We start from the raw sequence: 567,142 nt of genomic DNA on the forward strand, positions 1-567,142 counted from the left end.
GTCCAGCTTATAGATCTGTACGAACACAATTTTTACCAAAGTATTATTGTTCTTGGCCTAATAATCACAAACTTTTGTATATACTACAAGCGTCTAGTAAGTCTCTTACTATCAAATTATGTAATTATGTAAAAACTGCATGGAATATTCGATCTCATTTAGTCTCATTAATTTTACATGTCATAATACTATACTATTGTTCTCTGCTGTCTATCCATGTTTTATATTATGTAATATATGTTGTTAATTTTGCCATAGCATGTCCATGCTTTTGCAATTAAGATTCATTCATATAGATTCAGATTCAGATTCAATATTTTATTAAAGTCTCACCACTTGTATAACATTATACATTCCAATATACATATAAAACATTGCGTATAACATAAAATATTGAAAAACATATATAAAACATATAGTATATTAAAACTAACAGTAAAATATCATTAGCTTAAATACTAAAACATATACAAGCGCCATTCTATTAAGAATTATGAGAGACTATTAAATGATTAATTATATACAATATTTAACATAATTTTAAAACTATATATATCTAAGATTTAAAATACATCATCAGCTATATACAAATAAGAAATTTGTTCTTCTACATAAAATATTAAAGCAGGTTTTAGCAACTACCTGACATAGTTCTTCATTTCTAAATAAAAATATAAACTTTTCGTCATTAGACAAGTTATAAAATTGATCATTATGTTTTACTGCTTCACTATACAATATATTTCGAAGGTCTGCATATAAAGGACATAAAAAAGTAAATACATGTTTTTCGTCTTCAATTTCATTTTGACACATAAAACAAGATCTTTCATTTATTGGTTAATTCTCATATCGTCCTGTTTCTATTTTAAGTGGAGCAACACCACACCTAAATTTTGCATAAGCACTTTTAAATTTAATAGACATATTTTGTTTTAAATATAACTCTGTACAATATTGTGATTTATATAGCTTATAAGTACGAAGCTTGTTACCATTACCCTGTGACAAAATTTTCGTTTGCCATTCTGCAATATATTTATTAAATAAAACGTTTTCAAGTTGTAGAACAATATTCTTATGCAGCACACTGTCAATACCAGTATACAAATCAAAATTACAACCTTTAAGTTTTTTCATGACTCTATTACACCAGTTTTTCTTATTATTCACAGCATTTTTATGTGACCACTTGAAAACTTTATAATTTATTCTGTCATTGCTCATGACACTACATCTTGCCCAGTGCCTAAAGATACATGTCCATTGTTTTACACTAGGTGGTCTCCAGCCCATGTCCCCGTTAATAGCATCATTTGGCGTATACTTGCCAACACCCATAAAGAACCTGATAGCTCTGTTCTGGACAGCGTTTATACAAGAAAATGAACGACTGCCCCAAATGGATGCACCGTAGCTTATGACTGACCAAACCAGAGTATCAAATAATGTTGTAAAGGTACTGTGCTGGAAACCACCATGTGCTTTACTTTTAACAATCAATAAACTTAGAGCTCGACTTGCCGACCTTGCTACAGCTTTAGCCATCTCATTATAATCGAGATACTCTGTCAACAGTAGACCCAGATATTGGTAACACGATACTATTTGTACTGTATTATTATTTAACAAAAAAAGATTTAGATGTTTGTTGAACCGAAGGGTTCCTAAAATGGATAACTTTAGTTTTATCTAAGTTCATATTCATACAATTGGTAACACACCAACTACTTAATACATCTAATAGAGTCTGTAAATTATTTTCATTTTCAGCAATAAATACAATGTCATCAGCATAAAATCATAAATGCATTGGCGAATGAAGGGGTCTGTGGGTCTTCCCTATAAATTAATTAGGTGAAGAAATCACCAACGTACACACCTCGAGTGTAGTTGGATCGACCCTCAGCTTGGTCTGTAAATTTACCGATTGTGTTCCATTCTCAAATAAGCTATGTATTAACTTTCGTTTCAATCCTGGCACAAAAAAGCAGATTCTCCTTTTTTACGCAAACTGGACACTGCTCAGTTATCAATTTAGAATACCATATTTCTATTTCAATTTCGTCCAATTCCTCGAACAGACAAACAGTGACCACAATAGGGCACAATTTTGTGATTAATCTGCTACAAAATAAGCCATTTCAAACAGGCCTATGGGAATGATATGGTCAGAGAATTTTTATTTTGTCGTTTATATATTATGAAAATATTCACGTTTGTTAACATTTTTTATGTCATTAATTTTGAAGTTTAATTGAAATCGCAATTTGATATTATATCTTTCACAGTCCGATCGCAATACTTGACCACCGTTCCTTATTCTTTTACGATATTTTTTGAAAATACCGAAGAACAGCCCTGATAAAGGTTCTTGTTAAATCTGTGAGTGAAATGTCAAGTTTATTTGCATCAGTAAAATTCGAGAAAGATGCATTTTATGCCATTTTGATAAATTTCTCCTCCTTCGATTCAACCTGGGACTTTTATACTAACGGCCAATATATTATGTCCCAATTTCAATTAATAACACCCAAAAAGTAGAAGTCATCAACACTGCAAAATACCGCCGAACACCCATATATAATTATACTTTTTTTATCATTTTTTTTATTTGTTTATTTTAACTTTTGTTGTAATTAAGTAAAAAGATTAACAAATAAAAGAAAATGAGACCGAATTTTAACTGCGGGACCTAATACATTCTATTATTGAATTCGGTTCCTTACCTGGAAGAAGAAAAACCGACCACACTGAACACCGTAAAACACCGAGGAACACAAGACATATACAGTTTTTATCATTCAAAATCCCGTGTTCTGAAATTGTTCAGTAAATCAATATTCCGATGAAGTGTCGTTTTTGTCCAGAATAAAAAATACAAACAAATATTGATAAAGAAATATAACTTTTATTTGTTTGTTTGTTAAAAACTAAGGCAGTATCAGCAGAGACATATATACACATATGTATATATGTCTCTGGTATCAGGAAGGCGAAATTGAACTACAGAATGACAAAACAGACCCTAAAATGACATAAATATATTATAAATATATATATTGAACAAAATAAAAAAAAGAATTCATCTGCCAAGAATAAAAAAAATACCTTAAATAATTATATTGAAATATACATTGAATCATTATGTATTTGATTCACAGATACACTGATAACATAATAGACTTTCACAAACGCTGTGTGTATATTCTCCGTTTAATTAGTTTTTGAAATTGCGATAAAAAATCAACAAATTCAAGTTTTCTGCTTTAATTGACAGACATTATAATTTTTTCATAGTTTTAATTCACTTTTGGGGCGTTCGGCGGTGTGCGGTGGTGTTCGGCGGTGAAAAGACCTTCGTCCAAGGTTTGAACTGACCAGCCGCCTGAAAAAGAAATTAAAAAGGCTGTACATTACCCGAATAATTCAGTTCATCGTTTTGTTTTTGTTTTCGTTTTTGCTTTATATTTTTCACTTTTGGAAGTAAGCCCCACACTTTTCAGTCTACTAGACCACTAGTTTATAGAAGTCTCCGAGTGTGGCAGGCACACAAGAGGCCAGAATATTCATTTCCAAAATCATCATAAAAATTTAATTCATAGGTAACTAAAATATTTTTTAAATAATCAAGCGCACCGACCACGGTTGTAGACATATCTATATATGACGTCACACCCGACGTTAGTCAGTTTTGATTGGTGATAAGTGTGCCCTTGACATTAAGCGCATACACACCTCCAAACTGAAGACGACTACAGAATAGGGTATTGTCAACTGTTGCCATTCGCTCGCCATTCATAATCGTATCATCGTCTAAAGATTCATCCACTGGCATAGTGTAGTTACAGTGCTGTCGGCTCACAGGGGTTTGTTACAATTTGCCGGGTTTACTATCCATACGAACCCCGAAAAACCCCAAACCCGGCAAATGCATTGTAACAAACCCCTGTGGTCGGCTAATGTTGCGCGCCTTAGACTGAGAAACTGTACAGTGTGATAGACTACATATGTTCAGGATTTCATGCATTTTTTTAACGCATTTAAGGTTTATCATAACAAATAGAAAAACGGCTGTATTTACACCTCAAAAACTACTCTGAGTACAGACTAACCTGTGCAGTTGGAAAAGTTTTAAGGCCTGGCATCCACTAGATATATAAAAGTTAAATGCATTTTGTGTTTCAGAAAGTTATAATCTTTTTTGGATTTTGATGGGCATTTTTTTTTTCGTTCCTGCAGAAGGTGTAAAAATAGTTTTTGAGGTCTAAACACAGACATTTTTGTCCATTTGTTATGATGAACCTTAACTCGTTAAACATTTTACCAAACTAGGTTACAAATCTCTATCAGTGAATGCATTAATGTGTTTGGTAAAATGTTTGAGATGCCACCTCTCAAGTAACAACCTCTCAAGTAACAACCGTATTGAATTAGTTTTGATTAGAAGGTTCACTCCAAACTTTGTCTAGTTTGGGGGGTCCCTGGGGCCCCTTTTTCAAAACCCTGGATCTGCATCTGTAGCTATCTACATAACAAGGATGTAGATGTAATTGAGTGGACAGGATCAAATGTAAAATTTTTAGGTATTAGTTTTCATCTGCAGTGATGAAAAAAGTTCTCATCAAAATTAAAAAATAAGTTTTAACAAACACAAATTGCACAAAACTTTAGTGGCGTGACCGTCATTTTGCAAAAAAATCCGCTCAAACTGGTGCTAGGGGGCTGTCTTAAACTTGCAGTGAGTTGTGTTTTTTGCTTCGTGTTGAAGGCCTCACTGTGACTTTAAGATGAAGAACAGCAATAAAAGCGCTGTTCCTTTGCTTTTTGTGTTTTTTGCTGTGCATAAACTGATTTTGTGACATGGATGGATACCCCATATCCTTTTGTTTCTATTTTATATATATCTGGTGGATGCTAGGCCTTAAAACTTTTCCTACTGCACAAGTGTGTTAGTAATTTTCGAGGTGTAAACAGTGGTACACAGACATCTGTATCTGTATCGTTACGTCGAAGGTACCAATTCTGGCTTTAACTCGACGGGAGAGAGAGCGTTGGAGAGCTGTTTTGAATCTCTCAACTGACTTGGAGCACACTATGTCTTCTTCCAGTTGGTTCCAGTGAATCACAGTCTTGACGAAGAATGAGCTCCTAAATTGCTCAGTTTTACAGTTTGTTGTTTCAATTGCCTTTGAGTTGTTTTTTACTATATTTGTGCTTTCAAAGTCTACAAAGTGTGTCGGCTTGATGATTCTTTTGGTTTTGCTTTTTACCAAAAATTCGCCAGGTTTGATAGCTGGGACCAAACCCTCAACCACTTTGTACAGAAATACCAGTCTTTGGCTTGTTCTTCTGGACTGTAGGTTTTCAAGTTCCAGTACGGTTAGCATTTTGGTGACGGATCCTTCTTCTCTTAATTTATAATCCCCTGTGATGAATCATGCTGCTCTTCTTTGGATTCTTTCTAATTGGTTGATGTTGTTTGATGTATAAGGGTCCCATACAATTGCCCCATATTCCATCGTAGATCTCACCAATGAAATATATGCTGTTTTCTTACAGTCTTTTGGTCAGAATCTTAAGTTGCGTCTTAGAAAGCCTAGTGTAGAATTTGCTTTCTTAGCTACATTTGAAATGTGGGTGGTCCATTTCAGATCTTCCGATATCTGTAGCCCCAGGTATGGATTGTGTTGGACTTGTTGGAGTATGTGTCCATTGAGGGTATAGAATTTCTGGCTTTTGTTCTTAATGCTGAGGATGTAACATTTCTTTGCGTTAAAGCGCATACCCCAGTCTTTGGCCCATTTTTCTAGGCTAACCAGATCAAGATCAGCGAAAAGTCTTAACAGTTTATTTTACTGCATCGGGCAGGTCGTTGATATGACAGAGGAAGAGAAGAGGTCCAAGTACGGTTCTTTGTGGAACTCCTGAGTCCACTGTAGCTTCTTCAGATTCCTCTCCATCAATGACAACCTTCATCTTTCTCTGAGTTAGAAACATTTCTAGCCATTTATTTAGTGGTCCTCTCACACCATATTCATCTAGTTTGTGCAATAATTTGTTGTGTGGCACTGTGTCAAATGCTTTTGAAAAGTCCAGGATAGCAACATCAACTTGGTTACCAGCATCGTGTGATTTCATGAAGTCGTGCAGTGTGACCAGTAGCTGTGTTTCACACGAGTATCCGAATCTGAATCCATGGTTGAGTGATGTTAGTACCCTGTGCTTGTCATATGTTGTGATGAACATTAATTAGTTTGATAGTGTGTTAAAAATAAAATTTTATAGCCAAGTCTATTTGGTTTAATATGACACAAATTTATAGAAATAGAACCATTTTTCCAAAAGAACCATATAGATGTAGACATAGAAAACTTTATTTTGATTCGGCATAGAAATAAAAATGCAAACTTAAGCTTTGATGAGCTTTTTACTGAATATAAAAACATGTACAAAACATATAAAACAAAGCATCATGCACATTATAAAACATAAAGCATACAACTGAATAAAGCCAAGCAACAACCAAAATTTCAGATTTCTAGAAATCTTGTATAAAAATTTATAAATTTATTTAAAAATTTATATAGAGCTATTTGACAAAAAAACTATCAGCAGCTCATGTGGCAAGCACATATGTGGGTCACCTGACAGCATGTCAGCGGCGGTAAAAATCAAAAAGTTTTAAAAAAAAGCACTAGATAACAAAGCAATTCATATAAGCTAAAAATTTGAGTTAATAAATAAATCTGGAAAGCAGTATGATAATAAACTAGTTAAAAAATGAGTTTAAGAGCTGACAGTATTACATCAAAGACTTAAAAATCAAATGAATGCAGAACATCAACATTTCGAACTATTCCAAGACTGAATCAAGTTTTTAAATTGAGAAAAACTGTTTTCAGTCCTGAAGTGGTCAGGAAGATTGTTCCACAGTGTATCTGCAGTATATTTAAGCTCTTTTTTACCATGAGTAGATTTTTGTACCAGGAGAACATCTAAGATATGACTATATCTTAAAGAATATTTTGCAGATTTAATTTTTAGAAGACTGTTCAAACATAAAGGAGCAATATTATTTAATACCTTAAAAGTTTCTAGAGCCATAGTCCTGATTGTGCACACCAGAAGAGTTGACACCTTATCCTTTTCCACAAGTTGTAAATATGTGGAGTTGTCATCATCATGCACAAACCGTAGTGCTCTTTCTTGCATTTTTTCTAATTTTGTGGCATTTTTTGTCAGGATTAGCTTGCATCTTATTAAATTTAAACCAGTCAATCAATTGTTTGGATTCATCTTCTAATGTAGATATTAGCTTGTCAAAATAAGGACTACAGAACGATATCTGCTTAGTTATACAATGAACTCTGCTTAATAAAATAAAAAACATCATTTATAAAACGTTAAACAAAACAGGTCCAAGAATAAAACCCTGTGGCACACCTTTCAGGATGCCAGCCCAACTACTTCATTTGTTGCCAACTTTTATTTGTTGTTTTCTATTTGATAAATATGAATTTATTGCGACCCCAATGAAAGTTTTCCACAGTGCCATCTCTATCTTGACCAGGTATTTAAACTTTTGCAAGTTCACCTGTCCTATTGAATAAATACAATAGCTATTGTTCTCTGTGTAGTTTATTCTCTGGGACCTTTAAATTTTTTCTAAGAGAAATCTATCATTCATTCATTAAATTACCTGAGTAAAAAAAAATTCTTATATATAGACAAAAATACTTTTTTATACTCATTAATTGCGTGTGATGATGTATTTATTCAATATTAATAATATATTTTCATTCAGTTTAATATAAACATTGATTCAATCATAAAAAGTTGATTTCTAACAAAAGTTTTATTAATGTTCCTATTGAAATTTGATCTTTTTTTTGTTTAGTTATAGAATACATTTAAGAAGATCTTAATTTGAAACATCATTATTTTCAAGTTCTTATTCATGTCAAACAAATTTTTTTTAAAAGGAACAATGTTGAAAGTTTTGTCAGAAATCAACTTTTTATGATTGAATCAATGTTTATATTAAACTGAATGAAAATATATTATTAATATTGAATAACTAAGCAATCAAAAGCTTTGAAGATTTTGAGTTCTAAATAAGTTAGTAACCTTGAAAATTGTTAATATTTAGAAGTTTTCAAAGGCTTGTAACTACTTTACATCAATTTAGAACTATTTTAATAATTTATCTTTTGTAATGTTGCTCATTTATCATTAATTTGTGCAATGCCGTATTAGATGTCTAAAATGTAAATAAACAAAAGGTTTTTGACACTAGAAAAATATCCCTCATTTTGGTGGTTTGTTTCAAACCTGTTGAAACAAGGAATTATTTGAATCTGGAATAATTTTGAATTCTGGAAAATTGATGAGAAATATATGATGAAAACTAACCCAACTAAATAGGGTTAGCCATGCGCGCATGGCTAAGGTGGGTTAGTTAGTTCATACTGAAATGATAGTGAAAGTAAAATTAACCTTAGCCATGCACGCATGGCTAACCCTATTTAGTTGGGTTAGTTTTCATCATACATTTCTAATCAATTTTCCAGAATTCAAAATTATTCCAGATTCAAATAATTCCTTGTTTTGAAATCTACTCCCAGATTTTTTAACTTAGAAAGTCATTATTTCCTGTCTTTGAATAAATTATCAATGCATGTAACTGTGCTTTTTTTTTAGATGTAGCCATAAAGAACATTGATAAATTAGCTTTGTGTGTAAGTTCAGCCTACTATTGGACTTGGCCTAAAAATTGGGTGGGTCATCTACTTATACAATTTTTTGAATTTTTGTATAATTATTTATAAAAATGTACATAACATTCAAAAGATATAAGTATTTATCCTGATTTAATCCTGAAAACATTAGGAGTCTAGTGATTCTGCATCACACACAATTATTCATAGGCTTAATAGGTGCATAACATTAGCCCACAGCACTGTAATTCATAAGTATTCATATAAGCCTAGAATTTCCTTTTCGTTATCTTATGGAAGTAATTTATTGTATACCTGATACATATTTTCTGGAAGTTGATCCAAACCATGTTTAACTATAGCAGACCTCATGTTGTGAACGTGTATTTGTTCCTCCTAATAGAAGTTCTTTCTGGAAACTTTGTTATAAACAAAGCTATAATATATGTTCCTGTTGGAACACATATTCTATACCCTTTATTCTTTCAGGAACAAATACTTTAATATTTCTTCCAGTGAATTAATATTCCAGAAGATTTCTTCCAGTGAATTAATATTCCAGAAGATTTCTTCCATTTGAAACTAATACTAATATTATAAAGGAACTTCTATTTCATGACAATGTTACGCTACTAATGGTTATTGTATAAACAACAGTATTTCGAAAGCAGAAATACCAGATTGGTAGATTAACCAGACCTGACAAATGTTAAGTGAGAGAAATCACTGTAATTGACTTCAACCATTTCTTAATGAAAAAAAATGAAAGGAAAAATTACATTTCAGATCATCTTATCTACAAATGTATTTGGCAAAACAATGTTTCTGTTATACACCTGAAGTTGAAGCTAATTCTGACTGTCTTTTTTCACCTCTTTATTTATGTTTCAGTGTAAGATCTACACCTCACCTTTCATGATATAGGAGTTCTCAGAATGTACCTAACAATTAGGCTGTAGACAAGGGCATTGGTGTCATACTGACACTTCAACAGTGCATGGACATAAGTATTTGTCACTTGCAATTTATCACTATATATATATATTTCATATGAAACTACATTCTTTTCAACAAATCATCGCAAGGTTATTAAACTATGTTACAAGTTCACATCAGGGGAAAACAAAACAGCCGAGGACAAAATGATGAACAAATTAAAATAAAACACTTCTGACAATTTTGTGTTTTTCAACACCTTGTATGGGAAAATCCAACCATATTAGTTATTAAAGTCATATGAAACAGGTTTCTTGTAATTATAATGTTATCTAAATTATTGAACCAATGCATGCATACATTCTAAACTCAGTCCTGTATGCAAGTTTTTTACATTTATTACAGAAAAATTCTTACACCAGGGTTTTCGATATCATAAACTAGTCAAAACATTTACTAAATTTTATCATCGGTATAAGGACATCATTCGTAAATATAACTCAACATGCAGATATCTTATACGTTCGGGTATTTCACATCCAATCTTTTATGGTAATAATCTTTACAAAGCACGAAAATGTCAGTATTCACCTCAAAAGCTAACAAAACCTTTAAACAGACTTATTAAGAAGGGATATAGTTACGATACTGTTGTCAGGTCATTAAAGATTGAATATTTTGGCTTTAATATTAATTCACTTATAGGGTCTTTGCATCGGAAATAAACACATTTATTCTAAAACCAGTTGTTGGTATGATACGGGTTATGTTCTTCTCATATATTTTATGATGATATGATACTAAACCCCTAATGGGAGGGATTGTGCTTGATTTTCATATGATGAAGACATAATCTTTCAATCAGTTTAATTGAGGTCTGGAGCTGGCATGTCAGTAACTGCTAGTAGTCTGTTGTTATTTATGTATTATTGTCATTGTGTTTATTTTCTTTTGTTTCCTATTCTGACATAGGACTCGGACTTCTCTTATACTGAGTTTTACTGTACGTACTGTTGTACGTTTGTTTTTTCTACATTGGCTAGAAGTATAGGGGGAGGGTTGAGATCTCAAAAAACATGTTTAACCCCGCAGCATTTTTGCGCCTGTCCCAAGTCAGGAGTCTCTGGCCTTTGTTAGTCTTGTATCATTTTTAATTTTAGTTTCCTGTGTATAATTTGGAGTTTAGTATGACGTCCATTATCACTGAACTAGTATACATATTTGTTTAGGGGCCAGCTGAAGGACGCCTTCGGGTGAGGGAGTTTCTCGCTGCATTGAAGACCCATTGGTGGCCTTCGGCTGTTGTCTGCTCTATGGTCGGGTTGTTGTCTCTGACACATTCCCCATTTCCATTCTCAATCTTATTACAAACCTATCATATCTACAAATAATATTTCATTCAGTGATTGTTAATTGCAAGCTGATTAACATTCGAATTTGTTTCTGAAGTTTACCAAACCATGACATTGATAAACAAACACCACAGAGGATGTGGAGCATGTGAAAAGTAAGTGAATAGGTAGAGCCATGATATTTTTTTTTTATATTTTTCAATGCATGCCCATTTGTTTATTAAACTTTTCATTAACAGTTGTTAACAGGTTAAATGATTTGGTCACTGTGGTGTATTTAATTTTTTTTTTAAGAATTAGTTATTACTATTTACTTTCCAGTGCAGGTTTGTTTACATGATTTCATCACAGTTTTCCCTTGCGCTGTGGCCAAAGTTCTAACTAGAGGTCTCGTAGTTAAGGCAAAGGGCACTGCATACAAGAAAATATCAGCAAATAAGGGTACGGGAAGAGAATAGTTCAATAGCAGTACATTTATGAAGATTTGATAATATAAAGGATTTTCTTTTCTTTTACAAAAAAGTTCATGTACACTTGTTTTATTGTAATACTTAGCCATTCAAGTATATAAAACATATTTAACTTTTTTTTTAAATTTGAAGTTTCATATGACTTTGTATAAAAATTATAGCAAAAAAATTACAGGTGACAAATATTCATGGCCATGCACTGCAGTTTGGATATATATAAGCTTGCTAATTTTTAGTTTTAACAGGAGGAAAATGTTTCTTTATTACAATTAATTACAAATAAAAATACAATAAGTACAATTTTGTTTTTCTCAGTAAAATGTTCAAAATTACTCTAGGGATCTTCCTACTTTGATTGTCATGTTGTTGTATTAACCAAGGAGTATAGTCAGCTGCCAATATTTGACTATTGGACTGCATGATTTCATATTTATAGGAAGCATTGATATTTCTAACAGTAATTGTGAGCATTCTGTGATATGGTATTATCTTTAATTGTTTTATCCCTGTTACTGTATCATTGATGTCTAATACTGGTATTATACTAGAATAAAGTTCTTTTTCTTGTACGACTTTTATTGTATGAAAATAAGGAGATGTGGTACCATTGCCAATGAGACAACTCTTCACCATAGACCAAATGACCCGGAAGTAAGCAACCATAGGTCACCAAACAGCCTTCAACAATGAGCAAAACCAATACCAAAAATAAGCTATAAAAGGCCTTGACGTGACCAAATGTGAAACAATTTCAAAGAGAAAACCAATGGCTTGATTTATGCTAAAAATAAAAATGAAAAACAATTTAACAATGTATATCAGATATCAACCAACTACAACCAATGAATTACAGACTCCCAGCAGGAGACAGGCACATATGGAATGTGGCTGGGTTAAACATGTTTTGAGAGTGCTCTACCCTCTCACTAACCTGGGACACTGGTATAACAGCTCAACATAAGAACAAACTGTAATAATCAACTGGAAAGGACTTTATTCATCAGATCAGCAAGAGAACAAAAAAACAACTAACAAAAAGACAAAAGCTACAATTAATGTTCCTTTTCTTATTCTACTCAGCAATATTGAAAGGAGGAAGGGTTGAGATTTCAAATTAGTTAAACCCTGCATCATGACCAAGGTGTTTATATACATGTATTTGTCACAAGTCAGGAATGACTTATAAAGGTTTAACAGATCTTTTAGAAATACTCAGTCAGTGTTAAATTTATTCACAACTTTGCTTGAATCTGGACTCTGCCAATTTAGAGCTGGACATATTGTATAGAAACTTGTCTATTGTTGAACACAATATTGTGACCTCTAGATGTCTTTTGGGTTTTATTTGTGATACTGGAATTCATCGACATATATCTCATGTATTATCTTAAGATAAAGTCTTCCAATTATGAAAAATACCATCCTAATATACATTGTACTTGTGTTTCAAAGAGGTGTGTATTTAAAGAAAAAAAAAATCATGATGTTTGATTTTCAACTCCATTTTGGTTAATAAATGCAAATCAGATATTCAATATTGAATTATTTATTATTCTGTATCTTTCAGAGAACACATTATATATAAAAGACAAGTCAGCTTTTTGATGTTTGTAACAGACAAAAAATGTACTTTGCAATTGTTTCATGCTAGTATGGATCATGGTAAGTATTTTTTTTTACAACGTGCACTTGTGGTAAAAAAAAAAAACTTGGCAAAGAGCAACAGTGACATTATCTTTTGTGGCAGGTTGGTTGATGACTGGTGTTAGTTAAGAGTGAACATTATATTTGTTTTAACATGTTTATGGGTAGTATCTTTTGATTCTTTATCTCTGTCCTTCACAAAACTTAGCTTGAAAATGATTCTTAGAAGGAACAACCTTCTTTTAATTTTTCATTCAGTAGGTCAAAGGTTATATACCTACAAAAAGACTGAAATGTTTGTTTGAAAATGTTTTGTTTTTTTTTACAATATCTTTTGAACCATAAATTGGATGTTCTCTCATCTTTGATGGATACTGCATCTTGGTGTGAAATAGACCTTTATTGATTTTTAGGTCAGACCTCAGGTAACAGTTACAGCAGTTATTTATAGAATTTGGGGGAAATGTTTGTTCCTGTATTATGAATAACAGTTCATGGCCAAACTAAGTTAAGATTTCTCTTAAATTCCTTTTGATAGAAAAATTTAATAACACTTTACCTTGATGATATTTTTGCTTTAAATGATAAGAATTTTCAAATTATACTCCAGAAGTTTGCTCAAGTGAACTAATTTAGATAAATTTAATTATAAAAAGCAATAGCTGTACTTTCTTTGATTTGATTTGAATATTTCAGTTTCACACTGGAAACTGTATACATAAATTTAGGCAAAAGAGATGATTTTTTTTCATTCTTTAATGCTAAATTTCCTCTTTTGGATGGTGATGTGTCTTAATTTGGCCCCTTCTTCTGGTGTGTATATTTGCAAGCACTTTTGCTATGCCAGTGTTGGAGCTGTAGTTTTAGATTTCAGTGAAAGTAATCTATGTATAAATAGTAACTTATTAAGTCAGGGATTTCATTACCACAAAGGGGCCTTGGTGGCCGAGTGGTCTAAGTAGTTACTACTGTAATCACTAGCCAGTCAACACTGAGGTTGTGAGTTCGAACCCCGCTCGTGCGGGTGCACTCGACTCCAATCTTAATTGACTAGGATTGTCAGTTTTCCTATCGAAGGTCAGTGGTTTTCTCCGGGCACTCCGGCTTCCTCCACCAATAAAAACTGGCCGCCACGAAATAGCCCAAAAGCGGTGCTTAAAAGTGTCGTTAAAACACCAAAAATCAATCAATCAATCATTACCACAAATTACTAAAGGTAGATTCGCTGTATACCGCCATCTTGGATTGTACAATAGCAGTACACAATCGGGCTAGTTCATTGCCTTAATCTTCAAATTTTGAGACAGATTTGCAATTTAAATGTAAGACTGCTTATTTGTATAAAGAAAAATAGGTGATTCATCGCATTATCCAAAATGTTTAACCAAAACCAAATATTTGTGTTTTTAGAATCAATTTTTCAACTTGGCCATTTAAGGGGAGATAACTCTTATAATAAAAAAATTATACTGGAATGATAGTGAAATTTTCATTTTTTTCAAGTTCGGTGATACCATTTTTTCTTTTTATTTTCTTAAAGCATATTATAAAACTTATCTTCTCATATTTTATTTCAAAATTCAACTCATAGATTTCTTTTTATTCACAAAAATGTGTTTTTTCATGAACAATCTATTCAATTGATTCATAAAATCAAAGTTCTGAAGTACTGAACATCGGATGACCGCATGTTCTTGTGGATGGTCAAAAGCACTTGTCTCAGAAAAAAATCACATCTCTATACCTAAAACTTGGGTTAATGTACAGAGATATTTTTTTTCTGAGACAAGTTCGTGCGTGGATGATGAATAAATGACAGGAAATTTAACCTCACCGTAATAATAACTACATTTTGTATTATATTGTAGTGATACAAATCAGTATACACTGGTTTGTTGTTATATACTAGTATTATATTAATATAACAGTTACATAGATATAGGAAGATGTGGTATGAGTGCCAATGAGACAACTCTCCATCCAAGTTACAATTTATAAAAGTAAACCATTATAGGTCAAGGTACGGCCTTCAACACGGAGCATTGGCTCACACTGAACAGCAAGCTATAAAGGGCCCCAAAAAATTACTAGTGTAAAACCATTCAAACGGAAAAACCAACGGTCTAATCTATATAAAAATGAGAAACGTGAAATACGTATGAACTACATAAACAGACGACAACTACTGTAATCAGATTCCTGACTTAGGACAGATGCAAACATTTGCAGCAGGATTAAACGTTTTAAGGTACCAAACCTTCTCCCTTTTCTGAAACAATAGTATAACATCACAACATAGAAAAACACACTATAAAATATCAATTGGAAGGCTTAACTCAATCAAAAAACGTAAATTAAAACACAATGAACGAATAAATTTGACCTGTGACACCTGAATGCAAATACACAGTTAATAAAAAATTACAAGGGATAAACAATTAAAGTCAAAAGTAAATAAACAGGTTTAAACAAAGTTAAAGTATGATATCACTGTGAAATGTCAAACAATTTATAGAAAATCATCACTTTTGAAGAAACCTGCATCATATAATACACAGGTAAATGAAAATAATTTTGTTGTTAAGTATACTTCCTCTTCTGTGTGTATAAAATCTTCTGTTTAGGAATACCAAGAAATTTCTTTAATATCAATAAAACTAATCTAACACTTGGTACATATGGGGTGAATATCAACAATAAAACTATACAATAAGTGCTAGATAAAACTTCCTGTACAGGTCCAAGAACAGCATCTAAGGAAAAATTAAATAATTTTGATGTTCATAGTACGAAGAAGTGAAAATTTGTAGTAATACCAAATAATCAAAGCTAGTATAGAGACAAGATCCATGTTAACATTAAATAACAAAAAAGCATTACAAATAGTATCAACAGGTCAAATTAAAAAGAAAGTACCATTTGAGAGTACTCGCAGTTACTGACAGCTAGTTAAAAGCCAAAACAATTACCGGGGTAATAATAAAAAATCATGCATCAGAGACTAAAATCAACTAAAATACATCCCAGGGATTTAGTATTTTAACGTCATGAACAGTCAAAGAAGACATGACTTGTGCAATGCCAAAAATAAATGTATCGACAGGTAGTAGGATAGTTAGGAGTGACTTCTTTATAGATAAAAATGAACGTGTGTGTGTCTCTATACATCCCGTTTGAAAAGGAAATACAAATTTAGTTATGTTTTAATTTGCTAATGACAAAATCGATATTAGTGCCAATGTAAACTATATTCAGAGATCTAATTACAACATTGGTACGATAACCCTTACTAATAAGTTTGTTTAAAGGTTTGATGAGTTTACACGGATCACCTAATGATTTCCGCGCTTTAGGTACAATATTATCATAAAATTTAGGATGTGAAATACCATTTTTATATTACCATAAAGCTTAGGATGTGAAATACCATTTTTAATAAGTTTTCTACAGGTACAGCCAAATTTACTAATCAAATCTTTGTATCTATGAAAGAATTTAATAAAAGTTTTAAGTAATTTATGGTAACGAAATCCCTGACTTAATAATTTACCAGTGATGCATTGATTACGTTCGTAAAAACTATGACATCACTACATACACGGACATACCGAACGAGTTGGGATATATAAACACCGTATGATGGAGCCAAAGGCACATCACCGTCTAAAAAAGGAAAATTAACAATAGGGAATGAAAAATTGTCTCTTATGTCATAAATTTAGGTATGGAGTTTCCCTTTAGAAATTGAAATGTCTAAATCTAGAAAAGGACAACTGCTGCTGTTTATGTTAGATTTAGTTAAAGTAAGTTCTTTTGGGTAAATTTCGGTAGTATATTTAGAGAACTCTGGATTATTTAACGAAAAAATATCATCCAGATAGCGGTAGGTATTGTTGAATGTATCAACCAAATGTAACAATGATGTGTCTCTACTGAGTTTGGTCATTAACTGAGATTCATAGCAATACAGGAATAAATCTGATATTAAAGGGGTGCAGTTAGTGCCCATAGGAATACCTACTACCTGACGATACACTTTATTGCCGAAACGCACATATATGTTATCTAGGAGAAAATTTAAAGCTTCAATCATATCCTCACATTTCCAGTAAGTGTATCTAGCATACTTTCCTTTTTCGTCACAGAAAAAGGCTTTAAACGAGTCACAGCAAATAAATTTACAATGAGATTTTTCGAAAGACCATTTTATTAAATATGAAATTTTTTTTTTACATGTATACTGTGGATTCATTATTATTCGTTGGATACCAATTTTCGTGGGTTTCGTGGGTACAGGTGAACCACGAATTTAAATGTTCAACGAATGACAAATTTTCTATTGGCTTTGTATGCAGAATTTTGTAAAACCACGAAATCAAATATCCATGAAAATGCAAGTTTTTCTCAATCCACGAAAATTGATACCCACGAAAATAAACGAATCCACAGTATTTAATTTTCATCCATTTGTATATCATTCTATTCTACTATTCTAATAATAGTGCAGTGCAAGTGCATGGTGGACACTCCTCTGTAAAAATTCGATTTTTCTAAAAAATTGGATATGAGTAGGCATTCATATTTTCCCGCAAAACCAATATTCCATGCAGAGGTACCGGTCCTTGATGGGATTGCCGCAAAACGTTCTTGGTATATTCTTCCGCATGCATTAACACAATTTTTAGGTATGTGTGCATAGATATTATCAATGATTTTTGTGGAGCCTTCAACTTTAGTCCAAAAAACGAGACATAGCGATCCTACATTCCATTGGCATGGTCGTTGGCTGCGGCGTCCACAAATATTCACTCTGTGGTTAAAAGTTTTTGAAATTTTAATATCTTTCTTAAACTATCCTGGATTTCTACCAAACTTGGACAGAAGCTTGTTTATGATCATAAGATAGTATCCAGAAGTAAATTTTGTAAAAATAAAATTCCATTTTTCCGTATTTTACTTATAAATGGACTTAGTTTTTCTGCCGGGAAATATTACATTCACTCTGTGGTTAAAGTTTTTAAAATTTTAATAACTTTCTTATACTATTTTTGTCGAGCCTTCGACTTTTGTCGAAAAAGCGAGACATAGCGATCCTCCATTGCGTCGTCGGTGGCGGCGGCGTCCACAAATATTCACTCTGTGGTTAAAGCTTTTGAAATAATAACTTTCTTAAACTATCCTGGATTTCTACCAAACTTGGACAGAAGCTTGTTTATGATCATAAGATATAATCCAGAAGTAAATTTTGTAAAAAAAAAATTCCTGTTTTTCCGTATTTTACTTATAAATGGACTTAGTTTTTCTGCCATGAAACATTACATTCACTCTGTGGTTAAAGTTTTGAAATTTTAATAACTTTCTTAAACTATCCTGGATTTCTACCAAACTTGGACAGAAGCTTGTTTATGATCATAAGATAGTATCCAGAAGTAAATTTTGTAAAAAAAAATTCAAATTTTTCCGTATTTTACTTATAAATGGACTTCGTTTTTCTGCCAGGAAACATTACATTCACTCTGTGGTTAAAGTTTTTAAAATTTTAATAACTTTCTCAAACTATCCTGGATTTCTACCAAACTTGGACAGAAGCTTGTTTATGATCATAAGATAGTATCCAGAAGTAAATTTAGAAAACAAAATCCTATTTTTCCATATTTTACTTATAAATGGACTTAGAATTTCTGCCAGGAAACATTACATTCACTCTTTGGTTAAAGTTTTTAAAATTTTAATAACTTTCTTAAACTATCCTGGATTTGTACCAAACAATGACAGAAGTTTGTTTATGATCAAAAGCTAGTATCTAGAAGGAAATTTTTATTAAAATTTTGTACTTGTTTATCCATATTTTACTTATAAATGGACTTAGTTTTTCTTCCAGTTAACATTACATACAGACTGCAGTTAAATTTTTTAAAACATTTATTAGATTCATAAACTAACCTGGATTTTTACCAAACTTGGACAGAAGCTTCTTACAATAAAAAAATTGTAAAATTGTATCGAGAGGAATATTTTTATTAAATTTTTTCCTCATCTCATTTTTGTTGAGCTGGCGATTAACAGCCAAAGTAGGCAAGACACTGGGTTCCGCAGAACCCTTACGAATTTTGGATTTGTACCAAACTTGGACAGAAGCTTGTTTATGATCAAAAGCTAGTATCTAGAAGGAAATTTTGTAAAAAAATAAATCCATTTTTTCTGCATTTTACTTTTAAATGGACTTAGATTTTCTGCCAGGAAACAACATATTCACTCTGTGGTTAAAAGTTTTTAAAATTTTAATAACTTTCTTATACTATTTTGGATTTGTACCAAACTTGGACAGAAGCTTGTTTATGATCAAATGCTAGTATCTAGAAGGAAATTTTTTTTTCTTCCAGTTAACATTACATTCAATCTGCAGTTAAAGTTTTTAAACATTTATTAGATTCATAAACTATCCTGGATTTTTACCAAACTTCTTACAATCAAAAGATAGTATCAAGAGGAATATTTTTATTGATTTACTTCCTCATTTTTGTTGAGCCTGCGATTAACAGAAAAAGTAGGCGAGACACTGGGTTCCCTGGAACCCTTACGAATTTTTTATACTTATATTTATATATCTGACGACAAAACATTTTCATATTATAAATTTATGTTCTAAACAAAAAAGTATTCATTGAAGCCATGAGATGTATTTATAAAAAACGATAAGGAATGTTATTTTGCACTCATTAATGTATGCGTATTTATCATGTTTATAGATCAGTTACAAACCCAAAACGAATGTTACGTAATGGAAATCTAGGCGATAGCAATACATCGGAATGCCCTCACGGTCATCGCGATGTAAAAACACATTTTTGTGAATAAAAAGAAATCTATGAGTTGAATTTTGAAATAAAATATAGTTAATTAAAACATATTTATCAAACAGATGTCCCCCAGACTCCTTAAAATTTCTAATAGATTTATATAGATTTTTTTGTGTTATTTTGTCCTTGAACTGCATATATTCTAATTTTAATCAATTGAAAGTGCAGAATAATAGTTAATAATTAATTGTAAAACATGAGATGGTCACATGTGACCAAATTACATTGTATAGTCTGTTTCAAGATTACTTGTGATAAAATTTGTAGTGTAAAACTAGGGACAACTGTACTTGTATTTTTTTTTGTAATCATATATATGCTTTATTCTGATTAAACCTTTATAAGGACAATGGTATACAGACAAAACAGAAAACATAATAAATAAAACGACACAAATATTATACAATGTAAATGATAAAAGAAGAAAGTTAAGTATTTCCTTTGTGAAATACTAAATGCTTTTCAATTTGTATGTTGTTTCAGAGTTAACAGATTTTTTTCAAAACTATAGGCAACTGTTCATGTTTGTCACAATAACTTGAGTGTAGCTTTGTGAATCCTTATAAAATTAGTACACACTGTTTTTTAAAAATCTATATACATGTCCTCCTCTTTCATAAATTTGTGGACAGAGGTTTCATGTACTCCTGACACAGCTGTTCATTTGGCTATTTGACTTGAGATCAGCTGGGTTAAATAGAAAATTGTAACCAATGATGGTCCTGGTTGCTCATCTTTCTTATTAGTCTTGCACCTAATGATTATAACAGTGAAACATTTGTTCAAACTGAATCAGAGTTATATCTTAAAAGTCAATGGTCATGTGACAATGATTAGCCTAACAGCAAAGGCCTTATAAAAGATATTATGCCCATAAATTTAACTTTCAGGTCTGTATCATCTATTAACAAAAAATTAAATTTAGATAAAAAAATGATTCAGGCCTTTTGTTAAAACAGTTTATCAAGAAGACTGATTAGCATTTTATGGGTTTAATGTGACATTTCATCTTCTCTTGTTTTTATATGCAAAATAGGAGGAAAAGGATAATGTTATCTTTTGGTTTCTCTTGAGTGGTGGTTTATTGCCTGTAGAAATTCAAAGCCACAAGATATAACATATATAAATTATCTATATATATATCACATCCTAGACATAAGGAGGTTTCATCTATTATTCAACAGTCCATGCATAACAATTATAACCTTTTAAAACATATTCAGGAGAACATGCATGTGTATATACTAATGAAAATAGTCAAAAATATATTTCTAATAGTTATAAACATTAATATAAATTCTGGAAAAAGAATTTATTGTGACATTTTGTTAGATTAATCTTTCAGCATACAGATTATAATATTGTTTAACTTTGGCAAGAAAGAGCCAGAAGCAGAAGTAGACCTAAGTCTTTCAAGTTTATTAGCAAGACGTTATTGACCTATAGCAAAACAAATATTACGACATAACCACTATGGCTGTCTACCTGTCGTATAGGTGTAGTAATTTGTTATAATTGTAATCAAAGTTTACCTTTCCACTTGTTGTTTATCACCTGTAAAAAATTAAACAAGAAATTGTTAATGAACTATACTAAGCTGACACAGCCGAAACATTTTATCTAATGTTAATAGTTTCATTATTGAATACAGGAGTCATTCAGATGTGAACCTTTTCTTTTTACACCACCATATCATAATGCAGTTATACAGATGATGTTCTCCCAGTGTTTTGGATTTATGACAATAATTAAAATGAAGTGTGTCAATTTTTCTCAATTTGGAGTATGATTGATTGAACACGACTAAATTTAAACGTTTAAACTTTATGCAAGTTTGATTTTCAATAACATATTTAATTTCTTATTTAGACAATTTGTAACTTCAGGAAAAAGGGAAATTTATTTTTTAAGTTTTGAAATATTGTGTGATATATAGTGAATAATTGAAAGATTTTAATGGAGATTTAATTCAATAGACATCAGTTTAATTCAATATCTGGTGATTTAATTCATTCTTGTCTTGTTTTTTTTTGGGATTTAATCATTTTCTAAAATGGAAAAGATAGAAACAGTGTCAACTAGCTGGGATCCTTGTTGTCCAATGTCTCCAAAGGAAGTCCTCCAGCATAGACAACGCTCCAGAATTGAATCGGTAAGTGATATATTTTTTTTAACTACGGTAGCTATTTTCTCTCAATACAAAAAAATTAACTATTTTTTCTCAGTCAAGACTCTTCTCTCAAAGCTTCAAAAGTTGATGTATAAATCAGTTAATTATTAGTATAAAGATATACATTGTAAAAGTCTCTACGTCTGTTCAACAATGAACTGTATCCAGGAATGAGATTCAACAATAAGCAATTAAATAGATAAGAAAACTATTAATAGTGTATGAAGAAGAAATGGGAAACAATGAGATAAACTAAATTTGTCAGTATTCTGCCCTCCCTCTTGATCATTAATAGAACAAATAAAAATATAGTTCACAACATTTAATGCCAACCAATGAAGACATCAAATAGAACCAAGTTATTAAAAAAATACAAAGAACTGTTTGTAAAGCTATTTAGACATCTCTTTTTACCCATCTTGCTTGTGGTGCTGCTACTACTGGAAATTTGGGTTAAATTGACTAGAAATTTTCTTTAAAAAAGTACTGTTATGAAATGATACCTTTCAATTATAAAAGATGACTCTAATTGCCGTCAAACATGGCTGCCACCTATTGCTCAATATAGACTAATATGCAAAAATCATATTAAAAAGGAACTGAAAAAATCTTGAAAAAGGCTGTAATTAGTTCAGAACTTCAGAGAGAACATTTGTGATTTGTTTAGAAACAGAACTAGCTTTCCCAAGCAGGTCGTTAAATTCAGTCTTGCCAAGAAAGTTAAAGTCCATTTCATGAAATATCCACAATAACTTGAATTGTGCATTTGTTGTATCTTGCCAAATGTTAAAATGTTGATTGCACAGTTCAAGCTTTTATTTCCAAAACGTTGATTGATACTGTCAGAATAAAATGACCTTGGGATTTCATGAGAAAAAAGAATCTTTTGACTTTTTAATCAGATCATATTTACAAATATTAAAGTTTTTATGACCTGCATACAACAGTATGAAGTATTGTTTAATTTAGTCTGTCCATCTGTTCCTCATATTGTTTTCTGATTTGTGATGCCATTCCTCCATTAGTCTGTCTGTTCCTCATATTGTTTTCTGGTTTGTGATGACATCCCTCCATTAATCTGTCCGTCTGTTCCTGATATTGTTTTCTGGTTTGTGATGCCATCCCTCCATTAGTCTGTCCATCTGTTCCTTATGCCATCCCTCCATTAGTCTGTCTGTCTGTTCCTGATATTGTTTTCTGGTTTGTGATACCATCCCTCCATAAGTCTGTCCATCTGTTCCTTATGCCATCCCTCCATTAATCTGTTCGTCTGTTCCTGATATTGTTTTCTGGTTTGTGATGCCATCCCTCCATTAGTCTGCCCATCTGTTCCTCACATTGTTTTCTGGTTTGTGATGCCATCTTTCCATTAGTCTGTCTAACCATTCCTCGTATAGTTTTCTGGTGTGTGATGCCATTCCTCATTAGTCTGTCCGTCTGTTCCTGATGCCATATATCCCTCCATTAGTCTGTCCCTCTGTTCCTTTGTTTGTGTTGTCCTGTAACAGTGGTAAATTTTTGGTTTAGGTGGTTTACCTTGAAGTTACATCAACTTGAAACTTAGTGTCCATGTTCATTATGATATGAACTTTTGAAGACATAAATAGGGTTTTGACCTAGATTTCATAGTTAACAGATAATGGACACATATTCTAGTTTGTAGTAGATTACTGTAGGTAGTGACATAAGGACAGTTAAACTTTGTTTACAGCATATTAATTTGTCTTTGATGGAATTTAGGTTGAATGGTCAAAGTCCACTTATTGTCTGTAGATGTAGAGATTCATGCTGTACTAATACTTAGTATTTATTATCTTCACAAGACTAATGGAGTTATCACAAGACTAATGGAGTTATCATTGGAAACAGCACCCAACTATACTGTCTTTATCTCAGGAACTTTATAAACAATTGATAACTGATGTTCTGAAACTATCTGATCATATTTAATGTTAATGTTATTTAGGATTCTAAACATTTATCACAATTGGTTTATGAAATATGAATTGCTTTTTATGATTATCAGTTATCTGGACATTGAAATAGATATTGAAACAACCTTTAGTGCATCACACTAAATTCCTGTTATGTAATAATAGTATACATATTTGTACTTAAAAAATTCAATGAAAACATATCTGGAACTTTTCAATATGAAATGAAGAGTAACAGCTTTTTAAAAAGTCATCAGACAGAAACTGATATTATTCATACATTATGAAATCAATTTCCAACAGTGCATCCTTATTTACCTTTATAACCGTTATAAAGAAATTTATGTAAAATCTCATTTAAGATTTAATTTTCCCTGAACTGTGAAATCAGTTCACATTCAGTCAAGTTAAGAGAATTTATTGAATTTGTTTTAATTGTTTTTGAATTTGGTGATGTCTTAGTGTTACATCTGCTACTGTGTGATGCGTTATCACCTGATATGAACCATCATCATATTTTAAAAAGAGTAACATGATGGGTTCCACTAGTGGGGCAAGAAGTCTGATTTTTCACTGGTGTTTTTGATGGTTTCCTAAGTTTTCTGAATAGTGTTTTGTGGACTTGTTTGTCTTTTTGTAATTTGTTTTGCCCTGCTGTTAAAATTGAGAATGGAAACTGGGAATGAGTCAACGAGACAACAACCTGACCAAAGAGCAGAAAACAGCACAAGGCCATCAATGGGTCTTCAACATAGCGAGAAAATCCCGCACCCAGAGGCAGGCTTCAGCTTGCCCCTAAACAATAATGTATACTAGTTCAGCGAAAAATGGTTGTCACACAGGAGGATTTGTTTTGGATGGGTTATTTATTTTTGTGGACCAAAAGGACAGATTATTTATTTTCTGCACTGTTGAAGCATGATTTTTCATTTTCATTAAAACAAGGGACAGATTATTTATTTTCACAATTATATTTATAATATTTGAAAACATAAAATTTTTAAATTCTTAAATAAATAACATAGTCAATTAAGTCAACCAGAATTAATCATCATCCTCTGGCAGTTAATCTTCTGAATTGCAAACTGCATATATTGCATATGTACAAGGTATTAAAGCTGGGCTGTAACTAGCCTGTTTTAAAAGTTGTCAAACAAAAAAAAATCAGCGAAGAGTCTGGGGTTCGCTGAAGGCCCCAAGAAGCTATAGAAAAAATGGTGCAAAATCATGCATTATGCGCATTTCCCAGACCCTTTCTTAATCTGAAACGCAAGTTCTGTTTTAATTTTTTGACAATATTCTGGTTTCAAAGCAAAATATATAGATTCAGTGTAAGACTTTTAGTTTTTAGGGACAACATCAAAAGACCAATATGTAGGAAAAAGCAAAAAATGTTTCAGTTTGCAGAAAAACCTTTTATACCTGTACCTGTCAATTATGTTTTTTTCAAATTAAGTTAAGAGGGGGCTGATTATCATTGATATAACTATGTCAAGTCAGTTTTTATAACACATTTCAATTACAACTTGATGTAGTTCCTAACTGGGATACAATTTAAAGTAGTTTGTAATAGACAAAAGGTCCTTAATTAAATATAATGAAACTCAAGTTTAAAACATAATTACTAAATTACAAATAGAATGCAACACTAAGAGAATAGTCATAAAGAAGGAGAAATCAATGAACAAAATACAAACCCGGGAACGGATAAAACACAAAACGACAAACATTATAGACAATCAACACTGAAAAATAAAAATAAATGAGAAACATGGATCTAAAAAAATAGGGGCTACGTCAGAGGGTGAACAGAACTTGCTTCTTGCAAGACACTTGCCGTGAAAACAATTTGATATGAAGACAAGCTTTTGTTTTGAATTTTCCAACATGAGGCATTTGCCTCAATGTAGTTACGGCCCTGTAATAAAAGTGAGGTAAATGTTCACGAGACAATATACCTCAAGTGAAATGAAACCCATTTTCAAACATTTCAAATACATTTTAATATTTATATTATTAAAAGATTTGGGAAGTTTTTCCAGAAAAAAATATGAAAAAAGACGAATTTTGGAAGAATCTGGTGCCATCTCATACTTCATATGAAAATCAAGCACAATCCCTCCCGTTAGAGGTTTAGTATCATACCATCATAAAATATATCAGAAGAACATAACCCGTATCATGCCAACAACTAATTTTAAATGTGTTTATTTCTGATTCAAAGAAACTATGAGTGAATCAATATTAATTCCATAAAATGACATCTTTAATAACCTGACAACATTATTGTAACTATATCCATTTTGAATAAGTCTGTTTAAAGGTTTGGTTAGCTTTTGAGGTGAATGACGACATTTTTGTGCTTTGTATAGAATAGTACCATAAAGATGGGATGTGAAATACCCGAACGTATAAGATGTCTGCACGTTGATTTATATTTACAAATGATTTCCATGTACGATGATAAAATTCAGTAAATGTGTGGACAAGTTTGTGATATTGGAAAACCCTGGTGTAATAATTTTTCAGTAATACAGATATTTCTTTCGTTAAAATCAAATAAATTGTTACATACACGAACGAATCGAACAAGTTGAGATATATAAACACCAAGGGAACGTCTCCGTCTACAAATGGTTAATTTTACAATAGGAAATGAAAAATCATCTCTTTTTTCGTAAATTTTAGTATATGATTTCCTGTGAAGATATAGATATCCAGATCCAGGAAAGGGCAGTGTCCATTGTTAGTACTAACTTTATTTAAAGTCAGTTCAGCAGGATAAATCTCTTTAGTGTACATACTGAAGTCATTGATAGCGTTGTCTTATTGGACTTTGATTGTCCCCTTACTGCTTAGTATCTTCTCCCTCTTTTTACATTTATTTTCCATGAAGAATTTGGTTTGAATTTAGAGCACCTAGCATGTTTTTTATGAATTATTTCAAGGGTATAGGATATAACTTAAGTAAAGTGATCTGATAATGTTTCATACATTAAACCAGAAAGATCCTAATTTCCATATTATAGCTGTAATTAGAATAGAATATAATAGATTTGACTTTTCTGAATATTATATGTTAGTGTGGGCATTGGTGTAATATCATTCTCTGCTTATGTAATATGTTGTCCCTCAGAAGAGAAATCTTCTTCAAGGTAACCTTTGTACTGGTTCCATTTTAAGCCATATGTGTAGTATGTTACTTATTTTTGCTTATGGATATTGAACTGGCATTTTTGTGTATTGTATCAAGAATATTATTTATAAATGGAGTAAATGTTTATTCTGGTTGATTTTTTTTGTGATTGAAAGATATGGTCTAGATACTTACAGGGGGCAGCTTGTGTACACGTAAAAATGTTTTGCCCTTCAACATTCTGTGCATGTACCAAGTCAGTCTCCTAGGACCACCGTTGTTTGTTTTTGTTGGTACATCTTTATATGTCATTATTGGTTGGTATGGTCTCTTGTATTTTTATGGCCCCACCGCTAGCGACAGGGGCATTAAGGGTTACTCATGTCTGTCCAGACCGTTCATACATCCCTAAAATTGGTTTCCACTCTGTAGCTTTATTTTGCCTCAACCAAATGTTATAAAACTTATACACAATGCTTATTACCACAAAACCCAGATCAAGTTCGAAATTGGGTGGTGTCACTTTTACCGTTCATGAGTTACGTCCCTTTATAAACATAAAAATTGCTGAATTTTTTGGATTCCAAAAGTTTTTATATGCCCGTTTACGGGAAGTATTATGGTATACCGTTGACCGTCTGTCTGTCCGTCCGTCCATCCGTCGTCAACATGTCGGACATTATTTCAAAAATGCTTTAACCAATGTGCATGAAACTTTGGTGAATTGTTTATATCTATTGACGTGAGCTCCCTTTCGTTTTTTATAAATTTCGATTTACCGTTTCCGAGTTTTGGGGTTTTATTCATTAAAAAGGGGGGATTTTCCAGTTTGTGGACAATAACTCAAAAACAATTTCACCAATTTGCAAGAAACTTTGGTGAATTGTTTATTTCTATCGACATGAGCTCCCTTTTGATTTTTATAAATTTTAGACCATACTTTTCCAATTTATGGGGTTTTATTCATTACAAAAAGGGGAATTTTCATGTTTTCTGACAATAACTCAAAAATGCTTTCAGCATTTTTTATGAAACTTTGGTGAATTGTTTATATCTATTCAGTATTGATGTAAGCTCCCTTTAGAATTTTATAAATTTTAGATTTTACATTTCTGAGTTGTGGGGTTTTATTGATTAAAATAGGGGGGATTTTCCAGTTTTTGGACAATAACTCAAAAACAATTTCACCAATTTGCAAGAAACTTTGGTGAATTGTTTATTTCTATCGACATGAGCTCCCTTTTGATTTTTTTAAATTTTAGACTATACGTATCCGATTTATGGGGTTTTATTCATTACAAAAAGGGGGATTTTCCAGTTTTCGGACAATAACTCAAAAATGCTTTCAGTATTTTTTATGAAACTTTGGAATTTTGGTAAATTGTTTATATCTATTGTTGTAAGCTCCATTTTGATTTTTATAAATTTAAGATTTTACGTTTCCGAGCTATAAGATTTTATTCATAAAAAAAGGGTTGATTTTCAAGTTTTTGGACAATATCCTTAAAGTGCTTGGAGCAGTTTTCATTAAGCTTTGATGACTGATTTATATCTATTAAGATAACTTCCCTTTAGTTTTTTTTATAAATTTCTGATATTACATTGAGAAGTTATTGTTTGTTTATAGTCTGACAACAGATTTACTAAGTATTGCGAAACAGCACAGTGTATTGCACAACAGCAAGAAATCTTTAATTGAATATAAATTCATTTCATATAACCAATTTCAAGTTCTTTGTCTACATTTATTCAGAAACCTATAATATGTCAAATATTTAATTACAATCCAAATTCAGACCAGTATCGAGCTTGAATATTGTGTCCATTTTTGTCCCAACTGTTCAGGGTTGGACCTCTGCGGGCGTATCTAGCTGTGCTCAGCGAAGCAGTTTATTTAACTTTAGTTTGCCTCAACCAAATGTTATGAAGCTATGTCAATAATTAGTACATTGACTCGTGCATATTTACAAGTGGGGGCATCTGTGGCCCATAGACACATTCTCCATTTATTTTTAGGAGTATGTTATTGTTGGTTGGTATGGTCTCTTGCAATTTTTTTTTAGGAGTATCTTATTGTTCGTTGGTATTGTCTCTTTTTTTTTTTTTTTTATAATTCCTGTTATTATTTTTTATGTATTATCTCTTAAACTTAAAAAAATGCTGTTGAGTTGGATATCTTATTAGAGCCAAGATGTCTATACTGTAGAATAAAAAATACAATTAAAATATCAATAGGTTGTGATGTAGGATATTCTGTTTTATATGATTATAGTGTGTAAAGGGCGGATTGTTCTTGGTAATTAATTTAAACATGTCTCCACATAAAACTTGACTCACAATTTATTTAAACAAATATTGCAAAATTGTTCCAATCAATAATTTACAACGGTTGAGATATATGCCATATATAATGCTATATCAAACAGATTCTTTTTACCATTTAAAAATATTTGATGTAAAATAATGATTACTGAAATTACATTTTAAATAAAACAAGAATTATTGCTTAATGTCACTTAGGAAAATCAATCAATCTCCAGTCTAGCACTAAATATTGACTAAGTGGCAGTAATCCTTTAAAAAAATCTGATTTTCTGATTGTTACAATATCCTATTTCAGAAACATGAATAAATTATATGAGGAGCAAACAGATTTTAAGAAAAATATAGCACAGCCACTATGGATCATTTGTTTTTAAGTTTTTTATTCTATCAGTATAATTGTCATATCATGGCACAATTCAAGTCAATTGCGTTTGAACCATAGTATTGATGGGACATTATTGAAAGTTGTTCATAGTTTGTATGAAAATGTTAATTAAAATAAGGTGGTAAGATAATAGAGTATTTGTATAGCACTGTCTGAGTAAGACATGGTGAGAACTTTTTTTTCACTTTTCTTACACATTTTAGTTGAGCTTTATTTGATTATGTTTGAAGATATTGAAGTCTTTTTGAAATTTTATATCACATTCGACGATGAGAGGAAAGAAGTTTGTAACTACTAAGAGGTAGTATTCAATATGAAATTATGCTTGTTATTTTGTGCAGATGATTATTAATTAAGTTGAATCATTATCTGCCGAACAATTTCAAGAGGCTTTAATTTAATGATTCTTTTTTTGGTGAACTTGGAAATTTCAGATATATGTATTAAACAAAATTATTAACCTAATCTTTAAGGAACATGTGACCTTTTGCTAACTTTGGCATGTATCATCCTCCTTCATCTGTTCAAAAACTTTACAACGATCTCTAAAACTTTAGAACCAATTTCAACTGAATTCATAGAAGATTCCACTTCAGGGTATCTAGATGTAAATTTGTGACTTATATTTGGGTCCATCAACCTTAATGGCTGTCATGCTTAATATATAACATAACGGTAATATGTGAGTAATTTAGACAATTTATTCATACATCTTTGTGCTTCGAAAGTAGTGTAATTGATCTCTAGCAAAGAATTCTGCTCAAACCAGTGTCATGGGCCATCTTGAATGAGCTTTTGCTCTGTAATGTGACTGAGATGAGGAACAACAATAAAAAGAGTTGTTCCTTGGCGTAAGGTTGTGTCCATTGTGTGTACTAATAGCTAGGTAATGATGTACCATATTTCGTCTTTTCCATTAGATTTGGAGGTTTGGACAGGAATATTATAAGTTCTGTGATTATGTGATAATAGTTGACTTGTTGTCTATTGTACTTATTTTAATTTTCTGTCGTGCCTAAGATGAACAGCAGCATTACATTTCTGGTCTGTCTGTTTGTCTGTTCGTTTATCCAGCCCAAATCAGATTTAGTATTGGTTTAAGGTAGTTTGTTGTCATATAAACTTGAAACTCAGTACACATGTTCATTATTAACTGGAAAATATACACCATATAAGGGTTTTGACCTAGATTTTTCGGTTCCCTGACCATGGAAATTAGGGTGAGATCGGGACATGGAGTCCGATGGATGCATATTCTTGTATAGCTAGGAGAGAAAACATGTTTATCCTTTTGTTCACAAAACCAAATTTAACACTGTTATAATGAATACTGAAAATGATTGTAACTACTCTTTGTAGATCGGCCAAAAATACAAAATTGTTTTATAAGTTGTAAAGTAACAGATCTTCCTTTAAACAGCATCATTTAAATGGATTCTTAGTTGTAATCCCATCCACGTTTTGAGAATATGTTTGAATAAAATTTTTTTGATTTCCTATGAATCTTTCAAAAAAAATGACAATTTATAAGTTAAATTATATTGTTTAATGTATAGACAAATATTATGAAGTGTACAGATTACTTGAATCAATTGTAAAAATTTAAAGATTCAGATTTAAATTTTTGTTTTATTTTCAATAAAGATTACTTCACATTTTATTTCCAAAGAATTGAATAAAGTGGATTAAAAGTAAAGTAGTTTTGCCTCTAGTATTTACGTTCTTTGCTGAAATGATAGTTGTTATATCTTTCTAATAATACTTTTAACAATATATGAACTGGTAATAATTTGACAGGACACTGGTGTGAATTGATTAGTCTACAAAGACTGAACTTGCATGTACATGTATCATTAACTATACAAGTATGATAAACTGTACTGTCAGATGCTACTATCTGATTTAAAATCTTATTTTCTTTTAGAAATTTCCAACAAATTATTGATAAAGTGAAAAATTGGGTAGTTTGAATAAAACACTAAAAACATCATTGATTAATGAAGTACTGATACATTTAGGTGCTTTATGTATATGTGTTTTGCTTAAAATCATAGGATATTTTCCTGGCTATTTTCCCTTTTTTTTTTAATTTGATGCTGTTATTTTAAGATTATACATTGATGTTTTTTTATGGTGTTCCAGCTTTGTTGAACTCTGCATATTTTATTGTAAATGACTGCAGTCAGCCATCTGTCTGTATGAGTATTACCATTTCACCTCCCATATTAGTTGAGCTTATAATGGGTTAGAATGTTACAAATATGAGCTCTTTTTCAAACTATTTCATGAAAAGTATTGTAGAGGAATGTTGTTTTTTTTTATCTAAACTGGTGTAAAGAAATGAAACCTACAACTACTAGTAAATAATTTTGACCTAAATAAACCACCTGATGAATTATGCAACAAAATTAAACAATTAAAAAGAGTTATAAAAACAGGTTGATTGTCTTGTTACAGGTGAAAGTTTACCTCAAAAATGAGATAATAATAAGCTGAAATCTTCAATAGACCATTAACTTTCTATTTACAAAGATGAAATACTATGATTAACTTATTGTAATTTAAATGTACAAGGTCAATTAGGTGACTTGTATATCTTACAAGGTCAAAAAATACAAGTTCATTAATAATTTACCTTCAGGTCAAACAAGACAGAATTTCTGCTCATATAGAGCATTAAGCTTTTGATCAGAATCTTAACAACTACGTACTGTACTGTCAATAGAGGGCTAGGTGAATTGAATTACCTTAACTTTTCCTTTAAATATATAGGTTTACACCAAACAAACAATATATTCATATTGCAGATAACCCACACAGCTAGAAAACATACAAAGAAAGGGTTGAAATACAAGTAGAAATGTCTATAACCCAAGACTCTTGAGATACAGAAAGTCTTTTTTCTTAAGTGTCAGCAATATAGCCTAGTGTCAGACTTCCATCTGCCATGCCTTTTAATGCATCGTTCATTAACTTCTGAACTGGCAGCATTTTGTTCTTACATTTTTGTCTGTTATCAATATCAATAATTGCACAAACCTTAAAACTTACCTAGTTTTACTTTTTCAGGAGTGCCATACTTTTAATAACATCCTGAGCAAAGGCACAATCAATCTCCAACTGAGTTCACATCTTAGGTTGCATGCAAATGGACATGTGGTTAAATTTTTATTTGCAAGACAGTTATATGTCAAAATTCTTTTTGAACTCATTTTGACTTGACTGAATCAAATTGACTGTTAAAAGCAAATTATAATTCAAGACCCATTCAACTCTTGTAAATGTTTAAAAAAACCAACTTAAATTATTCAAATTATACTGTAAAAATTGTAGCTTATGCCACTTTAACTAATAATCAAAAGTTTATTTATATTTTAAATAATTGATTCAAGTATTTGAAGTACATGTACAAACATTTCTTCAAGATAACATGAAATATAAAGTTCATTTATATATGCAAAATTATGATAAAGCTTGACTTTGGGATGACCTTCAGAAAAACAAATCGTGACTGACAGTTCAATATTGTAGTTGTAAGTTATTTGTTAATCATTGAGATAAAGTTGTCTACAACGTGTTATAATGTTATTACATTTACAATGTTGTAGTAAAGTTGACCACTTATAGTTTTCTTTGAATAATTGGATTTGAGAGGCAAAAATTGGATAAATCAAATTTTAAGAAAATCATGGAGTTGTATGAATTACTAGTAGATAATTTGCTGCAGACTTGTCCTTCCTTTTCAGTTTTTTGTCGAGCCTGCGACTTTTGTCGCAGAAAGCTCGACATAGGGATAGTGATCCGGCGGCGGCGGCGGCGGCGTTAGCTCACTTCTTAAAAGCTTTATATTTTAGAAGGTGGAAGGTCTGGATGCTTCATACTTTGTATATGGATGCCTCATGTTACGAAGTTTCCGTCAGTCACATGTCCAATGTCCTTGACCTCATTTTCATGGTTCAGTGACTACTTGAAAAAAAAGTTCAGATTTTTTGTAATGTTAGATTCTCTCTTATTATAAGTAATAGGATAACTATATTTGGTATGTGCGTACCTTGCAAGGTCCTCATGCCCGTCAGACAGTTTTCACTTGACCTCGACCTCATTTCATGGATCAGTGAACAAGGTTAAGTTTTGGTGGTCAAGTCCATATCTCAGATACTATAAGCAATAGGTCTAGTATATTCGGTGTATGGAAGGACTGTAAGGTGTACATGTCCAACTGGCAGGTGTCATCTGACCTTGACCTCATTTTCATGGTTCAGTGGTTATAGTTAAGTTTTTGTGTTTTGGTCTGTTTTTCTTATACTGTATGCCATAGGTCTACTATATTTGGTGTATGGAATGATTGTAAGGTGTACATGTCTAGCGGGCAGGTGTCATCTGACCTTGACCTCATTTTCATGGTTCAGTGGTCAAAGTTAAGTTTTTGAGTTTTGGTCTTTTTTTCTAATACTATGTGCAATAGTTCAACTATATTTGGTATGTGCGTACCTTGCAAGGTCCTCATGCCCGTCAGACAGTTTTCACTTGACCTCGACCTCATTTCATGGATTAATGAACAAGGTTAAGTTTTGGTGGTCAAGTCCATATCTCAGATACTATAAGCAATAGGTCTAGTATATATGGTGTATGGGAGGACTGTAAGGTGTACATGTCCAACTGGCAGGTGTCATCTGACCTTGACCTCATTTTCATGGTTCAGTGGTTATAGTTAAGTTTTTGTGTTTTGGTCTGTTTTTCTTATACTATATGCAATAGTTCAACTATATTTGGTGTATGAAAATATTTTATGATCTATTTGGCAGTCACACAGGTTTTATTTGACCTTGACCTCATTTCAAGGTTCATTGCTCAGTGTTAGGTTTTTGTGTTTTGGTCTGTTTTTCTTAAACTATAAGCAATAGGTCAACTCTATTTGTTGTATGGAAGAATTGTTAGCTGTACATGCCTGCCTAGCATGGTTCATCTGACCTTGACCTCATTTTCATGGTTCATTGGTCAATGTTTAGTTTACTTGGTTAATGTTAAGTTTATGTGACAGTTGTAATGAAGCTTTATATTTAGGACTATCAACATAATATCAATGATTAGTAAAGAAGGCGAGACATTTCAGCGTGTGCACTCTTGTCATACAATAAGTTCATATGTAAATCTAAGGATTACTTATACTAAGATCATTTTGGAAGTTAAACTCAGTAGTATAGTTTTTCTTTACTTTTCTTTCTTTAACATGATCTGTACAGGTTGACAGGGGTATAGAAAAAAAGACTTCTCCTGTCCAGCAGTAAAACCTTTGTTGAAGAGGGACATCTCTTTGGCTGTGCAGGATGTATAAATATGTAACCATGTCAGGTTAGAATAGGGACATTAAATTTGATGCCTAGTCTATTGTGAGTGCCACACTCGTTGCACATCAAAAATACTTGCAACAAAACTTGGAGGGGTCTGTAGGTCCTGTTGAAAGTCAAAATTCAACATAGCCTCATTTTTCAGTTGCAGTCCAAGTTGCCTGTCTTTTATCTCTGCCAACCTTTAACTTGCAAAATTTACCAGTTCTGTTGTATTGTTTGTGAATTTGTTCTCGTCCTAGATAAGGGCTTCTATGGGTAGTCTTACTAGTTTTTTTTATCAAATTTAGAATAAGTAGAAACTATGCCTTATGAATGAAAATGTAGTGGGTTGACTATTAAACTCCTTATGAAATTATACAAGATAACAGAAATATACCAGCATTAATTAATTTGATTTATATACATAGAAGAAAAGAGGAAATTTGTAGGTGTTGACTAATTTCTTTGTTGAATATATGAGCTGTTAGTCATATAGAATTGGTTAATTTCATGTAATATATATAGTGGTATTTTAAACCTTTGCATTTGTTCTAATTGGATTCAAAAATATTTTTTGTATAAATCATCAGAGAATTTGTATTTTAAGTCTACCCACAAATGGAAGTATAATAAACAAAACAATATATATATCATCAGGAGTTTGGAGTTATGGCAGATAATATTTGTTGGTCAGGTTTAAATATTTTTACTTCTTGTCTAAACCCAGGATGATTTGGAGCTTATTAATTACAACCATACTTAGGACTAATATCATTTCTGGTTAAATTCAGTTGTTGAGTTGTTTTATTCATATTTCAATAAATATTCAATGGGCAAGGTAGTACAAATTGTATGACCCTTGTAATCAGGGGCGTAGCTGCCGTTAGGCACTTTAGGCATGTGCCTACACATAATTTTTTCACAAATATTTTTTTTATTAAAAAAAATAATAAACAACGTTATCTGTAGATGCAAGTGAAGTCGTCAAGACTCCTTTATTATCAAATGTCATTTGTACACTAGTCTATCATCCTTAGTGAATGGAGTATTGGATAGAATTGTATGTCATTATAGATAGAAACTAAAAACTAGAACTTTGGTCCAGATCATTTCACTTCTATAAAAAAATACTTGAATGAACTTCAACATAATCAAAACCCTGACATTTTATTCTTAGATACATGATTTTTTTAAATAGTTGTTGTTGGCTTTCAACTAGCTTTCCACTTGGTCTTCATCAGACCTACAATAAAACCCTTGCCAAAGTTGGGCGTATGTTTGGCTGTGCGGGATGTATAGAAATACGCAGTCACATCTGGTCAGAATGGGGACATTAAATCGAATGCCTAGTGTAGAGAGAATGCCACGCTCTATACACGTTAAGAACACTTGCAACAACTCTTTGAGGGGTTCGTAGGTGGTCTGAAGAAGGGCAAAATTTCTGTTCCTTTCCAATAAACCCTCATTTTCCAATGCATGGCATTTCCAAATTTCCAGACCTTCATCCTGGATGACCCCTATTACAGTACTTAGATACCTGTTGTATTTATTGTAAATTTCTTCTTGTCCTGAACATGAATGAACTATTTGCCAATGGACATTTAGCAATCAATCAATCAATCAACTAGCTTTCAGTAACTTCGAGTACTCTCAGATCTACGTGAAATGACCATAATTATTCAAATTCCTAAGCAGGTAGGGATTTTACAATACAGGATATCAAAAAATATGAATTTCTTGAATTTTGTTAGATAGTATGAACAGAACAGAACTTCTGCATGAGGCATCGACTGTGTGTGTGTATGTGTTTGTGTGGCAGGGGGAGGGTGAAGGTTTAAGAATCAAAAGATGAATGGTCGATGCGTAGTCCAAAGGATAGTATTATTTTATAGTAGTCTCAGTGTCTATTTTTTTAATGAAGGATCGTCAATATGTACTATCAATTGACGTATATATATATATCAATTATCCTCAATCAGAAAAGAATAGATATGAAAATACTAAACAGGATGTACTGCTTAATAAAAGGGTTACGCTGATCTATGCTGGGCAATGCATATTGTAAATTTTTTTTTTTTATATTTCCGATTGTACTGCTGGTTAATTATTCATCAGTCAGATGTTATTGTAAAATTATGTATAATTCTTCAAACTTTTCTTCATGTATATTATCATGGCAAGTACATTTTATGTTTTTTTTTCTACTCAAATTTTGCAACTAAAAATGCTGATAACCGTTTTTGTTGGGGGCTTCGCCCTGAGCAGCCCCCAGACCCCCTGCCGCAATTTGCGCCTACAGTTTATTGGATACCTAGCTACGCCCCTGGTAATGCTGTGACTCTTTCAATGATCACATACAATCATAGTGCCAGGAACCTGGTCAGTAGTTGTATTTTGTCACAGGTTACTATAGATTCAGAAATTATTGCAAGGTTTTTATTAATGCGAATAATGCAATTGGGTGAGTATCGCAATAATAATAACTCGCATTTTGATATCTGATGCATAAATATGTATGCAGATTTTTCTGAAATCGCAATAATTAATCTCGCATTAGTGTCCATTCTTATAATAATCTGCAATAATTCCTGAAATTACAGTAATATTTTGTGGTTTGGTTGATGTCAAAGCTTTGCTAGTTTCTATTAAATTTATTCACAACTATTACTGTATAGACTCAGGGCGATTTAGAGCATGACATATAATGAATTGGCATGTGTCTAATGTTGAAGACTTTATTTTGACCTCTAGATATCTTTTAGCTTTTTAAAGAAAGTTTCTGCCTTTATACTGTTATGGAGCCCCTTTTTTTAACAAATTGATATATATTCTTTCGGATGCTTGATTACCTGGATTACACAGAAATCTGAATATAAAACAAGTTCTGTTTTTCTTGTGGTTATTCCATTCTTTATCAGTTTAAAAATAAAGTCAAAGTATGTTTTGTCCTGAATATGCATGAAATATTTGCCACTGGAACAGAATGACTATTCACTTCGGTTCTAGGTGCAGTATTACACAATAGACTTGTTTCTAGGATTAGTAACGAGATGTATTTTATCACATACTAAATGCATATTACTTGATACTTAATGTATGGCAGCTTTAAAAACATGGTGATAAGTTTCAACAATAGTTCAGTGCCAGAATAGAGGACTTGCCTTCACACTAAAGTTTTTGCTACAATTAAAGTATTTTTTTTTTTGTGTTTCTGTAGTATTTGCCAAAAAATGTTTGTATTTGCAGGTACATTGGAAATCAGCTATTGTCCAATTAGAATTGAATTTGTAATCAAAATTGATTACAGATAATGTAATCAAGTGTATACATTTCACTTTCTATTCTCCTCTGATGCATAAACATCAAAATTACATTTTGAAAAGTATTTAATTTAACAAGGTTATAGGCGTAGAACATTTTATTAAATTTATATGAATGTGGTTATATAGGATTGTCGTTTATTTATGATTGAAAGTTCAGCATATTCAAAATAAATGTAAGTTTTTGCATTGTCCCAATAGCTAGAGAATGCAGGTTTCCATAGTTTATATGACCATTATTTATTATATATATATGGTTTTATCTCTAGTTTTTCTGATCCTGCCTTTGCCATCGAAAATGGGAGTAACTTTCATGGTTGTTTATAAACTATGTAGTAAATGTTTTGAAGTTTCTTTCAAATAAAGTAAGAAGCTTTGTTAATGAACCTCTCTTCACTATAGTTTTCACCTGCTGCAGTCTTGATATAAAATATAGAAGAAGATGTTTTTTTCTCCATTAAATGGGCTCACAAGGAGCATAGTACAATATAAGACATTTATAAGACAATAACAAAAAGAAACAACAATAGTCTAGTATACATACAAAGAAAAGAAAAAGCAGTTTGAACATCATGAACTACACACATATATAAATATATATAAATATACGTTCAACAGTGTTTCCCTCCTTCTCAGGTGCACCCCAACATGAAAAAGTTCCTTAAATAAATTGACAATGTATTGGATATTTAACTTAACTGCAAAAGTCACCAAGGGAGGGTGCTGCATGGCAAGGTGGGAGATAGACTCACATGGTATACATGAATGTAAAATAGATAATTTGGTTATGATATTATGAGCCGATGCACAAACCTGGTATGTCATCCTCGTGCCTGATGCAGAAGGGGTTGATACATATTGTAAGATGACCCGACTGCAAGAGGCACCAAGGGATGATGCTAAATGAGATGCCCAAGTATGCATAGTACTAAATAGAAAAATACTCATATATATTATATACGGGAATAATTTTGATTGTCAATGATAAAATCAATACAAGATGGTATATATTATTATAGGTGAGTCTAGGTAACAACCATGCCATCCTCGTGCCTGATGCATCAGATAAGCTATATAGATCTATATTTTGCCTTCATCAATCAGATCACAAACAGATATTAATATATCAACATTCTCTACATTAAGTATATAAAATAAGTATTTTTGTTTTGTCTAAACATTCATTGATTTTGTTTTTGAAATATTTAAAAGATAATTAAATAAATATTGTAATATATGTACAGTAATGAGTTCTCATAATCTTAAATAAATATTGTAATATATGTACAGTAATGAGTTCTCATAATCTTAAATAAATATTGTAATATATGTACAGTAATGAGTTCTCATAATCTTAAATAAATATTGTAATATATGTACAGTAATGAGTTCTCATAATCTTAAATAAATATTGTAATATATGTACAGTAATGAGTTCTCATAATCTTAAATAAATATTGTAATATATGTACAGTAATGAGTTCTCATAATCTTAAATAAATATTGTAATATATGTACAGTAATGAGTTCTCATAATCTTAAATAAATATTGTAATATATGTACAGTAATGAGTTCTCATAATCTTAAATAAATATTGTAATATATGTACAGTAATGAGTTCTCATAATCTTACATCCTGTTTATGCTGTATACTTATATTTTGGCATTGTACAATGTTATGAGTTTCTCAGATTGTTTATGACATCTTTTCACTAAATCCTACGGATGTGTACTGATTGATACTTTAATCTGGGAGAACATTATTTATTTATTAGTTGTAGTTGACTATGTACTAGCTTTCAGTAACTGCCAGTACTCTTATATCGGTGTTTTGTGTCTATTGTTTTTATGTTAGGTGTTTTTTTTGTGCTTCATTTGGATCATTTGCACCTAATTTCTAGGGGAGGGTTGAGCTTACCCCTCATTCTAAATGTGCTTGGTTCAAGTCAGGAGCATGTAATGCAGTCGTTGGTTCATGTCTGTCATATTTGCTTTTCATGAATTGTATTGAAATAGATTAGGTCATTAGTTTTCTCTTTTAAATTGTTTTACATTTTTCATGTAAGGGCCTTTTATAGCTGACTATATTGGTTGGGTTTTTCTCATGCTTGAAGGTTGTACATTGACTCATAATTGCATGTATCTTTGTCATTTGAACTCTAGTGGATAGTTGTCTCATTGGCAATCCTACCACATCTCCTCATTTTTAAATTAGTATGAAGGAGAAAATTTTTTAAAGAAATAATTGATAGGTTTCTAGTACATGTATTGAATTCATTGTTTTGAAAAGTTGCTGATAATTTCCAAATTGAGCAATTATGGAGAATATTTAAATATCTTCTGAAATAGACTTTAATTCAAAGTACATACCATATAAAATGATTTTGAGTTGTCTCCCATTTCACAAGCTTTTTGTTAATGTTAATTTGAATTTGTGACTGAATCCAGAACTTTTTCAGATAAAAATATTAAGTAAGTAAAAACTATATTTGGATTCAGTACATTGACAAATGTTTTGATCATAATCTCAGATAGACTTTTCACCAATAAAAGAACATATTCATTAACAAATAAAACTAGCTTACCAAATGCTAACAAAAGCACATGAAACACACTAAGACAGTCTATTAAAAAGAAATTTGAAATTTTGCAAAACCTGGTCAGTACTGATATAAAGTTAAACTATCTTTAATTGTCCCCTATGTTTTTGTCAAGCCTTCGACTTTAGTCGAAAAAGCGAGACATAGCGATCCTACATTCCGTCGGCGTCGTCGTCGTCGTCGTCGTCGTTGTCGTCGGCGGCGTCCACAAATATTCACTCTGTGGTTAAAGTTTTTGAAATTTTAATAACTTTCTTAAACTATCCTGGATTTCTACCAAACTTGGACAGAAGCTTGTTTATGATCATAAGATAGTATCCAGAAGTAAATTTTGTAAAAATAAAATTCCATTTTTTCCGTATTTTACTTATAAATGGACTTAGTTTTTCTGCTGGGAAATATTACATTCACTCTGTGGTTAAAGTTTTTAAAATTTTAATAACTTTCTTAAACTATCCTGGGTTTGTACCAAACTTGGACAGAAGCTTGTTTATGATCAAAAGCTAGTATCTAGAAGGAAATTTTGTAAAAAAAATAAATCCATTTTTTCCATTTTTGACTTTTAAATGGACTTAGATTTTCTGCCAGGAAACAACACATTCACTCTGTGGTTAAAGTTTTTAAAATTTTAATAACTTTCTTATACTATTTTGGATTTGTACCAAACTTGGACAGAAGCTTGTTTATGATCAAATGCTAGTATCTAGAAGGAAATTTTGTTTTCTTCCAGTTAACATTACATTCAGTCTGCAGTTAAAGTTTTTAAACATTTATTAGATTCATAAACTATCCTGGATTTTTACCAAACTTGGACAGAAGCTTTCACTATCAAAGGATAGTATCAAGAGGAATATTTTTATTGATTTACTTCCTCATTTTTGTTGAGCCTGCGATTAACAGAAAAAGTAGGCGAGACACTGGGTTCCGCGGAACCCTTACGAATTTTTTGCAGCTAGGGATGGTAATAGCCTGTATCCATCTGTCCGTCCATCCTTCTGTCTGATCCAACACATCAATCAGATTTTTGAATCCTTTTTTCAGTGATTACTTTCAGGTTGCATTTCAGTAAATATAGACAAAGGAACTCCCTTTGCGGCTAAAACTGTGCCACTTTTACTATGAAGTATCGTAAAAAATTATATCCTAGAATGGAAAGTTGATATGCACTACTATTTTTTTCAAAGGTCAAAACATAAGGCTGTGCGGCATATTTTCAACATTTATATGCCCCGAACTTGTTAGAGTTTAAACTTATACAAAAATTCTGTACTACCCCTACCTTCACTTTGGGTCTACTTTAGAATTCAATTTTCACCGCAACCATATGTTTTTATACTGGTAACATTCCCAAGTTATGTCACTATGAGATGAAACATAGAGATAATATCTGGGAACCAGTATGTAAACAAAACAAAATATCTATGAATATTATATATCTCCCCAAAAGAGGCGTGGTTTGAGAAACAGCTGTATTTACAAAGTGCAACCTTCAAGTATGGCTTTCATACTGTGAGGATCATATATCACATCATTTCCTTTTTTCTTAGCAATGGTAGCCAAAAAAATTTATAAAAACACCTCATACTTCTGTTAATTCTTTTGTTATTTAATTTTTCTTCATATAAAATAGTTTTTTTTACCTCAAGTTTTGCAGTTTTTGGGAAAGAAAGATTTTACAGTATTCCAAAATTCTGCACTTTTTGTAGCAAAAAACTATTCTTAAAAATGTATTTTTACATATTTCTTATTTAATTTATTTACTAAATTTTTTTGCTGTCTGAATTTATAGTCAATAGCTCACATTTTTTTTTTAGCTGAATCGTTATTCAATTTATCAAGATAAATTTATAGCTTCTGTAAAAAAAAAAATTTTCATTCTGCTGTGTAGGTAGCTGACCCTTTACAGTGGTAGAAATAACAATCATGCAGTCACTAATACTAGTTGAAAAATCTAAAGTATAAAAACAGGCTGATTTCTATACGGCCGCAAAAAATTTTTGCAGTCATATATTGGTATGACGTTGGCCTCGTTGTCATCATTGTCGTCACCGTCGTCGTCTGAAGACACATTGGTTATCGCACAATAACTTTAGTTTAAGTGAATGGATCTCTATGAAATTTTACCATAAGGTTTAATACCATAAAAGAAAGGTTGGGATTGATTTTGGTGGTTATGGTCCTAACAGTTTAGGAATTAGGGGCCAAAAAGAGGCCCAAAAAGGCATTTTTCTTGTTTCCAGATAATAACTTGTGTTTTAGTGTATGGATCTCTCTGAAATTATACCACAAGTTTCCATACCACAAAGGAATGGTTAGGATTGGCTTTGGGGGGTTATGGCTCAAACCGTTTAGGAATTAGGGGCAAAAAAGGGGGAAAAACAAGGGTTTCCTGGTTAATGGACAATTTAAAAGCAGTGTAAGGGAGGTAATCCAAAAACAAAATTGTACAATGTTAGATTACCTCCCTTACACTGCTTTTAAATTATCTATTTAAGACTTTTATGATGTATTTAAATAGGTAATTATGGTTGCAAACTCCATTGGTAGTTTGAATTGAGATTATGACCATATCTTGAGGGAAAGAATTTTTGGAAAAAGGGGGGGGGGGGTGTTCAATACACAACAGCATAGTGTATTGCACAAAAGCAAAAAAATGAATATAAATTCAAATCATATAACTAATTCTAAGTTCTTTGACTACAGTTATTCTGTGTCAGAAACCTATTATGTGTCAAATATTTAATTACAATCCAAATTCAGACCTGTATCAAGCGTGAATATTGTGTCCATTTTTGTCCCAACTGTTCAGGGTTGGACCTCTGCGGTCGTATCCAGCTGTGCCCGGCGAAGCAATTTATTTGTCCATAAAATTATGTGGTCTACAGTCTTTTTTAACAAGTTGGATCTTTTACTAATTGATCTAAATTAAAAGTAAAAAAAGAGATATCACTTAAAGGTTGACATTTGTCAGAAATTAACATCTTATTTAGAAATTAACATGTCAAAAAGATATGTTAGTTGAAAGGTCATCTGGTCTGTCTGGTAAATTCCAGTAAGGACCACATTCAGTCAGTCTGGTTTAAATTGATATTTATTATGGTTATGTATTTATTTATCAAATCCCTCTTTTTCTCTGTAGTCAGTTTCAGCCTAATTATAAATTTTAGAGCTTTTACAAATGAAAATTAGCCAGACAGGTTGTCTGTTTTAAATTAAATCATCAGTAAAAGTATATGCTAAAACATTGCAACTTAACTTCCTGAAGTCTATGATTATTCCATTAAAAAATTCTCTTAACTTTTGCAAAAAAAGTGATAAAAACACGTTTCTTTTTCAAATCTATTGGACTAATGCAATTATATGTCTCATGTTTCTTGACTTAAGGTCTTTCTTAACTTTAAAATTTAACTTGCTTATATCTGCATGGCATTTTTGTGAATTTTAAGCCATTATAGACATAATCCTAGATTTTTATTGATTCCGCAGTAGACAAATATAGCTAAAAGGCAAGACATATAGGTATTCTGATCTGACAGAGGTGGTGGTGTTTATTAATTTTATAAAGCTTTTAGATTTTTAGTATTAAGGAGGCAGAAGAGATTCTCACAGTCCATACTAATGTGTTGTATACAAATGGCTTATTCTCTGGTTTGATGAAACAGAACATGATTCAGAAGATGAGCAGTTATTTTGTCTTATTTAAAAAATTATAGATTTATGCTGAACCTTTCTGTTGCCATGGATTGAGTAATAATGTCTAACTTTCAAAGTAGCTAAAAATACTGATATTTCCATATTTTATACAGAAGTTTCCTACACACCTGATCCTGACAAATCTATTGTATAAAATTGAGAATGGAAAAGGGGAATGCGTTGAAGGGACAACAACTTGACCAAAGAGCAGAAAACAGCCCAAGGTCACCAATGGGTCTTCAACACAGCGAGAAAAATCCTGCACCCGGAGGCAGGCTTCAGCTGGCCCCTAAACAATAATGTATACTATTTCAGCCATAATGGAAGTCACACTGAACTCGGAAACATATAAATGAACCAAAATTAAAAAACCATACAAGATTAACAAAGGCCAGATGTTCCTGACTTGGGACAGGCGCAAAAATGCGGCTGGGTAAACATGTTTTGTGAGATCTCCACCCTCCCCTTATACCTCTAGCCTCTAGCCAATGTGGAATTAACAAACACACAGCAGTATGCACAGTAAAATTCTGTTCAAAAGAAGTCTGAGTCGGATGTTAGAATAGGTAACAGAAGAAACTAAGCAAAATAACAATAATCAACATTAATTAACAAAGTACTACTAGCAGTTACTGACATGCCAGCTCCAGACCTCAATTAAACTGATTTAAAGATTATGTCCTCATCATATGAAAATCAAGCACAATCCCTCCCTTTAGGAGTTTAGTATCATACCATCATAAAAATATACCAGAAGAACATAACCCGTATCATGCCAACAACTGGTTTTAGAATAAATGTGTTTATTTCCGATGCAAAGACCCTATGAGTGAATCAATATTATAAATACCAAAAAATGCCATCTTTAGTTACCTGGCAACAGTATCGTAACTATATCCCTTCTGTATGTCTTATTATATATGTGATTTAATGAGAATCAGTCTGTTTTACTTACTGTCAATAGTGTATCTTTGAACATATTCTGTTGTCTCAAAGGAGTGCTTTCTAATCTTCTTTGTAAAACCTGATTTGTTAAAATGATATTTTATATTATGAAATGAATAAGAGATGCTTTTCATACCAATTGTTTGTTGTTGATATTTTCATATTTGAAATATTTTCTTCCTGGGCTAATGATATGTGTATAGAAAGGATGCTTTTGGCTACCCAAAATGTGCATGTAATTGATAAGTATTTCTCAGAAAGCACAATATGTAGATCAGATATCTCAATAATTTTCGGTACATGTAATTTGGCCCGAGAACACAGTTATTTCATAGTGCATTTCTTTTAGACAATAAATTCAAATTAAAAAAATCGCACCTGCTCTATCTCAAAAAGATTTTTACAGAGTAGTGTACTATTATTGATACAAATAATATCAAAATTATAGAAACTTCTACCAGCTCTAACTCAAAATATTGACAATTCTGTGTTAAGGGGGGCTAAAATTCAGTTTGACAGCTTCAGACATTCTAGTTTTTGACCTTTTTTAACTGGCCCAAATCACTACTTAACATAAAGATTCAGCACCCAAATTTTTTTAACATGTAATTTCATCCCCTTACTTAATATTTCATGCATAAAATATCAAGAAATAAATTGGGAAAGTGTATCAAAAAAAAATGCAAGTTATACACTGTTCACACTAGGGACTATATTCGTAGACAACGAAAACCAAAGGACGATAACTGTGTCCTTGGACCTAATAGGATAGAAAGACTTGACCCATTTTAATAAAACTTTGCATGACCTAAGCTTAGGAAATTATAAGATAGTTGGCCAAGTTTCATGGCCATAAGATATATATTATAGAAACCAGGGCCATTTTAATATTGAAATTTGGATGATTATTTTTGACGTTTAAATCAAATATTTTCAACTGTCAAGATTTTGGCCTAAAAAATTGAAATATTGCAAAAACATGCTTTTTAAATACTCTTGAATATAATATAATAAGTATTAAAAGCAACGGAACACTCATTTGATTTATCAGAGTTATTACAGCTATTCAAAAGTCAAATTTATATGAGCCTGTGCCTGAAAATAGAGATTTTCGATTAAGGGAAGCCTTACATAAACATGCATTTTTTTCAACTAATTTGAAGTTTTTGAAGTTTTTTAACCATACATTATTCTTTCATATATATTAAATGTACTTTAAATGTAAAGAAAAGTTACAAAAAGCATACCACATGAGAATAAAATGGTCTTAGGCCAAGTAAGACTGAGAATTATTTAGAGTAGATTTAGGCTGTAGCCAATATTTACATATAAAAATGCACACAGAGGCTATAAGAAATGGAAATTTGTTACTTTTTGCTCATTTCTATGCTAAGATGTCATGATACAAGAAGTCTAATTGCAAAAGGACTCTTGAATTCAACTTTTTTTGCAGACAGTATGGTCTGATGACCAGTTTTTCACTTTTTAATGGAAAACTTGCATGTAGTTTTAGTCTCAATTGGCATATATTTGAACCACTTACTATCCTAAAGAAGAAAATTATGGTAGCATATGAAATGAATAGGGTGTACTGATCATTGTAGAGTTTTTGTTTTACAGACTTAGTGAAATATTTGTGATGGACTACAGATTTTATGTACAAAGCTCTTCACATTTCACATACATCAAACAGGCCGTTTAACCAGGGACATAAATACAAATATTCTGCACATTTTTTCTGTAATAATCTACTTTTCTCTAGATTCAGAGTTCACAAATGGTTAATTAAATTTGATTTAAGCATAGAAACACAAATATCAGGAACATAAAAAGCTGTCAGATAGAAAGTCAGCATGGCTCTTAGGCATACAATGGAAACTGCTTTAAAATGCTTATTTTAGCCGTATAATGCCAAAACGTGACATTTTAACAGAACTTCTGTCAAACAAAGATGTAAATCCTTTACTTTTATTGAGTTTGACAAATTGAAACCTGCAAACCATTCAGGAAAGTTGCAAAGTACAAAATCTACATTTACGGAATTCATCTCTTAGGCCCGAGAACACAGTTATTTCGTAGTGCATTTCTTTTAGACAATAAATTCAAATTAAAAAAATCGCACCTGCTCTATCTCAAAAAGATTTTTACAGTGTAGTGTACTATTATTGATACAAATAATATCAAAATTATAGAAACTTCTACCAGCTCTAACTCAAAATATTGACAATTCTGTGTTAAGGGGGGCTAAAATTCAGTTTGACAGCTTCAGACATTCTAGTTTTTGACCTTTTTTAACTGGACCAAATCACTACTTAACATAAAGATTCAGCACCCAAATTTTTTTAACATGTAATTTCATCCCCTTACTTAATATTTCATGCATAAAATATCAAGAAATAAATTGGAGAAAGTGTATAAAAAAAAAAATGCAAGTTATACACTGTTCACACTAGGGACTATATTCGTAGACAACGAAAACCAAAGGACGATAACTGTGTCCTTGGACCATTTGTGTGTGAAAATATGGGAAAAGAGGAGAGGAGAATTGTGTCTTTTCACTGATTAATATATATACATGTACATGTGTGGAATAAACATGTACCAAAATGTTTGCTTTTTTAGCTCACCTGCCCAAAGGGCCAAGTGATCTTTTCTCATCATTTGGCATACATCATCCCTTGTTGTCAATCGCCCCTTGTGGTCCATTTACTTTTATAAAAATCATCTCCTCTAAAACTACTAGGCCAAATTTGATCAAACTTGGCCACAATCATCATAAGGGTATCTAGTTTTAGAAATGTGTCCTATGACCCTTTGGGGGGGGGGGGGGGGGTCCTCAGTGACTGAGTGGTCTTAAGTTTTTGAACTACTGTATCACTAGTCTGTCAACACTGAGGCTGTGAATTTGAATCTGGCATGTGATAGGTGTGTTCGACTCAAATCTTAATTGACCAGGATTATCAGTTCTCCTACTTAAGGTCAGTGGTTCTCTCAGGGCACTCTGGCTTCCTCCACCAATAAAAACTGACTGCCACGAAATAGCGCAATAGTGTTGAAAGTTGCAATAAGCACCAATCAATCAATCAATTTCTATGACCCTGCCTACCATCAAAGATGGCCAACATGGCTAAAAGTAGAAAATAGGGGTAAAATGCAAGTTATGTCTATTATTTTGAAAACCCCTATAGATATGAAAAGAAAACAGGGGCAGAAATGTTCAGAATGTTGAGCTCTACCTATTGACCATTTACGTCAAAACTGTTGTATTGTTTTTGTAATTTCACAGTTTTTGTGTCGCCTGTGATGAAAGTTGCGGAAAGTGAGACATAGGGATTGCTTTACTGGCGAAGGCGATGGCTCCAGCATCAACAATTGTTAAGTTTTCTGCTTAAGTTAATATGATAGGAACTACTTGTGATAGATCATTGATATTTAATAAGAAGTTGCATTATTATCAGTACATATCAGTTTGACAACTATTTTGAGGCAGTGGACCCTAGGACATGGTCCAGTGACTTTGAATTAATTAGCAATTTTCAATTTTAAGTTTTCTGCTTAAGTTAGATTGATATGAACTATTGGTGATAGATCAATGATATTTTATGTGAAGTTGCATTGCTATCCTATCAGTACATATCAGTTTGACGACTATTTTTGAGGCCCTGCCATCTAGGCCATGGTTCAGGGTCTTTGAATTAATTAGCAATTTTCAATAATAAGTTTTCTGCTCAAGTTAGTTTGATGTGAACTACTTGCGATAGGTCAATGATATTTTCTATAAAGTTGCATTACTATCAGTACATATCAGTTTGATGACTATTTCAAGTGCCCCCTAGGTCATGGTCCAGTGACATTCAATCAATTAACAATTTTCAATGTTAAGTTTTCTGATTAAGCTAGTTTGATAGGAATTACTTACAATAGACAGTATTTTCTATAAAGTTACATTGCTGTCTGTACATATCAGTTTGTCAATTATTTGGAGGCCCTACCCACTAGTTAGTCCAGTGACTTTGAATTAATTAGCAATGTTGCTGTCCATCAGATTGTCTTTTTCTAATTTTAGGCCGACAGGTGAGACATATCTCTGTGTCAACAGTTTATTTTTCCTTTTTGCCTGTTATCATGAAAACTATAATAGATAGAGAGAAACTTTAAATAAAAAAATGATCAGCAAGACAAGATCTACAAATATTAGTCAAAGTGACAGGAATCTTCAGACGACTCCTTATTAAAGTTATTGTCCTTAAATGACGATATTTACCAATATTTTGTGTTTCTGCCTAATATCTTAAATACTATAATAATACTTTGAAAAACATAAATGATAAGCTAGACAATATCTACAATGAGTCAAAATTATTCAGCCTACTCCTTATTGCAGTTATTGCTTAAATGAAGATGTTTACCAATTTTTAGTTTTTTTTAACTATTACCTTGAAACTTATAATAGATAAATTGTCACTTTAAATAGCAAAAATTATCTTCAAACAAGGCAACAGGGCTGTAATCGTCAGTCGACTCATTTTTGGAGTTCTTGTTTTTAATGACGATTTTTACCAATTTTTAGTGTATTTATACGCCCGTCAAAATTTTGACGGGACGTATTATGGTATACAAATATCCGGCGTCTGTCTGTATGTCCGTCTGTCCAGCATCCACATGTCGCACCGTAACTTGAGAACGACTTATCCAAATTTCATGAAACTTAACATAGTTGTTTCTTATGATGGTCAAACAATCTGTATACTTTTTGGTGAAAATAAGATTAAAACTTTTTGAGTTACGGGACTTTGTAACTAAAACAGGGGTGTGTTTTTTCACATCTCAAAAACAATTTATGATTATTGCTTAAAATTATAAAAAACTTCTTAGTTATATTAATCTAAAGATCTGTATACTTTTTGGTGATGATTCAAAATTTTATTTAGAGTTATTGAGTTTTTTGTAAAAAAAGGGGGGTGGGGGGGGTTCACATGTCGCGCCGTATCTCAAAAACGATTTATGATTATTGCTTAAAACTTTACACACTTCTTAATTATATTATTCTAAAGATCTGTATACTTTTTGGTGATGATTCAAAATTTTATTTTAGAGTAATTGATTTTTTTTATAAAAAAAGGGGGGTTTTCACATGTCGCGCCGTATCTCAGAAACGATTTATGATTATTGCATAAAACCTCATAACAAAGACGACGAGCTGTTTATTTCCTATTATCTTGAAACATATAATAGATAGATAGACACAGTAAATATCATAAATGATCAGCAAGACAAGATCTACACATAACACTAATGATCAAAATTGATAGTCGACTCGTTATTTTCAAGTTTTAACCTGTTATTTTGACAACTATATAAGATAGATAGAAACTTTAAGTAACATAAATGATCAGCAAGACATGATCTACAAAATTTACCGAAATAGTTAGTTTTTACTCTTTATACAAGTTATTGCCCTTAAATGAAGATTTTTTTTTAACCCTCTTTAGTATTTTGGGCAAAAACTTAAGAAGATAGAGAGAAAATGTAAACAGAAAAAATGATCCGTAATATAAGATTACCAAAAAAACATTGTTGTCATGAATTATGTTGTAGATGACCTTGCCTACCAAACAACATAGCTAAGGTTAGAACATAAGGGTTAAATCCAAGTTTTGTCTATTATCTTGAAAACTACTATCAATAGAAAACATTTGACAGGGGTTGAAATGTTTAGAATGGTTGATCTACCTACAGTTTATTTATGTCAAAACTGTTAAACAACTTCCTACAGGAGTAATTGCCCTAAAATGATGAATTTTACTAATTTTTTTTCATTTATGCCTATTATTTTGAAAGTTTTAATAGATTGAGAGAAACTTTATCAATGCTGATCAAAATGTTAACATGGCTGAAATGCTCAGACGACTCCTTACTGGATTTATTGCCCTTTGATGATAATTTTACCAATTTTAGATGATTTTGCCTATTGTCTTGAAAACTATATTAGATGGATAGACACTTTAAATAAAAAAAAATGATCAGCAAGACACGATCTACATATAAGTCAACATGTAACAAATCATTTACAAGTTCTACAAAAAAGGAGATTTTTGTCATGAATTCTTTTCTAGTCTACAATGTTGGAGAGTGTCCATTGTTTAAGATGTACTTAGAACTAGGTGAGTGACACACAGATTATTTTGAAAATTCTAGTTTATGATACTTTAAATTTTTATTATACCCTTTGAGTATGGAATTTTTTGAGCAATGTCTATATTAAAAAATATGTGTGTGTGTGGAAAAATCATGAAAGAAATTTCATTGACTTGAATTCTTAAGTTAGAACTTATCTACTTGAAATGTTTTTTTCAGTAGTAGAATTGATTTTTATTGAGTAATAAAGATATATTTAATTCCCTGACTGCTGATGCTCTTTATTACTATTCCTGACAATATACAAGGAAAGCATTTTTGCAAAGTAATAATTATTTGGTTTGTGAATTTGACATATACATCTTAGCTAAATTGTTGGCAGCTATTCCAGCAACAGCCTTTAGGTGAAAAATTGAAGTGTGAAATAATAAGGCAATTGATATAGCAAAGAGGAAAAATAGAGAAGAAAAAATGTTTCATTTGTAAATGACAATTGTTGCATATAATAATGACATTAAGGTAGCAGTGGGATGTCTAAATTTTCAACAATAGTTTTTTCTTAATCTTCTGTAAAAGACTTCTGGGTCAATGTACTTTTAAATTTCAATATAAAAATTGGGGGTCATGGACCTTGTTTGTTGTTAAGATACATTGAAATTTACGAAATCACAGTTATTTTATATGGGTTATGCGGTATAGGTTTTGCTCGTTGTTAACTTCTATGTCATTTGGTCTCTGGTGAATAGCTGTCTCATTGGCAAGCATACCACATCTTCTTATTTTTATATATAGGGGAAACTTAATTTTCCTTATTGAGGAAACATTAAACGATTGCTTTTCTTAAATACTTTCAAAATATTAAATAAAGATAGGGATCACAGGCCTTTTTTTCTTGCAAAATTCGAAAAACACAAATTGACTTATCAAATTCAATTTAATTATCTGCCCTTGATTTTAAAAGGACTTTTTCTGAAAATTTTAAATACACTTAACGACAATTTATTTTTTGAATTTTATAAATTTTTAAATTTCAAGTTATAGATGTTTTTGTTGTATATTGAATAATACTTGGTAAAATATTTTTAAACCAAAAAAGTATTTTTGCAACATGCCCAGAAGGGATGCTCAGAAAAAGACACTTGATCTACCTTAGAAAAGTCACTCTATAATAATCAGATGAATTGCTGTTTCAGTCAGTTATTAGTATGATACTTGGTACAATTTTTTGTAAGGGAGTTTTAATTTGATTTTTTTTTTGGTGCTCTTATTTAGTTTAAAAAATTTGATGAAGAATTCATTCAATTTTAGTTGATCGCAAATAAAATGGTATGTTCATAATTGAAAGGTCAAGGTATAAAATTATACATGAATGTATCATTTATTTGTACAACAGGCTAACAAAATTGTTACTCCTGGACCAGGGTTTTTATCATGTTCCTTATCCAAAGTTATATCTTAAAGGTTAAACCACAACTTATATTGAAATGATTTAGGGGGACTGAACTTTAATACTGTCCACTGGACACGCATACTTAATTTTGGTTGGTAACTGTAACTGCCAATAGACATGCATACTTAATATTGGTTGGTGACTGTAACTGCCAAAATAGAATACTATTCAAAATAAAAAATCTAAGACATAGTTTTTACATATTTGTTATGCTCTTAATGATGAAATATACATACATTTATTATCTCTTTAGCTGGCAAAGCTTGTAGAATAAGAAAGGTATAATTTTTTCAATTTTCTTCCAATCATGGTCATTTTGAAACATTCAAGTATAATGATGGTTTTGATAATTATTTTGGAAATGGTTTATAGCTATCTCTATTTAAAATGGTGCTTTGCTAGACTTACTATCTTTCACAATTACGAAGTAATTGTTATTTGAAGACTGTCTTTCTACCCTAACAGAGAATGTCAGAGATGAATTCACTTCAGGGGGTTCACGCCTATATATTGGTGAGTTTTGGTAACGTCTATGGGCCATTTGGATATCTCCGGAAACAAGATTCTCGGTACCTCTCGAAAATTTTCGATCATTTATACAGGTAGTTATCTATGTCTTTAATACGGTCCCTCTATGGATAGGCTACCATTGTATATTTCAACAATCAAAGTTTATTTAAAGATCGGATAGTAAGAAATAAAGACTAGGTTGCAGTCAAAAAATCATTTATATGTTAGAACCTATTTGCCTTTTGACAAAGCATATGTGTTTTTAATAATGCGAATGTTTATTAAATATCAAGTCTAATGATAACGCAGTTATATAATTCATGCTTTGAGACAGTCCCTGTACGCGTTGTCTGTGTGTAGTATTTAATGCAGATTGTGACAATAAACCTATCTATAAACATTAGACATCCGGTTTGCAGAAACTGGGATTTGCAATGGGATTATGAAAAAATTATATACACTCCCAAGTAATAAAGAAAATAGTCGAGCCTTAAAATGTAAATTCAAATAGTAGCTGTATATATACAATTTTCTATTCACAGCTATCCAACATTGATTTCAACTGACTTGTGCAAGAATCTAAACACAATTACATATTTTCAACAAAGGTGTTTTAACATCATCATTATCTTATTCTATTCATGGTCAAGTATTTCAAATCAAAAGCAAACAAAAATTCAGCAACAATTTTTTGGTGACCAGTCACCGGTCTCAGGTTCACGTATTGCTTTGCTTTTTTTTAAAGGAAGCAACTTGTTTATAACTATTAAGAGAAACAAACTCTATTAAAACAGCATTTTCTAGGATGACATGTCATTTATTCCCATTCCAATTTATTTGGAAATTAGAAAAAAATAATTGTGTTGAAAACATTGAAAAATTGGTCTCCCCAATATCCTGTAGGAACCCGCCTTTTAAAAATTCTGGATAAGTGCCTGTCTTTGATGGATAATCTATATTTCTTGAGTATATCTTTTCTTAATGTACCATTAGTAGTGTTGTGATTCTCACTATTTCCACATATTGACTGATGTCATCTAAGAATTTTTAGAAATAAACAAAAACACAGTCATCAAATTTGATCATGCGTTTATGTTATTGATGGTAATTTTGGATTACAACTGAATTGGTAAAACATTTGTTAACTTATGGAATCTTATAAACATGACCATCCATTATGCTGCTGCTATTTTATGTCAAGTGGATATACATAAGTAAACAAAGTAACTGCTGATGAAGTTGATTTACCTTACTTAGCTATAACAACATGCTATATTACAGCATGATACATGTAGTTTGGCTATATGTTAATGTTGACCTTCTCACATTTTATGACATTTATGTATAGAAATGTCACCATTACCTACAAGCCAAGAGAAAATAATTGTTTAATTGTTAACAGGTGAGAGAAACTACTCATTCATTTTAGTCCATAAACTGGACAGAATGTGATGTTGTTAGCAAAAACAAAAAAATTTACCAGTCATTCTTAAAAAGGATTACTTTTAGTGTGATTTTGGCTACCTTTTAAAGTGAAACGATTTATATATATTTAACAATATGCACTATAAGTTTGATGTCTTTGGACAAATTCATATATCATAAACAGTTTGTGTTATCTGTGTATTGGAGATCCATAACTTAATTACTTATACTGACCAACAAGGGTGAATTACCGGTATATACAACGTCTTAGTTTATTACATAAATGGAGACGAGGACAAGTTCTTAATTTAATACTTTTGATTGTGTAAATATATTTATAAGTATTGAACGATTTATAATAATACCCTTGTGACCAATGCCTTGATGGTCACCACATCAAAACTTTATGGAAGATTTGTCAAGAAGTTTGACCGTAAATTTGGATAATGGAAAACGGATTTTAATTCTGCATTTGTTTCACTTCTTTTGTTTGACTTCTTCAATATCACTTATAAATATTGACCATTTAAATGTATTCTTTGGATTTAATGGCATAATACAAGGAAGGTCAAACTACAAATCTAATGTGTTAAATTGATTAGATGATTGTAAGATTTTTTATTTCACATTATCTGATGTGTGTGATATAATTAATTAGGATTATCTTATTTCGTCTGTGTAGAAACAAAGTCTTTTTTTTAAACAGTGCTGTCCTGCACATGCAGGTGCAGTAGTACTTGTCATCAAACAATCACAATTATATTTGGATAAGTGTTGTAAGATTGGTGATCAGATTTCATTACCGGTAGTTTAATTGGTGCTCTGAACTTTAGGAGTTTTAAACTGGATTTTTACTTAAGGATAAATGGCTTGAAATTTGTACAGTAAAACTGTGTTGTTTAACTGGATTTTAATTAGAAACAAAGCAGTCTTCATTTTTATCTGTGGAACAGAATATCTCAATAAAACCTAATGTGTTTTAATCACCAGATTGCATGATTATACTGAAAGGATTACACATTTATTCTGTAAATTGTCATTGAAGTGAATCTTGATTAATATTTAACAATGAATTCACAAGGTAATGTGAAAACAATTTCTGTGAAGCCATTACATCAGGAAAGTTCACCTCAGTTTGTTTTAACAGTAACGGACTGTAGCCTGCCATCAGGAGACATGGTGTGTATGTCAGAAAATGACATGAAAAAACAGGTAGGCCTGTCTCATTTTCTTTTAATTTTTCATTGTCTTTAAAAAAAACTTGAATGTTTTCATATCTTATATATTTACAGCACAGATTTTTTTATAGCAATATTGTTTATTAGCTTACAAATTTAGAAATTGTACTTCAAATCTGTCTACGGTACTTGGTTAAATTATAATAATCTTATTGATAAAGGTTATAACTTTACTGTTATTGTTCAATCACTGAGTTTCTTATTTTTGGGGATGATTCAATTCACTAATCAACAGTTTGAAGTAAAGCTGAAAAGTTTCATTTGTTATTCTGTATAGTTTGATGATTGCACAAGATCATGTCTTTCTACAATGTTTATGCATTGCTTTATGAAGTCTTCTTTAGAGTTCAGAAACCAATACTAAGTCTAGGAAGACACGATTTCTTATCAGCAGGTTAAGTAAGGTGACATTCAAAGTAACATAGAGCATTCTTTGATGTAGTATAATTTATTATTGTCCCCCACACAGTTGGGTGTTGGGGACATCTTTCTGGTCTTGTATGTGCTCTCAGGCATAGAATTCCTGCAAGATTTTTCTGAGATCGTCTATTTTTAAATCGAGTTATGTCCCTTGGAAATATGGATTTATATGGAAAATTGCATCGTGATTCCTCCGTAGCCTACATTTTTATTCAGATTTTATGAAATTCTTATCAAAGGTTTATATCAGCAATATCTCTGACTAGTTTGAAGTCAGCACTGATCAATTACTTTTGTAGGAGTAATGTCCCTTGGAAATTTTCTCATTCATAGACAGTTAATAAAAACAAGAGTAACTTTAATCAGAAACATATATATTTTTAGATGTACTGTTCCCAGCTTTGATGAACACCTGTCAAAACTTTGTTTGATTAATTAGAAATTTAATTCATCAAAATTATGGAAAAAGAAGGTTTAGTGCATATTTATTTCATTTTTTTTTAAATTAGGGGGTGGGGTTGGGGGTGGGGGAACTGTTTGTATAAGCACTGGTAGACTAGAATTTTTGGTTAAATGATGTCACTATGTTATTATTAGGGAATATATGTGAAGAATTGAACCCTAAACTGTTTGATGAATACCTTATATGAAACTATTTTGACAGAAGTGGTTTTGAGGCTTATAATGTTGAAATATATTGAAAGATAAAGGGTTTGCTGAGCAAAACTTTTAATATATTGCCTATGGAGAAGCTAGAAGGGTTATAAACCTTAAGGAAAATTGAATATGTGAGTTGCAAACATCCTTAAAGAGATTATTAGTGTTCATTATCATTTTTTTCTTGCAAATAAATGTTAAAAATGAGGAGATGTTATAACTGTTTTATGTATTCCCAGGCTTTAGTTTTGATTAAATTCTAGAAACTGAAAAATTGTATCGGGGTAAATTACTGTCTTGAAGAAAGAGGATATTACTTGGTGTAAGATTAGTTTTAACATTGATATTGGATGGAATTATTTTGTTACATGGAAATTAATCTGTCATATATGGATTCTGTGCTCATGATTTAAAATGATGATTTTGTGATTAACATGAATTGATCTGTGATATATATTGTGCATGTCCATAGACCATGATAGACTGATATAAAAGGAATTTAAAGTGTCTTGATTCCACGAAGTATTTCACTATATTCAGATTTAGAGAATACTGAAAAAGAAATATATTGTTTTTTTTTGTAAGTATCATAGTATTGAGTGCTTTTTCTGAACTGACTTTTATTGTACACTTTTATATGCAAAGTTGCATTTCAAATGATTGAGATTAAAATGAGGAGGGTAAAGTGCTCAAAAAATTTAACCCCACCACATGAAATTTTCCTATTCTATGTCAGGAACCATGCATGTCTTAAGTTATATATCATTTTTTGTTGTTGTGTTTGTTATGCTTAAAATATTTGCCCCTGGATGTTAATCTAACATCTATTGTCAATCACTCTTGGTTTTTCATGTTGTTGGGTTGATGTCTCATTGTTGTATATCCACAGGCATTCAGAGACACATGCTTGTGTGCATATCCTACATCTCTTCTTTCAGAGTGCAAAATCTTGCAGATGGAAACATTAAAAGTGGACAGGCAGGATAGTGTAGAAAAAACAGGGTAACTGTTTTATCTAGTCAACTCCTCATAGACATACATTTATTATCTCAGGGTCTTCAAAGTATTTGTAAATACATTGAAAATGTGCATGTGACTTTGTGAAGAAAGTTTGGAAGTTTGATCTGTTTTAGCTTATATCTGCTTTAAAATTTAACCAATGTGTTGTTCATTGTTGAAGGCCGTACAGTGACAAATTTATGTTTACATCCACAGCATGTGGGCTCTGGTGGATTTATTTGTTTTTTTGGCAAACATACCAAATCACCTATTTAATAGATAATCCATAAAGTATTTCAAATAGTAGAGTATAAGAACCATTTATATGATCTTTCATATTACATTACTGTGAACAAAATGAGTAGACAAGATTAGAATGCATAAGAAAGAAATACACCATTCATATTTGATTATTAGTTGAAGCTTTGATTTTCAAAACCTTTAATTACAAAATGAATAATAATAATTAATAATAAATGAAAAACCAAAGAGTGACTAGGGAATAGAAATATGGTCACATTTGGTGTTCTTCCGACCGAGAGTAAAACCCTTGCTAAATTGGGGCATCCATCCCCTTGATCCTGGTCGACACTTATTACAGAACCTATATGTTGTATTTATTATTTTGTTCTAATTCTGAACATACATGAAATATTTGCCACTTGATGTTAAGCAAATAATAATGAATTAATCAGTTTATTAATAAAAAGGATTAAAAATCATTGAGTCAGCAACCAATAATAAGATCAAATCAAAACAAAAACAACTTAAGGATAATCTTAAATAATCTTGAGTCAAGGATAAAAACATTTTAATAGGCCTGAATGCCAACTGTATCTGTCCCTTTCTTTTTTGAGAGAAGCAGATACAAATCTTCAGGTCAAATTACTTATTTCTCAGACAGAAAAATTAATTATAAGATTAATTGGAGGAAAATGTTATTGTTCTACTGAATCCATCATGATACCACTACATATGATTTTACACGAATTCATAACCAGAATATTTGAAGATAAAATTATATTCTCTCAGGACTTCAGATTTATTGAAGCTTCTAACCAGAACATGAAAAGAATCCTACGTTTTTATATTGGTCCCTATAATGTGTTTTATTATTGTATAAAAATAAATTTGATCCAGCACTATTGACAAGGGAAATCTGTTATTTGTAGATAACTTAATTACCAAAGAAACAGAACATCTCTGGTATTGAAATATCAACACAATTACTTGACAGATTTCAGAAAATCCAAAAATATTGTCTAAAGGATTTTTTTATTTGATGATATAAGAATCACTCCAGAAACATCCTTTCCTTTCTTTGTTTAAAAAAAAAATGATAAAATATTTTAAACATAAACCAACAAAATACATAATAGAATTGAGAATGGAAACGGGGAACATGTCAAAGAGCAGAAAACAGCCCAAGGCCACCAATGGGTCTTCAACACAGCGAGAAAAAAAGTTATGCCCTTTGGAAATATTAATTATATGGAAAGTTGCATTGTAAGCACTCTCATGTGTACAAATCTTGCCAGGTTTTAATCAGATTTATATCTGCAATGTCTTGGACAAGTTCGAAATTCAGTGCTGATCATTTATTTTTAAAAGAGTTTTACCCTTGGAAATATTAATTATATGGAAAATTGCATTCTAAGTGCTCTCATGTGTACAATTGTTGCCAGATTTTTATCAAATTTATATCAAAGGTTAATATCAGCAATGTCTTGGACATATCAAAAGTCAGTGCTGATCAACCATTTTTGAAAGAGTTATTACATCCCTTGGAAATATTAATTATATGGAAAATTGCATTGCAGTTCCTCAAACTTACATTTCTCTAAGAAATTTATAAAAAAGTTTTAAAGAAATTTGGACAGATAAAATATGTGCAACACAGGGTACATTGGAACTTTCTGTTCGTTTATTATTTTAAATGCTCCAAACATTCATTTTTGGGGATTTGAGGTTTGATTCCAAATTCTTGTTGGCAAATGAATGGTTGATTCAGAAGTGAAGTGAAAAAAGAATTAGAAATTTCAGGATGATTAGCTTGTAAAGTTCCTGCATATTAATTTGACACGGCCTAACCCGATAGTAACCAGTGATTATTCTTCAATCAAACCATGATCATCTTGCAATCAAATTGCTCATCCTGCAATCAAACCATAATCATCTTACAATTGAACCTTGATCATCCTGCAGTCAAACTGCTCATCCTGCAATCAAACCATAATCATCTTACAATTGAACCTTGATCATCCTGCAGTCAAACTGCTCATCCTGCAATCAAACCATAATCATCTTACAATTGAACCTTGAACTTCCTGCAGTCAAACTGCTCATCCTGCAATCAAACCATAATCATCTTACAATTGAACCTTGATCATCCTGCAGTCAAACTGCTCATCCTGCAATCAAACCATAATCATCTTACAATTGAACCTTGATCATCCTGCAGTCAAACTGCTCATCCTGCAATCAAACCATAATCATCTTACAATTGAACCTTGATCATCCTGCAGTCAAACTGCTCATCCTGCAATCAAACCATAATCATCTTACAATTGAACCTTGATCATGCTGCAGTCAAATTGCTCATCCTGCAATCAAACCATAATCATCTTACAAATGAACCTTGATCATCCTGCAGTCAAACTGCTCATCCTGCAATCAAACCATAATCATCTTACAATTGAACCTTGATCATCCTGCAGTCAAACTGCTCATCCTGCAATCAAACCATAATCATCTTACAATTGAACCTTGATCATCCTGCAGTCAAACTGCTCATCCTGCAATCAAACCATAATCATCTTACAATTGAACCTTGATCATCCTGCAGTCAAACTGCTCATCCTGCAGTCAAATAAGATTTAGGTATGCTTGCACAACCATTCTGTGCAGTTCCGATTACTGTCAAATCACAGCATGCATTCAAAACATGATTGGGGAATGCAATTTTGGTTAATTTAACTCAAAGTAAACACCCAGTATTCATCGAAGTAATGTTTTTTATGATAAAATTAAAAACTCTTTTCAGACCAGTAAATATTTTAACACAAGTGCAAGTTATAATTATTGATTCCTATTTGTACATACAGAGAAAAATGACATAATGACATGGCTTGCATGTTTGAAGAATATTAAATTGTGATGTAAGTGACAAGATTATATGTGGGGATATATTGTGTTGTCAGCAGGGTAATTGAAGGTTGAACTAATGGATTATAATACAGCAGATGACTCACTAGTATAAATGACCAGTGTAGAAATTACTCTAATCATTGTTTCTACAAAAGATTATTGACTTTTGTCATAGAACAACAGACGAACACTTGTTTCATAGTAAAACATATAAAACACTTGTATCAAAGTACAACATATAAACACTTGTATCAAAGTACAACATATAAAACACTTGGATCATAATACAACATATAAAACACTTGTATCATATAGTACAACAGATAAACACTTGAATCATAGTATAACAGTTAACACTTGAATCATAGTATAACATATAAACACTTGTTTTTTCATAGTATAACAGATAAAAACTTATATCATAGTACAACGTATAAAACACTTGTTGCATAGTACAACAGATATTTTCTTGTTTCATAGTACAACAGATAGAACAAGTGTGTCATTGTGCAACAGCTATAACACTTGTTTCAAAGTACAAAAGGTGTAACACTTGTTTCATAGTACAACAGAAAAAACAACCACTTGTTTCATAGTACAACAGATATAATACTGGTTTCATAGTACAACAGATAAAAAACTTATTTTATACTACAACTGATATAACACTTGTTTCATAGTACAACAGATTTAACACTTTTGTCGTAATACAAATATAATACACTTGTTTCATAGTACAACATATATAAAACTTGTTTCATAGTACAGCAGATATAACACTTTTATCATAGTACAACAGATATAACACTTGTATCATAGTACAACAGATTAAACACTTGTTTCATAGTACAATATATATAACACTTGTTTCATAGTACAACAGACATAACACTTGTTTCATAGTACAACAAATAAAACACACTTTTATCATAGTACAACAACAAAAAAACCACTTGTTTCATAGTACAAAAGATAAAATACTTGTTTCATAGTACAACAGATAAAACACTTATTTTATACTACAACTGATATAACACTTGTTTCATAGTACAACAGATTAAACACTTTTGTCGTAGTACAAAATATAATACACTTTTATCATAGAACAAAAAAAAAAACCACTTGTTTCATAGTACAACAGATAAAATACTTGTTTCATAGTACAACAGATAAAACACTTATTTTATACTACAACAGATATAACACTTGTATCATAGTACAACAGATTAAACACTTGTTTCATAGTACAACAGATATAACACTTGTTTCATAGTACAACAGACATAACACTTGTTTCATAATACAACAAATAAAACACTTTTATCAAAGTACAACAGATAAAACATTTGTATCATAGTACAACAGATATTAAACTTGTTTCATAGTACAACAGATAAAACACTTGTATCATAGTACAACAGATAAAATACTTGTTTCATAGTACAACAGATAAAACACTTGTTTCATAGTACAACAGATATAACACTTGTTGCATAGTACAACAGGTATAACACTTGTTTCATAGTACCACAGTTATAACACTTGTTTCATAGTACAACAGGTATAACACTTGTATCAAAGTACAACAGATATAACACTTGTTTCATAGTACAACAGATATAACACTTGTTTCATAGTACAACAGATATAACACTTGTATCATAGTACAACAGATATAACACTTGTTTCATAGTACAACATATATAACACTTGTATCAAAGTACAACAGATATAACACTTGTATCATAGTACAACAGATTAAACACTTGTTTCATAGTACAATATATATAACACTTGTTTCATAGTACAACAGACATAACACTTGTTTCATAGTACAACAAATAAAACACACTTTTATCATAGTACAACAACAAAAAAACCACTTGTTTCATAGTACAAAAGATAAAATACTTGTTTCATAGTACAACAGATAAAACACTTATTTTATACTACAACTGATATAACACTTGTTTCATAGTACAACAGATTAAACACTTTTGTCGTAGTACAAAATATAATACACTTTTATCATAGAACAAAAAAAAAAACCACTTGTTTCATAGTACAACAGATAAAATACTTGTTTCATAGTACAACAGATAAAACACTTGTTTCATAGTACAACAGACATAACACTTGTTTCATAATACAACAAATAAAACACTTTTATCAAAGTACAACAGATAAAACATTTGTATCATAGTACAACAGATATTAAACTTGTTTCATAGTACAACAGATAAAACACTTGTATCATAGTACAACAGATAAAATACTTGTTTCATAGTACAACAGATATAACACTTGTTTCATAGTACAACAAATAAAACACTTTTATCATAGTACAACAGATATAACACTTTTATCATAGTACAACAGATATAACACTTGTTTCATAGTACAACAGATATAACACTTATTTCATAGTACAACAGATATAATACTTGTATCATAGTACAACAGATATAACACTTTTATCATAGTACAACAGATTAAACACTTGTTTCATAGTACAAAAGATATAACACTTGTTTCATAGTACAACAGACATAACACTTGTTTCAAAGTATATGAAATAAAACACTTTTATCATAGTATGACAGATAAAACACTTTTATCATAGTACAACAGATAAAACACTTGTATCATAGTACAACAGATATAACACTTGTTTCATAGTACAACAGATATAACACTTGTTTCATAGTACAACAGACATAACACTTGTTTCATAATACAACAAATAAAACACTTTTATCAAAGTACAACAGATAAAACATTTGTATCATAGTACAACAGATATTAAACTTGTTTCATAGTACAACAGATAAAACACTTGTATCATAGTACAACAGATATAACACTTGAATCATAGTACAACAGATTAAACACTTGTTTCATAGTACAACAGATATAACACTTGTTTCATAGTACAACAGACATAACACTTGTTTCATAATACAACAAATAAAACACTTTTATCAAAGTACAACAGATAAAACATTTGTATCATAGTACAACAGATATTAAACTTGTTTCATAGTACAACAGATAAAACACTTGTATCATAGTACAACAGATAAAATACTTGTTTCATAGTACAACAGATAAAACACTTGTTTCATAGTACAACAGATATAACACTTGTTGCATAGTACAACAGGTATAACACTTGTTTCATAGTACCACAGTTATAACACTTGTTTCATAGTACAACAGGTATAACACTTGTATCAAAGTACAACAGATATAACACTTGTTTCATAGTACAACAGATATAACACTTGTTTCATAGTACAACAGATATAACACTTGTATCATAGTACAACAGATATAACACTTGTTTCATAGTACAACATATATAACACTTGTATCAAAGTACAACAGATATAACACTTGTTTCATAGTACAACAGATATAACACTTGTTTCATAGTACAACAAATAAAACACTTTTATCATAGTACAACAGATATAACACTTTTATCATAGTACAACAGATATAACACTTGTTTCATAGTACAACAGATATAACACTTATTTCATAGTACAACAGATATAATACTTGTATCATAGTACAACAGATATAACACTTTTATCATAGTACAACAGATTAAACACTTGTTTCATAGTACAAAAGATATAACACTTGTTTCATAGTACAACAGACATAACACTTGTTTCAAAGTATATGAAATAAAACACTTTTATCATAGTATGACAGATAAAACACTTTTATCATAGTACAACAGATAAAACACTTGTATCATAGTACAACAGATATAACACTTGTTTCATAGTACAACAGATATAACACTTGTTTCATAGTACAACAGACATAACACTTGTTTCATAATACAACAAATAAAACACTTTTATCAAAGTACAACAGATAAAACATTTGTATCATAGTACAACAGATATTAAACTTGTTTCATAGTACAACAGATAAAACACTTGTATCATAGTACAACAGATAAAATACTTGTTTCATAGTACAACAGATAAAACACTTTTATCATAGTACAACAGATATAACACTTGTTTCATAGTACAACAGATATAACACTTATTTCATAGTACAACAGATATAATACTTGTATCATAGTACAACAGATATAACACTTTTATCATAGTACAACAGATTAAACACTTGTTTCATAGTACAAAAGATATAACACTTGTTTCATAGTACAACAGACATAACACTTGTTTCAAAGTACAACAAATAAAACACTTTTATCATAGTATTACAGATAAAACACTTTTATCATAGTACAACAGATAAAACACTTGTATCATAGTACAACAGATATAACACTTGTTTCATAGTACAACAGATATAACACTTGTTTCATAGTACAACAAATAAAACACTTTTATCATAGTACGACAGATAAAACACTTTTATCATAGTACAACAGATAAAACACTTGTATCATAGTACCACAGTTATAACACTTGTTTCATAGTACAACAGATAAAACACTTGTTTCATAGTACAACAGATATAACACTTGTATCAAAGTACAACAGGTATAACACTTGTTTCATAGTACAGCAGATATAACACTTGTATCATAGAACAACAGATATAACACTTGTTTCATAGTACAACAGATATAACACTTGTTTTATAGTACAGCAAATAAAACACTTGTTTCATAGTACAACAGATAAAACACTTGTTTCATAGTACAGCAAATAAAACACTTGTTTCATAGTACAACAGATAAAACACTTGTTTCATAGTACAGCAAATAAAACACTTGTTTCATAGTACAACAGATAAAACACTTGTTTTATAGTACAGGAAATAAAACACTTGTTTCATAGTATAACAGATAAAACACTTTTTAATGGTTCAACAGATTAAACACTTGCATCATAGTACAACAGATAAAAACCTCGTACAGCAGATAAAATACTTGTATCATAGTTCAACAGATAATACACTAGTATCATTGTACAACAGATAAAACACTTGTACAACAGATTGAAATATAGATCCTATGTCCACGCTTTGTTTACAGGGATCTGACAACACTGTTCTACTTTCTGTTCTGGTAATTATTACATCAGCCAATGAGTTTCAGCCTTCAAATTTTTCAAGATGTGTATCATTACAACAAAACCAGAGTATCCAAAAAGTTCCTTCAAACAGAAAGTAGAACAGTGTTGTCAGATCTTTGGAAATGAAGCTTGGACACAGGATCTGTAATTGGAGTAAAATGTCTGAGATCATTTCCAGGATAGTAATTGTCACTTGATGTGATAGTGTATCTATTTGAGTCTGCTGTCTCCCTGATACTTTTTGAAGCAAAATGATATTACTACTTTTTTTATGTTCTATATTCATATCAAGCAGAGCGAAAAGTGCACTGTACCTTAAACTCTCACCAAGTCAAAAATATTTGATAGCATTTACATGTTTGCAATAACTTCCATACTTGATTTTCTTATTGTTATGTAATTTTTGTTTCCTTTGTGGAAACAAATGACATCAGCAAAGTTGTTGATGATGTCTTAATATGAGTGCAAGCACATACAATTACAACTCCATACAAAATTATTTCTTTTCATCAAAATTTTTGTTTGAAATGTATGGTACCAACAGTAAGTTCTTTGAATCATCCATCTTTTGATATCAGCTAACACCACATTAAACTTGATTATTAAGACCTGTATATCATTTTTAACATTTTGATGTCTGATTTTACTTCCATAATAGTTATTAATGCTTGTTTTTGGTTTAAAAGTAAGTTTGGGGAAGGATGAAATTTTTTTTAATTATAGATTACCTTAGTTTATGTCAAAACTCTTTGATTTAGGAGCAGTACATATTTTGCTATATAATACAATAATTGGTACTGTTTGTCTGGAAATACAGTACTGCTATTGCTTTGGTCTGTTTTGTGGTAATTATAACTGTCTAGACAAAATGTTATACCATTAAATAAGTAAATTCACCAGGATTTGGTTGTCATTCTCATCATGTATCCTTAGGAATAATGATATCTTATCTTGCAAAAAATACATGGGAAAATTGAGATGAGTGTATATTGATGCAGGAATCAAATAGGAATCAAAAGGTATTCTGTTAATGCAGGAAACAAAAGTCAGAAACGAAAGATGATCTTTGCAAGCCAGAAACAAAAGGTGATCTTTGCATACCAGTAAATGGAGGTACATCCTCATTTTTACGGAGATGTTGTTTTTCAAGCCCAGAAATTTAGAAACAATCCCGGTAAGCTTATCGATCCTTTAAATAAACTTATTCTAAAAGGTTACCTATTCAACACTGTAATTAGATCTTTGAATATTGTTTTTATTGGTATTTATATTGATTTTGTTATCAGTAAATTAAAAATAAAACTAAATATTATTCTTATATACATATGCACATTCATGGTTCTACAATCTGTTGATACCTGTATTTTGGCATTGAACAAGATCATGTTTTTCTCTGACTGTTTATGACGTCTTTACACTAAATCCATTGGATGTTGTATGTGTACTGATTAATATTTTAGTCTTAGATGCATGATTTTTTATTAGTTGTTATTGTCTTTGAACTAGCTGTCAGTAACTGTGAGTACTGTCAGATCTGTGTCTTTTTGTTGTTGGGATTTACAAGTTTTTGCGGTCGTATATTGGTATCAAGTTGTCGTCGTCGTCCAAAGACATTTGGTTTCCAGATAATAACTTTAGTATATGTAAATAGAAATCTATGAAATTTGAACACTAGGTTTATAACCACAAAAGGAAGGTTGGGATTGACTTTTATATGTAATCTTTGTAAGCCAAAAATAAAAGGTGATCTTTGTAAGCCAAAAACAAAAGGTTATCTTTGCATGCCAGTAACAAGAGGTAATCTTTGTAAGCCAGAAATAAAAGGTGATATTTGTAAGCCAAAAACAAAAAGTTATCTTTGCATGCCAGTAACAACAGATGACTGCAAGAAGGAAACAAAATGTGATCTTACCAAGTGGGAAACAAAGTGGTCTTTGCATAGAACAAAGATAAAAGTTGACTCTGTAAGCAGGAAACAAAAGATGATCTTGAAAGCCAGACACAAAAGGTAATCTTAGAAAGCTAGAAACAAAAGGTGTTCTTTGCAAGCCAGTAAAAGGTGATCTTTGCAAGCCAGTTAAAGGTGATCTTTGCAAGCCAGAAACAAAAGGCCATCTTATCAAGCCAGAAACAAAAGCAAATCTTATCAAGCCATAAACAAAAGCAAATCTTATCAAGCCAGAAACAAAAGCAAATGTTATCAAGCCAGAAACAAAAGCAAATCTTATCAAGCCAGAATCAAAGGGCCATCTTATCAAGCCAGAAACAAAAGCAAATCTTATCAAGCCAGAAATAAAGGGCCATCTTATCAAGCCAGAAACAAAAGGCCATCTTGTCAATCCAGAAACAAAAGCAAATATTTTCAAGCAGGAAACAAAGGGAGGTCTTAATTGCCAAGAACATAATTAAATGGTGAGTTTGCAAGCAGGAAACAAAAGATGATCTTTGTAAGCCAGAAACAAAGAGAGTTATTTGCAGAGAACAGATATACAAGGTGACTCAGCAAGCAGAAATCAAAAGTTGATCTTTTAAAGCCAAGAAACATGAGGTGATCTTTGTAAACAGGAAACAACAGGTGATCTTTGCAAAGAACAAAAATAAAAGCTGACTCAGCAAGCAGAAAATCTTTGCAGGCAGGAAACCAAGGATGAATTTTGCAAGCAGGAAACAAAGGGGGATATTTGCAAACAGTGAACAAATGGTAATTTTTGCAAAGAAAAGATGAATTTTGCAAGCAAAAACAAATGGTGATCTGTGCAAGCAGGAACAAAAAAAAAACAAAAAATAAAACATGATTTTTGCTAGACAGAAGAAAAGTTCATCTATCTTTGCTAGCAGGAAAGAAAATGTTGTTTATCCAACTGTAAACCAGAAGTTTAATTATTGCAAGCTTGAAGCAAAATGTTCTTCACAGTTTCTATCTCCACACTCAATCTAACCCCTTTTTAGCTCACCTGGCCGAAAGGCCAAGTGCTTTTCTCATCATTTGGTGTCTGTTATCCGTCTTCCTTCGTCTTCATATGTCGTCGTCGTCTCCTCCTCTGAAACCACTGGGCTAACTTGAACCAAACTTGGCCACAATCATCATAAGAGTATCTAGTTTAAAAAATGTGTCAAATGACCCTGCCTGCCAGCTAAGATGGCCAATATGGCTAAAAATAGAACATAGGGGTAAAATGCAAGTTTTACTTATTATTTTAAAAAATCAATAGAGAAATTCTGACAGAGCAAAAATGTTCAGAATGTTGAACTCTAACTATTGTATGTAATGTCAAAACTGTCAGAGGACATCTTTTAGGAGTTATTGCCTTTAAATGACAAATTTTACCATTTTAAAAATATTTTACCTATTATCTTGAAATTATAATAGATACACAGAAACTTTAAATAGCAAAATTGATTAGCAAGACAAGAACTGCAAATAAGTCAACATAACCAAAATCATTAGATGACTCCTTATTAGAGTTATTGCCCTTTAATGACAATTTTTACAAAATTTTTGAGTTTTTGCCTAATATCTTGAAAACTATAATAGATAAATCGAAACTTTAAAAAGCAAAAATGAACATCAAGATAAGATCTACAAATAAGTCAACATGACCAAAATTATAAGTCGACTCCTTATGGCAGTTATTGTCCTTTAATGATGATTTTCCCCATTTTTTCCCATTTTTGCCTATTACCTTGAAAACTGTAATAGATATAGATAGAAACTTTAAATTGCACAAATGATCAGCAAGACAAGATCTTCAAATAAACCATCATGGTCAAAATCTTCAGGTGACTCATTATTGGAGTTATTGCCCTTTAATGATACTTTTCACATTTTTTTTTATAAAAAAATAAATAGGTAGATAGAAACTTTAGAAAGGAAAAATTATCAGCAGGATAAGATTTACAAATATGTCAACATGACTGAAATTGTCATTTAACTCTTAATAGAATTGTTCCCTTTTAGTGATGATGTTTAATAAAAAGTGGCCATTGTTGAAGATGCAGGTGAGCGATGCAAGCTCTTTGGAGCCTCTGTTTATTTGTAGCCAACTTCTACAAGATGCTACATTGCTTCATGTCCTATAATCTCCTTATAGGGACTCATCTTATCCAGTTGGATGACAGAGTGTCAATTTTACATGGTTCTATCTATATTAAGTGTCAACATGGTCTGGAGCTAAAGTTCCCTTCACTGAATACATCACTCCCAAGGACCAAATTAAGTCTATTATATTGGCAATAAAAATTTTAAAATTCTATAATCTTGTCATTGTTATGGTGTAAAGCATTTAAGTGTCTATTTCAGTGTCTGGTAGTACGTCTTTCAGTCAGATAATTGTATTTGAGTCCTTATTTTGTTGAAGCTGATGTTTACAATTAAAAGGCAGAAGATACCAACATTTAGTTAGTATAACATGGTGACCAAGGGGAATAATTCCAACTCATATTCTGTCATTAAATCTCGATTTTCAAATATGAAAATATAAAAAAAGAATAGGATTCATGCAACAAAAAAACATACCCTTAATGTATACTTACATGATTTATTTTAATTGATGAGGGAATTATTTCATTTTTAACAGCCAAAAAATGAGCTAATGATAAATCATTAATGAAAATAGAAATGGAATATTTTTTTGATTTATTGTGCTATAATATTAGACAATGATTGAGATCGATTTTAGAAGATTTCTAGTCTCATTAACTTTTTCATGCTACTCTTGAGAATTGAACTAAGAATGAGTCAGTTTATATTATTCTGCTTCTTGAGAACAGAAGAATCTTCATGAAGGAAATATTTTATTCATTTAATTTTATTGTTTTTAGACTAAAACAGCAGGTTATATACAGTCCATTAATCTGTACATTTATATACATTTATATGATCAATATTTTGTAGAGATAATAATTGATATATTAATAGAAAATTTAGTAATTGCCCCTTTTGTTTACAGATTACTTTTTACAGAACAACAGAGAGGTCATACTGAATTTTGGGCTGAAGTTGCAAATTTTGTTATTTTTTTTTGTTCATTGCAGTTTCATGGCAGTTATCATGTTATATTTAATATGAACCAAATACAAAATCACTATAACATACCTGACAACTTCTCAAAATTGCAATTAGGGAAATTATGCACATGAGGACAACATTTTATCAATCAGCATCTCTGGAACATGTCATAAGTGTTTTTAATGTAATATTCTATGGTTTTAATGGATAATGGAATTAGCTTAAATGCAATATTTAAACCCCTGGCACCCTACATTTATTTTAGGGTACCTGTAATGTTCTTCTTTAGCGTTGAGGGTTCAGTTTAGTGTAAGAATATACATAAGGGTTTGTTAGGGTAAGGTTAGGTTGTAAGGCTTGGGCTAATATTAGGGTTAAGTATGGGTTAGATTAGTTTTAGGGTTAAGGGTTAACTTAATAAACTGTAGCCCTATATAGATTGAGTCTCCTAAAGTAAATGAAGGCCATTTGAAGAGTCAGGTCAACACCTCACTTGGGGAAATCGTCATAAATGAGGAAAGTTATTAGGTCTGCAATAAAGATCTTTTCTTTTGAAACCATTTAACAGTTTAAATTAAACTTGTCCACAATGATTTCTAGGTTCTTCATTGTATAATATGTCCAAAATAGACATTGGTTGACTATCAGATTATCATATCAATTATTGTCTGATATTGTATTTTTTTAGAAGACACCATTAAACTTCAGCAACTTGTAAATAACCTTATTCTTGTTTAGTCCTTGAAACATATCTATTAAAATAATTACATGAATATACTTTTACATGTTCATTTAATGTTTTGTGACAAAATTTCTAGACAACTATGTCTCTATGAAATTATTCATTGATTTTTCTTTGAAATTGTTTCATTGTTTTAGTTCACTAATGCATATATTGTGTAAAGATTTTTATAGGAGGATGATTAAGTGTTAGAAAAGCATTTATCCCTCTATATTTTTTTTATTAAAGTGAAATAAACCGATCCAAACAAAATCAATACTACAATTATAGTAATACCCTTTTTTTGTATAATGTTGGGTGTGAGGGTTTAATGCTAAAAATGTCCTCCTTATTATTGCACATACCCATCTGCTTAATATGATTCTATTGAAATCTGTCTATTATGTAAATATGAGAGAAATCGAGAACAAAACAAGAGACAAAAATTTAAATAAGAAAGAAGCGAATCTAAATATATTGGCGAAGTCCCATCAAAATCAGTGGTAGAGAATACTGCAGATAATATCCTTTGTTCTGAGAGGATAAGCACATATACTGCTTCTCATATTACACTCAGCATACTGAACTGAAGAACAAAATCTGGCTTGCATCATTTTAAGGGGCCATAAATTAAAAGCTATGCTGGATTAATCACTTGATAAACCAACATGACACCTGTTCTTCAAGTCTGAATATAAAAGAAGAATTGGATAGGAAATCTTACTGATACACCTAGTAGATCACTGGACTTTATTAAAAAAAAAAGACCATTGTAAGAAAAAGCTTTGTTTTATTGATTAATTCTGACTACTTTATGAGGTCTATGTCACTTGCTTGACAAATGTTGATTGGATATAGTCCTTTGTCATACTATTTTGTGAAAGGCTAAACTAAAGTGCAGTGTACATGTTAATATGACAATTTGTCATCCAGGCTTTTTTGTGAAAAATAACTGCTATTTGTCAGCCTTTTAATTCCTACCTTTAGTTCTTGATGAGTTTTGATAAATATACATATGAGAGATTTATATCAACAATTGAGTCTGAAAATTAATGCTTATATCAGAAATTTTGATTGGAGTTACGGCTATTGCAATGTGAATTATGTGAAAAATTGCCTTGTAAGTGCTCTCTTGCTTACAATATAAAGTTAATCAGAATGAATCTTCTTCTTGTAAGAGCTCTCTTGCTTACAATATAAAGATAATCAGAATGAATCTTCTTATGGAGCAGATTAACTAAAATCTTGATAAGGGTTTTTAGCACAGAAGCTCCTTCTTTTTTCAGTACTGGATTAACATTTTATGCACATTGTTTGTCCATTTCATCACCATGCTGTGGGTTGCATTGAAATGTTGTTCTTTTATATTGTAATAAATTTTAATATGAATCTGTTAATTATAACCATATGTCATTTTAATGTTGATAATGTCAATATTCAGTTGATAATTTGCAGATTTTATACTTTCAGGTAAGTTAAAGAATGCATATGCGTATAATGTCAAGTAGATAACCATCAGGTAAGTTCACTGGAATATAAATTATCTCCTTTCAGAAAGCCACACCTATGGACATTCAACAAGGGAAGGCAAAGCTATGTATTTATGTCCTACCCCTATTCACTTGAACATTTTAACAATTGTAATTAAAACTTAATATACTGGATATTAGCAAATGTATTGTTTCTTTTGTACTTCAAAGTATTTTTTGCATTATTGGTATGGAACCAGATGCATGCAGCCATCTTCTAATTTCTGTCCATTAAAAATATAGTTTCCATGTCTGAAGACTTTCTTTGTTACCTAAGACTTAAAGTCTATAAAATGATTGAATTAAATGCCTTTTTAAACACATGGTCAAAGTGTATTATTTTAATTGAACTAGGTAAGGCTGCTTAGGCAGGATTTGGAAAAGTCAATTAGTTATAAGATAATTTTTTCTATTTCCAATTATGGGCCCCAAAGGGCATAAACATTACAACATCAATAATTTTTCATAAAACAATACAAACAATGAGATAAAAAAAAAAAAAGTTTAACGAGAACTATTTAAGTTCTTAAAGAATACGTAGATAAAGAATCTATAGTATGTGTATAGTATGTGTATAGTATGTAGTTATTAAATTTAAGAGTTGTCTCCCATTGCCCAGTTAAGGCTGGCAGGAATATTTAAACATGGAAACTATTTATGAGCAATTGTGACTTGTACTTACACACATAGTTTTCTTCTGACAGTGGTTTGTGTATACCAAAAGCCTTCATTTACAGAGTTTAGACGGCTATTAACATTATCTAGAAAAAAAGATTGGTAATGTTTGCATTTTGGTTTTGAATATTTTATTTTCTACACAAATACTAGAATAGAGATCGGTTACTTGGAATGTGTCAAAGAGACAACAACCCAACCAAAGAGCAAAAAACATCCCAAGGCCACCAATGGGTCTTCAATGCAACAAGAAAATCCTGCAACCGGAGGCGGCTTCAGCTGGCCCCTAAAACTGACTGTTTTTCAAATTCTTTGTTTTGCTCACCTGAAGGTAAAAAGCACCTATGATATTAATGAAAATTTCGTTTTGGGTTTCCTGAACTAAATATGCAGGGTCTATATTGTCTCAGAATGTGTATGCTCTTCTCACTGAGCTATTATTCCAAAAGATTTTTATGGAGGGATGGAGGTGGGTAACATTGAGGGACAGGACTTGGCCTTTACTTCAAATTTATCTGTAACAAACATAATTTTACATAAGAAACATCAGAAGTAAAGATGTCTATCTTATTTGATTTGATTTAAACATTTGATTGGTGGTCTAAAAGCAAACAAAAGGACTATACCAATTCTTCTAATATCAAGGCAAATTACCTAAGATATTTCAAAGGAAAAGTTTTTTGAACAGGTGACATATTTAAATATACAATGTATTATATTGACTCATTCAGGCTACGGAGGGTCTGGTCAGCTTAAATCATTTGGAAAGAAGAGTATATATATGGCCACAAAGTTGTCTTTACTTCAGAATCTGTGATACTATAAAATGTTCAAAAGTTTCAGTTGCATTGAATTTGATCAGAATAAATATTTGTATTGAGAAAAGTGATGGGAAATATAAAGAATCATAATACTTGTTTATACATTTGCAATGATGACTGTTTCGTTCACACTGTAAAATGGGAGAATACTCTGGTTGTAATGTTGTCAACAACAAATTTAAGTATGACCAATAACTAACTACTCCACTGGTACAATGTACAAATGTAATAGAATGTTATATTTGAAAATTTGGTTGAATTTTCTTGTCATTTTTGTTTTTTTTAAATAATATTTTAATGATTTTCAAAATTATTTTTCTTCTGTTGATTAACTAATTGATAGAAATTTGCAAGTAACAGATGGAAGTTTTATTTTCTTGGAATTACACCCAAGTGCAAAAAAAAATGAACCACAAAATTCTTTTTTTGTTGTAATCTGAGAATACAGTTTTTTATAGAGGAGAAAAAAAAACTACCAACATCAGGGATCACATAAAACAGGGGTATCATAACAGTATATTATTAGTATGTATATTATTACTTTGAATTTAAGATTGTTGTAGGGGAGATCACTCTATTTGTCTTATGAAAGGACCTAAATAAAAAAGAATAGGTCAATCTGACAGACAATGAAAATTAATTATCAAGGTTGAGAGCCTCTTAGGTTGATTAATTGTTCAGCACAAGCCAAATTTGTGATTTTTGAGAGTAGCTATGTAAAGAGCTTGTTTTCATCCAATGCCTGTCTGAATATCAACAAGAAAATTTTACTGGTGTAAAGGACATTAAGGCAACATGTTTGACTGAAGTGGTATCAGACTAGGAACCAGGCATTTTAAACCAATGCTTTGAATTAAGAAACTTTCATTATTCTTTGTTATGGCCACACAATGAAAAGTTAGGGGTATACTGTTTTACATCTTTTCCTTCTTATTATTGGTCTGTGGATCTAACATAGGGTGCATGGTCATCATGCTCACTTGACTTACAGATTTCAAACTAGTAAGTTTATATTATGCAGATTGTTTGTACATATTGAAATGGGTGTTTTATCATGATTTAGATTTTTGTCTTTCAGTTTTCCACAATGACAGAACATTGCAATAATTTAGTCAAATTTTGGGTGAACTTGTCAACCTTTGGTAAATGGTCTGTTTGACTAATTTTACTTATAGTTTTGAAGCTACAACTTTTATATTATGGAAAGTGTTGGTGCATATGTAATGGTGTGCAAATTATCAGGATTTTGGTTTTCTTCCAATTTCCCACTAATTACAGGATGCTAAACTAAATCATTTTATGCCCCTGTAACGAAAAGTCTATTAGTTTTCTGTTTTCATCACTTGATGAAGTAAAAACTCATTTTTGACCTGTGATAAATACAGTTTTTCCTAGTGTTTTTTCATCAGTTCTACATTCACAAAGAATGGTTCATCTGTATCAAGTTCAAAGTAGAATTATTGTGTATAAAGTGATTTGTGTTCATCCATTCTGTGGCCATATTCCATTTTTAGCTCACCTGTCCCTGGTGAGCTTTTCTCATCACTTGGCCTCCATCGTTTGTTGTCCATCTGCGTCCGTTAACTTTTACAAAAATCTTTTCCTCTGAAACTACTGGGCCAAATTTAATCAAACCTCGGCCACAATCATCATGAGGATAACTTGTTTAAAAAATGTGTCTGATGACCTTGCTGCCCAACCAATATGGCTGACATGGCTAGAAATAGAACATAAGGGTTAAATGCAATGTTTGGGTATTATCTTGAAAATCGTTAAAGATAGAGAAAATATGATGGGGCAAAAATTTCAGAAGGATGATATCTACCTAATGTCTATCGACATCAAAACCGTCAGACGATTTTTTATAGAAGTTATTGCCCTTAATTGACGATTTTTTCCAATTTTTTGCATTTTTGCCTAATATCTTGAAACTATAATAGATACACAGAAACTTTAAATGGCAAAAATGATCAGCAAGACAAGATCTACAACTAAATCTTCATGGCCCAAATTATTAGTCAACATCTTGTGAGTTATTGCCCTTTAATGACGATTTTCTCCGTTTGTTTTGTATTTTTGCCTATTATCTTGAAAACTATAATAGATAAAAATTTCAAATAGCAAAAATGATCAGCAAGTCAAGATCTACAAATAAGTCAGTATGACCAAAGTTGTTGGACGTCTCCTTATTGAAGTTATTGCCCTTAGTGAGATTTTTCTCAATTTTTCATTTTTGCCTTTTATCTTTAAAACTATGATTGATAGATTGAAACTTTCAAGGCAAAAATGATCAGCAAGACAAGATCTACAAATGAGCTGTAATGGAAAATTCTTCAGTTGATTTTTTATTGGAGTTATTGCCCTTTAATGATAATTTTTTTGTGTGGTTTTATTGCCTGTTATCTTGAAAACTATAATAGATAAATAGAAACTTAAAAAAGATATGTGATCAGCAGGATAAGATCTACAAATATGTCAACATGACTGATATTGTTAGTTAACTCTTAATACTGTTATTCCCCTTTAAGGCCAGGGTTTTTTAATTTGTTGGTTTACAGATCCGCCTACCCTAGTTTTCCGATTTGCAGAATAAAAATAAAATTGACATTTCTTGCTTTTTTATTCCTGTCTACCCTAACAAATACATTATCCCTGAAATATAAATAAAAATATTCTTTTTTTATGAAATTAAATGCATTAAAAATTATCAGAATTGATTACACATTGTGTTGTAAAAAAATAAAAATTAAAAAATAATCCGTATGTTTACGTATCTAAAAATCAATCATAACTGACCTTGAAATGTTGTTTGCGCATATAATTTTGCAGAGCGAAACCTGTGTTTAAAACCCATTACAATAAGTTTGTTTTCCTTTTTTGTCATAATTCCGTAAGATGTATCATTTCATAGATGAAATGGACCTGTCCAAATTAAATGTGAAAGACCTCAAGTTAAAGTAATAGATATTCACAAACAATTTGGAATTTTCTTGTTTCATAGATATTAGAAAAATAGTTCGTCCATTTGGATATCAAAAACGTGAATGCATGATAACTGATGAATCCGATATCTTCGTCTGTCCAGTGGACGAGTCTATTTAGTTTTTGACACGGATGGTAAAGCTTATTTTCGTACGACGTGTTTTCAATTTTTATTTATTAGTTTTCGTGCTTGAAGGTCATTATTCACCATGTTTCCTGAAATTTGATAAAAAGCAACTTGGATCTATTTTTTCTTGTTCGTGAAATGAAGATTTAATTTCATCTTTGTCTATGGACATATCCCCCTTTTTTGAAATTGTATGACGATGGCATGCATTTTATGTTTAAAACAGCTGAGCAATAATATTTTGAACTAAAATTTAAGAAATGATAACAAAAAAGCTTACCAACATATCGTTAGTAAGGTGAAATATATATTTATTTTTTACATATTTATGTCTTGAAAGATATTTTTATTCTTTTTTTTCCGACCGACCGAATGTGAAAAATCCGTAAACCAACAAATTAAAAAACCCTGGCCAAATGAAGATTTTTACCAAAAAAAGTGGCAATTGTTGAAGATGCAGATGAGCGACACAGGCTTTTTATTAGAGCCTCTAGTTTCAATTATATGAAAATGTTGTATGCACTGAAGTGCAATATAAACCAACAGGTATGGCCTAGAACTTTAAAAAGACATTATTTATTTCTTCCCTCTGTTAGAAAGATTACTGAAGTATAAATTCATATGACTATGCAGATATATAAATTAGATTTAAAGTTACTAAAATAATTTATTGTTTTATTGGAAGCATAAACTAGTTGGAATTGGGCTATGAATTTAAATAAAAGAACAGATTTGAAGGTCCAAATAACCTTCAAAAGTTTCCTTCAAGGAGCAAGACGTTTTGGATAATTTCCCAACAATAAAAAGATCAATACATGTAGTACTATATTTTTTATGCATTAAAACTTGAATACTACTTTATGGAGAAAAATTACTTATAGCAAAGATTTTATTTAAAAAGTCAAAGATTTTTAAGTAAACTTTTGCCTAACCAGTACAGAATTTTATAGATATAAATGTACTTTTCAAAATTGCTGTAAAAGTGAGACTCTGAAAGAACTAAGACCAGATTTACAAATCAGTACCAACCTATGAATGTTGTTTTGTTTTTGGTCCATAAAATATATACAGCAATATATTTTCAACTATAAAAAAGTATGGAAATCTTAAAAATTACAGATCCCCCCAAAAATCCAAATAAATTTTTGAAAGGTCCCCATAGTGTTTTTTTCCTGTCTGATCATGTTGAATTCAGAGTATTAGTTCCTATCCGAAGTTGCATGTACTGTGTTCAATGAAGAAAAGAAAAGGAAATGCTTTGGTAGTGTTAATTGTAATGTCTTTCCTCAGTACTAAGAGCAAATACACAAAGGGAAGTAACTCAATTCATTTTAATCTTATTAAAATAAAATAGAAAGAAAAGTTTATGTAACATTATTTGTGAAATGACTAGAATTGTCTATTGTCTTCTTATAGGATTTATTGCCTTAAATAATGATTTATACTTATTTCTTGCATTTTTGGCAATTTATGTTATTAAAGCTGTACATATCCTTTTCTTCAAAAACATTCCGTTGAAATATTCAACTTCATGTGTATGACTAGTATACACTACAGATTCCAAAACAGAAAATAAATAACAAAACCATGATTAAACTTAAAAGATTTTTTAATTTCAAAATTAGATAAAGAAAAGGTAATTGTTGCAGAAATTTGTTTTTAAATGTATTTGAATGAAGCATTTATCTATTTATATATACATATTTTGGCAGAATTTCAAGCTATTGGAATTTCATTCAATCTTATTTATCATGCAAAAGATCATAGTATGTTTAGAATACCCAAACAATGACTTATATATATTAATAATATCTTTGCTCTATAAAAAGATCATGAGTTACATAAATAGATTTTGTTTACAAAGAAAAATACTGCATTCATTGGAGGACAAAACTGTAACCTCTAATTGTCAAATAAAACACTTGAAGTTGTAAAACTTGAAATATGAGATATGAATACAAATAACCTGCCAATTATGATAGATAAGATCTCCATCACATCCACCAAAACTATAAGTACCTTCATTAAATTTGGGACCAAGTATGGTACCATGTTTACTGTTTAAGTTATTTAACACCTTTTGGGATTTCTTTTTGTTCATCTTTCCTTCATATATGTTATATATGTATAACATTTTGTGGCATTTCCAAAGCAAGTATACAGTGTACTAATGTTTTCAGGTCCCTCATTTCTTATTTTTCTATTGCAGACTATATTTATGTTGTTTTAAGCCATATAAAACGAGTTTCTAGTGATTATAATGTTAATGAAATTATTTAATCAATGCTTGCATATATGCTAAACTAAGTCCTTTGTGCACAATTTTTTAACTTTTAATCAACAAAAAATATTTCATTCAGAGATTGTTGATTGAAAATTTTGGCTGCTAATTATCTTCCAGGTTTTGATGACAAAGTTTACCAATTGATACCTTAATAAACAATAAACACAGAATCATGAATCAAGAAACTCCCTCTCGTTTGAATAATCATTCATAATCTATAATTACTGCATACCTGTCTTGCAGCTTGACAGCGATGAACTGTTTTTGGATCTATCAGATACCCTATTCCTGTATTCTGATACTTTGAATTACGAGCAGTAGTATAATACTAAACCTCAGAGTACTAAATCCAACAATGAGTACAACTTCTAGTTGGAATATATGGTTTAACATAAAAAGTAGTATGTGAAATAGATACTCTTCCTTTGAGGAGTTGTAAGCTTGGTATGATATTGAGTTTGTATGATCAGATGTATCTATTATGTGAACTATATTGAATTTGATTCTCTAGAAGTTCAGGAAGGATAAAAATTTGTTTAGTATTACAGTATTATTACTAGGGATGTCAACTAGTACTCGAGTATTTGATTATCGCTCAGTAGTACCAACTATCGAATACCAAAAAGATACTCGACTATTCGGTTTCCTATTAAATATTGCTGTCTTCTTTATATAGGTTTGATCTTCTTGAGAACCTCTTTCGGGAAAATTAAATAGGCATCTCTGATTAATCATACTAGTGAATAAAATACATTTTGTTTCGAACGCTTGTGCTAAATTGTCATTTTTTAAATGCATCTGAAAATACGTGGGCTGTACCTAAGCTAACACTTTAAACTAAACATGTCTTAGCCATTCCGTCATATCGGTACCGTCAGAGGAAATAGTTTTGTCTGCAAGACTGTAAATTTACAAAGTTGCAAATCCGACTGTTTCCAATAATAGTTGAAATTCACAAGAAAATGTTAACTAATAACATAAATTCGTTGCACCCTCTGGTGACCCTTAGTGAATAGTTAAACTTCTAATCCATACACCTTTGTAAACATTAAATGTGTTTTCTTAACATTTACGAAATACTAATGTTTGATGTGGTTTTTCCTTGTTATAATTTTTAAATAGATGTTCATTAAATTATATTGATTAGATTATTGTTTTATTTTACCTAATTAGTACTTGTAGGTAATGAGCTATTAATTATGGTGTGTAATTCTTTGTCCCAGATACTTATGTAGATGGTTTTTAATCCGTTGAACAACAAACCACAAAATGTAAAATAAGTATTTTTGTGTTTCCGTTTTGTAGATATATTCCTGAGCGAGTACTCGAGTATCGCTCGAAAAAACCAACGAGTAATCGATTAGTAATTGTTCACTGAGTTGACATCCCTAATTATTACATTAAGTACCTTTCACCTAGGTGCTCCCTTGAGCCCCTGTTTTTAACATTGCATGAAATTCAAGCTGAGTCAATGTCAATGAATTGATGCTTGAATATTTCAGTGTCTATGGAATTTTAATTACTTTTTTCAATAAATCAGGCTTAATACAAGCATATATTAGATAAAAACCTGTTTAAAAAAAGTGCTTCATATATAAACTTCAGTATCATAGGTATACAAACTATCTTCCTCCTAAAGTCACAATGTTGTATTCTAGGTGCAGAATTCTAATTTAATGCCCCTGCCGCAGCGGAGGGGGCATTAAGTGTAACCCTTGTTCGTCTGTACGTATGTCCCGAAATTGGTTTGTTGTATGCTCTTTGGTCGCGTTGTTGTCTCTTTGACATATTCCCCATTTTGGAAATTATTTTGAATTAAGAAATATATCTCCCTTATGCAAAGCTCTGACCAGATTTGGCTATACTTTTTGTCCTTTTTGGTTTTATCAGCTCTTCAATGTTTTAAGTTTTTGTATTCTTCAAATATTTTGGCCTCAAGCATCACTGAAGAGACATGAATTGTTGAAATACACATCTGGTACAATAACATTGGTGCCTTTAATGTTATAACTATGAACACAAGTTTGTTCTGAGCTGTTTCTGACTTTTGGAACATTCAAGGCCAAGTTAATAGCGTCCTAAATCATGTATGCTTTAAGAAGTATACAAATCTATAATGGTGCACAGATACATCTTAGTTTTATTGATAATTTAATGTTGATCATATTGGTAATTAGTTGGGTGTTGTTAAATGTATATATAATAGATAATTATTAGATTATTGAAATATGTGAGTCTGGTTTAGACAGACAAACAGGTTAGTTTAATGTCATAGTTATGTGTGCTTATAAGACCAACATGTACCAGTGAAATGCTGATTAAGCATATTTTATTTGTAACCTCAGAGAAACTGAATGTAGCCAACATAGATTTATTTCTCCCATCTACAATTAGTTTAAAGTTTTGAGTCATTTTTTAGAACCCTTATGGTATATTGATGATATTGCACCAATTGTTAATTGTTGTCGAGTGACATATGTTAAGGGTTACAATATTCTTGATATTTATATATGGTGAACCAACACCTGAAGTGGTAATAGTACGGTTGGGTAATAGTGGGTGGATACCGAAAGTTGTCTTTCACTAGATAAGTAAATAAAATGATAATAAAGACAACAACTTCCATCAATATTCTTGATAATGTAACTGTGTATCTGAGTTTTTGAAGAATGAATGATGTAAAAAAAAGGCTGAAGAAATGAATAGTTTTATTACTGTTACATATTGAAAAAACAAAGTAAGCATGCAAGTATTTTGGTGTGGTCAGAAATTTACTCTTGCAACAAGTTACCTACAGATCTCAATAAAGTTGTTGCTTTTGATATACATGACATGTGACATTCTCTAAACACTTTCCTGTGTAGGAGTCAATATGCATCATAATACCTGCTTATTTCTCTCAAATATTGAGTGTGTAGCAAATAATTTTAGAATCTGTATAAGTTTGAATATGGTTGAACTGCTTTTAACTTTTAACATTATTATAGGTGCCTTGGTGGCCGAGTGGTCTCAGTAGTCCAACTACTGTATCAGTAGCCTGTAAACACTGAGGTTGTGAGTTGGTACCCCACAGGTGTGCTCGACTCCAATCTTAATTGACTAGGATTGTCAGTTTTCCTGCCAAATGTCAGGGTTCTCTCTGGGCTCTCCGGCTTCCTCTACCAATAAAAACTAACTGCTACAAAATAGCCAATAGTGCTAAAAGTGGCATTAAAACACCAATCAATCAATCAACTTATTAACCTTATTACAGGTTAGGGTTCATATTTTGAATCATTAAAAAGGTCAGTTTCATAATGGGTTTTATTACAATTTTGGAGTTCAAAAGGTAGGAAATAGTAGTTATCATGCTACAATTGTCTTTATGCTCTTTTTTCACCTCTTTTCTTTTCAACTGTCTTTTGGAAACCCTTTGCAAATTTGTTTTCTGAGCTTTTGTGATTCATATTTCAGAAACTTGAAATGTTGTTTAATGTGGCACCAATATTGACACATCCTATATGAATTTCATTTGGCAAGTGAAGATCACCAACATCATTATCATAACATTCCTCTTTTGCAGAGGTACTATATGATTTAATAATGGATACTTATTTCTTAATATTGAGTTTTGTTTACCTGCTGATTTACAGAAATGATCCCAATGTTTTATCCCATAGAAACACAACTATGTAATATTAAATTTACCATTAAATAAATAAAAATATATAACTTTCACAATTTATAGATATATACTTAATCAAATATGTTCTAGTTTTAGCTGGAATGGGAACCACTGTGTAATTTGAACAAGTGCAACCTGCAGTTTCACATACAAGTTTAAATAAATTATTGATTGATTGCTTATTGCACTAAAAAACTATATCATTATGATACTGATTATGCAAGATAATTAGTTTGAAATAATTTGATATTGAATCAAATATTAATTGTTAAAGCAAAAATTGACACATTTGTTTCCATCCAGCAATTAAGAAATTAATTTCAGCAGGCATAATAGTTAGCAAAACTGTTTAAAATTATTTTTACTCCATTTTGTCATTCATCAGGAACAGAAGGCCCGAGAACACAGTTATTTCGTAGTGCATTTCTTTTAGACAATAAATTCAAATTAAAAAAATCGCACCTGCTCTATCTTAAAAAGATTTTTACAGTGTAGTGTACTACTATTGATACAAATAATATCAAAATTATAGAAACTTCTACCAGCTCGAACTCAAAATATTGACAATTCTGTGTTAAGGGGGGCTAAAATTCAGTTTGACAGCTTCAGACATTCTAATTTTTGACCTTTTTTAACTGGACCAAATCACTACTTAACATAAAGATTCAGCACCCAAATTATTTTAACATGTAATTTCATCCCCTTACTTAATATTTCATGCATAAAATATCAAGAAATAAATTGGGAAAATGTTTAAAAAAAAAATGCAAGTTATACACTGTTCACACTAGGGACTATATTCGTAGACAACGAAAACCAAAGGACGATAACTGTGTCCTTGGACCTAATAGGATAGAAAGACTTGACCAATTTTAATAAAACTCTGCATGACCTAAGCTTAGGCAATTATAAGATAGTTGGCCAAGTTTCATGGCCATAGGATATATATTATAGAAACTAGGGCCATTTTAATATTGAAATTTGGATGTTTATTTTTGACGTTTAAATCAAATATTTTCAACTGTCAAGATTTTGGCCTAAAAAATTTAAATATTGCAAAAATTTGCTTTTTAAATACTCTTGAATTTAATATAATAAGTATTAAAAGCAACGGAACACTCATTTGATTTATCAGATTTATTACAGTTATTCAAAAGTCAAATTTATATGAGCCTTTGCCTGAAAATAGAGGTTTTCGAATTAAGGGAAGCCTTACATAAACATGCATTTTTTTCAACCAATTTGAAGTTTTTGAAGTTTTTTAACCATACATTATTCTTCCATATATATTAAATGTACTTTAAATGTAAAGAAAAGTTACAAAAAGCATACCACATGAGTATAAAATGGTCTTAGGCCATGTAAGACTGAGAATTATTTAGAGTCGATTTAGGCCGTAGCCCATGTTTACATATAAAAATGCACACAGAGGCTATAAGAAATTGAAATTTGTTACTTTTTGCTCATTTCTATGCTAAGATGTCATGATACAAGAAGTCTAATTGCAAAAGGACTCTTGAATTCAACTTTTTTTGCAGACAGTATGGTCTGATGACCAGTTTTTCACTTTTCAATGGAAAACTTGCATGTAGTTTTAGTCTCATTTGGCATATATTTGAACCACTTACTATCCTAAAGAAGAAAATTATGGTAGCATATGAAATGAATAGGGTGTACTGATCATTGTAAAGTGTTTTTTTTAACAGATTTAGTGAAATATTTGCGATGGACTACAGATTTTATGTACAAAGCTCTTCACATTTCACATACATCAAACAGGCCGTTTAACCAGGGACATAAATACAAATATTCTGCACATTTTTTTCTGTGATAATCTACTTTTCTCTAGATTCCGAGTTCACAAATGGTTAATTAAATTTGATTTAAGCATAGAAACACAAATATCAGGAACATAAAAAGCTGTCAGATAGAAAGTCAGCATGGCTCTTAGGCATAAAATGGAAACTGCTTTAAAATGCTTATTTTAGCCGTATAATGCCAAAATGGGACATTTTAACAGAATTTCTGTCAAACAAAGATGTAAATCCTTTACTTTTATTGAGTTTGACAAATTGAAACCAGTAAACAATTCAGGAAAGTTGCCAAAGTACAGAATCTACATTTACGGAATTCATCTCTTAGGCCCGAGAACACAGTTATTTCGTAGTGCATTTCTTTTAGACAATAAATTCAAATTAAAAAAATCGCACCTGCTCTATCTTAAAAAGATTTTTACAGTGTAGTGTACTACTATTGATACAAATAATATCAAAATTATAGAAACTTCTACCAGCTCGAACTCAAAATATTGACAATTCTGTGTTAAGGGGGGCTAAAATTCAGTTTGACAGCTTCAGACATTCTAATTTTTGACCTTTTTTAACTGGACCAAATCACTACTTAACATAAAGATTCAGCACCCAAATTATTTTAACATGTAATTTCATCCCCTTACTTAATATTTCATGCATAAAATATCAAGAAATAAATTGGGAAAATGTTTAAAAAAAAAATGCAAGTTATACACTGTTCACACTAGGGACTATATTCGTAGACAACGAAAACCAAAGGACGATAACTGTGTCCTTGGACCAGAACCTTTTACATATAAAAATCATCTGACTTAGAGAGTGATATACTATGCAGTTTTGATTAAAATATACTAAATCATTAAGTGATTCATTGGCGTATCCAGTAGAGTGCTCTTGGTGTTGGAAACCGCCCATTTTTTTTCTTATTTAAAAAAAAAAAATAATTATGTGAACATTTCATGGTGTCCCAGGGTTGAAACCCCCTCTTTTCAAAATGGCTGGATCCATACCTGTGGTTGCTTGATAGTAATTTAAAGCTATATCAGCACACATAGACTACATGTTGGCACACAAGTCAGTTTGTTCCATCAAAATAGCATTAAACTTAGTAAAGGTCAGCCAAAAGACCCATCATAATATGTACATAAAATAATTAACAAATAAAAGCAAACCATGGTAGAATAAAAGAATTACCAAATTATATAATATCATTAAAGAAGTATGTTTGACAAGTCCCAAATATGGCCCCCATTTCTAATTTCCAGTTGAAATTAATAACTGAGATTTTATGGCTATTATTATACTGTTTGGCAAAGTGAGACATAGGTGTTGCTTTTCCTTTGGCATTGGCAGTGGAGTCAACAATTGTTAAGCTTTCTGATTAAGTCAGATTGATAGGAACTGCTTGTGATAGGTCAATGATATTTTTTATAAAGTTGCAATACTATCAGTACATATCAGTTTGATGACTATTTCGAGGCCTTGTCCCCTAGGTCATGGTCCAGTGACTTTGAATTAAATAGAAATTTTCAATGTTAATTTTTCTGCTCAAGTCAGTTTGATAGGATCTACTTGTGATAGATCAATGAAAGCTTCCATAAAGTTGAATTACTATCAGTACATATCAGTTTGGCAACTATTTCGAGGTCCTGCCCCCTAGGTCATGGTCATGTGGCTAAATTGAATTAATTAGCAATTTTCAATGTTAAGATTTCTGCTAAAGTCAGTTTGATAGGAACTACTTGAGATAGATCAATGACATTTTCTATAAAGTTGCATTACTATCAGTACATATCAGTTTGTAGACTTTTATGAGGCCAAGTTTGTCTTTTTTCTGATTTTTTGCAGACAGGCGAAACATATCTCTGTGTCAAGAGTTTATATAGTTAAACAATGACTTGTTAGGAAATAGTTCTTTTTTTTGAAAATTGATATATATATAAGCGTTCTATTAATGACTTCACAATTAGCAAACAATTTCATTTTCCCACCAAATTCAATGAAAACAGCCAAATTTTATATGATAGATAATTAATTTATTTTATTAAAGTGTTACCATCCATTACAATATCTATATATATATATACATCAAGTCATAAGAACTTAACATTTAGTAAAAGGATGCCAGCCGAAAACGACGTATGAGACAATATCATTAAAACAGACATCTAATACATACATAAAAAGACAACTTTTTTACATGTAAAAAGTATTTCGTAAATAGAACAAAAAATACATATATAATTTCTAGATTACAACAGTTTTCGTTGGTAAGCATAGAATAAAGGAAACTAGCTAAAAGAGGAACCATATTCTCATTACACATAAGATAACAGAGTTTTCAATATCGCATAAAAAATCAAAATCAACATTTAAAAGACAGGCTTTGGCATATAATTCATGTCTGGTATTAGAGTATCATATGTTTTTTTAAGGTCAAGTCAGTCATACACTATATGATATAGTGCATATTGACAACAAAGCATCTTTTAACACTGTGTTATTTTACAACAAAAAATGGTTGGATGCCAATGAACTTTCATTAAAATTTGTATTTTTGGCTTATTTGGAGGGTAAATTTTAATACTTTATAAGAGATGCTTTCTTAGATGTGTATTCATCAACTTGGAACACCTCATTTTGAAATAATTGACCTGATATTGTTGGGCCATTAGGGCCCTTATCTCATCTACTTCTTTATGTGAAGCAGGATCTGCTTACCCTTCCAGAGCACCTGAGATCATCACTGTTTAACTTCCCCAACCTACCCCCTCTCTGTAGAAAACCTATAGTTTAACAGAAATATTCTTTCAATAGTTGATTGTCCCCTTGCTAAAATCATACATGATAGTTTTGATTTTTTGTCATGTTAGTTCTTTTCTGTCAGTGACAATACTGGACACCAAAATCAATATTGTGCTACAAATTGATCATAACTGGATTTTCTTAACAAAGTAATGAGGCCACATTGGCCTATATTTCTAAGCATAACTTGGTAATAGGACAATACAAATAGTTGATCATGACATATTTGGACTAAACTGACATGTTATTTATTTGTACTATGTCAAACAAGTATGCTACAAACAAGAATGTGACCAGAAAATTAAATTATTGGAATTCTGTATTGATTTAGCCCATGTATTTGATTGATGAAGAGTTTGGCTGTTGACATTTTACCTAGCAAGGCTATAATAAATTGATTAGTTTATGTTATCTTTTCTGTATCATTCTCTGTGAATAACTATCTAATTAAATGTGTTTTGTTTCTTGTAACCTTAAGTATTAATAAAAAAAAATGACAGAATCAATAGAATCTCTGCATTTTTCACTAAAAAAAGTCACAATTACTTCTCCAATTATATCCCTGCTCTGAAAGGAGGGGTATACTGGTTTAGGCTGTCCGTGTTTCCATCCATTCTTCATATAGAATTTTGGTTGCATTTTTCGTCAACTATTAATCATGGCTTTCTGAAATTAAGGAGCAAGCTTCAAGTGAGCATGCTTATCGTATGATAGCATTTTCAGATGCGTCGCTCATCAACTTTCTGTCAAATGAATACTTCTATATTCTTACACAATAGTCATACATGTATATAAAATTTTCTTTATTTTCTTGGCAACTACACTCAAGCTTCTGAAATTTGGAATCATTAGCTTCATCGATGTAAGCATGTTATATTGTGTGTAATGCATTTTCAGATTCATAGCTCATAAACTTCCTGTTTATCAAAAACTTATATGTTCCAACACACAATGGCTATGAACGAAATTTTTGTCGCATTTTTCTCAAGAACTACAAATGAAGGCTTTCTGAAATTTGAAATCCAACTTCATATGTGCATGCCATACCATGTGATGCCATTTCCTATGCATCACTAATCAACTTTATTAGGGAGCAATAACTCACAGTTGAACTTGTTTTACCCAAAGTTATCGTGATCACCAGTGTATTATAGTTTCCATTTTGCATCTAATAATGGAACTGACCAACCAACATGGCAATCATTTCTGTAAATGCTGTTAAAAAGACAAAATTACACACAGGGCCAAGTGAGTTTTTTTCATCACTTGGCGTCCACTGTTCTTCATGATCAGACATCATCCATTAACTTTTACAAAAATCTTTTCCTCTGAAACTACTTGGCCAAATGTAAACATTATTCACTCTATTTCTTTTATCCCTCACCCTTCAAAAATTTTAATCCCTTGTTTTGGTAAAATCTGTTTTTAAATTAGGCTCCTTAGGTCACTGGCTGTTTGATAAGAGATCCTGGTTCAAATGTTTAAGCAGATTAAAAGGAAGCTTATGGCTTATAACACTTCAGCCATTTTAGAATTATGAAATATTGATGACCCGGCACAAAATATAATGATTCATATATACTGTAAGATGAATTTATCTAAGCATATCTTGAAAGTGTTTACATTGTCATGGTTTATTGAGGAGCATTCATTTGGTTGCATCTAGTAGTCATATTTTAGGTCTGAAACAGAATTTTGAATAAAATAAATGTTAGGGAGTTAAGCAATTTTCTTTGTAAGAAATCTTATCTGAATTGGTTTGTTTGACAGTACGGGATGTTACAATAGATATGCCGTGGTCTGATTATGACTGTCATCCAAGGAGGAGGTGTGTTGTGGTGTAAAAACTGTGGTTAACAAACTGCCTATCAGGAATATAACAGACAAATCACCAATTGTTCCAGCCCAGGGATTCTATTTATAAAAATCCAGCATCAAGAATGTATTTGTATGCACTCTTGTTTGCCAAAGGCTCTTATGAAATCCTGGCAAGATCTTTTCTACCAAATTTGGCATAAATTGTTCAAAGCTTATTGCAAAATGTTGTATCCTGATTGATGGTGCCTTCTACTTGAGAATGTTGTTAAATGGTACTCAGAATCAGCTTCAGTCAATATTATGTATATTCCGCAATATAGAATTTCTGATTGCTGACAGGTCAGCAAACTTTGTATATTACACGCATGAAACACAACTAAACATGCAGATTGGGAAGTACTTATCAGTAATACTGCACAATGCAATAACACAATGAATATCTTTTATACTAAATTTGTTACAAGGCGACCTATTAAAACAGTTCAATATTAAAAACTTAATAAAAAAAACACAATACAAAAACCATTTACGTACAGTATATGTCTGGAAATAGTGTAGGGTTCACCACAGAGTTTGTCTTTTGTACATGGTCTGGAAAATTGTCAAGTTTCAGTATACATAGACAGTTTAAACATTCACGGTACATTAGTCAACTTAAAAACCTATATTATAATGGTTTGTTAAATGTTAAATATAAACAGTGAAAAGGAAGCAATATTAGTTTTCTGATATACACCTGGTTTGGTGCTAGTTAAATACATGTATTGATGCACTGATCAATTTTATGCAATAAAAATCAAATTATACTTCAATATTGAAGGAAACATAAATTGATATGAAATAAAAGATTTTATGATATGTTATAAAAAAAAGGCGAAAGAAGTTTGGAGAAACTGACAATGCCATGACAAAAATGAGAAAAACAAATTAAAAAACACTACATAGTAATCTAGACTGTGGAACACAAACCCCACCAAAACCTGTGGGTGATCTCAGCTGCTCTCGAAGGGTTAGCAGATCCTAATTCACAATATAACTATATAGATACAAGGTTAAAACAGTCACCAAAGATGGACATGATAACCAACTCATTCTGATAAATAATGTATAGATTTTATTAATAGAAAAACAAAGAATATGGGGTATCCATACATGACACAAAATCAGTACATGCACAGTAAAAATCATACAAAAATCAAAAGAACAGCGCTTTTATTGCTGTTCTTCATCTCAAAGTCACAGTGAGGCCTTCAACACGGAGCAAAAAAACTCTCCCCTCACTGCAAGTTTGAGACAGCCCCAGGTAGCACTATAGTTGTCTTCTGTCATCAAATGTTTGCAATGTTTTCAATGGTTTTTTTTTTTTTTTTTATCAATTTTTGAAAGAAAATCTTAACTGCATAATTTTATTGTCATCACAATTTATATCATTCAACTGTTGGCAGTATAGAAGAATCATTTCTTAATAAATCAAGTCTTTTGAATAGCCAAAACCTGTAATATTTTTTGCTTAAACTGATAACACTTCTAAAGTAAATATATATGTGGTTGTCCATCCAAAACACTCTTTCAGGCACAACCTTAGATGGGTCTTTCTCAAATTTGTACATAGATTTTCCATAAGATTCTTGAGCACTACTTGCAATTTCGAAAATCATAGATTCAAAAGTCAAGGTCAGAACATTCAGGCACTGTTCAGCTAAAGTTTTGCATTTGATCTTAATGGAATAGTCACCAATGCTTCATCTTGGGGAAAGTTTATTGTGATTTAATTTGGAAGCACAGGACTCCAATTTCAAGGTCAAAACATAACTTAGGATAGAATAGATTGAACTCTAAACTTCTCTATTCTGGTATCTTGATCATAACTCATCTAATACTTAGCTATGGGAAAGTTTAAATCCTATTGAAGTAAAGGGTTAGGGGGTCTATTTTGAAGATAACAATATGACCTCCTAGATTAAGGTCTGTTACAATCTGACATCCCACCTTCATCAAATACTGTTCAATGCTTTGCCATGTGGAAGCTTGATACAAGTATATTTTTGAGAATCAAAATTCAAAGTCATCAACCCATTTTCATGATAGGCTAGTTTCAAATAAATAAAACATCTGGTCTCTTTGTAAGTTGATGCTTGTAGTTTGACAATAGACTTTAAACATATAACACAGTGAAATCTATATTCATGTACAATACATGTATATGTGTCCACTGTTGTTTGTCATGCTATATCTCTGTTTGATGTCTATTTTCATAGTGCAATCATCAACAACCTATGCAAACAATGTCTTGTGTTAATTTTAGATTACTGAACTAAACAGAGAGAATAAATGATGATTAATTTGTATTAACACCGACAGTTACATGTTCCTTAATATGTACTTTGTCTCTCGTTTACCAATTTAATACCACAAAATTATGTACCCTGAAATTGGGTACATAACATTGAATTTACTTCATTAGTCATTCTATAGGCACAGATCTTACTTAAGTTTCAAAAGTGTAACTGGAATTATAGGCTGATTTTTATTGTCATATGTTTTCCTTGTACCAGAATCCGAATCGATTCAATCTGTTAAAATATTTTCCCTAGCACTACATATTGCCTTAATCCTATACTTAGGGTTAAATTAAGTAAAATATGAAGCAATGTAGAAAAAATACAAACATATGCAGATATGGAATTATAATACATTTTAGGTAGTAGTATGCCTTAATAGTCATTTCAATCATTTGTGAAAAATGTTAATGACAAAGGGATTTTAATCATTTTTAAGTAAATTTATATTGTATCCAACTCATTGGTCTGAGGACATTCCAAACCAAAGTAAATTTATATTGTATCCAACTCATTGGTCAGGACATTCCAAACCAAAGTAAATTTATATTGTATCCAACTCATTGGTCAGGACATTCCAAACCAAAGTAAATTTATATTGTATCCAACTCACTGGTCAGGACATTCCAAACCAAAGTAAATTTATATTATATCCAACTCATTGGTCAGGACATTCCAAACCAAAATAAATTCATATTGTATCTGACTGATAGGTCAGGACATTCCAAACAAAATAAATTTATATTGTATCCAACTCATAGGTCAGGACATTCAAAACCAAAGTAAATTTATGTTGTATCCGACTCAGCGGTCAGGACATTCCAAACCAAAGTTAATTTATGTTGTATCCAACTCATTGGTCAGGACATCCCAAACCAAAGTTAATTTATGTTGAAACTGACTCATAACTCTGGATATCCCAATCCAAAGAAAATGTATGTTGTATCTGACTCATAGGTCAGGACATTCCAAACCAAAGTAAATTTAAATTGTATCCAACTCATTGGTCAGGACATTCCAAACCAAAGTAAATTTATATTGTATCCAACTCACTGGTCAGGACATTCCAAACCAAAGTAAATTTATATTATATCCAACTCATTGGTCAGGACATTCCAAACCAAAGTAAATTTATATTGTATCTGACTGATAGGTCAGGACATTCCAAACAAAATAAATTTATATTGTATCCAACTCATAGGTCAGGACATTCAAAACCAAAGTAAATTTATGTTGTATCCGACTCAGCGGTCAGGACATTCCAAACCAAAGTTAATTTATGTTGTATCCAACTCATTGGTCAGGACATCCCAAACCAAAGTTCATTTATGTTGAAACTGACTCATAACTCTGGATATCCCAATCCAAAGAAAATGTATGTTGTATCTGACTCATAGGTCAGGACATTCCAAACCAAAGTAAATTTATATTGTATCCAACTCATTGGTCAGGACATTCCAAACCAAAGTAAATTTATGTTGTATCTGACTCATAACTCAGGACATTCCAACTAAAATAGATTTATGTTGTATCTGACTCATAGGTCAGGACATTCCAAACAAAATAAATTTATGTTGTATCTGACTCAAAGGTCAGAATATCCCCAAACAAAGTAAATTTATGTTGTATCTGACTCATAGGTCAGGACATTCCAAACCAAAGTAAATTTATGTTGTATCTGACTCATAGGTCAGGACATTCCAAACCAAAGTTAATTTATGTTATATCTGACTCATAGGTCAGGACATCCCAAACCAAAGTTAATTTATGTTGTATCTGACTCAGGTCAGGACATTTCAAACAAAATAAATTTATGTTGCATCTGACTCAAAGGTCAGGACATCCCAAAACAAAGTAAATTTATGTTGTATATGACTCATAGGTCAGGACATTCCAAACCAAAGTTAATTTATATTGTATCTGACTCAGGCCAGGACATTCCAAACAAAATAAATTTTTGTTGTATCTGACTCGGGTCAGGACATTCCAAACAAAATAAATTTATGTTGTATCTGACTCAAAGGTCAGGACATCCCAAAACATAGTAAATTTATGTTGTATCCAACTCAAAGGTCAGGACATCCCAAAACAAAATTAATTTATGTTGTATCTGACTCAGGTCAGGACATTCCAAACAAAATAAATTTATGTTGTATTCCAACTAAAATAGATTGATGTTGAAACTGTCTCATAACTCAGGATATCCCAATCCAAAGAAAAAGTATGTTGTATCTGACTCATAGGTAAGGACATTCCAAACCATAGTAAATTTATATTGTATCTGACTCATAGGTCAGGATATTCCAAACCAAAGTAAATTTATGTTGTATCTGACTCATAGGTCAGGACATTCCAAACAAAATAGATTTATGTTGTATCTGACTCAAAGTTCAGGACATCATCCCAAACCAAAGTAAATTTATGTTGTATCAGACATATAGGTCAGGACATTCCAAAACCAAAGTAAATTTATGTTGTATCTGACTCATAGGTCAGGACATTCCTAACCAAAGTAAATTTATGTTGCATCTGACTCATAGGTCAGGACATTAAAAACCAAAGTAAATTTATATTGTATCCAACTCATTGGTCAGGACATTCCAAACCAAAGTAAATTTCTATTGTATCCAACTCATTGTTCAGGACATCCCAAACCAAAGTAAATTGATGTTGTATCTGACTCATCTAAGGTCAGGACAATCCACACCAAAGTAAGTTTGTGTTGTATCTGACTCATAACTCATGACATTCCAAAAGCAGTGAATTTATATAACATATTAGACTGAACTTGAGAATATTCCATACAAAAGTCTATTTTGTATCTGACACGTTACTTTGGAGCATTCATAAACAAAATTGTATCTAACAAGCAACCAACTTACCAAAGTAGATTGGTACTTATCAGATTATGTTTTTAGGTTCCTTTATTTACAATATAATCTGTTTCATAAAAAGACAAATTAGGTTGTTATATTGTCTTAGTCACAAGCTTAACCCATGACATTCAAAGCTAAGGTACCTATCAGAATCTGTCTGGAATAAAACACTTTTATATTCCTATCCCAATATTAACCCCTGACATTTTTGTCTTAGACACAAGCTTAACCCATGACATGCAAAGCTAAGGTACCTATCAGAATCTGTCTGGAATAAAACACTTTTATATTCCTATCCCAATATTAACCCCTGACATTCAAAGCCAAGGTAAATACTGATGTGCTACCTATCAGAATCTGTCTGGATCAAAACACTTTTACATTCCTATTCCAATATTAACACATGACATTCAAAGCCTAAGTAAATGGATGTACCCATCAGAATTTGTAGAACAAAAAAACTTTTACATTCCTATCCCAATATTAACCCATGACATTCAAAGCCAAGTTAAAAACCGATGTAGTACCTATCAGAATCTGTTGGACAAAAAAACTTTTACATTCCTATCCCTCAATTAATCCATGATATTGAAGCCAATTTGAAGGCCACTGTGAGTAAGTTGTATGTACTGGCCGGACCAGCGAGTTTAACCAAGATGACTGGGTTTATGTAAAGATAAAACAATCAGGAGCTGACTTTTATTTCACTACCAATCCAAATGGTGAAAAACTGAAAATACAAATATAAATACAATTTTACAATGTGTTCAATGATAATTAAAGTCCATTAAAAATACGGATAAACAGTTCGTAGATTTATAAAGCTGTTAATGTTCTTTATAATGATAAATAGATGAATATTCTTGCACACGTCGGGTTCTGTCTGAATTAAATTGTGTATTCGCAGATACGAACAGTTTGAACGGTTAAATGTTTATAGTTTCTTTATAACATAGGAAAACATATTAAAACAGTTCATCGCTGATGTAAAGACATAATTTGTAATGTTTTAAAGGTAACTCACGCTGTGGTTAGCCACGAATTGTTCCTTTGGAAAACGTGTCCGCTGAATGTTCCTAGCAGTTGTGCACACGGCTTGCTGAGCAGTTTTTGTCACTCAGAGGAGAGGGGAAAGTAACATGGGTTCCTACACTGTCCTGTATAAAACTCCTAAAACTGGAGCATATAAAGTGATGTACGCAATGAAACATAAACAATATAAAATGATGATCACATGAAGAACAAATGATGAATGAGTTGCAGAACACTCCCCGTCTGAGGTCTATCTGACATCACTATTCCATTATTAAAACAAATAAAATGTTAAATATATAACAACAGTCCAAAGTTCCACTTATATGAACTTGGAAGTAATCCAACGGGAGGCTGGGTATTTCACAACCTCTATCCTAGACAAGGCGGTGTTTCCGACAAGATCGCGGCGATCTAAGATCCAATTCCATTGCTGTGGTTCTGATGGAAGAATCTCCTTTCGACACAGATATGCGATCCAACGAAGACGTCTTGCGAAACGGACGCTTTCCTTTACGTTTACGGCATACAGTAGACCAGCCGGTGCCATGTTCCTTTTCTCTGTGACTTAAGTCCGAATTGTCTATTCTACTTCCCTCTTGTCCTTGCGTATCCAAAGGCGAATTGAAGCTTTCCTTGGGAATAAAATGTTTTCGGATGTACTTTTCTTTGTCGGCATTCACTTTTGGTGGTGTTGCTTCCGAAATGAACTTTTCGGATTCTGCAAATCTGACGATCGAAGTCGCTGATTTCGTTTTCGGCTGCCCATGTAAACGGGGATAATGTTTAAACGAATCAGTTTGAATTCCATTTGACTGGGTGTTGGTTTTATTACACTCGGGTAATTTCTTTGTATGTGGTTTCACAACACTGCAAGTTGGATTTGTTTCCTTTGTAGTGAATTCAAGGTGAACATGTTGCTTATCGGAGCGTATTTCACCAACGATAATCCAACCCAGGTTTAACTTTTGCGCAAATGGAGCTTTTGGTGGTCCTAGACGTTGATCAAGGACGTGATGTGCCTCTATAAGGTCTCTTCCAATGAGCAATAGGATTTTGCATTTTCCATCAATCGGGAGAATATTTTTTTGTAGTTCTTGCAAGTGTTGATATTGCAATATATCCTCAGTTGTAGCAATTTCGTTCCGATTATTGGGAATGTTATCGCATTCAATCAGTTCAGGCAGATTGAATCTAGTATTGTCTTGTACAGACTTTACGACAAAGCCGTTTCCTCGTTTTCCGGAAGTAACCTTGCTGCCGGAGCATGTGGATAACATATAGTCTTTTGTTTCTTCCTGTACGTTGAATAGGCTGAAGAATTCAGGAGCGGCGAGAGACCGGTTGCTTTGGTCGTCAATAATTGCATACATGCGAATTACTTTGTCCTGATTATTTTTGTGAAAGACATTCACAGGGAGTATCTTGGCACAAGATTTACTACTGTTGCCATCTTTACAGATATCTGTGCAAGTTGAACTAACAGACGTTAGCTTGGTTTCAGCTAACTCAAGTTGCTCCCCGCCGTAGGCTGTATCAATTAGCTCCCCGCCGTCGACTGATCTAGGCGGTGAAGGCGGTGCACCTTTGGGTTGGTACACTCGATTTGTGTGTAATGCGGTGGTGTGTTGTTTACTTCCGCATTCATTGCAACTGATACTTGCCTTGCAATCACGACTTCTGTGCAAAGTCGAATCACAGCATTTGTAACAAAGATGGTTTTGCCTCAACAGTTCCTTGCGTTCCTCTATTGATTTGGCACGGAACGCTCGGCATTCGTTTAAGGTATGCTTTGTATTATGCAAAATGCAAAGACTTTGTTGTTCACTGCTGTCTCCAGGTTGCTGTTCAATTGCTGCCTTATAAACATTGACTTTAGAATATGTTTGAGGTGTGAACTTTGGTGCAGCACCTTTTGTACTTGGTGTGACTCTTGACCCAAAAATGAACCCAGGATCGTTCTTTATTTTGCTAATTTCCCTGATGAAGGCAGAGAATTCTGTGAAAGGTGGAAAAGCAACTTCATATTTAGACTTGTATCTTGAAGCCCTTGTTATCCACTTTTCTTGGAGTCCGTATGGCAGTTTTTCCACAATAGGATTTATCCCGGATGAAGAGTCGAAATACGCAAGCAAACATCCCAGCTTGGGATTTTCCTTGTGATATTCTATTTCTGAGATAATATCTGACAAATCGTAAAGGAGTGAGTTGTCCTTATTCGTCAGTGTTGGGAAGTTGACAAGTTTGTTAACGAGAGACGCCTCCAACATTTCTGGAGCACCATATCGGTCGTCAAGTCTCTCCCATAGTCTCTGTAGGCCTCTTGTTGGGTTGTTGGCCCTTATACTCATGGCATGTTTGGCAGAATCTGGTCCAAGCCATTTAATAAGTAGGTCTATCTGTTCCGAGTCCGAAACTTGTAATTCGTCTATGACGTTTTTAAAGCTGGCTTTCCATGTATGGAAGGATTCTGCCCGGTCGTTAAAGCTTGTTAGCCGGGAGAACAACAGGTCCTTGCGTAGGAGAAATCTGGTTATCTCCGACGTAGGATTGATTTGTTGCTGGTATGCAACAGGGTTCTCTTCTATTACGCCTTGTTTTTGGTGTGAAACAGGGATCTCTTCTATAACGCCTTGTTTTTGTTGTAAGACAGGGATCTCTTCTATAACGCCTTGTTTTCCTATGCCAGTTATTGTTCCCAGATCTGGGAATACATTAACTTCTGGTGACTTAGCATGTGTAGGCAAGACCGCAGGTGTCTGTGATGGCAGGTTCAATGCCACGGAGGGCACGAAGACTGGCGCTTCATGACTTAGCTCAATCTTAACAGACGTTTGTTTTTTCTGTTGAGGGGCTGTCGCTTCCTGTATGGCGGTTGGTTCAGGATGTTTATTAACAAAGTCTTGCACACGTTGGAGCGGGTCTTCCGTCTCTTTAGGGAGATCGTCTAGCGCTTGGCTGTCATCGTACTCTAGGATACGAGCCTCGGCTTCTGCGGCTGCAGCTTCTTTCTGTGCTTCTAGAAGGTTTAACTTGGCTTTCAGCTCGGTTTTTTCCCGGCTGACACGTGCGGCCTCCTGTTTAATTTGTGCTTTCCTGCGTATGGCCTCTTGCTCTGCTTCATGCTCCATTTCAGCCTTTTTGCGTGTGGCTTCCTGTTCCATTTCAGCCTTTTTGCGTGCTGCTCCCTGTTCCATTTCAGTTTGTCTGAACAGGGCTTGTTTCTCTAACATTGCCTCCTGTTGTAGGATAAGTGCATGTTGTTCGACAAAGGCTATTTTTGATTTAGCGGCCTCTGCTTTGGCACGCTTCCTCCGTGCTAGGCTTGACATGTCAGACACGTTAGAGCTACCACTATGTGAGGTTTTCTTACTTTTTGAGGTCTTTGTTTTAGTAGATTTAGACTTTGTCAGGTCGAGCCGATGTTCGTGCAATGTTTCTAGGGCATGGTCCACTTTGGACAGACGAATATCCAATGTGAGATTGCATGCGTCTATGTCTTTTTGACTGTCCAATGTTCTGGTCCTTTTCAGAAAGTCCAGGTACTCATCTGTGAGCCTACGATAATTTGTGCAGGCTTTAACAAGGTTATCCTGGGCTGTCAAGATTTGCTGGATCTTGTTAGGAGGCGTGGTGACTTCCGATAACTGGGACTCTACATCTGACCAGAGGGCCTCTAGTTCCTGACAGAACTTGTCACGTTTTTCTGTGAAAGCTCCTTTACCTTTTTCCGTGAGGTCTCGTACTCGCCTCGTCTCGGGATTTTCATCTAAATGTGTGGTATTAGACGGATTCTCTATAAGTTCTTCAGGGACATCTCCCTCTGGGGGCTGAACCTCTTCTTGCTGTTCCGCTTGACTGGGATCCATGATGGCTCAACGTTGTTTGTTGCTGCCTAGTACACACAAGTTATGTAGTCCACTGTCAGTGTAAAGGTATTTACGTTGCTACGTAGTTGTTCCTTGTCTGGATATGTAAAGACAGGTAGTCGTCAATTTACTAGCACGAAACGTTGTCGTTGAAACTACGTTATGGGTCTGCTGACTGTCGTGAAGTGGTGTACGTTATCCAAGAAAAACAACAGGCAAGTTGTAGCTTTTTCACTGTACTGGCCGGACCAGCGAGTTTAACCAAGATGACTGGGTTTATGTAAAGATAAAACAATCAGGAGCTGACTTTTATTTCACTACCAATCCAAATGGTGAAAAACTGAAAATACAAATATAAATACAATTTTACAATGTGTTCAATGATAATTAAAGTCCATTAAAAATACGGATAAACAGTTCGTAGATTTATAAAGCTGTTAATGTTCTTTATAATGATAAATAGATGAATATTCTTGCACACGTCGGGTTCTGTCTGAATTAAATTGTGTATTCGCAGATACGAACAGTTTGAACGGTTAAATGTTTATAGTTTCTTTATAACATAGGAAAACATATTAAAACAGTTCATCGCTGATGTAAAGACATAATTTGTAATGTTTTAAAGGTAACTCACGCTGTGGTTAGCCACGAATTGTTCCTTTGGAAAACGTGTCCGCTGAATGTTCCTAGCAGTTGTGCACACGGCTTGCTGAGCAGTTTTTGTCACTCAGAGGAGAGGGGAAAGTAACATGGGTTCCTACACTGTCCTGTATAAAACTCCTAAAACTGGAGCATATAAAGTGATGTACGCAATGAAACATAAACAATATAAAATGATGATCACATGAAGAACAAATGATGAATGAGTTGCAGAACATTGTACCTTTTACATTTTGTTTTAGACTCAGTCTGTACATTTACCAGAACAAAATAAAGTAGATTTATGTTTCTAATATGATTCTGTCTATGGCAGGATTTACCAGGTCAAAAAAGATTTATGTTGTATTAGTTAAATCATGTCCAAAGCAGGCATGTATGATAGGGCTGTTTTTGCCCATTTAATATTATTACCAAGATATTTAACCTATTCTGAGTCAAAGTAGATCTAATAGACTTGTTTTTTTTACCAAAGTGATTGTATATTACACTCTCATATACAAGATAAGATTTCTATCCAATTTCTTATTTAATAAGATTATATATTTACTGCTGTTTGAAGGCATCATTAGTAGTTCACCTCAGAGCCAAGTATTTATATCAAACATTTTGACACTTGTTGAATTTGATTGGATCATTACATGTTTCAGCTTCCATTTAAAATTTCATTATCAAATTGAATAACAACAACAACAAAAAATCATTTCATTGAATTAAATAAAAATGAAATTAAATTTGAATTAAATCTATTGACCTTTTAAACTGGAAGTATTCTAAACTTAACAGAAAATATCTAATTACTAAGTATGGTTTAAATTCCTATATGCTGGATTTACAGTTAAAAATTTGGAAATAAGTAGATATTTATAGGACTTAGTAATATAAATTTTAGCAGGAAACTAAGACTCATATACTTGAGGAAGTCATACTTGAACCTATGATGTATAAAAACAAACATAAACAGCATTTATGTAGTTTATTTTCAGCATATTGACCGAATTGACTACTGGAATAACTATTCATCTGGAAATAGATGCATTGTTAAAAACTTAAAGTATGTGTCTAATTTGTTTTCAGAAAGTTATTCTGTTTCTAGGTCATCTAGTTTTGTTGAAGTTTATGTTTTTCAAGTTGTTTTCAAAAATTTTCTATAAAAAATAATTCAGAATGGGAATAAAACCATGTGCATTTTACATGTATAAATCAGCTTAAACATGCATGTAATTTGATTAGTTACAGTTAAATATATTCACCAAACATATTAAAGTGAATTCCTAAAGGAACAGCAGCATTATTATATAATCATCTATAGAAATCACCTGGAAATATGATATTGTTGTTAAAAGGTCATTCAAGGTTGCCAGCTGGAATTGATTGCATTATCTGCATGGTTGATAGATTGTTGATGTAAACATAAGGTGGTGAAGAATCACCATGAACTTTTTCTACAGATATGACATTTTTGTGCTGATTTAAATCCACTTTTTTGGGACATTTTCTTGTACAATGAGTGTTACATGCAGATTGCCATTTAAGTTCTGAAGTAAATTTTTTTGTTTACATTGATTTTGGATTGTATATGCAATAATGATTGAACTAGCTGCACTACTGAAATCCAGTAATAAGAAAATACTAAACCTAACTAACTGAAACAGGATTTAATGTGGTTAAAGCTAACTTGTGTTATATATAAAGTAAACCAATTATTTAGTTGATCGATGAATTATATTTTTTCATCCCAGCGTTACTTTCTTGTAACATTTTCACATAAACTTTTTAATTGATCGAAAGTTGTACCTAGGGATATGGAAGAATTACTTATATATTACTATGGATTATCAGTGTATTCCTTCTTTCATATTGATTTAAAGCATACATTGTGATCAAATCAGAAGATTGGTACCTGCACAATTTACAGTTAGGAGTTAATGGTTAAATATTGAAAATTTAATCCATTGTAAGATATTTAATTCTATATTGTATGGATGACTGGGAAAAAAATAGACCGATTTGCTTGCAGTAATTTTACGTATACAAAGATCTATTAAAATCTACTTGGCAAATGATTACAAGATATTTATATACCTTTGTTTAGAACAAATGTTATTCAACTGCTTAACAAAGTGAACGAAAAAACAGCTTTGTCAAGTGTATTTTGTATTCATTTGAAATTTTAGAGGATAAGAATTTTTATTTTTCCACATTTCTGTATATATACTCACTGTGATTTCTTTACACAGGGAAATATCTAAGGAAGTGAGTATGTATTGATTTCTTCAAAAATATTAAATGTACATTGTACAATTTACTTATTTGACCGACAAAATAGCATTTAAATATGACATTGAAGAGACCCATTGCAATAATAAACTTCACTTTAATCAATAATAAAATTTTATTTGCTGTGCATTTCTATTGAGCATAAGATATAGATTATAAAAGCTTACAGGCAAAGGTAAATCATCTCACGTGGGATCATTTATAGAACTGGGATTATCTGTCAGTAATAATTTTGATCATAGGATATATTGGTTAAAGCCATATCACTCTTGTTCTTGCTGATGATGCCATAACTATTTACTATATCATACTTGAAAAATGACTTCTTAATACCTTCTTCATGGATCAAATAGAAGATTATAGAACATGACAAAATTCATGCCATCTTTATCTGTGATTTGTTTTTGGATCTTAAATGAAATTTGATTTCTGACTGTGGAGGAATTATAGTGTTTTAATATCAAAATGAGCAATTATTTGAATGTGCCGGAACCCAGCAGGATGAAACAAAGGAGAAGGTCTTTAGCCACCCCGGGTGCTCTCATTACTATCCCGGATAATGATGAACCTGTGGATTTTAATGATGAAAATTTTGATGATGCAGCATTAAGGAAAATGATACAAAAGCAGAATAAGAGACGAGGGTCCTGTCCTATAAATCCTCAGGTAAGATCTGCTAAATACTGCTTCTATAGAGCATTGTCTCTGATTATTAGTTTACATATATAAAGGTACACAGGTAATTTTTTTCCAAGACAAGTGCCTGTGTTCTGTAGACTCAAAATACTACATATATAGCTACTATAGTGAGGGTAAGGGACACACGGGAGGGGATAGATGATACGTAAACCCTTATTTACCCTTCAACAGAAGATATCTGTGTAGTTCATCATATTATATAGATTGTTGAGTTCTTAGATTTTAAGAGAACATCATCATTGTTCTTCCTTGTTCTAACTAGACTTTTCCTGATTTTGTTCATTTCTATGTATACCTTATAAAACATTTATCATGGGAATGTATGGCAGCTGGGATGAGAGACATGCCCCAGATCTCTCTTGTAATACTTTTCATGATGATCTCTTTATATGAGAACACAATAAATTATATAAAACCATGTTTGACTTGCATTTCATCAACATTGACTTTGATATAAAAGAATCTTAAATAAAGAGGTATAAATCAATTTTATATAACATGTGTTACGCTTAAAGAAGATTTCTGATGTGAAATTATACCAGAGAGTAATAAAAAGTTTCAATGAATGCAGTTCAAATGGTTTCATTGAATTTATTGTTATTGTTTATTCATGAAAAGTAGTACTAATGTATAGAAGTATATATAGTAAGCTATTAATGTTTGTTTTAAATGTAAACAACACAAAAGGAAGTAATTTAGCTTTACTTTTTTTTAAAGTTGTATATTAAAGTTGTTTAATTAGCTCTCTTTCAGTCTTTCAATTAAATAGGATGTTTTCTGGTTAGTGAAACATCTTGTGATATTTATGTTTAGACTAAGTCTGTGTATAAATGTCTTGTTGGTTTAGATTCTTGGTGCCTGGTGCTGTATTTTGTTCAGTCTGTGCCAGTGCTGCCATACATTATGACTTATGGGACACATTCTTGATAGATACATGTATGATGACAGTGAGTTGTTATATTGTGTGACATGACATTAAAATTTACTATATTTTAGTTGAAATAGGAAATGATACATGTATGTCAGTTAACTAAAATATTTCCCAGTACCATTTTTCGGTAGGTTTTCTTGATAAAAGTCCATCTGAGTTTATATTTGCCTGTACCATTTGTCAGAAGAAAAAATATGTTTGACTGATCTGATGTATTCATGTGAAATAATTACTGTAGGCCACAAGTTAGTTCTATATGCATGGAGCTCCAACTACTATACTTTAAGTTTAGTACTGATTTGGTCTAGCACATGTACTATGGTTCAACTCAAGTCAGTTCTGGTATCAACTAGTATCTATAGTTAGTACTGCATGGCGCATTGGGTGATCTAACTCTCATCTTATATCTTTCTTCAGCCACTGAATCTCGAGGATGAAATATCTGTGGTCCATTACTGCTGAGCCACAAATTAGTACTGCATGCTATATCGGAGTAAATTCTCAAATAATGTTGGGTACTTAGAATTAGGATTAAAGTTCTCAATTATAAACATTATATCATTTTTCTAAGTTTAAGTCCCAGGTAATGCCATATTTTTTCAATGTTACATAAATGGTTTGGTTTGCTGAACTCAGCACATTTTATTGGGAGCATAGGCATATGTGTTTGTGTCTGTAGACACAATCTTCTTTCTTCTACATTTGTCATGTACCGGTAGATAGTTTAAGCTCTAATCTAACACATTTTTAATGGAATAATGTTAGTTTAGACTCAGCTTATATTTATTTTCAATTCTGATAGGTTTGTTGACAAAATATTTATAACATTTATATCTCTTTTTGAATACTACATTTAGTAACAATTGGAAAGTTCTCTTGACCTAGGATATATTTGATTTGAAGATAAGAAAATTTACACATACTAATGAAAGATAATATGAATATGTTGACCAAATATTTCAAAATAAGGTCAAACGGGAAGTATTAAAATCATTGTTGTTCTTAAAGTAACTGCATGATATGGATATGTCAGTGTAGTTAAACATTCATCTCTTAATAAAGAAGGTCTTTTATTTAAAGGATTATAAATACAATAAGTCTAAACCAGATACAAAATGAAGAATTATCAGTATGAATAGATTAAAAAAGAATACTTTATTTTTCAAAATGCATTCAGAGCCAAATAAATAGCTATCTTTTTGTAATGTTTTTATTGAAACATTCCAGCCTAAAAGTTCAAAAACTCGTCAAATTTATAGTTTTTGTAACAGTTCAACTGAGTCAAATCCTATCTAAGATGTAGGGATTATGATTTATAAATATTTTATAATACCTATATATTTACTTCTAGTTGTAAGGAAATAGATGAAGATTTTTATCTGATGTATATAATCTGTAAGTAATTAGGGTTCTTTGCCTACTTGGCCTATGGTTTATAGAGAACTTATATAAAAGGGTTTGATGTAAAGAGTTTTGATAATACATATACCACTATAATTAAGATCTGCAACCATACATTTCTATTGTAATGTAGTAGTTTCTTGAACCAACACTTAAGTAAAATGTAGAAGTGCAATTACTATTACTTCAAAATAAAATGAAAACTCTATATTACTATATTAATTGGAAGAGGTTACAAGCAAAAGGTCTATTGAGGCTAACTATTTTATATGACTTTGGGCAATAGTACTGAATGGCTATGTGTTTAAAGTTCTGATAACTAACCAGATTTATATCTACTATAAGTATAAGTTATAAAACTGACTTAATTGTTTATTGTTCAGGAGTTATTACTTTGCCTTACAAAATAAAAGTTTTTAAGTTTTATTTAACATTATAAATAATAATTGTCATGAAAGTTGACTTACTGATGATAAGTTTAATGATTGGTTGTTGTTGTCGAGCCTGCGACTTTTGTCGCAGAAAGCTCGACATAGGGATAGTGATCCGGCGGCGGTGTTAGCTAACTTCTTAAAAGCTTTATATTTTAGAAGGTGGAAGACCTGGATGCTTCATACTTTGTATATGGATGTCTCATGTTACGAAGTTTCCGTCAGTCACATGTCCAATGTCCTTGACCTCATTTTCATGGTTCAGTGACTACTTGAAAAAAAGTTAATATTTTTTGTAATGTTAAATTCTCTCTTATTATAAGTAATAGGATAACTATATTCAATATGTGCGTACCTTGCAAGGTCCTCATGCCCGTCAGACAGTTTTCATCTGACCTCGACCTCATTTCATGGATCAGTGAACAAGGTTAAGTTTTGGTGGTCAAGTCCATATCTCAGATACTATAAGCAATAGGTCTAGTATATTCGGTGTATGGAAGGACTGTAAGGTGTACATGTCCAACTGGCAGGTGTCATCTGACCTTGACCTCATTTTCATGGTTCAGTGGTTATAGTTAAGTTTTTGTGTTTTGGTCTGTTTTTCTTATACTGTATGCAATAGGTCTACTATTTTTGGTGTATGGAATGATTGTAAGGTGTACATGTCTAGCTGGCAGGTGTCATCTGACCTTGACCTCATTTTCATGGTTCAGTGGTTATAGTTAAGTTTTTGTGTTTTGGTCCGTTTTTCTTATACTTTATGCAATAGGTCTACTATATTTGGTGTATGGAATGATTCTAAGGTGTACATGTCCAACTGGCAGGTGTCATCTGACCTTGACCTCATTTTCATGGTTCAGTGGTTATAGTTAAGTTTTTGTGTTTTGGTCCGTTTTTCTTATACTTTATGCAATAGGTCTACTATATTTGGTGTATGGAATGATTGTAAGGTGTACATGTCCAACTGGCAGGTGTCATCTGACTTTGACTTTATTTTCATGGTTCAGTGGTCAAAGTTAAGTTTTTGAGTTTTGGTCTTTTTTCTTATACTATATGCAATAAGTCAACTATATTTGGTGTATGGAAATATTCTATGATGTACATGTCAGTCTCGCATGTTTTATTTGACCTTGACCTCATTTGCACGGTTCATTGCTCAGTGTTAAGTTTATGTGTTTCAGTCTGTTTTTATTCTTAAACTATAAGCAATAGGTCAGCTATATTTGTTGTATGGAAGGATTGTAAGCTGTTCATGTCTGTCTGGCATGGTACATCTGACCTTGACCTCATTTTCACGATTCATTGGTCAATGTTTAGTTTTCTTGGTTAAGTCTGTTTCTTAGAAACTATTAGCAATAGGTCAACTATATTTAGTGTATTGAATGATTGTAAGGTGTACATGTATTTCTCGTTTGGTTTATATGACCTTGACTTCATTTTCTTGGATCATGTTAAGTTTATGTAATAGTTGTAGTAAAGCTTTCATTTAGGACTATCAACATAATATCAATGGTTAGTAAAGAAGGCGAGACATTTCAGTGTGTGCACTCTTGTTTGCTTTAACATGGAAGCAAAAATAAAATATAAAGCATACTGATTTTTGTGAAATACATTTTTACAATCTCATATTGGCCATTATTTTATTGCTTAAGAAACAAGAAATCCTGGTGTAAACTAAAGACAACCATGATGCATGGTATAGTAAAATGACAACCATAATGCATGGTATAGTCAAAAGACAACCATTATGCATGGTATAGTCAAAAGACAGCCATTATGCATGGTATAGTCAAAAGACAACCATAAAGCATGGTATAGCCGAAAGACAACCATTATGCATGGTATAGTCATTAGACAACCATAATGCATGGTATAGTCAAAAGACAACCATTATGCATGGTATAGTCAAAAGACAACCATTATGCATGGTATAGTCAAAAGACAACCATAATGCATGGTATAGTCAAAAGACAACCATAATGCATGGTATAGTCAAAAGACAACCATAATGCATGGTATAATCAAAAGACAACTATAATGCATGGTATAGCCAAAAGACAACCATTATGCATGGTATAGTCAAAAGACAACCATAATGCATGGTATAGCCAAAAGACAACCATTATGCATGGTATAGTCAAAAGACAACCATAATGCATGATATAGCCGAAAGACAACCATTATGCATGGTATAGTCATTAGACAACCATAATGCATGGTATAGCCAAAAGACAACCATAATGCATGGTATAGTCAAAAGACAACCATAATGCATGGTATAGCCAAAAGACAACCATAATGCGTGGTATAATCAAAAGACAACCATTATGCATGGTATAGTCAAAAGACAACCATAATGCATGGTACAGCCGAAATACAACCATTATGCATGGTATAGTCATTAGACAACCATAATGCATGGTATAGTCATTAGACAACCATAATGCATGGAATAGCCAAAAGACAACCATTATGCATGGTATAGTCAAAAGACAACCATAATGCATGGTATAGCCGAAAGACAACCATTATGCATGGTATAGTCAAAAGACAACCATAATGCATGGTATAGCCAAAAGACAACCATAATGCATGGTATAGTCAAAAGACAACCATAATGCATGGTATAATCAAAAGACAGCCATTATGCATGGTATAGTCAAAAGACAACCATAATGCTTGGTATAAATAAAAGACAACCATTATGCATGGTATAGTCAAAAGACAACCATAATGCATGGTATAGCCAAAAGACAACCATAATGCATGGTATAGTCAAAAGACAACCATAATGCATGGTATAGTCAAAAGACAACCATAATGCATGGTATAGCCAAAAGGAAACCAGAATACATGGTGTAGTTAAAAGGAAACCGCAGAATGAATTGTTTTAATAATAAGACACCAGAATGAATTCAACATAGGCAATCATATCAAAACTTCTTTTTTTAAAACTAAATAGAGCAACAAAAAATATATAAGGTCAGCTTTAAATTAAAAATTTTTACATCAGGAACATGCCTGAAGATTGAGTACACATAGATTATCTTACATTCAACAAAGTTGAAGGGGACTATTTGAGTTCTCTTTATATCATCAATAGTTATATAATGGTTATTTGAACATCAGTATTTCATGACCCAAAACAAATGAGATTGTATTTTGAATGTTTTTGTGTCTTATACTGAACTTCATCCATATCAAAAGTAGGTCGACAAGATTTAGGTTTACAAAATTTTATTCAAATGAGTTTTTTTTTTACATCATACATTAGAAACTATAAATTACACTGTACACAGCTATATGTTCCCAAATGGTTCAGTTCTCATGTCACCTCAGCTGTAAAATCATTATTTTAAAAAAAAGTTGCTGATTACATTATGTTTTTTTTTATAAAAATTACAACTCTTTAAAACTGGTATAATAGATAAAACAAAAACATTTAATACAAGCAAAACAGCAATAAACTATTATTAAATAATACTGTATCAAAGAATGCTCGCATTTACTGAAAGCAAGCTCAAAGTTCCTAACCTGCTGAGATGAAATCATGCCTTCCTTTACTCTAATGGTAGTGACTGTACTTTGGAATTAATTTTAATTATCAGTGTTATTACATACATGTTTTACTGATTGTGGAATTTGGCACCACTGAATATAAAAACCACTGTGCATGAAAAAAGTTGTTTCTTTGATATATTATTGTGTCAAGCATATGTCAGTGAACTGTTGAGCTGTTATGCTACAATAATTAGAATCATTAGTTGTTTATTACTGGCCAACAACAACACAGAAAATACAGCTGTGATACCTGAGTAGTTTGACTGTCTATGTTATAAAGATTAGGATTCTTTTGGTATTATCTAGTAGTTTTAAAGTAGATTGTATCTCATTCTGGCCCATACATGTACACATATTATATATTACCCTGAGGGTGTTAGCTCAATAAAGTATATCTTATATTCATGGTGATATTTTAAAATATATAAATGGTTTAAATGCAAACTAATAGCTTTTAATAACTAAGAAGGCTTGGGGAGGGGTCTTTTAGGAATTTAACCATACTTTTGGATAAAGCATGATAAATGCAAGATACTGTAAATTAAGAAATTATTGCGTGCATATATTATTGTGAATTATCAAAAATGGGAGATTGATTATTACAATTTCAGGAAAAGCTGCATTCAGATATATGTGTATCAGATATTAGAATGTGGGTTCTTATTAATGGGATACTTACCTAGTCACATTATTCCCATTAATAAAAACTTTGCAATAATTTCTGAATTTACAGTATCCAGTAATATTTCATGATGTTATGGTGTAAATGATGAAGGAGGGATACCTACTTTTAGTACATGGGCCATGTATATACAAATACTGCCCTTTCAGATATATGTCAGTGACTATTGATTTTTAACAATATGAAAATTAAAAATAAAGAGCAGGACTTGTGGATCATGGGTCATCATCATAGACTTCAACATTCACACAGTTACGTCTTCATAAACAATAAAAATCATTTTCTTCTGAGATTATAACTTGTGATAGAACATTGATGTTTGTGATGCTGCCACATCTAATCATATTCAAATGATTGTAAGGTCTGTTTGACTTTCTTACTGATAGGATTTACATGACCTTTACCTCAAATTTCACAGGGGGGCCTCGGTGGCCAAGTGGTCTAAATAGTCGAACTACTGTATCACAAGCATATAAACACTGAGGTTGTAAGTTCAAATCCCACACGATGCAGGTACATTTGACTCCAATCTTAATTGACTAGTATTGTCGGTTTTCCTACCGAAGGTCAGTCAGGTTCTCTCTGGCCTCCTCCACCAATAAAAACTGACCGCCACAAAATAGCATAATAGTGCTGAAAGTGGCATTAAACACTAATCAATCAGACAATCAAGTTAACATTGATAGAATTTATCTGATAAAATAAAGCGCTCATTTCATTTCCTGAATGTAGATGTCCTTAGAGATGATTGTCTTTCAAATTAAAGCCTGTTTTTGGTTTTGATTCTTCCAGTGATTTTTAACAAATCAAGCTTTTGCTAACTCAAGTGTAGTTGATAAAAGTTATTCCAAAACCATTTCTGTTTATGTTTCATTTGTGTTAACATATTATATTTCTTGAGTTGCACATTAGTCTTCTCTTTGAAACTATAAATAGATGCATCTAATTCTTGGAAGTACATTATAATTGTTGTATGGAATAGAAAACTATGTATTTGGCACTATGAACACCAATCACAAACATGGTAATTAATGGTAAATTAAATATGAGCTTCAGATGTTGCTGATATTTTAGTTAACTGGAGATTCATCACTGATATTTTCCGAGAATCAATTTGTAAATGTAGCTATTAATTAGTAAGTAATCATTCACATCTTAATAAAATCCAATTTAGTATCACAAGGGTGACATTTTACTGTCAAGAATCTTGAATTTCAACTATTCTTGAAAATGTCAATGTTGTGTTTTATGTTTGTAGCTGCGCAATTAGTAAACTTTTCAGTAATATTCTTTGAATTTGACATTTCTAAATGAACAAGGATTTGCTGTTTGAATTGTCTTTTCGTCGGTTTCATTCTTATTTAGAATTGAACATTGAGTAAAAGAAAAAGAAAATGCTTTTAAATTAGTGATATATAATATTAAATAGGTTTAATCCCACTTCTCTTATGGTTATGGCCTGATATCTATCTCCCATATAAAGAAATATTTCTCATATCACACTGAGCAGTGAGTAATATGAATAAGTGGATACAAAAATGTGTTTATTTGGTTGGCCTATCAGGCAATGTGTTACGAAATTGTGACATTTCCATTGACTATTCATTAGGTCAATGATGACTTTCAAAGGTCACATTTCCCCCTTGGTAACCTAGATTTTTGATTTCTTCAATGATATACAAAACACTCACTTGTTTCAACTGAAAATATTCTATTGTAAAATTCAATTCCATTCAGAAGCATATATATACAAGAAGCTTTAAAAACATCTGATGTAAACAGTGAGTATTGGTTATGGACACAATATATTATCAAAATCTAAAGTGGACGTATGTATTAGATACACCCTAAGGTGGTTAGCCCGAATTGGTGTATCTTATTTACACCAAGATATTATTGTCAATGCAGAATAATAGTTTTCAATAATCTAGGAGGGGGGTCTATTAGCGATTTTACCATATGTTATTGAAAAGCATGATAGATCATAGTAAATGCAGGGTATCCAATTTCTTTTAACCAGTTTTGGTGTAAATGTATTTGAAAGACATGAAGCTTGCAAAATTGTTAATATTTCATCACGATTAACATAATTTTTACCATAAGAGATATAGGTATCAACTTGTGTTATTTAATTTCAATACGGTAATAAACAAGCCTTTAGGGAGTTTATTATTATTTTTGAAATTAGATAACAAGAATTCCCACTTGTTATGTATTGTTAAATGTAGTGAAACAGATCAAATATTCATTTTATTCACCATTATAGGAAAGGTAGACAAAATGAAAATTCTGCCAACATCAGGTTTTGTTTGGGTCTGGTAGACATTAATGGTTTCTGACATAGATTATTTAGAAGTAGTGGTTTAAATGTTATTACTTTAAAATTGGAGATGTGGTATGATTGCCAATAAGACAACTATCCACTACAGTGACCAATGAAAAAAAACACAAACAACTTCAGGTCACCATAGCTGAGTCTCATCAATGAGCAAAACCCAGCTATAAAAGGTCCTGCTTGACAAAATGTGAAACAATTGAAAAGAGAAAACCAATGACCTGATTTATGCTAAAAACAGTAAAAAAAACCCAAACTAAATATGACAGACAGCAACCAAAAACAATAAGCACATTAAAAATGTGGTTGGATTAAACATGTTTTTTAGCTTTCAACCCTCCCCTAAATTTGGACAGTGGTGTAACAGCACAACATAAAAACAAACTAAAACCAGTTGGGAAGGACTAATGACACCTCAGATTGGTACAAAAAAAGCACAAAAAACAGCTTACAAAAAGACAACAGACACTTAGTACCAATCTTAGAGAACTTGCAGTTACTGAAAAAAAGATGTTTTCCCATACTAAAATGTCAATCAGCACCCAGCCAATGGATTTAGTTAACATATCATAAAACCTGTATTTCTCTTATGGTTGTGGCCTGTTATCTATTTCTTGCATGAAGATATATTTCTTGTATCACACTGCAGGGACTGTGATACGAGAAAGTGATATGAAGAATGCTTTAATTTGATTGGCTTATCCAAATGAGACATGATGTAACGACATTTCCATTGGCTATTCATAAGGTCATTGATGACTTTCAAAGGTAAAGACGATGTTCCTTTCATTTATGGAAACGGACATATAAGCTTTCTTCAATAATATACATAACACTTGCACTTTTCATTTATTACTATATTGAAATTAAATAACTCAAGTTGATATCAAGCGATTATCCAATTCTCACTCCTTGTGAAACCTATAATTCTCTGTTTTACAGACTCCCTGTAACTATCATTTGCAGTTATCTTCCTAGTAGATGAATATATTTCTATAGATTTGTCTTGATTACATTTGAAACACTTGAAATTCATATTACTTTTAGAAAAAAATCCATTTAAAGATTTGGTTACAAGTTCCACTTTGATTTCTGGAAATTTAGATAAGACTTTGATATTACCCTGTACTTTGATTTCTGTGAATTTAGATAAGACTTTGATGTTACCCTGTACTTTGATTTGTGTTTTAAACCAAGTATAGAATGTCAAAGGGCAGTGAGAATATAAAGGATAGGATTTGCTTTGGGGAAAATTTCTAATGGTATTTTCATAAAGAGATTGGTTGACAGTTTGTCTGTTCTAGTGATACTGTAAAATAGATGCCCACTGGAAAAGAAGATACTTAGATATTCACTGACAGTAGCAAACAGAGTTTGTACTTTGTGCTGTGTGGGGGCGATATCGAAAGTTCCCTCATGCTTGAGGTCAAATGTTCTTATGTTATTACAGTTATATTTACTGTTCAGATGAACGTCTCTTGTTTTTTTAAATTGTTATGCAGTCTACCCAAATTTATTTGCCCTTTTCATGTATAATTTCCTGCCAAGTTATTTAACATATATCTTGATGTTCCCCGTGTTTGTCTGAAAGTTTGTTTTGTTTCTGTATTTTACAGAGAGATAATGTAAGGCAATTTATGACAGTACAAATTAGATTCTTTACCAGATATAATTCACAATTTGTTGATAACGGCCCACAGCTGTGTTCTTCAAAGCACAGATGTAGTTCAACATCTAGCAAACAAATCTGTTCAACTTATAGGGGCCATCTTAAAAATGCAGTGAGGTGGGTGTTTTTGCTCCGTGCTGTTGAAAACCCACTATGACTTTGATATGAATAACAGCAATAAAAGTAATGTTCCTTTGTTTTGTTTTTCCTGTGCATGTAGCAACTAATTGATACACCATATTCTTTCTTTTCAATTGTAAATACAATTGTAGATTTTCTGAAATTTTTTAACCGTAATCAGTTAGTGAAAAAATACTGGAATATATGTTCTATATAACCCAATTTGGTATTCCGGAAGATTTGTTGATTATGAACAGAACTTTTATGGTGGTTGTAAGCCTTCACTTTAACTGTTGAATACTGTAGATTATCCTTTGTAACTATGTATTGATAATCAATTTATAAGTTAAATCATAATTACTTTATCATTTATTCATTTCATCTGATTTGATTAGTTGAATGATCAAATATTGGCAGGTATTGTACAATTGTAGGAATGGTCTATTACAGTCATTTCCCCTGGTCATTCCAATAAAATGTGAATTGCTATGTTTGTATTACATCATTATTAACAACCACCTTTATATGATCCATAATCTAAGACTAATCAGCTTTACATTGTATTTCTATTTACTTTCAACAACTGATATCTGCTGATATTTTGTTTCTGTATTTTTTCCTTTTTGTTTATGTATAGAATACATTGGTCTTCTTATGTTGGTTATTTTTTTAGGGTCATTTCTTAATTGGTAAAAGTCCCATGTTCTCTGCTCGATAAAGAACCCTTGCAATGAATCTTTGAGAGACCTAAAGGTGGCCTGTTGCAATGCAATATTTCTGCCCCTATCCAACATCCATGTTTTTTAGTGGCAGTCCAACTTCATCCTTGATTGTCTTCCCACTTACCTATTGTATTGCTTATACTGTCACCAAGGTCCAGAGCACTGTTATATAAAGGGGAGCTAACTTGTATGTACTCAAACCAAGGGACAGGGGGTCAGTCTATCGCTAGACTTAATGTTCTGATAGCCATAGCTAAAACGCTATGAAGGTTTTCATAATTTAATTAACAATAACAATTTTGATGAATGATGATAACAATCAATTTGTAAACAATGCCAAATAATAATAACAATATTCTAATTAAAGTACAAAGTATAAAATCTCAATATTTATACCCCCACTTTAAAAGTAGGGCTACATTACATTCACCTTGTTCTGTCCATCCAACAAATATTTCCATCACACTTTTCTCCTTGGGTACTGCTTAACAGAGTGACTTTATATTTGGTCAGCAGTTTGATAATGATGAGTTGTGCACATTTCAGATCTGTTGGACACCTGCTTGCTGTTTGCCAATACTTTTTTTTTTCAATATGTTAAATAAACTTATAATTTTTGATCTTACTTTTCTCAATTAGACTGTCAAACAGAATGACTTCATATTTAGACATCAGCTAATTAGTGATGAGTTGAAATGTATGATCAGACAATCTATCAGACACCTAATTCCTGCTATCCAATGCTGTGAATTACTAGTGGGGGTATGCTTAGCACAACATCTCTGCATTCTTCTTGTTAATAGTTTTCTGTGAATATGTTCCTTAACAAAAGAGCACTTATCCAAATTTAAGATCAGAATGTATTACATTTTAATTACATCTCTTGAACTCAATTTGGGAAAAGTCATAATTTCTCAATGTATTCCATTTTGATAGTCATTTGTTTGGTAGGTTTTTGTTAAGTATTGAGGGGCTATGGTTTATGGGTAATTTTATACTGACTTGGTTATTTGATTAAGGTTTATGTTAAAGTTTATACTTAGTTTGTGTTAACTTTAAATGAAATGAAAAAAAGGGGTGAAAGTACATGCGAATTCATTTTAAATATTTACAGAGATTTATATGTTATACTTGTTATCCCACAGCACAGTCTTTATTAGCCATTATGATTAGGGGATATATTTAGATAGAGGCAGATTCAGACGGGGCACACCTGGCGCCCCCTAAAAATAGTCCTATAACTCCTCATTCTCAGGAGCGCCCCTAACCTAAAATCCTTAATCCATGTCTGGTATATTAGAGCAATAGTATATGCTATGACTTAAGTAAAAATTTCCAGGTTCCTATAGTTTTTGTATGAAAGCTGCAATAATGAATATCTTTGATGAATTCTTAAATTGGACTCATCAGATGTGTGTGAGGAATATTATAGTTTATGTTGAAGAAAGTTGGATTTGGATAATTCTGTCATGTTTCAATTAGACAAAAAATTACCAAATTTACATTGTTTTGTACACTCTATACATTGAAATGTATGTGGTATGAAAATTATGCATTCCAAAACAATTAGGGTATTACCCTTTTCAAATATGTATGTGCTATAGAAGTCAGAAATTAACAAATTCAATATATTGAGGCTTTGAAATTGTGCAAACGGGGGGAATCAGGCGATACTAATTACAAGTGACTGGTTGACTTTAAGTCTTTTCAACACCACATTGTTACCTCTGTTTTAAAAGTTTGTTTTTTTAAATGAAAGACATTTTGTCTCTGTGGCCTTTCCTTGGAATAAATGGATTCTAATATTTAACTTCAGCAATTTTTTCATGTTAATATCCTATTATGGAAGAAAACCCCATTAAACTGATGGGAAAATCTGCTCAAAGTATATTTCCGAAATCAATTCTCCTTAGAAACTATGACCATAAAAGCTGGCATGGGAACAAATTACCTCATTTTTGTCATAAAAGTTAGTTACCTGAGAACCACAGATTTGCTTTTATCTCATATCTGTGTACCTCAGAGAAGTGGGGGTCTTTTCCTGTGAATTATTGATTATATAGCTTTTAGTATCTTTTAAAAGACTAATTGTGTTGTAATATTCTGGGAAGTTTTTTAAGTAGTTTGTTATTAGGAAGGATTAGGTAATTATTATATAGCTCAGTTTCCCAATTTTCTGCCATTTAACATTTCAAGAGATAACCAATAACATGGCAGTGCTAAACTTATAACAGGTATGCACATTAATAATTGAAAAGATGTTTCACACCAAGTCAGCAGGCCAATTTCTGGACTCCTTAGAATCAGCTTCTGTCATGCTAAAAATTATGAGAAAAGTAGGACAAAAAAATCTAAAAAGCTTTGCCTTACTAAAAATAGAAAATTGGCCAAAAAAATTGATAACAAATTTTGACAAATTGCAGTTATGTGTGTGTGTCATTATACAGTTTGTATCACTTCAATTTTATGTTTTGTAAAATTTTTCTTAAAAAAACTATAGAAGAAGATGTTTTATTTCCATTAAATGGGCTCACAAGGAGCATAATACAATATAAGACATTAATAAGACAATAACAAAAAGAAACAACAATAGTCTAGTATACATACAAAGAAAAGAAAAGGCAGTTTGAACATCATAAACTACACACATATATAGATATAAATAAATATACGTTCAACAGTGTTTCCCTCCTTCTCAGGTGCATCCCAACATGAAAAAGTACCTTAAATAAATTGACAATGTATTGGATATTTAACTTAACTGCAAAAGCCACCAAGGGAGGGTGCTGCATGGCAAGGTGGGAGATAGACTCACATGGTATACATGAATGTAAAATAGATAATTTGGTTATGATATTATGAGCAGATGCACAAACCTGGTGTGTCATCCTCGTGCCTGATGCAGAAGGGGTTGATACATATTGTAAGATGACCCGACTGCAAGAGGCACCAAGGGACGATGCTAAATGACATGCCCAACTATATGCCCAATGACATGACAACTATATGTTGTTGATACATAATTTTCTGTTTTAGTGATGAAAAATAATGATAGGGTCACCAACTTTGTTTTTGGTGTATAAATCAATCTGTTACCTTGTTGGTAGTGAAAAACGTCAAAAATTTATGACGTTATGATTATTACGACGACGTTTTATGAAATATTTTCACATAGAACTCCTCTGATGTATACCGTTAAAACAAAGTTGGTGACCCTATTATTATTTTACATCATCAAAACAGAAATTTGTGTACCTACAACATATAGTTTTTTAAGAAAAATCTATGTATTCGAAATTTGAGATTCAATGATTTTAAGACAAATTTAAGGGTTTTTTCCACCGATTTTATGTGTTTTCTATACAAATGTTCACCTTTTTTGAAAGAATTCAATCAGTAATATTTTAGAAAATAAAAGTGATAAATGCATTATTTTCAGTTTGAAGTTCAACAAGCCAAAGTTGTAACCAAAATTTTAAGAAAATCTGTGACATAGCCCATTTACTGTAACTTGACCGTAACCTTATACTATGTCATTGTATGACAACTGTTGACATCTCATAATCCAAAAAATCACCCAAGTCAGACCAAACTGGTGAATAAGCAAAATATATTTTTATAAAATCAGGTGATGTCATTCATTACAGAAAAGTAAAATGATGTAGTGTAGAAAACATTGAACTTGATAGAGTGATAAATAAGAATTGTGTTAAGGCAAAATTGATATATATAATGTAATATTACTTGGAATAATGAAATACATGTACCCCAAAAAATGTGGTCTTTCAATCAGAGTATTCCTCAATATTTGTTCTGGCAACAGATATAACATCCATGGGCTTCAGTGAAAAATCATCTTCGCTAGCCAAGGGTTACAATCCACTTCCCTCCTCTCCACCCTTGGCAGATTAAGCCAACATTTGCGATAACAATGTTGCGCCATCTATCGGTAGATTAAAGTCACGCCCATTCCGAATACATTATTCTTGACCAATGGTAGCACTTGAACTCTTCAATTTGGAGGTAAAACATGGTAGCGTCTAGATTCTACACACTTGGTAAAGCAGGAAACGAAAATATACGTTGACATTCATGCATTTGTGCAAGAAACATACACAGGAACTTCTATTAGTTGATTAAAAACATTGAAATTGTCACTAAATATAGTCGTATGTGTAGGGATGTAAAGACTTGTTGCACAATAAGGCAATTGTTTACATACACTTTCTACATTTACACGTGATCATGTTATAGGCGCTTTTTGATTGGATGCAGCGAGTTCCGACTGCAACCAATGAAAATCATTACCTTGTGTCTCCGAAATTCTATCTCAATCCGCCAAGGGTGGAGAGGAGGGAAGTGAATCGTAACCCTTGGCTAGCGAAGATGGTGAAAAATATTCTACACTAACATACAATTGCACACTGTGAAACATTTTCTATTAAACATTTGATCACTTTGTTTGTACCAAAGTCATAAATATGACAAATTATCATCCGTTTGCTCCATTAATTCATGTATTGAATGTCTTAATACTCTTCCTGTTTTTTCCCAGTGAAGTTTTTTAGACCTTGAATTAATGTCTTACTTATTCCTTTCTACAGAAACCTAGTATTTTCTGAGATTTTTTATGGCTTTCTTATCAGAAGTAGTTTTTAAAAGTGTAATTACAGCTATTTTTTTTATTCTGAACATTCTGACCTAAATAGCTACTTTAATAATGGAAAACCAATTTAGTACTGAGATATTTTATTGAAACACTCTGGAGATTATAAGATGATGTCTAAGGAAGAAGTGAATACTGTGTCATCTTTAATACTAAGTCTGGAAAACAATAAATAAATGTATCTAAATATACGTACATTATTAAATATCATCATTGGTGTATAATTCTGCTGTTAAGAACACGATTTTTGTCCAAATTAGATTTAATTTTCTGGTGGGCATTGCTTTAAGTAAGGACTTTGTACAATCAGTTTAACACTCACATTACTGTTTGAATAGAAAGTTTTTCTTTAGATTTAAGGGATAAATGTGATACCAAAGTCCTTTATACAAAAGGGGAAATATAAAAATAAGTAAATGTGGTTACAATGGTATGATTGTTAATGAGATATTTCTATCCACCAAAGTAAAAATGCTGTATTAGCAGCTTAAGGTCATTGTATGGCCTTCAACAACGAGCAACACCTATACCATATTATATAATAAGTCAAACTTATAAAAGGCCCCACCATGACAACATGTTAAACAACAAAAAACAAATATGATAGGCAACCACTGAATAAGAGACTCATGAAAAATAGTTTGTCATGTTTTTGTTTTTATATAAAATAAAATAAAGCACTCACAAAATTTATCAATCATTCAATAAGGGTCATAATGTTATATTTACTTCGAAAAGATTTATATGGTTTTTATTGATTTTGTATCTGTTGGATGAATTGGATTTGTTTCCAATCTGGTTTCATTTGGGTAAAATAGTGCTCTCAGGTCAAACATTATCTCACTTTGGATGTACAAAATGTAATAAAATAGCACAATGTTTTATATTGAAAAATATTCAAAAAGGTGCAGCCAGGTTCAACCAGATCTATATTCAATAATTAAAATAATTATTGTTTTTTATCATTATTTCTTAGACATTGTTAGTTCATTTAGTATTAAAACTTATGGAAATGTTATATTTGTCCTCAATAGAAGTGTTCTTACAAAACAAAATGTTTTGTTAACTGTGTAACCTTCTGAAAACAAAGAATTTGAATGGTAAGGTCCTATCAAGTTGATATAGCTGAAATAATTGCATTATGTTTAAAAGAAATGTGTTTAAAACACTATGGTAGTGAAAAATGCTATGTTCTTTTATAAATTAAGGATGATAACTATTGGTTATACATGTACTTATAAACATTGCAGGAACAGTGCACTGCAGTATTTGTACAGGAACATTGCACTGCAGTAATATGGTTATAGGAACATTGCACTGCAGTAATATGGTTATAGGAACATTGCACTGCAGTAATATGGTTATATGAACATTGCACTGCAGTAATATGGTTATAGGAACATTGCACTGCAGTAGTATGTTTATAGGAACATTGTACTGCAGTAATATGTTTATAGGAACATTGCACTGCAGTATGTTAGGAACATTGCACTGCAGTAATATGGTTATAGGAACATTGCACTGCAGTAGTATGTTTATAGGAACATTGTACTGCAGTAATATGTTTATAGGAACATTGCACTGCAGTAATATGGTTATAGGAACATTGCACTGCAGTAATATGTTTATAGGAACATTGTACTGCAGTAATATGTTTATAGGAACATTGTACTGCAGTAATATGTTTATAGGAACAGTGCACTGCAGTAATATGTTTATAGGAACATTGTACTGCAGTAATATGTTTATAGGAACAGTGCACTGCAGTAATATGGTTATAGGAACATTGCACTGCAGTAGTATGTTTATAGGAACATTGTACTGCAGTAATATGTTTATAGGAACATTGCACTGCAGCATGTTAGGAACATTGCACTGCAGAAGTATGTTTATAGGAACATTGCACTGCAGTAATATGTTTATAGGAACAGTGCACTGCAGTAATATGGTTATAGGAACATTGCACTGCAGTAGTATGTTTATAGGAACATTGTACTGCAGTAATATGTTTATAGGAACAGTGCACTGCAGTAATATGGTTATAGGAACATTGCACTACAGTAATATGGTTTTAGGAACATTGTACTGCAGTAATATGTTTATAGGAACATTGCACTGCAGTATGTTAGGAACATTGCACTGCAGTAGTATGTTTATAGGAACATTGTACTGCAGTAATATGTTTATAGGAACATTGCACTGCAGTATGTTAGGAACATTGCACTGCAGTAGTATGTTTATAGAAACATTGTACTGACTGCAGTATGTTTATAGGAACATTGCACTGCAGTATGTTTATAGGAACATCACACTGCAGTATGTTTATAGGAACATTACACTGCAGTATGTTTATAGGAACATCGCACTGCAGTAGTATGTTTATAGGAACATTGTACTGCAGTTAGTTTATAGGAACATTGCACTGCAGTATGTTTATAGGAACATTGCACTGCAGTATGTTTATAGGAACATTGCACTGCAGTATGTTTATAGGAACATTGCACTGCAGTATGTTTATAGGAACATTGCTCAGCGAGAAAATCCTGCACCAGGAGGCGGGCTTCAGCTGGCCCCTTAACAAAAATGTGAACTAGTTCAGTGAAAATGGACGTCACACTAAACTCAGAAACATATAAATGAACTAAGATTAAAAAAACATACAAGACTAACAAAGGCCAGAGGCTTCTGACTTTGGACAGGCGCAAAAATGTGGCGGGGTTAAACATGTTTTGTGAGGTCTCAACCGTCCCCGTATACCTCTAGCCAATGTAGAATAAACACACACAATAATACGCACAGTAAAACTTAGTTTAAAAGAAGCCTGAGTCCGATGTCAAAATAGGTAACAGAAGAAACTAAGCAAAATCACAATGATATATAAATTAACAAAGGACTTCTAGCAGTTACTGACATGCCATCTCCAGACCTCAATTAAACTGATTGAAAGATTATGTCTTCCTCATATGAAAATTAAGCACAATCCCTCCCATTAGGGGTTTAGTATCATACCATCATAAAATATATGAGAAGAACATAACACATATCATGCCAACAACTGGTTTTAGAATAAATGTGTTTATTTCCGATGCAAAGACCCTATGAGTGAATCAATATTAATACCAAAATATGCCATCTTTAATGACCTGACAACAGTATCATAACTATATCCCTTCTGAATAAGTTTGAAAGTATATATATAGGAACATTGCACTACAGAAGCCATGTGTGAAAAGGTTTGTTTACATCAGTAACTTGAAGAAACCTTTCTGATAAACTGCATGTCATGTAGAACAATGATATTGCATAAATACATTCAACATATGTAATACTGAACCAATATAAGTGCATTGATTTACCATTACTGTAATTTACATTTAGTTTATATTATTTATTGTACAGTATTTTTAACAGCGCATTATATAATATATAAAAATAGCCCTAAGCATGTTAAAACATATTATCAAGTATTTACATTAAAATATGAAAGCTGATGATAAAAATTTGATATATGAGAAATTATCACTAACAACTTTTAAAAAGATGAAAAAGAGATGTTATACATGATACAGACTTTGGCTAAGAGTCTATTTCTAAACATAACCATGAGGGTCCATTCCTCTTTTGGGTGGTAATGATGAACAGCTCCTTCTATTTTATAAATGGACAATTATTACCAGAAATTGTGTAAATTTAGAATTTTGGCAATTTAAAAAAAAAAATGGCCCTGAAGTTGGTCGTGGCAAGGTGGTACATGTAACATCATTGGTCATAGGAAGAAACTCTCCCTTCCATGTGATAGTGCTTTATTTTAGTCTCTCGGTGAAGAAAAAATACTTTGTTCAGGCTGGTAGAAAACTGGACCTGAAAGGACACTTAAACAGAGAACTTCCATCATTCCAAACACTGTCATCACCTTAATCATACTATGTCCTCATTCTTATTTTATTTTAATGGACTGGAATTGTTGACTATTTATAAATTTTGACAGCAATTTTCATCATTTGCTATCTGTTTGACCTAAAATGAAAAGCCTAATTATTGTATTGAATGAAAATAGAACTTTTATGATCTGTTATAGAAATACTATTTTGAAGTAAAAAGAATAATTTTTTAATGAATAGGCACATTTGATATAATTATTAACAAATCTATATTCAGCAATGGCAGATCAAATTTTGTAATTTATTCAGTCAAGAATTTAAACTAACCTTACATGAGGGTTGTAAAGGGTTACTTTCATGCATTTGGTTTGCAATTTTTATTTCACTTTTTTTATGCTCCCGCGACAAAATGTCGAGGGGCATATTAATTTACCCCTGTCCGTCCGTCCATCCGTCCAGATAGAGATAATGGTTTGTCCGGCTATCTCCTACAGTTTTTGAGCTACACCTTTAATATTTTGTAGGATGTTTTTACACATAATAGAGGTGTGCATGTTCACAGGATTTTGATTTTTTTTCAAATATTCTCAAAATGCCAGGTATTTGGACTTAAGTAATTTTTTGGTACTTAATCTGCATAAAGAGGTCATGGTTTGTTCGGCTATCTCCTCCCACAGTTTTGAGCTACAGCTTTGATATTTTGTAGGATTTTTCTACACATAATAGAGGTATGCATGTCCACAGAATTTTGATTTTTTTTTCAAATATTCTCAAAATGCCAGGTATTTGGACTTATTAATTTTTTTGTACTAGCTGCATTAAGAGTTCATAGTTTGTTCGGGTATCTCCTCCTACAGTATTTGAGCTACAACTTTAATATTTTGTAGGTTGTTTGCACACATAATGGAAATGTGCATGTCCCCAGAATTTTGATTTTTATTCAAATATTCTCAAAATGCCAGGTATTTGGACTTAGTCATTTTTTTGTACTAAAAGTCAGAAAGGGGGGATGTTAGATATTCACAAAAACCGGTAGTTGAACTTCATTTCCTTCTCACTTGCTATATAATTTAACACATGGTTTGTACTACTGCAGTTTAGTGTCCCTAATGCAATAAATAAGATTTTTTAATGTTGTCAAATATTTAATCAATACCGGGAAGTTGAACTTTGTGACTACTAAAACTGGAAAGTTGAAGCCTTTTGGCTGGACATTCAGTCCTCCAAGTGTAGACATTCAGAATAAAAATAAAAGATAGATCATCTTTCATAGTGTTTAATTTATAACTAAACTTTTTATGGTCAGGCAGGGGGCATCATTTGTGTCTTACAAACAGCTCGACAATTTCAAGTTGTTACCTTCAACATCACTGTTTTTTCAAATATAAAGTATGCGGAACTATACTCATACATATGGCAGAGCAGAGGGGGCATCTTCATATCTAGTTTGTGCTTGATGCTAATTATGCTGAGTGAGGTGAAAAAGCAATGTGCAAGCTATTATTTTTTTTCTTCATTTATTGTGAAATGGCTATTCTCCACCCTCTTCCCCTTTGTCCATGCACAGTACTTATTTGTATTCACATCGGTTTTAAATTGTTTTAATTGTTTGCACATTTTGATCTGATTGTCGATTCCTTACTTCCTTAGTATTAACATCCCCAGTTTTACGTGGGGTAGGTGTTGCTCAGCCTTTAGTGTTTTATGTGTGTTTTGTAGGATGTTGTTCTTCTTTTCCTCGGATTTTTTGTTTGCCATCTTTCTTTGACTTATGAGTTTTGATTCTGCATTTGGCATCTTCTGCCTCTATTTTACTTATATTTTCTTTTGAAAGCCACAAAATGCCTTGTATCATTGTAAGTGTCATATTTTGACTGCTCAAATTACTTGCAAATCTACTTAAAACATTATCTTGAACTGAAATATGTATCAGTGAATCTTTAATGTCACCCTTAAACCTTCAAATCACTTACTGATAGTTAGAATAGATCACTATAATATTGGTATGTTACTAATGTCAATACTGGAGTTGTAATTTTTGTATTGTAAAAAAAACATAACAACCATTGTACGATTATAATGATTTTATAAGGAAGAAAAACAATATGATATCAGTGGGACAAAAACCTTCTAATGACAAAATTATCAGAAATAGAGCGTATGAAAATCAAACATGAGTGAGCTGAAGGTATTGAAATAAACTTAGAACATGTTATGATCTTTGTATAACATGTTTTAGTATGGTTTTCTAAACCAAGAAAGGGCAGGATAATACTGGCTTAGACAAACCTCATATAATTCAATATGTTTGTTATAGCAGTTTTACAGTAGTTTAAACATATTTTATTTTATTAAACACAAATGGATAAGACACACTTTAAACATACTTTATGAAGTCAATGGTTAATGTTTAGTGTTCATGGTTTGATTTGTTTCTTGGATACTATAGCAATTATTTTAGGTCGACTATATTTGGTTGATGGAATAATTGTTAGGTGAACAATGTCTGTCTGACAGGGTTTATCTGTCCTTGACATCTTTGTAGATCTTTGAAAATGTTAACTTGGTGTGATACCAGTGTACCTTTTATCTTTAAGACTTTCAATATAAAATCAATAATGGTCTGTAAAGTAGGCTAGACATTTTAGGATGTGCACTCTTGTTTATGGAAAGACATGATGTACATTAGAAAATATGTAAGAAACAGGAAGAGGTAACAAACCATTGCCTATTAACAAAATGTAAACCAGGAACTTACTCATGAACACAACTGGTAAGCTGAGGCTGGCCAACTAGTACTAATACTAGTAGAGTCATAATGAAAACAATCAAAACACTTCCTATAAAAGTTATGTATAAAGGAAGATATCTCCATATATATAGAATGATGCCATGTATTCAAGCTTAACAAGATGAAGACAAAGAGCATGTTGTGTATTAATTTAACATTATATACAGCAGAAAAAAATATCACATTTCAGTTCAAGAGGTAAAAAGTTAGAGTTGAGCTGAGCTGACTTCAGAATCAGTAGTATACATATATACCTGAATGAACTTTAACTTAGCAGACAGCGATTTATCTTGTAACATATTGTAGATTCCAACATATGATTGTTTTGTCTGTAAGACTGTAGGACATTTGGCACAGCAATGAAAGTATTGAACTGTAATGTATGATTGTTTTGTCTGTAAGACTGTAGGAAATTTGGCACAGCAATGAAAGTATTGAACTGTAATGTATGATTGTTTTGTCTGTAAGACTGTAGGAAATTTGGCACAGCAATGAAAGTATTGAACTGTAATGTATGATTGTTTTGTCTGTAAGACTGTAGGAAATTTGGCACAGCAATGAAAGTATTGAACTGTAATGTATGAATGATTGTTTTGTCTGTAAGACTGTAGGAAATTTGGCACAGCAATGAAAGTATTGAACTGTAATGTATGATTGTTTTGCCTGTAAGACCGTAGGAAATTTGGCACAACAATGAAAGAATAGAACTGTAATATCATAAGTCCTCTAATAGATCATGCTTTATATAAAATACATATAAAACTGTTAATTGGTTATTATGTTACAAGATGTCTTTTTTGTCATGTATTATTAGGATGGTCTAAATCAAGATAGTTTGGTTTAATACGGTCAAATTAGAACATAATTTAATACTGTTGAACTATATAAAACAATTGGCATTTTGGCCATTTCCCTCTTTCAGTTATTCTGTTATTCGTGAGAGTTGTCAGGATATGTTTGTATCCTTTAGGTAAGAAATAATTCATGGCAGCCCTGATTTTTTTTTTAAATTTCACAGATTGAATTGTTTGTGTAAAATGATAACCCCAAGCTTGAGGGCTTGATTTTTGCAAATTATGTTCATTACACGTGTTCAAATATAAAATAAACCATGACTGCCATGAATTATTTTGTATCATTTGAAGTGGACCTATAAGACACCTTCAAATCCACTTTGATTTAATGAAACAAAAAAATTCTGAAAAAAAATTGTGTTATGATTTAGAGTCAGTTTCCTTATGCATGCAGAGTAAGAGTTTGGTTGGCTTGCTTGCCTTGCTTGCTTTGTTTGTATTAATGTTTTCTCAAGCATTGTAATTAAGATTGACATCTGCAAACAATATAAATAGGCAGAGTTAAACTTGTATACATTGACTTGGATGGAGAGTTGTCTCATTGGCACTCATACCACATCTTCTTATATCTATTATATTTAAATTTGATTGGACATTTTCAAATAATCAAATTTACCGATATACAGGTTAAAAAAAATCCAAAATGGGAATTTATATTATTGCGATTACAACCCTGTCACATTTTTCACAATAATAAAACATCGCAATAATTTCTGAATTTACAGTAGTCTTCTGTGAAACATGTTCCAGTAATGAATGCAGCCTTATATGATATGACTCTTCAACAAGTTATATCGATATGTTTTTTTTTGTGTTTTATATGCTCCTTTTCAAATACATGTAGTCTAATAAAATGTTCAAAATTGTGCTAATTGAAACTTTAAAGCAACATACCCAAGAAAAAAAATAGCAACTTATAAAACATCTGTTCAAAGCATGTTTTACTAAAATAATAAAATGTACATAAGATATTGCTGATTATGTTATATAAAACAAACCATCAGATAAGAGAACATCTATAGCATTTTTATGTATTTATTTGCCAAATTGTTATGTAACAAAAAATACCAAAGGAGAATGTATGGTTTGGTGCCAAATTGACCATTAAATCTGATATATTTCAAAATTTCTTCAATTAGCAGAAATCAAAATTGTTATGTAACATAAAAATACCAAAGGAGAAGATATGAGTTGGTGGCAAATTGACATTTGTGCATTCCTAATGGAACTCAAAGTTCCAAGTTTTTTCACCAGGATTAGTCAGGTTGCAGTTTTTAAGCATTTATGTCTATTTAAAAAAAACTTGTTCTGAAAACCATTTTCTTTAGAACCACAGAAAGGTCTACCATCAGAGAGCTAGTTGTATATTATGAAACCTGGCCAATTACCAGTACTATGTAATGAGGATGGAATGTAATTTGCATGCTGTTTCATGATGTAAAATGCATTTTTATCTTGGTTAATGAATTATGAATGATGCTATGCAATACACAGCCACAAATCTTAAGGACTCCAAGATACAATGTCATAGAAGTGGGAGGTTTGGCACATTGTTACCTACACTGTAAAGCCTGGTTCAACCTACCACCTGCATTTGAAAGTGTCTTTACTAAGCCAGGACTTTTACCATCAGTAGCCAATTCTTCCCTGAAGTTTCATTTGTTAAGATTTTTTCCAAAATTACCCACTTTATATAAAGATTGATTTTTCAGTATATACCATGAAGTTTATTACCTTTGTTATTCCTAATTACCATCCCTACATGTATTTTTAGAATGTGCAAGTCATTAAAGTCACTTTTTTACTTCATAGATAAATACACATGATGTAATCAGTATTTACTTTGCTGGAATGCACTAATTATCATGTTAATAATAAATTTTAAAGAATTTTGAAATATTTAAAAAAAATTTAAAATTACTTAAGTGAACATCTTATATTCAAATAGCTTGGGACTTGTATTCAAAGATTTGTGGTCATATTGGTGATCCCCAAGGTCATTCATTGATTATATTGCAGGGTTTAAGTTGACCTCATTCTGACCTTTTGTCTTTGATGGATACTTGTTTTATGGACAATCACACATCATCTCCTTAGTTTTATATTTATAATCATGTAACCCATTATTTGGCTGAACTGAAAATCATCGTAGACAATATAACATAATACAAAAACTATTTGTAGCTGTTTTACATACTAAATTTCTAAGTATGTTAGTTACAAGATTATTTTCATGATGTTGTGGAAGCTTTATGTTTGTCTACACTCCAAAAGTGTGTACTTGACAAATAAAACAGTATTTTATTGCGTCTTATGTATAATATTCATGAAGGAGGAAAAAGTACAATAGAATATTGGTTTATGTCAGTATATGTCTTGAGTACAAAATACAATATGTCAGTGCTAAATACATAAGAAAATTGATTTATGTCAGTATATGTCTTGTACAAAATATAGTATGTCAGTGCTAAATACATAAGATAGTTGATTTATGTCTACATGTCTAAGAGTACAAAATGCAGTATGTACGTGCTTACTACATAAGAATATTGATTTATGTCAGTATATGTCTTGAGTACAAGGTACAGTATGTCAGTTCTAAATACATAAGAATATTGATTTATGTCAGTATATGTCTTGAGTGCAAAGCACAGTATGTCAGTGCTAAATACATAAGAATATTGAAATATGTCAGTATATGTCTAAGAGTACAAAATACAGTATTGTTAGTCTGTTAGTTGATTAATTATGGCTTCAATATAAAATCTATTGTCTAATCTAATGTCTTTACTAATCTATAAACAAAACCCACCAAGTAACATGTACCTGAAAATAATATAAACAAAATAATTGAAAACACAATAGTTAACAATCTAATCCTTTTCTCTTTTCATTAGAAATGTTAATGTCCAAATAATAACGAAAATAAAGGCAATTGAAATGTCATAATATCAAGTAGTATTTATCTGATCTTTCTGCTCCTTTTTTTATTGTCAGTTACACCAATTACAAAAGGCTTGAATTCAAATGTCCTTTTTCAAAACAACGTAAGATGTCTTGTCCAGAAGCACCATGCTTTGTAAGAACATTGGCGATTTGTTCATTAGTCTGAATCCATTTAATTTCTTTAAGCTCTCCATCTTGAAGCAATTGCTTTATTGCATTGATCTCCACCCTCAATCTCTTCTCTCCAACAGGTTTATCAGAGTATATTGCATGATAAAGGTCTTTGTTGTCAACAAAACAAGTTACTGGAGTATGCTTCAATTCGTGCTCATTATGCATTAATTCCTTAAACAGAGCTGCTAAAGATATTACACAATCCACACCATCAGCTAAGGCCAAGGCTTCACTTGCCAAAGCAATACGAACAACCCTTCTCGATTTCTTAGACTGCCAAGTGATGGGGTTCACTTTACCATCATCGCCCATCAAAAAGACAACATAACCACCTAGACTTCCACCATCTGGAAGATTTCCAAATGAAGCATCACTGAACAACATAAATTTCACATTATGTCCAAGATTCTGGAATTGCAGTGAAACATGATCATTTTGCACCTTCCTTATTATCTTATTGACTTTCTTTAGATCTTCAATAGTGCTAGTCTTAATTTTTGATGAAATGGCAGCAACATCAAATGCAATGTCTGGACGTGTTTGTCTTGCTAACCATAATAATTGTCCTATTTTTGACCTCAATAGAGTCTGCTCTGATGATGAAAGAGGAGACGTTTTAACTCTGTCTTTATCTATTAAAACAGTCTTCAACATTTTGACATAGTCTTTCTGGCTGAGAACAATAGTTTCATTTTCTTGGCTGAGATCAAGACCCAAATATTTGAAAGACTCACAGGATTCTTTCCCTACCTTGAACATATCCCTAATTCTGGATACAACACTTTCCTCAAAGGAACTGGATCCTGCCCAAAGAAAGTCATCTACATGAACTGCTAGGACACCAGTCAAACCTTTTTCATTATACCAATAAAATACTGCTGAATCAATCTTTGACACTGTTCCTCCACAATCTAGCAATGTTGTTTTAACTTTTTCGTACCACTTTAAGAATGCATCAGCAAGACCATATACACATTTGTTTAGGCGCCAGACTTTACCATTTACTTTAGCTTCTTTAGGAGGTCTCAAGTAGACTTCTCTTTGCATTTTCTCTCCTTGCAGGAAAGCAGTTTTAATATCCACTGAATTAATTGACCATCTTTTATTAGCAATAATTGATAAAATCAGTCGTAGAGACTTGCTTTTCACATGTTGGAGAATTCTTTGGTATCTCATCTAGGCTGTCTTCTTCAAAACCTTTTGCTACCAATCTAGCTTTTCTATGAAATTCGTTTTCCAATTCTTTCATAGTGTAAACCCACCTTGTGGAGATACAGTTTTGACCATTGTCTTTAACTTCTTCATACACATTGTGCTTTCTCCAGTTATCCAGTTCTGCCTCTTTAGCCTCGGTAAAATCAATATCACTTAAAAGTACATCTTCATTCTCGTCATCTGACTGGTTTACAACTTTTAAATCATTGACAGTTCTTAGATCAATTGAAATCTGTTCACCCCTAATATTTTCTGGCTGATTGTATTCTATATTGTACCAGCTCTTCTTATCAGTTGTAGCCTTTCCTGCCCTGCCTAAAATTATTGCTTCTCTTGTGTCATTTTCACCAGTAATTTTAAAATTCACCATCTGATCCTTCTTTAATTTCATACAATCATTTGCCTGTGACTCAGCATTATGTTCCATACTTTCCTCATGTATATCATTCTCTGCCTGATTTAAATCAAGGCTGTCTCTCTCATCAGATTCAGGACTATCTTCACCATTCAAACTACCATTCTGGCTACCAGCATGACTATCATCTTGATCAGCACTATCAGCAGCACTCTCGTCTGTAGATCCTTCAACATTTTCTTGGTTTTCATCATTGTCAGTATCATTGTGAAGAGGCTCTTCATCATCACTCTCATAGTATACTAGGTCATGATCTGGTTCAGTGTTGTTGTTGTTGTTATAGGTTGCAGCTTGCGACTTACGCACATGAGTTGACTTTGCTGTATGCTTATGAGTAATCTTTTGTTTTCTTTCAACATCAATGTCTCTTTTTATTCTACTTTCATGTACGCGCACATATGTACCTCCATATCTTACAAAAACAACTACATTATCTTGACCTATTACCCAGCCAGGTCCTTTCCACTGATTGTCTCGAAGGAAGAAAACTTTGTCACCATTTTTGAATTTTTCTCCTGAAGGCCGGATTTGCTTGCGAAGTGCCCTTCTAACTTTCTCAGAGGATTCTGCCGCAATAAATGCTTTTCTAGCTTCGTGTAAGCCAACTAGATGTTTTCCCATAATGTTACTAATGGTTGTACCTTCTAATGCAGGAGGCTTGTTAACTATAGATGATGGCATGTTTGGGTTCCTTCCAAAAACTATTTGATATGGACTATAGCCATACACGTTCAACAAACTGTTCTTAGCATGAACTGCCCAACTGACGGCAGTCTCCCATGAAAGATTAGAGCTCTCTCTCATTTTATTGATGGTTTCTGTTAGAGTTGCATTGTGTCTTTCAACTACTCCATTGGACCATGGACTGTATCCTGCTGTTGTTTTTACTGACATATTCAAATTTTCTGCCATGTCTCTAAATATCTGAGAATTAAATTCTCCTTCATTATCTGTATAAACACCAACTTCAGGTGCACCATAAACACCAACCCATATCTGCATGAACTTGTCTTCAATAACTTTAGAATCTTTTCATCTGATGATAGCAGCTGCACTCAATCTGCTGAATAAGTCAATAATATGTAGATAATAAAAGTTATGGTCAATTTCATGAAGTTCCATTGCCACAATTTGATTGAAATCATTTGCATGTGAAAAGGCAACCACTGGTTTGGCTTTTGGATGTTTGAACTTGTGGCAAATTAAACACTTTGAGCAGATATCTTTAAGAATTGTCTTTGATTCAGAATCAACATCACCAGCACTTTGCAAAAGGGATAAAAGTTTATCTGATGATGCATGTCCAAACTGCTTGTGCAACTTCAATAGAATCTCCTTTTTCTTCTTAAAAGATAATTTTGTATCAATGCACAAAACCTCCTCACTCTCATTTTTGTTTCTGTTTGTATATTGCTTGTCTTTAATGTTGATACAGTAATGACCACTTGAAGTTAGGTTCACATCCACTAACTGTCCAAACATGGTAGCCTGGTCATTGCTGAGATCAAGGATAGTGCTTGCTCGCTTCAGAGAGGTTTTACTTAACAATAACGGTATTTCACAATCCACTACTTCTGTTTCAATTGAGCACTTAACTGACCCAATTAGTGCTGGGATTTTCACTTTCTGATATGAGTATACTGTTTGTCCATCCCCAAACTTGAATGGTACATGACTTTCAAAACAAGTAATTTGATCAAGCCCTGGATCAAGTGATTCTACAAATTCATACAACCATTTAGAACCACATACTGTCTTAGAACATGCAGTATCAATAACTGCGGCATTGTAGGCTTCTGAGACAAACACTGTTAGAGGCTTAAATTCTTGTGCTGAGGTAAATAATGTTATATTTACAGTTTCATTTAATTCATCACTCTCATGTTCTGTTAAATTTACATCAAGCTGCTTGTGAGGACAATCCTTGACCCAATGAAATTTGGAATCACATATTTTACATCTTGAGACATTACCATTAAAGACTGGATTCATTTTAGTCTTAAGTCTACTAAAGTTGGTAGATCTATCAGCTTGTTTACGAGGAAAATTTCTTCATGAACTTCGACCTCTCTGATAATAGCCATCACTGACAAAAGCTGATTCTTCTTTAACAGTTACAACAGAGTCTCGTTCTCCAGGAACATTTTGAGATTTTGATGCAAATATCCTATTCAAAGCAGATTTCATTGTGTCGAATTTAAGGTCAGAACATGCAGTTAATGCCAGCTGACGATAACTTTGACTTAATCTAGCATTGTCCAGAAGTTTAAAAGCTAGAATTGCGTCTGGAAGTCCCATATCATATTTCTTACATTTATTATATCTCTGCTCAAATTCAATGATATAATCAGACATGCTTACATCCTCTCCTCTGTGGAACTGATCAAATACAGTATAAGCAGCATAAGCCTGATCTATTTTATCCTTCTCAAAAAGCTTGTCCAACTCAGTTATTAGCTTATCTACTCCTTCATCAACATTTGAATCACTGGGATCTACTTCTAGGGCTACTTCCCTTGGTTTTCCTTGTAACGACAAAGCTTAAGCCAAACCTCTCTTCTTCTTGTCCAGATCAGTCACGAGTTGCCACATTTTTACCTCATTTTTCCATTGTTGATAACTCTTATCTTTGGTCAAACCTGGTGGGTTCTTGTAACTAGGTGCTGTTGCCATCTTTATTAGCTCTGCTACCACTGTTAGTTGATTAATTATGGCTTCAATATAAAATCTATTGTCTAATCTAATGTCTTTACTAATCTATAAACAAAACCCACCAAGTAACATGTACCTGAAAATAATATAAACAAAATAATAGAAAACACAATAGTTAACAAGTATGTCAGTGCTAAAAACATAAAAATATTGATTTATGTCAGTATGTCTTGTACAAAATACAGTTTGTCAGTGCTTAATACATAATAATATTGATTTATGTCAGTATGTCTTGTACAAAATACAGTTTGTCAGTGCTTAATACATAAGAATATTGATTTATGTCAGTATATGTCTTGAGTACAAAATACAGCATGTCAGTGCTAAATACATAAGAATACTGATTTGTGTCAGTATGTCTTGAGTTCAAAGTTCATTATGTCAGTACTAAATGCATTAAAAACTTGATTTATGTCAGTGTATCTCTTGAACAAAGTACAGTTAAACCATGTCTTACAAATGAATGGAGTCCAATTGAAGCATCTGTCAACAAAGTTCAACATAACTTGTTTTAGTCAATATGGGAGTTCATTTTAATCTTCTTGTGTGTCCGTTAGAGGTGGCTATTAACTTCTGAGTAAAGTAGAATCTTCTCTTATATTAGTGTTGGTTACTGAATTCAGTAGAAACATTTCTAAATAGAAAGGGTCAGTATGGTCTCTTGTGACTGATATGTTCTAGAATCATAAATACAGTAGAAACTTGTCAGTAATGTCACTTGTAACTAATACAGTCTAGCTATGGAATATAAATACAGTAGAAACTTGTATCTATAATTGATTGATGCTTTCTTTTTACTTTTAAGTAGACAATGAAGTTTTCTCATATCTAGTATTAACTTCTTAGAACAACTTGTATCTTTTAATCAGAATTGAATTTTGAAGTAAATAGCACACATTCCCTTATTAGATAAACAAAATCAAGATAAAAAAAATATCAGTTTTCAAATTGCAAACATAAGTAAAAAAGGTCTTGTCTAATAAATGTGGTAATGAACACAATAAATTATGACAAAGTTATTGGGATATATCAACTACAGGCTTTAAAAATAATTATTACTTGAGGTCAGTTAGGAGAAAATTATTCTGGGAGTAAGAGAGATAACTCCAACTTAAATTGAGTCAGCAATACTAATTTTTAAAACCACATTCAGTTTCAGATGATAAGTGAGTCAAGCAAGGTAAAATGTTTGATTACTAGTCAGTTATTGTAGCCTTAAATTAACACAGATTTTATTATTCAACACCTTTCCTGTATGTAGAAAACTAATGCTTATTGACAGTTTGTATGCTGATAATGAAGTATATATATATAATTTTCACTTTGTGTTGCTTTCAATTTTGCCTCACTGTAGACATACAAATGCACTTAAAATTTGGATAAGTGTTTTTTATGCCCTGCAACTAAAAGTTGGGGGGCATATTATTTTACCCCTGTCCGTCCGGCCCATTATGGCCCATTATGTTGAAGGTGTGCAGGTGTGGTAAGGGTTTTGATTTTTATTAATATTTGCTCTTTTGGGAGATAGTTGAACTTTGTCATTTTTGGAGTGTATACTTGCATAAGAGGTGCATAGGGTTTTCGGATAACTCCTCCTACAGTGAATCATAAGACCTATGTGCTCCCATACGTTGATCAACTTTGTGTATTTTGAAATAACACTTTGCATCTGCCGGGGCATCATTTGTGTCTCCCAGACACAATAATATTTCAAAGAAAGTCTTACATTTACTTTGTTATAATACAGTAACTTCAGAGAGGAGTGTGGGGGCATCACTTTGTCTAGTCTGTATAGAGATACACTATCTGTCTTATCCTTCCTTAGTATGTCTGTCATTCCTATACAATTTTTGTTGCACTTTTCTCAGTAACAACGGAGCTTCCTGAAATTTGGTATCGTGATGATTTTAACGATATTTATTATTATTTTTCATTCATTTTGATAGCAAAATAGTAATTTTTACAACAGATCAAATGCAACATAGAAAATCAGTATTTTTCTTGATCAATTTTAGAACATTAAAAAAGAATGACATTTCAGAATGTGTTTACTCTCTTTTGTCCTAAGTAAAACTTCTTTAATTCAAAACATTTAAGGCTTAATCTATAGTCATAATTCCTTTAATTGAATAAACAAAATTACCCTGTTATGATTTCATTTTCATTTTATTAAAATTTTCTTCTACACAATAACTGATTATTATTATTGGTCAACAAACTGATTTCCTATGTACCCAGTGATGAGAAATATTAACAACAGACTAACAACAGACTGTTGTTTTCATAAACATAATGACAAGTGTTTTATATTACTGTTTTGATTAAACATATATTGTTTGATAACTTGGACCTTGCCATGTCATCATATTATTGATTTTTTATTGTGTAGATTTACTTTGATACCTTAAAAAGGTTTGAAAGAAAAAATGTACTTTTATTGCTTGAAAAATTAAATTGCATTATAGATGGGGGGTAACTCTGTTTTACTTAAACATTATAGATGTCTTAGTTTATGGGAGATAACTCCACATTTCTTGTAATTTTTTTCTGACGGGCATTTTAAATAGGTGGATTTATACCATAAACATTGACAACATACTTTTTTTTAAGTACAAACAGGAGAAATTTGCCTGATCTGTATTCATATTTGCTAAACAACAGTTAATAAAAGACTGATAATTTTTAAGTTAGTTCTGGTGTAGTGATAAGTGATTGTTGTGTTAAAAAATAGGAAATTTTATTACTTTGATATATTTATTGTTGTTTTCAAAAGTATGTTCAGTGTTGGCATATTTTTTGCCAGTTAATCAGATTAGAGTACAAACCAGGCTTTGGCAACGATATGTTCTAATTTCTATTTTGAAGAGTTTTTTGGATCATCAGGTCATGTTGTAATGATACCTACTTAAAAAATTTCATGGTTAATCTAACAATTATCAGAACAGAAAGTAGAACGGAGCGTTGTCAGATTCTTGTAAGCCAAGCATGGACACATGATCTGTACTTCAATGGGATTGTTTACCAGTGAAAAAATCAACTTTGAAGTCAGTGAAAGGGAAGAAAAAGGGATAATAGTTGTAAAGGTCTGCAGACATTATATACAGTTCATATTTACTTGAACATATGGTGTAAATCTTTCAAAATTGGCAACTTTATCTATGCATTTAATTGTATTCTACAGGCAATAAATTGATGGTTGTCACAATTCATTTGTAAAGATGAGCAGGACTTTTCTGCATAATGGAAGAAGGGCAAAGAATGTTTTATTCTTTTGTCTGATTATACCATGTATACAAATATGTTACAGATTCTATCCTTTATGCTTTTTGATTAGTAAAACATGCATGAATGAGTTGGCAAGTACTCATCAAGTCATGCCTGAAAAATAATGGACATCATACCATCATTTATGTTATTTGTAAAGGAGGATTCCATAAAATATAAACCCTGTTAGATCTTTCTGGTAAAGAATTGTTCTGCATTACTGCAAAATGATTTTATTTATGAAAGACATCAAAAATTTGGACAGTCATCACAGTATGCTGAACAGACGTATAGATGTTGAATTTCAAATTAATATAATTAAAAAAGATGCAGACTTTATACTACTATGTATGTTCTACTTCTAACTTGTGATAAAACTCAATAAAAAAAGTACATTTGGTTCCTGCATGTTTTCTTCCATATTTAGTATGAATAAGGCCATCACTTTCCTCTTTTGGATTGTTTTAAATTTTGTCAAATGACGACCTTTTATAGCTTACTTTGAAGTATGGATTTTGCTCATTGTTAAAGGCAAGTATTTGTTCACAACTTTGTCCTCTGGTCTAGATTTAATTAACAGTTGTATCTTTTGCAATGATTGCATACCACATCTATATAATACAGGATGCCAAGAATACATAACAACCATGAAAATGAATGCTAGTTTTCTTATTACATGAATTGATATAATAGAGCAATAAACATTCAGTCTTTAATCATTTATGTAAATAATACTGGTAGAATGGTGAAATATTGATTTTCACAGTAATAAGCATCTACAATAAAATGTCATAGCCACTTAATCTCATGGGACAATGTGGGCTAATGTTTTTTAACTTTTGGTAAATAAGTTTTTGACAACAGGAAATTATTTCACCCTTAAGTAATTATTAACTCCAGTGGGGATATTAATCTATATTGGGACAAAAGAAATATGTATACATGATTTCTCACATTGTTCAGATAGAACTTTGAGATATTCCCTGTGAGCAGTGAACCATTGAAAGTAAACATGTGCTTCCAGTGATCAGCCTTGATGCACACACATGATCAGCTTTGTTTGAATTTTGGTGGTGTTTTTGGATATTTTTGACTCTTGACTAGAACAGATCATTATTTTATATGACCTCCAGTATGTCTAATATGGAAGTGGTAAGTTTATAAATAACATGAACTTTTGACTGAAGATCCTTTGTTTGTCATGTTATTCTTCCTGTTTCCTTTGTATAGATCTGTGTATTTGATCAAATGTTTTCCCTATAATGTTACTGATAGCTATCAGCTTATACTTTTTTTTATGTTTGAGCACTTTTCTTCAAAGGTGATAACATGTAGTTCTCTAAATATCACTTAATTGAGCCTTATTTCATTTGGACATGTTAGAAGCAACAGTATAAAACTAACTTCAGTGAGCTAACAAAAATAGATTATTGTAAATTTATTTGAACTTCAAACATGTTTTTTGTGGTAAAAATTATCTTTTTATTATGTTCAACTGTCTGACACTAATTAGCATTTGCAACAAGAATAAGAATATTTATTATTCCAATCAAGGGCCCTTGGTGGGCAGCATGACATGTACACATCATGATTTGTAACAGAAAAACATTTTTTTTTATACATTGAAATGAAACATTAAAACGTTCAGACATGTTATTATCTCCATTCTATATAAGTCACATACATTTAATTCCAGGCAGGACCAGAACCATAAAATCATTACAATTTTGCAACATGTTTATTTAATATAAGTACCTCCTAGCTAATTTAGCAACCAAAATATTACCTAAGCAATATTTCAAACTGATTAACATTTTACAACATTGATGTGAAGTGATATTGTCTAAAACTGAGGACTTTTCAGGTCTTATTTTAATGAGGGTTGTAAAGGTAGGATATAATTATGTGCACAGAAGAAATTTAAAAGTATTCAGGTCAAGATGAACAAGAAATAAATTCTACCCATTTTCACAATAACCTCAAATATAAGTCTTATTTAGCCCCTTGAACATGTTGAATTAAAATTCATAAATTATTATAAATCTTACAAATAAAATCCTTCAGATGCTCACATGACATAAGTCTGTCAGAAGCCAGATTTTAAATATTTTTTAACTTTGTACATTTCTGCTTTAGGGCTTCAAACATCATTCACTGAATAATGAAAACTGCAAAAACTGCCAAAAATAGAATCATTTTTAGATCTTGAAACCACAGCTTATACCCCAAAAGTTATTTTGCTACAAAATATCTGATATGAAGATGTTGGTGTGAATCAAATATCTTGGATATTGCAAATTATTTCATCTTATTTATTTATCGATTGAAGTGACATAATTTTGAAAGTACTATTTTAGCAATTCTGGGGGCCAAATATTGGCTCTTATGATACCTTAACCTTGTGAATATTTATCCAACAACAACAAAATGAATAAGAAGGACTTTTTAAATAAAACCCCAAATTCTATGGGATGTTAATCTATGAATTATCTTTTAGATACACGTTTATTTAAGTTCCCTACAGCTGAGGCCAAAGGGGACTTATTTCTGAAATGTCCAAATGTTTGGTATACAGTAATATGATAAGAAGTTACAGATCTAGCATGTCTAGTTTGAGTTTCTTTCCAGTTGAGATATTTTTCCCAAAGTTGTGGCCTTTAGGAAATAGAAAATTACTTTAAAATCTCTGTGTTACCCATTTTTTCTGTAATGGTTGAATCAACTGATTAGACATTTGGTATATAGTCATATTATATGAGGCTACAGATCAAATTCAAGTTTTATTCTGGTTGGTTAATTTTTGCTCAAGGTGTTTCCTAAATGGACATTGAAAATTTCTTGAAAATATCATTTGTTTTTAACTTTCATCGAATGCTTGTGATTTGTTTGTTATATATGTTCTTTGATAAAAAGATTTACAAAACAATTTTCAATATTTTATCACATCAGTGTATACAGCTGAATGAACTCTGCCTTGTGTAAAAAATTTAAACTGTGTCACGGATACCCAAGTTTGTTGTTTAATTAAAAAATCACTAATCTTCTTTCCTCAGTGCTGAACAGTCAGCAATCCTGCAATAAAATGACCATACATCAACAGATTCAATGGTAATTGACTTACAAGAGAGATGTAGAAGAATTAGTAAAAAAAATCTTTTCTGTCATCAGTTTATCTACATGAGAAAGCAAGTGTTGACCTAGCAGAGTTTATTTTAAACAATAAGTAATCAAAATATTATTAAGGAAACATTTCAAACATAAATTAAATTTTATTACTCATTGTGATAGATTTTTAGAATTTATACAAACTTTGACATTTATTTTTCAAACTTTTGCTGCTAGTATACATGAAATATTCACAGTCTACATACAGATGAAATAATTTTTAATGTAAAATACATAAGTTCATGCGAAAAGGTTTGTCCAGAAATATCACAAGGTAAAATGTATTTACTTTTCTTTAATAGCAGTCAAATCAGAAAATTTAAAAAATAATTGTTTAGTTGTTATGGTTTTCAAATCCAATAATTTCCTATTGTTAATAATATCTGTTTTTAGATGGTGACATTCCCTTGGCAGCATCATATGGTGTTGTGTATGTAACAAATTATTTGATTTAAAAAAAAGAAATCTCTGTATTATTGAAAAATTATTAAACTGAGGGTTTTTTGATATCGCAAACTTGTCAAAACTTTAACTAAATTTCATCATCGCTACAAGGACATCATTCGTAAATATAAATCAGCAAGCAGACATCTTATACATATTTTATACAAAGCACAAAGATGATGTCATTCACCTCAAAAGCTAACCAAACTTAAATTAAACAGACTTATTCACAGGTGATATAGTTAAGTAATTAAAGATGGAAGTTTTTGGAAGTAATATTGATTCACTCATAGTAATACCATGTGAGTCTATCGACCACCTTGCCATGCAGCACCGTCCCTTGGTGGCTTTTGCAGTTAAGTTAAATATCCAATACATTGCCAATTTATTTTAGGAACTTTTTCATGTTGGGGTGTACCTGAGGAGGAGGGAAACACTGTTGAACGTATATTTATATATATTTATATATGTGTGTAGTTTATGATGTTCAAACTGCTTTTTGTCGAGCCTTCGACTTTTGTCGAAAAAGCGAGACATAGCGATCCTACATTCTGTCAGCGTCGGCGGCGGCGTCCACAAATATTCACTCTGTGGTTAAAGTTTTTGAAATTTTAATAACTTTTTTAAACTATCCTGGATTTCTACCAAACTTGGACAGAAGCTTGTTTATGATCATAAGATAATATTCAAAAGTAAATTTTGTAAAAAAAAAATTCCATTTTTTCAGTATTTTAGTTATAAATGGACTTAGTTTTTCTGCCAGGAAACATTACATTCACTCTGTGGTTAAAGTTTTTGAAATTTTAATAACTTTCTTTAACTATCCTGGATTTGTACCAAACTTGGACAGAAGCTTGTTTATGATCATGAGATAATATTCAAAAGTAAATTTTGTTAAAAAAAAAATCCATTTTTCCGTATTTTACTTATAAATGGACTTAGTTTTTCTGTCAGGAAACATTACATTCACTCTGTGGTTAAAGTTTTTGAAATTTTAATAACTTTCTTAAACTGTCCTGGATTTGTACCAAACTTGGACAGAAGCTTGTTTATGATTAAAAGCTAGTATCTAGAAGGAAATTTTGTTCCATTTTTTCCGTATTTTACTTATAAATGGACTTAGTTTTTCTTCCAGTTAACATTACATACAGTCTGCAGTTTAAGTTTTTAAAACATTTATTAGATTCATAAACTTTCCTGGATTTTTACCAAACTTGGACAGAAGCTACTTACAATCAAAAGATAGTATAGAGAAGAATATTTTTATTAATTTTTTTCCTCATTTTTGTTGAGCCTGTGATTAACAGCAAAAAGTAGGCGAGACACTGGGTCCCGCGGAACCCTTACGAATTTTTCTTTTCTTTGTATGTATACTAGACTATTGTTGTTTCTTTTTGTTATTGTCTTATTAATGTCTTATATTGTACTATGCTCTTTGTGAGCCCATTTAATGGAAATTTTAATGGAAATAAAACATCTTCTTCATTGTCTTTGCATTAGAGGAAATAAACACATTTATTCTAAAACCAGTTGTCATTATGTTTTTCTGGTATAATTTATGATGACATGATACTAAACCCCTAACAGGAGGGATTGTGGTTGATTTTCATATGATGATGACATAATCTTTCAATTAGTTTAATTGAAGACTGGAGCTTGCATGTCAGTAGCTGCTTATGTAGTCATTTGTTAATTTATGTTGATTATTGTCATTTTTCTTTGTTTTTTCTGTTACCTACTCTAACATCGGACCCGGACTTCTTTCGGACTGAGTTCTACTGTGTCTTTTGCTGAGTGTTTGTTTTATTCCACATTGGCTAGATGAGGGTTGAGATCTCCTAAAACATGTTTAACACTGCCGCATTATTGCACCTGTTCCAAGTCGGGAACCTCTAGCCTTTGTTTGTCTTGTGTGTTTTTTAATTTTGGTTCATTTGTATGTTTCAGAGTTTAGTGTGGCATCCATTTCACTGAACAAGTATACATTATTGTTAAGATGTCAGCTGAAGCCCGCCTTTGGATGCAGGGTTTTCTTGCTGCGTTGAAGACCCATTAGTGGCCTTGGCTGTTTTCTCCTCTTTGGTCAGGTTGTTATCTCTTTGACACATTGCCCTTTTCCATTCTCTATTCTATTAAAGAGACTGATATTGGAAACTTTTTATAGACTGTATCCAGCTGTTCCAAGAGACTGGTGTAAAAAGTTTAAAACAGTATGAAAGTAATTCTTCAGCTCATATTCTGTTTTTATCTGCTTATCTGCAGACTTCCCTCTAATAGTTTTAATTTTACTCAACAGGTTTAAGGCAGATGTTTCAGATAAAATTATTCAAGTGTTGGATAAGATCCAAACATTATCTGATATTTCCAATGAACTCTAAAGACCTATAGCTTCCTAGTGTTATAAAGCTTTGACAGCCTATTTCTTGTGGAATATGCAGTGTCAAAGCAGTAGACAAAACTTACATTTGCAATATCTTGAAATGTACCAAATTTTGGATTTATAATGGGACTGTGGGACCATAATCAAATTAGTAAAATGCAATGGACACTCTTATAATCATATGTAAACATGTTATTGCCCGACATTGGCCTATCATTTAGTCAATTTAAAGTAATACATGGACTATTCATCTTTTATGGGGGGCAAGATCTTGACCTGAATGATAATATGTTAATGTAGAGTGGATGTACTGTATGATGACTATCAGTGTTCTTTCTTCAAAGACATTTGATAATTTTTTAAGTGTTTTGGATGTTGTGTCTCTAGTAATACTATTTATGATTGTTACTCCTCCTATTGGTGCCAAAAATAAATGATTTGTGATACATCAGCTGAAACTAATGCATATTTCCCTGGTATTTATCATGTCACAATCATCATTCAGTACATATGCACTTAGGATACCAAATGTTCTGAGCATGACCATAATCTGTTGGTGTCCCATAACTTTCCTCTGTTTGAAAGAATCAATACTACATTCAACCAATGCATAAAGAAATAGTATCTCATTTTCATTAAGAGAATGTTTTATAAGGTGGGGTATAAATCACAACAAGGAAGACATCTAAACAGCAGATTGATTATACTGTTTGATTCACAATCATTTGTAATCATCTGTTTTCTATCATTAGAATAACTCTAGAATTTTCACTGAACAAGTTCATAGTGTTTTAGATGACTGACACATAAACCCAATCTCACAGCAGGTCACAGTGCACCTGATATGCATTAAGTTCCCCAGGACATAATTTTTATGGATACATGTACAACAGTAGGTTTTCCAATGCATGATATGGTATGACAATGACTGAGTCTGTAACAGGTCTCATCACAGACTACAATTATTTTACCATAACTTAAAATAATGTCTACATTCTTTAAGATTGGTGGTGAATATGTTATAGATTTGATGACTTTTACAGAGGAATATTGAAATATGACAAAGGTTTTGAGGTAGAAATGTCTGAAATTCAAACAGAAAATTGTGTGAGTTGAGTATTAATAGGCAAATACATATAGTTGTATTGATTTATGGTCCTCATGGAGCATACAGTTTACAAATAAAAGATGATTCATAATATAAACTATTAATAGTTAACATACAGTATTTTTGTATGCCCCTCCCTCTTTTTTCTCCTCCTAGGGGAAGGGAGACATAAAGTTTTACCATTGTCCTTCGAAATGTACGTCCGTAAATTGGTTTCTGTTATGTCCCTTTATAAATGGAAAAAATGCTGAATTTGCCATATATTTACAAGTGGGGAACTGTATCCCATGGACACATTCTCCTTTTTAGTCCCCTACCAACAAAGTCGAAGGGGCCTTTAGGTTTGTACTCCGTCCGTCTGTCTGTCTGTCCATCCATCCGTCAGTCCGGCAAATCAGTTTTCCACACTTTTTTTCGTCATGCTTGAAGATATTGATTTGATAATTGGTATATAGTTTTATCATGACAAGTTACAGGTCAAGTTCGAAATTTTGTTCCAGTCTGATGATTTTGTGCAGAGTTATTGTTCTGGAACTTAAAAAATTCACTCAAATAATCAGTTTTCCTCTCTTTTTTTCTTCATGCTTGAAGATATTAATTTGATAATTGGTATATAGTTTTATCATGACAAGTTACAGCCAAGTGTGATGAAAGTAGCATTACTGTATAACAACAATCAATCATTCAATCATAATTTTTGTTTTGCATTTCTGGCGCTTAGGCTTAAGGGTCAACAATATATAAGCATGTGATTAGGTCAAGTTTATGGGGAACCACTAGTGGTAGGTCAATGATATTTGATATGTAGTTGTTTTGGCATTGGCACATCTTATTTCCATGGAGATTGTTTTGGCCCTGGTTCAGTCATGGTTCATTGACTGTGTATGATTTGCAAAGTTTACATGTTTAAATATTGCCATTTTAATTTCTACATTTGCTTTATACCATCAAAATTACAAAACGCGAGACATATCTCTGTGTCAACAATTTATTTTACCAAATTAAGTGTTCAACATATTAACTTAAGACTATATTTAACATGTTTAAATAGAAATGATTAACAAAAACTGAAAACTGCTAAATGATTATCAATGCAAGATCTATTTATTATAAAACATGGCAATATCAATGAAACCATCAATTAACACCACAAAGGAGTTATCACCCTTAGATGATATTTTTTTTATACCAATTTTAACATTTTTGCCAGTTATGTTGAGAATTGTTAGAAACTTAAATAGTAAAAATCAGCCATAAAAGATCTAAACATTGGCAATATGGCAAGAGTTAATGAATAAATATTTATTTTTTCTGATTTTTCAAAAAATCAATATGGTGATAAATGATTCAGGCTATGGAACCTTTATATTTTTGTTCTCTCTGTGTTTGTAACATAGTTGATATGATAGGTTTTTTTGACAAGTTACAGACTTGTGACAGAAAAACACAAATGACCACTTGTGGAGTAAACATCAACATGTTTATATTATTACCAAGGACAGACTTGTTTACATGATTTGTTAATGATAAGATTCATTGTTTTCTATTCACCTAGATTTGATACCAGTAGTCAAGTTTGATAATATATTGATGTTATAGTAGCAGTAAGTGTTGATTTATCATCAGTCATTATTGTAAAGGACCATGTCAAAGTTTATTTTCAATGTCCAGTTGATACCATTTTATTATGCTCCCTGAACAAATTCAGGAGCATACAGATGATGTTGTATTCTTTGAAGGACCTTTGATTGCAAAGCCATCAAACAAAACAGTATGACTAACATAATGTTTCAATTCAAACAATAGTCCACTTATCCTTATCCTACCTATTTTTGGAAATGATTTTTATGCCCCAGCCGTAGCGGAGGGGGCATTAAGTTTTACCCTTGTCCGTCCGTCCCGAAATTGGTTTCCGTTCTCTAACTTAAGTTTGCCTCAACCAAATGTTATGAAACTTACACAATGATTATTAGCACAAAACACAGATCAAGTTTGAATTTGGGTGGTGTCACTTTTACCTTTCAAGAGTAATGCCCCTTTACAAATGAAAAAATTGCTGAATTTTTCGTTTCTGTTCTCTAACTTAAGTTTGCCTCATTCAAATGTTATGAAACTTATACACAATGCTTATTACCACACAACACAGATCAAGTTTGAATTTTGGTGGCGTCACTTTTATCATTCTAGAGTTATCCCCCTTTTCAAATGGAACAATTGCTGAATTTTTGGTTTCTGTCTCTAACTTTAGTTTGCCTCAACCAAATGTTATGAAACTTGTACACAATGCTTATTACCACAAAACTCAGATCATGTATGAATTTGGGTAGCGTCAATTTTATCATTCTTGAGTTATGTCCCTTTATGATGTTATATGCAAGCTAGGGCATCATCTGTGTCCCATGGACACATTCCCCATTTATTTTCTTTTCGATTTTACCATGTTGACTTCTTCTTCTGATGAACCTGAACCCCTCCTCATGTGGGGGCATGGATCCTCCTTTTATTGTTTTCTGTATTACAGATATTTGCAATAAAGTAACTGAAAATAGTTTTCAGCTTATTTGCCTTTTTATCTAATGTGTTATCAGATATCATGTTCATTTGGGATCTGTGGAATCCTCCTCTTTATTGCTACAGGGATCGAGTTCCTTGCACAAAGTAATAGTTATTTGAGGTTTTGTGGAATTCCCCTCTTCATTGCTACAGGGATCGAGTACATTGCTTAAAGTGATAGCCATTTGAGGATCTGTGGAACCCCCCTCTTCATTGCTACAGGGATCAAATACATTGCATAAAGTGATGATAGCCATTTGAGGATCTGTGGAGTCCCCCTCTTCATTGCTACAGGGATCGTGAACATTGCATAAAGTGATGATAGCCATTTGAGGATCTGTGGAATCCCTCTCTTCATTGCTAGAGAGACTTAGTACATTGTAATAGTTATTTGAGGAGGTTGTGGTTTTTAGATTGGCCATGAAAATCACTGAGTTCCCACTTATTGTTCATCATTTTTTTGTTAATCAGCTATCAGATAATATTACACTATATATTTCTTTATCAAAAGGTGATAAGCTAGGTGGACATTTTACCTGACAGGGAAAATATTTCTTAAGGTAAGACAAATCACCTCTCATTACTTTGTTGTAAGATCTATTAGTACAATTGCCTTAGGGTGTTGTAAAAGATTATAATATAAACCTACTGGTATACCTTTAGTTTTCACACTTAAAGATTAAGTTTCTGTACTGTACATTGATGTCTAAAAAGGTCAGTTCTGAAGGTCAACAAATCCACTTTACTTTGCACCCATAGAATGATCAAGTTAACTTACAGAAAACATGTTAGATATGTATTACAATATGCTCTGAGCTAAAAAGGGACATACAAGTTGACAAAAAACAGTTTTCTGAAGAACATGTACAGGTAGAGGGTTCCTCAATATGGTTGATAAATAACTTTGTTGTCAAAGCTAATTCTTTGTTGGAGATATGTTTTCTCCTTATATATAAGATGTTATCCCTGGAATTGTTTTTCCCTCACATGAGATACAATACCTGGAATTGTGTCTTCAACCTGTACACATTCGTTCCATGTATTATACATGTCCTTGGTTAAATCAGTTAGATGTTACAAAATTGTGTCAAATCAAAGGACAAATATCTCCATTACTAGGTATTTCTCAAGTTTATTTACTGTTATCATATATCTCTTAATCAGATAGGACTGGAATGGGATCTGAGGAATCTATATTGAAGAAACATAAACATCATTTTCCAGTGTAATTTTCCCATTTAGCAGACTAAACATTTAAATGTGGGAGAGAATTGAAAGGACTGTGTTAAACAGAAAATCAGTCTGTTAAAAATCTATAGGACAATTTACTATTAGTTCTGCCAAACTCCCATATAAACCAGGAGTTATAGCAGATTTATTGGTGAGCAATAATCCTGCTTTTCATTTCAAAGACACTGTTAGCATCTCTCAGTAGTCGAAGACAGTAATTTGTTATAAAGACTTGGATAAATGGTTAGAATGTCAAACATCATTAGATCTGTATTAAGCCTCTGGCCTTTGACTTTAAGGTTTTTAGTGACATTTTGATATCCACCCTAAACCATATGCTGGTATATATTCTTGTGGCCATGACAAGACATTTCTAGTGGACCTTGGGATTTGTCTAAAGATTTCATATTACGCCTTGGTAGTCTAGATCTCAGAGTACCAAATACAACCTGTTAGCATATCCATTGAGTATTCTGTTTCTATTATTGGATAAATATGTAATTTTGTAGTTATTGAGATCATTTATATAACTGAACTCTATCCAACCTTATAACCTTATATTATTAATTTATTTTATTAATTTCCATAGATGATTTATGTTATTGAATTATCTCAGTATTGTGTTTAGAACTTTTGAATGCTAAATTTCTAGGAATATTCTATTTTTTTTGTAAAAGCGTTTTAATGCAGTTTAGGAAAACTGGTCTTAAAGATTTAATGCCAGAATACAATCACATTATAACTATCCCATCAGCAAACTCATTTATAAAAATTAGCAAGTCTTCTCTAATTTCAATAACACTAAATCTAATGCCATAGCTATTGAACTGTTTGTATGAAATAGTGGAAATAAATTAACTATTGTCTACTGAATCTTGTTTAAAGAAGATTTTTTTAGAATGCATGGTAGGCAGGTTTCCATGATAATCAACAGTATGGGGAGAATACGTATTTTGTTATTTGTTTAAAAAAAAAAAAGAATGTTTTGTTTAGAAGTAGAATGTATAGTAATCAGGTTTCCATTCCATGATAATGAACAGTATAAGGTAGTTGTATGTTTCATTTTCATTCGACCCTTTTAGGTGAAAATATTTTTCTCCCATTAGATTTTCATCTCTCATTGTGCTTGTTGGAATGCCTTACAGTTATATAAAGTTTTCATCAAAATCTGAAACAAGAATGAAAATACAAATTTACATAAAACTTTGATCATGGTTGAGTAAAAATGGCCTTCCCCAAATAAATTTATCCCTGAAAAAAACCTTTAATGGATAAAAGTGTTTGTTGTTTCAATTGATAAAGTTTACCTTATATATTAAATGTATGTCATCAGATGGCAAACAACATGTATGTCATCAGATGGCAAACAACATGTATGTCATCAGATGGCAAACAACATGTATGTCGGGGGTTTATTTTTCATTAAGGTCATACAAAATTTACATGTCATCAGATCTCTCAACAGTCATTTTGTAGGGTTAAATACTGAACATCAACATTTAAGTCACTGTGACCAAAAGATTGTATTGTGATCTAAGGGGTCAATGTTACAGGGATTCAAATGTTATTTTATAGTGCCAATTGTTTATCTGTGCTCTGCATATGATTATAACCATTGATAGCTAGAATTTGATGCTTATTCAGATTTAAATAAACATAAATATTTTTTTATTGTAGGTAAGTGTTTTATTATAGAAAAGTCCAAGGATTTTGAGAAACAAAAAGACATGGTCTGTATAATTTAGAATAGAGAATGCTTTCAGCTATGTTGAACAGTAACTGTTTGTTTATAGAAGTTCCAAAATACAACATATTATTACTTAAAGGTGTTAAGCCAAGCAATTTATCACTTGAATCTCCTTTCTCATGTATCTCAGAATACACCACACTCAAATTCATGAAAATAATACAGATACAATTAGACTTTATAAAAATATGAAGATGTGGTATGATTGCCACTGAGACAGCTCTCCACCAGAGACCAAATGACCAGAAGTTAACAACTATAGGTCACTGTTAAGCCTTCATCAATGAGCAAAACCCATACCACATTATAAGTAAGCTATTAAAGGCCATGAAATGATAAATGTAATACAATTCAAAAAAGAAAACTTACAGCCATGATTGCTTAACATATATTGAGAGCCAACAAGGGACACACATATGTCACATGTAATCCTGATGTTAGGGGTAAACACTATAATCACATTTGATAATGGATGACTAAACTGGATGTAATCATATTCCATTTGTTCCTTGATGTTCAAGTGCCGAATACAATTTTACACTTCAACCAACATGTACTTTTAAAAGAACAAAAATGTAAAAATTATACAGCAAAATAACCTTCCTTTGGATCATTTAACAAAAGTTATATTTAAGGATGTGTTAAAAAAATGTTCAAAAAAATGAAGAGTTGATCGGTGACTTGAGAGTTATACAATGATCATTTATTGCAAGCAGACAAAGGACAGTTTTCAGTTTTATAAACATATGATTTCCTGTCTGCTTTCATTATCACAGATACATGGATAGATAGATAGATAGATAAATTTTATGTTTAATAGAGGACCCATTATGGGCAAAATCAGTACAATGATAAGTACATTAAACATTTACAATATAGATAGTACAAATATAATATAGAATATAAGCATGTTCAGTGTTTGTCGACCATTAGATCAGATGTTTGATTATATACAAATCTGGAACATGATTTCATTCAATGATTTTATTCCTTTTTTATGCCCCCGCCATAGCGGAGGGGGCATTAAGTTTTACCCTTGTCCGTTTGTCGGTATGTCCCAAAATTGGTTTCCGTTCTCTAACTTAAGTTTACCTCAACCAAATGTTATCAAACTTATACACAATGTTTATTACCACAAAACAAAGATCAAGTTTGAATTTTGGTGGCATCACTTTAACTGTTCTTGAGTTATGCCCCTTTATAAATGGAAAAATTGCAAAAATTTTCATTTCTGTTCTCTAACTTAAGTTTGCCTCATCTAAATGTTATGAAACTTATACACAATGCTTATAACCACAATACACAGATCAGTGTTGAATTTTGGGGGCGTCACTTTTACTGTTCTAGAGTTATGCCCTTTTACAAAAGGAAAAATTGCTAAATTAAAAATTGCTAAATTTTTCATTTTTTTCCCAAAAATATCCATGTCATTATCAAGTAATTTTTAAAATTGGAGTTATCTTCCTTTGTCCATGATTATAGTTAAATCAACTACAATTAATGCTTTATACAATGTAATATTTAATTTTGCCTTCCACTGATAAAACACAGATCAAGTTGAATTTGGGTAGTGTCACTTTCACCATTATTGAGTTATGCTCCTTTATAAATCGAAAAATTGCAAAATTTTTAGTTTCCATTCTGTAACTTAAGTTTGCTCCAACCAAACATTATGAAACCTATAGATAATACTCATTACCACAAAACTAAGATCAAGTACAAATATTGTTACCGTTCTCTAACTTTAGTTTGCCTCAACCAAATGTTATGAAACTTATACACAATGCTTATTACTACATAAAACAGATTTAAAACGAAATTCGATGGCGTCACTTTTACCATTCTTGAGTTATGTCCCTTTATAAACATAAAAATTGCTGAATTTTTTGTTTCCGTTCTCTAACTTTAGTTTGTCTCAACGAAATGTTATAAAACTTATACACAACCATTCTAGAGTTATGTGTGTTTACAAATAGAAAAGTTGCTGAATTTTTAGTTTCTGTTCTCTACTTAAGTTAGCCTCAACCAAATGTTATGAGACTTGCACACAATGCTTATTACCACAAAACTCAGATCAAGTTCAAATTTGGGTACTGTAGCGTAACTTTTACCGTTCTTCAGTTATGTCCCTTTATAACTATATGATATGCAAGCGGGGGAATCATCTGTGTCCACATGTGGACACAATCCACATTTATTATTGAAAACATTGTAGTAGATAAATTGGATTTCAGTAACAAGATCCATGGTGTCTATTGTCTCTGTTATTACTATACAATTTATCCTCATCAGTTGCCACTGATTTCCAATGTTATTTTATATAGAAGACATATATGTAAGGATTGACATAACATAATTTCTAAAGGGTTTCCATTGCCATGAAATAGCACATGATTTTCAATGTTTAGTGGGTGATCTTCCACTGCTTTAATGAGCTCTAATATTGTAAATCCTGAAATATGGTTGTTTTCTACTTTTCATTTTCCATTGATTTAGTTTTGCTGACATTCAGTACATAAGTACATAGACATGAATTAAGAAAACATCTGTTTATTGGATAGTCATTAGGAAAGGGATATGTATGATTAATATTACACTGTTTAATATGTTCAATACTGTGATATTGTTATGGTAATTATGTTGACTCAACTGGAATAAACTCTACAGGAATGTGTCACTTAGAGATCATGTCCATAACACAAGGGAAACCTTGTCAAAAGGCACTTTATTCAGTAATTCATACTTTTTCATACCTAATTCTTTCTGTACTAAGAAACTAACATTTGCTATTAAAGGAGATCTGGATTATAATATCAATGGGACAAATAGATATCAACTTATAGTATTTAGTAATAGGCAAGTGTCCATACCAATATGTCAGTTATCCATACCAATATATCAAGTGTCCATACCAATGTCAATTTTCCATACCAATATGTCAAGTGTCCATACCAATGCCGATTTTCCATACCAATATGTCAAGTGTCCATACCAATATGTCAAGTGTCCATACCAATATGTCAATTGTCCATACCAATATGTCAAGTGTCCATACCAATGCTGATTTTCCATACCAATATGTCAAGTGTCCATACCAATATGTCAATTTTCCATACCAATATGTCAAGTGTCCATACCAATATGTCAAGTGTCCATACCAATATGCAAGTGTCCATATCAATATGTCAAGTGTCCATACCAATGTCAATTTTCCATACCTATATGTCAAGTGTCCATACCAATATGTCAAGTGTCCATACCATTCTTCAATGGAAATAAAAGAAATAAGATGATAACCATGATTCTAACATTGGACAGCTTCATTTATGCAAATGATTATCATGTTTTATTGTTAAACTTGTTTTCTGGATAGTTATTCCTCCTTTTTCTGTAAAGCTATCCCTCCTCTTGCTATATATCAATGAATCAATGAAGTGATTACACTGATCATTAAACCGTGTAGAAAAACCAGCAAAATGTTATGGTAGCCACATGTATATATATATAAGAATATGTAGATTGCTTGACTCAGAGTCACAATTTTCATTTCTCATAAGCATGTTATTGTCCTGAATATGCATGTTAAGTTTGCTGCTGGACATTTAAGGCAACCAATGAACAATCAATCAATAATGGGATAGGTTGGCAGACATAATATATACTGTATTGTGTATATACAGGTAGTAACTTATTATGACATGTCAGCTTTGTATGCCTCCTACTGGCGTTTGATAAGACAATAAAAACGAACAATATTTCTCTTAGTGTCTTATTTAGAATAGCAAGATTGAGTTCTTGTTTTATATTTTTATCTACCAGAGACAACACAATGAATAAATTCTTTAATAAAGGTTGTTAACCGGAGGTAAGCAAACAGCATACTTTCTGTACTGACTATGGCCTATATATATTCTATTTTTGAATTCCTTATGTTTCAAGGACCATATAGTTCAGTGAATATCAACGTTTTTATTGTGATTTTTATCTGAAATACAACCTTTAGGTTAGGGGTATTGATTACACAAATTGTTTAATATTATAAAACGACTTTGGTTCATTTCAGTGTTGAAGAACTTTTATCAATGATCAAGATAAAAAAGCAACTTAAAAAGTGTCTTGTATTTGATAATTCCCATATTCCTTTTTCACATTGAGGGTGTTTTAACTGGCAATAACTGATAAAGACAACAATGTTTAATAATGTTCTGAATTTTAAAAATAACAAATTGAAACTGGTATGCAGAATAAACTGAACAACAGCTGTTCTGTATCTCTAGGAATCTTTAAATGATCAATAATTCATTTTAACATTGAAGTTTAACTGAAAATCATTGTTGTTAGCTCACTGTGGCCCAAAGTGCTCCATGTGAGCTTATGCCATCACTTGGCATTGTTGTCGTCCGTCGTCTGTCGTCGTAAACTTTTTCAAGAATCTTCTCCTCTGAAATTACTGGGCCAAATACCTTCAAACTTTAACTGAATGTTCCTTAGTGTATCTAGTTTATAAATTGTATCCGAAGTTTTGATCCATCAACTAACCTGGCTGCCATGGCTAAAATTAGAACATAGGGGTCAAATGCAGTTTTTGGCTTATATCTCAACAAAAACTAAAGCATTTAGAGCAAATCTGACACGGGGTAAAAATGTTCAATAGGTCAAGAACTATCAGCCCTGAAATTTTCAGACGAATCGAACAACCCATTGTTGGGTTGCTGCCACTAAATTGGTAATTTTAAGGAAATTTTGCAGTTTTTGGTTATTATCTTGAATATTATTGAAGATAAAGATAAACTGTAAACAGCAAAAATGTTCAGCAAAGTAAGATCTACAAAAAAAAAAAGTTTGATGACTAAAATTGTCAATTGACCTTTTAAGGAGTTATTGCCCTTTAAGGACAATTTTACACAATTTGTTCATCATGTTTGCTAACATTTAATAATCTTCTCTGAAACTACTGGGCCCAATACTTTTAAACTTTAACTGAATGATCCTTAGGGTAACTGGTTTATAAATATATCCGAACTATTGATCCATTAACAAACATGGCCAGACATAGCAATCCTACATTCCGTCGTCGTTGTCGGCAGCGTCCACAAATATTCACTGTGGTTAAAGTTTATGAAATTTTAATTACTTTCTTAAACTATCCTGGATTTCTACCAAACTTGGACAGAAGCTTGTTTATAATCATAAGATAGTATCCAGAAGTAAATTTTGTAAAAAAAAAATCCTGTTTATCCTTATTTTACTTATAAATGGACTTAATTTTTCTGCCAGTTAACATTACATTCACTCTTTTTTAGTTTCCGTTCTCTAACTTAAGTTGCCTCAACCAAATGTTATGAAACTTATACACAATGCTTTTTACCACAAAACACAGATCAAGTTGAATTTTGATAGCATCACTTTAATCATTATCGAGTTATGCCCCTTTATAAATCGATAAATTGCAAAAATTTTTAGTTTCCTTTCTGTAACTTAAGTTTGCCCCAACCAAACATTATGAAACCTATACACAATACTTATTACCTTAAAACTCAGATCAAGTACAAATTTGGGTAGCGTCACTTTCAAAATTTCAAAGTGAAAAAAAAAGTTTTTTAACAAAATTTACTTCTGGATACTATCTTATGATCATAAACAAGCTTCTGTCCAAGTTTGGTAGAAATCCAGGATATTTTAAGAAAGTTATTAAAATTTTAAAAACTTTAACCACAGAGTGAATGTAATGTTAACTGGCAGAAAAACTAAGTCCATTTATAAGTAAAATACGGAAAAACTAAATCAGTAAGAGCAAAACTGACATAGGTGAAAGTGTTCAACAAGATTACTGCAGTTCAGTACTACTATGAGATATCTGTACAGATCACTGCAGCTCAGTACTACTATGAGCTATCAGTGTAGACCACTGCAGTTCAGTACCATTATGATCTTTCTGAATAGACCATTGGAGTTTTCTTCAACTACATTATATTTTTCCTGTACAGATCATGGCAATCAATAACCAATCATCTTCCCTAGCCAAGGGTTACGATCCACTTCCCTCCTCTCCACCCTTGGAAGATTAAGCCAACATTTGTGATAACAATGTTGCGCCATCTATCGGTAGATTAAAGTCAAGCCCATTCCGAATACATTATTCTTGACCAATGGTAGCACTTGAACTCTTCAATTTGGAGGTAAAAACACGGTAGCATCTAGATTCTACAAACTTGGTAAAGCAGGAAACGAAAATATACGTTGGCATTCATGCATTTTTGCAAGAAAACATACACAGGAACTTCTATTAGTTGATTAAAAACATTGAAATTGTCACTAAATATAGTCGTATTTTTAGGGATGTAAAGACTTGTTGCACAATAAGCACGTGGCAATTGTTTGCATACACTTTCTACATTTACACGTGATCATGTTATAGGCGCTTTTTGAATGGATGCAGCGAGTTTCGACTGCAACCAATGAAAATCATTACCTTGTGTCTCCGAAATTCTATCTCAATCCGCCAAGGGTGGAGAGGAGGGAAGTGGATCGTAACCCTTGGCTAGCGAAGATGATAACCAATATGATGTCCATGCTTTATCATGTCATTACCACTTTTATCTGGCCCAAACTAGGCAACGTTAATAATTGGACATATTCAAATTCTATGCATTTACCATGTGTGTAGCTCCCCAGGATGTCTCCCTCCCCCCCTGTAATCAGCCTCAGAAAACATGATGATTAGTATCCTCCTCATAATAAACTTATACTGTGTGAAGGTCAGCATAAGTAAATAAAGTGTAAGTGGATAATATTGAGTTAAGTAAGAAGCATATGGTGTTTATTGTCTCAAGCATTTCTTATCTGAGTCTATATCAAGTGACCAACCTTTATAGTGGATTATGGATTCTCCGGAATATAGCACAATATAAGTGTTGGTTTTAAAATAAGAGAGACAAGGATTTTTCATCTTAAAAAGTTCTTTTTATCTAGCTGTAAAATTTACTGATTTCATTAATTTTGTAATACAAGATTTTTTAGCTAAAAAAATTGTAGCAAGTATAATAGTTATTCATTATAAGTATGAGGGTTAGCTTTATTGGATGTATCTAATGTATACGATGTTCTTATGGTTAATCCAAAATGATACATTGTAATAATTCAGGAATGATATTTCAGCAATTTAACTTTGTTTCATGGTAAAGCATGAGAAATGCAGGAAATCCAATTACATTAACCGGATGCATTAAGCCATCACAGTATTAAATTAAGAAATGTATTTTGTATTATGATTGCATTGTTTCTATTCAGCCTGATATCACATTTCATAATCTCACATTTTGTTGATGAACAATTAAGAAATAATTCATGAAGCCATAGATTTGTTGGAAAATTACACACGACCCAGGCCATGTGTAAATTTACAACAAATCTATGGCTTCCATGAATTATTTCAATTCTAATAGGACAAATACGGTCATTAAAAAACTGAAGCGAGGGTGGGTATGCCGTGTGTGTGGCTGTTCTTTTTTACTCCCTTTTAGGTAAAGCTAAAACATTCTAATAAATCTGTAGCTTGCATGAATTATTTCGTAAACAACCGCTAGAAAAAATGTGCTTAATTCTTTTAATTCTCAAACCCAACATTTGCCATTTTTAATTTACATGTTTTTCTCGTAAGCTACTGTCAAATCCTAAATATGCGAATAATGCAATAAAATAGAAAAAAAAACACCTACCTCAAAAATCCATTTTAATGTAATATTATACGAATTTCGATGGTTCACGTAACGGAAAAAAACCTTCAGCTTTAGCGTTTTCATTTGTATGACTTCATGTTTTGAAATGACTTAAATGCGCCAAAAGCATTAATGGACTTTCACAGAACTTTATTTTATTTTGATTTTGTAGATTTCTCCGAGCTCTTGTGCATTAATTCTTTTTGTTATGCATCCAAATAAGAATAAAAGTTCTGTAATCTTTTTTAAATTGCAATTTTTAAAACAATAAAATCGGCATAGCGTTTGCAAATAGGTTCCAATACATGTGGATTTACGAGGGAGGTATATTGTAACATCCATTATTATGTATATCTCTGAGTCTGCCCTAAGTATAGATATATCGAGAATTTTATCATGTGTTGTTTACAAAGCGAAAGAAGCAGGTCATATTAGAATTCAATAATAAAGCATACAACGAAGTCTGAATTGACAGTACATGTAACAGTATTTTTATTGCTCAGATAGAATCTGTTGATGAATAATAGAGCTACAATGAGTTTAGGAATAATAGTCAAGAACATTGTCAAAACTCTTTACAGACAACTTATAGATAGAATTAGATAAAATTTAACTCTTTCAATAATATTGATGCTGTAATCCTCCTCTTCAGATTTTTCTTTTTGTCAGTGGTTTGTTAAATGGAAGCAACTTTTAGTATTCATTGTTGTATGTGACAATTCTTTCTTCTGTGCAAACATCATGGTTATGGTGAATATCACTTAGTGTACCGTTAATTGATATTTTATAACCTTTGCTGCTTAATAAACTGGAATTTAACTTCAGTCTTTGTCAAGACAAAGGATCTCAGCAGTTTAATCAGTTATTGTTTCTTACAAGTTGTGGATATACTATTGTCTGGTATTATTAATAAATCATGGTTCTAAGCAGTTTTACAAATTTATTACTCCTACCAATGTTCCTCAACTTCAAGATATTTACAGATTTAGATTTGTAACCAAAATTCTCAACATATGGAGATCTACAGAATATTTCTATTTACTTGAAGGTTCAAAACAGCTCTACAAACTGATTAAATCAATGTTCTAAGTACATGTAGATTTACTATTGACTGTTTCTTCCAAGATTCCAAGTAGCTCTAAAATTAACTGTTTCTTCCAAGGTTCCCAGTAGTTCTTAGCTATACACTCAACAATTTATACTACCGTGCCAAGAAGTTCTACAATGAACTGTTTCTACTTAAGGGTTTCAAACAACTCTACAATTGAGTGTTTCTATCAGGGTTCCAAATAGCTCTATAATAGACTATTTCTACCAGGGTTCTAAGTTTCTAGGTGATAAATCTGAAACACTATTTAGGATCTGAACCAGACTGATTTATACTAAAATATGATGCAAGAAAGATTGTGTTTGAGATCAACTAGTCCCAAGTTCAAGGTCACAGACACTGAAATAGAACTCAAATAATGCATGAAATTGGTTTCTGAATGACAATTCAGGAACTTTATTTGGGGATGGAACCAAAGTTGGATAATATGTTCACATTTAATGAGGCTCAGAATTCTGCTTTAAGTAATTTGGTCCAAGTTCAAGGTCACAGGTACTGAAAATAGACAAAAATTAGAGCAGTAAAGATTTTTTTATAATGACTTAAGAATTTTATTTGGGGTTGAAACCTCTAAGATCAAGGTCACAGATACTCAAAATAGACAGAAATTTGTACAGTAAAGGGACTCTTGATGAAAACTCTAGAACCTCTGGATGTTAGAACTAAACTGAGAAATATGGTAATTGATATTGAGAGGAAGACTACTGGCTTTTTAGGGGGACAATAGAAAATGAAAGTTCGTACATCTGGACTACAAATGTACTGCTAATTTTTTATACGACCGCAAAAATTGAAAATTTTTTGGTCGTATATTGGTATGACGTTGGCGTCGTCGTCGTCGTCGTCGTCGTCGTCTGGCGTCGTCCGGCGTCGTCCGAAGACACATTGGTTTTCGCACTCTAACTTTAGTTTAAGTGAATGGATCTCCATGAAATTTTACCATAAGGTTCAATACCACGAAAGGAAGGTGGGGATTGATTTTGGGGGTTATGGTACCAACAGTTAAGGAATTAGGGGCCTAAAAGGGGCCAAAAATAAGCATTTTTGTAACTTCCAGACAATAACTTGTGTGTAAGTGTATGGATCTCTCTGACATTGTACCACAAGGTTCCATATCACAAAGGGAAGGCTGTAATTGATTTTGGGGGTAATTGCCTCAAAATTTTAGGAATTAGGGGCTAAAAAAAGGGGCAAAAAACAAGCATTTTTCTAGTTTCATGACAATAACTTGTGTGTAAGTGTTTGGATATTTCTGAAATTGTACTACAAGGTTCCATATCACAAAGGGAAAGCTGGAATTGAGTTTGGGGGTAATTGCCCGAAACGTTTAGGAATTGGGGGCCAAAAAGGGGCCAAAAATAAGCATTTTTCTAGTTTCCAGACAATAACTTGTGTTCAAGTGTATGGATCTCTCTGAAATTGTACTGCAAGGTACCATACCACAAAGGAAAGGCTGGGATTGAGTTTGGGGGTGATGAATCATAAGGGGGTTCAAAAAATTTGGGGGGGGGGATTTTTTTTTTTCTTTTTTTTCTTTTTTTCCTTTTTTTTTTCTTTTAAAATTTTCCATTTTAAGTTGGTTATTTCTGATTAATATTTAAAAGCAAATAATAATGATATGGTAGGAGATACACACCAAACAGGATGTGTAAATTATTATATAATAAGTATTGTGCAATAGCAAGAAATTTTCAATTGCACAGTATTGCACAATTGCACAGTATTGCGCAATAGCAAGAAATCTTCAATTGCACAGTATTGCGCAATAGCAAGAAATATCCAATAGCACAATATTGGGCAATAGCAAGAAATTGTCAATTGTACAGTATTGCACAATAGCAAGAAATATTCAATTGCACAGTATTGTGCAAAAGAAGATACTTCGTATAAATTGCTTATTTCTTGATCAATTTCAATGGGGTTTTATTCTTGAATTCTTGGGGTTCTTTAATATGCTGAATCTAACCGTGTATTAAGTTTTTGGATTTTGGGTCCCGTTTTTAAATTGGTCCCCATTGAGGTCCAAAGGGTCCAAAATTTAACTTTGTTTGATTTCATCAAAAATTGAATTATTGGGGTTCTTTGATATGCCGAATCTAACCGTGTATTTAGATTCTTAATTTTTGGTTCCGTTTTCAAATTGGTCTACATTAAGGTCAAAAGGGTCCAAAATTAAACTTAGTTTGATTTTAACAAAAATTGAATTTTTAGGGTACTTTGATATGCTGAATCTAAACATGTATTAAGATTTTTGATTATGGGCCCAGTTTTCAAGTTGGTCCAAATCGGGGTCCAAAATTAAACTTTGTTTGATTTCAACAAAAATTGAATATATGGGTTTCTTTGATATGCTGAATCTAACCATGTATTTAGATTTTTGATTTTTGGGCCCCATTATCAACTTTGTCCACATTGAGGTCAAAAGGGTCCAAAATTAAACTTTGTTTGATTTCATCAAAAATTGTGAATTCTTGGGGTTCTTTGATATGCTGAATCTAACCATGTATTTAGATTTTTTATTTGTGGACCTGCTATCAAATTGGTTCATATTGAGGTCAAAAGGGTCCAAAATTAAACTTTGTTTGATTTCATCAAAAATTGAATTATTGGGGTTCTTTGATATGCCAAATCTAACCGTGTATTTAGATTTTTAATTTTTGGTTCCGTTTTCAAATTGGTCTACATTAAGGTCAAAAGGGTCCAAAATTAAACTTAGTTTGATTTTAACAAAAATTGAATTTTTAGGGTACTTTGATATGCTGAATCTAAACATGTATTTAGATTTTTGATTATGGGCCCAGTTTTCAAGTTGGTCCAAATCGGGGTCCAAAATTAAACTTTGTTTGATTTCAACAAAAATTGAATATATGGGGTTCTTTGATATGCTGAATCTAACCATGTATTTAGATTTTTGATTTTTGGGCCCCGTTATCAACCTTGTCCACATTGAGGTCAAAAGGGTCCAAAATTAAACTTTGTTTGATTTCATCAAAAATTGAATTCTTGGGGTTCTTTGATATGCTGAATCTAACCATGTATTTAGATTTTTTATTTGTGGACCCGCTATCAAATTGGTTCATATTGAGGTCAAAAGGGTCCAAAATTTAACTTTGTTTGATTTCATCAAAAATTGAATTATTGGGGTTCTTTGATATGCCAAATCTAACCGTGTATTTAGATTTTTAATTTTGGGTCCCGTTTTTAAATTGGTCTACATTAAGGTCCAAAGGGTCCAAAATTAAACTTAGTTTGATTTTAACAAAAATTGAATTCTTGGGGTTCTTTGATATGCTGAATCTAAACATGTGTTTAGATTTTTGATTATGGGCCCAGTTTTCAAGATGGTCCAAATTGGGGTCCAAAATTAAACTTTGTTTGATTTCAACAAAAATTGAATATATGGGGTTCTTTGATATGCTGAATCTAACCATGTATTTAGATTTTAGATTTTTGGCCCAGTTTTCAAGTTGGTCCAAATTGGGGTCCAAAATTAAACTTTGTTTGATTTTAACAAAAATTGAATTTTTAGGGTACTTTGATATGCTGAATCTAAACATGTATTTAGATTTTTGATTATGGGCCCAGTTTTCAAGTTGGTCCAAATCAGGGTCCAATATTAAACTTTGTTTGATTTCAACAAAAATTGAATATATGGGGTTCTTTGATATGCTAAATCTAACCATGTATTTAGATTTTTGATTTTTGGGCCCCGTTATCAACTTTGTCCACATTGAGGTCAAAAGGGTCCAAAATTAAACTTTGTTTGATTTCATAAAAAATTGAATACTTGGGGTTCTTTGATATGCTGAATCTAATCATGTATTTAGATTTTTTATTTGTGGACCCGCTATCAAATTGGTTCATATTGAGGTCAAAAGGGTCCAAAATTAAACTTTGTTTGATTTCATCAAAAATTGAATTATTGGGGTTCTTTGATATGCCAAATCTAACCGTGTATTTAGATTTTTAATTTTGGGTCCCGTTTTTTAAATTGGTCTACATTAAGGTCCAAAGGGTCCAAAATTAAACTTAGTTTGATTTTAGCAAAAATTGAATTTTTGGGGTTCTTTGATATGCTGAATCTAAACATGTGTTTAGATTTTTGATTATGGGACCAGTTTTCAAGTTGGTCCAAGTTGGGGTCCAAAATTAAACTTTGTTTGATTTCAACAAAAATTGAATATATGGGGTTCTTTTATATGCTGAATCTAAACATGTATTTAGATTTTAGATTTTTGGCCCAGTTTTCAAGTTGGTCCAAATTGGGGTCCAAAATTAAACTTTATTTGATTTCAACAAAAATTGAATATATGGGGTTCTTTGATATGCTGAATCTTACCATGTATTTAGATTTTTTATTTTGTGGGCCTGCTATCAAATTGGTTCATATTGAGGTCAAAAGGGTCCAAAATTAAACTTTGTTTGATTTCATCAAAAATTGAATTTTTGGGGTTCTTTGATATGCCAAATCTAACCGTGTTTTTAGATTTTTAATTTTGGGTCCCGTTTTTTAAATTGGTCTACATTAAGGTCCAAAGTGTCCAAAATTAAACTTAGTTTGATTTTAACAAAAATTGAATTCTTGGGGTACTTTGATATGCTGAATCTAAACATGTGTTTAGATTTTTGATTATGGGACCATTTTTCAAGTTTGTCCAAGTTGGGGTCCAAAATTAAACTTTGTTTGATTTCAACAAAAATTGAATATATGGGGTTCTTTGATATGCTGAATCTAACCATGTATTTTGATTTTGGACATTGGACCATAATAGGTAAATTAAAAAAATTGAAGTTCTTAGACCACATTCTTTCTGTGTCAGAAACCTATGCTGTGTCAAATATTTAATCACAATCCAAATTCAGAGCTGTATCAAGCTTGAATGTTGTGTCCATACTTGCCCCAACTGTTCAGGGTTCGACCTCTGCGGTCGTATCAAGCTGCGCCCAGCGAAGCATTTTATTAGACTATTTCTGGCCGTTGATGTTTAATCCTGTGATTGTATTGTTTGGTTATTTCCCTGTTTGTGAACTTTGTCTAGTAAAACATCAATATTTGTCACATACAGTTTACATTAGAAGATTATTGGAGAATTTATATACATTTGTGCTCTCTTATAATAAGCTGATTGACTGAATGCAACAAAGAAACTTGGATATCTAGATGAATAATAGTGTCACCAAGTGGTTTATAAACATTAGAACCTAATAATAGTGGATGTTCAATACTTTGGAAAGCCAATAATCATAAAAATCTCTAATACTATCATATTTTCTGTAAACAAAGCTTTATAACAATAAGATAACATTAGTGATATTAATATGGCACAACAATGACCAGAATTGATCTTGGACAAGAAGTTATGACATTCTGGGTTTGTCAGAAGTTGTCAGAAGTAAATTAACTTCTTATAATCCCCAATTTGTTGTTACTTGGTGACATTAGCAATAACAGATATACATCATAATAAAGAATTGACTGGTACATATCTTCAACTAAATTGAGTTGCATGAGGTTGCTGTTTGTTTGTCTTTACAGGCATAGTGATCTCATCATGGTTTTAATCTTTTATTGCTGAAATGTATTTTATTATATAGATATAAGAAGATGAGGTATGAGTGCCAATGAGACAACTCTCCATCCAAGTCACAATTTATAAAATTAAACCATTATAGGTCAAAGTACGGCCTTCAACACGAAGCCTTGGCTCACACTGAACAGCAAGCTATAAAGGGCCCCAAAAAATTACTAGTATAAAACCATTCAAACAGGAAAGCCAATGGTCTAATCTATATGAGAAACGAGAAACACTTATGAACCACATCAACAAATGACAACTACTGAACATCAGATTCCTGACTTAGGACAGGTGCAAACAATTACAGCAGGTTTAAACGTTTTAATGGTACCAAACCTTCACCCTTATCTGAAACATACCATATAACCTGTTTTGCTATTTGGTCAATTATGAAGTTTTCTTCTAATTTGTTCAAGCAGCTGATGTGACAAATGTAGTTAAAAGATTATTTATCTTGGCTGTTTATGCTTATCAACTTTTTATAAGAAAAGCATTGTTAATAAATGTATGAAAAAAGGAAGCTCTTAAGTAACATAGAAAACCAAGGCAAATACATCATGTTTATTTCTATTCATTTCAATATCAATTTACTAACAGCATCAGTCATGCAATCACCAATTTAATGCTTCAATGAAGTACACTTCCTTGACTAGTAAATTATTTCTTTTAAACATATGCTTGTGACAATGTTTTAGAACCATTTTATGCTTGAGACATAATAGATTTAAACTTTTGGTAAGCTGGTTATTGGTCTTGTATATTTGTTTTTCATTCATTGTTTTGTCATAAATTCGACCGTTTGTTTTTATACTGTTGTTGACCAAAGACATTTGGTTTCCAGACAATAACTTGAGATCTCTTTGAAATTGAACCACAAGGACCGTTCAATACCTCAAAAGAAAGGTTCAAATTGATTTTGGGGGTAATGGCCCAATCTGTTTTCTAATTAGGGGCTTATAAGGGCTCAAAAAGTAGGATTTTCATGTTACTGGACAATAACTTGAGTATTAGGTCTATGGATCTCTATAAAATTGTACCACATGGTTCCATACCAAAAAAGGGAGGTTGGGATTGATTTTATGGGTTATGGCTCTAACCGGTAAGGAAAAAGGAGCCAAAATCAACACTTTTCTGATACTTTGTATAACTTGCTTATTTCTTGAGCAATTTAAATGGGGTTTAATTCAAAGTCTTGAATTCTTGGGGTTCTTTAATATACTTAATCTAACCTTGTATTTAGATTTTTAATTTTGGGACCTGTTTTCAAATTAGTCCACATTAAGGTCCAAAGGGTCCAAAATTAAACTTAGTTTGATATTAACAAAAATTGAATTTAAGGGTTTCTTTGATATGATGAACCTAAACATGTATTTAGATTTTCGATTTTGGGCCCAGTTTTCAATTTGGTTCAAATTGGGGTTCAAAATTAAACCTTGTTTGATTTCTACAAAACTTGAATATATGGGGTTCTTTGATATGCTGAATCTAACCATGTATTTAGATTTTTGATGTTGGACCATAATAGGTAAATGTCCAGTTTCAAATTTTTAAGTTAAACCACATTCATTCTGTGTCAGAAACCTATGCTATGTCTAATATTTAATCACAATACAAATTCAGAGATGTATCAAGCTTAAATGTAGTGTCCATACTTACCCCGACTGTTCAGTTTTCGATCTCTGTTGTCATATTAAGCTGCGCCCAACGTATCATTATATTTCTTTTGAATTGTTTCACATTTTGTTATATTGGGGCCTTTTACAGCTGACTACAGTAAGGGTTTTGTTCATTATTGAACATAAGATTTTACTATGTTTTACCTTTGTCTGGCTGTATATCAAACCATCTGGCCATTTGTATGTCATGGAAATGGTTTCACTTGCTTTTTATACAACTGTAAAAATTTTTACCTCTAAAGGAAGGTTGGGATTGATTTTGGGGGTTAGGGTACCAACAGTGTAGGAATTAGGGGCCAAAAACAAGCATTTTTGTAGTTTCGGGACAATTACTTGTGTGTAAGTGTATGGGTCTCTCTGAAATTGTACCACAAGGTTCCATATCACAAAGTGAAGGCTGGGATTGAGTTTGGGCGTATTTGCCCCAAACGTTCAGGAATTAGGGGCAAAAAAGGGGCCAAAAACAAGCATTTTCTAGTTTCCAGACAATGACTTGTGTTTAAGTGTATGGATCTCTCTAAAATTGTACTACAAGGTTCCATACCACAAAGGGAAGGCTGGGATAACGTTTGGGGGTAATTACTCCAAGGGGGGGAGGTCAAAAAGTTTGGGGCAATTTTTTTTTCCAATTTTTTTGGGGGTTCATATTTTTTTTCTTCAAAAGTTCTAGGTAAATTAAATGGATCACTTCAAATTTTTAAGATCTTTGACCACATTTATGTTATGTCAGAAACCTATATTATGTCAAAAATTTTATCACAATCCAAATTCAGACATTATCAAGCTTGAATATTGTGTCCAAACTTGCCCCAACTGTTCAGGTTCGACCTCTGCGGTCGTATCAGGCTGCGCTCAGCGAAGCCTGATATTCTTTAAAAGATTGATGATTCTTTTACTTAGTTTTCTGTGTTGTATCTGTGTTATTATGCTCCGCCGTAGCGGTCAGGGGGCATTAAGTTTTACCCTTGTCCATCTTTGGACAATAACTAAAAAATGCTTTTAGCAGTTCTCATGAAACTTTGGTGAATTGTTTATATCTGTTGATGTAAGCTCCCTTTAGAATTTTATAAATTTTAGATTTTACATTTCTGAGTTATGGGGTTTTATTCATTAAAAAAAGGGGATTTTCCAGTTTTTGGACAATAACTCAAAAATGCTTTCAGCAGTTCTCATGAAACTTTGGTGAATTACTTATAGCTATTGATGTAATCTCCCTATTGATTTTCATAAATTTCAAATATTACATTGAGAAGAAATTGAACTTTATTTGTTTATAGTCTTGACAACAGATTTACTAAGTATTGCGCAACAGCACAGTGTATTGCACAACAGCAAGAAATCTTTAATTGAATATAAATTCAATTCATATAACCAATTTCAAGTTCTTTGACTACATTTATTCAGAATCCTATAATATGTCAAATATTAAATTACAATCCAAATTCAGACCTCTATCAAGCTTGAATATTGTGTCCATTTTTGCCCCAACTGTTCAGGGTTGGACCTCTGCGGGCGTATCCAGCTGCACTCAGCGAAGCATTTTATTAAAACTGGAGTTATCTTCCTTTGTCCATGATTATAGTTGAATCAACTACAATCAATGCTTTATACAATGCAATGTTTAATTTTGACTTCCACTGATAAAACACAGATCAAGTTGATTTTGGATAGTGTAACTTTAACCATTATTGAGTTATGCCCCTTTATAAATAGAAAGATTGCAAAATTTTTAGTTTCCATTCTGTAACTTAAGTTTGCCTCAACCAAATGTTATGAAACTTATACACAATACTTATTACTACATAATGCAGATTAAGTACGAAATTTGGTGGCGACACTTTTACCATTCTTGAGTTATGTCCCTTTATAAACATAAAAATTGCTGAATTTTTAGTTTCCGTTTTTAACTTTAGTTTGTCTCAACCAAATGTTATAAAACTTATACACAACCGTTCTAGAGTTATGCGTGTTTACAAATAGAAAAATTGCTGAATTTTTAGTTTTTGTTCTCTACTTAAGTTAGCCTCAACCAAATGTTATGAGACTTACACACAATGCTTATTACCACAAAACTCAGATGAAGTTCAAATTAGGGTAGCGTCACTTTTACCGTTCTTCAGTTATGTCCCTTTATAACTATATGATATGCAAGTGGGGGCATCATCTGTGTCCACATGTGGACACTATCCACATTTATTTTTATTAGTTTCACAACTTTTATATTTGATCATGTATTAAGCTTATATAATTTACATATATGTATGGTATATAAAATTTGTAATATCTTAAGGTGTTTTGACAAGATATTTACCTATTCACTATTGTGTGACACCTTTATAATATCGGCACGTTTTGTCAACAGATTTACAAGAATATAATGACAGTTGTGTCTAGAGGAGCAGTATTGGATTACTTACCATTCTGTACCCAAGTTCTCCCACCCCTATTTTTAATTGGGATTTATGTTGCTCAATCTTTGATTTTCTCTGAGATATTTTGTGAACTACTGTTTGTCTGTTCATCTTTTTAGCTGAGTTGAACAAAGTGAAAAACTGGCTAATCACTTAAAATGATGTCTTGGAAATGTAACCAATTCCTCTTACAGTTTTAAAACCCAGATCATTGAAACTTCACAGAAAGATTGCACACAATATTGAGGTTGTACACTTGATATTATGGAGATTTTTGAGGATTTTTTTCCTACCTTCCCATTAGTTTTAATGTAATAGAACATGAAGGATATGGGTATCCATCCATGACACAAAATCAGTATATAAATTGAGAATGGAAATGGGGAATATGTCAAAGAGACAACAACCCGACCAAAGAGCAGACAACTGCCGAAGGCCACCAATGGGTCTTCAATGCAGCAAGAAAATCCCGCTCCCGAAGGTGGTCCTCAGCTGGCCCCTAAATAAAATTGTGTGCTAGTTCAGTGAAAATGGACATCACACTAAACTCCAAAAAAAATGCACAGCAAAAAACACAAAATCCAAAGGAACCACTCTATTATTGTGACTTTTTTAACTAGTAGATAATTGATGACCATGAAAACATCTCAACACTCCAAGTATACCAGTTTAATCCTATTTTTTCTTTTACAAATAAGAACTCTTTTGTTGAACTTGTTTTGATTTTAGCTCCACTGATGAGTCTTGTGTAGGTGAGTCCTGTGTAGGTGAGTCTTGTGTAGGTGAGTCTTGTGTAGGTGAGTCTTGTGTAGGTGAGTCTTGTGTAGGTGAGTCTTGTGTAGATGAGTCTTGTGTAGGTGAGTCTTGTGTAGGTGAGTCTTGTGTAGATGAGTCTTGTGTAGGTGAGTCTTGTGTAGATGAGTCTTGTGTAGGTGTCAGTCTTGTGTAGGTGAGTCTTATGTAGATGAGTCTTGTGTAGGTGTCAGTCTTGTGTAGGTGTCAGTCTTGTGTAGGTGAGTCTTGTGTAGGTGAGTCTTGTGTAGGTGAGTCTTGTGTAGGTGTCAGTCTTGTGTAGGTGAGTCTTGTGTAGGTGAGTCTTGTGTAGATGAGTCTTGTGTAGGTGAGTCTTGTGTAGTTGAGTTGTGTAGGTGAGTCTTGTGTAGGTGAGTCTTATGTAGATGAGTCTTGTGTAGGTGTCAGTCTTGTGTAGGTGAGTCTTGTGTAGATGAGTCTTGTGTAGGTGAGTCTTGTGTAGGTGAGTCTTGTGTAGGTGAGTCTTGTGTAGGTGTCAGTCTTGTGTAGGTGAGTCTTGTGTAGGTGAGTCTTGTGTAGATGAGTCTTGTGTAGGTGAGTCTTGTGTAGTTGAGTTGTGTAGGTGAGTCTTGTGTAGGTGAGTCTTATGTAGATGAGTCTTGTGTAGGTGTCAGTCTTGTGTAGGTGAGTCTTGTGTAGATGAGTCTTGTGTAGGTGAGTCTTGTGTAGGTGAGTCTTGTGTAGGTGAGTCTTGTGTAGGTGAGTCTTGTGTAGGTGAGTCTTGTGTAGATGAGTCTTGTGTAGATGAGTCTTGTGTAGGTGAGTCTTGTGTAGGTGAGTCTTGTGTAGGTGAGTCTTATGTAGATGAGTCTTGTGTAGGTGTCAGTCTTGTGTAGGTGAGTCTTGTGTAGATGAGTCTTGTGTAGGTGAGTCTTGTGTAGGTGAGTCTTGTGTAGATGAGTCTTGTGTATGGCATACTGAATAATAACCAGTGTATCTTAGATGAGTTGTTTATCCACTTAAAATGTTTGTAATCTTACCAAGTACATTTTGACAATCTGTTTCCATAAAGTTGGTGTAAACATGTATAAGAAATAATATTTTTAGTAACATATTGTGTAAAATCAATACTGTTCTATATCAGAATATTTTGTCAGGTGTTCATTTTCTGAAGGAAAAAACATGTTTATCTATTCATTTCATTCTTAATAAACATCAATTAATTCTTTCTGTTACCTGATAATGTTTAAGTTTATTCCTGGCAGAATGGTCTTGACTTGTTTAACTTCAAACTACATAAAACCAGAGAGAGTTGTATTATGGTGGTGTTTGGAACTGGCATGAAACTACCGATACAGTACATACAAATGTGCAGTGACATAATTGAGAATTTAATTTGGAATTAAGGAACACCTCTTCATCCATAGTTACTCTTTAAGGCTTGTTAGGTTGCTACCTTTGTCTTTTTAGTTGTTTTGCTCTGTTATATGTTTTTGAATCCCCATACATCCATAGGAGATATTTTTTGCAGACATGTACATCTGATACATCAAAATAGATACCAAGCTAAAACATTATTGAATATATCATGTTATGGCTTTATTGTGAGAATGGATGTCAGTTTTATTTACAGCATGAACCCAAGATAATGGTAATTGAATCATAAGTGCTGTTTTTTCATTCTTCATTAAGTAAATTTCTTTACCATGAATAGTCTGTAGTAGGGTAACTGTTATTGATGGAAGTGTCTTCTCTTTATTGAATTTATTATCTTGTCTCTGCTGCAATGCAGTATGTCTGTCAAATCTACAGAGAAGTTTTGTTGGTTTTTCCCCAGCATATTCACTTATTACTGCATATTTCAGAGTTTGTTTTGAATGGCGTGTTGTAGAAACCTTTATAATAACTTAAAAAGGCTTTCAAGTTCTACTCTCTTAAGTGGACTTTGATTATGTTATTCTTTACAAGAATATTTTTAATTGAATGACAAATAGAAATGTGTGTGTATGTGTGAGGGCATCTTCAGATTATACCTTTGTTATCATTATTATTTTTTTATGCCCCCACCGTAGCAGAAGGGGCATTAAGATTTACCCTTGTCTGTCTGTATGTCCGTCTGTACATCCGTACGTACGTCCCAAAGTTGGTGACGTTCTCTAACTTTAGTTTGCCTCAACCAAATGTTATGAAACTTGTACACAATGCTTATTACCACAAAACACAGATCAAGTTGGAATTTTGGTGGTGTCATTTTTACTGTTCTAGAGTTATGCCCCTTTACAATGGAAAAATTGCTGAATTTTTAGTTTCCGTTCTCTAACTTAAGTTTGCCCCAACCAAATGTTATGAAACTTATACACAATATTTATTACCACAAAACTCAGATCAAGTATAAATTTGGGTAGGGTTACTTTTACCGTTCTTCAGTTATGTCCCTTTCTAACTTTATATGATGTGCTAGTGGAGGCATCGTCTGTGTCCCATGGACACATTTCCCATTTATTAAGTCTCCCAAACGAAGTTTGGGAAGACTTATTGTTTTTGCTCAGTTCTTATTATTATTCTTCTTCTTCTTCTTCTTCTTCTTCTTCCGCCGCTTTTAAATTTGAACTTGTCCGCACCCGTTCTCCAAAACCGCTTGTCAGATTAACTTAGGGTTTCACAATATGTTAGACTAACATATCTAGTGGTGCAATCAGGGTTTTGTTTGTGCAATGGGGTTTATAAAGGGGTACTTTGAGGGGCAAAAAGAAAAGAGGGTTTTACTATAGAACCCTATGGGATTTTATTTTTTAAAATTTTCAAATGATTATAAATTGAAAACCGTTTGTGATAGACACAATCTTTTTAATTGAAAATGTTCTAAATGATAAAGCCCATTAAATGAAATACAGGGTTAGTCCCCAGGGGTCACCCCCACCCCCTGCCATTTAAGAAAGTTCTAATACCTTCTAAGTGGTCAAGATCCCCACCCCTAAACCATATATATTCTGGATTGTTATGCTAAGATGGTTTGAATGATATACAGGATTAGTCCCCAGAGGTCATCCCGACCCCCTGCCATTTGAGAAAGTTCTAATATCTTGTAAATGGTTGAGATCCCCACCCCTAAACCATATATATTCTGGTTTGCCATGATAAAGCACATCAAATGTAATACAGGGTTAGTCCCCAGGGGTCACCCCCACCTCCTGCCATTTAAGAAAGTTCTAATATCTTACTTGTAAGTGGTCAAGATCCCCACCCCTAAACCATATATATTCTGGTTTGTCATGCTAAGATGGTTTGAATGAAATACAGGGTTAGACCCCAGGGGTCATCCCTACCCCCTGCCATTTGAGAAAGTTCTAATATCTTGTGAATGGTTGAGATCCCCACCCCTAAACCATATATATTCTGGTTTGCCATGATAAAGCACATCAAATGAAATACAGGGTTAGTCCCCACGGGTCACCCCCACCCCCTGCCATTTAAGAAAGTTCTAATATCTTGTAAGTGGTCAAGATCCCCACCCCTAAACCATATATATTCTGGTTTGTCATGCTAAGATGGTTTTAATGATATACAGGGTTAGTCCCCAGGGGTCATCCCTACCCCCTGCCATTTGAGAAAGTTCTAATATCTTGTGAATGGTCGAGATCCCCACCACTAAACCATATATATTCTGGTTTGTCATGTTAAAGCACATCAAATGAAATACAGTGTTAGTCCCCACGGGTCACCCCCACCCCCTGCCATTTAAGAAAGTTCTAATATCTTGTAAGTGGTCAAGATCCCCACCCCTAAACCATATATATTCTGGTTTTTCATGCTAAGATGGTTTGAATGATATACAGGGTTAGTCCCCAGGGGTCATCCCGACCCCCTGCCATTTGAGAAAGTTCTAATATCTTGTAAGTGGTCAAGATCCCCACCCCTAAACCATATATATTCCGGTTTGCCATGATAAAGCACATCAAATGAAAAACAGGGTTAGTCCCCAGGGGTCACCCCCACCCCCTGCCATTTAGGAAAGTTCTAATATCTTCTAAGTGGTCAAGATCCCCACCCTTAAACCATATATATTCTGATTTGTCATACGAAGATGGTTTGAATGATAAACAGGGTTAGTCCCCAGGGGTCATCCCGACCCCCTGCCATTTGAGAAAGTTCTAATATCTTGTAAATGGTTGAGATCCCCACCCCTAAACCATATATACTCCTATTTGTCATGTCTCGAACATTTGAATGACGTATACGGTCAGTCCCCAGGGGTTCCCCCCACCCCCAATGTTCTAATATCTTGTAAATGGTTGAGATCCCCACCCCTAAACCATATATATTCCTGTTCGTCATGTAATGAACATTTGAATGACGTATAGGGCCAGTCCCCAGGGGTTCCTCCCCACCCCCAATGTTCTAGTATCTTGTAAATGGTCGAGATCCCCACCCTTAAACCATATATATTCTGGTTTGTCATGCCAAGATGATTTGAATGATATACAAGGTTAGTCCCCAGGCATCACTAATGCATATAACTTTACTGGACGTTGCCCAATGTCAGGCGACCCTGGGAATTACGAATTATGGGAGCTTCGTTTGGGAGACTTCGTAACAGCATCCTGTTACAATCATTTCTTGTTTGTTTTTAAAGTGGATGGAGGGGGTCTAGATTAAAATAGAAATAATTGTTTAATAATTTACCAAAATTTTGTTTATATGATGCTTTTTGAAAAATATGATAAAAGGATTGGGTCACCATGCTTTTTTTCATGTGCCAAATTGTCAGATTAGGTATAGATTATGCATGGTAAACCCAATTTTGTGTGTAAAACTAACGATAATTTTTTTAGATAAAACATGAGAAGATAGCTCCTATAATATGCTTTCAGAAAATATAAAGAAAAATTGTGGTCACTGGACTCATTTTCTTGCTACTTGATATAATACTTCATAACATATTCCTTTATAAAAATTACTTTATCTGAGTTACCTCCTCTTATATGGCAAAGTTGAAAAAAATGAATCAAAACAAAATTTATCAAGATTTTGTAAAATACGGCCGTAAAAATATGATCATGATGATAAAATACATAATTTTCTGTATTAAGATGAAAAGTCATACCTGTACTAATGAATTACATTCTACTCTCGAAATTGGCACATTTCATTAAAGATCTAGACCAATTTGTTTCTGCTTTTTTACAATCCAAGAGGGAGGAAGCTTAACCTTAAGTTAAAGAATTTATGCATGTTTCTTTTTTTGTTCTAATTTCTATCATAAAGTACCAAAGTATCAAATAATGGTTTCTTAACAACCTGACACTGATATATCTCAATACTAATCTTTGAGATCGTCCCTGTTGAAATCTCATTTGTATTAAAGCTTCTAATGAAGGAATCATGACAAAGCATGGATATTATTTGATTACAACTTGTTTAAGTTAATCCTCAGAATTTTCTAATTCTATAAATGTTTTAAATCTTTAAAGGACTGTATTGAGAAAATATATAATTGATGTAAAAATTAAGACTGTACCCATAATTTTTTAGGGGCCAATATAAAGTTTGAGCCCCACCCAAATGTTAAGGTATATCAGGAACATATATATATATATAGATATACTGTTCCCAGGGTATATATTCAACTGCCATCTTAAGTTTTCCTGCTGGAGGTTGCACTTCTCATCAGGCACTTTGGCTTCTGCCACAAATAAAACCTTGTCACAAAGAGTCCTGAAAGTGGCATTTAACATCAATCAATCAATCAATCAATGTATTTATTTTTTTCTAAATCTGTTTATTAAATAATAAGATTAAGATAGGAAGTGACCATTTAATCTTTCAATCTTTCAGTCATGAGAATTGTACAAAATATATGATGTATTTTGGTTTTATGTGAACAAATTTTATTGAAATCAGCTCTCCAAATTTGTACAATGATTTCATGAACCTTATTATAACCAAGTTCAAGGTCCACTATGAGTAAACATTTTGTGGACTGTGTCAATATCAGATCCAGTACAAAATTTGGACAATAGATAATTCCTTTCTCTTGTTTAAACTGTTATATTGGAAATCATTTCAGTTAAATATCTGTTAAAGTTTTACTGTGTATGATTACTGCAGAGGTTTTGTACTATGTTTAAACATCTGTCAAGTTGTAAAGCTCAATGAAAAGTTGATCATAAGCAAATGATTAGAGTGTAATACATGCTGTCAAATATCAGTAGGTAAAATCTGATTACATCATACTTGTACCACCAGTATTCACATAACTTTCTATATACATTGTGTATATATAATTTTTCAAGGATTTAATCTTCCATGTGAACTACGTAAATTGGAGCATTCATTAAACATTTATTGGACAGGTAGGTCTTTTGTAAATTTTTATAGGATTTATTTTCTTATTTTAGAATTAGAAAAGTTATGGCCTAGTTATATGGTGTTAAAATACTTGTGTTGTACATTGAAATAGGTGATTATTTGGTGAATAGGTTCACATATTTTCTTCTTATCCTTTTTATGTTGAGGGCTATAATTTTCCATTTGCTTTGTGTGACATTTACCACATTTTGATTCTCTTGTGCAGATTTGCCTGCCACATGGGACATTATAAAAGTTCTACTAAGTTTGTAGAATGTTGAAATAGATCCTTGAAATCCTGAACCAAAAAAATTGACTACAGGTAATTGTTGAACAGGCTATGTATGTCCCATGGCCACACTGACATGGTCACTATCATGAGCTGCAATAAATAGATTTTATCAAAGGACAAGGTGCAATAAGGGCCTTATTTGGCCTAACTTTTTACTGAAATCTGAACTTATAATTTAAGACTTCAATTTTATGTCTATTTTAAAGTTGGTAGTAAAAAGTAAGGACTAAATTGTATATATTCTGACATTATGGGTAATAAAAACTCCAGGAGTAGTTTTGTCTCGCCTTGACGGAGTCAAAAAGCGAGACATAGGTATGCTGTTTGCAGCGTCGGTGGCGGTGGCGGTGTCAACAATTGTATTAGTTTGTGATTAGGTCTAGTTTATAGTGAACAACTTGTGGTAGGTCAATGATAATTGGTATGTGGTTGTATAAGCATTGGCACATCTTATTTTCACAGAGATTATTTGGCCCTGCCCCCTCAGTCATGGTCTATTGACTTTGAAACTTTTGCTTAGTTCACATGTATTAGTTTGTGATTAGGTCAGTTTATGGGAAACCACTAGTGGTAGGTCAATGATATTTGGTATGCAGTTGTATGAGCATTGGCATATCTCATTTCCATGGAGATTATTTAGCTCTGCCCCCTTTATCAAGGTCTATTGATTTTTAAAATTTTGCTTAGTTTACATGTATTAGTTTGTGATTAGGTCAGTTCAAGGGGAACCATTAGTGGTAGGCCAATGTTTATTGGTATGCAGTTGTATAAGGATTAGCGACATCTCATTTCCATGGAGAATATTTGGCCTCGCCCCCTCAGTCATGGTCTATTGACTTTAATACTTTGGCTTAGTTTACATGTATTAGTTTGTGATTAGATCAGTTTAAGATAAACCGCTAATGTTAAGTCAATGATATTTGGTATGCAAATGTATTGGCATTTGCAAGTATCGTTTCCATGGAGATTATATAGCCTCACGCCCTCATCATGGTTCATTGATTTTGAAACTTTTTCATAGTTTACAAGTTAATGTTTGTGTTTAGGTTTGTTTAAAGGAAACGACTTATGATAAGTCAATGTCATTTTTACATAGTTTTTTTATCCCCAAATATAGAGTGCATGCAAGAACCAAATAATTAATTTACTGCAATATTTGTCTATATGAACAACACCTTTTGTGTTAATTTTTGATGGTACTTACATGTGCTCAATATTTCCCACTATCAAATATGAGTAGAAAAATAGGATTTTTGATATTTTTCAACTATAAAATCTATGTAAATATTCATGATACTTCAAAGATATTTCAGTTTGCACATATTTATTGACTATTCTTAAGCTAAATTCAACTAGCTTTGTAATAATTGATTTTTGAATGCCAAAAAGGACCCTTAATGTGCTTCCTCCTTTGACCTATTGGATATTTCAGGGTACTTTTTAAGCACAACTACCAAAATATAAGCTCAATATGTTTTTTCTTTGAAAGTATTATTACCTTTAGGGTACATTTTCTGTTATTTCTGGTTAACTGTTAGCCTTGAAATTTAATACCCAAGACTTGGTTTTCTATTGATTTATTGTTGAGCCTGTGACTTTGTCGCAAAAGTGAGACATAGCGATCCTACATTCTGTCGGCGGCGGCGGCGTCCACAAATATTCACTCTGTGGTTAAAGTTTTTGATATTTTAATCACTTTCTTAAACTATCCTGGATTTCTGCCAAACTTGGACAGAAGCTTGTTTAAGATCATTAGATAGTATCCAGAAGTAAATTTTCTCGCTGTGTTGAAGACCCATTGGTGGCCGTCGGCTGTTTTCTGCTGTTTGGTCGTTTTGTTGTCACTTTGACATATTCCCCATTTCCATTCTCAATGTTATTTGTAAAAAAAAAAATCCTGTTTATCCGTATTTTACTTATAAATTGACTTAGTTTTTCTGCCAGTTAACATTACATTCACTCTGTGGTTAAAGTTTTTTAAATTTTGATAACTTTCTTAAAATATCCTAGATTTCTACCAAACTTGGACAGAAGCTTCTTACAATCAAAAGATAGTATCTAGTATCACACTGAAAACATAGACAACAGCAAAAGTAGGCGAGACACTGGGTTCCGCGGAACCCTTACAAATTTTTATCTGCAAAGTTTCAAACTACAAATTAAAAAAAAAATCATTTAAAAGTTTATCATACGATTATAATCAAACACAACACAGCACAAACCTGAAAGTAGGTACTTCAAATTAAGCTTTGTAGTACAAATGTTGGGACACCAGAATTTTCTTATAGGCAGAGACTTACAGACTCTGCAAAAGTCCTGGTTGACTGTTTTGATTTTCCCCAAAAGTTTGGCAAAGCAATACTCAAAATTGTACCAGTTTTCTTTGGGTAATTTATGAGTATTGTAAATTCAGAAATTATTGCGAGGTTTTTATTATTGCGAAAAATGCGACAGAGTTGTAAACGCAATAATTTAAACTCGCATTTTGAAATATTTTATTTGAATTAAACAGGATTTTTCTCAAAATCGTAAAAATTAAAATCGCATTTCAGTCTAAAATGATAAATTCGCAATAATAAATGCACACAATAATTTCTGAATTTACAGTATAGCATATAAAGAATAATGTCTGATTTATGAAGATGGCTTTTTATTAGCTATTTTCAGCTTTGTTTTTACAGAAAGCAATTTACCAGGAATGCATTGTTGTTTTAGAGACTATTTATGATGGCTCAGGTTTTCTCCAATTATCAGGATAGTTTGTAAACTTGCTTTCACTATATTATGGATAAACTAAAAGCTTTTTATTGATTTGAATCCTTCAGGGTTTTTTCGGTGCTAAACATTTGAAATCAAACAAAGTACAGAGGAATTTAAGTTCAATAAGTTTTCTTTCCTTGTAATACTGCACTCTTGTGTTTTATAGGTTTGAAACTCTTATGTTTTTTTTTTTAAATTATCTGTTCCAAAGGAACTGTTTTTTTTTTCTTATTTTCCATCACTCTTTGTCTATCTAGAATCTAGTCAGTTTTAGCCTCTGAAACCACTTGAACCACTTGAACCAGCAGGAATCTAGTGTGTGCCTTACTTTCAAATTTTTTTTAAATTAATACTAGAAGCACAAAATTACTGAAAGTCCAAATCTTTGGCAGGAGGTCTTTTTCAATCAAGAATTGTCATAACATATTTTTTTTCACTTTTGTCACTTTTCATTGTTATCATTTTAGAATAATGACTTTTTTAAATATGATTTTTTTTTCTGTAGAATTATGTTGGAAGACACCTTTATAATTTTGTTAAAATGTGTGATGAATGGGTAAACAAGCTTTCTGTCTGGCAGTGAAATTCTCTACAACTTTGTTACTCAATCTACTACCTTTGACTTTTCCCCTTTTAATGTTTTCTAAATCACACATTACTTTTGCAGTTTTTATTTTAAAGACTAAGTTCACTGGGAATGGGCTGAACTGGCACCAATTAAGAATATTTGCATACTCCAATATAAAAATTAGGAGATGTGGTATGATTGCCAATAAGACAACTATTCATCAGAGAGTGTTCTTGAAATCTTTTTTCCCTTGTGGTCTGTAAAGAAAATCTGCTGGTCCTCACTATGATTTCTATTGCAAAATACCAAAATTGTATAGGTCCTTTGCAAAATTTTGGTGTTCAATTAGCCTTCTGACCATAACTTTTCCAAAACTCTGCGAATAGGCAAAGGAGGAGAATGTAAACAACTATAGGTCACTGTAAAGCATTCAAAGATGAACAAAACCCATACCGTATAGTAAACTTTAAAAGTCTGTAGTATGACAAAACCCATACCGTATAGTAAACTTTATAAGTCTGTAGTATGAACAAAACCCATACCGTATAGTAAACTTTATAAGTCTGTAGTATGAACAAAACCCATACCGTATAGTAAACTTTAAAAGTCTGTAGTATGACAAAACCTAAATCAAAATAGAAAACCAAAGGCCTGATTTATGCTAAAAGTCTTTGTTTTATCCATTTTATTTTAAAACAGTGATTTTTCTCTATACAGTAATTAACAAAACAAAGAAAGTTATTAATTGAGAATTCACTGCAATATCACAGTCTGTTTTGGGAGTGGGTATAGGATTCTTCGACCTGTTTTTGGACTGGCTGCCAGTATAGAAGCCAAATAAAAGAGGATTGAATGTCAACATGACTTTGCCAATTGTTAAAGTATATCAGCACATTTTTCTACACACTTTATTAAATAAGCATTCTTTTGTGAAACATATAAATAAACATTACTTTAATCATTCCATGAATAAAAATACAGCATTTTTTTTGACTGCCAAATTAATATATGCAGTCTTAATTTGTTGTAAGTATTAACTGACATTCAGGAGTTAAAGTGGGGAAATATAAGTCAGTAACAAGGGTGGATATCTTTATGATTGTCTTTGTGAAAAGTACAGGAAAGGGTGCTCATCCTGCAAATGCTGCTATCAGGTGAGACATGAAGGAAAAAACCTCTTTGACATCAGGATTCCAGGACAGACATGTACAATTTTTTGAAAGAAACTTTTTCCTTCCCATTGCACATGTTTAATAGAGACCTATAGTGATTTTAGAACAAGAGAGCATTCATGGATTTCTTGTAATTTTTGCTTGGTTCACTTAATCCTGAAGACAGCACACATTGTTATATATACATGTTGATTATATTAATAGATAAATTTAATAACACTTACCATTACTTTGATGATATTTTTTGTTTTAAATAATCAAGAATTCTCTTATTATACTGCCGATATTTACTCCAGGAAACTTACTTGAATAAATCTAATATTAACAGCAAAAATTATCATTTTCTAGACTTGGATATATCAGTTTCACACAGGAAAATCAAACAGAAAATATTTTACAACAAAAGAGACGATTTTTTGTTCTCTATTGTTAATTTCTCTTTTTTTCGACGGTGATGTTTCTCTGGCCCCTTCTTACAGTGTGTATATTTCAAATCTAGTTTGCTATGTTGCTGATTTTGCAGTAATGATGTTAATCAAGTCTTTAAATTTAGATATGATTCTTATAATTTCATTGATTCTTTGAAAAATCTTTAAAAGATGTCAATTTAATACTGTAGTAAGATCTTTGAATATTGCTTTTATCGGTTCAAACATTGATTTTGTTTTTAAGAAATTAAAACATAACTAAATATGTATTACTATACATTTATGAAAACTTATAGTCCTACATCCTGTCAATATTATGTACTGATATTATGGCATTGCACAAGGTTATGCCTTTTCAGGGTTGGATGTGTTCTGAATTACTTTAATCTGCGGAGAGCATGATTTATTTATTAGTTGTAATTACTGTTGACCTAACTTTCAGTAGCTGCATGAAAGTACTCTTATATCAGTACTTTGTTGTCTTTTGTCTTTATGTTAGTTGTTTTTGTGCTTCAATTGTCAAAAGTCTTTTCTGTATTTGATCAATATAGTCTTCTGTCTGCTGTGCATGGTGTAATTCTTTTATATTAGGATGAAAACTAGTATAAAAACATTGACTTGGCAGCTTTTGTAGCTCCTCTCTGGCTTTGATTTCTGAAGTTGTAATGTTACACCCCTGTCCCAGGTTAGGGATACAGTTGTGCATTCACAAACATGTTAAACCCTGCCACATTCTATATATGCCAGTCCTAAGTTAGGAGCCTGTAATTCAGTGGTTGAGTCTGTCATATTAGTTTTTTGTTTATTGTTTTGTTATACAACAGGCCGTTTGAATTTTTCATTTGAATTGTTTCATATTTTGTCATGTCAGTGCCTTTTATAGCTGACTTTACTGTCTGGGTTTTGCTTATTTTTGAAGGCTTAAGGCTGAACTACAGTTCCATAAATCAACGTTATTATTATACCCCCGCTTTAAAAAAGTGGGGGTATACTGGTTTACCTCTGTCTGTCCTTCCGTCAGTCCGTCCGTCCCATGAATATTTTCATTGCATTTTTCTCAGGAACTACTTGACAAGGATTTCTGAAATTTGGTTTCAGGGTTTATATAAGTAAGTTACACCATGTGATGCGTTTTCAGATTCATCACTCAACAACTTCCTGTTTATGGAAATATTTCGGCGGGGGGTATCATCAGTGAGCAGTAGCTCACAGTTTTACTTGTTTGATTCTGATTTTATAGTATTCTGAGTCATGTGTCCTTTCCTGAACTATTTTAAACTCAGTTGGATTCCCACTGTGCAATCAGAACAATGATCGAAAAAATTGTTTATGATTCCTTTGTCAATGATGTTGGAAATCCTTTTGGTCAGTTAGAAAAAAATGTTGATCTGTTGACAATCCTTTCTGTTTTTGTATTTAAATGTTTTTGTAGATTACCAATATTGCTTGGGTCATAAGGTAAGATGCCAAAAATAGTAACAGAAATGTACTTTTGTCAGACATATATATAACCCAACAAATAGAATTCATTGGATTTTGTTTACATTTAATGATCAATTTAACCTTCCTTATTTTTGTTCTGCTTTGGTGTAAATAAGTCAATGATTTTCTTCTAAAGTTGAAGTTTTAATTTACTTAATATAGAATGCATAAAGTTCCTTCCTTAGTTTACTTTGCCAAAGGAAAACATGTTTACTGTAGAAGTCAAGGTTGAATTATATTGTAGCTAGAGAAAATGTTTCTTTCCATAAAATTGGTGCTAGAAGAATAACAAAACAGTTAGTAATTATGATGTTGAGCCTCTTGCTGTGGCTATTGAGATATACCATCCTGAATGAGATTGGTGTTGATTGGGTTGTAACTTGTATAGAAATGGCAGATATTGTGCATATGCTACTTTTCAGTGAGAAAGGGAAAAAAATAGGTTCTTGAATTCTTTGAAATAATTATTTTGCTACCCTTTTACAATTGTTTTGTTTGTATTCTTTGTAGAAAACCTAGTAATCCCAAATATCATATTTGTGAGTGCTTAAAAGTTATATCATTTATAGAGCAAACTATCTTTTTTATAGAAATTTATTGTGTCTAGACTGTTGAATATTGCTTCCACAGTGTATATACACAAATCTTGTGCACAATTTTAAATACTTGTTATTTTGGTAAACTTGTCCTGTTTTGGTTTCTGTCTGTCTTATTTTCCTCTCAACGTCTTTTTTTATGTTGTTGGGTTGCTGTCTCATCTCATCTACAACATATCATCTTTTGTGTTGTTGGGTTTGCTGTGATAAAGCTTTAACCTTAGTCTACATAGAGCAAACACCAATCCATCATTGTAGTGTTTGGTTTGCTGTGATATAACCTCTTACCCTTAGTCTACATAGAGCAATCACAAATCCATCATTGTAGTGTTGGGCTTGCTGTGATAAAGCATCTTACCCTTAGTCTACATAGAGCAAACACCAATCCATCATTGTAGTGTTTGGTTTGCTGTGATATAACCTCTTACCCTTAGTCTACATATAGCAATCACCAATCCATCATTGTGGTGTTGGGCTTGCTGTGATAAAGCATCTTACCCTTAGTCTACATAGAGCAATCACCAATCCATCATTGTAGTGTTGGGCTTGCTGTGATATAACATCTTACCCTTAGTCTACATAGAGCAAACACCAATCCATCATTGTAGTTATGGGTTTGCTGTGATATAACATCTTACCCTTAGTCTACATAGAGCAAACACCAATCCATCATTGTAGTGTTGGGCTTGCTGTGATATAACCTCTTACCCTTAGTCTACATAGAGCAAACACCAATCCATCATTGTAGTGTTGGGCTTGCTGTGATATAGCATCTTACCCTTAGTCTACATAGAGCAATCACCAATCCATCATTGTAGTGTTGGGCTTGCTGTGATATAGCATCTTACCCTTAGTCTACATAGAGCAATCACCAATCCATCATTGTAGTGTTTGGTTTGCTGTGATATAACCTCTTACCCTTAGTCTACATAGAGCAATCATCAATCCATCATTGTAGTTATGGGTTTGCTGTGATATAACCTCTTACCCTTAGTCTACATAGAGCAAACACCAATCCATCATTGTAGTGTTGGGCTTGCTGTGATATAACCTCTTACCCTTAGTCTACATAGAGCAAACACCAATCCATCATTGTAGTGTTTGGTTTGCTGTGATATAACATCTTACCCTTAGTCTACATAGAGCAAACACCAATCCATCATTGTAGTGTTTGGCTTGCTGTGATATAGCATCTTACCCTTAGTCTACATAGAGCAAACACCAATCCATCATTGTAGTGTTGGGCTTGCTGTGATATAGCCTCTTACCCTTAGTCTACATAGAGCAATCACCAATCCATCATTGTAGTGTTGGGCTTGCTGTGATATAACATCTTACCCTTAGTCTACATAGAGCAATCACCAATCCATCATTGTAGTGTTGGGCTTGCTGTGATAAAGCATCTTACCCTTAGTCTACATAGAGCAATCACCAATCCATCATTGTAGTGTTGGGCTTGCTGTGATATAACATCTTACCCTTAGTCTACATAGAGCAAACACCAATCCATCATTGTAGTGTTGGGCTTGCTGTGATATAGCCTCTTACCCTTAGTCTACATAGAGCAAACTCAAATCCATCATTGTAGTGTTGGGCTTGCTGTGATATAACATCTTACCCTTAGTCTACATAGAGCAATCACCAATCCATCATTGTAGTGTTGGGCTTGCTGTGATATAACATCTTACCCTTAGTCTACATAGAGCAATCACAAATCCATCATTGTAGTGTTGGGCTTGCTGTGATATAACCTCTTACCCTTAGTCTACATAGAGCAATCACCAATCCATCATTGTGGTGTTTGGTTTGCTGTGATATAACCTCTTACCCTTAGTCTACATAGAGCAAACACCAATCCATCATTGTAGTGTTGGGTTTGCTGTGATAAAGCATCTTACCCTTAGTCTACATAGAGCAAACACCAATCCATCATTGTAGTGTTGGGCTTGCTGTGATATAACCTCTTACCCTTAGTCTACATAGAGCAAACACCAATCCATCATTGTAGTGTTGGGCTTGCTGTGATATAACATCTTACCCTTAGTCTACATAGAGCAATCACAAATCCATCATTGTAGTGTTGGGCTTGCTGTGATATAACCTCTTACCCTTAGTCTACATAGAGCAATCACCAATCCATCATTGTGGTGTTTGGTTTGCTGTGATATAACCTCTTACCCTTAGTCTACATAGAGCAAACACCAATCCATCATTGTAGTGTTGGGTTTGCTGTGATAAAGCATCTTACCCTTAGTCTACATAGAGCAAACACCAATCCATCATTGTAGTTTTGGGTTTGCTGTGATAAAGCATCTTACCCTTAGTCTACATAGAGCAAACACCAATCCATCATTGTAGTGTTGGGTTTGCTGTGATAAAGCATCTTACCCTTAGTCTACATAGAGCAATCATCAATCCATCATTGTAGTTATGGGTTTGCTGTGATATAACCTCTTACCCTTAGTCTACATAGAGCAAACACCAATCCATCATTGTAGTGTTGGGCTTGCTGTGATATAACCTCTTACCCTTAGTCTACATAGAGCAAACACCAATCCATCATTGTAGTGTTTGGTTTGCTGTGATATAACATCTTACCCTTAGTCTACATAGAGCAAACACCAATCCATCATTGTAGTGTTTGGCTTGCTGTGATATAGCATCTTACCCTTAGTCTACATAGAGCAAACACCAATCCATCATTGTAGTGTTGGGCTTGCTGTGATATAGCCTCTTACCCTTAGTCTACATAGAGCAATCACCAATCCATCATTGTAGTGTTGGGCTTGCTGTGATATAACATCTTACCCTTAGTCTACATAGAGCAATCACCAATCCATCATTGTAGTGTTGGGCTTGCTGTGATAAAGCATCTTACCCTTAGTCTACATAGAGCAATCACCAATCCATCATTGTAGTGTTGGGCTTGCTGTGATATAACATCTTACCCTTAGTCTACATAGAGCAAACACCAATCCATCATTGTAGTGTTGGGCTTGCTGTGATATAGCCTCTTACCCTTAGTCTACATAGAGCAAACTCAAATCCATCATTGTAGTGTTGGGCTTGCTGTGATATAACATCTTACCCTTAGTCTACATAGAGCAATCACCAATCCATCATTGTAGTGTTGGGCTTGCTGTGATATAACATCTTACCCTTAGTCTACATAGAGCAATCACAAATCCATCATTGTAGTGTTGGGCTTGCTGTGATATAACCTCTTACCCTTAGTCTACATAGAGCAATCACCAATCCATCATTGTGGTGTTTGGTTTGCTGTGATATAACCTCTTACCCTTAGTCTACATAGAGCAAACACCAATCCATCATTGTAGTGTTGGGTTTGCTGTGATAAAGCATCTTACCCTTAGTCTACATAGAGCAAACACCAATCCATCATTGTAGTGTTGGGCTTGCTGTGATATAACCTCTTACCCTTAGTCTACATAGAGCAAACACCAATCCATCATTGTAGTGTTGGGCTTGCTGTGATATAACATCTTACCCTTAGTCTACATAGAGCAATCACAAATCCATCATTGTAGTGTTGGGCTTGCTGTGATATAACCTCTTACCCTTAGTCTACATAGAGCAATCACCAATCCATCATTGTGGTGTTTGGTTTGCTGTGATATAACCTCTTACCCTTAGTCTACATAGAGCAAACACCAATCCATCATTGTAGTGTTGGGTTTGCTGTGATAAAGCATCTTACCCTTAGTCTACATAGAGCAAACACCAATCCATCATTGTAGTTTTGGGTTTGCTGTGATAAAGCATCTTACCCTTAGTCTACATAGAGCAAACACCAATCCATCATTGTAGTGTTGGGTTTGCTGTGATAAAGCATCTTACCCTTAGTCTACATAGAGCAAACACCAATCCATCATTGTAGTTTTGGGTTTGCTGTGATAAAGCATCTTACCCTTAGTCTACATAGAGCAAACACCAATCCATCATTGTAGTGTTGGGCTTGCTGTGATATAGCCTCTTACCCTTAGTCTACATAGAGCAAACTCAAATCCATCATTGTAGTGTTGGGCTTGCTGTGATATAACATCTTACCCTTAGTCTACATAGAGCAATCACCAATCCATCATTGTAGTGTTGGGCTTGCTGTGATATAACATCTTACCCTTAGTCTACATAGAGCAATCATCAATCCATCATTGTAGTGTTGGGCTTGCTGTGATATAACATCTTACCCTTAGTCTACATAGAGCAAACACCAATCCATCATTGTAGTGTTGGGCTTGCTGTGATATAACCTCTTACCCTTAGTCTACATAGAGCAAACACCAATCCATCATTGTAGTGTTGGGTTTGCTGTGATAAAGCATCTTACCCTTAGTCTACATAGAGCAAACACCAATCCATCATTGTAGTGTTGGGCTTGCTGTGATATAACCTCTTACCCTTAGTCTACATAGAGCAATCACCAATCCATCATTGTAGTGTTGGGCTTGCTGTGATATAACCTCTTACCCTTAGTCTACATAGAGCAAACACCAATCCATCATTGTAGTGTTGGGCTTGCTGTGATATAACATCTTACCCTTAGTCTACATAGAGCAATCACCAATCCATCATTGTAGTGTTGGGTTTGCTGTGATAAAGCACCTACCCTTAGTCTACATAGAGCAAACACCAATCCATCATTGTAGTGTTGGGCTTGCTGTGATATAGCATCTTACCCTTAGTCTACATAGAGCAAACACCAATCCATCATTGTAGTGTTGGGCTTGCTGTGATAAAGCATCTTACCCTTAGTCTACATAGAGCAAACACCAATCCATCATTGTAGTGTTGGGCTTGCTGTGATATAACCTCTTACCCTTAGTCTACATAGAGCAAACACCAATCCATCATTGTAGTGTTGGGCTTGCTGTGATATAACATCTTACCCTTAGTCTACATAGAGCAAACACCAATCCATCATTGTAGTGTTGGGCTTGCTGTGATATAACATCTTACCCTTAGTCTACATAGAGCAAACACCAATCCATCATTGTAGTGTTGGGCTTGCTGTGATATAACCTCTTACCCTTAGTCTACATAGAGCAAACACCAATCCATCATTGTAGTGTTGGGCTTGCTGTGATATAACATCTTACCCTTAGTCTACATAGAGCAAACACCAATCCATCATTGTAGTGTTGGGTTTGCTGTGATAAAGCACCTACCCTTAGTCTACATAGAGCAAACACCAATCCATCATTGTAGTGTTGGGCTTGCTGTGATAAAGCCCCTTACCTTTAGTCTACATAGAGCAAACACCATGAATTGTAATGGCAAACAGATTTGAAATTTTCCAGTTCAGCAATTGGTCTATTTGAATATGAATACATTAAGTAGCTTGAGGCATTTTTTTTGTATCCTTAGAGCTATTTCTGACAAAATAAAGAAAAAATGATGATTCTGTATGATGATAAAGATTCCAATGGTTCAAGTAATATTTAGTATATTCCAAGATGATATAGATTTATATTCCATGTAGATTTTATAAAGTAAACTTATGACGTGCATGCACCCACCTTTATTAACAGACATATGCACACTGCAAATTTTTACACACTTGTGTCTGACAAGTTAGGTACTTTGTGAAACAGTGCCAAGATTCCCAAGTGGTATAGATGGTTTGTAGTCAAAAATTTATAGTCCTCTAAATTCCAATGAGAAAGAATTAATTCTTTGCAGATTGGTGAAAAAAATATGTTGCACAGTATGATTCAGGGCTTTGTAATTATAAGGGGAGATATAGGTGGTATATTGGTTTACCTGTCTGTCTGTTCTCTTGTCTGTATCATATGTCTCACATTTTAATTTTTTTCAACTGCAATGCAATCAGAACTTCTTGATATTTGGTTCCAAGCTTTATATTTATAAGCTATACCAGGTAACACATTTTCAGATCACTTATTAACTTCAAATTTTCTAGATACATATACCATTTCATTGAGGTGATACTAATGTAGTTTGACTCGAACCCTATTTATTTACATAGTACATATGATTTCTTGGGGACACATTTGGTCAAAGGGAGAGAATAAAAGATATTTTGTACATACTCTCAGTAAATTTACAAATATTTTTTATTTTATTATGTTGTAAATATTGAACATGAAAAAAAAACTGTTTTCTAGCAAATTTATCTGTCCATCTTATATGTTTGCTGCAAATCTTCCAATTAGTTTATATATAAAAGTAAATTTTCATAACATGACCCAATCTGTTTATAAATTTTGGAATCATTACAAATATTTGGGACAAACATAATGTTTGTCATTAATATCTTTGTAGATGGCATGTTAGAAAAATTATGATTAATTAATGTGTTTATTACTCAGGCTACTGATTGATATTGATTTCTACTCGTTTCAATTGAAATTAATTTTAGGCCAGTTAAATAAAATTTCTGTTTTTACTAATATGACACAAGATTAACTGGTGCATCTCTTACCCTGTCATAGTCACTGTCCAATTGACATTTGTAATGACCAACATTAAAATCTGCATACATTCCCTTTCTTGAAATTTTTGTGAACATTAATGATATTTACTGGAGTTACAAATTAGTTCATAGAAATAACTTCTATCAGTTGTTTCCTTACAAAAATGTTTTGATCTGTCAATTCAAGAGATATGGTTCTTTGACAAAATGTTATTGTAGGAACCTCTGACATAGGAATGGTCATTTTTATTCCCCCACCGTAGCAGAGGGGGCATTAAGTTTTACCCTTGTCCATCTGTATGTCTGTCCATACGTCCCAAAATTGGTTTCCGTTCTCTAACTTTAGTTTGCCTCAACCAAATGTTATTAATCTTAAACACAATGCTTATTACCACAAATCTCAGATCAAGTTTGAATTTTGGTGGCATCACTTTTACAGTTATAGAGTTATGCCCCTTTGCAAATGGAAAAATTGCTGAATTTTTGCTGTTTCCGTTCTCTAACTTTAGTTTGCCTCAACCAAATGTTATGAAACTTATACACAATGCTTATTAACACATAACACAGATCAAGTTTGAATTTTGGTGGCGTCACTTTTACTGTTCTAGAGTTATTCCCCTTTACAAATGGAAAAATTGCTGAATTTTTCGTTTCCGTTCTCTAACTTTAGTTTGCCTCAACCAAATGTTATGAAACTTATACACAATGCTTATTACCACATAACACAAATCAAGTTTGAATTTTGGTGGCGTCACTTTTACCGTTCTAGGGTTATGCCCCTTTGCAAATGGACACATTGCTGAATTTTTAGCATCCGTTCTCTTACTTTGAATTACCTCAACCAAATGTTATGAAACTTATACACAATGCTTATTACCACAAAGCTCAGATCAAGTTTGAATTTTGGTGGTGTCACTTTTAATGTTCTAGAGTTATGCCCCTTTACAAATGGAAAAATTGCTGAATTTTTCGTTTCTGTTCTCTTACTTTAGTTTGCCTCAACCAAATGTTATGAAACTTATACACAATGCTAATTACCACATAACACAGATCAAGTTTGAGTATTGGTGGTGTCACTTTTACCGTTCTAGAGTTATGCCCCTTTACAAATGGAAAAAAATTGCTGAATTTTTAGTTTCCGTTCTGCAACTTAAGTTTGCCTCAACCAAATGTTATTAATCTTAAACACAATGCTTATTATCACAAAACTCAGATCAGGTTTGAATTTTGGTGTCGTCACTTTTACAGTTCTAGAGTAATGCCCCTTTACAAATGGAAAAATTGCTGAATTTTCCGTTTCTGTTCTCTAACTTTAGTTTGCTTCAACCAAATGTTATGAAACTTATACACAATTCTTATTACCACATAACACAGATCAAGTTTGAATTTTGGTGGTGTCACTTTTACCGTTCTAGAGTTATGCCTCTTTACAAATGGAAAAATTGCTGAATTTTTAGCATCTTCTTTCTCTAACACAAGTTTGCCCCAACCAAATTTTATGAAACTTATACACAATGCTTATTACCACAAAACTCAGATCAAGTACAAATATAGTTAGCGTCAATTTTACTGTTCTTGAGTTATGTCCCTTTATAAAACGTTAAATGCATGCGGGGGCATCATCTGTGTCCCATGGACACATTCCCCATTTATTAGTCCTCTACTGACCAATTCTTCTACAATAATTAGGTGTCAACTCTTCAAAAACCTCTGAAATGTTAGTTCTTACTCTAAAGAAATGATTTTTAGTGGTTTATTAGTTGCCTACGGAAGGGGACTTTAGGTTTACACTCTGTTCGTCCGTCTGTCCATCCATCCGTCAGTCCGGCAAATCAGTTTTCCACACTTTTTTTAGCTCACCTGACCTGAAAGGTCAAGTGAGCTTTTCTCATCACTTGGCGTCCGTCGTCCGTCGTCCGTAAACTTTTACAAAAATCTTCTCCTCTGAAACTACTGGGCCAAATTTGACCAAACTTGGCCACAATCATCATTGGGGTATCTAGTTTAAAAAATGTGTCCGGTGACCCGGCCAACCAACCAAGATGGCCGCCATGGCTAAAAATAGAACATAGGGGTAAAATGTAGATTTTTGCTTATATCTCTGTAACCAAAGCATTTAGAGCAAATCTGACATGGGTAAAATTGTTTATCAGGTCAAGATCTATCTGCCCTGAAATTTTCAGATGAATCGGACAACCCGTTGTTGGGTTGCTGCCCCTGAATTGGTAATTTTAAGGAAATTTTGCCGTTTTTGGTTATTATCTTGAACATTATTATAGATAGAGATAAACTGTAAACAGCAATAATGTTCAGCAAAGTAAGATCTACAAATAAGTCAACTTGACCAAAATGGTCATTTGACCCCTTAAGGAGTTATTGCCCTTTATAGTCAATTTTTAACCATTTTTCGTAAATTTTTGTAATCTTTTACAAAAATCTTCTCCTCTGAAACTACTAAGACAAATTTAACCAAACTTGTCCACAATCATCATTAGGGTATCTAGTTTAAAAAATGTGTCCGATGACCCCGCCCGCTAACCAAGATGGCCGACATGGCTAAAAAATAGTACATAGGGTAAAATGCAGTTTTTGGCTCATATCTCTGAAACCAAAGCATTAAGAGCAAATCTGATGGGATAAAATTGTTCATTAGGTCAAGATCTATCTGCCCTGAAATTTTCAGACCAATCAGGCAACCACTTGTTGGGTTGCTGCCCCTGAATTGGTAATTTTAAGAAAATTTTGCAGCTTTTGGTTATTATCTTGAATATTGTTATAGATAGAGATAAACTGTTAACAGCAATAATGTACAGCAAAGTTAGATCTACAAATAAGGCAACATGACCAAAATTGTCAATTGACCCCTTAAGGAGTTATTGCCCTTTATAGTCAATTTTTTACAATTTTCATAAATTTTGTAAATTTTTGTAAATTTTTACAAAGTATTTTCCACTGTAACTACCGGGCCAAGTTCATTATAGATAGATATAATAGTAAGGAGCAAGAATGTTCAGTAAAGTAAGATCTACAAACACATCACCATCACCAAAACACAATTTTGTCATGAATCCATCTGTGTCCTTTGTTTAATATGCACATAGACCAAGGTGAGCGACACAGGCTCTTTAGAGCCTCTAGTTCTTCGTGCTTGAAGATATTGATTTGAAATTTGGTATATAGAGTTATCATGACAAGTTACAGAACAAGTTCGAATTATATTCCGGTCTGATGATTTTGTGCAGAGTTATGGTCCTTGGACTTAGAAAATTCACTCCAATAATCAGTTTTCTGAATTTTTTTTGTCATGAATGAAGATATTGATTTAATAATTGGTATATAGTTTTATCATGACAAGTTACAGATCAGTTTCAAATTTTGTTCCGGTCTGATGATTTTGTGCAGAGTTATGGTCCTTTTCACTTAAATAATCAGTTTTCCACACTTATGCGTCATTTTTGAGGGACTATGTGTTGCCATGCAATACTCTCAAAATGCTTGTTCATTTTTATTAGTCCCCTACCGACGAAGTCGAAGGGGACTTTAGGTTTGCACTCCGTCCGTTTGTCCGTCTGTCCATCTGTCCATCTGTCCATCTGTCCATCCGTCAGTCCGGCAAATCAGCTTTCCACACTTTTTTTCTTTGTTCTTGAAGATATTGATTTGATATTTGGTATATAGTTTTATCATGAGAAGTTATAGATCAAGTTCGAATTTTGTTCCGGTCTGATGATTAAGTCCAGAGTTATGGACCATAACTCTGGACCATATCTTATGTTAGAGTACTATGTTAAACCATAATTCTGTACAAAGGGAGATAACTAATTTTTTAAAAGACATTCTTTGTAAATATATTTGAAGAATTTTTTGGCAGGTTTGTGTGTTATTTATTATAAACTAATTTTCTGAATGCTATATATATAAAAAAAAAATATAAAGAGAAATCCTTTAATTAGATAATAATCTATTTTTATTAATACATATATTTCAGTACATTACATTGTGTAGATAAAAGTTGTTGACATTTTATGGATAAGTTACAAATCTATATTAGTTTGTGACAAATTAAAGAAAAAATATTTGGAACTATTAATTATACTTGATTATAATTTGAAAACAGATATACACAGTATTACATCATATCTAATTTTATTTTACTTAGAAATTATTTCATATGGTTTTCTTTGATATTTTATTTAGCTTTTTACTTTGTAAAATATAATTGTCAAAGAGGGAAAATTTGAATTTACATTATTTTTCTTCAAAGTGAGAGATTTTGTCTGCCTCTCAGGTGAACTGAAAACTATTGGGTGCTGGCACCTTTGTTATTACTGGTTGTTTTCTAAGAATTGCAATATTACTGTAAAATACAAGAATTTAGATTTTGTATTTGACACTATCTAATATGTTTGCCAACATTATGCTATATCAGCCTTGAACTGATATTAGACAAAAAACAAATCACAGTAGCAGTCTTTCCTTGTCTGATCCAACCATATAGATATTAGTTTATCATGCTGTTCCAACCTACATCTTTCTGAAGCCTGGTCATTGTGAAACTGTTCAGAGATATAAATAATGAGGTTCTCCTTCTGTTTATGTAGTAACTGGTTCTATCAGACTCACTCTTTGTGAGCATTAGGTGATAATAAGCAGATAAAAATTTTATAAGATTCTAAAATGTACTGTTCACATTCTTAGATTACTGTCATGAGATATGTTTACTTTAGTATTTATAAATTAGTCAGAACAATTGTAACAGGTTAATTAACCTCCCCTAGCTGGTCATCTTAACAGTTATTCTATGGCATACTGATAGGATGCTGTGGACATTTTTAAGATAAGATTCTTACTTTATCTGAATGTTTTGCTGACGAGTTTATTTTTTCATGGCTTTGTAGCAAATAAATGGAGTTACAAATAGACCTGTTTCATCTGGTTTATATTTCTTGGTAATTGTATGGATAATTATACTGTTGACTTAAGTGCCTGGTGATGAAATATTCTTAACAACATGGACAATCTGGAGGATCTTATGTATTGGCAAAATCAATTGATGACAACTTTAAAAAGTAATGCACATACCATTTTGTATAGATTCATGTATCAAAATCAGATATGAGACAGAAAAACACCACATTATTTTAGTGGCTACTGCATGTACACTTGATTTTCATAAATAATATGTGATTATAACAAATCTTTCAATTACATTACAAGGAATAACCTTCGTATTGTTACAATGAAGACTTTCCAAACAAAAATATCTGCTAAGGTTCCCTTATGGCAATAGCTACAAGATGAGTTCAAATTCCTGGAATCCATATAGATAGAACATGTCAGAAGACCAAGGTTATGGAAGCTCTTTGGAAGTATTTCTTTAGTGGTTGACAAATGACTAAGCCAGCTTTGTTGACAATAATATCTGTGTATTATTCATTAAGTTTAATGACTCAGTTTTATTCGGAAGACAGAAAACAATGAATATAATATTTGATGTGTGTTAATTCCTTAATGACTGACTGATTACACAGGAGAAGGGATATTTACCAGATTTCAAGTGAACATTTTGTTTTAAACATTTGCATAAAACTCTTGTATAAGTTGTTCTGAGATATTCTCTGAAACATCAGTGAACTATAGCTTTATATTCTACTTGAATTGATACAAATGTAAGTGAATATACAGTATCATGTATTTTCTCATATTGGCAAGTAATTCTCATTGGCCAAGACACACCTACAAATTTCATAAGCAGTAGTAACTTTTTTAAATGCATTGTGATATCTGAATCTTTATATACATAACCAGTAACGTCTGAACTTTCTGTATACAAAGATACTGAAATATCAGCAACTTTCTATGAATTGTCAATGTTGAGTTTATTTACCTATATGGATAATTAAGGTAATAAATCCTTACCTATGTTTTATTACCTATCACCTGTAACTGGTCATACACCTTTTTGGTGTCATACATGTATTGTTAAGATAAAAAGTCAGCTAATGGACAGCACAATTACTTGTAATTGAGGAATTTTAAGGAAAGTTTAGTTTTTGTGTGATAAATGTTTTAGTATGAAGTATACATTGCGTACAGGATAATGATGTCTTTTGTGATGGAATAACAATTGTTATTGTGCTTTTTTGTTATACAAAGTCTTATTGGATAAAAACAAAAACAGAAACAGAATATAATGCTAGCTTATCAAACAGTTATTATAGACAGTGATAAAACATTCATGCATTAGAATTGTGACCATAATCATATGGATTTATGTTTTACAATGGTAACTTTATTATGATATTTAGATTTGGGCAGAATCAGATAAAACCTTTTTTTGGTATTTTTTATAGTGTAGGTGTGACTACTTTTCACAGACAAAAACTGTTTGATGACAGATGTCTTATGACAATGTCATTTGAACTACTTTGTAGGTAAAATTAAGTAAAGGTGAAAAGCATAAGTTAATTAGCATGAAAATTGCATACCTTTATTGACATCCTAAGGGAAGTGCTTGTAAAAATATAATTAGTGGAAAATGTTACCTGGATTAACTTTATTGCTAATAACTGATGGAGATCATTTAAATAAATACATGTAGTATGAAAACTAGATTAGCATGGAGTTCCATGAAGGTTTCAAGTTGCTGTGAGGTGTGAAATGTCTGGATTGTATGTGTATTGCCTCAAAGCACAGCAAGAAAAAATCTGGATGTCTGATGTAAATGAAAGAGATCCTATTGAGGAGGGGAAGGTAAAGTAAAAAATTTAAATTTTATGAGGGAAAGAAAGATGTCAGTGTGGGTGATGTGTTGAGAGCCTTTCTCCAAAAAATGATGAAGCTTTGAAAAATTTAGAAGCATGTCTTATTTATAAGTATCTCTTATTTAGTGACAATATAAAAATTTGATATCCATCAGAGTTCAAACAGTTGATGATAAGCAATAACAATTCAATTTATGAAAAACAAATATGACAGACATGAAGTTCAAGATAACCACTGAATGACAGGCTTCTGAATTGGGACAGACACATTAGGAATGTGGCTGTGTTAAACATGTTTGTGAATGCTTATTAACCCCCTCTCCTAACCTTGGACAGTGGTGTTACACACAACATAAAAACAAACTGTAAAAATCAGTAGCAAATCGCTTAACTCAATTGATCAGAATGGAGCACAAAAAGCACAACTAATGTTAAAACAATAGACACAAAGCACTGATATAAGAGTACTTGCAGTTACTGAAAACTAGGTTAAAGCCAATTACAACTTGTGAATAAATGTTGTTGTTACAAGTATAATTACATTATAATTGATATGTTTTGACAGCTATACTTAGCAGTTTTCTCACTTTATCATACCAGTCTTAGATCTTTTTAACTGGCTATAAAGATAAATGCAACAAGCAGTTTATATTGCATTATAAATGAAACACTTTGGCATGGTCTTTGTTTTGCCAAAAAAAATCAAGACTTAAGCTGCTGTTTCTAGTGACAGCTGTGGTGTATCAACAATTATATTGTTGCCCTGTTGTCCCCTTATAACTTGCTATTTTAACTTCATGATTTACATGTTGGTGGAAATTTGAATACTGGTATGCTTGCAAATAGCAATTGTTTTGTGGAAGTGGAAAATTTCTATCAAACTTTTAAGCATCAAAATGAGAGAGAGAAAAAAGGCTGAGTCAGTGTACCAAATAGAAGGTTGCTTTTTGAGTATTGGTGAATATTGTCAAGCTCGTGCAATGTATATTCTTCAAGGGATAATGTTCACCAATATTCATGCCCTTTTATTGTACAGCAAAGCTTGAAAAACTGTTTATAACATATTTTTGACACTGATGACATTGATAATTTGATGCTTTGTTTGCACAGCTTACTGTTTGCTCCATTCTGTTTGAAATATTAAGTTGCTATAAAATAATTTGAATTATCACCATGCCACAGACACAGACATAATTTGATTGTTTGATTACCTTATCTGTTACCTATAAAAAAAACTCTTGTTTTGTTTGAATTAGGGATTGTCATAAAAAATTGTGCTGGTTTTATACCGTTATAAGGGAGACAACTTTAGTATTATCTCAGCTTAACATCTTTAAGAGAGGAGACTCATTTGGATTGGTCATTCTGTTTTATTTCTATTATTGTGTCCATTCTAAACTGTGTCCATTCTAAACTGTGTCCATTCTAAATATTTGTTGTGCATCCATCAATTACTTGTACACAAATTAAAGGTTGAATGAGGTCATGAAGTATGGTTTAGATAAACATTATATGTACATATAAGACTGACAGGTATATTTATATATTTATTTGGCGTCAGTTAGTTGCAGTACACAACTCATATCTTTAATTCTGTGTAATACTACAAATGGCCCATAGCTCTGGGAAGTTGTTATTTTGATATTCCAACATTTACATGAAATGTGTAATAATAATAATGAAGAATATTTGTAAATATTGTTTTGGAAAATGTTTTCCATTTAGACTATCACAAAATGAGGTGAGAAATATTTGATACTGAAGTTTCTTATGTTATTTTTTCTAAAAAAAAATAAGAAAAATGCAATAACATTGATTGATAGTAACAACTTTGCTTGATGAAAAATAACGCAGTTGATGAATGATTTGTATTATAAAATATTGCTGAAAATAGACTATTGAAAAAACTCTTCATAAATTATTTCGATGTTTAGCTGATATGTAGGGAATAAATATTTATTTTACTCATAACAGATAGATTTTAAAATGTTACTTATAATTAAAATTTTGAAAATATCATAGCTAGGTGTACTGATAGGAACTCTATAGCTCCCAAAAATAATTAACCTCATTAAAAGGAGGGCGGAGAAAAATCGTCTGATAGGCTATAAACACATACAAACATATTTATAATGATTAATATCACCATAGACGTATAATTAGAGAAATAACATATAGAAATTATAATTGAAAGAATTTTCTTGTCAAGGAAGAATTATTCATGTAATGTAACGATTTTGAATGTCCCTTCGGTATCTGTCGCCTCTCTTTGATCTGGAAAATGGACCTTAAATAGGATATTAGTTCTGTTCTCTCTCTTGCTGCAATTTTTTCTTCATATGATTTCATCAGTAATTAAGTCATATTAATCCAAGTACACTATGGAAAGACCCCTTTCCCCCTTTTCCTATACAATCCTTATGCCTCATAAAAAGTTTCCTGGGTATTCGTGACATCTTATGTGAAGGTCATAATTCTTTATGTACTATATCACATGGTTGGAAGTAAGATCAGATCATAAAGAGCCACTATAGGAAACATGCTGATTAGAGTCTCATACACTACCATGTATAAGCCACACAAGAATCTGTTGAGAAAAGCATAATACAGGTTTGGGCAAAATAACCACAGTTTAATTAATCTTAGAATCATATATAAAGACAATTAACAATGAAACAATAATATGTTCCTTTTGCACAAACAGTCTTTGAAAAATCTGTGGTACTCCAATAGAAACACAAAACTGCAATAACCACACAATAAAAATTAAAATCATGCACCCTAGTAGTCCAACAAACTTATATGCCAGAAAATTAATAATAGTTTTTTTAGAACAAATCATTGTCATTTGACAGTTTTTAGAAGTATGATAGTTTTGTATCAAAGGATTAGTTGGAAAGTTAATTTGAAATTGCTTTGGTTAAGGAGATTTCTATCATAGATTTACCTAAATCCTGCTTAGCTTCATTGTGACTTATTTGCGGTCTTTAAACTTTTTGAATTTTAATCACTGATGAATGTTCATAGTCAAGACCTTTTGCTGTTAGGTTTTCTTTATGGTATTAATTAACAGTGGTTTATAATTTAATGTTTTGCTGCTCATAATTGTCATGTCAATGAGACATTTATAACACATACCTTACCATAATGTAGAATGATTTCGTAATATATTCAGTTTGAATTAATGAAACAAAAGGGGGAACACTTGGGAAAAAATGTACAACACTTAATATTTATTATATACATGACAAGACTGACCATTGAATCATTTTTACTTGCAGGACCTCAGTGCGTTTGCTGTACCTTTGATGGATACAGGTGTGAAAGAAATGACACCAAGCAATGACTTGGCAGATGGAGATTTTAGACCACGGTCAGGGTCAACAGGATTACGAGGACTGTTTTCTAGAAAAAATAGACAGCGAAAACATTCAGGTGATTCAAATGCTAAAGAAACTGCACCAAGTACATCAAAAGTGCAAAATTTTTTAGATTCATTCAGACCTCGTGCAAAATCTGATCTTTCAGGAATTAAAAAACCAGGGAAAAAGGTGATTCCAACAGTAAAAATGGACGAGTCTATGGATGAATCAACTTTACGTGATGCTTTGACTAATATGCAAACGGATAAAACAGCACCAAATACTCCTATGGGACAAATTTTAGAAAAACAATTACTATCACCTACAAATAATGTTAAACAACGTCATCTCTCAGGGAATGAGCCTCGTGATAGTTTTATGTCACGGTTTAGACCGAGGTCAAATTCTGATTCCAAAGCCAAGTCCCCAAGGAAGATGCTTACAAAACAGGTAAGGAATTATTTTTCAATATGTCAGAGGAAAGGGAGTCATGTTTTGGAAGTTGTATTGTGAATATATTACAGAAAGAATGTTGGAAGAGTGGTCCCATTAACAAGAACAGATATTTTTATTATTTTTGAGAGATTTTTAGGTGGTGGATGGAGTATGGAAATAGTCAGATTCAAATACAAATATAAAGACATGTAATAAAATGTCAGATTGGCAGAAAACCAAAAAAGCCAGTTGAATTAAAAAACAAATCTATAATTTGGTGTGGCATAGTTGCAAGTAGCAGATTTGACTTTTATTAAACCATCGATTTAAGTTAGAATTTGTACATTGTGAAACTTCCCCTGATATGAACCAATACTAAATCAACCAAAATTTTGATCAAAAACTAAAACTGTGCATGGAAATGTTTAAATCGGTAAAAAAAATCCATCCATGTTTGTACAGTAGTTTTTATTTTCAAGGCCACTGATGATTGGGTTGATATGTAAACAATTTATTTTCGTTCAACATACCTGCTTCTGTGTTTTAAAGGCATATGTATTTTGGATGAATATAATGAAGTATTTCATTACAACAACCGAACTAATTCAATGTGATGACTTTATCAAAAAGTAAATATTATGGTGTTACATATCAGTGTGTACATGGTGGATTAATCAATATAAGGTTGACATTTGAATGATTACTTAGCTTGGACAAAATGATAAACAAATCTGATAAGCAATTAAGGATATAAGGCCAATACATTTAATTTTTTGGTTGGGAGAGGATTTTACAAATTATTTAATTTCATGATAGTCATGATCTGAGTAAAAATAAAATCTTACTTTCAGCTCAAATACTCTGAAGATGGATGAGAATCTATTTATTTGACATACATTTTAGCTCTTCCCATTTCAAGTGAAGGCCTCACAAATCATCGTTTTAGTTCAAATTAACTTAAAAAGGACAGTAAATGTGTTTTTTATACCCCACTGTCACTGGAGGGGGCATTAAGTGTTACCCTTGTCTGTATGTATGTCCCAAAATTGTATCTGTTCTCTAACTTAATTTGCCTCAACCAAATGTTATGAAACTTATACTTAAATGCTTATTGCCACAAAACACAGATCAAGTTCGAATTTGAGTGGCATCGCTTTTACCGTTCTCGAGTTATGTCCTTTATAATGTTGTATGTAAGCGGGGGCATAATCTGTGTCCCATCGACACATTCTCCATTCATTTTTGTTGAGCCTGCGACCTTTGTCGCAAAAGCGAGACATAGCGATCCTACATTCCGTTGGTGTCAGCGGCGGCAGCGTCCACAAATATTCACTCTGTTGTTAAAGCTTTTCAAATTTTCTAAAAACTATCCTGCATTTCAACCAAACTTGGACAGAAGCTTGTTTGTGATCATAAGATAGTATCCAGAAGTAAATTTTGTAAAAAAAAAAATCCTGTTTATCTGTATTTTACTCATAAATGGACTTAGTTTTTCTGCCAGTTAATATTACATTCACTCTGTGGTTAAAGTTTTTCAAATTTTAATAACTTTCTTAAACTATCCTAGATTTGTACCAAACTTGGACAGAAGCTTGTTTGTGATCATAAGATAGTATTCAAAAGTAAATTTTGTTAAAAAAAAAATCCTGTTTATCCGTATTTTACTTATAAATGGACTTAGTTTTTCTGCCAGTTAACATTACATTCACTCTGTGGTTAAAGCTTTCAAAATTTTAATAACTTTCTTAAACTATCCTGGATTTGTACCAAACTTGGACAGAAGCTTGTTTATGATCAAAAGCTAGTATCTAGAGGGAAATTTGGTAAAAATTTATTTCAGGTTTATCTGTATATTACTTATAAATGGACTTAGTTTTATTTCAGTAAACATTACGTACAGTCTGCAGTTAAAGTTTTTAAAACATTTATTAGATTCATAAACCTTCTTGGATTTTTACCAAACTTGAACAGAACTTCTTACGATCAAAAGATAGTATCTAGGGTAAAATTTAAAATAATTTTTTCCCCATTTTTGTTGAGCCTGCGACTGACTAACAGCAAAAGTAGGCGAGACACTGGGTTCCGCGGAACCCTTACAAATTTTTTTAAATTTTCTTCATCAATGCCTGTAGGTGAATATTATGATTATGTCTGTTTAATATGAAGATATGAAGATTTGGAAAATAAAATATCTAATTAGCAAGCACACTACCGTAAATATGAAAGCCTTTAAAAGTCTGTCATAAGGATATTTTATCATTTTTCTAAACTTGGACTTTTGAATGAGCACAGTATTAGTTGCATACATGGGAGTTCATGTACCAATAACTACAATATATTAGAAATAACCAAATAATACTTTATTACATAAGTCCGTATTATGATTTTAACTTTGATCATTTTTCAGTTTGCATCACTTATTCAGGTAAACGTTGTCCCTGATACACCTTGTGATTAAGATCAGCCATCAGTTATGAATTTGCACACATTCACTTTTAAAGAGTGCATTTTCCCAAAATTTGACCTAACATACAAACTTTGCTTTGATTGTATATATGTGAGAACACATTATTAACAAAAGAGCACCTACAATAGTCATTTGCACTTAACTATATTGAAAAAGACATAGTCCCTGTACAGAGGTGGATCTAGGATTTTCAAAGAGGAGGGGGGCTGATGGCCCCAATAGGAAATTAAGGAAGGGTCAGAATTCAGGGAAAAAAATTATTGCCCATTAATGAGGTAGCACTGCCTACTATATGTGTTATTTCGTAATGAAGTATTAGTCTCCAATAGAGATATAATAATATAACCAATATTTCAGTGACTTCTATGATGAACAAAGTTGCAAGGGTATAATGTTTTTGACCTGCCCATCATCATTTTGTTGAGTTTAATAAGCAAAATCTGAAATAAGGCACCATTTTTATTGGGGAGGGGATTTGTGAAAATTACCCATATTGATCGTGTTTGGGGGCATGGGGTATGTGAACTTGTTCACTAAAAGTTGAACTTTCATCTGAATTGCAACTTATATTTAGACCCGTTTCAAAATCATTGATAACAAAATGATTCTAAATTGTACAATTAAGTAATATACACCTTTCATGGTCAAGGTGAGCAAAACAATGTGATATTTTCCCCCAACCTCCTTTATAATCTCACACAGATAGACTACATATATTGTAACTTCACAGGCTAGACTTTATGTATTAACCTCCTCTAACCTAAAAACTATGTTTCAGATATATTTATACAGACTTCACAATTTTAAAAATTAAAGAAATATGAATTTTTGCTGTCCCATGATATTTATTTTTAGAAATTATATTAATCAAACACATATGATTCAGTGTCCTTCTTTGTAATGGACAAATTCAAATTATATTTAGTTGAGGATGTTAAATTAAGATGAAATTAAAAGTTGATGGATTTGTATTTCAGAACAGTACAGACAGCGCCACACCACCAGGCAGTCCTCGTAAGTATACCAGATGTCTATATTTACCTGTTAATATTTCTTACAGTGATGCTTCTCAACTGAGGCCATGGAAGCATATGATTCCACATAATTTCTTTAACCATAGATTTCTGGCAGATTAAAAAAAAAAGGGTGTGATGTTATGCAATGGTTGCCTTAGAGGATTACACTGGGTTTTAATTGTCGTTTTGAAGTACTTTTGGATACATTTTTTTGAGAGAGGGTATATAATATACTTATCAATATGTCAGTGAAAAGAATATAGAATAATTATTGTGCTAGATTACATTTTAATAGATATCAATTCTTCTAAAATCACGATTGTTATAGTAGACTCTCATAAAGAGCAAAATCAACATTTGTATATAGTGATTATAGTCATATGTAAAGGAAAATCCCATTTCTATAAATAACATTGAAATGACATCAGTAAACAAAGTGAATTGTGGGTAAAATTGAAGCTGACCTTGTAGGGTTAATAGTGCAGCAATACAATTTCTTTGGAATAAACAAAATATATTAGGATTAATCCTGGGTGCTCTCAAATCTGTGAGAATGAGGCGTAGAAGAAGTTCTGGAAAGAGTTTAGAAGGAGAGTCAAGTAGCAATGCAGGTTAGAATGAAAAAGATTATGTCTGACACAATTAAATATTATGATCATTTGCCACCTGACTTAATTATAACATACTATTTTTCATCATTTCAAGGAAGTAAAACTTGTAAACAACATAATGAAAGTTACTAGTTTACCTTCTTGTTCTGGCATGTAAATAGAAGTAGTACTAAAATGTTTCAGAATCATTGCACCTGTATCAGACCTCTGAATGTATCAAACATCATTAAAATTTTTGATACTTCTTGGCTTAAATTTTCTTTGCTTTTATTTTTTTTTAAGGCATGATATAATAGCAAATTTGTTATCCTCTTCTATCACTGGAAATTCTGTCTATAAATAGAATTTATGTATGAAGCAATCAATAATAATATATAAACAGTTTGAAAGCTTTTCTTACAAGGAGTGTCCCAACAGGGATGTTTTCAGAAAAAAACTTCCTGTCTTAAGAGTATTGAAACTAGTAAATCATGAATAAGAGGAAATCGAAGAATGAATTTTTTTTAATAATGTGAAATCAACTGAACATAAAAAGAATGGTTGATAAATGAATGTTTCATAACCATTGAGTTGTTTGATACAGGTTATCAATAGATCTGAAAGGAAAACATTGTGGTCATTACTGTATCATCATTTTACAAACTTTGTACATTTTCATGTCGCTCCTGAGTCTGTATTTCCATATCTCTTCAATTTGTTAAGAGAAAAATCACTTGGAAACCTTCTATGAAGAATCCTTAGTCTGCTTGGGGTACATGGTGGGTGATGTGTCATATTGGTCTTATTGCATCATGTGGGTAATAATTTTTTATTGGTTTCTAGGAAAGTACATTGTATTGTTTCTATTTTGAAAGAAACTTGGCAAAAGGAATGTCTGTAAGGTCTTGGATGAAAGGAGTAGACCCAGTAAGACCCCTTTTTGGCCCCAAAATATAGCAGTTTTACAAAATTGTTATAATGTAAATTTTTAGCTATTTATTGGAAAGAAGAATACTTCTGTTATATAAATATGGGCTGTTTTTGACAATACAATGCACATGTATCGGGTACTAGCATCATTAAGTCATGCTAAATTACTGAAATCTTCGAAATTTTAGCATTTTGGTTAATTTTTAGACGGTTTCCATCTGAAATGGAAGTGGCCGCATTTGTGTTCATTCTTAATATTTAAATGTAAGTTGTATTTGATGATAATGCATAACATATATAAAGGTTGAGAATGAACACGGATGCGGCCACTTTCATTTTTGACAAAAACCATCTGAAAAGTGACATATTATGGCATATTTGATAAATTTTTCATATTTAGGCTTGAATTTGAGCGTCTTTAATGACTAAATCAGTTCAAATCTTTCATATAAACTTATTGAATCAACTGAAGTAGACACTTAAGTGTTTAAAAAGTGTCCAAAATTTTTCATCAGACCAACCTGAATTTTGAGGCCAAAATCGGCCCTTACCAGTCCTACTCCTTTCTCATTTTGTTTTGGTAATAAGAAAAATATGGCTGCTTAGTATAGGTCTTTTGTTTTTTTAATTTTGAGGCTGCATCAAACTTAAATGAAATTTTTATTCGTTTATCCATACATGAATATAAACAAACCATTTTGCTGCAAAATTATATTAGCAGCACATACACTAGGCTGCAATGTATTACCCAAGGAAGTGACTCTACTTTGAATCTACAGGACTTCACATTGATTCTTGGAATGCGAATTTTATTCAGTTGAAATTCAATTTGGACTCTTTGACTAGAACAGATGGTATCAAATGAAGGAAATCATTTCCTCTGAGATTCACTCAATGTTTTATTTCCTCTGAGATTCACTCAATGTTTTATTTTATTTCCTCTGAGATTCACTCAATGTTTTATTTCCTCTGAGATTTGGTCAGTTTTTTAAATGAATTTGGAATCAAAAGTGCATCATTTCAAAAAGATCAAGTGTTACTATCTCTAGCAATTGTTTTTTGAAACTGCAAATCTTAAGCTTATATGCCCCTTTTCTCTTACTTTATAGACATCTTGTACAAATCCTTTTGCATTGTTACATAAATGAAACTCCCGCCTTTAACCCCTCAATCATAGCTATATAAATATAATGACAGTAGTCAGAGATCGATAGGATGCTGTATAAAGCTCATTACGACGGGATACCATTTAAAGTTTCTATTGCCACAAATATTCTTTTCACTGATAGTTTGAAACTATTTCAATTTAATGCGAGGGTTCACTGAAGAATGTTCCTATCATCCATCTTGAATCTATTACGTTTAAATAGTAAGGGGAATTCGTCTTAATTTGTTATAGTTCTACATGTATATAGTTTGTTGAGAAAAGTACTGATAAAATCTTGGACCATATTCACATAAAATTGTATAATTACTCTTTATTTTATAACCATTCAGAATTGAAGTATATTTTTATTTTATGTAAAATTGATGTAATCTTGTGATGTTTACAGGTAACGTTCTCAGGCTTACAATAGGAGGTATATACACATGTTCATTCATATATTTACTTTGTTTTGTTGGACTGTATCAAGGGGTTCAAAAGCAGGAAAATTTGTAAAATAAACAGCTTTTTAATTATTTTTCTTCTTGAATGGTGTACATGTTCTGTTATTTGTCAAGCATTTGATTGTTCCTAGATACAGTTTGACATTTGCATGATTACCCCATCCATATAATTGAACTATATAGAGATTTTATATGTTCTGCTGCAGGCCAATCCTAACATGGACATGTAGCTGACTAGGTAGTGCATACAACTAAACCTCATTACTTCCATCTTCCAGTACTCAGATGACAATTTATTGACACATGTACGTCCAGTGACCTTAACCTCCATGACATTTTCTGATAACCTCCATAGTCAATATCATATAAAACATTCACGGTAGGCTTTGATGTAATTTCTCCATTAATTTCTCCTGTAACATAATTTAAAAATACTCGAGTCAAAAATGGTAAGTAGAAAGACCTGATTCCTAAACTCCTGATTTATATTACCATACCATACAAAATGTCACATAACAATTACAAGTAGGGATTTTTTGTAAAAAGATGGTCCCTTCAGTTACATAGTTATTAATACAAATAGGTACAAGAAGCACTGTTCTTCCATTCCTATGGTGTATATTATGAATCATTGATATCTGACAAACACTTGAGAGAAACAACCATAGATCTACCACAAATGAGGTTTAATTGTTGTTGTACATGCTTTCCCCTCCTTGGTGACATGGAACATATTCAGATTTAACATTTAGGTGAATTTATATTTTTACTTTCTTCTTGGTGTTGATGCTCCAAACTTTTACTTTATGATACAGCTGTAAGCCAGTGGTTAGGTAGCATATAGCTTTCCCAGGTTAGAGAGATATGTTTTTGCCTATATTTTAGTTCAAGAAATATCCAAATTAGATAACTTAGAATCTTTTATACATTAGGCAAATATTCTTAAGATGTTTGTTATGCATCCAAGAAAATTCTTGTTAATAGAACAAAATGTCTGGTGCATGTCCAATAATTTGGGATTTTCAGTATATAATTGCAGTTAATAAGAAAGTTTAAGCTTTATATGTTAATACATGTAATCTCATTCTGACTGCACAATGCATTTCTGTACATGTTTATAATTTGTAATTGAGTTACTTCCCTTTGACTGTTATGTAAGTCTCAGAAATGTTTTTTTTTTAATCCTTTAAAAGGGGATACTGTTTGTGTGATTTACTGATCTTTTCATTTAATTAGCACCTGAACTATGTATTCCTCTAATGGATAGGAAAGAAGCAGAGGTGGATAGTTATTGTGTCTGACATTGGGTCTATAGCAAGCTAAGAATTTTTAGACTTTGTCACGAATGTCAAAAGATTTGCATTTTTGACACTAACTTTTTGTTATGTCAGTCCAGAAAAGTTGATTTGTCAGGACTGATAGAAGGAAGGCCAGGGAGTATAGAATATTTTGTTTTGTACACATTGATATCCTAAAATATCAGCCACAAGCCACAATGTGAATCTTTTTGGCGAGTGAGCCAGGAGAACAAACAAAAAAGCTTTACATTGTGTCAAGCGGCTGATAGATGGTGTCAAAAAATGCAATTTTATGACAAATGAGGCAAAGTCTAACAATTCTTGGAAGTATACTAGTCTCAACATAATTTTAAAAAAATATATTTTTAAAGACTTGTTCCTAGAATGAAGCAGCAAGTCTTTCAAACTTAGAACTTGCGTTAGAACTTGGGTTAATTCCAATGTATTTAATTAGTTTGTAGTTATCTATACTATTAAACGAGAAGACCTCATTTTGTGCGTCGCTTCTCTTCCTTCCACAATAAATTAATCATCATGCCTCTGTGTCCTATAGGTACCATGCATAGTCGCATTTGTCATCCTCGCTTATGATTATTTAGTTTAGGTTATTTGGGAGGAAAACAAAAATAAAGGTGTCCGGATATTGTTTCCGTCATCGGATGGACTTTTAAGTCATAGACTTCCGTTTAGGGCTGTTTTAAAATTACACATAATTTTCATAGGTACTTGGGGACAGGACAATTTTTTCGAGTTTTTCTGTATACTATGATCATACATATACTATAAAAAAGTGTATTTGCTATTTACTATCAATTCCAAGATTATCCACGGCGGTCACTGATATATTAGGGGCCTCGGTGGCCGAGTGGTCTAAGTAGTTACTACTGTAATACTAGCCAGTCAACACTGAGGTTGTGAGTTCGAACCCTGCTCGTGCAGGTGCACTCGACTCCAATCTTAATTGACTAGGATTGTCAGTTTTCCTATCGAAGGTAGGTTGTTTTCTCCGGGCACTCCGGCTTCCTCTACCAATAAAAACTGGCCGCCACGAAATAGCCCAAAAGCGGTGCTTAAAAGACCAAAAATCAAATCAAATCACTGATATATTATATAGAGAGTCTCTATATAATATATCAGTGGCCGCCGTGGATAGTAAACTTGGAATTGATAGTAAATAGCAAATACACTTTATTTAAAGTATATGTATGTTCATAGTATACAGAAAAACAGAAAACAAAAAATAACGGACTTTGAAAAAAAGGGGGAGGGCTAAAAAAAATTGTCCTGTCCCCAAGTATCGATGACTTTTGATACCTTTCCTGAAATTCTCCAGCCAAAAATCTTTTACAAAAATTCATCCTACAACAGTTTACATACTTTCAATTACGCTCTAATGCCCGCTATTTCGCGGGTGTGTTCTAGTATATGTAATGGACATAGAGAGTAATCCGTATGCTGCATTGGTGTTCAAGTGTTTATTCTGCAATTATTTAAAAACATAATTGGATTGGATTTGGTTGATAGTTAATATCTAGAGGGATTTTTAGATCAATACAGGATCAGGACCACCATTTAAGAAGTGTTGAATTAGGTGACAGTGATTGTATGACAGTTTAGAAATTAATTTCTTTTTAAGAATAGTTCTGTGAAAGTGAAATTCAAGTGCTTCATTAACAAAGCTTGTCTATAGCAAGTATTTCTTATCATTTATTTTATTATTTTTAATTGTCTATTTTATTATTATATTATGTTGTAATATAGCTGTATGAAACAGTAGTAATACTGGTCAATTTGAGTTGTGGGTTATTGATCCAAGTAATGAGAATTTAGTTATTGCCGATTACCTAATGGTCAGAAACACCTGTCCATTAGTGTGTCATGGCAACAGAACAAGGTTAGTCATTATTTTTGTGAAATTCTGTAACTTACCATACTGTGTCAGGATTTCAGTGGTTGATAATGTCTTAGGAATTTACTACATTATCTAATGAATGATGGACATTTTTGTTGTAACCTGTCAGTATACTCACCACATACACTTAATTAGTTGTTTCTTGCTGACTTCAATAATATGTTGACTTGTGATCCAGGATTTCACATCCTATAATGACTTATTCTATAATACATCATGACAAAACCATGGTGTCTTGATTTCACAAATAAACATGTGTAATTATGCTTGTCCAAAGTCTGGAACAACAGTGGTTATCCACAGTCATATTTTAGAGTTTTTGGTCTTGTCAGAAGATGGTTCAGAGTTTTTGGTCTTGTCAGAAGATGGTTCAGTGTTTTTGGTCTTATAAGAAGTTGGTTGTGCTTTTGGTAAACATGTAGTAACAAATTGGTTCTATCCTTATTTATATCTATCACATGTAATTGAGCTTGTTCTTAGTCTGGAACTTCATCAGTCTTCAGTTATATTTTAGGGCTTTTGGTCTTATAAGAAGTTGGTTCAGTGTTTGTGGTCTTTTCAAACCCCGCCACATTCTGTATGTGCCTGTCCCGAGTCAGGAGCCTGTAATTCAGTGATTGTTGTTTGTTGCTGTTTATCATGTTTGTTTTTCGTTCATTATTTAGTACATAGATCAGTCTGTTAGGTTTCTCATTTGAATTGTTTAACATTTGTCATTTCAAGGCCTTTTATAGCTGACTATGCGATATGGGTTTTGCTCATTGTTGAAAACCGTACAGTGGTGCCACTGACCAATAGCTGTTAACTTATGTCATTTGGTCTCTGGTGGAGAGTTGTCTCATTGGCAATTATACCACATCTTCTTATTTTTATATTATAAGAAGTTGGTTCAGTGTTTTGGTCTTGTAAGAAGTTGGTTCAGTGTTTTTGGTCTTACAAGAAGTTGGTGCAGTTTTTCTGGTCTTACAAGAAGATAGTTCAGTGTTTTTGGTCTATAAGAAGTTGGTTCAGTGTTTTTGGTCTTACAAGAAGATGGTTCCGTGTTTTTGGTCTTATAAGAAGTTGGTTCAATGTTTTTGGTCTTATAAGAAGTTGGTTCAGTGTTTGTGGTCTTACAAGAAGATGGTTCAGTGTTTTTGGTCTTATAAGAAGATGGTTCAGTGTTTTTGGCCTTATAAGAAGTTGGTTCAGTGTTTTTGGTCTTACAAGAAGGTGGTTCAGTGATTTTGGTCCAGAAAAAGTTTGTTCTGTCACATGTAATTCTTCTTGTCCAAAGTCTTGAACCTCATTTGTCTTACAAGAAGTTGGTTCAGTGTTTGTGGTCTTACAAGAAGTTGGTTCAGTGTTTTTGGTCTTATAAGAAGATGGTTCAGTGTTTTTGGTCTTAAAAGAAGATGGTTCAGTGTTTTTGGTCTTACAAGAAGATGGTTCTGTGTTTTTGGTCTTACAAGAAGATGGTTCAGTGTTTTTGGTCTTACAAGAAGATGGTTCAGGGTTTTTGGTCTTATTAGAAGATGGTTCACTGTTTTTGGTCCAGAAAAAGTTTGTTCTGTCACATGTAATTCTTCTTGTCCAAAGTCTTGAACCTCATTTGTCTTACAAGAAGTTGGTTCAGTATCTCATAAAATATCTAGATGTCGTAGCATGATTGGCTAAATGGGTTTATCATTGTTTAGCTGAAGACTTTTGGAGGATCACCACCTTCATTAAATGAAAACAAATTTCAGTCAACTGTATATTTTTTTTAGTAATAAGAGTATGTAACAAAACAGGGCTTTTATAGCTTGATTTGAGGTTCTAAGGGTTGGTCTATTTTCATTGATATCAAATTTCATTGAATGAGGAGAAATTGTATTTACATTGATGTTTGATTTTGTGGTTTTTGTCTCGACTTGACGGAGTCAAAAAGCGAGACATAGGAATGCTGTTTCCGGCAGCGACGGCGGCGGCGTCAACAATGTATTAGTTTGTGATTAGGCACATCTCATTACCATGGAGATTATTTGGCCCCGCCCCCTCAGTCAAGGTCTATTGACTTTGAAACTTTGCTTTGTTTACATGTATTAGTTTGTGATTAGGTCAGTTTATGGGGAACCACAAGTGGTAGGTCAATGATATTTGGTATGCAGTTGTATAAGCATTGGCATATCTCATTTCCATGGAGATTATTTGGCCCTGCCCCTTCATTCATGGTCTATTGACTTTGAAAATTTTGCTTAGTTTTCATGTATTAGTTTGTGATTAGGTCAGTTTAAGGGGAACCGTTAGTGGTAGGTCAATGATAATTGGTATGCAGTTGTATAAGCATTAGCACATCTCATTTCCATGGAGAATATTTGGTCCTTACCCCTCAGTCATGGTCTAATGACTTTGAAACTTTTGCTTAGTTTACATGTATTAGTTTGTGATAGGTCAGTTTAAGATGAACCACTTATGTTAAGTCAATGATATTCGGTATGCAAATGTAGTGGCATTTGCAAGTTTCATTTCCATGGAGATTATATAACCCCACCCCCTAATTATGATTCATTGACTTTGAAACTTTTACATAGTTGACAAGTTAATGTTTGTGTTAAGGTTTATTTAAAGGAAACGACTTATGAAAAGTCAATGGTATTTGGTTTGCAGTTGTATTAGCATTGGCACATCATTGTTTAGCCCTGTACCTTCAGTCATGATTCATTGACGTTGAATATTTGCATAACTTACATGTTAAAGTATTGCTTTTTTAATTTCAACATTTGCATTATCAAAATAACAAATAGGCGAGACATATATCTCTGTGTTAACAGTTTATGCCAAAGTTTGCATAAAAGTGTATGAAAAAATTGAATTTGTGGTTTACCAATGAAATCCATGAAAATTGGTATCCAATACATAATAATGAATCCACAGTATTGGATTTGCTCATTGTTGAAGGCTGTAAGGCAAACTATAGTTGCTAGCATCTATGCATTTGGTCTCTGGTGGATAGTTGTCTCATTGGCAATTATTCCACATCATCTTATGTTATATTCCCAACTGGTATCATCACTGGATAACAAGGTATGAAATCTACTAAACATGTCATTGACGAAGTTGGGTCTTATATGTATAGTATTCTTGGGCATCTGACAAATAACACTTCTTTCCTGAACTCTTACTTAAAAGTACAATGCAGTGGTGGAGGAAAGCATCACGCATAGTGTACTCTAAGGGCAATCAGGAGAACTGCTGAAACAGGTGACTTCTTTATTTCACTACTTTTCTAATGAAATTGTAAAAGGATGATCAATTTGAGAATTTCTCTAATAAAGTCGAATCTCGTTATGTCGAAGTCGGAGGAACCGGACAAAAGTAATCGACAAAAAATGCTTGTTTGGGTGATATATGATTTCTTTTTAATATATGGAAATCACTGCAAAAGTGGATTTCTTTAGTTAAAGATTTAAACTGAAGTGGCAATGGGAAACCAAAATGACAAAATATATAAGCATTGATTAACATGACTTACACAGAAAATCAAGGAGGCATTCTTTTATTATTTGAGCAGGTAATTATAGAATCATTCATTCATTTCTTAAGGTCCAATGACTGTTGTGTTTGATACCAATCAGACTGCAAGGCATTGTATCTAAATACATAAATTGAATTGTCTCCCTTTAGCTTGTAAATTTTTTTGATGTGATTAGGAAGTACATGACATGTCATTAATTCTGTATGTTTGCTGTCATGGTATATCATCAGTAGCTGTGGAGGTCTCCTGAGGACAACCAACTGCACAATTTTCAAATGACAGATCATTTGAAATTGATTGGCTTCTGTTTCAAAAAATTATTTTCTGAATATGCTTTTTTCGAAGATTGGATTAGAAAAAAATGAAAACAGAATTTAAGAATAGCTATTCCTTCAAGAGGTTTGAAGATCATAGCAGAAAAACAAGGACTAAAAATTATTCAAATTAATGCTTATGATAAATAATATCAATCTGATTGAAAGCCTTTGACTTTTGTAATGATTAAGGTGCATTTAAGGAAAGAATAAACCTTTCTAAATATCCCACATCCCATGATATTTTAGCTCACCTGGCCCAGAGAGCCATAGTGAGCTGTTGGCAACTATCATCTATCTGTCTATTGATGCTTTACATTTTCATTTTGGTATCTGAAATAGCAAGGCTATATGGAATCAATGATACATAATATGTCCATTTTTAGTCCTGATGGAGCTCAATATCTTAGTTCATCCTTGCCTCAGTGATGTTTGGTTACTCTCATCAAGTAATATATTCCTTGTTAGTTTATCCACCTTACAGGGATGTTTGGAGACTTTCACTAACTAACATGTTCAATTATTGTTCATATCTCCTCAGTGATGTTTTGTTACGCTCACCTGGTAATATTTACCCTTCTTAGAACAATCCTCCTCCAGTGTTGTTTGGATACTTTACCAGTTAATTATATACCTAATTTTAGGTAATTCAAGGTGATTATTGGCTAATCTACACTAGGTAATATCTCTTACTTCTTTCCTGCTCCTGTAATGTCTTAACTATCTACCGGTACACCAGGTAATATCTCTTACTTCTTTCCTGCTCCTGTAATGTCTTAACTATCTACACCAGGTAATAGCTCTTACTTCTTTCCTGCTCCTATAATGTCTTGGCTAATCTACACTAGGTAATATCTCTTACTTCTTTCCTGCTCCTGTAATGTCTTGGCTAATCTACACTAGGTAATATCTCTTACTTCTTTCCTGCTCCTGTAATGTCTTGGCTATCTACACTAGGTAATATCTCTGACTTCTTTCCTGCTCCTGTAATGTCTTAACTATCTACACCAGGTAATATCTCTTACTTCTTTCCTGCTCCTATAATGTCTTGGCTAATCTACACTAGGTAATATCTCTTACTTCTTTCCTGCTCCTGTAATGTCTTGGCTAATCTACACTAGGTAATATCTCTTACTTCTTTCCTGCTCCTGTAATGTCTTGGCTATCTACACCAGGTAATATCTCTGACTTCTTTCCTGCTCCTGTAATGTCTTGGCTATCTACACCAGGTAATATCTCTTACTTCTTTCCTGCTCCTGTAATGTCTTGGCTTTCCTTGCCAGGTAATATCTCTCACTTTTTTCCTGCTCCTGTCAAAATTGCTTGGCTTTCTGCACCAGGTAATATCTTTCAGTTTTTCCTGCTTCTGTCAAAATTGCTTGGCTTTCCTAGCCAGGTAATATCTCTTAGTTCTTTCCTGCTCCTGTCTTGTCTTGACTTTTCTTGCCATGTAATGTCTCTTAGTTCTTTCCTGCTCCTGTTATGTCTTGGCTTTATCACCAAGTAATATCTATTAGTTCTTTCCTGCTCCTGTCATGTCTTGGCTTTCCTCGCCAGGTAATATCTCTTACATCTTTCCTGCTCCTGTAATTTCTTGGCTTTCCTCACTGCTCCTGCCATGTCTTCTTTGCTTTCCTCACTGCTCCTGTCATGTCTTGGCTTTCCTTTCTGCTCCTACCATGTCTTGGCTTTACTTGCCAGGTAATAAATGTCCATTTTTGCTTATTCCTTCTCAAATAATGTTTTTGAAATTCTTTCCAGGAGATATGTCCTCTAGTTTTGGTTACCCTCTTTAGGTTAAACATAATGAAGACATATGTCATGGGGTCACCTTCATTGTCAGTTTTATGTAGATATAATTACTTATTAAATATCTTCCTTATTTATTACTACTACATGTAATATGACAAGTACTTTTACAACTTCTGTCTTCATTCATTTATTATTTTGTTGTAAGTTTATTTTCATCATTATTCTACTAAAATAAATGAATGAGACTGTACCATATAGGCAATCATTCCATAACTTGGAAAACAAAGATCACTGTGGCAAAAGAAAAAGACAATGGTCAACAAAACACTAAAGAGTGACCAAAATAAAACTTAAACAAAATGGGTCACTGAAAGAGTCAGCAGTTCCAAACACAAGTGACCCTTCCGTGTTTTTCCTTTTATTTTTTTTATTGAGTCATATCCAGTGTTTTAAGGCATCATACAATAAAGGATTGGTAAATGCTTCATGTCTGACCTTGAGACATCACCAAGTTCATCAAATATTGGTACATGTTTATTCTCTAACCCTTAGACTTGACATAATGTTTAGTCTGAAATGATAATAGGTTCAGTCTTGCCTGTTAACAGTATAGATACCTCAGACACCGAAAAATACTAAGCACTATAGCAAAAGAAATATGAATCCCTTTGAAACAAAATTAGAAGGCACAAAAGCACAGACTTCTTAGATTGTAATTTGTAATTACAGTTTACCAGTAGCAGTATAGACCGAATTTAATTTGATGCATCACATGAGCATGTTATTTCAATTTATCATATCTACATTTGTCTGTCAATTTTTGTTTTTAGTCAACAATGTATTTTTTCGTGGCTTACCTTGACCTTAAGAATTTACAACTTTGATTAAAAACAGTAACAAGCCCATAAACATGACCAATAGAAGTGATTTCTGTTGCTAAGTCGCCAGACTTATGGTATGTACATTGGTACACAATGAAAAGAGATGACTTTTTCTTTCTACAGCTTAAAAACAGTGGTTTCATGTAGGAATTACTATGTAAAAAAAGGTCTTTTCAGACGATTTTTTTTTAATATTTAAACATATAAATGAAAAAATATTTTTTCATATCTCCCCTTTTTCCTTAAAAGGAGGGAGAACAACTGAATATGATTCAGATTTTATTCTTCTCAAGGAGAATTGTCATCTCGGGATTGAGTAATCTCAAACTTCACATAACCAAATTCATTATCTTTTTCAACTGAACATGCTGAAAGAGTGAAAATGTCAGATTGTCTGTTGGAAGCCCCCAAATTACAATATTGTTCAGCATTTGTTGCAATGCATTGAAATTTTTTTTTAAATTATACCTTTTTTCAGTGGCAACATGAAATAGGAAAACTATATTGGAAAAATAGGTCAATAAAACCAGGGCTGGAATATTGTAGTCTATTTAGTTGCTGCAGATGATTTTGAACTCAATTCTTTTCATTTTTGCCTGACAAATGAAGCATCTTTTTGCACTGATCTGTTAAGAAACCCCTTCCAGAGCCTCAATAAATTACCGTTCAGTTCTTTCTCCAGTGTTGTTATGATCTAAATTTAGAAATCAGTATGTCATTTTAAAAATAGGTTTTACAGTTTAAATGTAACAAGATGAATTAAAATTTGAGCACAAGAGCTTGCAGAAGTGAGACATCTTGGTCTTTGTTGGCTTTTAGAACATACTTGGTTGGTCACATGATTTGCTAACCGAGAAATAAGATTGCTTAGGTCAAGGACATTTAAAAACAGTTGATAACCGGAGCATGTGCTCAAGATGAAAACAACAACATTGGAACTTTTGGTTAAAGATTTAATTTGATTATTTACCAATTTATTACATCGTTAATTGATTCCGAAAAATTAATTATCTGATTGCAGAAGTGTGTCAGAAAGACTTATTGACAAGCTGTGTATTGATAAATTTGTTTCCACTTTGAAAGGAGTTGCTGGATTTTTTTTTATTAAAGGTTAAATTTTGCCTGAATACGTTTACTTGCAAAAATGAGCAAGAAGAGGAAATTAAGTTTAAGACTAAAAATAAGTGAGTATACATGTATTTGTGAATCAATTATATTGACAAGTTTGTGAAATAACGTTTTAAAACATTTGCTTAATTTATATGACCATAAAAGTTTGCAACAGAAGTAGGTCATCTGTGACCAATAATCATAAAAATTGAACTGGTTATAAGTTAAAGGTTTTCATACAAATGTTCAAGTTGATAGATTAGATACATTTACTTGCTGAATGGTGCATTTTCTTGTCAGCATTTCATATAAAGAGTGTATTTACGTAAAACAGTTAATGTTGTATGTGCATACATATTATTACTTTTACATCATCATTGTGATTCCTTTAAGGAGTAATTTTTCTTAATTTCCAGCAATATATTTTTAGATGCACCTCTTTTCTCCAATGACATTATTAAAATCATCTTTGAACTATATGAACATGAAGTGGTTTCCAGTACATTATGTCCCTTCGTCCATCACACTTCTGCTTTCTGGATGGTTTTAAAGTACAGCTTGACCTTATTTTTTTAAATCTGTACACATTTTCATGAGCCATAAAAATTTACAGGTCAAGTTTGAAATTGAAGGTTTTGATATTTACCTTTCAAGAGTTGTGCCCTTGGTTTTCTGAAAAATGGGAATTTTTTTTTCAGGTTCTGGATGATAATTTAACATGACAAAATCTATTAAGATTTTTACACAATTTCATGCTCTGTTTTATTATACGACCACAAAAATTCTTGCGGTCGTATATTGGTATGACGTCGTAGGCGTCGTCGTCTTCGTCTGAAGACACATTGGTTTTCGCACAATGTAACTTTAGTTTAAGAGAATGGATCTCTATGAAATTTTACCAGAAGGTTCAATACCACAAATGGAAGGTTGGGATTGATTTTGGGGGTTATGGTGGAACCACAGTTGAGGAATTAGGGGCCAAAAATAAGCATTTTTCTAGTTTCCAGACAATAACTTGTGGAACGGTGTATGGATATCTCTGAAATTGTACCACAAGTTTCCATACCACAAAGGGATGGTTAGGATTTGCTTACGGGGGGTTATGGCTCAAACCATTTAGGAATGAGGGGCAAAAAAGGGGGAAAACAAGGGTGTCCTGGTTAATGGACAAATACTTTAGTACAATTATAATTTAAAGCAGTGTAAGGGAGGTAATTCAAATACATCATTTGAATTACCTCCCTTACACTGCTTTTAAATTATGTATAAAGTAATGGTTAATGAACAATTAAGACAATTTAAAAGCAGTGTAAGGGAGGTAATCCAAATACAATGTGTTGATAACCTCCCTTACACTGCTTTTAAATTATGTTTAAAGAAATGCATATTTATGAAGGAAGACCAGTAAAAATATCTGCAAATGTTGCATCTTTTTTTTTTTTACAAAAAAATCCATATGAAGGATTTGACACCTTATTTTAAATTATAAAATAGATTAAGTTAGCACTACGGTAAATTTAAATGGGTAATTATGGTTGCAAACTCCATTGGAAATTTGAATTGAGATTATGACCATATCTTGAGGGAAAGAATTTTTTGGGGGGAAAAAGGGGGGGGGGAGTAAAAAGAAATTGTGGGGGGGGCAATTTTTTCTCATTTCAGATTTCAGAAATTAAAAATAAAAATTCTTCAAATATTATTTTTTTTGCAAAAAGAAAGTGTGTGGGAAAAGGGGGGGAGGGGTTAATACGCAACAGCATAGTGTATTGCACAAAAGCAAAAAAAAAAGGGGGGGTAAATTTTTTTTTTTTTTTTTTTGTTGGGGGAGGGGGGATCAATTCGCAACAGCAAAGTGTATTGCACAGAAGCAAAAAATTGAATATAAATTCAAATCATATAACCAATTCTAAGTTCTTTGACTACAGTTATTCTGTGTCAGAAACCTTTTATGTGTCAAATATTTAATTACAATCCAAATTCAGACCTGTATCAAGCGCGAATATTGCGTCCATTATTGCCCCAACTGTTCAAGGTTGGACCACTGCGGTCGTATCCAGCTGTGCTCCGCGAAGCAATTTATTTCATATTAAAACGGATTTCTAAAAGTCTAGAAAAACCAGATTAAGAAGCCCAGAATCTGCTGCAGAGGTAAAGATACATGTAAATTATTGATTGGATGTTAATGTTTTATGCAATTTAGGTTGAAAATTAAATACTAATGTATTTTTATGCCCCCGTGACAAAATGATTAGGGGCATATTAATTTACCCCTGTCCGTCCGGATTAAGATACATTGCTTGTCCGGCTATCTCCTCCTACAGTTTTGGAGGTACAACTTTAATATTTTGTAGGATGTTCATACACATAATGAAGGTGTGCATGGCCACAGGTTTTTTGTTTTTTTTTTCAAATATTCTGAAAATGACAGGTAGTTGGACTTAGTCATTTTTTTTGTACTAGCTGCATAAAGAGATCATGGTTTGTCCGGCTATCTCCTCCAATAGTTTTGGAGATACAGCTTTAATATTTTGTAGGATGTTCATACACATAATGGAGGTGTGCATGGCCACAGGATTTTGATTTCTTTTAAATATTCTGAAAATGACAGGAAGTTGGACTTAGTCATTTGTTTGGTCAGGCAGGGGCATCATTTGTGTCTTACATAAATCTTATTTTTAAGAAATCTGTTTTGATATGAAATGGGAATTTTGTTATGATTCTTTTTTCACTTTTACCATCAAGTAAAAGGATTAATAGTTTAGCTGACAAAGCTGAACATAATCAATAAGTATATATTGTGACCGTTAATTTATACATGTATACCTATTAATAAATAGGACAGGCTGATTAGATTAGGAAGCACCAAATTTCTAAATGCCTTAAAAATCTGCTTGGTGTCCACTCACAAATTGTCCCCTTTAAAGCTGTCCAAAGGAAGAAGCTAACTCAATTCTGTCATACATTTTAGCATCTTCAGCTTCTCATCTATTGCATATCCATATATTGAACTCCTGTTCTGATTGTGGTCTCTAAAGTGATTTGATGAACTCTTGTAGAATCTGAATTTGCATTATACATTTAATATGAACTATAACTGCATTGGTGACATACTTTTTGAGATGGATAAAGCAGGTGCATATTGTGACAAGTCATATGAATATCTCAGGTGGTTCAATTTGTAAGAATCAAATTCCTTGTAGTTATTAAATATGAGGAAATTGTTGGCAGCCTGGTTATGATTAATGTTGTAGAAGATTGTGATATGAATCTCTGCTGTTGACTGATATATATTTCAGTATGGAATTATCATTAAACAATATAACAGTTATCACTGATCCTTATTCCATATATTTTGTAAGTCAGTTATAAGTGCATTCTAGATCCTGGACCCATTTTCCAAAGAGGCATAGTAATCAGTATATAAATGTCAAGCAAAGTGGAAAAACAAACACAAATACATATAAAAAGATTGAATCACTTTGTTACATATATACTGAAAGCAGTTGCCCTTTTAATTTTCAAGCTCTTTCTGCAACGGGATTTACATTTTTGTACATGTATGACAATATAAATATATTTAATTTTATTCCAAAATAAACTTTAATATATACATTTAGCATAATTGAGGCTTCATTATTATACATGTATATTATTAATTATATATGTGTATATTTAGAAAATGGTTGGCAATTACCAAAATGTTCAGACATGGAACAACCTTTCAATTTATAATGTGTAAAAAACTTTTATACTTTTTACTGTGAAATATATGTACAAATGACTTTTATATCCCCCAAATATTTGATAAAAGTTCATGGTCAATTTAAAGTTGGGTAGTACTTGACAATTTATTAAGTAGTCTCTCTATCTTAACCTGGTAAGGTGTTTGCCCATGAATTTATTTGTATATGATTAGTTAATTTTGTTTAAACAGTAAGTACAAAAAAAAATGTATGGTTTCTCTTGGAATTGTGTCAAGGACTGTAAACATTTTGTGAATACAGAAATTCAGCATGTAAAGTTCAATTGTCTGTCCCATAAGTGACAAGCACTATTCAAGTATAGATTTCTTTAAAGTTGATTTTGCCAATTAAATCTTGTTAAAAAAAGAAGAACAGATTTATCCAATATATTTCACTCCCGAAAATGTATAGTTTCTTTTGAGTGTGTGTGTAGTTTTCTCCTCTTTTTGTCAATACACATGTTTTCATCACATAAACAAATATCAGGTAAACAAAATGCAAATTTGGATATACTTTTATTAAAGTATTTTTCATGTTATGATTATTAGTGGAAAAATCAAGTTTTTTGTCTATGACATTTTCAAGTACTTGCTTTAAGATGTTTACTTGCTAACAGAACTTTGAGACTTTGGAAGAGTTAACTAACAGTCAGAAAGTATAACCTTGATATTGTCAACCATTTTACCCAGAGATAACATTGAAATAGTCCTGAAATAGCATAATACATTTGTATATCTTTAGAGGGGTGACTGAACTTAAGTATAGAAATTTAAAACACAGTTTGATAGTGGTGTAATAGGCTGATTAAACACAATTTATGAGTATGAGTATTTTTCACATTCAGTAAAAATAAATTGTGTAAGTTGTGTTAGATATGTTGAATTGTTCACCCCTTAACTGTAGATTTTTACTGTGATAGAAACTGTCTCATTGAGCAGCTTAGTGTGTGTTTTTGAGAATACACTGGTCTAATTACTATACACTGTATTGGAAAGTAGATAATTTTACTCTATTTTTGAGAATACAGGAGTCTTATAAACTGTATTGGAGAGTAGATAACTTGACTCTATTTTTGAAAATACACTGATCTTACTATACACTATTGGAGAGTAGATAACATTACTCTGATTTTGAGAATACACTGGTGTTCTTATAAACTGTATTGGAGAGTAGGTTACTTTACTCTGTTTTTGAGAATACACTAGAATTATTGTACTGAATTGGAGAATACATCTGTTGCACTTTATAGGAGAGTAGACTACTTTACTCTGTTTCTGAGAATACACTGGTGTTGCTATACACTGTATTGGAGAGAAGATTACTTTACCCTGGTTTTGAGAATACACTGGTCTTGCTATACACTGTATTGGAGAGTAGATTGCTTTACTCTGTTTTTTAGAATACACTGGTCTTGCTATACACTGTATTGGAGAGAAGATAACTTAACTCTGCTTTGGAGAATACACTGGTATTGCTATACACTGTATTGGAGAGTAGATTACTTTATTCTTGCTATACACTGTATTGGAGAGCAGATTACTTCCCTGGTGCATTCTTCAAAAACAGTCAAGTAATCTGTATCCAATACAGTGTATAACAATACTATTGTTATACACTGTATTGGAGAGTAGATTACTGTTTTTGGATAATACATCGGTATTGCTATACACTGTAATGGAGAGTGAATTACATTACTGTATATTGTATTGGGAGATTATATATAAATTGTCTTGCTTTACACTATATATAATAAGAGTACATCTGTATGAGAAAGTACAATCCCTTCGTACGTCCCAAAGTTGGTTTCCGTTCTCTAACTTTAGTTTGCCTCAACCAAATGTTATGAAACTTATACATAATGCTTATTACCACAAAACATCGATCAAGTTTGAATTTTGGTGCCGTCACTCTAACCATTCTAGAGTAATGCCCCTTTACAAATGGAAAAATTGCTGAATTTTTCATTTCTGTTCTCTAACTTTAGGTTGCCTCAACCAAATGTTATGAAACTTATACACAATGCTTATAACAACAAAACACAGATCAAGTTTGAATTTTGGTGGTGTCACTTTAACTGTTCTAGAGTTATGCCCCTTTATAACTTTATATGATATGCAAGCAGGGGCATCATCTGTGTCCCATGGACACATTCCCAATTTATTTTTATGCCCTCGCAGTAGCGGAGGGGGCATTAAGTTTTACCCTTGTCTGTACGTCCCAAAATTGGTTTCTGTTCTCTAACTTTAGTTTGCCTCAACCAAATGTTATGAAACTTATGCACAATGCTTATTACCACAAAACACAGATCAAGTTTGAATTTTGGTGGCGTCACTTTTACTGTTCTAGAGTTATGCCCCTTTAAAAATGGGAAAATTGCTGAATTTTTTGTTTCCGTTCTCTAACTGTGGTTTGCCTCAAGCAAATGTTATAAAACTTATACACAATGCTTATTACCACAAAACACAGATCGAGTTTGAATTTTGGTGGCGTCACTTTTACTGTTCTAGAGTTATGCCCCTTTACAAATGGAAAAATTGCTGAATTTTTTTGCATCTTCGTTCTCTAACTTAAGTTTGCCCCAACCAAATTTTATGAAACTTATACACAATGCTTATTACCACAAAACTCAGATCAAGTACAAATTTAGTTAGCATCACTTTTACTGTTCTTGAGTTATGTCCCTTTATAACGTTAAATGCATGCGGGGGCATCATCTGTGTCCCATGGACACATTCCCCATTTATTAGTCCCATACTGACCAACTCTTCTACAATAATTAGGTGTCAACTCTTCAAAAACATGTTAGTTCTCACTCTAAAGAAATTATTTTTAGTGGTTTATTAGTCCCCTTATGGTCCAAACCGTTTTGGAATTAGGGGCCAAAAAACAAGGATTTCCTGGTTTCCAGACAATAACTTGAGTATAAATCATTTGATGACATTGTACTGCTGAATCTAACCGTGTATTTAGATTTATGATTTTGGGCCCGAATTTTAAGTTGGTCAATTTTGAGGTCCAAAGGGTCCAAAATTAAACTTTAAAATTTAATTATTTGGGTTCTTTGATATGCTGAATCTTTTAGGCACGGTTTTCAAATTGGTCCAAAATTAAACTTAGTTTGATTTTAACAAAAATTAAATTCCTGGGGTTCTTTGATATGCTGAATCTAAAAAAATTATTTAGATTTTGGAATTTGGGCTCGTTATCAAATTGGTCCACATCGAAGTCAAAAGGGTCCAAAATTAAACTTTGTTTGATTTCATGAAAAATGAATTCTTGGGATTCTTTGATATGCTTGCAGAATCTAACCATGTATTTCGATTTTGGATATTGGACCATAAAAGGTAAATGTCCAAATTCAAATTTTTAAGGTCTTAGACCACATTCATTCTGTGTCAGAAACCTATGCTGTGTTAATTATTTAATCTCTATCCAAATTCAGAGCTGTATCAAGAATGAATGTTGTGTCCATACTTGCCATAACTATTCAGGGTTGGTCCTCTCTGGGGATATCAAGCTGTGCCCTGCTGGGAGCATTTTATTGCCTAATATCTTGAAAACTATAAAAGATAGATAAACAATTTAAATATCAAAACTGATCAGCAAGACAAGATCTACAAATAAATCAAATTTTGCAGACATCATTAGTTGACTCCATATAGGAGTGATTGCCCTTAAAAGAATTTGTTTACCCTTTTTTTGTGTTTTGGGTTAAAACTAAAGAAGATAGTAATACAAGATCAACAAAAATGAGATTTTTGTCGTTAATTCTATTCTAGTCCATATTGTTGGAGAGAGTCCATTGTTGAAGATGCACATAGACCTATGTGAGTGACACTGTAGTTATAGATTGTCTTCTGTGCTACAAGTAGGTATTTGCTATATATCTTATTTATTTGTTTTCTCGCAAATATCTTTAGACCTACAGCACTGATACAGATTTTCTGCAGCGTTAGCTTTTGTGCCAAATATTCAGCAATATTTTCAGTATTTCAAAATGTTTTGTTTTTACTTGCAGTATCACCACTCAAGGCATTGGCAAATAGTCATGAACCAAAGTCAGCACCACCTATCAGGAATCATGAACATACACATGCCATCATTTTCAAACGGGATGATTCTGTTAGGGTTAGTGATGTATATACTAAGCATGTTAAGTCCTTTAGTTTATTTCTAGATATCATATTTGCCATATTACGTGCTACATCTAAAATATCCTATATTTTCCAACTGTATAAAGAATATATGCCAGAAAGTCTTTACATATTTGTTTTTCAGCAATTTTGTTAATCACATTTCTTTTTATATAGCACTTAATGTGACAAGTATTATTCTAGGAGATGGATTTTAAATTTTGCACAGACTTCACAAAATATGCTGGACCGTTGGACAAATCCAACAAATTTGATATGGGTCACTCACTCAGACAAATATTGGCCATTAATAATTCACTGTCGTCCACACGTCCAAATTTCCAGATAGCAAAATTGATTGATCCAATATTCAGGTGCCAAAATCAACATAAAACAAGTTTCCATATCGTTTTTGTTGCCACAATTGACTATTTTGACTTAAACCTTAAATATTGTATCATTCCATTAACTTTCTTCGTGAAAATTCATGATTTATGCTTTTATAAATCAAGGGATTCTTTGAAAATATCAAAGCTTATTGTCTAACTGATTTTTGGTCTATCAGAATTAATGATTGCAGTTTGTCTGTCTAAATGTCCAACAGTCCTTTGGTCAATTTAGTGAAGTTTGTATGCATTACAAGTTTTTAGTTTGTAGAGATCAGCATAGAAATTAAGATTTTTAAGATTAAGATTTAAGACTGACATCTCCAAGTATTCAAATTTATCATTCTAATGCAAAATCTGTACAAACAAATTTGGATTAGAAAATTTGAATCAGCATAAATATATTTCTTGGTATGTCAATACCCCTTGTTTGTTATGTCTTTGAAATGGTATCCAAAATTTGTTATCCACTTACACACATAATTTCATCATAGTCTCCACTGGAAAGAATAAGCAAAATAGAGAAAACCTCCTTTATGTTTAATTTTTCCATGATTAGGCCTAATTTAGTGAACTAACATGGCTTCAGACTTGTGTACTGGATGCAGGTTGCCATAGTGCATTAGCTCTGATGGTTATTAAGTCAATGAGTACATATGCTAATAACTTAACCATTGTGGCATGCATGTAAAATATATGTAGAAAATACACAAATTTTTATTCAGGTGAAATTATGACAAAGCTCAGATTAAAAATGTTTTGGATTTTTTTTGGCCTGAAAATGATTATAAATGACAATATCACCTTATTAAATGGATTGTTAATTTCATTGCAGGATGCTACTGAAAATTTGTATCCAATTGACTTTTTTATGAAGATTTTTCTCTTTGTATATCAACTTATAATCAAGCCGTCCATATTTATTCAGGACACTGTTTATGCATTTATTTTAAACCCCATCCTGTTTGTAACCTATTAAAATTTGAACCAGTTAATGTACATTCTGGCAAGTGAAGAGCCTGATTGACCTGTTCTTAAAAATCATTGACAGTTAAATATGTATATATTGCCTGACCATTGTAGATGCCATACCAAGGTTCAATTCACGAGGAGGTAAGGTCATCTGTAGCTATTAACAACCTTGCACCTCTGCTTACCTCAATACACAATACACTGGCTGGTATATTATCAAGAAATCTGTCCAACATGGAACTAACAACGTTTGTTCCTGTGAACATTTGTAGCTTTTCAAGTGAAATTATGTAGCTTGTATTTTGTGAACCCCAACTAGCATACTAATTTTTATGCCCCGGCTGTAGCGTAGGAGGCCTTAAGTGTTACCCTTGTCTGTCTGGACATACGTCACATACGTCCCGAAATTGGTTAACGTTCTCTTACTTGAGTTTGCCTCTACCAAATGTTATGAAACTTGTACACAATGCTTATTACCACAAGACTCAGATCAAGTTTGAATGTGGGTGGCATCACTTTTATCATTTTAGAGTTATGCCCCTTTACATTTTTCGTTTCTGCTCTCCAACTTAAGTTTGCCTCATTCAAATGTTATGAAACATATAGTATACACAATGCTTATTGCCATAAGACTCAGATCAAGTTTGAATTTGGGTGGCATCACTTTTATCATTTTAGAGTTATGCCCCTTTACATTATTCGTTTCCGTTCTCTAACTTAAGTTTGCCTCAAACAAATGTTATGAAACTTAAACACAATGCTAATTGCCACAAAACTCAGATCAAATTCGAATTTGGGTGGCGTCACTTTTACCGTTCTTGAGTTATGTCCCTTTATAACGCTGTATGCAAGCATCATCTGTGTCCTATGGACACATTCTCCATCTATTTTAAATGTAGCCAGCAGCTAAGTCCTAATAATTTTCATCCCTGTGTCTTTGAGTATGGAGATATATTCTGATGTTATTCCTTAGCTAGGTTTAATTCTTACAATTTTTGTACCTTTCACTTGGGGTGTCTCAACTTGGGATTTTAAGTACAGACGTGCAGCTGGGATTTCAAAAATGTCCCCATTCATATATTAAAGACTTGGTGAATTCATAACCTATTCTTGAATTTCTCAGTTGCCACATATACAAACTGTGACATCTTAATTTGATATAAAAGGATAACTTAATGTATGTCAATTAAATTTTAGCAGATAGAGATGTATACTACATGACATGGGGTCACTCAAATGAAATAGATATAAGATGTGGTGTACAGTATATAATGAACAGCCTTCTAATCCAAAGATGAAATTATTGACATATTACCTTGATAAAATAACAACTCATTGATAAATTTGATATATCAAAAAAGTGACCCATTCCAGGGGCACATCATTTATATACCTTAAGTAAGATGGGAAGAACCCCCCTCCCCCTTTGTGACCTTTTGCCAATAAGATTTCCATCAACTATGTTCCTCCCATCAATATGTGTAACAATATATTTTTTAAGTGAAAATATATTTATGTATATTTGTATTGAATAAAAGATAAATGTTCCCACATATTTAGTCTTTCCCAGGGGATGTTTATACCAGCCAGTGTGACTTTTCAGGAAGTATATTGTGTCCTTGACAAGTAAAATAATAGATATATCTGGCTTTATGTTGCAAGTTTCTCCATGTGTCCAAGTTTGATGTGGCTCCTTAGCTTGGCAAAGGAATCTGTAATGAACCGGTCAAACCAACCATTTGACGGACATTGACATTCATGTGGGTAAACAGAAACTCATAAATGTCCAACATAATGGAAAATGGGAAAAAAACCAGTTTACTTTACATGATTTATTTCACAAATTCTAATAATTTTCATCCATTCTTAAAAAAATTAAAACGTAAGATTTTATTCTGTCAGTTCAAAGCTGATAGGTTGTTTACCTTTTGCACAAGACGTAATTAAACGTTGCACGACATTATATAATTTTTCTGTCATTTACCTGGATAAAATTTATGTAAATCTGTAATTTATAGTTGCAAGTAGGAAAAATAAGAGAATTTATTGTCATGTAACATGCTTGGTTAACGGAAGTTGACAGAGAAAGCTTGTGACAGGCATTTACAATTAGCATATGTTGTTACATCATTTTTTTCCTGTATTCACATTATAGAAATACTACTAAGAGGTAGCTAAAGGAACTTTTAACAGCTTCATTTCTGTTTTCTTTACACCATGAAATATTAATATATAAATCACTGTATTGACTACATTATATTCATTTCTGATAAACTGTTTGTGTAGACTAAAATTAGGGATGCTTTTTGTGGATGTCATGGGTCAATATTTTAGAATGTTTTATGATTATAATTTGCAGTTACAATTATTTATAGAAATTATTGAAACTAAATATTGTATTTAAATTCAGATTACTCAAATTCAAATTAAAACTTTGGTTTGTCGGTCAGGTTAGATTAAAAGCAGTATATATCTGTATTTAGAAAGGTAACAGCTGATTGTGAGAGTGGCCTAGTTAAAAAAAATAGCATATGTAGGTAGGGTGACAATTAGACTGCCCTATTTAATATATAAATGGAAATAATTTGACCTATATTTTTATTTTATATTTACCAGCATTAAAAATATTCATGGCCATGCCTTGGGAAAAGTTAAAACAATATTATCTGCTAAGCTGAATATTGCAGCTTATATAGATCATATGATCTATTTTCCATCACATCATCCTTTGCCTGTTGTTAACTTTTTCAAGATCCACTCCTCTGATACATCTGGGCTAATTACACCATACTTGACCACAGTCATAATCATCATTAATAACTGTGTAATTGTGCCAGCTGACCTGCTTATATGGTTATAATTGTCTATCTATACTAGAAATAGAACATTGGGTCAAATGCATATAATTGTCAAGTCATGGAAATTAAATGAATGAATTGGTGAGTGCCTTTTGAAATTTTCATAAAATTGTATGAAATATTAAATGATATTAATTTAGCTAGATTATGCTAGTATGTTACTTAGTTGATTTTTAATCTAATCCAGCATCCAATATGGCCACCTTTACTCAATAACTGACAGGGACCTTGAAAAAGAAATTCACCTATGAAACCATCAGGCCAGTTTGAACCCAGTTTTTCTTTATTGTTCAATGATGTTTTGTTTCAAAATGATACCATATATGATAAGCTATTAACATAATATATATATATATATATATATATATATACTGGTTGTCAAACTGAGTTGTTTATGTTATGATACCAGGTAATCAATACAGGCTCCTCAGATCCACCAGTGGTCCAAGACCATACACTAATATTATACTGGCACCTCAGATCAACAAATGCTCCAAGATCATACACCAATATTATACAGGCTCCTCAGATCAACAAATGCTCCAAGATCATACACCAATATTATACAGGCCTCTCAGATCTACTTATGCTCCAAGATCATACACCAATATTATACAGGCTCATCAGATCTATTTATACTCCAAGATCATACACCAATATTATACAGGCTCATCAGATCAACAAATGCTTCCAAGATCATACACCAATATTATACAGGCTCCTCAGATCAACAAATGCTTCTAAGATCATACACCAATATTATACAGGCGCCTCAGATCAACAAATGCTCCCAAGATCATACACCAATATTATACAGGCTCCTCAGATCAACAAATGCTCCCAAGATCATACACCAATATTATACAGGCCTCTCAGATCCATTAATACTCGCAAGATCATACACCAATATTATACAGGCCTCTCAGGTCCACTTATGCTCCAAGATCATACACCAATATTATATAGGCTCCTCAGATCCATAAATGCTCCCAAGATCATACACCAATATTATACAGGCTCCTAAAACCAACAAATGTTCCCAAGATCATTCACCAATTTTATACAGGCTCCTCAGATCCATTAATGCTCCCAAGATGATATACCAATATTATACAGGCTCCTCAGATCAACAAATGCTCCCTAGATCATACACCAATATTATACAGGCTCCTCAGATCAACAAATGCTCCCAAGATCACACAACAATATTATACAGGCTCCTCAGATTCATAAATGCTTTCAAGATGATATACCAATATTATACAGGCTCCTCAGATCAACAAATGCTCCCTAGATCCTACACCAATATTATACAGTCTCCTCAGATCAACAAATGCTCCCAAGATCATACACCAATATATTACAGGCTCTTCAGATCCATTAATGCTCCCAAGATGATATACCAATATTATACAGGCTCCTCAGATCAACAAATGCTCCCAAGATCATACACCAATATTATACAGGCTGCTCAGATCCATTAATGCTCCCAAGATGATATACCAATATTATACAGGCTCCTCAGATCAACAAATGCTCCCAAGATCATACACCAATATTATACAGGCTCCTCAGATCAACAAATGCTCCCAAGATCATACACCAATATTATACAGGCTCCTCAGATCCATTAATGCTCCCAAGATGATATACCAATATTATACAGGCTCCTCAGATCGACAAATGCTCCCAAGATCATACACCAATATTATACAGGCTCCTCAGATCAACAAATGCCCCCAAGATCATACACCAATATTATACAGGCTCCTCAGATCCATTAATGCTCCCAAGATCATACACCAATATTATACAGGCTCCTCAGATCCATTAATGCTCCCAAGATCATACACCAATATTATACAGGCTCCTCAGATCAACAAATGCTCCCAAGATCATACACCAATATTATACAGGCTCCTCAGATCAACAAATGCTCCCAAGATCATACACCAATATCATACAGGCTCATCAGATCCACTTATGCAGTATTATCACATAATGTACAACCTGATCACATCAGAATGATTACCTATTCTTTACATGCTTTAAACAATTTAAATAAATTGCGATGTTTTTATTTCAGTTTTCATTGGATTCAGATCTAGATAAATTAGATATAGAAGATTTAGGTAAGAATATATGTGTAGTACATAAACATCTTTCTGGAAAAAGTTAATTGACAGCAATGAAATACTAAAAATAAAAAAAAAGCCATTACAACAAATAGATAGGGCTTTTACAAACCTGACAACACAAATAAAGCAAAATAAACACTTTAAGGGCATTATACGGTCTTCAGCAATGGACAATACCAGTATGACAAGCTTTTAATTGTGTTGTCTAGGCAAATTGTAAATGCATTAAAAGTGAAAATATAATATCTACAAATATGCAATACTTAAAAGTCTCAGAATTGTACAAGGGGACAGTGAAAACCACTGACCTTAGAATATGATTATTCAAAATATCATTAATAACCCATGATCAATCATGAAAGTCAAAAGTTTTGTTGTCTTTACAGTATAGGAAGTTGTCTGATATGCTATATGTATTATATACACCAATTAAAGTGCTAGCCGGATGGGGTGTATCTAATTTACACCCTAATAGTATGGTTAATTGAAAATGATAGCTTTTGACAGTCACTGTACTTTTTAAGTAGAAATCATAGTTATTTCATAAACTGATTGTATTCAGATACATGTATTCAAAGCTGAAGGTTAGATAAGACCCCAAATATGGACACTTTCTCTAGCTAAAATTTCAAAGGAGGATTTAAAAAAAGCTACTTTCATCAAATACAGTCCTTACCAAATGATTCTTCTGCTTTAATTTCTTTTTATTCTTTTGAAATAGAAACATCCTAGATCTGACATACAAATGTGGTGACATCTACATTTAAAAATTCATCATATTGGTTTATTTTAGTAAACATTTCTTACAAAGATATAGCTGTGATAAGTTTAGAAACTAGTTGTACTTTATCAATAGTTATAAAACAAATAGGTTATTTTATTTATAAACATTATTAGATCTTTTCAACAATGCCATTTTTGTGGTAAAACATTTCCTGCGTTACATGACATGTTGCTTGATTGTGTCAAAGCTTTTAAGGCTTACCTAAGTATTTTACTATCTATTTTGATTTTTATTGCCTGATCTTTTATAGAACAATTGACTTTTTGTTTGTTATAGTACATATGATCTTTCTGTTTTCAGATGAAAACACGGAGCAAGCATTTGCAAAGTTCATGCGAGCCCATAAGTGTTATGACCTTATTCCCACTAGTGCCAAACTTGTTATATTCGACACATTATTAAATGTAAGTATTTGATCTATGTCTCTGTATTGAAATGGCAGGCATGCTTGGTCTATTCAACAGTCTCACTCAACCCAAGGGTTTAGTATGTGATCCTAAGGAAAAAATAGTGTGCTTTAGGTAAGACAACTGACATTCCCTTTTTACCCCTGACTCTTTAAATATTATTTGTTGTCAGCTTAAAAATATTTAATTCCAATCTATTTTAGACCTTAAAAACCAATTTTGATTTGTCTCTCATAACTTTTGGTATAAATTTTTGAATTTTAATTTGACATGTTTGATGGAAAATACTTGTTTTCAAGTTCCAGATTTTTTTTCTGGGGGTTGTAATAGAATGCAAACCATCTCTTGATGATCAGAAATGGAAATACTTTTGATAAACAATCTTTAAATAGATTCTTAGATTAAATTATATATATCACTTCAAATAAAATATGAAAGTTTAGGAAATAATGACTGTGATGTAATTCATTGGTCCTTACTGATAACTTTTAATGACCTTCTACAATTTGTATGTTTAATTCAAATGTTATCTTCACATGACGCAAACACTAACTTTGAATGTAAACTTCAAATGATTGCCCAATATTTTTGTAGGGATAAATATTTTTTTAAGTGAAGTTTTTGCAAGTGTCTGACATTTTCTTACATATAAATAGAGAGATAGATAAATTTTATTTCCAATAGAGGACCCATTATGGACAAAATCAGTACATGTACAATGATGAGCACATTAAACATTTACAATATAGATAGTACAAAAGAAAAACAGCTCAAACATGGAATATAAAGATAAAGATAAATTTTTATTTCTAATAGAGGATCAGTACAGTGATTTTGTTTATATTATTAAACAATTGCAATATAGACAATACACAAGAAAAACAACTCAAACATGAAATATAAATTGAGTTAATAATATATATAGCCATATAAACCATAAAGTTTAGTGTTTATTGACCATGCACCAGAAGCAGCATCACATCCATTACAAAAATAGCTTTTATGAGAAGTCCTTCCTCTTGGCTGATGCATATGAACAAATAGTATTGTTGTCCATATGCAGGCGTCATCAAGGGCAGGTGCTTAAAGGACACTCAAACAAATACACACAAATATGAATATTTAAACACTTTACAACACTAAACATAAACTAATACTAAAAAAAGGATTATTATATAGTCCTCCTCGTGGCTAATGCACTTGGACAAGATTATTATGCAGTTATCCAAATGCAGGAGTCACCAAGGGCAGGTGCTTATAGGACATAGTATCATGTTCTGTAAAAATGTTTGTGCAAAAATTATTAGGATTTGGATGCAGCCTCCAACAACTTGTCCCAATGCTCTGAGAAAAAATACACAAAATTTTTCATTATGTTTTATGAAAGCACACATTTCGTACAAGATATCCTTGTTTTCATTACTCATTAACCAAATAAACTGAATATAACATGAGTTTATAATATAACTGTCCAGTGTTCATTGACCATGCGCCAGAAGCAGCATCAAATCGATTATGATATGAGCTTTTATGAGTTAAGTCCTCCTTGTGACTGGTTCAGATGAACAAATATTATAGTTATCAAAATGCAAGAGTCACCAATAATTGTAAAATTTGCGCAAACTGATAGTTAGGTGAGGTTTTCAGACTCAGGTGCAACAAGTTTTTCTTCATTGATAAAGTGTTACACAATAAAAATTTACATAAAACATAATGCATATATTTAAAAGACTGAAGATCAAGTTATGACATGGCTAATGTGTAATTCCTTGCACAACTCCAACCTTTGATTATCTTAGATGGTTGTCACTTCATAATGTTATCTCAAATTTGGCATACTTTGGAATCCTTATTATTCGTGGGATATCAATTTTCGTGGATTTCATTTGTACAGGTTAACAACGAATTCAAATGTTCAATGAAAGTACAAATTTTCTTGAAACTTCTATGCAGACTTAGGCAAAACATGAAAACAAATTTTTTTTTTAGCCATGCAAATAAATGACCATATTTATTATACAAGTCTGTTCTCGTATACAATTGTGGTTTTAAATGACCATATTTATTATACAAGTCTGTTCTCGTATACAGTTGTGGTTTTAAATGACCATATTTATTATACAAGTCTGTTCTCGTATACAGTTGTGGTTTAAGCCAATATGTTCTGTAATAAAAAGAAGTATATTCTCTGTGGACAAAATAGAGAGGTTGAAATGGGAAGAAATTATATAGCCCAATACCTTGTAAACAAAAAAGAAATGTTACTAAATGCCAAGGTTGTTATCACAAAAACTGTTATCCTTGTAGATAGGTCATGGCAACACTCCAATAAGATTTATACAATTATTATGTTGAAATATGTCTGTAAGAATATTGATTGTTGTTACAAAGTATTTATCTAGAGTAGCATGCTGTCTGTAAGTTATCCTTCATTGACAAAGTTCCAAGTTCCTTGGTGTACCAGTCTCTCTTAACTTGGTGTACTCTGTGATGTACCACACTATGTTATGTGGTATCCTGTGTGGTAGTCAATATCCTAACTCAATGTTGTTACATGTTGCTGACTCGTCAACATACTTAGATGCATTGGCTTCTACTAGGTTTTGATAGGCTTGACTTTGAAAAACTTCTCAAGAACAATCAAATTAAGAGGAACCAAACTTGACGTACTTGTTCCCTTTAAGGTCTTGACAAGAGTCATTTTTTTGGTCCCTATCAGATATTCAAAATGACATCAATCATTTTATTTACGATGAAAATGTAAAGGCAAATCAGATTTTTGTCTCACATCAAGATAGTCGAAACAGCAAGACTTAGGTGTACTGTTTCCAGTGGCAGCTGCCTCTAAAGAGTATAAGTTTGTTAAGTTGGACAGTTAACCACTCATCCTGAAAGATTAACTCAGAAGTTTGTTCTACTCTCTGTTACCATTGTGCACATTATATTTGACAACCTTGACTTCAATTACATCAGATGTAAAAATAGCAACACATGGCCATATTAGACAATAAATCAATCAGGTAGTATTTAGTAAAAGGAGGCTGATTCAGTGAGATGCTTTCCCTGCTAATTGTAGATATCAAAATTGATTTGTTTGGGGGTTTTACCAGACCAGTGAGAATTAGGTTATTGGTATTTCTTCAGTATTGACTGCCCTAATTGACATGTCTTTGCTGTACATGATTTGTTCATTGGATTGAAAAAAGTTATGCAATCAGTTCTGTTTAACTATGTTATTTCAACAATATATCATCAGTGTTAACAATAATAATATAATAATAGTAACAAATCAATGAGACAACTGTTTTCAATATGCTGCATTTCTCTTATGTGGATTCATCCTGGTGAGACGGACCTGCAACCTTGGGGGATTTGGCTTGCGAACTGATGTTTCATTTAAAAGGACCTGTGACCTTTAAAAATGTTCAAAACAGAGAATTAGACCAGTTCAGAATCATACAGTTTTCATAAAAGTGACATTGTGACCTAAGTGGGGCATTGTACTGGAGTCCCAATTATGATATAAACCATAACATGGATCAGGTTCTAAAGAAATTTGCCTTAAAATGACTGTTTATGAATGCTATGAATACTTTAATTGTGTCAGCTTATTTTTGTTAATGAATATTTATATAAACACCTGGGGATTTTAAATGCATAGTGAATGTTTCAAACCTTTACTTTCAGTCCTATATCGACAAAGTCTCACTATTAAACTGTGCCCATTTAAACTATTGAATAATTAATAGTTGTCCTACAGTGGATATTCAGTCAATGTAGACAGACTATTGATTAACACTCAAATGGTAAATAAAAGTCAAGGAGAGAGTTAGAGAAAATTGCTTTTAATAAAATGATTGCTGTAAAATTCCATTTCTTGAAAGATTGATTAATTAATAATTTAATGGGTCTGGCATCAAATGATTTTAATACCATCAAGTGAAATTTAGTCTTTGAGACTATGAGAATACATATCAGCAAGTCTATAAAGCCTCCATTAACTGGTGGCTGTGTAAAAGATCAGCAGATCATGTATAGTATGCAGTTTACACTACTCCATTTTACTCATGGTTCAACCTGCATTAGAAAAAATTAGGTTAAATTAAGAAACTGAAAAGAAAAGTGGAGTATAATGTGATGTATTTGCTATATTGATATGTGACATTTTCTGCCGACTGACAAAATCAAAGTAATCTGTTGTTATCAAGTGATAAAGTCCCACCAGTTGCATGATCCAGAATTGCTCCGAAGTCATCATTTTCTTTTTGTGGTTTTGCCAGGTGATCAAAAAGCTATTTGTACCTTTGAAAATATTCCGATTCTCCTGAATCTAGCTGACCTATTCGTACTCTTCAAATTTTGTATCTTGCAGCAATTTTTATACGACCGCAAAAAATTTGCGTTCGACCGCAAAAAATTTGCGTTCGTATAATGCTATCACGTCGTCCTCGTCCGAAGACATTTGGTTTCCAGACAATAACTTTAGTTTAAGTGTATGGATCTCTATGAAATTTAATCAAAAGGTTCAATACCACAAAAGGAAGGTTGGGATTGTTTTTGGGGGTGATGGTCCCAACCGTTTAGGAATTGGGGGCCAAAAAGGGACCCAAAACAAGCATTTTTCTAGTTTCAGGACAATAACTTGTGTACAAGTAATTTGATTGCTCTGAAATTGTACCACAAGGTTCAATACCACAAGTAGAAGGTTGGGATTCATTTTGGGGGTAATTGCCCAAACCGTTCAGGAATTGGGGGCCAAAACAAGCAATTTTCTTGTTTTCAGACAATTACTTGTGTTTAAGTTAATGGATGTCTCTTAAATTGTTCCTAATTTTACAAAAAGAAAATTTCTTCAAATATTTGTTTTTTTTGGGGGGATGGGGGTCACAATTTATTTTGCTAATTCTTTGTATATAGTCTGAAAACAGATTTACTAAGTATTGCGCAACAGCACAGTGTATTGCACAACAGCAAGAAATCTTCAATTAAATATAAATTCAAGTCATATAACCAATTTCAAGTTCTTTGACTACCGGTACATTTATTCTGTGTCAGAAACCTATAATGTGTCAAATATTTAATTACAATCCAAATTCAGACCTGTATCAAGCTTGAATATTGTGTCCATTTTTGCCCCAACTGTTCAGGTTAGGACCTCTGCAGTCGTATCCAGCTGCGCTCGGCGAAGCAGTTTATTCTCATATGGACTGTCTTTAATTTAAGCATATTCTTGTCTGAAGTTCAGTTAAAAGCCAAGGTGGGGTGGCGGTCAAACATGTTTTATCTTTTACAATAATATTGGTTCAAGGTGATATTTTTATATGAGTTTCATTACAAATTATGTTGGAACAACAAATAGAGAATAGACCCTGGTGACCCAAATATAAATTGGTGACACTAATATATTGAGGTTACTCCATATATGTTGTCTAAAAACTGCTATGTAAACAGGAAAATGCTTATACATGTTTTACATACTCAAAACTGTGCCATTTATAAACCATTACACAAATACCCATTACTTATCAGAAAAAGTGAGATAATGAATGCATTTCCACAAGATTAGCGTAAACCTTACCATTTACTTTAAATATCTCTTGTTTGTATTAGATACACCTTGAGGGCATGCGCCCAAATGGGTGTATCTAACTTACACCAAGATATTATTGTCAATGGAGAATGATAGTTTTCAATAATTTAAGAGGGGGTTTTTCAGCGATTTGACCATATGTTATTAAAAGCATGATAAAAGCAGGTATCCAATTTCATTTAAACGACATCTTGGTGTAAACAAATATATTCCTGAGGAAGGAAGATTCTCACATGCAACTTTCAACTCAAACTCATTCCTATACAGTTTGTGACTTGACATGATGATGTGTCACTACAATATATATGTACAAACCAACCAAAGCAAGCTGCAGTATGAACCTTGGCACAGATCTAGTTCAAGATGCACGCTATATTTATCCTTTGTAAGATACTTTTAAGGACGACAGATTTATATTAGTAAATCAACAGTCTTTTTATTTAGAATATGAGTCACTGCTCTGTTGATTGTACTAACATACAGCTGTTTCATGTACATGTATTATTTTGCTTTAAAACTGGTTTGAATGAATTTGTCTGACCTGCAATTTTGAATGAGGGATAACTTGTTTGATATTAAAATATGTTAGTAATGTATAAAGTCAACCAGTAACAGAATGGACTCATTCTTTATTATCCCAATATATACATATATATATAAGGAATACTACTATCTATGATAGGTGTATGTTATGTTTTATTTCTCTGGATATAAATAAGTTAGCATTAATTAATAAAAAAAAGAAATTAATCTTTAAGATTCATTCACTTCAGTATCCAAAAAAAACGTTTTTTTAACTATTTTACATGCTAAAGATGTAAATGACCTTAGCTTGCAGTGCAACACCACAAAATTAAAAATGTTTAAAAGAGTTTTCTAAAACCTTGAAGATTAGTACCTTTTACATATAAAAGTTGATAAAAATATGATTTCTATTCCATACTTCAAATGATATGTGAAGATCACTCAATGAAGTTCAAGTGACTCTGCTTCAGTGAAGGCTGGACAAGCAGTAGAAGTCTGACCCATTGATAAGTTGTATTTTATGTTTGCTTGAATACAGTTTTATTTTCTGATGTATATTTCAATCTTTACAGGTGAAGAAAGCATTTTTTGCCCTTGTATATAATGGTGTGAGGGCAGCACCTCTCTGGGATAGTTCAAAACAAGATTATGTAGGTAAGATGTAACATGATTTAAACAGCAGCTTTCCTACAACAGAGTTATATAAGTTATGATGGGAGTTATTATTGAGCATTAAAGGATAAAGAAAAAAATACTCATTACTGAAATAACATGTGTTCATAAATTTATTAAAGACTGGGTAGGAAGATTCTTTAAACTTTTAAGACAAGAAATCAGTGTCCTGATTAGTTGAGTTATTAAGGTTGTATTCTAAATGTCATTGGGTTGTTATTTCATTGGCATTTCCCATACATTTCCTTTTTTTGCTCCTTGAAAAAAATCTGGGAGCATATAAAAATCAGTGTCCAAGACAAATGATTTTCAGATGATAACTTGCTGGATTAAAATGAAAATAATACAGATGGAAGATAGAGATATGGGGATGAAGCCTATTAACTTTGGGAGTTAACAGGTCAAAGGTCAAGGTCACTGTTTCTGAAAATAAAGGGAAAAACAGTTTTAAAGTTGGTTTCAGGGATGCTATCCTACTATGACTTTGTAACACATTCTATACATGAAAATTAGCAATAAATCTACATGTTTATTTGTTCTTTTCAACCATACTATTATTTTGAACCCTTGAAATAAAAATGTTTATCCCAATAGATATGCAGCTTGATGAGCATCAGATGGAAATTTGAGGTGCCTTCACTTTTGTTCTTAGATACATATACTAGTCGTAATAAATGTAATAAATATCTTGTACATAATGAATGTAACACTTTTGGGAAGGGAATTTGTTATGCTTATACTTGCATAACTTCTAGTCCCACTTCCCACTGCTGTTATGGTGCATTTTCTTTACAGTAAGTTTACATGTAAAACTAACTTTTGATTATACTTATTTGTACATTGTATGTATTATATATATCTTATGTCAATCTTTGAATAATGCTTTGGGCGTTTTCTTGTTAATTAAATATAAAAACATCAATTTCATCTATTTTATTCTATGTTTTCCTTTTCACTACAGAATATACAAATCACATTCATTTGGTTCTGAGACATAACTTGAGACATAACTTTATATTGTTTTTATCAGTTTGATGTTGATCTCTTGGCCAAAAGTATGTTGTGCTTGTCCGACTAACTATAGTTCATTGTGTTTTCTTTAACTGCTGGGCTAATTTAAACCAAAGATGGCAGGAATAATGTTCTGAAGGTACATTTTACAAGACTTCTCTATTGCTATTTGATCTATTGGAATTTCTGCTCTGATTTGATCTATTGGAATTTCTGTTCTGTTACTTAATCAGATTATTTAGGCTTGTGTGGCCTTGAATGAAGACTTTAGTATATTTGAAAAAAAGCTAAGACATGAAGACAGAATTTGATACATATTGCTAGTCTAATAAATGTAATAAATATCTTGTACATAATGAATGTGACACTTTTGGGAAGGGAATTTGTTATGCTTATACTTGCATTACTTCTAGTCCCACTTCCAACTGCTGTTCTTAGTCATTTTTTTTGCATTAAGTTTACATGTTAACTTTTGATTATACTTAATCAGAATGTTTAAGCTTATGTGGCCTTGAAGGAAGACTTTTAAGTATATTTGAAAAAAAGCTTATGCATGAAGACAAAATTTGATGCCAACTTCATGAGGGAGATTTATGCCAAATCTTTGCATAGAACATTATGTTCAGACATAAAGCATAAAAACTGCTACAACTTGTGCATTAATTTAATGTATTATCACCCAAATATAGTCTTTTGGGATTTCAGGGGTACAAGTCCACAATACAAACTCACCATAAATCTTGGTACAAAGCATCTAAGTCTAGATTGGGCTTGCAGAGTCATTTAAATCTGTATCAGGATAAGGATTTACCATCTAATTATATCAAGGAAGTGGATGCTGAGAATGAGAAACATAACCTTCATCTATAGATATTAAATTGTTTTCTGGTCACATTAAAAATATCATTTATTGATTTTTACCTGAATTAGGTCATGTACCTCCAGTTTAATATCATGTCACATTTCATTACCATGACAACAAAATTTGTACTTAAGTTCTGTAGATAATCTAACAGATTTTGTGTTTGTTTATAGAAAGTTTAACTGAATTTTATATAGGCAGTAATTGATTTTTCATGAAGTATCTCTCACATGTCTGTTTTTTATACGACTGCAAAAAAATTGTGCGTTCGTATATTGGTATGACGTTGGCGGCGGCGTCGTCGTCCAAAGACACATTGGTTTTCGCACTCTAACTTTAGTTTAAGTGAATGGATCTCTATGAAATTTTACCATAAAGTTCAATACCACAAAAGGAAGGTTGGGATTGATTTTATGGGTTATGGTACCAACAGTAAAGGAATTAGGGGCCAAAAATAAGCATTTTTGTAACTTCCAGACATAACTTGTGTGTTAGTGTATGGATCTCTCTGACATTGTACCACAAGGTTCCATATCACAAACGGAATGCTGGGATTGATTTTGGGGGTAATTGCCTCAAAATTTTAGGAATGAGGGGCCAAAAAAGGGGCAAAAAACAAGCATTTTTCTAGTTTCATGACAATAACTTGTGTGTAAGTGTATGGATCATTCTAAAATTGTACTACAAGGTTCCATGTCACAAAGGGAAAGCTGGAATTGAGTTTGTGGGTAATTGCTCAAAATGTTTAGGAATAAGGGGCCAAAAATAAGCATTATTCTAGTTTCCAGACAATAACTTGTGTTCAAGTGTATGGATCTCTCTGAAATTGTACTGCAAGGTACCATACCACAAAGGGAAGGCTGGGATTGATTTTGGGGGTAATTGCCTCAAAATTGTAGGAATAAGGGTCCAAAAAGGGGCAAAAAACAAGCATTTTTCTAGTTTCAGGACAATAACTTGTGTGTAAGTGTATGGATCTTTCTGAAATTGTACTACAAGGTTCCATATCACAAAGAGAAGCTGGGTTTGAGTTTGGGGGTAATTGCCATATATGTTTAGGAATTTGGGGCCAACAGGGGCCAAAAAAACAAGCATTTTTCTAGTTTCCAGACAATAACTTGTGTTCAAGTGTATGGATCTCTCTGAAATTGTACTGCAAGGTACCATACCACAAAGGGAAGGCTGGGATTGAGTTTGGGGGTGATGAATCATAAGGGAGTTCAAAAAAATTGGGGGGATTTTTTTTTTCCTTTTTGTTCTTTAAAATTTTCCATTTTGAATTGGTTATTTCTGATTTATATATAAAAGCAAATAATAATGATATGGTTTGAATAGGTAAATTAAAAAATTTTAAGTTCTTAGACCACATTCATTCTGTGTCAGAAACCTATGCTGTGTCAAATATTTAATCACAATCCAAATTCAGTGCTGTATCAAGCTTGAATGTTGTGTCCATAATTGCCCCAACTGTTCAGGGTTCGACCTCTGCGTTCGTATCAAGCTGCGCCCAGCGGAGAATTTTATTTTAATATAGTTTTCAATAGATCAAACACCTAAATATTACATTTCACATCCTTAAAAGCCTAGGCAGTTTTATGGCTTGTTAAAATGATATATTTTTTGTATATATTATTTTCATAAATCAGGCCGTGGTTTTCTTGTTTGGATTGTTTCACATTTTGTCATGATTAGGTCCTTTATAGCTGACTATATAGTACGGGCTTGACTCATTGTTAAATGGTGACCTATAGTTGTCTATGTCAGTTAGTCTGTGCATGATAGTTGTCTCATTGGCAATCATACCACTTTTTATTTTTATAAGCTAACTTTTAGACTTTACATTCATAGTTGAGTACAGATTTGATACGCAGGTCACATGATAAAGAGATTTATTGTGATAATGTTATGTAATGACTGCCCTAAAGCAAGTTCTAAGTCTAAAAAATGCTTAGCTCATCATTGCATATGACCTAAATAGTTTACTTAATGCAGTCGTAGATAAAAAAAATCCCCTAAATGGATACACAATGCACTTTCATGTTTAATTCCTGCAGAATAGGTGAGATTTCAGCTGCGACTTTAATCTATTTCACAAGAGAAATGGATCATCAGGAGGTTGGAAATAATTTAAAGTTAAGTCTAGTGGTTCTTGTAAGGCTTCCAGTGAAACAAAACTAAAACTAAACATTCTAAGACCAGACATTGCTGTGTAATTGTAAAGTATTTGTCATACTGCTGGATAAAAGAATTAAGGTGGTTATTGGTTATTATTTGTCTGTATCTTTAGGATAAAATTGTTCTCAGCTGCTGGATAAAAGAATTAAGGTGGTTATTGGTCATTATTTGTCTGTATCTTTAGGATAAACTTGTTCTCAGCATTTAGCCCTGGTTGGACTATGGACTGATAAGAATCATTTCTTATTAGACCAAATATTTTTAGATAAGCCAGACATTACACAAGATTTTATATTGTCTATACTTATTTAAGCCCAGAATGGTATATTTATTACGTAATTTTACCAGACTTATAGATTCTTATTAGTTCATACTTGACTTCTTTGTATTTGATACCAAACAAATGTCTGTTTTATAAAGAGATTTGTGTTTTATTTCAGGCATGTTGACAATAACAGACTTTATATTGATTTTACATAAATACTACAAATCACCTTTAGTAAGTATTAAGAAATCAGTAGACATACATTGTATATGCATTAAAATATAAGTTATTCTTCTATATTACATTTTGTGTTCTAAAAATGGAGATGTGGTACAAGTGCCAATGAGAACTATCCAACAGAGTCCAAATGACATGTATGTAAGCAACTAATTGTCACCTTTGGCCTTCAACAATGAACTTTTTTTAATGGATTTTTTGGTCACTGTAAAAATCTAATCTATGAAAGCACTTGTGCGATTTTTTGTTTTGCCTGAGCTGAAAGTCGCAGAATGTGAGACATACGGATTACAATCAATGGACAGCTTAACCTATTTGTATAAAGCTTTATATTTCAGAAGGTAGAAGTCCTGGATGCGCAGATACCTTATGTTACTAAGTGTCTGTCTGTCATATGTCAATTGTCCTTGACCTCATTTTCATGGTTCAGTGACTGCTTAAAAAAACAAAGTGTTTTTGTTAAGTGAAATACTCACTACTCACAAAGATATATGATAACTATATTTGGTATATAGGTTCCATGCATTGTCTACATGTCCTTCAGGTAGGGTTCATCTGACCTTGACCTCATTTCATGGATCAGTGATCAAGATTAAAGTTATGTAGTCAAGTGTGTACCTCAGATACTATAAGCACTAGGTCAACTTTATTTGGTGTATGGAATGATCGTAGGGTATACATGTCCAACTGGCATGTTTCATCTGACTTTGACCTCCATTTCATGGTTCATTGGACAATGTTTAGTTTTTTGTGGTTTGATCTATTTCTCAGATACTATAAGCTATAGGAAATAAGGATTACTATATTTGGTGTATGGAATGATTGTAAGGTGTACATGTTTGTCTGGCAGGGTTCATATGACCTTGACCTCATATTCATGGTTCATTGGTCAATGAAAAGTTTTTTTTTTGTCAGTTTATCAGATACTATAAGCAATAGGTCAACTTTATTTGGTGTATGGAATGATTATAAGGTGTACATGTCTGTTTAGCACAGTTCATATGACCTTAACCTAATTTTTATGGTTCATTGGTCAATATTAAGATTTTGTGGTTTGATCTGTTTCTCAGGTTCTATCAGCAATAAGATCACTATATTTGTTGCATGGAAGGATTGTGAGGTGTACATGTCTGTCTGGCAAGGCTCATCTGACTGAGACCTAATTTTTATACAACATTGAGAATTTTAAGTTTATGTGATACTTGTAGTAAAACATTCATATTACAGACTTTCAACATAAATTCAATCATAAGTAAAAAGCTGACGAGACATTTCAGTGTGTGCACTCTTGTTTTAATTTGCATTTATTGTTATAAAGAAATGCACTGCAAAATAACTGTCTGTTCTAGGACCTACTGGTTGGTCTTATAGCAGAACTCATGAACATGCTTAATCCCACCACTTTATGTGCCTGTTCTTAGCCAGAAACTTGTAATCCAGCAGTTGACCTTGGTTACTGTCTGCTATAATTATGGCACCCTCAACAGAGTTGGGGTGACATATTGTTATTCTACGTTTCTTTTTTTCTTATTTTTCTTCCACTTGTTTTGTCCAGCTTATATCTCGGAATTGTATGAACCAATGTTAATGGAACTTAACCATAATGTTAACCAGCATGTGCAGATTTGCAATCGGGATATGGCATTTCCAAGATGGCCGCCATTTCCATGGAAACAGCAAAAATGTCCAAAAAATCAATATGCTCCAAAGTTAATGAAACTTCACACAAATATTGACTGGCATATGCAGATATCCCATTTGACTTTGGAATTTCAAAAATGGCTGTCGTTACCATGGAAACAGCAAAAATGTCAAAAATTTCAAAATGCTCTAAACTCCATGAAACTTTACAATAGTGTTAATTGGCATGTGTAGATGCCCTCTTTGACTTTGGAATTTTCAAAATGGCTGCCGTTACCCTGGCAATGGGGGAACGAGGGTGCCATCCGTTATTGCTAGCAATTACAAATCAGGTTGGTTTTTTTGTACTTAAGTATGAATAAGGCAGTTGATTTTGTCTTGTTTCATATTTTGTCAGGCCTTTAATAGCTTAAAAAACAGTATGAGAATGATCTTAGATGGATAGCTGTCTCATGTTATGCTTGGGGTAAAGATTGCAAATCCAGGGGAGGGGGACATTGGTGCTCTGGAAGAGTAAGCAATTCCTGTTCTACTAGTGGCAACCATCTTGTAATTCATTGCAAGTAAATATTCCTTGATAAAGTCAGATAATATGATCATTATAAAGGAAAGAGGACAGGATTGTGGCTACAACAAGTGAAACATATATTGCACTTAAGATCCTCCTAAGTCTGATCAAATAATGTTCTAACGTAAAACCAAAATTAACTGTCAAAATGCAAAAACAATTGTACTTGTATTCTATGATTTCTTGTTTCTCTTTCAGACCCTCTTATATTTAGAAATATGATGAGATAAAGGTATGTCTCCTTTAATGTAAAATATTTTATATTATAGGTAAAAATGGATGAATTAGAAGAACACAAAATTGCTACCTGGCGAGGTAAGATACAATATCTACTCTGGGTTTATATATATATCTAAGATGTGTTTAACTTTATGCAGGAAGGGAGAATGCAATACTTGACTATTTATTAACCTTTTCTATTGAAACACAGTTCAGGGAATAAAATATAATGGTTTAACATATCAGTTTTGGATCTCAAATATGTATATAAAAAAAAACCACTGGGAACATCTTAAAATAACTTTCTTGGAAGTACAAATATATGTGTATAAGATAGCATGTCTATATGACATTATTGTGTGTATCATGATGCTATTTATAAATGTATTTACTGTAAACCCACATATTTTGGCAGTTATTTTATTTCTCTTTTAGCCATTTCTAGCCGACTTTGGGGCGATTTATTTATACAATTTTATAATTTTCTAAATGTATTTATATAAGGGAAGATGAAAGTTTTACATATTTGCAAGAATTTATATTCATGTTATTTTTGTACCCAGGAAAAAAAAATAGTTTACAAAAATAAGTTGCTTTACATTATTTTGCTTACTTGGCCTTTCTATACCAACAAAAAAGACCAGTTTTTAACTTCAATGTGTCTTACAAGTATAATAAGGAATACTCAATGTGTCTTACAAGTATATTAAGGAATACTCAATGTGTCTTACAAGTATATTAAGGAATACTCAATGTGTCTTACAAGTATATTAAGGAATACTCAATGTGTCTTACAAGTATAATAAGGAATACTCAATGTGTCTTACAAGTATAATAAGGAATAGTCAATGTGTCTTACAAGTATAATAAGGAATACTCAATGTGTCTTACAAGTATAATAAGGAATAGTCAATGTGTCTTACAAGTATAATAAGGAATACTCGATGTGTCTTACAAGTATAATAAGGAATACTCAATGTGTCTTACAAGTATAATAAGGAATAGTCAATGTGTCTTACAAGTATAATAAGGAATACAATGGTTTTATCATTGTGCATTGTGAAAGATTGACATTTTAATTTTTTTTAGAAATATTATATAACAGTATCATATGCAAAGGAATTACATCGATTAATTGAATTCACATAATTTAGGAGAAGTTGCCTGAATGCACAATTTAAATTTTGAATTGCTGTATGAATTACACCATGTACACTGACAGGAATGTGTGTTCCCTGATGTATTTCACATGTAATCATACATGTATTTGATTCTGTTTTCAGAGGCCCTATCAGAGAAAATCAAACCATTTGTATATATAGAACCAGATGCTAGCTTATATGATGCAGTGAAAACGTTGATAAGTAATCATGTACATAGACTGCCTGTGATAGACCGGGTGACTGGCAATGCCCTGTATATACTGACACATAAACGCATTCTTAGATTTTTATACTTATGTGTAAGTATAAATGTATGCTATTGAATCATACTGGTCATTGTTAATATTTTGGTTATAATTCAGTTTACAACCCTACATGATTATGATAGGGGTTATTGATAGACTCTTTATTAGTGACTAAAAAATTTAGAATTGCAAATTCTTAACATTGTTTACATCTAATGACATAATATTCTATGTCAATTTGTACAGATTTGGCAAAGACCTATGCTTTGTGCTTGCCATGTTTATACTAAGGAGGTTCTTATGATTGCAAATTCAAGTGTTTTTAAGTTTTGCTTGATTGTTTCTGTGTTTTTCATTGTTTTTTTTTTTTATTATTATATTTTGTGTCATTGCTAGAAGATTAGAAACCAAAACATTAAAGCAAACAACTAAAATTGACAGTATAGTCAGAACTAATATAATATCAGATTCTGATTGAATGTAATCTGAGTGGTGAAGGAATCCTCCACATTGTTATAATAGTATATAGTTAATGCTGGTCTGTCTGTATTGGCAGGGCTATCAATTATTTTCTGAAATTGTCAATTAATATTACAAAAATAAGTTTAATCATTTTAAAAATATTTGCAATACTACCTTTCTATTGTTTAAGTTTATTATGTATTTTGTAGATAAATGAATTACCAAAACCAGGTTTTATGCACCAAACATTAGATGAGCTTAATATAGGAACATTTCAGAATGTTGTAACAGTAAGTTTATTGATTTTACTACTCTTGTATAGTAGATAACTGTAGTATTTAGATACAAACTTCTTGGTATGATAAAACAGCAAATGGATTTTTAACCGGATTTTCGAAGGAAAAATGGGTTATTTATTTTGGGATGTACGGCGGGCGGGCGGCTGCCAAACCGTGTCCATTCATTTACATGAAAATGCTTTGACGAAATTTTTTCAAATTTAGATATGTTGTTTCCTGTGACTAAATGAAGGTCAAGTTCAATTTTCTAGATTTTAGCTTTTCTCGTTGAGTTTAAGACCTTTCAGTAGCCAATAGTGATATTTATTATATGATTGAGTTATTTCCCTTTGAACAGAAATGGTGTAATTAAAAAGTTTATGTATAGATAGTCTATCAATGATTGTATCTGTTCAATTGATTTTAGTCGGGAGCTGTCAAAATCTTCTTTATAACTATTTTTTTTTTTAGTCATGTGTGTTTTGAAGGTAGATGTCACAGTTGTTATGTGGTATTTTATTTTTGTTGTGTGTGTTAATGTTTAATTTTTACTTGATCCTGTTTGGGGGTCCAGATTTGCAAATATCATTTTCATTAGATAATAATTATTTTTATTAAAGGATAAATTTCATTGCATTACATTGTGTAGATAAAGTTGTTGACATTGATAGATAAGTTGCAGATCTATATTAGTTAGTGACAAATGAAAGAAAAAATATTGGGAACTATTAATTATATATATAAAGTTTGATTACACTAAGTGTTTTTAAATGATTTTCACCTGTTATCAGATAAGAAAGCATGTGGTAAATATCAATCACACAATTATAATTGGAGTGACAGATTTATTTGAAAATTTTCTGTTTCATAAGTGTTGATGATGATAAGCTCTGTAGGACGGTATAAATATAGTTTGAAATTTACTGTTCATTATAAGACATTTTGATGATAATTACAGATGAGTTTTATAGATTTTTAAAAGACATTGTATTAATGATAAATGACAATTTGGATTTTTTTTTCTTTTCTTTGGTAAATTGTTTGAAGAATTTTGTGGTAGGTTTGTTTGTTATTCTGTATAGACTAATTTTCTGAATGCTATATATATTTATATTTTTTTTTTTTTTTGATGAAGCAAACTCTAAAAACTAAGCTTATATTGTCGATTAACAAACATATATTTAGATTTCTGATTTTGAGCCTGGTTTACAAAATGGTCCAAATAGGGGTCTAAAATTAAACTGTGTTTGATTTCAACATAAATTGAATATATATAGGGTTCTTTGAAATGTTGAATCTAGACCTGTATTTATTTGCATTATTAATTTAGATAATACCACATTAAGGTCCAAAGGGTCCTAAATTAAACTTTTGTTTGATTTCATCAAAAATTTAATTTTTGGGGTTCTTTGATATGCTGATTCTAACAATGAACTTAGATTTTGGATATTGGACCATAATAGGTAAATGTCCGATTTCAAATATTTCAGTTCTTTGACCACATTCATTTTGTGTCACAAACCTATGCTGTGTCAAATATTCAATCACAATCCAAATTCAGAGCTGTTTTAAGCTTAAATGTTGTGTCCATACTTGCTCAACTGTTCAGGGTTCAACCTCTGCAGGTAATTCCGGTTTGCTGTCACTCTGACAGCCTCTTGTTAAAAAGTTCCTTTGAAAAGTTTATATTGGCAGTTTTTCAGCCAAGTACACTAATGAGTGCTGATCAAATTTTTTTAACAACCATAGAAATATAAAATGTGTGAAAAATTATATCGACTAGTTATGTTATAACAGGTCCTTCCATGTTCTACTTTCTGTTTACCAAAATTATATCAAAATAGTTTCATCAACATCATTGAGCTTTTGTGCCTACATTTCTTGATTGATATTAATAAAAAAAATTATAATTTTTACTGGTTGTGGTCCATAGAAATACAAATTACAAGCAAAATTGACTTGTGAAAACTCTTACTAATTTGTTTCCTTAATTAGTCCCCTACCGATGAGGTAAAAGGGCACTTTAAGTTTGCACTTCGTCAGTTTCTACACTTTTTTTCTTCATGCTTGAAGATATTGATTTGACATTTGGTGTATTGTTTTATCATGACAAGTTACAGATCTAGTTCAAAGTTTGTTCCGGTCTGATGATTTTGTGCAGAGGTATGGTCCTTGGACTTAAAAAATTCACACAAATAATCAGTTTTCCTCACTTTTTTTCATCATGCTTGAAGATATTGATTTAATAATTGATTTATAGTTTTATCATAACAAGTTACAGATCAAGTTCGAATTTTGTTACGGTCTTATGATTTTGTGCAGAGTTATTGTCCTTTGACTTAGAAAATTCACTTAGATAATCAGTTTTCCACACTTTTTTTGGTCATTCTTGAAGATATTGACTTGATATTTGTTATATTTGTTATAGATCAAGTTAGCATTTAGTTTTAGTACAATGAATTTTTAACCGGTAGGGGACTATGTATTGCCATGCAATACTCTCAGAATGCTTGTTATATATACTGCAGTAAGGACATTGGAAGACTGTTCGTTGTTGAGCCTGCCACATTTTGTTGTGGAAGTGAGAAATAGCAATCCCACATATTGTCTTTGGCGGCACCAACATGTAGGTTGTCTGGTTATATTTTTTTTTTTGACATACATAATTTTTTTAATATCAAATCGTCATAGAATTTAATGGAACTTCGACAGGTGCTTTTTTAGGATCAAAAGAGAGCATCCGCCATAGCGGAGGGGGCATTAAGTTTTGCCCATGTCCTCAAACAGATCAAGTTTGAATTTTGGTGGCGTCCCTTTAATTTTTTTCCTGTTCTCTAATTTAAGATTGCCTCAAGTACAAATTTGGGAGCTTCACTTTTACCGTTCTTGAGTTATGTCCCTTTATAATATTATATGCAAGTTGGGGCATCATCTGTGTCTCGTGGACACATTCCGCATTTATTTTTTTTGGCAGTCACATTATGCACTATTAGGGGCCTTGGTGGCCAAGTGGTGTAAGTAGTTGAACTACCGTTCCTACTCGCTTATTAGTCGGAAAATTGGGAGTAAAATTCATAATCCAGAGAGGGGGACCGACTAATAGACAAGATCTAGCGACCAGAGGAAAAATCCAAGCTTGAGAAAAGTGGTCAGGAGTGAATTTCCTGGTCAAAACTACGTTTTTGATTGCCAAACCTACATAAATCAATAAAAAAAAAGTTTTTGTTGAAAATAAATGACTACAATACTGTCTTTGTGTTTTATTTGTTCTTTGGTAAACATTTTCTGCAAATTCGTGTTGAAATTCTACTGTTTCCGGTTTGTGTATTGATTTTCATGGTCACATGGTTTTCCTATAAACCCAAAAGAAGAGCCAAGAACCAAAAATGAAAAGGAGATAACAATGTACCAAATATGTGAAAGGATGTTTTCAGCGGAGTTATTGTGTCATTATTGTGATATCATGATATCAATTCAATGCTTATAAATCATATAATAATCAAAAAATAATTTTAGGATTCATTCCCAAAATCAAAATATTATTCATTAAAGTGTCTCAGGTAAACAAAAATTACAAAATTGATTGACAAGCCAATATAATCCATTGATAACCCCAATTAAGAGACAAAGAGTTGTATTTACTAAAGGTGTGAAAGCTATCAGTGATAGGTAAACAGATGACACTAATGAGTTGGAGTTAGTTATTTTAATATATTGATAAGCTTCACTTAATTTTTTTAATCCTTTAATCATCACAATATAATAAGAATTATGAAGTGTACATGCTCATTTATCACCGAGTTATGTATGCTGTGAAAAATATTTTCATCAAGTGTTGATTGACTTTAAATTTTTCAGGTTCATATTGGTTTATATTCGCTTTTCTCAAACAATAGGTTGTTAGTCATACCCTACAAAATCATTGATGCATTACGTAAACAACACATGGCTAATCAAACATTTGAACAGTGAACAAAACAAGAGAAATGAATACATCTTTATTATTAACAGCGATATAAATTATCATGATGAGCATCAACTAAATTCAAACCAAACAAACATTAATGCAGAAATGAATATTATTCCTGGATTTGCATTGGTTTTACCGGCGTTCAGTTACTGTCAGCTGAAAAAAAAATTGCCCAAATTTTGCCCGACTTATACGAGGGTCAAGACTAAATCCTTAGAATTTGGAGCTGAAAAGGGCACCCGACTTATAGTAGGATCGACTATTAGGCGAGTTTCTACGGTACTGTAACACTAGCCTGTCAACACTGAAGTTGCGAGTTAGAATCCCACAAGTGTCAGTTGCGCTTGACTCCAATCTTAATTGATTAGGATTGTCAGTTTTCCTACTGAAGGTTGGTGGTTCTCCCTGGGCACTTCGGCTTCCTCCACCAATAAAAACTGATCGCCATGAAATAGCACAATAGTGTTGAAAGTGGTTTTAAACACAAATGAATCAATCAATTATACACTTTTACTGACAGCAGCAACGTCAGGCAAAACAAATGGTTGCAAGGAACCCTTTACAAAGTTTTTTTTTTTATTATTTGAGCTGTTCTTGTCTAGTTCAGACATATGTTAAGTTTAGTTCTAGCTATAACTTGTGATAGTAGTTATGAAAGAATTACAGATCAGTTTTGATTTTCTTTTAGGCCAAAACTTCAACACCTGTGATAGAAGCATTAAATATGTTCGTAAACCACAGAATATCAGCTGTCCCTGTAGTAGATGACCAAGGAAAAGTTGTTAATATTTATGCAAAGTTTGATGTTATTGTAAGTTTTCATGATATATTGGATAGTTATGTTTAAGTTATGACCAGTATCATAAATAAAATGACTATTGTTTACTGAATTTAATCAGAGACAAGAAATATAAAATTGTCTAGAGAACTTTAAGTCTACTGGAGTGAGATATAAGTAAGATAGAAAATGAATTAGCAGCAAAATAAGTATAGTTTTATCATTATGGAGTTATCCCTTCAACAAAAAGAAATTCTTAAGAGTTGAATTCTGAATATTTCTTCTTTCAAATAAATACATATTGTTACAAAATTGTGCTTACATTTTCCATCAAGAAGTTTTATGATGTGCATCTAGATCATATGGAAGAAGTGAGTGTTTATTGCCAAACTTTTGGTTTATGTCAGCAACCATACCTCGTGTTGCATGTCTGCAGAAAATGATAAAATATGATTCTAACTATGTAAATATTTTCATTGTTTATATTTTACACAAAAGTTCTAGTATCATTATCAATATTGATAATTGACACAAATATCTGAATATCACTATTGATATTTGACACCTTAACCATCACTATTGATATTCAACACTTTAACCACCTCTATTGATATTTTACATGTAACAATCTCTATTGATATTTTACATGTAAATTTTAAATCTCATCACTATTAATATCAGAAACAAACAAAAAAACATTCTCTTTTGATATTGGACTAGACAATCTATGCTTGTTGTGAACATTTTATGTGTAAATCTTGTCACTGTTGATATTTGTCAAATAAATACTATGATTAAAGAATTAATTTGTTTTGATTTCAGAATTTAGCAGCAGAGAAAACCTACAATAATTTAGATATTACCATAGACCAAGCTTTAAAGCACAGACATAAAGTAAGTGGTTTAATTTTTACATCGCTTTGACCGTGAGAGCATTCCGATGTATTGTTGCCACATAGATTTCTACTTACGTAAATTTCGTTTTTGACTGGTAACCGATCTATAAATACACGGACATTATCGAGTGCAACATTCCTTATCACTTGTTATAAATTCATTTCTTCAATGAATACCCATAAAAATATATTTTTAGTCCCCTACCGACGAAGTCGAAGGGGACTTTAGGTTTGCACTCCGTCTGTCCGTCTGTCCGTCTGTCTGTCTGTCTGTCTGTCCATCTGTCAGTCCGGCAAATCAGTTTTCCAGACTTTTTTTCTTCGTGCTTGAAGATATTTATTTGATATTTGGTTTATTGATTTATCATGACAAGTTATAGGTCAAGTTCAATTTTCACGATTTTAGCTTTTCTCTTTGTTCAGTTAAAGCCCTTTCCCTAGAATTAAATTTTTGATGAAATACTTATTAATTAGTAGATTTCTGTTCAAAGGGAAATAACTCATTTTTTAAAAGACTTTTAAAAGACAAAATGACATTTTGGAATTTTTTCCTTTTCTTTGGTAAATTGTTTGAAGAATTTAATGGAAGGTTTGTTTGTCATTCTTGAAGATATTGATTTGATAATTGGTATATAGTTTTATCATGACAAGTTACAGATCAAGTTGGAATTTTGTTCCAGTCTGATAATTTTGTGCAGAGTTATGGTCTTTGGACATAGAAAATTCACTTAAATAATCAGTTTTCAACAGTTTTTTTCGTCATGCTTGAAAATTTTGACTTGATATTTTTATGTAGTTTACACCATGACAAGTTATAGATCAAGTTAGAATTTCATTCCATTACAATGAATTTGTAACCGGTAGGGGACTATGTATTGCCATGCAATACTCACAGAATGCTTGTTTAGAACATAAATTAATGATATGAAACTGTTTTGTCGTTAGAAATATATATATATATAAGTAAAAAATAATTAATATCTATGCAAAGTACAGAAAAAGAACTTGCAGTCATCCGATGTTCAGTACTTTGATTTATATCCCTGCTTCAAAGCAGGGGAGTATTTTGGATTGCCACTGAACTGCCATTAGTATCGTGGTAATCATGGTAGCGTGCTTGCCTCAAGTGTTGGAGATAATGGGTGGGTTTGATTCCTAACTGGGTCAAACAAAAGATTTGAAAATTGGTATATAACAAATATGGCATTGTTAGAAGATGTGACATATTCTGTCATTGGAATGCAGTTCTGCTTGCTTTGGTTTCTCTTGTTCTTCTCTGGAAGTAGCAGACATATATAGTTGTTCTTGATAAATATACCAGTCTAAAGAAAGTCATAAGATATTAATGTTGAACTACAGTGGACAACAAAATCATTAAACTGTGTCAGTGTAATTATCTCTTATGTTGCACTTTATTTTACCAGTGTTCCGTTGGTAGATTAATTTGGACTTTTATATGTTACAATTTATTCAAATTTGAATGACTTTTATGATGAGATTTTTGTGGTGTTTTGACAATGTAATATTGAAGGCATTTCCTTGTTAACATGAAACTGGTGACGAAAAAATGATGTATTGCATGTCCTCAGAAATTCTATCACAAAAGTAGGATTTTTTTTCTCATTTCTGGCATATCAACATGAAGGAGCAAAAGTTATTATATTTGGATACTTACATGTTTGTGGTATTTTCAATTTGTAGATATGACATTAAAAGGCAAATTATTTAATCAAATTGTTGGGAGGGCAGCCCCAGCTGTTTCTATTCAATAACTTAACGATTCAACAAATGCTTTCCAAATTTGAATATGCTGTAAAAAATGTAAGTTGAATTAGTATAACAATTGCACAAAACATGAAAGCAAACAACTAAAACCAGACATTTCAGATGCAACAATAACAATATGACACTGTTCAGTTTTGATATGAACCTTAGCTAAGTGATGAGAAGAATCCTCTACATTATTGCTCCTTTAGGATGTGTGTACCTCCTTTAGGATTTGTGTAGCAATAATCAGGAGGGCCAAAGTCACAAACCTAGTATAAAATATATGAATTAATTACACAACAGGTTTGTCAGATTGTATATTAATTTCTACAATGAATTTTTCAGGAGAGTTGGTTTGAAGGTGTGGTAAACTGTCTGGTGACTGATAAGTTAGAAGATGTCATTGTAAAATTAGTACAAGCTGAGGTAATTTGATAAAATACTAAAAATATACTTCCTTTGAATAAAAGAGAATAGCTATTTTTTTATTCAGGAAATGAATGAATTATATCTGACAAAGCTAATTGATCACTGTTACTCTAGATAAAATATATTAAAAAACATCAATATTGAATGTTTTTCTGTACAAATACAGATAAAAAGGAACCAAATGATATTGTGTGATATGGCCCTTTGTCAGTTTTTTTACTGAAATTTGAACTGATTTAAAATTCCTGTTTATATAAAAATAAGAAGGTGTGGTATGAATGCCAACAAGACAACTATATCCATTTACATGGGGATTATTTGGTATGCCCCTCAATCATAGTCCATTCCTAGTTTATAAAAAAATGTTGCCATTCAATTTCAACTTTGCATTATACTATCAAAATTGCATACAGTCCAAACATTTATCTGCATCAACAGTTTATTTGTAGAAACGTTGGAATAATGCTATCTTTTAACCATAAGATCTCTTTGAACATTCATGTTTCAAAGACTTGGCACATGCTTATCAACTATCTTTATGCAAATATCAACTGATTTCACAATGCTAAAATTTTAACCCCAAAACAGCCTTTATGTACCCCCTTTGTTTGAACAGTCATATGATGTTTCCCTTGGAGTAAAGGTTCGATGACCCTTCTGTTCAGTCAAAAGACTGGTTAAGAAGATAAGTCAACAGACTTTCAGATATACATATAATGACACAAGCATGGCAATCATAATTGCTTCGTACCCTTCTAAAAGTCTTGTCTTGGCTATTCTTGGAAAAATACATCTAATAAATTTTCAAGAGAAAAAGAGGAATTTATAGATAACACACATCTCATTATAGAGTAAAATCACAATGTGATAATCTGATGATATTATCTGAGAGGGACATTTTTGGTTATGAATGAAAATATGGAATAATAATGGTCTAAGGGGAGTAACTGTAATTGTAAGCTTTTAGTTTTCATTGTACCAGATTTGATATTACTTGTGTGCAAGATTATTGTAAAGAGTTAGTAGTATGATTACAACACTGTCAACTTACCTGTTGGCTGTCAAACTGTTCCATGACATATGTACTAACTTAACCAAACTTGTGAAATTGTATAATGATATGCTATTTCTCAACCAAAATTTGGAACATATATCCAAGAATCTTGGCATTAGCTATTTTATTTCCTGATATTTTCTTTTTTCTTTAAACATATTGACTTTTAGAGGAATTCTTTTAGTAAGGTCATAAATGTTCCAACATAATTTAAAATATATATTAATCCTTTTTTTTTTTTAAATCAGAAATATATAGTTGATTGTACATGTAGTGGTAATGATACTGAGATATTTATTCTCTCTTATTCTTATTCCAGGTTCATCGCTTGGTAATAGTTGATGTTGAAACACATGTAAAGGGCATTGTATCACTGTCTGATATTCTTACATTCTTAGTCCTGAAGCCTATGGGTGAGTAAGATACAGTATGCTGGCACAATACTTTTTTGTGTGATTGTGTTGTCAAAAATTTAATGCAGCTTTTTCTTGTTATTTTGTTTACAAAGTATGGATTCCAGCCTCAAATAATTAAAATACTGCTTATTATAATTAACCAATACAATTTGAATTTCTTTTTTAAAAGAAATATGAAATATATATCATGAACATATATATTGAATGTAATTTTGTCTCGCCTGCGACGAAAGTCACAGAAAGCGAGACATAGGGATTGCTTTTCCGGCGACAGACTCAACAATTGTTAAGTTTACTGCTCAAGTTAGTTTGAAAGGAACTACTTATGATAGATCATTGATATTTAATAGAAAGTTTCATTACTATCAGTACATATCAGTTTGACGACTATTTTGAGGCCTTGTCCTCTAGGACATGGTCTAGTGACTTTGAATTAATTAGCAATTTTTAATGTTAAGTTTTCTGTTTAAGTTAGTTCGATAGGATCTACTTGTCATAGATCAATGATATTTTGTTTGAAGTTGCATTACTATCAGTTCACATCAGTTTGATGACAATTTTGAGGTCCTGACCCCTAGGTCATGGTCCAGCCACTTTCAATTAATAAGCAATTTTCAATGTTAAGTTTTTCTGCTTTAGTAAGATTGATAGGAACTACTTACAAAAGACACCACTATTTTGGTATAAAGTTACATTACTGTCTGTACATCTCAGTTTATCAACCATTTTCAGGCCCTGTCCTCTAGATCATGGTCCAGCGACTGAATTAATAAGCAATGTTGCTGTCCGTCAGATTGTCTTTTTTTGAATTTTATGCAGACAGGCAGGACATATCTCTGTGTCAACAGTTTATTGTAAAAAGAGATTTGTAGAAAAAGTTTAAACTTTATACTGGTGCAATCCACATTTTAAGTTACCGGTATTCAACATTAAAAACCATAGATCTAAGCAACTTCTGTATGTATAAGGTGCTGCTTCTGGAAAGAGTACTAAGTTTCATGGTTTGAGGTTTGATTTTTTTTTAATCTTATCAAAAATTAATATACATGATACAAGATCTGAACCAAGGTTCCCGACTCATTATAGTCCACAGTTTCTGATTTTTGTCGAGCCTTCGACTTTTGTCGAAAAAGCGAGACATAGCGATCCTACATTCCGTAGGCGGCGGCGTCCACAAATATTCACTCTGTGGTTAAAGTTTTTGAAATTTTAATAACTTTCTTAAACTATCCTGGATTTCTACCAAACTTGGACAGAAGCTTGTTTATGATCATAAGATAATATTCAAAAGTAAATTTTGTAAAAAAAAAATTCCATTTATTCTGTATTTTACTTATAAATGGACTTAGTTTTTCTGCCAAGAAACATTACATTCACTCTGTGGTTAAAGTTTTTGAAATTTTAATAACTTTCTTAAACTATCCTGGATTTCTACCAAACTTGGAAAGAAGCTTGTTTATGATTAAAAGATAGTATCCAGAAGTAAATTTTGTAAAAAAAAAATTCCATTTTTTCCGTATTTTACTTATAAATGGACTTAGTTTTTCTGCTAGTTAACATTACATTCATTCTGTGGTTAAAGTTTTTAAAATTTTAGCAACTTTCTTAAACTATCCTGGATTTGTACCAAACTTGGACAGAAGCTTGTTTATGATTAAAAGCTAGTATCTAGAAGGAAATTTTGTTAAAATTTTGTTCAATTTTTTCCGTATTTTACTTATAAATGGACTTAGTTTTTCTTCCAGTTAACATTACATACAGTCTGCAGTTTAAGTTTTTAAAACGTTTATTAGATTCATAAACTATCCTGGATTTGTACCAAACTTGGACAGAAGCTACTTACAATCAAAAGATAGTATCTAGAGGAAAAATTTTTAATAATTTTTTCCCCTTTTTTGTTGAGCCTGCGACTAACAGCAAAAGTAGGCGAGACACTGGGTTCCGTGGAACCCTTACGAATTTTTATTTTTAGTTATCATAAGCTTCACTTTTGCTTGTGTTCAAAGCTTGGTTTTTATTTTCAGGTTATGAACCCAACAAAAAATCTTGATATCTGTGATAAAACTAAAGGAACTGCTGGTGAATATAAGATCTCAAAACATCAACATAACTACCTTCCTATGTCAAGGACAGAATGTAATCACTGCTGTGATTGGTCAAGTGAGGAAAGCTATCCAGCAGAAAATGGGTTCCATTATTGTGATTTATTGAAGATGTCTCAGTTGAGAGGACATTTCATTGATGATATTGTCTTTCACGATGCATGGCATTATGGAGTAGTAAACCTGTCAGATGAATTCTGAGGATTATGTACTAATAGCAGATCATTCCTTCAATAGATAATAGTGTCTCTTCTTTCTTCATTAACTTCTGAAAATAAACAGTCATTTTTGTATTCTAAAATATAGAATATTCATCTGCAGCAAAGAAAATTATAATATGAAATTATTGCTGATTGTGCTAATATCATGGATTTATTTCACATCTAGGACAGTTAAATTCACTTTTTTCGTTATTTGATTTATATTATCTTCCAATCATATTTAATCAAAAGTGGATTCATATATGAAAGGAAATGGTTTCACAAATATTACAAATAATTTTTGTGGGACTGAATTCTCTCTAGTCGCGCATCAGTTTTAACATAACTCTCATCATTAGAATTTTGAAAAGAAATTAAAACTATAATACATACATCATGGATTCATTGTTAATCATATTGGAATGAAATTCATAAATAACAAAAATTATATGCATAAGTAAATTACTAATAGAAAATACCCACAGTTTTCTCAACATATTATATTTTCTACTGCTTTGAATAGTTTAAGAATGTTTAATCAATCTTATTTCAGTTGAAGTTTTTTTATGAAGTTTATGGACAGACTATGGAGTTTTATTGTGACTGTAATATCCACAGTCTGTTTTTTTGGCAGATAAGGAGTTTTAGTGTATATTATTTTCAGAGTCTATTTATTGGCAGACTAGGAATTTTACTGTGACTATAATTTCCAGTCTGTTTATTGGCAGACTAGGAGTTTTACTGTGACTATAATTTCCAGTCTGTTTATTGGCAGACTAGGAGATTTACTGTGACTCCCACAGTCTGTTTATTGACAAACTAGGAGTTTTACTGTGACTGTAATTTCCAGTCTGTTTATTGGCAGACTAGGAGTTTTACTGTGACTATGATTCCCAGTCTTTAGTGACACAGTAGGAGTTTCAGGTCTGATATTTCCAGAGTCTGTTTATGGACAAACTTAGACTTTTACTGTGACTGTAATTTATTGACAAACTAGGAGGTTTACTGTGACTGTAATTTATGAACAAACTAGGTGTTTTACTGTGACTTTAATTTCCATGGTCTGTTTATGGTCAAATGAGGAGTTTTACTGTGACTGTAATTTATTGACAAACTAGGAGCTTTACTGGTCTGTAATTTCCACAGTCTGTTTATTGACAAACTAGGAGTTTTACTGTGACTTTAAATTCCCCAGTCTGTTTATGGACAAACTAGGAGTTTTACTGTGACTGTAACTTCCACAGTCTGTTTATGGACAAACTAGGAGTTTTACTGTGACTCTAATTTCCACAGTCTGTTTATGGACAAACTAGGAGTTTTACTGTGACTCTAATTTCCACAGTCTGTTTATTGACAAACTAGGAGTTTTACTGTGACTGTAATTTGTTTATAATGAATCTCACTATTGTCAAATTTTACTATTTAATTTATTTAGATTATTTATTTTGTCTATGTAATGAGATGTTTTATTTTTGTAATTCAGAACATCCATATTAACTTGTGCGTATCACAATAATTGTAAGATGTGATTTTCATGCTTTCTGCATTCTATTTTGTAATTGTATTTTAGCTGTCATTTGAGTTCACAAATTTATCCAAGTCTCTAGCATGATCAGCAAAACTCTGATTTAGGCATTTACATTCTACAGCAACCTTGATGATAGCTTTCCTCTCTTTGTCACATTTTAGTTTTCCACACTTTATTTAGTAACTGGTTGAGATGTTTGACAAGATATTTTAAAATAATGTCAGTTTTGAAGGGGTGGGTGTTGAGAACTCATTTGAGTTTGGACAATCTTTTTTACATCTGGACCCTTGAACTTAAAATTTGATTAACAGTTTTTTACTTTTTTTTCTGAATTACTACAGAAATTAATATGAGATTTGGTATAAAACAAGTTATCAATAGTGCTGAATTCTTTTCTTTTTTTTCACAGAATTATGCAATTTTGATTTTGATTTTTTAAAATAACAGGTTTCTGCACTTTTTTCCTGTAATGTTCAGGTATTACCATCAATATGAAAAGTATGGGTTAATCTACTTTTCACAGAATTACAGCCTTTTAGTATTGAATTTAAAGAAATTAAATGGTTTTTACACATTTTTCTCAAAGTTTATCAAATTTATGATATAAAATGATTTAGTGTGGTACTCTGTTATTCACATTTAGAATAGTTACAGGTTTTATGGAATGATGCCCCCTTTTTTTCCATGAACTTCAAAAAATATATTATCAATGCTCATCTTCAGATATTACTGCGGGCAACTAAGATACGTGTTGCCTAGAATTTCTTTATAGCAATTCATACAATAAAGTTGGAAGTGGAATTTATATACTATTATTAGTATCACAAAGGATTGTAGCATACATTATAACTTTTTATGATATTTGAAGCAATTGCTTTGTTTAAGAAGATATTTTATCATATATAAATGAAAAACAAGTATACTGTTCTTATCTTTCAAAGAATTATTTTTGTAAATGCACAATTTATATTTAGGGATGTTTAGTCCTGGTGCCTGACCGTTTCACTAAGGGTACATATAGTACTTTTAAAATAAAAATGGCATTCATTTTTAATAATTTTTCCAGGTCTTTATATTTTAAAAAATCAAAACTAGTTTCACATCGTTAGACAATGTTTTTTGTAATACTGATTCTCTGTTTTTGCAGCTTTCACAGCGACATTCATGTGAGAATTTGTTTGTGATGTTAAAAGAAATAGTTATTTATTTCTATCAACAATGAAATAACCGTGTTATAAAAAAAGCCACCCTCCTTTTTTTAATCAGTATTATCAAAGATAATATGTGGCTTTTGTTATTTTTCCACATTAGCATGCACATTGATTACCTTTCAGTTCTTTTATAAAGTTTATTGAAATATAAAAATTTAAAGGTATTAAAAAAATTTAAATGCAGAGTTGGAAAGTTTTTCTGTATCTGGTCGTTTAGTGATGTACCAGTACTCTAAATTTGAACAGATTGGTTGAATGATATATCAGGGGAAGCATTTATTGACTGTAGAAGCTATAATAAAAAAATGAAAATACAAAATTTGAGGTCAGGAGAATATGTTTATTTGATGACCTTGTTGTGAATATTGTACATACGTGTAATATGTATATAATATGATTTATCATAACTATTCAGAAACTTCTGTTTTGTAGGAACAATGACAAAATAATGAATTGTTAATTAAAAATAATGTGAAAAAAACAGAATTGTTTTTATTTTTAGCACACCTTGCTCAAAGGGCCAAGTGAGCTTTTCTCTTCACTTGACGTGAGTTGTTGTTAACTTTTACAAAAATCTTCTCTGAAACTACGGAGTCAGCTTTAACCAAACTTGGCCAGACTATTTCCTATGGAGTAATTGCCCTTAAATGACAAATTTTACCTTTTTATTTTTATACGACCACGGTCATGTATTGCCATCACGTCGTCGTCGTCTGAAGACATTTGGTTTCCGGACAATAACTTTAGTTTAAGTTTATGGATCTCTATGAAATTTAACCAAAAGGAAGGTTGGGATTGTTTTTGGGTGTGATGTCTTTTAAATTGTACCACATTTTACAAAAAGAAAATTTCTTCAAATATTTTTTTTTGGAGGGGGGGGGGGGGGGGGGGGGGGGGGGTACATTTTTTTTTCCTCAAGATTTAAGAAATTGTCAATTTTCCAAAGAAAAATTGGGGGTACAATTTATTTTGCTAATTCTTTGTATATAGTCTGAAAACAGATTTACTAAGCATTTCGCAACATCACAGTGTATTGAATGTGTCAAATATTTAATAGCCCAAATTCAGACCTGTATCAAGCTTGAATATTGTGTCCATTTTTGCCCCAACTGTTCAGGGTTGGACCTCTGCGCTAGTATCCAGCTGCACTCAGCGAAGCAGTTTATTGCTTATTATCTTAAAATTTTAATAGAAAGAGAGAAACTTAAAATAGCAAAAATGATCAGCATGACAAGGTCTACAAATAAGTCAACATGGTTGAAACTGTCAGACTACTCATTATTGGAGTTACTGCCCATTACTGACAATTTTTACCAATTTTTGTCTTTCCTTGATGGAGTCAAAAAGCGAGACATAGGTATGCTGTTTCCAGCGGCTGTGACAAGAATGTATTAGTTTGTGATTAGGTCTAGTTTATGGTGAACCACAAGTGGTAGGTCAATGATATTTGGTATGCAGTTGTATTAGCATTGGCAAATCTCATTTCCATGGAGATTAATTGGCCCTGCCCCCTCAGTCATGGTCTATTGACTTTGAAACTTTTGCTTAGTTTACATGGATTAGTTTGTGAATAGGTCAGTTCAAGGGGAACCATTAGTGATAGGCCAATGTTAATTGGTATTCAGTTGTATAAGCATTAGCACATCTCATTTCCATGGAGAATATTTGGCCCCGCCCCCTCAGTCATGGTCTATTAACTTTGAAACTTTTGCTTAGTTTACATGGATTAGTTTGTGATTAAATCAGTTTAAGATGAACTGCTAATGTTAAGTCAATGATATTTGGTATGCAAGTTTATTGGCATTTGCAAGTATCGTTTCCATGGAGATTATATAGCCCCCCCCCCCCCCCCCCCCCCCCTCATCATGGTTCATTGACTTTGAAACTTTTACATAGTTTACAAGTTAATGTTTGTGTTTAGGTTTGTTTAAAGGGAACGACTTATAATAAGTCAATGGTATTTGGTATGCAGTTGTATTAGCATTGGCACATCATGTAGATTGTTTAGCCAAGTACCTTCAGTCATGGTTCATTGACTTTGAATATTTGCGTAACTTACATGTTAAAGTATTGCTATTTTAATTTCAACATTTGCATTATCAAATAACAAAAAGGCAAGACATATCTCTGTGATAACAGTTTATTTTTGTTATTGCCTTGTATCTGAAAAACTGTAATAGATAGATAGAAACTTAAATAAGCAAAAATTATCAGCAAGACAAGATCTACAACTAAATCAGCATGTCAATGAAATCGTCTGATGGTCGCTTATTATAGTTGAAACCCTTTAATGATGAATTTTACCATTTTTAGCTCACCAGGGCCCTTCGGGCCCCATGTGAGCTTATGCCATCACTTGGCGTCCGTCGTCGTCCATCGTCTGTCATCTTGAAACTATTTCAAAAATCTTCTCCTCTGAACTACTGGGCCAAATACCTTCAAACTTTAACTAAATGTTCCTTAGGGTATCTAGTTTATAAATTGTATCCGAAGTTTTGATCCATCGACAAACATGGCCGCCATGGCTAAAAATAGAACATAGGGGTCAAATGCAGTTTTTGGCTTATATCTCAAAAACTAAAGCTTTTAGAGCAAATCTGACACGGGTAAAATTGTTCAATTGGTCAAGATCTATCAGCTCTGAAATTTTCAGACGAATCGAACAACCCATTGTTGGGTTGCTGCCACCGAATTGGTAGTTTTAACAAAATTTTGCAGTTTTTATACGACCGCAAAAAAATTTTTGTGGTCGTATATTGGTATGCATTGTCGTCGTCATTGTCGTCGTCCGAAGACACATTAGTTTTCGCACTTTAACTTTAGTTTAAGTGAATGGATCTCAATGAAATTTTACCATAAGGTTCAATACCACAAAAGGAAGGTGGGGATTGATTTTGGGGGTTATGGTACCAACAGTTAAGGAATTGGGGGCCAAAAATAAGCATTTTTGTAACTTCCAGACATAACTTGTGTGTAAGTGTATGGATCTCTCTGACATTGTACCACAAGGTTCCATATCACAAAGGGGATGCTGAGATTGATTTTGGGGGTAATTGCCTCCAAATTTTAGGAATTAGGGGCCAAAAAGGGGCAAAAAACAAGCATTTTTCTAGTTTCATGACAATAACTTGTGTGTTAGTGTATGGATCTCTCTGACATTGTATCACAAGGTTCCATATCACAAAGGGAATGCTGGGATTGATTTTGGGGGTAATTGACTCCAAATTTTAGGAATTAGGGGCAAAAAAGGGGCAAAAAACAAGCATTTTTCTAGTTTCATGACAATAACTTGTGTTCAAGTGCATGGATCTCTCTGATATTGTACTGCAAGGTTCCATATCACAAAGGGAATGCTTGGATTGATTTAGGGGGTAATTCCCTCAAAATTTTAGGAATTAGGGGCCATAAAAGGGCAAAAAAACAAGCATTTTTCTAGTTTCAGGACAATTACTTGTGTGTTAGTGTATGGATCTTTATGAAATTGTACTGCAAGGTTCCATATCACAAAGGGAAAGCTGGGTTTGAGTTTGGGGTAATTGCCCTAAACGTTTAGGAATTTGGGGCCAAAAAACAAGCATTTTTCTAGTTTCCAGACAATAACTTGTGTTCAAGTGTATGGATCTCTCTGAAATTGTACTGCAAGGTACCATACCACAAAGGGAAGGCTGGGATTGAGTTTGGGGGTGATGAATCATAAGAGGGTTCAAAAAATTTGGGGGGGGGATTTTTTTTCCTTTTTTTTCTTTAGAATTTTCCATTTTAAATTGGTTATTTCTGATTTATATAAAAAAGCAAATAATAATGATATGGTTTGAATAGGTAAGTTAAAAAATTTTAAGTTCTTAGACCACTTTCATTCTGTGTCAGAAACCTATGCTGTGTCAAATATTTAATTACAATCCAAATTCAGTGCTGTATCAAGCTTGAATGTTGTGTCCATACTTGCCCCAACTGTTCAGGGTTCGACTTCTGCTGTCGTATCAAGCTGCGCCCCAGCGGAGCATTTTATTTGTTATTATTTTGAATATTATTATAGATATATATATAAACTGTAAGCAGCAATAATGTTCAGCAAAGTAAGATCTACAAAAAAGATAATATGACCATAATTGTCAATTGACCCCTTAAGGAGTTATTGCCCTTTAAAGACAATTTTACACAATTTGTTCATCAAGTTTGCTAACATTTAAAAATCTTCTCTGAAACTACTGGGCCAATTACCTTCAAACTTAAACTAAATGTTCCTTAGGGTATCTTGTTTATAAATTGTATCAGAAGTTTGTATCCATCGACAAACATGGCCACCATGGCTAAAAATAGAACATAAGGATCAAATGCAGTTTTTGGCTTATATCTCAAAAACTTAATCTTTTAGAGCAAAAGTGACATGGGGTAAAATTGTTTAATTGGTCAAGATCTATCGGCCCTGAAATTATCAGACGAATCGAACAACCCATTGTTGGGTTGCTGCCACCGAATTGGTAGTTTTAACAAAATTTTGCAGTTTTTTGTTATTATTTTGAATATGATTATAGATATATATAAACTGTAAGCAGCAATAATGTTCAGCAAAGTAAAATCTACAAAAAAATTAATATGACCAAAATTGTCAATTGACCCCTTAAGGAGTTATTGCCCTTTAAAGACAATTTTACACAATTTGTTCATCAAGTTTGCTAACATTTAAAAATCTTCTCCTCTGAAGTACAGGTGAGTGATTCAAGCTCTTGAGAGCCTCTTGTTTTGCTTTTGTGCCTATTATCTGAAAAACTATAATAGATCGATAGATTGAAACTTAAGTAAGCAAAAATGATCAGCAAGACAAGATCTACAAATAAGTCAAATTTTGTTGAAATCATTAGTCGACTCTTTATAGTAGTGATTGCCTTTAAATGACAATTTGTTTACCCTTTTTTGTGTTTTGGGCAAAAACTACAGAAGATGGAGAGAACCTGTTAACAGAACAAAATTATCAGCAATAACAGATCAACAAAAAAGAGATTTTTGTCATGAATTCTATTCTAGTCCACAATGTTGGAGTGTGTGATTGTTGAACATGCACATAGACCTAGGTGAGCGACACAGGCTCTTTAGAGTCTCTAGTTATTTATTGTTGAAAATAATACTTTAAAGGAAATGTCTTCAATAACAACAGGAAGGAAAGGTTATAGTTTGAGGAATGCTGACCAGGAGTCTGGATGTCAACAATTTAGTCCTGGACAAAAAATTTGGAGTCATAAATAATAGTTTTACTAAACTTGGTTTGATATTATGCCATAGGAATACAAAGACCTTATTGATTTTTGCAGTCGAAGGTAAACAGTTGAGGTACTATCAACTGACTTGTTGCCCTATAATGACAATTAGTTTAACTTTTTTTAGGTCACCTGGCCCAAATTATATAATATAGACTCTTTGATATAATATTCAATTGACAGCTTTTAGATTTTGATGCCCTGTGTGAAACAAGTACAGGGGAAATTGGCCTAACCTCTTTCCATCACCAATCACATAGTTACTGCTACTTAACTGGTTTTTGCTGAAAGTTTTCTACCTGCTTCCACCTTAACAGCAATTATTTGTCAAGAAATGAATAAAGACCATTTTCTTTGATGGTGGAAATAACTACCAAACATAGGCCAAGAAATATTGCTTTAAATTTATGAAAAATAGTCATCATTGATTGAATATTCATTGCTATAAAAGCTTACCGTAGGCCAGTTAGAACATAAATAAGACATTCCCAAGTTTATGTGTTTGGTAGCATACATAACTGCAATGAAACTTGAAACCCTCAAGGAAGAAAAACAAGTGTCCTAACGCTTGTTACAACATAATTAATCAGAACAAATCTTGCAGGCATGATGTACTTTATAATACATGTATTTCAATCTGGCAAAAAGAAAATTCTTAATTCTGATTGGTAAGCTTTTCAATTATTTTCTCAAAATTCTGTTCTTTTGACACCGGGTAATAATATGATTAAGCTTCATTAGAATGATGGTTTGAAGACTCTTTACACAGATCTGATGTAATGGTATCCAAAGTAGATATGGTGATGTACAAACATCTCCAGTAAACTGTATATTATTTCCTTTAATTCTCTGAAGTATAATGTATGTATGGAAAATCATACGTGAGTAACCTACATTACTGTGCTCCAGTGAAAAATATGGCCGGCAGAAGTAATTCTAGATGGTAATTATAAAAACTTCTCTAAAATTACTGGACCAAAAATTTTCAAACTTTAAAAGAAATTCTAGAGGTCAAGACATAATACATTGTATTATATGTCTCTTATGGTAAAATGTATGTCCCAATCATTTAGATTTTTTTCTCACCTGGACGAAAGTGAGCATTTGCTATTGTGGGCATCCATTGTCTGTCGGTTAACTGTTCACAGTTTAATTTTGAGAACCACTTTCAGAATTTGGCACAGCAGCTCATCAAGGGGCTTTTCAGAATGGTGTTACGTTTGTGCCGATTCATCAACAAATATGGCCGCCTTTTCTACCTTCTGATGGTTGAACTTGTGGAAAATTTCTGAAGAACGACTTAACCCACTGTAACCAAATGTCAGATGTGTTCCTTTTCAGGCCCTTAACAAGTGTTGCTTCTTTGGTGCCTCTTGGAAATTCAATGTTGACACTAGTCAAGGTAAAAGTTTAATTGAAGCCCTACATGACATTACATTTTGCTTATAACGTCCAGTGACAAATATTCCTTGACGAGAACAAATTGATAATAAATTTAATAGGGAGGCTAGGCAAAGTGGGTTGACTCGTACAGATATATATACTAAGTATATATGTCTCTGACTCGTATGAAGAACGGTTTTGGGCTGCCACTCAAAACAAAATGGCGACATGATATAGAGAAAGAAAGATTTGCATTACAAGTCCACTTTCAAGACCCTTGAAGAGTTGTTTCTATGGTACTTTAACTTGTAAAAGAACATCGAAACTCTACACGAGGCAACGGATGTAACGTAACCATTCCGATCGGACGTGACTGTTTATCATTTGACATCCTGTACAACCTAAAGAATGTCCGTATCCATCAGAGGGAGAAACTGGTGTCGAAGTATCCTCGTGATATATGTCTCTGGTTTTAGGTTTTTTATCCTCCTACTGTCCTTAAACAACCTCCGTGTTATCCTTTTTTTTTGTAAAACCATTTATAGCCTCTGGTCCCCCTCAGGGGCGGATCCAGGATTTAAGGTTAGGGGGGGCGCAAATTTAAATTTTCGCCGAGCGGAGAGAGACGAAAATTTTTTTGAGGTAAAATTATCGAAATATTCTTAATTAAGCTGAGGACAACCCATGCTTTGCAAATTTAAGGGAGGCGCACGCCCGCCACGCCCCGCCTGAATCCGCCCCTGCCCCTGTTAAAGAGTTGTTTAATATAAAACAAAGTTAAAATAACAATTATAACACAATTTAAAAGTTTCAAGTGTATCCAAAATCACAAAAATATGAACCGCTCATCAGCATCAGTTTTATAACACTTGCTACTTCCGATCATAAAGTTGAAGTCTTAAATGTCTTAAATCAAAGGGTGCTCATGTCAGTGTTCGTCCCGTCGACATTTTGCTTTGATAGTTAATGAAAGGTAATCCAAGCAGCAAAAAATAACTGACGCTGATTGCATTCAAATGGCGCGTGACTGGTACTTCAAATAACGGTTCCAAGATGCAAATTTTGTACAATTATATAGAAGTTTTTGTAAAAAAAATAGATATCGCTGAAGAAAAATATAGCAGAATGGAATTATTTAGTGTGCGGTATAGACGTGCATATATATGGATCTATAGTTTGCGACGGGTGTCTGGAATGGTATCACCTGAAATCCGTTGGCCTCAACTTACTGCTACATAAGGTGTCATACTGAGTGTGCAGGAAGTGCCACCAAAATAAATAGCTAAAAGATTTTAAATATGTATAAATGTGCTTTCAATTTATCATTGCTATGTTTGATAAATAATTTTCTATTTATATGTATTTGTTCAAATATGTCAGGGACAGTCTGTACTAAATATAGACGATCCCTGAATATGTATACGGGACAATGACACGAAGACAATACAAAGTATCCCGATGCTACACACAAAAAGGCATAATTTTCAAATTCTATGTAAAATTTTGCAGGTACCAATAAAAAAACAATATTCTGGTTACCTGCAATTTCCGTATGAAATCGGGTCCCTGTCCGAAAATATATTTCGGTAATTAGTCTCGGAAGTAACAATAATTATTTCTCAGTATTGTTACTTTTTGCGGGTAATCGTAGCCAGTGCCTTGTATAATTGCATCAACAAGAACCGCCTACAAAAAAAACGGTATTATCGAAAATAAACCGGTTTGCATGCAGTACCTTGAATACTGACAGACAACACATCTTGCCGTATTCTTAATACGTTTGCTTTATTCACCTGAGATCGTATGTGTTTATCGAATTCATGCTTAGAGTCTATATATTAGTTCCTATATTGTTATCGACTCTCACTGTTTCTAGTGTTTTTTCTGAACCGTCATATATCGACATCTTGTACGGCTCATAGGGGGTAGACAGGGATGATAAGCGGTGAGTTTGGAATGCCACTGGCACATTGGATAGGGACATACGTTTAGCCTTGCAACAGGCCACCTACGAACCCCTCACAGAGTTGCTACAAGGGTTATAAAACATGGATAGAGCGTTGCATATTCTTTACACAATGCATCGGATTTAACGTCCCCTTTCTGACAGGACGTGGCTGCAAATTTATACATCCCGTACAACCAAAACGGACGCATCTTTGGCAATGGTTTTGCTGTCGGTCGGAAGAAGACCAAGAATTTACCATATTTCTATATCCAGTTACTCTTAGGTTAGTAGGAAATGGGGACGTTAAATTCCATGCATGTAGTAGAGTGCACGCTCCAGATCTCTGTCAGTTTAAAACTGATTAATTTAATGTTGCTTGTTTAACGTCCAGTGGCGATTGCTTCTTCGGGACGAGAGCAAATTAACAATCAATACAATAGCTAGGTTCTTCAATATTAGCCTACCGGGATGTAAGGCCGAAAAATTGAGCTACCACTGAAAAATACGTCGGAAAGGTAACCGGCCACCAACGAACCCTACGGAGATGTTGAAAGTGTGCTTATACGTACAGATGACCGTGATGGCAGTCTTTCTATCCGAGATATCGGATGTAATGTCCCCATTCCGACCGGACACAGATGTGTATTTGTAAAAATAGTACATGTTATTGAGGTTTCAGACATTGTATATAATGTGACATTCCCGGCTCAGGATTTATATTCCCTGAGCCGGAGGCCAAGGATACTTACTAGTATCTAATTACATTACTCGACTCAGTTTTAATACGTAATATATCTTGTCTCTGTATTTGCTAGAACGTAATCAGTGTCTTAGATGTTTCACTGGTGAAGAATAGTGCCAAAACTTCACATCTGTGTCATTACTTATTGCTACAAGAATAGTTTCTCTTTTGTCATGTAACTCACGTGTCAAATTTTTATCTTCTTCCGAAAACTTTGACCACACATTTTTGCATATGGCCATGATTTGGTCATTGTCTCGATTTCACGCTCTCTTGTGATGTTGATTTGGCTTTGTTTCTAGATAACCAAATGCAGTTAATGTTTTCTCGGATATATTCTTTCCATGTATATACTTATAAATCAGGCCGTTGGTTTTCTCATTTGAATTGTTTCACATTTTGTCATGCCGGAACATTTTATAGCTTACTAGACGGTATAGGGTTTTCTCTTTGTGGAAGGCCTTATAGTGACCTGTAATTCTACATTTTCGTCCTTTGGGTTTCTGTTCGAAAGTTGTCTCATTTGCAAACATCTTCTTAATTTTATCAGGAACATATACTGTTCCCAGATTTTATATATTTATTTATTGAATCTTGCAACCTATACCCACAAATTAAATGTACTAACCATTTCATCTGTGTCCTTATTTGCTAGTAATTCTTTTATTGTACTCAAAAAGCAAATTTTGCCGTGATCACAATCTAATTAAAATATAGATCTCTGATTTCGTTATCCTCTTCGACGAGTAAGCGATAGATCAGAATTTTAATCAGATTGCCGTGATCGCTATGTTCTACCGGCAATTGGTTTTTAATATTATTGTTATAGGTGTTATCATTTACTACCATTGGTATGAATATGGAGATGTGATATGATTTCCAATGAGAAAACTGTCCATATATAGGAGACGAAAAACTATATAGAGCACTGTACGCCCTTCAACAATCGGAGCAAAACCAATACCGTATAACAAACTATAGGGCACTGTACGCCCTTCAACAATCGGAGCAAAACAAATACCGTATAACAAACTATAGGGCACTGTATGCCCTTCAACAATCGGAGCAAAACCAATACCGTATAACAAACTATAGGGCACTGTACGCCCTTCAACAATCGGAGCAAAACCAATACCGTATAACAAACTATAAAAGTCCACGGCATAACAAAAATTGGAAACAGTCCAAAAGAGAAAAACAACTGCCTGAGTTAATGTTAAAAACTACAAATGAAAAGCAAATAAGAAATACACCAACCAACGAAAACCACTGAATTACAGGCTCCAGGCTTGGAACAGGCATATTAAAATAATGTGGCGGTGTGAAACATATTTGTAAACGATTTAAACTCCATATAACCTGGGACATTGATGTAACAGCACAACATAAGAACACACTATAACTATCAGTTCGAAAAGGTTTGACTCATCAGATCGGCATTAAGCACACAAAAAAAAAAAATAACAAGAAGAAAGAAAGCACAATTTTGTGATCCAAGAGTAAATGCAGTTACTAAAAGCTAGATCAAAGCTCATTACAACTAATAAATAAATCATATTGTCCCTGACTAAAGTACTTATTAGTACATATTCGACGGATTTAGTGTAAAAACATTGTAAGACATATGAGAAAAGCATTTATCAACCAAAATCAATGTTAATACTGATAGAATTAATATTCAAAGATCTTACTACGGTTGTTAAATTAATTACCTTTGAGAATAAGTTAATTCGAAGGATTTACGAGTGAACATGGATCGTATCTAGATTTACCGTATAACAAACTAACGTGTTTAGATTTATGAGCCCTAAAAACAACATCAGTGTAAAAATCCAGATTGATTGATTGATTGTTGGCGTTTAATGTCACTTTTAGTACTCTTTGCTATATCGTGGAGGTCAGCCGGAGAGAACGGTTTATCAAACGACCATCGGCAGGAAAACTCGCAATCCTTGTCAAGTAAGATAGGAGTCGAACGCACCTGACACGAGCAGGGTTCGAACGCACTTCTTCAGTGTTAACAGGCTCTTGGCCACCGATGCCCATAAAAAATCCAGATGATATTCAAAGCTCATATATATTAGAGTGTCTGGATGGGGTTCACAGAATAGATAACAAGGGGCAGAATATTAAGAAATTAAGAAATAGAGGAAAACGACCAAAAAATAAAGAATGGAGAACAATGGTCAATAAAAATAAAAACTATGGAAAAGCGACAAAGAAATTTGAAGACAACAACAATAAAGCCCCGCAGCCCTTTCCCCATCCAGACCTTGGTAAAATTTATAACCTTCCCGAATATTTTTTTTCAAAGGATCAGCAAATTCGTAGATTGTATCTAAATATACGAGCTCTATAACCAACATCATCGTCAGCGGGCCCCCCTTACAAAAAGTTCTGGACCCGCCACTGACTGTTGTTTCTATATTAGATTTATTTTGATTCCATTTGGTAAATGTTCGCAGTATAATAACAGAATTCTTGATTATTTAAAACAAACATACCATCTAGGTAACGGTAAATGTTTTCAAGATTCTTTTCCTACTAAGTGGAATTTAGGCGGATCTTTACAGAGTTTAGATATAAACAGTGTTTCAACACAATGCAGGAACACATCTGCTATAAAAGGACCTGTCGATTAATTTTATTACTGAAGCGCACATATGTGTTGTCAAGGATAAAATTAAAAACCTCAATCGTCTCATCACAGCTCAAGTAGGCATATTTATATACTGATGTATAATTAAAAATGACACTGTCTTCTGTTACATGTTTACGAATTAATAGGATGCTCTATCGGCTATCAAAGAAAGGGAGCATACAGTTTTGAAAAGTACAGTCATTAAATATATACTAGATACGTAAATAAAATCAAAACATCTATCAATGATCATTAATGTATTTATTGTAATAAAAAAAAACTTATATGAACTGTAGACTTATCGATCCGATGAAAAATGTTATGTTGACAAATAGTATAATGATACGTACCCTCATATACATGTAGTTGAATGTACAACGATATTGTAACACACATTATCAAAAATATTATGTAATTTCTAATTAGTATTTCATCCATTTTCCATAATAAATTATATCTACCATTGTAATTTAAACATGGATAAGAGATCATCAAGTATAAAATTATTTTAATGTTGAATTTGTTACGATTGATATGTTTGCTATGAGACCTATGATACCGTTGTCTTTTATCAACAACATGCATTATGTCAATAGAGAACGTTTAAGGCATGTTCCCCTGTCCCATGATATTGTCATTTAGACCGAGAAAATATGTTGTCTGTTTTTGTCTAATCCATGACATGCAGCTTACAAATTTTATATTGTGTTTCATCTTCGCTAGCCAAGGGTTACGATCCAGTCCCCTCCTCTCCATGCATGCACCCTTAAACTTTTGAATTTCTTAGGTATGTGGAAGCGGTATAGATGTTCTTGTGTTTGTTTGTCCTGACCACGCATTATTTGAAGTTAACATGGAACATGTTTGTCACTTTCTGGCATTGCACTTGAAATCCTACCGATATCCACGTTCATTACTGTTGAATGATAATCTGGCTGAAAGGGCATTGCAACCTTTTTCGCAAGTATGGAAAATGCTGAATTTCAGTGAGAATGTTAATTTACTAGCTGAAATTTTTATTACCGTTTATATCATTTTCTATGTCTAAGTGTTGAATTTGATGATGATTGATTGATTGATTGATTGATTGATTGATTGGTACTTTCAACACTATTGGGCTATTTCGTGGCGGTCAGTTGTTATTGGTGGAGGAAGCCGGAGTGCCTGGAGAGAACCACCGACCTTCGGTAGGAAAACTGACAATCCTAGTCAATTAAGATTGGAGTCAGCGCACCTGCATGGCACGTGCGGGATTTGAACTCACAACCTCAGTGTTGACTGGCTAGTGATACAGTTGTTCGACTACTTAGACCACTCGGCCACAGAGGCCCCAAAAATTTGATGATGACCTCATTCATCTATTTGAAGAAATAATTAAAATTGCCCTAATTTTCTAAATCTAGACTCAAGGGTAAACTAATACGGGATATGAACACAGAAGATAAATCAATTCTCACTGCTGTTGGTTAATTTATTACTGAAATAGTGTCTGTTGCAGTAGGGAAACCTGGACTATTCTCAAAGTCTGTAACTTCAATAACATTGAACCTTTGTTCCTTTGCATCAGGTATTCGGAGGTTTTAAGAAGTTTTAAGTTTACAATCCGAGATCATCGTCTTTTTACCCTTTTGAAGCTACACAGCATATTATTATATTAATGTTATGTAAAAATATTGTTTTTTGTGAAAGATCATATTTATTATATGTGTATACGCACACTATGTCCCCCTTTTTTGGGGGACCTAATTTGGAAAATTTAATATCTATCTTTATCTGTATAAGTCAGTCAGTTACTAAGAGCTCATGTTATATTTTTTATTGTTTGTGTATATGAATACCGACTTTAAATACATGTTATTGGCCGTCTTACGTACGTGCTTATACCTATATTCCCATAAGGACAGTCCTTCTCAACTTCTTTCCTTTTTGTCTAATTTTCGTAAGCCACTTTTCAATGTAAAGTTACAGTAAATTGGCTATGTCACAGATTTTGATAAACTTTTGCATACAACTTTGGCTCGTTGAACTATAACTGAAAATCGAAAAAATAATGCATTTATCCTTTTTATTGCCTGAAATATTACTGATTGAATTCTTTCAAAATAGGTGAACATTTGTACAGAGAGCACATAGAATAAGCGAAAAACGTTCTTTAATTTGTCTTAAAATTCTAAAATCTCCAATTTCTTCAAAAACTATGTTGTTGTTGTAACATGTAAAATAATCATGAGGTCACCGACATCGTTTTTACGGTAAACATCATTCAAAGTAGTGTTCTAAATGAAAAAATACCACAAAACGTCGAAATAAGCGTTACGTAAGCGTTGTACATAACGTTAGGTCCGTAAAACGTCAATTTTTGACGTTTTTCACTACCAACTAAAAACTGATTGGTTAATACCCTAAAAACGTAGTCGGTGACCCTTGGCCTTAGATGTTTTAATCATATATTTTTCTTACAGCCCTCAGTTGCATCACCTTATCATCTCTCTGGCTTCCTCAATTCATTGCTTGTTTATGGTCCAGTTCACGGAAAAGAGAGGCGAAAGATACTTAAGGAATGTTCAAACTTACAAGTCGAAAATAAGCCGACAACGCCATGGCAAAAAAAAAAGAAAAAGACCAAAAGTAAAAAAAAACCAACAGTACACAAAACACAACATAGAAAACAAAAGAATGAGCAATACGGACCCCACCAAAAACCGGGGGTGATCTCAGGTGCTCCAGAAGGGGTAAACCGATCATGATCCACATGTGGCACCCGTCGTGTTGTTCGTGTAAGTACAAACCCGGTGAAACGTCTAATCCGGTATGTCAAATTCGGGGAAAAGAGTACTGGATTGTGGTTACGACAATTTGAACATATCCGTCGTCATCTCTGAAACAGATATTCCATAACGGTCAACCAATTCGTGATGGCGGCGGTCAAATTTACGAATGAATGATTTCAACTTCACCATTTGGAACTCTTGGTTAAATAGCTTCCTTGTGAGTAGCAACTTTCTATCAATGAAATCATGATAAGAAGTACAAGCCCTGGAATATCGTATCAACTGGGAGATATATACTCCATATGCTGGCGCTGCTGGAATGTTGCTTCATAGAAAGGGAAAGTTCACAATTGGGAAGCTGAAATCATATGACTCTTTTGTCGTAAAGTTTTATTTTCAACCGACCCTCATTTTCAATTTCTAGATGTGAGTCGAGATATGAGGCAGACTTAATTGTATCTGTTGTATTTTTATCTCTTCGGTGGGAGAGATGCGTTCCACATAGTCACCAAACTTTGAATTATTTAGTGAGATAACATCATCTACATATATAGCGGAAAGTGAGCTTAAAGGAAAATGCTAACTTCTGTTCTTTCTTCCTCTTAAGCGCTTGTATGAAGTCAGCCTCATATGAACAAAGGAACAAGTCGACAAGAAGAGGGGCACAGTTGGTTTCCATGGGAATGCCGATTGTTTCTTAAAAAACACGTCCTCCAAACATAACAAATATGTTGTCAATCAAGAAATCAAGTATCTTGATAATGTCAGTTTCAGAGAAATTTTGTTTGAATTAGAGTGATATTTAAAATGTATGATTTGTCCCTCCCTAAGACAAGATACTTGTAACTACGTTGGCCATTCTTTTGTATGCAGCAAAGCAGGACCAACTCTTTTAATTTGTCTTTTATTTTGGAATGAGGAATACTTGTGTAAAGTGTAGAAAAGTCAAATGTTTTAATACTGTTCCAAGATGAAAGAGTCTTAGATTGTATATACTCTAAAAGATCTTTGGATTTTTTTAGTACCCACATCTGATTCACGCCACTCCTAGAATAAGTAGTTTCACAATAACTTTGAAGCCCGGCTTTGATTGCTGATAAAACTGATGTTAATAATTTAGAAAGAGATTTCGTGGAGCACTCGGAAGATTCGGCAATATAACGTTGTTTGTAAGGACACTTATGTAACTTAGGTATCCAATACAGTGAAGGAAGGTCCCGTTCTTCATCTATGGTTGAAAGTCCAAAGGAACATAGAACAAATCTATATATGATTATCAAAGGTATATGTGGAGTGTCCAAGTGAATTATAAATACCTAATTCATTTATCAGATAGTTTATGTAATGCGATTTACACACAAAAACGATGTTGTTTGGGGCTTTATCTGCGGAGACAACAACATATACAGGTGTTTTGCAACATTTGGGTCTTTAAAGATTGATGTAGCATGTGTATCCATAGGCTCATTCAGTCTTTTTTTTTTATTCTGATTTGTATCAACGACCTTACGGAAAGAGTATCTATGTCTTCTTTCTCGCGTTTAACCCATTGCCAGATATAATCCTCGACTGAATACATCAGTATTTTTAAGTTGTGTTTCCAATTGATGGATTTAAGCTCACGATATTTCGGGCCTTTGGATAACACATTTCGCAGAGAAGTGTTATTGACAATGTTTAAGTCATCAGTAATAACGTGGACAGTCCAATTACTAGTACTGTAAACCAACTTTATTTTCGCTGATACTTTATTTCGCGTTTAGCCCTTTCTAGTCCACATCGCAGCGATTTATTTTCGCGAATTTCTAATTTACTTGATGTAGTTAAATAAGGAAAGATTCAAGTTTCACATATTTGCGACGATTTATGTTCGCGTTATTTTTCTACTCGCGAAAGTCGCGAAAATAAGTTGGTTTACAGTATATGAATGTGGAGCTAGCACAGGTGCAATCAGGAGGTTTAGACTTGAACGTGTTTGTAATTGAAAACTTTAGTTTCAATTGGTTTGGTATAGGAATAAGAAATGAGAGGTACAGTCTGATCTTCAAATAGGCCGAGGTTTTCAGTTCGAGTGAACTGATTTATTTTGAAGGATATTGCCCAAGTTGATGGCATCGAGACCTTTGGTGGTAAAGGAACGTGTTAGAAAGAGTCTTTTCTCCTGTTCATCTTTTTCAAAGCGATCTAGTTTGAAAAGTCTGTGACTGTCAATATCCGATTGATTGGTTGATTTTGGGTTGCTTAACGTCCAGTGGCAGGTCAATATCCGAGATGATAGCTGTAAGTTTGTATTGGTGGATGTGAATGGGGTTTGTAATAGTGGTTTCCAAATATAAGTCGTACAGAGAATTGGTATTGCACCGATTGTAGGCTACCAAGTTTTTCCACTAGCTTATTTGAATGATAGTATAAACACATATAATTCATTGGATGAAGGTAATGAGTTTTTGAACTATAGTAACCCGGGTTCACCAGATGACATCTTCGCCAAAATTAAGCAGTACCAGAAAAACAACAAAACACAAAAGAAGACCACTACCATAAGAAACAGAAACTAGAGGCTCGCAAGAGCCTGTGTCGCTCACCTGACTCTACTTTGGTTTTAGAAATCATGTAAAGATAGATAAAAATCATAACAGATACCCAAAAAATGATTGAGGCCAAATTTGGATTAATATTGGTCCCGTTATTTAATAAAATATCCTGGTGGCCATCTTGAACAGTAAATCGGCAACAAAGTAGCAACACTTGGTCAGCACCTCATAAGGAACATTCATGCCATGTTTGGTTTCATTCCATTCAGTGGTACTCTAAAAGAAGACATTTGTATGTATTTCCCATAGGGTCCTATGTTAAACTAAGCCCCCCCCCCCCTAGCGGCCATCTTGGATGATGGATCGGCTGCAAAGTAACAACACTTGGTCAGCACCTCATAAGGAACATTCATGCCATGTTTGGTTCCATTCCATTCAGTGGTTTTCTAAAAGAAGACATTTGTATGTATTTCCCAAGGGTCCTATGTTAAACTAAGTCCCCCGCTGTCGGCCATCTTGGATGATGGACCTACTGGAAAGTTACAACACTTGGTCAGCACCTTATAAGGAACATTCATGCCATGTTTTGTTTCATTCCATTCAGTGGTTCTCTAAAAGAAGACATTTGTATGTATTTCCCATAGGGTCCTATGTTAAACTAAGTCCCCCGCTGGCGGCCATCTTGGATGATGGACCGACTGCAAAGTAACAACACTTGGTCAACATCTCATAAGGAACATTCATGCCATGTTTGGTTCCATTCCATTTATTGGTTCTCTAAAAGAAGACATTTTTATGTATTTCCCATAGGGTCCTATGTTAAACTAAGTCCCCCGCTGTCGGCCATCTTGGATGATGGATCGGCTACAAAGTAACAACACTTGGTCAGCACCTCATAAGGAACATTCATGCCATGTTTGGTTTCATTCCAATCAGTGGTTCTCTAAAAGAAGACATTTGTATGTATTTCCCATAGGGTCCTATGTTAAACTAAGTCCCCCGCTGTTGGTCATCTTGGATGATGGACCGACTGCAAAGTAACAACACTTGGTCAGCATATCATAAGGAACATTCATGCCATGTTTGGTTCCATTCCATTTATTGGTTCTCTAAAATAAGACATTTCTATGTATTTCCCTTAGGGTCCTATGTTAAACTAAGTCCCCCGCTGGCGGCCATCTTGGATGATGGATCGGCTACAAAGAAACAACACTTGGTCAGCACCTCATAAGGAACATTCATGCCATGTTTGGTTTCATTCCATTCAGTGGTTCTCTAGAAGAAGTTCAAAATGTAAAAAGTTAACGACGACGACGGACGACGACGGACGACGGACGCCAAGTGATGAGAAAAGCGAAAATTTAGAATAATGATAATCAACTGCCAATCATTAAGAAGACGTAAGGGCATCTTCCAAACAGCTATAGGAAAAATACAACCGCACATATGTTATAGGTGCTGAATCATGGCTCGATCCATCAATTAAATACGGAGACATATACGCTGATGAATTTAAAAGAAATGTATACAGAAAGGATAGACAATTAGATAAACATGGCGGAGTACTTGTAGCCACTCAAAACACCTTTGTAAGTGAAGAAGCGGTAGAGTTTTATGCCTTACTTTGGCATACATAATCAACTACTGTTCAAATTAATAAAGTTCTATTTCACAAACACATGTACATGTATGGTCACAATAAATCAAGAGGACAATCAAAACTGTCAAACTATTATATAAACCAAATACGGACTTATGCCGCAATACGCAAAACCCAATAACTGGTTAAGGAGAGATAATTCTCTTAAAAATATGCTAACTTTACCAAACGGCTTGACCATACCAAACTGACATATAGCATCCCCCGAACAAATTAACAAACCCATATGTTTTCAATGGTCAAGGCGTTTTCTAAAAATCTTTAAAAATCCAATACTTTCATAAACAAGCATGCCAATAGTTACGTCTTCAATCTATTATTCAATCAACTATCAAATGCATGCATGCATGCTATACTCAAAATCAATATCTACTGCATATTCCATTATAAAATTGGTTATACAATGCAAACGTTTATATATAATGACACCAGCAGAGACCTTAACTCTTATTAAATGGAAATACAATTAGAGCAACACATTGGTCAGATACACTGCCTCAAATATTACCATCAAAAATAGGTTTATTTCTGGTATTATTCACCAAATCCGTCATTACAAATGACAACATTGTTGCTCATGAAAACGCAGTATTTTCCTCTTTAATATTTTTATAAAAATAAATTCAAGAACAGTTATTTTGCAAAAAAAATCTTTGAAAACTGCTATCATAACAATACTGAAGCAAATATTCACTCGATATTTTGTATGAAATAAACACTTATTGCAGATTAATGATAACACAAATCTATTTAGTACAAAATGTACATCTTTCCGCCAAAGTGACATCCATGTCATCCATTGCATTGTCAAGTACTTTTTTTTTCTCACAAAGTTTTCACTTTCTATTTATAAAAATAATAGACGTATATATACACATTTCTTCATATTATTGCTTTTATACATAAACCAAAACATTGCTCTTTTAAGAATACAGACGGAAATGCAATCATTTCCCGAATAGTTTAACATTTAACATCTAGTCCTTCAAATATTTCTTGAATGTTCTACCTTTCACAAAATTAACATCTATGTAATACGATATACACATATGAAGCATTCATGATAAACAAAATCAACATTGTCATAAAACACAAATCAGCATTGCCGTAAAAAAACAATTCAATAATTTTCATAATAAAATAGCACTAGTCTGCACATGGCGTTGACTGTACAATCTTTTGTGTATGCGTTCATATTGTATCCATAAGACATTTTGTGCCGGTTCACCATTAAACTGCACACGAAATCCAGTCTTTCCATTTCTTTTCCGTTGATATAATATTCGCTTCACTTTACAATAAGCGTCTGATTGTGTCGTAACTTCATCGGAAGTGTGTGTATCCAAAGATGAACTTCGAAAAAGTACAGGACGTTTGCGATTTCGAGTAGAACGAAGCACAATCGGTTGAGTCTGTTGAGATTGTAACGGTGGGATGATGATCTGGTTCACGATTAATTTCGGCGGTGTGCACTTAAGAGTAATGCTGAGACAGCATGGGCAAAATTGACATTGCCCTCAGGTAATAAACTCTATATAGGTTCTATATACCACCCACATACATCAGATATAGACTCAATGAACGAAATAAAAAAAAAATCTAGAGAAAGCAGCTAGTTTTGAAAACCAGACAGTTTGGGTCGGAGGTGATTTTAACTTGCCAGACATAGAGTGGAGAGACCTATCAAACGCTCAAGTCAAAGAAAATGGTAAAACCACCGAAATACACCAAGACTTTATAGATCACATAACATATATAGGCCTGGAACAACTAGTAAATCAACCAACTAGAGGAAACAACACACTGGACCTCTTTCTTACCAACAAACCTTCAACAATATACAGAACTGAAGTCTGCCCAGGGATTTCGGTTCATGATATTGTTTACACCGAAGCAACAACAACACCGGTTAAACAAAATCAGACACCAAAAAAAAAAAAGAGTACCAATATAAGAAAGCGAATTTTGAGGATATGAAACCTGTAGCAAAAAAAAAATTTGGAGACGACTTTAGTAAAAAAAAATCAAAATAATTCAGATATAAACAAATTGTGGTAGGAATTTAAAGATAATATACATAAACTTACTGATAAACACATACTATGTGGAGCAGGATCTGCTTACCCTTCCGGAGCACCTGAGATCACCCCCAGTTTTTGGTGGGGTTTGTGTTGCTTAGTCTAGTTTTCTATGTTGTGTCATCTGTACTATTGTTTGTCTGTTTGTTTTTTTTATTTTTGGCCATGGCGTTGTCAGTTTGTTTTCGATCTATTAGTTTGACTGTCCCTCTGGTATCTTTCGTCCCTCTTTTATACCACAGAGAACTATTAAACATCAACATGGATACCCTTGGATAACACTAGAACTGCGTAGGATGATGAGAAAAAGAGACAGACTGTACAATAAATTAAAAATACAGGAGAAAATGGAAAAAATGAGAACCGCATATAAAATCCTAAAACATCTTGTTCAAAAAGAGACCCGCAAATGCTACTGGAACCAAGTATTAAACGTAGTAGCTCCTGACGACAAACCAAACCCAAAGAATTTTTTTCTCTTTTTTAAAATGCATGTGGAAATAAACTGCTGGAGTACCACCCTTAAAACGTCAAGGAGTTACATCAAAAGACACAGTTGACAAAGCAAACACATTGAACCACCAATTCAAATCTGTGTTTACAGAAGACAATAAAACTGAAATGTGAAATGAAAACCACACACGCATACTGAAAGAACTGCATCATGGACTAGCATCAACAGTCACTTTCCTGTTCAATAAATCGTTGTTTCTAGGACAATCACCAAGAGACTGGAAATACGCTTTTATCAGTACAATCTACACGAAAGGACCACGACACGAACCAGCAAACTACAGGCCTGTCTCACTAAACTGCATCCTCTGCAAGCTAATGGAGCACATTGTAGAATCCAACCGCATGAAACATATAGAAAGAAACAAAATACTATCAGAATTCAAACATGGTTTTAGAGGTAAGCAATTATGTGAGACACGACTTACAGGTCTGATACATGATCTAACACTCACAATGGACAATCACAAATTGATCTCAGCCTTTGTAGACAACAGGACACAGGCAGTTGTATTAGAAACAAGTATTCAGGTAAAGTGGACGTTACATCTGGTGTACCTCAAGGTAGTGTACTCGGCCCTGTCCCGAAGTTTTTTTCTAATTTTCATCTACGACATCACTGATAACATCCAATCTACAATCCGTCTGTTCGCTGATGATTGTACCATCTATCGACCTATCAAGACCAAACATGACCAAGAAGTACTGCAAAACAATCTGACAAAGCTTAAAAAATGGGAACAGAAATGGAAAATGGAATTTAACATCAGCAAATGTAATGTGATGCACCTAACACGATCCAAACACCCGATTAAAGAACCTTATTACATGCATGTTAAACAACTAGAGGTAGTAACGGACACAAAATACTTAGGAATTACCATCAAAGATGACCTCAGCTGGAACTTACACATTAACAACATTGTAGCCAGTGCAAACCCAGCTCAGACAGTAGAAAAATCTAAAATAGCTCCACAGCAAACAATGATAATTTAAATGCTGTTAATGCACTAGTAAAACCGAGAGTGGAATATAGCGCTGTAATATGGGATCCCTACACGCAGGATAATATCGAAAAAATAGAGCGATTACAGAGAAGAGCAGCTCGATACGTCTACAATGATTACAGCAACGAATCAAGTGTCACCAGCATGATAAACAGGCTTAACTGGATATCTCTATACCAACGAAGAGTTAACATCAGATTATGCTTACTATACAAAATTATAAATGAACTCGTAGCAATTCCAACAGAAAACTACTTGATCCCACTAAACGGATCATCAAGACACTACAATTCCATGGCTTAACACCATCTTCAGCCCAAGACACAGCTATTTCAAGTATTAATTTTTTCCAAGATCAATAATAGCCCGGAATAAACTACCGGACTCAACAGTGAAAGCTCCCATGCACTATGGAAGCTTTCAAGATACTGATTGTATCTGTATCTTGTCTTCATCTCCTTTATGGGATATCAGTAGTTTCTCAATAGAAGAAGAAGAAGAAGAAGAAGTTTTGAAAGGGGTAGTGAATAAGGCTTCGTGATTGATTGTTTCTTCTTCTTCTTTAAGTTTCTAGCGATCCTTCATTTATTGAAGATTATTCGCCGGGCGTCGACTATAAATTTTGATTTATAATTTACACTGTAACCAGAAAAAAAAAGAAACAAAATCAAAAATCATGATAATATCTGTACATTTGAAAAATAACATTTAGATAAAACTATATAATTTAATTTTGGATGTAACGCGTCTTCTGATTGGCTGACGTTGTTTTGTTTATCAGCTCATAGACATAATTTTGTCATGTGACCGTGACGTCATCAACGTTTTTTCATGGTTTACTCCGGTTTAAAATGGAATTTAGAATTAAATTATAAGAAATGACTGTAATATTTTTTCTGTCTATTCGAAATAACATAAAAAATTTGGTGCACACTTTTAAATAACCCGCTACGCGGGTTATTCAGTGTGCACCACATTTTTGATGTTATTTCTTCATAGACAGAAAAAATATTACAGTCATTCCTTAAATACATTTGATAACAATAATAGTTAAGGGTAGAAAATAGGGATGAGAGCAGATTCTGAGATCATACTCTTTAATCCCTGTACTGTACTGCATGAAACTATTTGTTGTGGCAAATGATTCTAATCTATATCTGTACGTTTAGGCTCCGGTTCACGGAAGAAACAATAGTATACAGAATATGCAACGAAAATCAATTTCAAGGCTACGCATCTCTTGTACATAGTCTGGAACAACTGATGCGAGTGTCGACTCGACGACGAGGGTGGTCTTTAACGACCTTGACTACCCGTGAGTGTCTTGCGTGGTCGGTGGTGTCGACTCTAGTGAGGGCCGACAGCTTTATAGTCTGAAGTGCCGAGTGGAGTTTTCTCCCTTAAGCAACCCAGAGGGCGATAATAATGTAACTTCCGTGGCGCAAGTTATATTTTCACTGCATGAACAAAGATTTTTAATTACGGTTTGTTGGAAATGTTTAACTCCTTTACAAACAAATTCAAATCTTTCATCTTTTCACCTCAAGCTGGAAACTCAAGAAAAAGAAAAAGACCAATAGATGAGAGGTAAAATAAAGAAAACATAACTGTCAACCTGACTTGTGGTTCGGTTTTGCCGTAAAAATGGGAAACTTTTTTACTAAATAATAGATCTATTAAAATAAAGATGACGGTTATTGTATACTTTCTATCGGACGCCAGCAAAATATAATAATAAATGTCATTATTATTTGTTAACAGGTTTTCCTCTCCGGGTAACAAAAATTGAGAATTTAATACAGTATAAATTATCTGCCTCTTAGTCTTACAAATAGTAATTTCTTGGTGTATACTTCACAAAATATACACCAACTTTCGTTTGTTGTCTTAGCGGGACCTCAGGGTCAGGTTCAAGTCTTCTTCATCAACTATAAGTGACAGGTCAGCAATATAATGGAGTATTTTGTCTTTTTTTGAAAGACGGATAATAGTTTAGAATATAATTTTTTCTGCCTGAAATACATGTACATGAGCAAGGTTGGGCGGTATTTACCACCCCCGGTATTTACCAGTGGTATTTACCGGTCCGGACAATACTCCCCAAGTGGTCAATACTGGCAAATACTGGTCAATTGAAATTTTCATGCTTCTTTTGACTGACTTATCTATCAATTCTAGTAAAAAAATGGTTGATGAGGGAAAACTTTATTCCTTTGGCATGATTCAATTTATAAAAATGAATGATATTGGTATGTTATTAATTATTAAAACATTAAAAATGACTAATTTAGTTCTTAGGGGTAATGATATTGTATACTTTTGGTATACATATAAAATTGAGCAGCTACCGTATATCAGTTATTCAACATGTAAAAATCAAGATATTTTTTTCTTGAAAAGGTTTGAATTTTACAGGTAAATAGAATTACAAGTGACTAGCAATATAGATTATCAGAACATTACCTATTATATGGCTAACAGGTGTCAAAAGTTTAATTACTTTAACAACTGTCTCCTAATAAATGTTGACATAACAGGAAAAAAGTCATAAAAGTGATTTCTAAAGATTGTTTTAAACAATGAATTAATTCCTGACTATTCAACAGCATGATAAAAAATGTTCTAAATGCAGGAAATGTTTTTTTTAATAAATATATAACAAATATATATATAAAACAATTTTTTAAAATTTTTTAATTGCATATATATCTTTCAAAATAACTGTTAAGAAAATCAGATGTTATATAGTCTCTCTTAAGTGACTGACTTCATGGTGTTAATGACTATATCTGTTGTATGATTAAATTAATATTTGATAAATCTTCATTAAACCATGTTCATGAACTAATTAATTGTGATTTTTTGTCTTATTACAATGTAGTAAATAAGTGACTTTCTGCCTTGTGACTATATCTATCCATTTACTAAGTAATTGACCTGAGGTAGGGGCTAGTTTTATAGTAAAGTCCTATCAAAATTTAAATTGACCAGTATTTGCCAGTATTGACCAGTATTTGCCAGTATTTCCCGGTATTTACCGGTATTTACCGCCGGCATGGTCAATACTAGTATTGACCGCTTTTTTGCCAACCTTGTACATGAGATACATTGTATGAAGTTGGTTGTCCTCTTTTCATGCTCAAGCTGTCAGGTTAAGTAGGGGTTAACAGATTAACTAGTTTAAAAATGTATCTCAATCTGTCTGTCTATGATACAAATTTCCATCCATTTTTTCTAAGGAACTACAAAAATACAAAGCATAGGCCAAAAAAAAATATGTGTGTTTACTGCACCCTGACTGGCTCTAACTTCTTTTCACTGAAAGTATATTTTCATCAGTATTATTCTTGTATGGCAATGTTCTATTTGTTGAATCGCTACCGTAATTCAGAAAATTTGTCTTCAAGAATGGTGTAAAAACAAAAGGAAAACGTATCTGACTGATACAAACAACTTCAACAATAGGCTGCTAACCAGAAATACACATTATATAGGTAAATGCAATAACAGATCTGATTCCAGAACCAGTTGGGCAATATACAGGTTTGCCTATCCATTAAAAAAAGTTTTGCCAATTAACCAACCCTATTTTTTTTACTTTTTGTCATATTTTCCTGAAAATTGCAAGCAAGTTGTATGTTAGCATAAATTTCCTATAAAACATTTTCACATTCATTGCTTATCAACTTTTTGTTTATCGAAAACTTATATATATATATATATCTCATATTGTACATGTATATACATTCATTTAAAGTTCACATTTGAAATTTTTGTCACATTTTTCTCCAGAACTACAAATTAGAAGTTTTTGTCACATTTTTCTCCAGAACTACAAATCAGAACACCCAGAAATTTGTAATGAGCTTCATGTGAGCATGCTGTATGGTGTGATGCATTTTCACACCCATTGCCTAAGGCCGAGAAAAAAAAAATCTGTGTTTCCGGTAACCCGACCGACCCTGATTTTTAGCCCCGACCCTAATTTTTTTATTGGATCTTCAAAAAAAAAGGTATCAACCGACCATGTTTTTGACACAGGCTTCTGTTAATCGACATAATTATTTATCTAACTTGCTTCTACTGGCACAGAAAGCCAGTAAAACATTTTATTTATGTCAAAAGGTATTCCAAATAGGTTAAAATCCAAGAAATTTGCACAGCAGGTGCTTCAAAAACATTGTAAATGGCCGCACTTCCGGTATTTGAAACTAAATACGGACCTGGACTTGGAAAAACCATGATAATTTTCCGGATTTCGTTTACAATGTCAAAAAAAAAAAAAAAAAAAAAAAACCATCCGACCTACCAACCCTATTTTTCAAAATGATGTTACCGGAAACACAAATTTTTTTTTTATGCCTTCTGTAATATCAACTTCTTTTTAATTTTATTTGAATACTTGTAGTGAGCGTATCATCAGTGAGGTGAGCAGTTGCTCAAAATTCATCTTGGGTATTTTTATTATATCTTTATCTCAAGATAGGACATGAAAGGTTGAAAATATATGTATGTAAATTTTTTTCTAATACAGGAATGATTTCATCTCACCTTGACTTCCATTTAATAGTTTATTGCCCTTTAATTACAGAATACAAAACATTATATTGTGTTTATTTTAGTTATGCAGCATATGATCACCAGAATTGTGAAAGTTTGTGTTTCTTACTTAGATATTTCTGCTTTGGAGAAACTTTTAAAGTAACATAGAGAATTTGGAAATTTACTTTATAAATCATCAGCAGATATAGCACATGTGTATTTTTTGGAACTTAGCCTAAAAAATGTGATATACATGCACTAAACACATTCCTACCAACATGACCTATCAGATTTCCAAATGAAATAGATACAATGTACATGTACACAAAAATTAAAATAGTTTGATGCACAGCATTAAAACAATAAGTTAAACTGGTTTTTTTTCAGTGATGACACAGACTGTGAAATAATTGACGTAAAACGACCAAAGAGTTCAGAGCAAAACCCTCAATTGGGTTACAACTGTAAGTAAGAAATTTTTTGTAATTATTGTCCTTTGAATGCATAATACGTCCTTTAAGAAACCAAGGTTTGATCAATGCACACCTTACCAGGTCACATTTTGGTCAATAGAAACATAAAAATATGGGTTCAGCATGTTCAGCGTGATCCATACATGTAACCTGTTTCATCCTTTTAGATTATTAAGAAAACATAACAACAATACAATGTGTATCAGTCATGAAAATGTGCATATTTGCTGAATAATAATGATTTTTGCCAAGTTTTAAAAACTTTAAGGAAAAAATGCAACAAAAAACTACTGTGAAAGTACTTTAATTCGTGGGTATCAATTTTCGTGGTTAGAGCAAAAGTTACATGTTCGTGGGTTTTTAATTTCGTGGATTTTAGTTTTCTAAAAAAAAATAAATAGAGTGTAGAATTGAAGCCATTAGAAACGAAGATTACAAATTGTCTCGATTCAAGGAAATTGCAAAGTAAATATTTAAATTGTTGCATCCATACGCGTGTAGTGATGACACTAATTAACCTGAGATCAAGTGATCAACAGATTAAAGACCATCAAAGGTTTTAATAAGGCCATAAACATGTCACTTAAAGAAAACAGTTACATAAACAAATGCTACAAATGTACATTGAATTGTAAAATTAATTCTTATCAAAAGCAAGCCCAGCATGAAATTGTTATTTCCCGTACAAGAATTATGAGGATATAAAGTAAACACTTTATCATAGCATATCATCACTGGAAATCTGACTTTCATCGATCAAAAATATTTTTTATGAGAATTAAAAGATCAGAAGTTGTACAGTTTAGGTTTTTATACGCCCGTTTACGGGACGTATTATGGTATACCGTTGTCCGTCTGTCCGTCCGTCCGTCTGTCCGTCGTCAACATGTCGGACATTAACTCAAAATTGCTTAAACCAATTTGCATAAAACTTTGGTGAATTGTTTATATCTATTGACGTGAGCTCCCTTTCGTTTTTTATAAAATTTAGATTTTACGTTTCCGAATTATGGGGTTTTATTCATTAAAAAAAGGGGGATTTTCCAGTTTTCGGACAATAAGTCAAGAATGCTTTCACCAACTTGCAAGAAATTGTGGTGAATTGTTTATATCTATTGACATGAGCTCCCTTTTGATTTTTATAAATTTTAGATTTTACGTTTCCGAGTTACGGGGTTTTATTCATAAAAAAAGGGGGGACTTTCCAGTTATCAGACAAAAACTCACAAATGCTTTCAGCAATTCTTATGAAACTTTGGTGAATTGTTTGTATGTATTGATGTAAGCTCCCTTTAGAATTTTATAAATTTTACATTTTACATTTCTGAGTTATGGGGTTTTATTCATTAAAAAGGGGTGATTTTCCAGTTTTCTGACAATAACTCAAAAATGCTGTCACCAATTCTCATGAAACTTTGGTGAATTGTTTATATCTATTGATGTAAGCTCCCTTTTTATTTTCATAAATTTCTAATATGACATTGAGAATTAATTATACTTTATTTGTTTATAGTCTGACAACAGATTTACTAAGTATTGCACAACAGCAAGAAATCTTTAATTGAACATAAATTCAATTCATATAACCAATTTCAAGTTCTTTGAATACATTTATTCAGACACCTATAATATGTCAAATATTTAATTACAATCCAAATTCAGACCTGAATCAAGCTTGAATATTGTGTCCATTTTTGCCCCAACTGATCAGGGTTGGACCTCTGCGGGCGTATCTAGCTGCGCTCAGCGAAGCAGTTTATTAAAGATAAAATGGGTATAATCCTGCCTGCAGTTGTAGTTCATAGTGCATTTGCCCTGAGACTACTATTATAGTAGTCTCAGATTTGTCGATATTCAATGTATTCTCTAGATCATATCGGTAGTCAAACCTACATGGGAATCTTTTCATGTCTTGATTTGGACAACAGTTGTTATATTTCGTTGGACACTTAAATTCGTGGATAGAGTCATCCACGAAAACCACGAAAATTGGTTCATCACGAATAAAAGTACTTTCACAGTAGTCAAAAATATAAACTGCATAATTAAAAGAATTATCAACTTGAAGATTTTACTATTGTGTTGTGTTTTAATGGAACCCAGCCATAGCTACATGTAATACAGTAGACTAAAGTTTATTTCATCAAGTTAGTTATTATAAAAAAGTATTTATGAAAACTCCCATTGATAATAGTTCTTTGATTTGTACAATCTTTTGAGTTGACTTTCATCAACGTATGTGGACTGGTTACCTAAAAAGAAACTTCATATAACTGAATAGGTGAAACATTAATTGTAGCAGGTTATGCTTTTGATTAATGAGATATTGATATTTCATCTTGAACTTTATTATTATTGGTTGTACAGTGTAAGACATCTCCAAATCTGAGTAGTCACATCATTTACAGTTGACTACACTGCCTTCAACAATGAGCAAAAAATCAAACATGTACAAAATGAAGTAAGGTTTTCAAGGGCTTGTTATGACAAAATATGAAATAATTCTAAAGAGAAAATCAATGGTCTGATTAACACAACAATGAATGAAACACGAATATGGCAGACAGCAATTAAAGAACACAGGATAATAAGTTCCTAGGTTGGGACAGGCTTAACAAAAATGTAATGAATGTGGCTGGGTTTGATATGTTATTGAGCCCCTAACCTGCTACAGTGAAATATTAACACAACATATGAACAAAATGTAAAAACCAGTTGGGTAGAGCTTGGACCCTCACCAATTCAATACTACATGTAAGTGAAAAAACAAAAAATAATCAAAAACCAATTGTTCCACGTTTTAATTTTCATATGTTGATAAGAAAATATGGGGAAAATAGTGTATTCTAATTTAAAACCTCACTTCTGAATATAGAAAGTTTTACTTTATTTTAAATAAGTTACGACAGTGAACCAACCTGGAAAATCTTCAATACGATAAAATCCCTAAAGTGGAATTCTTGGGTATGCAGGGTTGTTACAATTAAAAACACAAAATGTGAAAGCAGTTATAACAACAACACTTTAGGGATTGGTACAGTAATTTAATGAGATCAACGTGTTTCGGTGACCTAGTTGTTTTTTTTTTTTTTATTGCACCGAAACATGTCGATCTCATTGAATTACTGCAGCAATCCCTAAAGTGTTGTTGTTATAATTAACTGCTTTCACATTTTATCTTGAATACATGTAAGGGAAATGGGTAGTAACTTCCAGTTAAGTCAAAGTCATTTCTGATTTTAAATGATAGGTTACTTTACACTGATTCCAATATATATTGTTTCAATATTATTTTGCTTGAAATAAGGGAGATAGTTTGTTACAAAAATATCACTTCTGGTGTCATGATAGGTTATTTAAAAAATACTTGAATATGGTTTCTATGAATTGTTGTTTGAAATAAGAGAGTTAATTTGCTACTTTTGTTTTACACAGTGTCACTTCTTGTCTCATATGACAAGTTACTTTATGCCATCATAGACATTTTCTTCCTTAATAAGATTGTACAATTTAATTTCTATTTTCAGTTTTTGCTAAGATGGCTGACTGGGTTAAAAGTAAATCAACCTGGAGTAGCATGTTTGATTTTAAAACAAAAGAACAAAGTAAAAGAAATGGAAACTTACATCAGAATTTCACAAGTGATGGAGACCTTGAGGTGTCAGGAAAACATAATGGTAACAGGATACCAGTTGCCAAGAGGTCAAATCAAGGTCAGACAAACTATGGCAAAAGTCAGATAAAAGTCAAGGATGAAAGAAGTGACCATGCTTCGTCTGAAATACTTAGTTATAATGGTAATAGTCAGGAAACGGGTGGAAATTACAGAAGGGATGGTGATATAATAAATGGTGATGGACGAGAAACTCCTCCCGATGACATCATTCAAGGACCAGGCCCAGGTTATCAACAAGTAAGGACTGAGAATAACCATCATGCATCAAATTTGTGTCAAAAGTACATGTATTTCAGGGTTCTCGTTAAGACGCATGAAAATCGAGCTGTACGCGTCATTTTTGAAACCCTTGAGTCTGTGGGACGCGTTATCGTTTTATCCCCTGAGTCCCAAACACATCCTTTTGCCTAGAAGATTCATGATAAACTAAACCAGAAGTCGATGTTGAAAAATGAAGTAATGCGTAGATAAATATTTTTGTTGACTGATAACTATTTTTATAATTAAACGTATTTGATCCTGAAATATAATAATTCTGTTCAAACTGATTAATAAATATGTAATAGTTACCGATTTTTTAAAACTTTACGATTATTTGAAAAGCTTGAATATTTCCACGTGTTGAACATCACATACTTATCGATTGAAACAAAAGAAAGTAAAAAATTTTGATAACTTGAAATGAACATGATGAAATGATAAAGTATTTCGTAACTGTTGCTTCTATTCATAAAATAGATCGTAGAACAGTGTAGATTAAATATTTTATGGATAAGAATAATTTTACTGGTCTTCAAATGATTTAACATTTTTCTCGTATTGTGCATGTTGAACATTGCGATGGTAAACAAAGGTGAAAAATGTTTTGAAATTGAAACAAATCCGATTAAAAAATGATTTACGGTTACGATGTTAACTTTTGATTTGCTTGTTTTTATCCAAGATTATAGAAATTATCATGATGCAAACATCAAAGAGATTATTAACTCAATGATTAAATATAATTAAAATTGATTTACAATAATTAATATGAACTGTGACAAGTCTGTGTTCATGCAATCCCAATTTCTTATAAATACTGGCTTGTCCAAAAAAATTACATCAGTATCACAATATCAGAGTCAGTCAAAGTTGAAGTCCTCCTTCAAAAGGGAACCTGATGACATTGAATCATCTGAACCAAGTTAAAGACCCAAGAGTCAATGACCCACTACACCAAGAATTGATAGACATAGAAAGATCTCCATAAACAACAACTTCAGTCACTACACTAACTAAACCAAACAAAGAGGGGGAATGGTAGTCTATACAAGTTGTAATGAACAATAACTTAAGAGATCATAACTTTTATTAATATAATAAAAACTACCTATCCAACACGCATCGTTTTAGTTTTATTTCATCATATTAAGACACAAAAAATTACATGCATCCTGGACTCATCAAAATCTATTGGGACTCACCATTTCTAAAAGTGAAGAGTCCCAGGACTCACAATGAAAAATTCCTAGTGAGAACCCTGTATTTATTGGAAAAGGAAACATTGTTTAGTTGTGTATGTAAATGCTACTTTTAGAAGTTTGAACTTACTTTTCCAAATTTTATTTGTATAATGCTAAAGAGGGGTAAACATAAAAAAGCCTGTTATTCTGAACAGTTTTATACTGATTAAGGAAATTTTGATGGCCAAATGTCTTCTAGGGTTTTCTTTAGAAATTGATAAAAGAATGTGCTGTTTTTACCTGAAAACTAGACAGCAACCTTCCAAATGACAAATATCTAGCAGTCAACTTGAAGCAATTTATTTATACATTTTTGTACATATTGAATATAATTTTGAAAAGAGATTTATTTTTCATGTATAATATTTCATTATGCTTAGCCGAGATTATGCACTTTGCTTTATTACAGCAGATTGGTAGAAAGTCTTATGCATCAGTAGTAAAGGGTTCTATGGAGCCCAACAGCAGTGGTCAAGACAGTATAAAACAGACCAGTATGTTTATCTTCATCTAATAAAATGTATGGGAAACAAACTTGGAATAAATATAAGTAAATGTGGTATGATATTGCCAACTATAAGTAAAATGTGGTATGATTGCCAACTATCTACTTTATTCCAAACGTAAAGGATGTAAACAACCACAGTCTAAGGCCGTCAAGAATTAGTAACATCCTCATCATATAATAAACTATCTAAGACCAGGCCTTCAAGAATTAGTAACATCCCCACCATATAATAAGCTATCTAAGGCCATCAAGAATTAGCAACATCCCCACCATATAATAAGCTATCTAACACCATGCCTTCAAGAATTAGTAACATCCTCATCATATAATATATCTAAGACGAGGCCTTCAAGAATAACCAACATCCCCACCATATAATAAGCTATCTAAGGCCGTCAAGAATTAGCAACATCCCCACCATATAATAAGCTATCTAAGACCTTCAAGAATTAGTAACATCCCCATCATATAATAAACTATCTAAGACCATGCCTTCAAGAATTGGCAACATCCCCACCATATAATAAGCTATCTAAGGCCGTCAAGAATAAGCAACATCCCCATCATATAATAAGCTATCTAAGGCTGTCAAGAATTAGTAACATCCCCACCATATAATAAGCTATCTAAGACCTTCAAGAATTAGTAACATCCCCACCATATAATAAGCTATCTAAGGCTGTCAAGAATTAGTAACATCCCCACCATATAATAAACTATCTAAGACCTTCAAGAATTAGTAACATCCCCACCATATAATAAGCTTTTTAAGGCCTTCAAGAATTACCAACATCCCCACCATATAATAAGCTATCTAAGGCCGTCAAGAATAAGCAACATCCCCACCATATAATAAGCTATCTAAGACCATGCCTTCAAGAATTAGTAACATCCTCATCATATAATAAACTATCTAAGACCAGGCCTTCAAGAATTACCAACATCCCCACCATATAATAAGCTATCTAAGGCCGTCAAGAATTAGCAACATCCCCACCATATAATAAGCTATCTAAGACCTTCAAGAATTATTAACATCCTCATCATATAATAAACTATCTAAGACCAGGCCTTCAAGAATTACCAACATCCCCACCATATAATAAGCTATCTAAGGCCGTCAAGAATTAGCAACATCCCCACCATATAATAAGCTATCTAAGACCTTCAAGAATGAGTAACATCCCCATCATATAATAAACTATCTAAGACCATGCCTTCAAGAATTGGCAACATCCCCACCATATAATAAGCTATCTAAGGCGGTCAAGAATTAGTAACATCCCCACCATATAATAAACTATCTAAGACCTTCAAGAATTAGTAACATCCCCACCAAATAATAAACTATCTAAGACCTTCAAGAATTAGTAACATCTCCATCATATAATAAGCTATCTAAGGCCGTCAAGAATTAGTAACATCCCCACCATATAATAAACTATCTAAGACCTTCAAGAATTAGTAACATCCCCACCATATAATAAGCTATCTAAGGCCGTCAAGAATTAGTAACATCCCCACCATATAATAAACTATCTAAGACCTTCAAGAATTAGTAACATCCCCACCATATAATAAGCTATCTAAGGCTGTCAAGAATTAGCAACATCCCCACCATATAATAAGCTATCTAAGACCGTCAAGAATTAGTAACATCCCCACCATATAATAAGCTATCTAAGACCTTCAAGAATTAGCAACATCCCCACCATATAATAAGCTATCTAAGACCTTCAAGAATTAGCAACATCCCCATCATATAATAAGCTATCTAAGACCATGCCTTCAAGAATTAGCAACATCCCCACCATATAATAAGCTATCGAAGACCTTCAAGAATTAGCAACATCCCCATCATATAATTAGCTATCTAAGACCTTCAAGAATTAGCAACATCCCCCTCATATAATAAACTATCTAAGACCGTTAAGAATTAGCAACATCCCCATCATATAATAAACTATCTAAGACCTTCAAGAATAAGCAACATCCCCCTCATATAATAAGCCATCTAAGACCATGCCTTCAAGAATTAGCAACATCCCAACCATATAATAAGCTATCTAAGACCATGCCTTCAAGAATTAGCAACATCCCCATCATATAATAAGCTATCTAAGACCTTCAAGAATTAGCAACATCCCCACAATATAATAAACTATCTAAGACCAGGCCTTCAAGAATTAGCAACATCCCCATCATATAATAAGCTTTCTAAGACCATGCCTTCAAGAATTAGCAACATCCCCACCATAGAATAAGCTATCTAAGACCAGGCCTTCAAGAATAGGCAACATCCCCTCCATATAATAAGCTATCTAAGACCATGCCTTCAAGAATTAGCAACATCCCCACAATATAATAAGCTATCTAAGACCATGCCTTCAAGAATTAGCAACATCCCCACCATATAATAAGCTATCTAAGACCTTCAAGAATTAGCAACATCCCCACCATATAATAAGCTATCTAAGACCATGCCTTCAAGAATTAGCAACATCCCCACCATATAATAAGCTATCTAAGACCATGCCTTCAAGAATTAGCAACATCCCCACCATATAATAAGCTATCTAAGACCTTCAAGAATTAGCAACATCCCCATCATATAACAAGCTATCTAAGACCATGCCTTCAAGAATTAGCAACATCCTCACTATATAACAAGCTATCTAAGACCATGCCTTCAAGAATTAGCAACATCCCCACCATATAATAAGCTATCTAAGACTTTCAAGAATTAGTAACATCCCCACCATATAATAAGCTATCTAAGACCATGACTTCAAGAATTAGCAACATCCCCACCATATAATAAGCTATCTAAGACCAGGCCTTCAAGAATTAGCAACATCCCCATCATAAAATTAGCTATTTTAGACCATGCCTTCAAGAATTAGCAACATCCCCACCATATAATAAGCTATCTAAGACCAGGCCTTCAAGAATTACCAACAGCCCCACCATATAATAAGCTATCTAAGACCATGCCTTCAAGAATTAGTAATATCCCCACCATATAATAAGCTATCTAAGACCAGGCCTTCAAGAATTAGCAACATCCCCACCATATAATAGGCTATCAAAGACCAGGCATTCAAGAATTACCAACATCCCCACCATATAATAAGCTATCTAAGACCAGGCCTTCAAGAATTAGCAACATCCCCATCATAAAATAAGCTATCTAAGACCATGCCTTCAAGAATTAGCAACATCCCCACCATATAATAAGCTATCCTAAGACCAGGCCTTCAAGAATTAGCAACATCCCCACCATATAATAAGCTATCTAAGACCAGGCCTTCAAGAATTAGCAACATCCCCACCATATAATAAGCTATCTAAGACCAGGCCTTCAAGAATTAGTAACATCCCCACCATATAATAAGCTATCTAAGACCAGGCCTTCAAGAATTACCAACATCCCCACCATATAATAAGCTATCTAAGACCAGGCCTTCAAGAATTAGTAACATCCCCACCATATAATAAGCTATCTAAGACCAGGCCTTCAAGAATTAGCAACATCCCCACCATATAATAAGCTATCTAAGACCTGGATAACAAAATGTGAAACAATTGCCTGATTACAGTTAAAAAAATTAAAACAAAAAACATATGTGGTAGACAGAAACCAAGGACAACCACTGAACTACAGGCTCGTGTCTTGGGTGTTTGTGAGTGCTCAACCCTGGGTCAGTTGTGTAACAATACAACATAAAGATAAACAATAAAAAAATCAGTAACTTCAAGTAGGGGAGGGGCCCCTGGTGGACAAGTGGTCTAAGAAGTTGTGAGTTCATACCATGCCCATGGCAGGTGCGTTAAACTCAAATCTTAATTGTCTAGGATTGCAAGATTTCCTGCCAATGGTCTGTGGTTTTCTCCAGGCACTCCGGCTTCCTCCATCAATAAGAACTGGCAGCCACAATATAGCCAAGAGTGCTGAAAGTGGCATTTAATGCCAAAATCAATTAATCAATCTAGTAGCCAGCAGTGAGCAGGTGTTAATAACAAAAGTAACAAAATCCACCCCATCTGTAGTGTTTAGATATTAATATTTTTTAAGCAATCATAAAGGAAATTTTTATTTTTGAGGACTGAATAATGCCTATGAGGAAAAAGTTGCTCATAAATTTTATAACTTTTTTGCAGATCATCGACCAGGGAGTGACAAAAGAAAGCAGAGATCATTGTTTGAGAAGAAAAAGCCTGAAGTACTTTTCACAGCAACTGAGGTAAAAATAATCAACAAAAATATTACTAAAGTCATACTTCTTGGGGGCTGAAAAGTTGTACGATTATTGCGCTCATTAGTCTAAAGTGAGAGAATTTGATGAGTTTAAACATATTGACATATTCTTGTTAGTTACACCCCTTGGTTACCTTACAAGTAGTGTTGTATTTCATTTCCAGATGATAATGATAACACCCCTTCACCAAATCTTTTGAAATCTGAATGCAATGTTTTTGATGGTTTTTACATTTACCATGTAAGAGTTTTGGCTATTATTTACCTAAAAAGTTGACCAAATCTTTTGAAACTAAATGTCATGTACCATACAATACAGGTCCGTTGGAATTTGGCATATTTACATTTACTGATCAAGAGTTATACCCCTTTGTTACCTTAAAAATTGGTATTTCTTTCAAGATGATAATTTAAAAGTACCACTTGACCAATTAAAAAAAAAATTGTACAGAATGTCATGAATCATAAAATACAGGTCATTTTTTATTTTGATGGTATTGACATTAACTTTTCAAGAGTTATGTCCCTTAGTTACCTAAAAATAAGATTTCATTTGGTTCTCATGTGATAATGAAATACCATTTGAAGAAATCTTTTTACACAATGTTATGAAACATAAAATACAATTTAAATTTTGGTGTTGGCATATACTGTGGAGGTACCAGTCTTGTATTACATGCACACACTTTTACTTGTGAACACCATGGTTTTTATACGACCGCAAAAAATTTTGCGGCCATATATTGGTATCACATCGTTGTCGTCGTCCTAAGACATTTCGTTTCCAGACAGTAACATTAGTATTAGTACATTGTAAATAGAAATCTATGAAATTTAAACATAAGGTTTATGACCACAAAAGGAAGGTTGGGATTGATTTTGGGGGTTATGGTCCCAACAGTTTAGGAATTATGGGCCAAAAAGGGGCCCAAATAAGCATTTTTCTAGTTTCATGACTATAACTTGTGGAACAGTGTATGGATCTCTTTGAAATTATACCACAAAGGGATGATTAGGATTGGCTTTGGGGGGTTATGGCTCAAACCGTTTAGGAATTAGGGGCAAAAAAGTGAGAAAAAACAAGGGTGTCCTGGTTAATGGACAATTACTTAAGTACAAATTACAGTGTAAGGGAGGTAATTCAACCTTAACTTTGAATTACCTCCCTTACACTGCTTTTAAATTATGTATAAAGAATTTTTGTATTGTCTTTAGGTGATTAGCTGTCAATTAATTTTTAGAAGTTACTATTTTAATAATTTTAAAAATGCTGATTAAGGTAAATTAATTTTAGCTATGATTATGTATGTCATTTTCTATTTTAAGACTTTTATGATGTATTTAAATGGGTTATTATGGTTGCAGACTCCATTGGAAATTTGAATTGAAATTATGACCATGACTGAGGGAAAGAATTTTTATTTGGAAAAGGGGGGGGGGGGGTAAAAAAAATTGGGGGGGGGGGGTGAGGGGATGGGGGGACAATTTTTTCTCCTCAAGATTTCCGAAATCAAAAAGAAAATCCTTCAAATTTTATTTTTTTGAAAAAAAAGGAGGGGGGGGGGGGGGAGATCAATTCGCAACAGCATAGTGTATTGCACAAAAGCAAAAAATTTAATATAAATTCAAATCATATAACCAATTTTAAGTTTTTTGACTACAGTTATTCTGTGTCAGAAACCTATTATGTGTCAAATATTGAATTACTATCCAAATTCAGACCTGTATCAAGTGCAAATATTGTGTCCATTTTTGCCCCAACTGTTCATGGTTGGACCACTGCGGTCGTATCCAGCTGCGCTCGGCGAAGCAATTTATTTGTCTTGCTGCCACAAAAGTCACTGAAGGCGAGACATAGGTATTGCTTTTGCTGTGATTTCCGTCAATTATATTTTCTATGAAGTTTCATTACTATCAGTTCATGTCAGTTTGAGGACTATTTCGTCTCCCTGCTCCTGTAGGTCATGGTCCAGTGAATTTCAATTATTTACCAATTTTCTATGTTAAGTGTTCTGCTTAATTTAGTGTGAAAGGAACTACTTAATACAATAGACAACAATATTTTCTATAAAGTTGCATTACTGTCTGTACATCCCATTTTGAGGCCCTGCCCACTAGTTCATGGTCCAGCGTCTTAGAATTATTTTGCAATGTTGCTGTCCTTCAGATTGTTTTTTTCTGAATTTTAATGCCGACAGGCAAGACATATCACTGTGTTACCCTTGTCTGTGTATGTTCTTACATATGTCCCAAAATTAGTTTCCGTTCTCTAACTTTAGTTTGCCTCAACCAAATGTTATGAAACTTATACACAATGTTTATTACTACAAAACACAGATCAAGATCGAATTTGGGTGGCGTCACTTTTATAATTCTTGAGGTTACATCCTTTTATAACGTTGTATGCAAGTGGAGGCATCATCTGTGTCCCATGGACATATTCTCCATTTTTCAATCAATTTTCACTCAACCTTTTCAATTTTATCATTTAACTATTTTAAATAGATGTCTTTGATAAATTGAATCATTTTTGATAAAATCATTTAAACTCAAATCAGTTAAATACAAGTTCAAAGATTGATCCATGTCTGATACAAAAGAGTTTACCTGAATGAAGGTAAATCTCAGCTGTCAGACAATTAATTTACCTTGATTGTATTAATGATGGGCTATTTGATAAGGATTTGTTTTAAAGTAATTACTCAACTTTTCACTTGTGACAGGTTAAGTGTGTCTGTATGTACTATGGTTCATTTTTTTGTGGCAGAAAGCTCGACAAAGGGATAGTGATCCGTTTAACTAACTACTTAAAAGCTTTATATTTAAGAAGGTGGAAGACCTGGATGCTTCATACTTTGTATATAGATGCCTTATGTTACGAGGTTTCCGTCTGTCACATGTCCATTGTTTTTGACCTCATTTTCATGGTTCAGTGACTACTTAAAAAAAAAGTAAAGATTTTTTGTAATGTTAATTTCTCTCTTATTATGAGTAATAGGATAACTATATTTAGTATATGCGTACCTTGCAAGGTCCTCATGCCTGTCAGACAGTTTTTATCTGACCTCGACCTCATTTCATGGATCAGTGAACAAGGTTAAGTTTTTGTGGTCAAGTCCATATATATATATATACTATAAGCAATAGGTCTAGTATATTTGGTGTATGGAATGATTGTAAGGTGTACATGTTCAAATGGGAGGTGTCATCTGACCTCATTTTCACAGTTCATTGCTCAGTTTTAAGTTTTTGTGTTTTTCTTAAACTATAAGCAATAGGTCAACTATATTTGGTGTATGGAATGATTTTGTGTTTTGGTCTCTTTTATGCCCCCACCGTAGCAGAGGGGGCATTAAGTTTTACACTTGTCTGTCTGCACATACGTACGTCCCAAAATTGGTTTCTGTTCTCTAACTTTAGTTTGCCTCTACCAAATGTTATGAAACTTATACACAATGCTTATTACAACAAAACACAGATCAAGTTTGAACTTTGGTGGCATCACTTTTACCGTTCTAGAGTTATGCCCCTTTACAAATGGAAAAATTGCTGAAATATTCGTTTCTGTTCCCTTACTTAAGTTGACCTCAACTAAATGTTATGAAAATTATAAACAATGCTTATTACCACAAAACTCAGATCATGTACAAATTTGGGTAGCGTCACTTTTACAGTTCTTGAGTTATGTTCCTTTATAACTTTATATGCAAGCGGAGGCATCATCTGTGTCCCATGGACACATTCCCCATTTATTTTCTAATACTATATGCAATAGGTTAACTATATTTGGTGTATGGAAATATTTTAGGAAGTACATGTCAGTCTGGCAGGTTTTATTTGACCTTGACCTCATTTTCACGGTTCATTACTCAGTATTAAATTTTTGTGTTTTGGTCTGTTTTTCTCAAACTATAAGTAATAGGTCAACTATATTTGGTGTATGGAATGATTGAAAGGTGTATATGTCTGTCTGGCAGGTATCATCTGAGCTTGACCTCATTTTCATGGTTCATTGCAATTTGGTTATTGTCAAATTTTCATGGTTAATATAAAAAGAAGATGTGGTATGACTGCCAATGAGACAACTCTCCACGAGAGACAAAATGACACAGAAATTAACAACTATAGGTCATCGTATGGATCTTCAACAATGAGCAAAGCCCATACCGCATAGTCAGCTATAAAAGACCCGAAATGACAAATGAGAAAACTAACGGATAATTTATATACAAAATAATGAACGAAAAACAAATGTGTTACACAGCAACAAACGACAACCACTGAATAACAGGCACATAAAGTGTGTTTCTTATATACTATATAAGCAATAGGTCAACTATATTTAATGCATAGATTGATTGTAAGGTGTACATGTCTGTCTTGCATGGTTCATCTGACCTTGACCTCATTTTCATGGTTCATTGGTCAATGTTACATTTTCCTGGTTAAGTTTGTTTCCTAGAAACTATAAGCAACAGGTCAACTATATTTTGTGTATGGAATGATTGTAAGGTGTACATGTATTTCTGGTTTGGTTTATCTGATCTTGGCCTCATTTTCTTGGATCATGTTAAGTTATGTGATACTTGTAGTAAAGCTTTATATTTAGGACTATCAACATAAAATCAATGACCAGTAAAGCAGGCGAGACATTTCAGCATGTGCACTCTTGTTTTCTTCTCTGAATTATGGTATAATGGCAAACCTATATTGGTTGTCAGTTTAGGCAGAGCACAAGCCATACCCTGGCTGAATTTACAGGACATGTCTGGAAAATACAACCGTTTTGGAAGCCATGGCTTAGAGGTGTTTTTAATCAATGTTTGTAGTCATTTACCACCATTACAATTTTCAGTAAAACTATAACTTTTCTCATGCATCTAGGTTGTATCAAAAAGATGCACAGTACAGAATACTTAGGAAGTGATATTACTTTAAATGGATTTTTATGTTACAGACTGTACGACTAGATGAAAAAGAAAGATACAAGATGTTGCTTCAACAGTATACCAGTGTTCCACTTAAATCCTCACAAACAGATAATGATGTAAACCAAGATTATTGGCCATCAGTAAATAAATCAAAATCACACAGGTGAGACTTATTAAAAATTTTTGTAGCACTAGAATACTAAAAGAAACATGTCCTCTTTAATTGTTCATTAGCTTTTTGTCTCACCCAGAGGAAGTAGAACAAGCCCTTCTTAGATGTGCAGTTTCTGGCAGCGACCGCATCAACAATTAATAAGTTTGGCATTAGGTCAGTTTATGGGGATCCACTAGTGGTAGGTCAATGATATTTGGTATGCAGTTGTATTAGCATTGGCACATCTATTTGGATTATTTGGACCCACCCCCTCAGTCAGGGTCTACTGTTGCTTAGTTGACATTTATTAGTTTGTGATTAGGTCGTTTAAGTAGAACCACTAATGTTATCACTGGTATTTGATATACAGTTTTATAAGTATTGGCATTTCTAATTTCCATAAAGGTTATTTGAACCTACACCTTTAGTCTTGGTTTATTGACTTTTAATGTTTTGCATAGTTTACATGTTAAAATATTGCCAATTTTAGATTCAACATTTGCATTAAATTATTGAAATTACAATAAAGGCAAGACATATCTCTGTGTCAACAGTATATTGAAACTGTATAACGTATATAGGGTTATTTTCATGTCAGGTTTTGTTTGCAGTCAGGGCCTCAGATGGGACAGATAAATTTTCTCTGTGAATATTAAATAGCCTTTTACAATGCATAATGATGAAAGTAGAATGTTTGCAGTGTTAATTTTGCTGTACAATCTCTAATGAGAAAATGTAACACACTGGAAAATTTGCTGATGTAGGGTATAGTGATTGAGTGTCTGTTCATATTTAGGTCAAATTTTTGTATCTGCTACTACTCCTGGAAAGCTGGACAAAATTTTGATACTTAAAAAAATGTTTCTGACATGAAGATAATTTGTACCTGTTACATATTTGCATCCAAAAGATTTTGGATGATTTTTTGGGATTTACTTTGGCGTGACATGGACTTTGTCATACCCACACACTTCAGTACACATTTGTGTCTGCTTCTGCTTCTAAATCCTAATCAGAACTTAATGTGTGGGCTATTGGGTATTTTTTATAGCTTTTCTGACAGAGCCTCTAGTTCTATGTTCTATTAGAAAAATAAACAATGACCCTGAGATTAAAACACCTCTTATGTCACAAGAAAGTTTGCTAGCCAGTTGGACAGATGAAAACAAGCAATTTTAGTGGGAAATATGGATGTAAACAGTTTTGAAAATTACAGCCATTGAACATTTTATACATTTTGAAATATTTTGGCTTTATTCTATCACTTCAGATCAGAAGAAAGTTTGCTGGGAAACAGAACAAATCATTATGTAACAAAAATAGACATTTCAAAAGATATTCCTCGTCATAAAATGACACCAAAATACATCCAACATCCTCCCGGATCATCTATGTTAGAGAGACACGTCTCCCCGATAGAAATGATAAGAAAGACCTCTCTAAGTAGTAGCACTGTTCAAACTCCTACCTCATTACCACAGAGACCACTCTTAGAATCAACAAGACTACCAGAAACATCCATGTCAGAACTATTTACAAATGAACAATCTCAAACAGGTAAGAATTCTTTTATTTAGACCATGCAATTTTACAAGATATTTGTGTGAAATTCCAAAGTCCCTGAAATTATTGACATCTCTATTTCTGAGGTTGGATTTATTTTAATGAATGTTAAATTGAAAGAGAAGTTCCATTTGTTTACATGGCTCATGAGTCACTTTAAATTATATGGTCATTTGATGTTTTCAAAATTACTCTTATTATCTTTTAAATTTTCACAATTTCATGGCATTGTTGAAAATTGTCTTGTTAGTACTCTCATTCCTACATTTCTCTACAATTGTTAAGCATTACCTGACCCTTAGGATATTATTTGGGTCTTATGTCTGTCATCTGTCTATGAACTATAAAATAAAATGATTTCTTGGAGTTTCCAATAATCAACCAACATAGCCTTTGGTATCAAGTGTAAAATAGAACACAGGTGAAACAGGCAAAATGGTTGTTTGTATGTCTTCACCAGGGACTGATTTGAGCAAAATCAAACATGTATTTCCGAAAATCTGGAACATAATTGTGTCTTCTTTCTTAGTTAAGTTGATGGTACCTTACCATTGAAACACTTCAGAACTTACATGCAAATTTCATTTTTCAGGCAGAAAAACTTCACCTGAAAGAGAATCAATGATAGAAAGAAGTAAAAGGTATTTGTCTTTAACCAAACATTATGATGTACATACCCAAGTATTAATTAATCTGCATACACATTTATTTTTCAGGTAGAAACCTCAAAATTTAACCTTTATCCTCGTACAAGAGGAATTCACTGTATTAGAGATGTAAATGTATGTATTGTAATGCATGAAAGATTTTTATCAATAGAATAGTTGTTCAATAATTGGAATTTCTGAAGTATTTTCAAATTTAGGATAAGGAGTTTTTTACCTTTTAGTTAAGTAAAATTTTGTAGCCCAAAGAAATCAAGTTAGATAAGTTGAAGTTTAAGATGGATTTCAGTATAACTAGATTATTTATTTTACAGAATTTCAACAGCCAACAAAGATTACAGAAGTTCTCAGTATTTATCGGACAGTTGGGTCTCAGAAATGTGAGTCCAAAATCATGTTGAAGTAAACTACAATACATTAATTGTGTGTCTATTATTCTCAAATTTGCATTCATCCTTATACTTAACAATCTGAATTCAATTTTTGTCACCAGTGTCTAATGTTTTGCATGTAAGAAAAGGTCTGAATAGGAACTCTTTATGTGCCTGTCCCAAGTCGGGATCCTGTAGTTCAGTGGTTGTCATTGGATTATGTCTGCCATATTTGTTTCTCGTAAACTGTTTTGTTATTAATTAGGCCGTTATTTTTCTTGTTTGAATTTTTAAGTAAGGGCTTTTCTCATTGTTGAAGCCCGTATGGTTGCCTATAATTGCTTACATCCACTTCATTTGGAACTTGTTGGACAGTTGTCTCATTGGCAATCATACCACATCTCCTTATTTTTATATTGAATAAGTTGTGAACATTCATTCACATGTCAACGCCAGAAAATATTCCAGAACTATGAGCTATAAAAATAACAACAAAAGTTGTGAGAATTCACCAAGAAGATATTTGAATAAGCAAGCTTTGGAAAAGAAATATAGGAAAATTAGTCAATTTTAGAAACAGATTGCCTTTTTATTAGCTAACTAACTCCTTTTAGGCTATGTGAGCTATTGCTATGACTTGGCATTCATCAAGCATGGGAACCTGTTGTTGATTTTTGAAATCTTCTCATTTGCAATGCTCCACAGTCATAAAAGATTGAAATTGTTAATAGACTCTTTATCAGAGTTATGGCCCCTAAATCATGATTATTTTTTTGTTGCCTAGCTTTTTTACGCCTACCTTAGATCCAGTATTATCCATCCATCTGTCCATCCATCAACTCTTAGTTCTTTAACTCAAGTTTGCTTTAACAAAATTTCATGTAACTTTAAACAACATAGGATTGACAGAAGAATGTTCCCTTTCTGATTTTGAATATTTTTGGCTTTGGAGTTCCAGAGTTATGTGACTTGAACAGTTTGAATTTTTTCACATATCACATACTAACTCCAGTATGCCTGGATTGATTTTTTCAAAACTTTAGGTTATTGTTGGGATTGATAAAGGACGCTATCTTGTTGTTTCAGAGTTGCTGGACTTTAATTGTCAGATTTAAGTAAATTTTTCACATGTTGTACCATGACTTGAGTTTGCTTGGATTGATTAGCTGAAAAGTTTACATAATTGTTGGAATTGGTGAACAATCATATTACAACAAACTTAACACTGTTGTTCGCATTGGTGAATGAAGACTTATCTTTATTTTGAAAATTTTGTGGTTTCTCATTCTAGAGAATTGGACTTTTAACATTCATATTTGACACAATACTTATGCACCTAAAGGTATCCTCATGCATGTTTTTCTACAGAGCCATTTTATTTGCCTCTGATTGAATGCCTTCTTAATATCCCATTTTATTTTTGCAACAATTTGAAAATTTACAATAAGGGCTTATCATGCTCTCTTGGTGCAGCTGCTTATTTATGAATTTATTTACAATAAATGTTAATCAAATGTTCAGTAATTGTTCATTCATGAAAATACAAAATACTGTTATAAAATGTAAGTGATGAATGAAGACATCAGAAATTCTAATTGTCTGTTTTAGCATGTCAAAATATTCATCATCAGCCAGAGATAGAACTAGAAAAATTGCTGAAGCAGAGCTGAAAGCAAAACTATATGAGGAAAGGGTAAGCATTTAAACAGAGAGGATGAAAGAAAGATTCCAAAGTAATCAGTTATGTTTAACTGTGATAATATAGGCAAATGAAAGTAGTGAGAAAGATTAATGGATAAATAGTCATATTAACATTATGTCAGTAGGTGATGATATGATATAGTTTTAAAGGTAAGCAGTGGTAAAAGTCATATTAACATTATGTCAGTAGGTGAAAATATGATATAGTTTTAAAGGTAAGCAGTGGTAAAATTCATATTATAGTTGGAGGAAGACACGAGAAATTGAAAGGAATTGGTAAAACATTAACTATAAACACTACATGTCCATGTTCTAATCTTAAACCATTAACTATAATACTACATGTCCATGTTCTAATCTTAAACCATTAACTATAAACACTACATGTCCATGTTCTAATCTAAAACTGTTTATATACTAACAAAACATAGACAAATAATCACACCAATAACAACAGTTAGATAGAAAGGGAGGTTTTGAACACATAAAGTCAACCATTTATGTCTTGAGGAAGGTAAAAAGGAAGAGTGTTAACACACAGTCAACCACCTCTGTCAATTGGTGAAATTAAGGAATACAGCTAGCATTTATGTCTAATAAATGGAAAAAAGGAGAGTCTTAAACATAGTCAACCACTTCTATCAAATGGTGATACAAGTAGAGTGTTAACACATAGTAACTAACCTCTGTCAAATTATGAGGCATAGGGAGAGGGTATTCACAAAGTCAACCACTTCTATCAAATGGTGATACAAGTAGAGTGTTAACACATAGTAATTAACCTCTGTCAAATTATGAGGCATAGGGAGAGGGTAAGCACAAAGTCAACCTCTTCTATCAAATGGTGATACAAGTAGAGCGTTAACACATAGTAATTAACCTCTTTCAAGTTATGGGGCATAATGAGAGGGTAAGCACAAAGTCAACCTCTTCTTTCAAATGGTGATACAAGTAGAGTGTTAACACATAGTAATTAACCTCTGTCAAATTATGAGGCATAGGGAGAGGGTAAGCACAAAGTCAACCTCTTCTATCAAATTGTGATACAAGTAGAGCATTAACACATAGTAATTAACCTCTGTCAACTTATGAGGCATAGGGAGAGGGTAAACACAAAGTCAACCTCTTCTATCAAATGGTAATAGGAGTAGAGTGTTAACACATAGTAATTAGCCTCTGTCAAATCATGAGGCATAGGGAGAGGGTAAACACAAAGTCAACCTCTTCTATCAAATGGTAATAGGAGTAGAGTGTTAACACATAGTAATTAACCTCTGTCAAATTATGAGGCATAGGGAGAGGGTAAACACAAAGTCAACCACTTCTATCAAATGGTGATACAAGTAGAGCGTTAACACATAGTAATTAACCTCTGTCAAATTATGAGGCATAGGGAGAGGGTAAACACAAAGTCAACCATTTCTATCAAATGGTGATACAAGTAGAGTGTTAACACAAAGTCAACCTCTTCTATCAAATGGTGATAGGAGTAGAGTGTTAACACATAGTAATTAACCTCTGTCAATTGTGAGGCATAGGTAGAGTGTAAACATGCAATGACAACCACTTGTGAGGAACTGCATAGGTTTCAGTTTTGTTAACTGTTAAAGCATTAGAACTGAGGAATAATTTACAATTGTTATATTTTCCCTTTGAATTGAACGTTTTTTATCCATAGTTGCTTAGTTTTATACCTACTAGAACACACCCGCGACATCACAGGTTTGTGACTGAATTAAAGTATTTAATCAGGTTTAACCCTTATTTTTAGCCTGGACTTTTAGTATTGCTATTGTCATCTGATAAAGTCATGCTGATTATAAAATTAAGATGCACAGTTTTCTCTGCTTTCAAAATCTTTCTGGCTTGAACCCGTTGACCTGGAATTGTGTAATTTTCAATCAAAACCATTGTCCTATATTAATTATATATAAAGTTGAATTCCTTGATTCACCGTTTTTACGTCATGCCGGCTAACAAATTGGAAACCGTACCTACGCCTTATTTGAAGTCTAGATTTTTAGTATTCGTATTGTCATCTTATAAAGTCATGCTGAATAAAATACTACAATAGGAAACAATGTGACAATGATTGACTTTAGTAGTGTCAACCCTGTATAATGACCCGCGTATAAAGCAAATCCCAAGTACACCGTTTGGTGGTGCACCTGACAGATACTGCGTACAGATAAGGTAATATAGATTTCGCTGGCAGTACGTCGACTGAGCATGCGCAAAAGCGTATAAAACACGGATCGATAACAGTCTCCGAATTTGGATATTTTCTCAAAAATTGGTGTTTTCTGTGGAAAAAAGATTGTTTCAATTATTGTGACAAAATTAGGAAGTACAAAACACTACATTTATACGTCATATCACAAATATTTCCGACTTTGTATGGTTTCAGAGGAGTTGCGGCTCAATGAAATCTGTCTCTTCCTTTAGTAGTATAGATTGGAACAGGATTTTATGGGGAGGGAGGATAAGGTCACATGCAGTCTTAATGAAAGTTAACATATTGTTTAATATTAGAATTTAATTTTTTTACAGAGAAAAGGTAAAGATGATGATCTTGAGAAAAGGGTGAGTAGGAATTCACAATATCCATTGGCTTCTTTGGATTGATGAAAATTCACCTAAATAGTCACATTAGCATTTTATTTAATTTCCAAAAAAAGTACTCAAACCAAATAAAAAGTAACAAAGCCATTACTCTGCATAGCTTAATACTACATACAAAGGTAAATATATTATAACATGCTAGTCTTGATGACAATAGAATCACCTGTAATTGAAAACACCAGACAGGCACAAAATAAATAGATTTAGTGATATGTTTAGAACTAGAAGTTAAATAGATCGAAAAATGAAGATGGATACTACTTACAGCTCTTTTCATAATGCTAGCAAGACAAAGGTTTGTTTGACTTGCTTGCTTTGTTTGTATAAATGTTTGCTCAAGCATTGTAATTAAGATTGACATCTGCAAACAATATAAGTAGGCGGAGTTAAACCTGTGTATAGGTAAATTTGATTATTTGATAATGTCCAATCAAATTTAAATATAATGTATACAAGTGTAAACCCGCCTTTTTATGTTGTTTTCAGATGTCAATCTTAATAACAATGTTTGAGCAAACATTGATACAAACAAAGCAAGTAAGCCAAACAAACCTTTGTCTTGCTAGCATTATGAAAAGAGCTGTAACATGAACTTGCAAATGCAATTTATATTCTAAAACAGATACTGTCAACAAATATGTATACACTATTGTACAAATTGTATGAAAAAAAATCAAAAATGATGAACATTCATGTTAACTCTTTATTAAGTCTCCCAAACGAAGTTTGGGAAGACTTATTGTTTTTGCTCAGTTCTTATTATTATTATTATTCTTCTTCTTCTTCTTCCTCTTCCGCTGCTTTTAAATTTGAACTTGTCCGCACCCGTTCTCCAAAACCGCTTGTCAGATTAACTTAGGGTTTCACAATATGTTAGACTAACATGTCTAGTGGTGCAATCAGGGTTTTGTTTGTGCAATGGGGTTTATAAAGGGGTACTTTGAGGGGCAAAAAGAAAAGAGGGTTTTACTATAGAACCCTATGGGATTTTATTTTTAAAAATTTTCAAATGAGTATAAATTGAAAACCGCTTGTGATAGACACAATCTTTTTAATTGAAAATGTTCTAAATGATAAAGCCCATTTAATGAAATACAGTGTTAGTCCCCAGGGGTCACCCCCACCCCCTGCCATTTAAAAAAGTTCTAATACCTTGTAAGAGGTCAAGATCCCCACCCCTAAACCATATATATTCTGGTTTGTCATGCTAAGATGGTTTAAATGATATACAGGGTTAGTCCCCAGGGGTCATCCCGACCCCCTGCCATTTGAGAAAGTTCTAATAACTTGTGAATGGTCGAGATCCCCACCCCTAAACCATATATATTCTGGTTTGTCATGATAAAGCACATCAAATGTAATACAGGGTTAGTCCCCAGGGGTCACCCCACCCCATACCATTTAAGAAAGTTCTAATATCTTGTAAGTGGTCAAGATCCCCACCCCTAAACCATATATATTCTGGTTTGTCATGCTAAGATGGTTTGAATGATATACAGGGTTAGTCCCAAGGGGTCATCCTGACCCCCTGCCATTTGAGAAAGTTCTAATATCTTGTGAATGGTCGAGATCCCCACCCCTAAACCATATATATTCTGGTTTGTCATGATAAAGCAAATCAAATGTAATACAGGGTTAGTCCCCAGGGGTCACCCCCACCCCATGCCATTTAAGAAAGTTATATCTTGTAAATGGTCGAGATCCCCACCCCTAAACCATATATATTCTGGTTTGTCATGCTAAGATGGTTTGAATGATATACAGGGTTAGTACCCAGGGGTCACCCCCACCCCCTGCCATTTGAGAAAGTTCTAATATCTTGGAAGTGGTCAAGATCACCACCCCTAAACAATATATATATTCTGGTTTGTCATGCTTAGATGGTTTGAATGATATACAGGGTTAGTCCCCAGGGGTCATCCCGACCCCCTGCCATTTGAGAAAGTTCTAATATCTTGTAAATGGTCGAGATCCCCACCCCTAAACCATATATATTCTGGTTTGTCATGCCAAGATGATTTGAATGATATACAGGGTTAGTCCCCAGGCATCACTAATGCATATAACTTTACTGGACCAAACCAATTTTCACTGGACTTTGCCCAATGTCAGGCGACCCTGGGAATTACGAATTATGGGAGCTTCGTTGGGAGACTTCGTAACAGCATCCTGTTACAATCATTTCTTGTTATTATTATTATTCTTCTTCTTCTTCTTCTTCCTCTTCCGCCGCTTTTAAATTTGAACTTGTCCGCACCCGTTCTCCAAAACCGCTTGTCAGATTAACTTAGGGTTTCACAATATGTAAGACTAACATGTCTAGTGGTGCAATCAAGGTTTTGTTTGTGCAATGGGGTTTATAAAGGGGTACTTTGAGGGGCAAAAAGAAAAGAGGGTATTACTATAGAACCCTATGGGATTTTATTTTTTTTAATTTTCTAATGATTATAAATTGAAAACCGTTTGTGACAGACACAATCTTTTTAATTGGAAATGTTCTAAATGATAAAACCCATTAAATGAAATACAGGGTTAGTCCCCAGGGGTCATCCCCACCCCCTGCCATTTAAGAAAGTTCTAATACCTTGTAAGAGGTCAAGATCCCCACCCCTAAACCATATATATTTTGGTTTGTCATGCTTAGATGGTTTGAATGATATACAGAGTTAGTCCCCAGGGGTCATCCCAACCCCCTGCCATTTGTGAAAGTTCTAATATCTTGTAAATGGTTGAGATCCCCACCCCTAACCCATATATATTCTGGTTTGTCATGATAAAGCACATCAAATGAAATACAGGCTTAGTCCCAAGGGGTCACCCCCACCCCCTGCCATTTAAAAAAGTTCTAATATCTTGTAAGTGGTCAAGATCCCCACCCCTAAACCATATATATTCTGGTTTGTCATGCTAAGATGGTTTGAATGATATACAGGGTTAGTCCCCAGGGGTCATCCCGACCCCCTGCCATTTGAGAAAGTTCTAATATCTTGGATCCCCATCCCTAAACCATATATATTCTGGTTTGTCATGATAAAGCACATCAAATGAAATACAGGGTTAGTACCCAGGGGTCACCCCCATCCCCTGCCATTTAAGAAAGTTCTAATATCTTGTAAGTGGTCAAGATCCCCACCCCTAAACCATATATATTCTGGTTTGTCATGATAAAGCACATCAAATGAAATACAGGGTTAGTACCCAGGGGTCACCCCCACCCCCTGCCATTTAAGAAAGTTCTAATATCTTGTAAGTGGTCAAGATCCCCACCCCTAAACCATATATATTCTCGTTTGTCATGCGAAGATAGTTTGAATGATATACAGGGTTAGAACCCAGGGGTCATCCCGACCCCCTGCCATTTGAGAAAGTTCTAATATCTTGTAAGTGGTCAAGATCCCCACCCCTAAACCATATATATTCTGGTTTGTCATGATAAAGCACATCAAATGAAATACAGGGTAAGTCCCCAGGGGTTACCCCCACCCCCTGCCATTTAAAAAAGTTCTAATATCTTCTAAGTGGTCAAGATCCCCACCCCTAAACCATATATATTCTGGTTTGTCATGCTAAGATGGTTTGAATGATATACAGGGTTAGTACCCAGGGGTCATCCCGACCCCCTGCCATTTGAGAAAGTTCTAATATCTTGTAAATGGTCGAGATCCCCACCCCTAAACCATATATAATCTGGTTTGTCATGATAAAGCACATCAAATGAAATACAGGGTTAGTACCCAGGGGTCACCCCCACCCCCTGCCATTTAAGAAAGTTCTTATATCTTGTAAGTGGTCAAGATCCCCACCCCTAAACCATATATATTCTGGTTTGTCATGCTAAGATGGTTTGAATGATATACAGGGTTAGTACCCAGGGGTCATCCCGACCCCCTGCCATTTGAGAAAGTTCTAATATCTTGTAAATGGTCGAGATCCCCACCCCTAAACCATATATATTCCTGTTCGTCATGTCTCGAACATTTGAATGACGTATAGGGTCAGTCCCCAGGGGTTCCCCCCACCCCCAATGTTCTAGTATCTTGTAAATGGTCGAGATCCCCACCCCTAAACCATATATATTCTGGTTTGTCATGCCAAGATGATTTGAATGATATACAGGGTTAGTCCCCTGGCATCACTAATGCATTTACTGGACCAAACCAATTTTCACTGGACTTTGCCCAATGTCAGGTGACCCTGGGAATTACGAATTATGGGAGCTTCGTTTGGGAGACTTCGTAACAGCATCCTGTTACAATCATTTCTTGTCATAGATTGATTTTGATCATAATCTACATAAAATATGATTTTTATTAATAAAACATTAAAAATTATTAACTAAAATTTGAAATGTATTGTTACAGTAATATATTTACTGCATAATATTAATAATAATAACTTTAGAATTTAAATTTTTTGGTTAAGGACCCAAATAGTGACCTCCAGATAATAATTTTTGATTGTCCTGTGATGTTCGATTGCTGTCTCAATGATAGATATTTTACTTGATTTTCCATTTAGCAAAAGAAATTTGATTGTTTGATTTTTTTTAGTTACGAATACAAATGAGATTGTACGAGAAAGAGCCAGCAGTGACAGAAGATTTACCTGTAGAGTTATCTGAAGAGGAGGAAGAAAAAGAAGAAGTGCTACCTGGTAACCATCACAATCAATATATTGTTATTTAAACAAATGTAAAAAGTCATCTCTGATAGTTGGTTTGCATAATATCTGAGTTAAAATAGGATATTAGACATCATTCTAGGCATTGTATTTTTTCTTTAGTGTGTAGGTCTAGTATAAAGCAGGGTTCATTTTAAAATCACATCAACATGCCATCATCCTGCTTATGTTTGTAATATTTGTCACTTGACATTTAACAACAATCCTTCCACCAAGCTCTAAATCGATGTGAGTCTAAACAAGCTGGGGAAAAATGAAATACAAATATCAATGTTTTGCCATCAAAATTCTCCAGGGGGAGGGGGACACTGAGGTGTAACTGAATCTATTTAAAATCAAAGATGTAGCCTTAATTTCATGTTTTCAAATTAGATTATTAAAAGTTTATATCAAAAATATTGTTAAATGATCACAGTTCAAGATTTGATGAGGTTTTAAATGGAATGATGTGAACATGATAGGGTATGAAGATGGGACTTTATTAACGAAAGAATCAAGAACTATTTAAACAAATATGTGAAAATCATGATACATCAGTTTCATGGTTGATTAGTTGTAGTTTAGTATTTTTATAGGTTAAGGTAAATGTAATTTGATATTTATAGCTTATCAAACAAGAAGGTGTTTCTCAGCATAATCTCTTTGAAGGGTGACAGCCCAGAGATGACTTGTATCTGAGAAACATCCTTGAGTTTGACAGACCATTAATAATCTGCTTACTGCTGTTTACCTAGACAATGTCAATGTGGTAGGCTCATCATACATTCTCTTTCTACTTGACCTAGAAAAACCTGCATCATTCCAGTAGTATGACATAAAAAATTATCACAAAAAAGATCTAAGCAAAATTTAAGAAAACAGCGATAATAAGTGAATATATCAGCATGTAAATTTGCATTTAAAGTTATTTTGTAGGTTAAAAAATATTTAGTAAATATAATCTCAATAATTAAAACATATGCCAAAAGGATGGTTTGCTTTTTATTTTATTGTAAAGTTGTCTTTGTTTATATTTATATTATAACCAAGACCACAGTGATTGGTACAATCATTCCTTTTAAATACTAGTAGGGAGGTACCATGTCTAATCAACAAAGATAGTCTTGTTTAAATTAGTTCTATTTAGTCATAAACAGTATAAAAGGATAATAACATTATTTTAATAGACACATAAGTCTCCCTATTGTAAATAAGTGTTACCTTATTAAAGAGGTTAATATATCATTATTAAATCCAGTTCATAGTTAAGGCACTCTACACCTGAATTGCTTAAAGAGTCAGCATCTAAATAAGATTTGAAGAGAAGATAAGAAAAAGTCAAACTCGGGTGAAAATAGGAAACCTATGATTTAATATAAGCTCTATTTAGTCAAATGTAAAAGAGCAGGTGTTTTAGGCTATAGCATGGTTATTAACAAGACATAATGTTAAGAGTATAAATGCATGAAGTATGTAGACATATTTATAACAATACCTTTAAAGTAAAAAACCCACTCTTTTATCATACAGAAATAACTCCTGAAATGGATGATGTTATAAACAAAGCTTTACGAGGTCAACCTGCACATGAAGTACTAGTAGAGGGGTACAGAATACAAATAACACGAGGTGATATAGCAACATTAGCTGGCCTGAATTGGTTAAATGATGAGGTAGGTCAGAGGTTTAGGTTCAAACAGTGAGGTAAGCAGATGGGATAAGAGTCACATTACCTTTCGTTGATATGATAAAAGCTTCATATATTAATCCATGTTTAATACATTTTGTGATTCTCAGACTCTTACTAGTAAAAAATTCATGAGGGAGGGAGGGTATTTAATTTTTGTATTTATTATTTTGTTGCTATTGACAAGTATTTTTAAACCCTGGATGTATTCATGTTAAAGAATAATATACCAAGGTGTGATTAAAGATAACTAAGTCAAAGTAAATACAACATGGAGAAGACATATAACTAGTCAAAAAATATTTCATATAAAACTCAATTCTGAGCAACACAAATTAAATAACTGAGGATGTTTGTGTAGACTTTCTTTATATATACAACATCTAACAATCTGATAGATATGTTTTATTCTTATTTCATTAATGATGTGTTTCACCAATGAGGTGTTTCACCAATGAGGTGTGACATGATTCTGATATGTTTTTTTCTTATTTCATTAATGATGTGTTTCACCAATGAGGTGTGACATGAAACTGATCAACATATCAAACCACAACAGTGCTATGCTGAATGTCAGAAAAAAATTGTGTCCAGTAAAATTAAAGTTGAAATTGAATGCAGCATCTTAATAAAATCTTAACCTTCATTAGGTACCCCCAAACTGCCTAAACAGAACAACCAAAACTGTCAATAAGTATGAATAGCAACATTGGGTATACATTAGGAACTAAAGAAAACCAAGTCTATAATCAACATTGCCTGAGGGAATTGCAACCTTAGCTTTGGCACAATTACATAGTCTTAATTAGTCTATCATTTAAACAAAATTGCTGGATGATTTATTCATTGGATTGTCCGTTTTATGCCCCTGCCATGGAGGGGGCATTAAGGTTTACCCTTGTCCGTCCGTACGTATGTACGTCATGAAATTGGTTTCTGTTTTCTAACTTAAGTTTGCCTAAACTAATTGTTATGAAACTTATACACAATGCTTATTACCACAAAACACAAATCAAGTTCAATTTTGGGTGTCGTCACTTTTACAGTTTTCTAGTTATGTCCCTTTATAATGTTATATGCAAGTGGGGCATAATCTGTGTCCCATGAACACATTCTCCATTTATTTTAAATGCATCTCTATGTTTGTTAAATGTTCTTGAATAAAAAGATAAAGCAACAGCATCTGTTTTCATCTTTTATTCAAAGATCCTATTTAAGAACCCTGTACCTTGACAGCTATTTTTAAAAATTTTGATATGGTTATGTCTTTTGGAAAGTTTAGTGACATGGCTTTTGCATAATTTAATTAAATGTAGAGTCAAAGTTTGATGTTTAGTAGTACCAACACACATAAAGCTTACATAGTTTGTTCCACACGTTTATCTCCAAGTGTATCTGGAAGTTCGCTCAAGCAATCCTTGTCCATTGCACTGATCTTTTACAGTTGTGACATTTGTAAATTTAAAGATCATCAAAGGATAAAAGCATTTTACTTGTGTTTACTTTACTGAAAGTCTTAACTTTGTACAATTATTCATAAATTCAGTTCTACAGAAACATAGTGTTCATGTCTCGTGGAATGGTTTATACAGTCAATGACTATATATTCAAAATGTTTCTGCAGTTAATATATAGCAAGATTCAGTATAAATATCAGTTGTAATTCATTTTATATGATAAAGTCTTAATATCATAACTTATTTTTTCAGGTGATAAACTTTTATATGAACATGTTAATGGAAAGAGGAGAAAAGGACAATTATCCTAAATGTTATGCCTTTAATACATTTTTTTATCCAAAAATAATGTCTGGTGGACATTCCACAGTACGGCGATGGACAAAGAAAGTAGATATATTCAGTTATGACTACTTGATAGTTCCTGTACATTTAGGAATGCATTGGTGTTTATGTGTAAGTTGGAATTAATTACTCAATGAGAATGGATTGAAAGACCGCTTTTTTACTTTGGTATGTTTTGAAGTTTTCATCTAAATATTTGACTGTTTACATCAATATCACACATAAAGAAGCATATTCACATCAATACACAAATTTCTACCAGAAAACAGCTATCAAGTATGTGTACTTTTGTATGTGAACTTATAGATCATGTCTGTTTAACTTCATGAACATGATTTATAAGTTAACTTCTGCACCATCACACCTATTTAATTACATGAACATGTGTACATGAATTTCAGCATGTGTTAATGAACATCAAAACAGCTTAGTATGTGAACATTGTAAGTGAACTTCTGTAGCATAAAATCAGTCTGAATACATGTACATATGTAAATGAATATTTGTAGTTTTACGTCTTTGTATATGCACAATAATGTATAAAAATTTCTGCTGTATCATACCTATTTGCCTATATAACATTTGTAAATTGATATTTTGATCAATAGTCCTAATGTGCTAAAAGTGCAGAACACAAAAGATGTAAACACTTTTAAAAGTTTTTGAATGTTTGCAAAGAAGCGACTTTCTGCAGAAATACATTGTGTGAAAATAAGGATTTTTCACTCCAAGAAGCATTATTACAAATCCCTCTTCTAGATAAACTGAATTGCAGAAGATTTAAAAGTACTAACTCAAGAAAATCAAACCGCATATGTCAAAAATATTATAGCTTCAAGATGAGCCAACATACATATCAAAGTTTACAATATGGTCAAAGAAACTGAAGAAAATTTTACTGTTGCTCCTTTACTGATTGATATGTAGCATACCAACTATCTAAGTTCATGTAAATGTGTTGTGTACATTTGTTATGCTTATTTAATGCAGCACTAGCCTGAAGTAGTTTCTAATTTACTGCTTTTTTATGATTTTAGATTGTAGACTTCAAAAAGAAATGTATTCAATATTACGACTCAATGGGAGGTCAAAATGTAAAATGTTTAAATGCAGTCAAGTAAGTATGTTATGAATTAGGTCAGTTTAAGATTGTTTAAAATATGATAATGTGGTTTTGTTGTCTCGCCTGCGACGAAAGTCGCAGAAAGTGAGACATAGGTATTACTATCCGGCGGCGACGGCGGCGTAAACTATTTGTATAAAGCTTTATATTTCAGAAGGTAGAAGACCTGGATGCTTCATACTTTGTATGCAGATACCTTATGTTACGAACTTTCCGTCTGTCATATGTCCAATGTCCTTTACCTTATTTTCATGGTTCAGCGACTGCTTGAAAAAAAAGTTTAGTTTTTTTGTTATGTAAATTTCTCACTTATTATGAGTAATAGGATAACTATATTTGGTATATGGGTTCCTTGCAATGTCTACATGTCCATCAGACAGGGTTCACCTGACCTCAGCCTCATTTCATGGATCAGTGATCAAGGTTAAAGTTACATGATTAGGTCCGTTTCTCAGATACTACAAGCAGTAGGTCAGCTATATGTGGTGTATGGAATGATTATAAGGGATACATGTCAGTCTGGCAGGTTTCATCTGACCTTGACCTCATTTTCACGGTTCATTGGTCAATGTTAAGTTTTTGTGTTTTGGTCTGTTTTTCTAATACTATAAGCCATTGGTCAACTATATTTGGTGTATGGAATGATTGTAAGGTGTACATGTCTGTCTGGCAGGTGTCATTTGTCCTTGACCTATTTTCATGGTTCATTGGTCAATGTTAAGTTTTTGTGTTTTGGTCTGTTTTTCTAATACTATAAGCAATAGGTCAACTATATTTGGTGTATGGAATGATTGTAAGGTGTACATGTCAGTCTGGCAGGTTTCATCTGACCTTGACCTCATTTTCACGGTTCATTGGTCAATGTTAAGTTTTTGTGTTTTGGTCTGTTTTTCTAATACTATAAGCCATTGGTCAACTATATTTGGTGTATGGAATGATTGTAAGGTGTACATGTCTGTCTGGCAGGTGTCATTTGTCCTTGACCTCATTTTCACGGTTCATTGGTCAATGTTAAGTTTTTGTGTTTTGGTCTGTTTTTCTAATACTATAAGCCATTGGTCAACTATATTTGGTGTATGGAATGATTGTAAGGTGTACATGTCTGTCTGGCAGGTGTCATTTGTCCTTGACCTCATTTTCATGGTTCATTGGTCAATGTTAAGTTGCTCTTGTTTGGTCCTCTTCTCAGATACTATAAGTTATAGGTCAACTATATGTGGTGTATGGAATGATTGTAAGGTGTGCACGTCTGTCTGACAGGTTTCATCTGACCTTGAGCTTATTTTCATGGTTCATTGGTCAATGTTAAGTTTCTGTTGTTTGGTCTTCTTCTCAGATGCTATAAGTAATAGGTCAACTATATTTGGTGTATGGAATGTATTTTATTATTTAACTGCTGATTACTTACATTGAAATAGATTATTTTATAAAAATCTTTAAATAACATTAATAATGATAATAAATAATAAAAACTTTTAAGGGATCATTACTAAACCGTGATTAACAAAAACATTGGAAGGTGTGAAAATGTTAAAATAAGGTCACTCATGCATGAATGTTTAACATAGAATACAGTTCACTCCAGTCCCTTCATAAAGATTAATTGGCTGAATATGTACAGATTGAAGAACTTTTGAAATTTTGTTTGCACAACAGAATCACATTTACTGATTTTTGATACATATGAAATAAGATAAGTATTGAGATAAGTAAAAAATATTTTAGCATAGCAACATAAGATAAATAGATAAATAGATAATATGAAAATATGTCTTTTTACAATATTTTGATCAAAGATTGAAGATAATTTTAGTTTTTTTGTTTTTTTTTTTTTTTTGGGGTGGGGGGGGGGTCTTTCAGGTTCATCTCAAGGAATTGACAAATATTTATCCAGTTTCTGCAATGCCTTAAAACTTTTCCTTGTGCACAGGTTTGTCTGTACTCAAGAGGAAATAAAAAAAAATGGCCATATTTGTCAATCCCTTCTGATGAACCTTAAATCTAGATGAAAAATTATTTCATAAGAAATTTCAAAGTTTGCTTTTAGTAGTCATTTGACTTAATGTTTCAAAAAAAAAATTTGTATAATGCGATTTTATTTACTCAAATGTTGTTGCTATATTTGCCTGTGATTTATTAGCCAAAAGTGTATCCCATGTGATTTTATGATGCTGTTTTTTCTAAAAACATGTTACTCAACATGAATGTAAAAGCATTACAGACCTATATTTAAGCCTAAGGTCAAGGTAACTAAAAAAGACTAAAATTTGAACATAGGTTTCAGGATGTATTCAATGGGATTGCAACTTAACTTGGATATGTAGCTACATAAATTAACAGAAAGAAGAGGAAGATCCCTGGCTATTGTTTTTCAAGTCGCTATGTCTTAGTTCGAGGTCCTATTTACTAACAATAGATTTGCAGAAGACCATACTACTGTCTTAAATCATGATTTATATGGGGGCCATGGTAATGTGAGCTTGCTCACTAAAGGTCTATTATATTTCATTAAGAATGTCAAGAACTGTAAAACAAAATCTACAAATATGCAAATATTACTCAAATCATCAGATCACTTATTCAAAGATGTATTTCCCTTTCATGCTTTTAATGCTAAGTAGTCACTTCCTTTTTAAGCTTACCTGGCCAAAATTGCCAACTGGCAGATAAGTGATAAGTTCATAAAATTTTCTGTATGGAATGAATGGTATGTGTATATGTCTGTCTGACAGGTGTCATCTTACCTTGACCTCATTTTATGGTTCATTGGTCAAAGTTCAGTTTCCTCAATGAGGTTTGTTTCTAAGATACTTTAGGCAATATATGTTAAATAAATTTGGTGTATGGAATGATTGTACGGCCTACATGTTTGTCTGATAGGGTTTATCTCACCTTGACTTCATGTTCATTCATCATTAAAATGTTAATTTAATGTAAAGCTTATATAAACTTATTTTTTTTACTTTCAACATAAATTCAATTATGAACACTAAAACAGGCGAGACATTTCAGTGTGTCCACTCTTGTTGTCTATTGATACATTTTACCATTATTGAAAATTGATTAATCAATCCCAAAAAATGTGATCTTAATGTTGTGAATTACTATTTGCACTCAGATTTTAAAAATAAGGAGATGTTGCAATATTGCCAATTAGACAACTATCCACCAAAGACTAAAAGATGGGCATTTAAACATCTATAGATCACTTTACAGCATTCAACAATGAGCAAAACCCATACCCTATAGTAAGCAACACTTAATAGATGCTTAGACATTTTTTTATCTACCTATTGCATGCTTAATTAAATATAATCAGACCGTAAGCATCAAAGTTTGGCCTTATCTTGCCAAGAGAGGTAATGAAAGTCAATGTCAGGCTTGTGTCATTATAAAGCATGGAGTGCTAAAACAAACCAGCTACATTGTATATTTGTGCCAAAGTTGGACTTCAGTAATTATAAGTTTCTGTTGAGAGAAAAAATTTATCCAACTCTTTGTTAAAAAAGCAGACACAGCAACAAAAAGTAGAAAATAACTGAACTATGTTAATAAATTACTTACAACAACAAGACTTTATTACAATGACCTTTCACAATTAAAAAAGAATGAAATGATGCAAAATTGGAAAAATACAGCATTTAAACAACTACGGAAAACAAATGCACATTCTCAAACGAAAAAGCTGATTTGAATCTATTTCCACTGGTACAATATATCATCCGATCAACAGGATATGCAATAATAATCTTATTTCATGCAAATTCATCTTGTGTTCCTTGTGTTGATTTCATGTTAGCTCCCCTCAGTGGAACTTTGGTGGACTGAAAATTTTATCACTGTATTGTCAGTTTTTGAGAGAACAAGAGCCGACTATACATAAAATCAGCTTGAATGAATAATGCATTAAACATTTATTTTTATCATTTTGAAGGCAATATTTATGTGATGAATGTAAAGACAAGAAAAATCAACAGTTTGACCAGACAGGGTGGTCAACAGAAATAGCTGAGGTAAGGTTGATTGAATAGCTATTTAAAGTGAATCTGACAGGAGAGTTAACAGAAATAACTAAGATCAATAAGTCCTGTGTAAAGAAAGGGGGATTCAGTAATGCTTAGGACCTGATGTGCATCCAAAAAAAATTCTGTATTGCTTGTTCCATAGTAATGTGCTAAGTTGATCACTTGATCTAATGGTGCTGCGACAGATTGCTCTTGTAATTAACCTATGATCACCTTGTCCCATGATTTTAAGATCCTCACAGAAATAGCATATGGTCAATTTTTTTGAATTAATGCGTTACACCTGACTAAGTGGTCCATAAAACTCTGTGATTCGGTCCTGATTGAATTGAAGGACTCAATTAGTGTTCTTCAGAGACCATTTCACAGCCACAGACCCATGATGCCATTTTTAGTTCAATCAAATATGAACCTTTTTTATGACAATGTGAGCTGCTGTTTTTATACGCCCGTTTACGGGACGTATTATGGTATACCTCTGTCGTCAACATGTCGGACAATAACTCAAAAACGTTTTAACCAATTTGCATGAAACTTTGGTGAATTGTTTATATTTAAGTCTCCCAAACGAAGTTTGGGAAGACTTATTGTTTTTGCTCAGTTCTTATTATTATTATTATTCTTCTTCTTCTTCCGCCGCTTTTAAATTTGAACTTGTCCGCACCCGTTCTCCAAAACCGCTTGTCAGATTAACTTAGGGTTTCACAATATGTTAGACTAACATGTCTAGTGGTGCAATCAGGGTTTTGTTTGTGCAATGGGGTTTATAAAGGGGTACTTTGAGGGGCAAAAAGAAAAGAGGGTTTTACTATAGAACCCTATGGGATTTTATTTTTTAAAATTTTCAAATGATTATAAATTGAAAACCGTTTGTGATAGACACAATCTTTTTAATTGAAAATGTTCTAAATGATAAAGCCCATTAAATGAAATAGAGGGTTAGTCCCCAGGGGTCACCCCCACCCCCTGCCATTTAAGAAAGTTCTAATACCTTGTAAGTGGTCAAGATCCCCACCCCTAAACCATATATATTTTGGTTTGTTATGCTAAGATGGTTTGAATGATATACAGGATTAGTCCCCAGGGGTCATCCCGACCCCCTGCTATTTGAGAAAGTTCTAATATCTTGTAAATGGTCGAGATCCCCACCCCCAAACTATATATATTCTGGTTTGTCATGATAAAGCACATCAAATGTAATACAGGGTTAGTCCCCAGGGGTCACCCTCACCCCCTGCCATTTAAGAAAGTTCTAATATCTTCTAAGTGGTCAAGATCCCCACCCCTAAACCATATATATTCTGGTTTGTCATGCTAAGATGGTTTGAATGATATACAGGGTTAGTCCCCATGGGTCATCCCTACCCCCTGCCATTTGAGAAAGTTCTAATATCTTGTAAATGGTCGAGATCCCCACCCCTAAACCATATATATTCTGGTTTGTCGTGATAAAGCACATCAAATGAAATACAGTGTTAGTCCCCAGGGGTCACCCCCACCCCCTGCCATTTAAGAAAGTTTTAATATCTTGTAAGTGGTCAAGATCCCCACCCCTAAACCATATATATTCTGGTTTGTCATGCTAAGATGGTTTGAATGATATACAGGGTTAGTCCCCAGGGGTCATCCCGACCCCCTGCAATTTGAGAAAGTTCTAATATCTTGTAAATGGTTGAATTCCCCACCCCTAAACCATATATATTCTGGTTTGCCATGATAAAGCACATCAAATGAAATACAGGGTTAGTCCCCAGGGGTCACCCCCACCCCCTGCCATTTAAGAAAGTTCTAATATCTTCTAAGTGGTCAAGATCCCCACCCTTAAACCATATATATTCTGGTTTGTCATGCGAAGATGGTTTGAATGATAGACAGGGTTAGTCCCCAGGGGTCATCACGACCCCTGCCATTTGAGAAAGTTCTAATATCTTGTAAATGGTTGAGATCCCCACCCCTAAACCATATATATTCCTATTTGTCATGTCTCGAACATTTGAATGACTTATACGGTCAGTCCCCAGGGGTTCCCCCCACCCCCAATGTTGTAATATCTTGTAAATGGTTGAGATCCCCACCCCTAAACCATATATATTCCTGTTGGTCATGTAATGAACATTTGAATGACGTATAGGGCCAGTCCCCAGGGGTTCCTCCCCACCCCCAATGTTCTAGTATCTTGTAAATGGTCGAGATCCCCACCCCTAAACCATATATATTCTTGTTTGTCATGCCAAGATGATTTGAATGATATACAAGGTTAGTCCCCAGGCATCACTAATGCATATAACTTTACTGGACCAAACCAATTTTCACTGGACGTTGCCCAATGTCAGGCGACCCTGGGAATTACGAATTATGGGAGCTTCGTTTGGGAGACTTCGTAACAGCATCCTGTTACAATCATTTCTTGTTATTGAATTGAGCTCCCTTTCGAATTTTATAAATTTGAGAATTTAAGTTTCCGAATTGTGGGGTTTTATTCATTAAAAAAGGAGGATTTTCCAGTTTTCGGACAATACCTCAAAAAATGCTTTGAGCAGTTTTCATGAAACTTTGGTGAATTGTTTATATCTATTGACGTGAGCTCCCTTTCAGTTTTTATAAATTTTAGATTGATATTTTGTTGCTGTGTCTGTTTTCTGTCAAAAGAGACAAATTTCTAATAACCTCAATATCTAATTCCCACTTTCTCCTAGGATGATAAAAATTTGTAAGGAGGAAGTTCATGATGAAACTTTGTTAGCAAGTCTTTGATCTCATTTATATGTTTTGTGATTCAGATTTAGTTTCCAGGATGGTCTTTTTTAATGAGTCCCCATTACATGACCAATATGGTAGATGTTAAAACTTTATGCATAGAATTAAAAAAATGTGATTAAATAATCACTTTTGTTGTTTTAGTATGGTTTTAGATGGAATATTGTTTAGATTTTCTACATGGGTGCCACTGGGGCACAGATTTTTTACTTTGGAAGTTATGAACTAGTACACAACAAAGTCTTTTTCTCTAAAACAAGCAGATTAGTTTGCATAAAACTGACTTAAATCTTCTCAGAAGGGTATGTTGTTAATAAATTTATCCCATGATGGTGCCTTTAAACAGAGAATGTATATTTACATTACTGGTAATGTTAGTGCTGTTGTATTTTCTATTTGTAGGATATACCACAACAAATGAATGGTAGTGATTGTGGAATGTTTGCATGTAAATTTGCAGATTATATAACAAGAGAGGCTAATATCACTTTTGAACAGGTAATAAACATATTTAATATTCAATATTCATTTCCTGTAACATTCAAAGAAAATGCTCTAGAGCTGACAATCTTCCACTTAACAAGTTAACATCCATATTGTTAAGACACCTGATGAAGACCACATGTTTACTTTTAGATGTCATTTGATATTTATTTATACTGCCATTGTGGTCTCATGGTAGCATGCTCGACTTAAGTGTGGGAGGTAATGGGTTCGACCCCAGCCTGGTCACACCAAAGACTTGAAAAATAGTATTTGCTACTTCTTCGCTAAGAACAGTTATGAGTGAGAGAAAATACTGGTCAATTTGGAGTCAGAATAATGAGTGGAGGTTGGGTGACATGTATTTCTGCAGACTGGTACCAACTCAGTATGTCTTTTAGTACAAAGCAGGGTTTATATTCATATGGCATTATCATGTTCTTGTCCTGAATATGCAATTAATTTGCCACTGGATGCTATACTGCCATCCATCATCATCTTTTGGTATTTCTTGTCACTGGGTTGCTGTCTCAATGATCTCCTTTTATCCATATTTTAATAATATACTGCCATTATTAGAGGACAAACAGCTTGAAGTTGAATCTGTTCCCTGCTAAAGTGGGAGATTTGACTTCACTGTCAGGATCTGTTCTCTGCTGAAGTGGGAGATTTGACTTCACTGTCAGGATCTGTTCTCTGCTGAAGTGGGAGATTTGACTTCACTGTCAGGATCTGTTCTCTGCTGAAGTGGGAGATTTGACTTCACTGTCAGGATCTGTTCTCTGCTGAAGTGGGAGATTTGACTTCACTGTCAGGATCTGTTCTCTGCTGAAGTGGGAGATTTGAATTCACTGTCAGGAGGAGTCTTGACTTCCCAGTGAGATTTCCATATTAAAATAATCATTGAATACTCCCAATGATATATATAGAATTCACACTTGTTCTTAACAAGAAAATTACCCCATAAATTAATTCTTTCATGTTTAATATCTTAAGTCACAATTAATAATTGCATTACTTTATTATTTTTTTTCAGAAACACATGTCATATTTCAGACGAAGAATGGTGTATGAAATTGTGAAGAAAAATTTACTTCAATGATGACCAATTAATAGTTCAAAATATTTTATGTGATGCAAAGACCATATCAACATGAGGTCTCACAAGGTTGAGGCATTGAATCGTCAGGAATCCCCATATGAGTGGAATATTGCTTGGATTATTGTGATCAAGTACTGGTACATTTGTTGTGATTAGCGATGGAATATAGGGTTTTAGATAAACAGAGATCAAGTTGGGTCAATTTTAAAGAAAGACTAGACAATTTTCATTTTTATGCCCCTGCCGTAACGGAGGGGGCATTAAGTTTAACCCTTGTCTGTCAGTCCGTACGTCCCAAAGTTGGTTTCCATTCTCTAACTTTAGTTAGCCTCAACCAAATGTTATGAAACTCATACACAATGCTTATTACCACAAAATACAGATCAAGTTTGAATTTTGGTGGTGTCACTTTAACCGTTCTAGAGTTATGCCCTTTTACAAATGGAAAAATTTGCTGAATTTTTCGTTTCCGTTCTCTTACTAAAGTAAGCCTCAACTAAATGTTATGAAACTTATACACAATGCTTATTACCACAAAATACAGATCAAGTTTGAATTTTTGGGGTGTCACTTATATTGTTCTAGAGTAATGCCCCTTTACAAATGGAAAAATTGCTGAATTTTTCGCTCCTGTTCTCTAACTTAGGTTTGCCTCAACCAAATTTATGAAACTTATACACAATACTTATTTCCAAAAAACTCAGATCAAGTACAAATTTGGGTAGGGTCACTTTTACCGTTCTTCAGTTATGTCCCATTATAACTTTTTATGATATGCAAGCGGGAGCATCATCTGTGTCCCATGGACACATGGACACATTCCCCATTTATTTTTTTTTGGGGGGGGGGGGGGGGGGGGGTGATGTTGAAGACTTCATATTACATTAAACAAATTAAATGATTTTAAGGACTGTTTTCATTGAATATTATTTTTGGGAGGATATCTCAAAAGGCATGTGAACTGTCAGAGTATACAAGTCATGGTTTCCAAAACAATCTTATTTTTCAGACAAGTCTAAAATTATAAATGAGTCTGATCAATAATTGACTGTCTAGAATATTACTGGTATTAATGGACTTAAGGCTCACTCATCTTATAGTACAAAACGAAATCATTGTTTAAACAATTTTTTTTCTGGACTTTTCCCTTAACATAGGCATGCTTTACCAAACAATGTATGAGAAATTCCTGTAGAAAGTCTGAATTAAGATACCCTATTATCAAATCCATCTTTAACATTGTTAATTAGATAGTTGGCTACTGAATTTTTCACAGAACAATTTCTCTTGGGTGTAAAATAGATATGTCTTTAAAACAATAATAAACTATCTGTATATGGTTTCTTTCTATTCATTTGAATATCACAAAATTAATCCCACTGAAGTCCCAGCATTTAAATAGAATGCTTTGTCAGTTAAAAGTACAAAGTAATCATTTTCAAGCGTTCCTTTGGATTTGTGTCCTTGACCTTGTTTGGCTAGAATTCCAACAGTTGCAAAAGTAAAATAAACTAAAAATGGGATAGAAAAATGTATGACTGTCACAACTTTTTAGTGGAAACCCTGTTGCATGTGCTAAAATTTCAATGTTGTCAAGAAATGTATTTGATATTGAATCTCATGACAAGAAAATTTCTAACTCTGATATGGTTAGATCAGCACCAAAATCATTGTAACTGTTATTTGTACATAATAGTCTTATTATTAATATGTACAAGGTATATGTGAGGTCCTTACTTGTTGATGATTGTTAAGTTTATATGAAAATATCAATTATAGTTTGAAGTACTTGTATCTATTTACTTGTATGTGTATAATTTACAAAAAAAGGTACAAATATATCAGCATGGTCATGATTTTGTTGCAGAAAGACTAATTGATAGGATTCTATTCAACAATCTGTTCCTGGTGAAGAAATTTTTAATTCTAAAGAAAGATAAATCATAAGAAGTTCAATGTGCTATGATCTGTGTCTGTTGAAGACATTTTTTTAAGGAGGCAAAATAGTGGTTAGCAATGAGCTATGATCTGTAGCAGTTAATTTTACAGATACAAAATGTAGTTACTGATGCAATACAATTTCCTATGAATTGTTTCTACAAGTGCTAAAAATTTACTAGTCATCAATAAATGAATTTGTTTGTATTTTTTCTGTTCCAGTTGATTAAAGGTGAGATCTGTAGAAGATTGATGTCTATAGAATACTGCATGATGGGTGCAGGATAAGGAATAGAGCTTTATTAAATCACACTAATTTAATTCTTTCTTTAGATTTACTTCAAGGCAAAATGAGAGATTTAGCTTTTATCGTTTTCTTTTTTCCTTAAATCCTTTCAAAGAACAGCATACTGAATGTGATTTATAATTCTGTAATACTTATAGGTTTCTCCTTAAAATTCAGACAATATTGTTAAATTTCTTAATAAACAAAAATGGGTTTCATGTTTCAATTCCATTAATTTTGTCAAAATAGTGAAATATTGACCAGAATTTTAAGAAATAAGAAAATTGAAATGTCTGTTATCCAAAGTTTTTAATGTAGACACATTGAACTGAAAGCTCAGTAAGCATGTCTTAATTATTGATGTACATACCCTATCTGTAAAACTGTTGAGAACATTGTAAATATGTATATAATTTATGCATAGATTATCCACAGTATATCTGCTGTAGGTTGTAAATTTATGTGATAATAATAAAAGGTATGAAACAAAGTGTCTTAATCCATATTGTCAGTATATTTATTACAATCCACCTACAGCTATATAGGGGTGGGGGGCATCATGTTTTTTAGTTTGTATGTCCATCAGTCGTGTATCAGGTTAAAGGTTTTTATTAAGGTAGTCTAAAGTTGTGTCTTAATGTAGGTTACCTTGAAGTTTCAGTCACATCAACTTTAAACTTAGTACAATTTGAAATTTTTAAGATATATTTTAAATTATGGGTTTGACTCAAATTTGGCACTTAACAAAACATAAAAATATTTCATAGTGCAAGTGGAGTATGATGTCCAATGGAGACATATACTTGTTTCATCCTCCACATATAATTATAACACATAAATTCTGTTACTAGTATATGTTTGTTTCTCTATGGTTTCATTTTGTAAATATCATTAACCATAAGGGAAATTACCTTTTGGAACATTGTATCATTTTCAATCTGAAGTTTCTCATGTTAAAAAAAAATGCATTATATAGTTGTTTTGCGAGTTATCCTGGAGTCCTCTTATTGTTTGATGTCAACATATCATACAGATAAATCAGGTTTCTAAATTTCCTATGCAGCTTATGGTATGAGTGTTGACATTTCTTAAGAAAACCAGTTAGCATTATATTATTTCATCTGATCTTAATGAAGTTTTTCTATATATTGACTCCTCATGTCAAGATGTTTTAGAAATGTCTCAATGGAAATTGCATATCTCTTACTTTTTCTCAACTATAAGAGCTCTACTAAATTAGGGTTAACATCCAAAATTTGCGCTTTTGTTTTTAAGTAATGTTTTTCTGTAAAATTCCAGCTTGATTTTGTCCTTTTAACAAACATTGCACTTGTCAATTGTACATGGTACACTGAATTTTTGTTTCTTAAACAATTTGGACGAACATTTTCCCATTGTTTTTTTCTTAATCTGATTTTTCAGGAGTATTTAGTCAGGTATAGTGAGTTTTTAGGATTTTATTAATACTGAAATAAGATAATGAAAGCTGCTATAAAATTGTATCCCTTTTTCACAAATTGTGAAGGCTGTTTCTGTAATGGTAAGTAATCTCTAACATTTATTGTAAAAAGTATGAGAAATATCAATTCATGAGGAAAATATTAAGCCACAACTGTAAGGAAAACTTGTGTCAATTAACCAACTTATCCCCAGATGGTTATGAATGACTGTGACTTGTACTTAGTACTGACTACTGCATTTTTGCCATTTTATATTATTGATTTTAAATTGTGTTAGCGAGCAGAATTTACGAATGTATTTTGTCTTTATAACTTGTCATTTTGTATCAAAGCTCATACTGTTAATTTTTGTAAGACAAAACTTTGAACTGTAATATAAAAAATATTATTTGTGCAATAAATGTTTAAACTAAGAATTTTATTTCTATGTTTACCAGTTTGTTTACATTACTTGATTTCAATGGGATCTATATGCCACCATATTTAATGTGAATAGATTTTGCTACCACATTTCTCATAGCAATCATTGTTGTGTAAATGGGATTTACATTTTATTCTCAGTTCAAATATTTAGCAAATGAATAATGAAAGGAATTCTTTCTATAAGTTGAAAATATGTCTGCATGTTTTAGGAAGACTGTGTTGCTGTCATATTAATTTTAAGATTAAATCACTCAAATTTCTATAACAAATGTTTAAATGCCAGAAAGTTGATGTCTAGGGGAAAATTTACTGGTAGACCTTTATTAAAACTTAACTCTTTTTCTAACCTTAGCCCACCTAGCCCATAGTGCCATGTTAAATTTTGTCATCACTTAGCCTCTGTCATTCAGAAATTGAAATTTCCATCAACTCCTCTGAAACCACTAGGTCAATTTGAACCAAATTTGTCTTAAAATGATATATTAAAAACAAGAGGCAGAAGATATCAAATGGACAATCAAAATTCATATCGAAGAAAAAACTAACAACCAATTGCGAAAAAAAAACAACACACTACATAAAAAACTAAAGAATTGGGTACTTTATTATAGAAAATCCTCATTTTCTGTGGATAGGTTAAAAAACATGGCTGTTCAAGGCATTCTTTGTTCTGGTATTAGCCAATTTTCAAAAATTGTCTCCTCTGAAACTACAAGACCAATTCTAACTAAACTTGGCAGGAATAATGTCTGAAAGATCCTTAATTTTATTAAATTTCCATATTTTGTTCTAATCAGGATGAAAAACATTGCTGTCATAAGCAATCTTTTTAATTGGAATAGCCAATTTTCTGAATATGCCAGGTTGAAATATTTGAATGTTTAGGTAAATGATGAGTGGAAGTCCCAGTTGGTAATCATGGCTGCATTGATGGCACAAAGTTACCATTTTAACCTATGGAAAATCTTATTTTATGTCATCTTCTCTGAAAACTTCTTGGCTAATTTTAATCAAACTTGACAGGAATGATGGGCCAGTATTTAAATATCCTCCTCTAAGACTGAAAGTTGAAATATTTTAGAATATTTTGAAACATATGTTGTTGATAATTAGAAGACCCCTTACAAACCCTCCTTAGAAATTATCTTTACTTGTTAATTTTTTGTTGGGCCTGCGACTTCTGTCACTGAAAACGAGACATTGGGAAAGTGATCCGGCTGAGGCAATGGCAGCAGTGTTAACTAATTACTTAAAAGCTTAATATTTCAGAAGGTAGAAGACCTTGAATGCTTCATACTTTGCATATAGATGCCTTATGTTATGAAGTTTCCCTCTGTCATATTTCCATTGTCCTTGACCTCATTTTCATGGTTCAGTGACTACTTGAAAAAAAGTTAAAAATTTTTGTAATGATAATTTCTCTCTTATTATGAGTAATAGTATAACTATATTTGGGATTTGCATACCTTGTAAAGTCCTCAAGCCTATCAGACAGTTTTCACTTGACCTTGACCTCATTTCATGGATCAGTGAAGGTTTTCGTGGTCAAGTCCATATCTCAGATACTATAAGCAATAGGTCTACTATAGTTGGTGTATGGAATGATTGTAAGGTGTACGTTGAACTGGCAGGTGTAATCTGACCTTGAACTCATTTTCTTGGTTCATTGGTCAATGTGAAGTTTTCCTGGTTAAGTTTGTTTCTTAGATACTATATGCAATAGGTCAACTATATTTGATCCATGGAATGATTGTAAGGTGTTCATGTCTGTCTGGCAGGATTCATCTGACCTTGGCCTCATTTTCATGGTTCATTGGTCAATATCATACACCTATTAACTGGTTATGAGGGTAATAGCAAATTTGTTGTCCCTGAGATACCAACTATTGCTCAAGGCAAAGCCAAGGGCAATAGTTAGTATCAAATGGACAACAAACTTGTTATTATCCTCATAACCAGTCATTAACTATACCAGTGGCAGATCCAGAAATTTTCATAATTTGGGCCCACTGGGCCCGCTCCAGCCATGCTTCAGTGATTCCCTATATACTCAACCAAATTTTTCCCCAAAAGGGGGGCCCAGGCCCCCTGAAAAACCCTCTAAATCCGCCTCTGTATACTGAACTGAACAAAATAACTTTCTAAAAAGTCTACATACACCATCTGAAAGAAAAGAAATTGTCACATAAACATGCACAAGATGAACTATAAGTATTTTTATAGTCCCTGTGGTATTTGTAAATATTTTATTTACTGTAATCAAGACCTGGAATCCTTGTTTAAAAAAATCCTGTGCATATAATAAACGCTAGCTAAAGTATTATTATAAGACAACAACAGACCCATACCATACATTTATTATGTTTTAGATCTTAAATGTCGCGTAGATTTTCTTTTTCTTTTTTAATTGCTTCTGGAAAGTAATATATTTATTTGAAAATACGACGATAGACACAAACAGATTATACCGTTTACGATATTTCAGAGTTTAACGTTGCCAAGCACACAAATCCAAGCAGAATAGTCAATGACGTCATTATTGTCCAATGAAAAAGTAAGGGAAATATGATTATAAAACTATTGACTGGGGTAATAGTCTTTGAAACTATTTACTGGCAAATAGTCTGTGGAATAATATAGCACAAATATTTCATTCTTTTTTTTTATAGAAAAAACATACTGAAGTATAATAAAAAGTGTTCATGGTTTGTCTGTTTCTTGTATACTTTTAAGCGATAGGTCAACCATATTTGGTGTATGAAACGATTGTAAGGTGGCTTGGTTTATGTGACCTTGACCTCATTTTCTTGGATCATGTTAAGTTTAAGTGATATTTTTAGTAAAACTTAATATTTAGGACTATCAACATAAAATAAATGATAAGTAAAGCAGGCGAGACATTTCAGCGTGCAATCATGTGTTAACATCTTATAGGAACATTAGTCAATATTCTGCATAGATATAAGGTGAGTGATACTGGCTTCATTGTGTCACCATTTAAGAAACAAGTTCCCAATAAAATAGTATGGTAATATTTTACCTTCTTGGATCTTTAAAGATCAAGATTTTTGTCTTGCCTGAGACGAAGTTCGCAGAATGCGAGACATGGATTACAATCCTGCGACAGTGGTGTAAACTATTTGTTATATGCTTTATTATTCAGAGACAAGAAGACCTGGAGGCTTCATATCTTGTATAGAGATGCCATATGTTATGAAGTTTCCTTCTGTCTTGAGTCAGTTGTCATTGACCTCATTTTCATGGCTCCCAAGGGTGACTGAGGAATAGAAATTACTTACTTAGGTTTTCTTCTGACCGGCAGTAAAACCTTGCCAAAGTGGGTATACCCTCATATTCCAGTGTCAGTCCAAATTTCTACGATTTCCATCCTAGAAGGCCTCTATTACAGGACATACCTATTTTAAATTCGTTCTTGTCCTGAACATGCATGAAATATTTGCAACTGAACATTAAGCAACCAACAATCAATCATTTTCATGGTTCAGTGACTGCTGGAAAAAAGTTAAGTTTTTTGTCATGTGAATTTCTCACTTATTATGGCAGGGTTCACCTGACCTTGACCTCATTCCATGTTGTGTGATAGGTCCATTTCTCACATAATGTAAGCAGTAGGACAATATTTGGTGTATGGAATGATTGTAAGGTGTACATGTCAGTCTGACAGGTTTCATCTGTCCTTGACCTCATTTTCAAGGTTAACTGGTCAATGTTAAGTTTTTGTGTATTGGTCTGTTTTTCTAATATTATAAGCAATAAGCAATAGGTCAACTATATATATTGTATGGAATGATTTTATGGTATACATGTCAGTCTGGCAGGTTTTATTTGACCTTGACCTTATTTTCATGGTTCATTGGTCAATGTTAAGTTTCAGTAGATAGGTCCTCTTCTAAGATACTATAAGAAATAGTTCAACTACATTTGCTGTATGCAATGATTGTAAGGTGTATATATCTGTCCGGCACGGTTTATTTAACCTTTACCTCATTTTCATGGTTCATTGGTCAATATTCAGTTTTTATGGTTTGGTCTGTTTCTTGTATACTGTAAGCAAAAGGTGTATGGGAAGATTGTAAGGTATACATGTCTGTCTGGTTTGGTTTATCAGACCTTGACCTCATTTTCAAGGATCATTGATAATGATAAGTTTATGTGAAACTTGTAGTTAAACTTTATATTTGAGACTATCAACATAAAATCAATCATGGTTCGTTTCTCTTAGCAATTAATGTTTACATACAGTCTCAGATTATATTTTCTAGACATCAATAAATTTGTTCAACCTAAATGGAATGTTTTTATATAAACTGATAATAAAGATACAAAATAAAAGCATTGGAAGAAAAAATTTAGACTTTTTTTTATCTGTCCTGTATTTTACTGATGAATACTTAACAAACTTAGTTTTTTGCGACCAACATTACACTTTTACACTGAAGGCAGCACTGAGGAACCCTTTTACGAATTTTATTGTTAGCTTTTTCTCATTTTGTTGAAATTTAAACAGCTTAATGACTTGAACACCAAAAAAATGTACTATTTTGGTTGTAAATTACATTATATGAACTGTTATAATGGATTGGGGTATTGACTTTTCACTTGGAAACCAAAAATATTCTCCCAACCTCCCTTTTTATCAAATCTTGAAAATTGATAATCTTATTTGTTCCTCTTGAATGTGAATCAAAGGTAAAGAAATCTTCCTTCAGTCTACTAGACACCAAAGTAATGTGAATCAAAGGTAAAGAACTAGATCTTCCTTCACTCTACTGGACACCAAAGTAATATGAATCAAAGGTAAAGAAATCTTCCTTCAGTCTACTGGACACCAAAGTAATGTGAATCAAAGGTAAAGAACTAGATCTTTCTTCACTCTACTGGACACCAAAGTAATGTGAATCAAACGTAAAGAACTACATCTTCCTTCACTCTACTGGACACCAAAGTAATGTGAATCAAAGGAAAAGAACTAGATCTTCATTCACTCTACTGGACACCAAAGTAATGTGAATCAAAGGTAAAGAAATCTTCCTTCAGTCTACTGGACACCAAAGTAATGTGAATCAAAGGTAAAGAGCTTGATCTTTCTTCACTCTACTGGACACCAAAGTAATGTGAATCAAAGGTAAAGAACTAGATCTTCCTTTACTCTACTGGACACCAAAATAATGTGAATCAAAGGTAAAGAACTAAATCTTCCTTCGGTCTACTGGACACCAAAGTTATGTGAATCAAAGGTAAAGAACTAAATCTTCCTTCAGTCTACTGGACACCAAAGTAATGTGAATCAAAGGTAAAGAACTATATCTTCCTTCACTCTACTGGACACCAAAGTAAAGTGAATCAAAGGTAAAGAACTAGATCTTCCTCCACTCTACTGGTCACCAATTAGTAATGTGAATCAAAGGTAAAGAAATCTTCCTTCACTCTACTGGACACCAAAGTAATGTGAATCAAAGGTAAAGAACTAGATCTTCATTCACTCTACTGGACACCAAAGTAATGTGAATCAAAGGTAAAGAAATCTTCCTTCAGTCTACTGGACACCAAAGTAATGTGAATCAAAGGTAAAGAACTAGATCTTCCTTTACTCTACTGGACACCAAAGTAATGTGAATCAAAGGTAAAGAACTAAATCTTCCTTCAGTCTACTGGACACCAAAGTTATGTGAATCAAAGGTAAAGAACTAAATCTTCCTTCAGTCTACTGGACACCAAAGTAATGTGAATCAAAGGTAAAGAACTGTATCTTCCTTCACTCTACTGGACACCAAAGTAAAGTGAATCAAAGGTAAAGAACTAGATCTTCCTCCACTCTACTGGACACCAATTAGTAATGTGAATCAAAGGTAAAGAAATCTTCCTTCACTCTACTGGACACCAAAGTAATGTGAATCAAAGGTAAAGAACTAAATCTTCCTTTACTCTACTGGACACCAAAGTAATGTGAATCAAAGGTAAAGAACTCTTCCTTCACTCTACTGGACACAAAAGTAATGTGAATCAAAGGTAAAGAACTAGATCTTCCTTTACTCTACTGGACACCAAAGTAATGTGAATCAAAGGTAAAGAACTAGATCTGGACACCAAACCTAAGTAAGTATCCTTAGTTACAACTAATCTTATATTACTGGGTCTGCAAAATTCAACACAAAATATTTTTCAAATCACTGGCATCAATTCCATCGGTAATCCAACAGAGTTACTGTTAAATGACCTAAGCTTGTGGTGATGAAAGGGAGTTCTTACACATTGCAAAAATTCAAAGGAGCACATATACAATCAAAGTCTCCTTGTGTAACAATATAAAAAAATCTTTCTCCATCTGTCCCTTTACACAAATATTCTTTTATCTAGGCTTGAAGCAAGATAGAGAAATTATATATATTTATTTCATAGAAAGACTTACCAACATATATATTACACATATCTTGTTTTATGTTTAAGGAAGGTTTGTATCATTCTTTACACGCACAAAAACACTCTTATTCTAATAACAAAAAAATCTCTATACATTGACCTCATCAAGATGTTTGAATTTTTGATTGAACACATTGTTTTTGTTTATTACATTGGATTTCACATGTTTTGCATCGAAATATCAGCATTCATATGGTCCTCTTCTCGTTAACTTTTCAGCTCACCTGGCGCAAAGGGAAATGTGAGGTGTTGCAATCACTTCGCGTCAGTCGTCCATCACCAAAAACTTTCCTTCAAAATATTCTCAGAAACTGATCAATGGACTGATGTCTGTGATTTTCTTCCTGCTACTATTTCCTCCGTGCTATAGTACATAGAGCATCAACTGCAGTTAATAGCTAATATCTAGAACATTATGGCAATTTAAGTCTATCAACCAGTTCTAGAGTTATTGCCAATGAAATATCCAATTTTACCTATTTTGACATGTTTTAATGTTATTTGAAAAATAATTAAGGAACTAGGTTAAAGATTTTTATTGTGGAAATAATCAGCATGACTAGATATATGTACACTGAAAATATAAGAAAATATTGATTTTACTGTGTTATGATGTACACTACGGAAGCCCATAGAGGACCTACAAAAAATAATATTATATCGGTTATCTCAATATATATATCGTTATTTCGATATAATTAAACCGTTATCTCGATATATTTATATCGTTATCTCAATATTTATATCGTTATATCGATATATTTATTTCGTTATCTCGATATAATTATTTCGTTATATTGATATAATTAAATCGTTATCTCGATATAATTATATCGTTTTCTCGATATAATTATATCGTTTTCTCGATATAATTATGTCGTTAACTCGATATCATTATATAGCTAAGGTGGAGTTATGGCACCTTTTTGCAAATAACCCAAAAACTTATACAGATATCAAAATCTAGCAGAGAGTAAAATTGATCAGTACATTATGATTTGCCTCTGCCGAAATTTAAGTTCAGGTTGATCGGAAAATTCGTTTCAGAGCTATGGCCTTTTATTTGCAAATTTTCACATTTTTTTTATAATTTTGACAATATTTTGAAAAGCTAGAGCCTTTTTTATTATTATTATTCCAAAATATTTCCTGTTTGCAATTATCTTAGTCGTCCAGGTAACAGATTAAGGTTCCAAGTTGACAAAAATGCCATCTATACAGGGGCAATAGAAAGCTAACAAAGTCCATTTTAACCTTTATTTAGCATTAAGTTTTAAACGTCTTAGGCCCCGGCGCTTGAACTAGTATACATATCTTTAATATACACGAGGTTGTAATAAATGAGATGTAGTAAGAGAATTAATAAGACAACTCTTTCCTGGGACAAATTGGCGTTATTGTAATAAAAAAAATGTACACAGGAAAATATAAATATAATGGTTTTGTCGTTAGGAGTTATTATAACTGTCAATTGATCCTCCAGTGGGTAATTAGCAAACGCTCCCCGATAGTTGTCCGACCTCGTGTATATTACAGATATATATACGCGTCAGCTACAGATTGATACAAAACTTTAACGACATTACATTTTTGCACCGGCAGTTTGATCGGCTTCCCTGGTCTGTCGCTTTCTTCTTTTCGTCCTGATTATGCATGAAATATTTGCGACTGGACGTTAAGCAAACATCAATCAATGTAAACAGAAATTGACATATCAAGCAAGCGGATCAAACTGCCTGCGCAAAAAAATAAGCCTGTTTAATGTCTTTCAAGGTTTGGCATCCATCTGAAGCGCGCGAAATGAAGAATGTTCGATTAATCCCCCAGTGGTGTTAGCCGGCGCTGACCGATAGTTGTCCGACCTCGGTAAATAGGTTCAAATTATGAGATGTTTCATTGCATAACTTTTTTATTATTACATGTAAAATGTCGGTTTATGGCTCGTTTTTAAGGAAAATGGAATATACCTTTGAAAATTTTAAAATGTTGATCCAGACAATTTAATTGAGGTCTGGAGCTGGCATGTCAGTAACTGCTAGTATTCCTTTGTTAGTTTATATATCATTGTCATTTTGTTTAGTTTCATTTGTTACCTATTCTGACATCGGACTGGACTTCTTTTAAACTGTGTATTACTGTGCGTATTACTGTGTGTTTGTTTTTTCTACATTGGCTAAAGGTATAGGGGGAGGGTTGAGAACTCACAAAACATCGTTTAACCCTGCCGCATTTTTGCGCCTGTCCCAATTCAGGAGACTCTGGCCTTTGCTAGTCTTGTATGATTTTTAATTTAAGTTTCTTTTGTATATTTCGGAGTTTAGTATGACGTCCATTATCACTGAACTAGTATGCATTTTTGTTTAGGGGCCAGCTGAAGCACTCCTCCTGGTGCGGGATTTTCTCGCTGTATTGAAGACACATTGGTGGCCTTCAGTTGTTTTCTGCTCTTTGGTCGGGTTGATGTATCTTTGATACATTCTCCATTTCCATTTTCAATTTAATTATACATAAATAAAATACAACGGAAAACAAAGACCGTATTCTTGATTTGTCGAGTTACTGACCTTGTGTATATTATAAAATAAAAAAAAATTTCAAGCAAACCTGGTGCCTTTAGTTTTCAACAAATAAGCAAAAATATGTGAAAATCTGCAAATTTGGGTATTTGAAGAGAAGCAAAATCTGAAAGTTTTGCCCACAAGACTTTATTGTAGCTCTTAATGATCTGAACAATTTCCAATTTAAACTAAGGCTCAAGCTTTTAATCTAAAATTTGAATTGAATGGATTTGATTTGATCGATAAAAACAAATTAGAAACAGTAATTTTGAAAATATATATACATATACAACACTGCATATATTTATATACTTCTTTTCGAGTAAGAAATACATTTCGCCTAAATTTTGAAAATAACTGTTTCTATATTTCCATATCTACTACCAATGAAAGCCTTTATGTAATTATCATGCATTTATATTTTTTTGATATTGTATGCTCTTATCATTATGCATAGGGAACTATGTATTTCTTTTAAACTCAATGTTAAATAAAGGTTAAAGTGGACTTTGCTAGCTTTCTATTGCTCCTGGATAGATGACATTTCTGTAAACAGGGAACCTTAGTCTGCTACCTAGAGGAGTAAGATAATTGTAAACAGGAAATACTTTGGAATATTGATGAAAAACTAAAAAAGGCTCTAGCTTTTACGACTTTAATTCAAGATATTGTCAAAACTAAGATGAAGATTTGAGGCCCATAGCTCTTTAATAAGTTTTCGGATCAACATAACTTAAATTTTGGCAGATACAGCTCATTATGTACTAATCAATTTTACCCTCTACTAGAATTTTGATATATGTATAAGTTTTTGAGTGATTTGCAAAAAGGTGCAATAACCCCACCCCACCTTAACTATATAAATATCGAGATAAAGATTTAATTATATCGAGATAACGATATAATCATATAGAGATAATGAAATAAATATATGGAGATAACGATATAATTTATCGATATAACGATATAAATATCGAGATAACGATATAACTATATCGAGATAACGAAATAAATATATGGAGATAACGATATACTTATATCGAGACAACGAAATAAATATATCGATTTAACGATATAAATATCGAGATAACGATATAAATATATCGAGATAACGATTTGATTATATCGAAATAACGATATATATATATTGAGATAACGATATAATATTATTTTTTTGTAGGTCCCCTATGGGCTTCCGTAGTACGGTACACATACTTGTTTGGTTGTTACAGACGGTTCTGAGTGTAAATAGCCAAAATGATCAGTACGAAAAGATATATCTACCCTGGAAGCTACCAGACTTATCGGGAAAATGTTTTAAAGTTAATGCTTACGACATATCGTCAGTTTTATGGGGGATATTATTATGAAAACCATGGAAGCAAGTTAAAAATAAAATTTACGAAAATAATCTGCAAAACAATATCTTATCTAGGAACTGTGAAAATTTAAGAAAAAAATGTGCAAACGCTTTTTGGGGCTTTTGTTCCAATCGTTTTTTCTTCTTTCTCGATTTCATCAATTTTCTGCACATATCAAAAAAATAAGTTTTCTGTTTATTCTCTTTTTTCAAATACTATTAGCAATAGGTCAGGTATATTTGTTGTATGGAATAATTGTAAGGTGTACATGTCTGTTTGACAGGATTTATCTGACCTTGACCTTATTGATATGGTTCATTGGTCAATGTTAAGGTTTTGTGTTCTAGTCTGTTTTGTTAATTACCATAAGCAATAGGTCAACTTTATTTGGTGTATGGAATAATTGCAAGGTTAACATTTCTGTTTTCATTATTCTGCAACTCAGTAAGGTATGGAATAATTTACCATTCACAAAAAAAAAAAAATTCGAGAAAAGTCTATCACAAGTCAAATAATTTTTCTTTTATGGTTAAAATATGAAACCTTTATTAATTGTTGCCATTATTCCATACACTGTAGTACACATACTTGTTTGGTTGTTACAGACGGTTCTGAGTGTAAATAGCCAAAATGATCAGTAATTTTTCTTTTATGGTTAAAATTTAAAATGTTTAAAATTGAGAATGGAAATGGGGAATGTGTCAAAGAGACAACAACCCGATCCAAAGAGCAGACAACAGCCCAATGCCACCAATGGTTCTTCGGGCTTCAGCTGGCCCCTAAAAAAATGTGTACTAGTTCAGTAAAAAATGTCACACTTACATGTGTAACTCCGAAACATATAAATGAACTAAGATTAAAAAAGCATATAAGACTAAGGCCACTGAGAGGCAGAGGCTCCTGACTTGGGACAGGTGCATTTATGCGGCGGGGTTAAAGTTAAACATGTTTTGTGAGATCTCAACCCTCCCCCTATACTTCTAGCAAATGTAGAATAAACAAACACAGAAATACACACAGTAAAACTCAGTTTAAAAAAGTCCGAGTCCGATGTCAGAATAGGTAACAGAAGAAACTAAGCAAAATGACAATGATAACATAAATTAACAAAAGACTACTAGCAGTTACTGAGATGTCAGCTCTACACCTCTGTCTGGTTTGAGAATAAATGTGTTTATTTCCATTAATTCCAAAATATGCCATCTTTAATGACAACATTATTGTAACTATATCCCTTCTGAATAAGTTTGTTTAAAGGTTTGGTTAGCTTTTGAGGTTTGTGCTTTAAATAGAATAATATCGTATCAAAAACCCATTAAATAGGTGGAAATATTACAAAATATTCCCTAAAAAGCAAACACAAACAAAAAAAATAGAAAAAGGGGGGATCATTCCACATGCGCCTGTGAAAATATTATACTCGTTAAAAATTATTTTTGGACACACTGCAAAATGAGAATGACACACGTTTGCTTATTGCCTCAAGTTGAATGCGTTTATTTTTCATTTTTTTCTTTTCAATAATTGATTTATGACATTTAATCAACACAATTTAATACTTGTTGACACAATTCCTATGACAACTTTATTTATCGAAGCGTGTCATTAATTTCAGCCAATCACTAATCAGTAATTTCTACAGTCCGTGATAAATGTTGAACTTCCGATGTATTTTGACCATAATCGTTTCTCATCACTTTCTCCTTTATAGAAATGGTAGATTATACTTATTCAGATGATGGAATGCCAATTCCAAAACACACTGGAGCTTTCGCGAACCCATTTGCCTCAGAAGAAGATGTGACAAATATTTTTGATATTCGCGAAGACGGGTTTGATGTGACCCTTTCATTGGCAAATGGAAACATCAGCTGGGTCAGTGTCAGCGGCAATAAGGGTATGTTATTTCAAGACAACACCCTTTAAGTTATCAATGTAAAACACATTCAGAATGTTGAATGTGTGCAGTACCAAATATAAGAAAAACACACACAATCGCATGCGAAATCCTTTCTTTTAAATTCTTGGCTGGAAAATATATTTTCAATAATACAGTAAAACCAAATGACTGAAATGTTTTAATTTAACTCTTTTCAGCGGTCACCTAATTTTTGCACGAAATCATCATTTCAACTTTTAACAACAGTCATATTAATGGTTTTAACTAACTAAATAATCATAACGAAAAATATATGTGTTCAGTATCAAAGTCAAAATGAAAATTGAAACCTGTTTGCAACAGAGATCGAGCAGTAGGAGGTGCATAAGTGATTTCCTTGTGTTCACACCTTTACATTTCCATTAAAAATCATATTATCGACTTATTTCTCCACGAATACATACATATTTTAATTGTTTTCTACAAATTTACAGCGCTGGAATCCGCCATTTATTTTTATTTCACTGACGCAAGAAAGATATCTCTACCAATTGAAAACACTATTACAATTTGCCCGAAACCCTGTCCGCGGATGATGTCGGAACCTTGTTTAAAAGGTCATCTCTCTTGAGCAGCCACTTTTGATACTTCCCAAGAGTGACTGCTTAAGACAAGTTTGACTGTAGTCCCTCTATTATCCAAACAATTATCCAGTGGCATAGCTTACTCCCTAGGCAAACGATTGAAGCTTTGGAGTTAAGATATCAGCGCAACATAAGATTGCGATGGGTCTTAAAGAGTTGTTGGTTTATAGACGAAACTTACGTCGCAAAAGAGTTTTCAGCATTTGCAGATGCCTAAAGTCAATTTTTATACAGGTGTGATCGATTGATAGTTGTTTGATAAACTTCTTAGGAAAAATATTCCATGCATAATCACTCAAGGAGAACAAATTTACAAAATGGGTCGACTAGTTTAGGATGAAGGACGGGAGTTTCTACTGTTACTGAATAAGGAGGAAATAATGTAGACAGTGGCAGTACTTTGACCTTGCAATAGCTCACCTACGACCCCTGAAAAAGTGGTTGCAAGTGTGCTTTAACGTGACACTCTCCCTACAAGATGCATTACATGTAACATCCCCATTTTGACCGGACAAGGATGTGTATTTATACATCCATCACACACAGCCAAACGGACTCCCTTCTAAAGCATGGGTTTTACTTTCAAATACATGGGAGAAATCAGGGATTGTCATATTTCATTCCTTCTTTATTTCCTGTATTGGTATGAGGCACACTTCATAGTTCTTCCCATTATAATACATATTACACATATTCCAGTTTATTAATACAAAAATATAAAGGGTAGAGTTGTCGAATGCTTGTAACCATATTCACTTTATTTTGGAATAAACTTGTCTCTATTTAATCTTCTTGAAACTTCTTTGTTCAAAAGTTTGTTGAGGCAGTTGCCTCACTGCCTGAATGGACTGTAAATCATCATTTCTTTTCATAAAAATTCCACGGAAATAAGTCATTAAAATATTATGTACATGTACACAGGGAGTTCACAGGTATTTACAAACAAAATGTATAAACATATCTATTACTACCTTTATTATAAAATAAATGAACTGCAAAGAAGAGGGCAAATTTTGAAAGAGTAAAAATGATAATTAAAATGCATACAAGTAAAGAAACTATAAAAGTGTATACTAGTACTTCCAATTTATTTACCGGTATATTTTCATTTTTTCATGATTGAATTGCAGGTGTGAGATCAAAGGGACTTTTTAAAAAGAAAAAGGGTGTTGCTGAGGAGGTTTTACCTCTCGAGGATATTCTAGGTGTAAAGATAAAACGTCGTAAAACAACAGCACAACATGAAGGAGAGGGCATGTGTCAAGGTTTTACTATTTATGCCTTTCAAGTCTTTGGTCCAAATAATTTAAAGGAAAGAATTATAGAACTGGAACATCCAAGTGAAAAAATTTGTAAAGAATATTGTGAGAAAATAACAGATTATTTAGATGGTAAGAATTACAGAAAATCAGGATTTTATAATTCAAAAGTTTATTTTGCAAGTATTTAGTAGAAAGACACAACAGACAGAGTATATCTGGAACTTTTCAGTAATGGTCATGGGTAAAAACACTTTAAATGAAAGAGAGAGTTGACTTCTTCCTAGCATTCAAAAAGGGAGAAATCATGACATCCTGGGGAGACTTAAATTATGACACCTTAGGTTAAAGGGATGGACACCAAATGTGTTTTTGATTTAGCATATATATTCCTTAAAAATCCCTTATAAATTTGATACTTGTGATGTCCCAGATATTTAAGAGATACATATAGCTGACAATTATGCTTGTTTTGCAGTCTTTATAATTTCCTTGGAGTTTGGTATTGTTGTAAGCCAGTGTAAGGTTATAACATAAATATTTTACTTGGAGGATAATTTGTTGTCTTTTGATCATGAGCAGTATATATATTCACATAGTTTGTCTGATCTGTAGTTTCTTTTTGAAAAATAGCAGCTGACAAATTCAACTGAGCACACAGGTAATTATCAATTGTTGATGCACAACTAGAAAGGGAAAATATATTTATACTGCAATAAATGCATCAAACATTTTTAGGGATGATTTTAATCACAGTTTAATGCAGTGATATATTTATTTCCCTGAAAATCGAAATAGTACCCTAATGAACAAAACAAAGCATATTTTGATCATAAAGTTGTCAAAATTGTACGGTGACATAAACAGTTTTTATTGAACATGTAGAGTAACACAAACTGCCTGAATGCTATGAATCCTATCATTTTTAGATAGCTCAGTACTCCATCTTCAATCATTCTTTAGCTGATACATGTATTCGGCTGTTGTCTGCTCTTTGGTCGGGTTGTTGTCTCTTTGACATATTCCCCATTTCCATTCTCAAATTTATTGCCAATAAAAACAACTCCAAACTGAATCCATTACAAAAATTTGAATTTTACACAAGTATTTTGCACTTCAAGCTTAATAAGACTTACAGGTTAAAGATTTCTGTTTCATTTTCAGCAATAAAAGATCGACCTAAATCAATGAAGTTATATATACAAAGTCATGCAGGACCACATAACAGTAATAATATCTACAAACAGAAAATACAGCATCTGTTTGAAGCAGCTAATTTAATTGTAGATTCTACAGGTATATGTTACATCATTTTAATAAGTAATAACAATTGTTTATACAGCTGAATTTAACTTGTGGCACAAAAGCTTGAAGTGTTATCATAATTTTTGCTTTGAAATTAGTAAAATGGGACAATGCTCTGCAGGGTGGATTTCCAATAAAAAAAAATTAGCTTAAAATATATTTCTTTCGTTATTTCTGTTTAAGAACAATTATAAGGCTGGGAATTTAAAGCTACCAAAGTCCACTCATATTAAGTTTAGTTTCATGCTCCTTAACGAATATATATATTTTGAAAATGATGACCCAAATGCATGCTGGAAGCATAGAAATCAAGTTTCTAATGTAAGAGAGTTATTTATGGACAATTTATTCTTGGACCAGTTCTGTTACATTTGAATGCGTACATTTCATGTTTTTTTTCTTCACAGAGATACAGCATAATGAATATGTGAAACAGGAAATGATACATCTAGAATTAGATCAGTATGATTGGTAAGTTGTGACTTTTAACCTTTATAGTGTAAAGAAGAAATGTGTTTGGAACATTCTTATAGATACACATCACTACATAGTTTGAAAATGGAATTACGGTAGTTTATACATAATTTTGAGCTATTATAATCAATGGTATAACAAGCAGGCGGAAACCCAGTTGAAATAGAACAAAAGAATCGAAGCTCTTTGTTAGAGAAGGCGATAAATGCGTACTGTAATGTTTACTGTAGTAACATAAATTTTAAAAGTTAATAGAAACAAATAAAATGACAGTTTTTTGCTAAATTACGAAATATTTTATCATAAAAACACAATTTGCATAAGTTTTCAATTTATCTATTACATAATTAAGCAGAACAATTAGATATCAAGTCGACGACATGGGTGTCTATTAAGTTGGATCTAAAAAATGCATAACCTCTGATTTTTAAAAAAAATTACCACGGACGGAAGACATATCAATCTATTTGTTCCTTAATTTTCGTTTCTGCCCTTCCATTATGTGACTCAAGAAAAAATTCCAAAAAATGGGCAACAATTGCATCGAAAAGAGAAAATCGAGTGCACCTTTTTATGTTAGGGCGTGTTTGAGTTGAATATTTTGTCTTGAAAACGTAAAAAGCAAAAGTATTTGATACATCATCTCGCTTCAGATTCTATCATTTTTATATATCAAGGCTACAGGTTGACTTTATAACATCGAAAATTCACAGTACTAAAAAAATGAAATATATAGGTCAAGTGAAATACCTTTCTAATGAATCATAAAAGCAGAGTAGGTGTGTTCGAATAGCAAATTTTTACTAAAAGTTGATGACAGACTTTTAAGTTGGATCTTAAAAATGCATATCTTCGAAAAAACTTCATTTTTTGTGTGTGATATCTAGGGTTTATAGTCTTCAACCACTGAAAATTTTTAGTCTGCCCTTCCACGAAATATTGAATTAGAATTTTTTTAAATGTTTATGAATTTTCGAAAATTCCACCTGACAACCGATCAGACAATAGTTTTAAGTTGACTGAATGCAGACAAGTACACTAACTGATGTTCGTTAGCTAGTAGATACATTTGTCTTTTAAAATACAACTGGCATATAAGGATCGTAATGGTGCTATGCGGATAAATTTATCGGTTTTCAAGAGCTAAATTGGCAGCGCGTCATCCCTACAATGGCTTCCATTTTTACGATTGTAAAAATGAACTGGCGTAATGGGGAGATAATTTTGACGAAGTAGAATCCTGACTGCAAGGAGACCATGTAAACATATTTTTATAGGAAATTTTGTTGTCTAATGCTTTTTATAAAGTAATATTTCTTTTATAGTATTTGTTGTGTTGGTGGAGATGGTACTGTTAGTAAATTGACCACAGCATTATTAAATAAAATCCAAGCTAATAAACATATAGATCTCAAAAATGGATTGACGCCAGCAAGATGTCATATTCCATTGGGAATTATCCCAACAGGTGGGTAATAAACAGACCAGACCAATGTATTCACTCCCAAAAAGATTATATCTAAGATTGTATTGTATTGTCCTCCAGTGAAATTTACTTCAGATTTTTCAAAGGTCAAAGTTATAGCATCAGTTAATAGATTGAAATTTGGGCAAATCGTTTCACCTACCATTTGACAATAATTGTCAGCAGACTTTACAGCTCAAATGTACTCAACAAAAAATGTTTATTTTGCTACAGACCTATAAAGATTGTAACTCTGCTTATGCACCTATGGTGCTTCTGTGATTGCCACTGTGCAATGTGTTGCAGGGAATATAGTAATACAGGGCATTCATTCTGTGCATCTTTCCAGATTCATAAGTGCACTCATGTGTACAATACTTGCAAAATTTTCAACAAATTTAATTTGATCAATTAGAACTCTGTTTTATTATTATTTTTAAAAAATTGTAAAAGTGAATTATATTATTATCATTTTTTTTTGTCATGTGAATTTCTCACTTATAATGAGTATAAATAGGATAACTATATTTGGTATATGGGTTCCTTGCAACGTCTGCATGTCCGTCGGTTAACCTGACCACGACCTCAATTCATGGATCAGTGATCAAGGTTATAGTTACGTGATTAGGTCCATTTCTCAGATACTACAAGCAGCAGGTCAACTATATATATATGTGGTGTATGGAATGATTGTAAAGGGTACATGTCAGATTGGCAGGTTTCATCTGACCTTGACCTCATTTTCATGGTTCGTTGGTCATTGTTAATTTTTAGTGTTTTGGTCTGTTTTTTTAAGTACTGTAAGCAATAGGTCAACTATATTTGGTGTATGGAATGATTGTAAGGTGTACATGTCTGTCTAGCCAGTATCATCTGATCTTGACCTCATTTTCATGGTTCATTGGTTAACGTTAAGTTTTTGTGTTTTGGTCTGTTTTTCAATTACCATAAGCAATGGTTCAACTATATTTGGTGTATGGAATAATTGTAAGGTGTACATGTCTGTGTGACAGTTTTTATCTGACCTTGACCTCATTGTCCTTTAAAATGTTAAGTTTATGTGATACTTGTAGTAAAACCTTTATCTTTACGACTTTCAACATAAAATCAATGGTCAGTAAAACAGGTGAGACATTTCAGCATGTGCACTCTTGTTTAGTAATAAGGTATCTAGAAGGATAATATTCATATGTTTACTAGTTCTGTTCAATCATCATTATCTCTAATCATATAAGATCATACAACATTTCTTTTTTCACTGACATAATTTGAAAATTAATGAAATGAAATTTTTATCTTGTAAATAATAACTTTTGGGAACAGTATTTTTTTTATTGATGGTGAAATTAATTGTAATTTTCAGGAACCACAAATCAGGCAGCTAAATCAGTATTAGGTCAGTTAGATCCAGTCAGTGCTGCAATTAATATAATACTAGGTAAGTTGTCATATTAAGGTCAAATACAATATTTTTTCTTCATAAAAACAAATGGTCTGAATTAAATCAAAGTTTAAAAGTTACTCCATTTTATCAGCAAACTTTCTTGTTTTTTATTCTTTTGAAAACTTTTTGTGTAAATCTTTTGAACAACAGTGGGGGTAAAACAGCTTAGAAAAAAAAGTTCAAGCATTTTTACATAAAGATTTAATTCAATAGCTTTTGTACCTGTAAGTGCTGCATGTGTCATTGTTTGAAACATTTAGTTTATTATATTTTTATGGCCCTGCCACAAAGTGGTTGGGGCCATATAGTTTTACTCTTATCCGTTATTCCTATTTGAACAGTTCTACAGACTTTTTCTACTCACCTTCACATATTGAGCTGAATTTTTGTATGTGAATCTACTATGATAAGTTATAGATCAAGTTTATATTTGTTTCAGCTCTGCTGATTTTTGCTGAAATAACAGTCTGGACTTTTGTGAAAAAAACAGTTATACAGACTTTCATTTTCAAATTTCTACTTCTAAAAATGGCTTCAAGCTTTTTTTGAGAGCGGGGCCATTCGTGTTGTTCCAATACATCTAGTTTTATTAATACCTGGAAACTTCTGTTAGATATGAAAGGGCCCATATGAAAGAATATAAATATTAACTTCTTTTGGTATAAGCAGCACAGTTTTCCCCATTATTCTGCCATATTCATTTGGATAGCTGAAAGTTATGATGATATATCCGATAAAAAAAATACATTCCAAAATTTCAGTAGTTTTGATATGACTTTTAATGTTTTGTTAGACAATAATCATTTATGTCCCAGATAAAATGCAAAACATCTAAGATCTCTTTTCTTTTTCTAAAAAAGTTCATCGCAAGATACCAAGACCTTGTTGATAAATATTCTGTATCAACTTCACAAATTATACAGGATGGTCTTGAAGTATAGATTCTAGGTACTGACGTTGTTTATCATCTTAATTACATGTTATAGTGTTCTTTTCATTTGCTTTGTATATTTTTACCCTTTACTGTTTAGTCCATTTTTGATAATATCCTTTTGGCGTGGCTCCATATTTATACATCCTGCCATTGTGTTATTGTGCTATGGCCATTTTTTGTATTTTTGTCTTTCATTTTTTCTTATGTGCTTGTCTATAGAGTGTCTATATGCCATTCTTGTTTTTCTTTGTTGATATAGTTGTTTGTTTTTATAGCGATTAAGATTATAACACAATGTTGAATGCTGTACCACAATTTTGGGCATTTTTACCTATTATGTCTGTTTGTTTTACTCACACATTGTTGTCAATATAATGGAATTATATGCAACTGTCATACAAGTGAGAGGTTTAGCTAGCTATAAAGCCAGGTTTAATCCTCCATTTTTCTACATCAGGAAATGCCTGTACCAAGTCAGGAATATGACAGTTTGTTTTCCATTCGTTTGATGTGTTTGAGCTTTTGATTTTGCCATTGGATAAGGGACTTTCCGTTTTGAATTTTCCTTGGAGTTTGGTACATTGGTAACTATTCTAATTGACAGGATACAAAAAAGTTAAATTCACGACCTTGAAAATACATCATTTCCCCCTTCTCTGGCTATAAATAAAGAGGTAATAAGACAGATTACATGTTTATTAACATATTAACAAGTCTCATAAGGGAGACTGAACATTGACTACATAGGCATGATGGGTATTTTTGTTATTTTACTTTTTATTGATCCTGATGTTAAAATGATTTCATGCCAAAAAAATATGTATAAGTCTATGATTTTTTTTTTTATAAATTATCTACCCTAGTTTTTTGTAAACAAATTAAACAACTTTAGCAAGACTGTCTACTCAGAAAAAACTCGTATCATTTCCAGTTTTAATTAGATACCTTGAAAACATGTTGATTATAAATGAATCATAGTAAGATTGAAAATCTGATTTTTCATTACAGGTAGAACAGCTGCTGTAGATGTTGTCTCAATTTTCCACAAAGATAAATTTTTACAATGGGGTTTTATATGCCAGTATGGCTTTGCTGGAAATGTTCTCAAATTAGCCAAAAAATATAACCGTGTAGGACTTGGTAGTAAAGGATTAGATGCAGCAGTAGTTAAAGCACTTAGTAAATCTAAATTCAGGTAGGTTTTATAATTGTACAAATTTGGATGATATCTAAAGAATGCACATTTCACTGTTTAGGACTGCATAGTATCATCGATTATCACATATTTGTTAAAAAAAAACATTTGGTTTTGCATATATAATAACCATAAAGTTGCCCTAGTCATACGTCCTCATGCTAATAACTCGGTATCATACACTGTATAAAATAAGTGCAAAATATGTAACAGCCTTCTTCCAGTTAAGAGAGCCATGTACAATTTGAAAGTTTTATTTTTGTTTGAAAATGACTTGGTTGCTTATAACACTGTAAATGCTTTAACAAAATTTCCTCTCCAATAAATATTTTGACCTCATTGCTAGAAACAATTTGTCTTTTTTGAAAGTTGGAGAAGATATGGTTATATAGAAATATTGAAAATTTTAAACAATGTAAAAAAAATTAAAATGTTTTGTCTTCTGTTTAGTCTTGCAAGCTAATCCCTGAAACAAGAAGTCTTTAATTCTTACTCCTGGAGTAATGGAAACTATAAGATTTTCAATTTAATATATATGGTCTTATGAACTTATTGAAAATTTAGTTATTAGATTTGACACAACTCATTAGCTACACTAATTTCATTTGCTTTACATAACAGAATGTATGAATGTGATATAGAATATCTCCCTGCAGACCCTCTACCTGTTGAACAGAATTATAATGTATGTCGTACAGGGTAAGTATTAGCATTCAAAGGAAAATAATGTGTGTGAATTTTTTATGAGATGGACTGAATTTGAATGTTTTTCGTAGTTTACATGTTAATTTTGTGATTAGATCAGTTTAGTAGGAACCACTAATGTTAAGTCAATGATAGTACTAGCATTTGCAAGTCTTCTTTTCCATGGAGATTATTTGGCCCCACCCCTATCAAGGTTCATTGACTTAGAAACTATTACATTTTTACAAGTTAAAATTTGTGTTTAGGGAACCACTTATGATGTCAATGGTATTTGGTATGCAGTTTAATAAGCATTGGGCCAAAAATAAAATATTGTTTGTTTCCCCTGCCACGACCCACCCGATAAAATCACTGCGACCCGAAAATTTTTATTGGCCTTTCAGGTCCAATATTTTATTTTTTTTTTTTTTCGCTATTTTGGATTTTGGTGATAATTTCCTATGATGTAGTCTTCGAGCGTTTTAATTCAAGGACATTTTTGCATTGAAGCGTCTAAATGATCCGGAATCAAGAAAAACAAACAAAATGGCTGGTCACACGATTTGTGTGTCTGCAAGGGTGATCAATGTGGCAAATTTTTAAAGTACATTAACATATAAAACTTTTATTTAGAATTAAGAAAAAAATGGTTTAGAAAATATTAAATGATATATATATATAAATCTGTATTGAATAGAAATATGCCTTGGCATTAGATAAAAATTCTCTGAAACTGAACAATACAATCCAATTAATTTGCAGCAGAACAATTCAATGATGTGGTATCTTTAATAAAAAAAACTGAAGCATCTTTCAACCCACTGAGTGCATCTTGATTTGCTTGGTCTTTAACCTCTGTTCCTGTATAAAGGATAAAATTGTTTATATCTTTTGAGTAAAAATGGTCTGAATCATGCTTTAAAATCTATCTACTTTGAATTTTGTACAAATTCAATATAGAGGAATAAAATAAAATAATTTGCCTACCTACCTACCAATATCCCGAAAACCTCAGCCTGGAAGGGGAAACAAAGATATTTTTAATGTTGGCCTTGGCATTTCTCATATCCATTGAGATTATTTGGTCCTGCACCTTAAGTCATAGTTCATTGACTTTGAATGTTTTGCACAGTTTATATGTTTAGATATTGCCATTTGGATTCAATATTTGCAATATAAACAGATCATATTTGTTTTATCAAAAATTTAACCTCATAGTTTATATCACTTTGCAACTTGTTTTGTAAGTGGATTTAATTTTGCATAATGTTGTATCTTTTCACAGTTAAAACCTCTCTGGGACATGCATATGTAAATTATGTCTAGATTTACATGTTAACATTGAGATTACTTGAAGAAGAGACAAACTTTAAGACTTTACATATAATTTAAAGAATTAGAAAGAATACAATTCTTAACCTTATTTGATTTATTTTGTATTTAACCAGATGTGATGTGTGTGTACCTATAGATGCCAGTAAGCAAGATGACAATACATCTGATGTAGTTGAGGAATGCATAGTACAACCATTTAATTCTAGTAGCAATAGTAATGATTTTAATAGTAAGTATCGCAGGAACTAATTCTAGTAATAAAAGTACAGATTTTAATAGTAAGTATCTCAGGAACTCATTCTAGTAATAATCGTAATGATTTTAATAGTAAGTATCGCAGGAACTAATTCTAGTAATAAAAGTAACGATTTTAATAGTAAGTATCTCAGGAACTAATTCTAGTCATAATCGTAATGATTTTAATAGTAAGTATCGCAGGAACTAATTCTAGTAATAATAGTAACGATTTTAATAGTATCTCGGGAACTAATTCTAGTAATAATAGTAATGATTTTAATAGTAAGTATCGCAGGAACTATTTCTAGTAATAATAGTAATGATTTTAATAGTAAGTATCTCAGGAACTAATTCTAGTAATAATAGTAATGATTTTAATACTAAGTATCGCAGGAACTAATTCTAGTAATAATAGTAATGATTTTAATAGTAAGTATCTCAGGAACTAATTCTAGTAATAATAGTAACGATTTTAATAGTAAGTATTGCAGGAACTAATTCCAGGAATAAAAGTACTGATTTTAATATTGAGTAGCTCAGTAACTATATCAAGTGATAATGGTTAGTACCTCTGTGATTATTCACTTTATCTAACCTCATCTTTCATACAGAGAATACATGACATAATGAAATGAATATTTGTTATATAAGAGTTAATTAAGTGGAAATTCTAAAAAAGGTGACGCTTGAATCGTCATTAAAATAATACAACTTTGAAAAGCAATATACTGATAAAATTATTGAAAAGATATTAAACAATAAGATGATACCAAAGGGACAATAAATAATCAAAGTAAGAAATGACAAAGAGAAGATGTTCACAAACATTGCAACATAGCATTGAAAACTTTAAATTCTGTACAGTAGGAAAAAGTCCTAGCACATTGACCAACTTTATTTTGAAATAGTTTATATGAAGGAAATTACATGAATTATAGAATAACTAACCCAAGAATTCAAATTAGGAAAAAAAATCATCGAGTAGCCAAACAACATACTAATTCACGAATGTGCATATCTCATGACGGAATTATCACTGTTGATCGATCACAAGTTGTATAATTTTCAATTATTAAGTTCTTGGATTTGTTATTTATTTTATAACATTGACTTTTAATGTAAATAAAGTAGAAAATGGAAGAAGCTATATTTTTTTTCCACACTTCCTCACTTTGAGTTGATGCAACTTCACTGACAATGATTATTTGACGTCTTAACATCGTCTATTGTTGTATGATATCAAAGGAAAGAAATTACAGGATTTCATTTACATTTGATTTGACTGAGAAATCAAAGTATTTCATTGCAACAAATGTTATACATGTATTATTAATTATTCACATATTAATCTATCAAGGTTTAAGTGATACTGAAAATCTCTCAGAAGAAGTATTAGAAGACAATCCATGGAAAGCCTCAAAGGGGAGTTACTATCATGTTGGGCTATATTGTATACCAGGCAATTGTGAGGTGGCTCCTGAAGGTCTCAGTAAATTTACTCATTTATCTGATGGTGCTATGGAGTTAGTTTTAGTTAAAGACTGCTCTCGAAGAGATTTTATAAGATATCTGAAACGTCACGGAAACCATAAAAATCAAGTAAATATTACATTATAATAGTTAGTGAAAAGTATATCAGTAAATAAATTTAATTGAAGAAATCAGAAATAGATATTTATATTCAATAACAAAAGTACAAGTTTTTCATAAAATATTATTGATCATTTTTTTAATGATTCTTTCTTTTTCTTGATATATATATTGTTAAGGTACGTTTACACAGTTAGATTTTACATCTGATTTTCAATCCAATATGATCCTGTTGCCTAAATAAATCGTACAGTGTACTGTTCACAAGATACCGTTTTCCATTTGATTAACCAAACAACATCTGATTTTAGTGTAAACATGGTTTGATTTTTGTTGAAACGACATTATAGGTAAAAAATCGGATGGAAAATCACTGTGTAAACCTTTCTTTACAGAAGTAAAATTCTCATATAAACCCATAAGGTAGGAATGGGAATATATTAAGGTCCTTCATTTACATTCTAGGTTCACAGAAAAATCAAAATCAAGAATTAGACTATTACTGACTTGTGTTATGTCTTTAGATAATATGCACATTTTTTGGTTCATTAGTGTATAAAAGTGAGTTGCAGGTCAAGTTCATGTTATATTCCAATTGATCTACTTTTCATGGAGAGTCCTATCATTCCTAAGGAAATGCTGTCTTATCCTTTTTACTTTGCATCGATCCATGCGTTCATTGATACACAATTCACATTCTGTGTCGTGTACAGTACTGCATTCAGTGACACAATTTAGATATACACTTGTTTAGTGTTCCTGAATAATAATAATAATAAAAATAATAAATTCTTTATTTAAAGAGGGTACACACAGTTAGTTACAACTAGAATCAATGTGTTACAGTTGTATATTAACATTAGCAATGATTAGTGTTGTAAACGTAGAATTCCGAGCATTCATATTTTTAAATAAATACCATCTTTGTAGAAAATAACACAATTTATTCACACTGCATGTATCATACAGATCTTACAAAGTTCATATCAAATACAAAACACACTTCATACACTACGACAGTTCACACCATTCCAGCTATTCTGTTCATTCATCAACAGTCCCATCTAAACATTTCTCTCCTCTCGTGAAATACGGGAAACAGCGTTAACACTGTATCGCATAATCACGGACATGTAGACAAAAGTCAAAGTCACAACAGTTAACTTTCATAATCTTTTACTCAGATTAGACAATACTGTGTGTGGCTACCTTTTTTACAATTAAGAAATCTGTATGTAACAATTTACATTTGAAAATCCATATGAATATGAATGAAATTGATGTGTGGAATTTTAGACAAGTTTTCAGGTTTTATTAATGAAATTTTTTTTACAGTTAGATTTTCCATTTGTGGAGGTACATAGGGTAAAAGAAGTCAGATTTAAGCCTAGATATCCAATGGGTTGGAACTATAATGATACTAAATATAATGAAGTGGAGGATCGAATGAAGTCCATAAAACATAGAATGTCTATTCAAGGAATTAAGTCAGGTGATGCGTTTATAATTGATGGCGAAAATGGAAGCACCCACACCCCATCACCACGTAGAGCAGACAGTGTAGAAGATCTTGATGATCTGGATGATACTGATGAAGATGATGAAGTTGATGATGTATCCCCAACTGGAAGTCGTACAGTGAGTGTCTATAACTTAAAAAAACAAAAGAATTGAATAATTTAAAACCAATTGTTCAGAGAACAATTGAAGGTCTTTCCACATTAAATTTCTAAATAATAAGAAGCTACCTGGTTTACTCAAAGTAATTATTGGAACAGATTTCATGATACTGATTAAAAAAATATATGGATTCTATATGATTTTGTCTGAAATGAGGGAGATAATTTTGCTACTTCCGGTTTAGAAAATGTCACTTCAGGTCTCATATGATAGCTTATGTCACACAGATTCAAAAAATATATGGTTTCTATATACTTTTGTTTGAAATAAGGGAGATAAATTGCCACTTCTGGTTTAAAAAATTTCACATCCGGTATCATCTGATAGGTTACTTTATACACTTTTCTGTGGAAAGAACAATTGTATTTGTTGTGATTATTTTTTTTCTGCTTCCGCCAAATTTGTTTCTTGCGTGTAATTTTGTTTCACAAGTTGTTACTTAAATATTTTGCATATGATATTGAACCGTTATTGCGCTTTTAAAATTGACCCTTTTTAGGCGAAGACTTTTTATTGTAAGAGTTATCTCCCCAAACACTGTTTTTGTTGTTTGTGCATCTCCTCCATAACGGTAAAAGAAATCGACAAATTTATTTTACCAAATTGCTCGTTATATCCTCAGGATAATTTGTTCAATTTTGACCAAAGCGACACTAAGACTCCATATGAGAGTTATTTCCCTTTCTGTATTTGACATAAGTGATACATTAATGTATAGCATGAATGGTAAGTGATAGAGACCTAAGGTGTTTTGGTTTGAGGTTCTTGGTTCACTAAAATGAAACAGAGATCAAGGTCATATTCTAAATTTCGACTTTTCCTTGTTTTATGATCTCCTCTGTCACTTTTAAAGATATATATAAAAGAACTAGTGCAAAATATTTGCCTCATTGTGATGAAGATATGATACATTTGGTCTGAAACAATTCAGTGACATCTTATAGGAGTTATTCTCCATAAAATGGTTAAATTTAAGGTTAATTGATTATTACTCCAACTTGGTACATGACAAAGCCATAAGGTCTTTTGCAAAATGTTGGGCAACATATGACCTTGAAAATTATCAACCGGAAGTAGCCATTTTTGCACTTAATTCATGGAAAAGTACATAGAAACTATGTATTTTTAGCTCACCTTTCCGAATTGGTAATTTTAAGGAAATTTTGCAGTTTTTTGTTATCTTGAATATTATTTTTGATAAAGACAAACTGTAAACAGCAAAAATGTTCAGCAAAGTAAGATCTGCAAATAAATTTTATGACCAAAATTGTCAATTGACCCCTTACGGAGGTATTGCCCTTTAAAGACAATTTTTCACAATTTGTTCATCTAGTTTGCTTACTTTAAAAAATCTTCTCCTTTGAAACTGCTGAATCAATGAGTTTCAGAGTATCTAGTATAAATTTTGTATTTTATTTCCTTGTATGTCAAGAAACATAGCCACTATGGCTAAAATGGAACATAGGGGTAAAATGCATTTTTTTGCTTTTGAAGAAAATACGACAGATACAAAGAAGATTTAAATGGCATTTTTAAGTTACTCATTAATATATATTGAAAATTAAAAATAATCATTGATGAAAGATTTAAGCAAAAAATTACAGGTAAGCGATTCAGGCTCTTGAGAGCCTCTTGTTTAATTAGGCATACATAAACCTATCATTTGAGACAGGAAGTGACCTTCAATAAACCAAAAGTAGCTAAATATCTCCAACATTACAGGCAAAAGTGTATAGAAACCATATATTTTTTTAATCAGTGTGAATAAAGCTATCATATGAGACCGGAAGTGACATTTTTTAAACCGGAAGTAGCAAATTATCTCCCTTCTTTTAGGAAAAAAATAGAGAACCCATATATTTATTTAATCAGTATGAAGAAACCTATGCTTGGATGCCAATAGTAACTTTGAGTAAACCGGAAGTAGCTTCTTATCAATCATTTAAAAAATTGATGTGGAAAGACCTTCAATTGTTCTCTGAACAATTGGTTTTTAATTTAATTACTTTTTTTTTTAATTTTAATTTTCTTTTTTGCCTTTCTATATTTTTTTTATATTTTTTTATGTTTTTTTTCTTTTTACTTTTTCGTTATTTTTTAAACTTTTTTTCACGTTTTTATAGGGATGAAAAGGGTATTATACACAACTGTGTACTATACACAGCTAAATACGGTACTCTAATAGCTGCTATATTGTGAAATCAGTCTATCTTTTGAAATCATCTCACTTTAATTTTAACGGTTCTGTCCATGTGTTATCAGTGTTCTCAGATTAGATCTGTTAAAACATCATTTGGAACTATTTTGACTGTATGTATTAAGTCATGAATATTAAAGTGTTTGTATCTCAATGTTATAGGGCTCTGAGCATAAAAACAACAACATATATAAGAGACAAGACAATGTACTTGTAAACAGTGCTCCACAGGATCAACGACTTGTAGGACTTCAGTATCGACAAACTTTTGCTGATGAGGAGAGATGGAGAAGGAAAAAGAAAGTGCTGAAAAAGGAAGAAAAGAAAAGGATTAAAGAGGAATCCAAAATCCAGACTGTATGGAATATTGATAATGAGATATGTGATGACACATTGTTGAGTTTTAGGTATGTGTTATCAGCTTACTTTGTGACGAACTGGAAATTCTACAACAAGCATTAAACAAGGGCTTCTGAATTCTTTTTTTTACCCATGGGAAAGTTATCTTACAATTTTACTTTCCCGCATCAGTTTTCACTTTCCTGTTCTTATTTTTTTTTAAAGTCTGAAAAAAAGCTTGATATATGTACAATTAAAAAACATAAACAACTTTATTTCTAAACATACATTACTGTTTAGGTCTAAAAATTTCCGTTTCTTTGATGAATCGTTGGAGATAAAATATTTATGCAAACTCATGGCTTCATGACCTCCATTACTGTTCACTGATAATAACTAACTACCGTTGTAAACGCAAGGAAACAAGTGATTACTTCAGGAAACTAGTTTCTAAATTAGATTTTATCCCATAACCGACTTTGTCAAACATGAATATGACACACCAGAAAGTACCACGTAAAGACGATTTACTTATTCGACTGGAAACTGGTACCTGTGTTTTCGTTTACCCGACGATTTTTTTACTTTCCCCTGGAAACGGGGAATTCTGAAGCCCTGTAAACATGAACAAATATTGAAAAGTCAAATAATTGTTCAAGATGGAATAAGCAATCTTTGCATGTCACCACAACAGTCCAGTCCTAATGCTCTGATCTAGAGCTATAATCTCAAAAATCAGTAAAAAGTTAATTTGATTTGCTTTCTTGTCATATCTGCAAAATCAGGATGTGATTATTTTTCTGGTCAGAGTTTCTTATAATATGTCTGTACAACAGGTTTATTTATTGTACATATATTGCCGAAGATTGTTAACAAGTATTATTAAATGTTCAGATGTTTTTACAATGATACCTTTATTTTATGCTTATAGGGTACATCATGGGTTACTGTCTGTATATGGAGTTGGTTTATCACCAGATACAGTTTTCATCAATTCACCATTATCCTGCCTACCACTTATCAACTAGACAATAACCGATATATTACCTCCCTGTCATCAGCAGGAGCAAGGATCCAGTCATTCATCAGCAAGAGAAAGGTCCCAGTTGATCATTAGCTAAATAGAAATTTATAAACAATTACTATGTTATCATTGAGTACTAAAATCTGCAATTTAACCATTCACATGCATCATAATAGATTGGGATTGTAGGCTGTGTAAGAGCAAGTAATGTATTTCCTTGTAGAGCAATTAAGTAATCTACATAAAGAAACCAGAAGGTTCTCAGATCCATGTTTAAAATTTATCAACAAAGAGAAACTAGCCTCAATAATAATTTTATTGAAATCTATACACCATGTACCTGTGCTATGGTAATAAAAATGTATTTTTGAAAAAAAGTTTGTTTCAATTTGCTTATTATTACTGTAAAACTTGCCTTTTTAAAGTTCATTTATTTGTTGTTTTTAATGTAAATAAAGTGATTTGTTGTTCCATGAAATTAATTTTAACTGTTAATTCTAATTTCTAGGTATATCTTGAATTGAATCACAGTGTTTGGTTTTTGTATGTTTTATTTATTTGCAATCTGATAAAAGTATAGATTTTTGTGTCGCCCCTTCGCTTACAAGGATCAAATAACGCTCCATTCTTATTTTTTTTAAACAACCTTTCGGGATCTTTAGGTTTTATTGTATTGATACACACCTTCAAAAATTTAGAGGCAGACATTTCATTGGTTGATACAAAAGTTATCAGCACAGAAAGTAGGATGGAGTGTTGTCAGATCCTCATAGAGAAGTGCTGACACAGTATTTGGATTCATTTTATTGTGAATGTAAGATATTTATGAGGTGCTTTCTTATATTTTGGGAGATAGAGTTCAAACTAAAATGTAAGAAGTATATTTATTTATATAAAGAATAACTTTTGTCTTCAAAAGGCAAAAGTGTTTGATTTTATTGCTTATTTTCATATACACATTAATAATTATTGCCTTGTAGTGTAAGTTTTGCACAGTGTATGACATTGTTGTGATTTGTTCAATTATTAATTTTAAACTATATTTAGTTTTATTAGAATTTTTGTTATTTAGATTCAAAAACTTACATTTTGCTTGGATCTATATTTTGTTTTTTATCAGACCTATAGTCACAGTCTCGATTGTTATACTGTTGTGAAAAGAATTTTATTTTCAGTTTCTTTTTTTTGCATTTAAGTTTTTGTTGAATGACAATTAATTTTATTGGTTACCAATTTCCATGAAAAGACAAAAAATTATGTCTCACCTTTTTTCAGGGTGATTGATGTATTTTTCAGTCTATTTCAAAAGTTTGGTGAACTTGTAAGCTCTAGCACCTTGTTGAAGATCTCACTGTTACTTGGAGAGGAAGAACAGCAATAAAAGCTTATCCGTTGCCTTTGGTTTTACCAAGTGTGAGCACATTTTGTCATTAATTTATGCACGATATTACTTTTTTAGTTAACATTGAAAGGAAACAATATTTAACTGGATTGTTGCACACCAATGTACTGGTAGTTGTGCATATGAAATGTTTATGCCAATCAGAGGATATTTTTCAGAGTTAATGGCCTTTATAACTTAGAAAATCTATACATGCATTACTAACTTAATTCTATCCATGCATCACAACAAATTGTGCACACAAACTCCTCCGCAGTCTTCATTTAAATGATTAAATGAGATGAGACTGGGATGATTGTTTATGGAACCTTTTTTACGGCAAAACTTAACCAAATTTTGCAGGAATGATTGAAGGTCCCCTTCAAACAATCATTATTTTGTTCTGATCTTACAAAAAATTGTTGTTAGAGGCAATCTTTGATTTTGATTGGCCAAGTTTCAAAGAATTTCTTCTCTGAATCTACAAGGTGACATACATTGGTGGCACTTAGCTCATAATGAAACCTTAAGAGAAACACATTTTATATTCTAAAACCATAAGGCTAATGCGAGTTAAACTTTGAAGGAATACTGTGGATTCATTTATTTTTCGTGGGTACTAATTTTCGTGGATTGAGAAAAACTTGCATTTTCGTGGATATTAAATTTCGTGGTTTGGCAAAGTCTTCATACACTCCTTTAGAAAATTTGTAATTCGTTGAACTTTTAAATTCGTGGTTCCCCTGTTCCCACGAAATCCACGAAAATTGGTATCCAACGAATATTTATGAATTCTCAGTAATTTATAGAAGGACCTCTACAAATGACTGCCAGCGACATTCATGTTTTTGATTGGCCAGTTTTTAAAAATGTTCTCTTGAAACTACAAGGCAAAATATGTCAAAACCTTACAGAAGTTAATGATTTGGACTCAAATTTATCCAAAATTGATAGGAATAATGTACAGAAGGTTTTCTATAAAGGATCAACATGCGGTTCATGATAAAAAATGTGGCATTCTTAGATTCTTATTAAACAGCTTTATATAACATCTAACAGGAATATAAGTTAATATTATGCATAGATACCATGCAAGCCATTCTAGCTATGTTTCACTGTTTATACTGGAGATGCTTTAAGTTACTGTTTTTTGCCTAGACTAGAGGAAAAAAGATAGACATATTTGCTTCACTGTGTAAATTTTTTAGTTTAATTTGTTTCATGGGAAATAGTGACTACATTATTTAGTATCTCTAAATTTTTGTTGATGTTAAAAAATTAACCAAGGATAGTTACCATCATAGAATTATATTCAATTTATAAAAAAAATCAAAATCTCTTAAGATTTTAAATGAATGTGTTCAGTATTGAGAAGAATTGTAACAGTATTTAAGCATAGTGTGTATATTTTACTGTTAAGTGGGAGAATTTTATTAGGGGTTTATGTTTTTGCTAATTTCTCAATTAAGTTAAAAAAAATTGTGAAAAATATTCCCTCGTGTAAATTTTGATCTTCAAAAAAAGATTAGAGTCAAGGACAAGAAAAAAGGGTTAATGAAACATATCAAACTTGTTTGGCCCTTTGAAATAGGGAAATTAAATCTCTGCAAAAAAATAATCCACTAGACAGTATTTAGCACTTGTATTTCAGAGTAGTATACATTACCCCAAAGGGTTTTATATTTATTCATTAGAACATCATACCTGATTTATATAAAATAGCTGAAAACACATGCATAATGTCCTCATTGATAGTCTATGTAGTAATGGCTCACAATTTTATCAAAAATATATTTTACCATACTGAAGGAAACAAAGGGTAAGAACATTCAGATTTTATCAAGATCCCAGTGATCATATATATATTATTGTTTATGATTTAGATAGAAATTTATATATATATATATATATCACTATAAAGTAGACAACATTCAAAATTATTTATACAGACAAAGGGAAGTGATATAAATTCATGTCAATATTAGCCCTAAAATTCTGTGAAATTTAAGTATAGATTTTAGTGATTCGGTTTGACAGAAACTTATTAAAGATTACCTGATAAGATTTGTTTAATTTTGTTTTTCTAATATAAGTGAGCCCTTAAAATGCATTGAAAAACAAATCTGTTTTTAATGGGGAATAAAATCATTAAAGCAGTTATGTCTGAAGGAAACATGAAAAGAGATGTAGATGGTTAAGTAAAATATATGTATTCAGAAATGATACTACTGATTGGATAGGATCTAAACAATTCTAATTTCTAGAACAAAAGTCTTGCCTTTTTTATTTTTTCTGCATTTTTAACATAAAATAACTGATCATTATTGGTCAACATATTCAAACACATTTACATCAAATGTATATAATATCTGAACGAGTGCAATATGTTCTTTTGTGTGTTTTAATGATACAGATGTCTTAGTTTGGTTAAATTTTGCATTTAGGTGCATTTGTCAGAAGTCAGTTATTGTATATCAACGATAGTCCTATTGTTAGTACTAAGCTGTTATAATAGTCACTGTAATGAAAAACAGTGGTTAAGTTTTACATTTAGGTACATTTCTTAGAAATGAATTATAATATTACATTGTTTCATTAATGAATACCATGCATTATAGCCAAATGTTTGTAACTGACTAACATTGGAAAGTTTAAGCTTGTCAAAAAGTTTTCAAAGAATCCGATACAATTTTTATCATGAACAAGGATTTTTATTTTACCTCTCATTTTTTCATTCCTTTTATATAAGATACCTTTATGTCATGAGGATTTTTTTCATTTTTTTTTTTCATTTTCCTTCAAGTGTATAGAGTAAACTCCATTTTGGTTTATGTAATCCCATAGACTTTTTGTTGTAACTGTCTTACAACCAGTAAAAACTTCAATGGTTAAAATATGGATGAATTGCATATCACAAGCTCATGGTACAGCTGTTTACTGAGTTGAAAAGTCAAATAAGAATGTATGTATATATCAGTGGTCATTTATTAATTTAATCCTTATTTAATATGCTTCATATTTCTGAAACCCACTTTTTTGTTGAGATGTGTAACCCATGTTTTACACACATATTCTACATTTTTATACGACCGCAAAAATTTTTGCGGTGATATATTGGTATTACGTGTCAGCGTCATCCGAAGACATTTGGTTTCCGGACAATAACTTTAGTAAATCTAAATAGAAATCTATGAAATTTAAACACAAGGTTTACAACCACAAAAGGAAGGTTGGGATTGATTTTGGGGGTTACAATCTTAACAGTTTAGGAATTAGTGGACAAAACAGGGCCCAAATAAGTATTTTTGTAGTTTCCAGTCAATAATTTGTGGAATGGTGTATGGATCTCTCTGAAATTATACCACAAGTTTCCCTACCACAAAGGGAGGGTTAGGATTGGCTTTGGGGGGTTATGGCTCAAACCGTTTAGGAATTAGGGGCAAAAAAGGGGGAAAAACAAGGGTTTCCTGGTTAATGGACAATTAAAAAAAAGTACAATGTTATGTTTGGATTACCTCCCTTACACTGCTTTTAAATTATGTATAAAGAAATGTTGTATTGTCTTGAGGTGATTAGCTGTCAATTTATTTTTAGAAGTTACTATTTAAAAATGCTGATTAAGGAATATTAATTTTAGCCATGATTATGTATGTCATAAAATTTGTTTTTTCTCATTTCAGATTTCAGAAATTAAAAAGAAAATGTCTTCAAATATTTTTTTTTGCAAAAAAAAAAAGAGGGGGGGGGGGGTCAATTCGCAACAGCATAGTGTATTGCACATAAGCCAAAAGAAAGGGGTAATTTTTTTTTGTGGGGTTGGGGGGTCAATTCGAAACAGCATAGTGTATTGCACAAAAGCAAAAAATTTAATATAAATTCAAATCATATAACCAATTCTAAGTTCTTCGACTACAGTTATTCTGTGTCAGAAACCTATTATGTGTCAAATATTTAATTACATTCCAAATTCAGACCTGTATCAAGCGCGAATATTGTGTCCATTTTTGCCCCAACTGTTCAGGGTTGGACCTCTGTGGTGGTATCCAGCTGCGCTTGGCGAAGCAATTTATTTCATATGTAACCGGAATTTGTCATTCTTTTAACAGGACATAATAAAGATAAAGAGAGTTACAAGTTAGATTAAAATATGATTTCCATAATATTCATAGAGGACAAACTGTAGGTTTATATTTTCATTTGCATGTTGGATGCCCCCTTAAAAATTAGCAGTCTTTATGAAACTGTAGCATGACAATGTTTACTTTTGTGTCTCTTTTGTATATCAATCTTAAATATCATGTGATTAATCTTATGAAGTTGTACAAGATTGCAATCCACCCTTCCCTCCAAAAAAAACTTCAACAAAAATTATTTCATTTGTTGTCTTTAATCTTTTTCAATACATAGGAAGTTCAAAAGATGGGGCGGGGGGGTGTCCTCCTCCCTTGTGGCCAAATTTTTTTGTTGTTTTTGTACATTTTCTGATTTTTGACTGCCCTCCTGAGAAAAAATTATGGAAAATTGAAGATAATTAATTTGGTATTTTTCAGCTTTCAATATATGATTTGATTTGATTTGAGTTATTAACATTAAGTTCTTTACCTTCTGAATTAAAACAATTGTACCGTTTGTATTATTATTAATTTTTCAAGGATTTAATTTAAAAATGGTTACGAAGAACAAAAACCTGGTGCATTCATGCATAATTTAAAGTTGCACAGAATTATAATCATATATAGGTGTTACATTTTCTGATTATGGGTACCTTTTACACACACAAAATTGTAACCATTTTAATGTTTTACATTTAATCGATTTTAATTTGTTATGATTTTTATGTCCCGAAAACATACAGTTTAGTGGGGTTTCATCATATATTGATAATTCATTATATAATTGTGTGTGTGTAAGTATTTTTTAATTGCACTGTAAAATACTGCATACTTTCTCTTGACACGCTACAGTATTCCATCCACAATCATCCTCATATTCCGTCCACTTTATATGTTCTGTTTTTATCTTGCATTCCAGATTTTTTATTTTTACTGGTATTGTATTATTTTATAATTTTATGGTTATTTTAAAAATTCTTATACGGATAATATTTACAAGAGTTAATTAATACAAACAAATGTGTTTAATTTAAAACAAAAGATGAAATAAAATATACCAATGTGATTTCTGTAGTACTTTTGTTGATTGTTCCTGGTTGTCTGTATGAAAGTTGTTAAAACACAGACAAGTATGTTATTCTGATGTGGCAGAAGTGTTATACAAAGTTTTTTATGCCCCCGCAACTGTCCGTCCGTCCAAATATGAGTATATAGCTATTCCAGATAACTCCTCCTACAGTTTGATGACCACAAAAAATTTGCGTCCGTATCATGTTATGGCGATGTCTGCGTCATCGTCCAAGGATTGGTTCACAGACAATAACTTGAGTATAAGTGTATGGATCTCTCTGAAATTTTAGCACAAGGTTCCATACTAATAAAGGATGGTTGGGATTGTTTTTGGGGGTTATTGTCCACTCTGTTTTGTAATTAGAGGCCAAAAAAGGTCAGTTTTACTGGTTCATAGAAAATAAATTGGTTCGCAGACAATAACTTTATCATAAGTGTATGGATCTCTCTGAAATTTTTGCACAAGGTTCCATACAACTAAAGGATGGTTGGGATTGTTTGAGGGGGGGGGGATGGTATTGTCTTAGTGGTTTTGATATTAGGGGCCAAAAAAGGTCAGTTTTACTGGTTCATAGAAAATAAATTGGTTTGCAGACAATAATAACTTTAGTATAAGTGTATGGATCTGTATGAAATTTGATTTTTTGGGGGGTCATGGCCTAAACCCTTTTAATAACCAGGGGTTGAAAAGGGGTCAAAAACAACTATTTTTCTGGTTCGCAGGCAATAACTTGGTATAAGTGTATGGATCTCTATTAAATTTTAGCACAAGGTTCCATACCACAATAGGAAGGTTGGGCTTTATTTGGGGGTTATTATAGTAGCTGTTTAGGAATTAGGGGCAAAAAAGGGGCTAACAAAAACAATTATTTTTTTGGTTCACAGACAGCAACTTGAGTAAAAGTACATGGATCTCTATTAAATTTTAGCACAAGGTTCCATTCTACAATAGGAAGGTTGGAATTTATTTTTGGGGTTGTTGTCATAGCTGTTTAGTAAAAAGGGGTCAAAGACAAACATTTTTCATGTTTCAGGACAATAATTTGTGTATAAGAGTATGGATCTCTATGAAATTTTACCACAAATTTCATACTTCAAAAGGAAAGTTGGGAATGATTTTGGGGGTCATGGTCCATACTGTTAAATAATTAGAGATAAAAAAACTATGATTTTCTGGTTTCTGGACACTAATTTGAGTACAAGTCTATTTATTGCTATTTAATTGTGCCACAAGGTGTTATACCGTGAAATAAAGTTTGGGATTGATTTTAGGGGTTATGACCGTAACGGTTTAGTTAAAAGGGGCCAAAAATAATTCTTTTGTAATAATTTGTATACATTGCTTATTTCTTGAGCAATTTCAATGGGGTTTAATATGCTGAATCTAAGTGTGTATTTAGATTTTTGATTTTGGGCACAGTATTCAAGTTGCTCCAAATTGCTGAATCTAATTTGGTATTTAGAATTTGGATTTTGGGCCCTGTTTTTAAACGCCTGTCAAAGTTTTGATGGGACGTATTATGGTATACAAATGACCGGCGTCCGTCTGTCTGTCAGTCTGTCTGTCTATCTGTCTGTCCAGCGTCCACATGTCGCACCGTAACTTGAGAACAACTTATCCAAATTTCATGAAACTTAACATAGTTGTTTCTTATGATTCTCAAATGATCTGTATACTTTTTGGTGAAAATAAGATTAAAACTTTCTGAGTTACGGGACTTTGTAACTAAAACGAACAGGGGGTGTTTTTTTCACATGTCGCGCCGTATCTCAAAAACGATTTATGATTATTGCTTAAAACTTTACACACTTCTTAGTTATATTAATCTAAAGATCTGTATACTTTTTGGTGATGATTCAAAATTTATTTTAGAGTTATTGAGTTTTTTGTAAAAAAAGGGGGGGTTTTCACATGTCGTGCCGTATCTCAAAAACGATTTATGATTATTGCTTAAAACCTTACACACTTCTTAATTATATTAATCTAAAGATCTGTATACTTTTTGGTGATGATTTAAAATTTTATTTTAGAGTTATTGATTTTTTTATAAAAAAAGGGGGGTTTTCACATGTTGCGCCGTATCTCAGAAACGATTTATGATTATTGCAAAAAACCTCACACACAAGACGATGGGCGTATCATGCGCTCATGGCACAGCTGTTTATTGAATTGATCCATATTAAGGTCCAAAGTGTCCAAAATTCAACTTTGTTTGATTTAAAAAAAAATTTAATTATTGGTGTTCTTTGATATGCCCAATCCAACAGTGTTTTTTTTTATTTTGGATGTTGGGACCGGTTTTCAACGTTGGTCTAAATTGGGGTTCAAAATTAAACTTTGTTTGATTTCATAAAAAATTTAATTATTGGTGTTTTTTGATGTGCCCAATCTAATAGTGTTTTAGATTTTTGATTTTGGGCCTGTTTTTCAAACTGGTCCACATTAAGGTCCAAAGTATCCAGAGTGTGTGTGGGGGGAGGGGGGCGTAGAGGGCATACGCCCCCTTTTACTGGCACTTTTTAAAATTTTTTTATCTTTTTTTTTTTATGCCCCGGCCGTAGCTGAGGGGTATTAAGTTTTACCCTTGTCTGTTTGTACGTCCGTATGTCCCAAAGTTGGTTTCCGTTCACTAACTTGAGATTGCCTCAACCAAATGTTATGAAACTTATACACAATGCTTATTACCACAAAATACAGATCAAGTATGAATTTTGGTGGTGTCACTTTAACCGTTCTAGAGTAATGCACCTTTACAAATGGAAAAACTGCTGATTTTTTTGTTTCTGTTCTCTAACTTAAGTTAGCCTCAACCAAATGTTATTAAACTTATACACAATGCTCATAACCACAAAATATAGATCAAGTTTTAATTTTGGGGTTGTCACTTTTATTTTTTGATAAGGTGAACTCCTTTAAAAACTAAGATTGTATTGTCTATTAATAAACATATATTTAGATTTCTGATTTTGGGCCCAGTTTTCAAGTTGGTCCAAATCCGGGTCCAAAATTAAACGGTGTTTGATTTCAACATAAATTGAATATATATAGGGTTCTTTGAAATGCTGAATCTAAACCTGTATTTATTTTTATTATTTGTTAGATAATACCACATGGAGGTCCAAAAGGTCCTAAATTAAACTTTTGTTTAATCAACAATTGAATTCTAGGGTTCTTTGATAAGCTGATTCTAACAATGTTTGAGTGTTAAATCATATCTAATTTTAGAGAACTTAGTCATCACTGGTTGTTGTTATTATATTATTGATTATGATTTGAAAATTTACATCATATCTAATTTTATAGAACTTGGTCATCACTGGTTTATTGATTATAATCATATCTATTTATCCAGTTTGAGTTATTTCCCTTTGCACAGAAAATATATGGATAAAATTAAATTGTGTTTCATTTCAATTGAAATTAAATATATATAGGGTTCTTTCAAATGCTGAATCTAAACCTGTATTTAAAAATTAGATATTTGGGCCCAGTTTTCAAGTTGGTCCAAATCAGGGTCCAAAATTAAACTTAGTTTGATTCACAAAAATTGAATTTATCTGGTTCCTTGAAATGCTGAATCTAACCATGTATTGCGAGATTTTGGATTGTGGGCTCTTTTATCAAATTGGTCCACATTGTGTTCCAAAGGGTCCTTAATTGAACTTTTGTTTGATTTCATCAAAAATTGAATTCTGGGGTTCTTTGATTTTTAGCTCACCTGACCCAAAGGGTCAAGTGAGCTTTTCTCATCACTTGGCGTCCGTCGTCCATCGTCCGTCGTCCGTAAACTTTTACAAAAATCTTCTTCTCTGAAACCACTGGGCCAAATGCACCCAAACTTAAACACAATCATCATTCAAGTATCTAGTTTAAAATAATGTGTCCGATGACCCCGCCAACCAACCAAGATGGCCGCCATGGCTAAAAATAGAACATAGGGGTAAAATGTAGATTTTGGCTTATATCTCTGAAACCAAAGCATTTAGAGTAAATCTGATAGAGGGTAAAACTTATTATCAGGTCAAGATCTATCTGCCCTGAAATTTTCAGACAAATCTGACAACCTGTTGTTGGGTTGCTGCCCCTGAATTGGTAATTTTAAGGAAATTTTGCAGTTTTTGTCGAGCCTGCGACTTTTGTCGCAGAAAGCTTGACATAGGGATAGTGATCTGGCGGCGGCTACGGCGGTGGCGGCGTTAGCTAACTTCTTAAAAGCTTTATATTTTAGAAGGTGGAAGGTCTGGATGCTTCATACTTTGTATATGAATGCCTCATGTTACGAAGTTTCCGTCAGTCACATGTCCAATGTCCTTGACCTCATTTTCATGGTTCAGTGACTACTTAAAAAAAAAGTTAAGATTTTTTGTAATGTTAGATTCTCTCTTATTATAAGTAATAGGATAACTATATTTGGTATGTGCGTACCTTGCAAGGTCCTCATGCCCGTCAGACAGTTTTCACTTGACCTCGACCTCATTTCATGGATCAGTGAACAAGGTTAAGTTTTGGTGGTCAAGTCCATATCTCAGATACTATAAGCAATAGGTCTAGTATATTCGGTTTATGGAAGGACTGTAAGGTGTACTTGTCCAACTGGCAGGTGTCATCTGACCTTGACCTCATTTTCATGGTTCAGTGGTTATAGTTAAGTTTTTGTGTTTTGGTCTGTTTTTCTTATACTGCATGCCATAGGTCTACTATATTTGGTGTATGGAATGATTGTAAGGTGTACATGTCCAGCGGCCAGGTGTCATCTGACCTTGACCTCATTTTCATGGTTCAGTGGTCAAAGTTAAGTTTTTTGAGTTTTGGTCTTTTTTTCTAATACTATATGCAAAAGTTCAACTGTATTTGGTGTATGGAAATATTTTATGAACTATTTGGCAGTAACGCAGGTTTTATTTGACCTTTACCTCATTTTCAAGGTTCATTGCTCAGTGTTAAGTTTTTGTGTTTTGGTCTGTTTTTCTTAAACTATAAGCAATAGGTCAACTGTATTTGTTGTATGGAAGAATTGTTAGCTGTACATGCCTGCCTAGCATGGTTCATCTGACCTTGACCTCATTTTCATGGTTCATTGGTCAATGTTTAGTTTACTTGGTTAATGTTAAGTTTATGTGACAGTTGTAATAAAGCTTTATATTTAGGACTATCAACATAATATCAATGATTAGTAAAGAAGGCGAGACATTTCAGCGTGTGCACTCTTGTTGGTTATTATCTTGAATATTATTATAGATAGAGATAAACTGTAAACAGCAATAATGTTCAGCAAAGTAAGATCTACAAATAAGTAGTCATGACCAAAATTGTCAGTCGACCCCTTTAGGAGTTATTGCCCTTAATAGTCAATTTTTGACAATTTTTCGTAAATTTTTGTTATCTTTTACAAAAATCTTCTTCTCTGAAACTACTGATACAAATTTAACCATACTTGGCCATAATCATTATTAGGGTATTTAGTTTAAAAAATTTGTCCGATGACCCCGCCTTCCAACCATCATGGCCAACTTAGTTAAAAATAGAACATAGGGGTAAAATGCAGTTTTTGGTTTATATCTCTGAAACTAAAGCATTTAGAGCAAATCTGACAGGTAGCAAAAATGTTCATCAGATTTAGATTTATCTGCCCTGAAATTTTCAGACAAATCCGATGACCCGTTGTTGGGTTGCTGCCCCTGAATTAGTAATTTTACAAAAATTTTGCAGTTTTTTGTAATTATCTTAGATATCATTATAATATCTAATATCTAATACTATTAATTATGATTTTAACCTTATTTTACATGATTTCCAAAGCATCAGTAAATACAGGTGAGCGACACAGGCTCTTGAGAGCCTCTAGTTTTTTTTTACATTTTTTAAAATTTTTTAAAGACACTGTTAAAATGATGAATGATATTTTCGAAATTGTTTTTTTTTTCTCAGTTTTTTATACGACTGCAAAAAATTTTTGTAGTCGTATATTGGTATGACGCTGGCGTCGTCGTCGTCAGAAGACACATTGGTTTTCGCACAATAACTTTAGTTTAAGTGAATGGATCTCTATGAAATTTTACCATAAGGTTCAATACATGTACCACAAAAGGAAGGTGGGGATTGATTTTGGGGGTTATGGTACCAACAGTTAAGGAATAAGGGGCCAAAAATAAGCATTTTTGTAACTTCCAGACAATAACTTGTGTGTAAGTGTATGGATATCTCTGACATTGTACCACAAGGTTCCATATCACAAAGGGAATGCTGGGATTGATTTTGGGGGTAATTGCCTCAAAATGTTGGGAATTAGGGGCCAAAAAGGGACAAAAAACAAGCCTTTTTCTAGTTTCATGACAATAACTTGTGTGTAAGTGTATGGATCTTTATGAAATTGTACTACAAGGTTCCATATCACAAAGGAAAAGCTGGGTTTGAGTTTGGGGGTAATTGCCCTAAACGTTTAGGAATTTGGGGCCAAAAAGGGGCCAAAAAACGACATTTTTACAGTTTCCAGACAATAACTTGTGTTCAAGTGTATGGATCTCTCTGAATTTGTACTGCAAGGTACCATACCATAAAGGGAAGGCTGGGATTGAGTTTGGGGGTGATGAATCATAAGGGGGTTCAAAACATTGGTGGGGGGGGGAGATTTTTTTTCCTTTTTTTTTTCTTTAAAATTTTCCATTTTAAGTTGGTTATTTTTTATTTATATATAAAAACAAATAATAATGATATGCTTGATTTCATCAAAAATTGAAATATTGGGGTTCTTTGATATGCTGAATTTAACCGTGTATTTAGATTCTTAATGTTTGATCCCGTTTTCAAATTGGTCTACATTAAGGTCCAAAGGGTCCAAAATTAAACTTAGTTTGATTTTAACAAAAATTGAATTCCTTGGGTTCTTTGAAATGCTGAATCTAACCATGTATGTATTTAGATTTTGGATATTGGACCATAATAGGTAAATTAAAAAAATTTAAGTTCTTAGACCACATTCATTCTGTGTCAGAAACCTATGCTGTGTCAAATATTTAATCACAATTGTTTTAAGAACTTCATGGTAGGTTTGTTTATTATGCTGTATAAATTATATATATTTATATATATATACAAACAAGTTTAAATTGAAAACAACGTTCAAACCTATGATTGCGTTGGATAAAAACCGTGATTTTTATATAATGTGGACGTTTCCATTACTGTAGAGGACGAAGCAACAGTTCAATTAAATCAACAGTTTACTGACATTCAATCGGTACTGTGATCCCTAGGCAATAAAATGGAAAATACTAATAGTGGAAGTTCCATGACATTCTGCCCGGGTCCTCCACCAGATATTGCGTGGCACCTTTTGATTATAAGCAAACCCCTTTAAAAACTTAGCTAATATTGTCCATCAACAAATAAATAAATTAAATTCTTGGTGTAGTAAGATATTATGGTCCATTAATAAATAAATAAATTAAATTCTTGGTGTACTTGGATATGCTGAATCTAACCATTACTTGCCCCAACTGTTCAGGGTTCGACCTCTGCGATCGTATCCAGCTGTGTCTAGCGGAGCATTTTATTTAAAGCGTTATGCCCCTTCGAAATATTAATTAAATGAAAAATTGCTTTGCATTTACTCTCAAACCTTCATTTCTCTCATAGAAAATGTGCAATGCGGGGCACATTGGAGCTCTGTTCTTTTATTTTTGTTTTTGTTTGAAACTTTAATGTTCTGTTGCGATTTTCGCAATTATAAAGGTATTACAAAAATTTATCAGTTTTGCTTGTGGCTATGGACCTCAAGTTTGACACTAAACCTTTGTATTATTTTTACTGAATCTCAAATGTTTGTCCAATTTTTTTTTATAAGTTTCTTAGTATTACAAGAACAAGTAACTTTGGCTTATAGAATGATTGAATAAACATGCATGCCTCTAAGGAGTCACCTGACCTTGATCTAATTTGCTTAGTTTAAAGATTCACATTATATATAATGTTTCTAGATAATCAAAGCTTCTGTAGTTTATATAGTCGATTGTCAGTTTTCCTACCGAAGGTCGGTGGTTCTCTCTGGGCACCCTGGCTTCCTCCGCCAATAAAAACTGACCGCCACGAAATAGCACAATCATGAGTGTTGAAAGTGGTGTTACACACCAACCAATCAATCAATCAATTATCTCATTGTTTGTATTGTATTATGAAAATTATTGATTTTGTAATGTTTTTGCCCTTTGGGGCCCATAATTGGAAATAAAATATTCTTCTTCTTCTTTTCTTCTATAGTTACAAAGTATTATTGAAATGGCACAAACTAGAGGGATGGGATAGAAAAAAATAAGTGGCATAGGTTTTCTTTCATTGAAAATTAAGGAAAACAATAAATACAGTGTGTTTTCCAAAAAAAAACATTTTTGTTCGTCCTGTATGTTTTTGAAAAAAAAATAGTTTCTTTTTTGTTTGTCAGAAAATATTGTTTGTCCCAAGAAAAAAAAAACATTCCCCCACATAAGATAAATGGCCAGTGCCTTTCCATCAGCACTTGAGGAAAGAACGAGGTCACCAAAGGAGTGGCAAAAATAAATTTTACTACATGAAAACAAGACTGTATCAGAAAAGCTCTTAGCATAGGGAAAGAAAAGAAAAAAATGAAGACGCTATTCCTTCTTTTAAACATATTTACTTTGCTTGTGGCATAAGCTTTGAAGGCTGGATGTGAAATACCTAAAAATGCAGAGTGGGAGCTTTTCTTATCACTCTGCACATCATGAACTTTTTCAAAACAAAAACCTTCTATATGAGCAATGCACATCACTTGGTGCCTGTCCGTTGTCATAATCTTTTATCAAAAATCTTATTCTCTGAAAATTCTTAGCCAAACGTTACCAAACTTCACCTGATTATTCCTAAGGGAATCTAGTCCTGGGATTTAATCAATCAACAAACATGGCTATTGTTGCTAAAAATAGAACATAATGCATAATTTATATCTCTAAAACTAAAGCAGATGGAGCAAAACTGACAATTTAAAAAAGTTTTTTGGTTATTATCTTGAAAACTATAGATAAAAAGAAATTTTAAACAGTTAAAATGACCAGAACAATATGATCTACAAATAAACCTTTGCAGAAATCGTCAATAGCCCCTGTGCCCCTGTATTGGACTTGTTGCCTTTGAAAGATGATTTTTACACTTATTTGGCATTTTTTGCGGACACTATAAAAGTGAGAATCTTTTAGTATTAACTATCTTGAGCAAAATTAGATCCACAAATAAGTCAATATGGACGAAATCGAAATTATATGTAGTAGCGCCTTTGAAAGACGTTTTTTTTGCAGAATCTATAATAGATTGAAAGAAATTTTAAAAAGCAAAAACGTCAGTTAGCAAAATAAGATCTACAAGTAAGGCGACGTGGGCGAAATCGCCAACTGAACCCATATAGGAGTTATTATCTTTGAAAGATGATGTTTATCCATGTTTACATAAACCTTGATAGCGAGAGAAGCTGTAAATAGCAAAAATGTTCAGCAAATTAAGTCAAACACGGACAAAATCGTCAATTGTCCCCTAATAGGAATTGTTGTCATTGAAAGATATTTTTATCCATTCTTGCATATTTTGCAGAAACCAGAATAGATAAAGAGAAAGTGTAATTGACAAAGTAAGCCAACAGACTTCTTATAGGAGTTATTGCCCCTGAATGATCATTTCCCCCATGTTATGAATTTTAGCAGATACCATAGATAGAGAGCAAGAATATAAGCAAAATGTTCAGCACAAGTTTTACACATGGTTGAAATCGTCAATTGACTCCTAATTGCCCTTGAAATATGATTTTTACCACTTTTGCTTATGTTGCAGAAATTATAGTACACAGAAAGGAAAAATTAGAAGCAAAATTGTTCAGTACAATAAGATTTACAAATAAAATAATATGCCAGACAATGACCACCAACTCATAATAGGAGTTATTTCCCCCTAGTGATGATTTAACCTTTTTTTTTGCATTATTGTCAATAGTAGAGTGGATAGAGAGAAACTATAAAAAGCAAAGCTTATCATCAAAATAAGATCTACAAGTATTTGTTGCCCTTCAATGCGATTTTTTGTTACGGTATCACATAATTGTGTCCTCGTCCAGAATATGCGTGAAATATTAAACACTGGACGTAAGATTAACAACAATCTGTCATGTAATATGTGAAATCATTGGTACCAGTTGATTGACAATATTTTCGCAAGCGGGGGACTAAGCACTTAGACCGTTCAGAAATTTTAAAATATGTAAAGAAAAATGCCCTCTAGAACCAAATTAATAAAATTTAGGCTTTCGGTGAGTTACTCACCGACTTTTGTTACATAAAGGAAGTATTTTGTAAAGAATTTCTCGTTTCAAAGACAAAGTTTTTTATAAGTACATCTTATATGGAATAGTAACTGCACTTATAATTATATATTAAGTCCTAGGTTGAAACATGTGGTCGAGAACTTGCGATTTGCGATCATATTTTAGCAAATGGGAAAAATAAACAATTGACACGCACCTTATTTATATTTTTCTAACGGGTGGTTAAAATTGAATGTTTTACCAATCGATACGATCTTTTAAATACAAAACTAATCAAACGTTCAGTGTTCTCATTTATCAAATGTAGTCCAAACAAATAATTAAAATGTTTATCGAACTCTTTAGCAATTAGTCAACAAGCTACTTTAATTTCAATGCAATATTCTTCCAGGCACTTTTCTGGAAAATCTCCAGAGACAGTAATTTTATACTAGCACTCATTTTAAAAAAAGAAATTAGAAGAACTAGCCATGGCAGGTTTCGCTGATAAAAAAGCAAGTCTGTGTATTTAATATATTTGCATGTCTACACAGATATTTAAATCTCATATTTCCTTCAACAAAATTTAATCAATAATAACAATATGTCGTCTGCGTAATCAGTAGCAAGAAATGGAAATTCAGGCGGCACTGATTTGTGAAATATGTGAAAATGATCGTAAACTGAAATGGAAGTGCATTGAGTGTGGACGCTTCATGTGTCAAAGATGCCGAGATGTAGTCCATCCAAAATGGCCATCAGCTCAGGATCATACCGTTGTAGATATTAAGGATGTTGGCCGAAAACCAAAATCGACTGGGACTGAACCGCATAAACTGGACTTAAACAAGCTTAAATGTAGTAAACATTCTGGACAAAATTCCTGTCTTTTTTGCAATTCTTGTGATAAGCTTGTGTGCGCAACTTGTGTTGCTAAAACCCACAAGAAACACGACTTGTTAGAAATTAGCGAAGGATATAAAAATCGCATTGAAAGCATTCAAAATGAACAGAAAACAATCGAAAAGAAAATCAAAATCCTACATACAACGACGAAAAAGCTAGACGAAAGGAAGACATATGAGCACTCTACCTACGAGAAGGTTAAACAAGACGTTTTAAACTTTGACAGAGTATTAGTTGAACAGGTCAAACAACGAACAAATCAAATTGTAGCTGAACTTGATCAGAGTCTCAGAACTTTTACAGAACTAGTTGCCAAGGAAGAAAGGGAGGCGAAGAGAAAAGAAAGGACGTTAAAAGAAAAACGGGATGAACTAGTGCGTTTAACGGAAACACGTAATGCTCAGGAGGTGTTCTCTTTCTCAGATGCATTCGAGCCATACGTTGAAGTCAATGTGAAGACTTCATTTCAACATGTGCTAAAGTTCTGTCCGGGAGACTTATCTAACACTGTTCATGCGCATGGTAGGCTGGAAAGTAGTCTTTCACAAGACATAAAATTACAGGTCGTCACTCAATTTACAATTGACACTGAAGCTGTCAATGATCTTGTTTCTTGTCCTGACGGATCATTCTGGGTTTATAACGATGATTCAAGACAAGTACAAAAGGCAATCCCTGACGGTAATACTCTCAAAGTCATGTCGAAGGTAAAACTCGACATGATAGATATGTCTTCTTTTTCGAATGGGGAAATTCTTGCTTCAATTCTTGGCTCGTCAAACCTCGTGTACATACAGCCTGATAAACAAAAAGTACAGAATTCAAACTTCAGTGTCTCCCCATTAGCTACACTTGCCGTTCACGTAACTCGTGACGAAAAGGTTATAGTAGGGGCAGCCGAGAAAGGTGATTGGTTTCCAATTCAAGGACCAAGGCAACTTATCGTAATGGACCAAACAGGGCGTTGGAGAAAACTATTTGAAGTTGACAGCAAAAACAAACCGTTATTTAATGTACCTGTCCGTGTAACTACCAGTAGTGACAGTAATATTGCTGTTATAGACGTTATCTCTGAAGATTTAGTGGGGCGAATCATCGTGCTGGATGAAGGAGGAAAAATTGTTAATATCTATGCTGGAAATCAAGAAATAAATACTGAACATTGCCTTTTCAGACCAATGGACATAGTAACCTCACAGTCGGATAGTTTTGTGATAGCTGAGAGTTATAATTATTTCCTACATATACTTAATAGTAAAGGAAACTTAATGTTGTATTTAGACACTCGAAAGGTGGGAATAGACCAACCAAAATCTCTGGCTGTGGATTATAACGGACACTTTTATATTGGTGTAAAATGTAAACAAAAAGCCAAAATATTTCTCCTGGACAATTTTTAATCTTATATTAAAAAAACCCGGATTTTTTTTATTTTGTTTTAATGATGATTTTCTTGGATAACAAGCAAGAGATGAAATGAGAGGATACCCGGAAATTTCCCTAGATCATACACTGACATTTTACTTTAAGCAGTGAAATCGAATGCCAATCCTTAATTCACAACTTACCAATTATATTGAAATATAGCAAGCTTATCTGTATTTTTATCTTTTAGTCTATCATCAAATTAATGCCCACAAAGATATATTTAAATAACGCACTCTTTCTTTCCCAAACAGAATTAACATTGAAAACCAATGGTTTAAGCCATTGTCTTTGTGTTTACAGTCATGATATAGCCATCACTGGCTTGATTTCTTTTTAAATCCGGAACGGGAAATCGATTGCATTTAATAAATTAAAAAAAAAATGTTTATTTTTTTTCAATTCTTTCATATCTATTTTGCTTTGCCTAATAATAGTATTTAAAGGTGGAATACTTTTTGTCCTTTGTCGTTGATTTTAGTGTTCGTGCTTCGTGCCAATCTAATGAATTGAGCCATTTACAACTGATTTTTAAAGTATGTTCTTAAGTTGTGCTGTTTAACCACTGTCCAAGTGACCTATAACACATCGCATGGTGCTTTACAACAAAATGACCTATAACACACGAAGTGTGTACTTCGTAACGAAGAATGACTTGTAACTCACACAGTGAATTCTATATAAGTAACCCATAATGCTCTACAACACTATGTAAAGGTTCTACACAATCCATAATGACATATGCCACATTGAGTGGGCGATAAATAACCCAAAATGACCTATAACACGCTGGGTGGGTACCATGTTACCAAGAATGACATATAATACACTGGGGAGGTACTGTATAACCCAGATTGACCTATAACACACTGGGTGAACTCTATATAAACCAGAATGACCTATAACATACGGAGTGGTAACTATATAACCCAGAATGACCTATAACACACTGAGTGGATACTATATTACCCAGAATGACATATAACACACTGAGTGAGTACTATATTACCCAGGATGACCTATAACACACTGAGTGGGTACTATATTACCCAGAATGACCTATAACACACTGAGTAAGTACTTTATTACCAAGAATGACCTATAACACACTGAGTGGTTACTATATTACTCAGAATGACCTGTAACACACTGAGTGAGTACTTTATTACCCAGAATGACCTATAACACACTGAGTGGTTATTATATTACTCAGAATGACCTATAACACACTGTGTGGGTATTATATTACCCAGAATGACCTATAACACACTGAGTGAGTAATTTATTACCCAGAATGATCTATAACACACTGAGTGGTTACTATATTACCCAGAATGACCTATAACACTGTGTGGGTACTATATTACCCACAATGACCTATAACACACTGTGTGTGTACTTTATTACCCAGAATGACCTATAACACACTGGATTGATTATATATAAATCAGAATGACTTATAACACACTGAGTGGTTACTATATTACCCAGAATGACCTATAACACACTGAGTGGTTACTATATTACCCAGAATGACATATAACACACTGAGTGGGTACTATATTACCCAGAATGACCTTTAACATACTGAGTGGTTACTATATTACCCAGAATGACCTATAACACACTGAGTGGGTACTATATTACTCAGAATGACCTATAACACACTGAGTGAGTATTTTATTACCCAGAATGACCTATAACACACTGAGTGGGTACTTTATTACCCAGGATGACCTATAACACACTGTGTGTGTACTATATTACCCAGAATGACCTATAACACACTGAGTGGTTACTATATTACTCAGAATGACCTATAACACACTGAGTGGTTACTATATTACCGAGAAAGACCGATAACACACCGAGTGGTTACTATATTACCCAGAATGACCTATAACACACTGAGTGGGTACTATATTACCCAGAATGACATATAACACACTGAGTGGTTACTATATTACCCAGGATGACATATAACACACTGAGTGGTTACTTTATTACCCATAATGACCTATAACACACTGAGAGGGTACTTCATTACCCAGAATGACCTATAACACACTGGATGGATTATATATAAACCAGAATGACCTATAACACACTGAGTGGTTACTATATTACCAAGAATGACCTATAGCACACTGAGTGGTTACTGTATTACCCAGAATGACCTATAACAAACTGGATGGATTATATATAAATCAGAATGACCTATAACACACTGAGTGGTTACTATATTACCCAGGATGACCTATAACACACTGAGTGAGTACTATATTACCTAGAATGACCTATATCACACTGAGTTGGTACTATATTACCCAGGATGACCCTTAACACACTGAGTGGGTACTTTATTACCCAGGATGACCTATAACACACTGTATGGGTACTATATTACCCAGAATGACCTATAACACACTGAGTGGATATGACTGAGGGACAGTGCCTCATATTCTCTCAAAATGCAGGTTTTTGGTGTTGCACAGCACGCCAGCAAAATAACAAGATTGTAGTATAAGTATACACACTTAAATTACTCTAATTCTGCATGCATTTAAATTGGTTCTGACCTGTTTCAAAGTTTGATAAACCACACATTGATTTAATTTGGCTCATGTTATTTCCCTAAATATCTATTTAGAACATGGCAATTGACATTTTTCATGAAATCATAAGAGAAACAGATTCTACTTTATCCTGTTGACTACAATATTTTTCCACTCTTTTAAGTTGAAATTTCAATTTTAAAATGAGAATTTATAGTTTTTAATAAGTTTCTTTTGTTGAAATAATAAAAATCTTACTATTTCATTTACAAAACATCAACACTTTTAAGTTTGGAATTTTAACTTTCTCAAGTGAATAAATATCATAATCAATAGGTTGGTGTGGTATATTTATAAACACAACTTATCAGAAAAATTACATTTTGAAAATAATAAAAGTCACTGCAACATGACTAAGGGACATAGCTTCATATTCAACTTGATTTGTATAGGTAATTCCTTATAATCATTAATCAAAAACTTAGTATTTAAACAGTGAAAAAAATCCAAAATCCCTGATGCATGATTGACCAGACTTAGATACAACAGCATATAATTTATCAATGGAATATCCTAAATCCTTATCTAAAACCCATGTTGACAATAATTGCAAAAAGAAGCACCCATGCCTTGCTTCACTACATTCATCACAACCTGGACAAAAACAGTTCAAACTGGATTAAATATTTATTTAGTTCTTATCTAAAAAATGTTTATACATATAAATAATAAATAGCATATGGTATTTTATCAAATTACTCAAATAATCTGGCTTATAACAAATTACATGTTATCGCAGAGATGGTGCATTTATCATATTCTTTAAACAATAAAAATGGTAACAAATTTACATTAAACCACCATGTATTGTAGCTGATGTTTATATTTAATAAAGTGATAAGAGTGTTAGGCTTTCAATAGCAGTATCAAACAAGAATGTGTCCATAGTACACAGATGCCCCACTTGCACTATCATTTTCTATGTTCAGTGGACCGTGAAATTGGGGTCAAAACTCTAATTTGGCATTAAAATTAGAAAGATCATATCATAGGAAACATGTGTACTAAATTTCAAGATGGACTTCAACTTCATCAAAAACTACCTTGACCAAAAACCTGAAGTGGGACAGACGGACAGACGAACAGACGCACAGACCGAAAAACATAATGCCCCTAGGTGGGGCATAAAAAAGAAAAAGAAAAACATATTATTACAGCAGCAAAATTAATTCATTGGTAATAAAGTTACACTTAAATCTAAGTGCAGTGAGAAAACTGAAAACAGCACCAAACTCATTTACCGGTACATAGAAAATTAACTTAAATTACTTTAAAATGTTACAAATACAGTCTGATTAAAACCAGCCCCACTATCCACTTGCTTTCGCAAGTGGATAGTGGGGGCTGGTTTTAAACAGACTGTTACAAATACGGCAATATCATGTTTCTATGTGATTTCAAGTTTAATATTAAATTTTTCACGATTATCCTTAGAGCTTTATACTACATACAAGTGTTCTTAAAAAGATGATTGAAAGACAATGTACTCTCTGCTTGTTATCTGAGATGAGATATCACAGGTTTAAAATGATTCAATATTTGGAATGTTCTGAGTTCCTCTCTATCAACCTCTTCTGTAACAAGGACCATGCCTTCTCTACCTACAAAAAATAGATAAAAGAAAATTACCTGAATGTCTGACAATTCTCATAGATATTGAAACTTCTATCTTTATCTTATGAAGTTTTTTTTTGACAGGTAAGAAGAAAATATATGAAAGCCAGACATTGGAAAAATTGAAGCTTGTAAGGCACTGTCACCTGTAATCAAATTTCTAATAGTGCAGTATTTTAAGAGCATATCATACAGTAGCAAGGCAGATAATAACATATCCAAATTTTATACACAACATTGTAAATGGTATGCATCCAAAATTCACAAACGTCATCAATTTAGTTACATGAGCTTGAAAGCATGTTCAAATGAAAACAAACTTGCAATATACTTAAGTACACAAAGTCTTTTATGGGGACATAAAATTTTAGGCAAATGAAGTGGGTTTAAACAAGGAATAACTTGAATCTGGAATAATTTTGAATTCTGGAAAATTGGTAAGAAATGTACTGGTATGATGAAAACTAACCCTATTAAAGAGGGTTAGCCATGTGCGCACGGCTAAGGTTAATTATACTTTCACTGATATTTTAATATGAACTAACTAACTGACCCCCCTTAGCCATGCATGTATGTCTAACTCTCCTAAATTTGGTTATATTCAACACTATAATTAGATCTTTGAGTAGTGTTCTTATTGGTATAAATATTGATTTCATTATAAGTAAATTAAAACCATACTAAATAGTATTGTTATACACATATGCACTTTCAAGGTACTACAATCTGTCAATACCTATATTTTGGCATTGCACAAAGTCATGTTTTTCTCTTGACTGTTAATGACGCCTTTACACTAAATCCATTGGATGTTGGATGTGTACTGATTGATATATTAGTCTTAGATGTATGATTTCTTTTATTAACTGTAACTGGCTTTGAACTAGCTGTCAATAACTACGAGTACTCTCAGATCTGTACTTCGTGTCTTTTTTGTTAGGGATGTATAAATACCCTGCCATGTCTAGTCTGTGTTTTTGTTAGAAGCTTTTCTGCTTTGTATCGTTCTAATGAGTTAAGCCATTTTCAACTGATTTTTATAGTTTGTTTTTATGTTTTGCTGTAACACCAGTCCCAGGTTAGGGGAGGGTTGAGCACTCACAAACATGTTTAACCCCGCCACATTCTTTATGTGTCTGTCCCAAGTCAGGAGCCTGTAGTTCAGTGGTTGTCGTTGGTTCATGTCCGTCATATTTGTTTTTCGTAAATTGTTTTGTTACCAATTAGGCCGTTAGTTTCTCAATTGAATTGTTTCATATTTTTCATGTCTGGGACTTTTATAGCCGACTATACGGTATGGGTTTTTCTCATTGTTGAAGGCCACACGGTTGCCTATAATTGCTTACAACCACTTCATTTGAACTTGGGTGGATACTTGTTTCATTGGCAATCATACCACATCTCCTTATTTTTATATTAGTTTCGTCATAGATTTCTTATCAATTTTACAGATTCAAATAATTCCTTGTTTTTACCTTTCTTTCATCCGTAATCTCCAATTAATAACAGTAAATCTTATAATGTTCAGATGTACAGCAGGAATAGCTAAAAGGCGATATTGCAGTAAGAATACATTGAGACATAATTTAGGGCCAAAAAAGGGAAATTGAATCTTAAGCAATTAAAACCTGGGTTTTCTAAAAATAAGCTCATTGCTTTCATGTCGATCCAGCCCCAAGAATGTTACACCAATATTAGGCATACTTCACTTACGTGCTGTCATTAATCTTGGATATTTTTTTTTAAATATGTCATCAAATCCTCCGAAGTTAATATAAATTATTCATTATTTTATTATGGGGCCGAATCGACTTGGGGCAGGATCGACGTGGGCCGGATCAACCTGATACCAGCACATTGACCCCAATTTTGTTCTTTTGCAAATGATTGTGTGCTGCGTGAAGAATGCAATATCAAAACTGAAAATAAAAATCGATGGCAGATTTTTATTCTGTTGTAGCAATAAAAATGTCTACAAGGTATCTTTTACCAATAATTGTATGATTTCAATTTTTTTAGCACATCCAAATTTCATTTTGGAAATCAACTTAAAGTATAAAAATAAGAAGATGTGGTATGATTGCCATTGAGACAACTCTCCACAAGAGACCAAATGACACAGAAATTAACAACTATGGGTCACCTTACGGCCTTCAACAATGAGCAAAGGCCATACCACATAGTCAGCTATACATTAAAGGTATATAAACAATCAAACACTTAGCAAAAAAGCAGGTGAAGAATCTCTTTCCGTTTGAGAGTTATTTTTTCTAGGAAATGTATTGAAATATTAAATGCAGTTTTTTTGCTTTCCTGAAACATGGAAAATCAAACTAAAATATCTCACTTAATATAGTTTCTTGGAATATTTCATAAGTGCATATCAACATTGACTTTGTGTCAAAATTTTCAAACAAATTCAGTGTAATATCTCTTCTGTATTGAATGCCTTTAAGCATCTTATGTTTTAAAAAGTTAAACTGTTTCAAACAAACATATACCTGTGTTTGAGTGTACTCATACTCCCATAGAGTACATAGTACAACATTTGAACTTCGAACCCTCTCCTTGTTGGATAGTTGTGACTTTAACCTTTTGTTTGCTTCCTCTTCTGTCATATTATTTCTGTCCATCATTCTCTTGACTGCCTAGAATAAAGATGAATAGTTTAGCCAATTGGGGCCAGTGAGAATCAATTATGAACACAACTGGTACAAAAAAATGAAAACTGTCCTCGTAATAAACAATCCTTACTGTGTATTTTATCTACTCAATGTACCTGTTTTCAACTTGTTAATGTCTTCATGTAGGCTTTAATTTTTAATGTAAATTACCAAAACTTGTCTGATGATTATTTCATCACTTAGTTTACCAGTTGTTTAGGGCATATGTGATCTTATCACAATACACAAGTTTGTCCGTCATTGAGGGAAATAAAAAATATTTCCTGTTATATTTTTGCATCACAACAGAAAAATGTGATATCAAAAACAACAAAAGGCTCATGAGAGCCTGATATCTCTCACCTGTAATTTCAGTTTCAGGCATTTGACTTATTTGTAGAACTTACTTTGCTGAACAATTTTGTCATTTACACTTTCTCTCTTTCTATAATAATATTAAAGAAAAATACATAACCCAAAACTGTAAAATTTCCTAATTATTAACTATTTCTGGACAGTAATCCAACAATAAGTTGTCATATTGGTCTGAAGATTACTTGACAGGTAGATCTAAACCTGTTTAACACTTTCACCTATGTCAGTTTTGCTCTTACTGCTTTAGTTTTTGACCCCTTTGTTCTATTTTTAGAAACTGCCGCCATGTTTTTCAAATCCCCGAATACAATCTATAAACTAGATACCCTAAGGAACATTCAATTAAAGTTTTTAAGTATTTGGCTAAGTAGTTTCAGAGAAGAAGATTTTTGAAAAAGTAATTAGACTTTCACAAAAAATGTAAAAAAAAAAAATGTTTTAAGGGTAATAACTCCTCAAGGGGTCAATTGACTATTTTGATCATGTTGACTCTTACTTAGCTGTACATTTATTGCCATTTATATTTTCTCTCTATCTATTATAATATTAAAGAAAATAACCTCATATAAAAATAAACTATTTCCAACAGTAACCTAACAATGGGTTGTCGAACTTGTCTGAAAATTTCATAACAGATAGATCATGACCCATTTATCACTTTAACCCCTTTCACTTTTGCTCTAACTGCTGTAGTTTTTGTTGAGCCTGCGACTTTTGTCGCAGAAAGCTCGACATAGGGATAGTGATCCGGTGGCAGCGGCGGCGGTGTTAGCTAACTTCTTAAAAGCTTTATATTTTAAAAGGTGGAAGACCTGGATGCTTCATACTTTGTATATGGATGCCTCATGTTACGAAGTTTTCGTCAGTCACATGTCCAATGTCCTTGACCTCATTTTTATGGTTCAGTGACTACTTGAAAAAAAAGTTAACAGTTTTTGTAATGTTAAATTTTCTCTTATTATAAGTAGTAGGATAACTATATTTGGTATGTGCGTACCTTGCAAGGTCCTCATGCCCGTCAGATAGTTTTCACTTGACCTCGACCTCATTTCATGGATCAGTGAACAAGGTTAAGTTTTGGCGGTCAAGTCCATATCTCAGATACTATAAGCAATAGGTCAAGTATATTTGGTGTATGGAAGGACTGTAAGGTGTACATGTCCAACTAGCAGGTGTCATCTGACCTTGACCTCATTTTCATGGTTCAGTGGTTATAGTTAGGTTTTTGTGTTTTGGTCTGTTTTTCTTATACTGTATGCAATAGGTCTACTATTTGGTGTATGGAATGATTGTAAGGTGTACATGTCTAGCTGGCAGGTGTCATTTGACCTTGACCTCATTTTCATGGTTCAATGGTCAAAGTTAAGATTTTGAGTTTTTGGTCTTTTTTCTAATACTTTATGCAAAAGGTCAACTATATTTGGTGTATGGAAATATTTTATGATCTATATGTCAGTCGTGCTGGTTTTATTTGACCTTGACCTCATTTTCACAGTTCATTGCTCAGTGTTAAGTTTTTGTGTTTTGGTCTGTTTTTCTTAAACTATAAGCAATAGGTCAACTATATTTGTTGTATGGAAGAATTGTTAGCTGTACATGCCTGCCTGGCATGGTTCATCAGACCTTGACCTCGTTTTCATGGTTCATTGGTCAATGTTTAGTTTTCTTGGTTAATGTTAAGTTTATGTGACAGTTGTAATAAAGCTTTATATTAAGGACTATCAACATAATATCAGTGATAAGTAAAGAAGGCGAGACATTTCAGCGTGTGCACTCTTGTGTGAGATATAAGCCAATAAAATGCGCTGCTGGGCGCAGCTTGATACGACCGCAGAGGTCGAACCCTGAACAGTTTGGGCAAGTATGGACACAACATTCAAGCTTGATACAGCTCTGAATTTGAATTGTGATTAAATATTTGACACAGCATAGGTTTCGGACACAGAATGAATGTGGTCTAAGAACTTAAAAAATTTTAATTTACCTATTATGGTCCAATATCCAAAATCTAAATACATGGTTAGATTCAGCATATCAAAGAATCCAAAGAATTCAATTTTGATGAAATCAAACAAAGTTTAATTTTGGACCCTTTTGACCTCAATGTGGACCAATTTGATAACGGGGACCAAAAATCAAAATACATGGTTAGATTCAGCATATCAAAGAACCCCATATATTCAATTTTTGTAGATATCAAAGTTTAATTTTGGACCCCAACTTGGACCAACTTGAAAACTGGGCCCATAATAAAAAATCTAAACACATGTTTAGATTCAGCATATCAAAGAACACCAAGAATTCAATTTTTTGTTAAAATCAAACTAAGTTTAATTTTAGACCCTTTGGAACTTCCTTTATAAATATGCATTTCAGTGTAAGGGAAGTAATCAAAACGTTGTATTTGGATTACCTCTCTTACACTGTTATAAATTGTCTTAATTGTTCATTAACCATTACTTTATACATAATTTAAAAGCAGTGTAAGGGAGGTTATTCAAATGATGTATTTGATTTATCTCCCTTACACTGCTTTAAATTGTGTTTTGTACTGAAGTGTTTGTCCATCAACCAGGACAACCTTGTTTTCCCCCTTTTTGCCCCTAAATCCTAAACAGTTTGAGCCATAACCCCCCAAGGCAAATCCTAACCATCCCTATGTGGTATGGAAACTTGTGGTATAATTTCAGAGAGATCCATACACCGTTCCACAAGTTATTGTCTGGAAACTAGAAAATGCTTATTTTTGGCCCCCTTTTTGGCCCCTAATTCCTTAACTGTTGGTACCATAACCCCCAAAATCAATCCCAACCTTCCTTTTGTGGTATTTCACCTCATGGTAAAATTTCATAGAAATCCATTCACTTAAACTAAAGTTAGAGTGCGAAAACCAATGTGTCTTTGGACGACGACGACGCCAACGTCATACCAATATACGACCGCAAAATTTTTAGTGGTCGTATAAAAACTGCTTTTCTCCCCTATGTTCTATTTTTAGCCATGATGGCCATGTTTGTTGATGGATCAAAACTTCGAATACAATTTATAAACTAGATACCCTAAGGAACATTCAGTTAAAGTTTGGAAGTATTTAGCCCAGTAGTTTCAGAGAAGAAGATTTTTGAAAAAGCAATAGACTTGCATGTAAAAATGTAAAAAAATAAACGTTTCAAGGGCAATAACTCCTTAAGGAGTCATTTGACTATTTTGATCATTTGACTTATTTGTAGATCCTACTTAGCTGAACATTTTTGCCATTTACACTTTCCAAAAGCAGTAAAATTTCATAAAAATAAACTATTTCGGATAGTAACCATACAATGGGTGGTCCAATTGGTCTGAAAATTTCATAGCAGATAGATCTTGACTTGTTCATCACTTTAATTCTTGTCACTTTTTCTCTAACTGATATAGTTTTTGAGATATAAGCCAAAAACTGCATTTGACCCCTATGTTCTATTTTGAGCCATGGCGGCCATGTTTGTTAATGGATCAAAACTTCGGATACAATTCAAAACCAGTTACCCTAAGGAACATTCAGTTAAAGTTTAGAAGTATTAGGTCCAGTAGTTTCAGAGGAGAATATTCTAAATGTCAGCAAACATGATGAACAAATTGTGTAAAAATTGTCTTTAAAGGGCAATAACTCCTTAAGGGTCAATGAAAACTTTGGTCATATCAAACGTTTTTGTTGATCTTACTTTGCTGAACATTTTTGTTGTTTACAGTTTATCTTTATCTTCAATAATATTCAAGATAATAACCAAAAACTGAAAAATTTCTTTAAAATTACCAATTTAGTGGCAGCAACCCAACAAGGGGTTGTTCGATTCATCTGCAAATTTCCGGGCTGATATATCTTGACCTATTGAACATTTTTACTAAGTCATATTTGCTCTAAATGCTTTAGTTTTTGAGATATAAGCCAAAAACTGCATTTGACCCCTATGTTTTATTTTTAGCCATGGCGGCCATGTTTGTTGATGGATCAAAACTTCGGATATAATTTATAAACTAGATACCCTTAGGAACATTCAGTTAAAGTCTGAAGGTATTTGACCCAGTAGTTTCAGAGGAGAAGATTCCTGAAATAGTTTACGACGAGAGATGACAACGACGACAGACGATGGACGACGACGGACGCCAAGTGATGGCATAAGCTCAAATGGGGCCTTTTGGGCCCGGTGAGCTAAAAAGTGATTTGCAAATGTCATTTAGTGAAGATCGGTTATTTGTTGATATGATGATAATTCTATTTAGACCAGAATAAGAATTTTCAGAGTTTCTAATCTCCTCAAGCACTTTTTTTATTATTTCATATGGTCTTTAACAAATGAAATGCCTATCTCAGATGAAATTTTTGTGATCAATTGTTTTTGCAACATAAATTAGTTACTACAACATCTTTTGGACCTTTCTTATGATCTAAGTCTTGATTCCGTTTTTGTTTTCATTTTAAAGACTCTATAATTACCTCCCCTGGTGGAACAACAGATGTCCATACTTCATGTACAAGATTGTTCCAGCCTGCATCTAATAGTAAGGCAGCTTCCAAAATCACAATGTCTTTACCATCTTCAAAATACAACAAAAGTTGAAACAATCAAATAGAATGCATTCATACTGCAATAATAAGCTGTTCCGTTTTTCAGTTTATGTAGGTAGATGATATAAGTATCATTAACTGCAAATTGATGGATGGATGGATACATTGGCATTTAATGTCCAGTGGTAAATATTACATGCATATCAGTAAAGGAACATGTTGATTTGGTATATAATGACCCTTGCTTGTACAAGGTGGACATATCTAAACCAGATTTTTATAAGGCAACAGCCTTCAAAAATACAGCATCCTACCCAAACACCTTATTCTGACTCTAAGCGGACCAGATTTTCCTGTTACTACTAAATGTCAATACTAGCGGAGAAGCAGCATATACAAATTTTCAGGTCTTTGGCTGGCCCTGCTGAGATTCAAACCACAACCTCCAGGACACGAGGCCAACAAGCCCTCACAAAACCAAAGAGACAATTAACTGCAAATTGTACAAGCAAAATATTGATTATTTTTAGACGAAAAAAATAAAAGTAAAGTTAGCTGATAATCTCCATACAATACTGTGGAATATGTACAATCAAAATGTTTACACAAATTGGATACCCTCTATAACAAAACGACTAAGTTGTACAGATGAAAAATTAGGAAATTAAAATCAAATCTGCCCAAAATAGGAGGTACACACATCTTCTATATGTGTGCAATCATATTGCAAAGTTTAAATAATGTTGAAGGAAAACTGTTAAATCTAGGCATAATACAAACTATAGACACCCAATATAGTATTCAATGACAAAAAATGACACACATGAGGAATCCTAGAAAAAATACTTTTATTCCGTCCAAAAAAGGAATGTGTGCAATCAATGTGCAAAGTTTGAGTTGTGTTGAATGAAAACTGTTAAATCTAGCGATGACTATAACAAGCCAACTTCTACTGAAAATTCAGAATTTTTTGCAAGGATTTTATTAATGTGAATAATGTGACTGGATGAGTTTCGCAATAATAAGAACTTGCATTCTAAAATTTGATACATATATCTGTATGCAGCTTTTCCTGAAATTGCAATAATTAATCTCAAATTTTGCTTGATCAGAGTGAAGTGGTAAATAAATCTGCTCTCACCTCTTACAACACAAGTAAAAATATTTCAAAATGTGTTCAATTTTCTGCTATTTACCTAAATTGCACACATTTTTTCAGAGTTACATACATAATGAATTATTCAAATCCACTGGTTTACACTTATATGTTAAGTAATTGACATCTAATAGACCACTTTGATTTTTCTCAGGTTTTTTCTCTTTTGTATTTAGAGATGATGGTGAATATATGCAAACGTTTATGAATAAACAATGATAATGGTTGGACATTTGATGACATATAATGCCAATAGCTTATTTTGGTTGTTTCAACCAGATGAGTGAAATGAAAAAAACGAACATATTATGCTTTATTCTAATATGACATAAGCAACAGCATGATAAAATTCTCAATATAACTTTACTTAGCGCAAACTAAGAGATGTATTTATTAACCTCTGTTACGATTTACCTCCCACGTAAACCCACATGTATCGTAACAAATGTACAAACACTATGTAGATTTTGCTGTATTAGAATTGAAATTAAAACTACAGAACTGTTATTCCTTTTCTAATGCATAACAATAAGAATGAATGCATTAAAGATTGGATAAATGTATAAATTCAAACAAAATAAAATTCTACAAATTTCCATGAATGATATAAGCCCATTCAAAACATGACGTTATACGAATAAAAACTATCAAGCTGAAGGTTATTCTGTTATGTGTATGCTCCAAATTTGGATAATATTGAATTACATGGAGTTTTGAGGAAGATGTTGTTTTATTTTCTATTTCATTGCATTATTTGTACATTCCTTTGTTAAAAAATGTCAACTGTGTTTTTGACGGTAAATAGTAGCCAACAAAAATAACAAATGTTTTGGTTGAGAGCTATAAGAATTGAGCACATTTTTTATAGAGGCTATTTAAGAAATAATTCTTGCAAGCCATACAATTACTGGATTTTTTTTTAGATTTATCTTACAAGGGGTAAAATAGAACAGCAAGACACACAGCACACTTATCTTTGCTTCAGTGTTTTAAATTACTGTATTTCTCTTATTAGAATTGAAAAATTTCATGCAAGCTATAGTTTTGTTTTCATTTTCACATGGCCTGGACCGTTATACAATTGTTCCGGATTAAAAAGTGAAAATAATAATAAATCTGTAGCTTGCATGAATTATTTCGTAAGTAAAGAGTAACAATATATATTGTAATTTTTTGAAAAAAAGTCAATCAACAAAAAAATCTATTACAGACTTTCAGCATGTTTCTTTATCTTGTCTTCTGCAAGTTTCCCTATCTCTGGCCAAACAATTCTGTTGAGTAATTGCAGCTTTTCCTGAAATGATATAATTATAAACAGGTACAAATGAATATATATCTTATGTACAAATTTTTGTCATATAAATTACATAGAAAATAATATCCTTTATAAGAAAGAAACAACATTACATCTATATTTTAGATTTGTTATGTCTGCAGAACATGCCTGTTACTGTAAAAATAATAGATTTGATCAACACAAATGGCACACACAGATAAAGTCTGATATATATTGTACAATACTCCTTGTGAGCCTATTGAATGGAAAAAGAATATTTTCTTCTCCATAGTCAGCTGGCTAGTTTAAAGGATTGATCTTATAAATTTGAAAGCAAATATAAATCTGTTTGAATTGTCCACATTTAAACTCCTCTTAAACAACTGAAAATCAAGCTCATATGTCTTTAAACATGTTCAAGAAATGTAGATTCTACAACTCCATTCAGCATGTTAAGATATTTCTCCATTCGAGACAGTCAAATTTTCATTCTAAAACATGAGGTTTGCCAAGCATTTCAATTTTTTTAAATCTAACTGTCACGAGTGGAAAACTATTGTATAGCATGTGATTCAGTTGTAAATTCTTACCAATGAACAACTGAGATCAAACACATCACACGTTTATTATAAAAATATAATAAACCGGTTTGGTAAAGTATGAATCAGCTAAGAATTAGAGAAACTTATCTTTCAAAGCATGCAAAAAATCAAATTCTGCTTCTCTATGCTGCCATTTTAAGAAGAAATATTTTAAAACACTCCCCCCCTTCCCTTGGCAAAGGGGGCATTCAGGTTTACCCTCATTGGTCTGTACGTGAAATCTGTCCCAAATTGTTTTCTAACTTTACTTTGCCTCAACCAAATGCTATGAAACTTGTACACAATGGTTATTACCATAAAACACAGATCAAGTTCTAATTTGGGTGGCGTCACTTTCACCATTCTTGAGTTATGTCTATTTATAAATGGAAAAATAGATGAATTTGCTGTTTCCGTACTTGCATATTTACAAGCAGTACTGTTTATTATACCTTTTACACTATCCAAGATCACAGGTTCTGCAGGCGGTAAGATATATCATGAATTGCACTTCGGCACTTTTCAAATCATTAATTGATAAGCACTTTTTGAAAACTAGATGTGTCAGAACAACACGAATGGCCCCGCTTGCAAAAAAAAGCTTGAAGCCATTTTTAGGAGTGGAAATTTGAGAATGAAAGTCTGTATAACTATGAAAATTTTCAAAGTCCAAAGCCCGTAATTTCGGTAAAAATCAGCGGAGCAAACTAAACGTAAACATGATCTGTAAATCATCATAGTAGACTCACATAACTAAAAATCAGCTCAATATGTGATGTCGTTTAAAATGAAAAAAATAGTCTGTATAACTATTCGTTGCAGAATGACTGATAAGGGTAAAACAATATGGCTCAAACCACTTTGTGGTGGGGCCATAAAAATCACTTAACCTCTTGACAAGACACTGCAGGTTCTACATCTAAATACATATACAATATTTGTTAATCTCACTGGATTGCTAAATACAATAGATCCTAAAACTCTTCTTTGTATTTCTCCATTTTTACCAACGATTTCATCACCAAACTGTTCTATCAATGTATTGTAACAGGGTGTTCCTTTTAAATACACTTCATGACCTATAAATATATAATGGTATATTCTTATTAGTAATAATCTTTACCTGTATTACTCAGAATTAATTATTTTCATCTCTGAAGTTAAAGCAAAGGGGAATATTGCAAATTAACAGGGAACATTAAACTGACAAGAATTTTATTATTTGTTTGTGTCTGTCAAATTTATCACATCTGTTTACATGTATAGACTAGCAGCAATTTAGAGATTAACAAGTGGTATAGACCTTTTTATTCTGTCAAATTTTGTTGTGTTGTTGGATTGCTGTCTCATTGATTGATGTTACCCAAATTTCATTTAATTTATATATAAATCAAAGCACAGCATAATGAATCAGCACTTCTCTCCAAACAATGATAACTCCAATTAAAATGCTCCGCTGGGCGCAGCTTGATACGACCACAGAGGTCGAACCCTGAACAGTTGGGGTAAGTATGGACACAGCATTCAAGCTTGATACAGCACTGAATTTGCATTGTGATTAAATATTTGACACAGCATAGGTTTTTGACACAGAATGAATGTGGTCTAAGAACTTAAAAATTTTTAATTTACCTATTCAAACCATATTATTATTTGCTTTTATATATAAATCAGAAATAACCAATTTAAAATGGAAAATTTTAAAGACAAAAAAAATCCCTCCCCCAAATTTTTTGAACCCCCTTATGATTCATCACTCCCAAACTCAATCCCAGCCTTCCCTTTGTGGTATGGTACCTTGCAGTACAATTTCAGAGAGATCCATACGCTTGAACACAAGTTATTGTCTGGAAACTAGAAAAATGCATGTTTTTGGCCCCAAATTCCTAAACATTTAGGGCAATTACCCCCAAACTCAAACCCAGCTTTTCCTTTGTGATATGGAACCTTGTAGTACAATTTCATAAAGATCCATACACTTACACACAAGTTATTGTCCTGAAACTAGAAAAATGCTTGTTTTTTGCCCCTTTTGGCCCCTAATTCCTAACATTTTGAGGCAATTACCCCCAAAATCAATCCCAGCCTTTCCTTTGTGGTATGGTACCCTGCAGTACAATTTCAGAGAGATCCATACACTTGAACACAAGTTATTGTCTGGAAACTAGAAAATGCTTGTTTTTAGGCCCCTTTTTGGCCCCAAATTCATAAACATTTAGGGCAATTACCCCAAAACTCAAACCCAGCTTTCCCTTTGTGATATGGAACCTTGTAGTACAATTTCATAAAGATCCATACACTTACACACAAGTTATTGTCCTGAAACTAGAAAAATGCTTGTTTTTTGCCCCTAATTCCTAAAATTTTGAGGCAATTACCCCCAAAATCAATCCCAGCATTCCCTTTGTGATATGGAACCTTGTGGTACAATGTCGGAGAGATCCATACACTAACACACAAGTTATGTCTGGAAGTTACAAAAATGCTTATTTTTGGCCCCTTTTTGGCCCCTAATTCCTTAACTTTTGGTACCATTACCCCCAAAATCAATCCCAACCTTCCTTTTGTGGTATTGAACCTTATGGTAAAATTTCATAGAGATCCATTCACTTAAACTAAAGTTAGAGTGCGAAAACCAATGTGTCTTCGGACGACGACGACGACGACGCCAACATCATACCAATATACGACCAAAAAATTTTTGTGGTCGTATAAAAATTCACATAGTCTGTTATATGATATACCAGCACCAAGCTTCTACAACATTTCACTGTATAAATATCTTTTTTCTGATTTGTATCTCACTTATCAACAGTGCTCACTTTGATCACCTTAATGTATCTTCCTCATCAGAGTACATACTGTGGATTCATTATTTTTCTTTCGAAACCAATTTTCCTGGAATTTGTGGGTATAAGTAAACCTCAAATTTAAATGTTAAACAAAGTGCAATTTTTCAGTAGGCTTCGGCAAAACCATGAAATCTTATATGCACGAGATTACAATTTTTCATCAATCCTCGGAGATTGGTATGCACAAAAAATAAATGAATTCACAGTACTTCCCTATTTATATCTTCCTAATGAGATAAGGCAAGCTTCCTTCTTTTTATCTCCCATATCAGACAGGGCATAGCCATACACTTCCCTATTTGTTATCTCCCTTATCAGAGAGGGCATCGCCATACACTTCCCTATGTGTATCTCCCTTATCAGAGAGGGCATAGCCATACACTTCCCTATTTGTTATCTCCCTTATCAGACAGGGCATCGCCATACATTTCCCTTTTTTTATCTCCCTTATCAGAGAGGGCATCACCATACACTTTCCTATGTGTATCTCCCTTATCAGAGAGGGCATAGCCATACACTTCCCTATTTGTTATCTCCCTTATCAGACATGGCATAGCCATACACTTCCCTATTTGTTATTGCCCTTATCAGACAGGGCATCGCCATACATTTCCCTTTTTTTATCTCCCTTATCAGAGAGGGCATCACCATACACTTCCCTATGTGTATCTCACTTATCAGAGAGGGCATAGCCATACACTTCCCTATTTGTTATCTCCCTTATCAGACAGGGCATCGCCATACACTTCCCTTTTTTATCTCCCTTATCAGAGAGGGCATCACCATACACTTCCCTATGTGTATCTCCCTTATCAGACAGGGCATCGCCATACACTTCCCTTTATTATCTCCCTTATCAGACAGGGCATCACCATACACTTCCCTATGTGTATCTCCCTTATCAGAGAGGGCATAGCCATACACTTCCCTATTTGTTATCTCCCTTATCAGACATGGCATAGCCATACACTTCCCTATTTTTTATCTCCCTTATCAGACAGGGCATCGCCATACACTTCCCTATTTGTTATCTCCCTTATCAGACATGGCATAGCAATACACTTCCCTATTTTTTATCTCCCTTATCAGAGAGGGCATCACCATACACTTCCCTATTTGTTATTGCCCTTATCAGACAGGGCATAGCCATACACTTCCCTATGTGTATCTCACCTATCAGAGAGGGCATAGCCATACACTTCCCTATTTGTTATCTCCCTTATCAGACAGGGCATCGCCATACACTTCCCTTTTTTTATCTCCCTTATCAGAGAGGGCATCACCATACACTTCCCTATGTGTATCTCCCTTATCAGAGAGGGTATCACCATACACTTCCCTATGTGTATCTCCCTTATCAGAGAGGGCATAGCCATACACTTTCCTATTTGTTATACCATTTTATTACCTAATTTGTCACAGTCCACTATACCAGCACCTAGTTTCTCTAACCTTCCACACAATGCTGACTTCCCACTAGCTATACCTCCTGTCAACCCTATTACATAGGGAGAGCCAGGTGTATTTTTGTTTGGCTGAAAAAATATATACTATTTCAAATTCCACAAAGTATTGAATATATTTCTGTCAACAAAATTGTTGCAATAATTATAGTTTTTTCTAACTTGACCTTCCAAAGAAATTCAAATCTCATCTTTACACAATTTTTGGCAGTGTCCATGGAAACAACAAAATTCAGTATCACTTAATTAATTCACTGATGTTGTACTGACTTGTACAAAACTTTGTATATGTATATTTGCATATAGAAAAATTAACTTTGTAAGAGACCTTGATCTTGAGATGACATTCCAACCTATACAGAGAAGCATGCTACTGTACCTCAAAATGTTGCAAAGTAAAATAAATGTACCTTAGTTGGATTGATAACACTCCCTAACTGAACTTTTTTTTATTATAAATAAAATAAGTAGATGTGGAGTATTCATTAATAAGCAGCAATCAACAACACAATAAAATCAAAGAAGACATACCTTGATAGGATTGATAACAGTTCCAAGCAGCCTCTTTCTCGATGATGATGAACTAATTTTTTCCTCTTCATATTGATTATGACATGAATCTACAACTAGTTCTATCACATGCTGCTTCAGAACAGAAAATCCCTGAAATAAACAAAACTAATGTATATTGCCACTAACTCTGTTAGAAAAAAAACCTAAAATATCTTTTGGGCAAAAGTCAATTAGATCATTTCCGGGTTCTAATAAAAAGGTCAGGTAAAAATTGTATATATATCAATTATAGAAACAGAAAATACACATTTTCAGTACACAGGCAATAGTTGTGCATAAGGATAAAAATAAATTATCCAAGGAAAAAATAAGCAGTGCTAGTACATGTAGCAGGTGAAAATAAATATTCCATTGGCAAAAAAATCCACCTTGCAACACACAGAAAATCAAATGGTGGTCCCCTAATTATTAACATGAAATGTTAATATTAAAACATTTGTTAAACTCTTTCTAAAAGGACTGTTTTTGAATCCAGGTGTTTGACCTACTTCTTTACAACATTCCAAATGATGATAAAAAAAAAAATGAGTGGCATTATATATATATCTACCTTCTTCTGTCTTTCTTCATTGACTATTTCTCCTCCTCTCTTTGTTTCTTCACTGACTACAATAAACTGAAGGTCTGGATCAGAGATTGTCGGACCAAACATGTCATTGATTGCCACAACTTTATGTTCAATGCATGGCTTGATATCCTGCAGAAAGTCTACAACACCCTCAATTCTCTTTTCTGTTGGAGTTATCAGTTCACATAATGTCTTTTCTGGAAAAAAATAATGTAAAAAAAAATTTCACTGGAGTTAGTCTCTAACAGTATACAAGTAACTCAATAAAGTATTTCTCCTTGTACATTGTTGTAAGTGGTGTACCCGTTTACGGGACGTATTATGGTATACCGTTGACCGTCTGTCCGTCCATCCGTCGTCAACATATCGGACATTAACTCAAAAATGCTTTAACCAATATGCATGAAACTTTGGTGAATTGTTTATATCTATTGACATGAGCTCCTTTTCGTTTTTTATAAATTTCGAATTTACCGTTTCAGAGTTTTGGGTTTTTTTTCATTTAAAAAAGGGGGGATTTTCCAGTTTGTGAACAATAATTCAAAAACAATTTCACCAATTTGCAAGAAACTTTCGTGAATTGTTTATTTCTATCGACATGAGATCCCTTTTGATTTTTATAAATTTTAGACCATACGTTTCCGATTTATGGAGTTTTATTCATTACAAAAAGGGGGATTTTCCAGTTTTCGGACAATAACTCAAAAATGCTTCAGCATTTTTTATGAAACTTTGGTGAATTGTTTATATCTATTTAGTATTGATGTAAGCTCCCTTTAGAATTTTATAAATTTTAGATTTTACATCTGAGTTATAGGGTTTTATCCATTAAAATAGGGGGGATTTTCCAGTTTTTGGACAATAACTCAAAAACAATTTCACCAATTTGCAAGAAACTTTGATGAATTGTTAATTTCTATCGACATGAGCTCCCTTTTGATTTTTTAAAAATTTTAGACTATACGTTTCCAATTTATGGGGTTTTATTCATTACAAAAAGGGGGATTTTCCAGTTTTCGGACAATAACTCAAGCATTTTTATGAAACTTTGGTAAATTGTTTATATCTATTGTTGTAAGCTCCCTTTTGATTTTTATAAATTTAAGATTTTATGTTTCCGAGTTATAAGATTTTATTCATAAAAAAAGGATTGATTTTCAAGTTTTTGGACAATATCCTTAAAGTGCTTAGAGCAGTTTTCATTAAACTTTGATGACTGATTTATATCTATTAAGATAACCTCCCTTTAGTATTTTATAAATTTCTGATATAACATTGAGAAGTTATTGTTTGTTTATAGTCTGACAACATATTTACTAAGTATTGCGCAACAGCACAGTGTATTGCACAACAGCAAGAAATCTTTAATTGAATATAAATTCAATTCATATAACCAATTTCAAGTTCTTTGACTACATTTATTCAGAAACCTATAATATGTCAAATATTTAATTACAATCCAAATTCAGACCTGTATCAAGCTTGAATATTGTGTCCATTTTTGCCAGGGTTGGACCTCTGCGGGCGTATCCAGCTGCGTTCAGCGAAGCAGTTTATTAATTGTGCAATCATCATGAAGTACAATATATGTTAAGTTATAGTTTTATTCCATATTCAAATAAAGCCAAATGCATATAAGGAATAACATAATATGGCAAAAATATAGATGTCAGGAATTAGGAAATAAAAAAATCTTACAAGTTATTTGTTACTAAAGATTTTTCTGCTACATTGATTTGAATGTTCTCAGATATGTATCCTATACAAAAATATATTAGGTTTTAGCACATATATAATGTATGTTTGTTTGAACAGAGTGAATTTAGGATATAAAATTTATATAAAATATATTTATTTACTTTTTAAAAATGCTAGAAGTTAAATGAACAGAGAATATGCAGGCATTGTAATTCACATTTGTGAGTTCATTGCCGAAGTCAAGTATTTAAAATCTTTCATAATGACATCAGTGCTGCATAAGTGCAATTGATAAAGACAATAGAAAAACATTTCAGGAAATAAATAAAAAGTATTTCAATAACTCATCTAGTAAGTGTTGTTACTTGGAATACAATAATGTATTAGTATCCCTCTTCAGCCTACTGATGATTATTTTCCTATATAGTCTTAATTTCCTACTTTGATTCATATTTTCATCTGTAACTCCAACTGTTATCTGTCTTTCTGCCAGAAAACATCCTTCACTCAGCATTATTTTATGACCTGCATGTAAACGGTCAAAGGTTCCACCAAGAACAACATTATCAAAGGATTCAACTTTATCATCCTCTATCATACTGGTTTGACGGTCAGCAGGTATGCTTAATGTGTGTATTTCTGCTGGTCCTTTTAATCCATCTTTCATTAAGCTTGCTAACGATTCTGATTTATTTTGAAATGCATCAGCAATGAATTGATTGTCTATCAGTACAATATCACATGGTCTTTTAAAATCAAATTTTAAATTCCTTTCTACTTGCAAATTTGTTACATGGCTCAGTATTATTCTGACATCTAAATTACTGCATAGTGAAGCACTAGAAGAGTATAACTGTGTCATTAGAAATCTGAAGTCTTTAGAACAAGGCACATTCTGGATTTTGAATGTATGTGAACTGGATGATGGCTGAATATGAACATAGAGTGTATTGGATACAACTGTTGCAGCTTCCTCCAAAACAGATTGAACTGCTGATTTTAAAACAGGAAATGGTCTTGTCAGAATTAAAAGTCCTGTTTTATACATTATTAAAACCTGTAATAAAAATCAAAACTTTAGCATAAAGAAAGGAGATGTAGGGTATTCATCATTAACATATCAACTAGTGGAAGATCCAGGATTTTCAGAAACAGAGGCCTGAAGGGCCCACCAAAATAGGAGGTGACGGACAGTAAAAAATCTGAAAATTACCTCCCCCCAAAAATTGATTGATTATATTTTGAAAAGCAATTGATCATATATGGAGTCTCAACTCTGTCAGGTCTCCTCCTTAAAATCATCTCTTCAAAATGAAAACAGAAGATTAAAGTCAACAGCAGTGGTAGGATTGACACTCACAAAAATGTACCTCATCTTTCAATTTCTTAACACAAATTGTTCAGTGTCTTCATAAATGACATTTTTTGTTTGTGTTAACAACAGCCCTCTTATAATTATTCAAATGACAATACTTCATCTGCTCGCAGCCATAATTTTGACTCATTTCCAAGAAAACTGCTGGACAAAAAACTGTGGAAGAAAATATCAAGGAATAACAACTATTTAAAAAGCATTCTGGCAATTAGTGTCCAATGTAACAATAACTCTTTTGTTATTGTTACGTTTCAACGTAATTGTAGCCAGTACCTATTTCATATGGGTTATATAGTGGAAATTTAATTTTACCCTATTGAGCAAACATTAAACAATAGAATAGGTTAAAATTCTATTAGAGAATTGCTTTTCATAAATGCTTTCAAAATATCGAATAAAAATAGGGGGTTACAGCCTTACAGGCTTTATTTTCTTAATAAAAGGCCCTAATTTTTTTATAGTTTAATCTTTAAATGGCTATATCCTGATTTTACCCCCACCGGGGTAGAATGTCATATCAGCAATCCAGGCAATGAATATTCGTGATGGAGTAATATTTTGAATAAAGGAAAGATTTCAGTGGTCCGGTTTTATATTATTTATATATATATAATCTATATATAAACAAGTCTAAATTGAAAACAACGTTCAAACCTATGATTACGTTGGATAAAAACCGCAATTTTTATACGTGTGCATGCAAAACAAATTTCTTGGTAGAGGGGTCTAAATACAGCACAAACAACATATAACTGTTCCTGAATCTACCCCGTAAATTATAAGTCAGTGTTTTAAGAAATTTACGGGGCAGAATCAGGAACAGTTATATAAGACAGTGTTTTAAGAAATTTACGGGGTAGAATCAGGAACAGTTATATAAGACAGTGTTTTAAGAAATTTACAGGGTAGAATCAGGAACAGTTATATAAAACAGTGTTTTAAGTAATTTACGGGGTAGAATCAGGAACAACTATATAAGACAGTGTTTTAAGAAATTTATGGGGTAGAATCAGGAACAGTTATATATGAGACAGTGTTTTAAGAAATTTACGGGGTAGAATCAGGAACAGTTATATGAGACAGTGTTTATAGTAATTTACAGGGTAGAATCAGGAACAGTTATATAAGACAGTGTTTTAAGAAATTTACGGGGTAGAATCAGGAACAGATATATAAGACAGTGTTTTAAGTAATTTACGGGGTAGAATCAGGAACAGTTATATAAGACAGTGTTTCTAGTAATTTACGGGGTAGAATCAGGAACAGTTATATAAGACAGTGTTTTAAGAAATTTACGGGGTAGAATCAGGAACAGTTATATAAGACAGTGTTTTAAGAAATTTACGGGGTAGAATCAGGAACAGTTATATAAGACAGTGTTTCTAGTAATTTACGGGGTAGAATCAGGAACAGTTATATAAGACAGTGTTTTAAGAAATTTACGGGGTAGAATCAGGAACAGTTATATAAGACAGTGTTTTAAGAAATTTACGGGGTAGAATCAGGAACAGTTATATAAGACAGTGTTTTAAGTAATTTACGGGGTAGAATCAGGAACAGTTATATAAGACAATGTTTTAAATAATTTATGGGGTAGAATCAGGAACAGTTATATAAGACAGTGTTTATAGTAATTTACGGGGTAGAATCAGGAACAGTTATATATGACAGTGTTAAGAAATTTACGGGGTAGAATCAGGAACAGTTATATAAGACAGTGTTTCTAGTAATTCACGGGGTAGAATCAGGAACAGTTATATAAGACAGTGTTTTTAGTAATTTACGGGTAGAATCAGGAACAGTTATATAAGACAGTGTTTTAAAAAGGAAGGAGGATATTTTGTTGTAAAATAAATTATTTTTGTGAAAAAATTATTTAATTTATTTTCTTTCACACATATACCCAAGCGTCTGAAAGGGTTTTCTTTGGGGTTATATTTAGGAAAAAAAGGGGCTAGGATTTTTTATATATATTTATATATAAATAAAAGATTTTTTTGGGGGAAATGAAAAAATAATGTCAATTAGAATATAGTAGGGAGATTAAATTTTTTTACTACTCAATACAAAATAAAGAAGTAAAAATAGTTTGAAGTTGAGATGTAATTCAAAACAAAATCTTTCTTTTATTCATCTTGAATACTTTTTGTAAAAAGTTTGGAAAGTGGACATTTTAATTTTTTTTTATAGAAAATGCTTTGTTTGATGTGTTTACGATGTTTTAAACATGTCTCTATGAAAAGCTTTATGCACAATACATCGTTTGAACAAGGTCCCAGTTAGCTTCAACTGGTTTGAAAAATTGTGGAATTTTAGAACTTATCCGGAAAGGAATAAATAGCGATAAGGTAAAATATTTTTAAACACAAAAGTTGTAACATGCCCAGAAGGGTTGCTCAGAAAAGGCAGAAAATGACACCCGATCCACCTAAATACGCATTTTTTTAAAAATACAAATTTTTAGTAGATATACCTATATTTTAAACCCTGAGATACATTTGAAACTCTAAACAAGTTTGATATAATATATCAGTAAAGGTCAACATTTGGCACATTGGCAAGGGACACAATTCTGCAAGATGATAAGAGTTGTGATACAAACCCGGGTCCGGACCAGAAAAGAACACGAAACACCGGTATGTGCACGGTGACGACAAAAAATTTCGGGAATTTTAAATCAACAAATAATTCTGCAGAAAAATCAACTGTGCAAAAACAATGTCATAGCAACATGAGATACGCACGATGTAGTTTGACATGCACAGTGACTTTGAGCTGAAAAAAAGCAAAAAAGCGATGTTCCTTTGCTCTCTGTGTTGTTTTGTTGTTGCTTTGCTCATACTGATTTTGTATCCGTCATGGATGGATACCCCATACCCTTTCTTTTCTATAATTGTAGTCAAAGTGCAAATCGTTATACGATACAAATACAAATATTTTATTAGCACAAACTCATCAACAATAAATGGTTAAGGCTCATGGCATATTAATTATATAATAGATCATACGTAATAAGTGTTGTAAACAATGACTATATTAATATGTAATATTATAAACAATGACTATGAATTAAAGACATATTGACAATTCTATAGAGTTTGCTCAGCTTTACGCAGGTTCAAACTGTCTGAAATGAAAGAGGAAGTCAATCTGAGGATTGTATATGAATTGTTATTCTTCTTCTTCTTCCAAGTAAGGAACCGAATTCATTTTGAATGTGTATGGTCCCGCGAAAACTTAGCGCAGTGCCGGGCAAGGCAACAAGTCTTCTCAAGGTTATTTACATTTAAAACGTTCGCCAATTTACAATTAAAATTATGTACACGCTATGCTGTTTACTTCCTTCCAGATCCTGCTTTCAGAGCAGCTCTGAATCCCTCTATCGAGTCAGTCGATGTTGTTTTAGCTGGAAGTTGATTCCAATCCCTGATGGTCTTTGGGAAGAATGACTGTCCATAGGTGTCGGTTTTTGTTCTCTCTTGGTAGAAGCGGCCTATACCTCTGGTCCGGCTGTCGTTGGGTATTAGATATTGTTGTCTATCTATATCGATTAGCCCGTGCTGGATTTTAAATAGCATACATAGTCTGTTGGTTTTCCTACGTTCTTCCAGGCTTTCCCACTGTAATTGTTTAACCATGTGTGTTACACAGCCAGGTGTTCGGTCTGAGTAGTTATTATGAACAAATCTTGCTGCTCTTTTTTGAACTTGTTCTAATGATTTGATCTTTTTTTGGCTCGATGGATCCCAAACTGTGCAGGCATATTCCACTGAAGGTCTTACCATGGCTGTATATGCTGCTGCTTTTACTGGTTTTGTGCAGTCTTTCAGATTTCTTCGGATAAATCCCAATGTTTTATTTCCTTTGCCTACAATATTATCAATGTGTCTATCCCAGGATAGGTTGTTGCTGATAGTTACGCCTAAGTATTTGCTTGCATCAACATTGTCTAGTGTGTGTCCGTGGAGTTTATATGATGTATCTCTCACTTCTTTGTTCTTCTGCGTTATTCTGATAACTATGCATTTTTTGGCGTTAAAACTCATTTGCCATTTATTCTCCCATTCTTCCAATGATGTTAAGTCTTTTTGCAAAAGGTCGCTGTCTGTCTGGTTGTTTATTGTTCTAAAAAGTAGGCTATCGTCTGCAAAAAGTTTTGTTTCAGATGACGTTGATGTTTCTGGCATGTCATTTATGTAGGTTAGAAACAATAGAGGTCCAAGAACTGTGCCTTGGGGGACGCCTGATAGTACCGGGACTTGAGAGGAGACAGCTCCTTCTAATATTACGCTTTGCATTCTGTTTTGAAGGAATGATTGAATCCATTTTGTAGCTTTAGGGTTTACTCCATAAAATTCTAGTTTGTGTAAAAGGCGGTGGTGCGGTACTTTGTCGAATGCCTTTGCAAAGTTTTTTAGTTATTTAGTTAAAAAGTATACGTGCCGCGCAGCTTGAATTGCCAGATCAATGATATTTTGTATAATGTTGCATTACTATCAGTATGACTCAGTTTGTTGACCATAATGGCATTTCTAACTCCCTGCCCACCAGATCATGGTCCACGGCGACTTAGAATTAATAAGCAATGTTGCTGTCTATCAGATTGTCTTTTCCTGAATTTTATGTGGACAGGCGAGACATATCTCTGTGTCAACAGTTTATTAATATTTCAATTTGTAAAAGATAACAAAAGTAGCATTTTTCACCAAACTTAAACATATTCTGTCGTTAATTTTTATTTCAATTCATGAAACTGTGATTCTTCCCTATATATTCAATATAAACTATATCTTCAGAGAAAATCAGAAAAAAAATCTGTCATCAATTTCTTATATCCCCGAACTACCTTAAAAACCAGATGTCTTCAAGGAATGCCAACATTCAGAATACAATAGGTGTTTTGATAGTAATTAATTACTTGATAACAGGTCAATTTCATAATTTTACAGTTAGAACTTAATAATTTGTATACCTATTTAAATGTGCAATAAAATTACAATATGTTCTACACATGGAAAATAATATTTCATGCTTTAAAAGATGAATAAGTACAAAATATACATCTATGTTTTTTTCACATTTTTTATCAAAACATTATTCAAATCATCCAGTATGTTTATTTTAACTTACTTTTTACATTTTATCTAAAAATTATGTCCTTTTACCATTCAAACTAACTCTTCAGTTTGCATTCTTGTTATTTTTTTTATTCAGTTGGCAGAAATAAACGTCCATTGGCAGAAATGTCCTAGGCAAAAAAGTCCTGACTGAAACGTCCGTCCACCGAATTTAGAACCCTTAAAAGGGTCTTATGTCCTATGGTAGTTTTAAAAATCCACATTGCGACCTGAGGGGGGTACCCTCCTGGAGTCCCATCCATATTTTGCTTTTTTAATGCCTGAACTTGTCTCGATTCCGCAAACATGCCTTCATCATAATATGCAGTCCCTTCTTAGTTTTATTGAATAGTTCATCTTCCGGAATAGGGTCGCTATTCTACCCATTCAGTATCTGGATTAGACTACTTTTATTTTATCTGATTCAAGACTTTTACAAAATCATTAGCATACACATGCAAAATATTAAACGAAGGCACACCACAACTCATATATTATATTCCTATATGCGTTAGGTTTTTTTTTAAACTTTCCTTGGCTTTTAAGGGTATCTTTTTTTCAACTCGGGCACATTATGGGTACGTTGCATAGGAATATATGAGCGGTGGTGTGCCTTCAACAGGGGCAGATCCAGGAGGGGGCTTAAGGGGAGTACACCCACTCTTTAGTTGAAAAAAAACATGAAAAATACGTCATATTTTAGTTAAAATTGTGCAAAAATACACATTTTTCCGCCTTGTACATTTTTGAGACAAAACATCATATTTTCCCTAAAATCGAGCACAAAACAGTAAAAAAATTCAAATATTTTTTCATTTCGCTATGCTCGGGTACACAATTTAGGATTTACGCCCCCACTGTGAGGCAATACCTCTTTCTGTTAACCTGTTTTGGGCATATTTTGGCTGTTGTTAATGGTTCTTTTGCATCTAATTTTTACTGTTAACTGTTTTTTTCTAAGTGAATTTAGATGTTAACCTTTAAGTTTGTTGTTAACCTGTTAACGGTCCCCTATTCTCCCTTTTGTCTTCCCTCTTTAATAGTTTGCATGTGTATACCAATGATTTTGTTAACTTGAAGTCTCGAATCAGACAGTTGAAGTAGATTTGATTTTGAAAGAAATTCTAAGTTGTATGAAAGCAAAATTATTTAAGGAATGCAAATTCGGTATATCATGGCTTTCATAAGACTGTGCCTATTCCATACCTGTCTTAGGTCTATCGGCTTTGTAGCCAGAATTTACGGAAACATTCGTCGTCGTGTCTCTGGCAAGTCTTGACATGGATGCCACTACCAGTGATGATTCAAGCTGCTCAACAGATTCATCATCTAATTCTCCTCTCCCATTTTCCAGTTTAGTTGATTCATCTCTAATCAGGATTTCAACTTGGAAATTATTTGATAAAGCTAACCCGTCAATCCTTAGCAAAATCTGATTGAGTACATTCTTTCTTTCGGCCATATTTTTTTATTCTTTATTTTTAACAGGGAGGAGTTATTTAAAAGGAAAAAAAAACAAGTCAAAACTCTTTAGTGATGAAGATTTTAATTTGTAACTCTGAAAGTTGATTTTTTAATATTAAAAAATGGTTTTTTAATTTTAGAAAATGATTTCTTAATATTAAAAAACGAATTTCTAATATTAAAAATTCATTTATTAATATTAGAAAATGAATTTCGAATATAAGAAAATACTTTCGAATTTCTAATATTAGAAAATTAATTTCTAATATTAAAAAATAAATTTCTAATATTAAAAAATTAATTTCTAATATTAAAAAATGAATTTCTAATATTGATAAATGATTTTTTAATATTAGCAATCGCTTTTTTAATATTAAAAAATGATTTTAAACTGAGTTTTACTGTGCGTATTGCTGTGTGTTTGTTTAATCTACATTGGCTAGAGGTATAGGAGGAGGGTTGAGATCTCACAAAACATGTTTAACCCCGCCGCATAAATGCGCCTGTACCAAGTCAGGAGCCTCTGGCCTTTGTTATTCTTATATGTTTTTTTAATTTTAGTTCATTTATATGTTTTGGAGTTTAGTATGACGTCCATTTTCACTTAACTAGTACACATTTTTTTAGGGGCCAGCTGAAGCACGCCTCCGGCTGTTTTTTGCTCTTTGGTCGGGTTGTTGTCTCTTTGACACATTCCCCATTTTCATTCTCAATTTTAATCTTAGAATTGCCGATGAGGTTGAATAGTACTTTTTATTTTAAAAGCATATACGAGATACAAACACATAATCGCAGAAACATTAATTTGCTTATAAATTTGAAACGTTTAAATAAAGAATATGAAGGTCTTTCAATTTGATGTCTAAAAGACATTATTATAGCGTCCCGAGCCAACAACGTTCAAAAAGTACGAAAATCGTTCAGTGGACAGACTTGCAGGACATTGGATTTGTTAAAAAACGATAAAACAAACTATCATAAAGTACATAATTGTTTTAAAGCGCGTTCAAATACAGTTACAAAAAAAGCACTATGTTATATACTTGAAATTTAATATTTCAATCTGATCACAGGCACGTGTCTCTGAAAAAAACCCAACCCCTATATACTTTAAAGTTATATTAAAGTAAAGGTAATTTTTTTCAGAGACAAGTGCCTGTGTCATTGATGTCGAAACTGGCACTGTTACGCGGAAAAAAACCCGCCGAAATTCGACATTGGACATTCTTGCAAGACATTAACTTACTACCGTTACGTTTTTATTTGTGAAGTGAGTGTGGTAAACAAAAAACGGTTTTGAAATGATCTATCTTTGTACTTTATTAATTATTGTTTTCAAAACGAAATAACAGATTACCATATGTTAAAAAAAAACACCCATAAATTTTGACAAATTAACGCTTTCTGAAATCTGACCATGGTGAAAACTATTCTTTTTTGCCAAAAATCAGCTCGGCTTTGTGTATGCGGATCAGTTCAACTGCTCATACGAAGCATGATTTATTGTCGACTGCTTGGGCTTCATCAAGTTAGATCTCAAATAGTAAACAACGTTACACCTGTACTGTATGTCTCTTTGTCTGATCTAGTTCACTTAAAAAATACAAAATATTCTTTTAGGTAGGTACACCATCTTGGATATTCCGCAGGTCAGGATTACACGGTTTTTCAAAAAATATTTACTTTTGTAGCGCCTACTATATGAGTCAGCCTCCTAGACTAATTCAAGACTGAAAGTATTTTTTTCTCAACTCAAGTGCACTTATCAAGTCCTTGAATCATGTGCCCCGTACGCCCGTTTCAGTGTCGCTGTTCAGCATGCAAGTGAGTTTTTCCATGACTTCCATGTTTGCAATCCTGCTTGCTTAACTCTATTATTCTTCTTTATATGCTTCATATGCCTTTTAATAGTGCTCATATACCAGTATGTTTTTCTAGTTTCATTTCAATTATTTTTCTTGCCATATGATACCTCAGCTGTCGCTTATTCAGTTAGCTGTTCCTTATGAGAATACAAATATACTACATGCTATATTTTCTCCCTTAGGACTAAAAAAAAAATCCCATAGGAGAAAAAAATATTTCCTACAGGACATTTTTTAATCCTATAGGATATGTTTTCCAACAAATGATAATCCCGGAGGATAAAGTTAAAATATGGGTGGCCAATGATACAGCACTGCTTTAACAGTCTGGATGCCACAAGTATGTAGTGATCTGTTATATTAATTTGTATGTATCTTATGTGCATGCTTTGTTTTTATTATTTTTTGTATACATGTACGTTTTTATAATCAATCAAAAGCTCATCAGAGATTGCGTTCATACCGAATTTAAATAAAGCTTTCCATGTCTATGTCTATGTAAAGTATCTTGTATCTTGTATGAGGTTGCTTATAGGAAGTAAATTATTTGTATGTTTGTAGTTTGAGTAATATCTGTAGGCATATTTTTCTTTCATCATCACATCTTAATGTTGACAATTTGTAAAGATTAAGATTTATTTAAACCCCAAGGTACGAATACAAAATCACCTCCGTCACCGATTTGATTCAGAAAGTACGTGTACCAACCTCGATTTCAAAATTAACAATGATTAGTGCCCTGATTTCCGTTGGAAGTGGTTACCTTTAACCTAGACTGCTTAAAGTTTATAAGTGGTTCTCAGATAGTATTAATAGTGATTTTTTTAAGCAATACTTAACTACCTATTTATCTTTGTAATATGGAAGTAATTTAAAACAACACATAGAATTATTCTGCTGGTCAGTGCTCATGAAATGAATGGAATGTGAAGAATTTCAGTGCTATTTTTGATTTGTGTATTTCAAATATTTAAATTTCTCACTACAAACTGTGAAGGCACAAAAGGAAAAGCCACCTGGTGTGTAAACGTATTGCTTGCATTATGTGATATAACTTTTGAAACTACATCGAAAATAAAAACTTGAGAACAATGATGTTGAATGGGTATAACCATCATTACCATAATAGTGTTTCAGGGTTTAGTCCACCAGGGAAAGAAAAATACCAACCTAATACTAACATTAAAACACATAGTCTCAGTGATGTTTATACTGTTGTCGAGGATATAGGAAGGTAGGTTTATATTAGATGAATTTTATCCACTTTACCACTAATTTTATATTATGTACTATTTACATACAAGCATTAACAGATTCACTTAAAAAGATGCATTTTGTAGCATGAATGCCTACAAGTTCTTATATAATATCACCGTGTAAAAAAGCCTATTTAGGATTCTACACGTACTAATACAGATACAGATAATCTATGATAGTATTTTTTTGATATATTTCTAAAAACATGCCTACAATGTATCTTGTGTTAATACACGTAAGAATTCATATTTAAAAAACAACTGATCAAATTTTCTGTTTTTTGTTTCAAACATTTATAAAAGTGAAATTATGAATAAACATTTTGCTATTCGCAGTCAGTTTGGTTCAATTTCGTCAATTATAAGCTAAAAAAAATTATTCCTTTAGACGTAAATCAATGATTTACATATATTTTTAACCTATAAAATGAAATCTGACAGACATAGAAAAATCCAACTGCACATGCTCGCTACAAATGTATCTTAATATTTATGTTTATATCAGGTATTTCAGGATATACATGTATGACTGTCGGCAGTCTTCAGAGTCATCATGATAGATAATTAGACTACCTCTGTTCATGTGGCACATTCATTAAACAGAAAAGAATGTCAACATTGAAAATTGAATCAAGGTGCCACCGAAAAAACATTTCTTTTACTGATCCAGCCCACAAAAATTATTCTTATACAGGTAAAACGATGTTTTACATATATTTTTATCCTAAATCCTAAATGACATTAAAAAGACCTAGAAAAATCCAACTGCACGTGCTCGCTATCTTTACTAAAAGAACTGAAATTTTAAGGTCCTTTATTCTTAGAAGGTCCCAATTTAAATGTACTTGAAAATTAAATTTACAAAAACAGAAAATGCTTACCATTCCAAGAAACTCCTCATGTCTTACTACATCAAACTCATGTTTTTTTTTCTGAACTTCTAAAATAAATTCATAATCAGACGAGGCTTCTTTTTCCAAGCACTATAGGCTGTGTTAAATAACACCTTGTAACATTTTAATTATTCTGGTTTAAATTGCTGCTTAAGAACACACTGGACTAACTTTGTGTCAGAGAACAGCTCAACTTTGTTTTCAAACTTGGGTCAGCTTCTTTCAACCACTGTGTTTTACAAGATACATGTAGATGCTTGGAGGTAGTTTCATGATTATTTTTATACTAGGTTTATAGATTTTATTCAAAATGGTATTGTAATTTTTTGAACCTGCAAAATACAAAAGTCAGTCTGGTGTAGCTAACTACCGGAAGGAGGGTCTGAATCCGAAAATGGAAGGTCACAGACCTTGGACCACCGCTAATTTGAACCCCTGGTTCATGGTGTTACGTATTTAGAATTTTTAAATTGCACCCCTTCAAGCCCTTTCCATTTGATTATCACATCATTTTTAAGGCAAGATTAAAACATTAATTAGATGAATATTGCTTGTGATCTTTTGTTAATTACATTTATTTTATCTTTTTTTATTATAGGGGCATTAGCCTGTCAAATTCATGTTCACTGATTTGACTCAAATTTTCAACACATATTTTGATTTATAACATACAAAAACGTATACGTATATCCAAATTCTACAAAGTCTAAAATAAACAATTTACGATGCATGATGATGGACTCAATAATATGTATTAGCATTTCATGTGTATTTTTAGTCTTAGACACCATCTAATTAACCATTTAGGTGACCTTCGAAAACTGCAGACAGTCATATAACCCGATATAAACATTAATATAGATATAAATAGATAGCGAACATGACATTTCGTTTTTTCTAGGTCTGTTTGATTTCATATTATAGCTTAAAAAAATAAATTTAATCATCGTTTTTACCTGTATAAGAATGAGTTTTTTTTTGATTGAATCAGTCAACCAAATGTTTATCCTTTTTGCTTCACTTTCAATGTTGACATTCTTTTCCTCTTAAGGTAGATGGGGTGTCTAAATTATAATCCATAGAATTTTTTAATAATTTGCCAAAATGTAGTTTATATCATGCTTTTTAAAAAAAAATAATAAAAAGAATGGGTCACCGGGCTTATTTTCACGCTACAGGTTTTGCAAAATTGACAGATTTTGTATAGATTATGCATGGAAAACCCAATTTTCTGTCATAAAATGAAAACTACACCATAGAATTTTGAGATAAAATATGAGAAGATAGCTCTAATAGTATGCTTTCAGATAAGAAAAAGAAAAAATGGGGTCACGGGACCCTTTTTTTGGCTACATAATAAAATAGGTAAATTCCTAACACATTCTATTGTAAAAGTAACTTAATCTGAATTATCTGCCCTTACATTTGAGTTGCCTCCCCTTGTGTGGCAAAGTTGGAAAAAATAGAATTAAACAAACGTATTTGGTTTTTTTGTAAAATACAACTATCAATATGATAAAATATGTCATTTTCTATATTGAAATGAAAATTCTTACACATGAATTACGTACTACTCTCAAAATTTGCACCTTTTATTAAAGATCTAGACCGATTGTTTTCTGGTATTTCAAAATCCAAGATGGAGGAAGACACCCTATCTACCTTAATAGCTGAACATGCCTAGTTTATGCCTAACCCATCTCTAACTATGGATTATATTGAAGGTCACATGAATATGGATTCAATGAGGTCGAATTATTCACTCGCAAGTGAATAATTTATCAGCAATGTTTCTTAGTTTATTTTGGCAAAATTGAATCAAACTGGCTGCTAAAAGCAAATTATTATTTCACTAATTCATTGTCATTAATGATTGAAAAAAAAAAATCATATTTTAATATTTGTTATATCTTGTAGCTAATTATATACCCTTTTAACACCATACAAATGTATATTAAATGTATTACAGTTTGATTTATTCCTATAAAACAGTCTTTATGGAGGAGCTTCTCAAGACGGTTGAAAATTAGTTTATTCTTTCTTTTAACTTGATATTGCCCTAGCTATCTATCTGCTCCCTTTTCACTGAGCATCAATCTGTCTCATTGAACTTGACTTTGATTGCTCCCTTAATCTTCTTACTTTTTTTTGCATTTACATTGTAAAACAAAAAATCAGTGACTTGTGAAGTGTGACGCTTGTTCAACTGCTACATGTACATTGTACATGGAGAGTCATAGGGAAAAAGAATTCTTTTAGGATTCTATTTATCATTTCGTAATACATGAACCATTTAAAATATAATCTCTACAAGCCTTACGTTGAAGTTTCAGAATTCACAAGGTTTCTCTGTTGATTCACCTAGGCCTGTAGATGGAAATTGACCAAATACTTGCAATTTATTGTGAACATGGTGTAATAAATCTATTAAAGGATTAACAGTATACCATTAACTTTATGTCAATACCAATACTGCTACATGTATGTATTGGCCATTGTTGAATGAATGGATTACCATCTTAGTTTAATCTAATTGATTTACAGCATGATACATTAGTAATATTAAACTGAGACTTTGTATTGTACATGTATATTGAAATTGATGTATAGATGTAATATATAGTGCCTTAGACATTTACAATGTAGAGGTACATGTATGGTTTCACAGTAAAATTTTAATTGTTATGATTATATCAGTAATGTATTTGTAAAACCTCCAAACAAATTCGTTTTTCTTGTTCCTAGTCTTTTCTCAGGTTCTAGGCAACAATATGAGTTACTTCAAAAGTTGTAATTTATTTGGGAATTTTGGAGTTTCTCATTGACTGACCTACATGTAGCTGCATGTATACATAAGAGTATTATTGATCATACAGTATAACTTTTTTATACAAATGTACCTATAAATTCATATTGTATTTTCATACACTACACAGTATACCACACATGTATGTACATGTACAAATTGTATCTGTATTCTGTTCTAAGCAAGAATGAATTTCTGGAAAAAGTATTGACCATAATGACATTATTATTATTAATGTAATAATTTTTTTGAAATTTGAAATATGGATTGTGCGATTAAAGATTCGATCAGTAATCAGTTGGTAAATTAGCTGGAGGGACATATTTTTACATATTACAAGATCTATAATTATCATGAAAAATCTGTCACCCATAACATCAAGCCATAACAGCAAGCCATAACATCAAGAGTTGTTATAACTACTGGATGTACATTGTATTTTAGATGTTCTTGAAATTAGCTGAGGAAGAAATGATGTTTTCATTATCTTTTTTGTATTGTAGTTTATGTTTCCTTATTACATGTAGATTTTAAGTGCAATTGTTTTTGTACATTTTATGTAAGGGAATTTTACTAGGGTTCTCATCAAAATAACTGGGCCCATAATTTTCTTAAAAATTGAGTCTCAGGCTTCACCAACAAAGGGTTCTCACTAATTAATATAAGGAGTTTTGAAGTTATATATAACTTATTAATTCAGTTTCTTTGACAAAATAGAGCAAGGAAATGATATTAAATTAGATTATATTAAAAATTTTGTTATAAAAAGATAATAAATGTGCTCACTCAGTAATATAACATTTTACAATCTTGATGCATCCTGGGACTCACCAGTTTTGAAAATGAAGAGTCTGGGACTCATGGACTTGCCGTAGTGAAAACCCTGGCCTGCGAGAAGAAAAAGAAGATGAGTAAAAGTTATGATCATATTTCTATAAATTATGTCAGAACTGTGGACTCATCACTTTTGGTGACCAGTCACTGTACGTTATAACAAAAATGACAAGTCCAGACTCATCCGACACATTCTAATGAAAACCCTGGGACTGGATTAGTATGTTAATTGATAACATTTCTGTCCTGCCTGCACATACATGTATTGTGCTGAATCTGATGAAATCCAAAGGACTCAATGAAAGATAAGGTTGAAGTCGACTACAAGACTAAATATTAATACATACAATATTTATTAAATACTGTAGCATTAATTATGAGGGCTACATGTACAAATGTATATGTATGTTTGAGCTAATAGAGACATAGCTATAAATCTGCCATGATATTTCCAAAAACTGATAAAACAGAAATTTTTCCTTCCCTATAAAGAAGCCCATATTAATAATGTTTTGTGTTGCATACAAAATGTACAATGTACAGGACATATATGAACAAAGTTGTGTGTTAATATTATCATGTTATAGAGAATTTTTCATTAAAACCAATTTGAGTGGAACTGATTTTTCTGCATTTTCCTTAAACCATGGAAGTATTATATTGACAGGAACTCCAACGAAAAATTAGCACATTCCCATCCCACTGACTTCTTTAAAAAAATAAAAGGTTCCGACTCAGTTTGTCAAGTACGTAATAACTCCTTTGTGGGGTATCTGTGATGCCGCCTTCGCCTGTTCTTTTAACTTTAGCTGGTCTTATCACGTGATTTGGTATCGATTGTCTTATCTACCTACCAATGTAAATAAACACGGAAACTCCCGTGGTTATTTGTGAATCGCCACATGAATAACAACACCTGTTTCCGTTCAATAAATGAAGAACAAAGCTGAAAAGATCGAAAAAATCGGTCCATAGTTAACAGAATGACATAAGAAAATTAACTGCATTCGGAAAGAGGGCAAGCTTATTTTTAGTTTTGTTGAGTATGTTTTAATCATTGGAACTTGGAAATCGGGAAATATCCGATTAGGAAAATTACATGATTCTGAAGTAGAGTGTTTGCAAAAAATAATGTGATGCGCGTGTAGTGTGCCGGATGGTGCCGGATAACTCAAATTTTAAGTTAAAGATTGTAAACTTTTATCGAGTGTAACACAAATATTTATGGTTTTCTACACGTAAAATATCGTAAAATGTTATTAACTTATTTATCAAATATGTTTTAAAGACTAAAAGAGGTTAATAATTACACGCATGTGATGACCTCTACATAGCAATATCAGGTTACGAGACATGCAGATGAATTGTTACACCTTTTATAATAATTCCAAAGTTGTAAACAACCTTAAACATTCAACCTAGTCCGAGATTACTCTGACGTCTGACAGATTTATTTTTACGGATGGCTTTAAATATTTCTGGATGCATTTAAAGAACGATCACCATGATGGGCCCTAAGCAGTTTATTTTTTTTTATCATGGAAACCTAATTAGAATTTATTTATGTGTTTAAAAGCTTAACAGTTCTGAAACATCTTACACCGTGTGCTAAGCAATTTATGATTTTGTTTCTTGTTTAATTTCATGAAATATTTGCCATTGGACTTTCAGTAAACAATAAATCAAAATATTTGATATTTTTTCGAATCAAAGCTCTTTAACCCCGTCCCCCCCCCCCCGGCCAACTTTTGGATTAAATTTTTGTTGGAAATTCTTTCATTAAACACTTCAGTAAAATATTTGTCAAAGTTAGCAGTAAAACGCGATAATAATTACTGATAAAAACTTTTCCGTTTACTTTACATGAGAATTTTATGATTTTCAAGCCTAACTTGTATATAACAGTTACGCGTGTTTAGCCAACGGCACTTTCATGAATAAATCTTACTATTTTAAAATTGATTGTAACTTAAACTGAAATGTTTATGGCTTGTGAGTATTTTTACTCTTCAGTTTTTTTTTTTTTTTTGTTAATCGGTGAAAACAGTCGCGGGGATTTCGTTTCGTTTCTTTTCTTTTTATTTGTTTTTAAGCAGCAAAACCCGTAAAAACTGACATTATATTTGTCATTCACATGGTCGGTAAATGTCATTTCCTTGACAATTAAGTACACATCCGGTTATTTCGGTATGTTCCGAAATTACGATCATTCACGAGGTTCCAAAAATTTTATCGGAACCCATGCATCCATAAGACAGTCGAGTTAATTAACAGATACTTAACGATTTTGCGGCATCGCACTATAAACGTTTGAAGTCCGCTTGTTGGAGTTCCTGTCAATATAATACTTCCATGCTTAAACAAATGATGAATATGTATGTTCTTTCACAATAGTCTAGGATCATTTCTAGATATCTCTCAGAAATGCAAAACAATAACATCAATTAACACAGAGCTGTTAACAGATTAATATACATGTACAATAATTCTTAATGAATTGGAATGGTGAGTCACCAAAGTATGTAAAATGTTTTTTAGATATGAAAATTGTTAGTTTATTTCAAATGAAATCATTGACAAAGGGGAAATTTCTCATCATTCATGATTGACATACACAAATATATTGATCTTTTAAAGCAGTTTCATTATGTAGGAAAATGAAAAAGAACTTTGAATATGCCAAACAGTCACTAAGTTTTTTTAAAAGGAGAGTCCAGGGACTATTATTTTTGGTCATGGTGATCACATCAGTCATGACAGTGAGAATAAGAAATTTTATTACTACATGTATATAATTTATTATTTGAGTCTCCATGACAAAGTAGAGCAAGGAAATGATATCAAATTTAGATTATTTTAAATCTTTTGCTATAAAATGATGATAAGTGTGCTCAGTTTTGAAAATGATGAGTCCAGACATATTTTTATGAGTCCAGGACACATGGACTTGTCTTAGTGAGAACCCTTCAAATTTAATATAGAGTGTTGGAGTTCTTGTCAAAATAATCAATGATTGTAATTAATTTCTTATTTCCAGGTTGAGAAATATGTAGGGTGTAAATAATTTTAAATGCCATGCAAGTGCATTAGTCCTTTTTAGTTTAATTTACTAAAGATAAAAACCACTTTGACTTCTTCCTGTAAATGAAATCATTTCAAGGTCAGACATGTAAAATGGGCATAAATTAATATTTGACCCAAGTTTTTTGTTATTAATTTTTGCTGCTACTTGAAATTCTTTGTTTTATTAATCACAAACAGAAATGAAAGAATGACAGTGCCCTAAAGGGATGACCTAGGTTGTAACCACACAAGTTGATGATTGTTATGTAATTTGTTCATCAGAAATATTTTGGTGTGAATCATGATGATCTAAGATAATTTTGATGAATTGATTCAAATAAAATCAATATTTATCAGGGAATAGTTGTCTGTAATTTAATTGACTTCCTCCTTTTTGTGAATTGTTTAGTAGTTATAGGCACAGTCATCAATGCTGTTCATCAATAATTAAACAGAAACATTATTCACTGAAGGAAAAGCTGAAAATGTTTCCACTCCAATGGGTCTATGCTACTATATATAGCTTAATGATATTTTATTCAGCTAATGAGAAATATGGATAATTTTCACCTTTTGTCCTTTGATTATGCTTGAGGAGGGGACTGTTTTCTGTGATGGTAAATCAATAAAAATTGTTTCATCTTGTATTTGCTTACACTTCTATCATGGATTTCAAGATTTATCAATTGTTAATATGGGAAAAAGTAGACTGACAGACAGTGAAAAACATTGCCACACATTCATTCAAACTTTTTATAAATCTCCTGCATTTGTTTGGGAAAACACATTGCATTGCTTATTCTAAACCTTTCAGTATCATTATTCCTAATCTTTTTGTAAAACAGAAGTGTGCATGTCAGCAAATTACATATATGTATGTACTTTAGAAATAAGTACACTGAGATTATTCTTGAAAATGAGAATTAAGTGAAATACGATTTTAAGGTTTTGTCTTTTAAAGGAAAAGAGACAAGTAACTAGAAAGTTTCTAGCCTAGAGATACATGTCATTGTTAGGATAAGTACATGTTTATTTTCTTCCTGTTATTGATATAATGACTTATAACATAATAAGATATATAATATTCTATGTATATTCACACTATGGGGTCCAAATTCTTTTTAAATATTTAAAACATTTTGTTAAGTAAACTTTTTTCGCCTTGGGCTGTTGCAACAGATTGGATGCCCACTTAAAAGTAGAATGATCAATTTTGTGAACTAGCTTCCATTTAACAATAGATTGCTATTATATTATTCTATAAGCATATGCTGCATAATACATGTAATAGTTTTAACAGGGCTCATACTTCTTATGGAAACTGATTGGTAGAAATGGTGAGACTTAAAAAAGAAGCATTTGTTCCCTTGCGGCACTTTAATGTTTGGTTGTTACTGGTTGTTGAAATGATATATCTTGATATTTGTATCCTACCAATTTTATTTAATGTCTGAGAATACCACTAGATTTTTATCAGTTTATATCTCGAATTGTCAATTAAAATTTTGGTTTTTACTAGAAATTTTTAAATTACTTAATAATCATTAAATTAAAACAGAGAATCTAGTTATTTTTTAATTGTAGATTTTTCATTGGCACTTAATGATGTCACAGCGTATTTCCTAGTGCAGTATTGTCCTGCAGCTACTCCTACGTTGCTTCAAAAAAAATATAGGAATTACTTTCATAAGTTAAAACTTTTCATTGAAAGAAAAGTTATAATTAACACTCTTAATTTACCAGAATTTGAAATCCTGGAGAGCCAGCAGTAGAATTTGTGTGTTTAAATTATAACAGCATGTTTGACAATTTCCTTTGTAATGGCTTTCAAATATGAGTAACCTATTTAATGACTATAGTCAATTTTCTGCAAATTTTGAATACTTATAACATTAGCAACTTTTGGAAAACAATGCATTAAATTTGGATAGTTTGGTTGTACTTGTTACTACGGGTACATTGTATATCTTTGTCCTTAAAGGCTTTTAATATCCATGATATCATCTTTATAAGTTATAGTACACACTGTTTCTTGGCAGCTTTTTGAGGACAATATGTACAGTGTATTTCATTTAAGGAGCTGTAAAAAACATCTTTTAAACTAAAAGGACATATGTGAGATCTCAGATCTGTATTTAGTGTCTTTTTGTTGTTTGGATGTACAACTACCCGGCCACATCCACTTGTATTTGTAGTATTTGTATTTTATCCATCTGATGAGTTAAGCATCTTTCAAATGATTTTTATAGTTCGTTCTTATATTGTACTGTTACACCACTGTCCCAGGTCAGGGGAGGGTTGGGATCCCGCTTACATGTTTAACCCGCCACATTCTGTATGTATGTGCCTGTCCCAAGTCAGGAGCCTGTAATTCAGTGGTTGTCGTTTGTTAAATTGTTTATGTGTTACATATTTGTTATTCGTTCATTTTTATATGCCCGTTTACGGGACGTATTGTGGTATACCGTTGACCGTCTGTCTGTCCGTCCGTCCGTCCGTCGTCAACATGTCAAACATTAACTCAAAAACGCTTTAACCAATATGCATGAAACTTTATTGAATTGTATATATCTATTGACGTGAGCTCCCTTTCGTTTTTTTATAAATTTCAGATACACCGTTTCTGAGTTTTGGGGTTTTATTCATTAAAAAAGGGGGGATTTTCCAGTTTTCCGACAATAACTCAAGAATGCTTTCACCAACTTGCAAGAAATTTTGGTGAATTGTTTATATTTATTGACATGAGCTCCCTTTCTATTTTTATGAATTTTAGATTTTACATTTCCGAGTTACAGGGTTTTATTCATAAAAAAAGGGGATTTTCCAGTTTTCTGACAATAACTGAAAAATGCTTTCAGCAGTTCTCATGAAACTTTGGTGAATTGTTTATATCTGTTGATGTAAGCTCCCTTTAGAATTTTATAAATTTTAGATTTTACAATTCTGAGTTATAGGGTTTTATTCATTAAAAAAGGGGGGATTTTCCAGTTTACTTTGGTGAATTATTTATAGCTATTGATGTAATCTCCCTATTGATTTTCATAAATTTCAAATATGAGAAGAAATTGAACTTTATTTGTTTATAGTCTGACAACAGATTTACTTAGTATTGCACAGCAGCACAGTGTATTGCACAACAGCAAGAAATCTTTAATTGAATATAAATTCAATTCATATGACCAATTGCAAGTTCTTAGACTACATTTATTCAGAAACCTTTAATATGTCAAATATTTAATTACAATCCAAATTCAGACCTGTATCAAGCTTGAATATTGTGTCCATTTTTGCCCCAACTGTTCAGGGTTGGACCTCTGCGGGCGTATCCAGCTGCGCTTAGCGAAGCAGTTTATTATTTGTACATAAATTAGGCCGTTAGTTTTCTCATTTGAATTGTTTTACATTGTTATTCCGGGGCCTTTTATAGCTGACTGTGCGGTATGGGCTTTGCTCATTGTTGAAGGCCGTACTGTGACCTATATTTGTTAATTTCTGTGTCATTTGGTCTCTTGTGGAGAGTTGTCTCATTGGCAATCATACCACATCTTCTTTTTTATATGTGAAGATTAACCCAATTCCAAAATATAAAAATGGAGTTATAGATATATAGGGTGTATGTCAATGAGACAGCAAGCATACTACCATTTCTAGGTCTTGTGAGTAATCTGCGTTATACATTACTGCTTCTTGTTAACTTTTAATTAAAATCTGAATGTTTAATTCTGTTGACAACTAGATTTATATATCTTAAACTTATTTGAAACTGATTTTGAGCATGCTAATTTCATCCAATTTATCTCAATACAGCACTTGACCGTTGTGAGTGGACATAAATTCCTTGTCAAAGAAATTATTAAATTTCTATTTATTGAAATAGTAGTAAGCCGTTGAAGATAATAGTGGCGTCATCAAAAGATTCATTACTGCAAAGTTTACTTTCATGTTGTTAGAACAGGTCAAATTGTTTGTTGTTTACCCCTTCATTGATAAGAAACCCTGGTGTATTTACACTTCAGATATTGTGACAATACACAGGATTTTGCTTGTTTTTTCTATGCTGAACTGTATATTAGCACAATTCAAAACTAAAGTTGCATATATCAGACAGTTTAATTCAGTTTTTGACCAAACTGTTTGTAGATTATATCATATATAATTGTTAAATTATGATAAGGAAATGGTTAGTGCTTATATTATAGATCAAGATGACCTTGATTAAAGTAACATATCACAGTTGCCATGGGTCATTTCTTTTATTTAGAAAATGAGTGAATTTTGATATTGAGAATCATCTGCTTTGAGCATTTGTCTTTAAGCTGTAGTTTTTATTTTAAGGAGAAAAAAAGAGTTGAGAAATGGATTTTTGTAGTATTTTGGTACTAAGTGATATCTGATACAATGTACATTAAATTTTGTTGATTTTTATGCCCCTGCCGAAGCGGAGGGGCATTAAGTTTTACCCTTGTCTGTCCGTACGTACATCACAAAATTGGTTTCCGTTCTGTAACTTAAGTTTGCCTCAACCAAATGTTATCAAACTTATACACAATGTTTATTACCACAAAACACAGATCAAGTAACCGTTCTAGAGTTATGCCTCTTTATAAATGGAAAAATTGCAAAAATTTCCATTTCTGTTCTCTAACTTAAGTTTGCCTCATCCAAATGTTATGAAACTTATACACAATGCTATTTACCACAAAACACTGATCAAGTTTGAATTTTGGGGGCGTCACTTTTACTGTTCTAGAGTTATGCGCCTTTACAAATTGCAAAAGTTGCTAAATTTTTCATTTTTTTCCCAAAAATATCAATGTCATTATTCAAGTAATTTTTAAAATTGGAGTTATCTTCCTTTGTCCATGATTATAGTTAAACCAACTACAATCAATGCTTTATACAATGCAATGTTTAATTTTGCCTTCCACTGATAAAACACAGATCAAGTTGAATTTGGGTAGTGTCACTTTAACCATTATTGAGTTATGCCCCTTTATAAATCCAAAAATTGCAAAAATTTTTAGTTTCCATTCTGTAACTTAAGTTTGCCCCAACCAAACATTATGAAACCTATACACAATATTCATTACCACAAAACTAAGATCAAATATAAATTTTTTGTTTCTGTTTTCTAACTTTAGTTTTCCTAAACCAAATGTTATGAAACTTATACACAATGCATATTACTACATAATACAGATTAAGTACGAAATAAGGTGTGGACACTTTTACTATTCTTGAGTTATGTCCCTTTATAAACATAAAAATTGCTGAGTTTTTTAGTTTGTCTCAACCAAATGTTATAAAACTTATACACAACTGTTCTAGAGTTATGCGTGTTTACAAATAGAAAAATTGCTGAATTTTTAGTTTCTGTTCTCAACTTTAGTTTGCCTCAACCAAATGTTATGAAACTTAAACACATTGCTTATTACCACAAAACTCAGATCAAGTTCAAATTTGGGTAGCGTCACTTTTACCGTTCTTCAGTTATGTCCCTTTATAATTATATGATATGCAAGCGGGGGCATCATCTGTGTCCACATGTGGACACTATCCACATTTATTTTGTCATGCTTGAAGATATTAATTTGATATTTGGTTTATAGTTTTGCCATGACAAGTTACAGATCAAGTTCAAATTTTGTTCCGGTGTGATGAGTTATGGTCCTTAGACATAGAAAATTCTGGCAAGTAATCAGTTTTCCGCATTTTTTTTCATCATGCTTTAAGATATTGATTTGATATTTGGTATATAGTTTTATCTTGAAAAGCTACAGATCAGTTTTGAATTCTAATGCAATTATTTTGTATCAATGGTCTTGATTGGATGACAATAAGCGTAAAATTCTCTGTCTCTGTCTGTAACTAAGGAAGCTGACATTTTGAATACGGGAATATATTGACATGTAATTTCTCCAATAATAAGCAAAAAAACTTACATTTTGCACCTAGAAATCTTCTTTTTATCAAATTTTATTACATTCTGAAGCGGACAAGAAGCAAGAAAACGCCCGATGTTTATGTTTGATGCTGGAAGAATACCTATGACGTCACCTAGTTTAGGCGCCAAAGAAGACAAACATCATTTCGTGGAATCATGTAATTTTCGTTTAATGAAAATCTTACACTGAAATAATGACTAGAATTGAATGATTTGTTGACAAGTTACAAATCAAGATCGAATTTTGTTCGGTTCAAATGATTTTTTTGCAAAGTTATGGTCCTTGAATTGGAATTAGGAAATTCATGCAAAAATAACCAGTTTTCCTCACTTTTTTTGTCATGCTTAAAGATATTGATTTGATATTTGTTATATAGTTTACACCATGACAAGTTATGGATCAAGTTCACATTTTGTTCCAGTTCAATGAGTTTTTAACCTGGTAGGGGACAAAGTATTGCATTGCCATGCAATACTCTCAGAATGCTTGTTTTATTTAAAATCAAGTTATTAATCCCATGCCTCCTTTTCAATATTTATGTAAAAAGTAAGCAGTGATGATACAAAAAGTCAAACTATTTCTTCCTGTAACCTGTATAATATGCAGACTTGAATATATGTATAATGGCCTTTAAATACAATTTGAATATAAAGTAAACATTAGAAAATTATATATATTTTTTTCTAACACTTCATTTATGTACTTGCTTTTTAAGCAATGAAAACACAAAACACCAATATCAAGCTTAAGTGAATACGAGAGACCTATCATTCTATAAGCTTAAGCTGAGAGTGCAGTAAAACATATTGTTAGTTTTAATTGAAGGAATATTTTTAATGAGTTATTATTTAATTGAAGATTTTAGACATATTTCCTAAGTTTAATTAAAAAATAAACCTACCAAGCTATTTTTAACAGAGGTAAATTATCTAGTCAATGTTATTACAAATTGTTCATTGATGATGTGGGTAGGCCTCTGGTGACAAACGACCCTGATTACTAAGAAGGTTTTTTAACAAGTTTGTGATCAGCTTGACTGACTCAGACTAGACACAGTTATGTAAAGTGAGGAGGGATTTTAATATCTTATCTGAATATTTTCTTTGTCATAGTTCTGGCTATTAAGAACAAATTATATGTTGGTTCTCATAAGTTTAAAAAAAGTAAAAATAGGTTACATGGAAAGAATGATATTTAGAGTCAGAAATACTATAATATTGTATCATTTAATACCATTCTTGAAATTGGTACAGGAAGTGTTCAGCAGGATTTTGATATAGTGTACCTTTTTTGATATTGTAGCCATAAGTCGTTAACTAGCCCCGTACTGTTGGTCTACAGGAACTGAAACTATAACGGTAAATTCAATTGGTGCCTGAATAATGCCACATAGCTTGGGGTAATCATGGTAGTATACATGTATTAGATTATATGATATTAATATAATTAAGGGGAAAGATGTATATAGATATAAGAAGATGTGGTATGAGTGCCAATGAGACAACTCTCCATCCAAGTCACAATTTGTGAAAGTAAACCATTATAGGTCAAAGTACGGCCTTCAACACGGAGCCTTGGCTCACACAGAACAGCAAGCTATAAAGTATACCAAAATGTTTTGACAAGTTTTGAATTAAGAAACTTTTAAGAAATTAAGGAGAAAAATATTTGTAAGGTTCCAACTCCCTCAGGCATTGATGTTAATGTTGATCTTAGATAAATATGGTAATGCTGTTTGGATCCTTTTTGGTCATATAGCTCCCAATGTTTTAGAGTATTTACGCATTCCTTGCTTTTTAAAAATGTTGAGGTTGGAGCATTCCTGATGAAGGTTAATCCAGAAAAGCACTTCAGACTCAAAAGTTTAATTCATTTACACTTGGCAGCATTTTTACTTTGTTTTATTACATGTTTTATTGATTAGAGGTAGATGTTACCTGATGAGATTCCGAAGGTTATTGGTGCATGTTTGTTTTACTTATCATTATTTTTTTTCTGGAATCAGATATACAAATTGCAGGAAATCGTATACTGCTATATGGTGTAATCAGATACACTATGCAGGAAATAATGCTTCTTTATGAGGTTTTAGAAAAAATCCAGAAGAAAAAAATGAAAATCTGCATATGGTTAAAGCTTTTTTAGGAAGATAGTGCTACCTCGATCTTTCTACAATTTATGTTCCAACATGAGAAAAACTGCCAAATCATTGGCATATATACGTGTCCTGTGCCAGTTGTTTATTATTTTCATTATCCACCATGCTTGTTTGTGCTTCTAAATGTAGTCAACCTATACTGTTAAACCATACCAGTCTTTATTTGCCTGTCCCAAGCCATGAGCCTTAAGTCTGGTATTTTTTATATGTTGCCATCAGCCATCAGCCATATTTGTTTTTTGTCGAGCCTGAGACTTTTGTCGCAGAAAGCTCGACATAGGGATAGTGATCCGGCGGCGGTGGCGGCGGCGTTAGCTAACTTCTTAAAAGCTTTATATTTTAGAGGGTGGAAGGTCTGGATGCTTCATACTTTGTATATGGATGCCTCATGTTACGAAGTTTCCGTCAGTCACATGTCCAATGTCCTTGACCTCATTTTCATGGTTCAGTGACTACTTGAAAAAAAGTTAAGATTTTTTGTAATGTTAATTTCTCTCTTATTATGAATAATAGGATAACTATATTTAATATGTGCGTACCTTGCAAGGTCCTCATACCGGTCAGACAGTTTTCACCTGACCTCGACCTCATTTCATGGATCAGTGAACAAGGTTAAGTTTTCGTGGGCAAGTCCATATATCAGATACTATAAGCAATAGGTCTTCTATATTTGGTGTATGGAAGGACTGTAAGGTGTACATGTCCAACTGGCAGGTGTCATCTGACCTTGACCTCATTTTCATGGTTCAGTGGTTATTATAAGTTAAGTTTTTGTGTTTTGGTCTGTTTTTCTTATACTGTATGCAATAGGTCTACTATATTTGGTGTATGGAAGGACTGTAAGGTGTACATGTCTAGCTGGCAGGTGTCATCTGACCTTGACCTCATTTTCATGGTTCAGTGGTTATAGTTAAGTTTTTGTGTTTTGGTCTGTTTTTCTTATACTGTATGCAATAGGTCTACTATATTTGGTGAATGGAAGGACTGTAAGGTGTACATGTCTAGCTGGCAGGTGTCATCTGACCTTGACCTCATTTTCATGGTTCAGTGGTTATAGTTAAGTTTTTGTGTTTTGGTCTGTTTTTCTTATACTGTATGCAATAGGTCTACTATATTTGGTGTATGGAAGGACTGTAAGGTGTACATGTCTAGCTGGCAGGTGTCATCTGACCTTGACCTCATTTTCATGGTTCAGTGGTTACAGTTAAGTTTTTGTGTTTTGGTCTGTTTTTCTTATACTGTATGCAATAGGTCAACTATATTTGGTGTATGGAATGATTGTAAGGTGTACATGTCTAGCTGGCAGGTGTCATCTGACCTTGACCTCATTTTCATGGTTCAGTGGTCAAAGTTAAGTTTTTGAGTTTTGGTCTTTTTTTCTAATACTATATGCAATAGTTCAACTATATTTGGTGTATGGAAATATTTTATGATCTATTTGTCAGTCACGCAGGTTTTTTTTACCTTGACCTCATTTTCAAGGTTCATTGCTCAGTGTTAAGTTTTTGTGTTTTGGCCTGTTTTTCATACTATAAGCAATAGGTCAACTATATTTCTTGTATGGAAGAATTGTTAGCTGTACATGCGTGCCTAGCATGGTTCATCTGACCTTGACCTCATTTTCATGGTTCATTGGTCAATGTTTAGTTTACTTGGTTAATGTTAAGTTTATGTGACAGTTGTAATAAAGCTTTATATTTAGGACTATCAACATAATATCAATGATTAGTAAAGAAGGCGAGACATTTCAGCGTGTCCACTTTTGTTTTATTTAATGTTATTTACCCATACTTAAATTTAGCTGTTAGGTGTCGCTTGTTTTGTTTATCTTTTTTTTTTTCTATTCCGGAGTCCGTTATAGCTTACCAAACAGTTTGATACTGTATGGAGTTTGCTCATCTTTGAAATCTGTACAGTGACTTGTAATTGTTTATACATCCTTGTTCTTTGTACATGTAGTATGGTTGATAGTTATCTTATTGGCAATCATACCCTTTGTGCTTATTTTCATATTTATGCACTTGTTTCTGTTGCTTTTTTCCTGTAAAATATTGAGAGTGTAAAAAGTTGGTGCTCTGTACATCTGTCCCATCTGGTGCAAACAGTTTCTTGATAGCAACTTAGTTTGCTTTGGGGTAGAAGCTGTAACTTTATTGCATATATTGCTACCTATATAAAAATACTGTAAATTCAGAAATTATTGCGAGGTTTTTATTAATGTGAATAATACGACTTGGTGATTATCGCAATAATAAGAACTCGCATTCCGATATCTGATACGGATATCTGTATGCAGATTTTCCTAAAATTGCAATAATTAATCTTGCATTTTTGTCCATTCTTCAAAAATCGCAATAATAAATGCACGCAATAATTTTTGAATTTACAGTAAGGAGAAGTGATATGATTGCCAATGTGACTTCTATCCACCTAACTCACTTGGAGGCCTCAGGAGTATAACTCACTTGGAGGCCTCAGGAGTACAATGCACAGAAGTATCACATATTATATGTATGTTAGCTATAGATATTAAATGATTTTTAAACACCCACATATGATGAGTTGTAACAAGATTAAAACTAATAGTCTATTATCATGTTTATAACTTTAATGACTGTAATTGTGCTATCTATATGTTCAACATGATTTGATGTTTAACAAATAAAACATGTGCCAATATTATAACCTAATCAAACAGTATAATAAAGAAATATTGGCACATTTTGACTTTTAAATTTGTCATAAAACAAGTTGTTTTATTGAAGGGCCAATAAAGTTCGTAAATCTTTTATGCTTGTCTTCTTTTAAATGGTGATAGAAGTAGTAGTACTGCAACTGACCTCGAAAAAGACGCTTAGTTAACGAGTTTAATGTTCCGGAATAACACACGGCCGCAAATTGTTTTAAATGATAGAATAATATCTATATTTTATTTTCCGTCTGGTCGTAAAAAGTTTCTATGGTCACATTTTTGTATTTTAGCCCTTTAATGGGGTACCCCTCAATTTACGGTTTTGGGTAGTCACTTTAAAATCCCAAAACTAAATGTTTTTGTTAAATTTCCCGCCACTTTTGTAAAAATTTTCGATGCACATATCATCTAGGATCATTTGAATGATGAAGCCATAAATATAATACCATCCCCGAGTAAAACTTTCAAACTTAAAGTTGACTGTTTTCAGATGGAAATTTAACGCGTTTTTCTATGAAAACGAGAAAACATATGATTCAAAAACAGTATTTGACATTTGAGAGGACAAAATGTATTATTGCAATACTGCATGCAAATTTTGTTGGGCAAATTTCAAACAATTTTGTCAAAAACTCAAAAATAAAAACATCATTTGTACCTTTTTTAATTACGGAAATTTCCTATCCGTCAATCAGCTCCACCATTTATTTTTTCCTTAACAATGAATTTGATAGTTTCGATGAAATTATGTACATTTTCTAGGATAAGTTAATTTATTTTTGAGAGATTTGAATATATATAGTAGTTCTTTCGTGTATTTTCTGTTAATAAGTTATATTTTAGTTAATAAAATTTTGACTTTTTATAAAAGTTAACCAAATCCTTCGGATAAGTTGTTTTTCCGGATAATGACTAGTTGATATTGTGTGGGAAAAATACATTGTATGTCAATGTTCAACCTCAAAGCAATTAATATGCATGCAAGCGGTTCGGGGGAAAGTACTATTGAAGTTTTGCAGAGATTTGGTGTGTAACAAGGTAATGATACAACCAACTTCTCTTGATATTCTGCTTTTCTTGGGCGAAAGAGTTGTGAATCATCAGTGATGTTATAAGACTTACACCAGAAGGCAAAATTGTTGCTTCTTTTAATTAGAAACAACAGAAAGCCATATATGTGATCAAACTGATGCACATGTATCCTCACAACCTGACACTTTTATTCGATCTCGCGCTCAGTTTCCTCCTTGTAGTTTGGCTTTAAAAATTACAGAAAACTACACAAAACTGAGTCGTCTGAACGTGTTGACGGTCATTTGAGGTGTGCTTGTGTGAGTAATCAGTTATCCATGCATGGCATGGTAAAGATAATCGCGAGTACAAATTTATTTTCAAATTCAGTCTACCTTTCAGCATGCATCACCAAGTACTTATTGAAGTCAACACCTGTGTAATCAGGTAAAACAGTTACTAAAAATTAGAATTTGAAATTGGTTGTAAGTAATGGTCTGTTCTTTCATAAAAAGGCCTTTCTCATATAGGACATCCTCGAAATATACCGATCACTTTCACCCAAGATTGTCTCTGATGCTTACCAAACTACAAAACTCCAGAACTTACTAACTAGATATAATGGCACCTTACAATTCAGACACAGCAAGGCCAATGGATATCAAATATAGAGTTTAGCTCTGAATTCAATGTAGGGGATGCCATATCTGTTGAAGGAAAATTGAAGTCTATGTTAAGACTTTCAGAATTACACCAAGGTCTGTCTGAAGATATCAAGGATACATAAAAAGAAGAACAATTACTTCACTGTGCCGCCAGCGCTCTTATGAGCTCGTTGGATGTTTCTATGGAAAAGATGCCTGTATCGCTTTTGTAGTTTATTTGTTAGTTAATTGATAAAAAATCACACAAAGGCGCTTCTGAACCGTATATTGTCCCTAAAGATAACACAAAATCGTAAATGTATGGCTATTAGAAAATAAATCGTTTCTGTGTCAACATTCGCCCCATTACTTTTGGGATTGACCGTGCAGTAATATCATTAATATGGGAATATGGGTCACGAATATTGATAGAAACTTTGTACTCACATGTCTTTTGTGTTTCCTAAACAGAGGTAAGACTATACCTGACAAGCATTGCCATGCACGAGTTTGGCCGAATCAAGACGGTATTTTCGCTCCAGATAGCATTGTTGCAAAACACCAAGGGGGTTGTTTGATACAAAAAGGTGCTGACAATATAGTCACCAACACGGAGACAATTGATAGTGAGGAACGTTTCATTCCATGGCACGAGCAGACTTTCAGGTTTCTCGCTGCATTGAGGACCCACTGGTAGCCTTCGGCTGTTGTCTGCTCTATGGTCGGGTTGTTGTCTCTTTCGGACACATTCCCCATTTCCATTCTCAATTTTATTATCAATCCGCAATTGAATCCAGAATGCGTCAGATGAAAGTGAAGAGAGGTCAAGATAACACTTTTCAATTGACTGACAGTGCATCATCGTTGGCGGCTGTTTCATTATACCAAAGGTAATAGAGGTCCTGTTCGTGTTCCGAATTCTTTCAAAAATTCGACCGGGAAGACAAAAATGGATAAACCCCATCATTTGTCATGTGACAAATGTCATCAGATTACTTACAGGATTATCTTTGTACCTGCTAAGGCAAATCTTTGTGCTCAAAAGCTGTGTTTGCTTTCAACAAACTGTTGTAAATATATTACGCGTGCTGAATCCGCATATGATGACGAATTGATTGATTAACATCCCTGTTTAATAGGGATGTCAACGAGTACTCGACTTATCGGTTTTTGTTAGAATGGTGCACATTGCCATCTATTATGAAAAAAAAAATTATTAAGAGAAATTAATTAAAATCAAAATACGTTTAAAAATGTTTGTTCTTAATTGTCAATTAGAGTTCCTCCTGGCAAAGGTAGGCTATAAACAAGAGAACATTGCCATGGCTTACGCTGATGACTAATCGTGTTAAAGTCATTCCATTACTTCAAATATTTTCAGCAGGACTGTTAGTTACGTTACAAAGTTGAGAAACGATTCGTCCAAGAAAAAGTTGATAAGATAATATTTCTAAAGAAATTATAAAATCTTTGCACCCTCTGTCGACCCTCCGAAAAGCGAAATAGTATTTAATGAAACTAAGGCTATTGTATTTTGCTTTTATAAGACAAGTTATATAAGGGTCATGACTGATTTTAAATTACAACATTAGCAAATTGACATTACATTGTATTATTTTCCATCACTTCTCTAAAAAATTGATGAGTCTACACTTTTTTGCACAGATAATCCCACTAAGACAATGTTCATGCACCAAACTGACTTTGTTTTACACTCAAACAAACGCTTACTCAATGCAAGTCACACATATGATTTTTTTAAACCTCGCATTCGCCTCGGTTGACTATGGTATTTTTTTGTGTTATAACTGATCTGTCCAGACTTTGCAAATACACAATATGTACTTATCTATAACTAGATACTAATTTTCACAAAATACACAACCTTTTAGATACAAAATTAAAAACACTGTTTCAGTGCTTGAATTTTGTTTTTTTCAAAGATAAAAAAATATTGAAATAGTTTGATAAACTGGTGTTTTATAGTTTAGAAAATAATTTTGTAATATACTGAAGTGAAAAAGTATAAACAATATGAAAGTTTATGGATGTGAAAAGGTCAAGGCCACCTCTTCTTTTGCTATGTCATAAATGGCAAAAAATCAGAAGGTTCCAAATCAACGCCATTTTGTAATGGCAGCTCTTCATATAAGTAGTCAAATTTGTCGTTTTATCATCGTTTGTAGTATATGCTTATGATTGAACCGTTTTTGTAGCATTCCATTGCCTATTTATCAGAAAATTTCTCCTTTTTGTCCTTGTAGTTGAAATATTGATATTTTTAGGTCTGACCTTTGACCTCAATTTTACAAAAATGTGACCACTCTGGATTTTTACGACCAAACTTTTCTTATTGTACACGTTTTCCTCTTTCCATCGATATATGATTTAGGTGTGTGTTCTTCCGGAACATTAAGGTTTAAAAAAAAGAACTCTGGTTGCAGTACTATAGGTGTTCTTTTATATAATGGAACTAAAAATAATATGGGGAAATTCCTGAATTTGAAGAAATTTCATGCATACTATACTACACTAGTACAATAGCATATATACTTGATATAATTTCTTTTTTTTATTATATATTTTGTCTTTCAATAAAATACATGTACATGTATTATGATGAATTACTGAAAAATACAAAAAGAATGTAAGAGTTCCCTGATTAAAGAATGGCCACTGAGATGTTGATTCTGATTATCAGATATAACCTCCTGTCAACTTGGTTAAATACTATCCTTAGAAAACCAATGTCAGTGTGAATAACTTCAAAGAACCACATGGTACATACATAAGCTCAAATAACTGATCATAAATATTATAGTGATGAGAATTATCAATAAGATTTGTTGTACAGTGTATCTTATAATATGTGCCAACTTCTTTCATTCATAATGATGAAAACTTCCTCACAGTCACAGTTCTTTGTATATACATGTATACAATGTAACCTAAATCAGGATACCAAGGTGTAGGGATATTTTGTCAGTTTTCACCAAAACTGGTGGTAAAATTTTGGTGTTTGGTGTGTCAATTCTTGCACTATTGGTCAATACCATATATTAAATTTTGCACATCCAATTGCATTAAGATGCCACCTGTTTATATAATTTAACATTGCAATAAGATATAACATGACTGCTAACTTCTGTTTACTTGGATACTTCGTATAATAAATAGGAATCAATTTTTATACGCCTGTCAAAATTTTGACTGGACGTATTATGGTATACAAAAGTCGTCTGTCCGTCTGTCTGTCCGGCGTAAACATGTTGCACTGTAACTTGAGAACGACTTATCCAAATTTCATGAAACTTAACATAGTTGTTTCTTATGATGGTCAAACAATCTATACTTTTTGGTGAAAATAAGATTAAAACTTTTTGAATTACGGGACTTCGTATACACGTAACTAAAACAGGTGTGTGTTTTTTTTCACATGTCGCGCCGTATCTCAAAACCGATTTATGATTATTGCTTAAAATTTTTACACACTTCTTAGTTATATTAATCTAAATATCTGTATACTTTTTGGTTTTGATTCAAAATTTTATTTTAGAGATATTGATTTTTTTTTTTTAAAAGGGGGGGTTTTCACATGTCGCGCCGTATCTCAAAAACGATGTATGATTATTGCTTAAAATTTTACACACTTCTTATTATATTGATCTAAAGATCTGTATACTTTTTGGTTTTGATTCAAAATTTTATTTTAGAGATATTGAGTTTTTTGTAAAAAAAAGGGGGGTTTTCGCATGTCGCGCCGTATGTCAGAAACTATTTATGATTATTGCATAAAAATTCACACACAAGACGACGAGCGTATCATGCACTCATGGCGCAGCTGTTTATCCTCTAATATTAACCAGTTCTGGAGACTTACATATATAAAAAGATAGTTCATTTTCAGTCCTCAGCAGGAATATATATTATGCCAACACCCAGGTTCAATGGGAATTTTTACACCACAGGAAGATAATTGAATATCTTGATGCCATTATTGAATATATTTATCTTATAAAACCTGTTTTATCAGATCTTTATTGTCAGAACTATCTTGATTGACAAATACATATCCTAATCCTGTATCGTTAAATATTGATCCAATTAAATTTCAACCATTTGAAGGACTGACTGCTTTTTTGCTTTTTAAAAACAAAGTAATAATCTATACATATTACCACTTAATTTTTCACCATGCAATATTTTTCTCCAAAATGATTCCATTCTTATTTTAACTTTTATTTCTAATGGAAATCTGCCTAATTCTCCATAGACCATATACTTAGGTGTTGTAGACCTTACTTTTAAAATTCGTTTACATGACCTAAGTGAATTTGTTCTAAAATTTCTTCAATAATTTCCTTAATATTATATAATTTCAAGAAACTGGTTCATATGACTTTAAATCTTATATGAGAAAAAAAGGACAGACTTCATTGAAATTCGCTTTACATTTTCTGCTGATGTAATCAGAGGTAAAAAAGGCTAGAAAAGTGAGATTTTATTCTGTTATCGGAAAGTGATAGATTTGAGTGATTATTTGTTTTGTTTGATTATCTCTAATCATCAGTTTTGTGATGCTATTCTTTTGTTTGAACTATAATATTAAAGTTTGCAGAAATGTACATGTACATACATACTGGACTATTTAGAGCCTGACATATAGCCACCTGGCTGAAGACTGTATGTTAGAATCATTTGGTTATTTTTGTCATTAGATTGCTGCCCCATTGAAGTGTAGCACACTTATTCTTTCATTAAATTCAACTCATATTATAACTTTATTTATTTCTCTTATTTTTTTTTTATGCCCCACCTACGATAGTAGAGGGGCATTATGTTTTTGGTCTGTGCGTCCGTTCGTTCATTCGTTCGTCTGTCCCGCTTCAAGTTAAAATTTTTGGTCAAGGTAGTTTTCGATGAAGTTGAAGTCCAATCAACTTGAAACTTAGTACACATGTTCCCTGTGATATGATCTTTCTAATTTTAATGCCAAATTAGAGTTTTTACCCCAATTTCACAGTCCACTGAACATAGAAAATGATAGTGCGAGTGGGCATCCGTGTACTATTCTTGTTCATTTTAAATTCCTCCTTCATTGTATAGATAATAGCAATATTTACATACAAGTAAAGGAACAAAGGTTGAGAAGTAAAATACCATGTATTAGGCTCATATCATACTGCAATAAGCCAATGATCTGTAATTGTTAGTCCACACTGTTACATAATGAAATTCACAAATGAAAATACAGGTGATTTCGAAATTTGATAGCTGTTGAAGCTCGGTATGTAATTTACTTTGTCACAGAGTGATCATATTAGAGGGAAGTTGTATATATATACAGACTGTTTTGTCGTAATTACTTTTATGATTTTCAAAGGAAATTATTGCATTATTATATATGGTAAAAGTTAGGTAAAAATAGCTCCAAAAAATAACATAATTTGAATATTGAATGCTAGAGGCCACACAAGGGTTTTTTATGGGTGATTTAAATGACCAGGGATAATGATCTAGATAATTAAAATGAGCAGGTTTATGGGATAATTAAAATGTTTTATGTCATATCTGAAGTTTTACTATTTTTATGGAAGAAAGAATTTCATTAAATAGGCTGTTTATAGGCTGAATATGGAAATAAAAATATTTGTCCAGTTTTAATGTGACCTTGAGGTACTGATTAGATCTTTTATGGTGTTTTGATGTACTAGCTCAAAGATTTTCATCTAGGAAAATTTTTTGCATTTACATCGTATTCATTAAATTTTTCTCTGGTTTAAAAATGCTTAAAAAATGTCAAACACAATACTATAACAATTTGAATTGCATCAAAAGTACATATATATTTCGAAAGTAAGATTTGATGTATGCTGTCAGTATACGTATATTACTAGACATTTGTGGCTTAAAAAAGAAGACAAGTAATGGGTAAGGAACTTTTTGGGAGATGACAGTAGAAGAGTGGTCAATATTGATAGAATTTCTTTCGCAATTGCAATATGACAAAAACTGACAATCTGCCCTCAATAAGAATCAGTATCAGCTCAATTACTTAGTGACGTGTTTTAATCAAGTCCAACATTTCAAAGTAAATCTTTTAAGAATTGAACTTTAAACCTTCAGTATCAATAACTGTTTAAAACAAACATTTAATTTGTCTCTATATTCTATTTCAGGACCTATGGTACCTATTATATTTGTTCTCATCCTGAACATACATGAAATATTTGACACTGGACATAAAGCAAAGTACAATCAATCATTCTATATTCTATGTTTCAATATTTTTATGATCGGAATTTTGATATTTTATGAGTCAAATAGGGGGAGGAGCTACCAAAATTTAAATGTAAAGTAGTATTCTTTCATGATTAATGGAAAAGTGAAATGTAATAGGCACCAGGGCTGCTATGTCGTCATGAAAAAAATTCTAGTATTGTTCATACTTCGCTCAAATTTAGTTTATATGGTGCTATTTTCAGAAATATGTAAAAGTTTTGTTCAGTATCCTATTTTCAAGCTGATGGTTTTGCAAAATAGTGGTATTTTGAAAGGAAAAAGTCTGTTATACAACAACATTAAACGTAAAAACATATGGCTGACAGCAACCAACTGCAACCAAGGGATAATAGGTTAATGGTTTTGGATAATGTAGTGGGGTTTAACAAGTTTGTGAGCTCTCAAACTTCCCCTCACCTTTGGCAATGGTGTAACAGCACAACAAAGGGAAACAAATGTACAAATTAGTTGGACTCATCAGATTGGTACAAGAACAAATAACATAAATACAAAAGACAAAAAGTACCAATCTAGGAGTTATTGTCTTTACTGGAAGCTAATTCAAAGCCCAATTTCAACTAGTAAATCCTCATTCAGACAGCAACAGAAAAACCTGCAAAAACCAATAAAGCTGTTTCAATTTTGGAGGAGTACAGTCTGAATGCTCAACTGAAAGTTTTAACAATTAATGGACAAACTGTTTCATATGATCACCTGCAGTTGTATCCTATCATATTTTGTAAATAAGTACATGAAAACAAACCATCACAGCTTCTTGGCCCTCTTGTCAAGTTTCAAGTAAAATTAATCAAATGAGATATAACGTTTTATATTTGTCATTGTATGTTTATTTGTTTCTGTTTTGGGTACAGATGATACAATCCATAGTGTCTCTGTTGTCACCATATGTAAAACATATGTAAACCATATATACTATATCTATAATGCACAAGTAAATACACCTGTTTCAGTTCAGATTTATTGTGATGTTTTTGTTTTAGATGACTTTAATCATACTTAAAAGTAAAAAGTAGTGACATAGAGTTCATGCCCTGATCTTGTTTAGAATTTGTCATGTTAATATGTCTCCACCCTCAGTCATGAACATTGCTGATTCATCGTTCACCTGTACTTCATTCATATTTACACTCAATTTTGGTTGCAGTTTTTAATGTTGAATTTGAACAAGTTTACTTCCTTCTTACATGTCTAATGTTGTATATGGAATAAATGTGTGCTCAGTTGTGGAGCAAGAAGTATAAATATACAGCCATTTTAAAAATGTTTGTTACCATAGCAGCAATGATGATTATCTTAATTTTACCTAATCTTACAAATTTGCATATTTCAACAGCCATGGAGGTTTAAAGCTACATTTGTATTTTTGAGGTGAACCATTTCTTGAATAAAAAAACCTATACATGCACCTATACTGTGCCATGCTCCTTTGTTCAGAAACTTGTCTGCCTCTTGTGGGTGTCCCAATGTATGTAGATGTAAGCAGTGTTAAGTTTAAAAGAAGCCAAAAATGTCTAATGAAATGGTAAATTGAAAAATGGCTGTTGTTAGGTTGTTAGTCCCTTGAAGAGTCAAAGATGTTTTATATTTTATATGTTCTTTGATATTGCTGAAATGTAGAGCATTTGAATTGAAAGCAAAAAGATTGAACAGGATACAGAAGTGATACATTCTATGTGCATTGCAGTACTATCCATTTTTACTGGAAAAACAACCTTGTTTAAATTTATCTTATAAGTACCAGATTTTGAAAATCATTTGAACACAAAGTTTGGTTGAATATTTGATACTGTCCTGTATAGAATTGCCATTGTATACAGCAAAATAGGAGACAATCAAAAACTAGAAGGCAAAGAAAAACAGGCAATGCCATGATTGAAAAGATGAACAACAGTCTATGAAAACAGAAAACTATAGACTAAGCTACACGAACCCAACAAAAACAGAGGGTGATCTCAAATCCTACAGAAAGGTCAGGTCCTGTTCCACAAGTGGCACTCGTCATGATACTCAGACAAGGAAGAATCAATGATAAGTCTTATTCAGTAATGTCACAATCAAGGAAAAGAGGATTGATTGTTGACAATTGGAACATATTCATGGTTTGAGCTCTTAAATTAATTGAATATATTATGAATGTACTGATACTAAAAGTCGAATTTGTATGCCTCTTTTACTCTCAGGTCCAGTCAAATTGGGGATGTTAAATTGCATGCCTGGTATTAGAAGAGCACCACACACTGCATGTATTTAATGCCTGGGTGTTGGAAAAGTGCATGCTACTTTCTGTATGTAAAAGAAACTTTGCAAAAAATTATGATGGTCTGTAGGTGGCATATTTTAAGACATTTTTGTTGCCTTTACCAGAGGCAACATATCTTCTTGCAAGTGGTTGTTCAAATTTCCTCCCTTCATCCTGGTGACCCCTCTTTGCAGAACATACCTAAATGCATTAATGTTTTCTAGTATTGTGTTTCTGTCCTGCATATCAGTATTCATTGATACTTTAGAAAAGGACAATCAATCAATCCTTTAAATGTGTAATATATACCTTATAGTTCCTTTTACAATTATTTACAAAATTCTCTTGATTGACAACTAGTAAATTTATATGAGCTGTAGATATTTATCAAACTTTGCTGACCTTTTTGTCAAATAGAACCTGTAGAAACCACAAGACCCTAAGGATATGACATATAGTATTTCTTGTAACTCACAGTTCAAAGCAAATTGTATGTAACAGCAGTAATATGAGGTTGTAATTTAGACCACAACATTTAGTACATGATTATTGTTTAGGGTCATAGGTCATGATCCTATTGGTACTGTCCTTGTTTCTATTACATTAGTGTTTTGTAAGAGGATATGATCTGTTTTTGACATTGTGACCTCTTCTATACCTGAATAATTACTCAAAGGCATCCACCTTGAAGTTTTATAATCAACTCAACAATATCCTGCTGGTGTTTTATAATATTTTTTTTGTGAATACTTGAAAAGCAGTCTTACAACTTAAAATTTTAACAGATATATTAAATAATAAATTTTTATCTGCACACATCTGTTAAATTAACAGAAATCAGTGCTACTTTTTGAATGGATTTAAAAAATGGTGAAATGCAGTAACATCCTTTTAAACATAAAAGTATTTATTATTGACTGTTATTACCTGTGAGATGCACACCTGTATCCGATGTTCAAGGACACTTTTTTTTTTAATTTTGCTAGAAAGAGGAATGAATTTGAATGCATGAAACTCTTCCTGTACATGTGTATTTTTATCAGCATATATTGATTTCTATAAAACTGCCAAATACAGATGTCTGAATTTATAAGGAAGTGACATTTATTGAATACCTTGTAATTACATTCTACACCAGAATACATGAAACATCTTAAGATGGAAGGTTATAGCAAAGATAGAATTCAATTATTTTCCTTCTTCATTTCCATTATGATCTTATTATCAGACATCTAAATATAGTTCTTTCGGAAAATACATGTATTATTCTTTGTATAATACAAGCATGTTACATGCATCAGTACTTATTTTGTAAAAAAAAATCACCTGGAATTAAACTTATATAATGAAAAGAAGCCTTTGAATTTTATACAGTGTGCTTAAAATGTAAGAAAAACTTAAACATGTAATAAAACCTTTGAATATAACCTTTTAAGAAGATACCTGCATGAGGTTGCATTTCAATTATATAATTATGAGTCAGACTGTTTAATACAGTGACTGAAAACTCCTTTAATTGACGTGTGTTACATAGTTAATCAATGAATGGAAGGCAAAGGAAAGTTAAAAGGGATGATTTGTGAGGGTGAGCTGTTTGAAGCGTGAAGTGATTAAAAATCTGTATTGGTCATAATAAAACAAGGCTGTTAAGCACACAATTATAACATCTTGCAGAATTAGTGTTATAGAAGGGGGAACATACATAGACTGGTCAACTATATGCACTAAAGCAATAATGACTATAGTTACCCGTAAGGGAAATACAAAAAGCTTCTAAATAATTATAATGGAGAAATCTTAAAGATTGTAGTTTATTTAATAAGCATATTGCATGTACTTGTTTCTCTCATGTCAAAACTAATTTGAGATGGCAAATTATGTTCTTGTACTCATGATGAAGAAGAAAAATGTACACACAAGGGTAGTGATATTTTTGTATGTTTGTGCAATATTTCATTTTCTGCTCCATATATATAGTATGGAAAAGTCATTTTAAAGATTTTTGTATGCTGCATTTTATTTGAATAACTTTAATAGTAAAATTTCTTTTTTTTCAGAGGAAAATTTGCTGTAGTGAGAAAACTAGTGCACATAGAAACAAAACAAACAGTTGCTGCAAAGTACATTAAGAAACGTCGACGTGGTAAAACATGTCGAGAGGAAATACTACGGGAAGTTGTGATGTTAGAAAATGCCATATCACATCCAAGACTGGTACAGTTATTGGAGGTGTTTGAAACACCGACAGAACTTATTTTAATTACAGAATAGTAAGTGTGGGAAGGAAGTTGTGATTAATTACATAAAACAGGATGGGAGTTCAACATGTTATTATTGAAAAGATATTTTGTATGTACCATATTACTACTTCGATTTACAATTGAACTTGAAACAAGATTACAAAGGCCAAAAATAAGGAAATTATTATCTAGGGGTGGATCAAGGTTGAAATAATTTATCTTTTGATAAAGTACATATATGCTACAATTTTATCAAGGAAATCACATGTGACAGTATGAGACAACATAAAAGAATTCACAGCTGTTGTAACTTTTCTGCATTAAATTTCTTTACTGAGTCATCTTAATCAGTTATACAATGTATTATTAGATATTACCATGTTTAGCAGTAAACAGGTTTTTTCAGGGATAGGGAAATGAAATTGAATAGTAGAACAACTTTTATTGTCATGTCTTTATTTAATATGAATTTTGATGATTTATGATGGATATACAGGAAAATCTTCAGTACAACCAAATTTGTACATTGACACAAAAAATTGAAAGCTGAATTTGTAAAGAAATTGGGATAAAAATCATTGACCTCTTGATTATCTTCCGTGGTAATTAAAAAAAAAATGCAATATCATATGAAAACATTTACAACAAAACATTTTAACTAATTGAAAACAACTGAAATAGAAGTAATATAAAAATTAAAAAGAAGTTGATTTAACTTACATTTGAAACATAAGGATTACAGAGTTAATCTTGATATATGACACTTGTCAAAATTGTCTGAAACGTTTACCATGTTTTAGATGAGATTTGTTATGAAATGAAAATATTGAATAGGAAAAAAACCAAGGACATGTTAAAATTAATTCTGGAATAGTATTTTTTTTTATCAGTAGAGGGAGGGGGCAATCTGCTTCATTAGACAAACTTTCTAATTATCTAATAGTTATTTTTTGCTATAACTGGAAGTTTTCACATAAAAAGTTCAGAATATATCTTGTAATTTTCTTTTAATTTGGTGATCAGTTGGAACTTGGACTAACTAAATGATCCCTGACCTCTACAAAATGTATGCAACACAAGAAACTAGGAAGAATGTTTTTAGTACTTTTATCATAATTTCTTAAACCAATAATTTACTTCAGCTGTAATTAAAATAGGCATTAAGTAGGCAGTTATTGTTGTATACCTCATTATATTTACATTTAATTTGATGCATGACTTAGTCTTATTTCATGCTTCATTAAGTTTGATGCTTATTTCAGCTGCTCTGGCGGAGAATTGTTTCATGAATGTGTTACAGAAGAATCCTTTGAAGAAAGAGATGTTGTCAAGATTATGAAACAGATTTTAGAAGGACTTGACTATCTTCATCAAAGAAACATAGTACATTTAGATATAAAGGTATTGATGTTGGCTGAAAGAGATATTAATTTATTAGGGTAATAAGTATAAACTTGGTGTTGCAGTCATAAGATATTTAATGTTACCAACCATACAGTGAGAAGGCTGAATTGGATGAAGTTTGTTGAGTGATTTTGTGTGTCTTTGTTAACTGGATTTTCGAAGGAAATATAGGTTATTAAAATGTGGATGTAAGGCGGGCAGCTGAGCGGGCTGACGGGCGGCTGCCAAACAGTGTCAGCACAATAACATGAAAACGCTTTAACAAATTTTTTTCAAATTTAAATATGTTGTTTCCTGGGACTTAATGAAGGTCTAGTTCAATTTTCAAGATTTTAGTATTTCTCCTTTTTGAGTTATCGCCCTTTTTAAATATCCAAAAGTGGAATTTTTAAATATTTTACTCTTGTTATCATGTTATGATTTGTCTTATCTCACGATAAAATTGGAGTGACATATTTATTTGAAAATTATCTATTTCCTAAGTGGTAATGATTATAAGCTATATCATTAGACATTTTGAAGATTATTACATTATTAATTATTATATATGTAATGTTAGAGTACTATGTTAAACCATAGTTCTGTTCAATTAGATCTGGGAAATATTTTAGCATATGATAATGATTTATTTTCATTATTAATTAGATCTTGGAAATCTTTTAGCATATGATAATCATTGGAGTGACAGATTTATTTGAAAATTATCTGTTTTCTGATAATAAGATCTGTAGGACTGTATATATAAAGTTTGAAACTTACTAGTAGGACTGTATAAATGAAGTTTGAAATTTACTGTTCATTATTAAAAAAATTGTAGATAATTAAGTGTCCCTAAATCATATATATTCTTACCTCTACCCCCTTCAATTTGAGAATGTGCCTTTATCTTGTAAACGGTCAAGATCCCCACCCTTAAACCATAAAAATTCTTGTATGGGGCAATAAAACAAATCAAATGACATATTGGGATAGTCCTGGGGTTCACACCTACCCAAGGCTCCCAAAACGGTCATATATTCCGGACATTTGTATAATGTCCGTTAAAAGTCCGGCTGGGCAATGCACGAAACGGTCATCTACTTTTAAGTTTTCAAGGCTTTCTTAAGAAACGGTCATGTTAACATAATTTGCGATCTTTTTAACCCAACCTTTTGCCTTTAACAGCCACACATTTCCGGTCATAAAAGTGACATGATCATTAAATACTATCAAAACAACCCCTACTTTAATACCTTCTCAATCTAATCAAGGCTAATTAGTTGTTGAACAGCTGAAATTGACCTGTTCAGGTGACAGGTTAACTATTTTGAACCTGACATTGATTGGTCTATTCAAAGTTATTTTCTTACATTTCACCGGTTTGCATCTAATTAATTTAGTCAAAAAGATTTAAATTATCAGAAATACATTTACAAATATGATTTGATGAAAAAATTAAAAAGGTGAAAATGAAAAATCGTCATAACCACGTTGTTTCACAGTCGCCTGAAGATTTCATAATTATAGCCCAAAAATGGGGGAAATCAAATATTTTTAGTAGTATTATATAGAATAATAGAGATATTTTATTTCCCCCATTTTTTCGCTATAATTATGAAATCTTCAGGCGACTGTGGTTGTTTGAACCAGAGACACGACTCTGTTTGAACTAGTACACGTGTGCGCATGTGCGCAGGTGTGAAATTTAATTATGCATTCTTATTTCTTCAAAAAATGCTTAAATTGTCATTGATACCTTTATCTCACGTTTATTTCGAATATTTTCTTGAAGAAATAACGTAGAATGAGCTACTTACACTCATTCATGCTTTGCAAACGTACACGGAATTTACGTATCCGTCTCTGGTCCATGTTTTACCATTGTCAAGATAACATCCGGTATTAGATTTAAAAACGAAAGTAAAGTTTTTGACAACGTTATTTTGCAGAAATAAAGAGTCTAAGGCAGATATAAGTACGCTGATGTTGCACACTTCGAATGATGCACTGAAAGTTTACGTCAGAACTTCGAATTTGAATCAAAGAAAGTTTAATATTGTTTTTTTTTAATGTCAATCATTGGGATGGCCAACTCGGCAACTGAATCCCATAATTGCCTTTTGTTTATTTAGTCTTAAGTATTAAAATCGGGATAATATATAAAATGTCCGGCTGGCTAAAAATAATTTTGGAAGCCCTGCACCTACCCTCCTTTTTTTTGAAAACTTGTAAATGTGCAAGCTCCCCACCCTGAAACCATATATATTCTTGTATGTTACAATAAAACAAATCAAATGAAATAAAAGGTGAGTCCCCTGGGGTCACCCCCACCCCGTTCTGTTTGAGAACTTGTAAACGGTAGAGATCCCCACCCCTAAACCATATATATTCTTGTATGGGACAATAAAACAAATCAAATGAAATATAGGGGAAGTCCTTTGGGGTAACCCCCACCCCCTTCTGTTTGAGAAATTGGAAACGGTTGAGATCCCCACCCCTAAACCATATATATTCTTGTATGGGACAATAAAACAAATCAAATGAAATTTAGGGGAAGTCCACAAGGGTAAACCCCACCCCCTTCTTTTTGAAAACTTGTAAATGGTTGAGATCCCCACCCCTTAACCATATATAATCTTTAATGGGACAATAAAACAAATCAAATGAAAATTAGGGGAAGTCCCCTGGGGTAACCCCCGACCCTTTTTTTGGAAAACTTGTAAACAGTCAAGATCCCCACCCTGAAACCATTTTTCTTCTTGTATATAACAATAAAACAAATCAAATGAAATAAAAGTCGAGTCCCCTGGGGTCTTTTTTGTGATTGAGTTATTTTCCTTTGAACAGAAATTGTTAATTATATACATAAATTTTGATTACACTAAGCCTTTATAGATAATTTTCATATGTTTATATGTCCTGTAATCAGTTTACTAAACATATGGTTAATGTCTTATCTTGAGTGACAGATTTATTTGAAAATTTTCTGTTTTCTAAGTGTTGATGACTAAAAGCTATCTAGTAGTAAATATAGTAAGAAATTTACTGTTCATTATTAGACATTTTGAAGATAGTTACAGATAAGTTTTATAGATTTTTAAAAGACATTGTATTAATGATAAATAAAATTTTTGATTTTTTTTTCCTTACTTTGGTAAATTGTAAATTGTTTGTTATTCTGTAAAAACTAATTTTCTGAATGCTATATATATTTTTTTGATTAGGTGAACTCCTTTCAAAACTTAGCTTATATTGTCTATTAATAAACATATATTTAGATTTCTAATTTTGGGCCCAGTTTTCAAGTTGGTCCAAATCAGGGTCCAAAATTAAACTGTGTTTGATTTCAACATAAATTGAATATATATAGGGTTCTTTGAAATGCTGAATCTAAACCTGTATTTATTTTCATTATTAGTTAGATAATACCACATCGAGGTACTAAGGGTCCTAAATTAAACTTTTATTTAATCAACAATTGAATTCTTGGGTTCTTTGATATGCTGATTTTAACAATGTTTGATTGTTAAATCATATCTAATTTAAGAGAAATTAGTCATCACTGGTTGTTGTTAATATATTATTGATTATAATTTGAAAAATTACATCATTTCTAATTTTATAGAACTTAGTCATCACTTTATTCATTATAATCATATCTATTTATCAAGTTTGAGTTATTTCCCTTTGCACAGAAAATATATGGATAAAATTAAATTGTGTTTCATTTCAACTTAAATTAAATATGTAGGACTCAAATCTATGGCAGATTCCTAATCTATGGCAAATATGACGTCATGACATCCCAAATCTATGGCAGATTTTTTACAATCCTAATCTATGGCAAGTTTTGTAGTTTCCTAATCTATGGTGGATTTTTGTTGTTTCCAAATCTATGGCAAATTTTGTTCAAATGAAAAACAATGCAGTACATATACGACAATGACTTGTCTTAAACAAGTGGACATGTACCACAACAGGAGCATGTCTATAAACATTTGTGAAATAAACATTCCATAATGGTCAACCAAATCGTGATTGCAGACAAAACATTTTGTAAATGATGAATTCATATAACTTAATACAGACTTCAAGATTGAAATGATGTGCCCCGTAAAAATAAATATTTTTTAATCTGTGCATAGTACCTGTTTAACCCATTCATTAAACCAACTAGTAAGTCCCTTAACAAACAAGAAGGCAGGTTTTTATAAAAAAAAATATATATAAATAAAAATGAACAGTTTGAATTTTCACATAATGTTATTTCACCGTTAATACTTTTTTTTTTATTTGATGACAATATAATTTAATTTTGGATGTAACACGTCTTCCGATTGGCTGACGTTGTTTTGTTTATCAGCACATAGACATAATTTTGTCATGTGACCTTGACGTCATCAACGTTTTTTCATGATTTACTCCGGTTTAAAATGGAATTAAGAATTAAATTATAAGAAATGACTGTAATATTCTTTCTGTCTATTCGAAATAACATAAAAATGTGGTGCACACTTTAAAATAACCCGCATAGCAGGTTATTCAGTGTGCACCACATTTTTGATGTTATTTCTTCATGGACAGAAAAAATATTACATTCATTCCTTAATTAAATCAAATTGGTATCCGGTTATTTAATCTTTCAATTAATAAACTTTGCCAGCCGTAAAATATTTATTATAAAAATCCTTTTCTAAAATATCCGGTACTGAAAACAGCGGTGTCCTTATTCATTAAGGGCTTCGTCCGGTACAGCACATTTTGTCCCTCTTTCGGATGATAGGTCACATTTTCCTTTAAACCATCCGCAAATTGTTTAAAAATGTTCAAAACTATGGGTTCCGCCATCGTAAGTGGCGGCGACGATGTAATATGGCGTTATTCAATTGTGACGTTAGGAAAAGATCTGCCATAGATTTGATTTGTTTGACGTTTGTAAAGTCACATTTGCCATAGATTAGGAATCTGCCATAGATTTGGAACCCGCCATAGATTTGAGTCCTACAAATATATATAGGGTTCTTTCTAATGCTGAATCTAAACCTGTATTTAAATATTAGTTTTTTGGGCCCAGTTTTCAAGTTGGTCCAAATCAGGGTTCAAAATTAAACTTTGTTTGATTCACAAAAATTGAATTTATGTGGTTCCTTGAAATGCTGAATCTTACCATGTATTGAGAGATTTTGGATTGTGAGCTCCTTTATCAAATTGGTCCACATTGTGGTCCAAAGGGTCCTAAATTAATCTTTTGTTTGATTTCATTAAAAAATTAATTTTTGGAGTTCTTTGATATGCTGATTCTGACAATGTACTTTGATTTTGGATATTGGACCATAACAGGTAAATGTCCATTTTCAAATATTTCAGTTCTTTGACCACATTCATTTTGTGTCACAAACCTATGCTGTGTCAAATATTCAACCACAATCCAAATTCAGAGCAGTTTTAAGCTTAAATGAAGTGTCCATACTTGCTCAACTGTTCAGGGTTTGACCTCTGCAGGAAAATCCGGTTTGCTGTCACTCTGACAGCCTCTTGTTTTTTATATGTCCTCTTAAAGAAGACATTGTGTCTAAATTCATGATACAAAATGGTTACATGCACCTGAGGAAACCAGCTTAACAATAGCATACCGGTATTTGTCGCTGTTTTTCATCTCAAAGTCACAGCGAGACCTTCAAAGAGGTGCAAAAGCTCACACTTCACTGCAAATTCTAGACTGCCCTTACACTGGTTTGAACTTTATTCTTTGGAAGATGTCAAGCACACTACATCTTAGCCCTAGATTGCTCAAACATCTGACAGCCTTTTTTAGGACTGGTTGGGGCCATGGGACGTTGGAGCTCAGTCCATATAGAAACATGAAAAGTTTGGGTTGGCAAGTTTCTGTCTTAAAATTGTAATAAATAAATCATACATAATTCAGTTCCTTCAATCACTTTACTTCACGAACATGTAACTTTCATTCACATATTAATCGCTTGTACCACAATCAAAAGCTTTATTTCCATCAACCCCCAATTTTTAGCAACATACTTTCATTTTGAACAAGATATTGCAATCTTTATTACCTCATAGTACTTGTAATCTTGGAAGCTACTTTATACATTGTACATGTAGGTTGACATGGGCTGTATTTGCATTGAATAGATTGGATGAAGAGGCAAATGTTGTTCATATATGCAGGTCACTAGGATCATATGCATACAGAGGCAAATGTTGTTCATATATGCAGGTCACTAGGATCATATGCATGAATAAACTCCTAAATTTCTATGTGCACGGAATGAAATAACACAGCCACATGACAACTTGATCAAAGTGAACGAACGAAGCAAAAAATGGGGGGGTTCAAGGAATATGGCTTTCTTTTGTGCTGCAGGGGGTTAGTAGGAGAATAAAACTTACATATTCTTGAAATGAAATGAATGAGGAATTAAATAAAATTGAGAATGGAAATGGGGAATGTGTCAAAGAGACAACAACCCGACCATAGAGCATACAACAGCCGAAGGCCACCAATGGGTCTTCAATGCAGCGAGAAACTCCTGCATCCGGAGGCGTCCTTCAGCTGGCCCCTAAACAAATATGTATACTAGTTCAGTGATAATGGACGTCAATTTTTGACTCATCTACTTAAAAATGGATCTATTACAATTTTGAGATAGAACTTTGCCTTCCATGTTTTCAATATGGACTGCCCTCTGATGTCACGTGGCCCCAGTCAGTCCTAAAAAAAGGCCTTCAGACATCAGAACAATCTTGTACCAGCTACTTTTAATCAAATATCTGAATAATGTCTACAAGTTACAGACTATTATGGGCAAAGAAATCGAACAGATATTGTTATAATTGCATAATTGTCATTGTTAAAAAAAAACAGAAACAGTACAAACATTGACAACTATTGGGCACATCAAGTTATTTGTTGATAACTGTGCCGGAAAAAATGAACGAATACAAAATTTTTGTGGCTGATTAATGGTATGGGCTGTTGGTTTCATCATGGTTGCTTTGTGATCACTTGTTTCATTTAATGTGTCATCCTAAAATTGTAATATGAGGATGCTAGCTACTTAATGAAGTTTCAGTTTGCAAATTGGGATTTTGGTTTAGTCTGTTTCAAAATCAGATACCCAAAGGGACCAAAAATAGTGTTTTTGCCTATTGCAATATGGTATTTTATCTTTAAACTGTCATACTGTGAAATTTTTAGTTTCTTGACCAATAGTTGTGGTATCATAGCGAGTACATTTTGCCCCAATTTTCAATTTTTATGCCATCTTTTATTTCCTTGTTTCAAGTTAGTGGTCATCCTGTTGGTAGCTGCACTTTGCAGGTTTTTTATACCCCAGTTACAATAGAAAGGGGGCATTATGTTTTCAGGTCTGTCCTTTAGTCCTTCTGTCCAATATCAGTTTAAATTAAAATTTTGGTTTAGGTAGTTTACCATGAAGCTGTGGTCACATCAACTTGAAACTAAGTACACATGTTCAATTTGATGTGAACTTAATATATGTCAAGTTTTGACCCAGATTTTGCTGTTCACTGACCATGGAAATTAAATAATGGGTATCAGAATTAACATTTTGTTAAGGTAGTTTATAATGAATTTGTGGTTTTGCTCTAGATTTTACAGTTCACTGAATGTGGAAATTTGATAGGACTTATCAGGTTAAAGTTTATGGTTAATGTAATCCAAATATATGAAAACCATGAAGTTGTGGTCACAGTAAGCTGAAACTTAGTACACATGTTTATTTGGATAAAATTTAAAAAAATTTATGTCAAATGAGAGTTTTGACTCAACATGGACATATGATAGGTTGAGCTGGGCATGGTTTCAGATGTACATATATTCTTGTTGTGATTAGGTCAATTTCTCAAATACTATTTATAATAAGTCAACAGTAGTCTGTGTGTAGAATGATTATAAGGTATAGATGTCCATCTTCATTTAACCCTGACATCATTTTCATGTATCATCGTAAATGTTAAATTTAGTAAGATTTTAAAGACTTTTGACTTAAATTCAATCCTTATTGGCATAGCAGGCTAGACAAAATAGCATTTCCTTTGTTTCTACATTGATTGTTTTTTAGTTTTTTATGCCCCACCTAGGGGCATTATGTTTTTCATCCTGTGCGTCCGTTCATCCATCCGTCTGTCCGTTTGTCTGTCCAATCGTCCGTCTTTCCCGCTTCAGGTTAAAGTTTTTGGTCAAGGTAGTTTTTGATGAAGTTGAAGTCCAAATAACTTGAAACTTAGTACACATGTTCCCTATGATATAATCTTTCTAATTTCAATCCCAAATTAGAGTTTTGATCCCAATTTCACGGTCCACTGAACATAGAAAATGATAGTGCGAGTGGGGCATCCGTGTACTATGGACACATTCTTGTTTCAAACTAAGTTTGACTTATTATTTCAAACTGTCAGAATTTAGAATGAGGTATACTAGTGTTAAAGGTAGAGAAGCCATATTTGTTTATACTTTTGCATGAGGAGTGGAGTCATATAAAAATGTATGCCTATATGTTTGCTTTGGATTTTTTTCAGCCACAGAATATATTACTGACGCATCCCTTTCCTAAGGGTGATATAAAATTATGTGACTTGGGATTTGCTTGTCTCGTGAACACAGGAGAAGATATCAGGGATATTATAGGAACAGTTGACTATGTTGGTAAGAATGATCAAATAATAGATAAAGAATATTAAACCATCTGTCGTTCATCTAAGTTTGGCCTAACTTTCAGCCTGAATACTACCAATTACTATATATATATATATATATATATATATAGCTACAAGTCTGGGATTTTAACACTACAACACCTATGAAATTGTTTAACCTTTAATCACAACGTTAAAAATCTGCAATTTGAAGAAAGGTGTTGTGCATGAAAATTGGTATCATACACCTCTTCATGTGCATAGCAACTGTAGTTATGCCCCTGCTGTAGCAGAGGGGGGCATTAAGTTTTACCCTTGTCCGTCTGTCCGTACGTCTGTCCGTTCGTACGTCCCAAAGTTGATTTCCATTCTCTAACGAGTTTGCCTCAACCAAATGACTGGAAACTTATACACAATGCTTATTACCACAAAACACAGATCAAGTTTGAATTTTGGTGGCCTCACTATAGCCGTTCTTGAGTTATGCCCCTTTACAAATTGAAAAATTACTGAATTTTTCTTTTCCATTCTCTAACTTTAGTTTGTCTCTACCAAATATAATAAAACCTATACACAATGCTTATTGCCACATAATACAGATCATGTTCGAAATAAGTTGGCGTCACTTTTACCGTTCTTGAGTTATGCCCCTTTCTAAACATAAAAATTGCTGAATTTTTCGTTTCTGTTCTCTTTCTTTAGTTTGCCTTTACCAAATGGTATGAAACTTATACACAATGCTTATTACCACAAAATACAGATCAAGTTTGAATTTTGATGTTGTCACTTTTACCATTCTAGAGTTATGCCTATTTACAAATCGAAAAATTGCTGAATTTTTTGTTTCTGTTCTCTAACTTAAGTTAGCCGCAACCAAATATTATGAGACTTATACAGAATACTTATTACCTCAAAACTCGAGTACAAATTTTGGTAGCGTCACTTTTACTGTTTTTCAGTTATGTCCCTTTATGATTTTATATGATATGCAAGCGGGGGTATCATCTGTGTCCCATGGACACATTCCCCATTTATTATAGACCGCAAAAAATGTTTTGGGATTGTATAATGGTATGATGTCGTCGTCGTCTGCGTCTTCGTCCGAAGACGCATTTGTTTCCGGACAATAACTTTAAGTGAATGGATCTCTATGAAATTTTTTAAGAAGGTTCAATACCACAAAAGGAAGGTTGGGATTGATTTTGGGGATGATGGTCCCAACCATCTAGGAATTAGGGGCCCAAAACAAGCATTTTTCTAGTTTCAGGATAATAACTTGTGAATAAGTATTTCGATTGCTCTGAAATTGTACGACAATGTTTAATACCACAAGTAGAAGGTTGGGATTTATTTTAGGGGTTATGGGGGCAACAGTTTAGGAATTAAGGGCCAAAAAGGGGCCAAAAACAAGCATTTTTCTAGTTTCAAGACAATAACTTGTGTGTAAGTGTATTGATCTCTCTGACATTGTACCACAAGGTTCCATATCACAAAGGGAAGGCTAGGATTGAGTTTGGGGTTAATTGCCCAAATATGTAGGAATTAGGGGCCAAAAAAGGGCCAAAAACAAGCATTTTTCTAGTTTCCAGACAATAACTTGTGTTTAAGTGTATGGATCTCTCTGAAATTGTACTACAAGGTTCCATACTACAAAGGAAAGGCTGGGATCGAGTTTTGGGGTTATTGCTCCAAGGGTGGTTTTATAAAAGTTGGGGGGGGGGTTTCCAATATTTTTAGAGGATTCATATTTTTATACGACCGCAAAAAAATTTTCGTGGTCGTATATTGGTATGACGTTGGCGTCGTCATCTGGCGTCGTCGAAGACACATTGGTTTTCGCACTCTAACTTTAGTTTAAGTGAATGGATCTCTATGAAATTTTACCACAAGGTTCAATACCACAAAAGGAAGGTGGGGATTGATTTTGGGGGTTATGGTACCAACAGTTAAGGAATTAGGGGCCAAAAAGGGGCCAAAAATAAGCATTTTTGTAACTTCCAGACATAACTTGTGTGTTAGTGTATGGATCTCTCTGACATTGTACCACAAGGTTCCATATCACACAGGGAATGCTGGGATTGATTTTGGGGGTAATTGCCTCAAAATATTAGGAATTAGGGGCCAAAAAAGGGGCAAAAAACAAGCATTTTTCTAGTTTCATGACAATAACTTGTGTGTAAGTGTATGGATCTTTCTGAAATTGTACTACAAGGTTCCATATCACAAAGGGAAAGCTGGAATTGAGTTTGGGGGTAATTGCCGAAACGTTTAGGAATTGGGGGCCAAAAAGGGCCAAAAATAAGCATTTTTCTAGTTTCCAGACAATAACTTGTGTTCAAGTGTATGGATCTCTCTGAAATTGTACTGCAAGGTACCATACCACAAAGGGAAGGCTGGGATTGATGATGGGGGTAATTGCCTCAATATTTTAGTTATTAGGGGCCAAAAAGGGGCAAAAAACAAGCATTTTTCTAGTTTCAGGACAATAACTTGTGTTCAAGTGTATGGATCTCTCTGAAATTGTACTGCAAGGTACCATACCACAAAGGGAAGGCTGGGATTGATGATGGGGGTAATTGCCTCAATATTTTAGTTATTAGGGGCCAAAAAGGGGCAAAAAACAAGCATTTTTCTAGTTTCAGGACAATAACTTGTGTTCAAGTGTATGGATCTCTCTGAAATTGTACTGCAAGGTACCATACCACAAAGGGAAGGCTGGGATTGATGATGGGGGTAATTGCCTCAATATTTTAGGAATTTGGGGCCAAAAAGGGGCCAAAAAACACATTTTTCTAGTTTCCAGACAATAACTTGTGTTCAAGTGTATGGATCTCTCTGAAATTGTACTGCAAGGTACCATACCACAAAGGGAAGGCTGGGATTGAGTTTGGGGGTGATGAATCATAAGGGGGTTCAAAAAATTTGGGGGGGGATTTTTTTTTTTTCCTTTTTTTTTCTTTTAAAATTTTCCATTTTAAGTTGGTTATTTCTGATTTATATTTAAAAGCAAATAATAATGATATGGTAGGAGATGCACACCAAACAGGATGTGTAAATTATTATATAATAAGTATTGTGCAATAGCAAGAAATTTTCAGTTGCACAGTATTGCACAATAGCAAGAAATCTTCAATTGCACAGTATTGCGCAATAGCAAGAAATCTTCAATTGCACAGTATTGCGCAATAGCAAGAAATATCCAATAGCACAATATTGCGCAATAGCAAGAAATTGTCAATTGTACAGTATTGCGCAATAGCAAGAAATATTTAATTGCACAGTATTGTGCAAAAGAAGATACTTCATAAAAAATTGCTTATTTCTTGACCAATTTCAATGGGGTTTTATTCTTGAATTCTTGGGGTTCTTTAATATGCAGAATCTAACTGTGTATTTAGTTTTTGGATTTTGGGCCCCGTTTTTAAATTGGTCCTCATTGAGGTCCAAAGGGTCCAAAATTAAACTTTGTTTGATTTCATCAAAAATTGAATTATTGAGGTTCTTTGATATACCGAATCTAACCGTGTATTTAGATTCTTCATTTTTGGTTCCATTTTCAAATTGGTCTACATTGAGGTCCAAAGGGTCCAAAATTAAACTTAGTTTGATTTTAACAAAAATTGAATTCTTAGGGTTCTTTGATATGCTGAATCTAAACATGTATTTAGATTTTTGATTATGGGCCCAGTTTTCAAGTTGGTCCAAATCGGGGTCCAAAATTAAACTTTGTTTGATTTCAACAAAAATTGAATATATGGGGTTCTTTGATATGCTGAAACTAACCATGTATTTATATTTTTGATTTTTGGGCCCCGTTATCAACTTTGTCCACATTGAGGTCAAAAGGGTCCAAAATTAAACTTTGTTTGATTTCATCAAAAATTGAATTCTTGGGGTTCTTTGATATGCTGAATCTAAGCATGTATTTAGATTTGGATATTGGACCATGATAGGTGAATGTCCAATTTAAAATTTTTAAGTTCTTAGACCACATTCATTCTGTGTCAGAAACCTATGCTGTGTCAAATATTTAATCACAATCCAAATGCAAAGCTGTATCAAGCTTGAATGTTGTGTCCATACTTGCCCTAACTGTTCAGGGTTCGACCTCTGCGATCGTATCAAGCTGCGCCCTGCGGAGCATTTTATTTTTTTTGAATTTTTGAAAAGTTTCAAGAAGAAATCTTCAATTGCACAGTATTGCGCAATAGATTTGTAAGATCTTTGACCACATTTATTTTGTGTCAGAAATCTATATTATGTCAAAAAATTGATCACAATTCAAATTCAGACAGTATCAAATTTGAATATTGTGTCGAAATTTGTACCAACTGTTCAGGGTTGGACCTCTGTGGTCGTATCAGGCTGCGCTCAGCGAAACATTTTATTTTTTTATGATATAGTTTTCTCCAAATAATAAAAAAAAAAATAGAAACCGCACTTTAAATAACTATGGCATATATTGAGACGCAATATTGAGAATAGCTGCTTTGTTTTTAAATTTACATGTCAATAAAACTAGAAGAAAATGTATTTAATTCTCTATATATATTTTAGCACCTGAAGTTTTAGATTACGAACCTCTTGGTCTTCATACAGATATGTGGTAAGTCAATAGAAGTACTGTATATTAAGAAGGGTAAATTCTTTGATTTGTGAAGTACTGTATATTAAGGAGGGTAAATTCTTTGATTGGTGATGTAATATTAGGTATTTCATCTATGGTGGTATTTTCCATCAACTAAAGGCTTTAATATCAAACACAAGTGGAGCTCCATGGCTGGAGATTGGTAAAGGGCAGATACAGGAGATGATATGGAAAATGAAATTCTATAATCTAGCTATCACACGTTTTAGTTAAAGTGCTCAGAATGTCATATAAGTACTTTCAATTTCGACCAAAATTATCCAGATTGCTCTAAATAGGAAGAGTTGCCCTTAAGGTAAATTATACATAATTGGGCAATATTTAAGTGCACAATAACATATTGATCATTTGCATGCATACAAAGTTGTGTACAAGTTATTTATATAATATCAAAAATATTTGAAAAAATCAATGATTTGTTGTATTTTTTATGTATTTTAACTTTTTAAATCTCAAAAACAGTACTGAAGCGGTCAGTAACCCCCAGTATACACTAATCCATTTATTTATTGTTTTTCAGGAGTTTAGGTGTTTTAGCCTATGTAATGTTAACAGCTCATTCACCGTTTGCTGACGACAACCAACAAAAGACGTTCCTTAATATATCTCAAGTTAATTTAGAATTCCCAGAAAGCCTGTTTTCTCATCTCAGCTCTGCATCTCAGGATTTTATATGTAAACTTTTAGTTAAGCATCCAAAGTAAGTGGTTTCTATAAAAATATTTTTTGGGTTAATTTTTTTATCATAGTTAATCTCTGGAACCTTATAAGAGTTTGAAAACATTTCCAATCTGAATGCATAAATGGTACAATTTTTGACCAATTTGTCTTTATTCAGACCTTGGAAAAAATAAATGATATTTTACATTTTTTTCTTCAATTTACCAGTAGCCTTCTCGGTTATGAGATTTACCATCTCCTTTACTAATGTGTTGTTACTGACCATCAATTACAATGCTGGTCACTTCATCCATTTATCATGACCAGATTATACTCGTTACAGTGAAGTGCTGCCAAAGAATGCCATTTTATAAAAAATTGGATGTAACAAATTTATTAAATATATAGTATCTTAAAAATATGACTTATACATGTATTTGATGTTACAAGCCAAAAATACTACAGCCTCCCTACACATCTCATTAACAGTCAATGAAAGTTATCAAAAATGTCCTTATTCAATAGTCGCTGAATTTAATATTCTTGTCTCAGATACCATATTTCAAAATAGTCTTTTTATAAGAGCATCATTAAATGATCAATGGACAAATCCTGCTCAAAGGATCAGATGATTTTGACAGGCAGTCTGTACATTAAATTTGTATGAGTATGTCTTTTCTAAGTTTTGGCATTTTTCAAGACATAAGATAAACTTATTTCTTCAATTTTTTTTCTAAATACATGTGATGTACCGGTACTATCCAGAAAATGCTAATTAGGCAAGCTCTTTAATCTTGGTCATATTTCTTGTTCTACAAAAATCTTTATTGAATATGAGATTATCAAAAGAAGAACTAGTGAAAAAAATTCATTTTTCTTAGACTTTTATGTAGGTTTCATTGATATATTTCCACTGATATATTGCAGTCATTTTTAAAGACATACTTTTTTAACTTATTGAAATACCGGTCACATGTTTATACTTAAAAAAAAGAGAAATACAAATATTCTGTTGTACACGTTCTGGCATTATTATTCAATTATTGACTTTTGATGAGGTTGATACAATGATATATCAACCCTAGAGATATGATTTTCATCGAGATGAACGCGCAGGGTGAATGTCATATCTCTGGGGTTGATAAACCATTTTATTAACTGATATCAAAAGTTAACAATTGTTTAATTATATGACCTTTTTTTCATCCATTTCCAATTTTCTAGTGTTTGTTCAAGATATTTAACTGCTCCTTGTTTTTAGTCCCCTACCGACGAAGTCGAAGGGGACTATAGGTTTGCACTCCGTCTGTCTGTCTGTCTGTCAGTCTGGCAAATAAGTTTTCCACACTTTTTTTCTTTGTGCTTGAAGATATTGATTTGATATTTGGTATATTGTTTTATCATGACAAGTTACAGATCAAGCTCGAAGTTTGTTCCAGTCTGACGATTTTGTGCAGAGTTATGGTCCTTGAACTTAGAAAATTCACTCAAATAATCAGTTTTCCTCACTTTTTTTTGTCATGCTTGAAGATATTGATTTGATATTTGGTGTATAGTTTTATCATGACAAGTTACAGATCAAGGTATAATTTTGTTCCTGTCTGATGATTTTGTGCAGAGTTATGGTCCTTGGACTTGGAAAATTCACTCAAATAATCAATTTTCCAAGTTTTTTTTTGTCATGCTTGAAGATATTGACTTGATATTTGTTATATAGTTTACACCATGACAAGTTATAGATCAAGTTTGCATTTTGTTCTAGTACAATGAATTTTCAACCGGTAGGGGACTATGTATTGCCAGGCAATACTCACAGAATGCTTGTTAAACTAAATATATTATCTGATTTGCAGTTAACTATTATAAGGTGAAATGTTCGATAAAGTTCACTATAAAAAATGATGAAAAAAGAAGGGAAAAAAACAATAATGTACATGACATCATAAACCTACGGCATTGCAATGCCTTGAAAAAACTATTTATGGGTACACTTCAGCTGTTCCAAATGTTCTATTAATCTCTCATGATTTTCTCGGTGAATATAATGTTTTATCAAAGAAGATTCCCTTTGTTTTAGCCAATGCGAAATGATAATTTTTATAGTCATATAAAAAAAAACCTGTTATACCAAACAGTCACCCTGAAAGGAATAAAAAATCAAATTTACTTCAATAAAAATTCACAAAGAAGAAAGAAAGAAGAAAGACCTCAAATACATGAACACATTAATGAGAAGACATATAAATCCAACTGGGTCAATTATATATATTATAGAAAGACTGTCTTGAAAAATTAAATGATTGAAAGGTCAACTGTTTTGGAATAAATTCCTCCTATGCTGCATATTTTTATGTAACTGTACTTATCTGACTGCATACATTTACTAATTTTAGAAATAGAATGAATACCAAACAGTGTTTAGAGCATCCTTGGATAAGTGGAATTGTCTCTCCTGAAACATTGCTCGGTAATAGTGAAACTTGTAAAAACAGTGAAGAAAACATGATTGAAAGTTGTGATGAACTAGAGGAAAAGTCGGATGTCATTGCAGAAAAAGAAATACCTGTTGAAATTGTCAAAAAATGTTCTGAATCCAGTAACAGTTTACCAAGTGAACATAAAGACTTAAATCTAGTGTTAGAAGAACCAGAAAACATTGATAGAGAGGATAGCATCCCAAGTAAAGTATTAAAGTGCAATTCTAATTCAAATATTCTTGATGAATGTGAGAAGACAAAAGGTACTGAAAACATGACATGTTCTGAGAATGAATGTATGAAGGACAGTTACAAGATGGATGATGTCAACAGTAATTTATCTACGCAAGCTGTAGTATAATGTCTTGATTGACAAATATAGACCCCAAAACTAACCCAAAGACTTACCACATATCTGTTTAAACATATCATATTTAATACAATATATTCCTAATTTTGAAATTATTATTAGTGTTTTTCTTCGACGTAATTTTTATTGAAAGAAAACTGCTTATTATCACACACACAAAAAGATTAAGATCAAAGTTTCTACTGGTTTATATGTCCATTTGAGACGTTGTCATTCAAGTATAAGAAATCAAAATCCAAATTTTTAGTTACAACTTTTTTACTTGTAAGTTGTGTAAAGTTGCATTTTGAACTATTGTTTGTTTTACATGTATTTTCACTAATTATGATATTGAAGATCTGAATGATTGACATGATGCTAGGTTCTCAAACTAAATTTGAAGAAATAGTTTTACTTTTTAGGTGTAACACATTTAAAAAAAAATACCATTTTTGACCTGTCTAGAAACAAAATTCTGTCTCATAGTTGGAAAAGTCAGGTACAAAAAATAAGGATTTCCATGTATTTTAAAGATTTCCTTTTTTTTCTTTTTCCAGACATTAATGAAGAAACTTGAAAACACAAGTATTGTTTTTGTGATTTAGTATCCATAACTTCAACAATATTACTTCTATTTCAGAGTAAAAAATAGTATATGTAACATTATGAAAATAACAGAACTGTTATTTTATTATTTTATTATTAGTATTGTTCTATGCACATGAATGCAAATAATAAATAGATACTCCTGTAATATCTCAATAGATGGTACTACCAGTCCTACAACATATTTATGCTTGCTTTCTAGATATTTTCATACTATTTGCAGTTGCTACCAGCTCCAGCTTTTTATATGATTTTAAAAACAATACGGGCAGTGCCATATGATATCTTTTTTTTCTGTAAGGCATATTTACAAAGAATTGTTGTAGTCTGATGTACAAAGGGTTGATATCTAATTTTCAAATACATCATTTGTATAAAATATAATACTGTAACTTGTATGCTTTTTTATGAAAGGGTTGTAGAAAAAACTTCATTCAAAGTGCTAGAAGGAAATTCAAACATATGATTAATAGATACATACATACATATGTCAAGAAAAAAATGTCTGCATGTATGTCTTCTTTTTCTTCCTTAAAACCTGGTAGGAACTGTCATGAGCCATCTGAATGTTTTACTGCTAGTGTTTACTTTAAAATAATAGTTGTTTTTTTTCACTTTTAATCAGTGGTAAAATTTTTGATTAAAGACCAAACATGAATTAGTGTTCTCAGAGAAAAACATATTCATGGATGATACACTGAATTGTTTTTTATGCCAGTACATATATTATTTCAAGCTCTCTAAATCTGTTGTATGAAAATGAAATAAGGGAAATTATTATTCCTAATGGGGAACCCTGCAGCAAATTTAATGAATTATTGGAGTGAAAAACACGAACATCATAAATTTTTGTGATTTACTAACTCAAGTTCAAAATAATCTGGAAAATATAAAACAAAGATGTCATAGATTTGTCATATATAATCATAAATTGTCATTTTATGCAATTTTTTTTAAACAATTATACATATAATGAATAGCACTGCTTAAAAGGCTATTTGAATCACATAAAGTCTTTAAATAAGGTTTTTTGAATGTGTAGCAACATTTTTTTGATGAGTTTACTGTTTTCAACCTCAATTGCACAAACTTTTATGACCAATACTAACTTTATATAAAATTAAATAAATATGTTATTGTTAATGTTTACTGACAGGTAATTGTTTCCGTATTATCAATATGATGATATTTGATACATTGATATTTGATGCATTGATATTTGATACATTGATATATAGTCTTTGAATTTCAAAATAGAAGGACAAAAAATCAGCTTTGTTATACATGTATCTGTTTCTTTAATTGATAAAAAGCATCTTTATAAAATTTGAATTTAAATATGATGCCTTATAATAAAGCCAAGTACAGAAATGTATATTCATTATATTTCTTTTGTTAGCATTTATTGTAAAGTTGAAAAAACGATGTAAGGAAGTGTCAACTTTGTGCATAGTATCAAGACTTGCTTGATAATATTTTCTTGGATTTTACCATCAAATGCTTGTGCTGTATACAACTTCTAAATACATGTATTTATATGTTAAAAACTATTGATTGCATTTCATACTGTAGGTTACTTTTTTTAATCCTCTCAAAAATGTTTCATTTCATTGATAATAGCAAATGGTTTTTCTTTCTCCAAAAAATATTTTACATCTTTTATGATATTTGATGTTTGACAGATAAATGCCCCAATCAAAATTTACAGTTGTATCTGTTAGGAAAGTTTTTTTTTGGTCCCCACTGCAATACAGATCGTGGAAAAGATATGCCGGTTGTCCATTCATCTGTCTGTCTGTTTGGTCTTATAATCACTATCACGCCTACAAGTCTTGAAAGATCTTTATGAAATTTATGTCAAAGGTTGATATAAACAATGTTCTAAAATCAGTACTGATCATGTAAATGTAAATAGTATCAGTGATTTTGCTAGCGCTCGTCATTTTTGTCATTTAAGAAACGGTTTTCAAAATGACGAAAGTATTCCAAATCAATTTCGTCACTTAAATTTGGAAAGAGTAAAAATATTTTCGCATGAAAATACTATAATTCTACCTGTCTTATTGTTTCTGACAAGTTTATGACCCTCAGCTAATTAACATTTACAACAGATGTTATAAGTTGTGATTACAGCTAATCCGCTTATCGCCATTGGATGGGTCACTAATCCGTTAATTATTTATTAACCTCATAATTGATAACCTCATAATTGATCATCATAATTATTTTCCCCAGTAAAATCAGTCAGTCATATTTGATATAACTTTTAATCAAAAACTTTCGACAATTTCGATTAAAAAGATAGAACTTTATTCATAACATTCAGAAATGATTTCACGAGTCAAACAGATGCTTCCTTTACGATGAACTGCGAATGCGCGAAGTATTCTTATGAATTTAAAGACACTCAAACGTAAAATACGAAATAATTAAGTATCAAACTAAATGAGAGAGACAAATATAGTTCTTATTTAGCAAATTTAATTTAAAAAATGATAATTTCCTGCCTTTTTTTAACACGAACCAATCAGTAGATGAATCCGGATTCATTCTGAATTTATTATCCACTTGTCACTTCCCGTTTTCATTTCATTTGGAAATCGAAAGTAAACGTGATCTATTCATGATAAATTTACAATTTAAAGTCATTAGAATTGTTCCAATAAGGATTTGTACAAATCATTGGTTCCAACTATATAGAATTAATTCTAAATATCGCTTTAAAACGTTTTTAAGGATAATGAGTATGAATAATGCAGTGAAATAGTCCTTACAAGTTCATTTATGCTGTGATTCCTGGTTTAAAAAAAATGGATCCTAACTTTTGCTGATTAGGAATGTACCCAGAAACTAACTGAAGTGAAATTGTGAACTAGATTTCTAGATCTTATATCCTAATCTTCGTATTAAAGTGCCACATCAGTCAAATCATGCAGTAACTGCCTAGTATGCTTAAGTCCTTCAAAGTCTGACAAAGATGTACTGATAGTAATATACATCCTAGGTCCCTTGCTGCTACCCAAAATAAGGTTAATTTTCATCCCACGCAAAAGTGACTAAAGCCCTCAAAATCCTAGCTTAAACCCTGATATTATTGAAAGTTACATCAGTGCTCTAATGCCTGCATTTCTTGACAAATTTTCTGAAATTAAAATCAAAGATTAAGATCAGCAATGCCTTGGATGTTTTGCGTTTTTTTTCTTTTCTTTTTCTGTTCTTTTATTCTCATAGTTATATTTCTATGTTGCAGACAAAAATCAGCGATGATTCCGTTTCCTTCTCAGGTATCCACCAATTCTGTTTAAACCTTGTCACTGGTTTTTTTTTCTTCTTTGGGGGGAGGGCAGCAAAGTAAAAAAAATAATTCTTCTATTGATGTAAGTTCATATTTAAACAATTTTTGGCTAAGGATTGAAGATTGTGTACATCACCTAAAATTTTGAAACTAGGTCTGAGAAGACTTAGTTTGTATGGCCTGATTTAACATAAAATGTCAGTGTTACAACCAATAAGTTAATGCTTGTCAGTAAACAGTAACAGTAGGATCAACTACACAATTTGTGGGAACATAGTGATTAGATTTATTTGGTGCTGAATATACATGAAGTTTTTACATGTATAGTTTTGGTACACATTTTTTAATACATCAGCATTATGCATACATTTAATCATTATCAGTATTTCATGACCAATATTTTTAGATGATTTTTTGACCAAAATGTTTTCTTTTCAATATATGTGTAATTTTTTTTTTTTTTATGTTGTGAAATGATTATGGAATTTATCATGTTAATATATTTTCTTACAACATAATTGCAGTTTTCAAATACCCACATCTTAATTCATGATTCGAACAATAAAGATAAGAATCAACATTGCTAATTATGGAGTTCTGCAATAACAAAAAAGTATATATTAACACCAGCAACAGTATAAAAATGTGTATTTGCTAGTTGCAAGTTAATTCTAAATAATAACACTATCATTTCTTTTTTTATTGTAGTTACTATTTGGACCATATTCCCCCAAAAGAACAATTCCAATTTTATATTAGTATATGTAATAGTATATATTATTACTTATAATGTCATTTTTATACGACCGCAAAAAAATTTTGTGGTCGTATATTGGTATGACGTTGGCGTCGTCGTCGTCGTTGTCGTCGTCCGGCGTCGTCGTCCGAATACACATTGGTTTTTCGCACTCTAACTTTAGTTTAAGTGAATGGATCTTTTTGAAATTTGACCATAAGGTTAAATACCACAAAAGGAAGGTTGGGATTGATTTTGGGGGTTATGGTACCAACAGTTAAGGAATTAGGGGCCAAAAAGGGGCAAAAAATAAGCATTTTCTAGTTTCCAGACAATAACTGTGCAACAGTGTATGGATCTCTCTGAAATTATACTACAAGTTTCCATACCACAAAGGGATGGTAAGGATTTGCTTTGGGGGGTTATGGCTCAAACCGTTTAGGAATTAGGGGCAAAAAAGGGGGAAAAACAAGGTTGTCCTGGTTAATGGACAAATACTTTAGTACAAAACATAATTTAAAGCAGTGTAAGGGAGATAAATCAAATACATCATTGAAATTATCTCCCTTACACTGCTTTTAAATTATGTATAAAGTAATGGTTAATGAACAATAAAGATAATTTAAAACAGTGTAAGGGAGGTAATCCAAATACAACGTTTTAGTTACTTCCCTTACACTGCTTTTAAATTATGTTTAAAGAAATGCATATTTATAAAGGAAGACCAGTAAAAATATCTGCAAATGTTGCATCTTTTTTTTTTACAAAAAAATCCATATGAAAGATTTGACACTATATTTTTAATTCTATTATAAAATAGATTAAGTTAGCACTATGGTAAATTTAAATGGGTAATTATGGTTGCCAACTCCATTGGAAATTTGAATTGAGATTATGACTATATCTTGAGGGAAAGAATTTTTTGGGGGGAAAAAGGTGGGGGGGGGGGGGGGGGATAAAAAGAAATTGTGGGGGGTCAATTTTTTCTCATTTCAGATTTCAGAAATTAAAAAGAATTATTCTTCAAATATTATTTTTTTTTCAAATTTCAAATATTGAAAAATTTCAAGAAGTAATCTTTAATTGCACAGTATGGCGCATTAGATTTGTAAAATCTTTGATCACATTTATTTATTTGTTATGCCGAATCTAACAGTGTATTTAGATTTTTAATTTTGGGTCCAGTTTTCAAATTGGTCTACATTAAGGTCCAAAGGGTCCAAAATTAAACTTTGTTTGATTTTAGCAAAAATTGAATATATGAGGTTCTTTGATATGCTGAATCTAAACATGTATTTAGATTTTTGATTTTTGGCCCAGTTTTCAAGTTAGTCCAAATTGGGGTCCAAAATTAAACTTTGTTTGATTTCAACAAAAATTGAATATATGGGGTTCTTTGATATGCTGAATCTAACCATGTATTTAGATTTTTTATTTGTGGACCCCGTTATCAAATTGGTTCATATTGAGGTCAAAAGGGTCCAAAATTAAACTTTGTTTGATTTCATCTAAAATTGAATTATTGGGGTTCTTTGATATTCCAAATCTAACCGTGTATTTAGATTTTTAATTTTGGGTCCTGTTTTTTAATTTGGTCTACATTAAGGTCCAAAGGGTCCAAAATTAAGCTTAGTTTGATTTTAACAAAAATTGAATTCTTGGGGTTCTTTGATATGCTGAATCTAAACATGTGTTTAGTTTTTTGATTATGGGCCCAGTTTTCAAGTTGGTCCAAGATAGGGTCCAGTATTTAAACTTTGTTTGATTTCAACAAAAATTGAATATATGGGGTTCTTTGATATGCTGAATCTAAACATGTATTTAGATTTTTGATTATGGGCCCAGTTTTCAAGTTTGTCCAAGTTGGGGTCCAAAATTAAACTTTTTTTGATTTCAACAAAAATTGAATATATGGGGTTCTTTGATATGCTGAATCTAACCATGAATTTAGATTTTTTATTTGTGGGCCCCGCTATCAAATTGGTTTATATTGAGGTCAAAAGGGTCCAAAATTAAACTTTGTTTGATTTCATCAAAAATTGAATTATTGGGGTTCTTTGATATTCCAAATCTAACCGTGTATTTAGATTTTTAATATTAAGTCCCGTTTTTTTAAATTGGTCTACATTAAGGTCCAAAGGGTCCAAAATTAAACTTAGTTTGATTTTAGCAAAAATTGAATTCTTGGGGTTCTTTGATATGCTGAATCTAAACATGTGTTTAGATTTTTGATTATGGGCCCAGTTTTCAAGTTTGTCCAAGTTGGGGTCCAAAATTAAACTTTGTTTGATTTTAACAAAAATTGAATAATGGGGTTCTTTGATATGCTGAATCTAACCATGTATTTTGATTTTGGACATTGGACCATAATAGGTAAATTAAAAAAATTCAAGTTCTTAGACCACATTCTTTCTGTGTCAGAAACCTATGCTGTGTCAAATATTTAATAACAATCCAAATTCAGAGCTGTATCAAGCTTGAATGTTGTGTCCATACTTGCCCCAACTGTTCAGGGTTCGACCTTTGCGGTCGTATCAAGCTGCGCCCCAGCGAAGCATTTTATTAATTTTGTTTTCAATTTCGAGAATAAAATAGTATATTCAGATCATTAGATTTTGTTTATATGGGCTCATTCCAGACTCTGATATAACAAGATATTAGTTACAGGTAACAAAATGTTTGATTATCATTATATTAACATTCAAGAAATATTTACATCGGATTTTACTTCATTATCTCCCCCAAAAATATTTACATTGGATTCTTTTTTATTATCTCCCCCAAAAATATTAACATTGGATTCTTTTTTATTATCTCCCCTTAAAATATTTTTCCTGTGTTTATATTTCTGGTGAAATATTTGAGTCTCTTTGTTCATGTATTGTTATAATGAATTAAATGTGTTAAGCATGTCTACAAAATTAGTGTAAATAGAGTTTTTCTGTAATAGAAGTTTAGTTGTAAAAATTTTATAGTTCGTATAGACTATAAACATATTAACATCAATTTTATTAAAAGAAATAATTTAGAATATATTAGTTTGCTTTTATATTGAAATATATATAGTAATTAATTATAGTTAATAGCTTATGCATAAAAATGCCAGTGTGTGTAAGCCACTGATCATGACATTATATTTGTTTTCATTAACTTTTTACAGTGGTTTTGTTAAGACAAATCTGTGCATACATTACACATAAAAATATGTTTTTCCCCCAAAAAAATTACCCAAAGAGTCAGTGACACAAACTATTTTTTCCATAGGCTGATCATCAATTATTATGAAACAGTCCCATCGTATGAGGCAAAAGATAGATGTGATAATAAATTCTTATGCGATTATTTCATTACCTGATGGAACCACTTCATAATGTACATTTGACCTGTTACAACTTGATGCTTATAAGTCCCCTACCGACGAAGTCGAAGGGGACTTTAGGTTTGCACTCCATCCATCTGTCTGTCTGTCTGTCCATCTGTCCATCTGTCAGTCCGGCAAATCAGTTTTCCAGACTTTTTTTCTTCATGCTTGAAGATATTGATTTGATATTTGGTTTATTGATTTATCATGACAAGTTACAGGTCAAGTTCAATTTTCACTATTTTAGCTTTTCTCTTTGTTCAGTTAAAGCCCTTTCCCTAGAATTAAATTTTTAATGAAATACTTATTAATAAGTAGATTTCTGTTCAAAGGGAAATAACTCATTTTTGGAAAAGACAAAATGACATTTTGGATTTTTTTCCTTTTCTTTGGTAGATTGTTTGAAGAATAAAGTGGTAGGTTTGTTTGTCATTCTAGAAGCTATTGATTTGATAATTAGTATATAGTTTTATCATGACAAGTTACAGATCAAGTTGGAATTTTGTTCCAGTCTGATAATTTTGTGCAGAGTTATGGTCTTTGAACATAGAAAATTCACTTAAATAATCAGTTTTCAACATTTTTTTCGTCATGCTTGAAGATTTTGACTTGATATTTTTATGTAGTTTACACCATGACAAGTTATAGATCAAGTTAGAATTTCGTTCCATTACAATGAATTTGTAAACGGTAGGGGACTATGTATTGCCATGTAATACTCACAGAATGCTTGTTTGATTCAATAAATTGTTTATAAACATCATAGCACAATATGGTTAACAAAGCGGTGAAGACATGATGATTATGTCACACACACAAGGGAATTGAAAATAAAAACCATGATGCTGTTTAAATCCTAAATAGTTTGTATGTGTTTGCTAAAAGAAAATACTTGGCAGTGGTTATTTTTTTCAGTGATGATGTGATACTATTGGGTTTTTATACGACCGCAAAAAAATTGGTATGACGTTGGCGTCATCGTCATCCGAAGACACATTGGTTTTCGCACTCTAACTTTAGTTTAAGTGAATGGATCTCTATGAAATTTTACCATAAGGTTCAATACCACAAAAGGAAGGTTGGGATTGATTTTGGGGGTTATGGTACCAACAGTTAAGGAATTAGGGGCCAAAAAGGGGCCAAAAATAAGCATTTTTGTAACTTCCAGACATAACTTGTGTGTTAGTGTATGGATCTCTCTGACATTGTACCACAAGGTTCCATATCACACAGGGAATGCTGGGATTGATTTTGGGGGTAATTGCCTCAAAATATTAGGAATTAGGGGCCAAAAAAGGGGCAAAAAACAAGCATTTTTCTAGTTTCATGACAATAACTTGTGTGTAAGTGTATGGATCTTTCTGAAATTGTACTACAAGGTTCCATATCACAAAGGGAAAGCTGGAATTGAGTTTGGGGGTAATTGCCTAAAACGTTTAGGAAAAAGGGGTCAAAAAGGGGCCAAAAATAAGCATTTTTCTAGTTTCCAGACAATAACTTGTGTTCAAGTGTATGGATCTCTCTGAAATTGTACTGCAAGGTACCATACCACAAAGGGAAGGCTGGGATTGATTTAAGGGGTAAGTGCTTCAAAATTTTAGGAATTAGGGGCAAAAAACAAGCATTTTTCTAGTTTCATGACAATAACTTGTGTGTAAGTGTATGGATCTCTCTGACATTGTACTACACGGTTCCATATCACAAAGGGAAAGCTGGGTTTGAGTTTGGGGGTAATTGCCCCAAAGGTTTAGGAATTTGGTGCCAAAAATGGGCCAAAAAACAAGCATTTTTCTTGTTTCCAGACAATAACTTGTGTTCAAGTGTATGGATCTCTCTGAAATTGTACTGCAGGTACCACACCACAAAGGGAAGGCTGGGATTGAGTTTGGGGGTGATGAATCATAAGGGGGTTCAAAAAATTTGGGGGGGGGGATTTTTTTTTCTTTAAAATTTTCCATTTTAAATTGCTTATTTCTGATTTATATATAAAAGCAAATAATAATGATATGGTTTGAATAGGTAAATTAAAATTTTTTAAGTTCTTAGACCACATTCATTCTGTGTCAGAAACCTGTGCTGTGTCAAATATTTAATCACAATCCAAATTCAGTGCTGTATCAAGCTTGAATGTTGTGTCCATACTTGCCCCAACTGTTCAGGGTTCGACCTCTGCGGTCGTATCAAGCTGCGCCCAGCGGAGCATTTAATTGATGATTGGTGTGGTCTATTGTACCTTCTAATATTTTGGTAATTCATGTTACCCTTTTTATCTATAATGAAATGCAAAAAATGCAAATGTTGCACTGCTATAAAAAGATTAAACCATTTCGGACTTAAAGGTTCTACAAGTTTATGATTGTTTCATTCATATCATTGAAATAAATGTTCAGTAACTACAGGGCTTGTAATAACCTTACCTCAAATTCATGTGCCTGCCCATCAACAAGAATTCTATAAGCAGTTGACCTTATTTCTATTCGGTGATTTCTATTTTGAAGAATTTAATTTTATTGGCAGATATTGGAATTTTATGCGCCTGTCATACAAGTGAGGTTTAGCTAGCTATAAAACCAAGTTTTATCCACCATTTTCTACAAGAAAATGCATGTACCAAGTCAGGAATATGACAGTTGTTTTCCATTCTTTTGGTGTGTTTGATCTTGTGATTTTGCCATTTGATAAGGGACTTTCCGATTTGAAATTTCCTTGGAGTTCGGTAATTTTGTTATTTTACTTTTTGCTAGCCTCTTGAGACAATGGCCTTGAGTAATATAAAGCTTAGCACTTGCAAACTGCTGAAGACCTCTATGTTGACCCCTAGGTGGCATCAATAATGATTTTGACTTGTCCAACGTTTTTGTGTGCTGCCTAGATTTTTTCGTTAAGGAATTCGTTTACTAGTACTTTCATATTTCAGATGTTGAGGATTTGTTTAAAATCTCCACCCCATCTTTGGTAGTTTCAGAAAATAATCATTTGTACAGTGATTCTGGGCAAGTTAATAAATTATCTTGCATTTTCTGCTTTGTTTCGAAGGCAGGTAACTGAGTCTATTTTTATATTTTCGGGTAAGGAGGATAAAAAGGCGGTGTTGGTGATGGCATTAATTCTTCCGATTTTACAAAGGAAGAAAGGCATTTTCTACTGGTATTGCTGCACTAGAAGCTAAAAATGAGAAGTAGAGATTTTAGGGCGAAAGAAATATGTTTAAATAAGAGAGTTGGTTTTTTTTTCAGAATATTCAAACAAAATTATTCTTATGTTCAAATGCTTTACTGATAGAAAAAATAAGTCTTAATCTTCTACTCATTGGTCGGTTGCTTAAACCCTTTCATCATTTTATCAAGTAAAGAATTTTGGTTTTCAGGATTTTATGGGATGATATATTTTTTTCTTATTCATAGTTTCATCGTGGCTCTGGTTTTCCTTTGGTCTCATTCAGCTATCTGTTCCAAAGCTTTTGTATGTAATATAAGTTGGCTTCCATTTATTACAGAGTCTGTGAATCAAGAAGAGATACCAAAGATACCAAAGGGGTAATCATAAGTCGAAAAAAAAACTGACAATGCAATGGCAAAAACAAAACAAAAAACAATCAAAAGACAAACATTGTATAAAACATAACATAGAAAACTAAAGTCTAAGCAACTGGAGCTCGACCAAAAGCCGGGGGTAGTCTTAGGTGCTATGGCAGGGTAAACAGATCCTGCTACACAGCAGCCGGTTGTACGAACGTGGCATTAGCCTAATGGGTCATTAAGTCTTCATTAAGTTCAGTTCAGTTCAGTTTCTTGTATATTCCTCCATTAATTGTGGAGCACTACCCATAGGGTATAATTGTAGCAACTATATACACATTAGAACATAAGGAAACATTTAATTATGTACAGATGACTGAATTTAGGCAATAATAATTACTAAATAATTAATATTATAACTAAATCATAGGATTGTCATCATAAAATTTTAAAAATAATATTCATAATGTGCTGAGGTGTAAGAATAAGTTAAGTAAGAACTGGATATATTTACAAATAAGAATTTAGAATTTGAGTGGTCTTAAGTTTTGTATGTTATTAAATACAGAGTCAACTCTATCCTTCAGTATACTTTGTAATATTTTTGCAAAGGTTTTAGTCACAGTTATTCCTCTATAGCTAGATGGTAATGTTTTGTCTTTTTCTTTCTTTAGGATTGGTGTAAGAATCCGTGTCTTTAGGAAGATTGGTACATCCAGATATGTTAAAATTAAATTTAGCAAATGTACTATAAAGGGAGTTAACTCATCCATCCCATATTTGTAGTGTTCTGCCGAAATTCCATCCTCATCTGGTGCTTTTCCTGCTTTAAGTTTTTCTATAGCTTTATTAACCTCCTTTACATTGACATGATCGATGCCTTGACCTTTTTCCCTTTCTATGGATTCTATTATATTGTTTTGTATTTCTACAAGCTCTAGCTTTTCAGTGTAAAAATTTTCTTCTAATGTTGGCGTAGCTAGTTGTTGGAAATGTTCTTGCCAAATGTTCATTATGCTTGGTCCATCTTCTGCAGTCTTTTCATTCAGTTTCAGTATCTTGGTGTTAGTAAGTGGTGTTTTTCTTTGCATGTTAATAAGCTTGTAAAAAAGTTTTGTGTCTGCATTTGAAGCTTTCATAATTTTTCCCGCTGTTGATTCTCTCTGAGAGGCATAAGCTTGTCTTTGTGCTTTTCGAAGTATTCTTTTTGCAGCTGTCATTTTGATTTTGAGCTCGTTAGTTCTTTCTTGGGGTGCTCCATGTTGCCTCCATACTTTATATGCATTTTTTGATTGCTTTGAAGCCTTTTCTATTTGTTCATTCCATATCGCCTTTCCCTTTGATTTGATTTTGATTTTTCTTCTACAGTTTGGGATTGCCTCTTCTCCGGCTTTATGTAGCAATTTTTCTAGATTTCTTAATCTTGCTCAATGATTGCTTTTGATTTTTGCATGAGGTTTGGTAGATCTTTATTGATGATTTCCTTATAAATTTGATGGTCAAAGTCAGTCTTTTAGGTTTTGCTATGATAGTTGTTGCTTTTTCCCTTACTTTTTTCAGTTGGCTATTCAATGTCAGAATAACAGGTACATGGTCCGAGGTATTCTCTGGGTCAGTGTCAAGGACATCAATTTGTCTGATTTTATTTATTATTTCCGAGTTACTTTTGAAGAGGAAGTAATAGTGGCTGCTTTGGCCATTTGCAGGTATAGCCTGTATTCTGCTATTGTGTTACATTGGCGCTTGTATATGGCCATGATTTATTCTGCTCTGCTCTGTTGGTATCTGGCTATAGTGTGGAGTTGCCAAATGATTCATGAATAGTGGATTGTCTTGATTAGGAATCCTGGATTGCTAATTTGTAAGCTGTACGCCAGTATGCTGATCACTCATTTGGTGTTGGTTTGTGTTCCTAGTATTATCCATATTCTGGTTATAAGGATAATATTCATGACTTCCTGGATTTTGCCACATTCTTAGTTCTTTCTGTAGTTCCATTATTTGCAGTTTATTTCTTAATTCATTCATTTCCATTTGATGTTTAATTCTTAGGTCTCTATTTTCCATTTCTAGCCTGAAGTTGTTCAGCATCATATCTACTTTGTTTATAGTCTGCCCCTGCGAGTTGTTGCTACAGTTACAATTTGGTTGGTAGGATTTTAAAATTACGTTTGTCAATGGTGCTTTCTTCTGTTTGCATCCTAAGTAGATTGATTGTATTTCTATAGTCTCTATTAGTATCTTCCATTATGACTAGTCTTGCTCTGCATTGTGCTAATTGATCTTCCAGCTGTTGAGTAGTTTCATTTATATTTTTGCACTTATATTGCCTTTTCGGTTTTGCTTTCATGTTTTTTGGCTCATCTTCATTTTCTATTTGTTCATTTCTGCCATTCTGTAATATTTGGTTAGGCTGTTTGTATGCAGCCATTTTGTTTATTTCTAATTCTTCTGTGTTTGCATTTCCTGCTTCTTCCTTCGTAACGTCATTTCTAGTTGGACAGTCTTTAGATGTATTGTCTGGCACGATTTTAACTATATGGGCCATTTCACCATATTCCTCTGTCGAGCCTTGTTCTTCTAGACTTACTTTTGGTATTGTTTCTTCTGTATCTATAATTGAGTTATTGCTTCTCATTGATATATTAACCATGTCAATGTCCATAATAGAGCAGCTCCTACATGAATACTGTTCTTCTTCAGTTTGGCCTATCCTTACAGGATCAATGTTTTCACATGTATAATGAAACAGTTGGCCGCATGCAATACAGTCTATGGATATTTCTGGTTGTGCTGTCTGATTGCATATGGCACAGTAGTTATGTATAGTAGACATGCTGACTGCACATGTATCCGGACTTGGTGTTGGTTCATCTTCTGACCATTCAATGGCTCTATTCCAGTTACTTAGAAGTTCTTCGTCAGTATTTTGTATACATTCTGTCCCTTTGGATACTAGTATTCTATTACTGTGGTTGGTTTTAGGCTGATGAGCTGTTGTTTTTACAAGTGACTCATTCTGTTTTGCTCTTATTTCTATATCGGCTTCATTTCTCTTGATTATGTTTATCTGTTCCTCTATCTGTTTGTTATATATCTTATAGTTCCCTCTTGATTTCATTCTTTCTTTTATATCTTCAATGTGTGTCAGGAAGTGTTCCATACCTTGGCCATTAACCTCTACCTTTGATGTAGTATGGAATAAATTGATACGATAGAGTTGTCTGTTACTACTCCTATTTCTGACCGAATGTGATGTTCTGATGCATAGCCCTTGATTATCATGCTGGTGTTTTGGCAAGAGCTTGTATGTAGAGTGTTGTTCAAAGTATATGTCTATTTCCCCCTTTATAATTTCATAAGCAGCTGCTGATAGCTCTAGGATGTAGTTTTGATGTTTCTGCTCAATTTGTATGTCCATTGTTCGATTACATGCTTCTAGCTTTTTGTCCAAGGCCCTGGTTTTATTGATGCTAAAGTTTTCATATTTAGCTGGTGTATAGGGCTGATGTTTGCTCTTGGTTCTTGCTGATGTTCTAGTCTGGATACTCATTTTTCACTTTAGATATTTATTTATTTTTTAACGAGGAAGTTCTATGTAGATTAATGTGCATTCAGCTGGGCGTCCCCACTAAAAGCTTGCTCAAATAAGAATTTTCCAGTTAACTATTATATCTTCTGATGTCAGGGTTTAATGAGTATGTAGATATATATCTCTATATTTGTTAGTTATACACTATGGACTAGGGTTATATAAAAGTTGTTATATTTCTTTATATGAATGCAATTAAATATGGTTGTTATAAAGTTTATATATATATATGTATATAGTATTCTATTCTACTGTATTGATGATATCTATCTATAACATTGGTGGAGAATTTTGGTCGCTATTCTTCTCATCCAGAGCTTTGCTAACAAAGAGTTTGGATGTACACCGTCAGTTTTGTATAGATTAAAGTTGTAGTATTCGTCAGTACCGCCTTTTCTTTTAGATGTTTTTCGAATGTCTAGATCAAATTTTGGTGATTTTTCTGCAGATTGGTTTATTTCTTGGATGAAGGTGTTTAATTGATATAACTGGTTTTGAAGTGTTTGATCGTCTTCACTGAAAATGTCCGGTATTTTGTGGCCTTGTGATCTGTTCCAGCACTGAATAGAGTATGGCGGTACTTCTAAGAAGATGATTTCTGATTTTGGTTTTATTTTGGTGATGACAGCCTTAAGTTCAATAAATTTTCTTCTTAGATATCGGACGTTTCAATCGTTTTGGTTCACAAGAGAGATGTATCTGGTAGTTTTTTTAAGTTCGGTTAAATTACAGGTTCCTAGCCAAATATAAAATGTGTTGTTTTTGTGTTGATGACAGATAGATGGTAATTCTTTTTCGGCCCAATCAATAGTTTGCTGTACTTTTTGTCCTTTTTTTGTGATAAATTTTATATTTAGGAAGTCTTCAGTTGTAATAGCTCTCTTTATGTAGTTGCCTTTACTATCAGATATAATTATGGGTTGGCTTTGGGCTGTTTTATCCTGAATATCTCTCTTATTTACTCTGAAGTATCTGCTTGACTTTACAATTTTAGTCTCAGACATATATCAATCTTTGTGGGAACAGAGGACTAAATTTTCTTTTATCTTTCAATTGTACTGCAAGGTACCATACCACAAAGGGAAGCCTTTATGATGCATTAGGCTAATGAAGACTTAATGACTCATTAGACTAATGACACGTTCGTACAACCGGCTGCAGGACTTTTCCTGTGCGTCTACAAATAAGTCGTCAACGAGTTCTTATTCTTTTTATGTAATCTTTAAATAGTGTATGTACCAGTTGTATCAACAGGTCAGCTTCTTCTGTTTCAGACCATGGATTCTCACTCTTTCATCGAGGACAAACCATTGTTCAGTTTCCTTTAGCTATTTTCTATGCAGCACAACCTTTTTTGGTTTCAATGGAGATTGGATACAAGGTTTATTTCCACATGTTGCAAGCGATTATTTTAGAAAATTTAGACCGCATTTATTATTAGAATCTTATTTTTGATTTTATCACAATATGAGATGGTCAACTTACTTCAACTGAATAACTCTCAAACAATCTATTGACTCTTGGATGATCTTTATGAAGATTTTTTTATTAGCTTATATCTCCCGGGAGAGGGAAATTTTTCGTAGTTTTGCTAATTGTATGAATCAGTAGTCCCATCAAATATTGCAATTCAGCCTTTTGATTCCTAATACCTTAAACGGGATAACAGGAAAAGCCAAATATACTGCACAGTGCAACAGACCACACCATCCACCAACATCCGACTCCTACAGTAAAACAGACAAACAACCAATAACTTGAACAAGGAAATAAAAAACGGCACATAATTTGGAAAGCGTGGTCAAAATGTGCTTACTACTACAGGAAGCTAGTTGAAGTTGCTATGGCTGTTGGTTGAATACTAGTACTACCGCTCAAGATTAAAATCAGAAAATCAGAAATCAAACATAGCCGGTTCTATGAAGTCTCATAAAATTTATTAAAATCGGCAGTATTTCTGAGAGGCCAGGAATTATTTGAAATGTCAGACTATCGCAACCATGTTTGCTTAATTACTGAGTCTATCACGCAGGTAGTCTTTATTGTTGAACGATTTCAGAATGTTTTCGAGGTTAAATATATCATTTTTCAGTGTTTAAGTTCTTATAACGACATAACAATGAAAGGAAGAGTGAGAAATACCGTCTTATATTATTTTTACGAGAAATTGTATACATGTATTTACAAAAACAATGCTACTACTGACTGTAAATTTTTCTGACAGTGACATGTGGTATGTGTAACCTTATGAAAGTATTGGGATTTTTTGTGTAAGTGCAATGTTGTGTCAATTAATGTCTGCTTCATTGGAACACATTCTGTAAAACCGTACAAGGGTTTAGAATGTACACGCCATAGGATGCGGCAAGAGGAGCATCACCGTCCAAATAAAAATTTGTATATATATATATATATATATATATATATATCGTATCTATCAAATCCAGATAATCACTGACTTGTAAATTTAATTCAAACACACTTCTTTCGATCCTTTGGAAGTAGGGAGTATTCAATTTTCAAATATATTTTTTAACAACGTGTTTTTTTCTTACTCGCATAGATAGGTCTTATGCATAATTGGAGTCATTGAAAGATTACTTTAGCACAATTAATTTCATTAAAACAATTTAAGCCAGAAATAATTTATCCATGTATTCAATATTATTTCGTTCTTGATTTGAAGTAGGGATATTGGCAATTTACTCAAAATACACTAGAACTTCATTTAAACTGTGGTCAATTGTAAATATAAAGAATATGTCAATCATACGTGAAAGCTATCATTTACATGATTTAAACCCCACTGACATGCATTTGAAGAACAGACATTTTCGTAATTTGACTTACATCACGATTTGAAGAATGTATCATTTGTGGGAATCGTTGGATCGTTAACCTGTATGAATGTAACTAACGGATGGTCCATGGTAGACGTGACGATCTGCTTTTAGAAATCCTAAGAATTGCCATATATATTGGTGGGGTTCGTGTTGCTTAGTCTTTAGTTTTCTATGTTGTGACTTGTGTACTATTATGTGTCTGTTTGTCTTATTATTTTTTAGCCATGGCGTTGTCAGTTTATTTTCGATCTATGAGTTTGACTGTCCCTCTGGTATCTTTCGCCCCTCTTGTTTAGATCTTAATTTGTTTATGTTTTTTTGTAACTTATAGTTATAGAAGGAAAGTATTTTTCAAAAGTATTTAACAAAGAACCTTTCATGGACGTGATGGCAGACCCCGTCTTGTGAATGGTCGGTATGGTTATATACTACCAATACTTTTTATTAAACTTAAGCTCAAACCCTAAGATACGCAGCAATGACGTCACATATCAATTAGATCAAGTGTTTCCGAAAATTCATTTGAAATCGTACACGAATCACCCTTTAAATTTGGGAATTTCTCTGAAGACTGATGATATCACGTTTCGTTTCAATGGAAAACAATATTTGGCGATATTTATCAAATGGATAAAATCATCGTTTGGATTTGATAGCCCCGAAATCAATTACCCAACCAGGCAAAAACGGCGGGAATGATTTTTTGGAACCGGGTGAAATGAATACTTAGATATGATAATAACTAACCACCAAAGACCAAAAGTCGATATTTTGACGTCTACAGGTCATATTGTGGCCTTTATCAACGAAAAAAAAAAAAAAAAAACCTGATTTAAACGAAAAATAACTATAAAGTTGTTAACGTCTACGGCATTTGGTCTTTGGTGGAGAGTTGTCTCATTGGCAATCATACCACGTCATCTTATTTTTATATAGAAGACAGCATCCTATGACAAACACTGGACAACAGGACAGGCACATTCATAATGTGGTTAGGTTGAACATGTGTTTTAACCCCCGGCCCTCACCAAACCTGGCGAATGGATGAACATTTACAGCAAACTATACAAATGAGTTAAAATGGGCTTGACTTGAACAATTTCCTGACAGTTTCCGTCCAACGGCAATGGCGATACTGTGTCTGTTGTTTGAAAGATTGCTTTGCAAAATGAAAGAGAAATGTTTAACATGGTAAAGATGTATTTCACTGATGCTAAAATCGTTAGTAAGAATCAATCTCACAGTTTTGCTCTGTTCAGTGAAACTGAATTTTTGAGAAGTATATCTAGGATATAATGCATACGGTACTGCATTTGAATTTATTATGAATTGGTCAATGACCTGGACACAATACTCATTCAGAAAAGTTTCGGAAATCCACCTTTATTGCTATTTGCCTATGATAATCAGCTAAGATTCGACAATTATTATAATAAATTATATAATAATAAATTGGGTCTCGTACAAAGGTGTATAGAGCATGAGAATGCCAGATGTAGTCCATTAAAAATCCTTTCAGACACCTTTGACAATTGACAATCATACTACATCTCCTTATTTTTATATGTTATGGTATGGAACGTGTATAATGTTATATTATGAATCGAATATTTTTAAGAATTTGTGATTCGTTAAAACTTGATCACATACAAAGTCTAAAATTGCTTAATATCCACACTTGAACATTCTAATCTATGATTTAGAACTTTGTAACAAAACATTAAAGTCACAACTGATTAGAATAATTAATTTTTTTCAAATGGTGTTTGTGTCAAGTCCCACCTTAACATTGTTAAACGAAAGATAGTTACAGAAATTGTCAGATTTCCTTTATTCAATATTCGATTTTTTTCAGTAGCTGGTAATCCTTATATTGTTTATTATAGATTCATAAAATTGAGAATGGAAATGGGGAATGTGTCAAAGAGACAACAACCCGACCATGGAGCAGACAACAGCCGAAGGCCACCAATGGGTCTTCAATCATACATAATTTCTTTGTTAATTGTGTTATTTTTTCGTCTGTTGCTGTCAAATTGTTCAGTGCCACCCATTATAATTTTTGAATGTACTATTTGTTTCAAATTTGTTAAGTAATTGACCTTAACAATATTTAGGTATGCTTGATATTTCACCTATGTCTTCTACTTCAAGTACAGACAGTTTTGTTGATTGAAGCATGAAAAATCCATATTATCTCCCTCTTTACTTCGTATTTGTCTCCCTCTTCACTAAGTCAACTCGTTTCGCTACTTGTTGTAGTTTGTTTCAGATCGTCTTATCGTCTCTTGTTATTTATCTAGTTTCGTTAGTTTCTTGATTTCTAAAATAGACTCTAAAAATATTGATATAAAGATAAGGAGATGTGGTAGGATTTACCTGTGTAACATTGATGTAAGCAACTTAATGTCACTCTATGGCCTTCAACAATGAGCAAAATCATATCGTATAATCAGATTTAAAAGGGATTTGCAGAACAAAATGTGAAAAAATTCAAGTCTGATTTATGACGATATAATAAACAAAAACAAATATAACAGACAGCAACCAAAGACAACCATGAACTGAATTACAGGCTACAGACTTTGGGTAGGCACATAAAGAAAGTTGGGGGGTTAAACATGTCTGAGCGCTCAACCCTCCACGACCCCGAGACAGTGGTGTAACAACACAATATCAGAAGAGATTATAAGTTTGGTTTAATTGTCAAATGGTTTAAGTGGAGGAGATGTGATTTGTAAAGGTTTACGACGGACCGCAAATGATGACAAAGCTAACTGAGTTATTATGCCAAGTATGCTCAAACGAAAGCAAGGTTTATAGGTTAACCGTATCGATGGAACACAAAGACGTAGTTGAACATAATGTTGCTGAAAGTCTTCAGAGATGATAGTCAACTGAAACTGCTCAAATCAAGAATATATATAATACTGATTTTATCATATATACAGTTATTAGATATAAAGTATATGACATATTATTTCTGTTCCTCTGTATAAATCGTTTCTTATTATAACTAACATTAATATCCCTTTTGTTTTTTCACAATCTAGACACTTTTCTGCGTTTAATATTTATCAGTTTACAAACATATCTAAGTTTCATTTCTTAAAAATACATATATACACGCTCCTTACTTGTTCACATATGACACAAATCTACCAGGTATTTATATTAACTGGGTTCTTTTAAATGCAGATCATTAAATTGATGCATTTTGACCCAAATGGTTTGGTAAAAGGGTAACCACAATATATGTTTATTAAGGTGGCTGGGGCGTCTTAATTAAAATCCATAGAATTTTTTGATAATTTGTCAAAATGAAGTTTTTTACAAGCCTTTTTCAAAAATATGATAAAAGTATGGGTCACCGGACTTTTTTTCCCGCTACAGGTTGTGCAAAATTGTCAGATTTTGTATAGATTATGCATGGAAAATCCAATTTTGTATGATCAAAAGAAAACTCCCTGATAGAATTTTAAGATAAAATGTGAGAAGATAGCTCTTATAACATGCTTTCAGATAAGAAAAAGAAAAAAATGGGGTCACCGAACTTGTTTTCTTGTTACATATTGAATTGGTAAATTCACAACACTTTCAATTTTAAAATTACTATATCGAAGTTATCTCCCCTACTATTTGAGTTATCTCCCCTTATTTAGCAAAGTTAAAAAAAAAATGAATCAAAAACAAATATGGTGTTTTTTTTTTAGAAATTACAGCCGTAAATATGATAAAACACATAATTTTCTATATTTACATCAAAAGTCTTACACATGAATTACATACTACTCTCAAAATTTGCACACTTCATTAAAGATATAGACCAACTGTTATCTGCTTCTTCAAAATCCAAGATGGAGGAACACACCCGAGCCACCTTAACTGAGATATAACTTAATTACTGAGAATAATCAGATCAAAAACGCTACTTGTCAGTTCCTTGTAAGAGATCTTCATGTGGCTGTTCGAACTTTAGTGCATCTCTCACCTATAAAACAGATGAAGTTAACAAAAGGTCATTGTACATGTCCTATAATTGCAATATTATAAACTGATTTTATTCGAGAGCTACTGTTGAGATTTAGACGAAACGCATGTCTGGCGAAACAAATCATAAGCCTTGAGTCTTCGACGATTTTTTACAACCACTAGGTCGATGCCACTTTTGTTGGACGCAACGTCCCGGAGGGTATCACCAGGCCAGATTCTAGCACTTCTGTGTTCACTTGAAATACCACCAATGGGGTAAATTTCTATAAATTTTCTGTTTACACAATTTCGGAATTATTTGAACACTTATAGGGTTTTCTTCCCCCGGCAAAGATGTCCTTAGATCGCTGCTATATAACCTTTTTGCGCTGAGGTGGCAAAAAGCAACCACAAATCAATCGACCTTCAGATTCACAATTTCTGGAATGGTTTTTTTTAATGCTTTTTAATATTGCATTTAATTTGGCTTTCAAACTTATTTGGTCGAGCGCCATTGATGAGTCTTATGGAGACGAAACAATTTCTAAGCTTCGTATATGTAATCTTACAGGAATATGATTGTTTATGTTACGTTTGTAATAGCATAGTCATTATCCGATCTTTGGTGCATATTACTTGCTGTGATTTTGGGATTGTTTGACAGTATATAATTTCATGTTCATCGGATGGAATTTGTGGGCAGTAATGATGCCGCATCCTACTGAACTTTAATGGAAAACATATTATTATCGCTATCTTTGACTTGCCAGATCTGCTTTTATCTGATCGGATGAAAACATGGAAAACACAGGTAATTCGTTGTTCTGATCGGTAAATTTTCACATGTCTTATTTGGAGGAATCTCAAGACCAAATCATATCTGACTTCATAAAATACAGATAAGGAGAAAAGGAATCTCAAGACCATATCATTAGTATAGAGGAACAGTTCAGTTAGAATGTGTGTGTGTTGGGGGGGGGGGGGGGGTTAAAGGCGGTAGTTGAACCGTGGCGTCATCACATTGTGACATCATCCGCATGTGCAATACTCATTTCATGTATTACCTCACTTCCGGTGGATGACGTCACATCTCCGGTCCCGCATCCACCCCACAAAAGTACTAAATGAATTTTGCTTCTATTATACTACTCATATCTTTTCAGACTACATAAAATGATAATTTGTAGATCCTCTTTGTAGACTTTGTTTGGCCTTGTATTCACATTCTATTATTCGAGCATCACTTATGTCACTGATGGCTCTTTTGAAGACTAAACGCGCGTCCAGTGTACAAAATTTTAAGTCTGGTATCTATGATGAATTTCTTTCCAAAATCATTCTTTATACTACAAATGATTCATCTTTGCCACGAAGAAACCTTTGTTTAATAGCTTTCCTGTAAGCAGCAACCTTCTATCAAGGAAATCATGATAGGAAACGGATGCTCTGGAATATTGTAACAAATGTTGTATATAACCTTCAAATGCATGTGCTGTTGGAATGTTACGCCATAAACATTGAAGTTCACAATTGGTAAACCGACTTCATAATCTTTTTGTCATATTTAGCACAATTTACGGAATCTTTGATTATCAAAGCTTTTCAACTTCGTATTTGATTTTGTCTTTAAACTATTTTGATTCGATTGTCACTAATGAGTCTTAAATACACAAAATGCGTACCAAATTAAAGCCAGACATTTTTGGAGAGTTTTTCAGATCTTTTTAATTATAAACAGACCTTGATATAATCATTTAACTTGTCTCCCATTTTTGAATGTCTTGTTACTTATCCCCCTTGCGGTTTCTAATACTTAGCTGTGCTATAATCCAAATGTACCAACCTCCTCCGTCCTTCTAAGAACTCTTAGAAGGTTTAATCCAGCTAGCTTGCCCAATTCTTCTTCAGTCCAGTTTCTTCTTACCAATTCCGCAAACAGATACGGGTACTTTGATACATCTTCTAAACCTTTAGGTACTCTAACGGACGAAAAAATAAAATTGTCCTACATGATATTTTTTACACAGTAAAGGTTCTAAAACTATGTTTCAATATTGGGAAGAAAATGACGGTTTCTAAATCAAACACGATAATATTCAAACAGACTTTGTGAGTCTTAATTTCAATTTATAGTGTCTCTTATAATAATTAAGAACTGAATGCTTCTTTTTGTAAGTTTATTTGGGTGTAAAAGCATTGACCCAAGTAAATTTTGTATGAAACGCGGAAGCGCTTCATTCTAAAAATGTGCGCACGGTCATTTCATTTCGAACAGCGGTATACTACTGTTGCCTTTATTTACAACCCTATAAAATTACTAAAAGAAGCATTCAATACTTATAAATACATTTTTTGCTAGGATCATGAAAACACGATTTCTATCAAGTTTTTCGTTTATTTACCTGTGCACTTTATTGTGGAAGCTCGTGTTATCATGAATGTTACATTTCATTTTGAAATGAAGGTTAATTTCGGAATGACGCGAGATTGCTGTTAGCGAAATAACGTATTATAATGTAACATACATGTAATGTTATTATCAGTATACAAACTAGTGGCCAATAAGAGCCTGTGACGCTTACCTAGGTCTATGTGCAACTTCAACAATAGGCACACTCCAACATTGTAGACTAGAATATAATTCATGATTTAATCTCTTTTTGTTGATCCTCTATTGCTGATTTGTTTCTACAGTTTCTCTAACCTCTATAGATTTAGCCCAAAACACAAAACTTGGTAGAAAAAAAATCGTCATTTAAGGGCATTAACTCCTACAAGAGAAAACTAACAATTTCATCAACGCTGACCTATTTGCAGATCTTGTATTACTGATAATTTTTGCATTTTAATTAACTATCGATTATAGTTTCAAATAAGTAGACAATAAGACAAACAATTTGTAATTGTCATGTATGGGCAATAAATCCTATAAGTCGACTGACCATTTCTGCCATGTTGACTTATTTGTGGATCTTGTCTTGCTGATTTTTTTCCATCTCTTTATTATAGTTTTCAAGATAATAGTCAAAAACGCAGAAAAAAATTGTAAAAAATGTCATTTAAGGGCCGCTAACACTTCTTATAAAGAGTTGACTAAAGCTTTCAGCAATATCAATTATCGATCGTGCTTTGTGGGTCATTTTAGCATTTAACGTTTCGCTCTATCTATCATAGTTTGCAAGATATTTCAAATTAGGCAAAAAGGTAAAACATTGGTAAAAATTGTCATTAAAGGGCAATAATTCCAATAAGAAGTCGACTGACGATTTCGGTCATGTTGACTCATTTGTAGATTTTGTCTTTGTTATCATTTTTTTGCTACATGTATAAAATTTATCCCTATCTGTTATAATTTTCAAGATAATAGGCAAAAACGGAAAAAAAAGGTAAATTCAGTCATTTAAGAACAATAACTACTATAATAAGTCGTCTGACAGTTTTGGTGTAAATAAACAGTAGGTAGTCCACAACATTCTTAACATTTCTGTCTTATGGGATGTTCTCTATCTATCGTTTTTCAAGATAATAGACAAAACTTGCATTTAGCTCCTATGTTCTATTTTAGCCATGCTGGTTCATCGGACACATTTTTAAGCTAGGTACCCTAATGAGGAGTGTGACCAACATTGGAAAAATGGGCCAAGTCGTTTGGAACCAACTGTGCCCCTTTTATTGCAGCTTTGTTCCTTTGAATATGTTATAAATCGAAGTTTTGGTTAAAACTCCGTAAAGATCCAACAAAATAATACTTGATAGTTTTGGATTTTGAAAATGAATATGCTGGCCTGGTAAGAACTGAAAACATATCTTGCCCAAGACAGGACGAAAATGTATATTTTGCCACACAAAATGCAGGAAATAATTGTGTACAAATGTGAAATATTAAGCCGGTCTAGCAACAGGTTAAGACTGAATATCCTGTCCGCAAAAATCCTCCTCCCCTCCCATAGCCCTCGAATATTAAAGGGTATTTCCCTTTTACTACTAAATCCAACGTTAAAAATGTGCGTAGTTAATTTGGGACCTTACGATAATAATTAACAATAAAAGGGTTATTATTTGGTTTACGGGATGAGATATGGATAGTTTTTTTTTTAAATATTTCATAATTTTGAATGATATGAAGGGGCATTAGATGTCCTCGAGTAACAACAACTAGATTGAACTAGAAGGATCCTATCAAGGCAGTTAATATATATAGGAAGATGTGGTATGAGTGCCAATGAGACAACTCTCCATCCAAGTAACAATTTATAAAAGTAAACCATTATAGGTCAAGGTACGGCTTTCAACACGGAGCCTTGGCTAAAACCGAACAGCAAGCTATAAAGGGCCCCAAAAATTACTAGTGTAAAACCATTCAAACGGGAAAACCAACGGTCTAATCTATATAAAAACGAGAAACGAGAAACACGTATGAACTACATAAACAGACGACAACTACTGTACATCAGATTCCTGACTTTGGACAGGTGCACACATTTGCAGCGGGATTAAACGTTTTAATGGTACCAAACCTTTTTCCTTTTCTGAAACAATAGTATAATATCACAACATAGAAAGACACACTATAAAATATCAATTGGAAGGCTTAACTCAATCAAAAAACGCAAATTTACACACAATGAACGAATAAATTTGATCTGTGATACCTGAATGCAAATACATAGTTAATAAAAATTATAAGGGATAAATAATTAAGGTCAAAAGTAAATAAACAGGTTTAAACAAAGTTAAAGTATGATACCACTGTGAAATTTTAAACAATTTTTAGAAAATCATCACTTTTGAAAAAACCTGCGTCATATTATACACAGTTTAATGAAAATAATTTTGTTGTTAAGTATACTTCTTCTGTGTGTATAAAATCTTCCATCAATAAAACTAATCTTACACTTGGTACATATGGGGGTGAATATCAAAAATAAAACTATACAATTAGTGCTAGATTAAAACTTCCTGTACATGTGCAAGAACAGTATTTAAGGAGAAATGAAATAATTTTGATGTTCAAAGTACGAAGAAGTGAAAATTTGTAGTAATTCCAAATAATCAAAGCTGGTATATAGACAAGATCCATGTTAACATTAAATAACAAAAAAGCATTACCAATAGTATCAACAGGTCAAATTAACAAGAAAGTACAATTTGAGAGTACACGCAGTTACTGACAGCTAGTTAAAAGCCAAAACAATTAATAATAAAAAATCATGCATCAGAGACTAAAATCAACTAAAACACATCCCAGGGATTTAGTATTTTAACTTTATTAACAGTCAAAGAAGACATGACTTGTCCAATGCCAAAAAATAAATGTATCGACAGGTAGTAGGATAGTTAGGAGTGACTTCTTTACAGATAAAAATGAACGTGTGTGTGTCTCTATACATCCCGTTTGAAAGAAAATACAAATTTAGTTATGTTTTAATTTGCTAATGATAAAATCGATATTAGGGCCAATGTAAACTATATTCAGAGATCTAATTACAACATTGGTACGACAACCCTTACTAATAAGTTTGTTTAAAGGTTCGATGAGTTTACACGGATCACATAGTGATTTCCGCGCTTTAAGTACAATATTACCGTAAAATTTAGGATGTGAAATACCATTTTTAATAAGTTTTCTACAGGTACAGCCAAATTTACTAATCAAATCTTTGTATCTATGAAAGAATTTAGAAAAAGTTTTAAGTAATTTTTGGTAACGAAATCCCTGACTTAATAATTTACCAGTGATGCATTGATTACGTTCGTTAAAATCTAAAAAAAAATAAAAAATCTAAAGTTAAGTATATTTATAGTTAACGGTTAAGATCTGACTCATCTTTTTTAGATATTCAACGAATTTCATATGAGAGGGCAGGGCATGAGCCACAGGGACACACTCTTGGATGCACTGAAGCGGTCTTGTCGTGGTTAGCAAGAATATTTATGGTTTGAGTGGTCATTTAAAAAAACAATGTTTGGCCTTGAAGATCAAATGTCAAAGCTAGTGGTCATTTTCAATGATACGCCATACATCGTTTTGAAGTGCTGCACGCTTGTGTTCAATATAAAAAATCTTGATTAAGATATAAAAAGGTCATTTTCTGGACAAGACAATACTCCAAAAATCAAACATTTTGACCTCTTGGCCAAAGGTTAAAGTCAAATGAAGGTCATGATGATATGCGAGACGCCGTCTTATGGTTTTGCATCAACCTGCCTAATATCATAAGTTAAAGTAGAAAGATAAAAAAAAATGGCCCAGACAATAGTATATGAGGACCAGAAAAAGATTGATTGATTAATGATTGTTTAACGTCGTAAACATTTAAAAAATCGTACATACATTTCTATACCATCAAAGTCACTACCAATCCCAATATGATCGACACCAATGTTCTTTTTTATGTGTTGTATATGATCTGAAAATATACATGGTAAAGATGGAATCAGACATGACAGCACTGTCCATGTTCTCCTTAAACTTATTTCAGTTTAATATATAGATTTTGAAATAATGTTCATTGATACTGCTAATAGCATACCCGTAACCCTTGTTTGTTACACGGGGGCCTCGGTGACCGAGTGGTCTAATAAAAAACAATTAAAAAAAAATAGTTCATCTACTGTATCATTAGCCTGTCAACACTTGGGTTGTGAGTTCGAACCCCGCACGTGGCAGGTGCGTTCGACTCCGATCTAAATTGACTATGATTTTCGGTTCTCCTACCGACGGTCGGTGGTTCTTTCCGGGCACTCCGGCTTCCTCCACCAAAAGAAATTGACCGCCACGATATAGCCAATAGTGCTGAAAGTGGCGTTAAACTAGTATTTTTGTTTTTGTTTTTATTATCACTTAAAAAACCAATAAACAGTTTTTAAAATTGAAAGAATCAAGTGAGATGTGCAACACTTTGTTATTTTTCTATTACTTTTTATTGGTTTTTTTTCTACATTTCAAATAATCAAGATATTTTCACGTACATTATTATATGATTTTTCATTCTTTAATAGTAAACAAGCCGAAATTCTATTTGAATCATACCCACAACTTGGGACAAAATGGCAACTTCTTTACAGCTTACAAAATAGGGATAAAAGTTAACCATGACTATTCCACCATTTTCTTTCTGGAAAAAAAATGTAAAATTTCAACTATTAGATAAAACTCGATACAGGTATCATTAAACTGCCACGCATTTTCTTCTCTAGACTTCATGCAGTCAGAAGCTAAACACGAAAGCTTCCACTGCTTTTCTAGATTAACGTGTGCAAGCATCGCTTAGAACACCTAATTTTCAGAAAATCCAAAAATATGTTTTGTTGTTTTATAAAGAGTATGTATTACCTTAACATTTGTTTCATGTTGGTCATTTTGTTATGTGTGTTGTTGTTGGTTTGCAGTGTCGAACTTACCAATTCAATGTCTAGAACTTCTTTCTTTTGGCTAAATTTAATCATAAAACACATCTTTTTTTCAAATATTGAGACAAAGTAAAAAATAAAAAAAAAAAAATAAAAACATTTTGTACAAAAAGTCTTGCAAGAAGTAATTGTTATAGACAAATCTTACTGACCACTAGCGAAAGGACGTCATCCTGCACATTTCTGGTTGCATTACAAAGACTATAAGCGGAGCTGTGACTGAAGATAACCGGAGCCCGTGACACTGTAATGGCATCCTTCATGGTTTTCTTAGAAACATGGGACAAGTCAACTAACATCCCTAACCTGTTCATTTCCTTCACCACGATCTAAAAATAAATCAGTATCGACAAATATATGTTATTGTATTCAAATTATTAAACAGTTATTTGTTTCAGTAAGTATTACAAATCCGAACGAAAATTATACTTCACACATAATATTCTTAATCTACTTTATTAATATCTATTAATCTATGTGCCTCAAGTTTTAGGTATAAATATAACTGTTATCTCCAAAGTTTTGTGGAATGCTTGTTTTAATTTTTTAATTGGTTATTTGGTAAAATCTTCTTTCAACATAAATTAAAGATTGTAGTCACGTTTCGTGACAATTCGGGTCATTGACCATAATTGTCATGAAACAGTTTTTTGCAGATTTAAAAAAAAATATTATAGAATCATGTGCATAACAGCGTAGACGAGACCATTGATTGGCGCGCTAAAATATTTCATTGACTGGGTCAGATTAGGTGAACGTTCGTCTGTAACGCCCACTATTCACGACGTATTTGTTATCCTGTGGGGTCACCAAAGGGTCTCAACGCCTAAATAAAATGGTTCGAAAACAAAACTAATCAGGAATAACCTTTGTGTTTTGATTTATATTGAATACTTAAATGTTCTTTACTTGTGTTGTTGTTATGTTTTGATAATCAATTTTTATGATATCGCACGTTCTTTCAGCAAAAAAGGATTTAACTGGCTTTAAAAGTTACAATGCATGTGTTGATTATTATCTTTTTTCGGACGTCAAAGCGATTTAACAATTGCGGTTGTCCAATTATGTCATCTTTTAACTTTTATCTGGTCAAAATTTTATTTTAAAACGAATGCATGATCAACTTTTAAAAGTGTGCAAACACCAAACATATAGAAAAAATATACTTCTGTCCTGTCTTTTTCGTACTTGCAAGTTATTGGACAGTAAAAAGGCTATTTGGATCAAGCCTTGTGAAATTTGCATTTTCGTTTTTGAATAGGTAAAATGTATAGTTTGGTGAACTTTTCTGCTAACTACTATACTTGTGAAAAACCCTTGGCAACATAAACATATTCAGCTTTTTTTTTAATCGACCCAATTTACATAGTAATGGACGACATCGTACATTTTATGATCGCAAATAAAATATGTATATAATATACTGTGCACTGTAGTTTGTATATTCATTTTTTCTTTTGTTAATGGATTTTCCCCGTCTTTCTGGGAGCGATTATTTGTTATTGACTCCTTAAGCTTACTCGCAAATAATTTAAAACCAAGACTTGCAAAAAAAAATGTCCAAACAAACCTTGATTTTCCTTTTTTTTTTAAACATACATCTCAGCCATAGATAAGGACTTAAATTCGCCAGGTCTTTAATTTCAAGTTAGTGAGTTGACCAAAGTAACATTGCGGACCATTTGCCAGTTTCCATGCGGTATCCATGTTTTTTCACTCGCTCTGTTCTGCATCCACTCATCTTTCGTGTTTGTCATGACAAGGCCATTTGAAGCTTTCATGCTATACAGTGTGTGTTTTGCTTATTGTTGAAGGTCGTACGGTGACCTATATTGCTAACGTCTGTTGACCGCTGGAAGGGATTTGTCTGATTGTCTATCACACCACATATTCTTATTTTTATATGCAGTTATATCTATAATAAAATTGAGAATGGAAACGGGGAATGTATCAAAGAGACAACAACCCAACCAAAGAGCAGAACATTTGTTTTTCGTTAATTGTTTTGTTGTAGATTAGGCCGTTGGTTTTCTCAATTGAATTGTTTCATATTTTTCATGTCGGGGACTGTTGTAGCCGACTATACGGTATGGGTTTTTCACATTGTTGAAGGCCGTACGGTTGCCTATAATTGCTTACATCCACTTCATTTGAACTTTGGTGGATAGTTGTCTTATTAGCAATCATACCACATCTCCTTATTTTTATATAAAGTTGTATCAATTGTGACTTTAGATACATTGGTGTATTGATTTTTGTTTGCGTACAACGTCTAGTGTCAAATTTGTCATGCATGTTTAGGACTATTAAATATATTGCAGATAGTTTCGTAATAAAACGGCTTTAGATCTGTTATACGACAATAATACATAAAAAGATAAAAGGTAGGAAAATTAAGAGACCACAACAACAAAGACCATCGAGTCCTGTCCATAAATAGTAAAATAGACGTTTAATCAACAATGAACAACACAAAACCCGGATAGCCGGACGTTTGGCTCAAATTTAGTGGGGCTAATCCAGTTTAACATGCAATCCCTCCCTGGCTAGACTTGGTGCAGGCGCACAATCCAGTGGGTTAAATCAGTATAACATGCACCCTCCCAAGCCCGACTTTGGCACAATATGTAGCGGTGTATTGCTGTGTGTTTGTTTAATCTACATAGGCTAGAGGAAAAGGGGAGGGTTGAGATCTCACTAAACATGTTTAACCCCGCCGCATTTTTTGCTCCTGTCCCAAGGCAGGAGCCTCTGGCCTTTGTTAGTCTTCATTTTGTATGTTTTTTAATTTTAGTTCATTTATTTGTTTAGGAGTTCAGTGTGACGTCCATTTTCACTGAACTAGTACACATTTTTGTTAAAGGGCCAGCTCAAGTGCGCCTTCGGGTGCGGGATGTAACCTTTCAAACTTTTTTTGTCTGTCTTGATTATATTTGGAAATATACAATAAAAGAAAAATAAACTACACAGCGCAGCTTCCAACAGGATTACAACAAGAAAATTAATTTTTAAAATGCGGTCAACAGTCAAAATTTATCAATATTATTAAAATTATTTAAAACAAATCTTTTAAAGTTTTGTGAAAAGAAAGTTTCATTTTATGTATCGAAATGTATAACAAGTGATCATTATTTAAAGCCCCACTGGAAGGCCTCTGACAGACTGAGTGAGCGTAAAATCATTATTATCGATAGCCAATGACAAACAAGTTAAAGGTAATTTATTCAGTATTATTACCAACAAAAGTTTTACGGTTGTCTACGCTGTTATGAAAAAGATTCTATCAATAATGGTTGTAGCTCTTACATTTTAGGAAAGTATAATTTTCTTTAATCCAAATTAAAATGGTCATGTGCTAGATTTTTTTACTCCATGCTCTGATCAAGTAACAATAACTAAGTTTTTTTTTCGGTCAAATAGGGAACATCGGATGAGAGAATTACTCAACAAAACGCAAGAATTATCATGGCTTTTGCAGATCTTCGAAAACGTATCCATACAAACAACGTACAAATGACTAACGCAGAATTATGCAATAATTCACATAATCCTTTGGACTAATAATTAAAAAAAAATATATTACAAAATCGAACTTCGTAAATGGAATTATAAACGAATTCGTTATGCATCGTAAAGCTCACAACAACAGCAAATTATCCACTGTTGTAGACGAATTTTCAAACAATACTCTAATTTCAAACTGTACGTACCTTTCCAAATTTGGTTAATCCATTGTGCTTTGGTAAAGACGAGTTTCTGTCTACTATATGACTGTCTGCCCTAAAATCAATTGTATTGCAGAAAATAAACTTCAACAGAAACGAGTAACCTCAAGAAACAAGTCCACTATGCAGTAACGTTGGTAAAGCTTTATTTTGGTCTGTTGCATTGCAGTTATAATCTGTATGACTTACAGAAGCAATGCCTTAGTTTTCCAAACATTACCAAATTTTGGTTAATACTTAGATGATAATACAAAGCATCAAAACTAAGCATACTATCAAGAAGAAGTTACCATATTCTTTACAAAGCACAAAAATGTCGGCATTCACCTCAAAAGCTAACTAAACCTTTAAACAGACTTGTTCGGAAAGGATATAGTTACGATATACTGTTGTCAGGTCATTAAGGATTGCATATTTTGGTATTAATATTGATTCACTCATAGGGTCTTTGCATCGGAAATAAACACATTTATTCTAAAACCAGTTGTTGGCATGATACGGGTTATGTTCTTCTCATATATTTTATGATGGTATGATACTAAACCCCTAACGGGAGGGATTGTACTTTATTTTCATATGATGAAGACATAATCTTTCAATCAGTTTAATTGATGTCTGGAGCTGGCATGTCAGTAACTGCTAGTAGTCCTTTGTTATACAACCGCAAAAAAATTTTCCTTTTGCACTGAACTAGTACACAATTTTATTTATTTAGGGGACAGCTGAGGACCACCTCCGGGTGCGGGATTTTCTCGCTGCGTTGAAGACCCATTGGTGGCCTTCGGCTGTTGTCTGCTCTTTGATCGGGTTGTTGTCTCTTCGACATATTCCCCATTTCCATTCTCAATTTTACCATGTACTTATACTCATTTGTAAGTAATAAATACCAAAATCCAGAACATTTCGCCCTATGATTGATCAATCTAATAACTTACATTCAAGCGAAGAATATGTCGAAACTACTGACGATTAAATCATTCTGATAAAAATACGCATATATGTGTTTGAACTAGTATGTTACCATTTCTATACGGAAAAATATTTTTGGTTGATAAAATATTGAAAAGAAAATTATATTTTCTTATATTGATAAGAATGTACAAAGTTTAATCTATACTGATACATTGCCTGTGGGTTTCAAAAACTTCTTCAAAATATGACTTTCATTACTTTCAATAACTATATAGGGTAATTGTATTTTTAAACTGTAAACGATTGCATATTTTATCAAGGACACATTTCCCACAAGATAATACTGAATAACGATAGTGTTATCCAAAAAAACTAACACCGTTTATTTTCATTTAACATGGAGTAAGAATGAAACTAAACAAAACTTGAAGGAAGATTCTTAATCCTTGTCCATGGGTAGTTTCAGTGAGTCTCTTTAACGATGATGGGAACACTTGGCTGTTGTTTGTCAAAGACCCGAGTTGGGATAGACACTTCTGAACGTACCCGGTTTACAGCGTACGAAACATTTCCTTGTATGATAATATTTAATTAATCATCGAATCAATGTACCCACTGGAACGTGGCTGCATAATCGCAAGTAGCTAAATTGACCTTGCCGTGTGTTTATGTATCCCGGCCAAATGGAGGACCCGGCCTCAGCAAGAGAGGATGTAATGGCATTGTGTGTTAAGAAAACGCGAAATTGACGTAGCATCTTGGTCAAATGGACTCCCCCCGGCAAGAGTAGCTTTAATGACATTGCGTGTTCAGAGAGCGCGAAATTGACGTAGCTGTGTTTTATGTATCCCATTTAAATGGACGCCCCTCTGCAAAAAAACTGTAATGATATTGTGTGTTCCGAGAGCCATGTATACTTCCATACAAGTAAACAACTTTGCATTCTTACGATAAAATCCGAAAGCGGATTTAGTAAACGTTCTCAACTTTACTGGTTGATGAAATTAACTTTGAGTTTGAAGTTTGAATATTTCAAGCATCTCAACAATTCTACATGAAACAGCTTTTTAATATATTATCTGTAGTTAAATATTACAGACACAAAAACCTTACCAAGGTGGATTACAGTTATGAGTAAGAGTCATATATCGTATACCCAAGTCATAGAACATCCTTAGTGTTGCAAGACTGCTATTTATAGCATGACCGCCCTCCAGTCCCATCAAACTGGAAAACTTCCCTTCATCGAAGGTTCTCTGTATTCCTTTGTTGAATAAAAAATAATCGTATTATATTTAAATTTCAACTACGCTTATTTCTGTTAAATTACGTTTTCCAACTTATCAAGTTTCCCTGTGTATGGTTCACAAATAATTTCGAAATCAGAAAGTTGTTAAAACATATTGGAATTTGAGCATTCGAACGTCTAAGAATAATAGTAATAATTATAATACTATTAACGATAATAATGATATTACACTCATAGAAAATACATTAAATGTTTACAAATTTACATATTTCCGCAACGCATTGCATTTGAAGATTTCCTTTCATTTAGCACTGCAAACTTTATTTACATTTTTGTAAACTGTTGCATCGAAGGACATCGCCAGCCAAAATGAATTTATGCATCAGCCAGAAAACACATGGGCTTATTTCAAGTTGAACTTTGGTTTTTGTGAAGAAAGTCCATACATAGTTTTGATATTTTTATATACAAACTAAAAATAGTGAAATCAATCAAAATTGCTTGTTTAGAGCCGATTTTTTGTTTGCAGTTATATTTTGGTCATATATGTTTTTTTTAAATAAGCTGTACTATTTTAGACCTTAAAGTACACTACAAACAAACAAAGAATAAATGCAAAAAAGAAGTGTTTACGTTTTCTTACCATCAGCAGAAGTGACAAATTTAAGGAAGCTCGGATATTTATTGTTTAGTTTCTTTATAACATCGATTTGTTCCAATGCTCTTTGAACTGCACTATGATGTTGTGTTGTACAAGAGACGAATATAGACCAGAACTAAAAACGAAAAAAACAAACGCATATAACAACTACTCAAGTTGTTAATCATTCGTATCATATTAACTTGGAATATACATACTTCAATATACAGTGCACGCTTTCAATTATTTCTTTTGTCGTTAAACAGTGGTGTAAGAGAAGCATATATTTTTGCTGGACAATTCAGTTGCAGAAATTATGAATAATTTATAGATTTACAGAAAAATAATCTCCCGAGAGCGAATTTTGGGATAACATTAAAAGGAATTCTCCGGAATATTTGATACCTTTTTCCATCCTTAGCTAATAGTTTGGCTGTGTTCCTTATGCATATTAATTCTGAAAAATTGCTTCCGAAGCATAACATTTGTGTTTTATTTTCTTTTTACTTTTACTTTAAAATTAGCTCATCAAAGATACCAGGATAGTAATTTATTACCCCAGACGCACGTTTCGACTAAATAAGACTCCTCGGTAGCACTCGAAATAAAACAATGGAAGGATGAATCAAACTTGTAGAGCATTAATAACCGAAAATTCCGAAAAGCTGGGCCAAATACGACTAAGGCAATATGTGCCTGAAGTAGAAAATACTGTTTCCAATAATTTAACATTTTATTAACAGTATTTAAAGAATAGCAACATATCAATTATATTTCATGTCAACACAAAAGTGTTGACTATACTAGGCTGATACCTTCAGGGACGGAACGTCCACTAGCAGTGGCATCGGTCCAGTGGTTTTAAAAACTCACAAAAAGATACTAGGCTTATAACTTGATACTCAAAACGCATGTTTCGGCTAGGCACGTGTTTCGTATACATATAAGAAACAGTTGTTGTTAGCCAATGAAATACGAAGTTGAAGAATATGAAAAAAAAAATTCCGAAAAGTTGTGCCAAACCTTTTGTTTCCAATAATTCAACCTCTTATAAAAAGTAAATTTAAAGAAAATGGACGTATCAATAAAATTTCATGTCAACACATAAGTGCTGACTGCTGGGCTGGTGATACATTCGGGAAAATGGGATCAACCAAGTGTTTGTAAAAAGATACCAGACTTATGATTTGATATTTTTGTCTATATAAAACTTATCATTTAAATTATGTATAGATAAATTTTTGCTTCGTATAGCTACTGTATAAGTTACCTGTGCAGATAATTTTCCTTCTCGGAGACGAGGTATGTCAGTACATGTATAAGTTGTTTGATTTGCATGATATTGCTTCCTCAGATCTTGACTAAAATCAACCGAGTACACCTTGTTATCAACATTCGTGTAAAACTCGTACGACAGATCATTATGGCTTGAAGAAACAAATATATAATTATCAAATAACATCATTAAAATTTTAACCTCAGTTATGTTTATAAGAGAATATAGCTGCAAATGAGTTTATGATACTTGCGTCGTCTAGGTAAATTTAAACGGTTCAAAATAAAAGCAAGATGAGAATCCAGGATTATGAAAGGGGGGGGGGACAATTTAGGCAACATTAGGAGTGTGACCTGTAAAAAGTCTATGCATTGACCATGAAAACAAAATTAAATCACTTTCTAATTAGTATCATAGTTATCCTATACGGATGTTGAAATCGTTTCAAACAATAGAATACTGAAACTTGTGAAAATATCAAAGGAGCTTATCTTGAGTACAAGGATTCGATTAGCTGTGTATTTTTTTTTTTATTCATAGTTATTTGAATTAGTTTTTCGTATTTCCGGTCTATTTGTATGACATTATTGATGTTGGAAATTATCACTGTGCAATAAGTTGAATATTAAGAGCTTGATCGATTGATTGTTGTTTGATTAATGTCCAGTGAGCACATTAGCAATGAACGCAAAAGGGTAAGTTCTGCCAAGTGAATCGACCAGACGTGTCAGCTTATTTTTTACATCCCGCATCTCCACAAAATTAACAAGGATTTATTAATACGAGCCATGAAGACATTTCCTTTAGTGTGAATTTTGAAAGATATGGTAATTGGAGCCCTGAAGACAATAACTTTATGTAAAATATGTTTCGCGCTTGATAATCCTATAATGATTAGAAGAATCGTCTTCAAACAACACTTTGGATTATCAACATTAAAGATAAACGAAAACAAGTCAGTAAACATTTTCATAAACTAAATACAGAAAAAAAAATTATTTTACAACTTTTTACATTAAATTCAATTCTACATGAAACATACGGGCGACATTGCCATACACACAGAAAGAAACGAAAATAAAAATATCCATACATATCGTCAACAAAGAGTGATTTGTCCAACAATAGTAAAGAGTTATACAAATGTAGTAATGTCACAATTCCGATCAAGTCCACATTCAAATAAGAGTGTCTTCAACAAATTTCCTTTAAAGATAAGACCATGATAACTTCATTAAAAAGGGAATAAGAAAATGACTGGTTTTATACGAACGAGACCAATCAATATCATAGAAAGGTTTATGGTTAACCCAAAAATATGAGAACAGCATACACACGCACGCAAAAAAAATAAGCAAAATAAACTAGAATAAAGACGTTTAACATCCGTTTCTACGCACAAATTATTCGTTTTTTTCTGGGGCTCGTGGTCACTTCAGAGTCTTCCCCTTTAAAGAGAGAACACAATCCCCGTCACAGGATTTGATTATTAACAAAAACTTACCCATCTACAAGTGGATAATGATCCAATATACATTTGGCATATTCTAAATTCGGATTTTGTGCTTTTGCGTTTTTGGTACACTTCTGACACGATGTTAGCTGGGTAGACCTTTGTCGTCCAGAAGGAGCCGTTTCTGTTCTCTCTGGCTCTTTGTACACTATTTCTGTAGATTTATTAGCCAAGACACCTACTGCTATTGACAATGCTAAAACGACACAAAGAACGCTAGTTCCTATTATAAACAATGTCTTATTTCGGATCACACGACTGTCATGGAAGATCTCCATCTTTTCCGATGTATGCGATAGTGATGTAACTATTCATCTCAAAAGATAATCGTTATCAGTTATATGTATTTTACTAAAAACAAATTCAACTGAAATAAGGTTAAGTAAACTTTGCTGAACAAGAACAACGAATACTAAACATAACACCTTGTAAATGAGGTATTTCATGTTCCACCTCGTCATGGCTGACTAATGTCATAGCTTTATGTTTTCGTTATTTAGAGAATTGGTATTGATGACAGATCTTTGATTGTTTCTGTTTAATTTATCAGTCACTGTTTTATTTTCTTTTGGAATCGGGACGACGTAAAGCTTGGCATATTGTATAGACACCCGTCTGCTTGAGAACTGTATATTGCCCTTTAGATTTGTCTTTGGTTATTTTTGTCGCCGGTAACGAAACTTAACTTGAGTGGTTCTAATTCTTGCATTTCTGCACCAGACACGAGGGGGATATTCTTTGATGGGCACATGACGTTTGCGCTTTTTGTTTACCTGTAATATGGACATTTGCTGTTTAAATTTTGATTTAATTAGTGAAGATCTAACTTTGATTTTTAAACCAACGGCTGTTCATGTTGACTTATGAAAAAAGAGTCATGGTTGATACAAGAATTTATATCCATCATCCCTTTTGAATTGTTTACGTTTTCATCTGACACATGCATGTACAGGAACGATTTCCACCTATATTATGGGCTGAGCAGCCATCACACAGAATTGGAACAACAAATGGTCAGTATCACTTTATAGTGGTATATTCACAACCATTTCAATTAATCAAGGAGTAAAGCATGATGATATGTTGAGTACTGTTTGTATACATCAAATTAACGAAGGTGTATTGAGAACTCACAGAAAAATTATCTGAATCCAGTTGTTTGTTTTAATATCTTTCATGTTTTGTATTACTAGCACTGATTTATAGTTTTTTGCCCAAAACTATGGTAGTATCTTATTATATTTAATAAAATGCTCCGCTGGGGCGCAGCTTGATACGACCGCAGATGTCGAACCCTGAACAGTTGGGGCAAGTATGGACACAACATTCAAGCTTGATACAGCACTGAATTTGGATTGTAATTCAATATTTGACACAGCATAGGTTTCTGACACAGAATGAATGTGGTCTAAGAACTTACAAATTTTTAATTTACCTATTCAAACCATATCATTATTATTTTTTGCTTTTATATATAAATCAGAAATAACCAATTTAAAATGGAAAATTTTAAAGAAAAAAAAAGGAAAAAAAAATCCCCCCCCCCAAATTTTTTGAACCCCCTTATGATTCATCACCCCCAAACTCAATCTAAGCCTTCCCTTTATGGTATGGTACCTTGCAGTACAATTTCAGAGAGATCCATACACTTGAACACAAGTTATTGTCTGGAAACTAGAAAAATGCTTGTTTGTTGGCCCCAAATTCCTAAACGTTTAGGACAATTACCCCCAAACTCAAACCCAGCTTTCCCTTTGTGATATGGAACCTTGTAGTACAATTTCATAAAGATCCATACACTTATACACAAGTTATTGTTTTGAAACTAGAAAAATGCTTGTGTTTTGCCCCTTTTTGGCCCCTAATTCCTACAATTTTGAGGCAATTACCCCCAAAATCAATCCCAGCCTTCCCTTGTGGTATGATACTGTGAAGTACAATTTCAGAGAGATCCATACACTTGAACACAAGTTATTGTCATGAAACTTGAAAAATGCTTGTTTTTTGCCCCTTTTTTGGCCCCTAATTCCTCAAATTTTGAGGCAATTATCCCCAAAATCAATCCCAGCATTCCCTTTGTGATATGGAACCTTGTAGTACAATTTCATAAAGATCTATACACTTAAACACACGTTATTGTCTGGAAACTAGAAAAATTCTTATTTTTGGCCCCTTTTCGGCCCCTTATTCCTAAAAGTTTTGGGCAATTACCCCTAAACTCAATTCCAGCTTTCCCTTTGTGATATGGAACCTTGTAGTACAATTTCATAAAGATCCATACACTTAAACACAAGTTATTGTCTGGAAACTAGAAAAATGCTTATTTTCGGCCCCTTATTCCTAAACGTTTTGGGCAATTACCCCCAAACTCAATTCAAGCTTTTCCTTAAAGATATGGAACCTTGTAGTACAATTTCAGAAAGATCCATACACTTACACACAAGTTATTGTCATGAAACTAGAAAAATGCTTGTTTTTTTTCCCTTTTTTTGGCCCCTAATTCCCAAAATTTTGAGGCAATTACCCCCAAAATCAATCCCAGCATTCCCTTTGTGATATGGAACCCTGTGGTACAATGTCAGAGAGATCCATACACTTACACACAAGTTATGTCTGGAAGTTACAAAAATGCTTATTTTTGGCCCCTAATTCCTTAACTGTTGGTACGATAACCCCCAAAATCAATCCCAACCTTCCTTTTGTGGTATTGAACCTTATGGTAAAATTTCATAAAGATCCATTCACTTAAACTAAAGTTAGAGTGCGAAAACCAATGTGTCTTCGGATGACGACAACGTCAACGTCATACCAATATACGACCACAAAATTAGACTTAGTTTCATCTAAAAATAGGGTGGGAATGTGGTATCTGTAACTTCTATGAATGAAATTAAAGGAGATCTGATGTATAATACAGTAATCTCAGTCCTCCATTTTCATATATAGGTGAATGGACTAAGTGGCAGAAGAAATCATATAAACTAGAGGCTCTGAAGAGCCTGTGTCGCTCACCTGCATCTTCAAAAATGGCCACTTTTTAGTAAAAATCATTTTTAAAGGAGAATAATTCTATTGAGAGTTAACCGACAATTTAAGTCATGTTCACATATTTGTAGATATCATCCTGCTGATAATTTCCTTTTTTAGTAAGTTTATGTTAATGTATTTCAAAATAAAAGGCAAAAAATGCAAAAAAAGTTAAAACTATCATTAAAGGGCAATAACTCTAATAAACAGTTGACTGAAGATTTCAGCCACTATGGCTCATTTGTGGATCTTGTCTTGCTTATCATTTGTGCTTTTTAAGGTTACTATCTATCTATTACAGTTTTCAAGATAGTAGGCAAAAATGGGGAAAATCTTCATTAAAGGGCAATAACTTCATTATGGAGTTGACTAACAATTTTTACCATGTTGACTTATTTGTAGATTTTGTCTTGCTGATCATTTTTGCTATTTTAATTTTCTATCTATCTAATATAGCTTTTAAGATATTAAGCAAAAACGCCAAAAATTGGTAAAAATCGTCATTTGAGTGCAATAACTCTAATAAGTGTCGATTGAAGATTTCAGCCATATTGACTTATTTGTAGATCTTGTCTTGCTGATCATTTTTGCTATTTAAAGTTTCTGTCTATCTATTATAATTTTTGAGATAATAGGCAAAATTTTTTAAAAAATGGTAAAATTCATCTTTTAAGGACAATAACTCCTATAAGAAGTCACCCGACAGTTTTGACGGAAAGAACAATAGGTAGAGCTTAACATTCTGCACATTTTTGCCCTTATCAGATTTTCAGTATTTATAGTGGTTTTCCAAATAATACGCAAAACTTGCATTTTACCCCTATGTTCTATTTATAGCCAAGTCGGCCATCTTGGTTGGCTGGCAGGGTCATTGGACAAATCTTTAAAACTAAATACCCTAATGATGATTGTTACCAAGTTTGGTTAAATTTGGCTCAGTAGTTTCAGAGGAGAAGATTTTTGTAAATGTTAACAGACGTCGACGATGGAGGACGACAGACGCCAAGTGATGAGAAAAGCTCACTTGGCCTTTTAAAAAAAATCACTTCTAAAGTAGAAATTCACTCAACACTCAATAAATACAAAAGGAACTTTTCTGACATATTTGGTTTCTCTTGGTTTTGCATTCAAAAATATAATCTTAAAAGTTTAGCAAATAACAGCCAGTTTATTATTAGTTATGGCAGCATGTTTGTTATATGATCTAAACTGAAGTGTTTATACAGAACATTAATAAGGATAATTTATGTCAATAATGGGGTCAATGTTTCAGTGGCTTAGGAGTAAATAGTTGATGAATACAGCAGATGACATGACACAAGACACGGTAGAGTAAATTTTAGGTCCAGATTGTAGTATTTGTGGCTCTATTTTCTATAGGTATTTAATTTTTCAGCAAGCAGGTGACATAACATTATATCTATATCATACAAAACAGACAAAGTTCAACTTTTATTTTTTTAATGACCATAGGACGTTAAAAATATCAATAAGTAATTGACGAGTAAAACATTAAGCTTTTTTTTTACATTAATATTCATGATCATCTTCACTTCATATATATAGCATATAACCTCATAGTAAATGTATCAACAGTCAACTATTTGAATTTTTTAATATTTTCATCTATATTACTTATAAAATTACTAGAGGCTCATCTGACTGTATATTTTTACCATACTTGGAGTTTTCATTTGGTAAAGATTGTTTCTACGTGTTAATGTAATTAACCTTTTGCTTTAACTTTTCACATATAATTCAGACTTTTCTTCTTCTTTTACAAGACATCAATACAGCATAAAAACAAATGAATAATGAAATCTGACTGATGAACCTAAAAAGTAACTTTAGTATGAACTTTCTTGAAAGCCCTGGAGATTCGCCATGAGTTAGGATCTTCATATTTGTTATAAAGCGGTTCAATCTTTTGTTGTTTCTTCTGTTTGCTGAGTTTGGTTGGATCACTATGACGGAAGAACTTGGGAGCAAACTCCACTAGCCATTTAGGATCTATAGTTGTTACTTCTCTCATGTATTCCTTTGTTGTCAACACAAGCTCATGATACACAACCCTGTAACAACCAAATACAGTGAGTTAATTGACGATAACTTCGTAATTTATAGTCACTCATGATAAAATTAGATCTTAAACAAGAATGTGTCCATAGTACACAGATGTCCAACTCGCACTATCATTTTCTATGTTCAGTGGACCGTGAAATTGGGGTCAAAACTCTAATTTGGCATTAAAATTAGAAAGATCGTATCATAGGGAACATGTGTACTAAGTTTCAAGTTGATTGGACTTCAACTTCATCCAAAAACTTTAACCTGAAGCGGGACAAACGGACGGACAAACGAACGGATGCACAGACCGAAAAACATAATGCCCCTCTACTATCGTAGGTGGGGCATAAAAATTAACCTAACGAAAGGATCGTAAATATGATGTCAAGGACATATAACATATGCCAAAGTAATTCACGCCTATATTTTAATGAAATGAAAGGAATGATTACCCAAGTTCCTTTTTTTTCTTTTTCGTTGATATTATAGAAGTAATAGAACTAGTCAATCAAAATGACTGTTGCATGAAGCACTAGTAAGATATACATCGTTATTATAGTAGTAAGTGAACTTACCAATCAGGCTGTCTGTTGAATAAAGCACTAGAAGGATGTATATACACAACTTGACTATCCACCAATGTTCTGTAGCCCTCTTGGGGATCCTTTTTGGCAGCATTCCTGAAGAAACCACTGCATATAGCTTTTTGTACCCTGGCTGTGTTCTTACCACAACTCACTACATCAAGCTTATGTCTACAAAAAAAGTTTTAGAGCTTAAATAAATTAGTAAATTCAAAAAAAATATTGATTTACAGACAGAGTTCATTATTTATTCTATTCGTTTACTGATTATTGATATTTACAGCAAACATCTATACATGTTTTAAAAAAATTTCTGCTTTTGTTGACAATTATTTGTGGATGGTTCTTAGGTTTATCATCAAACATCTTCTGACATTTGTCAATAAAATGCTCCGCTGGGCGCAGCTTGATACGACCGCAGAGGTCGAACCATGAACAGTTGGGGCAAGTATGGACACAACATTCAAGCTTGAAACAGCTCTGAATTTGGATTGTGATTAAATATTTGAGACAGCATATTTTTCTGACACAGAATGAATGTGGTCTAAGAACTTAAAAAAAAAATTTAATTTACCTATTATGGTCCAATATCCAAAATCTAAATACATACGTGGTTAGATTCAGCATATCAAAGAACCCCAAGAATTCAATTTTTGTTAAAATCAAACTAAGTTTAATTTTGGACCCTTTGGACCTTAATGTATACCAATTTGAAAACGGGACCAAAAATTAAGAATCTAAATACACGGTTAGATTCAGCATATCAAAGAACCCCAATATTTCACTTTTTGATGAAATCAAACCATATCATTATTATTTGCTTTTATATATAAATCAATAAAATGCTCCACCCGAGCGCAGCTTGATACGACCGCAGAGGTCGAACCCTGAACAGTTGGGCCAAGTATGGACACAACATTCAAGCTTGATACAGCACTGAATTTGGATTGTAATTAAATATTTGACACAGCATAGGTTTCTGACACAGAATGAATGTGGTCTAAGAACTTAAAATTTTTTATTTTACCTATTTAAACCATATCATTATTATTTGCTTTTATATATAAATCAGAAATAACCAATTTAAAATGGAAAATTTTAAAGAAAAAAAAGGAAAAAAAAATCCCCCCCCCCAATTTTTTGAACCCCCTTATGATTCATCACACCCAAACGCAATCCCAGAATCCCTTTGTGGTATGGTACCTTGCAGTACAAATTCAGAGAGATCCATACACAAGAACACAAGTTATTGTCTGGAAACTAGAAAAATGCTTGTTTTTTGGCCCCTTTTTGGCCCCAAATTCCTAAACATTAAGGGCAATTACCCCCAAACTCAAAACCAGCTTTCCCTTTGTGATATGGAACCTTGTAGTACAATTTCAAAAAGATCCATACACTTACACACAAGTTATTGTCCTGAAACTAGAAAAATGCTTGTTTTTTGCCCCTTTTTTGCCCCTAATTCCTAAAATTTTGAGGCAATTACCCCCAAAATCAATCCCTGCCTTCCCTTTGTGGTATGGTACCTTGCAGTACAATTTCAGAGAGATCCATACACTTGAACACAAGTTATTGTCTGGAAACTAGAAAACTGCTTATTTTTGGCCCCTTATTCCTAAACGTTTTGGGCAATTACCCCCAAACTCAATTCCAGCTTTCCCTTTGTAATATGGAACCTTGTAGTACAATTTCAGCAAGATCCATACACTCACACACAAGTTATTGTCATTAAACTAGAAAAATGCTTGTTTTTTGCCCCTTTTTTGGCCCCTAATTCCTAAAATTTTGAGGCAATTACCCCCAAAATCAATCCCAGCATTCCCTTTGTGATATGGAACCTTGTGGTACAATGTCAGAGAGATCCATACACTAACACACAAGTTATGTCTGGAAGTTACAAAAATGCTTATTTTTGGCCCCTTTTTGGCCCCTAATTCCTTAACTGTTTTTACCATAACCCCCAAAATCAATCCCAACCTTCCTTTTGTGATATTGAACCTTATGGTAAAATTTCATAGAGATCTATTCACTTAAACTAAAGTTATTGTGCGAAAACCAATGTGTCTTCGGACGACGACGACGACGCAAAGGTCATACCAATATACGACCACAAAATTTTTTTGGGGTCGTATAACAAAGGACTACTAGCAGTTACTGACATGCCAGCTCCAGACCTCAATTAAACTGATTGAAAGATTATGTCTTCATCATATGAAAATCAGGTACAATCCCTCCTGTTAGGGGTTTAGTATCATACCATCATAAAATATATGAGAAGAACATAACCCATATCATGCCAACAACTGGTTTTAGAATAAATGTGTCTATTTCTGATGCAAAGACCCTATGAGTGAATCAATATTAATACCAAAATATGCAATCCTTAATGACCTGACAACAGTATCATAACTATATCCCTTCCGAATAAGTTTGTTTAAAGGTTTGTTTAGCTTTTGAGGTGAATGCCAACATTTTTGTGCTTTGTAAAGAATATTACCATAAAATATTGGATGTGAAATACCTGAACGTATAAGATGTCTGCATGTTGATTTATATTTACGAATGATGTCCTTGTACTGATGATAAAATTTAGAAAATGTTTTGACTACTTTGTGATATCGAAAACCCTGGCGTAATAATTTTTTAGTAATACAGAGATTTCTTTCTTGAAATCAAATACGTTGTTACATACACGAGCAAATCGAACAAGTTGAGATATATAAACACCATAAGATGGTGACAAGGGAACGTCACTATCTAAAAATGGATAATTAACAATAGGAAATGAAAAATCATCTCTTTTATCATAAATTTTGGTATTAAGCTTCCCGTTAAAGATATAGATATCAAGATCCAGGAAAGGGCAGTGTTCATTGTTAGTATTAGCTTTATTTAAAGTCAGTTCGGCAGGATAAATCTCTTTAGTGTACATACTGAAGTCGTCATTATTGAGAGCCAATATATCATCTAAATATCTAAAAGTGTTATTAAATTTTTGAATCAGATGTTGTTTTGATGGGTCTTTGCTGATTTTAGTCATAAATTGTAACTCATACATAGGAAAAATTGCAACATATGTTTTCATATGTTTAACATATGTTTTTCATATGTTTGAAAACATATGTAAACATATGTTTAGGCCCGACATGAAAACATATGTTTTGGAACATATGAAAAACATATGGAAAACATATGAAAAACATATGTTTTTAAAATCATATGAAAAACATATGTTTTTCATACATGTAAACATATGAAAAACATATGTTTTTCATATGTTTTTTACAAACATATGTTTTTCATATGTTTTCATACCTGGCCTAAACATATGTTTTCATATGTTTGTCCTAAACATATGTTTTCATATGTTTGGCCCAAACATATGTTTTCATATGATTTTATCTTGGTCCTAAATATATATTTTTTATATGTTTTTAATTGTTCAAATGCATTTATTTTTTCATAGATTCTAAACATGGTTTGTATATATGTGTATTTTTTTTTTTGCGATAGGTTTTTAAGGGTAACGTTTTGATGTTTTTTAATATGTTTTTCTTTAATTTGTTATCTTTTTTTTCTGACAGGAACTCATTTTGAGTGTGAATACTTCATTATGATGAGTTGTTGCTTTAAAAAGTAAAAAACCCAAAATACCAAATTCCACAGAAAATACATAGCAAAATCAAAAGCTCAAACAAATAAAAAACAATAAGTGCTCCATAATGTTTATATAAAGTAGAATTTTTTTTATTAAGTTGTTGTCTCTTCTATTTTCATATTTTTGTCTCCTTGACATACATTGTACCACATTTCTATTGTCTATATTCTATTTTCATTTGTTTGTCTCTTCGACATACCCCATTTCTATTGTCTATATTCTATTTTCATATGTGTGTCTCTTTGACATACCCCATTTCTTTTGTCTATATTCTATTTTCATGTTTGTCTCTTTGACATACCCCAATTTTATTGTCTATATTCTATTTCCATATGTGTGTCTCTTTGACATACTCCATTTCTATTGTCTATATTCTATTTTCATATTTTTGTCTCTTTGACATACTCCATTTCTATTGTCTATATTCTATTTTCCTATGATGTATGAGATATTTCTATTGCTATACCTCCATACACAGATATTTAATTGTCTTCACTGCTGTATATTACTGGTGCATGTGTATGCAGCTGCTTTTTGTAAATATCCTGTATGATTAAGAAAGACAACTAGATTGACTTTGAGCTCAATATTGTATTAATTAAAAATGAATGTTCTTTGGTTCTGTTTCTTTACTTTTCAGTTCCTGCAAGTAGAAATAAAAGAACAAAGTTTCAATGTCCACCTAGTCGCAAATTTTTAGCTCACATGGCCCGAAGGTACGTCGTCGTCCATCGTCGTCGTTAACTTTTTACATTTTTGACTTCTTCTTGAGAACCACTGAATGGAATGGAACAAAATATGGCATGAATGTTCCTCATGAGGTGCTGACCAAGTGTTGTTACTTTGTAGCGGATCCATCATCCAAGACGGCCACCAGTGGGGGGCTTAGTTTAACAAAGGACCCTACGGGAAATACATACAAATGTCTTCTTTTAGAGAACCACTGAATGGAATGAAAGCAAACATAGCAATATTAATCCAAATTTGGCCTCAAACATTATTATAAGTATCTGTTATGATTTTTATCTTTTTTTATATGATTTCAAAAACCCAAGTAATCAGGTGAGCGACACAGGCTCTTGAGAGCCTCTAGTTTATCTATCAAGGGGCAATATTAACATGATTAAAAAAAAAAACATGTTTTTTTGTTCTCAAAAATATTGATAAATAAAAAATGTGCTTGAGGCAAAAAAAAAGTTGTTTTTCTTGTATACTAAATATTTCAAACTGACCTTCAAGGGCATTACTATAATAGTATACTATAAGTTTAATAAAAAAAAATTTAGAGCATATACCAGGCCATTTTCCATAAATTTATTATTTCCAAGAGGCATAACTCTTTTGAAAAAATTCAATCGGCCATCATTACAACTGCCAGTTGGACATCTACACCTTACAATAATTCCTTACACCAAATATAGTAAGTATAACTTATTGCTTATAATACCTCAGATATTGACTTGACCACAATAACTTTCTGACAGAGTAGACAGACACTAGCTATAGGACCTCGCAAGGTACCCACATACTAAGTAAATAGAAATATCCTATTACCAGGATAACTATAAATAATATTAATAAGAGAGAAATTAACATTACAAAAAAACTTTAACCACAGACTGAACCTATATTTTAGGACAGCGACGCCACCCCTGGCAGAATCTAGGATCACTGTCTCGCTTTCGTGAAATAAATTTGCAAGCTTGACAAAAAGCAGAACATGTATTTCAGAAATAGAAATTCTATGCAATTATTAATACTTATATGCTGTTATGGTCCTACATATTCTTGTGAGTTCAATATTTTGGCATTACACAAGGTCATGCTTTCTTAGACTGTTTGAAATGACAAATGTTTTGTTGTTACATTAATTGATTAAATCTGTCGAAGGTGAATTGATAGATATTTTAGTTTGGGAAAACATAATTTTTGCATCTTTTATTATTTTGTTATTTCTTTTTAAGTGCTTGTTGATGAGTCCAGCCCTTTCTGGCTGATTTTGACATGTGTTTCTTATGTTGGGTGCTGTCTGCCATACTGTGTCACAGTGTGTAGTTTTATTTTTTTCATTGGTTCACATTTTTTCATCCTTATACAAGTTATAGCCATAACAGGTTACTTTATGGTATTGATTTTGATCATTGTTTATGGCTGTACAGTGACCAGGAAATGTTTACATCTTCGTCCTTTGGTTTTTTAATTGATAGTTGTCATATTGAGAATCATACATGTACCTCATCTCCTTATACATGTTAAACATGTTATATTTATATGCTGGTTCAAAAAAAATCTTAAAAGGAAATTATTCAATTGTTATATGTTTGAAAACTCTTTCCTATAATGCAAAATCAATAATTGATTGACTTTTCTAGCTTAATTTAAGATTCAGTGGCAAATATTTTATGTATATTCAAGACAAGAACAACTTTTAAATATACAATTCATAATATAAGCAAATGCTATAATTATTTTAACTTCTGACCATCTTATGCGTGTGTGTGTGTGGAGCAGAAGGATTCCTTGATAAAATTGAGAATGGAAATGGGGAATGTGTCAAAGAGACAACAACCCGACCATAGAGCAGACAACAGCCGAAGGCCCCCAAATTGATGCATACTTGACATCAGAAAGACAGAAATAAACAACAGTATACATGGTATACATGCTGTAACATGTACAATTACACTTGAAAAAGTTTTAAATAGATAACATTAAATTATTTAAATTAACTGCAATTCAACAGATGAACTTACTTTGATACCAGTTCTTTTTGCCTGACATCCGCACCTACATGTACACCAGTGATTATAATACTGTACTTTCCTTTCATTTGGTAACCATGGTAACAAGCTAAAATTGTAAATCTTAATTTAATCCAGAAGTCCAGATAAAAACAAGATAATTTTTGTAGACTTAGTATAACTGATGCTCACTAATTTATATTTTTACTTTTGAGTGAATGGAAACAATACGTAACAAACAACAAAAAGATCAACAGTGTAACTAATATTAATAATATATGTATAGCCTAAGCCCGTCTCAGTATAGTATGAACTTTTTCTAATATAAAATGATCTATTCTGCTGTCTAGTTTAAAATAAAATGCTCCCCAGGGCGCAGCTTGATACGACCGCAGAGGTCGAACCCCAAACAGATGGGGCAAGTATTGACACAATATTCAAGCTTGATACAGCTCTGAATTTGGTTTGTGATTAAATATTTGACACAGCATACATGGCATAGGTTTCTGACACAAAATCAATGTGGTCTAAGAACTTAAAAATTTTAAATTAGACATTTACCTATTATGGTTCAATATCCTAAATCTAAATACATGGTTAGATTCAGCATATAAAAGAACCCCAAGAATTCAATTTTTTTATGAAATCAAACAAAGTTTAATTATGGACCCTTTTGACCTCAATGTGGACCAATTTGATAACAGAGCCCAAAATCAAAAATCTAAATACACGGTTAGATTCGGCATATCAAAGAACCCCAATAATTCAATTTTTGATGAAATCAAACAAAGTTTTATTTTGGACCCTATGGACCTCAATGTGGACCAATTTAAAAACGGGGCCCAAAATCCAAAAACTTAATACATGGTTAGATTCAGCATATTAAAGAACCCCAAGATTTCAAGAATAAAACCCCATTGATTTGGTCAAGAAATAAGCAATTTATACAAAGTATTAGAAAAGTATTGTTATTGGCCCCTAATTCCTAAACAGTTAGAATCACAACCCCCAAATTCAATTCCAACCTTCCTTTTTTGGTATGGAACCTTGTGGTACAATTTCAGAAAGATCCATACACTTACACACAAGTTATATTGTCTGGAAACTAGTAAAATGCTTATTTTGACCCCTTTTTAGGCACTTAATTCCTAAACTGTTAGGATCATAACCCCCAAAATCAATTCCAACCTTCCATTTGTGGTTTCAAACCTTGTGTTTAAATTTCATAGACATCCATTCACTGAAACTAAAGTTATTGTCCGGAAACTAAGTGTCTTCGGACGACGCGGACAACAACGACGACGTGATACCAATATACGACTGCAATTTTTTTTTGCAGTCGTATAAAAAACAACATTAACATGATTAAGGCCTTAACTCTTGATGTTTAATAAATCTTGGTTTCCTGTTAAATAGGCAAAATTGTTTAAATACACCATTTATAGGCATGTTGTGGAATCTCAATAAATACTTATGATTGCAATGTTCGTTTAATCGTCGTTGTAGCTATGAAATCTATACAATAACGTCATTCACTACAACTTAAGAATTACAACGTTACCATAGTTCAATATTAGTACTTCGCGTATACTATTTTACGACAAGGAAATATTAACTCATGAACGTAATATGTTGTCATTTGTGTTACCATCCATACTTCATGCATTTAATAAAAGAACAGCTTTTCAATGTACCTTGCCAATTGATGGATATACATGTATAAAATTTGCTATCAAAAAGCAAAAAATATGTATGTTCTTTTAACCTTTTTCATAAATTATAAATAATCTAAAAGAAATGAAGACGTGTGTTGATTGCTTGCAATGCAATTTTTCTTACAATATCTATTTCCAAGAGGCATAACTCCTGTAAACATATTTGATCAGCACTTATTTTCTAACTCATAAAAGCCTATGCTGATATAGACCTACATGTATGGTATGAATTACAAAAATATCTGACAAAAAAATGTAACCATAACAGTGCTTTACTGGTTATCTTCCATAGAATTTATATTTCAAAGTTAAGTAATTCCTGTATAAATAATTTATCCAAGACATTACTGGTATATATAATAAACCTTTGGTATACATAAATATTACATGAATAAACAAAATATTTAAACAAAGTTATCCTTTTCATTACAATACATACCTCTCATCACAAAATAATTATTGCCTGCTGCTCCTTATATGCATATAAATCAATATGACAATCTATGAATCCATTATATAATCTAGAAAGCAATGCATCAAATGAATTCTGTTCTGTTGCTTAGATTCTTCTACTTCTTGGAGTACAAAATGTACTTTCATTGAAAATGCTAAAAGAAATAAAGTATGACATGTACAAATGTATAATAAAATGAAGTTACAATATTTATATATCTGCCAAATTTATTGCCTTAAAATTTTTTATATGACAAAATTGGCTAATTTTGATCTTTTAAAACAAGAAGTCTGAACAACAGATCTAGACTTGCCCTGAAAAAAAATTAACTATGCAAAAAGTATTAAATTATTTGAATGTTCTAATCCATCTTATGTTTATTAAATCCATATGACTTGTTTGAAGTAATAAATCAAAGTGGTTAAATCTGCTTTGTACAGATCTGATGTCATATGAGTTAAGCCTTTTCACACCACTATCCCATGTTAGGGAGCTACCATTTGATTTAGGGGGGGGGGGGGGGGGGTTAGGATGAAAAAGTTTTTCCTGCATTTCCATTTTTCCACTCTATTCAGTCCTGTCTTTTTTTTATTTATAGTTTATTCTGACTTTTGTTTTACATCAATTGTCATCCTGCCTTTTTTTTTGGGCAAAGTGTCTCATCCTGCCTTTTTTTCAAATTTCATCCTAGACCCCCACACACACACACACACATATATTAAAACAAATTATAGCTCCTTTAAGGGGAAGATTTGGCACCAATAAACTAGTCTGACTCCACCACATCCTGTATGTGCCTGTCCCAAGTCAGGAGCCTGTAATGTTCAAGTTGTTGTTTGTTCACTTTGTTGCTGTATATCATATTTGTTTATTTGTTCCTTGTTTTGTTTAGAAATCATAACATGTATCAGTCTGTTAGTTTCCTCATTTGCATTGTTTTACATTTGTCATTTTCATTAAATGTCTTTAATAGCTGACTTTGTGGTATGGGCTTTGCTCATTGTTGAAGTCATCTTGTACCATAACTTATTATAGTTGCTAACTTCTATGTCATTTGATTTCTGGTGGAGAATTGGACTCTTCTCATTGGCAATCATACATGTACATGTACCACATCTTCTTATTTTTATATTCACATTAAAGTATATGTAAAGTAAACCATTCATGCACTCTAGGGGTCCACTTCTTATAATGTACAAGGTGATAAGTCTGCCGCTGTAATAGCTTGGCTCATATTTTTCAGCTTAAAAATATGTGAATAGGTGTGGAAAACTATCAGAAGTATAATACATGTACATGTATGATAAGGCTGAGAATTACTAGATGTTTATTGTTATAGTACTTAGTAATAGTAGTCTCAGACTCAGGATAATTAAGGCTTATTGTACTTGTCATATGCAAAGCCCTGTAATTTTCTTAGTTGCAAGTCTTGTTTTGACTTAAGTTAACATAACATAAGGAATTTGAGCCTCAGATTTGAGCTTTAATCAAATGTGATGATTTTCTCTGTAATCCCAGAATGTGATTCTTGTCCGCTCCAGCATGTCCTGGAATCACTCATAATTAAAATTTGGAAAAGGTTACATGTACATTATTACCTACGCAATGTATGAAAAGATATTTACATTTTTTAAATCTAAATTAAATGAAAAGGGGGGGGGGGGGGGGGGGGGGGGGGGGGTAATTGATCCCTTATCTATTAATTGTAAAATAGCTACTAATTGCTAAAGAGATTATAAAGTCGTCTGCACAGTGTCGTGGTTTTAAAACAACTGATAAACAAATACAAATATCACACACCATAAGACACGATTATACAGGTTTGCATCAGTTAAAGTAATTAAGTTCTGTAGTGACATTAGATAAACAATTTCAATACATTACATCAAGTATATGATGCCCCCCCCCCCCCTTTTCAAAGTTTGTCTTATTGTCTAAAGGGTTTACATGTCTTAATCTTGTAACATTCTCATTATAAATAGATAATGAAACGGATTACCCAATGCAATTATATTTATATTACAATATCGTTCTCAGACTCAGGTTTACAAATATCTACACGGACTATGTACAGTCAAATAGTTTTTCGTGAAAAAATAAAGCACACACATCTTCCTGCTTTTATCCAATAATTAAACAAAATGTGAATAATAATATTTACCTTTCGTTGTGCTTTTAGGGTACGTAAAACTATCCATCAAAACAAAAACACTTTCGCTGTTTCGTTGCGTTGACTTTCTATAAATTTTCTATGTTTCGTTCCCCGGTTTCTTCCAGTTAATCGACAAGTCACCCATTTATAATAAATTTTGATTCACCAGTTTGAAAAACCAAAGTTCTTTGTATCATCTATCTCTGTCCATTCAAACTTTTTAAATGACCACAACTGTAGATCGCGTGAGCGTCCATGGATTTTGCGTCATAGTATAAAAAACGGTAACGCTGAAAAGATTTCCGGGTTTCCGTATTCGACGTACCATGCAAGCTTTCGTACATTTATGTATATATATATGATGGTCTGGAATCAAGATTGGGGTTTAAGAATATAGAAAATAATGACAAAAAGTGCAAAATAAAGAGAAAAAAAAATAAAGAACAGATACTAAAAAAGCAGAAATATGGAATAAAGAATCATAGAGAATAATGGGATTATTGATAAAAAAAAAAAGAATTGAGAATAAAGAACAAACTAAATAAAGAATATTTATTCATATCATTATTTAATATTTATAACTCATTCATTTATTTTAAATTATGTTCCATTCAGAATTAGATAGCTCTGCTGTGGGGGTGACATAGCCTGAGGGCTGACATGCTTTTATCATCATGATGATGTGGGATTTAGTGGGAAGAGTAGAAAGTGCACTTTCCTGTTTGAGTAATACACTATATAGATAATGAATGAAAAAATGCATGTGATAATTAAATTACAAATTTTGACATTTTCTCAAAACATTTTTTTTTAAATGCCCTTTAAAACATATGAAAACATATGAAAATCATATGTTTTTCATATGTTTACAAACATATGTAAACATATTTTTTAAAACATATGAAAACATATGTTTGCTTCCATATGTTTTCATATGTTTCAAAACATATGTAAACATATGTTTGTAAACATATGTTTTTCATATGTTTGGGACAAACATATGAAAAACATATGAAAATCATATGTTTTTCATATGTTTTGAAAACATATGAAAAACATATGTTGCAATTTTTCCTGTGTAACAATACAAAAACAGGTCCACAATAAGTGGTGCACAGTTAGTTCCCATGGGAATTACGATAACCTGACGATATACCGAATCTCCATAGCGAACAAAAATGTTATATAGTAAAAATTCAAGTGCAGTTATAGTATCAAAGCAGGTCCTAATGACATAGTTCTTTTGTTTGTTGTTACTAAAAAATGACCTAAAAGAGTTCGAACATATAAATTTGCATTCCGACTTTTTAAATGCCCATTTAATCAGGTGTGTGAATTTTTTCTTAATAAGATTATGAGGCAAAGTGGTATATAGGGTAGAAAAATCAAAACTTTGAACAGATTCAAAATCACCAATTTAAGAACTCTTAAAACCATACGTTTTGTAAATGATAACAAGCATATACTTTTATAGCACAAGAAATCATTGGTTTCAGCTAAATTTTAATAACATACATCAAAATAACAGAATAATGAGAATATACTTATACCTTTTTTGATAATTCACCAATTATGAATGGCAAGATCTATTTCTTTCAAACTTAAAATATATCAATCTGATACAAGGTTTTAGTTGTAGTTATGAAAGATTTGAATAATATTGCTTGATAAAGTAATTGCACCTTTTTAGTTGTTTCATTCATATTAGCAAAAGGCTCTTTCAACAACCAATGTCATGTTTTTATTCATTAAAAAAAGCAACAGCATTTTGTTAGTACTTCATTACTATACTATAGGACACCAGTCACTGATTTACATGTCCAGTAAACCTCTAAATCTGGGTCAAAATCTTAATTTATCTTATAGAAATAAAAGTTCACATCATAATGACCATGTGAACTAAGCAAGGTACTGGACATTTTTTCACACAATTTTTGAGATGGCTTGAAAGTGGGGGTCTTTTCTTCAAACTATTGAATTCATACTAGATTTACAACATCAACAAAGTTGTATTGACGGTTTCACTGCATTTATTTCATGAAATGTCTCACCCATATTAAAAAAAACATTCAAAAACAATTTATGGAATGCAGCAGTTTAAAACTGAAATGATTTTAATGACTTTAAAATGTAAATTTCTCAGGAATCAACCACTTTAGTTTAAATTTAGAGGAAAAAGAAAACATAATACTTCCTACTATTTTCTTTGGAAAATGCTTGTACCAAGTCAGAAATATGACAGTTGTTTTTCACTCGTTCCGTTGATTGTTAACATTTGATTTTGTCAGTTTTTATGGACTTCCCCTTTTTAAATTTCCTTTGGAGTTTGGTATTTTTGTTATACTTTAATTACCTGTCCATAATACCCAACATCTGCTTTCTGACATCTTGAGCTCTTTTTAATGTTCTTATCTGCACGAAGTTCTCATAACACCACGGACTAGAGAACTTATTGTTTCTCCATGAATTATACACAGCTAGTAATGTTAAATGATCTCCTTCTGTCTGATGGAACTTAGCTTTCTTCTGGTCAGCTATGGCTTGTTTATCCTGTAAAATTTGAAAAGATCATTGATGTACCCCAAGTATGTTGGCAAGCATTAAACTACAAAACAAAGTTCCATGGGTGAAAGTACAAAAGGGTGCAAAAATCAGGAAATCAGGAAAATTCAATATTTTTGAAAGGATTATATAGGGGCAAAAATGACAAAATCCTGATATTTCTTGAATAATTTCATGCATTGAATTGCAATATTTAACTAATAAAAAAAATGAGACTATCTCTGACTGATGTCAGTTTATATTTTGTTGCTCTATTTCAATTTTCTGCACAAGCTTATTAATAAGACTAAAAGCCCTAAATGTACTTTTGAACCATCAGGCTATTTTCTACTTTGATGTGGATAGAGGTATGTATACCTGTCATATACGACCAATTTATTTGTTTCAACTGATTTGAGTCCAAAAAAGTAAGTTATATAATTATAACATCTAAACAACAGTATTACCTTTGGTCTGTAGAAAACATTCTGTACAGACAACATAGATACAATTGTCAGAATCTCATCACTGCAGGCTAAATGTACTGACATGATTAACATCTTAGACAACATAGGCTCCAATGGAAACTCTGCCATCTACAAATACAAAATATCAGTTCAAAAATAACACAACAACTTATCAAAAAAATATGTGGCATATGTATGTATGTGGAACAAATTCCAAATATTATAAAACAGGCTTTATTGTAATTCTTCTTAAAGGAAATGATATAAATCATCTGAAATAATAAAATTATAATTTTCTTATCATGTTGAATTTTCTTATAATGTTAAATTTTCATATTATGTTGAAATTGCTCTATTGTCCACTATAAAAATAAGGAGATGTGTAAGAGTGCCAATGAGACATAAGTACATTTTCCCCTTATTCCTTGAAAATGGATTCCAACGAAAATAAATGAATCTACAGTATTTGTAAAAACTAATGCGCTCATTAAGAAAAAGAGAGGAATATCAATATCATACATCAAGCTAAATAAAGCTTTTATATCTCAAATTAGACTTTATGATTGCATACCCTTCTGCCAAGTCTTGTAAGTAATCCTTCATCATCCAGAGCACTGAGAGCATGCAACTGTTCCATGGCAGAAATGAGGGTCTGCATGGGTGGGGCATCCATAAAATCAAATGATAAAAGATCATTTATCCCCATAGCCTTCAGTGAGAGCACAGTGCTGGCCAAGTTAGTTCTCTGTATCTCAGGCACATTGGTTGGTAACATTTCATCTCTGTAGGCTCTCTCTGTATACAATCTGTAACATTTACCTGGGCCAGTTCTGCCTGCCCGACCAGCTCTTTGTTTTGCCTGAGCCTGAACAGTTGATAAAACAATTGTTATTACATAATTTGAGAGATGTAAAACAAATTGTCTTAGATATCAAAGGATTCATTGAGCACAGAATGATGAAAAATGTCATCATAGGAATGTTCCACATTCAAAATACAGTATTGTGATTGACAATAAAATTTAATTAAAAGTGCCACATAAATTGCAATTATCTACCCCTTTGAAAACAATTACTTCTTGCAGGTTTCTCATAGCTAAAAAAACATAACATCTGTACATAAGCTGATTATATGATGCTAAAAGAACTTGTCCAGAGGAACTCAATGAAATCTCCACAAATGTAATTGACAAATGCAGGCAATGATTTTCAAAAAGAAGATTGCATCCAAATCAGACTAAAAATAAATGTTAAATGATTTTAATTAACCTACCTGTGAAATAGGGGTTACAATCAGCTGATCCATACCCGTTTTTGAATTGTAAACCTTCTGTTTAACAAATCCAGGGTCTACTACATATAAGATACCATCAATGGTCAGTGATGTTTCAGCAATGTTGGTTGCTATGACAACCTATACAGCAAAATAAAAATGATAAAAAATTTACCCTGTAATATGTAAAAGTAAAGTACATATATCATTCAATACTTAATATCACAATAACATAATACATAAACTATTTTTTTTCAGAAGTCTGTTCAAATCATGTTTTATTGCAATTATTACTTGATAGTGAAAGTAAGTTGCCTCTATCAGCAAAACAATTTAAAATGTATTTACCTTTCTTGAGCCAGGTGGAGCAGGTTCAAAAATCCTTGTTTGCATTTCACTGGGCAGTGCACTATACACAGGTAAGATAATCAGGTCAGGTACCTCTGGACCCAGGGCTTTCATTCTCTCATATAATATTTCACAGGCAGTATCAATTTCTTCCTGACCAGTCAGGAACAGTAAGACATCTCCTGGGGGCTCCATTAGGTGAATCTGCATCACTGTGATCAAGGATGCATCTAAATAATCTGTTTCAGCCTCTTTAGTGTATAACACTTCTACAGGATAAGTTCTACCAGGTATGGTAAATATAGGCTGTACAAAGAGTGACATAAGGCATTAAAATAATCTGTCTAAACATCCTAATTATATAAAACATCTGCTATAATGGTTATGGTATAGAAAGGTAAATATTAGATATTCTATTTCTATATTAATTTGCCCCAACCTCCTCACTGTATAAACTTTCACTGGATAAGTTCTACCAATTATGGGGGGAAATGGTGGCTTACATAAATATATATTTAATCTGCATAAGTACTTCTGCCTACCTTATCCTCCCTTCCTATTGCCTTTACATGTTATAATGAACTTTCACTGGTTAATGGCATTTAAACACAAAATAAAATTTTAAACAAAAAATACCACTTACTGTGGATTCATTATTATTCGTTGGATACCAATTTTCGTTGGTTTCGTGGGTACAGGTGAACCAAGAATTCAAATGTTCAACGAATTACAAATTTTATATATGATTTGTATGCAGAGATGGGCAAAACCACAAAATGAAATATCCACAAACATGCAAGTTTTCCTCAATCCATGAAAGTTGATACCCATGAAAATAAATGAATCCACAGTATTTGAAGAAAGGGCTGCCCCTTTTCATCTGGCACATACTAATAAAAGATCTGAGATGTTGATGGAAGACCAAAATTGCAGATACATAACTACTAAATGTGCTAATGTTGTCATTACATCAATGAAATGATAAATCACCTCAAAAAAAGAAACAATTTGCAAAATCCTACACAGTCATATCAAGAACAGTTTCTTTTCAAAAATAATGCTTAGGTGCTTCTCAGTTGAGGCCCACTTTGTAAATTTTGCCTATTATCATTCCTGGGTGCTAGAGGTAAAGAAATATGTCAAAACATTAGCAAAATTGAAGTAGGACAAGGTCCATTGGATTTTAAATGTTGAATGAATAATAAACACATTCAGCTTTCATTGTGACTTTTTTAAATATTTATCCTTGTGTTTGATCAATATTTTATTTATAATATAACTTATGTAGCTAACTCTCTTTTTATTAAAAAGTCTCATGCAAGAAATTAATTTAAACCACTTGAATACACTTACTGCTTCAAAAAAGTAAGATGAAAATTTAACAGCATCAAGTGTTGCAGATGTTACAATCAATTTCATGCCAGTCCTTTTCTTCACCGCTTCCTTCAATAGTCCAAACAGGACATCTGTATGAATGGTTCTCTCATGAGCCTCATCTAACATGATTATAGCATACTGAGACAGATCTGGGTCAATCAAACATTCTCTCAACATCATACCATCTGTCATGTATTTTATCTTTGTCTCTGGGCTTGTACAGTCCTCAAAACGGATGGTGTAACCTACCTACAATAGACAGGTTAAAGGATTTATCATTGGGCCTCAGGAATGGTCCAGTTCTCTATACAAATGATGCACCGTAATTTAAAAAGCAATAAAAAGACCAAGGTTCAAATCCTTGGACAAGTAGTTTCAGAGAAGAAGAATTTTGTATAACATAACCCACTATTATGGATGAAAAAAGTGATGGCAATGACGGGTGCAAAAATATAGATCAAACATATTTTTTTCTGTTAAAAAGTTTGAAAGGATTGAAATAGTATAAAGTTTATAATAATATCAAACATACCTCTTGACCAAGCCTACAACCAAATTCTTCTGAAACTCTCTTAGCAACAGACATGGCTGCCACACGACGAGGCTGGGTACATCCAATCTTCCCTTTTGTTGTGTAACCTGCCTCAGCAAGATATTGTGTGATCTGAGTAGTTTTTCCTGATCCAGTCTCTCCAATTACAATCAATACCTGATTATCATTTACTGCCTGAAATTATTAGAAATCAAACATGAATTAGTTAATTGGCAAGCAAATACATGCAGGTTTAGAATGTTACCATATTGATATTAACTGTATGGTTTTACTAAAAACGTTTATTCCATTTGTTTTAGACAATAGACAATTGAAATAAGAATTTTATTACCTTATATACAATAAAATACAAAACAATGGATGAAGGCACCTACATGTTTTATGTATATAATCTTTTTCATAAAATATTTTCCTCATTGCACATTCAAAAGCTGCGTGTTTAAGTTCTTGTTAATCAAATATATCATTTGTATAATGTGAATTTATTAAAGTGAATTTATTAAAATGAAATCATCTACTGTAAATTAAAAAATTATTGTGTGAATTCATTATTGCAATTTTATAAGAAAAAACAAAAATGCATTAAAAAACCTTGCAATTATTTCTGAATTTACAGTAAATCATAAAGAGGCAATTATCAATCTTACAGGTCAGTCTGATTTGCATAAATAGTTAAAGAATAGGTTGGCTTATGTCCAGGGAGCTTTAGTCCTGCTCCCATTATAATGTATAAATCAAAGGCGAGTACTAAAATCAATAATATTTCCAGGTAGTTCATTTAAAGCAAAGCAAAAAATTGTTAATTATTCTTAAATTTTAGACTTGTTTTATAAATTCTTAACTTGTTATTAAGCAAAAATGACATAATGCTTAAGGCTTTTTCCTAGTGAAAAAGAAAATTAAATTTGAAAAATGTTTAGTCATCCTTAACAAATGAACATACCAATCATATGCACATAAAGTAATGTTGCATCAGGAGCATTTCATTAGTTATTTCATATTCTATGGTAAAAATGTTTTAACAGTGCGTAAAACAGAAAACGAGAGGCTCTCAAGAGTCTGTGTCGCTCACCTGACTCTACTTTGGTTTTAGAAATCATGTAAAGATAGATAAAAATCATAACAGATACCCAAATAATGATTGAGGCCAAATTTGGTTTAATATTGGTTCCGTTATTTAATAAAATATCCTGGTGGCCATCTTGAACAGTAAATCGGCAACAAGGTAGCAACACTTGGTCAGCACCTCATAAGGAACATTCATGCCATGTTTGGTTTCATTCCATTCACTGGTACTCTAAAAGAAGACATTTGTATGTATTTCCCATAGGGTCCTATGTTAAACTAAGTCCCCCCTGGAGGCCATCTTGGATGATGGATCAGCTGCAAAGTAACAACACTTGGTCAGCACCTCAGAAGGAACATTTATGCCATGTTTGGTTTCATTCCATTCAGTGGTTTTCTAAAAGAAGACATTTGTATGTATTTCCCATAGGGTCCTATGTTAAACAAAGTCCCTCGCTGTCGGCCATCTTGGATGATGGACCAACTGCAAAGTAACAACACTTGGTCAGCACCTCATAAGGAACATTCTGCCATGTTTGGTTTCATTCCATTCAGTGGTTCTCTACAAGAAGACATTTGTATGTATTTCCAATAGAGTCCTATGTTAAACTAAGTCCCCCGCTGGCGGCCATCTTGGATGATGGATTGACTGCAAAGTAACAACACTTGGTCAACACCTCATAAGGAACATTCATGCCATGTTTGGTTCCATCCCATTCACTGGTTCTCTAAAAGAAGACATTTGTATGTATTTCCCATAGGGTCCTATGTTAAACTAAGTCCCCCTCTGGCGGCCATCTTGGATGATGGATCAACTGCAAAGTAACAACACTTGGTCAGCACCTCATAAGGAACATTCATGCCATGTTTGGTTTCATTCCATTCAGTGGTTCTCTAAAAGAAGATATTTGTATGTATTTCCCATAGGGTCCTATGTTAAACTAATTCACCCACTGGCGGCCATCTTAGATGATGGATCGACTGCAAAGTAACAACACTTGGTCATCACCTCATAAGGAACATTCATACCATGTTTGGTTTTATTCCATTCACTGGTTCTCTTTAAGAAGACATTTGTATGTATTTCCCGTAGGGTCCTATGTTAAACTAAGTCACCCACTGGAGGCCATCTTGGATGATGGACCGACTGCAAAGTCACAACACTTGGTCAGCACCTCATAAGGAACATTCTGCCATGTTTGGTTTCATTCCATTCAGTGGTTCTCTAAAAGAAGTCATTTGTATGTATTTCCATAGAGTCCTATGTTAAACTAAGTCTCCCGCTGGCAGCCATCTTGGATGATGGATTGACTGCAAAGTAACAACACTTGGTCAACCCCTCAAAAGGAACATTCATGCAATGTTTGGTTCCATTCCATTCACTGGTTCTCTAAAAGAAGACATTTGTATGTATTTCCCATAGGGTCCTATGTTAAACTAAGTCACCCACTGGCGGCCATCTTAGATGATGGATTGGCTGCAAAGTAACAACACTTGGTCAGCACCTCATAAGGAACATTCATGCCATGTTTGGTTTCATTCCATTCACTGGTTCTCTAAAAGAAGACATTTGTATGTATTTCCCATAGGGTCCTATGTTAAACTAAGTCCCCTGCTGTTGGCCATCTTGGATGATGGACCGACTGCAAAGTAACAACACTCAGTCAGCACCTCATAAGGAACATTCATGCCATGTTTGGTTTCATTCCATTCAGTGGTTCTCTAAACGAAGACATTTGTATGTATTTCCTGTAGGGTCCTATGTTAAACTAAGTCCCTCGCTGGCGGCCATCTTGGATGATGGACCGACTGCAAAGTAACAACACTTGGTCAGCACCTCATAAGGAACATTCATGCCATGTTTGGTTTCATTCCATTCACTGGTTCTCTAAAAGAAGACATTTGTCATACCTGCCAACTTTCACGATTTAGGTGTGTACTACACGATTTTGATTCTTAATCACGATTGCACGATCGTGATCGTGAAAAAAACACTAAAACACGATTTTGTGAAAATTTACATGAAAAATATGATTTTTTCCCGAATTTGAACTGTTCCCAAGGGAAGACAATCGTGATCAGCCAATCAAATTCTGTGTTTCTCATGATCAAATTAATAAGCCAATCAAAAACGTTTTCTCTTAGGAATATTCTAACATGCTAGATTTTGAACTTGTGTTGTACTTCTGTGTGTAAGTCAGAATTGTAAAATCGTGAATATGGAAAGTTAATTTTCATCTGCAAGGAGGTTCTTAAACAGCTTAAGAATAAAAGCATGGCTGATTGACAAAATTCAATGATGCAGTACTACCATAAAGATAATAAATAGTAGTTTATTCACTAATTTATTGACATTACACTTGCTGTAACATATCTCATTTTTGTATTCAATTAAATTACCAAATGGGGCAAATCATTTAAAGTACAATGTACTTTACATTTTGTACTTCATTTTTCACAAGGACCAAACAAACAGGTTTGGAACAAAACCCCAAATGAGGGGTATATCCCTTAAATGAGGGACTGCCCCCAAGACATTAAGACAAGGGGTCATTTTACTGTTGTAAAAAAGAAAATTTAGATTTTTTAACTTACAAGTGGGAACATTTATTATATTTGGAACAACTTTATAGTCGTTTCTAAATGAGGGGTCCAATAAAAAACCAGGAACATTACAAAATTCTTGGACATGTTTTAACCAAACATGCATAATACCAGATTGATGTATAATTCTTTAGGAAAAGTTTCTTCAAATGATATAGATATGTGCTCATTTGTACTTAAAATTGGTTTTTAATGTCCTTACATTGAGGGGTTACCCCTCATTTACATTGAGGGGTTACCCCTCATTTGGGGTGTTGTTCCCAACCTGATAAAGTCCTTCTTTGTGCATACTTTTAAATTTTAAACGTCAACAATCATTTAATATCCTAACACAAGAAAATAAATCCTGGTCTTCTAGCTACAGATTCATCTTTTCTACTGATATATTAATAATAACTAAAATCATGCTAATAAACTTAAGAAAAAGGCTTGTAAGCTCGTCATACAAATATGACACTTTTTCTAGACCACAAAACAACACGCGCAAAATATGTCGCAAAGAATTGTTGTCGCGCACTAAAACCCCCATGGGGACTTTCAAAAGTTGGCAGGTATGATTTGTATGTATTTCCCATAGGGTCCTATGTTAAACTAAGTCACCCACTGGCGGCCATCTTCGATGATGGATCGGCTGCAAAGTAACAACACTTGGTCAGCACATCATAAGGAACATTCATGCCATGTTTGGTTTCATTCCATTCACTGGTTCTCTAAAAGAAGACATTTATATGTATTTCCCATAGGGTCCTATGTTAAACTAAATCCCCCGCTGTCGGCCATCTTGGATGATGGATTGACTGCAAAGTAACAACACTTGGTCAGCACCTCATAAGGAACATTCATGCCATGTTTTGTTTCATTCCATTCAGTGGTTCTCTAAAAGAAGACATTTGTATGTATTTCCCATAGGGTCCTATGTTAAACTAAGTCCCCTGCTGGTGGCCATCTTGGATGATGGATCGGCTACAAAGTAACAACACTTGGTCAGCACCTCATAAGGAACATTCATGCCATGTTTGGTTTCATTCCATTCAGTGGTTCTCTAGAAGAAGTTCAAAATGTAAAAACTTAACGACGACGACGACGGACGACGAAGGACTATGACAGACGACAGACGACGGAAGCCAAGTGATGAGAAAAGCTCACTTGGCCCTTTGGGCCAGGTGAGCTAAAAAGCAACATAGTTGCCATGATTTTAAATAGAGTTTGTCAAAAGAAAAAGAAAGACAAAATGCCATGGCACTAACACACTCAAACATCCTGACCAACCTTCAACAGTTCATCTTTAAGTTTATATATAGGTAAACTTTGTCTTTGTTCTAACAATGATTTCTTCTCTTTCCTTCCATATGATGCCTTTTTGCCACCAGCAATATGTTTCTTCCATTCTGGGAGGTCTTGTGGAGTCATTCCTACACCTCTAATGTTTGCTGCCAGCTGTCTACTACCTGTAATAAAACCAGTTTGGAATGTAGCCTTTTGTTTTACTTTTTTAGTTTTAAGATCTCTTTACCTTAAAAGGAAATAGTATTTAAGAATAATAATAAAAACGAGATCCTGAATGCAAGAGAGACAAATATTCTCATTTCTTATTCATATGCTTCTGTAACAGGAAATGAGTATTTGGTTTGTCAACATTAAACAGTTTAAATAATGTTAAATCCAAAACAAATTTTATGATGATGATGATGATGATGATTTGGAGTTTCATGTCCAGTGCAAAACATAACATGCATACCAGGACGAGAACGTTAATGTGATATGAATATGAACCGTGCTTTGTTATAGACTAATAAAATGCTCCGCTGGGGCTCAGCTTGATACGACCGCAGAGGTCGAACCCTGAACAGTTGGGGCAAGTATGGACACAACATTCAAGCTTGATACAGCACTGAATTTGGATTGTAATTAAATATTTGACACAGCATAGGTTTCTCACACAGAATGAAAGTGGTCTAAGAACTTAAAATTTTTTAATTTACCTATTCAAACCATATCATTATTATTTGCTTTTATATATAAATCAGAAATAACCAATTTAAAATGGAAAATTTTAAAGAAAAAAAAGGAAAAAAAAAATTCCCCCCCCCCCAATTTTTTGAACCCCCTTATGATTCATCACCCCCAAACTCAATCCCAGCCTTCCCTTTGTGGTATGGTACCTTGCAGTACAATTTCAGAAAGATCCATACACTTGAACACAAGTTATTGTCTGGAAACTAGAAAAATGCTTGTTTTCTGGCCCCTTTTTGGCCCCAAATTTCTAAACGTTTAGGGCAATTACCCCCAAACTCAAACCCAGCTTTCCCTTTGTGATATGGAACCTTGCAGTACAATTTCATATACACTTACACACAAGTTATTGTCCTAAAACTAGAAAAATGCTTGTTTTTTTGCCCTTTTATGGCCCCTAATTCCTAAATGTTTGGGGGAATTACCCCCAAAATCAATCCCTGCCTTCCCTTTGTGGTATGGTACCTTGCAGTACAATTTCAGAGAGATCCATACACTTGAACACAAGTTATTGTCTTGAAACTAGAAAAATGCTTATTTTTGGCCCCTTTTTGGCCCCTTCTTCCTAAGTTTTTTAGTCAATTACCCCCAAACTCAATTCCAGCTTTCCCTTTGTGATATGGAACCTTGTAGTACAATTTCATAAAGATCCATACACTTACACACAAGTTATTGTCTTGAAACTAGAAAAATGCTTGTTTTTTGCCCCTTTTTGGCCCCTAATTCCTAAAATTTGGAGGCAATTACCCCCAAAATCAATCCCAGCATTCCCTTTGTGATATGGAACCTTGTGATACAATGTCAGAGAGATCCATACACTTACACACAAGTTATTGTCATGAAACTAGAAAAATGCTTGTTTTTTGTCCCTTTTTGGCCCCTAAATCCTAAAATTTTGAGGCAATTACCCCCAAAATCAATCCCAGCATTCCCTTTGTGATATGGAACCTTGTGATACAATGTCAGAGAGATCCGTACACTTACACACAAGTTATTGTCATGAAACTAGAAAAATGCTTGTTTTTTGCCCCTTTTTGGCCCCTAAATCCTAAAATTTGGAGGCAATTACCCCCAAAATCAATCCCAGCATTCCCTTTGTGATATGGAACCTTGTGGTACAATGTCAGAGAGATCCATACACTTACACACAAGTTATGTCTGGAAGTTACAAAAATGCTTATTTTTGGCCCCTTTTTCCTTAACTGTTGGTACCATAACCCCCAAAATCAATCCCCACCTTCCTTTTGTGGTATTGAACCTTATAGTAAAATTTCATTGAGATCCATTTACTTAAACTAAAGTTAGAGTGCGAAAACTAATGTGTCTTCGGACGACGACGACGCCAACGTCATACCAATATACGACCACAAAAATTTTTTTGCGGTCGTATAAAAAGCTGAGCTTGATTTTGAATGTGTTAGTTCACAAGGTACATCAGTAGGAAGACAGGACACACTATTCTGACTCTGAGCCAAATAGCATGTGCTCTTAATGCTGCCTGCTTAGCAGAGGACCAATAAATACCAATTATCAAGCAGTTGGTTAGTCCCAGCAATTGAACCCATGAGCTCCAGAACTTGAGGAATTGTGATTGAAATTCTTTGTCATTAAAATTCATTGACCATTTTTTCATTCAGTACCAGGGAAAAAAGTCACTGTCTTCACAGTGCATTAAGGTTTAAAGAGTTCTGCACATACTGTCAGGCATGGGATCTGTCCAGTTATTATTTAACCCTGCTGGAACCTCCATCTCAGCCTCTCTCTGAATCTGTTTTACTTCCCGTCTTTCTTTCTGTAAGGCATTCTGCATCATGGCAGCTTGTGATAATGAACCATCAGGATTCTACAAAAAATGACCGATTTGAATACTGGTTTAACATCAACACAACACAAGTACCATAATGCATATTTAACAAATTTATCCAAAAGTATTACATATTCATAATCTAGAGGACTCAAATGATTTCATTTTTTTATGTTTCACACAATCTGATGATTTGCTTTTTTGTACAAGGTTTATTAAATATTATCACTTACAAATGAGATCCTTATCTTCAGTTGGAAAATAAAACCAGCAGATCTTTAACCATGATTTTGCACATGTGGTTGAACTTTGCATTCAAAATCATTAATATAATTTCCAATAATTTTAAAATAAAAAATTCATGAAGTTAAATACATTGATTTTATCTCTAATTTAATAAAATTATGAGTAGAGTGCACAAATCCTTATACCCCTGCTCCCTCGTTATAACAGACTGCAAAGTTTTGTGTTTTACTGTATGAATCCTCCATAATTTATTCCAATAAATTGTACAATAAAAGATGCAAAATGGATTTAGAAAAAAGGAATTACATGTACTTGAAATGTTAATTGTAATCAAGTCAATTGGTTAGAAGCTGCAGATACAATATGCCTACCTCTTTAGACCAAAAACACATATTAAAGGCCATATTTTGCTGTGGAAAACCTCAAAAATCTATGAAAAACAAAATAGATAGGAAAACCATTATGCAAGGCAGATTCTAGCCAGAGGTTTAAGTGAAATTGATGATACAAGTGATTACCCCTTTATTTAGATATTGCAGTCCATGGGAAACTCCAATTGAACAGTAGATAAGATTGAAAGTTTCATTGAAATCCAGTCAATACTTTAGGGAAAGTTTGAAAGACAGCAACCTCATAAAAAAAAAAATTCAACATCTATAGGTCAACAAAGTCTTCAAAATTAGACAACTGGCTTTACATTATGCCAAGCTTTAAACCACCCCAAGTCTAGAAAATTTGTGAATAAATTAAAAAAAAGATCTATCAGTAACATTAAAATTACCTAAAAGACAAAAACATTACAAAAAAAATATACACTAATGTTCCTGACTTGTGAAAGGATTATGAACATGTGCAGGGTTCATTGTCTCACAGCAAGTGCTACAGTATCATGAGGGTAACTTATGGAGAAATAGGAAAAGATTTTCAAACTTTTTAGACAGTAGTAAGTATGATAGATTTTATACCTTTACAATTTTTACAGGACTCAGATCTAATCCTCCTCTACCTCCAACTCCTGCTAAAAATGGAGCCTCTTCTTCAACCATTTCTATTTCAACGTCTTCATCTGTAAAATAAAATCAACAGAGATTTAACCATGATGTTACAAGTAGTGCATTTAATATTTCCTTATCAAAATGATATGTTTTAGTTTCCCGCTTACAAGCTTTTAAGACTTATTCAACTGGAATGCAAATGTATCCAAATGCAGCAGTAAATATCTCATTCACATAATTAACTCTTCATGCAGAACAAACAATAAAGAAGTATACATTTTTTTCAAAGGTAAACAGCAAGTCTTTTGGAGTTTTCTGTTGTTGGGTTACTGTTTTGTGCATATATACTCCACATTGATATTTCCTTATTTATCAATTTAAAGGACTGTGTATTGAAATTTTATCATATGATCATTGCATTATCATTGACACATATTATCTGAACTGTATATCTATTACCAAATCTTGCAAAAGCAATATAATATCATACAAATATAACTCTATTTTGGTGCAGAACCCTTTTTTAGAACAAAAACAAAATTCTTATCAATCTGAATAAATTCAGAAAGTTCTGGAATTTTCAACTAACTTCAGAGTACTAACTTCATATATACACAAACCTGAATCGTCTTCTTTTGGTAGTAATCCTGTCTCTTCATCAAAATCTGGATATTCAGATTTGTCTATTACATTGGCTGCTATCATACGATTAATCTCCCATCTCTCAGGTGATGTCATTCTACGACCTTTTTTCACATCTTTGACCTCATCAAGATCAGGCATGTCCAGTAATGCCTGTACTGTTGGACGATCAGGATTACGAGCCTCTGTTTCATCTTTAACCTCTCCACCAGTTAATGACCTTGTCTGACTGGGGTTAATATCTTCTCCAGTATCTTGATCTACATCCTAAAAATGATTCAGAAAAGGTATAAAATAGATGTGAATTACACACACAACTGAATGAAGCAAAACATTGTATTTTATATGAAGAGTATATAACAGTGTAACTTTCTATAACCTAGGTGTTTGAATATGTCAAATCACTACATACTGGATATCTCTAATTTTTAAACATAAATGCATTCTGTTGATTTTTACTGTTTATCATTCTTGTACATAGAAGGCAATAAATAATACATCTTTATTTATAATTAAGGAATGATTTGTAACAGTTGTTTTGAAAATAGTTACAAGGCTGAAGAATTTCTCAAATTTTGGACTTACCTTCATGGAAAGACTAGTTTTATTCCCAGTGTAAGACAATACTTTAATCTTGACTCTTTGGCCTTTCGACACTACATCACTGACCTGGGACACTCTCCCTTCTCTTCTTAACTGTAATGAAATTAAATATGTTCACTGTCAACAGGATGTTCTAACATAGTACAGTATGCATTCTTCCGTTGTCAAAAGTCAAACTATATAAATATAGATTCTACCGTTGCATTGAGTGTGATACAGCATTTTTCAACTGGAGACAGATAAATATTCAAATTAAATGATTGAAAGAGAATGGAGAAAAATGAATTGCACAAAATTCAGTGGTGGATGAATCTGTTTTTCTAATGATATAAGCCGCTAGGTTGGCAAACTTTTTGAATGATCAATGATGTGTTTCTTTCTACGTGTTGTCATTAGGCATGGTCGTTTTTTTTTGGTGAAATCACAATAGCAAATTCAGAGTAAAGCAAGAAAATTGGAAGTCATAATTAAATTTTGACCAAAGAAGAACTGAGATTAAACAAGCCACACATTGATTAGAAAATAAATGGGGAATGTGTCCATGGACATAGATGATGCCCCCACTTGCATATAAAGTTATAAAAGGACACAACTCAAGAACTGTAAAAGTGATGCTACCTAAATTTGTACTTGATCTGAGTTTTGGGGTAATAAGCATTGTGTATACGTTTCATAACATTTAGTAGAGGCACTCTTAAGTTAGAGAACAGAAACAAAATTTCAGCAATTTTTTCCATTTGTAAAGGGGCATAACTCTAGGAGAGTAAAAGTGACGCCACCAAAATTCAAACTTGATCTGTGTTTTGTGGTTATGAGCAGTATGTATAAGTTTCATAACATTTGGTTGAGGCAAACTAAAGTTAAGGAACGGAAACGAAAAATTCAGTAATTTTTCCATTTGTAAAGGGGCATAACTCTAGAACGGTATAAGTGATGCCACCAAAATTCATACTATATCCATGTTTTGTGGTAAGAAGCATTGTGTATAAGTTTCATAACATTTGGTTGTGGCAAACTAAAGTTAGAGAACAGAAACGAAAAATTCAGCAATTTTTCAATTTGTAAAGGGCATAACTCTAGAACAGTAATAGTGACGCCACCAAAATTCAAACTTGATCTGTGTTTTGTGGTAATAAGCATTGTGTATAAGTTTCATAACATTTGGTTCAGGCAAACTAAAGTTAGAGAACAGAAACCAATTTTGGGATGTACATACGTATGTATGGACGGACGTACAGACGGACAAGGGTAAAACTGAATGCCCCCTCCGCTATGGAGGGGGCATAAAAATAATCAACCTGTCCAGGAAAGTTTAAATCAGCTAAGGATTAATAGTAAGTGCAGTATTTTTCATTGCCCCATGAATATTTATCCTTTCTCAATACAGTGATTCTAATGTTCTTTCAGCATAACATTTTTGGTTTTGGAAGGAATACTTTAGAATGGACCTTCCAAATTTATCAAAGTTTTTTTAACATGCAATGGACCAAAAAATGACATTTACCAAATTGTGGGTCGTGTTTCTCTGAAAAATGATAAAGGTATGGCAGACTGGGGAATCTGTGATCTCAAGATAGCTTTTCACTCTTTATACATATGTTATACTTTAAACTGCTATTGCATAATTGGAAAGTATAACTGGCTTTAGTTTGACATACACAGTAATTTCCTCACACTAATGTTCTCTTAAGTAATTACCTACAAAATGATTTATCCAGGTTTGGTGATACTACTGTAAAGGTTATGATATATTCAAAATTGTACATTCACCTTCAAATAATTAAAAAAAAAATTTAAACTAACCTGTGAAATATGTACAAGTCCCTCAACCCGCTTTCTTAGTCCTTCTAATTGAACAAAACATCCAAACTGCATCAATGTAGTCACTCTTCCATCAAATATCTAAAATAAAATAAATAAATATATATATATATGTAAACCATTTTTAATATTTTATAGAATTTTTCATTCAATCATTCATAGTAGGCATTGGATGGTGCTCTAAAAATAAGGAACCAATTCAATAGAAGTAAGAAAAACATTTCTCATTCATTTTCATGAGCAGAATAAATACAAGAGTGCACATGCTGAAATGTCACACCTGCTTTATTATATAAGAGAAATAATTTAATTTTAAGTTGAAAGTCTTTAAAATATCAAGATCTTAATAAAGGTATTGAGGGAAAAGGTCAGATGAACACTGCAAGACATACATCATAACCTTACAATCATTCAATACACCAAGAAAGTTGACCACTGAAGAAACAACCTAATCACGAAATAATTGACCCATGAACCATAATGAGGTCAAGGTCAGACAGGCTTGGGTTAATTGTAATTGTAATCATTAATCAGTTGTAATCGATTACAATTTTTCTAGTAAACATAGTAATCATTAATCTGCCAAAAATCTGATTACATGTAATTTAATTTAATCAATTACTTTTCAAAATACTTTGTAATCCTGATTACTTTTTGATTAAATTCTGATTAAATTTAAAAAAAATCTCAAGTTATGTTTATGGTCAATATATCATGTCTTAAATGAACATTTTTATTATTCATATTTAATAGATATATTAATTATTAAAATAGTTTTGTTTACTTTAAGCATGTAACGATTTTATAAAATATGAAGTTTGAAGTTATTATTTTTATCACATCACATAAAATCCTTTCTCAAAAAGTGCTACAGTTAAAACCATTATTCATTAACATCATTCAAATGGATTATTTTGAAACTCATTGTAATCAGATGTAATCATAATTACTTGCCAATGTTATCATTAATTAAATTAGTTTCTTTGAGAAATGGTGTAATCTTGTATTTTTTTTTCAATTTTAAATTCATTTATATGTTTCGGAGTTTAGTGTGACGTCCATTTTCACTGAACTAGTACACATTTAGGGGCCAGCTGAAGCCCCTCTCCGGGTGTGGGATTTTCTTCCTGTGTTGAAGACCCATTGGTGGCCTTGGGCTGTTTTCTGCTCTTTGGTCGGGTTGTTGTCTCTTTGACACATTCTCAATTTTAATCATTAATTTAATTTAATCGTAAAATTGACAAAGTAATTGTAATTTAATCAATTACATTGAAAGTAATCAGATCCATATACATGTCCAACTTTTAATATTCAAATATAGTTGACCTATTGCTTAAAATATCTGAGAAATGGAACTGATCACGAAAATTAGCATTGATCACTGATCCATGAAATGAGGTCAAGGTCAGGTGAACCATGTCTGATGGACATGTATACTTTGAACCAAATGTAGTTGTCCTATTACTTATAATAACTGAAAAAGTATAACTTGATAAAAACCTTTAAAGTAGCATGAAACAATAATTGTTGATTGATGGCAACAGTATATGTTATATTCAAGGTGATAACGTAAATTAATTACCGGTACTAGAGAAGGATTTGTTACGTTCTAGCTGACAAGGTATTATCAAACATCCAGCAAAGGAGACATATCATATGACTTTACTCACCACATTTTTCATAGCAACCAGACTTTGCTGTTATTCCAATTTGAGACATGAAAGTCTACTTTCATACGACCATATATGTTGACAACTCTGATGATGGGGAATATAAGATTATAAACTGACTTGGTCATCAAAAGTGGACAAACTGTTTCCTATACTCAGATGATGGGGAATATAAGATCATACATCGACTTGGTCACAAAAAGTGGACAAACTGTTTCCTATACTCAGATGATTGGGAATATAAGATCATACACCGACTTGGTCACCAAAAGTGGACAAACTGTTTCCTATACTCAGATGATGGGGAATATAAGATTATATACCGACTTGGCCACCAAAAGTGGACAAACTGTTTCCTATACTCAGATGATGGGGATTATAAGATTATATACCGACTTGGTCACCAAAAGTGGACAAACTATTTGCTATACTCAGATGATAGGGAATATAAGATTATATACCGACTTGGTCACTAAAAGTGGACAAACTGTTTCCTATACTCAGATGATTGGGAATATAAGATCATACACCGACTTGGTCACCAAAAGTGGACAAACTGTTTCCTATACTCAGATGATGGGGATTATAAGATTATATACCAACTTGGTCACCAAAAGTGGACAAACTATTTGCTATACTCAGATGATAGGGAATATAAGATTATATACCGACTTGGTCACTAAAAGTGGACAAACTGTTTCCTATACTCAGATGATTGGGAATATAAGATTATACACCGACTTGGTCACCAAAAGTGGACAAACTATTTGCTATACTCAGATGATAGGGAATATAAGATTATATACCGACTTGGCCACCAAAAGTGGACAAACTATTTGCTATACTCAGATGATTGGGAATTTAAGATTATATACTGACTTGGTCACCAAAAGTAGACAAACTGTTTCCTATACTCAGATGATGGGAAATATAAGGTTATATACCGACTTGGTCACCAAAAGTGGACAAACTGTTTCCTATACTCTGATAATTGGGAACATAAGATTATATACCGACTTGGTCACCAAAAGTGGACAAACTGTTTTCTATACTCAGATGATGGGGAATATAAGATAATACACTGACTTGGTCACCAAAAGTGGACAAACTGTTTCCTATACTCAGATGATGGGGATTATAAGATTATATACCGACTTGGTCACCAAAAGTGGACAAACTATTTGCTATACTCAGATGATAGGGAATATAAGATTATATACCGACTTGGTCACTAAAAGTGGACAAACTGTTTCCTATACTCAGATGATTGGGAATATAAGATCATACACCGACTTGGTCACCAAAAGTGGACAAACTGTTTCCTATACTCAGATGATGGGGATTATAAGATTATATACCGACTTGGTCACTAAAAGTGGACAAACTGTTTCCTATACTCAGATGATTGGGAATATAAGATCATACACCGACTTGGTCACCAAAAGTGGACAAACTATTTGCTATACTCAGATGATAGGGAATATAAGATTATATACCGACTTGGCCACCAAAAGTGGACAAACTATTTGCTATACTCAGATGATTGGGAATTTAAGATTATATACTGACTTGGTCACCAAAAGTAGACAAACTGTTTCCTATACTCAGATGATGGGAAATATAAGGTTATATACCGACTTGGTCACCAAAAGTGGACAAACTGTTTCCTATACTCTGATAATTGGGAACATAAGATTATATACCGACTTGGTCACCAAAAGTGGACAAACTGTTTTCTATACTCAGATGATGGGGAATATAAGATAATACACTGACTTGGTCACCAAAAGTGGACAAACTGTTTCCTATACTCAGATGATGGGGATTATAAGATTATATACCGACTTGGTCACCAAAAGTGGACAAACTATTTGCTATACTCAAATGATAGGGAATATAAGATTATATACCGACTTGGTCACTAAAAGTGGACAAACTGTTTCCTATACTCAGATGATTGGGAATATAAGATCATACACTGACTTGGTCACCAAAAGTGGACAAACTGTTTCCTATACTCAGATGATGGGGATTATAAGATTATATACCGACTTGGTCACCAAAAGTGGACAAACTATTTGCTATACTCAGATGATAGGGAATATAAGATAATATACCGACTTGGTCACTCAAAGTGGACAAACTGTTTCCTATATACTTAGATGATTGGGAATATAAGATCATACACCGACTTGGTCACCAAAAGTGGACAAACTGTTTCCTATACTCAGATGATAGGGAATATAAGATTATATACCGACTTGGCCACCAAAAGTGGACAAACTATTTGCTATACTCAGATGATTGGGAATTTAAGATTATATACTGACTTGGTCACCAAAAGTAGACAAACTGTTTCCTATACTCAGATGATGGGAAATATAAGGTCATATACCGACTTGGTCACCAAAAGTGGACAAACTATTTGCTATACTCAGATGATAGGGAATATAAGATTATATACCGACTTGGCCACCAAAAGTGGACAAACTATTTGCTATACTCAGATGATTGGGAATTTAAGATTATATACTGACTTGGTCACCAAAAGTAAACAAACTGTTTCCTATACTCAGATGATGGGAAATATAAGGTTATATACCGACTTGGTCACCAAAAGTGGACAAACTGTTTCCTATACTCAGATGATGGGGAATATAAGATTATATACTGACTTGGTCACCAAAAGTGGACAAACTGTTTCCTATACTCAGATGATGGGGATTATAAGATTATATACCGACTTGGTCACCAAAAGTGGACAAACTATTTGCTATACTCAGATGATAGGGAATATAAGATTATATACCGACTTGGTCACTAAAAGTGGACAAACTGTTTCCTATACTCAGATGATCGGGAATATAAGATCATACACCGACTTGGTCACCAAAAGTGGACAAACTGTTTCCTATACTCAGATGATGTGGATTATAAGATTATATACAGACTTGGTCACCAAAAGTGGACAAACTATTTGCTATACTCAGATGATAGGGAATATAAGATTATATACCGACTTGGCCACCAAAAGTGGACAAACTATTTGCTATACTCAGATGATTGGGAATTTAAGATTATATACTGACTTGGTCACCAAAAGTGGACAAAATGTTTCCTATACTCAGATGATGGGGAATATAAGATTATACACCGACTTGGTCACCAAAAGTGGACAAACTGTTTTCTATACTCAGATGATGGGGAATATAAGATCATACACAGACTTGGTCACCAAAAGTGGACAAACTGTTTCCTATACTCAGATGATAGGGAATATAAGATTATATACCGACTTGGCCACCAAAAGTGGACAAACTATTTGCTATACTCAGATGATTGGGAATTTAAGATTATATACTGACTTGGTCACCAAAAGTAGACAAACTGTTTCCTATACTCAGATGATGGGAAATATAAGGTTATATACCGACTTGGTCACCAAAAGTGGACAAACTATTTCCTATACTCAGATGATGGGGAATATAAGATTATATACTGACTTGGTCACCAAAAGTGGACAAACTGTTTCCTATACTCAGATGATGGGGAATATAAGATTATACACCGACTTGGTCACCAAAAGTGGACAAACTGTTTTCTATACTCAGATGATGGGGAATATAAGATAATACACCGACTTGGTCACCAAAAATGGACAAACTGTTTTCTCTACTACTACTTGGTAGACAAATCCTATGCTGTATTATCCTTTGCCTAATAGGGCTTCAACATTAAGATTTATCTAATTCATTTTATAGAGATTCCTTGAGATTAGATGTAGATTTCCTTTTTCCAATCACTTCAATTTATCTTTAATGATAAGTGTCATGTATTCATACTACAGGCATGATTTGGGGACAAACTGTACTAAAATTAATTTATTCAAAATGTTCTCAAATTTGCAGAATTAATTGTTGAAGTTTTGTACTTCAATAATACTGTTACATATCTATCTATCTATTGTAATACTAGAGGTCCAAAAAGCTAGTTCACAAATATGATACCCCTACCCCCACATACAAGAAATTTGCTTAGGAAAACCCAACAATAATGTTGATTGATAAACTAAATAAGAGGTGCACAATGGCATTATATGGTTAAGATTCTGATAGAGTTTCAATAAATTCTAAATATGGGTTTAGAAGAAGTTGTAGATACAAAATAATTATGATACAATGCATTTTTAATTCTTGATCAATTTACATGGACAAATAAGCCTGGAAATGTACATTATCTTTCAAATTCTATTTATTAACCCTACCATTCCAGCAACTGGTTCCAGTGGTAACTCTTCATGCTTCATTTTTCTGTCTTTTCTATCTTTAATTCTGTCTCTACTTCTTGACCTTGACCTTCTTCTATACTTCCTGTCAGGACTGTCAGATCTATCTCTCTGGCGTCTCCTATCACGGCTGTCTGATCTATCTCTGTGGCGTTTCCTTTCACGGCTGTCTGACCTGTTTCTTTGATGTTTCTTATACGGTGACCGACTTCTACTTCTGAATCTGTCACCATCATGAGATCTACTTCTGTTACGATTTCTTTCACGAGATCTACTTCTAGACTTTTTCTTTTTTCTGAAACAAATTTATAAAACATGCTGAATTAAGTTTGGTTATACATGTATCTTGACATTTATTCCATTATTAAACTATATACAGTTCAGCTAAAAAAAGTTAGACAAGAGGCTGTCAGAGTGACAGCAAACCGGATTTTCCTGCAGAGGTCGAACCCTGAACAGTTGAGCAAGTATGGACACAACAGCTCTCAATTTGGATTGTGATTGAGTATTTGACACAGCATAGGTTTGTGACACAAAATGAATGTGGTCAAAGAACTGAAAAATTTGAAATCGGACATTTACCTATTATGGTCCAATATCCAAAATCTATGTACATTGTTAGAATCAGCATATCAAAGAACCACAAGAATTCAAGTTTTGATGAAATCAAACAAAAGTTTAATTTAGGACCCTTTGGATCTCAATGTGGTATTATCTAAATTATAATGCAAATAAATACTGGTTTAGAATCAACATTTCAAAGAACCCTATATATATTCAAGTTGAAATCAAAAGCAGTTTAATTTTGGACCCCTATTTGGACCAACTTGAAAACTGGGCCTAAAATCAGAAATCTAAATACAATAAAATGCTCCGCTGGGTGCAGCTTGATACGACTGCAGAGGTCGAACCCTGAACAGTTGGGGCAAGTATGGACACAACATTCAAGCTTGATACAGCACTGAATTTGGATTGTGATTAAATATTTGACACAGCATAGGTTTCTGACAGAGAATGAATGTGGTCTAAGAACTTAAAAATGTTTAATTTACCTATTCAAACCATATCATTATTATTTGCTTTTATATATAAATCAGAAATAACCAATTTAAAATGGAAAATTTTAAAGAAAAAAAAAGGAAATAAAATGCTCCGCAGGGCGCAGCTTGATACGACCGCAGAGGTCGAACCCTGAACAGTTGGGGCAAGTATGGACACAACATTCAAGCTTGATACAGCTCTGAATTTGGATTGTGATTAAATATTTGACACAGCATAGGTTTCTGACACAGAATGAATGTGGTCTAAGAACTTAAAAATTTTAAATTGGACATTCACCTATTATGGTCCAATATCCAAAATCTAAATACATGGTTAGATTCAGCATATCAAAGAACCCCAAGAATTCAATTTTTGATGAAATCAAACAAAGTTTAATTTTGGACCCTTTTGATCTCAATGTGGACAAAAATGATAACAGGGCCCAAAAATCAAAAATCTAAATACATGGTTAGATTCAGCATATCAAAGAACCCCATATATTCAATTTTTGTTGAAATCAAACAAAGTTTAATTTTGGACCCCGATTTGGACCAACTTGAAAACTGGGCCCATAATCAAAAATCTAAATACATGTTTAGATTCAGCATATCAAAGAACCCTAAAAATTCAATTTTTGTTAAAATCAAACTAAGTTTAATTTTGGACCCTTTGGACCTTTATGTAGACCAATTTGAAAACGGAACCAAAAATTAAGAATCTAAATACACAGTTAGATTCGGCATATCAAAGAACCCCAATAATTCAATTTTTGATGAAATCAAACAAAGTTAAATTTTGGACCCTTTGGACTTCAATGTGGACCAATTTTAAAACGGGGCCCAAAATCCAAAAACTTAATACACGGTTAGATTCAGCATATTAGAGAACCCCATATATTCCATTTTTGTTGAAATCAAACAAAGTTTAATTTTGGACCCCGATTTGGACCAACTTGAAAACTGGGCCCATAATCAAAAATCTAAATACATGGTTAGATTCAGCATATCAAAGAACCCCATATATTCAATTTTTGTTGAAATCAAACAAAGTTTAATTTTGGACCCCGATTTGGACCAACTTGAAAACTGGGCCCATAATCAAAAATCTAAATACATGGTTAGATTCAGCATATCAAAGAACCCCATATATTCAATTTTTGATGAAATCAAACAAAGTTTAATTTTGGACCCTTTTGATCTCAATGTGGACAAAGTTGATAACGGGGCCCAACAATCAAAAATCTAAATACATGGTTAGATTCAGCATATCAAAGAACCCCATATATTCAATTTTTGTTGAAATCAAACAAAGTTTAATTTTGGACCCCGATTTGGACCAACTTGAAAACTGGGCCCATAATCAAAAATCTAAATACATGGTTAGATTCAGCATATCAAAGAACCCCATATATTCAATTTTTGTTGAAATCAAACAAAGTTTAATTTTGGACCCCGATTTGGACCAACTCGAAAACTGGGCCCATAATCAAAAATCTAAATACATGGTTAGATTCAGCATATCAAAGAACCCCATATATTCAATTTTTGATGAAATCAAACAAAGTTTAATTTTGGACCCTTTTGATCTCAATGTGGACAAAGTTGATAACGGGGCCCAACAATCAAAAATCTAAATACATGGTTAGATTCAGCATATCAAAGAACCCCATATATTCAATTTTTGTTGAAATCAAACAAAGTTTAATTTTGGACCCCGATTTGGACCAACTTGAAAACTGGGCCCATAATCAAAAATCTAAATACATGGTTAGATTCAGCATATCAAAGAACCCCATATATTCAATTTTTGTTGAAATCAAACAAAGTTTAATTTTGGACCCCGATTTGGACCAACTCGAAAACTGGGCCCATAATCAAAAATCTAAATACATGGTTAGATTCAGCATATCAAAAAACCCCATTTATTCAATTTTTGTTGAAATCAAACTAAGTTTAATTTTGGACCCTTTGGACCTTTATGTAGACCAATTTGAAAACAGAACCAAAAATTAAGAATCTAAATACACGGTTAGATTCGGCATATCAAAGAACCCCAATAATTCAATTTTTGATGAAATCAAACAAAGTAAAATTTTGGACCCTTTGGACCTCAATGTGGACCAATTTAAAAACGGGGCCCAAAATCTAAAAACTTAATACACGGTTAGATTCAGCATATTAAAGAACCCCAAGAATTCAAGAATAAAACCCCATTGAAATTGATCAAGAAATAAGCAATTTATACGAAGTATCTTCTTTTGCACAATACTGTGCAATTGATTATTTCTTGCTATTGCGCAATACTGTACAATTGACAATTTCTTGCTATTGCGCAATATTGTGCTATTGGATATTTCTTGCTATTGCGCAATACTGTGCAATTGAAGATTTCTTGCTATTGCGCAATACTGTGCAATTGAAGATTTCTTGCTATTGTGCAATACTGTGCAATTGAAAATTTCTTGCTATTGCACAATACTTATTATATAATAATTTACACATCCTGTTTGGTGTGTATCTCCTACCATATCATTATTATTTGCTTTTAAATATAAATCAGAAATAACCAACTTAAAATGGAAAATTTTAAAAGAAAAAAAAAAAGGAAAAAAAGAAAAAAAAAAGAAAAAAAAAAAAATCCCCCCCCCCCAAAATTTTTTGAACCCCCTTATGATTCATCACCCCCAAACTCAATCTCAGCCTTCCCTTTGTGGTATGGTACCTTGCAGTACAATTTCAGAGAGATCCATACACTTGAACACAAGTTATTGTCTGGAAACTAGAAAAATGCTTATTTTTGGCCCCTTTTTGGCCCCCAATTCCTAAACGTTTCGGGCAATTACCCCCAAACTCAATTCCAGCTTTCCCTTTGTGATATGGAACCTTGTAGTACAATTTCAGAAATATCCAAACACTTACACACAAGTTATTGTCATGAAACTAGAAAAATGCTTGTTTTTTGCCCCTTTTTTGGCCCCTAATTCCTAACATTTTGAGGCAATTACCCCCAAAATCAATTACAGCCTTCCCTTTGTGATATGGAACCTTGTGGTACAATGTCAGAGAGATCCATACACTTACACACAAGTTATTGTCTGGAAGTTACAAAAATGCTTATTGTTGGCCCCTTTTTGGCCCCTAATTCCTTAACTGTTGGTACCATAACCCCCAAAATCAATCCCAACCTTCCTTTCATGGTATTGAACCTTATGGTAAAATTTCATGGAGATCCATTCACTTAAACTAAAGTTAGAGTGCGAAAACCAATGTGTCTTCGGACGACGCCAGACGACGCCGGACGACGACGACGACGACGACAACGACGACGACGACGACGACGACGACGCCAACGTCATACCAATATACGACCAAAAAATTTTCAATTTTTGCGGTCGTATAAAAAAGGAAAGAAAATCTCTTCTCCAAATTTGTTTAACCCCCTTAAGATTCATCACCCCAAAACTCAATCCCAGCCTTCCCTTTGTGGTATGGTACCTTGCAGAACAATTTCAGAGAGATCCATACACTTGAACACAAGTTATTGTCTGGAAACTAGAAAAATGCTTGTTTTTGGCCCCTTTTTGGCCCCTTATTCCTACAATTTTGAGGCAATTACCCCCAAAATCAATCCCAGCCTTTCCTTTGTGGTATGGTACCTTGCAGTACAATTTCAGAGAGATCCATACACTTGAACACAAGTTATTGTCTGGAAACTAGAAAAATGATTATTTTTGGCCCCTTTTTGGCCCCTAATTCCTAAACGTTTTAGGCAATTACCCCAAAACTCAATTCCAGCTTTCCCTTTGTGATATGGAACCTTGTAGTACAATTTCAGAAAGATCCATACACTTACACACAAGTTATTGTCATGAAACTAGAAAAATGCTTGTTTTTTGCCCCTTTTTTGGCCCCTAATTCCTAAAATTTTGAGACAATTACCCCAAAATCAATCCCAGCAGTCCCTATGTGATATGGAGCCTTGTGGTACAATGTCAGAGAAATCCATACACTAACACACAAGTTATGTCTGGAAGTTACAAAAATGCTTATTTTTGGCCCCTAATTCCTTAACTGTTGGTACTATAACCCCCAAAATCAATCCCAACCTTCCTTTTGTGGTATTGAACTTTATTGTAAAATTTCATAGAGATCCATTCACTTAAACTAAAGTTAGAGTGCGAAAACCAATGTGTCTTCGGACGAGGACGATACTGGATGACGACGATGCCAACATCATACCAATAATTTTGCGGTCGTATAAAAATGTATATGTTTATTAATAGACAATATAAGCTTAGTTTTTAAAGGAGTTCACTTCATGAAAAAAAAATATATATATAGCATTCAGAAAATTAGTTTATACAGAATAACAAACAATAACAAAAAAAACATACCACAAATTTTTTCAAACAATTTACCAAAGAAAAGAAAAAAAAATCTAAAATGTCTTTAATCATTAATACAATGTCTTTTAAAAATCTATAAAACTTATCTGTAATTATCTTCAAAATGTCTAACAATGAACAGTAAATTTCAAACTATATTTATACTGTCCTACAGAGCTTATCATCATTAACACTTAGGAAACAGAAAATTTTCAAATAATTTTGTCACTCCAATTATAATTGTGTGATTGATATTAACCACATGCTTTCTTATCTGATAACAGGTGAAAATTATTTAAAAACACTTAGTGTAATCTAAATTTATATATATAATTAATAGTTCCCAATATTTTTTCTTTCATTTGTCACAAAGTAATATAGATCTGCAACTTATCTATCAATGTCAACAACTTTATCTACGCAATGTAATGTAATGAAATTTATCTTTTAATAAAATGCTCCGCTGGGCGCAGCTTGATACGACCACAGAGGTCGAACCCTGAACAGTTGGGGCAAGTATGGACACAACATTCAAGCTTGATACAGCACTGAATTTGGATTGTGATTAAATATTTGACACAGCATAGGTTTCTGACACAGAATGAATGTGGTCTAAGAACTTAAAATTTTTTAATTTACCTATTCAAACCATATCATTATTATTTGCTTTTAAATATAAATCAGAAATAACCAATTTAAAATGGAAAATTTTAAAGAAAAAAAAAGGAAAAAAAATCCCTCCCCCAAATTTTGTGAACCCCCTTATGATTCATCACCCCCAAACTCAATCCCAGCCTTCCCTTTGTGGTATGGTACCTTGCAGTACAATCTCAGAGAGATCCATACACTTGAACACAAGTTATTGTCTGGAAACTAGAAAAATGCTTATTTTTGGCCCATTTTTGGCCCCATATTCCTAAACGTTTTGGGCAATTACCCCCAATCTCAATTCCAGCTTTCCCTTTGTGATATGGAATCTTGTAGTACAATTTCAGAAAGATCCATACACTTACACACAAGTTATTGTCATGAAACTAGAAAAATTCTTGTTTTTTGCCCCTTTTTTGGCCCCTTATTCCTAAAAGTTTTGGGCAATTACCCCCAAAATCAATCCCAGTATTCCCTTTGTGATATGGAACCTTGTGGTACAATTTCAGAAAGATCCATAAACTAACACACAAGTTATGTCTGGAAGTTACAAAAATGCTTATTTTTGGCCTCTTTTTGGCCCCTAATTCCTTAACTGTTGGTACCATAACCCCCAAAATTAATCCCAATCTTCCTTTTGTGGTATTGGACCTTATGGTAAAATTTCATAGAGATCCATTCACTTAAACTAAAGTTAGAGTGCGAAAACCAATGTGTCTTTGGACGACGTCGACGACAACGACGCCAACATCATACCAATATACGACTGCAAATTTTTTTTGCGGTCGTATAATAAAAATAGATTATTATCTAATTTTAATGATATTTGCAAATCTGGACCCCCAAACAGGATCAAGTAAAAATCAAACATTAACACACACAACAAAAATAAAATACCACATAACAACTGTGACATCTACCTTTAAAATACACATGACTTAAAAAAAATAGTTATAAAGAAATTTTTGACAGCTCCTGACTAAAATCAATTGAACAGATACAATCATTGATAGACTATCTATACATAAACTTATTAACTACACCATTTCTGTTCAAAGGGAAATCACTCAATCATATAATAAATATCCCTTTTGGCTACTGAAAGGTCTACAACTCAACAACGAGAAAAGCTAAAACCGTGAAAATTGAACTTGACCTTCATTTAGTCACAGGAAACAACATATCTAAATTTGAAAAAAAATCGTCAAAGCGTTTTCATGTTAATGAACGGACACTGTTTGGCAGCCGCCGGCCCGCCTGCCCATGGGACATCCCCAAAACAATAACCGATTTTTCCTTCGAAAATCCGGTTAAAAATGTACTGAAAATAAAAATCCCATCTCAGTGTGAACAACACTGACATGATACCTTTTTTCTTCATTTTTTGTTATTATTACTAATCCATGGATCTTCATAATGTCTGCTTGTTGTACTAACCAGACAAATTGTTCAATATAAAGCATGTCAAGAACAGAATTTATACACATCTGATTTTAATTTAATTTAACAGACGAATATTTACAGGTATACAATCTCAAAAATAGTTTTTGTTTCAAGGATGGAACCCATTTCATTTTCTTTCAAAACCAAGTTCCCTGTTAATGGCCAAATTGCTTTGTCTCCTGGTCAATAAATAATAAAAATCAGTACATAACTAAACAGTTGACTTCCTGCAAATTTGCTCTTAACTGTAAGGCATTTTTCATGGAAAATTTGTCTTCATTATACAAGGCTGATAGGGAATAGAGTCACAAAATACAGTTATCCACACAGCAATTCTGCCATATTTGGTTCCAATCATTAAACCATTGCGATGAATATAAAATTGACTGTATTTCACATAGCCTCTAGTCTCTACTGATTGTAATACTAGTCAACTAATGATCATTTGAATAACTCCCATAAGGATTATTCTAAAATGTTTATTTGTCAATTGATTAAACTATTCAATAAACTGCTTCGCTGAGCGCAGCTGGATACGCCCGCAGAGGTCCAACCTTGAACAGTTGGGGCAAAAATGGACACAATATTCAAGCTTGATACAGGTCTGAATTTGGATTGTAATTAAATATTTGACATATTATAGGTTTCTGAATAAATGAAAAACTTGAAATTGGTTATATTAATTGAATTTATATTCAATTAAAGATTTCTTGCTGTTGTGCAATACATTGTGCTGTTGCGCAATACTTAGAAAATGTGTTGTCAGATTATAAACAAATAAAGTTCAATGAATTCTCAATGTCATATTAGAAATTTATGAAAATCAAAAGGGAGCTTACATCAATAGATATAAACAATTCACCAAAGTTACATGAGAATTGCTGACAGCATTTTTGAGTTATTGTCCGAAAAATGGAAAATCCCCCCTTTTTTAATGAATAAACCCAACAACTCAGAAATGTAAACTGTAAGATTTATAAAATTCTAAAGGGAGGTTACAACAATAGATATACACAATTCATCAAAGTTTCATAAGAACTGCTGAAAGCATTTTTGAGTTTTTGTCAGAAAACTGGAAAATCCCCCTTTTTTATGAATAAAACCCTGTAACTTGGAAACGTTAAATCTAAAATTGATAAAAATCGAAAGGGAGCTCATGTCAATAGATATAAACAATTCACCACAATTTCTTGCTAGTTGGTGAGAGCATTCTTGAGATATTGTCCGAAAACTGGAAAATCCCTCTTTTTTTAATGAATAAAACCTCATTACTCGGAAACGTAAAATCTAAAATTTATAAAAAACGAAAGGGAGCTCACGTCAATAGATATAAACAATTCACCAAAGTTTTATGCAAATTGGTTAAAGTGTTTTTGAGTTAATGTCCGACATGTTGAAGACGGACAGACGGACGGACAGACGGACAACGGTATACCATAATACGTCCTGTAAACGGGCGTATAAAAATGAAAAATGTCTGAAGTTTCAACCAACGAAAAAAACCTATTTCTGGCTGTCACTGTCGAGGAATGTAAACCTTATCAGTATGCATGGCAGTAATATAAACATTTAGTTCAACAGTTGCAATTATATATCTGTGTAGTTACTCTCCTTTGTTTCAATGGTTCACAAGAGAATTCAAAATGTTTCAAGAGACAGGGAAACAGATGACAAGTCAATAGCTGACCATTGGATATAATTATATGTAAATGGTTGAAGTAGCTGAAATTCTTTGAAGGTCAATTCTTATGGGAGATAGTTCATATAAAGAATACAGAAACAAAAAAATACACAAAGTTGTCCAGGAGACAGGGAAACAGATGACAGGTCATGGGAGACCATAAACTATAAATATATGTATATGGTTGTAGTAGCTGAAATTCTTTAGAAAGTCAATTCTTATCTGAGATTTATCTTTTTACAAAGACAAAAAATGTCTTATAGAATGATAAAGTTCATAGTTATATATGCAATAAATTATGCATAGATATCTTACTTCTTTTTATCTCGTTCTCTACTTTTGCTTCTGTCTCTTCTTCTTTCTCTATCTTTCTCAACTCTATATACAATACAAAATATTTCAAACATTATAAATGGTATGGCCTTATTCATGATATTACCATAAAAGGTTAAGTTGAACCTGAATTATTTTGTTCACAATTGTGAATTTAAAAATGTCTCTCTCTGTCATTTTTTTAAATTTTAAGAATAAATCTGTTACTGGTATGTCAATGTTGTAAACTATGGGACATTCAAATCCATCTGTAGGTAACTTTTAGACAAAATGTTACTAAAAGGAACCTAAAACTACTCCTTGGTAATTTTTGTTAACATAGTTCCTTTAAGAACATATCTGCTGAGTTATCTCTGTTCACTCTGTGCCTTTAAAAATCATCTATGACCTTTAAAATGTCTTTTTTTGTTCAAGATTTTACCTTTTTATGACCCTTCTCCTGTGTCATGTTTTGTTAATTATTTGATCTCTAAACATTTAAATGTACCTTATTTCAAAATTCAAGTGCTCAAAGCAATTATCTTTTTTGGCAATGACATTCTATTTATATAAGTTTAACATTCTTCTTATTTTTAACCTTTTATTAGTGATAGGTACGTTCAACACCATTTATCATCATCGTACCTAACATATTATCTGTTATGACCTTTTAATAGTAATAGGTTTATTCATCAAAGTTTCAAGTTTTCCAAACATCTGTTTTTACCCTTTATTTGGAATAAGTTTATTCATCAAAGCTTCAAGTTCTTCAAACACATTATCTGTTTTTACCTTTTATCAGGAATAAGTTTATTCATTAAAGCTTCAAGATCTCCCAACACATTAACTGTTTTTACCCTTTATCAGGAATAGGTTTATTCATCAAAGCTTCAAGTTCTCCCAACACATTATCTGTTTTACCTTTTATCAGGAATAAGTATATTCATCAAAGCTTCAAGTTCTCCTACCACATTATCTGTTTTACCTTTTATCAGGAATAAGTATATTCATCAAAGCTTCAAGTTCTCCCAACACATTATCTGTTTTTACCTTTGATCAGGAATAAGTTTATTCATTAAAGCTTCAAGTTCTCCCAACACATTATCTGTTTTTACCTTTTATCAGGAATAAGTTTATTCATTAAAGCTTCAAGTTCTCCTACCACATTATCTGTTTTACCTTTTATCAGGAATAAGTATATTCATCAAAGCTTCAAGTTCTCCCAACACATTATCTGTTTTTACCTTTTATCAGGAATAAGTTTATTCATTAAAGCTTCAAGTTCTCCCAACACATTATCTGTTTTTACCTTTGATCAGGAATAGGTTTATTCATCAAAGCTTCAAGTTCTCCTACCACATTATCTGTTTTACCTTTTATCAGGAATAAGTATATTCATCAAAGCTTCAAGTTCTCCCAACACATTATCTGTTTTTACCTTTGATCAGGAATAGGTTTATTCATCAAAGCTTCAAGTTCTCCTACCACATTATCTGTTTTACCTTTTATCAGGAATAAGTATATTCATCAAAGCTTCAAGTTCTCCCAACACATTATCTGTTTTTACCTTTGATCAGGAATAGGTTTATTCATCAAAGCTTCAAGTTCTCCTACCACATTATCTGTTTTACCTTTTATCAGGAATAAGTATATTCATCAAAGCTTCAAGTTCTCCCAACACATTATCTGTTTTTACCTTTGATCAGGAATAGGTTTATTCATCAAAGCTTCAAGTTCTCCTACCACATTATCTGTTTACCTTTTATCAGGAATAAGTATATTCATCAAAGCTTCAAGTTCTCCCAACACATTATCTGTTTTTACCTTTTATCAGGAATAAGTTTATTCATTAAAGCTTCAAGTTCTCCCAACACATTATCTGTTTTTACCTTTTATCAGGAATAGGTTTATTCATCAAAGCTTCAAGTTCTCCCAACACATTATCTGTTTTTACCTTTTATCAGGAATAAGTTTATTCATTAAAGCTTCAAGTTCTCCCAACACATTATCTGTTTTTACTTTTTATCAGGAATAAGTTTATTCATTAAAGCTTCAAGTTCTCCCAACACATTATCTGTTTTTACCTTTTATCAGGAATAGGTTTATTCATCAAAGCTTCAAGTTCTCCTACCACATTATCTGTTTTTACCTTTTATCAGGAATAAGTTTATTCATTAAAGCTTCAAGTTCTCCCAACACATTATCTGTTTTTACCTTTTATCAGGAATAAGTTTATTCATTAAAGCTTCAAGTTCTCCCAACACATTATCTGTTTTTACCTTTTATCAGGAATAGGTTTATTCATCAAAGCTTCAAGTTCTCCCAACATATTATCTGCAACAGCTTTATCTTCATTTACCTCTGTTTTTATTTCTTCATCTTTCAACATATTCTGAAATGGCAAAAATTAACTTTAGGAATCAAAACAATATCCTGTGCTTCCCCTCATTTGTTTCATGTTTGGATGTGTATTATTGTACTGATACACTCTTTAGCAAGGATATCTCCAGTGTTCTTGTTAATGTCAATTATTCAATATAGAAATACATGTCAATGATGTACTACATGTATTTGAAAGCTCAGACATTTTATAAGCTGCTGAAAATAAGCATGAAATATTCCAAAAATAAGACTTTGACAGAAGTCAATTTGGAAGATTTTTTAACTAATTTCAAAAAGTGACAAGAGCTGTATATTTAATTTAAAAAGCATTTTGCTGAAATTTTGCATGTCCTCAGAGCTCATTCCACAATTTTTAAATTCAACTAGACGTGTTGGAATGACGAGAATGGCCCCGCTCGCAAAAAAAAAGTTTGGAGCCATTTTTAGGAGTGAAACTTTGATACTGAAAGCCTGAGTGAAAGGTTGATAAAATCAACAGAGCTAAACCAAACGCAAACTTGATCTGTAACTCATTATAGTAGACTCTCATACTAAAAATCAGCTCAATTTATGAAGGCATTTAGAAAAAAAATCTGTATAACTGTTATTTTCACAAATTTTCAAAGTCCAAAGCCTGTAATTTCAGCATTAATAAGCAGAGGGGAACCAAATGTAAACTCGATCTGTAACTCATCATAGTTGACTCACACACTAAAAATCAGCTCAATATGTTAGGCGTTTAACTATTATGTTGCAGAAGGACGGAATGACAGACAAGGGTAAAACAACTAGGACCACTTAGTGGTGGGTCCATAAAAATACATATCATTTGAAGAGGGTGAACATGGTTAGTTACAACAAATAAACAAGATGGACAACATCGAACCATTATAATTCTTTCTCCAATGTTTTTCACAAATAATGATCATTTTTAGAAACCATTTAATATTTTCACAAAATGCAAAATTGCATATGGTGACTACCAGTGGAAACCCTGCACTATATCATTTTTTTACCTCCATTAATAACCATTAAAAACTATTAATGTTGATATTTTATTTTGGAAATTGCCACAATGAAGGATTTTTTGCACCCTTTGCACCAGACCCCACAATGTAATGGTAGGTAACCACACCAAACAATTCCTGGCTATGGGTCTGCAAGCTGACTACATATACCATGAATGGACTGTACCTTTACTACAAAATGTATATCCCTTAAACAGTTAAAATTGAAGACTCATTGGTGGCTGTTTTCTGCTCTTTGGTCGGGTTGTTGTCTCTTTGACGCATTCGACGTTTCCATTCTCAATTTCAGTTACTCTAGTCTGAATATACATGTACCTTTAGATCATTGAGAATCATTGCGACCAAGAATCAGTTTCCTTTTATTCACTTTGAAAACTGACTTACAGACTTTACAGACTTAATCCCCAGGAGAACCAGTACCAGTTTATAGCAAACTAACTGTACAATTAGACCAATTAATGGCAACAGCACAATTTTCACTCAAGTTCCTAGTGATTAACTAGAAAAATGAGATGAACTTCCTAGAAAATCCTTTATTACAGTAACTTACTATGACATTAGGATTGTTGGGAAGTGCTAAACCTGGAAACAATTTCTTTTGAAGATCTTTATCAGTTTGAGGAATACTCTCTGTAATGTCACTGCAATTCTTTTCTGCATCTGGTGGTTTTGGTTTCATTCTATTTATAAGTCGTAACAAGTTGGCAACCAAAGAATCCTAAATAGTAAAAAATGTTACTTTACATTACAAGATGTATTTATGATTCTTATATCATATGATAGTTTAAAAGGATTTTAAACAGTAAATTCAAAAAAGGCTGATCAGCTAGACTTTAAATCTTCAGGAACTAAACTGTTGAGAAAGCTATCTTGAATATAAATAAAATACTAATCCCTGGACATTAAGAAACAACATAACTCAATCTAAAGGTGAGTTTGACTTTTAAAACTCTGGTACATTTTGTACATGTAATTCATAAACATTACATCCCAACTGCTTTGTTCTAACATGGGTGATCTGAGATGGATCAGCCCTACCAGATAACCCTACCTTGAGTTTCTTTGTTCTGTAACATTTTGGCGGGAATGTTGAACACACAATAAAACTTAGAAATATTTATTCGGAATAAAGACTAACTTTCAAAATTTATGCGGAAAAAATCCACTAAATTTCCAGTGTCTAAGCGGGGATTCAAACTCCAGACCTTAAGCATGTGAAGCCACGATTCCTACCCCTACACCAGGACGACTGGATACATACTCACTATTAATTTAACATATAGAAACATTGTATCCTGGGCTCATAAAGGGTATATACTATATAGTAATATATAAAGCATATTATAATTATTGTATGGCATTCTGAACTAGATGTTATGAAGTGTAAATGCTTTTTTTCGTATAGTCTAGAAGAGCTGGGATGTAAAATAGTTATCCCACTCGAACTTAGTGTGTCAGTGTAAGATCACCCTCTGGCCTCCGGCCATCGGGGTGATTTTACACTGACACGCTGCGTCCTCATCATGGGATAACTATTACAGAACTAAGACTTTTTAGTTCATTCGGATCAATCCTCAAACAAACATTTTGCCTCAGGAAAAAATACACAAACTCTCTAAATTGAACTTCTAAAATATTGGTGCAAAATAAGAGATTTAAATAGATGTAAGTAAAATACAGTGTATAGGTAATTTCTTCTAAATTTGCAAATAAAATATGACCAGGCCTAATTATAAATCATTACAAATACAGTATTGAAATAGATACTTACTGAAAATTCTGCACCATTTTCATCCAACACTTTTTTATATTTCTCAAATGTGTCATTTTTCTCAGCCAAAGCAATCACAAACTCAGCTACAAAAAATTCATAAAAATTCAGTCAAGAATAAAGACAAACCTTCAAAGCTCTCTTTAGGCTACACAGACTTCATTGATAAAGATTACAATTATACTGTCATGACTGTTCTGTCTTATTTTTTAAAATTAATATTGATTGCCTATTAATTCAATAACAAACCAGATTATTCAGTGCTCTTATTTGAGCTTGAATGCATATGATAATTCATAAAAATCATGAAGTATTTACATGTATCTCATAAGAAACTTTAAAATTCTGGCCATAAAATTTATTTTAAATTATATGAATTTCAAGATTATAGTTCAGAAATTTGTCAGTGTTTCCAAATTTCTATGAAATATAAGTAAATATTATGCAGGAATAGGCATTTTACCATTAAATCACATTCCAGGAAATAATATCTTAAACTGTCTTACTCGGGTCATTTTCTTATCACACTGAATTCAGTGCAGAAAATGCTATACATTTGTAGAAAACTTGTCAAATCTGATCTCACTTTGCAGTTCGAAAAACTAGAAAAATTGAAATACTACATGTGTAGCCTAAAAATTTATAAACTCAAAACGAAAATGCACAGCCATATAACTCATAACAATGTTGTAGGACTATAGCAACCTTAGTTAGCTTTTTGTAGTCATTGTAGTAGCGAACACATTTTGACCCTGCTTTCCAATTTATTTGACTTTTAAAAAAAATTTCTTTGAATATTTTCATAAAGAAAACTTCCTTTTTAACAAAAATATCCTGAATAAAATCAATGTCATATAAGCACTTTTACTCAGTCATTATATATGATCTTTTTTCGAAGCATAATATAGTTGACATGTGTTTTTGTGTACTAACATATATTACATTTTGTAGATAAGTTGATGAATGGGATACTGTTTTTGTGTACTAACATATATTACATTTTGTAGATAAGTTGATGAATGGGATACTTTAGAATGTACATGTAAATCATTTAAAATTATGATACGAATTTAATGAATCAACCCTACCATGTCAACTGGAAACAAGTTGTAGTTTATAAGATAGTAACACATCTTGAAACACCTATTTCTATATAAAAATGTTAAAAAACAAAGACTACAGGCAGACACTATCAGACACAACACTGTTTCTATATAAATATTGAAGGAACAACAGATACCACGTGCACTGGACACAGTGTTTGCTATTTCTTTTTTTTGTTGAAACAGGATACATTTTTTAAAGCTAATTCAGATAATGTGATGAATTTGAAGTGAAGAAAAGTATATTTAGGAACGGAACATCACTGGAATGTATCTCATGCAGAGGTTATGGTTTATTGAAGAAAATTCCGGATGATTTCAGTAACAGAGAGTGTTCAAGAGTAATGGATATGTTATACATTGTAGGTATTATTCAAGAATTTTGTCATGGCATCCTCTTAAAAACCAAAACTTACACAACTCTGTACTTCTTATTGCGTGCATTGACATTTTACAATCCAATCAAAGCTCAGAGAAATTAACTTGTCTAGTTTCTTTCAGGATCTTCCTCTCAAATAAAATATTCGTAGTTTCAATTAATCTGAACCAAACAGTTCGGGAGGCAAAGACTTTCCTATTTCGATTGTATTAATGCATCATTTAAGTATGGGGCAGATCAACCTGGGACCAGATTGACTAGGGCCAAGAACGACCTGATACCAGGTTTGTGCACACATAAGACTGGTTAAACCTCACCATAATTTGTATCTGTATCTGTACCAAGTCAGGCTTTTTGGACTGTGTGCTGTACGCTATTGTTTACCTTTGTTTGTGTGTCTGATATTTTTTTGGAGGAGTTTTCAGTTTTTGTTCTTTTCAAATTTTTTCGTAAAACATCATGAGCATAAGATTTTCCGAAATTTGTACCTGAAGAGCATACCCTATCATGTAATTTAGTTTGTCTGATTACCTAGAAGTAATGATCATGATGATGATAAGTAAAACAAAAGTATGCAAGATCTATTTGATAAAAAAACAATAACCAGAGGTGAAACCAAGGGGCTGCCAGGGTCATCTTTTGGGGCTTCATATATGATTATTGCATAGACTGTTTACAAGTTCCACTCATAACGTTGTCTTGCTAAGAGTCCCACCATTTTCAAAATACTGGATCGCACCTGATAACCTTCGGGAGCTCATCAGGTAGCACCTGCCTCTTAATAATAATAATAATATTTTATTCAATAAAATATCAAGCATATGAGTTAATACAATACTCAATATATACGATACATAAAGACATTACTAACACATACTTTGTAAAATATAATGGTATTTTATGAGTGTAGATAATCTTTAACTGCATGGAAAAAATTTGCTGATATTTTATCAGGGATAACCCATGAAAGCTTTAAAGCTTGTTTCCAATGGGGTCCCTTCATGTAAACGGCTTATAGTTTCGACATACAAAAAAGATATCACACAAATTAATATGACATAAAAAATTCATATAAGAATATTTTGAATAAAAAATGAGTTTAATAATATAAAAAGAAGTCTGATGAGGCCGCACTATAACTTTTGGTCAAGTACTCTTTAACACTAATTTTGAAATCCTTTATTTTCTTTATTTTTTTAACATTATTTGGCAACATATTCCAATCTTGTATGCCATTAAAATAAAATGTATCTTTTTGTTGACTCTTTACTGGTGGAACCCAGAAGTTATATTCACTATTTCGTGTGAAATGATGATGAAGATGTCTCACCTTTGTAAAATTTGTATACATATAATTAGGACAATGATGGTAATAGATATTATGAACATGGTTTAATCTCAATTGTTTAACACGATTTTCAATATTAACATAAACAATACTATTCAATACATTATGGTCAACTTTTGATCTATATCCAGTATTTTTTATAAATCTAACACATTTGTTTTGTAATACTTGTAACTTATCTTTATATTTTTTTGCTGACACCAGCATACCATGCAGAACAGGCATAGTCAAAATGACATTGAATTAGAGCTGTAACTAAAGTCTTTCTAGATTGTTCTGATAATCATTTGGCCTGTCTGTATAGGAACTTCAATCTAGAATTTATCTTTTGAATAATATTATTTAAAATTTTTTCTCCAGAAAGAGAATTATCAATATTCAGGCCTAAATATTTCACAGAACTTTGTTATATAATATGTTTATAGGAAATCAATTTATTCACACTTACCAAGGTCTTTGTCATTTAGTCCTAAGTGATTGTCAAGCTCAGTGCACACTTTTGACACCAAAGATAAATATTCTAATTTTTGAAGTTCATTCATTTTAACTGTTAAACAAAAACAAGCAATCAGATATAACAGTTTATGTCTGTGTTCAGTTATGCCACATTTATGTCAGCTAAGAGTAACAAACTTTTCCCCATTGGAATGTTAAAAATGTTAAAAAGTCATATATTTTTCGATTTCTGGTGATTTCTTCCACATGATTTTTTTGTTTACACAGGAAGTTCGTTTTTGATCGTAATGGACGAAAAGGGACTTTTTGAAAAAGAGTTAATACAAGGGAAGAAATCCTTATCGAGGCTCTTTAGGGAAGCCTTGGATCTCATCTTGTCGTACCACTGTATCTCTTCTGTCCTTAAAGAAACCCTCTTATCGAATATTTGAAGACTGTAGTTAAAAAACGTACACTGTTCTGAATATTATACAAGTATACGGTGATCTATAGTTGTTAATTTCTGTGTCATTTGGTATCTTGTGGAGAGTTGTCTCATTAGCCAGTGTTAGCAATCATACCTTAATTTATAATATACAGTTTATTTACATGCCGTCTGTATATGGAATCTTTCATAAATCTTCATATTAAGATTTTTGAGAGCTTTACTGAAAGTACTGGTTAGATTAAGCTACATTGGATATCGTCTTCTATTTTTTCTCTCACTCTTTTCCCCATGCAAACTGATAGTTCTATGAGTGTGTAATCACAGTCACTTGAATTTCTATTCATAATAATTAATCCATGGTTAAAAAATATCGCGTATGCAATACATTATACTTAAAATCGGAGACAAAAGACATTTAGAGGTCAACATACGTTTTTAAGCTCGCCCAGTACGATAAACTTGCGGCTCCAAAGCAGTGCCCCGTGTCGCTCACCTAGGTCTATCTCCAACAATGGACACTACTGGTATGATATACTCACTTTTTTCAGTTAAAATGGTATTTCAAGTCTTAATCCGATGACCTAACGATTTTTAGTACTTACTGGTCACCCACAAATACTGTCAAAACAAAATAATTTCAGGGTGAGACCGGCGTCATGAAACCTGTTAAGAGTGTTATTGCTGATTATTTTTTTTCTAGTGACCACATCTTCAGGCAACAGTGGATATCTTAGCTAGCCTCCTGTAGTATTCTCGGGTTTTAAACTGATATGCCGTTTCATATTCCTTGTTCTTGTTCAAGTTAGTAGCAATCTGTTGGAACCTGAAATATAGAGAATTAACTAGATAAGACGGTCAATAGCACTTGAAGCGTTTTTTTCAAGAATGAAATAAGATTGAGAATGAAAACGGGGAATTTGTCAAAGAGACAACAACCCCACCAAAGAGAAAAAAACAGCCCAAGGCCACCAATGGGTCTTCAACACAGCGAGAAAATCCAGCACCCGGAGGCGGGCTCCAGCTGGCCCCTAAACCATAATGTATACTAGTTCAGCGAAAATGTACGCTACACTAAACTCCGAAACATATAAATGAGCCAAAATTTATATAAAAACATACAAGACTAACAAAGGCCAGAGGTTCCTGACAGGTGAAAAAAATGCGGCGGGATAAAACATGTTTTGTGATATCTCAACCCTCCCCCTATACCTCTAGCCAATGTGGAATAAACCCACACACAGCAATACGCACAGTAATACTTAGTTCAAAAGGAGTCCGAGTCCGATGTTAGAATAGGTAAAAGAAGAAACTAAGCGAAATGGCAATGATTAACATAAATAAACAAACAAGGCCGTAACTACCATTGAGGCAAGTACTAAAATTTCGACACTATTTTTTTTTTGTGTATTTGTTTATGGTAAAAAAAAATACGAAAAATAGTCGTTTGATGTTTCTGTCTCAATCTTAATTAATTTAATTAAACTCAGCATCTCACCGGGTGATGTTTCTCGATTACATAAACCTGGTAACCGGTAATCATCATGGATCTCTGGTTAAAAACAGGCTCTTACAGAAAAAGGAAAAGCGAT

At 32.6% G+C, this 567,142-nt stretch overlaps 7 protein-coding genes and 9 long non-coding RNA genes across 52 annotated transcripts; 8 read left to right on the forward strand and 8 right to left on the reverse strand.

Moving 5' to 3' along the window:
• Nucleotides 1-21,963: 21,963 nt before the first annotated feature.
• On the forward strand, nt 21,964-265,719 carry LOC127728517 (5'-AMP-activated protein kinase subunit gamma-1-like). Of its 6 annotated transcripts, XM_052235928.1 has the most exons (19): nt 103,022-104,841; nt 137,534-137,560; nt 201,659-202,189; nt 204,582-204,599; nt 205,619-205,655; nt 227,310-227,419; nt 228,894-228,923; nt 233,727-233,772; nt 234,863-234,966; nt 241,657-241,738; nt 246,245-246,303; nt 248,785-248,830; nt 250,018-250,196; nt 250,814-250,894; nt 255,541-255,663; nt 256,453-256,524; nt 258,639-258,719; nt 260,096-260,189; nt 262,217-265,719. In XM_052235928.1, the coding sequence occupies exons 1-19, from the start codon at nt 104,641-104,643 to the stop codon at nt 262,240-262,242; spliced, it is 1,947 nt and encodes a 648-aa protein (XP_052091888.1). In that variant the 5' UTR covers nt 103,022-104,640; the 3' UTR covers nt 262,243-265,719. The 6 variants fall into 6 exon arrangements, with proteins under 6 accessions (XP_052091892.1, XP_052091888.1, XP_052091891.1 ...); XM_052235932.1 differs by lacking the exons at nt 103,022-104,841; nt 137,534-137,560 and adding an exon at nt 21,964-22,134; XM_052235931.1 differs by lacking the exon at nt 228,894-228,923 and having other exon boundaries at nt 103,023-104,841.
• LOC127728558 (uncharacterized) lies at nt 88,514-91,729 on the reverse strand. The gene is made up of 2 exons (XR_007994178.1): nt 91,657-91,729; nt 88,514-89,970 (listed from the first exon to the last, which is right to left on the reverse strand). It is a non-coding gene; the product is annotated as an uncharacterized LOC127728558 (long non-coding RNA).
• Nucleotides 101,533-102,107, reverse strand: LOC127728559 (uncharacterized). The gene is made up of 2 exons (XR_007994179.1): nt 101,873-102,107; nt 101,533-101,578 (listed from the first exon to the last, which is right to left on the reverse strand). It is a non-coding gene; the product is annotated as an uncharacterized LOC127728559 (long non-coding RNA).
• LOC127728551 (uncharacterized) lies at nt 161,864-166,059 on the forward strand. The gene is made up of 3 exons (XR_007994170.1): nt 161,864-163,514; nt 164,049-164,832; nt 165,492-166,059. It is a non-coding gene; the product is annotated as an uncharacterized LOC127728551 (long non-coding RNA).
• On the reverse strand, nt 221,344-371,951 carry LOC127728552 (uncharacterized). Of its 3 annotated transcripts, none has more exons than XR_007994172.1 (3): nt 304,502-304,539; nt 266,304-266,358; nt 221,344-221,532 (listed from the first exon to the last, which is right to left on the reverse strand). It is a non-coding gene; the product is annotated as an uncharacterized LOC127728552 (long non-coding RNA). The 3 variants fall into 3 exon arrangements; XR_007994171.1 differs by lacking the exon at nt 304,502-304,539 and adding an exon at nt 294,500-294,542; XR_007994173.1 differs by lacking the exons at nt 266,304-266,358; nt 304,502-304,539 and adding an exon at nt 371,877-371,951.
• On the forward strand, nt 267,662-381,215 carry LOC127728549 (uncharacterized). Its single transcript, XR_007994160.1, has 3 exons — nt 267,662-268,242; nt 268,565-269,052; nt 380,030-381,215. It is a non-coding gene; the product is annotated as an uncharacterized LOC127728549 (long non-coding RNA).
• Nucleotides 289,192-335,084, forward strand: LOC127728514 (sentrin-specific protease 1-like). Of its 2 annotated transcripts, none has more exons than XM_052235922.1 (18): nt 289,192-289,352; nt 292,695-292,771; nt 296,308-296,693; nt 298,368-298,452; nt 302,628-302,710; nt 307,682-307,818; nt 309,080-309,366; nt 309,965-310,013; nt 310,352-310,417; nt 312,017-312,101; nt 314,660-314,692; nt 319,282-319,384; nt 320,921-321,063; nt 322,787-322,990; nt 323,917-323,996; nt 327,937-328,015; nt 331,187-331,282; nt 332,304-335,084. In XM_052235922.1, exons 1-18 carry the CDS (start codon nt 289,261-289,263, stop codon nt 332,367-332,369), a joined length of 2,151 nt encoding a protein of 716 aa, XP_052091882.1. In that variant the 5' UTR covers nt 289,192-289,260; the 3' UTR covers nt 332,370-335,084. The 2 variants fall into 2 exon arrangements, with proteins under 2 accessions (XP_052091882.1, XP_052091883.1); XM_052235923.1 differs by having other exon boundaries at nt 298,371-298,452.
• LOC127728550 (uncharacterized) lies at nt 298,831-302,605 on the reverse strand. 9 transcript variants are annotated; one of them, XR_007994164.1, is made up of 4 exons: nt 301,149-302,605; nt 300,847-301,049; nt 300,154-300,591; nt 298,831-299,339 (listed from the first exon to the last, which is right to left on the reverse strand). It is a non-coding gene; the product is annotated as an uncharacterized LOC127728550 (long non-coding RNA). The 9 variants fall into 9 exon arrangements; XR_007994163.1 differs by having other exon boundaries at nt 301,097-302,605; XR_007994166.1 differs by adding an exon at nt 299,387-299,485 and having other exon boundaries at nt 298,831-299,099; nt 300,300-300,591; nt 300,847-302,605.
• Nucleotides 348,474-373,080, forward strand: LOC127728515 (ceramide kinase-like protein). Its single transcript, XM_052235924.1, has 13 exons — nt 348,474-348,733; nt 350,490-350,750; nt 351,783-351,914; nt 352,331-352,394; nt 353,723-353,865; nt 355,226-355,300; nt 357,249-357,435; nt 358,057-358,134; nt 359,568-359,683; nt 361,049-361,290; nt 362,617-362,919; nt 365,321-365,565; nt 366,429-373,080. The coding sequence occupies exons 1-13, from the start codon at nt 348,550-348,552 to the stop codon at nt 366,523-366,525; spliced, it is 2,127 nt and encodes a 708-aa protein (XP_052091884.1). The 5' UTR covers nt 348,474-348,549; the 3' UTR covers nt 366,526-373,080.
• A 7,731-nt stretch (nt 381,216-388,946) lies between the features above and the next one.
• LOC127728520 (bifunctional coenzyme A synthase-like) lies at nt 388,947-411,653 on the reverse strand. Its single transcript, XM_052235939.1, has 10 exons — nt 411,546-411,653; nt 408,139-408,754; nt 405,982-406,196; nt 405,390-405,521; nt 404,804-404,930; nt 401,495-401,622; nt 399,899-399,980; nt 397,459-397,559; nt 392,448-392,594; nt 388,947-389,933 (listed from the first exon to the last, which is right to left on the reverse strand). The coding sequence occupies exons 2-10, from the start codon at nt 408,743-408,745 to the stop codon at nt 389,865-389,867; spliced, it is 1,608 nt and encodes a 535-aa protein (XP_052091899.1). The 5' UTR covers nt 408,746-408,754; nt 411,546-411,653; the 3' UTR covers nt 388,947-389,864.
• A 6,581-nt stretch (nt 411,654-418,234) lies between these two features.
• On the forward strand, nt 418,235-469,787 carry LOC127728528 (serine/threonine-protein kinase 17B-like). Of its 3 annotated transcripts, none has more exons than XM_052235949.1 (7): nt 418,235-418,752; nt 449,420-449,632; nt 450,865-451,003; nt 459,545-459,671; nt 464,219-464,267; nt 464,830-465,009; nt 467,363-469,787. In XM_052235949.1, exons 1-7 carry the CDS (start codon nt 418,610-418,612, stop codon nt 467,805-467,807), a joined length of 1,296 nt encoding a protein of 431 aa, XP_052091909.1. In that variant the 5' UTR covers nt 418,235-418,609; the 3' UTR covers nt 467,808-469,787. The 3 variants fall into 3 exon arrangements, with proteins under 3 accessions (XP_052091909.1, XP_052091910.1, XP_052091912.1); XM_052235950.1 differs by lacking the exon at nt 418,235-418,752 and adding an exon at nt 448,862-448,947; XM_052235952.1 differs by lacking the exon at nt 418,235-418,752 and adding an exon at nt 448,998-449,113.
• Nucleotides 469,788-473,397: 3,610 nt separating this feature from the next.
• Nucleotides 473,398-475,463, forward strand: LOC127728553 (uncharacterized). The gene is made up of 2 exons (XR_007994174.1): nt 473,398-473,902; nt 474,428-475,463. It is a non-coding gene; the product is annotated as an uncharacterized LOC127728553 (long non-coding RNA).
• A 13,274-nt stretch (nt 475,464-488,737) lies between these two features.
• On the reverse strand, nt 488,738-504,505 carry LOC127727745 (dipeptidase 1-like). The gene is made up of 9 exons (XM_052234860.1): nt 504,473-504,505; nt 503,661-503,793; nt 502,882-503,032; nt 500,842-500,911; nt 497,284-497,460; nt 496,752-496,836; nt 496,053-496,128; nt 491,562-491,697; nt 488,738-489,737 (listed from the first exon to the last, which is right to left on the reverse strand). The coding sequence occupies exons 1-9, from the start codon at nt 504,503-504,505 to the stop codon at nt 489,675-489,677; spliced, it is 924 nt and encodes a 307-aa protein (XP_052090820.1). The 3' UTR covers nt 488,738-489,674.
• A 6,412-nt stretch (nt 504,506-510,917) lies between these two features.
• On the reverse strand, nt 510,918-565,417 carry LOC127728510 (ATP-dependent RNA helicase DHX8-like). 18 transcript variants are annotated; one of them, XM_052235896.1, is made up of 21 exons: nt 565,119-565,417; nt 561,841-561,926; nt 560,620-560,787; nt 558,939-559,051; nt 556,663-556,725; nt 547,130-547,445; nt 541,178-541,276; nt 539,357-539,467; nt 538,750-539,038; nt 538,100-538,200; nt 536,783-536,927; nt 534,341-534,519; nt 529,382-529,576; nt 528,826-529,098; nt 527,473-527,778; nt 527,125-527,265; nt 526,424-526,717; nt 525,853-525,981; nt 525,198-525,394; nt 512,116-512,295; nt 510,918-511,545 (listed from the first exon to the last, which is right to left on the reverse strand). In XM_052235896.1, exons 1-21 carry the CDS (start codon nt 565,210-565,212, stop codon nt 511,308-511,310), a joined length of 3,717 nt encoding a protein of 1,238 aa, XP_052091856.1. In that variant the 5' UTR covers nt 565,213-565,417; the 3' UTR covers nt 510,918-511,307. The 18 variants fall into 18 exon arrangements, with proteins under 18 accessions (XP_052091856.1, XP_052091862.1, XP_052091861.1 ...); XM_052235902.1 differs by lacking the exons at nt 558,939-559,051; nt 560,620-560,787; nt 561,841-561,926; nt 565,119-565,417 and adding an exon at nt 558,874-558,916; XM_052235901.1 differs by lacking the exons at nt 558,939-559,051; nt 560,620-560,787; nt 561,841-561,926; nt 565,119-565,417 and adding an exon at nt 558,809-558,851.
• Nucleotides 515,312-522,985, reverse strand: LOC127728548 (uncharacterized). Of its 2 annotated transcripts, none has more exons than XR_007994159.1 (4): nt 522,692-522,847; nt 520,678-520,846; nt 518,536-518,632; nt 515,312-516,425 (listed from the first exon to the last, which is right to left on the reverse strand). It is a non-coding gene; the product is annotated as an uncharacterized LOC127728548 (long non-coding RNA). The 2 variants fall into 2 exon arrangements; XR_007994158.1 differs by lacking the exon at nt 522,692-522,847 and adding an exon at nt 522,854-522,985 and having other exon boundaries at nt 515,314-516,425.
• On the forward strand, nt 548,010-553,201 carry LOC127728555 (uncharacterized). The gene is made up of 2 exons (XR_007994176.1): nt 548,010-548,054; nt 553,067-553,201. It is a non-coding gene; the product is annotated as an uncharacterized LOC127728555 (long non-coding RNA).
• Nucleotides 565,418-567,142: the final 1,725 nt, after the last annotated feature.

This window comes from Mytilus californianus, unplaced genomic scaffold, assembly GCF_021869535.1.
Source record: "Mytilus californianus isolate M0D057914Y unplaced genomic scaffold, xbMytCali1.0.p SCAF_2, whole genome shotgun sequence".
Taxonomy (NCBI): domain Eukaryota; kingdom Metazoa; phylum Mollusca; class Bivalvia; order Mytilida; family Mytilidae; genus Mytilus; species Mytilus californianus.

Excerpts from the sequence above, each read along its gene's own strand:
- LOC127727745 (XM_052234860.1), bottom strand. The coding sequence starts at position 504,505 with ATGCCACTGCTAGTGGACGTTCCGTCCCTGAAG. Across the intron at positions 496,129-496,751 it reads CATTTTGTCCCAAGTTGTGG|ATCATATACAACACATAAAA; the intron begins GTATGATTCAAA and ends GTATATTTTCAG. Across the intron at positions 491,698-496,052 it reads GACTTTGATGGTATAGAAAT|AGTACCTAAAGGTTTAGAAG; the intron begins GTATGTACGATT and ends TTCGTCCGTTAG.
- LOC127728514 (XM_052235922.1), top strand. The coding sequence starts at position 289,261 with ATGTTTAACTCCTTTACAAACAAATTCAAATCTTTCATCTTTTCACCT. Across the intron at positions 309,367-309,964 it reads AAATGAACAATCTCAAACAG|GCAGAAAAACTTCACCTGAA; the intron begins GTAAGAATTCTT and ends TTCATTTTTCAG. Across the intron at positions 310,014-310,351 it reads ATGATAGAAAGAAGTAAAAG|AATTTCAACAGCCAACAAAG; the intron begins GTATTTGTCTTT and ends TTTATTTTACAG.
- LOC127728528 (XM_052235949.1), top strand. The coding sequence starts at position 418,610 with ATGATGTTGAATGGGTATAACCATCATTACCATAATAGTGTTTCAGGG. Across the intron at positions 459,672-464,218 it reads AGGAACAGTTGACTATGTTG|CACCTGAAGTTTTAGATTAC; the intron begins GTAAGAATGATC and ends TATATATTTTAG. Across the intron at positions 464,268-464,829 it reads GGTCTTCATACAGATATGTG|GAGTTTAGGTGTTTTAGCCT; the intron begins GTAAGTCAATAG and ends ATTGTTTTTCAG.
- LOC127728515 (XM_052235924.1), top strand. The coding sequence starts at position 348,550 with ATGGTAGATTATACTTATTCAGATGATGGAATGCCAATTCCAAAACAC. Across the intron at positions 351,915-352,330 it reads TTTAATTGTAGATTCTACAG|AGATACAGCATAATGAATAT; the intron begins GTATATGTTACA and ends TTTTCTTCACAG. Across the intron at positions 361,291-362,616 it reads ACGGAAACCATAAAAATCAA|TTAGATTTTCCATTTGTGGA; the intron begins GTAAATATTACA and ends TTTTTTTTACAG.
- LOC127728510 (XM_052235896.1), bottom strand. The coding sequence starts at position 565,212 with ATGAATGAACTTCAAAAATTAGAATATTTATCTTTGGTGTCAAAAGTG. Across the intron at positions 538,201-538,749 it reads ACCAAAAGAAGACGATTCAG|ATGAAGACGTTGAAATAGAA; the intron begins GTTTGTGTATAT and ends TTTATTTTACAG. Across the intron at positions 512,296-525,197 it reads ATGTTGGGTATTATGGACAG|ACATAAGCTTGATGTAGTGA; the intron begins GTAATTAAAGTA and ends CTTTTTTTGTAG.
- LOC127728520 (XM_052235939.1), bottom strand. The coding sequence starts at position 408,745 with ATGTATAAAACAGGACTTTTAATTCTGACAAGACCATTTCCTGTTTTA. Across the intron at positions 399,981-401,494 it reads CTATTGTATTTAGCAATCCA|GAAAAGCTGCAATTACTCAA; the intron begins GTGAGATTAACA and ends ATATCATTTCAG. Across the intron at positions 397,560-399,898 it reads GATAAAGAAACATGCTGAAA|ATGGTAAAGACATTGTGATT; the intron begins GTCTGTAATAGA and ends TGTATTTTGAAG.
- LOC127728517 (XM_052235928.1), top strand. The coding sequence starts at position 104,641 with ATGAGCAATTATTTGAATGTGCCGGAACCCAGCAGGATGAAACAAAGG. Across the intron at positions 246,304-248,784 it reads AATACTACAAATCACCTTTA|GTAAAAATGGATGAATTAGA; the intron begins GTAAGTATTAAG and ends TTTATATTATAG. Across the intron at positions 256,525-258,638 it reads CTTTAAAGCACAGACATAAA|GAGAGTTGGTTTGAAGGTGT; the intron begins GTAAGTGGTTTA and ends TGAATTTTTCAG.